Raw genomic sequence first — 576,716 nt, 5'->3', positions numbered from 1 at the left:
ATTAAACCTGAAAAGGTTGGAGGGAATTCAGCCATCGGGTTTACCTTTTTTGTCGTAAATTATGATAGCTAAGAAACCATACTTTTGACACAGCGCACCCAGGTTTACCTCTTTTGTCGTAAATTATGACAGCCGAGAAACCATACTTTTGACGCAGCCACCCATCCCAAATAGGCAAATTCCCCTTTCCTTCCTTATGTTTATCAAAGCTTTCCCCACTCTTCTCCTAAACGTAGGCTATTGATTCGATTGGGTCAAGTGCCCAATCATAATTTTAATGAATTCTAATTGAGATTTCCATGTTTTCAAATTAAAGGCGATCAAACCTGCAACGTTTTGCTGTTCAAAACTGATCTGGATAAGGAGGATAAATTAGGAGATTGGGGTGAAACAGAAGATGAAAAATTGGGTGGTGAAAGTGATTTTTTTCATACAAATTGAAAATTTCAAATTTTCATTCTCGTCCCTTTAATTTGAAAGCATGGACTGTGGAACATCTACAATACGATTCATTGCAACATCATGCATGGTCTGCATCATTAACATGGACGTCGGTGAAACTGGGAAGACGGACGTGGTCAGAAACGGGATGCGTTTCCGGAGGCTGGACGGGTTCGCATATTGAGGTCGGGAAAGAATCGCTAGAGGGTGGAAAATACAAGACCTATCTGTTGACAATTGGGAGCAATTGTCTCCAAGTTGGTTCTCCGTAATTCAAGTTCTTGATTTATCTCTGTTACTCTGATTCCTGATTTGTCTCTGTCTCTGCCACTGGCTGATCCCTAATTTGTCTCTGCCACTGGCTGTACAGATAGATAGACGAGAATCACTCCTGAAAAATTCGTTGTACAGACTCCTGTGATTGTATCAGTTTCCTTATTCTAGGCCTAAACTATAGGATCTGAAGTGTATACAGCGGCTATTTATGCCGAACAAGTATGAGTAAAAATAATGAATTGAAGCCTTTCATAAAACTTCCTTGTTTTTGACTTGGTATCAGAGCCAGAGTTCTTCACCTCTGTGCCTGAATTCTCATATACCCCTCGCATCATGACTAAGGATCAACCTGAATCATCTTTTGTACCAGTCATTCATGTTCAATAAAAAAACCCCAGTTTCACCACCAATATCATCCTTACCGAAGTTAATTATGATGTCTGGTCCCAAATCATGGAAATGCAGATCGTAGGGCGTGAGAAGCTTGAATACCTCACAGGTAAAACACCTATTCCGCAGGTTATTGATGCTGCCTATGCAAAATGGTATGCTGAAAATCAAAAGGTCAAAGGATGGTTGCTGACTTCTATGTCACCGGAGATTATGAAGCGCTATCTTAGACTGTCTACTGCACATGAAATCTGGACTGCTCTTGCTAAAGCTTTCTATGATGGATCAGATGAATCGCAACTCTTTGCACTGAATCAACGGGCATTCTCCACCAAACAGGTTGGTCGTTCTCTTTCCACCTATTATGGTGATCTAGTAGAAATCTTCCAAGAACTAGATCATCGTGATAGGATTGTCATGAAGGATCCCGAAGATGTTGTCGCCTATAAAAAATCAATTGAGAGACTGCGGGTGCATATCTTCTTGAATGGACTAGATGCAGACTTTGAACAAATTCGAGGTGAGATTCTCAGGAAAGACCCTGCACTCGATCTTGAAGCAACTTATGCATATGTTTGCCGTGATGCCGTTCGCCGAGCTGCACTTCAAGGTGAACCTAAACACTCTGAATCTGCTGCTATGGTGGCTCGTCGGGGCAAGCCTTACCAATCGTGAAAAACAGATCGCACTTCTGGTCCGCCGAATCACACAACTGACCAAAATCGGTCATCTGGATCACAAAATTGTAGCTATGAAATAGGAGCTGCAAAATCAGAACGTGTATGTACTCACTGTGGAGAAACCGAGCATACAAAGTCACGTTGCTATGAAATAATTGGATATCCATAATGGTGGGATCCTACCAAGGCACCTCACAAGCGAAATTCAAAGTCAAATCATCATGCTTCTGTTGCTGTGGCTGAGCCCTCCACCAACACCAGTACTACTGAGGAAGCCTCTTCTTTCATTGCTACTGCTGGGAATGTTGGTAAGTCTCTTCATACCTCTGTCCCTGTTAGTCATAGTGAATGGATAATTGATTCAGGTGCCACAGATCACATGACCTTTGACGGTAAACATATTCAGTCCATGAAATCCTCAGATCATCATATAGTGTCCACAGCCAATGGTACTCCCTCTCCCGTGGTTGGAGAAGTTTCAGTTCCTCTTACCCAAAATTTGAATTTGGAGTCTGTTCTAGTTGTTCCTTCTCTTAATCATAACTTATTGTCTGTTGCTCAAATAACCCTCACTTTGAACTGTATTGTGATATTTTGGCCTAACCTTTGTGTTTTTAAGGACATTCGGACTCGAAAGACAATTGGTTATGGTACTAGGAGAGGAAAGCTCTACTATCTTGATCTACTGCCGGCAAGCTCCAATCAGTTGGCTCAAGTTTTCTCAGCTAATAAGTCTGACACACATCAGCATTCAGAAGTCTGGTTATGGCACAGGCGTTTTGGCCATGTATCTTTTGGATATTTACAGAAGTTGTTTCCAAAGCTCTTTTCTCAATTAAATGTTTCGGATTTTAAGTGTGACATTTGTGAACTAGCTAAAAGTCACCGTGTACCATTTCCCATTAGTATGCATAAAAGTCCTGCACCTTTTATGGTTATTCACTCTGATGTCTGGGGACCTGCAAAAACTTCTTCTTTGAGTGGAGCATGTTGGTTTGTTTCTTTTATTGATGACCATACTCACATGACTTGGGTTTGTTTAATGAAATCAAAGAATGAAGTTAGTTCCCTGTTTCAGCAATTTCACAAAATAATAGCCACCCAATATAAATCAAATATTTAGGTTCTTCATACTGATAATGGTGGAGAGTTTGTTAATCAAGACTTGAAACAATACCTGAATTTACATGGCATTGTTCATCAGACGACTTGCCCTTACTCCCCTCAACAAAATGGGATAGCAGAACAGAAAAATCGTCACCTTCTTGAAGTTGTTTGTGCTTCCTTATTTGGGGCTCATATGCATGTTAGTTATTGGGGAGAAGCCATTGTGGCCGCAGCTTATCTCATTAACCATGTACCCTCTAGTTCACTACAATTTCAGACCCCCTTTGATGTTCTCCATAATACTGTGAGTGCCCCTACCATACCGAATCTGTCCCCTAAAGTTTTTGGGTGTGTAGCCTTTGTGCACCTTCACAAACCCTTGAGAAATAAGCTGGAACCCCGTGCCCTTCGCTGCGTCTTTGTTGGCTATGCCTTGCATCAAAAAGGGTATCAGTGTTATCACCCCCTTTCTCGTAAAATTCATGTTACTCGTGATGTGGTCTTTCATGAAGATGATATGTATTATTCTGCCTCTGTGTCTCCACTTCAGGGGGAGAACAGAGATGAAATGGAGACTTTGCATCACTCTTTGGACCTTGATCTTATAAGTGGAGATAATTTGGACACTGGGGGTGAATGTGACCATTTCAAAACAAGTAATGGTGATGTTGTAAGTCACAGAGGTGAATGTCCAGATGGGCAGCAAGTTATGGAGAATGAGGTTCCGGATCAAATGGAAATGGAAGTGCCATCTGTGTCTTCCTCCTCTCATGATGTACCACCAAACCAATTGTCTTCTGCAGCCGATTCCATGCCCAAGTCTCAGGTAAACTCTGAATCTGAACCTCAATTAAAAAAATTACCAGAACGAGTCACGAGAGGGAAACCCAAAGTTAACTATGAACCTGTTCTCAACTCCAAATCTAAGTATCCCATAAGCAATTATGTATCCTACCACAGACTGTCAAATGAGAGTAAGGCATTTGTGAATCAATTGTCTGTTGTAGCTATTCCTAACAGTGTGCAGGAAGCTTTGAAAGATCCTAGATGGATGAAGGCGATGAATGAAGAAATGAAGTCTCTTCAAAAGAATTCAACGTGGGAAGTTGTTGACTTGCCTGAAGGGAAGATACCTGTTGGATGTAGGTGGGTATTCTCCATTAAATACAAAGCTGATGGAACCATAGAACGGTTCAAGGCAAGACTTGTCGCCAAGGGATATACTCAAACATATGGAATTGATTATATGGAGACATTCGCACCAGTGGCCAAAATTAATACAGTCCATATTTTACTATCTCTTGCAGTGAATTTTGACTGACCTTTACATCAATTCGATGTAAAGAATGCATTTCTGCATGGAGATCTCCAAGAAGAAGTATATATGGAATTGTCCCCTGGCTGTAACCTACAGACTAAAGGCAATAAATAGGTCTGTAGATTGAAAAAATCTTTATATGGCTTGAAGCAGTCTCCTAGAGCGTGGTTTGGAAGGTTCACTAGCTTTATGAGGTCTATTGGTTACAAGCAAAGTAACTCAGATCACACTCTCTTCTTGAAACATAATGGAGAATGAATCACAACCCTCATTGTGTACGTTGATGATATGATAGTAACTAGAGATGGTCCCGGAGAAAGGAAAGCACTGCAAGGGCAGCTTGCCTGTGAGTTTGAAATGAAGGATCTTGGGAAATTGAAGTATTTCCTTGGAATTGAAGTGTCAAGATCAAAGAAAGGTATTTTTCTGTCACAACGGAAATATGTCTTAGACTTATTGAAGGAAACTGGCATGACAGGATGTAGTCCAGCTAGTACCACTATGGAAGAAAATCTGAAGCTAGGTGTGCACCCAATCCTACTAACAAGGAGCGATATCAAAGATTGGTTGGAAGATTAATGTATCTTGCACATACTCGGCCAGATTTAGCCTATGCACTAAGTGTTGTCAGTCAATTCATGCACTCCCCAAGTGAAGAACATATGAATGTTGTCATCTGAATCTTACGCTATTTGAAGTCATCTCCAGGAAAGGGAATTTTATCCACAAAAGGTGATAGCTTGGATGTTAAAGGTTATACAGATGCTGATTGGGCTAGGTCAATTGAGGATGGACGTTCTACATCAAGCTACTTTACTTTTGTAGGAGGAAATCTGGTTACTTGGCGAAGTAAAAAAAAGAGGTAGTTGCTAGATCCAGTGCTGAGGCCGAATACAGATGAATGGCTAAGGCAATATGTGAATTGTTGTGGATTAGAAATCTGTTGTAGGATTTACATATGAAGCAAGTCAGTCCTATGAAGTTATACTGTGATAACAAGGCAGCATGTGATATTGCTCATAATCTAGTTCAACATGATCGAATTAAGCATGTTGAGGTTGACAGGCATTTTATCAAGGAGAAACTAGAAGCAAAGTTGATTGAAGTTCCTCATGTTCGATCTCAAGACCAGCTTGCTGATATGCTGACCAAAGCAGTGTCAAACCAAGCATTTAATGGCTGTCTCAACAAACTTGGCATGAGTGACATCTACTTACCAACTTGAGGGGGAGTGTTGACAATTGGGAGCAATTGTCTCCAAGTTGGTTCTCCGTAATTCAAGTTCTTGATTTATCTCTGTTACTCTGATTCCTGATTTGTCTCTGTCTCTGCCACTGGCTGATCCCTAATTTGTCTCTACCACTGGCTGTACAGATAGACGAGAATCACTCCTGAAAAATTGGTTGTACAGACTCCTGTGATTGTATCAATTTCCTTATTCTAGGCCTAAACTATAGGATCTGAAGTGTATACAGCGGCTATTTATGCCGAACAAGTATGAGTAAAAAAATAATGAATTGAAGCTTTTAATAAAACTTCCTTTTTTTTTACTCTGTCAAATGATCGCAAAAATGAAAAATAAACCGGTGGGATCTCTAAAAGGTCGCATTACAGACTACTCCATAAAAAAATTAAAATTAAGTTGTTAAGTTGTTTTTTAATAGATAATTCACATTAAATAAGGACCTCCCTAACTCCAACATAAGCATGCACACTCACCTCAACTTAAATAGATAGATTTTCAAACCATAAATCTAAATATATTTTATATAATTTTTGTAGTGTAACCTATAAAATGTTAGTTACTTGAATTAAAATTATTATAAAATTAAGCAAATAATTAAATATTTTTTACAATAATATTTAGCTAAATATTTTTTATATATTTATTCAATATAAAAATATAAAATTAATATTTTAAATTATAATTAATTTATTTAAAATAGTGTAATACATTGTACAAATCTTATTAAATAATTTTAACTTGTAACTTAAACCATAAATAATATTAATAATAATTATATAAATCTAAAATTAGAAATACTAACAAATTTATTCAAGCTTGATTTTATATAATTTATTTAAGCTTGATTTTATATAATTTATTATAATAATTTTATTTATAAAAGTAAAGTAAATATATACATTGAATATAGTGATTTAAATTATTTACTATTCATTGTATAGTTTAAAAGTTATTGATTTAGTACTTGCAATTTAAGTGGTAATTTAAGATATCTGAAATCATTGAAACTTGAGAGATAGGTTTAAATTTCCATGTTTATGATCCAATTTACGAAGAGGAATATAGCCCAAGATTTACTAGATTTACTAGGAGCGTCAGCTACTAGGTTCTTCTAGGTCGCAAAAGTTTTTTTTATTGAATTATATATTATAAATATATGTAAAAAAAGTACTATATGAAAATACAAAAATATGAGGAAATATTGAAGTTCAAAAAGAGAATAAATATATGAATTGCTAACATAGGAAATAATATTATAAATTGTGTAAAGATGATAGGTTAGTAAAGTTTTTAAAATATGTATTTTACAAAGTAAATTGCTAAAATATATGTATTTATAATCTAGAAGAATGAGTAACTGGTTCAATCTCATCTTCTTGTAAACATGGGGATTAAATCTTGGATCTCTTGGTTTACACAATTTTACTCTACTTAAAGCTACCCATTAAACATAATTATATTAAATATTATAATATTATAATTTAAGTATTAAGTTTAAATTTAATATATATATTTTTAGTTTTTCAATCATAAATTAAAATGTCAATAAACTTTAAGAGTAATTTAATTAGAAATAAATATTTTTTGATTAAATTTATTTAAAAAAATTAAACATTACCAATATTTTAAAGAGTTTCCCATTTATTATAATTCAATTTTACATAATAGTTTAAAAAATCAATTTTAAATAATAAAAACTCATAATCTTAATCCCAATTATATCACCCAAATAAATAGTTTTATCCATAATTAAAATTTATAGATATCTTATCCTATTACCATTTATCTATTAATTAAAATATATTTAATTCTAACTCTATTGTCGTTTACCATGTGTATTAGTGCGAATGCACCTAAATCTGTAGAATTGAGAATATTAAATCCCCAATGAGGAAAATCGCTACAGTCTCATGTCTGCATTAATTCATGATACACCAAAATGAATGCATGGATAACTGCAAAAGAATTTGAAGCCCAAAAAATAATCAGAAGGAAAACCATTTCCTATTCTAAATCGGTAGTGTAATATATTTCAGTTTTATTGGTGCCAAATACATGAAAGATTTATATTAAGGTGCAAGATAATGTGTACATATACACAATACGAAACAAGGACTGCATGCAGGCGTGAGTCCCTGCCGGTAGATAATTTTGTTCTGACATTTACAAAGTAAATAATGTTAATTTTTGTCACAGTCCATTATAATCCATCTGTGGTCAACTAAATATAATATTTAACCTTGTCGATTTAACCCAGTAGCATATATCTTGCATAATTATGAATGTAAATGGGTAAAAAATATTTCCTTTCGCAAAATTAGTATCGTGAATAGTGATATATATATAGATATATAAACAAATATAATATACATAAAAAATTATATAATATTTTGATATAAAGATCAAAGATCAAAAAATATAATATATATAAAAATATATATAATACTTTGATATAAAGATCAAAGTAAAATTATAAAAAATAACTTTAAAATATTGCGAAAACAAGACCCCAAATCTTTCCAAAAATCATGCAACAAATTCCCAAAGTTCTGTCGCATTATCCGATGGAGAGAGAATCCGATCTCCTTGTTCAGCTCTATGTCGGACTCTTTGATTACCAATGACTTTTAATCTAAAAGACAGTTTGGAATTTAACCTACATGTCCTGGAAATGTTTAGTACGAAAAAAAACAATAATATTGGGAAGAAGATGAGTATCAAAATATACTTCCATATTTACATACTTCTTACATCTTGATTTTTCACAGCTTAAGCACATAAGTTGACACCATTTGCCGATATTTTTCACAGCTTAAGCACGTCAAGTTGACACCATTACCCAGAGTTATGATACTTCAGATCACATTTCTATTTGGAAAAATAAAAAATAAACAAATTTCAGATTATATTAACCCAAAAAAACACGATTGGCATGACACTGGCAAACTGTTAATACATTCGACACCAATAAAATGGCACATAGATGGCTTTCTAAATTGAGTCCATGTGACATACGATACAGATTTTGATGCGCTGGTCTACGATTTATCTCGATCTGTGGAGTTCGTTGTAGTTGAGTTTTAATATGATCAACATGTGGAGTTAGCTGTTGTTGAGTATTAACATTCTGAGAATTTTTTGGATAAAATTATGTTAAAATTTAACAGAGCAATTCATCATCCCATTATATACTATGCTACGAAATGACTCCAGCTAAAAATAGTCCACAACTAGTGTTATCTTTGAAGCATCAAAATGATCACAACTACTTTTATCTTTTGAGGGAGGAAACTCAATGCAATTAAAGTGCTATGTCTTGTATCTTCACATGGCATGGCTATATAATGGTAAATTATTTTAAAACGTATGAATATTAAATATTTGGAGCATTAAACAACACTTTTTATTGGAGAATTTTTTTTTTTAATACCAAATTAAATAAGAAATAACATTTCATAATGAAATTTATATGAAAAATATTAATGCAAATAAAATTATTTTTTGAAGTCAATGAAGAGAATTCCATTGTGCATTGTGCAAATATGTTAGAAGGCGAGAGCGGCGAGAAGATTCGGTGATGTTGGGAATTTCTGATAATTCCAAACAAAATGAAACTTGAACAGAATAGAACAATGCTATGTTTTAACAGGGAGGATCTTAACACAAGGAAGCAAAAATTGTTTGCTGGAGAATAACAGAGTTTTTCACTCACAAAAAGATTTCTATTCATTAACATTAATAAATACTGCCTGTTACAAAAGGGTTTTCCTCTTCATGAGGGATTACACTAGGAACGCTTCAATTCCACAAAAAAATACTCTCTCTGTGGATAATTTCTCTGTCTCAGATTCTACAAAATTACAGTGTTGTGTGCAAAATTTTCAATACATTTACTGCTGTAAAAAAAAATATGTCTTTCTCTTCTTGAGGGATTACACTAGGAATGCTTCAATTCCACAAAAAAAAATTACTCTCTCTCTATGGAAAATTTCTCTATCTCAGCTTGTACAAAATTACACTACTATGTGTAAAATTCTCAATACATTTACTGTTTTAAAAAAAAACTTCTCGTTTCATTCACTGCTGCATATTTCATTTCAACAACAAAAAAAACTTTCTCTACACTGTTGTACATCACTGAAAAAAATTACATTTACACTGTTGTGTAATATTTCATATGCGCACTGCTTTCTTCTCATTCATTACATATTCAATGAATAGCATAACTAAAAACAAAAAATGACATTAAATTTACTTGTTGCCATACTCTCGTAAAATAAAAAACATTAAAATTAAAACATTTACCTACATTCTACCAACTGCTGTAAATTCCATTAATTACTTCAGTGACAAATTGGCGGTCAAACAAAACTTTTACTTCATGTCGCGTAATTTCCTGCAAGCCTATACATCAACTTTGGTTTCAATCGGATGGCTAAAATCGATTTGAAGAAGGTGCGATCTGCGATAGCGATCATATCGCATCGCAGAATTTCAATTGGCATAAAACACAGGGCAGAACGTTAACATATGGGTGCGATTTGCGATTTGTGATTAGATTGCATCGCAACATCGCAATCAGAAGAACTCAAGAGAACTTGACAGAAACAGCAGGCAGGGATGCGATTTGCGATAAGATCACATCGCAAAGAAAAAAATATGCTGCAGTTGGAATTACATTTCAACACTCCCCTTTAATTTCAACTCCTGGGTTATCAGTCATACCCAAACATTTCCTCAAAAATTCAAAAGTTTTCTATCTCAATGGTTTTGTCAGAATATCTGCAACCTGTTCTTGAGTTCTGCAATGTTGTAAAACATTTTCTCCATTGTTTACCAATTCCCTGATGTAATGAAACTTTGTGTCAATGTGTTTCGTTCTCTTATGAAACACAGCATTCTTGGATAACGCAATACCTGAGCTATTGTCACAAAAAATCACAGTTCCTTTTGTTTGTTCTTGGCATAAGATCTTTAGCATCCTTCTCATCCAAATTGCTTGACACGTTGCTACTGTAGCTGCCACAAATTTTGCCTCTGTTGTAGACAATGCTACAATAGGTTGTTTTTTAGAAGCCCATGAAATGGCTCCTGAACCCATGTGAAAAACATAACCGGATGTGCTTTTCCGATCATCTACACTTCCAGCCCAATCACTATCAATTTATCCAATTAAATCTAAACATTCTGAGGTAGTATATAAAATGTCAAACCCTTTTGTATCTTTAACATACCTCAGAATCCTTTTTGTTGCCTGCCAATGTGTTTCTTTTGGCCTCTCCACGAATCTGGAAATTAAAATAACAACATACACTATATCTGGCCTAGTTGCAGTCAAATACATGAGGTTGCCAACTATGCTCTTGTACAAACTAGGATCAAAATCCTTGTTGTTGTCCTCTTTGCTGAGTTTTAATCCCATCACTGTGGGAGTGATTGCTGCCTTGCTCTCTTGCATATTAAATCTTTCCAACACTTCATTAACATATTTCTCTTGTGAGATAAAAATCCCACTTCCATTTTGTTCTACTTCTATTCCTAAGAAGTACCTCAGCAAACCCATGTCAGTCATTTCAAATTCTTCTTTCATGACTGTTTTGAATTTTCAATAAAATAATTATCATTACTTGTGAAAATAACATTATCAACATATAACACAACAATTAGTAATTTACCATCTTTTTCTTTGATGTAGAGAGTGGGTTCTCCCTCACACTTTTCAAATCGGTTTTCCAGTAGATAGGAATCTATCCTACTGTACCACGCTCTTGGTGCTTGCTTCAGCCCATAAAGAGCTTTCTTCAATCTGCACACTTTGTGCTTTTGGCCTTTCTTTTCATAGCCCAGAGGTTGTTCAATGTAAACCTCTTCCATTAACGCTCCATTTAGGAATGTTGACTTCGCGTCCATTTCCACTTGTTTTGTGCTGCTATGAACAGCACTGCTGTCATTGTTTCCATTCTAGCAACCGGTGCAAAATTTTCCTCATAGTCTCTCCCATACTGCTGCTTATAACCTTTGACAACCAATCTTACCTTGTGTCTTTCTATTTTGCCTTCAGAATTACTCTTGGTCTTGTAGACCCATTTAACTCCAATGACTTCCTTTCCTTTTGGTAGTTCAACTAAATCCCATGTCTTGTTCCTTTCTATGGCACTAATCTCCTCATCCATAGCTTCTATCCATTTCCTATCCTTAATTGCATCTTCGAAATGAACAGGGTCATCAACATGACAATATAGAGTTCATACCTTCATTTTCTGCCCCTTGTTCATAAATGTCATTTAAATTTCTGAACTTCTTACCTCTTTCATTTGGTGTACAAGTGCTTGAGGAAGCACTTGAATTTCCTCCTTGTGGTGTGCTTGGAGAAGCACTTTCATTTCTCCTCAAGGGTGTACTTGTTGCCCTTGTGTTGGTGCTGCTATTTGGGGATTTATTTCAGCCATCTCCTCATCGTCTTCATCATGAGACAAACAATTTTTAACATTCATTGTTTTCTCAATGCTTCCATCCCAAGCTTCCTCCTCAATGAACTGAACATCTCTACTCACAATAAGCTTCTTGGTGGATGGATTATGCAATCTATAAGCTTTGGATTCCTCACTGTATCTAATGAAAATACATTTCTCCCCCTTGTTGTCCAAATTCTTCCTTAGTTGATCTGTAATGTGTGCATAAGCCACATATCCAAAAGCTTTCATGTGGGTGACTCCTTGCTTTCTCCCACTCCATGCTTCTTCCGGCACTCTGTTTATGACTACTTTTGTAGGGCATCTATTCAAAATGTGCGCTGCACAGTGTACAGCTTCAGCCCAATAATCATTTGGCAAATGCTTTTCTTTCAACATGCTCCTCGCCATATCCATGATTGTCTCGTTCTTCCTTTCGACAACTCCATTTTGCTATGGGGTGTACCTAGTGGTAAATTGCTTATGAATTCCATTTTCTCTACAAAAACGTAGAAATTCTTTGGAGATATACTCACCTCCTCTATCAGTTCTTAGAACTTTGATATGTAGCCCGCTTTGGTTTTCTACAAGTGCTTTGAAATTGCAAAATCTTTCAAACACTTCACTTTTGTTCTTCAGGAAATAAACCCAAGTTTTTCTAGTAAAATCATCAATAAATGTTAGAATATAGTGGCTGCCTGCAAGTGATAAAGTTTGCATCGGTCCACATAAATCTGAGTGGACAATCTCTAAGGGTGCTTTTGCCCTTATGCTTTTCCCAAATGGAAAACTTTCTCTGTGTTGTTTCCCCAAGATACAACCTTCACAAAGGCTGTTTGGTTTCTCTATCAATGGTAATCCTCTTACCATTCCTTTTCTGTACAACAAGTTAAGACCTCCAAAGTTGAGATGTCCAAATCTCAAGTGCCACAACCAATTTTCATCTTTTGGTTCGCTTTGGAAAGCCTCTTATGTAACTGCTGCTATTTCTACTCCATCTTTCAAATCTGCCTTCATTCTGAGAGGGAACACCCTGTTCCTTGTCATCTTCACTTCAGCAATACATTGTTTGTTGGGTGCTTTATCCATGATGGTGCATACATCATCCACAAAGAAAACATTGTACCCCTTTTGAGTAAGTTGTCCAATACTTAAGAGGTTACATTTCATTCCAGGAACATAATAAACATCTGCCATGGTTTTCTTTTCACTTTTCTTTGTTAAGACTTTTACTTCTCCTTTTCCCATAACAGAAACTTTATTATCAGTCCCTAGTGTGACTTGTGACTTGACACTCCGATCTAACATAGAAAACAGGGCTATGTTTCCTGTCATATGGTTGCTGCAACTGGAGTCTAGAAACCATATATCTTCACTCTTTTCTTCAACCATATTACAAGCTAAAAACAAATTGTTTTGGCTAATATTTTCTCTAGTGAGATTTGCACTAGTTTTATTATTCATATCATGTTGCTTCTTCCTACATTCATTTGTATAATGCCCATATTTTTTACAATAGTGACATTGGACATTGGATTTATCATACCTTTGTCCTTGAGCTTGATGTTGTCCACTTTGTTGGTTGTTGCTTTGGCCTTGGTTCTGATTTGGATTGCTGCCTCTTCCTTGAGCATTTGCTGGACTATTACTTCCACCTCTGCTTTGGCTTCTGCCTATTCCTCTCTTGTTTCCTCTGCCTTGACCTCTTCCTCTTCCAAAGAACAGTTGAGTCTTAAAGGCATGTTCTAGAGACGAGCTTTCATTTCTATTCAATCTCTGCTCGTGTTATCAGTGATGCATGTAGTTCATCAACTGAGAAGTTTGTGAGATCCTTTGTCTCTTCTATGGTGGTGACAATCACATCGAACTTTGAGGGTAGGATCCTCAATAGTTTCTCCAAATCCTCCTTTTTCAAGAGTTTCTCCATGAGACCTTATCTGTGTGACCAGACCAATCACATGTGTGAAGAATGAGTCAATATTATCTGACTCCTTCATGCAGAGATTCTCAAAATCTCTCCTCAGCAACTGCAGTTCTGTTGTCTTCACTTTCTCCTTGCCTTGATAGGCTATCTTTAGAGTTTGCCATGCTTCTTTGGATGTCTTGGCTGCTGCTATCCTTGGAAACACACTCTCACACACTGCTTGATACAAAAAATAAAGGGCTTTAGAATCTTTCTTCTTATAGCTTTTCAACAGATCTTTCTCTTCTTGAGTCAAGTTATTAAACTCATCTTCATCTGCTAGTTCTTCAAAGCCATCCTCAACAAATTCCCGTAAGTCTTGGGAAGCAAGCAAAGCTTTCATGGTCATTGCCCAATAGTCATAGTTTTTCCCATTAAACTGTGGGAGCTGAGTATTAAAGATACCCATGCTAGTGCTGGCTGCAGCCATTCTTGCACTCTTAACTATGCTTCAAAATACTTGACTATGTATTTAAAATAGCTAACTGTCCTCAACAGTGACACAAAAAACTGACTTGAGAAATACCTTGGATTTTTTGACTGATTCTTCACTCTACTGGAGAAGTTGCTGCAGCAAGAAATCTTTCCTTCAGCTTCTTTGACACCTTCAAAGAGCCTGGACAAGCACTGATACCATGTTGGGAATTTTTGATAATTCCAAACAAAATGAAACTTGAACAGAACAGAACAATTCTCTGTTTTAACATAGAGGATCTTAGCACAAGGAGGCAAAAATTGTTTACTGGAGAAGAACAAAGTTTTTCACTCACATAAAAATATTTCTATTCATTAATAAATACTTCCTGTTACAAAAGGGTCTTCCTCTTCTTGAGGGATTACACTAGGAACGCTTCAATTCCACAAAAAAAAAATTACTTTCTCTTTGTGGAAAATTTCTCTGTCTCAGCTTGTACAAAATTACACTGCTATGTGTAAAATTTTCAATACATTTACTGCTGTAAAAAAAAATATTCTCGTTTTATTCACGCTGCTGCATATTTCATTTCAACAACAAAAAAAACTTTCTCTGCACTGTTGTACATTACTGAAAAAAATTACATTTACACTACTGTGTAATATTTCATATGCGCACTGCTTTTTTTTCATTCATTACATATTCAATGAACAGCATAACTAAAAACAAAAATGACATTACATTTACTTGTTGCCATACTCTCGTAAAATAAAAAACATTAAAATTAAAACATTTACCTACATTCTACCAACTGCTGTAAATTCCATTAATTACTTCACTGGCAAACTGGCGGTCAAACAAAACTTTTACTTCACGTCACGTAATTTCCTGCAAGCCTGTACATCAACTTTGGTTTCAATCGGATGGCTGAGATCGGTTTGAAGAAGGTGCAATCTGCGATAGTGATCAGATCGCATCGCGGAATTTCAATCGGCATAAAACACAAGGCGAAGCGTTAACATATGGGTGCGATTTGCGATTTGCGATTAGATTGCATCGCAACATTGCAATCGGAAGAAATCAAGAGAACCTGACAGAAACAGCAAGCAGGGATGCGATTTGCGATTTGCGATAAGATCACATCGCAAAGAGTTGGAATTACATTTCAACAGTTGATAAATTCACGAAGGCCCAAAAAATCCTCCGGCCTCCTAACCAATTAGGAATAAATAAATCTGAAAAGGCTATGATAAATTCACAAGGCTAAAAAAAACCTCCAGTCTCCTAACCAATTAAGAATAAATCTAAAGATAACTATATGTAAGCTAATTAGGAATAAACTTGAAAATTGCTATCATACATATAGAGCACCTACAGACAGAAAATGCCATATCCTATGCAAATCTCAGAAAATGTCATATCCTTCGCTTCTGGGGAATCTAATTTTTTTCCACAAAAAATGTTATATCCTCTGGGAATCTCCGAAAATGTCATATCCTCCCCTCTGGGAATCTCCGAAAATGTCATATCCTCCGCTTCTCGGGAATCTAATTTCGTTTCCAAGAGAAGAGTAAGGGTGGAAGTTCACTTTTATCTGCAGCATTATCAATAATTAAAAAAACCAATAATTAAAATTATTTTAAATTAAAAATAATTTTAATAAATTTAAATAGTTTAAGTTAGAAGGAAATAGAGGAGAAAAATCTAAAATTAAATAAAATATAAAAAAAAAATCTGCTTTGAATTCCTACATTAATAAGATTGGTAGCAAGCCAACTAGTTTATTGATAGATTGCCATGTGAACCTTAGTCTTTTTCATATTCTTGGATCATGGTGTTTCATCTTTGTTATGGTGTTCCACCTTTGTTAAGCACAGAAGCGTACAAGAAAAATCCCCTATTTTCATCCCTTTTCTGTCCTCGCACACGACTCTACGCTGGCCTTGGTTAGCCCCTCCTTCCATCCATTTTCTCTCCTTGATTAGCCCCTACTTCCATCCATTTTCTCTCCTGGCACACGACTCTACACTCATTCGGGTTAGACACTCGCATCTTTCCATAGTTCTATGAGTAGCGCTAGGGCGATTCCTAACCACCATGGACTCACTCAGCATGACTGCGTACAAGCTTTCATCTGTCAAGGACCTCCCCGAAGAAAGAGATTGAAAACAGTACAATAGACCACAAAACCCAAATACTAAGGGTTAATCTGTCAAGGACCTCCCCGAAGAAAGAGATTGAAAACAGTACAATAGACCACAAAACCCAAATACTAAGGGTTAATTTCCATGTTTCTTCTTCAAGATACATTGTTTTTTAGTTCTTCTTTCATTAATTTCTTGCATTTTCCACAATTAATTGCCGATGCTAAGGCTTGACAATAAATTTGTTCTGGTGGGAGAGAACTACATTTTTGTAAGCACAAGTCAAATTTTGAGCACTCTCAAAATTTTCATATTAGTTTGCGCAGGTAATTGTATTTCCTTGTATTACATCCATCCATTTTAAGCTAAATTGCAATTTCATAGAAAATTATAATCTATTATTCACTACATTCACTGCATATTTTGTGAGAAAAAAAAAAAATTGCATATTTTGCAAGGAAGCATCTATTATTCACTACAAATTTTGTAAGGAAAAAAACATTAATTGCATATTTTGCACATGTTGCACATAAGTAAAAGAAAGAGAAGATGTTGATGCTCAAAGTATAAAAAGCATCTATTATTCACTACAAATTTTGTAAGGAAAAAAAAATTAATCACATATTTTGTGCATGTTGCACGTATTCTGCACATGGTGCACGGAAGTAAAAGAAAGAGAAGATGTGGATGATATGGATCCCTGAAAATATAGAAAAATAATTGCTGAAGTTGTTTCTTAAGGATCCACTTACCAAGTAATCAATAACCGTATTCGTTTTGCGACAACTTCAACAACAATATTCATTTTGATGCAACTTTCTGTAGCCAACCAGAGTTCAAAGTCAATTTGATTTGTTCATAATTTTGCACATGAAGTTAGTATTATCTTATCCTCGCAGGCAAAATGAAAGAAGTCTTTCTTTGGGCAGACATAGCTCTATTGCTCGGCAACCTGATTTTCCCTGTCAAGAGCTTTTATAAATTAACAACTAAGCACTGCACGCCAAAGAGTTTGTCCCTAAATCAGCATCTCACCAACCGCAGCTCACCTTGTCCATAAATCAGCAGCTCACCACCAAGTTTGCGTATATGAATTTATTAAGTATTTGCATGTGCCATAAGCACTTCACGCCAAAGAGTTTGTCCCTAAATCAACAACTCACCAGCAGGTTTGTGTATATGAATTTATTGAGCATATGCCTGCGCCATAAGCACCGCAAGCCAAAGAGTTTATCCCTAAATCAAGGACTATAGGTAGTTGAAGGACACCTACACCATAACCCTTGGCTTGACACTAACTTTCCATGGAAGCAATAGGTGGCAAAGGAGACAATAATAAGTGGCAATGCAACAATGTTTAATTAATAATATGGATATGCCAAAATCCACAATTACCTTTATATGCAATTTCAAACTTTGAATATATGCAGTTTCAAACTCCAGAAAAGGTGTATGAATTTTTTAAACTTTAGATAACACTTATTTTTGGATTTGTAAATTCTGCAACCCGTTTATATTCAGTGTCAAACTAAATTATGGATATATGTCGTTTCAAACTTCAGAAAAAATGTATAAGGGTATAAATTCCGTTGTCCATCTTTCAAACTTTGGCTATGCCTAAAATAACATGGGATTACATGACGTTCGCAATAAGAGGTTGAATATTAAAGTTTTGTTAAAATTCCGGTGAACAAAAATTGCTATTTGAAACTTTGGTTAAATATGAAAAATTGAAGAAAAATATTAAGTCAAAGCTGAAGTAATTGTTGGTTAACGATCAATCGATGCTATAGTCCTGCTGAAGGCAGGGACTAATAAGATATTTAAAATTTACACCAAATGTCTCATCGTTTCACAATGATAGTTTAACACTTCTCTTATAGTATACTCCTCAATTATTGATGTGTGACAGCGATAGTTTAGTGCATAGTATACTCAATTGAAATGTGTGGAAGTCAATTGCTAATGGTAAGGCACGAGATGCATTTCTCTAAACATTTGGTTCGGAAAAAATTGCATCCATAGTGAGACGATGTCGACCACATCTCCAGAAATCATGACATCAGCTACAGAAATCATGACATCAGCTATAGATTTGTATGAATTATGTACTCTGCATAAAACAAATCCACACAAAGCATATTGTTAGCTTTGTTCGGCGAGCCAACGTTCATTCAAGAAGATGATTTCTTCAATAGCCATAAGATTAGTCCTATGTCTGGTGGCATGATACTAGTTACCAATATAGTATTCGAGTGCAACATTTTATAAGAAATGAACACTAACTTATGGTAACGTAAATTAAAAAGAATAGGCAGATGCAAAATGCAAAAAGCATTGAACACTGTGGAAAGGTGGGTGTGGAAAACCAATACCTGCGTATATCATAGCATTACTTGATTCCCAATCGTTTGGACTCCTTTTTTAAACTGTTGCTTCAATATCAATTGTTTGATGACCATCTTCACTGTTCATGTGTCCATTAACCGCTGATTTGGCCACAAAGGAGAGCGAAGAGACCCTTTTAATCTTCTTAATTAGCCCATTTTTGACGAATCTGTTCAAACTAGTGTACAAGTTATCCCTGCTCACCAACATGATATGCAGTTGCTCACCATGAAGTTATATAGGCTTCACCTGGCCCTCGTCTCCACAAGATTCTGTTGTCATTCTTGAATTACCAAACAGGTGACCCAGAGCAAATGCAGAGAAAGGTGATCACTGAAAGCATTTTCAAATTCATAAATGAGCAGTTTCTTGAAATTCGAAAATTTTGAAATTTGCACTGAAGGAGTAAAGAGGGTTGACATCGAGCATTAAAGATTTCTTGACCTTACTTCTCCTCCATCAATGTGTTGTACATAGCCCCTCATGTGTTAACTGTATGGAGTGGAGTATGCGACATGCTTTAGCAATCTATATAGTATATACATGGTCATGCCCTTTTACCGCCATCGGCCATGCATGATGATCCGCAAATGCCTTCAGACTCAGAGGAGGTGATGTACGTGTACTTTAGGCTGACCACTACTCTTAGGGGTATTAAATAACTTATATAGAATTGGAAATATTGCTGATCAGCTTTGTAAATTATGGGTTAAAACTTAATATGTATTTTTATTTATTTTTATTTTTAAATTTAATTACAAAAATCATAGTTACACGGTTACGCTTCTAGGTATTAGAGAGCACTTACTTGAATCTCCCCTGCTCTTGGGAGCAGCTCCAAAACTGCTGGGAGCTTCAACAGGGACTTTGGAGCTTTTCGGGAGCTTCACTGAAACCGATTTTTGAGGTTTGGGAGCTTCACTGCAATGAATAAGTGCAAACATAGGTGTATTTGACATGCAACCAATTTTGACGTTTTGGGAGCTTCAGTGGAATGAATAAGTGCAAACCTAGGTGAATTTGACATTACCAGCTCAGGTGCTGCTTAAACTAATGGAATTGGGTGAAGGGAAGGGTATGCTGCTCAGTTTAGATTTGGATATGGGTCTGTAACTAAGAGAAACAACTTGTTTAAGGAAAACCCTTCTATCCAAATGAAGATGAGGCCTCTTGCCAATCCTGATCTTTGTCATTAGAAAGCTATTCATTCTCCTGGTATACGGAGATGATGGCAGATGGATAAAAAAAAATTTAGACTGGCAAAACCATCATTATCACCCAAGCTCAATGGACAAAAGCTAGAATACTAAAAAAAATAGTTGAAATTATGAAATATAAATATTATTAAAAAAAACAGTTCTTAATTTAATTTTCATATTTATTTAAGTATAAAATATATCTTAACTTGGAAATTTATAATTTTATTATACAAACTCTTTTTAAAATAAGATTGGATTTAAAATCATTATTAATATATATTTTATTTTTTCTTATCTCTATTATAATTAGATGTAATATATATACTATTGGTGAGGTTACATCAAGGGGGAAGAATTGAACCAATGACTTAAGATATAGCATTGCATGAAATCATCTAATAATCCAATAATAACAATCTCTTTTATGCTTTGGGAGTTCTCCATGTTTCTTTGCTCTAAAAGAATTTTATTGAGAAACTTTTGATGGATTAATATTTTGATTTTTTTTGCAATGTTTCAAAGTTCAATCTTTTACATGTTTCTTTGCAAGATGGAATTTGATTGGCAAGTTTTGGATGGAAATAAATAATTTTTTTTAATATATATAAATTTTAATATATTATATTATTGCCACTTCCAATTTGATGTTCCTTGTAAATTTAGACAATACTTCTAGCGGTATCAGATACTCGTTCTGGCATACCTACCTACCGAAAACTTGTGCAACATAGCAAAAAATAAATCTTCTCAATAATATCAATATCTCCTCTCAAGTAAAAAAAAAAAACTTAAAATATATATAAAAAATAGAAAAAACATAAAACACTTCTTTTTACACATAATAAAAATCAACCCAATAAAAAATCAACACAATAAAAATCAAAAGAAAAAGAGATTAACCCAAATTGCATTTCCAACCCTACTCATGAAAACAAAAAAATGGAAAGAGTCAAAATAAAAGCCAAAGACTCTAAAATAATTGTAAAATAGTACACAAAAATCTCAGCCAATCAGTGCAATTCAATCAATATCAGTGCAATTCAATCAATAATGGAAAGAGTCAAAATAAAAGCCAAAGACTCTAAAATAATTGTAAAATGGTACACAAAAATCTCAGCCAATCAGTGCAATTCAATCAATATCAGTGCAATTCAATCAATATATAATTGTACTGAAATGTATTAAACATCTTTCAATAATAAGATTTATTTATTTTTACTCAATTATAAACCTTTAGAAAAAATCTTTAACATATCAACTAAAGTATGTGAAGGAAAATGTGTGAGATAAAGAAATCATGGATATATGGTAAACACTAGCAAATACCAATCCAACATAAACTTTGAATACAAAATATAACATTAAACAAAAGTGAATCCATTAACAAGAAAACAAATAGTATGGTACCCTTAGGCAAAAGAATAAATCACTACTCAATACAAGGTAATCATACAAACAAGGTCATAAAGTGTATATTTATGCATTTACGAGATATAGTGTCTTCGTGATGAGTGGGCTCATTAGGTGTGTATTTATGCATTTACCATATATAGTGTCTTCGTGATTAGTGGCCTCATAAGTTTTGTATTTATGCATTTTCGAGATATAGTGTCTTCGTGATTAGTGGGTTGCGGCCACATAAGTACATAATTTGGTTTTAATCACCTAAGAATAATATTTAGAAATGTTGGTTACGTCAGATATTAAATCGTGGGTTACCTCGTTGCATTCTACTCACTATTGAAGAGATTGTAATTCTTGTTCCACCATATGTTAGTTAAATATAACATTTTATACAAAACTAAAAATAATGTAGTAGTAATTCAAAAAAATTAATGTCTATCTAAATTAAGTGAGAGTGCATATGCTAAACATTGCACGCACAAATACGCAAATGTACACTTATCTTAATTTGGAATATTTTAATTGCGGAGAGATTTCACTTATTCTTTTTTATTTTATGGATTTTATTTGGTACTTAATAAATCCAAACTTAAGATAGATTTATGGTAGTGATTTAATAATGAGGACACTTAGTCATATTTCTTAGTAACCTCAAGTTAAAAATAGCATCATTGAACAAAATGTTTAAATATTTCACAACTTATTTTGTTAGGTATTTGTATTGTTTTTGGGATTTTTTATTTGCCTATTTGTTTTAACAGAAACTAGTGTTTCTATTCATAAAATATTTTAGAAGCTCTTGAATATGGCCATTAGGTTGATTCTCTCCCACCCATCAAGAGAGAATCGACCTAAATTCTCTACATTGATTATGTTCTAATGTGATTGCTAGGTTCTCTTTAAACAAAAAATGCCAAGGAAGTGGAGTTGAACACTCTCGAATACTTTAGTTTATGCCATGACATATAAGTCTAAAAACATCTTTAGTTTATGCCATGACGTATATGTTAAAAATATTTGAAAGCACTCATATATTGCACATAAAGGTGTATGTGTCAATACACACACACAATTTACATTCAGAGATTACTATAATATATAGAGTTTCTCAAATCTAACTTATTCCTAATTTAGAAAGAGAGGTTGAGAGAATTTCACAACCATCACCAATAGCTCATAAACCAACATTACAATAGGATGTAAGCATTAACTCCAAGTTCCCCTCTTAATGCTTACATTACATAAAGATATTGAAACCACCCATAAACAGAAAAATACACAACCATTCGTTAACTGGTTTACAACCTATCAGTATGGGCTCCATCAAGTTGCCTCATAACCCTCGTAAAGGTGTAGTTAGAAAGTTGGATTCTTGAGTTCAACTCCTGAACTCCCGAATCAAAGATCTCCTTAAGTCAATTACTGAACAACGTCCCAAGCCCTCGCATAACCTCATTAGAATACCACTCCCACATCTTCAACGAATGAGGGATCATTCCCTAGATCCACAATTGCCATACCATCTCGACTACCATCCATATTGAGCTTTACCTACACTTGATTTCTTCTATAAATAGCTTCAGGCCATTAAAATATTTTGTTGATCTCTTTCACATTTGCATTGTAGATTACAAACCATAGTGACATTAAACCTACTTAAAAAATATCTCCCAAACCAAACATGTCAGTATAGTTTTAATAGTGTTCTTTCTCAACCTTGCGAGTTGACTTTAATAATTTTCATGTCATATCCATAGCTTAACATTGAAATGAGAATCAACCACAACCTAATAAAAAACATGGTCTTTGTCAATTGTAAGGTTTGTATCAATTGATGCTGAAGAATTGAAACACACGAGGCATATCTGAAACTCCCCTTTTTGAGAACTTGGAGATACTGCATAGTCTTCTCTATTCAGAGATGAAAAATAGGAGCATGAATAGAAATGACATCAAAATTCCAATAATGTAAATCAGTCTCACGAAAGCTTGACCAATACCCATGACCTATAACAAATCATCTACACTCTTGCATTGTAATGACATAATGATATATAATCTTTAACACAACAAATGACAAATTGGGAGATCGACTGCAATAGGCTTGTGAAATAGTAGGAATTTCTCAATCAAATCCATGTTGTCCAGCACTCCAGCCATTACCACTGTAATAATCGATTTGATCACAAGCTCTAACCTCCATGGGAACTCCTTGAACATTCATGGACCTCAAAACTATGTCGTTCAACAGATATTTTTTTATGTCTCTCATAAGAACAAGTGTTACACTCTCTAGTATACGTCCCCTCTTACAGATAGTCATCATGTAGGTCACGAGCTTAATTAATAAAAAAAACAACATTGCATTGAGAACACATTCTTCATACTTGTCAACTATGCTTGAAGCAGACATCGTCTTGTATCTCCATCAGATTCCAAACTTCACACACCACAAACCCAACACGCTACCGTAAAATATGCAGCAACAAACTACAGTCTCTCTACAAACAGATTGCATTCTCCCTATGCCCCTAGCCCCCATGAGGGAGTTAGCCTAGATAGGCTCTGATGCCATGTTAAAAATGGTTGAAAGAACTCATATATTTCATACAATAGTGTATGCATCAATACACAGAATTTACATTTAGGGATTACTTTAATATATAGAGTTTCTCGGATCTAACTTATTCCAAATTTAGAAAGAGTGATTGAGATAATTTCTCAACCATCACCAACAACTCATAAACCAATATTAAAAGTATTGGATGTAAACACTAACTCCAAGTGTATATGTCTAAAAACATAATGAAGACATGAGACCTGACTAACTGACATTTATGAAGGAAAGATAAATGATGGATGGGGCAATATAGGTTGACTAGTGGCTTCATTATCCTAGGATATTCAACAAAGGAGTCCTATGTTTTTTTATGATTTCATGATCCACAATATTTTTTTCTTTAATTACTCATGTTCTACAATATTTTTTCTTTATTTTATTAGTTTTCCAGGCATCTATGCTATGATCCACTTGCTATTTATTCTCCAATTCACTCAATGAGGTGCAAATATCTATACTCATTTCCATTAGTTTTACTCCTAAATTTAGTCTCTTCATTGGGCAATCTCAAAACAATTATTGAATTTTGTTGAATCTGAAGGATTTTTTTATATAATTTATTTGAATTTTGGGAAGAAGTTGTAAACACTTTCTTTTTTATTGAAACTAAAAAATATAAAACAGAATATACGTTCACTTATGAAGACAAATTTATCACTATGTTTTTGGCATTGGACCTAGACTTTTTTTAATTTTATTTTAGACATGAACGGGAAGAAACCTGTTTTCATTTTATGAATTATTTAATTAGTTATTATTTAATTTAGGCCAAGGATTTTGTTGAATGAAAAAGTTGGATGTGGGCGATTCCAAGTTGTGGAATGAAAATATTTTCGTGAAAATTTGAAAAGGGGAGAGTTTAAAATGTCATTTTGCCCATGCTTTTGCATATCAGTTGAACTGTGATACTCCACCTAAAGTGAATTCTTGCATTCAATTATGCCTATTTTGAAATGATATTTTTATGAAGTTATATTATCAAAATGTTTTGCAGAATATTGATTAGTAGGTTAACCATGTTTTATATAACGTTGAATGTCAAGTTATACATATTTTTTAGAACCTTCAGTTGCAGGTTCTCTTCCAGTGCCGTCTTATTTGGTTATACATTATAATTGGTGTTAGGTCTATTAATTCTAGTATTTGTGGATAAATGTGATATGAAATATGTAAACATGGAGTAGAATGTGTAGTACAATGTCTGATTTAGAGGAGAATTTATGTTAATTCTATCTATTGTGGGACCATTTATGGTTTTTTTTGGGCCATTTTGTTGATGTCATTACAAATATTCCCCATGTAGAACACTAGTCTCTCTTAAATTGTTCTTCACCTCTTACATTTGTATGATTGTTAGCATATCCTTGTGATTATTACAAATTTAAGATGGGTTAGCACTATATGTGCAACAAGAACTATATCTTCAGTCTTCTAATCCTTATGCAGGTGAGAGGAGTTGGAGTGTAGGCTAGATGAACATAATTCCATTCAAGCTATCTAGCTAACTATGCTACAGGAAAGTGAAATTGCAAAAACAACCACTAAAATGAAATGGAACACACCTATGTTATTGTAACAAATGGAAAGCACACTTTGCTAGGAATTAAAAGAATTGGAAGGTAAACCTAAAAATAAAAAAAACACTCACAAATCATATGGTAAAATCACTTGAAGGAAACTTCATGAGATATATATTGTTCGAATATCCATCCTCAAAATTCTAGACATGTTATAATATGTTAAGGAAAGTAAATAAAATTTTTATTGTTGAACATGGTGATGAAAATGGGTTATTTGTAGATAACTACATGATTCTCTACTTTGTTATAGGAAAAACTTGCAACCCAACAAAATTGTGAAAATGCAAGTTAAAGGTGTAGGAAGGGAACGATATTATTCAAATATTAAAACCATATAATAACTAAATTTAAGCTTCATCACTATGAAACCAAGCTCTATTCATCATCTATAATGTTGCATAGTAAAACAAGAAATTGCAAAAATTGTAACAACAAATTAAGTGAAATGTAAAAATACTTGAAAATGCAATGATAAGTTACATGAGTGATCTAATAGGTTGACATTAAAAATGACCTGCAAATAAGGTTATCTAAGAAACTAACTACTTAACCAAGCACAAAACTATCAAATTGTAAATTTGAGAAATCTTTATTCAAAGGCTAAACAAACAAAATGCAAAGTATTAAAATAACTACAACAGGAATACAAGAGGGATATGAAGCTTGTGGGGTGGGTCTAGCCCAAGAATTTTCAGATTCCTTGAAGAAGGAATAAGGTAAAAAATAAAATGGGGAATTTCTTCCATTAATTAAAAATGTGTCTCACATCAGGAATTACAATGTTGCAAAACTTTCTTAAAAATATTCAAAGGCCTAATATACTACTTTTTTAATTTCCCAAGGGCCAATTTGAATCCATTATTTATAGATCAATTGGGGGAGAAACCTCCTTTTTTGGAGGGCTAAAATTCCCCACATCTAACTTGCAATAATAGGAGGAGTCATAAAATACCCTAGGCCAATAAAGTTTGAGTCTTCCTATTTCATGGAGAAAGTCCCTAGAATATCTTGAATCTTAGATTCCTTAGAATGTTCTTAATATATTTATAAATCATGCACAACAAACATATTTAGTAATATAAGGCATGAAATCACATAAAATCCCTTAGGAACTCATTAGTCTAGAAAAAATATGGGGCCAAACATCATTTCATGTGCCTAGGAGTGGAGTAATGGGCCTTAAGATTTACCTATTTTAGAGGCCTATCACCATGAGCAATGGGGACTAACGTGGCATCCTCTCAAATTATGGTGGTTAAAAATTAGGAAGGTCAAGTTCCAAGTGGTATAATGTTTTCATAATTTTCACCCACCAAAAAATGCCATTTTATGCCTCAAAGTTCTCCCATAAGGTTTCGGATCTGAGTTTCCCAAACTAGATCTCATTGGTAAAAATGGTATTATGAGTTAATTCCTTGCATTTTTCCACTTTGAAAATACTAGGATGGATTTAAATAAATACAATGATATATTATACATCAAAAAGGTTCAATGTGATCTTAAGTTCAGTGTTGTTTGGGAAACATTGGGCCACAACTATTAAAAAACTAGCACCAACAAGAATGCATGCATTTTCCTTTGCCTTACTTTGTTGGTTCTGAATTGGCCTCTAGGTTGGTTGTTTTAGGTTCCCATGGATGGAAACTCAATAGAATACACACATTCTCAAGAATGTGTGCATATTTTTGTGCTTTTGATGTCCTTATTGAGTTATATTTCAATTAATTGATCATATAGGTTTCTTTTGTCCACTCTAGGGAGTATTTCATCAATCTAAGAGTATAATGCCTGACTTGAGGAACTTGTTTGCTACCCAAGCCAATGATTTCCATTACTAAGTATAAATCACTAAATTGGGGGGCCAACAAGCCTTGTAAGTTATTTATATAATTTTAGTTTCCGATTTGGGAAAAAAAATCCATTTTGGGCCAAGGAAAATGTAACATACTTTCCATTTTCAAATGATTTACTCAAGAAAATGTAAATTTCTAGCTTGGATTACTAATAGGTCTTTAAACATAATGAATGGGACTTACTAATATCTATAAATTTTAAATTTTAACTTCAAGAGGTAAAGAAACAACTTATAAGAGTAGTATAATATCAAAATCCAACAATGGAGCTTCTTGGCTATTGAACTCACAAAATTTTCCCAACAATTCAAATCTACCAACTCACATTGTTTTCTAATGTCCCAATTAAATGACAAGTCATTTTCCTCTTTAATTAAACAATTTTTTCATGTTGTTTAGCTATTTTCTAAATGAAATTCCCATTCTTGCTCACGATATGAATCCATGAAATGTTTTAAGGTCATGCATTGCCCTCTTTTCCTTCAATTCTCTTTTCTTACAATCTCTTTATTTTCATTTGGTTTCTGCTCCAAATCACTAATGTGTTTTTATATTTTCATCATGTTAAGTGTCATCGTAGTAAGTAGGAATGTAGTTTATCAATTTCTTTAGTGATTCACAATGCCCAAAATATGCAAGACATGCATTGCCCCTCAAAAGTTCAATTTGTAGTATGTTTAGGGGTTTGGGTAAATAATTTAAGGATTTGATGGCTACTTCTACATTAATATGTGAGAATAAGTTTGAGTAATCATTTGGTTGTCTGTTATCATCTCTAAAATGACTGTGTGATGTATCTTTGTGTCCATAGTAATTCCTTGAATAAGAATATAAATTTTTCACTACAACAACAATTCGACAATAGTTGAATTGTAGATACAATAAAGCTGTAATAAACCTAATGTGTTTTGGATTAGTAAGCATGGCTAGGAGAAACAAGAAGAAATATTCATTAGCAAAGAATTAGGAAAATAAAAGTTTTATTCTTTTCTCTAAAAATGAAGAGGTGAAATGGAATAAAAGACTATCTTTATGAATTATTTGCTAGTATACTTATGTTCTAAAAAGTCCATGTCTTTAACTTTCTTGATATAATCCTGCAATATTTAATGGCTACAAATTGGGGTTTTCATTAATATGTTTGTCATTATATTTGGTTCTTTTCCCATTTATTGTGAATTGTATGCTTGATAGTCCTTAGCTCCTATTTATGGAACCATACATTTGAATGATATTTATTTAAAACGATTTATAAAACATAGAAATAGATGTTGCATATTTTTGTGCCGGATTTGGATGATTGGAGTTGGAAGCTTTCTTATTTTATTTAGGGATTTTTCATGAGAAAAAATTTAAGGGAAAAAATGGAGCAACATATGTTAAAATGTATTGCCTCACATTTTTTTCTATACAATTTAATGGTATGATGGATAGTTGAAAGTATGAAAGTATATCATGTGCATTGAAAATATGAAGTCATGGATAGTAGCGAGTATTAATATATATCATGTGCACTGAAAATATGAAGTCACATTGACAAATTCTGGATAGATCTCATATGAATTGTTGTAATATTAACATGAATTACTTGGTGAAATTTCATTGAGAAAATCAATGGCTTAGTGTAGGAATTTTTGTGAGTTTCCTTTTAAATGTTAATTGGACTCTTGGTTTGTAAGTCACATTTGACTTGCATAGTTTTCCAAGTTGTTTTAATTAAAAATAATGTGAAAATCCTTCCCATTTGAGACCCACTAAGTGAACCATTATTATTGGCATTCATTATAAGGGGTTTGATTCATAAAAACTTACTTCTATTTCAATGTCTAACAAACATCTAGTCTTTTAATCACCTACCAAGAATTGCATATATCCCTTATTTAATGTTCAATGTTGGCATTTCCAATTCCATAAGATCATTATGGTTTTATCATGGGTTACAAGGCATTTTGAATGATTCTCTAATGAAGTTTATCTTATGCTATTTTACATAATTATGGAAAGAGGAATGGAAACACCATCATAAACTATGCATGTACCGAGAAGCCTAAGATCCCTTAAATCAATGGCATTCACATGAAGAAATTATCCTTGAGTTATGAAAACCAAATGGCATATTTAAAGCATTGTGGAGGATTATGTAAAAGTACATATTGAATTGGAAATGACATAAAATCAAGGTCCATGCAATCAAAAGGCAGGCGAAAGGATGAAATAACCCCCATTAAAGAATAGAAATCAAAGGATGATGATCTCCAAGAATGTATAACTTCAAAAGTAGAGAGGAAATAAGTTGCATGTCACCATACCTTAATAGAACTAGAAAGAAGAAGGGAAGTCATTGAAATGAACACAAAAATTTATTTCCCATGTGACTAATCCATAAATGAGGGAAAATCATATCGTTTGTGGAAATTAAAATTTTCTCTTTATTTATGTATCTTGTAGAAACATCTGTGTATTTAATATGATACGCTCTAAGGTGTAACTTGCACACAAGAAACTAACCACAAATAGAAATAATGATAACTAGGACTTTCATCTCATATTTCTATATTATAATTAGACACTTAGTATGAAAGCATGCATTAAGTGGCTATGAATCTTAGCTCCAATGCTTGGTTTCATTAGTATATGCACTTCATAGCACATCAACACATTTTTACTAGAGTTCACTACAATTCCAATTATAGGTATTCTCCTTGAGAATTGCACTGTAGACATCAATATGGGAATATAGATCACAACCATTACATATCATAAAATGAGAAAATATAACATCTATTTAAACAAATTTTAAACATGACTAGTGGTTTTCTCTTGTAAACTATAATATATTTGTTAAATTCTTAACCAAATCTCGTACATAGAGATAATATAAAATCGTAACATGTAATGAAAACTTAATATGATATGTTTCAAGTAAATAATTATCTTATGTGTTAGTTTCCAATTCATAATTAAATTAGTATTGACAAATATAATTTGTTGCAATTATTTAACTAATTTCCCACATTTCCCCATAATTTTGCATTCAACAATGGGTGGTAGCTCATCTAAAGTCCCACAAGAAAGTGTTGGTCATAGATTACTAATTTGTTTGTACCCCATTTAAGAATATTTGCATCCGCCTCATCAAGTAATAATTAAATAGGCATACCATACATTTCTCCTTGGAAATTAGACAATTGAATAAGAAAGGGATCACTGAAGACTACTCTCCCAAGAAGAATATGTGCCAAAATAGTTGTGTATATATAATATCACCATTATATGACTACATACAACATATACAAAGTGTTTTTAAAGTGTGTAATATCTCAATGGATGTGCATGCTCAATGGGTAAGCCAAAAAGGCCAAGAAGGACATGAATGGGTTCAATGAGAGAACTAAATGCCTAGGTTGTTGGAAAAATCTAGCAAGCGAAACTAAAGCTTTAAATATCTTAATATAATAACCTCTTAAGAAAATGTAATGGTCTATGATGACAACCATTGACCTTTAGACATTGTAGATGGATTGTATATTTTTCTTAGCTATTGATGTTCCTTAATATATTAATTGAGAATGAGATTCTAAATAAAATGAAAAAACTACAATTGTAATGGATTCTCACATTCATAGAGATATTATTTCAATGATTAAATAGAGAATTGGACTATTATGTGCACCTTGAAATTCCAATAAACAAGAATATAAGAGATGAAATATCGAATATATAACATTCAAGATATATAGCAATCAATTGAGGATGGGATTGAGGTATGGGAAAATGAACAAGGGGAAACAAAAGATTGTTGCTACAACTCAACAAGATCTAGGATCTAATTTAGGTGATGAAACTAAAATCATAGCCATGGGAATGAAAGTTATAGATTCGAACGCAAGTACTAGTTCTTGTAGCAAGCATGTTGAATCTCAAAACTATAAAGAAAGAAGTTTTCTTTTTCATATTAGGGTCATTACAAAACATACAAATATTGATACATTATTTGATAATTGATATCGAGTCAATCTTATCTCTATAGAAATTGTCAAGAAAATTAACTTGGAAACTACACCTCATACACAACTTTTCCCTTTGGGTTAGGTATGTGATGATGAAAATTTGCAAGTGATAAGAAAATGTAAACTAAAACTCACCATCACTGCTAATTTTATAGATGAGGTAGAGCTTGACGTCGTACCACTTGATATTTGTGGGATTATTTTAGGGAGTCCATATTTATATGACCGAAAAGCCATATTCTATCGTCATGAGAAAAATTATCATCTTTTTAAAGATGGAGTTGACTATTTTGTTAGAGAACATCACAAGTCCATATTTATATGACCGAAAAGACATATTCTATTGTCATGAGAGAAGATATTTAAAGATGGAGTTGACTATTTTGTTAGAGCACATCACAAGAAGATGAACTTATCTCTTGTTAGTGCAAGTCAAATGAAAAGCCTTGTGAATGCTAGTAAAAAAAATTTGTTGTTGATGATTAAAGCTAAAGATATTGTTGACTCTGAAGCTTTTTCAGGATGTGATGCTAAAATAAAGCATGAATTGGTTTAATTTGTTAATACTTATGATAAGATGTTTTAAGAATCTGAGGGGTTACCTCCAAAAATAGGAAACCAGCGTGAGATTCTATTACAGTAGGATGCACCACTTGTGAATATTGGCATGTATAGAATGTTAGTTTTGGAGAACGCGAAGATTAAGAAGAAAATTAAAGAGCTTCTTAACAAAGGGGTCATAATACCTAGTAAATCTCCTTGTGGGTCTCCTATTATTTTGGTTCTGAAAAAATATGGTACATGGCGTATGTGTGTGGATTTCCGAGCTTTGAATAGGATCACGGTAAATAATCCCTATCCTTTTCCTCGCATTGATGATTTGCTAGATTAGTTAAAGTATTTTGTTTAGTTAACTAAGTTAGACTTGAGAAGAGGATATCATCATATAAGGATTGTTGAAGATGATATTTGGAAAACTGCTTTCAAGACAAAACAAGGTCTATTTGAATGGTTAGTTATGGCATTTGGGATTTGAAATGAACTTGTCACATTCATAAGAGTTATGAATGATGTATTGAAACCATTCCTTGATGATTTTTTCATAGTCTACAAGTTAGGTGGTATTTTTATTTTTAGTAAGACTCGTGAAGAGCATGTCAAGCATGTAAAGCAAGTTCTAGATGTCTTGAAAAAGAAAAAGTTGTATTTGAAAATGCCTAAATGTAAATTTGGGAAAACCTCTTTGGTTTACTTGGGTAATATTGTAGGAGGTGGGGAATTGGATATTGATCCCTCAAAATATAATGTTATTGTGAATTGGCCTAAGGCCAACAATGTAATAGAAGTTAGGAGTTTTTTGGGAGTAGCCCAATATTGGAGAAAATTTATCACTAACTTCTCATCCATTGTAGCACCATTACATGCTTTGAAAAATGTGACAAAAGTCTTTCAGTGGGGATGCAAGAAGTAGAAATCCTTTGACACTTTGAAAGATAATATCAACACAACACTAGTTCTATCACTTACAAATAGTGTGCAACCTTTTGAAATTCAAACCAATGCAAGAAAATATGCTATGGGAGCAATTTTGATCCAACATGGTAAGCCAATATGTTATCATTCTAAAACCTTTTCAAATGCAGTAATTAACTATCCAACTTATGTTAAAAATTTGTATGTTTTGGTACATAGCATGAAGAAATAGAAGCATTATTTGATGGGAAAGTAAATGATTATTTATACTAACCATCGACCTTTACAATATTTACAATTGCAAAACAAGCTACAACAAGCTAGAAATTTCAGATCGATGAATTCCTACTTCAAATTCATTTAGTAGTCATGTATAAGAAAGGTATATACAATAAAGTTGTAAATATGTTATCAAGGCCTATTTTTAATGCATATGTCATTCTTAAGCATAAGAATATCGCGCATGAAATTTATATTGAACAGTATGCTCAAGATGAAGATTTTAAAGATGTTTATACAACTTTGAGTCAAGGAAATCATGTTGTAGAGTCAGATTATCATGTTCATAATAAGTTGTATCATCTTGGCAAGTTTTGTATTCCACGGAGTGAATGTGGCAATGTCATAAGGGAAGCCCATACTTCTCTTATTGTTGGTCACTTTGGTGTAGGAAAAAGAATTGCTCAATTACAGAGGTATTTTTATTGGCCTTGTCTGAATGAAACTATATCAATATATGTAAAAGGATGTTCTATGTGCGCTACTAACAAACTAAGCAATAGGAAATTGGGTTTGTACACTCCACTTCCTATCCATTCTCATCCTTGGGAAAGTGTGTCTATGGATTTTTTTAGGGGACTACCAATGTTTAAGAAAGGTCATCATTATTTATATGTTGCAATGGAACATTTTAGCAAAACATGTGTGTTGATGCCCTGTAAGAAACATGTTACAAGTGAACAAACTATAAATATGTTCTTCCAAAATGAATGGGTCCATTTTTGGTTATGTACTTTGATTATTTTTTATCGATATTCTCGATTTATCCGGAAGTTTTGGTCAATTTTATGGGAACTCATGGACACAAAGTTGAAGAAGAGCTTATAATTCCATCCACAAATAGATGACAAGATAGAAGTAGTTAAAAGAAATGTAGTGCATCTCCTTTGAGGATATTGTGGTGAGAATCCTAAACTTTGGGATGATCATTTGCATTACATCCAGCATGCCAACAATCATACCAAGCATTCATCTACACAAGTACCTCCATTTGAAACTTGTTTGGGTTATTTGCCAAAGTCTCCTTTGGATTTCATTTTTGGTAAAGATATTGTACTAGATGGACATAGTGATGTGGACAAAGGAAATAATTTTATTGAAAAAAATCCAATTAGTACATCAAAAAGTACAAGAAAAGCTAGAGAAAATCAAAGACAAGTACAAATAATGACATGATAAGCATTGGGTTGATCATGATTTCCAAGTGGAGATTAATTTTGGTTATACCCCAGCAAGGAAAGGTTACAAGATGAAGGTAAAAATATCAATCCAATTAGATATGGTCCTTTCACAATCTTGGAGAATATTGGTAACAACACTTTCTGATTAGATTTCCCACCTTACATGCAAATTTATTTTGTTGTGAATGCGGAAAATTTGAGATTATATGAGCCTCCTATGATTGTTAATCAAGAAGAGAATGTTAAGATTCCATCTATAGAAGATTTTGTTCCTGAATATTTAAATGTGTTGTAGGAAGACTCTATTCTTGATAGGAGGATAAGAACTTCACGTAGAGGCAATGTGGATTATCTTTGTGCGGTGATCAAAGGTACCAATCCAAGAAAATAAAGGTGGATAAATATCACGAATGGGAGGGAGATATACTCTCACTTGTTGAGTAAAAACAAAATTTTGGTGGTCCAAAAGATTCTAGTGGGGAGGAGTGATCCAGGGGATCAAAAATATACACAAAAATAAAAGTTCTCAAACTATCCCAAAACCAACCCCAAATATTGTATCTTGTCATTTTGAATCCAATGACATTCGATTCACCTCAATCTGACATCTTATGAGGAAGTTATTGCGTTCTAGAGTTTTTGGCAAACAACAAAAAAGTCAAAGTGCAAGGTTAACTGTGCAGGTATGGATGCCACGTGGTAATTTGTACACTAGAGTTTTATTGACGTCAGTAGGATGACTGGGTTGTACAGATCAGTAGGTGGGTCAATCCCATGAGGAAATGTGGTGCACTGGTATTGGTTTGAAGGTTCGTGAGATGGGCCAATCCCAGGCCACCATGTGGGCCAACCAAAGGGCACTACATGACTAATGAGAGGTTGCCACATGGCCTCAGGAAAGGTGCCATTTTTTTTGTCAACCAATAAGCTCTATAAGGTTTGACCCCATGACCTTCCACTCATGAATCCAATTCCTAATTAAATGGGTTATCATGTCATTTAATAATATGTAGTGGTCATATTATATTTGTTGTATATGGGCACGATGATTGGGGAGAGTTCCTATGCCCGCTGACCCAACCATAGGTCATGTGGAGGTTAGGAAAGCGAAGGTGGAGTCTGGAGAGAGTGGAATGAAAGGACCTTACCCATTTTTTTTGGCATGGCACACGACCACATGCAGAGAACACAAGGGCCGGGCATGTGGTACTCTACCCATGCCCAAGGCCCAAGACATATGTCATCCACAGAATCAAGAGTAGGGCCAGGGAGAGTGCGTGGCATATGGCTTGCACCCTTGGTCCCATGTGGTCATACAACCAAACGTGACATTCAGAGGGGACTTTGGCCTTGTATTAAAAAAGAATTAATTTTTATACCAAAATCAATATAACCTTCACCACCAATTGTGGATCAAACCCCCGACCTACAAGGATTTATCTAGAGTGATCAACCAGTAAGGCCTTAATATTTTTTTTGTGAATTTTTCGCAAAGCATAGGTATTTTTTAGAGTATATTACAGATTATTTGGAAAAAGGATCACAACTTGCTCATTTTTCAACCTTTTTTTAGCTCAAGAAGAGCCTCGATAGGGGATTTTGGGCGTTCTAGATGCAAAGGAAGTGTTATTTTTGCATATTAAAGTTTATATGTTAATATATTTAGCCTTTTATCATATAATAAAAAAGGCCACCATTGGAAGCTAGACTCGGAGACGTAGCCAAGGAGAGGTGAACTCCATTATCAATTTGTTGTGTTTGAAGATGCATGTTTGTTTGTTTCTAACTGTTAAAATCCTGCAAACTTTACTTAATATTGTGCATTTTTGAAATCACGATCCATTACCTAAAAGACATGAACTAGATTGCAAATTATTCTCGGTGCCTTCACTTTTAAATTTTAGATCACTTTTGGATAAGATAACACAAGCGCTCACAAAAATAAGGTGATGACACTTATAAATCATTGACTTAGGACGATGCGACACTTAGATAAAACATAAGCATACTCAAGCAAACAATGTGACAACACTAGGAAGCTCATAACGATAGTTCACGTGGGCTACAAAATTGAGTTAGGAAAAATGTTTGGAGGTTTTTTGTTGCAATGACAACACTTTTCTCCTAGAGACAACCTTCGGGTTGAAGAGATGCCAATTCTTAGGACATCCTAATATGTGTTAAGGATTTATTCATTCTTCTCAAGGATTATATATGAATTGATAAAATGTGGTCCAATTATCCTACTCAAAGGTAGATTCAATCTATACATAAAAAAAAAAAATATGTCATTCCAAAGAGTTAACATTCATATCTGGTGGCCCACACATAAAGAGTGTAGTTACATTCACTATTGTAGTATAGGTGAAAGAGGAAATTCAAGGAAAGAAAACAAGTGCAGAGGGTTGAACCTAGAATCCTATGCACTATATTTTAGTAGAATCATGGGTTAAAGTGAGAAAGTGAGATGCAAAAACTATGGAGCACCTTTAAGGCTTCTAACTCAACATATCACATGTATAATTTGCCATCACATAATATATGTAAATCTACAACATAAAATTGAAACCATCACCTATAATGACACAATTTCTGATGAAGAAAAACACATGTGAACTGATAAACAAAAATAGAAACACATACTACACATCTCAATGCTTGGAATCACAAGAAACTTCTCCATAAACAATGTGAAATTTGAAAAAATTGTAAACTAAAAATTGTGATTCTCTATTTTATGTGTAATTAAACTTCCTTCATTAAAAATATTACATAATTTCCTTTCAAATATACTTATAAGATTATCCTTATTTCAATAAAAAATAAAACAAAAATTACACTAATTTAATATAATATAATTTATTTAAAGTTATTGTAATATTTATTTAAAAAACAATCTCTAAAACAAATACACATAGAATTTGCATTTTATGTATATGCTTATATTGATAAAACAAATATTTTCTATCCTCGGTTAGTTTTTATGTTCACCCCGTGGTAACTAATATTTTCGGTCCAGCTCCTAAAGGAGCTAGAATCTTTTTTATTTTACTATTTCATGGTGCAAATGTGTTGTAAGTGGTTTTTGCATGAACACGGGCCCATCGCAGTGTGGAGACACTCCTTAGGAGAATTATGGCATAGACGGACTGCATTCTGCAGTTGTTATCAGGCCCACAGTAAAATCCTCGTTAGCTAGTAAAGTGAGAACTGTATCCAAAAGGACCTGCCTGGGTAGAATCAAGTTTGGAATTTCATTTCAAATTTGTCTTACTACAAAATGGGAATTTGATGAAGCTCATTTGTTTCTTATATTTATTATTCCTTTTTTAATAATATCCCTAACCTGATTTTTACTACTAGTAAAAAAAAGTAGAATTACATTTGATGCTTCTTAAGGTAAGACAAGTAGCTTACCAAAAACAACCAACAATTATATATCTTAACTTCATAACATAGTGGTTGACTTTAGAACTAGAAAAAACTGGAAGTTACTACTAGTCAATAGTTAACACACTGAAAATAGGAGTCTGACGAAGAGAACTGTGATGAAACATATACATAAAATATAGTTGACTATGATGTCATATAGATGACAGACCACATATTCAAAAATAAGATGGAAAAAATTATAGATTTAGGAGGTGCATTAGCCATTTTGAGTGTAGTAGCATTAATGACCACCTCCCCATTTTGAGGTGACACTGAATCAGTATCAAAATCTGTGAAGAAGAATCATACAACCATATAACCATATGCACAATAAATTAACACACAATAATCAAACTAGCAACACACAAAAGACAAACTGGCGGAAAAGGCAGAGAGCCATCATGTGGTCTCTAAGTCTCATATAATTCTCTTTTTCTTATTATTCAAATATTTTAATAATACATTTAAATACATGAGTAAGTGATATTAAGATAGTGCATCTATCTTTGACTCACTTGGTTGAGACAATTTCTCAACTTACACACTAATTTATGAGAGCTATTTGGAGAGAATCTCTCATCCAAACTGGATTCCTTAGTTTGAGGAATTCTCATGATTTTATTTATTTAATTTAATAAGTGGATTTATTATTGATTTTTAAGAGAGTGAGGCTAAATCCCCCCCCCCCCCCCCCCCCCCCCCCCCCCCCCCCCCCCACAATGATAAATCCAAAATGAACAAGGAACCATCTTCCAAGTTCTCAAGTTGATCCTCAAAAAAACATTTTCCTGAAAAACCGCCAAAGCTGGATGTTGAAGAAAACTCAAATCTGAAGAGAACATGAATCAGTTGCATATCTAATTCATCTTTGAATGTCACTTGACAACTCCATCATGTGCCAAGCTACAAAAGGACCCAACTGTCCTTTGCTTGAAGACAGCATCCAATGTCCGCTGACACAATTTGATGAACGCCCATTGGCTTATTTCTAAGGATGACTGCCCACTCGCTGATGAATATGCCCACTGGCTACTTTGCTGATGTTGTTGATACTTCAATCTGATAACCACTTGTCAATTTCATTAACATTTTCCCCCTTTTTCAGCTGAAAGAAGAGGAAATCTTCTCCAAAATATATCTAAACTCCCCCCTGTAGTTGCAGGAGTATTTCGCTGTTGTACTCCCCCATTCAACTACACAAGAGTACCATCTTCATTTGACTATTGGCTACAATATGTGTGAGTGAATCTGATTGTAAAACTTGTACAATCTTATGGTTGTGGATGACCATTCCAAGGGATCAATCCATGAAGAATCAATATTTAATCTGGCAGGTTGGTCTTCTTTGCATAATTTCTCTGATGAATGATTCTACTTGCCAAGATGGTGATAAGGATGGAGACAAAAACATTGATCTTCCAGATGATTGGTTCTTTGAAAATGACAACATTTCGGTTTGTCTGCAACTTGAGTTTGCATGCATTTCTGTTTGTATTCACTTTCAATTTGTGTGCATTGATATCTGTCTGCAACTTGTGGAGAACTTGCTAAGGTGATTTGTTCAAGTAATATGGAACTAAAAAACTGAATGGACTTTGAATAATTAGGGATATGTAAATTGTCGTCATCTTTGACATATCCTAAGCCACGTCAATTTCGATTTCTTTGGATTTCTTCCCATGGCTTGACAATGGGTTTGGAAGAAAGTTGCACTGGAACAACTTCAACACTCGAAGCTGGTTGGATGAATGAATTTGAATGACTAGCTGTATCTGGAAAAGACTTGGAAGCAACTTGCTTCTCTTGCAACTCAATTCTTTGCAGTTGCAATTCTAGTTGGTGGAACTCAATCGTTTCATGTGCATGTTGAAGATGCATTTGAATGTCAACAAGAGTGGTTTTTATGATGTGCACCATGTCATTGGCTGATGATAACATTAAATTGTGAAGAATTTGGGATAGTTGAATGTGTGTCGCCATGTTGTCTTGCTTACTTTTAAGTCAAGCTTGCTTGGTGTAGAACTCGTGCTTGAAAATTGCGCAGTTGAGTTGATCACTAAAATGACAGGCTCGCTTGTACTATTTGTTGATTGTTGATGCTTAAAAAACTTTCTTGAATTGTTGACTTGACGCTCGCTTGATGACGATCACTTTGCTTGAAAGGAACTTTATGAATGTTGTAATTAACTTTACACAGGCTCGCTTGTTGTAGAAGTAATGCTTGAAAAAATTGCTCACTCGAGTCGATCACTGAAATGACATGCTCATTTGTACTGTTGTTGATTGTTGATGCTTTTAAACACACACTTTCTTGCTTTTATTGTTTGAATGATGATTTCTTTAAACACTAGCTTGATTTGATGCTCACTTGAGTTGATTAGTGAAATGACATGCTCGCTTGTACTGGTTGTTGATTACATGATTTTATACACACACTTGCTTGCTTTGATTGTTTGAATGATGATTTCTTTAAACACTGGCTTGATTTGATTCTCACTTGAACTTTCTTGATTGATTACTGACACTTATGATTTCTTGAATGTTCTCACTAAATGTGATGAGTTGTAAAAAAATGAAAGGATGTCGAACACTATAAAAAATGCACCCAAGATACAAATGAAAAGTTCAATCTGGATGATGACTCAGTTGAAGACTTACTTGATTTAATGTATTCAATGTAACAAATCAAATGAGGGTGTAAGTTACAACCAAAAATGTGCCCTTACAATTCAACTTAATTTGACTTTGATTAAAATCCAACTTACGAATTATGATTTGTAAATTATAGTTTTGTATTGAGCTTATTAAAAAATGGTGCAAGTGCAATTGCCAAAAAATTGTTGTTGAATTTCTCCAATTGTTGTTGATTTAGATGAAAAATTCATTAACTTGATTGGATGTTGATGTAGAATCGTCTTTGACAACTTTATTATGTAGCATCCTTAACTTGATTTCTTTGATTACATAATGTGAAATGTGCTTGCTTGGAAGATCATCTTATCAAGTTGATGATGTGACGCTTTGTGCTTATGAACTTAATTGATTATGGGAGCTTTGATTTCAGGAGCCTGATCGATGACTTGTGTAGGTAAACGTTCTTATGTGCATGTATTTGTTTTGCTTTAGCATAATAAAGAGTGTTTTAGAAATTCGACTCAAAGCATGCAAGCACATTCACGACACAGAGTGTACCTATGATCCCCTTATTCAATTTTGGGTGGATCTAGGACACGATCACCACAAAAAGATATGTTTTTATTAACCACTGGAGTACAACAATCTTCAATGTCACAACTGAAAACTTTGTCTTCAAAAATGGCCTACACTGACTCAATCGCTAAAACTAAAGCTTTCTTCAAAATACAACAAAAAATCTTCACTTATAACTCCAAAGATTTATAAGTCACACCTTATTGCTCCAAAATTCAAAATAATTTCACCTTATAACTCCAAAATAAAATTTTACAAATTAAAATCATACCTTATCCAACAATGTTTAAAAGGATTTGTAAAAAAAATGAACATAAACTAAAGCCAAGAAACTTGTCTTGTACAGAAAACTATACCCACATGCTAAATCACAATTGAATGCATCAATTCTATGGAATTCCCGTTTAATTCACCTATGCACACTCGAATGCTATGAGCCAGCTAGTATTTTTCTTATTTGTCTTTAGTTAATCATTTGAATTACTGAAAATGGATCGTGCAAATGCTAGTATCGGTTAATAACTGACCAAACTTGAAAAGTGTTGATCTTCGCAGTCATTCCTTCAATGTAGGTGACATCAAAATAACTACATATCAAGAAAATAATCAAAATTGAATGCCTTATTCTTTAATATCCCGAGTAAACCTTCACTTGGACCACAATGCAGCGCTATGGACCAACACTATATTTAATTTTCATCCTGATTTTCAGATAGCTTCAAAGTATTCTTTACTCAATTTGAGATCTAGCTTCATTGATTTGTCTCCTGGCTTCCACCCACCTGGGAAAAACTCATCATGGTTATCCTAAACATATTGAAGAGCTTGTAATGTACGCAACGTTTCATCCACACTACGACCAATGGCTAGATCGTTGATTGTGGAGTGTTGAATTACACCCTCCTTGTCAATAATAAATAGTCTGTGTAATGCTATTCCTTGATCTTTAATCAAAACATTGCAAGCTTTTGAAATACCCTTCGTAACATCAGATATCAGAGGATATTTCAAATCACCAAGACCGCCAGCTTTCCTATCAGTTTGAACCCAAGCAAGGTGAGAAAACACACTATCAATAGAAACACCAAGAATTTCAGTGTTCAACTTCTCAAACTCAGAATATCTATCACTAAAAGCAGTGATTTCTGTGGGGCAAACAAAAGTGAAGTCCAAAGGATAGAAAAATAGAATAACATATTTTTTCCCAATGTATTCAGACAGCTTGACCTTGATGAACTCTTGATCAAAAACAACCTCTGCTTCAAAATCAGGAGCCTTGTTTCCAACCAATGGAAGTTCACCAGCATTGACGACCAGCCTCCTCCATACAACACATAATATGCTGCATACTGCAAATTCAGTGTGAAGATCGTGAAGACATCAAACACGTCAAATAGAATAATTTTCTCTGCGGGAAATGGCCTGAAACTTGTTCTTCGTCAAAGTAGGCCCACGAAACCACAACTGCACAATGATGGCTTCACCAAGGGCGCTTCACAGTGCTCAGGTTGTGGTGACTCTCCAGCTTGATCTCCATAATCAAAGCCTTCACAATAGCCTTGGCCATTTTTATTCACCAACAGACCCCACGGTGGGTGCCAAGCTCGATCCTTTCTCTCCAGCTCAATCCATGGTAGACTCTAGTAGCAAACAACAATGGTTGTGCTTTTGATAAAAAAACACACTACAATATTCACCTAGTTGGTGGCTCTGATACCACATGTAGAAGAATCATACAACCATATAACCATATGCATAGTAAATTAACACACAATAATCAAACCGGCAACACACAAAAGACAAATCAACAAAAAAGGTAGAGAGCCATCGTGTGGTCTCTCATACTCATGTAATTCTCTCTTTCTCATTATTCAAATAATTTAATAATACATTTAAATACATGAGTAACTCGTCTTAAGATAGTGTGTCTCTCTTGGACTCACTTGGTTGAGACAATTTCTCAACTTACACACTAATTTACGAGCGGTATTTGGAGAGAATCTCTCATCCAAACTAGATTCCTTAGTTTGAGGAATTCTCATGATTTTATTTATTTAATTTAGTAAGTGGATTTATTATTGATTTTTAAGAGAGTGAGGCTAACAATCTGGAATCGTGTAACAATCTATTTCGTTTAGGAGAACCACTATTTCATCCATATCAAAGAAAATGTCTCCTAGGATCCTCTTTATGTCCTCCTCACCAGCAAACAACATGTACTTTTCCACCTATTTATCTCGCAACACCATGTGGAGGAGGTACGTCATCTTCCAGTGAGTTGAAATTGAGTGGAGAAAGTATAGTCATATCTTCCTCCATTTACCTGGGTTAGGAACCCAACTGGTATTGCCCCTACAGACAACTTTTGAATATCAGTCGTACAAGTGTTCCCCAAATTCCTTTTCCTCAAGAGTGTGGATTTCCTTTCAAATTTTGAAAGGAATAGAATCGAAAAAAAAAAAATGTTGATTCCCAATAAAAAATGCAGTGCTGCCTAGAGGAGGATGCCCCTACTATGTCAAATATGTTTTTTTGTTATAAGTAATTTTTTATAATAATTTGGAAGTAGGTTTGAAGGTAATTATTTTTTAAGGAAGAAAGAAAATCCATTAATCTAACTCTATAACACCAAGAATTTGGCTTTGCAATTTGTGTCAATGGTATCCAATTAGAGAATTCCATTGCTCCAACCTATCTCAAGTTTTCCCTAAGTTTTCCTTTTTTGTATCTATAAGAATCTCATTTCCAACCACCAACTAAAAAATGGTGAAAATATGGGTGGTGTTACTAAGTACATTGTATAAGTTGGCCTTGGTCTAAACCATTCTTTCTTTTACTTTTAAAAATTCAAAAAAAAAAACATCAAAAACCAAAAAACTTTATAAAAGTTAAAAAAGTCAAATTCCAAAAAAAAAAGGGATTTAATTCATTGTATTAGGTTTAAACTTAAAATGATATAAATTATAAAAGGTTTAATCATTTACTCAAATTCTCTCCAAAAGATTTATGGAAATTCTAATAGAGATAGGCATGGGGAAAGAAAATGGTTGTAAAAAAGTGATAGAAGTGATTTACAAGGGAAAGAGTACGTTTGAATTTACCACTCACCAATTGTTGTGAGCAGACATCCATCCAAAGAGTTACAGTCCAAACATTGATGTTGTGCATCTTTTTGTTTACATTTTGATTTACAATGGAAAGAGTACGTTTGAATTTACCTCTCAACAATTGTTTTGAGAAGACATGCATCCAAAGAGTTGCAGTCCAAACATTGATGTTGTGCATATTTTTGTTTACATTCAAAAGTCGTAGTGTTGTCATGCATCACATCCATCTACATGCAAATTCACAATGAATGTTGTAGTGAAACAATGCTACTCACTACAGTCATTCACCAACTACTTAACAAGTCAACAAGAATACCCTGAACGACTCGTTATGATGAGGGATGGGCAAATATACTTCCTCTAAGGAAGTGAATGATGCATGATTCTTCAAAGGCATTGTGGGTTGTTAATTATTTTTCCTTCTTTCCCTCGATTCTACCCACTTACTTCCTCTACAAAGAAATATCATAAGAATTCTCTCTATCTAATGCAAGAATGTATCGTAAAACATCCCTCCATCTCATTCAAGAAGTCTTACACTTTACCCATCCCATCATATGCCTAAGGATACCGCAACTCTCTGCTAATCTAATGGAGCCAGTATGACCTAGTAGAAGAACCAACTAACCAAGTTTATCCATCAGTAGGCTCAACACAAGTAAGGTATTTTTCTCCCTTCTAGATTCAATGCCTCTATGGTGTGGAAAACAAAATGGCCTTCTTGAAATGAAAAGACACCACATAAATAAATCAATATCTAGAGGTGTGGGATCATTTCCACCACCTAATCTTGACGCAAAGAGAAACTCTTCACATCAAGTTATTAAAAGAATTATCAACAATTGGCGGAATCTCTTAAAGGGATTTTCAACAATGTTATGAATCTCTTATGCAAATTAGCCCACAAGGGGACTCGAAAAAGGCTATAGAACCTCTTAAAATCTCTTATGCAAATTAGTCCACAAGGAGACTTGAAAGAGACTCTAGAAAATTTTTAGGCTCACAAACTAGTGGATAGTATATAATTTTTGTATATAATAATTTTTTCATATGTAACAACTATTTAAATTTAAATTAGAAAGATGTTAACTATTTAATAGCAAAGGTAATAAAAAATTCTTTATGGTAATAGAAAATAAATTTTCAATTTTGTTATTCACGATGTTTAGGATTAAATTAATAGTAATTTAAAAAATATGCCTCCATAAGATACGGATCTGGTTGAATTTGAAGATACATTACCCAATACAATGGCCTAAAAGAACATACAGTGAACAGAACAAATAAAATATTAATTATTACTTTTAACTGGAAATTTGAGGCCTTTGGATCTCGCGCACACTACTCTGGAGCAAGCTTGTTTTAAGCGTTATCTTCTTTTTTTCTTTGTTATATCGAGGAAGGAAGTCTGGCATGGGAATGGATATTTGTTCTATCTAGGAAGATGTCTGGCATGGGAATGGATATGAAAATAACTAGATCTTAATAAAAATATTAAGAACAACAACCCAAGTTAGACAACGCAGTCGGCCATCGCCTCAAGAGATATCGGATTCAAGTCTCGGTGGGTTAAAAAATAATATATATCAAAGTCTTTGGACTCACAAGTAATAATGTTGTTGGATGCCAAGAGCTTCCGCATTCTCTACAATCTGAGCAACATGGACAACAAAAATGTTCTCCACCCTCGAGTAAGATGTGGAAACCAACGAGAGGACATCCACCAATTGATCATTGATTAGGAATATTAGCATTGATATAACAGAAAAAGTCAATTTTGAATATCAAGTGAAAGTTGTATTGGGATTCATGTTCAAGTTTCGGGTTCTTGGAAAGCCTAAGTGAAAATAGAGTGGATAACTTTGTAACTAGATTTTCAATGGTTGTCTACAGAATACAATGTGTACTTTTGTGAATTTTAAAGTTTTCATTATGCAAAAGGTTTATGTAAATTTTTGTTTCAGTTTATTATAAATTATAATATATGATTTAAGTACCATTATTTATCAAATCATTAAAACCTTAACGATAAAATTATAAATATAGTTTTTTGAAGTTCTAATATGAAATTAAAAATAAATATTAGTTATATTTATAAGATTTCACAACACATATCGTTAATTATGTTTATGATGTTGAATATGCATTTATTTGTATTTAACATTTAGAATTAACATTTGTGGTGGAAAATTTGTAGATTAGATTTGTTGGTTGATTGTATTGCTTTAAGTCTTACAACTCTAGTTCATTTTGAGAAACATAATTCTATATAAAAAACTACCATCACATTACATTTATGGCAGCAAAATTCTTTCAACCAAATTAATAATTAATCATACTAATTTGACTATATGTACTTATCTAGTTTTTTTTGTTTGATTTCAATCGATGGATGATGTTGTTTCGGGGCAAATTCGAGTCATTTGTTTTTGTTATCAAACTGACCAATTCCTATTTATCTATCTAGTATCAACCTCTCCATCTCCCAGACCCAGAAGACTTCAAGATCGAAGTCTTCTACCCCCCTGTGCCCAAAACTCCAAGAAAAATGTTCAAGTTTCTGATGTTTCCAGTGAGTTTAGAACCTTGGGCTTGTCCCTCGAATTCACTCTAGCGGTAAGCTCTCTGCACCATGGCTCTCTGTATTTTTATTTCAACTCCCCCCACTCTTCACCCTCTTCAATTTTCTTATATTGGGAGTTTTCTTCCCTTCCTCACAATCTACTCACCAACTCTCATGAAATAATCATTTTTCTTCAATTGGTTACTTGTCACCTGCCATCACAATGAATGGATTTTATTATTTTTAGGTAGTTGTTTTCTTCTTAGTTTAAAATATATCTAAAACAAATGTCTTCCATAATTTTTAGGCAGTCATTGTCTTCTTGGTTTAAAATATATCTACAGTGAATGGCTTCTATGGTTTTTTTATCAGTCTTCATTTTCTTGGTTTAAAATATATCTATAAGGATTAAATTGATTGTCCTTTGGTTTTTAAAATATATCAAAAATTGATTTGGTGGTTTATTTATGTCAGTACTCAAGTCCCACTTGACTTTTATTTTTTTGAACTAAAATTAAGGGGTTTATTATTAATGAGCCTTTATCCTTTTTATTTGTAATAGTAATTTAGTATGTTTATTAAATTTTATTATTAAGTTTTAAACTTAATACATTCATTACCTTCTTAATAGTTATGCATTTAATATAGTATTTTTACTAATTAATTCATTTATCCTATATTTAGACATTCTTCATAGTCGATTAGTATATACTAGTGCAATTCATGTGATGTATGCGTATGTAGCTATCATACTTATGCCATGCTAATAATCATATTCTGCCCATAATTCAAGATGGGTCATTACATACACCCCTCCTTCAGGAATCTTAGTCCTAAAGTTATGGTTTATATATTATATCAGTAATTACTTTATCTATTAACATATTCATGTAAGGATTATTTTCCTGATTGAATTCTCGTTTATAATGTGAGGGCACTTAAATTTGTATTTTGAACATTTATAGGTTATGAATTTAGTATTCATACCCTACCCCAAGAGAAAAATAAATTTATTCTAAAATCTTCCTATCCATCATAATCTCTTATATCCACATCCTATATGTCCTCTACTAGATTATATCATGATCTTAGCTAAACTAACCTAACCATCCATAAAACCCTAATGATGGTAGTGTCGACTACATTGACCTAACTTCCCCATTAGACATCTAGTAGTCATCATCATACGTCCAGGGGATCGTGACTCTATGTTTTGGAGAAAAAACAATGGGAAATGCATCCATCTCTTTTAATAAGACCAAGGTCAACGCCCTATCATGGAATCTCATTGCGCCTCAACTGTTCTTGGAGGATTTTTATTTCTTGGTCAGTTTGGATAATGATATCATATGAAATATGAACACCTGTCTACACATTATATCATATGCATCAATTTTTTTTAAACCTAAATAACAATATCATATATAATATAAACGTTTGCCTACACATCATAACACATGAATCAATATATTCAAAACCAAAATAACGATATCATCTGCAATATAAACACTTGTCTACACATTACAACATATGCATCGATATATTCAAAACCAAAATATATTCAAATAACAGTTTCCAACATTCATATTCTTTGACATCTATGATATTGATCTTTGAGTTCACATAAAATGTTTGGCTAAGTCTAGCCAATATACCTGCATTTTAGATTTCACATTAAGTAGTCAAATGTGGTCATTGTAATTATATCCATCACATCAATAATAAAAAATATGTGGTCTTTAACATAATCACACATGTTGATAAGTATATGTAGACATCTCATTCATAACATAATTCACATTGGTATCCATGTACCAGCAACAAGTACATATGTAATTAAGCATACATGACTATATATATATATATATATATAGATATATATATATATAGATATATATATATATATATATATATATATATATATATATATATATATATATATATATATATATATATATATATAACATTCTCACTTGTGATTCTTCATAGTTATAAGTAAGTTCAAAATGGCAGTCTTATGTATCTAGCTAGATAAGGTAAGGATATATAAAATGGAGTATTTAAGTGTTACAAAAATCAAAACAAGTTGGGATATTTATGGCATGTGGTCTCTATGTCTTCCTAGGTAGCAAACCTAGGACTATACATGTTCCATTATACATTAACTTGGTATGCCTAGTTGCTCCTGTTTTTTTGAGTCCTACATTCCAGTATACATAATGGTTCAACTGAAACAGTGCCTTTGTATGATAATTGTAGTTCCTTCCATTGAAGGTCTTGATATTTGTTAGATATATAATGTATTACTACAAATACATGAAAAACATCATGAATTTTATGCAAGTGGGGTGATAGTGCAAGACAGTAAGAGATAACTCCAACTCTTTCCATAATTTTAAATGGTCCAATAAACCAAGGTGACGCCTTTATTCTCTTTCCAAACTGGGTGGTGCTTTCATTTGGTCTGATAAAAAAACAAAAATCTATCTCCTACTTCATAATTCATATCCATCCTACGAATATCAACATAGTCTTTTTGTATATCTTAAGTTTCTTTTAATCGTTTCCTAATTTATTTTACCCGTTCTTCAATATCATGAATTAATTATGGTCCCACAATAACCTAATCACATAACTTGTCCCAAATTAGCAGTTTTTTGCAAGGCCTTCCACACACTGCTTCAAATGGAGGAATTCTAATTGAACTATGGTAATTGTTCTCATATGCAAATTCAACGAAGGGAAAGTACTTTTTCTAAATTTTAACTCTATACAGAAATTACCTGCATACGAATTCTAAAACACAAAAAAATAAACAATGCGAGAGCATAACACATAAAACACATATACATAGAGATTTTCCCCTGGATCCCAAAACCGGGACTACCAGCTTGATTTTTCATTATGTTCCTTTCAATGTTGCAAAACATATTTATACATGCTGAAACATCCAATGCCATGGATCGAAAACCATCGCATCCAAAACCATGTACCAAAAACCATCGCGTCCAAAACCATATGTGAAAACCATGCACAAAACCATAGGCAAGTCTGCCCAACCTAATATAGTGTCCAAAAAAGTTTGTATTGAAGAAGCCAATGTTATTGCTAGAGTGTCACAGTTCCATCATCATAAATTTAGGGAAGCCCTTGAGATTGAAAAAAGGCCGAGAAATATCAATAGAGAAGATGGCTGGAAGATCAGTAGTTGTTGGGTCCTAGCCCTTGCTTCCTAGTCATTTTCTTCGCATCCTACCCTCCCTCTGTGTGCAGCTGGTTCCAGTTTTCTTATAAGTCAGTTTCCCCTCGTTATGTCGTAACCTTCTCTCTTTTGCCTTCGTTCGTTGATGGGTTGTTTATATTGTAGGAGATATTTTAATAGCATTTAGTTTATGCTATTAGTTATATACTAACTAATTATAACTTAATTAATAAAATAAAATTAATTACTTTAATATTGAAATTTATCTATGATAATATGCTTTTATTAATTTATAATTAAAATAATTAAACTATGTAACAATTAAAGATACTTAAAAATACTAGAGATTTATTCTTATTATATACTACTTAAATTAATTTACTTAATATTTAGATTTATATTTATAATAAAATATTAATATAATACCTTTTACGTAAATTCATATACCACCAACCCCCTCCCTCGCGCCCCCATTTTAACTTTTAATTTAATAATAGTATAACTTACTATTAATTTAATAATTATTTAAATCTTAACTATAACTCATTTTAATTTTAATTTTTTAGATATAGTTATGCCCCCCTAATTGGTCTGGTCTAATTAGTCGTTTCCTAGTCAAATATAGTCATTGGTTGGTCAATATAGTTGTTTCCTGGTCAAATATTATAGGCATTAGATGTTCTGCTTTGACTATTTAACTAGCAATCTAGATCTGATTCTTCAACTTGTCCTGACGATGAACCACACTGGTTGGTTTGAAATGTGTCGACAAATAAAATATCATGTGATTTATGCCGAAAAATATCTCATAAATCACATGTCTTCAACAATATGACCTAGAACTCAAAACATTCCATACCATAAAAGGTCATGGCCTATGCAGACTAGAAGTCAAAGCTAAGGATGCTCCCAAACAAGATCTTTCATGATGGGTGCGGGAGATAGAAATTGTACAATATTGATCATGTTCCTCTATCCACATCTACAGTGTCCTGGTATGTATATCTATGGAAATGTTTGGAGCATGACGCCTTTCCCTTGTACTTATCGAACAAACAAAAAAGGGGAATTCATATAAAGGCTCTATCATATCAATTGGTCCATGGAGTGCTTTTTCCAAAGCACCATGATGGACTTCTACTAAGGTGCATCGAGCCACAAGATATGGGTAAGCTCTTTGAGGACTTCAACGATGGACCGACAGATGTCCATTATGTGGGCAAAACCACAACACACAAAGTTTTGAGGGTTGATTATTATTGGCCCACTCTTTTCAAATATGTGCATGCCTATGTCTGCAAGTGCCAATCTTGTCAAAAATGTGTTGGTCGTGAATAAAGGTCAGTCGCTCCACTGATCCCAATAGCAATAAAAGAAGTATTCCAATAGTGGGGCCTTGAAGTCATTGGTGATATTTTCCCACACTCGTCAAAGCAGCACCGATATAGTCTTATAACTACAAATTACTTTACCTGGTGGTTAGAGGTAGTTCCCCTTAGATAAGTAAATGACCAAGAAGTCATTCATTTTTTCCAATAGAACATCATAATCAGTTTTAACATTCCTAAGTCACTTGTCTTTGATAATGCAAAGTTGTTTTCATCATTAAGACTTTATGAATTTTCATTAGAGAATGGGATTTTTTTAAAACATGCATCTAATTATTATCCCCAGGGAAATGGTCTGGTTGAATCAACAAATAAAAATCTTATTCGCATAATCAATAAGACCATTTTCTCTTAACAGAAGAACTGACATACTACTTTAACTAATGCACTTTGTTCCGAATGTGTAACTCCAAAACATTCCCTAAAAACCTCACCATACTTTCTAGTGTATGGTAAAGAAGTTATCTTTCCCCCGAACCTGTATCTCCCAGCCTTAAAGCTCTCCCAAGAGTCACAAGGAAAACATTTCATACTAGTTCAAAGCAGGATAGACGCTTTACTCAAACTCAAGGAAGAGAGGCTCAAAGCCAAAGACTGGTTTGTTGTACATCAAAACCATGTAAAGTGTTGGTTTCATAGAATATCTGCAATGGAAAAGAGATTTGATGTGGTTGACCTAGTTCTGAAATGGGATAAACCCCATGAAGAAAAGGGTAAACACATTAAGTTCTAGCCATTGTGGATTGGATCATTCACAATTGAAAAAAGGCTCAACCATAATGCCTTCAAGATGAAATTTTTGGATGGATGGATTGACCCCCTTCCCGTAAATTGTCGAGACCTTAAGCAATATTTTCAGTAGTAGTTATGAGTTGCACTTTCTGTATATATTATTTTACATTTTCTTTCATTTTATTCTTGTTTCAATTGTGTATCCGTTATGTAGTCATGTCATGTTTTGTCTTGTTTTTAGTTATTGTACATAAATGAGACTTTTGGGTAAAGTGGATGGAACAAATACTTTGTAGTGTAATCAAAGAGAAGTGTGACAACTACAACACTTGAATTTTTGTTTATTCTCCTTCTTTCTTTGGTAAAATTCCATAGGTTGAGGTAATTCTAGATATAAAATATGATTCTCCCAATAGGAGAACCTTGAGGGAGCCTATTAGATCCATGTTTATGCTACCACTTGAACTTCTCAACTTGGTATATGTCTACTTGTGTGTTAAGGCTTATCCAATCTAGTAGAGAAGGGGTAAGGGGAGAATATAAAGTGAGAAAACCTAAATCAAAGGTCTTAAAATAATTCTCTAAAGGGGTAACGTTATCTACTCTCAATAAGTTGAGATCCCTCTCTACTCATTAAGAATAATAAGTTCCAATTCATAATTATATTAAATAAATAAATAAAGAGTGAAAGAAGAGAAAGGCTTCCTACATAGGAAGTTGAAGCAAGCGACTTCATTGGGGTATTGTCTAGGCTCGTTGGTCGTGAGAAATGTTTGTGCTCCTGAAGTGACTCTGTCAGGGTACTTTCCAGGCCTATTAACATTGGAGCAACACTAGAGATCAAAACTCTATACTCTAAATATTATAAACTAGCCATGCACATTACCCTTTCCTAAATTTAACCAATTGTAATACAATGTATCCTTGTGAGAGTTCAACTAAGTAGAGAAAACAAAATATGTTATGTATGAAACCAGGTCGAAAGGGGGAACTTGGGGCACTCAATACCTCCTGGATATCTGAACCTTAACTGAAAAATATTCCTGGATAGAGACGTTGAATTTTTCCTAGTGTTTTTCCAAGTGTTATCAGTACTACAACACCCTCCAAAATTTCACTGCATCTGAATTTTGGAGCCTACTTCATCATCGTATCAAGTGTTGCCTCGATTTTCAAGTGGTGTTTGATGTTGTTTCACATGCCTTAATTTTTCTTGAATGTTATCAAGTGTTTTCACAATGATTAGAACATTTTTACATGTATTTCATGGTCATAAAACATTTTGTTGTTGTAAACAACACTTTCAGGTCACAGTTGCACACACTTCACTAGTTATACTTGGGGAATGTGCCTAAAATAGATTTTTGATGTATATTCATTGTTGATAAAGTTTGCATAAGTTTTATTGATGACTTAGTATGCGTCGCACATGGTTTTATGTCTTGAAATCATCTTTCTCACCCCTTGACCAATCATCTAGGCTTAAAAAAATTCTGGTTCCAAAGTGATACCATTAAGGACAAGAGCGCATGAGTGCACTTCAAAGCCTTGATGGGAGATCCTTCAATGTTTAGAAGTGTGTCATGCAGCCTCCTTGAGAGTTAGGTGCACTCCAAAAGCACGAATCCCCTTCCTTGTTCTAAACTATGCCCTCCAAAATGACTAAGTCTTCCTTGAGCGCACTCCTTCAACTCGAAGAAGTGTGCCCTCCTTGAGCACACTAGCGTACCCTGAACATCTGAAGCTTAATCCTTCAGCCTTCCCTAGTGCATGATGCACCCTCCTAAACTGCTTGAGTGCATTAGTACACTATGAAGGCATGAAGCCCTAGCCTTCCACCTTCAAGATTGCATCCTACAACATTCCTGAGGCCTCCTTGAGCACACTATAACACACTCAAGGCATGAAGCCTCAACCTTCAACCTCTGAGAGTGTTCCCTAAACCCTCCCTCTCTCCCTTGAGTGCATAGCACACTTGGGAAGCCCGAAGCTTTCCCCTTTGTCCTTCAGAATTGTGACATATTCCCTGCCTTGACTGCCTTTTTCCATTTGAGCACATGAGTGCATTTCGAAGCCTCGAAGCTCCTCATCCTCAGTCCTTCAGCCTTTCCAAGTGCACCCTTGTACCCTGAAGCTCCTTTAACCATTTTGAGCACACCAAGAAGGAATAAACTAGAAAGTGTACATAAAACATGGTAGAGTAGGATATTTTCATAGTGATATTTTCTCGTCATGGGTGATCATAGAAACAGGTATTCGAGGAACCTCATGGAAATAACACATGAGGAATATCATGCAAAGAAGATAAATAAAAGAAGCACGAAAAGAACCAAGAACACATCTGAACATTAATGATCAAAGCAACCTAAATACTTTAATATTGAATACCCTTTGGAGGGTGAAAGCGCTATGATCAGAAGATGAACAAAGAACAGATACAATGGCAGCTATGTCACCACATAAAGAAGTCCATGTCATTAGTCACCATGAGTCCTAATCATCCAATATAGCGACATGTCTAGTCTCATCATATGATGATGTGGAAGTCAAAATTTATTATTGTAACTATTGTAAAGCATAAACAAGTAGAAGTCCAAGAGTCATGTGTGAACTCAATAGTCATGGAATTCCAAAGGAAATGTAATACCAAAAGTTATATGTAATTCCAAAAGTCATTTGGAACTCCAAAGGTTGCAGAAGTCTAAAGGTCACTAGAACTTAGAAAGTCAAGAGTCATGAGGATATGAAAGGTCACTCCTCAAGTTATAAATAGATCCTTATTTTGAATGTAAAGGAGTTTTAACCTTGCCTTATACCATAAGGCATAAGAGATATAAGTTAGTACTTTTAGGAAGAAATTAGTGGCTCCTATGCTACACAATTAGAGCAAGTGATGTTCATTGTATTCATGCATCTTGGGAATTTTACTTAATATTCGAAGCCTAATGGCCATCACATTTTCATACGTGGATTATGAGTTTTTGTAAGATTATTCTATGAATTTTTATCATTCATATTTTCTTTCACCAGTACTAAGGTAGTTTAACTATTTCGGTTATTTTAGTGCTTATCCTATTGAGAATGTGTTGTAATTGTTGTAACGATCGTCACATCTATGTGGAATATTATGTTGGATGTTAAAAGAAACATTATTGTTTATGTGAGTCTCTATTAAGGTGGTACTATTACCTCTCTCTTACAGGCTCACTTTCTTCCCCTTCTATAGTAGAAGAACCTTGATACACCTACAACGAAACATTCATTAGGCACACTTGTTTTCTTTTTAAAGGCACATATGTGATTATCTCTCTTGTTGATAGTTAAAGGCAAGGCAGATCTTTAAGTAGACAGCAGTTGGGTCGTATTCCAGATGGGGATCCTATACCAAAGGTTGTGAGGTCTAATTGGGACCACATATCTAGGAGGCCCCTTTGAATGTTGGCAGGTCCAACGCTATCAACATTTCTAGCACTAGAAGGAGGGTAGCCAAATTTTTATGGTTGATAACTCCACCCACCCACATTATACTTCTTTTGGAAAACATAGTAACATTCCCAACACCTCTCTGATTCATATTCCTGAAGTAGAAATACCTTTTCAGCCTGAATCATAAAAAACTTACGAAGTTACCTATGTTCACTTCTGAGTAATTCGGCCTATAACCTGTCGCTTTACAAAGGCTATTGGATTAATTCCTAGATCACATAGTATTTCTTATTTTATGAAGAAGAAGTAAACAAATATTATTGGGATAGTGGTTTCTACAGTGGAAGATTTGGTTTTTCTACTCATGAAGAGTTAGCAGAATCTGAAGATAAAACAAAACAACCAGAGTAGCCTCCATCTTACAACGAAGGGGATGGGGCAAATTATGCTCTCAAACAACATTTTCCATTGGTTAGGTGTCCACAAATAAGAGTCCTTATACTCTGAGGAGGAGGAGGAGCACAGAGACAAGAACATGGTAGACCAGGATTTGGATTGGATGGCTCACAGCCCACTCGCTCTTCTAGGTATTTTACATAAGATGCCAAGACACCCAAAAACTTTGTTAATGAAATATAACCCTGACAAGGAAATCAAAGCAAAAGACCATTTGGATAACTTCTACCAACACTTGCAAATGCTCAAGGTACATTATAATGATGTTGCATGCAGACTCTTTCCTTGTACATTAGACGGTAGAGAAATTGTTTGGTATCATAGTCTTCCTTCAAACTCAATTCAGAATTGAAAGGGGTTTAAGAAGTTGTTCCTTGAAAATGTTTGTGATGAAAAAACCTAGTAATGTTATTAAAGGGTTTAGGGAATCTAAATATGGAGCATAAATAAGAGGTTAAAGATTTTAATCAGAGGTTAAATAGGATATTGAAAAAATTTCTGGCAGATACGAAGCCTCATGGCTCCATCACAATTGATTACTACACTTCTACCTTACCGATAAGCATAGTGCAATTTGTAAAGAGAGCCGCAAAAGAAACTTTGGCATAGAATTTTGAAGCCATTTTTGTTGAAAAGGACTTGCATTTAATTGGAGTTATTATTGATGATGAATCATATAAATACTCCCAGTAGACAGGAAAATGGTCTCAAGCCTCTTCAAGCAAGGCCAAGAATAAACAGGCCATTGATATTTAAAGCTTGACTCGAACTATCAAGACTATGTTCAATGAGTTTGGAAAAATAAACAAAGGAAAAGCGAGATCATTGTCGATAGCAAGCCCCCAAACTTCAACTTCCTGAGGACTAACAAGAACAACAACAACAGTAATCAACAGTTTTAGTGCCTAGATTTACCTCAGGCTAAGAAAGGTAGAATCCAGGGCCAACATCAAACCACGCTTAACCTGGTAGCTAGCCCTACTAGGTCGGGAGAGGGCTCTCTCTGGGTCAATCTCAGCAAAATATGATCGCTAAAGGCTTGAGATGACTGATATAAATACTGATCTTAGGCTAGGCATATGTGTGAAAGAGTTTGATTGAATAAAATGACGTTTTTGTTGGCTCTAATGGAAAGGTAGATTTTAGGTGCGAGGAATGAAGTTCAATCTTGCAGAGATCTCAATGGGGCAAGGTAGGAAAACTGATTTCGCACTTAAAATCGAATAAGATGGAGGGATTATATAGGTGAGGAATTGAAAAGGGAAAGAGCAACTATGGATCCTCTCCAAACAACTGAGAACATCAAGAAACTAAAGCAAACCTCAAGTAGAGCACTACAATTTAAATGGATTCTACTTACACTCTTGTTTGTTTTAGTTAAGAAGAAACAAGATAGATAATGTCATACATAACACATAAAAAAATACAGAAGAAAGTAATGTACCAAAACAAAATTCGACAAGGATCCCAAAGAGTGCTGCAAACCCTGGTCTTAATTCCTTAGCCAAAATGTTGATATGAGTGTACAATGAAGCTCAAGGATTTCTCAAATGTCCAACCACGCTAATGACTGAAATATCACAAGATATAGACAAACCATAACTCATCCTAGCCTCTACGAGTCGAGCTCAGAAGTTTAGGAGCTGTTCCAACTAATTCTAAACTGAGAACTAGAAATCAGGCAGTGGAATAGCTTGCCTCTAGAAACTAGGGAACTGATTCATTTAGTTTGAAACAACTTTTTAATAGATGAATCTACCTCCACAAGTGAAAATTTGACATATTTAAATCATGATCCATCAATGTACATTAAATTACATCACAAATTTGACATTAAGAAGGTGAAAAAGTCAAATTGGCAAAATCTAGGCGAAAAACAGAGCATTCTTGGTCAAACTGGGCCAAATTTCCTCTATGCGCCGCGCCTAATTTCTCTATGCATAGCGCCTATTTGGAGCCACTTTTGAAGGCCTTCCCGGTGTCCAAATTCGCTCCAAGTGTGCTTGTTGGAAAGGTCTACATGTCTACTTTCCAACCCAAGTAGAGATTTTTACTTTGGCCTCCATTTTCCCCTTCAAAAGTCAGTTCTCCCAACACTGCTTCCTGTGTGTCAAAATAATGGTAGTAAGGTCATTTTTGAGTGTTTTTTACCTTTTTGAGGGCTCAAAACCTGTCCAAATTTCTTGGCCATTGGTAGGAAAGAATATTTTTCCATGAAAAATAAAAAAATGCTAAGTTTGTATCATTTGGAGGCTCCCAACAAAAGCGTGCGCCAGGTGGCGCAACGCATAGAGCAGAAAATCCTGTTTTTTGTTCCAAAAATTCCAAAAATGCAAACAGTGCCCCAAATTTTTTGAAATTTGGGCTGAGTCTTCTCCATCAAGGATTTTTTTGGGCCAAGGAAGCCTCAGCCAATATCTGAAGTTTATTTTGTGCTTTTTGCCTGCTCGATCTCTTCTTCAATTTCGCCTTCAAGCTCCTGATTCTAGCTTGGCACACCATATTCCTTGACAAATAATGATATGCCATGTTTCTCCACATATTATTCTCATTGATGTCTTTCTCCAACCTCCTCTCCAAGTGGATATTAGTCCTCTCCAACCAGGACTCATGATGCTTGCTAATGTGTGAGTTTTCTTGATGAGTATGAAGAGATTTATGGTGATTTTAGTTTTCTGCCACCAAGGGTAAGAATGTATGAGGGACTGTGGAGGGAGAGGGTAAGAGGGGTTTAGAAATGTTTCTGACTAAAATTTTGGGAATAGAATGGTTTTAGGGGTAGTTTTTAGATTTTGGGATAACAATTAGGGTTTAGGAATGTGTAGCTAGGTTTTGGATAGTGGGAGTTAGGAATATGGGGTTAGTGAATTTAGGGATATGGGAATTAGGTATATGGAGATGAAACTAGAAAATGAATGTGGGAAACAAAGAGTGTAGGAGTGAGGGAATGGAATTTGGCAGCAAAAACACAAACAACAAACCCTAAGCACTTGTTTTTGAGCAAAAAATGCAAGGAAGTAGGGTTTGAGTTTTGTCTCACTAAACCACCATAAATTTTAAAAAAAAATCATTCACTAGCAAGGTAAAAAATATTGAATTACTTGCACACCATAGGATTGAGAAAATTTAGAAATTTGAGAGATTTTATGGGTAAAATTTGACTTACAGCTCTATGCGCCACACCACAAACCCAATGCGACACGCCACCAAACCCAATGCGTCGTGCTTTTTGCAGGAGACTTTTGGAGGCCTTCCCAATGTCCAAATTGGGCACGGGATAGTGCGTTGGAAATTTTATTGAGTATAATTTTCAACACAATTGGAATTTTTCAATTTTGAGTCTATTTTCCCTATCAAAAGTCAAATCTTTCAAGACTGGTCAAAATGTGCAAAATGAGGCTGCCTAAGGGCGGAGTGCTGTTGCAGTCAACTTTTGAAGGTCTTCCTCAACTCTAAATTGAGCTCATGATAGCTCATTAGAAATATATTTGTGTATAGTTATCATTTTACTCATCAAGCAAGTCATTTGGCCAACCAAGCTAGGAGAAAACTTGATTTTCCCAATGTCACTTCAGAGGTGCATCAATTCTCCTGAGGCAACTATATTTTTGACATTTCTCTAAAACCATGAAACCTATGTAAAAATTGAAGGATGTTTTCTTCCTTGGCCTATTTTGTACAAAAACCTCTCTCAATTTTCCCAAATTCATCTTTTATTGCTCATAAACATCATTGGATTAAAAGCTATCCCGATGTGTGGAACAGGGAATTTGTTGAAATGAAGTGAATAAGGGGCTTCTAAATTCTTGAGAAAATTTTGGGAAGTAGGGAGGGATGCTAGGAAGCAGGGGAAAGTGGAATTTCAAAGATTGAGTGAGGGGAGGTGGTCCAAAAAGGAAAAACATAGGCCTAGCCTAGAAAATTGTCAAGTTATAGCAAGAAACTAAGGTTTGTGCGAAAATGAGGAATTCGGGGGATCTCAGTGATGGGAAGTGTTTAATAAGGTACATTAAGGATAGGGGAAGGTGTATGAACATCAGGATACAAGTTTTACTGATGATTTGACCATCCAAGAGAAATTACCTTCAAAACCCTAGGAGAGGGAAATGAACCTTACCTAGGCACAATTGAAGCATGAACAAGGTGTAAAATGACCCATTGGGACTTGGCATGATGATGAAAACACTATGAATGATGGTAAATTCAGCTGAATGGTGACATGGACTGACATTTGGAAAACTTTGAAAGGAGTAAAAGCAAACCCTAGACCTAATACCTAGTGACCAAATTTTACTTGAAGACTCACTGAAATGACAAAATTTGACCTTGACACCTTTAAATCACTTTGTAAGAGCATGTTTGATCACTGGAGGAAGGTTGCAAAGACTGACACTAACAAGCAAGCTAATTCTGCACAGAGTTAAAATGTCATACTCAATGTCAAAAGCATGGGCATGGACCAATATTGTTCTGTTCATCAAGAATATCACTCAGGAAAGATATGCCCATAGTAGAATCACAACATGAATGCCGTGGTTGTTCAAATTATTGAATTTATACTTTTAGATGAGAATACTAAGAAGATGGAAGAGAAGGAAGAATTTAATGTGGCTAAAGGGACTACAGGTGTTAGACATGTAATAATCACTTCCAATTGTGTGTTCACTAATGAGAAGAAAAAAATTGATGAACCACCATTGAATGAGGCCCCATATCATAAGAAAAACAACTGATACAAGTTGATAAGTCAAGGGCATGTTCTTGAACAAGAGTTGACGAGGCAAAAATTGAATGAACATTTGTTAAGGAAAATTACACGCCCATCAACTCAGCTCATAAAGCTCAAGACAAGTCTGGAGATGCTGCCACAACAAAGAACACTTCCTCCAATAGTAAAAGCAAGTCTACAATTCTAGAAGTGTCAAACAAAGTCACTCCTCCAGACACTATGACAATTCATGTTGTGTTGGATTACAATATAATGGAAGATATGAAGAAAGCACACAAAGTTATTTCAATCTTTAAGCTTACAAGGATACCAAGATAGCAAGAACTCCTTGTCCAAGTCATTTCCTAGCCTTCATTAGGTGCTAATGCCTCTTCTTCCCATAAGGTGTTGGTAAGTCTTTTGATCATCTCAAATCAATTTTAAGACTGAAACATTAGAAGATGATACTCTTTTCCCTCCATTTCTATTGAATTTTATAATTTCTAATTACAATGTTCAAAATTGTTTAGTTGATTCTAGTGCATTCGTACACATAATTCCATTATCTTTTGCCAAGAAAATTAATGTCAAATGGGATAAGACTAATGCATATTTATTCAGCTAGATAAGTTTCTTGTCCAAGCTATTGGTGAACTCAAAAATGTTCTTATTCACTTATCATCCGATCACCGAGTTCACTAGTGCATAAACATAGTGATTGTGGACATCCTGAAAGCCTATGGTGTATTTCTAAGTAGAGACTAGTCTAGAAAACTAAAGGGGTATTTTTCTACCAATTGGTCACATTTATGGCTTCCGTACAAGGGCAAGAATAACCAAATTTGAGTGGAATCAAAACCTTACATGAAACACATTGTTACACCTTTCGAAGGGAAAAATGAGCTTGTTGCTTTCGCAAACTTAATTTTCAATAATTGATTTTTAGAAACTGACCTTGGGTGCTACCTTGCACAACCATCACCCATTCCACTAGATACACAACTAGAACTCCTTCCTTATTCTCCATTTGGTGCAAATGAACTATGTAATATAGATGTACATAATAGTAGTAATGTTAGTATTAGTAGGAATAATAATACAGGAAACAACTTAGTAGCTAGTAATTTTTGGACTCTTTATTTTGATGGTTCTAAGATGCAGGACGATTCTGGAGCCATTTGTGCACTTACAAATCCGCATAATAGGAAACATATAATTTTATGTCGTCTGGAGTTTGATTGCACTAAAAATACTACAAAATATGAAGGAATTGTACTTGAATTAAAGAAAGTTATAGACCTAAAGGTAGAGCTCTTAAATGCAATCAGAGACTCAGAGGTAGTCACTCATAAGGTACGAGATATTGTACACTGTGTTTCACCTAGGGAAAATTTTAAGGATGGAAAACTATCTTTAAGTTTAAAAACATTGGTGAATCTCACTAGTCCCTAATTTCCAAACTATAAAATGTTTATTGATGTGTTTTTAAAATTATTCAAATTTATAATGATTTTATATATACTCTCTATATAATGTTGGCGATTTTTAAGGTAAAATAATTTTATATTGTAAGATTTGGTGAATTGTTTTTATAAAAAATGGTAATTGGAAAATATTATTTTTAGAAAACTCATGGAAAATTAGCCCACTTGCGAATATTAGCCCCTAAAATTTTCCCTCACCTTAAAAACTACCAGCAGGAGGTATGGCGTTTGATAAATCATTTCAAATATTTCAATATTATTTATGTCCAAGAGTTTGAAATGCAGTAATAGATGCATTAGCAAATTCCGCTGCTAGGATGTCGCCATTGAAAAATAGTTTTTCTATTGAAATTTTATATAAACCATTTGTACTCAAAAATATCAATAATTTATGTGTTTTTAATAACTACCAATATATACTACACTTTATAGCGAATGTTGACGTATTCAAAGATGTTTCCATAGAGGACGATAAGCATGAGCAGACTCTACAGGAAGCATCCCAAGAACCGAAAGGAAACGGTATGCCAAAAGGTGTGGTGTCCCTAGAGAATTATATGACTTGTATAATGATTAATAAGACTTACTAAAACAAAGATTTAGAGTTCAAAGCTCACATTTTAATAAGTCAACCTTGTAACCCCCATAAAATCTGAAATATGTGAACCTCGGTACTTGTTGTTCCCTACAGGAACAATAAGTGTTTATTCTCCTATTCAAGTAGTATCAAGATATGTTACCATGTACACATGAAGATTTAAAGAATTATGACACTCGTATCTTCCAACACATAATTCCTATAATAGAATGGGGTGAAATCGTTCCCAAAAAAACTACGGAAAGTCCATCCAACATTGGAACCCCTCATTCAGAAAGAATTGAGAATGTTGATGAATGTTCGAATCATCTTCAATGTTAGACATTCGATGTGGGTTTCCAACTTGGTCCTGGTTAGAAAGAAGCTCTGTGAAATACATTTATGTGTTGATTTCTGAAATCTTAACTGGGCTTATGACAAAGATAACTATAAAGTGTCATCCATGGAGCAGATACTCCATATAGTCTTTGGGTCTAAAATGTTTTCTCTACTAGATGGATTTTCAGGCTATAATCAAGTGCTAGTAGCGGAATCGAACAAATTGAAAACCACGTTAAGGACTAAATGGGGAATGTTTTATTTTAAGAGAATTGAATTCAGACTAATCAATGTCGGAAGAACTTTTCAAAGAGCGATGGAGATCACCTTTCATGCCCATATAGTTCTAAGCATTTTTTTATTTAGATGATGTTACTCTATTTTCAAAGAAAAGTTCAGATCATATACGTCATCTAAAACATATATTTGAGTAGTGTTGGAAGTATGGAATTTACCTTAATCCCAATAAGAGTGTATTTGGTGTGTCTAAAGGGATTCTACTAGGGTACATCATAAGAAAGAGTGGAATCAAGATTTATCCTGAGAGGGTAAAGGCTATCACACAAATCCTCTTTCTAGTAAACAAGAAATCAATGCAATATTTCTTAGGGAAAATTAATTTCCTCGGAAAATTCATCTCTGATCACTACAATAAAACAAGCAAGTTGCACTAGATTTAACACCAGATTTTAGTGCATTTTTTTCTCAATTGGGATGAGCAGCCTGGCACTAAATCTGGCTCTATTGTATAATTTTTAAAGCATCCTTTTTTGCACCAAATTTTTCTTATTTTTTGTGCCAAATTTTCCATCATTTTTTGCATCATATTTTGCACCAAGATTTTTATTTGGTTTTACAGCAGGTTTTGCTTCTAATTTTGTGCCATTTTTTGCATCTATTTTTCATCATTTTTTTCTTCCTCTTTTGTGGCATTCTTTGCTTCTAGTTTTGTGTTGTAATTTGCATCACGTTTTACACCATCTTTGGCATTAATTTTGATTTAGTGTCTTTTTTACATCTAGTTTGTGCCAATTTTTGCATGTGGTCTTATGCCATTTTTTGCTTCTAATTTTGTACTTATTTTTACATCTATTTTTGTGCCAGTTTTTTTGCCTTTTTTTACACCATTTTTTCATCCAATTTTGCACCATATGTTGAATATGATTTAGTGCCAAATTTGGCATGCATTTTTGCACCATTTTTTGCATCCACTTTTGCATTTTATTTATTTCCCTTTTTTGCATCCTATTTTGCACCATATTTTGCATCTAATTTTGCATCATTTGTTGCATCCGCATCATTTGTTGCATCCAATTTTGCATGCTTTTAAATATCTAAATCTACATCCTATTTTGAACCATATGTTGCATCCACCTTTGCATCCCATTTTGTGTCTATTGTTACATTCAATTTTGAGCCATTTTTTTCGTCTACTTTTGCATTTGTTTTTGCACCAAGTTTTGAATGATTTTTTGCACCTCATTTTACATCCAATGTTGCATCTCAATTTGCATTCAAATTTGAGCCATTTTTATGCCCATTTTTGCACCATTTTTTATGTCCAAATTTGCATCCTTTTTGGTATCTAATTTTGCATCCTTTTTGGCATCCAAATTTTCATCCTTTTCTATGCCACATTTTGTGTACACATTTGCATCTCATTTTGCACCAAGATTTTAGTTTGGATTTTCATCTAATTATGCATCATTTTTGACATCCTTGGTTTCACCCTTTTTTAGTCCCATTTTGCATCTTGTTTTGTGTCTTTTATTACATCCTATTTTTACACCATTCTTTGCATCCTCATTTTGGTGCCATTTTTGCATCCTTTTTTTGTGCCCAATTTGGTATCCTTTCATATGCCCTATTTTGTTCCCTTCTTTGTGTCTAGTGTTGCACCCTTTTTTAAATTTACTTTAAAACACTTTTTGTGTCATTGTTTGCATCTTGTTTTGATGGCTAGTTTAACATCCAATTCTACTCCCAATTTTATATCCATGGTTAAATCCACTTTTGGCTTATTGTTTAGAGTTTTACTTTTATTTCCATTTATGGCCCCCTCTATGGGTTCATTTTACTAATCTCATTTACATAGTGAAATATATTAAAGTTTCTAAATATCTTTTTTTCTGTAGGATCTAATGCATAGTTAAATGAACATAAAACCCTCTTAGTTTATCCCGAAAACCTAGGACAAACCAATTAAGAGAAAGGTTGTTCTAACGCTAAGGATTCTTAGTAGATAAAGATGTAGAGTATAGATTAAGAAAAAGAGAAGGAATTCTTTTGAGTCCTCGCATGCAGGTCTTCTTGGAGTTTTTAATATAGTTAGGAAGCGCTCCTATCTAGATCCAAAGCTTGGTCCTACACATAAGAGAGAGAATAAAGCAACCTTCACAACATAATATCTTTATAATCGAAACTATCAGAAACATATAAATATTATTGAATAAATAAATATAAACCAAAATCCCATACATCCATTAGTTAAATAGAAGAAGTAAAGAATGAATAGACACATATGGAAGGAAGAACAACTGTTCTATACTAATAAAGGATTTGGAGCAAAGTTACAACAATAAAATGTAGTTGCAACAACACCTCCCCCAACTCATATCTCCAAAACTCTCCCTATAGATCTCAGTGGCATGACAATACAACAATTCCCATAATTTTTTCAATGGCCAAGCCTCGAATATATAGGAAAGTGAAGGCTATGAAGACTTCCCAAATTCCTCATTAGTTCAATTTGGGCAAAATCTTTTGGGTGAATAATGTTTCCTCATATAAAAATGGTCTTTTCCACTTTTTAGATATTTTTGTGCTTAGGAAAAAGCTTCCCCATGCTTTATGTCTCTTTCCCGCTTTTGTATGCTTTTAATTTTTAGGAAAAAGGTAAAGATGAGGATAAAGAGATCACATTCCACCATATGATTTTCTGAAAGTGAACAAGAGTTTCAAATTCAAATTCTAGTTTGCTTATGCTTTAGTTTTTTTCTTAATATATATTTAGTTTCAGTATTTTTTTTATTTTCTAAAAAATATATATTTAGTTTTTGGTATTTTTTTTTCTATAAGAAAAATCATATTTTATTTTTTATAAAAAAGGATTTTAAACATTCCATTCATGCTAAATTTGTGATTTTATGATAGGAGTTTAAATTATATAAAAAAAAGTAACTTAATACCATGTGTTGTGTCATTGAGATGGGTGTCATACATCTCTTCCTTGCTAAGTTATAAAATGTGCTTGGGTTTTCTTAATGCAATAAAACTAATTATGTTCTTCATGATATATTGAAATGTTCATCTTGAGCCAGGCTAATAAAACAATAAATTTAAAATAAGTTTGCCTTTGTCCTTTGTAGATCTTTGTCCCCATTGATCTTGGTCTTAATAGATTAATTGTCTTATGATGGCTTTGAGTGGTCACTTCCATTAGTTGCATGCTTTATAGTTTTATGTTAGTGACATTTTTTAGGCTTGATAATATGTTATTTAATTTATCAAAATGTGTTACTGCCCATATTATTGTTAAATATTAATATTAAATATGTTGGCTTTTAAGCATGGTTTAGCAAAACGTTCCCAAAATTTGTATAGATTGTATTTTATAATGCAATGATTCATTTCTTGATGAAATTTTTTTGGATATTTTTTTAATGATTCATTGATTGATGAAATTGTTATGGATATTTTTTTTAGTATATTAAATTGTATGTGATAAAGTCAAAAGTCACCTCTTTTTTAGATTTTCATTGGTCAAATTCCCTTAAGGCCATCAAGTTCACCATTCAGTCCCAGTTTAAGGAAATATAGGAGTCATGAAGTGGAATTGTCCAAGCACTTAAATATTGGGACATGTTTTTTTTTTTAGTCACATTATACTTCCTTTTTATGTAAATTCTTGATGAAAATAGTCTCATGGAACATGAGGGGCCTCAATAGTAAAGGAAAATGAAGATTCCTAAAAGAAAAATGGTACACAAAGCACCCATCAATAATGTTGATATAAGAAACAAAAATATATAGTGAGGTTCTACCTCATATAATTAGAAAACGGGGGAGCAATTTCCAAGTAGTAGTGATTGATGCTTAGAGATAATTGGGTGGAATGGTTATTATTTGAAATGATCAAGACATCAATGTTACCAATATGTTTACCTCTTTTCGCATTATGAACAATACAATTTTCGTTATTGACATCGAGGACTACTACCATGTATCCAATGTCTATGACTCCAATATCGTAAATGGAAAACCTCTATTTCTCAATTCTATTTCTATCACAAGTAATTTATACTCCCCATCTCCATGGATTATTGGAAGTGACTTCAATATTATCAAGTGTCTCGAGGAAAAGAAAGGATGAATCACAATGTTTAACAAGATATTTTGTAAGCTATACCATTAAAGCCATAAAATAGTATCCATTAAAGTTGTCAAGCAATGAGTCTCCAACCCACACATCCGGATCAATGAGACGTAATACATGTGTGTGTGGTGACTAACTTAATACATTGTTGTAATAGCTCCACAAACTTATGTATTTCACTCCATCACATAAATTGACAGTAGTGTGACATAATTAAACCAAGAGTAGACATGAAACCCTTCGGCAACAAACATTCCCTAGATCCTCAATTAGGTGTTTAATGATGAAGTGAAGGTGCAAGGGGAAAAGAGGACTTCATGATTTAACCTTCACAAACATGTGATCAAGGTGACTAGGAGTCCAAAGAGGGAGTGAATACATGAGTTACCATTCATTGGGCCTTATTTTTCTTTCTTTTTCTTTTTCTAATATATAGGACTTAGGGAATAAGGTTTTCATAAGTTTGGCACAACTCATAGATATAATATTTACATGAATTTTCACTTCAACGTTAGAGTTTAGACTTAGATAAATCAGTATAGTGTATCTTTAATGATTTTGGCTTTCACTTTTTTATTTTATTTAATCACAAATGACAAAAGGGGAAATATTTTTCCACAATTCTATGAGTGCTTAATCATAAAGGTGGCATGTGATGAAAACAACTTAATGATGTTATTCTCTATGAAAATGATGGGTATTCTTGAGAAAATCTTATGCTTGTGGATGTCTCCTATTTAGTTGAGAGGGAGTGAGAGTAGGCACCATATTATCCATGTGTCATGTACTATGGCCAGGACTAACAATCGTAAGCCTAGTAAATACACTAGTAGGGAGAATGGTGGATTGGATAAACATATGGGACCAATATTCTTTGAGAATTTTGACTTTGACTAGGACTAATAGCCATAAGTGAAGTACATTAATCCAAGATAAGAATAGTCATGAGGATTTACATTTCATGATGTCAAATATTATGATAGTGGATTAGGAAATGATCATGTTAGGACATACCTGGTGAACATCCTGGTGGGGTAAGTGCCTAGAGAGGTAGTGGTGTCCAAATTTATGCCTGCCAGCATTGTGCTCTGATCTAATGGAGAGATAAACTTGTTAGTCAAGGCCTTACTATTTTGGCAATGTTGGCTATGATGTTGTAAATCATCATTGATGCTTATCAATCCAGATCCCTTCTTATATGAATATTTCAACTTGAGAGTACTTTTTTGTCTCATTATGAGTACCTCCCTAGTTTAGAGGGAGGGCCATCATCTTCATTATCTCCATCATCACCACCATCACCGTCATCATTATTTTCATCATTTCATTATCATCATAATCACCATTCATGTCTTCATCATCATCATCATTATCATCATAATCATAATCATCATCATGATTATGGACATTGTCATCAATTGTTCATAATTATAGGTATCATAAGAAATATCATCAACCTAAAAAATGTTACGAGTGCTAAAAAAGGGTTGTTAGGACACATGATATATGCAAGAGAAATAACAACTTTATTTTTTAGAGATGATCGATGATCATCATCATCACTACCATTATCATCTCATTATAATTGTCATCATCCCCATCATCATAACTAATATAATTTTTATCATAATTGTTGTCATATTCATCATGAAAATCATAATCATCATTCATGCCATTATTGTTGTTTATTATGACCAAGATGAAAATAATGATAATGATGATTAGATGATGATGACTTGGAAGATGACACCAAAGATAATTATTATGATTATAGCCATGAAAACATTTAAAAATTGGGAAGAATGTCCAAGGTCATTAGCATCATCATCATCATCATCATTGACATTGTAACCCACATCATCTTTATCATCATTGTCATTATCATAACAATCACAATTCATGTCATGGTCATCATCTTCATTATCATCATCATTATAATTATTGACATTGTCATTTATTGTTCATAATTTTCAATGTCATATGAAATATCATCAATGCAAAAAATATGATGTGTGTTGGAAAAGGGATGAAAAAGTGAACAAAAAGAATGTGGGTAAAAATAGACGTAAATTTGGATGAAGAGTGGACACAACATAAGTAGATGCAGAACAATACAGGAAAATTGACACAAAAGTGGATGAAAAAGTATATGCAATAGTTGATGCAAACTTGAACACAAAATAGGATTCAAACATGGATGAAAAAGTGGAAGAAAGCATGGGAACAATAGTAAGCATAAAAATTAGCATGAATTGTGGTGAAACAAATGTGGATACAACAATGAATGTAAAAGAAAAAAGACACAACCTTGAATGCAAAAAGGAACAAAACTTGGATGAAAAAAGGGATGTAAACATGGGCCAATCATGGGTGCAGTAGTGAACACAAAATTAGTTGCAGAATTGGACGAATCAAAAGTGGATGTAAAAGTAGATTCGAAATGGGATGAGAAAAACATAAACAATATTTGATGCAAACTTGGACACAAAAGAGGATGCATGGTAACAGAGACTTTATGAACCATTCATCTAAAAATTGATCAACAATGAAAGTCCTAACCATATGATGATGGCATCGCGACTCATGAATATGATTAGAGATATGAGTGGGCTTACTCTGCATGATGGGAAACTGGAATTGTGTTAGGAATGTAGTAGCTAAGGCACTAAATTTATCAAACAAAGCTCGAGGTAATTCTATGTACCATTTAGTTGTCGTATCAATGAGTGTACACTACAAAAGACACGAACAAACCTAATCATCATTGAAGGAGCTCAAAGAACACCATAAATTTTATGTCATTATATGTGTGGATGGGTCTTCTGTAGGATTTCCATTGAATTTAGGAATATTAGAAGGAAAATTTGTAGGAATAACTGGCCAACAAGGAGAATGAGCAATGGGGTCATTAGTGAGCCTGGTCACATCTAACATTTCAATAGCCACCACTAATGGAAACTTCCTGTTAAGGTCCAATGGAGGATATCCTAGATAAAAAGGGATATCATGAGCGACAAGTATCCGTGCCCTGGGATAGGGAGGATTTTGATAAGAAGTATACACATAACCCTGCTGTCCAATTCTAGTATGACCTTGCAAAGGATGGAATGGATAAGTTTAGATTTTCTTACCATAAGGCATATGAGGGATACCTTGATACAATGGATTTGGTTTCCTTGTGCAAGGGATGTAAACATGGGCCAAACATGGGTGCAATAGTGAACACAAAATTAGTTGCAAACTTGGACGAATCAAAAGTGGATGTAAAAGTAGATTCGAAATGGGATGCAAAAAACATAAACAATATTTGATGCAAACGTGGACACAAATAGGATGCAAATGTGGATACAATAGTGGAATAAAATGTGGGTTGCAATGATAGGCATAAAATATGGCACAAATCATAGCACAAAAAATGTGGATGTAATAATAGACACAAAAAAGATGCAAACTTAGATGTAAGACAAGATGTTATATGGGATGTAAAAGTGAATGCAAACATGGGTGCAACATGAGAAACAAAATTGGATGCAAAATATGGATTCAATGGAAATACGTGCAAAAGAAGATACAAAATGAGACACAAAACCCAACACAAAAGTGGATTGCAAAAATAAATGAAATTTTTATGTAAAAGAGGATGCGAAGATGGATGCAAACTTGGAAGAAAACATGGGTACAACAGTAAGTACAAAACATGGCACAAATTGTATCACAACAAAAGTGGACGTAATGATAGATGAAAAAAAAGAAGGAAATGAATATGAAAAATAAGATGCAAAAAGGGATGTAAACATGGGCATAAAAATGGGTGCAACAATGGATGTAAAATAGGATGCAAAATTTGATGCAACAAAATTTTATGCAATACGAGACACAAAACCTAATGCAAATCTTGACAGAAAAGTGGATATAAAAAGGGATTAAAAATAGATGTAAAAGTCAATGAAAACCTAGATGTATATGAGGATGCAATTGTGGATGCAAATTTAGAAACAAAAAAATGGTGCAAAGGGAGGTGTCAAACTAGGTGCAAATTATGGCAGAAGAAAAATGGATGCAATAGTGAACACAATAATAGATGAAAGAGAAGATGTAAATATGGATGCAAAACAAGATGTAAAAGTCAATGCAACAAAAGTATATGCAAAATTAGATGCAAAACTAGACACTAACCTCAATGCAACACTTGGAACAAAGGGGATGCAAAAAATATGCAAAAATGGATGCAAAATATGATTTAAAAAATGATGCAAAAGAGGATGCAAGAGATGATGCAAAAGTTGATGCAAGTGTAGGTGCAAAAAGTGTATGCAATAGAGGATGAAAAAGTTTTTGAAACAAATTATGTGCCAAACTTGATGAAAAACACGGTGCAAAGGATGGCACAAAACTTGGCATAAAACCTGGGGTAAAACTTGGTGTAAAATCTAGTGCAAAACCTATTACAATACGTGGTGCTAAACTTGATGTAAGACTTGGTGCAAAACTCGGTGAAAAATTTTCATTAAGTTTCGCACCATATTTGATAAATGGACACAAATAACACCAAAAATGGGCTCTAGATGCAAAAAATGAAGCAAAAAGGGATGCTAATCACAAGGTTTTGTTGTAGTGGATTACAAACAAATAGTCAAACTGATACATGAGATGATAAAGAAACATGTAGTATGCGTACGGGACAAACAAGAGAAAGATGCTTTCGCTCAGATAAAATAGGGTATCACCAGGGCACCTGCACTATTCAATCCGGACTATGGAAAATTGCAGTTGTGTTGACTCAGAAGGACAATGAAGGAAATGAACAACCTATTTATTTTATAATTTCCAGTCTACAATGACTAGAATTAAACTACCTTGTCATTGATAAACAAACATAGGCAGTGTATAAGGTAGTTAAGTATTTTAGGCCCTATTTACTCAAGGCTCATACAACTGTATTTGTACCTCATCTAGCAATGAGAACAATGCTTGTAAAACAAGAGATGGGTGAGAAAAGGGCTAATTGGATGACCTATCTTCAAGAATATGACCTGGAATTCAAGCAAATTCATACCATAAAAGGTCATGGCCTATACAGTCTAGCAATCGAAGCTAAGGAAGCTCCTGAACAATATATTTGAGGATAAGAGTAGGAGATAGAAATATATAATATTGATAATTTTCTCAGTCCATGTCTACAATTTCCTGGTATGAAAATATAAGGAAAATTTTGGAGCATGGCACCTTGCCACTGCACTTACTGAATAAACAAAAAAGGGAAATTAGTTTTCCCGTGCAGTTCTTTTTTGGAAGCACCACAATGAGTTCTTCTAAGGCACCTTGAACCGCAAGATACAAAGAAGGTCTTTAAGGACTTACATGATGGACTGGAAAGTGGCCACTATGGGGGCAACATCACAACACAAAAATTTATGAGGGTCCGTTATTATTAGCTAACTATTTTCAAAGATGCATATGCCTATATCCGAAATTGCCAAGCTTGTCAAAAATGTGGTAGTCGTGATCAAAGGTCAACTCTCCCACTACACCCAGTACCAGTTGAAGAACCATTCCAATGGTAGGGCCTTTATGTTATAAGAGATATTTTCCCTCACTCGTCAAAGACTCACTAGTATATCCTTACAACTACATATTCCTTTACCTGGTGGTCAGAGGCAGTTCCTCTCAAACAAGTAATTGATCAAGAAGTCATTGATTTTTTGCAAAAGAACATAATAACTAGGTTTGGTGTTACTACGTCACTTATCTTTGATAATGAAACATATTTTTTATCGCTAACACTTTATGAATTTGCATTAGAGAATGGATTGTTTTAAAAATGCATCTAATTATTATCTGTAGGGAAATTATCTAGTTGGGTCAACAAATAAAAATATTGTCCGCATAATCAAGAAGTCCATTTTCTATGAACAAAAGAAATGATATACTTCTTTGACTAATGCACTTTGGGCTGACTGTGTAAGTCTAAGACCTTCCCTAAAAACCGCAGCATGCTTTCTAGTGTACAGTAAAGAAGTTATCTTGCCCTTGAACATGTACCTCCCAACCGTGTAGTTCTCCCAAGAGTTACAAGGCAAACCTTTCCTATTGGTTCATAGAAGGCTTGATAATTTACTTAAATTCGAGGAAGAGAGGCTCAAAACAAAAGATTGCTTTTTTGTACCTCAAAATGGTGTAAAGCATTCATTTAATAGAAAATTTGCAAGGGAAAAGACCTTTGATCTAGGTGACCTAGTTCTGAAATGGCATAAACCCTATGAAGACAAAGGTAATCACATTAATTTCAAGCGATTTTATATTGGACCATTCACAATTGAGGAGAGGCTCGTCTACAATGCCTTGAAGCTGGAAGCTTTAGATGGAAGGATTGGTCCCCTTCCCCTAAATGGTTGAGACCTTGAGCACTATTTTCAGTAGAAGCTGCACGTTGCACTTCCTATATATGTTGCTTTTCATTTTTTCTTTCCTTTTTTCCTTATGTCATTAGTGTTTTTGTTATGTATTCATGTCATTATATCTTGTTGTCGATCATTATACATAAATAAGACATGTGTGTAGAGTGCATGGCCCAAACACTTGGTAGTGAAAAGAAAAGTGTGACAATTGAAATGTTTGGCTTTCTGTTTATTCTCCTTCTTTATTTGGGAAAATGCCAAGGTTGAGGCAAGTCCAATGTTAGGTCCCTATAATGCTAGTGATTTCCCCCATGACTATTTTCATTGTAGCCCCTTATATTATTGTTGTGCCTCACTTGTCCCCACATTGTTATTATTGTGCCCCATATAATCCCATTATTTTTATTGTTGTGCCCTTATATTATTATTGTTATGTTGGCTTTATTATATTGTGACCCCTTAGACTCCTATATATAGAAAGGAGGTTTTGTCATTTGAATCATCTAAGAATTTTTCATTTGTGTAATGTAAAGGAGGTTTCCCCCTTGAAGAGGCTTATTCTGAAGTCATTAGTCTATCTTTTCTTCTATTTTGTGATCTGGTTGCATAATATTTTGTATCAGAGCTTTGGATTCTAGGATTTCGCTGCTCCAAACAGGTCATCGTGAAATTTTAGCCATAACTTTTTTTATATGATGTTTCAGAAGCTAAAATAAAAACCCATTTTAGCCAAACACTTGATGGACCTCAAATCCAAATTTTAGAGGTTGTATCACTATATTTTCGGATATATGATCCAAGGAATTTAGGGTTTTTACAGGATCCCGAATTACATCCCAAACAAATGACCTTGGGAAAATAGTCATAACTTTCTCTATTAGTATCATAATAAAAATTCGTAAGAAGTTACAGAAAGCGGACGGACTGTACTTTTTTTTTCATCATGTTTAGGTCCAAATGTTGACACAGTGACACGTGATACTTCATACAAGTTAGATCTACTGAAAAATTGTATAATCAAGTCATCTTGGGAGATTGGTCATAAATCTTTCTTGGAGAATCCAATTTGATAATAATGGTGGCGTTGGAAAGAGGACTCAAAGGGCTACCACATTCCGCAATTTCAGACCTTGGAGATCCAAAATTTCAGAGATACCTCAATTCAATATCGAGCTCCTACAAATAAAATGAAATTAAAAAGGTGTGTAGTCTTTTTAAAAAATTGCATAGGTTTTGTTTGAAAAAATAGTTTGAAGTGATTAAAAGGGTATAGTGAAGAAAATTATCATTAGTTGATGCCCTGAAGAAATAAAATGGAAACACCTAGTAAGCAACCTAAAACCTCTACTATGACACATGAAGAAGAGGATGAAATGTAACATGATATATCAAATTTACGAGGCGGAGTGCAAAAAATTTCTCTCACAAAAAGTAACAGAAGCTATGATAGATGGTTTGAAGAATGGAATCAATGGTATGAAAGACAATATTGAAGATTTGAATAAATACATGGAAGGTTGGAAGAAAGGTTTGACAAAGTTGCTAAGTTGCTACAAGAAAGGCTTTCTAATGGAGAAAAGGTAGTAGAGAAAACTCATAATGAGAACAAAAGAAATGTTAATCATGATTCGAAGAATGACAACATTGAATATTTGAAGAAAGGCATGGAAGGTTTGAAGGAAGGTTTGACAAAGTTGCTACAAGAAAGGATTCCTAATGGTGAAAAAGTAGTAGAGTAAACTCATGATGAGAACAAAATCAATGTTAATCATGATTTCATAGACTTTAACGTGGGAATAAAGAGCCACCACATTCCAGAGACCAATATGAGGAAGTTTTATGGAAAGGATCTTGTAACATGGATACTACTGATGGAAAAATATTTTGATCTCTATAATGTGAAAAACACACAGAAGGTATGATTTGCAACTTTATATTTGGAACCCAATCAGGTTGTATGGTATCGTTGACTTTGATTTCGTAAACAAATTATCACTTGGTCAATTTTTATGGATGAAATGATAGCACATTATGAGGATACAAAGAGAAACACCTTCTTTAGCCAATTGATAAATCTCGAGCAAAAGGGTTCAATGGTGGAGTACATTGAGGACTTCCAAAAATTGAATATAAGGGTAAATGATATTTAGAGGAGCATAGTAATGATGTGTTCATAGGGACTTTAAAGGATAAAATCCAACATAAGGCTCACCTTTGGGAACCTGATTCATTGGAGAAGGCATTCAATTTGGCTAGAAAAATTATGGCAACAAGGAAGCCTACCACTCACAACTATAAATATGGAAGTGTTACTACCTCTAGCCTTCCACAACCTACAAGGTTGAAACCACAATAATTGGAAGAAAAAAGAGAAAAGGGGTTTTGTTACAGTTGTGATATAAAATATACTAAAGGTCATAAGTGTGCTGAGAAGAAATTATTTTACATAGCTTGTGAAGAGGAGGAATAAAAGGAACAAGAAATGTTGAAAGAAGAGGATATACATTAGGAATTTACCATAGAGAAAGAAGAAATGAATTCAACCATATCTTGTAATGAATTGGCAGGAATTACTACTCCTCAAACTCTCAAGATAGAAGGACATATCAAGAACAAAAAGGTAATAGTATTAATTGATTCGAGTAGTACCCATGAAGATAGCCAAGGAGTTAAATTGCTTCCTATATCCAGCATCAGAGTGTCAAGTGATGGTTGCAAATGGAAGAACCATAAATTATTCTGGAAAGAGCCATAATATCAAGTTATCCATGGGAGAATATGTATTGAATATTCCTATGCTTTATATTCCAATGGGTGGTGTTGATGTTGTACTAGGAGTTCAATGGCTACAATATTTGGGTGCGATAACTTTTAATTTTCAAGAATTTTTCATGAAATTTTGTTGGGAAGGAAAGGAAGTTGAATTAAGGGGTATATCGTGGAAATTGGGAAAGATAATTAGCTCTAACAACATGACAAAGTTTCTAAAGAAAGAACAACGAGGGTAATTGCACAATTATGTTCACTGGAAGTTCCCACATTGAAATCATCTATTTCTCCAGATCTGAAAAATGTCTTGGATGATCATTCCAAGGTGTTTGAGACTCCCAAAGGCCTCCCACCTATTTTTGATCATGATCATGCTATTCATTGGATTCTAGAAAGTGTTCATCCAAACATTAGGCCTTACAGATATCCCTATGCCCAAAATAGTGAAATTGAACATATGGTTGCAGAAATGCTAGAGGATGGTATAATTCAATCTATTCAATGTTCTTTCTCCACTCCAATAGTATTGGTGCACAATAAGGATGGATCATGGTGCATGTCTTTGGATTATAGGGAGCTCAACAAGCTCACTATTAAAGATAAATTTCACATTCCTATCATTGATGAGTTATTGGATGAATTACATGGAGCAATTTACTTCACCAAGTTGGATCTTCATTCAAGATATCATCAAATCATAATGAAGACTGAAGACATTCTGAATACATCATTTAGAACTCGTGAGGGTAATTATGAATTTTTGGTCATGCCTTTTGGCCTTACCAATGCACCTTCTACATTTCAAGGTTTGATGAATTCTGTTTTCAAACCCTTCCTTAGAAAATGTGTGTTAGTATTTTTTGATGATATACTAATCTACAACCATTCTTGGAAGGATCATGTTCAACATGTTGACAAGGTGCTCAAACTATTAGAGGAGAATCAATTATATGGAAAAACCTTCAAATGTTTCTTTGGAGTACAGGAGGTGGAATATCTAAGTCATATTGTATTTCATGAAGGTGTTAAGGTAGACCCTAGCAAAAGTAAATCTCATATAGTTGCTATTGCATTTATGGAAACAAATCAAAAGCTACATGGAAACCCAAAGATTATTGTAAGCAACACAGATCCCATTTTCACTGGAAATTTTTGGACTAAATTATTGTCTTATCTCGATACTCAGTTAGCTCATAGTTCATCTTATCATCCTCAATATGATGGGAAAGCTGAGATAGTGAACAAATGTTTGGAAGGATATCTTCATTGCTTTGTATCTGATAAATAAACACAATGGGTTAAGTAGTTTCCTCTAGCTGAATGGTGGTATAACACTTCCATACTACAGCAAAAAGCACCCTATTTATGGCACTGTATGGATATCATCCACCATCCATCACAACATCTTCAAGAAAAAATTCTAAGGTTCAAGTAGTTGAAGATCACATCGATCATCAACAACAGGTTCTCCAACTCTTAAAGGATAACCTCACTTTGGCACCAAATAAAATGAAACAACAAGCAGATCAACATCACATCAAAATAAGTGTTGATGTAGGTGACTAGGTATTTCTGCAACTACAACCATACAAACAAATTTCCCTCAAGCAAGATAAGAAGGATAATAAATTATCACCCAAGTATTATGGTTCGTACAAGGTGTTGCAAAATATTGGTACTATGGCATACAAATTGGAGCTTCCTGCATCTTCCTGAGTGCACCCAGTTTTCCATGTTTCATGCTTAAAGAAGGTTATAGGTGACAAGCTCCCAGTTCAAACAATATTTTGAGAACTTTATGAGGAAGGAAAAATCATATTGGAACCTGAAGTAGTTACAGAAACAAGAACTTGGCAGCTATGAAATCGATCAATTTTAGAGTATCTCATCAAGTGGAAGAATTTAACCACTGAATATTCCACATGGGAGGATGAGAATTTTATATAGAAGCATCCAAAACTACTCAAGCATTCAAGACACCACTTTTTTGAAGGAGAGGGGCATGTTAGGTCCCTATAATACTAGTGATTCCCCCATTACTATTGTCATTGTATCCCCTTATTGTTATTGTTGTGCCCTATTTCTACCCACATTGTTATTATTGTGCCCCATAGAGGCCCACTATTGTTATTGTTTTACCCTTATATTATTATTTTTATGTCAGCTTGATTATATTGTGACCCCTTAGAATCCTCTATATAGAAAGGAGGTTTTTTCATTTGAATCATCCAAGAATTGTTCATTTGTGTAATGTAAAGGAGGTTTCCCCCTCGAAGAGGATTATTCTGAAGTCATTGATCTATCTTTTATTTTAATTTGTGAGCTGGTTTCATAACATCCAGATGGAAAATATGATTCATCCAATAGGAGAACATTTAGGGAACATATTAGATCTACACTTATGCTAGCACCTAAACTTCTCAAATTGCTATAATATGTCTACTTGTATGTTAACACTTGTCAAATCTAGTAAAGAAGGGATAAGGGGAAAATCTAAGCCGAGAAAGCCTAAATCATAGGTATTAAAATACTTCTCTTAAAGGGGAACCTCCTCTACTCTAAATAAGTCAGGATCCCTCTTCTGCCTATTGAAAATAATAAGTGCCAATGCACAGTTCTATTAAATAAATAAATAAAGGGTGAAAGAAGAGAAATTATTTCAACATAGGTAGGTGAAGCAAGTGACTTCACCACATTTGTCCAGCCTCATGGGTAGTGAAGCAATGTTTTTGCTCCTAGAGTGACTCGGTCAGGGTACTGTCTAGGCCTGCTGGAAAAGGAGAAACACTAGAGATGAAAACTCTATACTCTGAATATTATACATTCCCCATGCACATTACCCTTTCCTGAATTGAACCGATTATGATATAGTGTATCCTTTTAAGAGTTCAACCAAGCAGAGAAAACAGAAAATGTTATGCATGAAACTAGGTCGAAAGGGGGAACTTGGGGCAATCAATACTTCCTAAGGGTTTGATCCTTAACTGAAATATATTCACATATAGAAAATCTGAAGTCTGCCCAGTGTGTCTCCAAGTGTTTTCACTACTACAACACCCTCCAAAATTTCACTACATCTAAATTTCGGAGCCTACTTCATCATCATATCAAGTGTCGCCTCAATCATCAAGTGTCGTTTTATGTTGTTTCACATGCCTTAAGTGTTCTTGAGTGTTATAAAGTGTCATCACATTGATTAGAACATATCTGTATGAATTTCATGGTCATAACACCTCTTATTGTTGTAAATGACACTTTTGGATTATAGCCGCACATACTTCACTGGTTATACTTGGGGAATGTGCATAAAGTGTAATTGTAGGTTTTAACCCCATACAAAAATTACCTGCATATGAATTCTAAAACACAGAAAATAAACAATGAGAGAGCATAACACATAAAACACATATACACAGAGATTTTCTCCTGGATCCAAAACCGGGACTACCAGCTAGTTTTTTCATTATGTTCCATTAAATGTTACAATACATATTTATACATGTCGAAGCATCCAATACCATGGACCAAAAAATTGTTGCATCCAAAACCATGGACTGAAAACCATCGTGTCCAAAACCATGTGCAAAAACCATGCACAAAAACCATAAGTAGGTTTTCCCAACCTAATATAGGGTCCAAAAACAAAATTTTCCAGGGTGCTGCCCTGGACACCATAGAGTGGGGTTACCTGCACCCCTCAAACCCCCTGTGACCCCCCACTACATAATCGGTGCAACAAAGGGGGGGCTCTGCTCCCCCTCTAACCCCACAGTTAACTACTTGGGCTAGTCATGGAAAGAATATCACACAACCCAACATTCTCCCACTTGTTGTTTTCTTTCCACACGGGGCCACAAGAGAGCTTAGTCATTTATCTAGCCCTGCAATGCCCATTGTTTCTCTACACCAAGAGAAATTCTTAGAGCTCAAAGATTTTTTCAATGCATCTGCAGTATTCTTTAAAGTGTCCACCTTTACCAATAATACATTTTTGTCTTCTATCGTATCCCACACAAAGTGATACTGAACATCAATGTACTTTGTCTTTGAATGATATGCAGGGTTATTTGCCAAGAAAATTGTACTTTGGCTGTCACAGTCTATCCTTATAGCTCCCTATACTAACCCCATACTTGAACACAATCTCTGCAACCAAACTGCTTCCTTGCTTGCATGAGTGGCTGCCATGTATTTTTCCTCTATATTTGATAGTGGCACTACAAATTGTTTCTTACTCATCCAACTGACTGCACCTCCAAATAGGTTAACCACATACCCACTTGTAGATCTTCTCTATTCCAGATCTCCAGCCCAGTTTGCATCAACAAAGCCACGAGTATCCAACACTCTGTCCAATCATGGTCTTCCTTGGTAGCACAAACCATAATCACTAGTGCCACGCAAATACCTAAAAACCTGCTTCACTATTGTTCAATGCTCCTTAACTGGTTTTGACATAAACCTACTCAATACTCCCACTACATGTGCAATGTATGATCTAGTACAAACCATTGCATACATCAAGCTACCGACTGCACTTGCATATGGAACACGGGACATGTCCTCTTACTCTTCTTGTGTCTTGGGAAACTGTTCAATAGATAACTTCACACCTACAGGAATAGGAACCTTCACTGGTTTACTATCCTGCATATTAAACCTTTGTAGTATTTTCTCGACATACTTCCTTTGGTTTAACCAGAGCTTACTCTTTTCTGTGTCTCTTTTAATTTCCATGCCCAAAATATATTTTGCAGCACCAAGCTCTTTCATGTTGAATTTGGAGGACAATTGGGTCTTCAAATCCTAGATAATTTCTTTGTCATTTCCAACCAGCAACATATCATCCACATACAAGACCAGATAAATAACATAGTCACCAATTAATTTAAAATACACACAGTGATATGCTTTGCTTTTGGTGAAGCCAAGTCCCCGTATAAATGTATCAAATTTCTGATACCACATCCTTGGTGACTATTTTAACCCATACAGAGACTTCTTAAAATTGCATAACAATTATTTCTTACCCTTCACTACACAACCTTCAGGTTGCTTCATGTAGATATCCTCTTCAAGATCCCCATGAAGAAATGTTGTCTTCACATCCATTTGTTCTACCTTAAAATCAAAAGCAGTAGCAATACATAAAAGTAATCTAATAGAAGCTACCTTGGCAAGAGGAGAAAAAATATCACCAAAATCAATTCCTCGCACTTGGGAATAACCTTTTGCTACATCTGAGCTTTGTATTTCTCCACCTTTCCTTCTATATTTATCTTCTTCTTGAACACCCATTTGCTGCCAATGGGTTTCCTTCTAGCCGACAACTCCACCAGATCCCATCCTTTGAGTCTACTACTTCCCTCATAGTTTTCGGATCATCATCAGTAACAGATAAAGAAAAATTTGAACAGAAAGCAGATGAACTATACCTTTCTAGCTACCTTCTTTCTCGAACTGATCTTCTCACACCCAGAGTTTGTGGCTCTTCGTCTTCTGATTCCTCCTCTGCTATAGAGTCTGATTTTTCCTCCTTGAGCTGAAACTCTATCTTCTCAGGTTCCTTTGGTAGGAATTCATGTTTAATAACATCTTTCACCTCTCTGAACACCATATCTCAGTCGTACACAACCTTCCTTGTTACTGTGTTCCAAAGATTATAACCCTTTAAACCATCCTTATACCCAATAAAGATGCACTTTTCATATTTACTATCCAACTCAGTTCTTTTCTCCTTTGGAACATGTACATATGCATCACATCCAAATACCCTCAGATGTGAAAGAGATGGTTTTTTACCAGTCCATACCTCTTGTGGAGTCTTATTCTCTAACGTTGGTGAAGGTGATCTGTTGACCAAGTAACATACTATCTCCACCACCTCTACCCGGAATTCCTATCCTAACCCAGCACCACTGATCATGCTTCTTGCCCTATCCATCAACGTCTTGTTCATTCTTTTCGCAATTCCATTTTTCTTAGGTGTGTATGGAGTAGTCTTCTTCCGTGCTAACCACACTTCTCACAGAATTCTTCAAATTCCTTGTTGCAAAACTATCCACCATTATCTAACCTCAACACCTTTATCTTCTTCTCTGTCTGGTTTTCCACTAGAGCCTTAAATTTTTTAAACTTGTCAAAGACTTCATATTTCTTCTTAAGGAAATATATCGATGTATTCCTTGAGAAGTCATCTATAAATGATACATAGTACACAGACTTACCCATTGATGGAACCTTCATAGGTCCAAACACATCATTGTGCACAGGCTCTAATATAAGTTTCGCCCTCTTACCACCAGAGGGGAAACTCACCCAATTCTACTTCCCATATACACAATTTTTACAAAAATCAAACTGCTTCCCATATACACAATTTTTACAGAAATCAAAATCCAGAGAGCTATTACTCATGCCTTCTACCATACCTTTACCATGAAGTATTCGAAATCCCTTCTCTCTAATATGTCTAAGCCTTTGATGCCACATCATGGTCTTATCTCCAGAGACAACTATATTTTTTGCTCCACTTTCAGGAACCACAAAACGGTTGCACCCATCAACAATAGTGCTACCTTGTAGCTTGTATAGAGTTCCAATTCAAACTCCCCGCATCAATATGAGTCCCCCCCCCTGAACCATCTTGCAGGTATCCTTCTCGAACATTGTTTTTACACCTGCATCATCCAACTTGCTTATAGAAATCAGATTCCTGGCTAATGCAGGAATATGAAAAACACCAGGAAGTGTTCTAACCCTTCTACCTTGCAACTTCAACTTTACTTTTCCGCAACCAACGATTCTAGCCTTCCTGTCTTCCCCCAAGAAGATATCACCGCCATCATATTTCTCATACTCACAGAACCACTCTCTATGGGGAATGAATTGAAGGGATACACCTGATTCAATCAACCATGCCTCATGATCTGCATGTGTACTTAAAGAAGTCAAGTACACATCCCACCTTCATCTGAGGTGGTTTTCACCTCTACAGAAGGAGCATCATCAGATCGCTTTCCTTTATCAAGAAATTTTGATTTGCAACCCTTTTATAGTGCCCTTCCTTTCTACATTTTCAGTACACCACCTTTACAGGTTTTCCTAGAGATTTAGATCTCCCACTCGATGACTTATTTTTGTTTATGTTCTGGGACCATCCTCGTACAGACAAGGCATCACCATTCTAGCTCTCCATATGTTTCCATCTCATCTCTTCTGTCAGCAAGGATGAGATTATTTCATCAAATTGCAAGGCAGTTGTATTCCTACCTATTACAATAACCAGACTATCCCATGAATCTGGTAGAGAACACAAAAAACGGATGCACTTATCTTCATCTGAAATTTCAATATCAACAGATAATCACTAACTTACCACAGTATTAAATGTGTTCAGATGCTCTGTCACCAAGTCTCCATCTTTCATCCTCAGGTTATACAGCTTTTTCCGTAGGAACAGTTTATTCACCAGAGACTTAGATTTGTAAAAAGTCCCTAACTTGTCCCACAAATCCTTCACCGTAGCTTCCCCTGATACATTCAACAATACTAAATCTAAGACACACAATCGTATTATGCTCTTTGCCTTCCAATCCAACTTCTTCCATTCTTCATCAGACACTCCCATTGGTTTATTACCCGGATCTACCATGATCCACTGGTCTTTATCCACCAACAGATCCTCCATCTTAAGTTTCCATAACTCAAAACTATGACCAGTAAATTTCTCAATCTCTATCTTTCCACTACTCACCATCTTCTTTCACCACCAGAATTGAACCTGCAAATCTCCCACTGAATAGGGTCTACCACAAGCCCGAGCAAAACCCTTCATCAACAAAGGCATCCCCTTGAATCCAAAACAGCTCTGATACCAAATATAGGTTTTAACCCCGTATATAATTTACTTGCATACGAATTCTAAAACATAGAAAATAAACAATGCGAGAGCATAAGATACAAAACACATATACACAAAGATTTTCCCCTAGATCCCAAAACCAGGACTACCAGCTAGGTTTTTCATTATGTTCCTTTCAATTTTACAATACATATTTATACATGCTGAAGCATCCAATACCATGGACCAAAAAACCATCGCGTCTAAAACCATGGACCGAAAACCATCGCGTCCAAAACCATGTGTGAAACCATGCACAAAAACCATAAGTAGGTCTGCCCAACCTACTATAGGGTCCAAAAATAGAATTTCCTAGGGCACTACCCTGAACCCCATAGAGTGTGGTTACCTGCACCCCTCAAACCCCCTATGACCCCCCCTTGCTACGTAATCGATAGAACGAAGGGGGGGGGCTCCGCCCCCCTCTAACCCGCTGGTTAACTACGTGGGCTAGTCATGGAAAGAATATAACACAAGCCAACAGTCGTTTTCATGTATATTCATTGTTGATCAAGTTTTTCTAAGTTTTATCAATGAGTTTGTTATGAAACCAACTCACAAAGAGATAGAAAAGGAAGATCAATGCCTTAGAAATTAGCCTCTTCAAGGGGGAAACTTCCTTTACATTACACAAATCAACAATTCTTGGATGATACAAATGAAAAGGCCTCCTTTATATATATAGGAGTCTAAGGGGTCATAATATAATCAGAACCGACATAAAAATAATAATGTAAGGGCACAACAATAACAATATTGGGCTTCTATGGGGCACAATAATAAAAATATTGGGACTACATGGGCACAACAATACAAATAAGGGGGTTGCACTAATAACAATAAGGGTTTGCAGTAGTAATATAGGGACCTAACATGCCCCTCTCCTTCAAAATGTGTTGTCCTAAACACTTGAGTAGTTATGGATGTTTCTGTATAAAATTCTTGTCCTCCCATGTGGAATCTTCAGCAAGTAAGTTCTTCCACTTGATGAGATACTCTGAAATTGATCGATTTCGTATCTGTCGAGTTCTTGTTTCTGTGATTGCTTCAGGTTCCAATATGATTTTTCCTTCCTCGTCAAGTTCTAATAATATTGTTTGAACTGGGAGCTTGTCATTTATAAACTTCTTTAAGCATGAAACATCGAAAACTGGGGGCACTCAGGAAGATGCAGGAAACTCCAATTTGTATGCCATAGTACCAATGTTTTGCAGTACTTTGTAAATACCATAGTACTTTGGTGATAATTTATTATCCTTCTTAGCTTTCTTGAGGGACATTTGTTTGTATGGTTGTATTCGTAAAAATACCCAGTATCTTATATCAAAACTTCTTTCATTGTGATGTTGATCCACCTATTGTTTCATTCGATTATGTGCCAAAGTGAGGTTATCCTTCAAGATTTAGAGAACTTTTTGTTGTTGAGGATCTACCTTAACACCTTCATGAGATACAATATGACCCAAGTATTCCACCTCTTGTACTCCAAAGAAATTGTTGGAATTTTTTTCATACAATTGTTTCTTGTCCAATAGTCTGAGCACTTTATCAACATGTTGAACATGATCCTTCCAAGACTTGTTGTAGATTACTATATCATCAAAACTTCTAACACAAATTTTCTAAGTAAGGGTTTGAAAATGGAATTCATCAAACCTTGGAATGTAGAAGGTGCATTGGTAAGGCCAAAAGGCATGACCAAAAATTCATACTGACTCTCATGAGTTCTAAATGTTGTTTTCAGAATGTCTTCAATCTTCATTCTGATTTGATGATATCTTGCATGAAGTTCCAACTTGCTGGAGTAAATTTCTCCATGTAATTCATCAAATAATTCATCAATGATAGGAATGGGAAATTTATCTTTAATAGTAAGCTTTTTGAGCTCCCTATAATCTGGACACATGCACCATGATCCATCCTTCTTATGTACCAATACCACTAAAGCAGAGAAAGAACTTTGACTAGGTTGAATTATACCAACCTCTAGCATTTATGAACCATATGTTCAATTTCACATTTTTGGGCATATGGATATCTGTAAGGCCGGCTTTTGGGGTAACACTTCCTGGAATCAAATGAATAGAATGATCATTTTCACAAATAGGTGGGAGGCCTTTGGGAGTCTCAAATACCTTGGAATGATTTTCCAGAACTTTTTAGAGATCTAGAAAAATAGATGATTTCTATGTGGGTACCTCTAATGAACATAATTATGCAATTTCACTCTGTTGTTTTTTATTTAGATACTTTGAAATCCTGTTAGAGCTGATTATCTTTCCTAGTTTCCTTGTGATAAACCTTAATTCAACCTCCTTTCCTTCCCAAAAAAAAATTCAAGAAAATTCCTGAAAAGTAAAAGCTATCAACCCAAAGATTGTAGCCATTTAACTCTTATTACAACATCAGCACCACCCATTGGAATGGAAATAATTGGACTATTCAAAACATATTCTCCCATGGATAGCTTGATATTATGGCACTTTCCAGAACAATTTATGGTTCTTCCATTTGCAACCATCACTTGACACTTTGGTGCTAGATATAGGAAGCAATTCAACTCCTTCACTATCTTACAATAAATAAAATTATGGGTACTGCCTGAATCAATCAACACTATTACCTTTTTCTTCTTGATATGTCCCTTTATCTTGATATTTTGAGAAGTTGTAATTCCTACCAATGAATTACAATATATTGTCAGATTCATTTCTTGATGATCGATGTGATCTTTCACTTCTTAAACCTTTTTCTTTTTCATATGTCCTATCTTGAGAGTTTGAGGAGTGATAATTCTTTCCAATGCTTTACAAGATATGATTGGATTCATTTCTTCTTTCTCTGGGTTGGTTCCTGGTGTATATCCTCTTCTTTTGATGTTTCTTGATCCTTTTCTTCTTCCTCTTCACAATCTATGTAAAATAATTTCTTCTCAGCACACTTATGACCTTTAGTGTAATTGCTTTCACAACTATAACAAAGCCATTTTTCTCTTTTTTCTTCCAATTGTTGTCGTGTAAACCTTGTAGATTGTGGAAGGCTAGGAGCAAAAAAAATACCATATTTATAGTTCTGAGTGGTAGGATTCCTTGTTTCCATAATTTCTCTTTCAATTTTTCTTGTCAACCTAAATTCCTTCTCCAATTAATCAGGTTCCCAAATACGAACCTCATGTTGAATGTTATCCTTTAATTTCCATATGAAGACATCAATCCTTTGCTTCTCTAAAATATCATTTACTCTTATATTCAATTTTTGAAAGTCCTCAATGTGCTCTGCCACTGAACCCTTTTGTTTGAGATTTATCAATTAGCTAAAGAAGGTGTTTCTCTTTGTATCCTCATAATGTGTTATCATTTCATCCGTGAAAATTGACCACGTGACAAGTGGTTTACGAGAATAAAGCCCTTCATACCATAAAAATCGATTTGGTTCTAAATATAAAGATGTAATACGTACCTTTTGTAACAATTGAACCTCATGTAGATCAAAATATTGCTCCATATATAGTATCCAATTTAATGGATCCTTGCCATCAAACTTCCTCTTATCTCTTTTTCTTGATTTTAGGAGCTCAATCTTGTACATAGATATGTAATTTCAGATCTCCAAGTTCTGAAATTACGTCTTGAAGTAGCCCTCTGAGTCCTCTTTCTAACCTTGCACATCTGATCAAGATTGCATTTTGCAAGGAAGAGTTATGTCAAATCTCCCACAATGACTGAATTGTAGACTAGTTCAGTAGAGCGGACTTGTATGAAGTTCCACGTGTCATTGTTTCAATCTTAGCACCTAAAACCAATACAAAGAAAACTACAGTCTGTCATATTTATGTAACTTCTTACAAAATTTTAATCTGATTCTCAAAGAGAAAGTTATGACAATTTTCCCAAGGTCACATATTTGGGATGTAATTCAGGATCCTACAAAGACCCTAAATGTCTTGGACTGTATCTCCGAAAATATAACAAAAGAAGATATGAAATTCTAGCTCAAGCTTCAACAAGTTTTTAGTTCAAATGGGTTTTGATTTCAGAGTCTGAAAATTTGTAGAAAAACAATTATAGCGAAACTTCCACGATAACTTGTTTGCAATGGAATTCTGGAGCTTGCAAAAACCCTAATCTCCTTAGATCATATCTCTACAGATATAGTGATACAAGATCTGAAATTCAGACCCAAGGTTCAGCTAGACTTCGTCTCAAATGGGTTTTTGTTTTAGCATCCGAAACATCAGAGAAACAAATGTATAGTGAAAATTCCACGATGAACTATTTGGAGCAGCGAAACCCTAGAATCCAAAGCTATAATACCAAATGTTATGAAACCAGCTCACAAAAATATATAAAAGAAAGATCAATGCCTTAGAAATTATCCTCTTCGAGGGGGGAAACCTATTTTACATTACACAAATCAACAATTCTTGGATGATACAAATGACAAGGCCTCCTTTCTACATATATAGGAGTCTAAGGGGTCATAATGTAATGAGAGCCGACATAACAATAATAATGTAAGGGCACAACAATAACAATAGTGGGTTGATATGGGGCATAGTAATAACAATATGGGGACTACAAGGGCACAACAATATAATAAGGGGGTTGCACTAATAACAATAAAGGGTTACACTAGTAGTATAGGGACCTAACAGAGTTAGTATGTGTTTCATATGGATTCATGCCTAGAACTCATCTTTCTCACCCCTTGACCAATCATCCAAACATAGAAAAATTTTGGTTCCAAAATGATCCCATTAAGGCCAAGATCGCATGAGCACACTCTGAAGCCTTCATGGGAGATCCTTCATTATTCAGAAGTGTGCCCTACACCCTCCTTCAAAGTTGGGCGCACTCCAAAAGCATGAATCCCCTTCCTTTTTCTAAATCGCACCCTCCAAAATGACTAAGTCTTCCTTGAGCACACTCCTTCAACTAAAAGAAGTGTAACCTCTTTGAGCACATTAGCGCACCTGAAGATATGAAGTTGAATCATTCAACATTCCTTAATGTGTTGTGCACCCTCCTAAGCTACTTGTGCACATCAGTGCTCTGAATGCGCGAAGCCCTAGCCTACTAAGCCTAGTGTGGATCTAGAAACATCATTTTGGGTTGATGGAGAGGATAGTGTAGAGGAAGAAGCAACCAATCAAGTCCTTAGTATTGATTAGTATCTCACCATCGGAGAGAAAAGAAAGGATGAAGAAATCAATGATTTCATAGATTCCTCCTCCTCTTTAGTTAAGTTTCATACTATTGACCATATCATGAAACCTAAAGTGTAGGCTTCTTTGGCCACAACAAGTAATTCACCTATAGAGCATGAGTCCTCAATAAAGAAGACCAATGGTCAACTTTTGAAAAAATAATTTCAACTTTGGTCAATATGGTTAGTGTTCAAGGGACCTTCACGCCAATCATATGCACATTCTCTTCTCCCTCTATCTATTTGGGGTCCTTTTCTCATATGTAGTGTCCTATTTTTCTTCTTCCTTGACACCTTGCCTGAAGGGTTGTTTAACCAAACTTTTCTGCCATGGTTGTGGGTGTCGGTTCATCCTTGTTCTCCAAGCCCATATAAATCATTAAATTCTAAGCATGGCCTTCCTCTTTTCCTTGGAAATGGTCCATACAGATTCTTTAATGCTTAGATGTTTGTTTTATTTTACCCTCCCTTCAACAGTGGCTACATATGCATGATTTAATGCATGTTCTTCTAACTGCACTGCTCTATGGAGTTTTTACATCACAAGGCACCCAAGCTAATTTAATTGCAAGATTTTTTCACCAACAAAAGGGCTCCCCCCTTCACCTCCATGAGATTTGAATCTATGTCCCTCTGATCCCATTCATCTTATTTAATATAGTATAATTTAAATGGTTCATTATTCATAACAATGTTTAAAAGAGAGGTTAATAAGAGGGGTTGTCATAGAGGCTAAATCATCACTTGCTTTGTCAGTTTCTGGGAGGTTTGGAGTTATGGATTCGGATTTCTTCGATTATGGAGTTGAAAATTTGGATCATGTATAGATATTCCACATGTATTCTAACTTTACACCTTGTCCCTTTTTCTATATCCATGTAAGGATATTGGGAAAAGTGGAGACTCTAAATTTTATTGGGAAAAGAACATCAATACTCCCATTTAAAGTTGTAAGATGGTGAGAAGGGTGGTGTGTATAGAGTATTTTCTTTGAACATGCCAACCAATAAAGGTTTCCCCTTCGCTTATAGTGAATTCTCCTCCTTCAAACTTCTTGGCATAAGGAATTTCTCCTCCTAGAAACAATATGCAGGTTATCAATGTATAATTTCAAACAAGGGATCTAATTCCAACCAAGAATAAAGATAATAGGGTTGAAAGGGACAAAGTTAAAATGGTGGTTGAGAAATATTTAAGTGTCAGGAATATCTCTAAGGAACTAGAAAACATTGTAGTGGTAACTTGGTTTGATCAAAACCCTTAAAAGGATAGCTTGCAGAAAATTGGGTCAATTTTCTAGGGTATTCCCATATTTCCATATTATAACCAAAGGTTGGTTGCATTTTTTTCATTCATTTTCATAGGTAGACTTGTTTTTGGTAAAAGGTGGAGCTAGGGCCCACTGGGTTTTTTATTCAAGATCGGTTTAATGCTTTTGAACAACTAAGGCACCCAATACCAATGCATAAAGTTTGGGCTATATTGTTGGCATTACCAATGGCTTATTAGCACAATGAAGTTTTGGAGGCATTGTGGAATAAAATAGGTTGATTCAGATTGAGCTTGAGCCCAACTAGGACACCAAGGAGGAGACTGAGGTGGGCACAACTCCATGTGGATATATATTTTCATGAGGGGTTACGCAAGAAGATAAAAATCCAATTCAGTAATATATCATGGAATCAAAATATAGATTACAAGAAACAACACTTTTGGTATTTTGGATGTCATGATTGTTAGAAAATAATAAAGGCGGAAATATTTTATTATATTGATAGTTACTTGTGATTATCTTTGAATTCTTATTATCTTATTTTATCTTCTTATCAACAAGCACCTAACAAATACATATGTACATGAAGATCAACAAAATAGAGACACAAGACATAGGCTCTCAACCAAGGCTAAAACCCCTCTTCTAGAGGAAAACCCAAAAACTTCTCTTCTCTTTCTTTAGAATCAAATCAAACGAGATAACCAAGATCTTTGACCAGACCAAAATACCTCCTAAAATCAACCAAATCAGCCTCCCAAAATGATTAGACAAACCTTAATAGTCAGCATTAGTCAAACTGCTTTAATCCTGTAACATCTCATATTTTCGGCCTTCCAACTTCAGAATTTCGGCCCTATTATAGACCTGCAACCTTGGCCCTCCTGTAGAAACCCACAAGCTCACATGTGTGGCAGAAAAGAGATCATTTTGGCTTCTTTTTTCTTGACAAGTGTCTCCTTCGCTAGGATTTTCTCCTTCTTTGATAGGGTTTTATAATTCTTTTCTAAGTAATTTGCTCTTCTTTATTCCTCCTGCAACTACAAAAAAACTTGCTATCTTTGATGTCCAAATAGTTTGAGTAGCATTACTATTTATATTCCTTTTGTGTGGTTGAATTCTCCTAATGAGGTTGACTTGAATAGAGGACAAGCAGACTTGGTGGAGGCGACATAAAATACATTTTTTACATTAAAAAAAAAAACAAGTTTCTTCTTTGGTATAATGAGCCCACTAAGGGTCTAGGACAAGATAACATGGACAATGACTCAAGCCATAAACCTTAGAATCACACAATGGGTTCTTTGACCTAGAAAAATAAATGGAGCATGAAACCCATGCTTATAAATAATTTTTCTTTTACAATAATATTTCTATTCTTTTCTCTTTTAAAATAACATTATGTCATGACTTAAATACAATTATGAAGACTGATACTAGTTACTTTTCTCAACACTCTCTCTTAACGAGGGAGGTAACCATATTTGTTCAACTAGTACAAGGTTGACCTGAATTTGAAATGTTCTTTACGAAGAGAATAGCATTATACACATTGCTAGGGATACCCTTACTGCTAAGGTAGCCTCTCATCAAGGACTAAGGTGTCATCTAGGTAATTTCCACTATAAGTAACATTAGGCTACAACCCCGGTATCCATCGAACAAGACATAGATACCAACTAAGCCTTCATTCCCTGACACAAACCCTTAAGGGATCCAGGGATCAACACTAAAAACAACGCAAAATTTGAAACGAAAATTGATATTGTTACCCGTTTCGTAGAGATAGCAAAAAAGTGACCAGATTTTGAAAAGGGGCGATGCAGAACACACATATTTTTTTTAGAACATAGTTTTTGGCACTTTAAATAATCGATACGATTACCTGTTTCATAGAGGTAGCAAAAAAGTGACCCGATTTTGAAAAGTGGTGATGCAGAATACACTTCTTTTTCTTTTGAGCATATTTTTGACACTTTAAATTTTCTTAAGTATTAAATATAAAAATTTGTTTTTAAATGTTAGTGATTTTCATGCTGATTTTGAGATGTGTTGATGCAACATACCTTTTCTTTTAGAGGGCTTATTTTTCACACTTTAAAATTTATTATGTCCAATTTTTTTTTAAATCATTATTACTTAACGAATTTTTAATTTGTTTTATTTTTCTTTTTTTAAATGTTGATTACTTGAAAAATATATATAAATATATCTAAAAAAGACAAAAAAACATAAAAAAATGTAAAAATAAATATATATATATATATATATATATATTTATAAACCATAAAATAATTTGGAAAAGAAAAAAAAATTAAAAAACTATAAAGTTAAGTAAGTAAAATAGAAAAATTTAAAAAAACAATAACAAAAACTAGAAGAAGAAAAAAAAAAAAAAAAAAAAAAAAAATTATACAAACTATATTAAAAAATAGGAAATTAAAAAAAAAAAACAAAAAATAAAAAACACTACTAAATTTAAGATTAAAAACATTTTTAAAAAATTAAAAATAAACAAAATAAACTCAAATTATAAACATATATATATATATATATATATATATTAAAAAAAAAATCAAAAAACATTTAAAGTTAAAAAGAAATATCTATTTTTTATTTAAACAGTTAAAAAAATAAATTAAAAATTAAAAAAAAAAAAAAAAAATAATAAAAAAATTAAAAAATTAAAAAAAAAAAACAACAACAACATATATGATGATGATGATGATGATGGTTAACATCCCCTGAGACCAAACATTGGTCTATCGGACCTAAAAAAAAATTATTTAATTTGATTTAAGATTTTATTCCTATGCTCAAAAAGCTTGGAGAGAAGCCTTTCGAGCTCACTATAATTTTGACATTGTAAAAGGCTAGGAAGGTCAGTATTGTAACAAATATTGTGAAACTGAGATCTAATGTGGTTGTACGCGGGGCACTCTAAGAGGAAGTGGTTTTCATCCTCGATGCTCCTATTCTCACATATATGGCAGATCCTTCCCATCCATGGCGTTTTAGGAACTACCCAACGACCTGTTTCACTATGGAGCTCATGAGAATTCGTTCTAATCTTTGCTATATTAATTTTCTTCTTTGAGCTAGTTAAAATAGAGAGATACTTTTGATCTTCTAGGGTGGGGTTGATGACCTTCTTATAATAACTTAATTTTCTTTTAGCCGCTAAATCTTTCTCACACCACATTTTTTATTTGAACTTAGAAATAACAATATCTTTAATGTTATTTTTGTCTTGCAATGCATCATTCTCGTTGATATCCCAATAGTTTAACTAGGCCCTTGTGTCTTTATGCCACCCCCGATTGAGCCTTAGGTGGTTTTGGCTGGAATTTAAAGCTAGCTTAGGAAGTCTATGATCGTCTATGTTATTGAGTAACTTGTGCTTGTACAACAGAAATCTAATCATAGCTAGGCTCTCAATAGGGGAAAGACCTGCTTCGATAAGGAGAATAGGATAGGGTGTATTACTTTTAATTTTCAGGTTATAAGTTATAAAACGCTTCTGAATTTGCTCAATCTTTCTCCATGATTCTCTGGAGATGCTGCAACCCCAAACCTCACAGCCATATAAGATAACAGGAGTGACTAAAGTTTCAAAGAGGAATTTCTTTTTATCCCACATTACGAGGTTTGCTATTTTACAATTATTTTCAAGACCAAAATAATCTTTCCACCCCCCATTAATCCTTTTCTCAATGCTATGGTTCCAGTTGAGCTTGTGATGAATATCAATTCCTAGGTACTTGTAAGAATACACTTCCTCCAAGTTATTATTGTCATACATAAAATTAGCGTAAGTGTCCTTCTTGGATTTGATAATCATAACTTTTGTTTTGTCGGTGTTAACAGTCATACCCATGGTAGAGCAGAAATCCTTAAGAATCCTGAGTTGCTTATCAAGATTAGATGGGCACCTTGCCAAAAGAACAATATCGTCAGCATAGAGAAGAAGGATGAGGACTATTCCAGCTAAGATCGTGCCATCACATCCTGCTTCCTCTAAGTAGCCTTCAAGCTTATCGATGTAAATGCCAAATAGGGAGAGGGGGCAACCTTGTTTAACTCCGATGTTACACTTAATATCTTTTGACCACCCCTCATTGCTCTTTATCTTGGAAATTACATTCTCGTATAACCTTATAGCGACAACTCTTAACTCGAGAGGAACCTTTAGCTCTTCTAATCTATTCCAAAGGTTGTATCTAGGAACCGTATCAAAAGCCTTTCTAAAGTCCACAAAGCAACAAAATAAATTGGATTTATCATTACGACATTCCTCTGCAATGATCCTAAGTGTAACGAGGTGGTCTGTTGTTGAGTGATGCCTTCTAAAAATTGCTTGGCCTTTAGCCCGCTTACCTTCACTTTCAAGCCATATGCTTAACTTCTTTTCCAAAATACTACCATATAACTTGGCTAAGAGAGGGCTGATCATAATTGTCCGATAATTAGAGGGGTTATTTGTATCCCCACTTTTAAAAATAGGGATAATGAGGGTCTCAGTCCAAGGTTTAGGGAACCCTTGCTTGACTGCTTGATTGAAAAGCTTGTGAATGTGGGGGATGAGGACAGGACCTCCAATTTTTAAGATTTCCGCCTGGTAACCTTCAATGTCCTTAGCTTTCCCATTCACCTCCCAGGTATATATGTTTCATTTAAAAAAAATAAACATTTAACTTTTTTTAATAAATAAATGTTTTTTATTTAAAAGAAAAGTAACAAAAGAAATGTGTGCATATTTTTTATTTTTTTCAATAACAAACATTTAAGTTTTGTTTTACGAGAGATTTTTTGACGTAAATCACAAGATCTATCATTTGTCGACGCGTTTCCAACCAACTATTAAGCTCAGCACAAGCAGTCATTGAATGATATACAGCCCAATATGGGGATAATTTCGAAATCCCTAGATCATCTGCAGAATGCTATTTTGAAATCTCATTCACCTCCCAGGTATAGAGAAGTTGATTTGACTAGCTCAAAGTTTTATATAGCCTCAAGCTCTAATCAACCTCAACATGGTATTAGAATCTTACTTTTCAAAGGAATAGAAAATGTCAGCATCCCAGAATTTGAAAAGATCAGTAAAGGAATACTTTTAGCTAAAGAAAAAACAAATTTGATGAAAGAAAGACTGAAAAGATTTCCCTCTGTTGAAATTCTAAGATTACCAAAGAATTATGTTAGTCTTAAGACTTTGATAGAAAATGGCCAACCATCTACTCCTAAAATTCTGGCCATGTCAGGTGTTACTTCTAGGACACCAGGAGATCCGACCCAAGGCGAATCTAGTTCAAAAAGAGAAAGGATTGAATCCTTTTTCTTCCAAAATAAAGGAACCAAAAATCCTAATGATACATCTGCACATGAAGCAACAACAACTAGTCCATTTTCAAGATACAAAGAAAATTTGCAGTTGGTTAATGTCAGATTTAATAATCCTAGTACAAAATTATATGGTAATACTTTATTGGTAAATATTGATTGTTTATCACATGATGAAGTTATTACTACTCTTCATAATTTACATGCATGGTCACTGCAAAGAAAAGCAGAAACAAAGGAAGACTGGTCAAATATAGTCACACAAATTGTTTGGTCTTTCACTGGAATTTTGAAGCAATGGTGGGAAAAGTTATCAAAAATAGACAAAAATAAAAAAAATGAGGATATTGATGATCCATTAAAAGCATTATTTGATGCCTTAGCACACGAATTTGTAGGTGTTGTTCCTGAAGATTCTGCCCATCATTCTCAACTATTTTTGTCCCAGAGGTTATGCAATATAGACCATTTGCATGATTATTATTGTGTGATGCAAAAGTTTCTATACCAAGCATCTGATCCTCATAATGTTGCATATTTACGATACTATATTGCATCCATTCCAGGAAAGATTCCAGATTTGATTGATCATTATTTTCAATTAAATAAAATTCAGATTGAAAATATATCTTTTCCTACTCTACATCAGTTGATTGTTACCATATTACAAAAGGAATTTGTTGCAGAAAAGGCAAAGAAAAATTTCAAGAAACAAATGCACTTCAACACAAAATTATGTAACAATTTTGCAGAAACATATGACTTTGGATGTCACAGTAAGACGAAAAGACAAGATGCTAAGAAACATTGCTTTTGTAAGCCAGATAAATCTACTTACAAGAGAAAAGGTTATTATCCAAAGTACAATTCTAAGTGCAAAAGGATGGTATTCAGGAAAAGAGCAAAACCTTCTAAGAAAGTTAGTTGTTTTATCTATGGAAAAGAAGGACATTTTTCTAATAACTACAAAGAGAAGAAGAAAAGAAAACAGGTAAAGGTCATGGATATATTCTCCAATATCCACAATCCCCAAGATTGGGATCTCATATCCTATTCGTATGGAGAATACTTTGAAATATCTAGCAGCTCAAATTCTTCAGATGATGATTTACCTGATGTCAGGAAGATAAGTTTAAATTCTGACTCTTCTGATTCTGATGAAACATTCATTCCTGATATTAAGATGCTTCAATTCAGTTCTTCAGATACATTTCAAGCACAAATAGCAAAGGTAAAGACCCAGCTGTCACAGTTGGATCCCACTCAGCTAACAGTGAAAAGAAGATTGACAGAAAAGCTTGAAGGCTTAGAAAAACAATTGCCTTCAACCAGAAATAAAGATGTTTTTAAGAATGAAGAATTTATCCAGAAAGGGTTTGATTCAATGTTCCAGCCTCTAAAGATCAAAGAAGATATTTATGATTCAGGTATGGAAGAAATCATTACTCTCAAAAAAGAGATTGGAAAAATAGAATCATCAATACAACATACCAGAAATGAAATGATTTAGTTATCTTCCAGATTGCAATATTTACTTGCTGAATATGATGATCACAACTCTAATTTAACAAAACTATTGCTGAAAGAAGTTTCAGAAGGAGAAATGCCTATGAAATCAAAGGATGTTGATTTGGTAAACATTTTACGCATTGATGATAGAGTGGTTATTCCTATAAAAATTAAGTTGCCAAAAATAAAGGAATACGCTCTTGATGCTCAGATAGATTCAAGCGCTATGAGCAGTTGTTGCAAGTATTGATCCATTCCTGCATATTATTGGCAGCCCACAAAGATTATTTTAGAGCTGTTAATAAAGAGCTTATGCAGATAAATCATTTAGCTCCTGATTTCCGATATATTTAGGTGATGTTCCTGCATATGTCACCTTGTACAGTTATGATACAGGTTCTCATGTTTTATTGGGTCAAGATTTCCTCAAACAATTTCTCCCAGTAACATTTGCAAAAGATTCAGTTGTTTTAACTACTTGTGAAGGTCTAGTTACACTTAGAGAAGATCATCTCCAAAATAGTCTACAAGATCTTTCAAAGATCCAAAAGATAATTAAGAATGCAGACTTACATGGTCAGAAAATCCTCCAAGGAATTTTTGAAAAACTTAGAGAAGATTGTACAACTAACAGACCAGATGCATTTTGGACCAGAGAAAAATATTTCGTAGCCTTGCCTTAAAAAGAAGGATATGTTCCTTGTCCCCAAAAAGCAAGCGCTAATTATATGAGTCCTAAAGAACAAGAGTTGTGCAAACAGGAAATTACTCAAATTTTACAACAGAAGCTTATTGAACCATGCAAAAGTCCTTGGGCATGTCCAACATTTTATGTCAACAAGCACAGCGAGCAGAAAAGAGGGAAAAAGAGGCTAGTCATCAACTACAAAGCTTTAAATGAAGCACTCATGCCAATAAGGTATCCTCTTCCAAACAAAGAACTCTTACTTGCTAAAATATCAAATGCAAATGTATTTAGTAAGTTTGATCTTAAGAGTGGATTTTGGCAAGTTGGCATTCTCCAAGAAGATAAATATAAAACAGCCTTTACAGTCCTGCATGGTCAATACCAGTGAACAGTTATGCCATTCGGATTAAAAATGCCCCATCAGAAATTCAGAAGCGCATGGAAGATATTTTTGGGTAGGAAGAGTATATAATTGTATATATTGATGACCTTGTGTATAATAGAGATGTAACTACTTATAAGATTCATTTAGAAAAATTCTATAATCTGGTGTACAAGCATGGATTGGTCCTCTCAGACACAGAAGAAAAAATTTAGGTTGGAAAACTCAGAATTGACTACTTGGGTCTACACATTGAGCAAGGACATATCCAGCTTCAGCCTCATGTCCTCTTGAATCTTCTCAAATTTCTAGACATCATTCCAGATATCAAGACACTGCAGAGATTCTTAGGTTGCTTAAACTATATTAGACAATTTTATGAAAAACAATATGATGATACCAAGATATTACAACAAAGACTCAAAAAACGAAAGGTTGAATGGAGTCAGCAAATGACAGTTGCAGTGAAAAATATCAAGAATAAAATCCAAGAATTGCCAAATTTAAAGCTTCCAGACACTAATCTTCCTTTTATTTTGAAACATATGCTTCAGATCATACTTGGGTAGCAATCTTATTGCAGAAACATCGCAGGAAAGAGTTAGTGTGTGCATATGCTTCAGGATCCTTTGATGATACTGAAACCAAATATCCCTCTTCTCACAGAGAGATTCTAGCAGTAAAGAAAGGGATCAAAAGGTTTCATTTGTTTTTAAATAGCGTCAAATTTATTATAAGAATAGATCTTAAGCATATGAAGGGCATACTATCTAACAAAATATTGCTTGAGCAAGGAAACACAAGGGTGTTAAGATGGGCACTCTGTTTAGAAGGATTTGATTTTGACATTGTTTACAAGTCTAAAGCAGAAAACTATCTAGCAGATATGCTCACTAGAGAAGGAGCTACAAATGTCAAAGAAATCAAAATGTTCAGACCTCTGCATCAAGGAGAAGCATCAACAAGCAAAAGTCATAAAGAGTCCAGTCCAGTCATAGTATGTCATTAGTCTAAATACGAGTTTTGTTGGGATTGTTTTGTTTTAAGAGTAAAGTCATTACCTATAGAAGTATTACAAATTGTGTTGCAGAAATGGTTTGATTCAGAGTCATGCATGTTAGCATATAGTAGAGAATTTCCTTATAGAGATAAGCCTTTGAGAGTCTTTTATGCATTGTGTCGTGAACCTATTTCCATTTATTTTTGTTTTTTCCAAAGTACAAATTGGACCTGGCAAGATTATTTTACCATTCATCAAAGGGCTAGGATATATGGTTATGTCAGAGTCATTTTTTATGCTACACACGTAGATAGTGTTGTAAATTGGTGGAGTCCTTGGTTTAAATTGTTTCTGTTTAAATATATGCCTAGAGTCACTTGGATGTGTGAAAGTGATTTTCCAGACACAATCAGCACACTTGTTTGGGAAATCCATATTGCTGCACAAAATGATTACACTGTAGAATTTGAATTCATTCATGAAGATATAGTAGTAGTCCAGAATGATAGCAATTACCATGAACCAGAATTTAATTTGTTTATCAGTTTTCGAGGAGAAATTTCTGTGGATCTGAGGCACCAGCCTTCAAATGTTTTCTCATTTCCTTTCTGTTGTTGTTTCCGAGAAGAAGCACCTCCATGGTTAGATGATTCTTTGGCACCAGAAATATTTGCTCCTGACATTGAGCAATTATTAGAAAGGGAACAGATAGACAGATATGAACAAGATCATGATGATTCTGATGAAGAAAGGGATAACAGTGACTAATGTATATGATCACTCTTTTGATATCATACACACTTTATGTAAATATTTAAGTTTTTGTGGGTTTTCTTAAAATATCCACTTTGTAATTATGATCTGATGTCCTAGATTTCGGCCATCTCATCTTTAGATTGCATAATCTTGCTTTTTATATTGTGTCGGATTTGGTCCCCATATGGCTCTGCCTTTAAGGGATGAGATAACAAGTGGTAGTACCCACTTTCCCAAATCCTTTTAATTTTAGGTACACATACTTTTACTATTTGTCCTTTCGATAAGACTTCTTGCATGATGTTCTTACTAAAAGTAGATTCTCTCTGCTTCAAGTTACCGGTAAAAGTTTTGACCGGTTAATTGGCTAGGATATTATAAATACTAGCTTTGTAAATATGTAAGGCATTCAAGAAATTAAGATCTGTGAGTATTGTGGAAGTTCTTGTGCTGTGTCCTCTAATCGAGTGCCTCTCCTGCTCTGCATCTGTAGACTTTCAGTCTGATCTGCTTGCATCACAAGAAGAACTCTATTTTGGTATCAGAGCCATTTGGTTCTTTGTCCTTAAACTATTTTTCTTATCTGGTTCTCCCATTTTGATTGTATAAGAGTTTGTGTATCTGTGTTGGAGTTATAAGTTGGCGGTAAGGCTTCTGTTGAAGACGTTGAGGAGAAGGGCAGTCATGTTTGTCATCCGGGAGCACAAAAGCTTAAATCATTTAACGAGGTGCATACTTATATTTTCAAATGGATGGTAATATGGATGGATATGAATTTATTTATGAAAAACCCAAAGATAGAAAATTAGCTAGACAAAAGAGATGGTCTTTTTTGAATAGATATTTGAATAAGTATAGTGAAGAGAAACTATATGATGAAAAAGTTCTTGTTCAAGAATTCAAACCATAGCCAAATTGGACACTGCTAGAGATCGAAGTTAATAAGTTATATAGCCTTCCAATATTTTAGTTTAAAGTTGCACAATTATTTAGATTTACTTCCACAAACATTCTTATTTCTACTGGACAGAAATTTTATCAGATTCCTTTGATTAATAAAGAAGGTATTGAATGGGGAATTTAGCATGGATATAAATATATACATATTTGAATGGTTCAGTTTGGGATAAATCCTCTTGTTAGGCTAGGATTGAATACTTCATGCCTTACTTGTGTTTTGGATTCTAGGATTAATGATTTTCATGATGCCTTGCTAGGTGGTTTCCAAAGCCCTTTAAACAATGGCCCCATTTGGTCTTCAGTCATTCCTAGATACCAAGTTGCTTTGAATGATCCATATATCGATGAATTCCTAAATGCATACATCCAGTTCAATGGGTTTAATGTAGCCCCACAATCATTAATTTCTCAGTTACATTCTTCAGTTTTCCTAAGATTTGTGTCTACTACTATGCCACCTTTAAATACAAAACTTAACAAAAGAGCATTAAAAGAAGGTGTGATAGTTGGACCCGGAAACACTGTTCCTCTTCAAGTGGGATTCTCAAAATGTACACTTCCAGAGGAGTGGAATAGTACATACATTCCTCTACCTCAGAAGTACCCTCAGCTGAAAGGTGTAAAAGAACCTCAACAGTTATCTCTAATAAAACATTCTGATGGATCTTTAGGACTCAAGTTTACAAGTCCTAGTTTGACTAGATCTATGTCTACATTGGCTAGAAATAAAATTGTACTTCCTCCAGTTTATCCAGCACAACCAAAGATAACACGGTCTAAAAGATCTTTATCCTCTAGATTGGATGATTGCCAGTTCTGTGTATTAACTCCTCCATATTCATCCTCTGCCTCAAAGTTCCAAATAGAAAATCCCCCTGAACATGATGGACAGCACCAAGATTGTCAAGAATGTGTAAAAAAATTGTTTCCAGATATTAAGAGTTTTACACTACCAAGAGCTCAAAGTGAAATAGTTGCCAAAATAAATGGAAGGCATTTGGAACCTGGTAGCTCTAGGAGAACATTTAAGAATGGTACATTAAAGTTAGACTTCCAATGGATTCAAATGAGGAATTTGATAGATCCAGAACAGAGTGAATCAAAGAAAATGCAGAATTTCAAAAACTATTAGATAGTTTCTTTGTTACAAAATATTGATGATATAGCCAAATATGTCCTTGAAATCAAAGAACATATTAAGAAATTACATGTTGGCTATAATGAAATATTAGGAGTACAAAATGATTACACTGTAGAATTGGAATTCATTCATGAAGATACAGTAGTAGTCCAGAATGATAGCAATTACCATGAACCAGTCATATCCCTTCACTGACCTTAATATTTGGTTCGAAACGCATCGAAAAATGATAGATCTCCTGATTTACGCTGAAAAATCTCTCGTAACCCTGATATGGATCACAGAAGCCTCAATTCAACAATTTTTGTTTTTTTAAATAGGACTTTTTCATTTTAAAAGAAAAAAAATAAAGTTTAATTAATTTATAAGCATTTTTTTATTTTTTTAAATAAAATAAAAAAAATTAAACAAATTAATTTTAACAAAATTTAAACAAATTAAAATTGTAAACTTTATTTAATTTTAAAAAAATTAAACAAATATTTTTTTAATTAAAAAAAAAATCCATTCACGCCCGACCGCTCAAGGTGGCGTGGCCGTGGCTGGAGGGGTTGCATGCAGCCTCCTCCTCCCACGGTCGCACCACCACGGGCAGTCAGGAGTGAATCATTTTTTTTTTAATTAAAAAATATTTGTTTAAAAAAAAAATTAAAGTTTATTTAATAAAAAATGGTTAATCAATTTTTTATTCTGTTTTAAATAAAAATATTTGTTTTTAAAAAGTTTTGAAACTTTTTTTTTAAAGAAAAATTTTAAATGTTTTTATTTTTTAAAATAAAAAATATAGATATTTTGTTTTAAATTTTTTTTATTTTTTTTATTTTTTTTGAAAATACATATATATTTTTTGCTTTCTAATTGGTTTTCGTTTTTTAATTTGAGTATATTTTTGTTATTTTAGGTTTTTTCTAATTTTTTTAATCTTAATTTTAGTAGTTTTTAAAATTCTTTTTTGTTAATTTTCTATTTTTTTTTAATCTAGCTTGTTTTTAATTTTAATTTTTTTTGTTAATGTTTTTTTTAAATTTATCTATCTTACTTAATTTTATAGTTTCTTTAAAAAAAAAATCCATATTTTTGTTTTTTTTCCAAATTTTTTATGCCTTACAAGATAAAAAATAAAAAATAAAAATAAAAAGAAAAAGAAAAAGAAAATACATTTTTTTAAATATGTTTTTCTTTCCATTTATTTGTTTATAATTTTGAAAATTTTTAGTTTTTTAGTTCTTATATTTTATAGGTTAATTTTGTGTTTTTTTTAAGAGTTTTATGACTAATTTTTTTTCGTTTTTTCTTTTTTTTCGTTTATTTTTCTTAATGTTTAATGTTTAATGTTTGATTTTTTTTTTGTCTTTTTTTTTATATATTTGATTTTTTTTTTTTCAATATATATTTTAATTTACGTTTTGTTATTTTTTTTTACTTTTTTGTTTTATGTTTTTTCATTGTTTTAATTTTTTTTTAAATCTTTTCATTTTTATTTTGAAATTTTAATGTTTTTCAGAGTCATGATAAAATCTTTTACACCATTATTTTGAAATATTGAAAATTTTCCCTCGAAAAAAAAAAAAAAGGTGTTATTCCAACGTCAACACTTTTCGTTTTTAGGGTGTTTTTTGCCGAAAATTTACCATTGAAAAAAAAGGAGTTATTCGAACATCAACATTTTTCGTTTTGAGGGTGTTTTTTGCAATGTGTTATTCGAACATCGACACTTTTTGTTTTGAGGGTGATTTTGGGACAATTTTTTCACAAGAAAATTGGTTTTCACCGCCATTTTTTAAACATTTTGAAAATTTACCCTAGAAAAAAAAAGGTGTTATTCCAGCATCAACACTTCTCATTTTTAGCACTATTTTTGATGTTTTTATGGGGTTTTTTGGCCAGAGTTCCCTTTTTGAGTTTATAGTTCCCATTTCAAATTTTACATTGTTTAAACCGAAGCTCCACATGGTACCCTCCCTATAGGATCTAGAAATCAACTGAGATCTCAATATTAACCAGACCACGATGTCCTCCCAAGAACCAACATACAAGCAGTTTTATGGTACTTCATCAAAATAGAAATATACACCAATCTAATCATGCTCCTAAAAGAAAATAACTTTTTGTTGGAAAGAGATGTTGTCAACACATCATCTACATGTTCGTTATTTGGAACTTATTGTAGCTTCACAACCCCACATGTATCAAACTTTCTACAAAGCTACAGGGTCTTCAACTATTATGATGATGCTTAGGTCGTCACAATATCCAAACACACCATTATGGAAACTTCCTTCTTCAAACTCCTTCAATAGCACCCAACTTAGCCTCAACATTGTCAAAACATCCAATTCTTTTTCACAAATTTATTCATCATGAATAACCATCTTTAATACTTCCAATCTTACTCTTCCTTCAAGGTCTTTACTATAGTTGTCACTATATCCCCTCCCTCTTAACGAGGAAGATATATACTTTCTTTATCCAGATTTCTTCTTTAATAAGTCAACACATCCTCACAGGTTGTTTCTTTCACATCATCACATCATCGGAGATATTCAATCTCTGGAACATAATTCCTTCTATCTTAACAAGATTATCTATTAAACTTTAGAGCCATCAAGATTCTTATAGCTCCATCTTTCCATCACGCTCAACATCATCAAAAAGTATGTGGTAGGTAAGCATCTTCAACATCTTGAAGACTATGTACCTGCAAATCTTCATCAGCAAGTAAAACTAATTCCAAATATATAGGATCATGAGAAGTCAAACTAGGATTATCAAATTATCATAGAGATATCATCTAGGGTTATCAAAACTTTGAGAAAGAACTTGAACTCTAAATATAAAATTCTAAACTTAGATAGGATAGCAATCAAAAGAGAAGTAATCAACAAGGGTTACATTTTCATGCCTTAGACTTACAACATACTTTTTATAGGGTTTTGTCACAAACCCTAGATATTATAAACAAAACTAAATTTTAGATATCAACACCTTAAGGATTTTACATCTACGGTTTCTAGAATCCCTACTAGGGTTTTGCCATAAACCCTAGATACAATTGTCAAAACTTTAATACAACCTTACATTAACTATTACATGGGTTTTATCATAAACCTTAATTCATCGAACCTTAAAGAGCTATGGTTTCATCATATAACTTAGATATCAAAAACAAAACCTAAGAGGTTAGGGTTTCATCATAACATCAACAAACCTTAAATATCTAAAGGTTAGGGTTTTATAGTGAACCCTAAGGGTTAGGGTTTTATCAAGGTGAACAAAAGATAGATGATATGATAAGGGTTAATTTAATTCAAAGATTTAATTAGCCAAGTCTTAATGATTCAAAACCATAGACATGAGAGAGATAGTAATATAACTTTAAATACAAAAATTATCATAGCTTATTATATGAATAATATTTGCAACAAATCTTTGTAGTCTTAATCATACCTTGAGTTGCTTCTTTTACAAACCTTGTTTGAAGGTCTCCCTCTACAACAAAGATTCTTACTTATTTTGGAGTCTCCCTCTAAATCTAGCCATAATTCTTATTGCAAGCCCCCTCTTGACTTTAAGATATTCCTACAACGATTGCATGACTTTTCTCGGATGACTTGCTTTGGTAGAATTTTCATGGGCTCTGCAACTTGATCTAGGGTTGGCGTTAGGGTTTTGACATTGGGCACCATGGCAGGACGCGCAGGGGGGAGTGCTTCTCCCTCCAACAGTCAAGTAGTTACCAATAGAAGCAAGGACGTGGGGAAGCAGCATTCCAAGAAACCTCTGGAGAAGGAAAGAGAGGAAAGTAACACAGACATATTGGTAAGAAACAGACCTCATGAACAAGAAGGGGATCACCAGGAAGCTAGTAAGGAGAAGGAGAAAGGAGGTAGAAGTTGAAAACCTACTTCCATAAGGACAACTGGGGTCTACAAACCCAAGTCGAACATCATTCCTTGGGTCATCTTAAGCGACCCAGCGCTACATGTGCATAGGGATCATATGACAGAATATGCAGTCATATGAAAATTCATGGGGATATGGCTGACGAAGAGGGTGCTGCATGTATGGATAAGGATCCACTAGAAGCCAAAGGGGGAAATACACCTTCATCTGGGATCTAAGCGCTTCTTCACAATAGTATTCACAATCCTAAAGGATAAGGACAGAGTGTTTGAAGGAGAACCATATTTCTATGCTGCTGCAGGCCTCTACATGCGGCCATGGATGATGAACTTTGTCCCAGAATGCAAGACATTCACATCAGTACCAGTATGGATCAGACTATACTCCATTACTTTGGATTATTGGCTACCGGAATCTCTGAAAACAATAGGCAACAAACTGGGGCATTTTCTAAAGATCTCAGATGCGACTCTAAAAGGAAAATACACCTCCTTCACTTGGATATGTGTGGAAATGGGCTTATCTGGAGCACTTCTCGACGCGATAATTTTAGAAGTATATGATGAAGAATGGGCACAGGTGGTGCACTATGAGCACATCCCATTTAGGTGTGGCAAATTCCATGAGCATGGGCATCTATACAGAGACTACCTAACAAACAACATGGAGAGAAATGTGAAAACCATTGTGGATAAAAATCCCGAGGGTTTTACCAAGGTTGGGGAAAAGAGAAAGGTGAAAATTAGCCAAAAAAAAAGATCAATGAGGAAAGACAATCGATCCACAATAGCTTTAACATCTTAGAAGAAGAAGAAGAAGGAAACAAAGAAACAAACCAGGAAATGGAGAACATTATCACTGAGAAGGAAAGGGATGACAACATGGAAGATATCATAAAAAACAACTAGCAAAAGGATGATCTACTAAGCATTATGGAGATAAATAGGGACCATGAGATGACTCCAAGTGAGGTGGGAACAGAGGACCATGAACTGCAGGAGATTCTAGGTAGGGAAAATCTAGATCTAGAGAAATTTCTGGAACAAGGGACGACTAAAGGAGTGGACTCCCTGCCAAAAGAGGCATATGATAGGGTTCAACAGCTCTTCTTATGGAGATCATAGTCAAAGGGATATGGAGGCAAAATAAATCATAAAATCCAAGAGCATAGAGGGGTCAAAATGATGGAGGAGACACAGGCACAATCTCCAAAGAACCTAGGTAGGAAAAGAGGAAGAAAAAGATAGAATGAGTTGCTGAACGAATGTGGGAAACTATTGATTAACTCAGGTAAGATGAAAGATATCACCAGTTATTCCTTTACACACCTTTTTAATGAAGCTCAAAACCTGGAATATTAGAGGTATAGGAATAAAAGGAAACAAAGAAATCTCAGTAATACAATAAAAGAATAAAAACTAGATATGGTTTTTATTCAAGAGACAAAATGTTCGATGGATAAGATTACAGAAATTCATAATAAATGGATAATGAAGTATGAGTATCTAGAGGTTAAAGCAAAAAACTCAGTGGGGGGGGGTTCTCACGTTGTGGGATCCTTGGAAATTTGGTATCCTAGATGTTGAGGCATCTAGGAACTATCTTTCTTTGTTATGTCAACCTTTAGGTGATAAGGAGATATACATGATCACAAATGTCTATGGACCTCAAAAGCAAGAAGACAAACTCAAGCTTCTTACCTCCCTTGAGGAAATAAGAGCAAGACACACTAATATGCCCTAGATCATTGCAGGAGATTTCAACATGATAAGATCTCTTAGAGAGAGAAAAGGTGGCATCAGATAGCTAGGCAGAGACTCCATGGCCTTCTAGAACTTCATAATGAACATGGGGTTAGTGGACACTGAAACAATAAATGGGACCTTCACCTGGAACAACAAGAGGGGAGGGGCTTCACAAGTCACCTCTAAACTAGATAGATTTATTCTTTCAGAGGACCTCTTTCTCTCAAGCCCTGCCATGACAGCTTCTATTCTTCCCTTTGGAGGTTCGGTCCATTGGCTTGTACAATTGGAAGCCACTTTTATGGGTACACCAAGAAACAGAGCTTTCAGTTTTGAAAATGCCTAGCTCTCTCACCCTAAATTCACCAGTAATATTGACAAATGGTGGAGAGAGGATCTAAACATTCAAGGCACTAGAATGTCCCTGCTCCAACAGAAGCTTAAACATATCAAATCAAGGCTTAAAGATTGGAACAAAAAGGAATTTGGCAATATCTTCAAAGCCAAAAGAGAAGCTGTGCAGAAACTGTAGGAGATCAATCAGATCAGCATCACAGAGGGCTTTACCTAGGAGCGGAAAAAGCTAGTTGATTCTTTGCAGGAAGAATGGGAAGATCGGTGCTTGCAAGAGGAGATTTTCTAGAGATAGAATTCAAGGATATAGTGGATTAAAGAGGGAGAAAGAAACACGAAGTTCTTTCATAAATCCACCATTGATCATGGGGCACACAATAGATTCACAAAGCTCAAAGATTCTCAAGTTAGAGAAATCGTCTCTCACAAACACATGGAATTTGTCCTTGTACAACATTTCCTTAGTATTGCAGAGGAGCCTCTGGAGGATAGATCCAGGTTCATCAACCATTTCACTTAGTATATACCTCAGCTGGTTACTAGAGAGGACAACCACAATCTTAACAGGCCAGTGTCGGAAGAGGAGGCCAGTGAAGTGATCAATAAAATGCAAAATGGAAAAGCTCCAGGACCAAATGGGTTCAATGTTAACTTCTTCAAAACCTACTGGAAAATAGTCAAACAGGATACCCTTGAGGTGGTGGAAGACTCGAGAAGATCCAAAAAGGTTATGAAGGCTTTTAACACTTCCTTCATAACTTTGATCTCAAAACTGGAAAAAGCCATGACTCTGGATGGTTTCAGACCCATAGCTTTATGTAATGTGGTGTATAAAATTATTTCCAAGGTGGTCACCAATAGACTCAAGCCCCTTTTACCATCTCTCATCTCAGAGGAGCAAACAACTATGTGGAAGGAAGACAGATCCTCAATAACATCATCCAAGCTCATGAGGTGGTACACTTTCTTAAAAGAAACAAACAAGTTGGTATGATCATTCAACTGGACCTACAAAAATCTTATGACAAGCTAAGATGGTCTTATATAAGGGAAGATCTAAGAGCCTATGGCTTTGACCAAAACTAGATAAGGTGGGTTATGGCACTAGTTACCACAACCAGTTTTTCCATCCTGCTTAATGGCGCTCCTTCAAGACTCTTCACACCTTCCAAAGGTCTCAGAAAAGGGGATCCACTCTCATCCTTCCTCTTTGTTCTCATGATGGAAGGGCTAGGCAAAGCGATTAAAATGGAAAATGTTGAAGGAAGAATCCAGGGTATCAAACTCACCTGGATGGAGTGGCAAACACTCATCAACAATTTGTGGATGACATAATGATGTAGGGCATACCCATAGTCAGGGAAGCCAGAATGATCAAACAAATCTTAAATAACTTTTCTATGGTAGCTGGCACAGAGGTAAGCCTCAACAAATCAAAAAAAAAATTCTTTAACACTGACATTGCTATTCAAAGAAACATCACTAGAATTCTTGGCTTTCAAAGGAACCAACTGCCTTCCAAGTATCTTGGAATACCTCTCATAGATAAGCCTCTAAGCAAGGAAGTGTGGGAGCCAATAATAAATAATGTTCAGGACAAGATCAGAAAATGGAGATGCAGGTATTTAAATTTTGCGGGGAGCCTTGTGCTCACACAAGTTGTCCTATAGGAAATTCCCATGTTCATGTTCTCAGCTTTTCCTGCTCCTAAAGGAATTAAGCAACATATCGGGAGCATATAAATGGATTTTCTATGGGGAAGGGGAGAAGAGAAAATGAAATGGGCTTTAGTAGCCTGGTACAAGATCTGCAAACCCAAGAGCCATGGTGGCTTGGGGCTTCATGATCTTGAAACCATCAGCAGAGTTTCAGGAGCTAAACTCTGGTGGAGGTGGATCAAGGAATCGGCAACTCCCTGGGCTAAGATTTGGTAACAGAAATATGCCAAGAATTGGCAGGAGAAGGATCACATTAGAATTTCAAGGCATATTAATGGCTCCCACATTTGGAACCTTGCCCAGGAAAATAAAGGTATTGTTCAGCAACATAGTTTCTGAGAGATTTGAGCTGGGAACCTAGCACGATTTTGGGAGGATAACTGGCAACAAGAACCCAACTTGTATAAGGATGAATTAGCAACTCTCAAGAATGACACAAACAACAAAGGTCTACTTATGGTAAATGACTTCTGGGACCAGTTAAGGAACAATGGAAAATGGAGAATTTGGAAGGATCTAGGCCACAGTGAAGAGAGCCCTCTAAAGGCCCAGGCAGACTCTCTTATTCAGGATCTAGAGCATAGGAGGATTCTGGTATCCTCCTTGCCTAACCAACTAAGATGGGAAAAGAACACCGAAGGAAACTTTAACCTCAAAGAAGCTAAACAAGTAGTAACAAGATTTAACTATCTAAACCCTGATCAAGTTTGTAAGAATCTTTGGTAGATCCCCCACTGGATGAAAATAAAGTTATTTATTTGGTTAGTTCATCAAAGGAAAATTTTAACTTGGGAATATCTCCTGAAAAAAGGCTTCACTGGACCATCCAAATGTTACCCTTGTGGCTCACAAGAGGAGACGATGGATCACCTTCTCAACCTCTCCCCTTTCACCTCTACTGTGTGGGAATGAGTGGCCTTAATATTTAGGCACATTGATAGGGATAGACGCAACATATCCAACACTTTGAAGAATTGGAGGAAAATATTTTCAAGGAATGAAATCATAATAAAGCCTGGACTCTGGTTCTAAGCTTTGTCATCTGGGATGTTTGGAAAGAATGCAATAGTTGGATCTTCAAGAACAAAGCAAGCAAGCCACAACACATAATTGACCAAATTTTAAGGTAGCTCAAGACACAGTCGGAAGCTTGTTGAGGAAACTTCCTAAGGACCCTCTACTACATTTGGGTCTCCAGTTTATAGGCCCATAGGGCATAATCAAGGGTGTGATCCAAAAAAATGTAGATATAAATATTTGGAATCCTCCTCCACATGGTTTCTTAAAGGTCAATATAGACGGAGCTTCTAAGGGCAACCCAGGGTTAGCTGGTTTTGGGGGTGTTATAAGAGATGAACAGGGTCAAATAAAGGAGATCTTTCATGGCCACTTGGGGAAGGCCACTAATAACATGCCAGAACTCATGGCCTTAGAGAAATGCTTGGAAATCTTGGTGGATTCAAATTCACACAATGTCATCATTGAAGCAGATTCGGAATTGATTATTAGAGTGGCCAAGAAAATATGCAATGGTACATCATCGGATAAAGTTTCAAAACACTAGAGTCTATCGCAGGTCTTTCACCATATCTACACCCACCTGCAAGCCTTTAAAAATGTAAGCTTTTTCCATGTGAAAATAAAGGCTAACATGTTAGCTGATCATTTGGAAAATGGAGTGATTAATAAGGAAAGGGACACTCAGCGCATTTGGGAGTTGTTACCCCTAGGAAAACTATTAGAGGATTGTCTCTGTCACGCTACTAAAGATAGGGATTGATGGATTGACAGAATGGATCGAAGAGGCTCAGGAGACAGGCGGTAGGATAGGGAAGCCTAAACAGTTTGCTTGTTGTTTGGCAGCAGTCTGCAGATTGTTTTGGCATTATTATTCCATTAGATTTGAGCGTATGGTTGAGATTAGCAGAGGAAGACCAAGGATACAGTGGTGTGAGGACTAATTCTAGACCGACAGATCTTGGTTGAGATAGATCTATGGTGTTCGGGCAAGGAAGTTACCCAACAGTTAACGAGTAGAAGCAGGTTGGAGAAAACCACAAGTGGATTTCAGGTAGAGGAAAGGCCATAAACAGCATTTCCTTGTTGGCTCTGATTCCACTCACACAGTGACATGTAGTAGCAAGGGGAAAGAGGGAGACTGTTTTTTTCAGGTGGACTTGGAGTGCGAAAGTTAATTGTGCAAAATACATGTGAGCCATTACATCTGGGGCAGTGAGGTCAACGATTGACAAACAAGGAGCAAGTCTTGAAGTTGGGAAGTGTTGTGACTGTTGGATCTTGAATAGATCAACGATGGAGAAGTTTCGATGTTTCTTTAGTGCAGCGGATTTCAAAATTTGTGGAGAAATATGGTTTATGTTTTCGTCAGGTCCGGGTGGGTAGCAGCGGGTTGGAGAAACCCAAGAGCAGATTTCGGGCAGAGGAAAGGCAGTAAGCAGTAATTCCCCTTTGGCTCTGATTCCACTCTCACAGTGACACGTAGCAGCAAGGTGAGAGAGGGAAACTACTTTTCAGGTGGATTTGGGGTGTGCAAATTAACCATGCAAAAAAAGTGTGAGCCGTTAGATCTGGTGGACCGAGATCAATAGTTGATAGAAGAGGAAAATTTCTGAAGTCAGGAAGTGATCGAACCATTGGATCTCTAAAAGATCAACGATGTAGAAGTGCCAACATTTTTTCAAAAGGGCAGACTTAAAACTTTTTAACTAAGGTTTGTGTTACCGTCGAGTCCGGAGCAATGGTCTGGAGCTTAGCGTTTTCCCTTCAGTTGTCTGTGGTTGATAGGGGACCTTGGGAGTTTAACACTCCTTCCTGTTTAATAGGTCTTGAAAGTCTAGGGGATTCGGTTTGTTCCCTATTGTTGGCATTCCCACAATAGATTGTTTCTTGTTTTGGTCTCTGCACTTGCATAGACGTGTAACATATGTAATGTACTAGTTCGGTTAATAGAAGGCTTCATTCTTACTTGACCAAAAAGAAAGATATTCCTACAAACTTTCCTTTCAAGTTAAACACAAGGGAGAGGATTATAAACAATCGCAAATGAAACTTAAACAAATAGAGGGATTCAATAATGAAAATAAATAAAGAACAAGATACTAGTATCTTTTGTGAAAAAAGGTGGGAAAGATCCATCTTATCTTACATTAACCTAGTCTTGTGAGGGATTCCTTTTCATAAAAACAATTCAAGAACAAAACATATTAAATCTATAAACCCTAGAAGCAACAATTGCTTCTATAAAAAAACATAAAAAAATTCTATAAGAACTAAAAAAAGGTATCCTAAACTATAAGTGGAGGATATATAGGACTTAATAGAATAAGTATTTAACCTCAGGGTCCTCATTTTTTAACTTCTTTTCAGGATTTTCATTAGTATCAACATTCGCTTGGTACCTTTCTCTCTTCTCGTTCTTAGTATTATTGGCACATTGACTCTTGTAGTGTCCCATCGTATGAAAAGTGTAACATTCTATTTTATATAGATCAATCTTCTTCTTTGGCCCCTTAAACTTTTGGTTTCCTCCTTTATTCTTGACATGAGAACAATAGGTATTTGCAGCATTCTCTTCATTTTCTTGTTTACCTTCTACCAAGGAAATATGAGCTTCTTCTTATATACATGTAGACCATATTTCTTTGAATGATGGAGAGTTCTTCCAACTAGTATGTCCTACTGCAAGTGAATTCCAAGATTTTGATAGTCCTCGAAGGGAAGTAATCACAAGTTCCTTTTTGGGGATTATCTCATCAATTTATTGAAGTTCATCCTTTATACGAGAAATTATTACAAAATAGAAAAACATTGTGTCATCCTTTGTCATTAGAATTGTTTGAAGTTCATTCTTCAAATTAGCTACTTTCCCAATATTCATGACTGTGAACAACCTTGAGATAGCATAATACATATTTGTGAAGAATCTAGGGTAGATATGTAAGGCATCATGTTTTCCTTGAATCTATACACAATTAAATTCAGGGCAAGAATATCAATTTCCTTGTATTTTTCCTTTCCTACATCGTCTGAAGGTTCCTTGACTTTTCCTAGTACAAAATATAATATTGTATTCTTTGCGAGGATGAGGTCCATCCTTGTTTTCCATGCTCTATAGTTAGATTCTCCTTGAAGCTTGTTCTCATATTTCATTGAAGAGGCCATAGATGTGCTTAGTTGATGAAGACTAGTTATCTTGAGTTACCTTTCGAGGCATCCTTTCTTCTATCAAATGGAATTTTCTTCTCCTTATGGTCTTCCTTGAAAACTATTCTTGAATCCTTTCTTATTGACCTTCTAGCTACACTTTTCCTTATTTTTCTTTACCTTCGCTCTTATACCATGCTAAAAATTCAAAAAGGAAAAAATATTTTATTATCTTGATAGTTACATGTGATTATCTTTGAATTCTTATTATCTTCTTTTATCTTCTTATCATCAAGCAACTATTAAAGACATAAGTATGTGAAGATAAACACAATAGAGACAGAAGATATAAGCTCTCATCCAGGGCTAAAACCCCTCTTCTAGGGGAAAACCAAAAAACTTCTATTATCTTGCTTTAGAACCAAATTAAATGAGATAAATAATACCTTTGACCATACCAAAATACCTCCTTAAATCCACCAAGTCACCCTCCCAAGATGATTAGATAAACTTCAATAGTCAACTTTAGTCAAACTGCTTCAATCCTACAACAATTCAGAGTTTCAACCTTACAGTTTCAGAATTTTTTCCCTACTGCAGCTTGCAACTTCGTCCCTCTTGTAGCAACCCAAAAACTTTCACATGTGGAATAAACAAGATAATTTTGGCTTACTTTTTCTTGAAAAGTGTTTCCTTCTTCGCTACGGTTCTCTCATTCTTTTCTAGGTAATTCACTCTTCTTTCTTCCACATGAAACTGTAGATCGAACTTTCTATCTTGGATGTCCAAATAGGTTGATTAGCACTACTATTTATAGTCCTTCTATGTGGTCGAATTCTCCTAATGAGGCCGACTAGACTGGAGGGTAGGCTGACTTGGTGGAGGAGGCATAAAATACATTATTTACATAAAAGATCATTTTCTTCTTTGGTACAATGAGCCCAATAAGGGTCTATGACAATATGACATGGACAATGACTCACTACATAAACTTAGAAGCACACAATGGGTGTTTTGACATAGAAATAAAATAAATGAAGCATGAAACCCATGCTTATAAATAATTTTTCTCTTACAATGAATTTTATTTTCTTTCTTTTTGACAAATACATTACATCATGACTCAAATACAATTATGAATACCAATACTAGTTACATTTCTCAACAATGAGCTCAAGGATTTATAGGGTTTATGTAGAAAGGATTCACTAAATATCTATTTCAAGAAGAAAATTTAGGTTAAAAAGGTGACAACAACCAATTCTAGCTCAAATATTTTGAAGATCCTACAGACTAATAAAGAGACTAGTTCTGAGGGAGTGGACTTTTTGAAGCCTTTAAGTGGGGAAATGTGAGTGAAGTACCAAAGATATGGCACAAAGGCTCCTCCTTCTTCCAAGGCTCCCAAATAATCCTCTAGTAAGGATTTAGTTTCTCTTCCCAATTCTGCATTAAATCTAGTGGATCATCAATTCGTTCCTTTAAATAATGAAGACACACATTTGTCATTATCTTGGGTGTGTATGATCTAGTTTGATTTCATTTTATAGTAGATCTAAGGTCATTCATTTAATTTTTGGGTTCCTCTCTCCCCCTTTCACCTTGTTTGGAGTTAGGGGTTTTCTTATCATACTCCTAGAGATTGTAGGAAAAATGATGCATGGGGACTCTGAAGGTGAAAATATGTCATGCTTTATTAACTCATGCGTTAGGCCCCTATACTACTAGTGTAACCCCTCATTTTATTAGTACAACCCCCTTATTATATTTTTGTACCCATGTAGTCCCCATATTGTTACTATTGTGCCCCATAGAAGCCCATTATTGTTATTATTGTGCCCTTACATTATTATTGTTATGTCGGCTCTAATTATATTATGACCCCTTAGACTCCTATATATAGAAAGGAGGTCTTGTCATTTGTATCATCGAAGAATTGTTCATTTGTGGAATGTAAAGGAGGTTTCCCCCTCAAAGAGGCTAAATTCTAAGGCATTCATCTATATTTTCTATCTCTTTGTGAGCTGGTTTCATAACATTTGGTATTAGAGCTTTGGATTCTAGGGTTTCGCTGCTCCAAACAAGTCATTGTGGAATTTAAGCTATAACTTTTTTCTGCAACATTTCAGATGTGAAAAATAATACCCATTTGGGTTGAAATCATTCTGAACCTCGGGTCCCAATTTCAGAGCTTTTTGTGCTATCTTTGCGGAGATATGATATGAGAAAGTTGGCCTTTTTGCAGACTCCCGAATTACATTCCAAACAGGTGACCTGGGGAAAATAGTCATAGCTTTTGTTTTGAGCATCAGATTGAAATTTCGTAAGAAGTTACAGAAAGAAGACAGGCTATAGTTTCATGTGTATATTTTTCAGATCCTTAGGTCATAACAGTGACACATGGAACTTCATACAAGTTCGCTCTTCTGAAAAGGTATATAATTAGGTCATCTTGGAAGATTGTGCATAACTCTTTCTTGAAGAATCCAATTTTGATCAGACTGGTGGCATTAGAAGGAAGACAGAGAGTGCTACTGCAAGTCACAATTTCAGAAGTGGAAGAGCCAAAATTACAGAGTTATAGTCGTTTCAAGCTTGAATTCCTAAAATAAGAAAATGCGAGATGAGGAAGTTTGATGGCAAGGATCCGGTAAATGGATACTACTTAACTCCTTTCAAGAAAGGGCTATGAAGTTCAGTGGTAAGAAGAAAAAGACTGCTGCTGCTATTCAAAAAGACTTGGGGTCAGACTCAGGTGATGAAACAACAGCCACAGCCACAGGTATAAAAGGTAAAAATTCTGAAGCATCCACAAGTAATTCTGCACAATCTATTGATAATGACAATAATGATGGGAAAAGACATGATATTTTTCATATTAGAGTCATTTCCAAGCACCAAAACAATGATACTTTATTTGATAGTGGATCACAAGTAAATTTGATTTTTGAAACAATTGTAAAGAAGTTGGGATTACTAACAAAACCTCATCAGAAGCCATGTCCAATAGGTTGGGTATGTGATAAAACAAAGCTCCAAGTAACAAGACAATGTAAACTTAGGTTTTCTATTGGGTAAACATCTGTAGATGAGGTTTAGTTAGATATAGTTCCATTGGATATATGTGGTATTGTTTTAGGAAGTCCTTACTTGTATGATAGGAAAGCTATTTTCTATAGAGATGAAAATAAGTATCAACTCACTAAAGATGGAATATAATATATTGTGAGAGCTCATAAACTAAAAAATAACTATTCTCCAATAAACTTAGGGCAGATGAAAAGAATTATGAATTCAGGTAAGCAATTTTTACTAATGGTTGTAAAGGAAAATAACCCTGATAATCCTAATATATTTGAAGGTTGTGATGCTAAACGGAAAGCTGATTTAGTTAAAGTTGTTCCAAAAATGACATCCTATTTCAAGAACATAAAGGTCTACCACCCAAAATGGAAATAGTACATGATATTCATTTGCAGAAAGATGCTCCATTACCTAACATCGAAATGTATAGGTCATCAGCTTTGGATAATGCAGATATAAAGAAGCAGGTATAGGAGTTGCTCGATAAAGGGTTCATAAGACCAAGCACATCACCATGTGAATCTCCAATCATGCTGGTGAGAAGAAAGATGGTTCATGGATAATGTGCATTGATTATAGAGCACTGAATAAAATAACGATCAAGAATCATTATCCTCTTCCTCGTATTGATGATCTATTAGATCAATTGAAAGAAGTAGTTTACTTCTCTAAGTTAGACTTACGAAGTGGATATCATCAGGTCAGAGTTGCAGAACAAGATGCATGGAAGACTACTTTCAAGACAAAGCAAGGGCTATATGAATGGTTGGTTATGCCTTTTGGCTTAACTGATGATCCTGCTATATTCATGAGAGTGATGAATGATGTACTGAGACATTTTATTGACGATTTTGTAATTGTTTATTTAGATGACATTCTTGTTTTCGGTAAGACATTGGAAGACCTGTAAAGCATGTAAAGCAAACTTTAGATGTTTTAAAAAAAGAAAATCTTTATGTGAAGCTGTCAAAATGTGAATTTGGTAATACATATTTAAATTATTTGGGTCATATTGTAGGGGGTGGTGAATTGAAGATAGATCCCTCTAAGGTTGAAGTCACTGTGAACTGGCCTAAACCCAAATTTGCTATAGAGGTTAGGAGATTCCTAGGAGCAGCACAATACTGGAGAAAGTTTATTGCTAACTTTTCTTTGATTGCAGCTCCATTACATACTTTAACAAGATTGAAATAGGTGTTTCAATGGGGAGGCAAACAGTAGAAAGCCTTTGACACCTTAAAAGAAAAAAATAGTACAACGCCAGTACTAGCACTACTAGATCTTCAACATCCATTTGAGATTGAAACAGGTGCCAATGACTATGCCATGGGAGCAGTGTTGATGCAACACGGTAAACCCATATGCTATCATTCTGAGACATTTACTACTGTAGTAGTTAATTATCCCACATATGATAAATAATTGTATGCATTAGTACAAAGTGTGGAAAAGTGGAAACATTACCTAATGGGTTAGGAAACATTCATACATACAGATCATCAACCACTTCAATATTTTCACTCAAAAACTAAATTGCAGCAATGAAGACATTATAGGTGGATGGGTTTCCTACAACAATTTCATCTCGTCATCAGATATAAGAAGGTAATACACAATAAGGTTGTAGACATGTTATCAAGACCGATCATAAATGCATCTACAATACTTAAGCATAACTCAGTAATGCATGAAAGTTACATTGAACAATATGCTCAAGATGTAGATTTTAAAGATGTATATGCAACTTTAAGTCATGGTAAACAAGTAGAAGAATTGGATTATTATGTAAACGACCAACTCTTATATCATTTTGGAAAGATATGCATTCCACAAATTGAAAGAGATAACATAATTCAAGAAGCACATACTTCTCTAATATCAGGTCATTTTGGTGTAAGTAAAACAGTTACACAATTGCAACGGTTCTGTTATTGGGAAAGAATGTATGAGACAATTTCTAGACATATCAAAGGGTGTATTTGTGTGCTACAAGCAAGCCCAGTAATAGAAAATTAGGCTTGTACACTCCACTTCCAATTCCTTCTCGTCCTTGGGAAAGTGTTTCCATGGAATTTGTTTGGGGATTGCCAAAATCTAGAAAAGGTCATTATTATTTGTCTATTGTTGTGGATAGGTTCAGTAAAATGTGTATTTTTATACCTTGTAACAAGAAGGTTACAGCTGAACAAACAACGAAGTTGTTCTTTCAGAATGTATGGGTTCATTTTGGGTTACCCACTTCTATTGTATCTGATCGAGATTTTCGATTTGTTGGGAAGTTTTGGTCAAGTTTATGGGAGTTGATAGATACCAGATTGAAGAAGAGCACAACATTTCATCCATAAACAGATGGTCAGATAGAGGTGGTCAACAAGACAGTGATCCATTTGCTCAGAGGCTATTGCAGTAAGCATCCCAAGCTTTGGGATGAGCATTTGTGTTATGTGCAACATGCTTACAACCGTGCCAAGCACTCTTCGACTCAGAGGTGTCCTTTTGAGACTTGTTTTGGTTTTATACCAAAGTCTCCCTTGGATTTTTTCTTTGGTAAAGACATAGCATTTGATGGACATGGTGATACGGACAAAGAAACCAAGTTTATTGGAAAAATCCAAGAAATTCACCAGGCAGTGTAGGAACAGTTGGAAAGAATTCAGGCCAAGTAAAAAGCAAGGCATGACAAGCATCGAGTTGAGCATAGTTTCCAAGTTGGTGATCAAGTCTGGTTGTATATCAACAAAGACAGAATGCAAGGTGAAGGTAAGAAGTTAAAACCAATAGGATATGGGCCTTTCAAGATACTTGATAAAATTGGTGAAAATTCTTTTCGCCTTGCTTTTGTAGCTTACATGTAGATCTATTCAGTGATTAATGCAAAAAACTTGAGACTGTATGAACCTTCATTGATTGAAGGATATTCATCAATGAAGATTCATACAGTCTCAAGTTTTTTTCATTAACGACTGAATAGATCTAAATATAAGCTGGCAAATCAAGGCGGAAAGTGTTTTCACAAATTTTATCAAGTATCTTGAAAGGCCCATATCTTACTGGTTTTAACTTCTTAACTTCACCTTGCATTCTGTCTTTGCTGATATACAGCCAGACTTGATCACCAACTTGGAAACTATGCTCAACTCGATGCTTGCCATGCCTTACCTTGTACTTGGCCTGACTTCTTTCCACTTGTTCCTGCACTGCTCGGTGAATTTCTTGGATTTTTTCAATGAACTTGGTTTCTTTGTCCACATCACTGTGTCCATCAACTGCTATGTCTTTACCAAAGACAAAATCCAAGGGAGACTTTGGTATAAAACAAAAACAATTCTCAAAAGGATGTCTCTGAGTAGAAGAGTTCTTGGCACGGTTGTAAGCATGTCACACATAACACAAATGCTCATCCCAAAGCTTGGGATGCTTGCTGCAATAGCCTCTGAGCAAATGGATCACTATCTTTTTGACCACCTCTGTCTGACCATCTGTTTGTGGATGAAATTTTATGCTCTTCTTCAATCTGGTGTCCATCAACTCCCATAAACTTAACCAAAACTTCCAAACAAATCGAGAATCTCGATCAGATATAATAGAAGTGGGTAACCCAAAATGAACCCATACATTCTGAAAGAACAACTTCGTTGTTTGTTCAACTATAACTTTCTTGTTACAAGCTATAAAAATACACATTTTACTGAACCTATCCACAACAACAGACAAATAATCATGACCTTTTCTAGATTTTGGGAATCCCCCAACAAAGTCCATGGAAACACTTTCCCAAGGATGAGAAGGAATTGGAAGTGGAGTGTACAAGCCTAATTTTCTATTACTGGGCTTTCTTGTAGCACACATAATACACCCTTTGATATATCTAGAAACTGTCTCATGCATTCTTGGCCAATAACAAAACCTTTCCAATTGTGCAACTATTTTACTTACACCAAAATTACCTGATATTAGAGAAGTATGTGCTTCTCGAATTATGTTAACCCTTTCAGTGTGTGGGATGCATAGCTTTCCCAAATGATATAAGAGTTGGTCCTTTACATAATAATCCAATTCTTCTACTTGTTTACCATGACTTAAAGTTGCATATACATCTTTAAAATCTACATCTTGAGCATATTGTTCAATGTAACTTTCATGCATTACTAAGTTATGCTTAAGTATTGTAGATGCATTTATGATTGGTCTTGATAACATGTCTGCAATCTTATTGTGTATTTCCTTCTTATATCTGATGACAAGATGAAATTGTTGTAGGAAACCCATCCACCTATAATGTCTTCATTTCTGCAATTTAGTTTGTGAGTGAAAATATTGAAGTGGTTGATGATCTATATGTATGATTGTTTCCTTACCCATTAGGTAATGTTTCCACTTTTTCACATTTTGTACTAATGCATATTCTTTATTATATGTGGGATAATTAACTACTACAGTAGTAAATGTCTCAGAATGATAGCATATGGGTTTACCGTGTTGCATCAACACTACTCCCATGGCATAGTCACTGGCATCTGTTTCAATCTCAAATGGATGTTGAAGATTTGGCAGTACTAGTACTGGTGTTGTACTAATTTTTTCTTTTAAGGTGTCAAAGGCTTTCTGCTTTTTGCCACCCCATTGAAACATTTATTTCAATCCTGTTAAAGTATGTAATGGAGTTGCAATCAAAGAAAAATTAGCAATAAACTTTCTCTAGTATTGTGCTGCTCCTAGGAAACTCCTAACCTCTATAGCAGATTTCAGTTTAGGCCAATTCACAATGACTTCAACCTTAGAGGGATCTATTTTAAATTCACAACCCCCTACAATATGACCCAAATAATTTAAATATGTCTTACCAAATTCACATTTTGACAGCTTCACATAAAGATTTTCTTTTTTTGAAACATCTAAATTTTGCTTTACATGCTTTACATGGTCTTCCAATGCCTTACTGAAAACAAGAACGCCATCTAAATAAACAATTACCAAATCATCAATAAAATGTCTCAGTACATCATTCATCACTCTCATGAATGTAGTAGGAGCATTAGTTAAGCCAAAATGCATAACCAACCATTCATACAACCCTTGATTTATCTTGAAAGCAGTCTTCCATGCATCTTGTTCTGCAACTCTAACCTGATGATAGCCACTTCATAAGTCTAACTTAGAGAAGTAAACTACTTCTTTCAATTGATCTAATAGATCATCAATATGAGGAAGAGGATAACGATTCTTCATCATTATTTTATTCAATGCTCTAAAATAAATGCACATTCTCCACGAACCATCTTTCTTTCTCACCAGCACGATTGGAGATTCACATGGTGATGTGCTTGGTCTTATGAACCCTTTATCGAGAACTCTTGTACCTTCTTCTTTATCTCTACATTCTCTAAAGTTGATGACATGTACATTCTGATGCTAGGTAATGGAGCATCTTTCTGCAAATGAATATCATGTACTATTTCCCTTTTGGGTGGCAGACCTTTAGGTTCTTGAAATAGGATACCATATTTTGAAACAATTTTAACTAAATTAGCTTTCTATTTAGCATCACAGCCTTCAAATATATTGGTTTTATTAGGTTTATTTTCCTTTACAACCATTAGTAAAATTGCTTACTTGAATTCACAATTCTTTTCATCTGCCATGAGTTTATGAGAGAATAGTTATTTTTGAGTTTATGAGCTCTTACAATATATTCTATTCCATCTATAGTGAGTTGATACTTATTTTCAGCTCTATAGAAAATAGCTTTCCTATCATACAAGTAAGGGCTTCCCAAAACAATAACACATATATCCAATGGAACTATATCTAACTCAACCTCATCTACACATGTTGACCCAATTGCAAACCTGTCAATTTTTGGTATGTTTTATGCTAGAGCAATTTATTTAATTTCTTTTCCATATTAGCAATCACATCAGCATAAAGTAAACTACAAATAGAACATAAATATAAATTGCAAAATAAAATCCAAGACAAGAAGACACAAGATTTCGCGCAAGCTAGGCACAAACCCCACAATGTGTGGGGAAACCCTTGATCAATTGTTCTTTTATGTTCTTCAAAGTTCAGCAGAGAAAGAGAGAGAGAGAGAGAGTACATTTACAACAGAAGTCAACACTTTGACTTATCTAGATCTAGCATAGGTCATTTCTTATAACGATGAGATTAGTTGAAGACATTATACTTCAACTGATTCTACAAGGTGGCTCCTTCACCTATCATTATTCTGCATCTCGTCCATTTGCTACACCTGACTGTGTAGCACCATCATGTTGCATCATGCATTATCATGTTGCTCATGATCTCATACATCATGCTACCCATGAGTTACATCATGTTGCCCATACATCATGCTTCCCATGCAGTATGCTGCCCATGAGCTGTCCATGCTCCATGGATCATTATGTTTCTCGTGCACATGATTACATTTACCATGATGCTCATACATCATGCATCATGCTACTCATACTACTGCCCATTATGTAACTCATCATGCTACTCATAATACTTCCCATTATGCAGCTCATCATGCTGCTCATAATACTACCCATTATGTAGCTCACCATGATGCTCATAATACCCTTCAATTGCTTCATTATAGAGGTCATATACATATCACCCTTAGCTTCTTTGTTATGGCTTGCAACCTAGCAAATTAGCTAGGCTATATTTCCATGCAATCCCATTATGCACAACTTATTGGCATTCCTCAAATACCATGACTACATTTACTTCTTCATCACCGCGGCTTGATGACAGTGGTCCATTAATGACTACCTAACTAGTGTATATATAACCATGACTGCACAGCGTGTATACATGTCCAGAGTATATATATAACCTATGTACTGCAGCGTATATTGTCCAACGTTTCCATTACTGCCCAGCGTATATACTGTCCAATTTATATATATATATATAACTTATGTACTACAACGTATATTGTCGAGTGTTTACTTTACAGCAAGGTATATTATATGACTACGTGGCCTCATTACCCTATGCGTATTATAACTGCATGGTATTATATGACTGCGTGGCATCATTACCATATGTGTATTATAATTGCATGGTATTACTGCGTGGAATTTATTCCCATATGCGTATTATAACTCCTTATGTATTGCGTTCTCCTCATGATCAGCATATAATGGTTGCGGCTCTTCCATATGACAACGGAGCGGATTTATCACGAGACTGTATTGCATGAAAGGAACATCATATTCACTTATCTGCGTATCAATGTACAGCATCAATGTATTCCCTAAATAGTGTAATATTTCCACCGTATCACATCTTTTATGAACTGCATATATGAACTGTATCACATCCAGCATGAACTACGTATTAATTTGTAATATCTATTGCCATTGTTGTGTGCTATTGGCAGCGTTCCATTGACCATGAATCATGAACAACGTTATGTGGCGCTCTTCAAAAGTAGATTAGGGCAACATATCATTGCGGATTTCATGGCTCCCTTTTATTGCGTCTTCCATCTACCCTGGCTACGTTTATGGCATCATGTTTTACTGTGTATGTTGTGCATTAGAACTAGGGCATCATAGGCCAACATACATTTTCATGGTGTCTCTCTCCTCCTCCAAAAACCTAAGACGTGGAGACGAGGAGATCACCTCAATAATGTATCTACCAAATGATATCAAAACCTCTTTTATTTATACTAAAAATGTAGATGATGAATAGACACATCCATTGGGCTTCTGAGCCTACGTAAGATGCTGGCCGACTTAACAATTTGTCCACAACACAAATAAATTCATAACTTTATAAATACTTATCATAATCGGATGATCTTTAGACAAATCCTACACATCTCGGTGAGAGGGATCCAATAAAAATATCAGCTGCCATAAATAAGCTGACTCACATGGAGTTTGGCCCTAGTTGCCAATTTAACACTCCCTCTTAACTAGGGAGAACTCCATCCGTTGATCCATAAGTCTGACTGTACTATCTCTGACATCAGTGCCCTTCACTGCTTTGCCCATCTTTGCTCAGCTCTACTTCCTCTGCTCAGCTCTATTGGCTTTGCTCTGTTCTGCTGGCTCTGTTCTGCTCTGCTCAGCTCTGTTGTCTTTGCTGGCTCTATTCTGCTCTACTCAACTTAGCTCTGTTGAACTATGAAGAAGAAGAATTGATCGAGAATGTCTCATGCCATTCTCCACCAACCCGAAGTTAATCTCAGAGAGCGTACCACTGGTCCCAGACCAGTCTCGACTGACCCGAAGTCAACTTCATAGTAGGTACCACTCCTACCACTGGTCACAGACCAATATCACAGTCTCAGAGAGTGTACCACTGGTCCCAGACCAGTCTCAACCGACCCAAAGTTAGCGTCATACTATGTACCACTCTCACTGGTCCTAGACCAGTACTGCACTGACACGAAGTCAGTCCCAAAGTATGTACCACTGGTCCCAAACCAGTCTCAACCGACCCAAAGTCAGCATCATAGTATGGTACAACTCCTACCACTAGTTCGAAACCAATATCATTGATCCCAGATCAATGAAGGTCATCCTAGTGTAGGGATTACAGTAGATACAACAATGCATCCATCAGTACTACTATGGTCCCTAACTTCATTTCCCTAATCATTGATCAAATGAGAGGTAGTTCCCATGAGTCCTAGACTACATGGGTACGATGTCTCGACAAGAGAACTTAATCAATCCCATCCTCACAGAAGAACACATCAATCCTGCTACAATCGCCATGGAGAACACATCAATCCAGGCCTCATAGGAGAACACATCAATCCTGCTACAATCGCCATGGAGAACACATCAATCCTACTATAATCGCCATGGAGAACACATCAATCCAGGCCTCACAGGAGAACACATGAATCCTGCTACACAGGAGAGCGAATCATCCTGTGCCACAAGAGAGAAAATCATCTTGTCCCACAAGAGAGCGAATCATCTTGTTCCAGTGTGCACCACCAGGGGAGGGTGAGTCACCCTATGGTCGTATTTTTCTCTAGTAATAACCGCAAGCCCCTAGAGGTCCCAAAGCTCAATGTATGCAACATGCAAGACCCTTTTACAAAGGTCTCTCAATGACTCCAAGTCATTTGGGAAAATCACAAATTTGATCTTTCCCCCGGGCTCTGAAAAAGCATAGCGACCTGTAAATTATCTTAATGCAATAGAGCCTCCTTGCCCATCGACTTACCATATCCCAGATGATGTCTATCTGCTGATGAATATGGGATTCCTCAATAATTGAATCCAACATCTGGTTGTTATAGAGAATCACAGTGATATGTGTTCAAATAGCTCACTGAAGAGCTTCCCCAACCAAGCAGCTTCATACGAGATCATACTCATAGATATGTATCTAGTCTCGGTAGTGCTTATGGAAACCAACTTCTGCTTCCTGCTCATCGATTATATCGAAGCAGAATCCAAAGAGAAACAGCACTAAGAAGTGCTCTAGGATCCTCCACACTACCTACCTAATCAGCATTCGAATAATCATGCAGTTTCATATTTCCAACAGTGTATCTCAATCCATGAGAGATTGTGTCCTGAAGACATCTTAGAAGATTCTTGGTGCCAATCTAGTCAGGCTCAGCCAAATATGAGCTCACAATGCTAACTGCAAAACATATGTTCAGACAGAGATTTACCAAGAACATCAACACGAATGAGTTTTTGAAACTCAGAAGCATTTCCCAAATCTAGTCCGTCATCACTACCTTATAACTTCTGAAATTTAAGATCCTCGAGGTAGTCACAGGCTAGCAGTTTATCTTTCCGCATTCGAAATCCAACTCCCTTTGTCTTTTATAAATGAGAGGTTCTACACCTATCAAACATAGGTGTCGGTATGAGAGGTCTATCATCCACAACCTTCGGATGGTTTGGATCGATTTCACTCCTAGTGATTCTCACCTTCATTAGACAGCTATTGATCCTCTCATACTATGCTCAGGGTGTCTTTCTTCAAGCCATAGAGGGCTTTCTATCACCTGCATGCATGAGATTCTTGATCATGAATCAAACTCCTTGGGTTGTTCCAAACCTGTGGACCTGTAGCATGAGGGGGATGGTCCCCTTATAAGATTTTCCTTCGGTACATCTCAGACATGTACCTTCATGCTCCTTTTGAATTCAGGCTTCCCTGTCACCATCTGAATCACAGACCTCTGGTGCTATGTGTCAATGGACATGGTCCCCAGTGGACTTCCTATAACTTAATACATCCCTGAACTCAAAAACATCTTTGAAACTTCTATTTTCAAACACATACCTTTCCATCGACGAATGCCACCTTAAAACCTTCGACTTACATTCCTAGGGTTCCTTACTTCCTTTGAGAGTCGGTCATGTCCTTGATGACCTGCATTTCTTCCATTCAGACACTCCTTTGCATAAGGGCCTAAATCATAACCAAGACATCTACCTTTCCTTCCTCCCTTAGATCTGAACTTCCCAATGAAGTGATCTTTAGGTATGCCATCAAAAGTTCTACTGCGCCATTCTGATAATGTGCTCTACTTCGACTTCACCCTAAGTGAATTGTGAAGAACCCATTGATCCTTTTGTCTTGTCCCAACTATCTTTGGTGATTGCTCTTTCACTCTTGCTTGGGCATTATCTTCACCTCAGCTCTGATTCCATGTTAATTTTTGGTATGTTCTATGCTAGAGCAATTTATTTAATTTCTTTTCCATATTAGCAATCACATCAGCATAAAGTAAACTATAGATAGAACATAAATATAAATTACATAAGACAAGCCAAGACAAGAGGACACAAGATTTGGCACAAGCCACGAACGAACCCCACAATGTGTGGGGAAACCCTTGATCAATTCTTCTTTTATGTTCTTCAATGTTCAACATAGAAAGAGAGAGAGAGAGTACATTTACAACAGAAGTCAACACTTTGACTTATCTATATCTAGCAAAGATAATTTCTTATAACGATGAGATTAGTTGAAGACATTCTACTTCAACTGATTATGTAAGGTGACTCCTTCACCTATCTTCGTTCTGCATCTCGTCCATTTGCTACACCTGACTGTGTAGCACCATCATGCTGCATCATGCATTATCATGCTTCTCATGATCTTATACATCATGTTGCCCATACATCATGCTGCCCATGAGTGGCATCATACTACCCATACATCATGTTGCCCATGCATCATGCTTCCCATGAGTTGTCCATGCTCCATGCATCATTGTGCTGCCCATGCACATGATTACATTTACCATGATTCTCATACATCATGCATCATGCTGCTCATACTACTGCCCATTATGTAGCAGCTCATCATGCTGCCCATTATCCAACTCATCATGCTGCTCATAATACTGCCCATTATCCAGCTCATCATGTTGCTCATAATACTGCCCATTATCCAGCTCATCATGCTACTCATAATACCCTTCTGTTGCTTCATTATAGAGGTCATATACATATCAGCCTTAGCTACTTTGCTATGGCTTGCAAACTAGCAAAGCAGCTAGGCTATAGTTCCATGCAATCCCATTATGCACAATGTATTGGCATTCCTCCAATACCATGACTACATTTACTTCTTCATCACTACAGCTTAATGAAAGTGGTCCATTAATGACTACCTGACTAGTGTATATATAACCATGACTAACCAGCGTATTTACATGTTCAACATATATGTAACCTATGTACAGCAGCGTATATTGTCCAGCGTTTTCATTATTGCTCAGTGTATATACTGTCAAACGTATATATATAACTTATGTACTGCAGCGTATATTGTCCAGTGTTTACTTTACAGCAAGGTATATTATATGACTACATGGCTTCATTACCATATGTGTATTATAACTGTGTGGTATTATATGACTATGTGGCATCATTACCATATGTGTATTATAATTGTGTGGTATTACTGCGTGTCATTTATTCCCATATGTGTATTATAACTCCTTATGTATTGCATTCTCCTCATGATCAGCATATAATGGCTGCGGCTCTTCCATATGACAACGGAACAGATTTATCACAAGACTGTATTGCGTGAAAGGAACAGCGTATTCACTGATCTGCGTATCAATGTACAACATCAGCATATTCCCTGAATAGTGTAATATGTCCACTGTATCACATCTTTTATGAACTGCTTATATGAACCATATCACATCCAGTGTGAACTGTGTATTAATATGTAATATCTATTGCCATTGTTGTGCTATTGACAACGTTCCATTGACTGTGATCATGAACAATGTTATGTGTGGCTCTTCAAAAGTAAATTAGGGCAACATATCACTGGGGCTTTCATGGCTCCCTTTTACTGCGTCTTCCATCTACCCTGGTTGCGTATATGGCATCATGTTTTACTGTGTATGTTGTGCGTTAGAACTAGGGCATCATAGGCCAACATACATTTTCGTGGTGTCTCTCTCATGCTCCAAAAACCAAAGACGTGGAGAGGAGGAGATCACCTCAATAATGTATCTACCAAGATATTAAATCCTCTTTTATTTATACTAAAAATGCAGATGATGAATAGACATGTCCATTGGGATTCTGAGCCTACGTAAGATGCTAGCCGACTTAACAATTTGTCCACAACATAAATAAATTCATAACTTTATAAATACTTATCGTAATCAGATGATCTTTAGACCAATCCTACACCTCTCAACGAGATGGATCCAATAAAAATATCAACTGCCATAAATACGCTGACTCACATGGAGTTTGGCCCTAGTTTCCAATTTAACAATACCTAAGTTTACATAATCTTGTTACTTGTAGCTTTGTTTTATCACATACCCGACCTAATGGATATGGCTTCTCGTGAGGTTTTGTTAGCAATCCCAACTTCTTTACAATTGTTTCAGAAATCAAGTTTACTTGTGATCCACTATCAAATAAAGTATCAATCTTTTGGTGCTTGGAAATGACTCTAATACGAAAAAGCTCATGTATTTTTCCCTCATTATTGTCATTATCAATAGATTGTGCAAAATTAGTTGTGGATGCTTAAGAATTTTTACCTTTTATACCTATGGCTGTGACTGTTGTTTCATCACCTGAGTCTAACCCCAAGTCTTTCTGAATAGCAGCAGCAGCCTTTTTCTTCTTACCACTAAACTTCTTAGGTTTCAGCACTGGATGCAAAGACCAACAATGCGCCTCATCATGTCCATCCTTCTTGCAATGATTGCATGAAGGTTTGTCCTTCTGTACAGTGTTTGTTTTCCTCTCCTTCCATTTCAGTTTCTTCTTTTCCTTGTTCTTGCTTACAGAGTGTTTAGATGATCCCCCAACCTCTAGGTTCACATTCTTGCCTCTAGCTTCTAGATGTGTAGCCTGAACTGATACATCATCTAAGCTAGTGGGATTAAACATGAGAATGGTATGCTTCAAATAGCTATGCAGACCACCTATATACTTCAACAAAGTTTCAGGTGATTCTAGAGATATGCCTAGAGTTAAAGCTCTTTCTCTAAATTCCTAAGTATAACTTTGTACACTTTGACCCTTTAACTGGTGAATAGTTTGCCAACCCATCATTTCCTGCTGCATACAAGCTAAAGGATAGAATCATTTGTTGATGGCAGAAACAAATTCATTCCAGGTAGAAAGGATTTTACCATGTCTTTGTAGATCAGCTTCTGCCTTGCCTTCCCACCACATTAGTGCAGTTCCTCCAAGTCGAAGGTTAGCCAGCTAAATCTTTCTCCTTTTTGAATCAATGCTCTGCACCCTATAATATACATCAATCTGTCTTATCCAGTTATCTAGATTTTGTGCATTTAGTTCTCCATCATAAATTGGCAAATCAAACTTCACATCTAATTTAATCAAAAAAGTTTTCTTCTTTTTCTTATCAGGGATAGGAGATGAGGATGATGAAGGTAATGGTGGAGGAGATGAGGGAGGAGGCTTTTCCCCTTTCCCTTTGCCCTCTGGAGGGGAAACTAGAGAAGGTTCCTCTCCTCCTTTGTCTAGTTTGGGTGTTGAAGTGCTTTCACCTCAACCCTTCTTAAATTCTTGATACATCTCTTCCACCATGGCTCACATGGCCATAAAACTGTCCATGAACTAAGATTTTGATTCCAATGGAGCTTCTTCCATCATTCTCCTCTGAGAATAGACTCTTCCAATCTCTGGATTAGCCTCAACAAGTTCTCCTTCTCCTAGTTTGACCTTTGACCTAGTTAGCATTCAAAATCCAGCACAAGCTTGTCTAACCTTAACAAAACCTAAATCTCTGATATCACTTGATCTGATAATGAGATCTTAAAACAATATTAAGGTATTGTAGACTCATGTGCAGGAATGCCTATATTACTTAGTGCAATGGATCAAAAAGATTGCAGATAATATAGACAATGAGAAGTTAGAAAAACATAACGGACACACACATCAACACAGCAAATAATTAAGGAGTTCACCAGACTTCTTGGCTACGTCTCTTGGTCTAGCTTTCAGTGGTGACACCTCTATTATGTCTTCAAGGGCATATTATTACAAGTGTGAGCTCAAATCGATTCTCAACACGACAGTGACAAAACAACAAGGATTTACTTGAAATCCTCAAGTCTACAAGAGTACACAGACTCTCCCTCTTGCTCTCTGTCTCAATAATTGCCTGCTCTGTCTCTAACATTGAGTGGCTTTTAAGCATGTCAGTGCTTGTCTGTTCGTCTCCCCTTTCGAGCTCTCTGGCTCCAAGCCTCTGTCCATTCAAATCCCGTCTGAGCATTAAACAATCATTGTAAAACACCTTCAGGTATGGTGGCCACCTATTTTTAAACAGAAAGGACCACTAGCACAGTTGAAATCCCCAAAAAGTCGATTCTCTGTTTACACAGAGAAATACACAGAAAACACTAAAAAATCCGACAAAACGCTTTCTATCGGACTTCAAATAATATTAAATCTACCTTATAATCCTATCGGGTCCACCTTTGGTCGCTATCACAAGCCCACCATCAATCTGCATGATCTCTGATCCAATGGTTGATATCTATTTTGGGTGGCTTAGGTGTGTGGAGACTACCCGCCCGAAAATGTGATTTTTCTCTCTCCTCGCCAAGCCACGTGTCGGCCAGTGTATGGGATCGAGTGGAACTTGTCCAATACCACTTACTGCTTGAGGCCTGCCCAAAATCCCGCTCATTACAGAACTCAAATAATATAAGGCTGCATCTATATTTCCTTTCAAGTCCAGCTTTATCGCTTTGGGGCATTTTCCTTTGTATTTTGGGTTTTATACAGAAATGCGCTAATACACAAAAAATCCCGACAAATCCCTTTTTATCAAAACTCAAAACTTATAGAGTTGTGTTTATAAAACCCGTCTGGTCCGACTATCGCAAGTCGCATTTGTATCGACCCCACTCCTTTGTATCACCACAATGCGATATATCACAATCGCATATCGCATAGTCGAGCCACAGTTAGTCTTGTGTTTTTACTGATGCGATATTGCAAATAAATCTGGACCGTTGATCTGCACACTTGATCGATGGTCCTCGTTGACTCACGCTGATCGTTGTCACAATTTTCATATGGCTACCTCCAATATCTCCCACTGGCCTCCACCGATTGTGATATGTCGATTAGATCTGGACCACTGATCGGTCTGATTTGACTGCTCTTGCGTATCCTGTTTGGACCTTTGCTTTACTCTGTTTTCCACCATTTCTTAATTCTTTTCCCATGCGATAGTGTTTCTGGTAGTTATGTATATGAAGACTTATAGGTTTTTAGAATCCATTTTGGATCAACAAGCCATCAAGCCTCCAAATATGAAGCAAATCCACTACATCTCAAAATCTATCAAGTAAGTACACGTCCCCTTCTGAATATACATCAATGTCTTTTTGCAAGGAAATCAATAAAATTGGTAGGTAACAATAACTTTCATGTAGGGAAGAAAAGGACTGATCTACTTCTCAAGGAGAATGAACTCCTAGAACATGTCAAAGGGAATATCACTATCCCTGCTAAGGAACAAAATCAATACTTAGCTAAGTACAATAAGGATGAGAGAAGAGCTCAAAGGATTCTGATAGAATCAATCAAAGACTCTCTCATTTCTTATGTATCCAACTTTGAAACATCAAAAGAAATTCATGACAAGCTAGTAGAGTTATTCTCGGTATCCATAACCGAAGAAGTAATATCTCTTAGGAATGAATTATAAAAGATGAAGATAACAGCAGAAGGAATAGCTCCCTACTTCATGAAAATATATGAAATAAGATATCTACTTCAAGAGCTTTGGGAAGTCATGTATGACAGGGAGATGACAATTGTAGTATGCAATGCTCTACATGAGGATTAGGGCAACTACACATCAAGTATATATGACAAGAAGGAAGCAACCACTCTCAGTGAAATATGGTCTCTCTGCAGGACAGAGGAAACCAGACTCAAAGAAAAAGAAGGTGTGGGATCAAAGGAGCAATCATTTTGTACCATGGCCAAGAGAAAGGGGAAATTTGGAAAATTTGGTCCACAGAGAACAAACAAGAAAGACATGTCCAAAATCAAATGTTTTTGATGCCATGAATATGGACACTACAAAAGGAATTGTACTAAGCTTAGGAAGGGCAATAACAAAAAAATAAAGAGGGAAGAAGCTCACGTAACTCAAGAGATGAAAGAAGAAGGAAAAAAGCAAAATAAGGAAGATCACCTGAATCTCTACTATGACTAGGTAAACTCTTTAATTCAAGTTTTCTTTCAAATTTTTAGGTAGTAAAGGAACATCTAGGAATATTGCATAAAAACATCCTCTAGAATCTAGAAGCATGATGTACATAGAGTTATAGATACTCATGAAGATGTAGCATTTATAATGAGAAAAAAAAAATGCATGGATAGAAATATCTTCTAGAATACAGGAGCATGGCAGATATAGCTCAAGATATTCATGTAGAAAAAGCATACCTAGTATAGGACCTCATCCACGATGAAACAAAAATTAATCATGATTAAGAATCTTAGAATACCTCCATCATCAAAAGAAAGGAAACATTTACAAGGAAAGGGTATTCAAGATCCTATGATGGAATCTTCAAAAGAAGGTTCATAAACCAAAGCAGATGTCTCATTGGGAATCTCATTCATGGGATTCAAGAAAGAATGATAGCAGGCAAGCTCAGATGAAGCAAGAAGTGCCACACAAGTAGAACCAAGTTAAGCTAATAATTAGGGGAATTTTGAGGTCTAAAATGGGCCTCCTAAGGAAATTATAAAATAATAGTGGAAATAATAAAATAAGATTAGATTGCATCATCATATTTTAGAGGGAAAAAAGAAAAAGTATTTTTCAACTCGTATTTTCAACTTATCTTCTTATGGGTTTACTCAAATTTAGAGTGAAAAACTCATTGGATGCATAATTTGATTCCTCATCCAAGAAGTACCCATGTTGCATACTTTTGATGGACCCTGCTACATGAAAAATGAGAAATACATGAAAAATGTGATTTCAATCACGTTTTTTCATGTATTTCTCATTTTTCATGAATCAGGGTCCATTGAAAGTATGCAACATGGGTACTCCTTGGACGAGGAATCAAATTTTTCATCCAATGAGTACTCCTACTCAAAATTTGAGTAAAACCCTAAGGAGATAAGTTGAAAATATGAGTTGAAAAAATAGTTTTATTATTTTATTATTATTTATTCTTTTTACTTTTTTACTCCAAAAATGGTGAATCATCCTCCATGGTTGACATCATCATCTTGAATCCTATTGGTTCTTATAAAGTTTATTTTGGTTGTAAATTTTTCTTAGGAGGCCCATTTTAGACCTCAAAATTCCCCTAATGATGATCAAAGGAGAATCAAGATGAGGTATGTATGCATCAACGTTTAGTCATGTTATCATTTGTATATTATTGAGTCATGGTAATAGTTCTATAACATGATCAAGTACGAAAGAATATCTTTCACCAAGAACATGTTGAAAGGCATGTACTAAAATGCAATGAAGGTCAACAAAATAATATGCTCACATTAGGAGTATAAGATTGTTGACCATAAAGAAAGAAGAAATGTTGACTAGCCTAGGATTCAAGCAATGAAGAAATTCTCTCACAAGAAGCATAAGATGGTTGAACTATATATCTAAGAAGAAGAAAATGAAGAAAGAGATCAAGCATGTGGAAGACCACCATGATCGCCAAGAATCACTATCTAACAAGATACTTTGAAGATATCTCCCAAAAGAAGGCAGGACCACTCTGAAAAATGAAGGACTCTTGACACCTATGAAGGCCTTGGAGATATAAAATATGCAGATAACAGATTCTACTCTACAAAGATGTCATGAGGAAGAAACCATCCAGCAAAAAGCAATGTTGAAGCAATATAGGGATGAATTCATGATGGGCTACTAGGTCGAAGCATGTAAACAGGCAAGTACAATGAAGCATCCATGAGAAGAGTATTCTGAAGCATGGACAAGATGATAAAGGAGTAGCCAAGATGACAAAAAAACCTGATCAATGACAATAAATCCACATTACACGAAGGAAGCAATGACATAAAAACTAGGAAGGAAAGTGATCGATGGATGGTTCCCTACCTAGAAGAATTTCAAACAAAAATTCATGACATCAAAGAAAGGAAGGAGATTAAGCAGTTGAAGGATTCACGACGAAAAAGTTGTTGATGAATGAAAGAGTCCCTAGTTAAGAGGGAGCTCTGACAGATCCCTGATCAAGAGGATTTTTTTATCACCCCTGATTACAAAGGAATGGAAATTGTGTTTTACATTTCATGGGTCATGCACTAGACCAAGACTAACAATCGTAAGTCTAGATGAAGGCCATGAATGGAAATGTAGACACGAGATAGACACAACATTATTGTCTTCACTTGGGAAGAAAGAATGGGAGTATTAGGTAACCATCTGGCATCCGATAATCTTTGAGTATGTGTAGGGCATCCAGACAAGAGTAGGCAAGAGGATTGATATTCATTGAGGGTTGGGAACCCATGATAATAATAGTCCTAGAAGGTCATAGTCGGAGAACACCCGGGTGGGTATGTACCTTGAGAGATAATGATGAAGGTGTCTATAAATCATTAGTCTCGCCAACATTGTAGCTCATAGTCTCATAGAGAGATGGAGCTATTAGTCAAGGCCATGCACTATGACAATGCTAATGGATTTGATGCCATAACAGATGGATTGCAAATCTAGTTTTTCTTATGTGAATTCTTCAATATTGATAATGGTCAAAAACCTTATAATTTTGTATGAATACCTCCCTAGTTAAGAGCGAGTGTTGAAGGAAATGTAACTAGGTTAGATCTTCAAAAATGTACTTTTGATATTTGTATTTATTCAATAAAAGAAATATTATTTTTATGATATATGTCAATGAGTTTCTTGCTCATTGAAATAGGTCTATCACTAGTTAAAGTGTTATAGGTGAGTCAAATAGTCAAAAGAAAAAGGTTGAAGACCTTAAGGGCATGTTACACCTTGTATAAATATGTATTAAAGTCAAGATAATACCTCCAAGAAAATTCAAAGCTCCTCCTATGCTAAGGCACCATTAAGAAGCTCCTTCAAGCATGCAATACCACCAAAGAAACCATCCGAAGTATACTCTTCCAGTCGACCTGCAAATAGTTGACTAGTTGGCCTAAATGAAGGGACAATCCTCTATTTATAGAGGTTTTCCACTCCAATAAAAGACACTCAATGAGCTCTGAAATTAGTGAAGGTAAAACGAAAGAAATAATGAAGTAAGAGGGTCTCCAAGGACAACAAAGAAGAAGGCTATACCACCAAAGTCAATAGGTCTATTCTAGGGCTGCTACAGTCATGCGTGCAAGGAAAATAGAGGGTTTTCCTTGTAGCTAGGACAACAACAATCCATATGCACTAATATATCTTTGTTTGGGGCTAAAACTAAGCCTATAAGGCCTCCTACTCCAGCGTATAAGAAATACACTCAAGCAAAGGAGAGAAGGGTATATAACACCATTAATCCCCCCACATGTGCATGAAACTAGGGCAGCAGAACAACAACACAGTCATACACTCATATCTCAAGAAGGATCACGATTGGTCAAAGAAGAAGTCTAATTGAGAAGGGGATAGAAGAGGAAAACCTCATCTAAGAGGCTCATATGAGCAAGAAATATTCCTAGACAAATATTGAAGAAATACGAAGTGTTGGGAAACAAAGTGCCGAAAGAAGTTTCAGAGAATGGAGTTCCGGAAGAAGTGTCGGGGAACAAGGTGCAGAAAGAAGGAAGGAATTGACTTTTTCTTGGATGATATTCTTGTCAAGTTTCTATGGTTTGGAATTGATAAATATAAGCTTCAATAGGAGAAATTCACTAAAGGGTTTTCCTCTCAAGAGAAGATAGGTTTTGGCCCTGGTAGAGAGCCAACATCTTGCATTCTTGCTTTTATGTTTTGGTAGTAGTTTGATGAAATACACACATGTGAAATACTAATAAGAAGAAGAAGAATAATCTAATAAGTAAAAGTAAAAATACTCCACAGATTGTTATCAAGTAGTGAAGAATCACACTACACTTCTTTGCCCTAGATTCTTCAACAGATTCCCCATTCTATCATCAAAGAGATAAATATAGTTTGGAAGCTAAAACTTCTGAAGTAATAAGAAGTACTCTCTTCTCACTCAAAAGAGGAAAGAGTCTAGGTCTAGAGAGTCATTTGGTGGAATTTTATGTGGGCTTATATGCTTTTAATAGGGAATATATCCTCAAGGTTGTTAAGGAGTCTCAACAACCTAGGAAGATTGTAGGTGTCCTCAACTCAACCTTCATATCTCTTATTCCCAAAAAAACACAACACTTCTTGTTACAATGACTACCATCCTATTTACTGCTGCAAATCCACATATAAATTGGTCTCAAAGGAGATAACCTTGACGTGCAATCCTATTTTAAGTAATGTTGTTTTGGAAGGATAATTTGGCTTCCTCCATTAGTGTCAAATCCCTGATGTAATGGCTCTTGCTTAGGAAGTTATGAATTCAATTAAGCTATCGAATATCCTGGCTATGGTTCTTCAGATAAACCTATCAAAGGCTTATTACAAAGTTAATTGGACTTATTTGAGGTTGATGGATCATGGGATGTGTATAGTCAATCTCTTCCATTCAGTTAATTAATGGTTCTCCTTCCAAGTTTTTTCAAACATCCCAAGGGAGTTGACAAGGGTATTTCCTATCACCCTTCCTATTTATCTTAGTGGCTATAAAGTTTAAGTATATTCATGGTGAAATAAAGTGCAAAATGGGACCTCATCGATGTCAGGGTCTCATCATCGTAGTTCATTTCCCTTTTTCTTTTTTTGGATGGCGTGTTTCTTCTCAAAGTCGAGTCTACTAATGAATCCAAAAATATATACAAGATATTGGAGCTATACAAAAAAGTGCAAGTATGGAATTAAATGAAAGTAAGTTGTGTTTACTCTCATGTAATCTCTTAGAGTATTCTCTAGTTCAATTGCAAAATTGGTTTTCTTATCCTTGTAAGGATTTGGATGATGGTCTGAACTAATTAGACTTTTACTGCAAACCTAACTCATATAAAATTGTGTATTGGTTGTGGTTATTTAAGAAGGTTGAGGCATGAATTTATCCTTGGGTGAACATAATGTTATCAAAACTGGGGCACTTTATTTTGATAAAATCAATATTATAAAGTATTCCAATCTTTTGGATCTTTATCACAATTTTTCCTAAATATATTCTCTCCAAGCTAAGTTTAGTTTTCGATTCTTATGGTCTAGAAATAAAGTGTCTAAAGGAATTCCTTTAGTGAATTCGACTAGTATAGCGATGCCAAAAAATTGGGGTGGGTTTTGGCCTAAAAAACATTTTTATTTTCTCTCAATCTTTGGTGGTTATAAGTCTATAGCATATCATGAAAAATTATGTTATGGGGCAGGGTTATGAGATCCAAATATTTGAATGGTTTATCTTTGAAAGATTGGTACATGTTGCCTCGAAAATATTCTAAAATTGTTTCATATATGCGGAAAGTTGTGATAGCCTCCTATCCTCTAATTGGTCATCAAATAGTCTAAAAGGTTGGTAATTGATCAAAAATTAGAATTGGAAAAGATCCATGGATGGGGGTAGGCGACGTCTTTCATTTCTCAAACAATATAATTTGTTTCCTCAATAACTCAAGTATTTATTTGTTTGCACGTGAAAAAGCCCAATTTCCACAAGAACTTGCAAGAGATAGTTGAAATTTTGAGGGGTATTTGGGCCTAAAGGTGTTGGAATATATTATATTCCTTGGAAGGTAATAATGTCTTTGTATTATGTGAGAAGTTGTACACAATATTATGTAAAAGAGTAATACATTGTATCCCATATTTATTATGGCATATTATACTCTTGTATCCATTTATTATATAAAGAGGTGTTATTTTGGATAATTATATTATCCCACATTTAATATCCACATCTCTGGTTATATAATAGGGTCAAGGGAGACTCTTAAGAGATATACCATTTTGTGATACCATCGCATCTTATACTATGCTCACAGCATACTGCCATTTGTATTGGGTTTAATTTGTAGTTGCTCTCTTTGTAAGATTGTAGGAGATTTCTAGAGATAATAGAAGACAACCTTCCCATGGATGTAGTCCAACTAGGTGAACCATATATATATGTTGTATTCTTTTTCCTTCTTCTCTTTATATTCTGATTTATATGTTGATATATTGTTGGTTTCTTAGATAAATAGTTAGTTTAGTAGATCTAATATTCTAACATGGTATCAGAGCCATGACTACTATGATCTAGCAGCTTCTTTGAATTTAACCATCAACGTGTATCTTCATTTTTTTTTACCTGGGAACTCATTATTTTTTGTAGATTTTCTTTCTATCTGGTCGTCATTAGGCTTCCCTTCATATCTGGGCATATTTCTACATATTTGAGTTTTTTTCTCATAACCCTAACTTTGTTATGTAGTTTTTTGCAGATTTTTTTTTCAACAAGCTCTTGATTGTTTTTCTGTAAGATGTATATGGTTTTTGGATTCTCCCCAAGGAAATCTATCTTTCAGTTGTAATATTTGTGATTTTCATCCATTTTTTGGTCCTTTTTTTCAGGGCAGAAGATTGGCCGACCAAGGGTTGAGATTAGAATTTTGGCCACATAAGTGGACGCAGTGTGGTTACGCCATTTCCAAAAACTGGTTATAATAAGCATTTGGAACATTATTGAGTGTTTTTTGTTTTGACACCTGACGTTTTTTGTCATATTTGTTACCTTTTATGCAGAATTTCCGAGAACAAAGTAGATATTTAGGTTCCTCTCGCTGAGCTACCCAATTTCAAAAAACAAAGTTAGCTCAAATGGAGTACTGGAAGAAAAATTATTGTTGATTTAAGATTGACAATTTTTTCAAGTTTTTTCGTGACGACAAAACGAACTGCAGAAATTTGCAGTTTTCTATCCACTTTTTCTCTTGTCATTTCTTGCATTTGGGCTTATATTTCTTGTCAAAATTTCTATCATTATGACTTTAGAAGTAGCTTTTGTTCCTGAGCTTGTTGATTCTAACTATCTTGCATGGAAAATGAAAACGATTGATGTCCTCAGGAGTAAGAATCTATGGAGGTTGGTTAATGGTGAACACAAGAAACCTACAGATGCTCACGCCTTGATTAAATGGGAAGAAAAGTGTGATCAAGCAAGAGGGCTCATTGGTAAAATGGTTTTAGATAGTCTTCAGGTGAGTATTGAGGAAAAAGACAGCCTGGTTGAGGTATGGATAATTATTGCTTATTTATTTGATAAATCTAATGATGTTTCTACGTATTATCTTGAAAAGAATATTCATGAGGTAGATCCTACTAATTTTGATAGAGTAGAATTATATCTTGCTGAATTGAAAAACTTAAATGAAACGTTAAATAATTGTGGTAAATATTACAAGAAGACAGACATTGCTCTTATCATTCTTGTAGAACAAAAATTCCTATCTTGTTTTGACATGTTCATCCAAACTGGGAATAGGGCTCTTGAATTGTCTCAAAGTACCACGAAACCTACTTTTGATGATATCTGTAAAGGGTTGATAAATGAGAAATAAAGTTTGATTGTCTCAAGACAAGTCTCACCTAACCAAGCTCTTATGGCACATAATAAGAATCCCAAGAAAAGTTTTAATTATACTAAAGGTTCGTATTCACACACTTCTAATCATACTAATACTAATTTTCATGCTTCTCATGAACATCATGAAACTAGTAAGAGGAAGAAAGTGTATGATCCTTGTAAGCATTGTGGTAAAACAAACCATCCAAAAAAGAATTGCTTTAAAGCAAAACCTTTAATGGCCAAAGCTAACAAGAAAAATTCTAATGAATCTCAATTACCTTTATGAGCATCTATTGTTTCATCTAGCAATTCTTCTTCTAATGTGGAATGGATAATGTATTCTAGTGCTTCTAAACATATGACTGGTAATGCTTCTTTATTTACATCTTATGACTCTAATAAGCACTTATCGCATAAAGTTTCTTTTCGTGATGGTAAACAACTTTCTGTAATTGGTTCTGGTAGTATTAATGTAGCTAATGGTCAATTGGAAGATGTTTTTCATGTTCAAAACATGCCCATAAACTTACTTTCTATTTATCGTGCATGTCAGAAAGGTTTTAAATTTGAAGCTTAGCCTAATAAATATGTTCTTAAAGATATCAACCGAAATTACAAAGTGGTCTCTTCTAGTCATGTTGATCATACAGTTGGCTTATATAAATTTGTTGGTTTTAATTCAACTAAGAGACAACCCTTTTATTCCTATGTTGCTCATGCTGATGAACTAATTCAATTATGGCATGAAATATTGGGTCACTTGAATTATGGTAAAATGAAAATGTTAACTAAAATGGTTCATGGTTTGCCTAATATTTCTTATACTACTCCTATTTATGAAGGGTGCATTCTTGGTAAACAACATAGACAAATGTTTGATAAAGGTAAACATTGGTGTGCTAAAGAACCTTTGCAATTAATTCGTAGTGATATATGTGGTCCTCTTGAATTTCCTTCAATATCTCATGCAATTTATTTTATTACCTTTATTGATGACTTTAGTAGAAGATATTGGGTTAATTTTTTGAAAAATAAAAGTGAAACATTTATAAAATTTCAAGAATTCAAATCGATGGTTGAAAATGCATCTGGTAAGAGTATTAAAACCTTGCGATCTGATAATGGGGGGGAATTTGTTAAGCAAGAATTTGATGCATATTTATCTAAACATGGTATTCAACATCAAAAGATTGTTCCTTACACACCTCAACAAAATGGTGTTGTTGAAAAGAAAAACAGAAGTTTAGTTGAAATGGCTAGATATATGATTTATTTTAAAGGGCTAAATAAGCAATTTTGGGTTGAAGCCATATTTTGTGCTAATTTTAGTTTAAATAGAGTTCCTATTAAATTTTTTAAGCATGTTACCCCTGAGGAAAAATGTAATGGATGTAAACCGGATATTAGTAATTTTAAGGTGTTTGGTTGTGAATGTTGGGCTCTTATTCCTGATGAATAACGGTAAAAGTTAGAACCCAAATCTCACAAGTGTATCTTCATTGGTTATGATGAGAATTCCAAGGCTTACAGGTTGTTTGATCCTTCTAATCAAAGTGTCATAATAAGAAGGGATGTTCAATTTCATGAATTCTCTTCCCCAGATGAATCTGTAGAATCTCATGTTACCCTAAATTTACCAATACCACCTGTTACTCATATTCCTATTACTCCTTATTCTAGTTCTATGCCTCTTATTGATCTTGATTCTTCCTCTCCCTCAAGTATTCCACCTGAAACTCATGAAGCTCTTGAAGTGACTCTTGGTCCTTCTACTCTTCCTGTTTGGGCTCGGAAAAATCTTGAATCTATAGGTAATGAGTTCGTAAATCCTTCTAACACTCATCGAACTAGATCTAACTTATCTCTTATGATCAAAATTTTGGCCACAGATGATCCTACTACTTATGCTCAAGCTAAGGGTAAGCCTCATTAGGAACAAGCTATGTCTGTTGAATATGAATCTCTTTCAAGAAACAAGACTTGGTCTCTTGTTCCTCTTCCTTTAGGAGAGAATTTAGTTAGTTGTAAATGGGTTTATAAAACTAAGTTCACTGCAGAAGGACAAATCTAAAAGCATAAAGCTAGATTAGTTGCAAAAGGTTTTAATCAACTTGAAGGTATTGATTATCATGAAAATTTTCTCTTGTTGCTAAAATGAACATAATAAGAACCATTTTATCACTTGTTTCATCTTATAAGTGGGAAATTCATCAAATGGATGTTGAAAGTGCCTTTTTAAATGGTGATCTTACTGAATAATTTATATGAAATAGCCTCCTGGTTTTATTTCCGTTGAATCCTCAAGTTTAGTATGCAAATTACACAAATCTTTATATGGTCTCAAACAAGCATCTAGGGCTTGCTATGATCCAAATCTATATGTTAATAACTTTGGTGATAATGTCCTCATTATTGCTTTATATGTGGATGATCTAATTATCACTGGCAACCAACTTGTAATAATTCAAGATATGAAAATTGCTCTTTAGAAGCAGTTTGAGAGGACAGATCTCAGTACATTCCATTATTTCTTGGGTCTTTAGATCTGGTATATGGTTGATGGTATTTTTCTCTCTCAGCCTAAGTATGCAATAGATTTATTGGCTCGTTTCCATATGTGTGATTGTAAACATGCTCCTATGCCATTTCAATCTAGTGTAAAGTTAACTGTTGAGTGTACCACTCCACTTGTTGATGCTACCCTTTATCGTCAGCTCATTGATAGTTTGATATATTTAACTTGTAGTACATCAGATCTCTCTTTTTTGGTCGGTATGGTTTCTCAATTCATGCAGCAACCTCGAGAAATTTATTAGCAGGCAGCCAAGAGAATTCTGCGATATTTATAGGGTACATTGCATTATGGTGTATTTTATTCGAGCAATGCTATAATTTTACTCTCTGGTCATACAAATTATGATTGGGCAGGTGACAATTTTGATCGATGGTCAATTGTTGGTTACATATTTCAATTTGGTTCAGGTCTCATCTCTTGGTCCAGCAAGAAGATAAAGACTCTTTCTTTATCTTCATGTGAAGTAGAGTATAGAGAAACCAAACATGTAGCTAAAGAAGTCGTTTGGTTACGACATGTTCTTACCGAGCTTGCTCTGGTTTCGAAATCGTCCAGTGTGTTGAAATATGACAATCAGGGTGCAATTCAGCTTGCTTATAATCTGGTATATCACTCCAAGACGAGGCATCTCGACCTTGATGATCATTATATTGAAGGTCTTGTCACTAATGGTATTCTTTCTCTGGAGTATTGTCCTACCGAGCAGCAAGCAGCCGATATCTTCACTAAATCCTTGATAGAAGCGAAGTATGTGCATCTTCGTTCTTTGCTTTGGATGAGGGAAGTTTTCATCAAGGAGGAGCAGTAATGACTCCTTCCTTCTTAGTGTTAGGATGGGCCCTTGTCCCAACCATTATTAAGGGGGATTGTTGGAATATATTATATTCCTTGGAAGGTAATAATGTCTTTGTATTATGTCAGAAGTTGTCCATAATCGTATGTAAAATAGTAATACAGTATATCCCATATTTATTATGGCATTATATAGTCTTGCATCCATTTATTATATAAAGAGATCTTATGTTGGATAATTATATTATCCCACATTTAATATGTGAGAGTAATTCATCCACATATCTGGGTATATAATAGGTTCAAGGGAGCCTCTTAAGAGATATACCATTTTTTGATACCATCACATCTTATAATTTGCTCACACAATACTGCTATTTGTATCAGGTTATTAGTAGTTTCTCTCTTTGTAAGATTGTAGGAGATTTCTAGAGATAATAAAAGACAACCTTCCCATGGATGTAGCCCAATTGGGTGAACCAATTCTCTTTTTTTTTCTTATTTATATGTTGATATATTTTTGGTTTCTTAGATAGATAGTTAGTTTAGTAGATCTAATATTCTAACAAAAGGGGCCTGCCACTATGGAATGGCATAATTATGTTGGTCATTTATGTTTATGCGTAGATTATGTGATGAAGAAGAGGTCTCCTTATGTTAGTATAAAAATCCACATATGAACATCTATACAAATAAATTGGGATATAACTCTCAAATGGACATTCAATTTAGAGGAGAAGGTGGTGGTGGGATAAAATTTGGAAATTTCATAGTCCTCTCAAATCCAAAATAGTCATATGAAAAACCCTAAATAAAAAACTTTTAAAATGTAATAATGATATAAATGAGGGTTTGGGGACCCAATAGATATTATGTTTGTCAATATCATGTTGTATCAATTTCTCATCCTTTCATTTCCTATCCCTATGTAATTCAAGTTTGGGCTTTTGTGGCCTAATCCTTGCAACCAAACGTGACATGAAATAAGCCTAGGATAGAAGATTGTATTTAGGAATGCCTCCAAGATGCTACACTAAAGGAGTATGGTTCTTTTCTTGGTATAATGGTTATTGTTTTTGGTTGGCTCATAACTCTATCCTTGTTTAGGACAATAATTGGTCTAATTGAGAAGTTTGACCACAGATTATAAAATGGAATTAAATCAAAATAAGCAGAGATCTTATGTCACGCCTAAAATTGATTATGATGTTCCTTAGGACTTATTTGATAGACTAGACAAGGAGATCCTCCTAGATGTGGTGTTGGGGTGGTCTTTTTCATAAATAAAAATCATTATTTTCATATCAAATATGTTCTAGGAAAAGGTAATAACACAAAAGCAAAAATCACATTGCTTTGGACTCTCTTCTATTTTTCACTAAAAAAATGTTAGCAAAATCCAATTTTTGGGGGATTCAAAAATTTTGATTGATTGAGCTTAGAACAAAAAATAAAAAAATAAAACATAGAAATATTTGTCTCAATCCCTTCCTTCAAGATATCCTCTCTTCACTGCAATCCTTTTAGTGGTTTTCTTTTATCCATATTTACTAAATAATTAAACGAAAAAGTAGATGAATTATCAAAAAGGTTTTTTTGCTACCCTATGGTTCCTTTAGCCTCCACGAATTTAAAAATGGGCATGAAGCAGATGCTATCGATTTCCACTATTAACTTATGTTTTTTCTAGTTTGATATCTAAGTTTTGACGTAAGAGTCAGTATGGACATGAACAATTCTCTAATGGTTTTGGAGCTCATTATGAGGTTCGTACTAACAAAGTGTTTTGGCAATGCTCTAAGTATGTGTACAACATATTTTTGGGTTTCTACGTCTTAGGGATTTTTTATAACTATCTGTTTCAAATTGGTTCTGGAAAGTCAATCCTACTAGTCATGCTTAGTCCCTGCACGATAGCAATATGTATAATATTTTTTAGGTTATAAATATTTTTTTCTTAAGAAAAAGAACCGCAACATGTGCATGCTAGAAACACAAGAAAAATTTCAACTCAATAGTTTATAAAGTCTTCCTTAGAGAATTTTGAGCTAACAAAAATCTCAATTTTAGCAATGAAAAGATGACAATTTCAACAATGAGGAACTGAATGTAACCAATTATTAAGTACCACTTGAAAAATGGTAAGAACACAAATCAATCTCAACTCAACAATTCTAATAATCTTTGTTAAATGAATTCACATGAGAGTGACAAAAAAATAATTTCAACAAAGAAGAATTGAAATATAAACAATGATTAAGCACAATATCGACATGCTAAGAATATAATGCAACTTAGCAACCACAATACAATTTCAAACATACAGTTTTAATTAGTTGAGTTTGAGTAAGAAATTGCAAATGCCACAACAACATAGTTTCTACTTATATCCACATGTTCAAGGATTATTATCATTTTGAAGTTGCCCTACTAAATATCTATAGTATGCTTCTCAACAAACCCTTTATATGATAGGACAATGGAATTAACATATCTTAACCTCAAAAAATCATCTTAACCATTGCAAATTGGTCATATTTGAATTCCTCCTTGTTGAAATTATTTTGATAATGGTATTTGAAATTTTAATTAAAAACTACTCAATTATCAATAAAGAAATTTGTTAAAATCCAAGATCATATAACCATTTCTACTATCTACATGGAATACTGAATCTAAATTGTGATTAATGATTAATTGGATTTAAATTCTTAAATGGTGAACTAGTTGCAAATGAAGATTAAAATTTTAATACACTTGTAGTGGTAGTTGAAATTTTAATATGCTTACAACAATACTTAAAATTAGTATTACAACATTGATACTTTTAATGTACTTATGTTAATATTATAAATTCATAGTGAGTTCTCAGTTTTCTAATAGTCCATTTCATAGTTTTGGTTTATATATTAAATTCAATTTTCCTTGGCATTGTTTTTCCTATTATTTCATCTTTTATTATCATAATTAAATTGAAAATGAAACCATGTCATAATAATTTCCTTCCCAAACATAATCTTTTCAACAATTTATTTTGACCCATCCCTTTTTAAACAATATTATGTTTATATACTTGATAATTAAATCAAAATTGTCTTTATTTTTTAAAGTTATACGTACATAAATATTTTTTTGTTTTTTTGTTTTTTGTTAACGCATAGAAATCATAAATCTCAAATTCTTAATTTTTATTTAACGCGATATAACTAATAATTTTCATTCACATTAATGCAATACAAATAACCACCTTCATGACATTAATGCAATAAAAAGTAAACTTACAAATTAGACAAAGAATAACTATGTGAAATCCTAATCAAGTAATTTTCATTCACATTAATGCAATACAAATAACCACCACATTAATGCAATAAAAAGTAAACTTACAAATTAGACAAAGAATAACTATGTGAAATCCTAATCAAGTATATGATATGATGGCAGTAATACTCAAAAGAACACTCATAGAAATTATGGGGAAAAGTGAATTTATGATCTATATCTTCATACTTGATATTATTATCATTTATGAAATTATTATATTATGCATGCAGGATCCTTACTTTATCAAAGTAGAGCATGGTGAACATATCTAGAGTTCTTTATATCTATTGTGATGCATGCCAATGTATTTAACAACATTTAAGTTAATCCCCTTTCTAATGGGAGGGTAGTAGAAACTATAGGTACAAATTTTGGAAGTTATTATTTTGTGTTAAGTCAATAACCAACTATAAGTGCAATCATTGAAATGTCAATTCCAAACAATGAAGAATATAAAGTTGAACCGTAAGTAACTACAACCCAAACTTAACATTTAATGATAATACAAGTAACTATATTTCAACTTGACATTTTGAATAATCAACATCCTTACATAAATTTGGACAATATTAAATTAAAGGTTGAAAATTGAACCCATCCCAATCGTTTCTCGAGCTTTTGGCCCATCCCAAAAGGTTAAAAAAATTGCCCTTCAAAAAAAATTAAAATATCAAAATCACTTGTTAATGGCCAAGGTTTGATTAAATTTCTATATTTCAAAAGAAGGAAAATATTTTTAATAACCCATCAATGTTTTTATTTTAAGATATTTAACCTGACATGAAGAAATTAACTACTAATGATGGTCTGCAGTAGTTAGATGAACTAAGCTATTCCAAATGAACGAGTTGGAATAAAAAAATATGTATGATAATATGTGTGATTAATTATTAATTATATCAGATAACTTGGTATCTTATTATGTGCACTTTGTTCAATGAATTACCTTCATCTTCAACCATCTCCAAGGAAAAAGGTACTTTGACATTGAATCTGTTCAGCTCTGCATTGAATGTTGAATCATTGTACCTAGACATGAATATGATGTATATCTCAATCCTTGCCTACAAAATATCTTCTAAAATAAAATCTCGTCAACCAGGCCACCACATACGTCATTGTTTACATTAGTTCTGATTAAATATCCTCTTTGCAAGTGGGTTTTTTCTTGCCACACCCTCTTTGTAGGTGGAGTTTTAATGTTTTTCTGGCCATATTTTTTCCACAATGTTTCGCCATAATAAAAACTAATTTAATTTAAATATCAAAATTACAATCATTATTCAAATTACAAGTTATTTTATTTACCAAAATCTTACGAAGGTGGAATATTTAATTAGTACACAATAAGCAATAAGTTTACCTGTATTATAAATACCTTAGCTATTCATTAGTCAAATTGAGTAATTTCTAATACAAACATTCTCCACCAAAAATCTACAACTACAGATCAAATGGTACAACATGTATTCAATTCAATCCTCATTCAATTCCAATCGTTCAGGTCTACATTCACATCAACTGATGAACCAACAACGTAGAAAGCGAGAAGGAGACATGTTGTGAATGCAAATGTGGGTGATTTTAAATGATTGAGGATAAAATCGAATATAGGTTGGCACGCTACGTTGCCCTGCCTTGACTTAAATACCCATTCAATAACTTCGCACGCCGTTCGCTGCAGGTTGCAACTTGAAATTTGCATCCATTATCCTCGAACGCTCTTTCTCCAAGCTTCATTCCAGCAAAATCCTCTGACCTCAGCTTGAGGTTTTTTAGCTCTCGAGGCTCTGAGTAATAATGAATGGAATTCTTAAGTAAGAGATACCATACCTACTGTATTGATCATGACCATGCATGCAGGGAATGTAATGATATGTAGCAGGTGGCTACAAGGAAAGGAGGTAACCTCGTAACATATACATTTGCATGACTTGGACAGGACGAAAGCTTGGACACACTACACCAAAACATTTGGATCGACTAAGAGGTTAGTCAACTATTTAGTTTAAATGTTAGGAAATTGAAGCATTTGGGCATATTTTACACTTGTTCATGAATACAATCAAGCTGAGAATAATCTTGTTTCACAACTATGGTGAAGCTGACTATACAGTCTTTATTTTTTTTATTGTTACCTATAACTTGATTTGTCTTAGCTTGAACCGATTAGAAGAGGTTTTTGCACCATATTTGTTAGCTTGCAGTAAAAGATTTAATCTTTTATATTTTATATTTTATAATAATAGAAAATTACAAAAAAGTTTGCTTTGAGACCAATTGTATTCTTTGAAATATTTGTCTCTAGACTTTTGGAAAATATCAACCCTTTTCCCAAGATTAGATAGCCATTGTTCTAATCAAATTTGAGGTTTAAATTACTACAACAAATTATGTTGATTGGTATGTGTCTAGTTGGTTGATGGGTTGTGAACAATTTTTCAAAACCAGCAACAACAAATATGGTTAACAATTTCTCAAAACCATTAACATTCTTCATTATCAAAAACAAACATTAATATTGTGAAACCAATTAAATTTGACAAATGGTCAAATTTTGAAATTGGAACCTCCACTGAAAGTGATCTTATTAGACCATCATAACATGTCCATCAACTCATTGACCATAATTAAAAAAATTATAATTGTTTCGTATTAATATGGAAGTTGTTTTTATTTCCTTTACTAGTAAATATGTTATCCCTTTTTAATTTATATATTAACTTATTCTATTGTTTTTATTGAGTTAATAGGTGTAAATTTTGAAAATGTCTTTTTACTGGTCATGCTAAGAAGAATAAAAATAAAATGTAAATTCTCAATGTATTTGGTCTCTCACAACATTATAATCAATCATGTACTCTTCAAAATGAAATTGATGCTCATCTACATGAAAATGATGAATTATATAATGTAGAGCTCTTTGAAAGAGGAAACTCGTCAAAGAAACCCAAAATAATATTAAAATCTAAATGGAAGACAAGATTTTCATGGGCTTATGTTGTAAAAAATTGTAATATTAACTAAAGGGTAAAATGCATTTGGTGTGTTAAATTTAAAAGAGACTCCATTTGCAAATGAGGGAAGTACCACTCTTCAAGTTAGTGGTCTAAATGGCCATAAAGATTCAGAATCTCATAAATTCTCTTTACAACTTTTGGACGGAGAAAGAAAACGAAGTAATATTTCAATCACTAAACATGTTGAACTAATGGTAGGTAGATGCTGAGGAGAGAATTATATCCATGATTGAAAGCATGTATTTTGTTGCTATATATGCTTTATCTTTAGAAATGTATAAGTCAATATGTGACTTGAATATGTATAAATGCACTCCACACATGCCTCTAATAGATGAATATTCTAAATACACAAATACATAATTAGGAAACGAGCTTCTTCAAGCTGCTAAAGAGGTGTATTGGAACAAACTAAAAGAGGAAATTTTACATAGCCCATTTTACTCAATTTTAGTTGATGAAAGCATTGATCGAATTATGGAACATCATTTGATTGTTTATATCGCATATTTGACGAATGGAGGAAGAGTTCAATGTATAACAAAGTTTATATGTTTGCTTCAAATAAAGGATGGAAAAATTTAGTGTATGTATGATGTCCTCATTTATTAGATATACATTGCATAGCTCATAGGGAAGCATTAATATCCAATGATGCTTCATCTCATTTTTCTGAGTTACATTACATTGACAAATTTGCAAACAAAGTTTATTCATGGCTTGGGAAATCAACTAAAGGACATGAAAAATTCAAAGAGCTAATAGAATCATTTTAGATCACTAAGTTTCATCAATTTAGGTGGCTCTATAGAGGCAAAGTCATGGAAAGACTTGTTAAACTCGTGCCTACCTTCTTAAAGGATTGGGAGTTAGGGAAGAAAAAAAATGTATTAGTTGGCAACAATATTTCAAGTGCAATTTGGCATCTACCTACTTGCAAATGTGCTCATTGAATTATATAAGTTCAATCAAAAGTTCCAAGAGGATCATGTGAATTTTACATCTATTGGCACTACTTTAGAAGTTTCTATTAGCATGCTTTGCAAACAATTTTTGGAAAACAATTTTGGGATAGAGTGCAGTGCACATGTCCTCTTTTTTAGTTAAAGCACAAGGAGGAACCATTGAATTTGCAGATAGCACATGTAGAGTACATTTACATCCATTGAGGTTCCAAAATTTTACAAAGATGCAAAGATTAGGGAGACTAGATGAATATATTATTTTGGGAAAATGTTTTGTTGTAAAGGTGATTGAATCTTTAGATAGGAGATTCACATATTTACATATATTTAATGCTACTAAGTTTTTCAGTCCTAAAAATTATTATAAAAAAGTGAATGATACAGACTCTCAAACAAGAAGATAGTTGAAATGTTTATATGAAAAAAATAGTATTTGAGAATCACCTATTGTGGATACTATTAGATGTTTGGGTGAAATGGATGAATTTATTTGCAACATTTCTAAATCATACCACAAAAAAAAAAATTATGGAGCATGGGATCTATATAGAGATAAACCTAAATGGTTTGAAATATTTCCATATTTGATGCAATTATGTCAAGTTATTCTCGTTATCTCAGTAAGCACAGTAGTGTGTGAAGAGACTTCTCGAAATTAATAGGATGAATAGTAATGATGGATCAAGACTTTCATTGGAGACACTAGATATGTTAATGCTTTTGTCTCTTAGTACACCTCCTACTCTAAATGAGGTAGATTGGAATGTTATTTATGATGTATGGAAACAAATGAAAACTAGAAAGACTTTTCAATTAATATATTTATATTTTCAATGATGCAAGTTCAAATACTTTTGAAGATTATGTAATGAATAGAAAAAACAGATTTTTACCTTTTCTTCATGGAATTTGAGAAAAATGTTTGCATATTTACTAAGTTTATTGAGATTTTATAGTGTTTTAATGTAGTTAATTTTTTAATTTTTAAGATTTTAAAATTTTAGAATGACATTATTCCAATTTGGCTTTTTTTAATGAAGGGTTCATTTCATATACATTTATTAATAAAATACAATTTTTTTTATTTTTTTTCATCTTTGGAGAGAAATATGAATATATGCCTTTCCAAATAAAATTAAAACCAACCCTTTAAATTTGGAAATTGATTTCACCCATCATTATCACAAAATTTTTGACAATAAAAAATTCAAAATTAACCAATCATTAAATATAACTCAAAGTCAACATTAAGTAACTATATCCAAAAAAAAATAAGAAGAAAAAAAAAATCAAACTAATCAACGTGGTAATCCTTTAGACTAACCCATTATTTATTCTCTAATGATATTCTCTCATGATAGCTCATTGTCTAATAGTCTTTAGTGGTTTGAAATGTAATTGTCATCTTAACTACATCATGTGAATGGTACAATATTACATATCAAATAATTTTTAATCATTTTGGATTTTATTGACATTTTGATGGTGGTGATGGTTAATGTTCACTGAAACCAAACTTTAGTCTATTGGACCTAAAAAATCAATTATTTAATTTGATTTAAAATTTTATTTTTTAACTAAAAAAACTTGGAGAAAAATTTATTATAAACTCTATTCCAAACAAAATTACCTGAAAAATATATATTATAAAATTATTATAAAATTAACAAAGTCAAAAATATATATGTGTAAGAAAGCAGGAGAGACAACATGGGATTTTGGACTTATTTCAACTGCAATGTCCCTGTACGGAAAAAAAATAGGGGACTACGTATTGACGTTTTTTCACATATTGTAGATAAATACGGATGACACCAATAACCTGAATCATATAATGTAGACAGTGGTGCTTCTGGAAATTAAATTAAACCTGGCCACCGTATCGAAGAATAAACTGACCAAAGACGTGCATTCTTCTTGAACAAGGCCCCACATGATATGTCTTGCCTTTAGGCATCTCTCAACTAGATTTTATGAAGTTGACGACAACAGATGCCAATTCGTTCTGATGGAAACTGTAGCCATGATCGGCTCCATCTATAACTTGAAGAACATGATTTGTTATAAGCTTATCGAATTCGAAGGCATCCGTAACAGGTATAATCTCATCCGTAGAGCCGTCAATGGTCAACACCCTGTAAAAGTTTCAAGAACTCATCAAAATCCCATGTCTAGAAAATAGTTAAAATAACATAAATAAAATATTTAAAAAATGTAGAGTTGTAAAGCCGACCATTTCAAAATACACTAGTATATATTAATCAGGTATTAAATTTAGAAAGATCAAATTTCTTTAAATTTCCTCATATGTAAATTTTTTTAGAATACAAAATACAATATGTAATATTTCATTGTAAACTGTATTAAAGTGTAAAATACAATGTGTAATTTTTAGTTGTTTAAATTGTATTTTTGAATGCAAATTTTTTTTAGAGTGCAAAATACAATATAAATACAAAATATAATATGTAATATTTCATTGTAAACATTTTTAAAGTGCAAAATATAATATGTAATTTTTAGTTGTTTAAATTGTATTTTTGAATTTTTAAAGTGCAAAATACAATATGTAATTGTAAGAAGAGCTTCGGCGTAAATCACATAAAGAGACATCTTTGTCCTAGAGCCAGCAAGTGTGGCTCATCGTCAGGACAATATGTAATATTTTATTGTAAACTTTTTTTAAAGTGCAAAATACAATGTGTAATTTTTAGTTGTTTAAAATGTATTTTTGAATGCTATATAGAGTACAGAACTAAAACTTGTAAGTTTAAAAAAAAATTATTGCATTTCTAATTAAAAAATAAATAAATAAATAAATAAAAATTACTTAAACAAACACCATTCAATAGATTTATATGATATATACATAATTTTTTTAAACAATATATAATATACGTATAGTTGACATTAAAATTTACATGACATGTGTATCTAGACCAAATTAAAATGGTATTTTTATCATTAATACATTTTTAAGTATATGTCAATATTAATTGGTATATATTTTATTAATAATTTACATTGAGTACTTTATTATATGCAATATTATTATAATATGTTCTTTAACATTTGATTCTATATATAGATATATATGAAGTGGATATCAACTTAAATTACTTAATATAGATCTTTAAATAGTTTATTTAAATCTTGTGTTGACATATTTTTTTAAATTATAAGGTTTAAACATCTTACTGGTACTTTTATTTGCTTCTAATTACTTTACATGAAATTTTGCTTTGTACATGGACAACTAACTAAACATGCATAGCATATTCATTTTTTTTATCATAGCAGACATTGTTTTTTAATTTAGATAATAGTTTATTTTTATTTTAAGAGGGACACATACCAACTCCAGGTTGGCACAATTAAAATTACACATCGCCCTCATATTGGGATGTAGAATGAGCCTCTCGACTCAACAAGAAAGTTACAATATGTCATTTAGATTTAGCATTTGGGTCTCACATATGCCTAAACAACACAGAACGTAGAGGCAACATCACAAATGTACATCCATCTACCCTAACATATTCTAAGTCTTCTTTTGAAAGAAATAACTTTGTAGAATCGCCCACTTTCTTGAGATTTTGGAGGTTTGATTTTGTAGCATTGGAAGGTCTTTTGCGGCATGTAGGAAAAGAAGACCTCTTTAGGTGGTTGTTCGAGAAAAGAAATTAATATGATCTCTTTCTTAAATTTTAACTTAGGAAAAAGTACCTCGATTAATTATTTAATTAATGTTGACTTCGGACTAATGTTTTCCTATGGATAATTAATTATTTAAGTGACTTAGATTGAATCTCCATCGTTGAACAAAGAAAGCTAATATTTAATCCTAGCCCTCAATCACTTTAGAGATCAAGGATTTGGCCAATGGAGAAATTATAAAGAGAACCGATGGAAGAGGATGAAGACACATTACATTGTGATTATTAAGAGAACAGTTTTCTCAAAAAGTGAAAGATCCCAGGACTAAAGAAAAGGGAAAAGGATTGCAACAATGAAATTTTAGGAGCAAATTTTAGGGAGGGCAAGTCTATGAGAGAGAGCTCGAATTACTAAACAAAAGGGTTGAGTTTAGGAGAAAGGCCAAATTATCCAAAGGTTTATTTTTCTCTAGTGTGCAAGGGTTATACGAAGGGAGAAAGAGGGGCCAAGTCATCTAGTAGAAGAGGATGATTTTTCTAGGGTTGAAATCTTTAGGACGGTCAAATTCCTTGAGGACTATTTTCCCTAGGAGCCAATTTCCATGTTCCATCTGTGGTAATTTAATTGTGTATTCTTTGTGGGTCTAGGTCCTAATTTCCCTTGACAATATAAAGTGAAAAAAGATTGTTTTGGGAGAATTTTATTGTTGTAGTGTGACTAATTTTCCTTGTTTTATTTCTGCTACAAATTTAATAATTGAAATTTCAAATAGTAGTTATTTTATTTTCCAACATTTTCAAATTTCACTGAGTAAAAATTTATGGGTATAAAATAATTATTGAGGTATAAATAAATCATATCTGGCATTAGATGTTTTAATAAGGTCTCAGAGCAACAGAAAATTTGTGGAATAGATCATACAACACAAGGGTTTTACAACAAAAAAATTATTTGATCAACAGAATTTTTATTTTGCAACAAAGGCTTTGTGGTTGAAATCGATATGGTGAAATTGCATCATCTAGTTTGAGATTTGAAGATAGGTTGGAGTGGCTACAAACATTAGTCCATGGAAGGAGAGGATCATCATTATTTTGATGGCAAATAGCCTATGTTCCTTTGGATTGTTAGAAAATCAGAAAGGAAAAAAGATTTTCTTATGTTGATAATTTCTTATGATATTCTTATGTTCTTCTTTATCTTTGTTTCAGCGAGCAATTATCAAAATAAAATCATGAAGATTAGGGACGCCAGATGTAGGCGAACAACCACGGCTAAAACCCCTATATAGGGGAAACCCAATCAAGAACTCTTCCTTCAGTAATTCAAACTGATATGGACCAAGACCTTAGACCAACAGACTTTCCTCCACCAAGTTAGCCTTCCAAGATGATATAGTAGTATCTTCTTATGTAGCAGCTTTAGTCCAACAATAATCCAGAAATTCGACTTCCCAGTTGCAGAATTTCTACCCCCAACAATAGAATTTTGGTCTCCTAGTTATTGTAGAATTTTCCCCCCTTCTTACAACTATACAGATTCACACGTGTCAGAAATTAAGAAAATTTTGACCTTTTATGCTTGAAAGAGGCCTTCTTCTTCTTTGTTATCCTTCTTCTCTTCTTCCTTGAAATTCGCACCTTTTTCTGGCCCCAAATGTTGCGGATCCAACTTGTTGTGTGTGAGTCCCAAATGAGGTTGAGTTGATGCCTTCATATAGTGATTTTGCTTCCTAGTTTAGGCCGACTTGGTGGAGGAGGCCTAATTGACCTATTTTACAATAAAATAGATTTCTTCTTTGACAAATAAATCCCAAGAAGGGTTCTTTACATTATGACATGGACAAGGACACTTGACACAAATCCTAGAAGCCTACAATGGAGGCTTTGACCTAAAAATGATTGACCCAAGCATGAAACCATGCTTTAATAAGTCAATTTTAATGGTAATAAAATTTCATTTTCTTTCTTTTGACAAATACATTATATTGTGACTTAAATACATTTATGAATAACGAACCTAGTTGCATTCCTCAACACTCCCTCTTAACTAGGGAGGTATTCATAATTACAACCATATAGAGGTACATGGAAGATCTCCAATATGGACTATGAAGAGTTCAGGCAAACTCAGTGCCACGGACTAGATACCGGACCAGGGTTATATATCCAGGTGGGACTAAGATGGACTCAAGCATTCAGCCACTCTAGGTACCATCAAGCTTACTTTTTAACCATCAACCTAAGGATCTAGGTGTGTATCCAAGGTCATAGCTCCATGACCAACGCCACCCTCCCTCTTTGGGATCTAGACATCAACACATAGGTCGGCCAAATGTCCTCCCAAGCATCAACCATTAGATGCTTCAACTCTTCCTATCAAACTAGATATATCCATTTGTCCAAACATGCTTCCAAAGTGTTCAACATTTTTATGGAGAGATTCAACTATATAAACACAAACCCCAGTCAATAATAAACTTTGAAATATACATACAAGTAAACACAAACCTTCCAAGTCTTCATTCATTCGAATGTTTCTTATATCATCATCAAGGTATCCATTTATAATTTGTTAGAAGCATTCCTCTTCTTTCATTTCTTCAGCAACACCAAATACATCCTTAGATCTTTTCAAGTCTTTTGTTTGCAACTTCATATTCGTCAATAGTACTTTTTCTTACTTCAAGGTATTCATGGTCATAGTATGCCCTCCCTCTTAACCGGGGAGATATACCTTTATCTAGACTCCCTCTTAACTTAGGGAGATCCACTACGTTCTTCTTCTATGACATCAGAGAAGCTTCAACCTTTCATAACTTCATCAAGGTCATCTTGATCATGCTCATATAGACATCATGTGTATTTGCAAAACGTTAATAGAAAGTACAAACAAATATATATAGAAGCATGAAGTTAATTGTATCAAAGTTATGTCAATATAATGGAACCATCAAAACAATCAAGTACTTTAGACATCAAATATCTAAAACTAGTTTGGAGACATATACTTATAAACTTCAACTTCTTTGCTAGGGTTGTGTTACAAACCCTGGACTACACCACAAAGTAACTTAGATCAGTCTCATCTTATCTAGGGCCTCAATATTACCTCCAAAGATATGAGACAGTGTCTTCTATAATTATTGCAAAGCCTAGATTTTATTTTCGATACACAATTCCTTAGATATAGTAATCCAATAAAATAACAATCCTATTATGCCTCTAATGTTTCAACAAAGTTAGACTTTACTAAGGTTTGATGCAAATCGTAGACTAAATCATATAAAAAACAATATCATCATATTCTAGAATATCATTCTCTACTAGGGATTTATTATACACCCCAGAATTTACATGAGCAACAACAATTCGGTTAGCATACTCTAATATACATATCTATGATTTCATAGTCATGCATAAGCATACAACAATATCTCCTAGGTAAACCTAGGAAAATTATATCAATACATTAAAGTTAGACATACAACAATTTTGACCAACCTAGGGTTTCTATCAGACAGAAAAACATACACCTAGGGCTTCATTCCTATTATCTTACTATAGATAATATAAGGGTTTTTCTAATAAACCCTAATTTAGCAAATCCTAAAGATATAGGGATTTAATACATCATTTTTTATAGAAAGCCCTAAAGGACTAGTGTTTTTATTATAACAATTTCAAGGCTTTAAACAACAGAATAGGATTTCTAAACTTCATCATTAACCCTAAGTAGACTAGGGTTTCATAAATATAGGCATACCCTTAGGTTAGGGTTTTATAGAGAACATTTCAGGGTTCCATATGAATGATGTAATGAGGGTAGATTCAATCTAATGATTGATCACCCAAACAAGAATCTCTTACAATTCAAAACCCTAGGCATGACAATGTTAGTAATGTAGAGCAAAATTTAAAAGAAAAATGATCATACATTTATATGAAGAGATCTTTGTAACAAAGCTTATATGCTAAGACATACCTTGGGTTGTTTCTTAACAAACCTTGTAGGAAATCAATGCTTGAAGGGCTTCAATGGAACTTATTTCATGCTTCAAGTCTATCCTTTAAGGTCTTCTCCATGATACTTAAGCAATTATCAAGCTTTCCTAGCCAAGGGAAGATATCAAGAGAAGGGTTATTAGCATATAATACAAACACATCTTGATAAGAGAGGGAAACTAGACGTAAATGATAATACAAGGAGTAAGATACTTATCTTTGGTAAAATGGTGAGTTGTTCTAACAATACCCGCTAGACTTACAAATTCTAGAGATCAAAACACAAAGGAAAACAATTCAGAACTTAGAATAGATGACCAAGGGAGGATATGTGTAAGGGAGGACTTAGTAGTATAAGTCCTTCAGTTCTGATTCTTCTTCAATCTTGTTCTTCTTTTGTGGTCCTTCATTGGCAACATTTTCTTGATCCTTATTTATTTTCTTATTTCTTGGATTGTCAGGACAATGACTCTAGTAATGTCCCAACTTGTGGCAATTGTAACATTAAACCTTGGATAGGTCCATTTTCTTCTTTGGTCCTTTGAATTTCTTGAAGGTTCCCTTATTTTTGTGATGAGCAGAGTAAGAAGTCAAGGTGTTTTCTTTTTCATTTCCCTTTTTGTTGTTTACCATTGATATTTTGGCTTCTTCTTGGCAACATACATTCCACATTTGTTCAAATTTAGGCATATATTTCCAACTGTTGAGTCTTGATGCAAAGGCACTCCAAGATTTAGGTAGTCCTCGAAGAGCGTTCATTACGAGCTCCTTTTCTAGGATAGCTTCATATATTGCTTGGAGTTCATCTCTAATTCTGGATATACTTATAAACTATGAGGAAACAATATCATCATTTGTAATCTTAATAGTTCTTAGTTCCTTCTTAAGTCTTATTATTTGACCTATGTTCTTGATTGTGAATAACTTGGAGAGAGCCTCATACATTTCTTGAGTGGGTTTTATGTTGGATATGTATGGAATTAAGTTATCCTTGACTCCATCCACAATTAGATTCATAGCCACGATTTCAATTTTTGTAAACTTCACTTTATCTGCATTACTTGATTCATCGGTAAGCTTTTTGAATCTTCCTTGAACAAGATCTAAGACTTTATTCTTTTCGAGAATAAGATCTATTCTATTTTTCCAAGCCCTATAGTTGGAGGCTCCTTCTAGTTTGTTTTATGCCTTCATTGAGTTTGTCATGTTGATATCTTCTATTTCTAACCTTAAAACTCCTTATTCTCCTTTCAATAGATCTTCATACTACCATTTTCCTTCTTTCTTTCACCTTAGCTTTGATTCCATGTTAGAAAATCAAAAAGGCAAAAAGATTTTCTTATGTTGATAATTTCCTATGATATTCGTATGTTCTTATTAACTTTCTTATGTTTTTATTTATCTTTTTTTCATCAATCAATTATCAAAATAAAATCATGAAGATCAAGGACACCAGATGTAGGTAGATAGCCAGAGCTAAAACCCCTATATAGGGGAAAACCCAGTCAATAACTCTTCCTTCAGTAATTCAGATTGAGATGGACCAAGACCCTGGACCAAGACCCTGGACCAACAGAGTTTCCTCCACCAAGTCAGCCTTCCAAGATGATATAGTAGTCTCTTCTTATCCAACAGCTCCAGTCCAACAATAATCCAAAAATTCAACTTCCTAGTTGCATAATTTCAAACCCTAGCAGCAGAATTTTGACCTCCTAGTTGTTGCAGAATTTCGGCCCCCTTCCAACAACTTCACACGTGAGAAAGAGAGAAAATTTCAACCTTTTATGCTTGAGAGAGACCTTCTTCTTCGTTATCCTTCTTCTCTTCTTCCTTGAAATTCACACCTTTTTCTGGCCCCAAAATTTGCAAATCGAACTTGTTGTGAGCGAGTCCCAAATGAGGTCGAGTTTTTGCCCTGATATAGTGATGTTGTTGCCCAATTTAGGCAAAATTATCCAGTTTGAGGTTGAATTGGTGGAGGAATCCTAATTGACCTATTTTACAATAAAATAAATTTCTTCTTTGACAAATAAATCCCAAGAAGGGTTCTTTACATTATGACATGGACAAGGACACTTGACACAACCCCTAGAAGCCTACAATGGAGACTTTGACCTAAAAACAATTGACCCAAGCATGAAACCCATGCTTTAATAAGTCAATTTTAATGGTAATGAAATTTCATTTTCTTTCTTTTGACAAATACAATATCTTGTGATTTAAATACATTTATGAAAACTGAACCTAGTTACATTATTCAACATAGATCATGTGAAAGTAGTCGAACACAATCTAAAGGATGTGAAGGTTAGAGGGATCATATTGGATGCTATGGAGGATAACATAATCATTCACATATTAGGAAAGCATACATCTCACCAAATGTGGTCAGCGTTGATGAACTTGTACCAAAGTAACAACTAAAATATGGAGATGATACTAAGAGAGAAACTAAGAAACATAAGAATGAACATATCTATAATTGTAACCTCATACTTCACAAGAATCCAATAGGTTTGTGATGAATTGTAAATTGTTGGATAAATCGTGGATGAGGGTGAAATTATCAAGATAGCCCTCAGTGGTTGTACCAAGCAATGGGCTACCTTTGTAACAAGTACCCTTGCTAGAGACAAGCTTCCTGAATGGGCCAATTTGTAGGATGAGTTCACCCAAAAGGAGATACAGAGAGTTCGATATCTAGTGGATAGCATACAAGTGGAGGTGGATATGAAGAACATTCTTTTGCTAGGAAAGCAAAGAATTGAAAGGGTAAAGCCAAGAAAAACTAGATTCGAGGAGGATCTTCACAGGAAGAGAAAAGGGACATGAGAAAAGTCATGTGCTTTGCATGGAAAATTTTAAGGATGAAAATTTATCTTAAAGTTTAAAATTCTTGGTGTATCTCACTGGTCCATGATATGCAATCTGTAAAAGGTTCAGTGATATTTTGTAAAAATATTCAATTTTATAATCCTTTTATGTGGTGTGTATATAAAACTTTGGCTTTAAGGTAAATTTATTTTATTTTATAAAATTTGGATGAAACAATTTTACAAAAACATGGAAATCAATGAATCGTTCTTTTGGAAAAAGCATGGAAAATTAGCCCCTAAAATTTTCCTTACGATGTTTGGCAGGTGGTGATGTTTGCCTATAAATGATATTCCTATAACAGTGGGCATGGGAGCATTCTTGGTATGATAATGTTCTTGCAATAATCAATATATGTATAGATGACATGACAACAACTTTGATTAGACAAGGACGTTCTAAGTGATGTTTGGTAGACAGTGATGTTTGCCTGTAAATGATATTCCTATAACAATGGTAACCTAAATGCATGGGAGCATTCTTGGTATGATAATGTTCTTGCAATAATCAATATATGGATAGATGGCATGACAACAAATCTGATTAGACAAGGACAATGACTTTGATGGTAGTGCAAATCTATAGGACAGTGAGATAATGACTAGATTGTATTTCATAGATCTTGTTTTATATGATGATAGACACCTTTGTTGGCAGTATATCCTTGACATTAATAGTAGCTCAGATAGTAATCTACATATTCTTGTCACAGTGACTTTTTCTCTTATGATATCTATATATATATATATATATATATATATATATAGAGAGAGAGAGAGAGAGAGAGATATTTGATACAGTGACCTTTGTTATATGGTTGTGTTCATGACTGTATGTATGATGCGGTGTTATAAGGATCGAACCAAACTGGCTAGTTCAAAACAATTCAACCGTTATGAGGAAAAAATCGGTTTGAACCAGTGACTTGAACTGTTTTTGTTTGGTTTGATATAGTAAATCCACGTAAAACACAGCAAGTGGGGCATGTTTTTATTTTTTTCTTTTAATGTTGGTTTTAGTTGGGCACTAGCCTAGAATAGGTGCCTAATATTCAAGCATATGGCCCAATTATTACTATGCATTTCAAGGTAATATTAAATTCTTAAATTCAAATGACTCAGGATGTTTGAGAGTGGTTTTGACCTCATTGGATTTCATATGGAGAAATTAGAATTTTAGATCTCACTCAAAATCTAGCATGCTTAACAGTTTTCCATGATTTTAGGATTGGAGGGATCACAATGCTACATTGGATTTTCTCATGTACGAGTGTATGGAACTAGTATTTAATCAATAGCACAAAGCCTTCTATGTATCTTGATGTCAGTGGCATTCGTTTTTGAACTCCTCTATCATGGGGCTACTAAGAAAATAAGTCAACACTCAAACAAAATCTTGACTTAAGATGTTATGATTTTCTCTCTTATTTTAATTCTTAGAGGGTGATATTAATGATGAGGATCCCAATATAGGCAATGATTTGATGATATGTAGGTATTTGTTGTAGCATTATGTTTCTTGGATGCCAGGGGCCATGTGGAGATTTTTTGCTGATGTATTTTCGGTTTAGAGATGGATTTCACTCGGTGTTATTTTGGTTATTTGAACCCTTATATAAATGAGAACTTTTGCTTATTTGTGTATAAATGGCTTGGATTTATATGAATGCACATGATCAGTTGACTGGTTTTTTGGTCCGGTTTTCGTACGGTTCTAATTGGTTCCCGATCCAAGCGTCTACCAATTCAATGATTGGTCCAATTCTTATAATTATGGTCTAATGTGACCTAGTTGACTGTGACAACGCATTGGATGGAAAATGTGACAGTGTTGATGATGATAATGTTTCTTGCAACAGTGATATAGTAGAAGCTTTCTTGGATTATTAGATGTCAATTCACAAACATAGTTGTGAACTGACTTGGATTAGCCCTAGGAGACTTGACGTAATGATGTATCTCACTTTGAATTTAATTTGTATCTCGTCAGAGCAATTGATGAATATCTAATAGAAAAAGGATTTGGATGGGTTTTCCCCCTTATGGGGTTTTGCCCTGGTCTCTGATCAAAACTCCAGTGTCCCCTTTGTGCATGTTTTTCTTTGTTGTTCCTTTCTGTTCCACCATAATATTGATGTTATTGTTCTTTCTACATAATTGTTAATGATGTTATGATGTAATGGGGTGAATGCATATGATGATAAAGTTTGAAATGCAGTTATCTTTAGCAAAGAACAATATAGCCCTAGAAAAATTAACAAATCTCAAGTGAGGCTTAGGATTTAATCCCAGCCATTGATCACTTAGGAGATTCGAGTTAGGGATTTTGGTTTGATGAAATTATAAAAAAAGCTTAAGGGAGAGGTGACAATGCATTATGTTGAGGAAGTAATTTTCTTAAGAGTGAGAGGCTTGATTAGACTGAAGACAAGTGAGGAAAATTGCAACAGGGAATTTCAGAGAAGCTAAACCTAAGAAAGAGAGAGGTCATGTCAACTAAATAGGACAGTCGAATTACTAGATGAGGGATGAAATATCCAGAGGCAAAATTTCTCAAGTGTGCAAGGATCATACAAGGGAAAAGAGAAGGGTCGAATTTCTCATGGTGGAGGCTAAATTTTCCAAAGGTCGACTTCCTTCAATAGTGTCGATTTCCTTGAAGTCGATTTTTCCCAATGGAGTCGACTTCCAGGTTCCTAGAAATTGTATTTTTCTATGTATTCTCTATGGGTCTAGGCCCAAATTTTACTGAGAAATTTCATATAAAGGAATATTGTGTTGGGCACAAATTTGTTCTTGTAGTGTGATTTATTTCCTTATTTCTCTTCCACTACATTTTATTTTTTGAGTTAATATACTGTTAATTTTATCAACAAATTCAGAAATATTTGAGATTAATATTTTCTAGGTTTTTCAATAAATTGTTGAAGTAAAATAAATTAGATTAGGTATAAAAGAATTAACATGGTATCAAAGCAATAGAAACTCTATGGAGGGGATCATATATCACGAGGGTTTTATGGCAGAAAATTTTTTTGTAGTTGAATTTTATTTTACAGTAAGCGTTCTGTAGCTAAAGTCGATCTAGTGATATCACATCATCAAGTCTGAGGTATGAATACAGGCTGGAGGGGGCAGTAAACAAACTTCAATCCATGGAAGGTTGAATACCTTAAGGGCATGTTACACCTTGTATAAATATGTATTAAAGTCAAGATAATACCTCCAAGCAAAGTCAAGGCTCCTCCTATGCTAGGGTACCATCAAGAAGCTCCTTCAAGCATGCAATACTACCAGAGAAACCATCTGAAGTATAATCTTCCAGTCGACCTGCAAACAGTTGACTAGTCGGCCTAAATGAAGGGACAATCCTCTATTTATAGAGGTTTTCAACTCCAATAAAAGACACTCAATGAGCTCTGAAATTAGCAAAGGTAAAAGGAAAGATAGAATGAAGTAAGAGGGTCTCCAAGGACAACGAAGAAGGAGGGTATACCACCGAAGTCAAGAGGTCTATTCTAGGGCTGCTACAGTCATGCGTGCAAGGAAAATAGAGGGTTTTCCCTGCAGCTAGGACAACAACAATCCATATGCACTAATATATTTTTGTTTGGGGCTAAAACTAAGCCTACAAGGCCTCCTACTCCAGCGTATAAGAAAGATACTCAAGTGAAGGAGGGAAGGGTATATAACACCATTAATCCCCCCACATGTGCATGAAACTAGGGCAGCAGAACAACAACACAATCATACACTCATATCTCAAGAAGGATCACAATTGGTCAAAGAAGAAATCTAATTGAGAAGGGGATAGAAGAGGAAAACCTCATCTAAGAGGCTCACATGAGCAAGAAATATTCCTAGACAAATATCAAAGAAAGACGAAGTGTCGGGAAACAAAGTATTGGAAGAAGTTTTGGGGAATAGAGTGCCGGAAGAAGTGCTGGGGAACAAGGTGCAGAAAGAAGGAAGGAATTGACTTTTGCTTGGAGGATATTCTTGTCAAGTGTCTATGGTTTGGAATTGATCAATAGAAGCTTCAATAAGATAAATTCACTAAAGGGTTTTCCTCTCAAGAGAAGAGAGGTTTTGGCACTGGCAGAGAGCCAACATCTTGTGTTCTTTTTTTTATGTTTTGGTAGTAGTTTGATGAAGTACATACAAGTGAAATAATAATAAGAAGAATAATAATAATCTAATAAGGAAAAGTAAAAATACTCCACAAATTGTTATCAAGTAGCGAAGAATCACACTCACTACTTTGCCCTAGATTCTTCAAGAGATTCCCCATTCTATCATCAAAGAGATGAATACAGTTTGGAAGCTAAAACTTCTGAAGTAATAAGAAGTACTCTCTTCTCACTCAAAATAGGAAAGAGTCTAGGTATAGATAGTCATTTGGTGGAATTTTATGTGGGCTTATATGATTTTAATAGGGAATATATCCTCAAGGTTGTTAAGGAGTCTCAACAACCTAGGAAGATGGTAGGTGTCCTCAACTCAACCTTCATAGCTCTTATTCCCAAAAAAACATAACACTTCTTGTTTCAATGACTATCATCCTATTTACTATTGTAAATCCACATATAAATTGGTCTCAAAGGAAATAACCTTGAGGTGCAATCCTATCTTAAGTAATGTTATTTTGGAAGGACAATTTTGCTTCCTCCATTGGTGTCAAATCCCTGATGTAATGGCTCTTGCTTAGGAAGTTATGCATTCAATCAAGCTATCGAATATCCTTCCTATGGTGCTTCAGATAAACCTATCAAAGGCTTATTACAAAGTTAATTGGACTTGTTTGAGGTTGATGGATCATGGGATGTGTATAGTCAGTCTCTTTCATTCAGTTAATTAATGGTTCTCCTTCCAAGTTTTTTCAAACATCCCAAGGGAGTTGACAAGGGTATTGCCTATCACCCTTCCTATTTATCTTAGTGGCTCTAACGTTTAAGTATATTAATGGTGAAATAAAGCATACAATGGGACCTCATGGGTGTCAAGGTCTCATGATCGTAGTTCATGTCCCTTTTTCTTTTTTTGAATGATGTGTTTCTTCTCAAAGTCGAGTCTACTAATGAATCCAAAAATATATACAAGATATTGGAGCTATACAAAAAAGTGCAAGTATTGAATTAAATGAAAGTAAGTTGTGTCTACTCTCATGTAATCTCTTAGAGTATTCTTTATTTCAATTGAAAATTGGTTGTCTTATCCTTGTAACGATTTGGATGATGGTCTGAACTAATTAGACTTTTACTGCAAACCTAACTCATATAAAATTGTGGATTGGTTGTGGTTATTTAAGAAGGTTGAGGCATGAATTTATCCTTGGGTGAACATAATGTTATCAAAACTGGGGCACTTTATTTTGATAAAATCAATATTATAAAGTATTCCAATCTTTTGGATCTTTATGACAATTTTTCCTAAATATATTCTCTCCAAGCTAAGGAAGTTTAGTTTTCGTTTCTTATGGTACAGAAATCAAGTGTCTAAAGGAATTCCATTAGTGAAGTCGACTAGTATAGCGATGCCAAAAAATTGGGGTGGGTTTTGGCATAAAAAACATTTTTATTTTCTCTCAATCTTTGGTGGTTATAAGTCTATATCATCTCATGAAAAATTATGTTATGGGGAAGGGTTATGAGATCCAAATATTTGAATGGTTTATCTATGAAAGACTGGTACACGTTGCCTCGAAAATATTCTAAAATTGTTTCATATATGTGGAAAGTTGTGATAGCCTCCTTCCCTCTAATTGGTCATCAAATAGTCTAAAAGGTTGGTAATTGATCAAAAATTAGAATTGGTGAAGATCCATGGATGGGGGCAGGCGACGTCTTTCATTTCTCGAACAATATAATTTGGTTCCTCAATAACTCAAGTATTTATTTGTTTGCACATGAAAAAGCCCAATTTCCACAAGAACTTGCAGGAGATAGTTGAAATTTTGAGGGGTATTTAGGCCTAAAGGTGTTGGAATATATTATATTCCTTGGAAGGTGATAATGTCTTTGTATTATGTTGGAAGTTGTACACAATCTTATGTAAAAAAGTAATACACTATATCCCATATTTATTATGGCATATTATACTCTTGTATCCATTTATTATATAAAGAGGTGTTATTTTGGAGAATTATATTATCCCACATTTAATATCCACATCTCTAGCTATATAATAGGGTCATGGGAGACTCTTAAGAGATATACCATTTTGTGATACCATTGCATCTTATACTATGCTCACAACATATTGCCATTTGTATCGGGTTTAATTTGTAGTTGCTCTCTTTGTAAGATTGTAGGAGATTTCTAGAGATAACAGAAGACAAACTTCACATGGATGTAGCTCAACTAGGTGAACCATATATATATGTTGTATTCTTTTTCCTTATTCTCTTTATATTATTATTTATATGTTGATATATTGTTGGTTTCTTAAATAGATAGCTAGTTTAGTAGATCTAATATTCTAACATGGTATCAGAGCCATGACTACTATGATCTAGCAGCTTCTTTGAATTTAACCATCAACGTGTATATTCATTTTTTGTTACCTAGTAACTCATTTCTTTTGTAGATTTTCTTTCTATCTGGTCACCATTAGGCTTCTCTTCATATCTGGGATTGATTCTACATATTTGAGTTTTTTTCTCATAACCCTAACTTTTTTATGTAGTTTTTTGCAGACTTTTTTTCAACGAGCTCTTGATTGTTTTTCTGTAAGATCTATATGGTTTTTGGATTCTCCTCAAGGAAATCTATCTTTCAGTTGAAAGATCTATGATTTTCGTCCAGTTTTTTGGTCCTTTTTTGCAGGGCGAAAGATTGGTCGACCGAGGGTTGAGATCAGAATTTTGGCCGCATAAGTGGATGAAGAGTGGTTGCACCATTTTGAAACCTAGTTATAATAAGCATTTGAAACATTATTGAGTGTTTTTTGTTTTGACACCCGACATTTTTTGTCAGATTTGTTACCTTCTATGCAGAATTTCCGAGAACAGAGTAGATATTTGGGTTCCTCTCGCTGAGCTACCTAATTTCAATAAACAAAGTCAGCTCAAACGAAGTACTGGAAGAAAAATTATCGTTGATTTAAGATTGATAGTTTTTTCGTGACGGCAAAACGAACTACAGAAATTTACAGTTTTTTATCCACTTTTTCTCTTGTCATTTCTTACATTTGGGTTTATATTTCTTGTCAAAATTTCTATCATTATGACTTTAGAAGTAGCTTATGTTCCTGAGCTTGTCGATTCTAACTATCTTGCATGGAAAATGAAAACGATTGATGTTCTCAGGAGTAAGAATATATGGAGGTTGGTTAATGGTGAACACAAGAAACCTACAAATGCTCAAGCCTTGATTAAATGGGAAGAAAAGTGTGATCAAGCAAGAGGGCTCATTGGTCAAATGGTTTCAGATAGCCTTTAGGTGAGTATTGAGGCAGAAGATAGCCCGGTTGAGGTATGGATAATTATTTCTTATTTATTTGATAAATCTGATGATGTTTCTGCATATTACCTTGAAAAGAATATTCATGAGCTAGATCCTACTAATTTTGATAGAGTAGAATTATATCTTGCTGAATTGAAAAACTTAAATGAAACGTTAAATAATTGTGGTAAATATTACAAGAAGACAGACATTTCTCTTATCATTCTTGTAGAACAAAAATTTCCATCTTGTTTTGACATGTTCATCCAAACTGGGAATAGGGCTCTTGAATTGTCCCAAAGTACCACGAAACCTACTTTTGATGATAACTGTAAAGGGTTGATAAATGAGAAATAAAGGTTGATTGTTTCAAGACAAGTCTCAACTAATAAAGCTCTTATGGCACATAATAAGAATCCTAAGAAAAGTTTTAATAATGTTAAAGGTTCTTATTCACGCACTTCTAATCATACTAATACTAATGTTCATGCTTCTCATGCACATCATGAAACTAGTAAGAGGAAGAAAGTGTATGATCCTTGTAAGCATTGTGGTAAAACCAACCATCCAGAAAAGAATTGCTTTAAAGCGAAACATTTAATGGCTAAAGCTAACAAGAAAAATTATAATGAATCTCAAGTACCTTTATGCGCATCTATTGTTTCGTCTAGAAATTCTTCTTCTAATGTGGAATGGATAATGTATTCTGGTGCTTCTAAACATATGACTGGTAATGCTTCTTTATTTACATCTTATGACACTAATAATCAATTATCTCAGAAAGTTTCTTTTGGTGATGGTAAACAACTTTCTGTAATTGGTTCTGGTAATATTAATGTAGCTAATGGTCAATTGGAAGATGTTTTTCATGTTCAAAACATGCCCATCAACTTAATTTCTATTTATCGTGCATGTCAAAAGGTTTTAAATTCGAAGCCTGGCCTAATAAATATATTCTTAAAGATATCAACTGAAATTACAAAGTGGTCTCTTCTAGTCATGTTGATCATACAGTTGGTTTATATAAATTTTTTTGCTTTAATTCAACTAAGAGACAACCCTTTTATTCCTATGTTGCTCATGCTACTGAACTAATTCAATTATGGCATGAAATATTAGGTCACTTGAATTATGGTAAAATGAAATTGTTAACTAAAATGGTTCATGGTTTGCCTAATATTTCTTCTACTACTCGTGTTTATGAATGGTGCGTTCTTGGTAAACATCATAGGCAAATGTTTGATAAAGGTAAAGATTGGCATGCTAAAGAACCTTTGCAGTTAATTCATAGTGATATATGTGGTCCTCTTGAATTTCCTTCAATATCTCATGCAGTTTATTTTCTTTCCTTTATTGATGACTTTAGTAGAAAATATTGGGTTAATTTTTTAAAAAATAAAAGTGAAACATTTGTAAAATTTTAAGAATTTAAATCCATGGTTGAAAATGTATCTGGTAAGAGTATTAAAATCTTGCGATATGATAATGAGGGGGAATTTTTTAAGCAAGAATTTGATGCATATTTATCTAAACATGGTATTTAACATCAAAATATTGTTCCTTACACAACTCAACAAAATGGTGTTGTTGAAAGGAAAAACAGAACTTTAGTTGAAATGGCTAGATGTATGCTTTATTCTAAAGGACTAAATAAGCAATTTTGGGTTGAAGCCATATGTTGTGCTAATTTTAGTTTAAATAGAGTTCCTATTAAAGTTTTTAAGCATGTTACCCCTAAGGAAAAATGGAATGGACATAAACCGGATATTAGTAATTTTAAGGTGTTTTGTTGTGAATGTTGGGCTCATATTCCTGATGAATAATGGAAAAGTTAGAACCCAAATCTCACAAGTGTATCTACATTGGTTATGATGAGAATTCCAAGGCTTACAGTTTGTTTAATACTTCTAATCAAAGTGTCATAATTAGAAGGGATGTTCAATTTCATGAAGTTTCTTCCCCAGATGAGTCTGTAGAATCTCATGTTACCCTGAATTTACCAATACCACCTGTTACTCATATTCCTGTTACTCCTTCCAATTATATGCCTCTTATTGATCTTGATTCTTCCTCTCCCTCAAGTATTCCACCTGAAATTCACGAAGCTCCTGAAGTGACTCTTGTTCCTTCTACTCTTCCAGTTTGGGCTCAGAAAACTCTTGAATCTGCAGGTCGTGAGGTCGTAAATCCTTCCAACACTCATCGAACTAGATCTAACTTTGCTCTTATGATCAAAGTTTTGGCCATAGATGATCCTACTACTTATGCTCAAGCTAAGGGTAAGCCTCATTAACAACAAGCTATGTCTATTGAATATGCATCTATTTTAAGAAACACGACTTGGTCTCTTGTTCCTCTTCCTTTAGGAGAGAATTTAGTTAGTTGTAAATGGGTTTATAAAACTAAGTTCACTGCAGAAGGACAGATCGAAAAGCATAAAGCTAGATTAGTTGCAAAAGGTTTTAATCAACTTGAAGGTATTGATTATAATGAAACTTTTTCTCTTGTTGCTAAAATGAACATAATAAGAACCATTTTATCACTTGTTGCATCTTATAAGTGGGAAATTCATCAAATGGATGTTAAAAGTGCCTTTTTAAATGGTGATCTTACTGAATAAATTTATATAAAATAGCCTCCTGGTTTATTTCGGCTGAATCCTCAAGTTTAGTATGCAAATTACACAAATCTTTATATGGTCTCAAACAAGCATCTAGGGCTTGGTATGATAAAATTGATGCATATTTCTTGAATAATGGTTTTAATTGTTGTAGATCTGATCCAATCTATATGTTAAGAACTTTGGTGATAATGTCCTCATTATTGTTTTATATGTGGATGATCTAATTATCACTGGCAGCTAGCTTGTAATAATTCAAGATATGAAAATTGCTCTTTAGAAGCAGTTTGAGATGACAGATCTTAGTACATTCCATTATTTCTTGGTTCTTCAGATCTGGCATATGGTCGATGGTATTTTTCTCTCTCAGCCTAAGTATGCAATAGATTTATTGGCTCATTTCCATATGTGTGATTGTAAACATGCTCCTATGCCATTTCAATCCGGTGTAAAGTTAACTATTGAGTGTACCACTCCACTGGTTGATGTTACTCTTTATCATCAACTCATTGGCAGTTTGATATATTTAACTTGCAGTACACCAGATCTCTCTTTTGCGGTCAATATGGTTTCTCGATTCATGCAGCAACCTCGAGAAATTTATTAGCAGGCAGCCAAGAGAATTCTACGATATTTACAGGGGACATTGCATTATGGTGTATTTTATTCGAGCAGTGCTACAATGTTACTCTCTTGTTGTACATATTATGATTGGGAAGGTGACAATTTTGATCGACGGTCAACTGCTGGTTACATATTTCAACTTGGTTCAGGTCTGATCTCTTGGTCCAGCAAGAAGATAAAGACTCTTTATTTATCTTCATGTCAAGTAGAGTATAGAGAAGCCAAACAAGCAGTTAAAGAAGTCGTTTGGTTACGACATATTCTTATCGAGCTTGCTCTGGTTTTGAAATCGTCCACTGCGTTGAAATGTGACAATCAGGGTGCAATTCAACTTGCTTATAATCTGGTATATCACTCCAAGACGAAGCATCTCGACCTTGATGATCATTATATTCGAGGTCTTGTCACTGATGGTATTCTTTCTCTGGAGTATTGTCCTACCAAGCAGCAAGCAATTGATATCTTCACCAAATCCTTGACGGAAGTGAAGTGTGTTCATCTTCATTCTTTGCTTGGGATGAGAGAAGTTTTCATCAAGGAGGAGCAGTAATGACTCCCTCCTTCCTTAGTGTTAGGATGGGCCCTTGCCCCAACCACTATTAAGGTGGATTGTTGGAATATATTATATTCCTTGGAAGGTAGTAATGTCTTTGTATTATGTCGGAAGTTGTCCACAATCATATGTAAAATAGTAATACAGTATATCCCATATTTATTATGGCATTGTATAGTCTTGTATCCATTTATTATATAAAGAGGTGTTATTTGGAGAATTATATTATCCTACATTTAATATGTGAGAATAATTCCTCCACATCTCTAGGTATACAATAGGTTCAAGGGAGCCTCTTAAGAGATATACCATTTCTTGATACCATCACATCTTATAATTTTCTCACAGCATACTGCTATTTATATTGGGTTATTTGTAGTTTCTCTCTTTGTAAGATGTAGGAGATTTCTAGAGATAATAGAAGACAACCTTCCCATGGATGTAGCCCAATTGGGTGAACCACGTATATCTTGTATTTTTTTCCTTGTTCTCTTTTTGTTCTTATTTATATGATGATATATTGTTGGCTTCTTAGATAGATAGTTAATCTAGTAGATCTAATATTCTAACAAAAGTGGCCTGCCACTGTGGAAAGGCATAATTGTGTTGGTCATTTATGTTTATGCTCAGATTATGTGATGAAGAAGAGGTCTCCTTATGTTAGTATAAAAATCCACATATGAACATCTATACAACTAAATTGGGATATAACTCTCAAATGGACATTCAATTTAGAGGAGAAGTTGGTGGTGGGATAAAATTTGGAAATTTCACAGTCCCCTCAAATCCAAAATAGTCATATGAAAAGCCCTAAATAACAAACTTTTAGAATGTAATAATGATATAAATGAGGGTTTTGGGGGCCTAATAGATATTCTGTTTGTCAATGTCATGTTGTATCAATCCCTCATCCTTTCATTTCTTATCCCTATGTAATTCAAGTTTGGGCTTGTGTGGCCTAATCCTTGCAACCAAAGGTGACATGAAATAAGCCTAGGATAGAAGATTGTATTTAGGAATGCCTCCAAGATGCTACACTAAAGGAGTATGGTTCTTTTCCTGGGATAATGGTTATTGTTTTTGGTTGGCTCATAACTCTATCCTCGTTTAGGACAATAATTGGTCTAATTGAGAAGTTTGACCACAGAGTATAAAATGGAATTAAAGCAAAAGAAGCAGAGATCTTATGTCACGCCTAAAACTGATTATGATGTTCCTTGGGATTTATTTGATAGCACTAGACAAGGAGATCCTCCTAGATGTGGTGTTGGGGTGGTCTTTTTCATAAAGAAAAATCATTATTTTCATATCAAATATGTTCTAGGAAAAGGTAATAACACAAAAGCAGAAATCACATCGCTTTGGACTCTCTTCTATTTTTTAGTAAAAAAAATGTTAGCAAAATCCAATTTTTGGGGGATTCAAAAATTGTAATTTATTGAGCTCGAAAAAAAAAATAAAAAAATAAAACATAGAAATATTTGCCTCAATCCCTTCCTTCAAGATATTCTCTCTTCACTGTAATCCTTTTAGTGGTTTTCTTTTATTCATATTTACTAAATAATTAAACCAAAAATTAGATGAATTATCGAAAAGGTTTTTTTGCTACCCTATGGTTCCTTTAGCCTCCATGAATTTAAAGATGGGCATGAAGCAGATGCTATCAATTTCCACTATTAATTTATGATTTCCCTAGTTTGATATCTAAGTTTTGAAGTAAGAGAGGATGGACATGAACAATTCTCTAATGGTTTTGAAGCTCATTATGAGGTTAGTACTAACAAAGTGTTTTGGCAATGCTCTAAGTATGTACAACATATTTTTGGGTTTCTACACCCTAGGGGGTTTTATAACTATATGTTTCAAATTGGTTCCGGAAAGTCAATCCTACTAGTAATGCTTAGTCCCTGCAGGATAGCAATATGTATAATCATTTTGAGGTTATAAATATTTTTTTCTTAAGAAAAAAAAAAATGCAACATGTACATGCTAGAAACACAAGAAAAATTTCAACTCAATAGTTTAGAGAGTCTTCCTTAGAGAATTTTGAGCTAACATAAATCTCAATTTTAGCAATGAAAAGATGACAATTTCAACAATGAGGAACTAAAATGTAACCAATTATTAAGTACCACATGAAAAAATGGTAAGAACACAAATCAATCCCAACTCAACAATTCTAATAATGTTTGTTAAATGAATTCGCATGAAAGTGACAAAAAAAATAATTTCAACAAAGAAGAATTGAAATATAAACAATGATTAAGCACAATATCGACATGCTAAGAATATAATGTGACTTAGCAACCACAATACAATTTCAAACATACATTTTTTATTACTTTAGTTTGAGTAAGAAATTGCAAATGCCACAACAACATAGTTTCTACTTATATCCACATGTTCAAGGATTATTATCGTTTTGAGGTTTCCCTACTAAATATCTATAGCATGCTTCTCAACAAACCCTTTATATGAGAGGACAATGGCATTAACATATCTTAACCTCAAAACATCATCTTAACCATTGCAAATTGGTCATATTTGAATTCCTCATTGTTGAAATTATTTTGATAATGGTATTTGAAATTTTAATTAAAACTATAGGTACAAACTAGTAGAAACTATAGGTACAAATTTTGGAAGTTATTATTTTGTGTTAAGTCAATAACTACCTATAAGTGCAACCATTGAAATGTCAACTCCAAACATACTTGGTATTATTATTATTTATGAAATTATTATATTATGGATGCAGATCCTTACTTTATCAAAGTAGAGCATGGTGAACATATCTAGAGTTGTTTATATCTATTGTGATGCGTGTCAATGTATTTAACAATATTTAAGTTAATCTCCTTTCTAATGGAAGGGTAGTAGAAACTATAGGTACAAATTTTGGAAGTTATTATTTTGTGTTAAATCAATAACCACCTATAAGTGCAACCATTGAAATGTCAACTCCAAACAATGAAGAATGCATAGTTGAACCGTCATTAACTACAACTAAACTTAACATTTAATGATAATACAAGTAACTAGATCTCAACTTCACATTTTGAATAATCAACATCCTTACATAAATTTGGACAATCTTAAATTAAACGTTGAAAATTGAACCCATCCCAACCCTTTCTCGGGCTTTTGGCCCGTCCCAAAAGGGCTAAAAAAAATTACCGTTGAAAAATAATTAAAATATCAAAATCACTTGTTAATGGCGAAGGTTTGATTAAATTTCTATATTTCAAAAGAAGGACAATATTTTTAATAACCCGTCAATGTTTTTATTTTAAGATCTTTAACTTGACATGAAGAAATTAACTACTAATGGTGGTTTGCAGTAGTTAGATGGACTGAGCTATTCAAAATGAGCGAGTTGGAAAAAAAAAGATGTATGATAGTATGTGTGATTAATTATTAATTATATCACATAGCTCGGTATCTTATTATGTGCACTTTTTTCAGTAAGTTACCTTCATCTTCAACCATATCCAAGGAAGAAGGTACTTTGACATTGAATCTGTTCACCTCTACATTGAATGTTGAATCATTGTATCTAGACATGAATCTGATGTATATCTCAATCCTTGGATACAAAATATCTTCTAAAATAAAATCACGTCAACCAGGCCACCACATCGCTCATAGTTTACGTTAGTTCTAATCAAATCTCCTCTTTGCAAGTGGGTTCTTAATGTTTTTCTTGCCACACCCTCTTTGTAGGTGGAGTTTTAATGTTTTTCTAGCCATTTTTTCCCACAATGTTTGGCCATAATCTAAAATTTGTAGTTCACATTACGATTCCATATATATATAGTTTTAAGTTTTCCAAATTAATAAAAACTAATTTAATTTAAATATCAAAATTAGAATCATTATTCAAATCACAAGTTCTTTTATTTACCAAAATCTTATGAAGGTGGAATATTTAATTAGTACACAATAAGCAATAAGTTTACCCATATTATAAATACCTCTAGCTATCCATTAGTCAAATTGAGTAATTTCTAATACAAACATTCTCCACCAAAAATCCACAACTACAGGGGACAACATGTATTCAATTCAATCCTCATTCAATTCAACTCGTTCAAGTTTACATTCACATCAATTGATGAACCTACAATGTAGAAACCGAGAAGGAGACATGTTGTGAATGCAAATGTGGGTGATTTGAATGATTGAGGATAAAATTGAATATATGTTGGCACGCTATGTTGCCCTGCCTTGGCTTAAATACCCATTCAATAACTTCATGCGTCTTTCCCTACAAGTTGCAACTTGCAGGCACGCTATGTTGCCCTGCCTTGGCTTAAATACCCATTCAATAACTTCATGCGTCTTTCCCTACAAGTTGCAACTTGCAATTTACATCCGTTATCCTTGAGCGTTCTTTATCCAAGCTTCGTTTGAGCAAAATCCTCTGACCTCAACTTGAAGGTTTTTAGCTCTCGAAGCTCTGAGTAATATTGAATGGAATTCTTAAGCAAGAGATACCATACCTATTGTATTGATCATGACCATGCAGGCAAGGAATGTAATGATATGTAGCAAGTGGCTACAGGAAAGGAGGTAACCTCATAACATATACATTTGCATGACATAGACGAAATCTTGGACACACTACACCAAAACATTTGGATTGACTAAGAGGTTAGTCAACTATCTAGTTTAAATGGTAGGAAATTGAAGCATTTGGGCATCTTTTGCACTTGTTCATGAATATAATCAAGCTGAGAATAATCTTGTTTCACAACTATGGTGACGCTGACTATATGGTCTTTATTTTTTTTTATTGTTACCTATAACTTGATTTGTTTTAGCTTGAACCGACTAGAAGAGGTTTTTGCACCATATTTGTTTTAGCTTGCAGTAAAAGATTTATCTTTTATATTTTATAATAATCGAACATTACAAAAAAGTTTTCTTTGAAGGCCAATTGTATTCTTTGAAATATATGTCTCTAGACATTTTGGAAAATATCAGCGCTTTTCCCAAGATTAGGTAGCCATTGTTCTAATCAAATTTGAGGTTTAATGTACTACAACAAATTATGTTGATTGGTATGTTCCTAGTTCGTTGATGGGTTGTGAACAATTTTTCAAAACCATCAACATCAAATATTGTTAACAATTTCTCAAAACCATCAACATTCTTCCTTTAAATTATCAAAAACAAACATTAATATTGTGAAAGCAATCAAATTTGACAAACGATCAAATTTTGAAATTGGAACCTCAACTGAAAGTGATCTTGTTAGACCATCATACCATGTCCATCAACTCATTGACCATAATTAAAAAAATTATAATTGTTTTGTATTAATATGAAGTTGATTTTATTTCCTTTACTAGTAAATATGTTATTCCTTTTTAATTTATATATTAACTTATTCTATTGTTTTTATTGAGTTAATAGGTGTAAATCTTGAAAATGTCTTTTATTGGTCGCCATAAGAAGAATAAAGAGAAAACGTAAATTCTCAATGCACTTGGTCTCCCACAACATTATAATCAATCATGTACTCTTCAAAATGAAATTGATGCTCATCTACATGAAAATGATGAATTAGATAGTGTAGAGCTCTTTGAAAGAGGAAACATGTCAAAAAAATGCAAAATAATATTAAAATCTAAATGGAAGAGAAGATTTTCATGGGCTTATGTTGTAAAAAATTGTAATAGTAACGAAAGGGTAAAATGTTCTTGGTGTGTTAAATTTAAAAGAGACTCCATTTGCAAAAGAGGGAAGTACCACTCTTCAAGTTAGTGGTCTAAGTGGCCATGTAGAATCAGAAGCTCATAAATTCTCTTTACAACTTTTGGATGGAGAAAGCAAACGAAGTAATATTTCAATCACTAAACATGTTGAACTAATGGTAGGTAGATGCTGAGGAGAGAATTATATCCGTGATTGAAAGCATGTATTTTGTTGCTATATATTATTTATCTTTAGAAATGTATAAGTCAATATGTGACTTGAATATGTATAAATGCACTCCACACATGCCTCTAATAGATGAATATTCTAAATACACAAATACATCATCAGGAAAAGAGTTTCTTCAAGCTACTAAAGAGGTGTATTAGAACAAATTAAAAGAGGAGATTTTACATAGCCCATTTTACTCAATTTTAGTTGATGAAAGCATTGATCGAACTATGGAACACCATTTGATTGTTTATATTACATATTTGACAAATGGAGGAAGAGTTCAATGTGTAACAAAGTTTATATGTTTGCTTCAAATAAAGGATGGAACAATTTAGTGTATGTATGATGCAGTGGGAACTCTTTTAGTAGATATGGATCTATCTTTGATTAATTTAGTTTGTTTTAGCTAGGATGGTGCATCCACCATGAGAGGTATTCATGAAGGTTTATCTTCTAAGCTTCATCAAGAGGTTCCTCGTTTATTAGATATACATTTCTAGCTCATAGGGAAGCATTAATATCCAATGATGCCTCATCTCATTTTTCTGAGTTACATTACATTGACAAATTTGCAAACAAAGTTTATTTGTGGCTTGGGAAATCAACTAAAGGATATGAAAATTCAAAGAGCTAATCGAATCATTTCAGATCACTAAGTTTCAGCAATTTAGGTGGCTCTATAGAGGCAAAGTCATGGAAAGACTTGTTAAACTCATGCCTACCTTGTTAAAGGATTGGGAGTTAGAGAAGAAAAAAAAGTATTAGTTGGCAACAATATTTCAAGTGCAATTTTGCATCTACCTACTTGCAAATGTGCGCATTGAATTAAATAAGTTGAATCAAAAGTTCCAAGAGGATCATGTGGATATTACATCTATTGGCACTACTTTAGAAGTTTCTATTAGCATGCTTTACAAACAATTTTTGGAAAACAATTTTGAGATAGAGTGCAGTGCACATGTCCTCTTTTTTAGTTAAAGCAGAAGGAGGAACCATTGAATTTGTAGATAGCACATGTATAGTATATTTACATCCATTGAGGTTCCAAAATTTTACAAAGATGCAAAGATTAGGGAGACTAGATGAATGTATTATTTTGGGAAAATGTTTTGTTGTAAAGGTGATCGAATCTTTAGATAGGAGATTCACATATTTACATATATTTAATGCTACTGAGTTTTTCAGTCCTTGACATTATTATAAAAAGTGAATGATACAGACTCTCAAACAAGAAGATAGTTGAAATGTTTATATGAAAAAAATAGTATTTGAGAATCACCTATTGTGGATACTATTAGATGTTTGGGTGAAATGGATGAATTTATTTGCACCATTTCTAAATCATACCACAAAGAAACATATTTATGGAGCATGGGATCTATATAGAGATAAACCTGAATGGTTTGAAATCTTTCCATATTCGATGCAATTATGTCAAGTTATTCTCGTTATCTCAGTAAGCACAGTAGTGTGTGAAGAGACTTCTCGAAATTAAATAGGATCAAAAGTAATGATAGATCAAGACTTTCATTGGAGACACTAGATATGTTAATGTTTTTGTCTCTTAGTGCACCTCATACTCTAAATGAGGTAGATTGGAATGTTATTTATGATGTATGGAAACAAATGAAAACTAGAAAGGCTTTTCTATTGGGAAAATATATTTATATTTTCAATGATGCAAGTTCAAATAGTTTTGAAGATCATGTAATGAATAGAAAAAACAGATTTTTACCTTTTCTTAGTGGAATTTGAGAAAAATGTTTGCATATTTACTAAGTTTATTGAGATTTTATAGTATTTTAATGTAGTCAATTTTTTTAATTTTTAAGATTTTAAAATTTTAAAATGACACTTTCAATTTGGCATTTTTTTAATGAAAGGTTCATTTAATATACATTTATCAAGAGAAATACAATTTCTTTTATATTTTTCCATCTTTGGAGAGAGATGAATATATGCCTTTACAAATGAAATTAAAACCAACCCTTTAAATTTGAAAATTGATTTCACTTATCATTATCACAAAATTTTTGGCAGTAAAAAATTCAAAATTAACCAATCATAACTCAAAGTCAACCTTACATGTAACTATATGAAAAAAATAAGAAAAAAAAAAAATCAAACTAATCAACGTGGTAATCCATCCTTTGGACTAACCCATTATTTATTCTCTAATGATATTCTTTCAGGATAGCGAAATCTCCATTATCTCATTGTCGAATAGTCTTGAGTGGTTTGAAATGTAATTGTCATTCTAAGTACAACATTCAAAGCAGATCATGTGAATGGTACAATACTACATATCAAATAATTTTTAATCATTTCAGACTTCATTGATATTTTGATGATAATGATGGTTAATGTCCACTAAAACCAAATTTTAGGTTATTGGACCTAAAAAACGAATTATTTAATTTGATTTAAGATTTTATTTCTTTACTTAAAAAATCCATTCAAAACAAATTAAGTGAAAAATATATATTATAAAATTAAAAAAATATGGTAAGAAAGCCACAAGCAAGCAGGAGATACAACATGGGAATTTTGGACTTATTTCCAACTGCAATGTCCCTGTACCAAAAAAAAATGTGGGACTACATATTGATGTTTTTTCACATATTGTAGATAAATACGGATGACACCAATAACCTGAATCATATAATGTAGACAGTGGTGCTTCTGGAAATTAAATTAAACCTGGCCACCGTATCGAAGAAGAAACTGACCAAAGACGTGCATTCTTCTTGAACAAGGCCCTACATGATATGTCTTGCCTTTAGGCATCTCTCAACTAGATTTTATGAAGTTGACGACAACAGATGCCAATTCGTTCTGATGGAAACTGTAGCCATGATCGGCTCCATCTATAACTTGAAGAACATGATTTGTTATAAGCTTATCAAATTCGAAGGCATCCGTAACAGGTATAACCTCATCCGTAGAGCCGTGAATAGTCAACACCCTGTAAAAGTTTCAAGAACTCATCAAAATCCCATGTCTAGAAAATTGATTATGTAAATATAGGTTTAAATCATTTTTTCTTACTTGCAAATAGTTAAAATAACATGAATAAAATATTTTAAAATGTAGAGTTCTAAAGTGGACCCATTTCAAAACACACTAGTATAGATTAAGCACAGATTTAATATAAATCTAGAAAGATCAAATTTATTTAGATGCAAATCTTTTTTTAGAATACAAAATATAATATGTAATATTTTATTGTAAATTTTTTTAAAGTGCAAAATACAATGTGTAATTTTTAGTTGTTTAAATTGTATTTTTGAATGCAAATATTTTTTTAGAGTGCAAAATATAATATATAATATTTTATTGTAAATTTTTTTTAAAGTGTAAAACAGTGCGAAACACGCATGTAAAAGAATATCAAATCAATTAATCAGGAATGAGCCAACAGCTCAATGATAATACAGAGATATTTACAATAATAGAAACATCAGGTTTCTATGTAGAATATAGGAACAATCAGTTTCATCTAAGAAACTGCTAAAAGAATAAAAATAGAAACAGCTAATAGGATGAGCATTAAATACTAAATAGAAATATTCTAATACCCTCCCTTAATGCTCAATCTATTTACAACACCAATAGACCCTCGGAATTTTACAAATTTATCAGGGCCAAGAGGCTTGGTGAAAATGTCGGCGAGCTGCTCTGTTGTGGGAACATATTGCAACTGAACTGAGCCGTCTTCAACCAGCTGGCGAATGTAGTGGCAATGAGTTTCCACATGCTTTGTTCGTTCATGAAAGACTGGATTCTTGGCAAGTTTGAGCACTCCCTGATTATCACAAAACAAAGAAGTAGGCCCTGTCTGGAAAACATGCATATCTGCAAGCATACGTCGAAGCCAAACTGCCTCACAGGATGCCTTAACTGCTCCCCGATACTCGGCTTCTGTTGAGGAGAGAGCCACTGCCTGTTGCTTCTTACTAGTCCAAGTAACAGCACCAGATCCGAGACTAAACACATACCCAGCTGTAGATTTACGGTCATCAACCGAACCTGCCCAGTCAGAGTCAGTGTAGCCACTGAGAATAGGATTGGAACTGTGAGTATATAAGAGGCCATAATCAGAAGTACCACGTACATAGCATAGCACCCGCTTTGCTGCTGTCCAATGATCAGCTTTAGGAGCTGACATGAAGCGGGAAATGTAGCTTACTGCAAAACTGATGTCAGGTCTGGTAGCAGTAAGATAGATGAGACTGCCCACTAATTGCCTGAATAAAGTTTCATCCACAAGGGGAGAGGATGACTGTGCTGAAAGTTTGAGCCCTGGTTCCATAGGAGTCGTGGCCGGTTTGCAGTCCTGCATTCTGAACCTTTCCACAAGATTTTTGGCATACTTGGACTGAGAGAGAAAGATCTGATTTTCAGTCTGCCAAACTTCAACCCCCAGACAGTAATGAAGAAGTCCCAAGTCTGTCATCTCAAAGGTGCTGCATAGATCTTGTTTGATCCCATGGATCAAATGTGCAGAGCTGTCAGTAATGATAAGGTCATCTACATAGACAACCACAAACAAGATATCATTACCAGTATGCTTGATATACAAGTTTGCATCAGATGGGCTCCGCTGAAAACCCTGATCTGTCAGATACTGATCAATTTTCATGTACCAAGCCCGAGGAGCTTGTTTCAATCCATAGATTGCTTTAGCTAACCGACACACTTTCTGTTCTTGACCAGCAACTTTGAATCCTGGAGGCTGCGTCATGTAGACTTCTTCTTGAAGATCACCATTTAGGAAAGCACTCTTTACATCCATCTGATGAACTTTCCAATTGAACTGAGCTGCTAGGGCAAGGAGAAGCCTTATGGTACTCATCTTGGCTGTAGGAGCAAAAGTCTCCTCATAGTCGATGCCTTCCTTTTGTGAGAACCCTCGAGCCACAAGACGAGCTTTATACTTGTCTATGGTTCCATCAGCTTTGTATTTCACTTTATACACCCATTTGCAGCCTATGGGCTTTTTTTCTGCAGGAAGATCAGAGAGTGTCCAGGTGTGATTCTTCTGAAGACTCTGGAATTCTGCTTCCATAGCCTGTTCCCACTCAGATGTACCCTTAGCCTCTGAATAGGTTTGAGGCTCAAAAATACTGTGTAGGTTAGCCATAAGAGCAAAATTGACTGTAGATTGTTGTCTGTTCTTATGTCTAGAAGTCCTACCTTCAAGGAGCTCATCATCCCGGAGATCACCAATGGTTTTAGCCCACCATTTAGGCCGAAGAGTAGAAGAACCAATATCAGGAGTAGAGGAACCAATATCAGGAGAAGGTGGAGAAGACTCAAGAGCAATAGGGGCAGCAAGGGGAGGGTTAGTTGCTGGAGGAAGCTCAGATAGGGTATTATCAAATACTGATGCTACATCATCCCTCCCATCAGGTGGACCGACCGGAAGAAGAACACTGTGAGGTTGATCCTCAGAACGCTGCTCAGAAGAAGAAGACTGAAAGAATCCTCTGTCTTCATCAAATACTACATCTCTACTGAAGCTAAGACGACCAGTGGTTATATCTATCAGCCTATAGGCCTTGTGATGATCACTGTAACCTGTCATCATGAGTTTCTGGCTTTTGGAATCCAACTTAGAGCGCTTAGCAGGTGGAATCCAAACATATGCAACTGAGCCAAATACTTTGAGGTGACTGATCTTAGGCTTATGACCAGACCAAACTTCTTCAGGAGTCTTCCCTTTAACAGCCTGAGTAGGTGATCGGTTAAGAAGGTAAACAGCAGTAAATACCGCTTCAGCCCAAAATTTGTTTGGAACACTCCTGTGTTGTAACATGGAACGAGCCATTTCAACAACCGTGCGGTTGCGACGCTCTACAACACTGTTCTGCTGGGGAGTGTAAGAAGTGGTTAATTGACGTTTGATGCCATGGATATCACAGAAGTTGGCAAAAGCTGAGGAACAAAATTCCCCCCCATTGTCGGTCCTAAGGTTCATGATATTATAACCAGATTCTTTTTCAACTAAGGTTTTAAACTTCTGAAAGGTACTAAGAGCATCAGATTTATTTTTTAAAAAATACACCCACATCTTTCTACTGAAGTCATCTACAATAAGTAAAAAATATTTGCAAGCAGTGATAGAAGGTGTATTCATAGGACCACAAATATCAGCATGAAGTAACTGAAGTACCTGAGATGCTCGCCAAGATTCTCCATTTTTGAATGAAGACCGATGTTGCTTTCCCGCTTGATAGGCGCTGCATATCCCCAACTGCTGAGTCTGAATATCAGGTAATCCTGACACAAGTCCCTCCCGAGAGAGCTGAGAGAGATACTGCATATTTAAATGCCCATATCGCTGATGCCATAGAGTGCTGATGGGAGAGACACGTGCTGCTAGAGCCACTTCTGGAGAGTCACCGGTGTCAAGTAACCTGTATAGACCATGGTCCTCTAGGCCAACAGCAACTGTTAGACTGGTCTCCCTGTCAATGATGGAGCACTTGTGTACACTGAACACAACATCAAGCTGAGGAGAATTCCTCATAATTTGGCTGACAGATAGCAGATTAATCTCCATACCAGGAACATAGTATACATTCAGAAATATGAGTGTGCGTCCACCAGACTGAATTTGAACTGTACCCCTGCCAGCTACAGTGTACTTTTCACCTCCACCAAATACCACGGAATCACTAAAAGGTGAGAAGTCCATAAACCAGTCACGCCTGTGAGAAAAGTGACGTGATGCACCAGAATCAATGTACCATGCAGAGGAAGGAACATGTTCTGAAGACCTTTTAGCCATAAAGGCGTAAAAGGCAGAATCTGTCTGCTCGGAATGTTCTGCAACATTTGCTATCTGATGTGGCCCTCCCTGTTTCTTCTGTTCAGAAGCAATCCTCTGTCGGCAATCTTTCTTCATGTGACCGAACCTGTGACAGTAATTACACTGCACACTTTTCTTCCTAGCAGGATCAAAAAAAGGAGAAGAGCCTTTCTGCTGAAAGGACTGAGAGGACTGGTATTTTGCAGCAAATGCATTTGCCAAGGGTACTGATGAAGCACCAAACTGCTGTTTCCACCGATCCTGCTGCAGAAGTTTGGTACATAAATCTGGAAACTTCAGATCAACATTTGTGGTCGTAATGTTGAGAGTTTCTATGAAGTGTCCATAAGATTTCGGTAGACTTTTCAGAGTAATAACTACCATATCTTCTTCCTCCATGGTCCGCCCAATGGCTTCGAGCTGATCTCGAATGTCTTTAATTCTGTTGAGATGTTCCTGTAAAGACATATGTTCATCCATCATGATGGAGAACAACTGATTTTTGAGAAAAAATGCTCTGCTTTTGTCAGATGTCTCGTGCAGTTCTTTCAACTGTTGCCAGATTTCAGCGGCGGTCTTGCCAGAAGGAATCTGTGGTAACTGATCATCAGCGACAGAGAGCTTGAGAAGCATAACAGCCTCTCGATTTCGATCATCAAATTTATCTTGATCGGTACCAGCTGTACCGGGATGGGGCTCTTTGCCCAAAATGAGCTGATCAAGACGCCTGTATTAAAAAATGGTCAGCATTCTTTGTTTCCAAATGTTATAGTTGCTGCCATTAAAGCGTTGATTTCCTTCTAACATCAGATTGGTGAGCGTGGCCATTTTCCTAAAGACAATACAGAAATCTGACACAAAAAAAATGTAGCTGCCTGCTTAAAATTCCTCTTTCAGGATGACTGTACCACACCTTAACAAATTCTATTTTGAAAGAAATAGGCGTGCACAAAAAATTAACTCAGATCTGTACCAGATCAAATACACCGGACAAGAGGTCACCTGTATCTTTATAAGATTACAGCTGATGTGAAGGAAAAAAAAATACTTAGACCGATGTTGTCCACGCTGTTTTGATCCCACCGCTTTAATGAAAACAAATGCCGTCACGGACACGAATGGTTTACTGTGCCTAGCAATATTGTCAAACTATCGAAATGTGTTTGGCAATGTTCAACAACAGAACTTCCATATACTATACGATCTGGAAAACGAACTGCTTTCCTTCGAGCCAGCTGTTTGCGACAGTTTATAAAGCAGGTCATTCACAGCTCTAAAAAAATGGAACATTAATTCATCAATGAAAAACACATCCAACGTCGAAACCAAAACTGAAATGGCCGTAATCTGGCGTCCAACGTAATCTAGAAAATGTCCGTGGAAAATAATGCCGTAACTTATACTCTGCGGAGGGCGTCGAATTATAAGTGACGTGAAAGGTGTTGACAAGGATACCCGTGCCGCTGGAAAGTGTTGAAGAGTATACCCGTGCCGCTGGAAGGAGTTGACGAGAATACCCATGCCGCTGGAAGGAGTTGACGAGAATACCCGTGCCGCTGGAAAGTGCCGTAACGTGGTTCTGTCGAATACGCAGCGGAAATACTTGAGCAAACAAAAACGAATTAATCTTTGATGTCCGCTACCGCTTCCGGTTTTAATTCACCATCAAAACTCGAACCCGAAGAATAGCAATAGAAAAAAACGACCACAGAGAGTATAAATTTGAGACCCTGGAGTGTGAAAATCTTTATGCCGTTACCATGTTTCTCACTGTAACTCGCACAGATCTTAAAGAGGGTTTTTATCAGCGTTTTGTCTCACACCAGCAACGCGCAGTTGAAAACGAAGGTTGAAGATCCGCAGTTCGTTCCTGCATGGAGGCACCAGCAGTGGCTGAGGATTCACGGGCCACTTCAAAACAGATAAACTTCAACCGACAAATCGATTGCTAATTTCAAAAATGCCGGATTTTAATTTTAAGACAATTTCACGATTCCGAGCACCGCCACACAGTTAATTCCTCATAAAATGATAATGCAGGAGAAGAATCCCTTTCTGTATCGAGATTGACGACTGTAAGCTTTTATCACAGTGAGCAAAGCCGAAGCTAAGACTCAGTGAAGGCTACTTGGCTTACAGAGGGCTCGACCTTAGAAAGGAATGAAGAGGATAGCTGATCAAGAAATCTACAGACCCTGAGAGCAATTTCGAAATGAACTACTGAATTTTTCAAACTGTGAAAAATTATTTCGAAAAAAAATCCCTGTGCTCTGATACCATAAAACAGTGCGAAACACGCATGTAAAAAAATATCAAATCAATTAATCAGGAATGAGCCAACAGCTCAATGATAATACAGAGATATTTACAATAATAGAAACATCAGGTTTCTATGTAGAATATAGGAACAATCAGTTTCATCTAAGAAACTGCTAAAAGAATAAAAATAGAAACAGCTAATAGGATGAGCATTAAATACTAAATAGAAATATTCTAATAAAGTGCAAAATATAATGTGTAATTTGTAGTTGTTTAAAATGTACTTTTGAATGTTATATAGAGTAAGGAACTTAACTTGTAAGTCTAAAAAGTTTTTGTTGCATTTCTACAAACAAACAAAAAAACACACTTACGAAAACACCATTCAATAGATTTATATGATATATACATAATTTTTTTAAGCAATATATAATATATGTATAGTTGACATTAAAATTTACATAACATGTGTATCGAGACCAAATTAAAATGGTATTTTTGTTATTAATACATTTTTAAGTATATGTCAATATTAATTGGTATATATTTTATTAATAATTTACATTTAATATTTTATTATATGCAACATTACTATAATATGTTCTTTAACATTTGATTCTATATATAGATATATATGAAGTGGATATCAACTTAAATTACTTAATATAGATTTTTAAATAGTTTATTTAAATCTTGTGTTGACATATTTTTTTAAAGTATAAGGTTTAAACATCTTACTAGAACTTTTATTTTTTTCTAATTACTTTACATGAAATTTTGTTTCGTCACATGGACAACTAACTAAACATACATGGCATATTCAGTTTTTTTTATCATAGCCAACATTGTTTTTTTATTTAGATAAAAGTTTAATTTTATTTTAAGAGAGACATATACCAACTCCATGTTGGCACAATTAAAATTACACATCACCCTCATATTGGGATGTAGAATGAGCCTCTCGACTCAACAAGAAAGTTAAATATGTCATTTAGATTTAGCATTTGGGTCTCACATATGCCTAAACAACACAAAATGTAGAAGCAACATCCCAAATGTACATCAATCTACCCTAACATATTCTAAGTCTTCTTTTGAAAGAAATAACTTTGTAGAATTCCCCACTTTCTTGAGATTTTGGATGTTTGATTTTGTAGCATTGGAAGGTCTTTTACAGCATGTAGGAAAATAAGACCTCTTTAGGTGGTTGTTCGAGAAAAGAATTAATATGATCTCTTTCTTAAATTTTAACATAGGAAAAAGTACCTCGATTAATTATTTAATTAATGTTGACTTTGGACAAATGTTTTCCTATGGATAATTAATTATTTAAGTGACTTAGATTGAATCTCCACGGTTGAACAAAGAAAGCTAATATTTTATCCTAGCCCTCGATCACTTTAGAGATCAAGGACTTGGCCAATGGAGAAATTATAAAGAGAACCGATGGAAGAGGATGAAGACACATTACATTGTGATTATTGAGAGAACAATTTTCTCAAAAAGTGAAAGATCCCAGGACTGAAGAAAAGGGAAAAGGATTGCAATAGTGAAATTTTAGGAGCAAATTTTAGGGAGGGCAAGTCTATGAGAGAGAGTTCGAATTACTAAACAGAAGGGTCGAGTTTTGGAGAAAGGCCAAATTATCCAAAGGTTGATTTTTCTCTAGTGCGCAAGGGTTATAGGAAGGGAGAAAGAGGGGCCAAGTCAGCTAGTAGAAGAGGATGATTTTTCTAGGGCTGAAATCTTTAGGACGGTCAAATTCCTTGAGGACTATTTTACCTAGGAGCCAATTTCCATGTTCCATGTGTGGTAATTTAATTGTGTATTCTTTGTGGGTCTAGGTCCTAATTTCCCTTCACAATATAAAGTGAAAAATGATTGTTTTGGGAGAATTTTATTGTTGTAGTGTGACTAATTTTCCCTATTTTATTTCTGCTACAAATTTAATAATTGAACTTTCAAATAGTAGTTATTTTATTTTCCAACATTTTCAAATTTTATTGAGTAAAAATTTATGGGTATAAGATAATTATTGAGGTATAAATAAATTATATCTAGCATTAGATATTTTAAGGTGTCAGAGCAATAGAAACTTTGTGGAATAGATCATACAACACAAGGGTTTTACAACAACAAATTTATTTGATCAGCAAAATTTTTATTTTGCAACAAAGGCTTTGTGCTTGAAATCGATATGGTGAAATTGCATCATCTAGTTTGAGATTTAAAGATAGTTTGGAGGGGCTACAAACATTAGACCGTCAAAGGAGAGGATCATCATTATTTTGATGGCAAATAGCCTGTGTTCCTTTGGATTGTTAGAAAATCAGAAAGGCAAAAAGATTCTTATGTTGATAATTTCTTGTGATATTCTTATGTTCTTATTAACTTTCTTATGTTCTTTATCTTTGTTTCAGTGAGCAATTATCAAAAGAAAATCATGAAGATCAGGGACACCAGATGTAGGCGAACAGCCATGGCTAAAACCCCTATATAGGAGAAACCCAATCAAGAACTCTTCCTTCAATAATTTAGATTGAAATGGACCAAGACCTTAGACCAACAGACTTTCCTCCACGAAGTCAGCCTTCCAAGATGATATAGTAGTCTCTTCTTATCTAGCAGCTTCAGTCCAACAATAATCCAGAAATTCGACTTCCCAGTTGCAGAATTTCTACCCCCAACAATAGAATTTTGGTCTCCCAGTTATTGTAGAATTTTCCCCCCCTTCTTATAGCTACACAGCTTCACACATGTCAGAAAGAGAGAAAATTTCGACCTTTTACGCTTGAGAGAGGCCTTCTTTTTCTTTGTTATCCTTCTTCTCTTCTTCCTTGAAATTCGCACCTTTTTCTAGCCCCAAAAGTTGCAGATCGAACTTGTTGTGTGTGAGTCCCAAATGAGGTTGAGTTGATGCCTTCATATAGTGATTTTTCTTCCCAGTTTAGGCCGACTTGTCCAGTTTGAGGCCGACTTGGTGGAGGAGGCCTAATTGACCTATTTTACAATAAAATAAATTTCTTCTTTGACAAATAAATCCCAAGAAGGGTTCTTTACATTATGACATGGACAAGGACACTTGACACAAATCCTAGAATCCTACAATGGAGGCTTTGACCTAAAAACAATTGACCCAAGCATGAAACCATGTTTTAATAAGTCAATTTTAATGGTAATAAAATTTCAAATTCTTTCTTTTGACAAATACATTATATTGTGACTTAAATACATTTATGAATACCAAACCTAGTTACGTTCCTCAACACTCCCTCTTAACTAGGGAGGTATTCATAATTACAACCATATCGAGGTACACGGAAGATCTCCAATATGAATTACAAAGAGTTCAAGCACACTCAGTGCCACAGACTAGATACTGGACTAGGGTTATATATCCAGGTGGGACTAAGATGGACTCAAGCATTCAACCACTCTAGGTACCATCAGACTTGTTAACCATCAACCCAAGGATCTACGTGTGTATCCAAGGTCATAGCTCCATGACGAACGCCACCCTCCCTCTTTGGGATCTAGACATCAACACATAGGTCAACCAAATGTCCTCCCAAGCATCAACCATTAGATGCTTCAACTCTACCTATCAAACTAGATATATCCATTTGTCCAAGCATGCTTCCAGAGTGTTCAACATTTTTATGGAGAGATTCAACTGTATAAACACAAACCCCAGCCAATAATAAACTTTGAAATATACATACAAGTAAACACAAACCTTCGAGGTCCTCATTCATTCGGATGTTGCTTATATCATCATAAAGGTATTCATTTATAATTTGTTAGAAGCATTCTTCTTCTTTCATTTCTTCAGCAACACCAAATACATCCTTAGATCTTTTCAAGTCTTTTGTTTTCGACTTCATATTCATCAATAGTACATTTTCTTACTTCAAGGTATTCATGGTCATAATATGCCCTCCCTCTTAATCGGGGAGATATACCTTTATCCAGACTCCCTCTTAACTTAGGGAGATCAACTACTTTCTTCTTCTATGACATCAGAGAAGCATCAACCTTTCATAACTTCATCAAGGTCATCTTGATCATGCTCATACAAACATCATGTGTATCTGCAAAACATTAATAGAAAGTACAAACAAATATATATAGAAGCATGAGGTTAATCGTATCAAAGTTATGTCAATATAATGGAACCATCAAAATAATCAAGTACTTTAGACATCAAATATCTATATCTAGTTAGGAGACATATACTTATAAACTTCAACTTCTTTGCTAGGGTTTTGTTACAAACCCTAGACTACACCACAAAGTAACTTAGATCGGTCTCATCTTATTTAGGGCCTCAATGTCACCTCCAAAGATATGAGACAGTATCTTCAATAATTATTGCAAGGCCTAGATTTTATTTTCGATACATAAAGCCTTAGATATAAGTAATCCAATCAACTAACAATCTTATTATGCTTCTAATGTTTCAACAAAGTTATACTTTACTAAGGTTTGATACAAATCGTAGACTAAATCATATCCAAAACAATATCATCATATTCTAGAATATCATTCTCTACTAGGGCTTTGTTACACACCTTAGAATTTACATGAGTAACAACAATTAGGTTAGCATACTCTAATATACATATCTATGATTTCATAGTCATGCATAAGCATACAACAATATCTCCTAGGTAAACCTAGGACAATAATATCAATACATTAAAGTTAGACATACAACAATTTTGACCAACCTGGGGTTTTGATCAGACGGACAAACATAAACCTAGGGCTTCATTCCTATGATCTTACTATAGATAATATAAGGGTTTTTCTCATAAACCCTAATTCAGCAAACCCTAAAGATCTAGGGATTTAACACATCATTTTTTATAGAAAACCCTAAAGGACTAGGGTTTTTATTATAACAATATCAAGACTTTAAACAAGAGAATAGGATTTCTAGACTTCATCATTAACGCTAAGTAGACTAGGGTTTCATAAATATAGACATACACTTAGTTTAGGGTTTTATAGAGAACCTTTTAGGGTTCCATATGAATGATATAATGAGGGTAGATTCAATCTAGTGATTGATCACCCAAACAAGAATCTCTTACAATTCAAAACCCTAGGCATGACGATGTTAGTAATGTAGAGCAAAATTTAAAAGAAATACGATCATACATTTATATGAAGAGATCTTTGTAACAAAGCTTATATGCCAAGACATACCTTGGGTTGTTTCTTAACAAACCTTGTAGGAAATTAATGCTTGAAGGGCTTCAATGGAACTTATTTCAAGCTTCAAGTCTATCCTTTAAGGTCTTCTCCATGATACTTGAGCAATTAGCAAGCATTCCTAGCCAAGGAAAAATATCAAGAGAAAGCTTATTAACATATAATACAAACACATCTTGATAAGAGAGGGAAACCAAACATAAACGATAAGACAAGGAGTAAGATACTTATCTTTGGTAAAATGGTGAGGTGTTCTAACAATACCCGCTAGACTTACAAATTCTAGAGATCAAAACACAAAGGAAAACAATTCAGAACTTAGAATAGAAGACCAAGTGAGGATATGTGTAAGGGAGGACTTAGTAGTCTAAGTCCTTCTGTTCCGATTCTTCTTCAGTCTTGTTCTTCTTCAGTGGTCCTTCATCAACAACATTTGCTTGATCCCTATTTATTTTCTTATTTCTTGGATTGTCAGGAAAATGACTCTGGTAATGTCCCAACTTGTGGCAATTGTAACATTCAACCTTGGATAGGTCCATTTTCTTCTTTGGTCCTTTGAATTTCTTGAAGGTTCCCTTCTTTTTGTGATGAGCTGAGTAAGAATTCAAGGTGTTTTCTTTTTCATTTCCTGTTTTTTTGTTTACCATTGATATTTTGGCTTCTTCTTGGCTACATACATTCCACATTTGTTCAAATTTAGGCAAATCCTTCCAACTATTGAGTCTTGATGCAAAGGCACTCCAAGATTTAGGTAGTCCTCGAAGAGCGTTCATTACGAGCTCCTTTTCTAGGACAGCTTCATATATTGCTTGGAGTTCATCTCTATTCTAGATATACTTATAAACTATGAGGAAACAATATCATCATTTGTCATCTTAATAGTTCTTAGTTCATTCTTAAGGCTTATTATTTGACTTATGTTCTTGATTGTGAATAACTTGGAGAGAGCCTCATACATTTCTTGAGCGGATTTTATGTTGGATATGTATGGAATTAAGTTATCCTTAACTCCATCCACAATTAGATTCATAGCCACGATTTCAATTTTTGTAATCTTCACTTTATCTGCATTACTTGATTCATCGGTAGGCTTCTTGACTCTTCCTTGAACAAGATCTAAGACTTTATTCTTTTCGAGAATAAGATCTATTCTATTTTTCCAAGCCCTATAGTTGGAGGCTCCTTCTAGTTTGTTTTATGCCTTCATTGAGTTTGTCATGTTGATATCTTCTATTTCTAACCTTAAAACTCCTTATTCTCCTTTCAATAGATCTTCAGACTAGCATTTTCCTTCCTTCTTTCACCTTAGCTTTGGTTCCATGTTAGAAAATCAAAAAGGCAGAAAGATTTTCTTATGTTGATAATTTCCTATGATATCTGTATGTTCTTATTCACTTTCTTATGTTTTTATTTATCTTTTTTCATCAATCAATTATCAAAAGAAAATCATGAAGATCAAGGACACCAGATGTAGGTGGACAGCCAGAGCTAAAACCCCTATATAGGGAAAATCCCAATCAAGAACTCTTCCTTCAGTAATTCAGATTGAGATGGACCAAGACCCTAGACCAACAAAGTTTCCTCCACCAAGTCAGCTTTCCAAGATGACATAGTAGTCTCTTCTTATCCAATAGCTCCAATCCAACAATAATCCAAAAATTCAACTTCCCAGTTGCAGAATTTCAACCCCCGGCAGTAGAATTTAGACCTCCCAATTACTGCAAAATTTCGGCCCCCTTCCAATAGCGACACAACTTCACACGTGAGAAAGAGAGAAATTTCAACCTTTTATGCTTGAGAGAGACCTTCTTCGTTATCCTTCTTCTCTTCTTCCTTGAAATTCGCACCTTTTTCTAGGCCCAAAAGTTGCAGATCGAACTTGTTGCGAGCAAGTCCCAAATGAGGTCGAGCTGTTGCCTTGATATAGTGATGTTGTTGCCCAATTTAGGCCAACTTTTCCAGTTTGAGGTTGAATTGGTGGAGGAAGCCTAATTGACCTATTTTACAATAAAATAAATTTCTTCTTTGACAAATAAATCCTAAGAATCGTTCTTTACATTATGACATGGACAAGGACACTTGACACAACCCCTAGAAGCCTACAATGGAGATTTTGACCTAAAAACAACTGACCCAAGCATGAAACCCATGCTTAAATAAGTCAATTTTAATGGTAATGAAAATTCATTTTCTTTCTTTTGACAAATACATTATATTGTGATTTAAATACATTTATGAAAACCGAACCTAGTTATATTCTTCAACATGGATCATGTGCAAATAGTCAAACACAATCTAAAGGATGTGAAGGCTAGAGGGATCATATTGGATGCTATGGAGGATAACATAATCATTCACATATTAAGAAAGCATACATCTCACCGAATGTGGTCAACGTTGATGAACTTGTACCAAAGTAACAACTAAAACAGGTAAATGATACTGAGAGAGAAACTAAGAAACATAAGAATGAACATATCTATAATTGTAACCTCATACTTCACAAGAATCCAATAGGTTTGTGATGAACTGTAAGTTGTTGGAGAAATCGTGGATGAGGGTGAACTTATCAAGATAGCCCTGAGTGGTTGTACCAAGCAATGGGCTACCTTTGTAACAAGTACCCTTGCTAGAGACAAGCTTCCTGTATGGGCCAGTTTGTGGGACGAGTTCACCCAAAAGGAGATACAGAGAGTTCGATATCTAGTGGATAGCATACAGGTGGAGGTGGATATGAAGAACTTTCTTTTGCTAGGCAAGCAAAGAATGGAAAGGGTAAAGCCAAGCAAAACTAGAGTCGAGGAGGATCTTCACAAGAAGAGAAAAGGGACATGAGCAAATTCAAGTGCTTTGCATGGAAAATTTTAAGGATGAAAATTTATCTTAAAGTTTAAAATTCTTGGTGAATCTCATTGGTCCATGATATGCAATCTGTAAAAGGTTCAGTGATATTTTGTAAAAATATTCAATTTTATAATCATTTTATATGGTGTGTATATAAAATTTTGCCTTTAAGTTAAATTTATTTTATTCTATAAAATTTGGATCAAACATTTTTAGAAAAAGATGGAAATCAATGAATCGTTCTTTTGGAAAAATCATGGAAGATTAGCCCCTAAAATTTTCCCTACCTCATTCTAAGTGATGTTTGGCAGGCAGTGATGTTTACCTGTAAATGATATTCCTATAACAGTGGGCATGGGAGCATTCTTGGTATGATAATGTTCTTGCAATAATCAATATATGGATAGATGACATGACAACAACTCTCATTAGACAAGGACGTTCTAAGTGATGTTTGGTAGACAATGATGTTTGGCTCTAAATGATATTCCTATAACAATGGTAACCTAAATGCATGGGAGCATTCTTCATATGATAATGTTCTTGCAATAATCAATATATGGATAGATGACATGACAACAACTCTGATTAGACAAGGTCAATGACTCTGATGGCAGTATGATGACAGTGCATCTATAATATGGTGAGATAATGACTGGATTGTATTTCAGAGATCTTGTTTTATATGATGACAAACACCTTTGTTGGCAGTATATCCTTGACATTAACCTTAGCTCAGGTAGTAATCTACATATTCTTGTCACAGTAACTTTTGCTCTTATGATATATATATTTGATATAGTGACCTTTGTTATATGGTTGTGTTCATGACAGTATGTCTGATGCATTGTTATAAGGACCAAACTAGACCGACCGGTTCAAAACAATTCGACTGTTATGAGGCAAAAATCAGTTTGAACCGGTGACTTGAACTGTTTTTGTTCGGTTCGATATAGTAAATCCACGTAAAACATAGCAAGTGGGGCACGCTTTGCTTTTTTTCTTTTAATGTTGGTTTTAGTTGGGCACTAACCCAGAATAGGTGCCTAATATTCAAGCATATGGCCCAACTATTACTATGCATTTTCATGGTAATATTAAATTCTTAAATTCAAATGACTCAGGATGTTTGAGAGTGGTTTTGACCTCATTGGATTTCATATGGAGAAAGTAGAAATTTAGATCTCACTCAAAATCCAGCAAGCTTAACAGTTTTCCATGATTTTAGGATTGGGGGAATCGCAATGCTACATTAGATTTTCTTATGTACGAGTGTATGGAACTAGTATTTAATCAAGAGCACAAAGCCCTCTATGTATCTTGATGTCAGTGGGATTGGTTTTTGAACTCCTCTATCATGAGCCTATTAAAAAATACCCATCACTCAAACAAAATCTTGACTTAACATGTTATGATTTTTCTCTCTTATTTTAATGCTTAAAGGGTGATATTGATGACGAGGATCCCAATATAGGCAATGATTTGATGATATGTAGGTATTTTTTGTAGCATTATGTTTCTTGGATGCCAGGGGCCATGTGGAGCTTGTTTGCTGATGTATTTTTGGTTTAGAGATGGATTTCACTCGGTGTTATTTTGGTTATGTGAACCCTTATATAAATGAGAACTTTTGCTTATTTTTGTATAAATGGCTTGGATTTATATCAATGCACATGATCAATTGACCATTTTTTTGGTCCATTTTTCGTATGGTTCTAACTGGTTCCCGATCTAGGGGTCTACCAATTCAATGATTGGTCCAGTTCTTTTAACTATGGTCTAATGTCCTAGTTGACTATGACAACACATTGGATGGAAAATGTGACAATGTTGATGATGATAATGTTTCTTGCAACAGTGATATAGCAGAAGCTTTCTTGGATTATTGGATGTCAATTCACAAACGTAGTTGTGAACTGACTTGGATTAGCCCTAGGAGACCTAACGTAATGATGTATCTCACTATGAATGTACTTTGTATCTTGGCAGAACAATTGATGAATATCTAATTGAAAAAGAATTTGGATGGGTTTTGCCCTGGTTTCTAATCAAAACTCCAGTGTCCCCTTTGTGCATGTTTTTCTTTGTTGTTCCTTTCCGTTCCACTGTCATATTGATGTTATTGTTCTTTCTACATAATTGTTAATGATGTTATGATGTAATGGGGTGAATGCATATGTGAATGATGATAAAGTTTGAAATGCAATTATCTTCAGCAAAGAACAATATATTCTTAGAAAAATTAACAAATCTCAAGTGAGGCTTAGGATTTAATCCTAGCCATTGATCACTTATGAGATTCAAGTTAGGGATTTTGGCTTGATGAAATTATAAAAAAAATCTTAAGGGAGAGGTGAAGATGCATTATGTTGAGGAAGTAATTTTCTTAAGAGTGAGAGGCTTGATTAGACTGAAGACAAGTGAGGAAAAATTGCAACAGGGAATTTCAGAGAAGCTGAAGCTAGGAAAGAGAGAGGTCATGTCAACTAAAGAGGACGGTCAAATTACTAGAGGAGGGACGAAATATCCAGAGGCAAAATTTCTCAAGTGTGCAAGGATTGTACAAGGGAAAAGAGAAGGGTCGAATTGCTCATGATGGAGGCTAAATTTTTTAAAGGTCAACTTCCTTCAATAGTGTCGATTTCCTTGAAGTCGATTTTTCCAAATGGAGCCGACTTCTAGGTTCCTAGCAATTGTATTTTTCTATGTATTCTCTATGGGTCCAGGCCCAAATTTTACTAAGAAATTTCATATAAAGGAATATTGTGTTGGGCACAGATTTGTTCTTGTAGTGTGATTAATTTCCTTATTTTTCTTCCACTACATTTTATTTTTTGAGTTAATAAACTAGTGTGTTAATTTTATCAACAATTTCAGAAATATTTGAGATTAATATTTTTTGGGTTCTTCAATAAATTGTTGAAGTAAAATAAATCAAATTAGGTATAAAAGAATTAGCATGGTATCAAAGCAATAGAAACTCTATGGAGGGGATCATATACCACCAGGGTTTTATGGAAGCAAATTATTTTTTGCAGTTGAATTTTATTTTACCGCAAGCGTTCTGTAGCTAAAGTTGATCTAGTGATATCGCATCATCAAGTCTGAGGTATGAATATAGGCTGGAGGGGGCAGTAAACAAACTTCAATCCATAAAAGTAGAAGATCGCCATTGTTTTAATGGAAATGGTTCATGAGAAATTTCAAGCCAAGAGATTCAAGTTCCTTCAAATGCCACCCAAGCAACTAAACAAAAAATAAAAGATATAAAGGCCAAGTGTATCATTTTGGAGGGTGTGAAGGATCACATAATCCATCATATAACAAAGAAGGATTCAAGCTATAAAATATGGACAACTTTGACAAAGTTGTACCAAAGTGACAACCAAAACATAAATATGGTGCTAAGGGAGAAGCTAAAAAACATTAAGAGGAACAGATCTGACACTGTGGCCTCATTCTTCACAAGAGTTCAACAGGTTTGTGATGAAATTTCTACTCTTGGGGAAGAGGTGGATGACATGGAGAGCTTGTGAAAGTAGTGTTATGGGTGTATCAAGCAGTGGGCTACATTTGTGAAAGGTATCCTAGCCAAATATAAGCTTCTTGATTGGGCCAAATTGTGGGACAATTTCACCCAAAAGGAGATTTGGGAGGAATCCATAACTGGTGTACAACACAAAGACGGAGATGAGGAGAACCTTGCTCTTGTTGGGCAAGAAGATAAAGGGAAGGTTAAAGCCAAGCAGAACTAGAATGGAGGAGCACCTTCATAAGGGAAGAAAGACATGAGCAAAGTCAAATGTTTTGCATGTCATAAGTGCAGTCATTATGTCGAACAGTGTTCAAACAAGAAGAAAGGAAAAGGGAAGAAAACAATAGTTGCCTACATAAATAGATGAGTTGGAGGAAAAATTCAAGAAGAAATTTTCTCTTGGATCTTGTCTCTCCGACACCATTATCAAAGGGGTGTGGTATGTGTATAGTGGAGAATCTTCTCACATGATAGGATCTCTTGATATCTTCACCAGTATGGCCAAGGAGAGCAAAGAACTACGTGTCGAGCTTGGTGACAACACTAGGTAGTGGAGGGCATTGGTAGCATAGAGTTCCAGCTAGACTCAAGCAGTCTTCTGGAGGTGAAGGAGGTAATGTATGTACCTTGGTTGGAAAATAATTTATTCTCAATTTTGAACATGGAGGATAGAGGATTGGAGGCCAGTTTCACAAAAGGTGAGGTAGTTGTTAAGCCAAAAAGGGATGATCTTGGCGTGAGACAAGTTATAGATAGTACGAAGAATAAATTGTATTTGTTGAAACGACAACCAATGAAAGCCCTAGTACATAGCAGTGATAACCAAAGTGAGATTTGGCACAAGATTATGGGACATCTACACTACAAGGCTCTACCATTGTTACGAGAGATCGTCATTGGCCTTCCAGAGTTAAGTATAGAGCATGATGGTGTGTGTAAAGGATGTGCACTCAAAAAGCAAACCAAGGCATCATTTCCTAGCAATGAGACCAAGTCCAAGGATGTGTTGGATTTGGAACATTTCGAAATCTGAGCTCATATGCCAGTCGAATATATCTAATGATGTAGTGATTTTGTGATGTACATTCATAGATGACTATTCCAGGAGGACGTGAATTTACTTCCTGGAGGACAAGGATGAGGTCTTTGGTTAGTTTAAAGAGTTTAAAGCTCTTATGGAGAAACATACTAGGAAGAAGATCAAGGTCATGAGATCAGGATATGGGGGCAAGTATAACTCCAATGAGTCTAAGAATTTTTACAGGGAAGCAAGAATCATGAAAGAGCTAGCAATGACCTATAATCCATAGTAGAATGGAGATGACAAAGAGGAAAAATAGGAGTATAGTTGGAGCAACCAAGGCCATGATCCATGATCATGATCTTCCTATGTTCTTGTGGGTAGAGGCATGTAATACAATTGTATACTTGCAGAACAGGAGTCCTCACAAGGTTGTGGAGGACATGACTCATGAGGAATCTCTCACAAGAGTGAAATAGGAGGTAAGTGTTCTACACATATCTGGTAGTCTAGTGTATGTCCACATTCCTTCAAAGACGAGGACTAATCTAGAGCCCTCACTAAAAAGGGGCATTTTTGTTCAAAATGGTGAGACTCAAAGGCCTACATGGTCCGCATTCTAGGACAGAGGAAGATAGTGGTCAACAGGGATGTTAGATTCGAAGAGCGTAGGACCTATAGGAGGTCACATGGGATAGATCCAATAATGGCATATGATAGGGAGTGAGAGGTTTTGAAGGATATGTTAGGAAGCAGCCAAGATGAGTTGATCAGAGAGATGTTCAAGAGCCTGTGGAGGATCCTAACAACACTTTCAGGGAGAGTAGACCACCAACCAAGTTTTCCAGTTATATGGCCTTAAAGAGCCACATTAGTGAGTCTGAGCCTTCAATCTTTGAGGAGGAAGCAAATCAACAAGTTTGGAAGGATTTCATTATGGAAGAGTATAGTTCCATCATGAAGAATAATGTTAATTGTACCAAGGCCTGAAGGGAAGGCAATCGTCACATATCAATGGATTTATAAGATCAAACAGGCAACAAATGGGATTGTTAAGAAGTATAAAAAAAGGTTCATGGTGAGAGGGTTCTCTCAGAAGGAGGGAGTAGACTATGAGCAGACATTTGCTCTTATTTCCAAATATGCATCTATCAAGGCAGTCAATTCTATTGCTTTAACGATGGGGTGGAGAATACATCATATGAATGTGAGGACTACCTTCCTCAATGGGGTAATTGTGGAAGAGGTGTATATTGAGCAACCTCAATCCTTTGAAGTGCATGGGAGGGAGTCCCATTTATGGAGATTGAAAAAGGATTTTTGCAAATTTAAGCAAGCACCCCATGGATAGTACTCTAGGATTGATGGGTACCTATTTGGATTCACAAGACTGATGCAGACTCCAACTTATACTATGTACTTGTTGACGGTGAGCCACTTATCTTAGTATTGTATGTTGACGATCTCTTTCCAGTAGGATCGAAGAAGTTCATAGGGATGTGCAAGGAGGGCCTTGCTTTGGAGTTCAAGATGAAGGACATTGGTTTGATGCACTACTTCTAGGGGTTAAAGGTGTGGAAGCAGCCAGGACAGATCTTCCTTTGGCAAGGAAAGTATGTAGTTGAAATTTTCAGAATATTCAATATGAAGGATTGTAGACTGATGTCTACACCTATGATCACCAACTTGAGGAAGTTAAGTGCTTCAGAGGGTAAGCTGGTAGACCCCACCTTGTACAGACAATAGATTGGGTCATTGATGTATCTAGTTAATACTAGATCGGATATATGCTTTGCAGTGAATACACTCAGCTACTTTATGGTTCAGTCCAAGAGGGTTCCTTGGAGGGAAACAAAGCATGTGTTGAAGTATCTCCATGGTACAGTGCACTATGGATTGAGACATGTCAAAGTTGGTGGAGTGCAGTTGCAAGGCTATACAAATTCACATTGGGTGAGTAGTGCAGTGAACAAGAAGACTAAATTTGATGTTGTTTCAACTTGAGATCAGTTATGATCTCGTGGTATCATAGGAAACAACACTTAGTGGCACTTAGCTCAATAGAGGCCAAGTACATGGCGATGATTATGGAAAGTTGTTGTTAAAAATTGGCAGTTAAGGGATCAATTTCTTTGAATAAAATATTATTTTTGACAATTCTAGAGTGACTTTCTAAAAATAGAAAGTCATGTCTATCATTTCAAGCATGAAATTCCAAAAATAGTAAATCACCTTACTTCAATTAGTAATTTATAGATGATGGAAAAATCACTTAACTCATCCTTAGTCAATCTTAATTGTTCAATTTTTATTAATCATCAATATTATCATTAATATTATTATTATTATCCTTACGATACAATAATATTATTATCTAAATGGAAATAAATGTCATCTTTTCTACTTGGCACTCAATCATCCTGCTTTGCGCCTTTCTCTCTCTCTCTCCTTGATGGCACTCATAACCCTCTCTCTCACTTAATGATGTGCTTCTCTCTCTATTAATGGATTCTTTGCACTCCTCTTACACTCTCTTCCACGCATTAAAGGCTCATCATAAAAGATACATACAATGCATATGTTACACTCTCTCCTTTAAGGCATGTGTACCTTTCTCTTTATGGCATGAGTTACAAGGCATGCGTACCCCTCTCTCTTTATGGCATGAGTTACAAGGCATTTATACCTCTCTCTTTATGGCATGAGTTACAAGGCAATCATACCTCTCTCCCTAAATTGACATATGTTACTCTCCCTCAAGGCATGCAAGTTACTCCTCCATTATGACGTGAACTCCTTGCTCCTCCTACATATGTACCTTATATCTTCACTCCTTACGCATTGTGAAAGGAGAATTCAAACTTGTGAAAGAGAGAGTTGGAGAGACTACAGAAGATATGAGAGAGAGAGACTTGGAGAGTAAGAGCAGAACTTGGTGAGCCAAAGTGATTTAGTGTTTGCATCAGTCGTTGCTATCAAAGATATTCTTGCTATAGTTAGCTCAGATTTGGGTGAACTTCTTCATTCTCTTGATATCTCATCGTATTATGTTTCTCTATTGAACAATTGATTTCTAATAGAAGAAGAATCTAGTTGGGTTTGTTGAGAAATCTAGGGCATTTAGAGTTCCAAGATTTCTCTGCTTGATAATTGCTTGTGAAACATTTTTACTTCTTAGCTTATAATATTTTCTTTGTTATGTTATTATTGTGTTCTCCTCATCAAGACAATTACCAATATGCACAATAAAATACAAGTGACACAATATGTAGGCTTCTCAGCCAGGGCCAAAACCTCTCACCTCTTGAGAGGAAAACCCGATCAAAATTCTTCTTCTAGATCATCAATTAATAAGTACCAAGACCATGACACAGACCCTTGACTCTAGTATCCTCCCAAGAACCTTGTCACCAACCTTGATGTTCTACCTCTTCCCTTCCTCGTTGTTCTTCTTGACCTTGAACTGCTCTCCTCGGCTTCTTCTAGAGAAACTCGGTCTCTATCCTTCACACTACCTTTCCTTGACTTCCTTTAGAGAAACTTGGTCTCTATGATATCACTAACTTCCTCTAGAGAATCTCAGTCTCTAGATCTATATCTCAGTCTCCTAGAATAATCCTTCCTTCACTTCCCTATGAGAAACTTTTCCTTCGCTGCCCCTGAAGAAGCCTCCTCTTCGTTGCCCCAGAAGAACCTTTTCTTCGCTGCCTAGAAGAAGCCTCCTTCACTGTTCCAGAAGAACCCTTCTTCACTGCCCCAAAAGAATGTCTTTCGTTGCCCCAAAAGAAACTCTTTCGTTGTCCTTTCTTCGCACATCTTTTTCCTCTTCTTCACACTTCTGCTTCCTCTTTTCTTTGCACTTTTTCTTTACTAAATTTAAGTTGAGTTACTTACTTCAAATGGAGGCCAAGTGTGGTTATATATACACCTCATACCATGTCGTTTAGGCCGACACGACTGCTGGAGGTTAAGCTGACTTCTTCTAGAGAGTTTCTTCATCGTTGTAGGTCGACTTGAAGAGGATAGATGACAAGTTCTTGGAGGATACTTTACATAGACAAGATTGACCTTGTACAAAGTGTAACATGACTTCATTACATGACAATGACTCTAACATTTTATGACTAGATGACAAATAAATCCTAAAGACTCACAATGGGAGGCTTGACTCAAAAACAAAATCCCTTGCTCATGAAACTCATGAAAGCAAGTCAATAAATAGTTTTATTTTTCTTATTGACATGTCATTATGAAGACCGAACCTAGTTGCACTTTTCAACACTCCCTTTTAGCTAGGGAGGTATTCATAATGGTACTTCGATTTTCTCAATCTAAAGAATTTCTCATAAGAAGAATTCATATTATTAACTCATTTGTATACCATCATATCAACCAACATTGTTACATAGCAAGGCCTTGATTAACAGCTCCTTATCTCCACAAGATCTAAGCTCAATGCTAGCGAGACCAATGATTTATAGACACACACGTCATTGTCTCTCTCAGAACATACCTCGCCCGGGTTCTCTTAGGATATGTTCCATGAGGACTATTCTTATCTTGGACTCCACAGTCCTCAAAGAATATCGGTCCTCCATGACTACTCTTTCATGGGATGCCTTCCCTCATCCCCAAAGAGTATCAGATGCCAAATGATTACTGAATCCTCCATTCTATCTTCCCAGGTGGAGATCATAATGGCATGTCTATCTCTCCCTCTCACATAGGGACGACATATTCCAATAAAGGAATGTACTCATTCCTATCACAAATGAATGTACCTAAGCTCCCTGCTTAGGAATTTCTAAGGTTTTTCCAAGTAAGAAACTTCTTTTTCCAACGCCCTATTAACTAAGGACCTATCACAACTTCTCATGTAGAACAAGTAGTTGTTTGAAGAACTCCTCTTTGCTTCGATGTCATAAGTTTCTTTTGTCATGGAGTCTTCATCTTTTGGGTCACTTCATCATAGGGCACGGATCATCCATCACTTTCATCCATGAGTTAGTCATGTCCTTACCTCATTAGAAAGTGATCCATCGAGTTTCCATCTAGATTTGCTTCATGTCAGACTACTTTCTTCAAGCCATATTTTTCGGAAGAGTCTTATTTCCTTTAATATGGTCCTCTTGGAAGTCATCCACAAATCTTCCCTTTGGTAGTCCTACATAAGCCCATCTAGATGTTAGTTCAAAAATAAACAATGAACTCTTAAATCAAAATTACCTTTGTGATGGTCTTTCATCATGACATCCTTTTGTAGGTATCAACATCCCACATACAGATTGACACATTCTTCAAAGTTATTCATTGTCAAGGGTCTCTATCTTTTTCCAACTTCCATCAGAGTCCTCATATCTTTCCGAGAGATATTCTAGTCAAATCTTCTTGTTCTTCGGATGTTGAATGCCTTCTTCCTATGTTGTAGATTATCATGATCTCTTCCTTTCTTTTAACACACTTCATTCTCAGGAGCTTCTAGTCAGAGTTTCTTAATTGTAGTCAACTTCCTCATGATTCATATGAGAACATATTATGTTGATTTCATCTAGTGTGACTTTATGCTTTGCTGCAACCTTTCGGAGGAGGAGATTTTTTCTTCTCTTGATCATATTTCCCAAGATGGAAATAGTGATCCATATTATCTGCAACCATATGACATGACTTTCATAATAATCCTCATCTTCCTTTTGGTTATCCAGACTTCCTATAGCAGCTTCATTCGAAAGAACTTTATCCTTTAGACTTGCTTTCCTGTTATATCATCATACTATCATCCCTTGAATCCCATGAGTTGGAATTCCTGATGAAACATTTGCTTCCTTTTCTAGATCGGTGAATCCTTTGATGAGGATTCCATCAGAGAAACTTGAGGATCTTTCATATCCTCATCTGGAAGATGTTTCCTTATTGATTATGATGATCCTAGTTGATGATGACTTCTGCTTCTAAGTATCAATGAGGTTTCCAAGAGCTCCCATTCTTTGTAATCAGTAGAATTTGTACCAGACATATTTTTTGCTTCCCATGTCACGAGCTCTTAAATGATTTTACCATGATGCCATTATCTAATATGATGCATCCTATTTTATATACATTGCTTCTTATCTATAATTTACAAGTGAAAAGTACCTTTCAATGAAGAAGATCATCTCAGTCATAGTAGAGATCTTTTACTTCTTCATTCTTACATTTATTTGACTCAAGCTCTTTCACTTCTTCAATAATGTGGACTTCTTCCCTATTTATCTTGTCCTTACTATGTTTAGGACAATCTCTTCTATAGTTCCCAAGTTCTTGACATCCATAGCATCTTACTTTATCCATGTTCCTCTTTTTCTTTTGAGGACCGAACTTTCCAAATTTCCCTTTTCTTCTTGTCATAGCAGCATATGCTTGATTCTGCTCATTTGGTCCAACATCAATCTTTGCCTTCAATCTAGTTTCTTCGATCTTACAAAGTGACCATAGATCTTGAAATGGAGTAGTCTCTTTCTTCCCATATAAACTTGAAGTGAAGTTACCCCATTCTTCCGGTAGTGCATTTAGTACCATTGTGGTCATCTCTCTATCAGACATAACTTCTCCTCGTTCTTGTAGTTGATCTCGAATTTCTGATATCCTCATGAAGTATGAGGCTATTCCATCTTCCTTAGATATCTTCAATTTGTAGAGTTCTTGCCTTAATGATATTACTTCTCTTGCAGTACTTAAGTAAAACAACTCTACCAATTTGTCATATATAGCTTTTGCAGTCTCCAACTTTGATACATATGGGATTCAAGAGTCTTTTATAGATTCTATAAGAATCCTTTGGACTCTCACTTCTCCCTTCATGTATCTAGCATGTGCTTGAGTATCTACCTTTGGAGGCTGGATTATTGATCCCTTAATGTGATCCATGACCTCATTTTCAATTAGATTTAGGTATGTCCTTTTCATTTTCAATAAGATTTAGGCATGTCCTTTTATTCCATGCAAGGTAATTTACAGCCCCAACCAATTTACTGCTTTCCTTGCAGAAAGACATTTTGATGTTATCAGATATAGTCATAGACTTACTTGAGTGATTGTTGCTTGCTTCCTCCTTAATCTCAATGTTGATAGAGGATTTACTTCTTCAGTAATTGATGACGGAGAACTTGATTCACGATCCTTCTTGAATGTTCTAGTCTTCCTTCATTGTTGAATAGCTTCCACTCCTTTGATGATGTATAAGTGATGATCCTTGAAGTGCTTCTAGGGTTTCGGTCTTTCTTCCTGTTGCTTTCTTGAAGATAATGTCAAGACTCTTGCATGGAGTAGGGTTTTGGTAGATCTTTATTTCTTGTTTGATACTTCTTTGAAGTTCAATCCTTGTGTGTCTCCTTGCCTTGAATGCCCCTTCTTGCCTTCAACACCTAAGCTCTGATACCATGTTGAGAAATCTAGGGCATTCAAAGTTACAAGTTTTCTCTATTTGATAGTTGCTTATGATACACTTTTACTTCTTACCAAGACAATTACCAATATGCACAATAAAAGACAAGTGACACAGTATGTAGGCTTCTCAACCAGGGCCAAAAACTTTCACCTCTTAAGAGGAAAATGCAATCAAAATTCTTCTTCTAGATCTTCAATTGATAAGTACCAAGACCATGACACAGACCCTTGACTCTAGTATGCTCCCAAGAACCTTATCACTAACCTTGATGCTCTGCCTCTTCCCTTCCTCGCCTTTCTTCTTGATCTTGAATTACTCTCCTCGGCTCCTTCTAAAGAAACTCTGTCTTTATCCTTCACACTACCTTTTCTTGACTTCCTTTAGAGAAACTCGATCTCTATGATATCATTGACTTCCTCTAGAGAATCTTGGTCTCTAGATCTATATCTCAGTCTCCTAGAAGAATCCTTCCTTCGCTACCCTAGGAGAAACTTCTCCTTCACTACCCCAAAAGAAACCTCCTCTTCGCTGCCCCAGAAGAATCTCTTCTTCGTTGCCCAGAAGAAACCTCCTTCTTCGTTGGTCCAGAAGAACCCTTCTTCGCTGCCCCAGAAGAATGTCTTTCGCTGCCCCAGAAGAAACTCTTTCGCTACCCTTTCTTCGCACTTCTTTTTCCTCTTCTTCGCACTTTTGCTTCCTCTTTTCTTTGCACTTTTTCTTTACTGAATTTAAGTCGAGTTACTTACTTCAAATGGAGGCCAAGTGTGGTTATATATACACCTCATACCATGTATTTTAGGCCGACATGACTGCTGGAGGTTAGGTCGGCTTCTTGTAGAGAGCTCCTTCATTGTTGTAGGCCGTCGACTTGAAGAGGATAGATTACAAGTTCTTGGAGGATACTTTACATAGACAAGATTGACCTTTTACAAAATGTAACATGACTTTATTACATGACAATGACTAACATTTTATGACTAGATGACAAATAAATCCTAAAGACTCTCAATGGGAGTCTTGACTCAAAAACAAATCCCTTGCTCATGAAACTCATGAAGCAAGTCAATAAAATAATTTTATTTTTCTTATTTACATCTCATTACATAAAATCATATTTACGTGTCATTATGAAGACCGAACCTAGTTACATTTTTCAACAGGGTTTTCCCCTTGTGGGTTTTGCCATGGTCATTGGACCTAAATTATCTGTCTCATTGTGTTCTTGGTTGTCTTCTATTTTTCATATAATTTATATGGTGTATGTTCTATCTAAAATTGCTTAACTGATATTGCAGCCAAAATATGTTTCATTTTAAGTAATTTTTTCAACATAGAACATCAATTTTCAACATGGTATCAGAACTTTGGTGAAGACAAGTCCAAGAAGTCAAAAGATTCTTCCTTACTCATTTTCTGTTGAAATATCTCTTGTTGTCCCTTCTATTTGTTGTTCATTTTCTACTGAAATATCTCTTCTTGTCCCTTATATTTGTTGTTCATTTTCTACCGAAATATCTCTTGTTGTCACTTCTTGTTTGTTGTTAAAATATTACTCTGTTGCTGAAATATTACCTGTTGCTTCTATTCTTGTTGAAATTTGTTTGACTTGATCAAAATGCCTTCTTCTTACTTTAAGAATGAAGAGAAGTTGTTTGATGCTTCGAATTTCTTCCCTTGGAAGGTCAAATTGGATATTGACTCTTAAGGAACACGATGTACTGGAGTATGTTGAAGGGGAGGTAGTAAAACCAGCAGAAAACTCTAATGTTTCCATTAAGGTCAGATACAAGAAATGAGAAGTCAAGGCTAAAAATATTATCCTTGATTCTCTTGGAGACCATCTCATCACTTATGTCTCCAACTTGAAGAAATCCAATGAAATGTATGATAAGTTGATTGGAATGTATCAAGCAAATAACTTGAGCCAAATTCTTTCTTTGAAGAATCAGCTCATGGATATTAAGATGAATAGAGGAGAGACCATTCAAGCATACTTCATGAAGATGCGCATTTCTATATTGCACTTTAGATAATAATTAATTGGTATTTCATTGTAGATGATAGGAAAATTTAATTGGTAAGTTTTGGGCTTATCTTAGGTGATCTGATTCATTGTGTATTCTAATAATTCCTGCTTGAGAAAATATATAGAGTTTGCAAGTTCCTCAGCCCTTGGGCTCCAAGTTCACAAGCTATTAGCACAGGCTAACCATGTTTGGGTTCCGAATATTTTATATGGTTTTCTAACTTCGCTAAGGTTGTGGTTGAGCATTTATATTTTTGAAATACATCTAGCTATTGTCAAAATTTTATTTAAAAAAAAATTATTCATCAAAAAATCTTTCAAGCATTGTACACTTGTATATTTTACAAAATATACGATTTCGTAAATAATTTTATTTTCTAACCCCCAGTTGCAGCTAGGGTTTTTGGGGTTTTGGGAATTTTTTGAATTTTTATATATACTAGGGTTTTGGGCACTTGTAAATTTATTTTTGCAGGTGATTCTTGTTGGATTAGAGCTAGATCTAGGCCCTTGAAGGTAAGATCCAGTCTCCAAAATTTTTGCAGGGCTAGCGGCGTAAGAAATTTGCAGTAAATATTGAAGATCTGAAGCAAATCAAATTCTTTGGCGAGGGTTTTGAAATTTTTTAGGCCTCTTGGGCCCAACGTCCCCCATTTTCCTAGTCATCCAACCTCCAAGGCCCCAGTGTCAGCCTTTTTCGGTCTTCCCAGGTCTAGCCTCTAGGCCATCTGGCCTTTGCTTGAGCCTTTGTCGTAGGCCTTAGAGGCCCTCCCCTTGCCCTCAACCCTCCTTCCAACCTTCCTCTCAACCCTTTTGCCCCCTTTGTTCCCTCCTCTTCCTCTTCGTCCAACCTTCCATCCTCCCTTTTCTCCCCTTTTCCCTCCTATGCAGCCTCTCCTCCTTAGGCTGCAACCTCCTTAGGTTTGTGACAGCCTCTTGGAGGCTACCTCTAGGGTGTCGCAGGCCTTTAGGGCCTCAAAGCCTTACGCTGCAGCCCCTTTAGGTCCTCTCAGCCCCTCCTTAGCCCAACGGCAGCCTTCCTAGGCTTGTCATTAGACATTTTGTGGCCTCTTGACCCTAGCCACAAACCTATGAGGCCCTGCTTTGCCTCTCTGAGCCTCTTTCTAGCCCTTGTTTGGCCCTCACTCATATCTGCTTGGTCATTTAGTTTCTGAAGCTAATTCAATGGTGGGTTTTGCAGAAAAATTGGCAAAACTATTGTGTTTTCAGGTGGCACATCTATTGGGAAAATCTGGGAAAAGTTGGGTTAATTTCTTCTAGGCCTAAAGGCCAAGGGTTTGATCTCTAAACCCTATTTTATCTCACTGTTTTCTTCAGCTCTCTGAATACATTCATAACAGTGGTGAAAACACACATAAGTGGCATAAAAATCACATCTAAGATATCTAGCACAATTGTCATGTCATTTAAGAAATTTGGGCATTAATCTCTTGGCATAAATCTAATTGTTTAATGTTTGTTATCTCTGCATAAATAGGTGTAATCAGATCTGATATAACACAGAAAAATACATCATAAGAAGGTTCATTAGCTCATAATTGCATTTGGCAAAGTATTGGGTATCTCATTGCTCATATTTGGTTCATACATACTTATCATCTTGCACTTACAAGAGGATCAAAAGTGATTTTATTTACTTCTGTCCTAAATCTATTTTGACATTAGAATGCAAGCTACATAAGTTCTCTCATTGCATTACATCCTAATTGTTTTAGAGTTATTGTTGCTAAGAATTGGTCATTTAGAATCTAAAATTTGCTTGTTTCTTGTGACCTCTTAGTCCCCAAAAATCATATCTTTGCACTCAATTCACTCATATCCGTAATTGAATATCATTGTGTGCCTATTAAGCAAATTTGTGATTTTGGTTACTCTTGGTTAAAAGCATCTCATAATAAGCATTGTCTAATCATTGAAGAATATTGGCTAAGAGTACTTGCAATCTTGTGGTCAGAATTGACATAGCATTCTACTTTGGACATTCTTAAGCATTTGTGATCTTAAGTTTCTAAAATCTAATTGTTTTTTCTTTGCTTAAGGGTTTTTAATTCAATTGAGCACCTTTTGATGGTCGGCATTGAGTAACATTGGCATAAGACCACCATTGGCATTCACTTTGTTGAAATATCTTGAAAGATTTCAAATTCTCTAAAGTAATTGTCATTGTCATTCCATATTGAATCATTGAGTGGATAAGTGCTCTCAGTCGCTATCATTAACATTGGTTAAGCATCTTGTGGAAGATAAGTTTATCTTAAGCACCTAGGTTGAAGAGATCAATTGTTTAGTATTGGCACTTGATAATTTGGCACATCCTTGCTGTTAAGATTGTCTTTCCATTTATTGTTAAGTACTCTTGTCATAAAATACTAACACACTTAAACCTTGACAATCTTACCTTAAGAATCACTCAATCCATCTTGCATTGCATTCCAAGTGTAGTTGCACTAATAACTTACCTCCAAGCATGAGCTTGGTTGATAGACATTTAGGGCCCCACTTTCCCAATTTAGCTTGAGAAACTTAGACCCTCTTTAGTGGTTAACACAGTGACCTTGTAGTTGTCAAGGCCACAGTCTCTACAACACTGGAGGCATTGTGTGGTTGGAACACAAGGGAGGTATCGTTAATCAAGCCTTTGCTTGCTTCCCATTGGCTTCCATCCCACAACCTACTCTAGAGACTAGTTTCAAAATAGTTAAGAGAGAGGCTATATTTAGAATAAGCATTTAGCCTAAAATCAACCAAGATTTTGCATTTCACCTAGCTTGTAGGATTTGCACTTCATATAGGATAGTCATTCATCCAAGTAGTGATTGTTCATCCGGTTAGTTGGTCTCTAATTAATAATAAGCAAGAAGTTGACTGCATAAGGCACTATTCTCACATTTGAATTTAATCTAATACTTAAGTCTTGCTAGAATTAACCAAGTATCTAGGCCATTCAATCGTGTCTCCTGGACTGGTTGGTTGCCAACTTGTCCTTCACCTTCACTTTTCCATAGGGATTACCCCCCATAGCCTGTTATTGGGAGATATCTAAAACAGAGAGGTCAGAAATCAGAGTGACAACCCCTGACCTGAGTCATTGTCGCGGTGCCTGTACAATCTGAGCGACAACAAGGAGGATGTAGAGGCACCTAGCAGCACCTTCAAGCAAAGCAAAACACTAACAATATTTTCTAGTGATTTGGCCTTATCGAGCAGCATCAACAAGTCCAAGCCTTCCTCTTTTGAGGAGGCTACAGATGAGAAGGTCTATAGGAATACCATGGTGGAGTATAGCTCCATCATGAGGAATGATGTGTGGGACATAGTGTCGAGACCGAAGGGAAAGTCAATGGTCACTTCTTCATAGATCTAAGAGATCAGACATGTAGTTGATGGCAATGGCGAGAAGTACAAAGTGAGGTTTGTGTTGAAGTTTCTAAGTTTACTTAGTTAGAAACTGTTAATTTTAGGTATGTTCTATGCTTAGAGCAATTTATTTCAATTTTCACAGTTAGCTCCATATATTTTCCAGATTAGCAATCACATCAGCATTAAAGTAAACTGCAAATAGAACATAAACATAAATCGCAGAAGACAAGCCAAGACAAGAGGACACAAGATGTGGCGCTAGCCAGCGACAAACCCCAATGTGGGGAAACCCTTGATCAATTCTTCTTATATGCTCTTCAATAGTTTAGCAAAGAGAGAGAGACAGATAGTACGTTTACAACAGAAGTCAACACTTTGACTTATCTAGATAAGAGCATAGATCATCTCTAAGAAGATGATACATGAGATCAGTTGAAGACATGCTGCTTCAACTAATTCTCCAACGTGACTCTTTCACCTATTTTTGTGCTGCTTTTCGTCATCATGCTGCACCTCACCGCGCTGCACCATGCTGCACCCATCATCACTATGTTGCATCTCATCATGCTTCATTAATCATGAATGTACCCATCACTGTACTGCATTATGTGCCATTGCTGCACCATGTTGCCATCCTGACCTACGTGTTGGCTACACCTTGCTTGCTTGTTGTCCCTAGCATGCTTGTTGTCCTTAGCATGCTTGTTGTTGCATGCTAGTTGTCCCTTGCATGCTAGCTGTAATGTTGCATGCTTGGTGTATTTGCTGCTAAGTACCATACAACTATCCCAATGTTAGTTAGTTGTCCCTTGCATGTTGCTCTCTTTCGGAGACAGATGCTCCGGCTTTTTCGGCGGTCCTCGGCAGTTCCCGCTGTTCTCGACAATTCTGGTTGTTCTCGGCAATTCCGACAATCCCGGCAGTTCCGGCTTTTCTAGTAGTTCTGACTTTTCTGGCAGTTCCGACATTTCCGACTTTTTCGACTTTTCTGACTTTTCCGACAATTCTGGCTTTTCCGGTTGTTCCGGCTTTTTCGACAATTACGGCTTTTCCAGCTTTTCTAGCAGTTCCGGCTTTTCCAACATTTCTAGCTTTTCTGGTAGTTCTGGTTTTTCCGACAGTTTTGGTTTTTCTGGCAGCTTCGGTTTTTCTGGCAGTTCCGGCTTTTCTGGCAGTTCCGGCTTTTCTGGCAGTTCTGGCTTTTCCAGCAATTCCGGCTTTTCTAACAGTTCTGGCTTTTCAGGCTTTTTCTGGCAGTCCGACTTTTCTAGCTTTTCTGGCAGTTCTAGCTTTTCCAGCTTCTCTGGAAATTCTGGCTTTTCCGACAATTTCGTCTTTTCCTACAATTCCGGCTTTTCCAGCTTTCTACCCTCTGGATCAGGGCAATGTTATTCCTTAGGATCTCTCCTCCTACTAAAACCCAAAGACAAGTAGAGAGAGGAAGAGATCCCAAGTGTGTTGAAATAACTTGAAGGCCACCTCTATTTATACTAAAATGTTGAGCACATGTGGGGTTTATTTGGTTGCTGACTGACCTTGACAAATTTTCTTATAACGCAAATAAATTCATAACTCCATGAATACTTATCGGAATCGGATGATCTTTAGATCAATCGTACACCTCTCGATGAGAGGTATCCAAGAAAAATATCAACTACCATAAATAAGATGACTCACATGGAGTTTGGCCCTAGTTGTCAATTTTAACACTCCCTCTCAACTAGGGAGAACTCTATCCGTTGATCCATATGTCCGACTGTACTATCTCTGCCATCAGTGCCCTACACTGCTCTGCTGAGCTCTGCTCTGCTGAGTTCTACTCTGCTTTGATCTACTGAGCTCTGCTCTGCTCTGCTTTGCTCTGCTCTGCTGAACCATGAAGAAGAAGAATTGATTGAGAATGTCTTGTACCATTCTCTACTGACCCGAAGTCAGTTTCATCTGAAGAGAGTGTGTCACATCACTCTTACTGACTCGAAGTCAGTTTTATTGATCCCAGATCAATATCACAAGAGAGTGTCTCAAACCACTCATACTGATCCCAGACCAATGGAGGTCATCCTTGCATAGGGAGTACGGTAGATACATCGATGCGTCCATTGATAGTACTAATATGGTCCCTATCCTCATTTCCTTGCTCATTGATCAAATGAGAGGTACTTCCCACGAGTCCCAGACTGCATGGGTAGGATGCCTCGACAGGAGAACTAATCATCCTATCCACAGGAGAACGAATCATCCTGTCAGTGGATGCTACGGAGAACTAATCATCCTGGCCCATGGGAGAACTAATCATCTTGTTCCACAGTCGCCATGGAGAAAAAATCATCCTGGCCCACAAGAGAACTAATCATCATGTTCCATAGTCGCTACAGAGAACAAATCATCCTGGCCCACAGGAGAACTAATCATCATGTTCCACAATTTCCACGAGAGAACTAATCATCCCGACCCACAGAAGAACTAATCATCCTATTCATAGCGCACCACCAGGGGAGGGTGAGTCGCCCTGTGGTCGTATGTTACTCCAGTAAGTACCCCAAGCCCCCCAGAGCTCCCAGAGCTCAATGCATGCAACATGCAGGACCCTTATAAGCAGGTCTTTCAATGACTCCAAGTCGTTAAGGAAAGTCAAATTTGACCTTTCCCCGAGGCTTTGACAAAATGTCTGCAACCTGTACATCAGTCTCAATGTGATGGAGCCTCCTCGCTCATCGACTTACCATATCGCAGATAAGGCAGTATCTGATGTCTATCTGCTAGAGCAATCATCGAATACAGGATTCCTCAATAATCGAATCCCCCCTCTGGTTGTCACAAAGAATCACAGTGGTATTCATCATGTGTACAAACAACTCACTTAAGAGCTTCTGCAACCATGCAGCTTCACACGAGATCATACTCGTAGCTATGTATTCAGTCTCGACAGTGCTTATAGCAACCGACTTCTGCTTCCTACTCATCCATGGTATCGAAACAGACTCTAAAGAGAACTAGCACTGAGAAGTGCTCTAGTGATCCTCCACTTTCCCTGCCCAGTCAGCATTTGAATAATCATGCAGTTTCATATTTCCGGCAGTGTATCTCAAAGATTCTTGGCACCAATCCAATGAGGAACCAAATATGAGCTCACCATGCTAACTACAAAACATATGTCCCGACGGAAATTCACCAAGAACGTCAACACGAATGAGTTTATGAAACTCAGAGGCATTTCCCAAATCTGGTCCGACATCACTACCATATAACTTCTAAAACTTAAGATCCTCGAGGTAGTCACAGGCTTGTAGTTTATCATTCCATATCCGGAATCCAACTCCCTCTTACTCTTGCAAATGAGAGGATCTGCACCTGTCAGAAATAGGTCGTCCTCATAAGGTGTCGGCATGAGAGATCTGTCATCCACAACCTTCGAGTAATGGTTTGGATCAGTTTCACTCCTAGTGAATCTCAACTTCATCAGACAGCTATCAATCCTCTCATACTACGCCCGAGGTGTTTTGCTTCAAGCCATAGAGGGATTTCTTCCACCTGTATGCATGAGATTCCCGATCATGAATCTCAAATTCCTCGGGTTGTTCCAAACCTGTGGACCTGCTGCATGAGAGGAATGGTCCCCTTATAAGATTTTCCTTCGGTACATCTCAAACATGTACCTTCATGCTCTACTTGAATTCAAACATCCCTATCACCATTTGACTCACATCAGGTAGGGCCCCATAGGTAGACCTCCGGTGTTATAGATGTGATATGTCAATTAACATGATCCCCAATGGACCATCCTACAACTTGATACAAATTGCCAACCCTGAACCCATGAGAAAAAGCGTATTTGAAAATTATATTTTTTAACACGTACCTTTCCATCGATGAATGCCACCCTGAAACCTTTGACTTCCATTTCCGAGATGGACACCAGGTTCTTCCTGCGATCAGGTACATAAAAGAGATTTTGTTAATGAATCGAGTTACCCTTATTCAATTGAGCGTTAACATTCCCTACTCCCTTTCTGGGATAGGTGGCATTGGCTCCAAGTATAATCCCACGATTGTTTCCATCTCTACCAAATTGGAGAGTGCACCTATCTATCCAATGAAGTGCCTTGAAGCACTACAATCTATAAGCCAGATTCCCAAAGAATATGAAGGAGACGGCCAATACAAGACAATGCTTCTTTATCTTATATGAAACAACATTTGATTCTTCATACCTGGGGTTCCTTGTTTTCTATGAAGAGTCGACCATTTCCTTGATGACCTACATTACCTGTCATTCCTTTGATCATAGAATATGTCCCTGGAATGATTGTTATCATCATCAAGTGATGTGTCCCTGCCATTCGGACACTCCTTCGCATAATGGCCGAACTAGTTATCTACCTTTCCTTCCACCCTGAAATTCGGTCTTCCAATGAAGTGATCTTTAGGTAGGCCATATTCCACTGTGTCATTATGATAATATTTTCTGCTTCGACTTCACCCTGGTGAATTTGAAGAGAGATGAGGAATCCACTGATCCTTTTGTCCTTTCCCAACCATCTTCGGTGATTACTCTTTCTCTCTTACTTGGGCATTATCTTCACCTCAGCTCTGATACCATGTTAATTTTGGGTATGTTCAATGCTTAGAGCAATTTATTTCAATTTTCACAGTTAGCTCCATATCTTTTCTAGATTAGCAATCACATCAGCATTAAAGTAAACTGCAGATAAAACATAAACATAAATCGCAGAACACAAGCTAAGACAAGAGGACACAAGATGTGGCGCTAGTCAGGGACAAACCCCAATGTGGGGAAACCCTTGATCAATTCTTCTTACATGTTCTTCAATAGTTCAGCAGAGAGAGAGAGAGAAAAATAGTACGTTTACAACAAAAGTCAACACTTTGACTTATCTAGATAAGAGCATAGATCATCTCTAAGAAGATGATACATGAGATCAGTTGAAGACACGCTGCTTCAACTAATTCCCCAAGGTGACTCCTTCACCTATCATTGTGTTGCATTTTTTCATCACGCTGCACCTCACCACGTTGTACCAGGGTGCACCCATCATCACTATGCAGCATCTCATCACGCTTCGTTAATCATGAATGTACCCATCACTGTACTGCATTATGTGCCATTGATGCACCATGTTGCCATCCTAACCTATGTGTTGGTTGCACCTTGCTTGCTTGTTGTCCCTAGCTTGCTTGTTGTCCTTAGTATGCTTCTTGTTGCATGCTAGTTGTCCCTTGCATGCTAGCTGTAACATTGCATGCTTGGTGTATTTTCTGCTAAGTACCATACAACTGTCCCAATGTTAGTTAGTTGTCCCATGCATGCTGCTCTCCTTCGAAGACAGATGCTCCGGCTGTTTCGACAATTCCCGATAGTTCTAGCAGTTCCAGCTGTTCCCGGCAGGTCTGGCAGTTCCGGTTGTTCTCGGCAATTTCGGCAATCCCGTCTTTTCCAGCAATCCCGCCTTTTCCAGCTTTTCCAGCAGTTCCAGCAGTTCCGGCTTTTCCAGCAGTTCTGGATTTTCCAACAATTCTCGCGTTTCTAGCTTTTCCGTCATTTCCGGCTTTTCCAACATTTCCGGCTTTTCCGACTGTTCTGGTTTTTCCGGCAGTTCTAGCTTTTCGAGCTTTTCCGGCAGTTCCGATAATTCCGAAAGTTCCGACAATTCCGGCTTTTCCGGTAATTCCGGCAATTCTGGCTTTTCTAGTAGTTCTGACACTTCTGGCTTTTCCGGTTTTTCCGGCAATTCCAGCTTTTCTAGTTTTTCTGGCAGTTCCGGCTGTTCCCGACAGTTCCAGCAGTTCCGATTGTTCCCGACAATTCAGGTAGTCCCAATAATCCTGGCTTTTCTGGCAGTTTCGGCTTTTCCAGCAGTTCCGGCATTTCCGGCTTTTCCGTCATTTTTGGCTTTTCTGGCTGTTCCGGTTTTTCCGGTTGTTCCAGTTTTTCCGGCAATTTCAACTTTTCCGGCAGTTCCGGCTTTTCCGGCTTTTCCAGCAGTTCCAGCTTTTCTGGCATTTCCAGCAATTCCAGCTTTTCCGGATTTTCTGGCGATTCCGGCATTTCCGACATTTTTGGCTTTTCCCGCAGTTCCGACAATTTCGGATTTTCCGGCAGTTCCGACAATTTCGGATTTTCCGGCAGTTCTGGCATTTCTAGTAGTTCCGTCACTTCCGGCTTTTCCGGTTTTTCCAGCAATTCTAGCTTTTCTGGCTTTTCTAGCAGTTCCAGCTTTTCTGGCATTTCTGTCTTTTCCAGTAGTTCGTATTTTCCAGCTTTCTACTCTCTAGATCAGGGCAACATTATTCTTTAGGATCTCTCCTCCTACTAAAACCCAAAGACAAGTAGAAAGAGGAAGAGATCCCAAGTGTGTTGAAATGACTTGAAGGCCACCTCTATTTATACTAAAACATTGAGCACATGTGGGGTTTATTTGGTTGTTGGCCAACCTTGATGAATTGTCTTATAATGCAAATAAATTCATAACTCCATGAATACTTATCGGAATCGGATGATATTTAGATCAATCCTACACCTCTCGATAAGAGGGATCCAAGAAAAATATCAGCTGCCATAAATAAGATGACCCACATGGAGTTTGGCCCTAGTTGCCAATTTTAACAAAAAACCTTCATGCACTTTTTCTAATTTATTCCTACCTACTTGTTATTTTTCCTTAACAAGTTATTTACAAAGTAAACATTGAAAATAAACACCAGTGCATGCTCAACATATTACAGATCAGCAACTAAAAGAAACAAGAACAAACACACCACATGACACCATTATTTTTGGACTAATGTCCCCAGAAAAACCCAATGTGGGAAAACTTGTGTAGCTATCTAAGGGTTTTCTTATTAAGCAATATCAGAGTACAATCTAGGTGCCAAAACTAGCCTACCCAACAGAGAATTTCCTTAGCAGTAATACCTCTAGGTTTCTGACAAATCTACTGGCTGAAACCCCAGATAATCCTTCCAGCAACTACTCAGCAACAATCTGCCCCAGAAACCCCAGTGTCTTCCTAATCTGCACTGTGTCAGCCTCTCCTAGCCCATCGCTGGCACTGCGTCAGTGCCAGGAGGCCCTGCATCAGCTCTCTGTGCCTCTGTGTCAGCTACGTTGGCCCCTCTAGTGCTCTACGCAGCACTTAACTGCCTCTGCGTGGCCTTGCGTGACCACTGCTTGCTCCTGCGTCTCTCTCTCTCTCTCTGGCTGCTCTGCTGCTATCCCGGCACTATCTCTGCCTCTCTATCTCTATGTACTCAATGCCCCTTAACTGCTCTCTCGATCACTGATTCTATCTCTCTTAGCAAAGCCTGCTCTAGAGAATAGAATGACTGATCACTCTCGTGTATTCTCCAAGTGACACTCAAGCCTCCTCTTATACTTTTCTCGTTGACATATCAATGGCCGAGATTAAGTCCCTAATCAATGGCTAAGATTAGATCTGGCTTGATCCATGTCTTTTGGACCACTCTAACACAAATTCATATTAATACTCATTAATATTTTATTTTCCCTAAGTTTAGACTTAGGGACTCTATTAAAAATATTAATTATTTTAATATCTCCTGATCTGCTTAGAATCTGCCCAAACCCTTTCTGGGTATTGGAGATCTCATGTGCCCCAACCTCTCCACCAAATTTCATGGATAGAGCACATCTGATGCTACCCCAAATCAACAATTCATCGCGAGAGGGTTATCCAAGTAGGAGGGAGTGGATTATAAGGAAACATTCGCACCTGTCGCAAAATATGCATCCAATAGAGCGGCTATGCCTATTTCTTTAGAGATGGGGTGGAGGAAGGATGTGAAGACTGCATTCCTCAATGGGGTGATTGAGGAGGTGTATATTGAGCAACCGTAGGGCTTTGAAGTGCATGGGAGAGAGTCTCATGTATGCAGGTTGAATAAGGCCCTTTATGGGCTAAAGCAGGCTCCACACGCATGGTACACTAGGATTAATGGATATCTTCTTGGTTTGGGCTTCACCAAGAATGAGGTGGACACTAGCTTGTACAATGTACTTGTTTATGGTGAGCAGCTCATTTTGATACTTTATGTGGATGATCTCCTCTTGATAGGATCAAAGAAGCTCATAGGGATGTACAAGGAGGCTCTTGCTTCAGAGTTCAAGATGAAGGGCATCAAATTGATGCACTACCTTTTGGGATTGGAGGTGTGGAAGTAGCCAGGAGAGATTTTCCTTGGGAAGGGCATGTATGAAATTGAGATCTTGAGAAGGTTCGGGATGGAGAATTGCTGGTCTATGTCTACACCAATGATCACTAACCTAAAGAAACTAAGTGCTTCTAAAGACAAGTCGATGGATCCCACACTATATAGGCAGGTAATAGTTTCCTTGATGTATCTAGTCAACACTAGGTCGAATATTTGTTTTTCTTTGAACACACCCAACCATTTCATTGTGGAGTCACAACAGGTTCATTGGGTGGCAGTGAAGCATGTGCTAAGGTACCTGCAAGGTACGGTGGACTTTGGACTGCGATATGTCAAATTTGATGGAGTGGAGCTGCAAGGGTACAAAGATTTTGATTCAACTGGGAGTGTTGTGGATAGAAAATCGACATATGGATGTTGTTTTAGTTTGGGATCAAGCATGATCTCATGGTACAATAGGAAGCAACGATCAATGGCACGCACATAGTAGCAAGTATGGCAAGTTCTGAGGCATTATGGCTTCGCAAGATGCTTGTAAGATTATTTGGTCTGCAGATGAAGCCAACAATGAATCACTATGATAATTAAAGTTGCATTAATCTCTTTGAAAATCATGTGTTTTATGATTGATCTAAGCACATTGAGATCAGATGTCACTTCATTAGATAGAGTCCAAAGAGATGTTGTGAGATTGACATACATTAAGGTGGCACATATTCTCACTAAGCCTCTACTAAAAGGAAGTTTCTGAAGTACCAAGATAAGCTGGAGTTGGTGGAGAATCCCTTCATTGCTAGAAGGGAGTGTTGAAGCTTATAGTAGCTTCGAAAGGTCTTTTGCATAGGCTTAGTGTCTTAGCATGTGGAAGATGATTTATTGCCTCTTTAGGTGTATGCTTGATGGAATAAGTGATTTGTCTTCTTTCCTATGTCTAACTTAAGAAAAATACAATAATTAAAGTCAATTAATTATAGTAGACTATTAAGTCATTTTCTAGGGATGAATAATTTAATTATTTAAGTGACATAGAAATGATCTCAACCTTTGGTCTCCAAGATCTTCTAGAAGGGAGATTAGGGTTAGGGATCTGGGCTTAATGAAGATTTTAAAAGGAAGCATAAAGAAGAGGTGAAGACACAAGAGCTGAGACACAACAAGAGAAAATGATTTTCCCTAGTTCGAGCGACTCAGTAGACTGAAGTGCAGAGGAGGAAAACTACAGGAAGATTTGAGGGCATACCCAAGAGACTTAGTTGTTGGAGATTGCAAGGCCAAGTTGTTGAAGAAAGAAGGAGGTCAATTTGATTGAAGAAGCTGATTTTCCACGGCGAAATTTCCTGAGGCATAATGGCAACTATAGGGGAAGGTGTGAGGTCGATTTACAAGAAAATTATTGGGCTGAGATTCTCCAAGTTGAGTTCCTTCAGAGGCCAATTTCCAAGGGATTGAATTCATCCAGTAGGGGTCAAGTTACAGATTCCAATAAATGTAGTTTTCCTTGTAATTCTTTGTGGATCCAAAACCATGATTTTCCATATTAATCAATGATAGATGTCGTGGGTTTTCATTTATTGCAATGTGTGATTGATCTCTCCTAATTTTTATTTTCCGCTACATATATTTTTACAGGTTAAAATACCAGTCAATTTATTTTTCAGTAATTCAAAACTTATTTGGTTAATTAAATAAATTGTTGGGAATAAATAATTGTCGTGAGAAAACAAATTTGGGCGGGTATTAGGAGATTTAATAGTATCATGACAATTTTCTTTAGTATCATCTCTTGTGTCAATCCTTAAATCTTTAAAATCATTCTTCTATTTATTTTAGGGTAAATTAGGGCTTAATAACGACAAAATCATATATTGTCAACATTTATTGTCTTTGATGTTGTTGTCCTAGGCTTGTTTGGAATATGTTGGAAATGGGAAAGTGTCATTTTATGTGCATTTCTCAGCCCTATTAGGCCTTACGTCTAGGGTTTAAGTGTTTTTGTATGCCTTTTTAACCATAGAAAGTTGTAACTTATTCGCCTATTTACTCTTATTCTTAACCTTCATTTTTCATTTTATTATCATTGTTTCCAAGGTTAAGTCTATTGCTGCTATAAATTGTTCTATTGATGCAATTTCTAAATTTTTATGCTAGTTTATTACATCCAAGTCCAATTACTTGATTGTGTGTGTTGAAGCGTGTGGTAGCTTCAGAACTTCTTCTACATTGGCTTGGTGTCTAACATGTAGAAGATGATTTATTGCCTCTTTAGGTGCTTGTTAGATGGAGTAAGTGATTTATGTCTTCTTTCCTACATCTAACTTAGGAAAAGTACAATAATTGAAGTCAATTAATTATCGTGGACTATTAAGTCAATTTCTAAAGATAGATAGGATATTAGGGTTAAGGATTTGGGCTTAATGAAGATTATAAAATAAGTCTAAGGAGAGATGAAGACACACAAGTGGAGAGTGACTTTTCTCTAGAGAAAGAGGCTCCGCTAGACTATAGGGTAGAGGAGGAAGAGTGCAGATTGATTTGAGAGCATTCCCTAGAGGTCGAATTGTTGAAGCGAGAAGGAGGTCGAATTGTTGGAAAGATGGACTTTCCAGGGCCAAATTTCCTAAGGTGTAGAGGTTGTTCGAGGGGAAGGTGTGAGGGCGAGTTGTTGGTGAGAGTTAGGTCAAATTTCTTCAGAGGCTAATTTCCTAGCTGAAATTCCTAGAGCTGAATTCTTCCAATGGGAGTCGAGTTACAGGTTCAAGTCAAGCATATTTCCTTGTAATTTCTCTCTAGTTCGAAACCATGATTTTCTTGAGATTAATTAATGGAGGAGAATTATTGTGGGTATTTATATGTTGTAATGTGTGATTGATCTCTCTCTAATCTAGTTTTTGCGGCATATTAATTTATGGAAGTTAAAATACCAATGATTTTATTCTTCAACAATTCATAATTTATTTTGGATAATAAAATATTTTTTTGGGAATAAATAATTGTTGCGAGAAAATAAATATGGGCTAGTATTAGGATATTTTAACAGTGTGTGTTTAGGGACCTATTTTGAGCCTCTATTGGTTGACCTAAGCCTCTAGAAGAGCCATAGGATCCTTTTAACTCAAATATGCAAATTACTCATAAATCCACCTTAAACCCTAATTGCCTAGCCTTACTCGTTGGTGGCAAATCACTATAGAACTCTTAGGGGGGCACTAAGCTTGAGTTACTTGGATTATTTGATCTCTACTAGGGAAGCCTCCTTTTACTGGATTATGTCCATCACTAAAATGAGGGGAGTGGTTAGTAAGGTGAGAATGGTGACACTCCCAATGTTGCACCATTGTCTAGGTCACTTAGTGAGGTTTTGCACTAAGATTCTAGGTTTTGTTGGAAATTCACAACAAAGAAGGGGTTGTTGCAGTGTAAAATCACACATTTTTCCGACAACTTCATTTCTCTTCACTCTATGCTCCAACATCAATTTGAGAAGCAAATGTTTATTTATGATGAGTGGGAAGATTGTGCATTTAGAACAAGACAAGCTAGGATAACCAATGCTAAACTAGTGAAGATTGATTCCTTATGGGAAAGAGTGCAACAAGTGTGCACATTATGTAAACCTTTAGTGAAGGCTCTTCGCTTGGTTGATGTGGATAAGCCTACAATGGGCTACTTGTACGAAGGCATGGATAGGGCCAGTGAAGCTATCCAATCATATAATGTGTGGAAGGATACCTCCGAATATGAAAAATACATGATGATCCAAGATCTAATGAATAGTTTATGGACTAGGATACTCCATCAACACATTCATGCAGCAACACTTTTCCTCAATGTTTCACGTGCTTACTAATTTAACTTTTGATTTCAATGGTGAGTGTTGAAAATACTAAGAGGGGTATGAATCGGTAATTCCTTTATTTTCACAATTGGTTAGGTTCCTTTAAACATTCAGAGCATCAAAACAAAACATGATGCAGTATCATAGCAAAAAGACAGTGCACAGAAGATTTTCTCTCAACAAAGCTTCATTATGTATGGTTACATACAAGTTTACCAGTTAAACTAGAAGGAAGTACAAAACTCCCCAAGGGTTTTACCAACAAGGGTGGGAAGGCTAATGCTCCCTAAGGCCTGAAGTGTTTATAGATCCAAACTAAAGGGATCTGCAATCCCCTTGTCCAATTCAACTTGTTTGCTCCACACTTCAACTTCTACTACTTTACATGCCCCACAACAATTTGTTGCACCATACAATGATCAAAACTAGGTTTGAGCTCTCACACTAGGGGCAATGACACACTTACAAATGATAGTCAATGTTCCATCGATTTTCCAAGATGGGGAAACATGGGAGCAGGGATACGCACAAGGGGGAGGCATATAAGCAACCCCAAAAATTAGAGAAAATTTCAAGAAAACAGCGATACGTCAGAGTCATAAAAATTATAAAATTATTAAAAATTTAATATATAAAAATAACAAATAAAATCTCAACAATATGTCAATATCTAAATTAGTAAATAGTAAATATTAATAATTATGAAACATACTTCTAAATATGATCATTTCGTATTAGACTAATATGAATCAGAATTATAATTTGACATTTATGTAATCATCGATGTAAATCTAAAAGAAAATTACTAAATTGAATCCATCATTTGACATTACGCAATGTTCCATCTAAATTTATCATTTCGCAATGGGCATTAATATTATGCAATGTACATCTAAATTAAATTCATCATTTGACAATTGAAATTACGTAACGCACATCGAAAAGTAAATTCATCATATGACAATGACATTATCTTTAAGTCTGAAATAACCATAGAATACTAAACTAAAAGTAAACATAGAAAACAATGAATTACTAGTAAACTTCTTTAAAAGTACTAAATAATAAATACTAAAAGAGTCGAGGACTCAGTCATCAGTATCTAGATTCAAAAATTCAAAACTAGAACAATGAAAACCATTTAAAAGAAATGAACATCATGATCAAATAGATAATAAGCATCAAGGAGTTTGTTGATGCTCCAATGACTAGTCCTCTGCATCCATCTGTTGCATAAAGGCATATTTAAATTTGTAATTTTTTATTTTATTGTTTATGTTTTTAATTGTTAGTAGCAAAAAAAATTGGGGGGAAATATAGGCGTCCCTCTTGCGTCCCCAAGAGAGATGTGTTTCGTCACCTGAAAAATGCCCCCCGGAGTTTCCCTGAGTTTCCCCAAAAAAGGGGCCATGGGAAAATGTTTCCCCAAGAATTTCCCCATCCCAGGAGCGTGGGGGAGCAAGGAAGCGCGTCCCCCTCCCTGGGGGGTACATCCCCATGGAACACTGATGATAGCCCAACAATAAACCACAATAATGCCCCACTTCAAAACAACCAACCAAGTAAAGTTCTAACTGCTAAAGGATGTACAAGCTCTTACCTCAACTTCTACGGATGACTTGCCCATAAAAAGTAAAAGCACTATCTGATGATGATAATGCTTTTTCTTGATGTTCCTCCCTTTAATATTGTTGTAGATAAAACCCCTTTGTTTAATTTTCCCTCAACATATTGATGCCTGTGTTGAAATATGTAGCTAGGTTTGATCTTCATAATGACATATGTGATCATGATTTTATGTATTTAATGTAATGAGAAAAATAAATTTATTATTATTATTATTGAGGAATGGGTTTCATGCTCAAGGGAAATTTATTTTTAGGTCAAGCACCCATTGAGTGCTTCTAGCTTTGTCATAAAGTTAATTGAGTCATTGTCATGTATGAATGACCCATTTGGGCATGTTACATATTGTAAAGAAAATTTATTTGAGTCAAAAGACCCTCCAAGATCTCGTCATGGTGCAAAGATCAAGTCGGCCTACATGAAGGGTCAAGTTAGCCTAAAGATAGCAATTTGTACCCCTCACAAGCCTATAAATAAGAAGGAACTCGACCTCATTTGAACACTCACTCAAGCAAGTTCAATCTTCTCAAGATTGAACCTGGAAAAGGACGAAAAACAAGGAGAAGTACTACATCGAAGTTTTCGGGCCTCTCTACCTCTCGTGTTAGGGTTTCTACATTTGTTGGGCAAGTCGAAGTTGCAGAAGAATTTGTTGGGAAGGTCGAAGTTGTAGAAGAATTTGTTGGGTAGGTCAAAGTTGCAAGAGAGTTTATTGGGCAAGTCGAAGTTGCAGAAGAATTTGATGGGCAGGTCGAAGTTCCAGAAGAATCCGCTAGGAAAGTTGAAATTGCAAGAAGTTGTTGGCAGCGAGGTTTGACTTGGTCTTGGACGGCCTTGGTCAAAGGTCATCGGTCTTGGAATTTCCCAATTAAAGTTCTATAAGAAGAGAATAATTCTTGTGGGTTTTCCTCTTAGTTAGAGAGGTTTTGACCCTGGCTGATCGCCTACATCTTGTGTCCTATTATCTCATTGATTTTATTGTTTGGTAGTTGTTTGATGATAAAGAACACTAATAATGATCAAATGTGAGAAGAAGCTAATCAAGTTAAGTAAAAATACATCACAAGTAGTTATCAAAGTAAGAGAAATCACCAAATCTAGCTGCCCCTAGATTTCTCAACATGGTATTAGAGCTAAGGTGACAAGACAAGGAAAAGCATCTTAAAGAAGGACACTCAAGGGCTGAAGCACTAGAAAAGCATCAAGAAGTTCGATCAAGAGAGAAAAAGAAGCCTAATACGTAACAAGGAAAGAAGAAGGAGAAGAGAAGCATCTTAGATCTGCCTTTCAGCTAAATCTTCTCCACACATGCAAAGGTTAGGGCATCATGTTGCAGCAGTAGAAGCCGAAAATTGCAGTCACTCAAAGGAGCCAAAGTTTGGGTTAAAGGACTATTTAGCAAGTTGAATTGTCAAGAGAAGGAATCAAGGTCAAGTGAAGTCAAAAGGAGGCAAATTTGACCATATTCCAGCATCACGTATGACCGAGGGTTTTTGTATGAAAAGCCGAAATTGTAGTCCTACAATAGCAAACCAAAAATATGAAGAAGGGCCGAAATTTGAAGTTGTAAGAATACCTAAAAACCCTAGCTCATCTAAAGAAGAACTACACATTGAATCATCTAAAAGTCTCTACATTCCAGAGAAGCAAAAAGAAGTGTAATCATCATCATCAAGGAATCAAGGTGATCTCCCTCTCATTGAAGGATCACTTTTGAAGGAAGACATCTTCTATCATCATCAAAATCAAGAAGACATCAAGTTAAATATTTTAACATCAAGGGGCATTTTCACTTGACAACTAAGTGTATTTATATCTATATTTGAATCTATCAAAATGACTTCATTTTGCAAGGAGAGCAACAAATTGGTTGGGTCATCAAACTTTCTTGCATGGAAGAAGAGGATAGATTTGATCCTCATAGAAAATGAAGTCGTTGAGCATGTTAAGGGTTATGTCACTAAACCTCCAAAGGAAGAAGCTCAAGCTCTAGCTGAATGCATGAAAAGGGAAATAAGGGCTCAAAAAATCCTTATGTAGAAAAATTTGAAAAGTCAAAAGACATCTATGACAAAACCTGTAGAATTGTTCTCCGTAAGCAATACAAGAGAAATGATCTCATGAACACAAGAACTCTATAACATGAAGATATCAAAAGAAGAAGGAATAGTGTCATGCTTTATGAGGGTGTCGGAAATAAGGGACCAACTACAAGAGTTGGGAGAAATAATGACAAGGAAATGACTACTATAGTGCTCAATGCACTCTCAGAGGAATGAGGTAATTTTACATCAAGCATCTATGGGAAGAAGGAAGCTACTCCGTTCAATGAACTATGGTCACTATGAAAAATTAAAAAAACCAGGTTGAAGCCAAAAAGTGATGTCAGATCAAACGAGTAAACTCAAGAATATGCTGCCATGCCGAAGAGAAAAGAAAAGTTTGGGAAAAATTTGGTCCTCAGAAAAGGAAGAAGAATATGGAAAAGATCAAATGTTATTGTTGTCAGGAATATGCGCATCACAAGAGAGATTGTCCAGAATTCAAGAAGGACAACAAGAGGAAAGAAAGAAATAAAGCTCATATCACCAAAGAAGTGGAAGAACCTGATGAGAAGAAATCCAAAGGGATAGATCTTCACTATTAGGGTTCCTCCAATGCATAGCAAGGAGAAGTAGGAGGTGAAAAGACCTCTACCATGGCAGTCAAGATGAGAAGCATTATGACTAAATGCATCTTAGTAGAAGATGGCATCATATTAGAAGCATATCGTTAAAACAAGAGCTCATTAGAAAAGCTTGAAAGGATAGTTGATGTAGAAGTCTACATGATTGTAGTAGTCATCATAAAAAGGAAGTAGCTCTTGGTAACCTCATTGAAAGCATAAGTAGTACTTATGGGAAAAGAAAAGTCATCTAGCATAGAAAGAACTCATCATGTATCATCATCATTAGGAAGGAGCATTTGTAGGATGAGGATAATCAAGATCCTTCGTTGGAATCTTCATTGGAAGGTTCACCTCTCTTGGAAGAAGCAAGTGTCTTGTTGAGAATTCCATCTTGTATGAGATTCATGGGATGATGGTATGATGACAAAGGAATGCAGCATGTCAAGATGGTTGAAATACTCCCAATCAAGGAAAGGAAGTTGTTGAAGGACATCTAGATGACCAAAACAAGAAAAGAGGTGTGTATGCATATGTTTGATAAGTTAGGTCATGTCATCATATAGTTGCAGATGATGTGGATCGATACTCTACCTCATAAGTATGATCAAAAGAAAGGGTTCTCTTCTGTTGGAAAGATGCATTGAAGGCATGGTTCACAAATTGACTAGATGAAATCGGCATAATATGTCCTCATATGAAATATGAGGTGGTTGACAAAGATGAAGGAACTATGATTGGAAGTTCCTGGCAAGCAATATGTGAATAAAGAAAAGAAGAGATTGTGAAAGATGCAACTATGGTCACCTAGAAAAGGAAATCAACATTTGATGACTAGAAGAAATTGGCCAGATATCTCCATGAGAAAGATATGAAGACTTTGGGAAAGTCCAAAAAGAAAGAAGACCCTTGACAATTAAATATCTTGGAGATGTGTCAATACATAAGCAAGATATTGATGTTGCCCCAGGCAAATGTCATGATGAAGGGCCATCACAAAAGGTAATTTTTGATGTGATGTTCATTTCTGATTTTGAACAATAATTGGATGGGCAAAGATAGGGCTACCAAAAGGGAGTTGTGGATGTCACCTACAACTAAGCACTCATGTGGTTGGATGGAAGATCCCAAAGGAAACATGACGTAGAAGAGGTAGATATATGAAGAAAAGCCAGATATGGATCAGAATATCACTTTCTAATGAAGGGAAGGATGACCTAACTGACATAATGTAGGAATTTACAAGGTAAGTTCCTCAGACAGAACACCAAAGGACACCGCTCACAAACAGATCACAGATCAATACACCAGTATTTTGACGTGGTTAAAACCCTCAAAGAGGGAAACAGTCCATGGCCTGAGCCAACGCGGCCACTTCAGGCAATTTATTAATAAAAGAATGAAAATTTACATATGCTTCTCTCATAGACGGATTACCCTACAAATGACCCTCCTGCTCTTTAAATAGAGATCATGGACTAATCGGGTGTTAAGCCACGGATCAAGTGTCGGTAATACCGAGGAGAGAATGAACCGTCGGATCATTACATATCATAACCGTCGGATTGTAAGTTACAAAATGTACATAGTAAAGAAACACACTTTACCTAACTCTATACTAGACCAAGTTGTACTTAACTATTTCCTATGTGTCAGAATATCCTAACATCCCCCCTTAAGAACAACTTGGGATAGGATTGAAGGATTTACAAATATGACACAATAGGAGAAGGAAGGAGGCACTAGAGCCTATCCCCCCTTAGTGACAACTTCCTGAACTCCAACCATAAATCGAAGTTTAGTGAACTTCGCCTCAGTGAGAGCCTTTGTAAAGATGTCTGCAACTTGATCATCTATTGAACAATATTGCACTTCAAGAACATGGTCGTGAATGAGCTTTTTGATGAAGTGCATGTACAATTCAATGTGTTTTCTGCGCTGATGTTGGACTGGATCTTTGCATAGCTGAATGGCACTTTGATTGTCACACCAAAGTGTAGTCAGATGCTGCTGCTGAAAGCCAAACTCTGACAGGATCTGACGAAGCCACAAGGCTTCCTTACTAGCTTCTACGGCACCACGATACTCTGCTTCTGCTGAAGAAAGAGAAATGGCACCTTGTTTCTTGCAAGCTCATGTAATAGGTCCTGAACCAAGAGTGAACACATAACCTGCAGTAGACTTCCGATCATCAGGGTCACCAGCCCAATCAGAATCAGTGAAAACAACCAATAAAGGAGATGCTTCTGCACTATAATGAATCCCAAACTGAACTGTAGCTCGAACATAACGAAGTATTCTGTTAGCTGCTTTCCAATGAATATCACGTGGTTTTGCATAAACCGAGCAACAAGGCCTACGACAAAGGAAAGGTCAGGACGAGTATGGGTTAGATACAAAAGTTTTCCTACAAGTTGACGGTATAAGGTAGCATCAACTTCAGGAGAAGTACAAGTGCCTGAAAGTTTGACTCCAGACTGAAAGGGAGAAGGGGCTGGCTTACAGTCTTCCATGTGAAAATGGCGTAGAATATCACAGGCATACTTGGACTGAGAAAGGGAAATACCTTCCTTGGATTGCAAGACTTGAAGACAGAGAAAATAATGTAAGTGTCCTAAGTCTGTCATTTCAAACTTCCTTTTAAGGCTAGACTTCACATGGTTTATAAGGTTGGGATCACTACCAGTCAAGATAAGATCATCAACATAAAGAACAAGAATGATAAGAGACTTGCCCACTTTCTTGGTGTAGACAGTATTGTCAGAATGACACCTAGAGAAGCCAGATTCTAAAAGAAAGTTATCCATTTTGGCATACCAAGCTCGAGGAGCTTGCTTGAGACCATAAAAGGATTTCTTAAGCCGACATACAAGGCTGGAGTCTGTTTGTATAAAGCCAATAGGTTGTTCCATATAGATTTCTTCATGCAAGTCCCCATGCAAGAAGGCGGATTTAACATCCATCTGATGGACTTCCCATTTGAAAGAGGCAGCAAGGGAAAGAACAAGTCGGATAGAGTTCATTTTGGCAACAGGGGAGAAGGTTTCAGTATAGTCAATGCCTTCAACTTGTGAAAAACCCTTAGCAACAAGACGAGCTTTATGTTTATCAACTTTCCCATCTGGTCCATACTTGGTTCTGTAAACCCATTTGCATCTAACAAGTTTTCGTCCCTTTGGTAGAGGAACAAGATCCCATGTATCATTTGCCAATAATGAATGATATTCTTCATTCATAGCTGCTTCCCAATCTGGATGGCTTGAAGCTTCTGCAAAGGTGTTAGGATCATAATTCACTGAAGCTTGAGCCAGTAAAGAAGAGGCTCTCTCGAACTGAGAACGTGTACATCGCCGAACTATAGGATCACCGGCAAGATCACCTGCTGCATCCCGAGTAGCACGGACCCATTTTGGAAGCTGAGGAGCTGAAGGAGGATCCTGAGAAGGTGGGGGAGGATTTTCATCCTCGCTTTCATCATCTGAAGAAGAAACATTTTCAAAAGTAGAAGAGATAGGGAGAGGTGGCACATCCGCCGAACTAGGCTCGCAGGCCGATATATTTTCATCAAACTTTACATCTCTTCTAATGATAACATTTTTGGACTTAAGTGGAATAAGTCTATATCCTTTGACATCTTCAGAATATCCAACAAAAATACATTTTTCACTCTTTGGTTCTAAAGCTTTATGTTTCTCATCTGGAATATGGGCCCATGCTTCACTTCCAAAAACACGAAAGTGACTTACATCTGGTTTGTTTGAGCTCCATGCTTCTTCTGGAGTGATATTCTTTAAAACCTTAGTAGGAGTGTGATTTATTATGTAATTTGCACAGTTAATTGCTTCTGCCCAATAATTAAGACTAAGTCCTTTAGATTGAAGCATACAATTAGCCATTTCCTTTAAGGTGCGATTCTTCCTTTCAGCTACACCATTTTGTTGTGGAGTATATGGAACAGTATGTTGCATTTGAATTCCATTCTCAGTGCAAAAGTTGATGAATGTGTTTTTAACATATTCTTCGCCATTATCAGATCTTAGCTTAAGAATTTGATGTCCAGATTGTTTTTCAACAAAGGCCTTAAAGGCCAAGAACATGTTAAATACTTCACTCTTGAGTTTTAAGAAGTATACCCAAGTGCGTCTGGAGAAATCATCAATAAAAGTTAAGAAATACTTGTAGCCAGAGAATGAAGCAACTGGAAGTGGACCACATAAATCACTATGCACGAGCTGTAAAGGGGCTGAGGCATGCCAAGAGGCACGTTTTTCAAAACTGTCCCGATGATGTTTTCCGAGTACACATCCGGAACAAACACCATCTCTGCAAGATACCATTGGAAGACCTGTCACCATATTTTCTTTACATAGATTCTGGAGAGAGAGATAGTTTAAGTGACCAAATCGCTCATGCCAAAGTTTGCTCACTTCATCATTATGAGCAACAAATACTGAGTGAAGATTTGATGACCCAAAGTTGTGAAACTTATACAACCTTGTAGAATCATCAGCAATGCCAGTAGCTAAAATCTATCTAGGATCTCTTAGGTCCTTAATTACAACATCGTGCGGTGAAAATTCAACGATTTTCCCTTCACCTGAATGGGTTATCTGATATACAGATAGAAGGTTGCAGAATAAGGTTGGAACACATAATACATCATTAAACTGACCATTGTCTAGATGAACAGTTCCAGTCCCTACAACACTAAGAGATCTATCATCACCAACATATATATTTTTGGTGTTACAATCATTTAAAGAAGAAAACATGGCTTTGTTTTTGGCCATGTGATAAGAAGCTCCAGAATCAATGAGCCACTCATGAGAATGAGAAGAAGAAGATACATTTAGTGCATAGCCAGACCGAGATGCTTGACAGCCACATGCAGAAAGTGCCATTCCTAAAGATGAAGTTGAAGTTGAAGATTGCTCCAAATGGATGTTATGCTTCTTCATTGCTGCTTCCAAGGCTTCCATCTTCTTAAAGCATTTGGATTCTAAGTGGCCATCTCGATTACAAAAGTTGCAATTTCTGTCAGTCTTCTTCCCTTTGTTTTTATTCGTCTTATCATTTTGTTGAAATGATTTTTCATTTTGAGGCTGAAATTGCTTAGGACCCTTGTTTGGTTTAGTACCATTCTTTTTAGGATACAACTTCTTAGGATTCTTTGGATTTGGTTGCTGCTGGGCGGCTAACGCTTTCTTAGAAGAGTTTCCAAGATGAAGAAGACCAAGGTGTAAGAGTTTTTCTTGTTCTCTTATTAAAGAATCACAAAATGAATCAAAGGAAGGGGACTTGTAGGTTTGTCCTTGAGAAATGAAGGCTTCTCTGTAGAATGGAAGGTGGAAACAAACACAAAATAGGCTGGTCCCAACTTAGTAAGAATGGAGTAGATAAGGCTACTATCCTCTTTCTTAACCTTAACACCTTCCAAGAGAAGTCTAAGGGTCTTGAACTTGGACAAAAAATCTTCAATGCAAGAAAAATTGGGGCCCGCTGTAAGCAATTCATTTTCAAGTTGATGGGCTTTAAATTCATTTTTAATTCCAAAGACTTTAGTAATTTGTTGCAGTGCTTCATCAGGAGTATCAAGTTCTGCAATATGGAATCTAAGATCTGGAGAAATAGACATCCCTATCAACCCACATGCTTGGTCTTGCCTATTTTCCCATTTAGCTGCCTTATATTCATCTTTCAGTTTGGTCTCTTGGCCTGTGGCTATTCTGTAAAGACATTTACTTCTAAGTAAATCCACAATGTAGGACCACCATTGGAAGTAGTTAGTGCTATCAAGAATGACTTGGCATGGACTTTCCATTTTTAACAGAAACTGAAGCTGTAGATGCTGAAACTAAGTGTACCAATGGAAAGATCTCGAAAAATTAGGCCGTTTCAAAAAAAACGGTTTTGAAAATGGCTTCTGGATGAAGAAGTTATGGCTTTTTGAAAAAAATTGACGAAGTCGCCGACGAAGTGCGGGAATGTGCGGAAATGAAAAAATCCACCCCCACAAAATGGAGACTTGAACCCAAGACCTCTACTCTCATAAATTAGCTTTGCACTAAGTGAGCTATACAAAAAGTTTGAGAGAGAGAGAGGGGGGGTTGATGCTTTGGGTTGCATGCTTGCTTTGAGAAAGCTCTTTTTCCCTACAAAACAAAAAACACAAAACCCAACACGGACATACAAAAAAAATGAACCTTGTGGCTCGAAGTTAGCTTTAGCCGGAAACTAAATATTTTCCTCAATGTTTCTGATTTTCCGAGATCACACTAAGGCGCAGCGGAAAAGAGCATACGCATGAGAAAAATCCTTCCTTTCTGTTTCTGATTTGCCCAAATCGCACAGAGTCGCAGGGCAAAGAGCATACGCAGAAATGAAAGGAATAGATCCGGCAATAAAAAAAAAAAATAAACCGAAACCGAAATAAACAGAGAGAAAATAACTGTAAACTGCAAATAAACACTGTATACCTCCAGATCTTAAAAATGACGTAGCTAGGGCTACCGGAAACCCTTTCGCGTGAAACGAAAGGGGTTCCTCACTGGAACAGATGCTCCCAACACAATAGAGCAGTCCTCTCGGCCCGAAAGCAGTCAGATGCAGTTCTACCGGCTTCAGATTTGGATCACCAACGAACGTGGCCCTCAAATAGCTCTGATACCATGTAGGAATTTACAGGGTAAGTTCCTCAGACAGAACACCAAAGGACACCGCTCACAAACAGATCACAGATCAATACACCAGTATTTTGACATGGTTAGAACCCTTAAAGGGGGAAACAGTCCACGGCCTGAGCCAACGCGGCCACTTCAGGCAATTTATTAATAAAAGAATGAAAATTTACATATGCTTCTCTCATAGACGGATTACCCTACAAATGACCCTCCATGCTCTTTAAATAGAGATCATGGACCAAATGGGTGTTAAGCCACGGATCAAGTGTCGGTAATACCGAGGAGAGAATGAACCGTCGAATCACTACATATCGTGATCGTCGGATTGTAAGTTACAAAATGTACATAGTAAAGAAACACACTTTACCTAACTCTATACTAGACCAAGTTGTACTTAACTATTTCCTATGTGTCGGAATATCCTAACACATAACTCGTGAAGGAAAGTGATGGATGGCCGATGCTCTACGAAGAAATCCCAAAAGATGAAGGCCCCATAAAGATGAAGATGAAATTCATGACATCAAATGGAGGAGCTATACAAGTAGTTGAAGGTCCCGTGATCTCCACCTAGGAAGAGATAGTTGTTGCTCGAAACAGGTCCCTGAGGAAGAGGGAGCCTAGAAGCAAGTTTCTGATCAAGAACAAACTTGGAAGCAAGTTCCTAGCTAAGAGGGAGCTTGGAGAAGTCCCTGGTTGAGAGGAAGCTTGGAGAAGTCCCTGGTTGAGAGGGAGCTTGGGTACATTCCTTTTATGGGAATGAATACATTCCTTCATAGGAATGGGTATATCCTCCCTAATTAAGAGGGAGACATAGACACATCATTCTTGTGTTCACTTTGGAAGAAATAATGGAGAATTGGGTAAGCATCTGGCATCTGATACTCTTTGAGGATGTGGTAGGGAATCCAAGATAAGAGTAGTCCTAAGAGGACCGATATTCTTTGACGACTGGGAATCCAAGATAAGAATACTCCTAGAAGGACATAGCCTATGAACACCTGGGTGGGGTATGTTCCTTTAAAGACAATGATGATGGTGTCTATAAATCATTGGTCTCGCCAGCATTGTGATCTGATCTTGTGGAGAGATAGAGTTGTTAGCCAAGGCCTTACTATGTGACAATGTTGGATGATATGATGCTAAACAGATGGGTTACAAATCTGACTCTTCTTATGAGAATTCTTCAGATTGAGAATGTCCAAGTACCTTATATGTATTATGAATACCTCCCTAGTTTAGAGGGAGTGTTGAAATATGAAACCAGGTTAAGTCTTCATAATGACATATGTAATCATGATTTTAAGTATTTAATGTAATGAGAAAAACAAATTTATTATTGTTATTCTTGATGCATGGGTTTCATGCTCAAGGGAAATTTATTTTTAGGTCAAGCACCCATTGAGTGCTTCTAGGTTTTTCATAAAGTCAATTGAGTCATTATCATGTATGAATGACCCATTTGGGCATGTTACATATTGCAAAGAAAATTTATTTGAGTAAAAAGACCCTCCAAGAGCTCATCATGGTGCAAAGATCAAGTTGCCCTACATGAACAGTCAAGTCAGCCTAAAGATAGCAATTCATACCCCTCACAAGCCTATAAATACGAAGGAACTCAACCTCATTTGAACACTCACTCAAGCAAGTTCAATCTTCTCAAGATAGAAGCTGGAAAAGGACAAAAAAGAAGGAGAAAAGCTAGATTGAAGTTTTTGGGCCTCTCTCTCTCTCTCTCTCTCTCTCTCTCTCGTGCTAGGGTTTCTACATTTGTTGGGCAAGAGAATTTGCTGGACAGAAGAATTTTTCTGGGTAGATTGATGTTGTAGAATAATTTGCTGGACAAGTTGAAGTTGCAGAAGAGTTTGTTGGGTAGGCCGAAGTTGCAGAAGAATTTGATGGGCAGGTCGAAGTTCCAGAAGAATCTATTAGGCTAGTCCAAATTGCAAGAAGTCATTGGAAGCAAGGTTTGACTTGGTCTCAAAGGATCTTGGTCAAGGGTCATAGGTCTTGGAATTCGTCAATTAAAGTTCTATAAGAAGAGAAGAATTCTTGTGGATTTTCCTCTCAGTTAGAGAGGTTCTAGCCCTGGATGATCACCTACATCTTGTGTCCTATTTTCCCATTGATTTTATTGTTTGGTAGTTGTTTGATAATAAAGAACACTAATAATAATCAAGTGTAAAAAGTGTCAGAAAATCTGAAAGGCAGAAAGGTCTTCTCTTGTTGATAATTACTTGTGATTTCTTTGAATTATTATTAGCTTTCTTATGTCCTTTTATCTTTGTTCATCAAGCAATTACCAAAACCAAAACACAAAGATCAAGGCCACTACATGTAAGCCCACGGCTAGGGCAAAAAACCCTATATATGGTAAAACCCAGTCAAGAAATCTTCCTTCAGTAATTCAAATGAGATACACCAAGACACTAGACCAACAAACCTTCCTCCTCCACCAAGTCAGCTTTCCAATATGTTTTGGCACATTTCAATAGTCTCTTCTTGTCCAGTAGCTTCAACCCAGCATCAACCTAGAAATTTTGGCCCCAACCTTAACTAGAAGCTTCAGAATTTCAACCTCCCAGCAACTGTTGAATTTTGGCCCCTCCAGCAGCTTCATAGGGGTGGGAAAAAGAAAGAGAATATTCAACTTCTTATGCTTGTGAGAGACCTTCTCCTTTGCTATCCTTTTCCTTCTTCTTCCTTGGAATTCACACTTTTTCTAGCCCTAGAAGTTGCAAATCGAATTTGTTGTGAATGAGTGACAAATGAGGTCGAGTTGTTCCCTTCATATAGTGATTTTTCCCACCAGTTTAGGTCGGCTTGTCCAATTTGAGGCCAACTTGGTGGAGGAGGCCTAATTGACTTATTTTATAATAAAATAAATTTCTTCTTGGACAAATAAATCCCAAGAAGGGTCTTTTACAGCATGACATGGACAAAGACACTTGACATAAACCCTAGAAGTCTTCAATGGAGGCTTTTACCTAAAAGATACTTGACCCAAGCATGAAACCCATGCTTTAATAAGTCAAATTATTTAAAAAATTAAAATCTTTTTCTTTCTTTTGATAAATATAATACATCATGACTCAAATACAATTATGAAGACTGACACTAGTTACATTCTTCAGCACTCCCTCTTAACTAGGGAGGTATTCATAATCACCTATATTTATAGAGGTACATGGAAGATCTCCAAGATGAACTACGAAGAGTTATAGCACGCTCAGTGCTGCGGACTAGATACCTAACCAGGGTAATCTATCCGAGTGGGACAAAGATGGACTCAAGCTTTCAACGAGTCTAGGTACCATTAGGCTTACTCACTAACCATCAACCCAGGGATCTAGGTGTGTATCCAAAGTCAGAGCTCCAAGACTAACGCCACCCTCCCTCTTCGGGATCTAGACATTAACACATAGGGCGACCAAATGTCCTCCCAAGCATCCGCCATTAGATGCTTCATCTCTCTCTAATAAACTAGATATATCCATTTGTCCAAACATGCTTCTAGAGTGTCCAACCTTCTTATGGAGAGATTTTAACTATACAAACACAAACCCCAATCAATAATAAACTTTTAAACATACACATAGGTAAACACAAACCTTCAGGGTCCTCATTCATTCTGATACTACACAATTTGTCGAAAGCTTTCTTATTCTTTTGTTTCTTCAGCAGAACCAAATGTATCTTTATATCTTCTCAAGTCTTTTTGCACCTTCATGAAAAATGAACATTTATCTGTCGTTATTTATTCTTCAAGGTATTTATTATGACTGTCATAATATGCCCTCCCTCTCAACTGGGGAGATATACCCTTTCTTCTATCCTGACTCCCTCTCAACTTAGGGAGATCAACCACTTCCTTCTTTTATAACATTAGAGAATCTTTTATGGCTTCATCAAGGTCATCTTGATCATCATCATCATGCTTATACGAAAATCTTCATCATCTTGAAGATTATGTACCTGCAAAACTTAAATGGAAAGTACAACCAAATACAAACATACAAAAGCATGAAGTTAACTATACCATAATCATGTTACTATAAGGAAGAATTTAGACTTTAGATAAACACCTAAACCTAGTTAGGTTCATAATCACCTAGATTCCATCATCACAACTTAAAGCAATTCAATCATAGCACCAAGGTTTCACCAATTTTCAGAATTTACATGGCAAACTCTACCATGATTTAATGCAAACCCTAGATTCCATCTTCAAGACACAAAGCCATAGATATCAGCGGTTACTAACAATCCTACCAAGTATCTAAGGTTTCAACAATGTTAATTCTAATATGGTTTTTTGCAACCCCTATATTTTATCATAAAATTAAATCATATCAATACCATCATATCCTAGAATATCACTCTACTATGGCTTAATTAAAACCCTAGAATTCATAGACTAAAACATGAACAACAACAATTAGGTTAGCATACTCATATATACATATCTAGGATTTCATAATCATGCCTTTGCATTTCATGATATTATCTACTAGGTAAACCCAAGATACAAAAATTAATATATCAAAGTTAGATACACAATGATTTTCAAAGGGCTAGGGTTTCAATCAAACATACAAACATATACCTAGGGCTTCATTCCTAGAATCTTACTTTCAAGGATTTTGTTCACAAACCTTAATTCACCAAACCCTAAAGATCTAGGGTTTCAATACATAACTTAGATATTAATAGCAAACCCTAAAGGACTAGGGTTTCTATCATAACAATACCAAAACCCTAAACATGAAATGAATAGGTTTTCTAGATTTTATAAACAACCCTAAATAGACTAAGGTTTCATAATCAATATTGACACACCCTTAGGTTAGGGTTTTACAGTGAACCTTTTTAGGGTTCCACAAGAATGATAATATAATGTGGGTAGATTCGATCAATGATTAATCACCCTAACAAGAATCTTTGTGATTCAAAACCTAGACATGATGATGTTAGTAATGTAGAGCAAATTTTAAAAGAAGAATGATCGTACCTTTTACATGAAGAGAACTTTATAACAATGTTTAAGACATACCTTGAGTTGTTCCTTACAAACCTTATAGGACATCAATTCTTGAAGGGCTTCCTTTGCAACTGAAAGTTTATCCTTTGAAGTCTCCTCCATAACCTTAGAGTATTTAGCAAGGTTTCCTAACCAAGGAAAATACAAAGGTTATTAGCACATAATACAAACAAAATTTTGATGTGAGAAGGAAACCAAACATGAAAAGATGAAACAAAGAACATAATACTTATCTTTTGGGAAAATGGTGGAGGCTCCCTCTTAGTCCAATATTGAGGGAAACCTACAACTTATTAAAATAATTCAAAAATGTTCTAACGAGACATGTTATACCTACAAACTCTAGAAATCAAAACATAAAGGAGAATAATTCAGAACTTTAAAAATAGAAGACTAAGAAGGATAAGAGAGAGGGGATTTAGTAGTATAAGTCCTTGACTTCCAATTCTTCAGTCTTGCTCTTCTTAGGTGGAGCTTCATCAGCAATATTCGCATGTTCTCTTTCTCTCTTCCCATTCCTTGGATTCTCTAGACATTGATTTTTATAATGACCCATCTTATCACAATTGTAGCATTCAATCTTTGATAGGTCAAATTTCTTCTTTTTGTCTCTTGTACTTCTTGAAGGTTCCCTTCTTCTTGTGATGAGCGGAATAGGCATTTGAGATGTTCTATTCTTCATCCTCCTCGTTGTTGCTTACTAATGATATTTTGGCTTCTTCTTAAATGCATGCATTCCACATTTGTTTGAATGTTGGAGTATCCTTCCAACTATTGATTCCCGATGCAAAAGCACTCCAAGATTTTGGTAGACCTAAAAGAGCAATGATTACGAGCTCCTTTTTTGGAACAATTGCATCTATTGCTTGGATTTCATCTCTGATTCTAGATATCCTTATAAAGAAGAATGCCACAGTATCGTCTTTTGTCATCTTAATAGTTCTTAATTCATTCTTGAGGTTTGCAATTGGACCAATGTTCTTGATTGTGAGTAATTTGGATAGAGCCTCATACATTTCTTGAGCAAAATCTATGTTGGATATATATGGAATGAGGTTGTCCTTTACTCCATCCACTATTAAGTTCATGGTCAATAGTTCAGTTTCTCTGAACTTTACTTTCTCTGCTTTATCTGTAGGCTTCTTGAATTTTCATAGAACTAGATCCAAAACCTTGTTCTTCTCAAGGATGAGATCTATCCTCTTTTTCAAGGCTCTGTAGTTGGAGGCTCCTTCTAATTTGTTTTCTCCCTTCATTGAGTTTGACATAGTTCTTGTAGATAGTAGACTTCTTTTTTTATATAATCATTTTCCTTAATGACCTTCTTAAAATCTCTTTTTCTTCAATAGATCTTCAGGGTGCCTTTTTCCTTCTTCTTTACCTTAGCTCCAATACCATGTTAGAAAATTAGAAACGCAGAAAGATTTTCTCTTGTTGATAATTACTTTTTATTTCTTTGAATTATTATTATACTTCTTATGTTTTTTTTTATCCTAGTTCATCAAGCAATTACCAAAGTTAAAACACAAAGATCAAGGACACAAGAAGTAGGTGCACAGCCAAGGCAAAACCCCTATATAGGGTAAAACCTAGTCAAGAACTCTTCCTTCATTAATTCAAATGAGATAGACCAACAGACCTTCCTCCTCCACCAAGTCAGCTTGCTAGTATGTTTTAGCACACTTTAGTAGTCTCTTCTTGTCCAGCAGCGTCAACCCAGAAATTTCAGCCCCCAACGTCACCAACAGCTTTAGAATTTCGGCCTCCAAGTAACTGCAGAATTTTGGACTCTCCAACAGCTTCACACATGTGGGAAAAAGAGATAATTTTCAACTTCTTACGCTTGTGAGAGACATCTCCTTCGCTATTCTTTTCTTTCTTCTTACTTGGAATTTGCACTTTTTATGGCCTCAGAAGTTGCAAATCAAACTTGTTGTGAGTGAGTGACAAATGAGGTCGAGTTGCTGCCTTTATATAGTGATTTTTTACCCTAGTTTAGGCCAGCTTGTCCAGTTTGAGGCCGACTTGGTGGAGGAGGCCTAATTGACTTATTTTACAATAAAATAAATTCTTCTTCGAAAAATAAATCCCAAGAAGGGTCTTTTACAATGTGACATGGACAAGGACACTTGACATGAACCCTAACGTCTTCAATGGAGACTTTGACTTAAAAATCAATTGACCCAAGCATCAATTTATTTAAATAATAAAAATTATTTTTCTTTCTTTTCATAAATATAATACATCATGACTCAAATACAATTATGAACACTGACACTAGTTACATTCTTCAACAAGAAGAAGCTAATCAAGTTAAGTAAAAGTACATCACGAGCAGTTATCAAAGTAAGAGAAATCACCTAATCTAGCTGCCCCTAGATTTCTCAACACCCTGTCTAGATTGCTGAAGATGACCCCTCTGCAACAATTTGACTAGGATAGTGGTCTGCCATTGAAATCAGTGAACAGTAACCCCGCTTGCTCGACACATCTTAGCAGCGCCCATAATACATGAATATCCAATCAAACCCTTTAAACCAAACTGCTACAAAATGGTATGATAAAAAGGACTGATTTCTTCAATACTGAAGCTGAAGATGACAGTGAGTCTACTTGTCAATAACACCCTTACTGCTGCAAGATGATGAAACAATTGATGATAAAACCCTTACTACTGAGCTTCTTTAAATGCTACAAAATGTTGTGACACTATGACTGCTACAGAATGTTATGACAATGAAACTCTTACCGCTAAGCTTCTTCAAATGCTACAGAATGTTATGACACTAAGTCCCTTACGAATGAACATCTTCAACTGGAAATGATTTGATTTCTTTGTCTTATTTGATGAAGACTTTTCTGTAGGATACATAAACAGTCTTCAGGTATGATGAATACTCGAACAATCTTGGCATCAGTGCTTGCATCAAAATTATCATTAAGATGTGACCCCTTTGATGCGTTTTAACTGATATGATGAAGTATCTGAAATTCAACAACCTAGTCAGACTCTGACTCCCTTTATCAAATCAGTACTGACTCCTTAAGGAAGCCACTGGAACTTAGCAGACTCAACCTACTCCAGAACAGCTTATTATGATGCAAAATGTCACAGTAAACTTAAACCCTTCAATTCATCAGATATTAATTAGCGCTGAAGTATGCTAATGCCAGGATTATGCCAAGATATTTGTAGGTCAGACTACAGCCAACGATACCATGAGAATTAGATTAAAACCAATTGTACATTGATCCAAGCAACAAACAGATCTTCAATTGTGCCGAGTTCCCATTTTAAATCACCAGTTAGGGCTTGAGGATTTACACCAGATTAGCCTTGAATCAGTCAAGAAAATCGAGCAAAACTTCAGATATTTGTTTGATGCTTCTACAAAGGTATATCTGAGATGTTTGTCATATAAAAATGTAGTGAATTCTTAATCACAGGAGAATCTCATGTGAACTGATGTCAAGCACCTTTCTTCTAACAAATGAATAGAACGGTGTTTATCAAACGTCCTTAGAACTGCATCAAAATGCCTGCACCAGTCCTTACAAAAGGATTAGTGAATAAGTGTTTCTAGTTAGGTCTTCAAATTAACTTCCAACAAGCTCAAAATATGACTCAGATCAGCTTCAAAATGATGTGCAATAGAGGCTGAACTGTCCTTTACAATCCACTTGAAGGTTCACCTGGTTGTAACCATGAGAAAGGCTAGTTCTGCACACAAAAATAGGATAGACGTGCTTTCAGGAGAATGCAAGGGAGCCAGGAACAGTTCCAGATCTTGCTCCAAAGGGAAGGTCGAATGGCCTTTGATGCCCACATCAGGCCTATACAATCAATCCAAACAAACCAACCTTCTCTGAACCTTGAGATGACAATGAAACGACAGAGATTTAAGACAAAGATAGATGAGAGAAAATAGCAAAACCCTTATCCCAAGATGATAAGAAACCATAACCCTTCTTCGACCTTCTTCAGGATGAATCAGGACTACACTGGCCGTAGAAGATTTCAGAATTTTTGAGACATGTTTTTGGCAATAATCACATTAAAATTCATTTGTCGACGCATGTTTAGCTGGGAAAAAGATGGAGGCACTTGCGTGTTTAGCGGAGACATCTACATGGCTAGTAGAGGAGGAGCAACAACAGCAACAACAAAGGAAAAGGGAGGAGCAGCAAGCATGGTGAGCATAGGAGCCCTTTTACATCATGAAGGGTGATGAGGCAGCATTAGCACCAACTTCTACACGTATGATATACCTACACCTACCAGTCAGCATTAGAGATGATGCAAGATCTTTTGGTGGAAAAAAAGCCATGATCTTTTCTCATAAAATGAGGAGAGGTTATTCATTCGTTTTTTCATTGTAGATGACTCATACTAATGTGGAACGAACAAAGTTCGTTCTTCAAGTTAAACACTCCAAAAGACATGGAATATGTAAATCTCCATTGAGATACAAGAATATATATTAAAATGTATGAATAGGAATGATGATACAAATGAGAGTAAGGGGCTTGCTTATATACTAGGGGGTGCCTCTTCATGGAAAGTCATGTCCCATTTAGACATTAATTAACCAATTAACTTAATCGTTATTACAATTATCCTCATTATTTATATTTATATTATTTTATATAATTTTTCGTAACATTGCCTTCCTCCTCAAAAAAACTTTGTCCTCAAAGCTTTGTTGATGCAAAAGGCGTGATCTCTTTTTCGGTTTCAAATATCTTCTCATCTCGGCACTATCATCTTCGTTAATACAAGTTGATATGATATTCTAAGTGACAAACTAAAATATCGTACTGAGAAGGGATCAGACCATCCTAGATTAATCTTTTGTAGAATATTTTGATTGCTAGAATTTTGTAACGAATTGTCATCATAAGACTAGATTGAAGTTACATCAATATTGTTTGCAATATTAGTTAGTTGTTTCTGTTCTGAATAGTCCTGATACATAGCTTGTTTGAGTTGCCTACTCTCATGATTGGGATGTCGATAGGGAACTTTTTGGGTTTGACTTTCCCTTATTAGGTGTGTGGAAATTTTTTGATTTTCTCTTTGTGAGGATGTTGTTGAGTTGGTTACAGAACCTTCATTTGGGATGTTCATCGTCTGAACAACAACATCTAAGTGTGTATTTTCTTCAACTTGCTTGTCTTCTTCCTGAGTTGTGACATTCACTGGGTCGGTATCGGTTGTTTTTTCATCAACTTGAATTCCTACATTTGATGCTTCCTTCTCGATAAGTTGTGCTTATTTTCTAATGATGTCTTATCCTTCTTAAGCATCTTAATTTGCATCAGTAATATTTCACTATGGTCTTTAAGTCGTGAAACTTCATTTTTTTCAGCATTGATCTGTTGATTTTTAATTTACCTTGGACAAGTGGTTTCCCATGGGTTAATCTATACCTAGGGAAAAGTGTCCAAAATAATTCTTTTTCTAAGTGTGACTTTATAAAGTAAAAGTGACTTTATAAGTGGTAAAGTCAATGTTAAATTATAAAGTGAAAAGTGACTTTAGACAAAGTACTATGTGGGTACTTTATTTAATAGGTGAGTTAAAAATAGAAAGTAAGGATTAAATGCACATTTATTCTCATCCCTTGATCTAAATGAATCTAAGCCATTAGATCTTAGAGTTGCCCAAAAGTCATTTAGGGAAACAAAAGAGGGTAAAGAAAAGAGAGATTGCATTCATTCTTTATGAGCAGATTGGAGAAAAGAGGCTGAGAGCTAGAAAAAAGTTCTGAAGGAGAAATTTGTTGCAGCAAGCTGAAGGAGTGATTTCTGGGCAAAGTTGGGCATGGAAATCAAGGCATAGAAGACAACATAAGGTACAGTACGAACAACGTTTAATGTTGTGAATTGCACGTTGTTCGAGAGAGGTTTTTGAAAAAAAATAAAAATCTATACAGCGGTACAGAAATCCGTATAGTCTGTATGGAATCCATATAGTATAGTTCGTATCCGTACAGTACATATTTTCAACTTCAAGTGGGCATGGAAATCGAGGCAAAGTGGGCATGGAAATCGAGGAAAAGTGGACACAGTTTTCAAGGAGTTTTAGGCTGAAGAGATAATTTGTATTTTGTTGTTTTGATTTGTTTGCAAATGTATTTTTCCTAACCTGAAAGATAGATAAATTTGAAGAGCTCTCTAACAAGTTTTCCCCGAGTAAGATTGAAGGGGTTTTACCTAGGTCTAAGTTGACCAAAAATCTGTGTATTTTTATGTGTGTTGTTGGTCTGTTTATGTCCATATTTATTTTCAACATGTGTTAACAATCCCATGTGTTTTAATCTGAAAATTTCATTTCCATAATTCTATATGTTGAATGTATGTTTATGCGAAAGGGCATTTAACTGAATGGGAGTGATAAGGTGAAATTAAAACCGGGTTAGGATTGCAGGAAACTTTTTACTCATCAAATTTCAACATGGTATCAGAGCAACACGCTGAAAATCGTAGTTTGAACAGCAAATAGTAGTTTGTGACAACAAATAGGGGTTTGGATAGCAAACAGTGGTTTGGACAACAAATTGAATTTTTGGACAACAAACTGATATTTTGGGAAAGCAAGGTGAAATTTCACACAAACTGAACTTTTGGACAACAAGGTGTGCTGGAAAGTTCATTTCTCCATTTTCTTGGTTTTGTAAATTTTGGACAGCAGTCATAGCCATGTTCTTAAGGATAGAGGACAGACTGGATGAGATATCCAATTATGCCATTTGGAAGGACAGAATTCAAACAGTGTTTGAAGACGCATCAGTTTGGGACATAGTGTGGCAAGTGGTTATACCTCCTACTGTTGCTGATGAACTTGCTGAATTCACAAAAAATAATGCAAAGGCAAAAGGGATTTTGATGAGCAGTTTGCAGGATCATGTGGTTCCTCAGGTGAGAGGAAACACATATGCATATCAGATGTGGACAGCTTTAACCACTCCCTATCAGAGTACCAATGAGAGCAGGAAGATGGTACTCAAAAAACAATTGAAGAACATCAGGATGATAAAGGTTGAAAGTGTACATTATCTTGGCAGGGTCAAACAGGTCCGTGATGATTTCACTGTTATTGGTGAGGCAGTTTCACCCATAGAGTTAGTCAGGATAGTTGTAGCGAGACTTCCTAAGTCTTGGGAGGTCTTTGGAGCTACAGTTACCTCTAGGGAGAATCTTCCCAATTGGGACAAATTCTGGGATGATTGTGTGTAGCATGAGATACGGAAGACTAGCAGTGGTGGGGTGAAAATGGCAGATGAGGAGGATGTAGCCTTGACAATAGGGGGAAGAACAAAAGGAAGGCCAAGAAAGGGGCCTCATGATGATGGGGCTAAAGGAAAGGAGAAGAAGAAGAAGAAAGATACAGATATGTCCAAAGTCAAATGTTGGGCATGTCAGAAGATGGGACACTATGCTGCTACGTGTCCTGAGAGGAAGAGCAAGGAGAAGAAGGGTACTGCAACTTCAGCAAAAGTGCAGTAGTTTGCTTCACAATTTGACAAGGACTTTGCATTTATTACTTTCACATCTAGTAGGAGTACATCATCCAATGTGTAGTACATAGACAGCGGGGCTTCCCGCCATATGACAAGTGCACAAGAGTTCTTTTCAGAGCTTGCAGAGAGGGCACTTGATATTGAGATTGTACTAAGAGATGGCTGCACTGTAAGAGTTGTTGGTGTGGGGACTATGACCTTTGAGAGGGAGTATTTGCCTCCTTTGAAGGTCATGTATGTTTTGTATGTTTTGGGGATGAAGGAGGAGTTGATTTCGGTGTCTACTATGGAGGAGAAGGGGTTTGACATCACTTTCTCAGGAGGGTAGGTATTGATGCATCCCAAGGGAGCTTCCATCACTTTGGCCAAAGTGATTGGAGTCCGCTTTGGGAAACTATACAGGTTTAGTTTTCAGTTGGCAAGAGCATTGGTGAGTAGCACATTTGGTATCACTCACACTAGTACCACCAGCAATAGGGACTTGTGCAAGTTATGGCACCAGAGGATGGCGCATATGCATCATGGAGCTTTGAGAGTACTGAGGGATATCACTACTGGAGTTCCTGATTTTAGTGTTGCGCATTATGAGGTCTGTAGAGGATGTGCTTTGGGAAAGTACACTAAGTTACCATTCTCAGCGAGCGACAGCAGATTTACAGGTATACTAGACTTGATTCATACTGATGTTAGTGGTCGTATGTCTCATGTGTCTTTGGGTGGTTATGAGTATTATGTTATATTCATTGATGGCTACTCAAGGAGGACTTGGATATATTTCCTGAGGACCAAGGGTGAGGTCTTTTGTTGCTTAAAGAGTTCAAAGCTCTTGGGGAAAAGCAAATAAGTAGGAAGATTCGGGTCTTGAGGTCAGACAATGGTGGTGAGTACACCGATGGTGAGTTTTCTGACTTTTGTGCACAGGAGGGCATTAGGAGAGAGTTCACGGTTCTTTACAACCCCCAACACAATGGGGTGTCTGAAAGGAAGAACAAAGCTATTGTTGGGGCTACTAAAGCAATGATTCATGATCAGGGGTTGCCTTTGTTTTTGTGGGTTGAGGCCAACAATACTGTTGTTTATCTTTGGAACAGGAGTCCTCACAGAGTATTGGGGAATATGACTTTGAAGGAGGCTTTCACTGGAGAGAAGCCTCATGTGTGACATCTTCGTATCTTTGGATGTCTCACATATTCTTATATCCCCAAGGAGCAGAGGACAAAGCTGGAACCCATGGCAGAGAAGGGTATCTTTATGGGTTATAGCGAGACTTCGAACGCCTATTGGATCTTCATTCCTTCTAAACAGAGAGTGGTGATTAGGAGGGCCTATCAAAGATCACGGGAGTATGATGATAGAGTCACAGACTTCTCCTCAGCAGGGAGGTCAAGTACAGGGAGCAAGACCTCAGGGTTCTGGATCGACTGGTACAAGAGGTACTTCAGTGTTAGTGACATTTGAGGCACCAGTGGCAAGTTCACCGAGCACTTCTTTAGGGAGTCCACTGGTACAGAGTTCACATGATACTTCAACTGACACAGGCACAGGTGTCAATATGATCCAAGTGGATATTGGTGGCCACCCATCTGTTCCACGTGGACCCCCACCATTTTTTCTATCAGTTTTTTAGTTTACTATTTTTGGCAATTTTTCGGGTCTTGAACTTCCAAAACCGTTTTGAGGCCCTAAACGACGTTTTTTTGGCAATCTCGATTCGAGCGATCGCATTAACATCATGTTTTCAGTTGTATTCCTCGGAGAGATCTTTCTAACGAGGTATCATGCGCATCAAACGGAGATAATATGACCACGCTATGACTCCGGAAAGTTGGCTGCCCAATTAACCCCAACGTGGCCCATAAATGCTTGGTGTTACATCTCCTCAGGTTAGGGTTTTGGTTGTTTAGGTTTTCCTCTTATTTTTCAATAATAAAAAGGCCCTTGACCCTCATTGTAGTTCAGTGCAAAGGCATGTAGCCAACACATCTCTTCTCAGAGATAAGCTACCATCACCGAGCTAGTCTCATTTCCATTATGTTTATAAGCATATTTCACTATTTGATATTAATGAGAGATAGTGTTATTTCTACTGCATCTATGTATTTATGGTTATATATGTAATTTGTTGTGTTCCTGTTTAAATTCAAATCATTGGTATCAAAGCAATCTTCTCTTTCTCTATTTTTCTTTGCATGTCCCCAACGAGGTTAGCATATAAGGAGTTAGGGCTCGAATTGGTCGAACCTTTGCAAGACCAACATCGTAAATCCCAACAGCCTCCCATGGGGGAAGAAAAGAAACATGAGGAAGCAGGAGATCCTATCAAAATATTGCTCGAGGAGGCCCTCGAGAAACAAAGGAACGCGATGATGGATAACTTTACTCAAATCCTTCAACGGTTGCCCACCGATGGCACATCCACATCCAATAGACACTCTAGAGGCTCCACACCTTTTAAGGTACAAGTAAACTTTGACATTCCCATATTTGAGGGCCAAATAGATGCAAACACAATAGATAAATGGTTGAATCTACTAGAAGGATATTTTTTTGTTTATGATTTTTCCAGCTGAGAAAATACACCCCCCATATCAAGGACTGGTGGGATACTTATTGTGAGTAGAAGGATAAAAGTAAGACCTCATTGTGTTCAGTCACTCCCACTTGGAATTCATTCGGAGACGCCATCAAGGAGCAGTACTACCCTGTCGGGAGCTACGAGGACAAATGCATAAAGTGGACCACGTTGCAGCAAGGAAGGGACCAAGATGTGTCGGAGTTTGCCAATGTTTTTCATACCCTTTGCACCAAGTTAGGTATCAAGGATTCTAAGAAACATTTGGTATTCAAGTACTGCGGCTTCCTACACAGATACATCCAGAATGAGATAGAGTTCCTGGACATCTCCTCACTCGGGACGGCGCACCGATATGCCGTCAAGATCGAGCAGAAGTTTAAACGGAAGAAGCGAGACTTTGGATCTGCGAATCTGAAGCAAGGGAAAGTGCCCCCAAACTGCAGAACAAAGGACAAAGCCAAGGTGGGACGGACCAGGACAACCCGCCAAGGCCACAAGCAAAGGACAACACTGCAAAGTTGAAGAAGGATACGGAAAGTGGTGTACTTCCATAAGAGCTCCAGCCACAACACAAGTGTTGGGCCAAGCAGTCACTGGTGGCCGAACTGAAGGCTTCAGAATCAGATGCATGTTCCGACTTTGAGTCAGAACCTAACAAGGGGAATGACAAACGGAAGCAGATTATTGATGTGGAGCCTAACGCCACTGTCGCCACCACAAAGATCCAGATGGAGGAACTCGAAGTTCCAAAGGAGGAGGAGCGTCTCTTCCACTCCCAAATGTGGGTAAAGGGTTCCCCGCTACAGTTCATTGTCGACAGTGGGAGCCAAAAGAACCTCATTGCAGCAGAGGTCGTGAAGCGGCTGGGCTTACCAACCACAACACACCCCAATAGCCCCCAACTTCCCTTCGCGCAGTTCCTTATCCAATTGATCCAGTTGAACACAGTTGTACACCATCAAGTGGCTTCACCACGGATGGGATCTACGCGTGAGCCAACAATGTCGCCCTCCATACAACATCAAGCCCTTCATGGATGAGGTATTATGTGATGTTGCTCTCCTTGATGTTTGTGATGTATTATTAGGCCAACCACACTTGTGGAAGCGACATGCTGTGTATGAGTCAAGGCCTCGCGTTGTTATTGTTACAATGGGAAATAAGTTGTACAGGATACCGGAGGTAGCACCACCTGCCGCCATCTCTCTGGTTACTGCAAAACAATGCAGAAAGCTCATTTCAAAAACCAGGAAATTTGCTTTCCTGATGATATGCCCTCAAGGAAAGAAGAAGACGGTGGCCATGACCTCCAGATAGGGCCCCTCTGCATGACAACAACAGATCGACAAGGTCGTGGAGTAGTACGAGGACATCTTCACCTCCCCTGCAGGGGTGCCTCTGCAATGTCAGGTCAAGCACTCCATCGATCTAACTCCAGGTGCATCGTTACCCAATGGACTAATATATCGGTGCTCTATTCTAGAGAACGATGAAATCAAGAGGCAAATTTAGGAGTCGCTGTAGAAAGGTCACATTCAGCCGAGTTCATCACCTTATGGGAGCCCGATCGTGTTGGTATAGAAGAAGGATGGGACTTGGAGACTTTGTATTGACTATCGAGCCCTAAACAAGATCACTGTCTGAAATAGGTACCTGATACCGCGGAATGATGACCTTCTAGACCAACTCAAAGGGGCAAAATATTTCAGCAAGATCGGCTTGAAGTCCGGATATCACCAGGTACCAATCGAACCCTCCGATGTTTGGAAGACTGCCTTCAAAGCCAAGGAGGGCCTTTCTGAATGGTTGGTTATGCCCTTCGGGTTAACGAATGCTCCTGCCACCTTCATGAGGCTTATGGATGACATCTTACGACAATTCACCAACTCATTCGTAGTGGTATACTTGGATGACATCCTGATCTTTAGCCAGAGTTGGGAAGAGCAACTCCACCACATCCGACAAGTACTCCAAACACTACGGCAACACAAGCTATGTGCCAATTTGGAGAAATGCACTTTTGGCATGACGAAGTGATCCGAATTGGATCCATAAAGAATGATTAAACAAAGCCATGGTTGTAGCAGGTCTGGACAAACTTCTAAAAATTCCAAAAAAGCAATCAAAAACACCCTGAACCAGTGGCAATGGCAGCCAGCGTTGAACGACGAGGACCCCGGTCAAAGCGCGCTGACCGAGGCCCATGGAGACCGCACGGGAGGCTGAATTAGCCCCTGGGATCCCCGGATCGGGAAACAGAGGTGGATTTTGATGTGCGATTAGTGCTTAATAACGCATCGCTTGGCGAAAAGGGCCAAAATGGAGAAGCCCCAAGCACTCGGATGCGTGGGGAGTCGGAGAACCGTGGGCGAAAAGCGAAAAAGTGCTAAAGGACAAGGCGAGACCTGCGCTCCGAAAAACCGGTGGTATTGATCAGGGCGCCCTCAAACAGTAAGTGGTTTCAGAGAAACTGGAGCGATCCCACTCAACAATCGATGCGTGGCAAGCTAAGGAGAGAGGAAACCGCCGCTGATCGCGCGCTAACGGTCGAGCAAGTCAACCGCAAGAGATGAGCGAACAGCATCGGATCTGGGGACTCCAAATTTAACGGCTGAGATCACGCCCGATGGAGGAAGCAGAATCGACGAAGGAATGAGCCGCGATTTAGAAGGATTTGAAGTCCGTTTTGACTGCCACGATGGAGGAAGACTTCATCCACAATGTAACCAAAGAACTGAACCAACGAAGCAGGCTAGCGTGTTACAGGAGGACATGTGGCCACTCCTTGTGAGCTGATGATGACACTTAGCTAGGGAACTCCAAGCGCAGCTGCAAAAGGCGATTCGACGGAGACGGAAGAGGAACTGAACAGACATGGAAACGAAAGGCTTAAAGCCATGAACAGAGTCAAAGAGAGAGAGAGTTAGAGAGAGAGACAGAGAAACCAAAATCCCGAGAGGAGGACGGAACATAGGGGAAAAGACAGTGAAGCAAAAGCAGAAGAGGATAGAGGGCCAAGCTGACCAAAGGCAACGTCGAGCACCAGAGAGCTTGAGGGATTCAAGCCATCCCAAAGAGGATATGTCCGGACTGAGCACCACATTAGGCTCTTTCCATTGTAGACCAGAAGGTCACAAAGCTGGTAGGCAAACGAGTCTGTGCACTCTAGTGGCTTGGGGAACCCAAGAACCACTCTGCCAAACAAATCTGTTTCAGGTGACTCATATTGAGCTCCTGCCTTGTAATTCTCTGCTTGAAACACAATAAAATAAGGCCACCACTGAAGCTGGACCGGAGATGTAGCCCTGGAGAATAGGGTGAACTCCTTATTAATTTCTTGTGTTCTTGTATTTGCTTACTGTATTTATCTGTTGTCCTTCCATTCAATTGTCTGTGCATTGGCAATCTGATCGATCCATTGCTTAAATGGCATAGACACACACACCAGCACATGAGTCTGTAATACCTTCATTTAATAAATCTTTAACTGAGGTCACTCAGGGTGATTATCAGATCAAGTGGTATCACAGCTCTAGGCTGTAAGGTTAGACAAGCTTGTGTTGGTTTAGCTGTTGAATGCTCACTAGATCAAAGCTCAAATTAAGAGAAGGAGAGTTGGTCGAAACTAATCCTGAAATTGGGAGAGTCTATCATTGGAAGACAATGTCAGAGGAAGGTTCTATGGGACCAGACCCTCAATTCATAGAGAGTTTCCTAGCTATAAAGTCTACAGTAGAAGAAATGTATAGGGACTTTAGAAAGCATACGGATGAAGATTCATTGGGTTCTAAACAAGATAAAGAAGAAGATGAGTCTCATTCCCATGACCACTCAAAAGGAAAAGGGAAAGAGGAAAGCTTTCTCACACCTCCTAATAGCCCTGTGCATAATAAGAAAGCATCTTTGATTAAGCTAGATGTTAAATTTGATTTTCCTATATATGATGGAGAGCTAAATGCTGAAAAATTGGACAATTGGATTAGACAAATTGATGTGTATTGCAGAGTGCAAAACATCGACTCAGACAAGAGCAAAATTCAGCTGGCAAGCCTACACCTAGGAGGCACTGCCTTGGTTTGGTGGGAAGGTAGAACCCAAGCTGACATGAAAAGACATGGGAAGACTATCTCTGTTTAGAGTGACTTTGTTTCTGCAATCAAGAAGCAGTTCTATCCATTGGCCTACATGCAACAAGCCATGATGAGTTGGCAAACTCTGCGACAGTTGAAAGGGCAAAGTGTGCAAGGGTACACTCAAGAATTTAGAAAGAGAGCATTGACTCTAGGGATCTCATTAGACTCACCAAAGACTCTTTTGAAGTACATTGGTGGTCTACACAGCGACATGACGCATACCATCCTCATGTTTAATCCCACTAGTATAGATGAGGTATCTGTACAAGCTACTCATCTAGAAGCTAGAGGAAAGAATGAAAATCTAGAAGTTGGGGGACCATCCCAACCCATTGTAAGCAAGAGCAAGGAGAAAAGAAAGCAGAAGTGGAAAGCAAGGAAGGCTAACACTGCACAGAAAGGAAAAGCTTCATGCACTCACTGTAAAAAGGAGGGGCATGATGATGAGCACTGTTGGATTTTGCATCCAGAGCTGAGACCTAAGAAGTCCGAGGGCAAGAAGAAGAAGACTGTTGCAGCTATTCAGAAAGATTTGGGGTCAGACTCGGGAGATGAAACAATCATTGTAGCCACAGGTATAAAAGGTAAGAATTCTGAAGCATCTACTAGTAATTCTGCTCAAACTATTATTGATGAAGAACATAAGAGAAAAAAACATGAGCTTTTCCATATTCGATTTATTTCCAAACATCAAAAGATTGATACTTTGTTTGATAGTGGCTCACAAGTAAATTTGATTTCTGAAACATTTGTAAAGAAATTTGGATTAGAACTACACCTCACAAGAAACCATACCCATTAGGATGGTTGAATGATAAAGCACAACTACAAGTGACTAGACAGTGCAAACTCAAGTTTTCTTTTGGGTCAGCATTTGTAGATGAGGTTGAGTTAGACATAATTCCTTTGGATATATGTGGAATTGTTTTAGGAAGTCCTTACTTGTATGATAGAAAAGCTATTTTCTATAGAGCTGAGAACAAGTATCTACTTGTTAAAGATGGAATCGAATACTTTGTAAGAGCTCACAAGCTCAAGAATAATTATACTTTCATAAATTCTAGGCAAATGAAAAGAATGATAAATTCATGCAAACAATTCTTACTAATGGTTGTAAAGGAAAAGAAACCTGATAAAACCAATGTATTTGAGGGCTGTAATCTATGTTGCAGGAAACGTGGGAGGGGGGCCCGTTTCCGGCTGGAAACTGGGACGAAACGCGGAAACGCGTTTGGTACGACCAGAAAACGCGTTTCCGGCCGTACTACCACGTTTCTAGAAATGGAAACGTGGCAGTACGGCCGGAAACGTGTTTCCCGGCCGTACAGCCCGCGTTTCCCAATTGAATTGTGTTTTTTTTTAATTTTTTTTTTTTTTCAAGTTTGTTTTTTAATTTTCTAGATGTGTGTCTAAAGTTGTAAAAGTGAATTTTTGCCCTAGTGTTGATATGCAGTTCATGGTAATGTTAAATTCTTAAAGTAAAAGTGATATTCTCCTTTATTTTTCATTTTCATCCTTTTACTTAAATTTTTAACATTACCATGAAATGACTCAAGATGTTTGAGAGTGGTTTCGCCCTCATTGGATTTCATATGGAGAAAGTAGAATTTTAGATCTCACTCAAAATCCAGCAGACTTATTTGTTTTTCAGGATTTCAGGTTTGGGGGGATTGCAATGTTTCCATTGGATTTTATCATGTACTAGGGTATGGAACTTGTATTTAATCAAGAGAACCAAGCCCTCTATGTAGGGGAAACTCCCAATAATCAAGATCATGTAGGGTACTAGGGTATGAAACGTGTATTTAATCAAGAGCACTAAGGTCGTTCGACTATGTAGGAGGAGACTCCCAATACAACAGTGGTCCTTCTAAAGAATGGGATGTGGATGCAAAAAATCCTGATTTGGATCTCTCTCTTGCAGCCTTATAGTCTTTATTGTACTTGCAACCTCATATGTTAATATAAATAAAGGCTGATTTTGAGATTTGGATATCTAATAAAGGTTGCTTTTGGATATTTCGATATTTTTATTTTCATTATGTGATCATTCATGAGTAAATGTGATGTAAATTAAATCTTAATGTTTAAGTGTAATAAATTGTAATGTATCATTTATGCTTTATGATTGCATACACACACACACACACACACACACACAGATATATATATATATATATATATATATATATATATATATTCGCGTTTCCCCGTTTCCAAAATTTGGGGAGGTCGCGTTTCGTATCGCTTCCCGTTTCGGAAACTCGTACCCGTTTCCCCATTTCGTGCAACTTAGGTTGTAATGCTCAGCAGCAAGCTGATATAGAAAAGATTGTTTTAGAGTGTAATGACCCAACTTAAGTTACTAATTATTAGCATGCTTACGAGACGTGTGTATGATAGCTACATACACATGCATTGCAGGCATTGCACTAGTATACATACTAATTTAATTATATAGATGTCTATGTAAGAAAATGAATAAATTTTTAAAAGTGTTAATTAATACCTTATTTATTAAGTAGTACAATAAAATATATTAATTTATTTTTATTAATAAAATTTTATTTAAATAATAAATGATTATTATTACAATGGACCAGATTTATTTTACCTCAAAAATCTTTGGACAATTCATGATAATGTACTTAAAAGAAAATACTATTCTCGAAGTCGGTTGAGATGATAAGGTTAAAATCTCATTTAATGAATAATGACCAACTCAAGTAAAATATCTTAATGGATAAGGTTAAATCTTAAGATTAATTGGAGGAAAGGAAGGTGGGGTTTCTTGGGAGGGAAGAAACCTTCCCTATATAAACATAATCGAAAGGAGAAGTAAGGGGGGAAGGAAAAATCAGTTTTTGAAAACAGAGGATTGCTTTCACTTTTGGAATATAGTGCAGAGAGGAGAAAATACAGAGAAGGATGCTAGAAAATCAGTCTGTTTGAGGGATGAGCCGGGGGCTCGATTTTGAACTGTAAATTGGGAAATTTTGAGCTCTTCTTGGAGTTCTGGGCATGGGGGCCAATGGAGTTCCATTTCAAAGTCCTCTGGATCTGGGAACCGCAGAGGTTGATCCCAGATAGGCAAGGAGGAATCGGTTGGTTTGGTAAACTCGGAGCAACGTGGACTGACATCAGATGGAAGAATCAAGTATGCAATTGCATTTAATTTGAAAGAATTATTCAATAGAGCAGACAACTGGACAAGAACTGCAGCAGAGTAGACAGTTTTTCAGCAAAGCAGAAAGGTTAGTATCCATTAAATTAAATTTCTTTAAAATTCTGTATTCATTATTTTAGATTCCACTATTTAGAAATTAGCTTATAGTTCAGGTTCTCACAAAGAGTATGATGTCTTGTTTCATGAACCTAAAGGTCTGCCACCCAAAAAGGAAGTTGTTTATTTCACCAAGCTGGATTTGCACAATAGATACCATCAGGTCAGAGTTGCAGAGCAAGATGCATGGAAGACTGCTTTCAAAACAAAGCAGGGATTGTATGAGTGGCTGGTTATGCCTTTTGGTTTGACCAATGCTCCTGCTACTTTCATGAAATTAATGAATGATGTACTCAGGTCTTTTCTTGATGATTTTGTTATTGTGTACCTGGATGACATTCTGATTTTTAGTAAAACGTGGGAAGAACACCTAAAACATGTTAAGCAGACATTAGATGTTTTGAGAAGAGAAAAACTTTATGTTAAACTCTCCAAATGTGAGTTTGGCAAAACATCTCTAAATTATTTGGGTCATATAGTAGGGGGTGGTGAATTGAAAATAGATCCCTCTAAAGTGGCAGTCATTGTAAACTGGCCTAAACCCAAGTCTGCTACAAAAGTGAGAAGCTTCTTAGGAGCAGCACAATATTGGAGGAAGTTCATTTCTAACTTTTCCTCAATTGCAGCTCCCTTACATGCTTTGACAGGATTGAACAAGGTGTTTCAGTGGGGAGGCAAACATCAGAAAGCCTTCGACACCTTGAAAAAAAAGATTAGCACAGCACATGTACTAGCACTACCTGATCTACAAAGACCGTTTGAAATCCAAACAGATACCAGTGACTATGCCATGGGAGCAGTGTTGACACAGCACGGTAAACCCATATGTTATCATTCTGAGACTTTTAATTCTGCAATAGTTAACTATCCTACATATGATAAAAAATTGTATGCATTAGTTCAGAGTGTGAAAAAGTGGAAACATTACTTAATGGGCAAAGAGACAGTAATACATACTGATCATCAACCACTTCAATATTACACTCCCAAACTAAGTTGCAGCAATCAAGACACTACAAATAGATGGGTTTTCTACAACAGTTTCATTTAGTCATCAGATATAAAAAGGGCATACATAACAAAGTTGCAGACATGTTATCTAGACCCGTTATAAATACATCTACTATACTTGAGCATAATTCTATACTACATGAAAGCTACATTGAACAATATTCTCAAGATATAGACTTTAAAGATGTATATGCAACTTTGAGTCAAGGCAAAAAGGTAGAAGAATTGGATTATCATGTGAAGGACCGACTCTTATATCATTGTGGGAAACTCTGCATTCCACAAACTAAGAGAGTAAAGATAATTAGAGAGGCACACACTTCTCTAATATCAGGTCACTTTGGGGTAAGTAAAACAGTTGCACAGCTACAAAGATTTTGTTATTGGCCGAAAATGAATGAGACAGTTTCTAGATATGTAAGAGGGTGTACTATGTGTGCTAAGAGCAAGCCCAGCAATAGAAAACTAGGCTTGTACACTACATTTCCAGTTCCTTCTCACCCTTGGGAAAGTGTTTCCATGGATTTTGTTGGAGGACTGCCTAAGTCTAGAAAAGGTCATGATTATCTATATGTGGTTGTGGACAGGTTCAACAAAATGTGTATTTTGATACCTTGCAATAAACAAATTACAGCTGAACAAACTGCAAAACTATTCTTTGAACATGTATGGGTTCATTTTGGATTACCCACTTCTATTGTATCTAATTGAGACACCCGATTTGTGGGGAAGTTTTGGTCAAGTCTGTGGGATCTCATGGACACCCAACTGAAGAAAAGCACAGCTTTTCATCCACAAACCGATGGCCAGACAAAAGTAGTTAACAGGACAGTGTACTCAGGGGATATTGCAACAAACATCCTAAGCTTTGGGATGAACATTTGTGTTATGTGCAGCATGCTTACAATAGAGCAAAACACTCTTCTACACAAAGATCTCCTTTTGAGACCTGTTTTGGTTTCATACTAAGGTCTTCTTTGGATTTTGTCTTTGGTAAAGATACCACAGTTGATGGACACTAATGCGGACAAGGCAACTAGGTTCATTGAACAGATCCAAGAGATCGACCAGGCAATACAGGAACAGTTGGAAAAGAGCCAAGCCAAATACAAGGCTAGGCATGACAAGCATCAGATGGAGCATAGTTTTCAAGTTGGAGACCAGGTCTGGCTGCATATCAGCAAGGACAGGATGCAAGGTGAAGGTAAAAAGCTAAAGCCTATCAGGTATGGATCTTTTAGGATACTTGAAAAGATTGGTGAAAATGCTTTTTGCCTTGATCTACCAGCTTACATGCACATCTACTCAGTCATAAATGCATATTGCTTGAGATTGTTTGAACCTTCAATGATTGAGGATCCTGAAGAGCAAAGTCAATTGCCTTCTATTGATGACTTGCAACCTGAATATCTAAATGAGTTGTAGAAAATCACAATCTTGAACAGGAAGGTGAGGACGACACGGAGAGGAGATGTTGAGTACCTCAGAATTGGACTCAAAGGTTCGAAGCCAAGCAGTGCAAAGTGGATTGAGATTGGGCAAGTGAGACAGCAGTACCCTCACTTAGTTGATGCTTGAAAGAAAACCAACTTTTGGTGGTCCAAAAGCTTTTCAATGGGAAGGTCGTGATCCGAATTGGATCCATAAAGAATGATTAAACAAAGCCATGGTTGTACCAGGTCGGGACAAACTTCTAAAAATTCCAAAACAGCGATCAAAAACACCCTGAACCAATGGCAATGGCAGTCAGCGTGGAACAACGAGGACCCCAGTCAAAGCGTGGTGACCGAGGCCCATGGCGCAGGAGGCCGAATTAGCCCCTGGGAGCCCCGGATCGGGAAACAGAAGTGGATTTTGATGCGCGTCGCTAGGCGAAAAGGGCCAAAATGGAGAAGCCCCAAGCACTCGAACGTGTGGGGAGTCGAAGAACTGTGGGCGAAAAGAGAAAAAGTGCTAAAGGACAAGGCGGGACCCGCGCTCCAAAAAACCGATAGTATTGATCAGGGTGCCCTCAAACGGTAAGCGATTTTGGAGAAATTGGAGCGATCCCACTCAACGATCGACGCATGGCAAGCAGAGGAGAGAGAAAATCGTTGTTGATCGCGCACTAACAGTCGAGCAAGTCAACCACGAGGGACGAGCGAACGGCGTCGAATCCGGGGACTCCAGATCTAACGGCTAAGATCACGCCCGATGGAGGAAGCGGAATCGACGAAGGAATGAGCCGCGATTTACAAGGATTTGAGTTCGTTTTGACCGCCACGATGGAGGAAGACTTCATCCACAATGTAACCAAAGAACTGAACCAACGAAGCAGGCTGGCGCGTTACAGGAGGACATGTGGCCACTCCCTATGAGCCGATGATGACGCCGAGCCAAGGAACTCTAGGATATTCCAACACATAGGAAGTAGTTAAGTATAACTTGGTCTAGTATAGAGTTAGGTAAAGTGTGTTTCTTTACTACGTACTTTTTGTAACTTACAATCCGACGGTCACGATATGTAGTGATCCGATGGTTCATTCTCTCCTCAGTATTACCGATACTTGATCCGTGGTTTAACACCCGATTGGTCCATGATCTCTATTTAAAGAGCATGGAGGGTCATTTGTAGGGTAACCGTCCATGAGAGAAGCTTATGTAAATTTTCATTCTTTTATTAATAAATTGCCTGAAGTGGCTGCGTTGGCTCAGGCTGTGGACTGTTTCCCTCTTTGAGGGTTTTAACCACGTCAAAAATACTGGTGTATTGATCTGTGATCTATTTGTGAGCGGTGTCCTTTGGTGTTCTGTCTGAGGAACTTACCCTGTAAATTCCTACATGGTATCAGAGCTATTTGAGGGCCGCGTCTGTTGGTGATCCCAATTTGAAGCCGGTAGAACTGCATCCGACTACCGTTTCCTAGATCTATTGTTTCTGACTGCTTTTGGGCTGAGAGGACTGCTCTGTTGTGTTAAGAGCATCTGTTCCAGTGAGGAACCCCTTTCGTTTCACGCGAAAAGGTTTCTGGTAGCCCTAGTTACGTCATTTTTAAGATCTAGAGGTATACAGTATTTTTTTTCGCAGTTTCTAGTTATTTTCTCTCTGTTTATTATTTCGGTTTATTTAGCTCCTTTTTTATTACCGGATCTATACCTTTCATTTCTGTGTATGCTCTTTGCCCCGCGACTCTGTGCGATCTGGGCAAATCAGAAACAGAGAGGAAGGATTTTTCTCATGCGTATGCTCTTTTCTGCCGCGCCTTAGTGTGATCTCGGAAAATCAGAAACATTGAGGAAAATATTTAGTTTCCGGGTAAAGCTAACTTCAAGCCGTGAGGTTTGTTTTTTTTTTTGTATGTCCGTGTTGGGTTTTCTGTTTTCTGTTTTGTAGGGAAAAAGAGTTTTCTCAAGTAAGCACGCAGCCCAAAGCTTCAGCGACTAAAAAAAAAAAAAACCCTTCCTCTTTTCCAAAAATTACTAAACTTTTAGTTTAGCTCACTTGGTCCAAAGCTACTTTATGAGAGTAGAGGTCTTGAGTTTAAGTCTTCTTTTTGTTGAGCTAATTAGATTAAGTTTAGAAAGGGGGCGAATTTTTTTTTAAATATAATATTATCATTCATTTCCGCACATTTCCGCACTTCGTCGGCATCTTCATCAACTTTTCTTCAAAAAGCCATAACTTCTTCATCTGGAAGCCGTTTTCAGAGCCGTTTTTTTTGAACCAGCCTAATTTTTCGAGATCTTTCCATTGGGACACTTAGTTTCAGCATCTATAGCTTCAGTTTCTATTAAAATGGAAAGTTCATGCCAAGTTATTCTTGACAGCACCAACTACTTCCAATGGTGGTCCTACATTGTGGATTTACTTAAAAGTAAAGGTCTCTACAGAATAGCCTCAGGCCAAGAAACCAAACCGAAAGATGAAGATAAGGAAGCTAAATGGGAAAATAGGCAAGATCAAGCACGTGGGTTGATAGGGATGTCTATTTCTCTAGATCTTAGATTCCATATTGCAGAACTTGATACTCCTGAGGAAGCAATGAAACAGATCACTAAAGTTTTTGGAATTAAAAATGAACTTAAAGCCCATCAACTCAAAAATGAGTTGCTTACATTGGACCCCAATAATTTTTCTTGCATTGAAGATTTTTTGTCCAAGTTCAAGACCCTTAGACTTCCCTTGGAAGGTGTTAAGGTTAAGAAAGAAGATAGTAACCTTATCTATTCCATTCTTACTAAGTTGGGACCAGCCTATTCTGTGTTCGTTTCCACCTTCCATTCTACAAGAGAAGCCTTCATTTCTCAAAGACAGGCCTACAAGTCCCCTTCCTTTGATTCCTTTTGTGATTCTTTAATAAGAGAACAAGAAAAACTCTTACACCTTGTCTTCTTAATCTTGGAAACTCTTCGAAGAAAGCATTAGCCGCCCAGCAGCAACCAAATTCAAAGAATCCTAAGAAGTTGTATCCTAAAAGGAATGGTCCTAAACCAAACAAGGGTCCTAAGCAATTTTAGCCTCAAAATGAAAAATCATTTCAACAAAATGATAAGACAAATAAAAAAAAAGGGAAGAAGACTGATAGACATTGCAACTTTTGTAATCAAGATGGCCACTTAGAATCCAAATGCTTTAAGAAGATGGAAGCCTTGGAAGCAGCAATGAAGAAGCATAACATCCATTTGGAGCACTCTTCAACTTCAACTTCATCTTCAGGAATAACACTTTTTGCATGTGGTTGTCAAGCATCTCAGTCTGGCTATGCACTAAATGTATCTTCTTCTTCTCATTCTCATGAGTGGCTCATTGATTCTGGAGCTTCTTATCACATGGCCAAAAACAAAGCCATGTTTTCTTCTTTAAATGATTGTAACACCAAAAATATATATGTTGGTGATGATAGATCTCTTAGTGTTGTAGGGACTGGAATTGTTCATATAGACAATGGTCAATTTAATGATGTATTATGTGTTCCAACCTTATCCTGCAACCTTCTATATGTATATCAGATAACTCATTCAGGTGAAGGTAAAATCGTTGAATTTTCACCTCACGATGTTGTAATTAAGGACTTAAGAGATCCTAGACAGATTTTAGCTACTGGCATTGCTGATGATTCTACAAGGTTGTATAAGTTTCACAACTTTGGGTTATCAAATCTTCCCTCGGTATTTGTTGCTCATAACGATGAAGTGAGCAAACTTTGGCATGAGCGATTTGGTCACTTAAACTATCGCTCCCTTCAAAATCTATGTAAAGAAAATATGGTGACAGGTCTTCCAATGGTATCTTGCAGAGATGGTGTTTGTTCCGGATGTGTACTCGGAAAACATCATCGGGATAGTTTTGAAAAACGTGCCTCTTGGCACGCCACAGCCCCTTTACAACTTGTGCATAGTGATTTATGTGGTCCACTTCTAGTTGTTTCATTCTCTAGCTACAAGTATTTCTTAACTTTCATTGATGATTTCTCCAGACGCACTTGGTTATACTTCTTAGAACTCAAGAGTGAAGTATTTAACATGTTCTTGGCCTTTAAGGCCTTTGTTGAAAAACAATCTAGACATCAAATTCTTAAGCTAAGATCTGATAAACATAAAGCTCGTCTTGTTGCTAAGGGTTTTTCACAAGTTGAAGGCATTGACTACACTGAAACCTTCTCCCCTGTTGCCAAAATGAACTCTATCCGCCTTGTTCTTTCCCTTGCTGCCTCTTTCAAATAGGAAGCCCATCAGATGGATGTTAAATCTACCTTCTTGCATGGGGACTTGCATGAAGAAATCTATATGGAACAACCTATTGGCTTTATACAAACAGACTCCAGCCTTGTATGTCGGCTTAAGAAATCCCTTTATGGTCTCAAGCAAGCTCCTCGAGCTTGGTATGCCAAAATGGATAACTTTCTTTTAGAAACTGGCTTTTCTAGGTGTCATTCTGACAATATTGTCTACACAAAGAAAGTGGGCAAGTCCCTTATCATTCTTGTTCTTTATGTTGATGATCTTATCCTGACTGGTAGTGATCCCAACCTTATAAACCATGTGAAGTCTAGCCTTAAAAGGAAGTTTGAAATGATAAACTTAGGACACTTACATTATTTTCTTGGTCTTCAAGTCTTGCAATCCAAGGAAGGTAATTCCCTTTCCCAGTCCAAGTATGCCTGTGATATTCTACGCCATTTTCACATGGAAGACTGTAAGCCAGCCCCTTCTCCCTTTCAGTCTGGAGTCAAACTTTTGGTCACTTGTACTTCTCCTGAAGTTGATGCTACCTTATACCGTCAACTTGTAGGAAAACTTTTGTATCTAACCCATACTCGTCCTGACCTTTCCTTTGTTGTTGGCCTTGTTGCTTGGTTATGCAAAACCCACATGAAAGTCATCGGAAAGCAGCTAAAAGAATACTTTGTTATGTTCGAGGTACAATTCAATTTGGGATTCATTATAGTGCCAAAGCAGCTCCTCTATTGGTTGGTTTCACTGATTCTGATTGGGCTGGTGACCCTGATGATCGGAAGTCTACTGCAGGTTATGTGTTCACTCTTGGTTCAGGACCTATTACATGGGCTTGCAAGAAACAAGGTGCCATTTCTCTTTCTTCAGCAGAAGCAGAGTATCATGTTGCCGTAGAAGCTAGTAAGGAAGCCTTGTGGCTTCGTCAAATCCTGTCAGAGTTTGGCTTTCAACAGCAACATCCGACTACACTTTGGTGTGATAATCAAAGTGCCATTCAACTATGCAAAGATTCAGTCCAACATCAGCGCAGCAAACACATTGAACTGCACATGCACTTCATCAGAAAGCTCATTCATGACCATGTTCTTGAAGTGCAATATTGTTCAACAAATGATCAAGTTGCAGACATCTTTACAAAGGCTCTCACAGAGGCGAAGTTTACAAAACTTCGATTTATGGTTGGAGTTCAGGAAGTTGTCACTAAGGGGGGATAGGCTCTAGTGCCTCCTTCCTTCTACTATTGTGTCATATTTGTACATCCTTCAATCCTATCCCAAGTTGTTCTTAAGGGGGGATGTTAGGATATTCCGACACGTAGGAAGTAGTTAAGTATAACTTGGTCTAGTATAGAGTTAGGTAAAGTGTGTTTCTTTATTATGTACTTTTTGTAACTTACAATCCGACGGTCACGATATGTAGTGATCCGATGGTTCATTCTTTCCTCGGTATTACCGACACTAGATCCGTGGCTTAACACCCGATTGGTCCATGATCTCTATTTAAAGAGCATGGAGGGTCATTTGTAGGGTAATCGTCCATGAGAGAAGCTTATGTAAATTTTCATTCTTTTATTAATAAATTGCCTGAAGTGGCCGCGTTGGCTCAGGCCTTGGACTGTTTCCCTCTTTGAGGGTTTTAACCACGTAAAAAATATTGGTGTATTGATCTGTGATCTGTTTGTGAGTGGTGTCCTTTGGTGTTCTGTCTAAGGAACTTACCCTGTAAATTCCTACACGCTCCGAAAAAACGGTGGTATTGATCGAGGTGCCCTCAAACGGTAAGCAGTTTCAGAGAAATTGGAGCGATCCCACTCAACGATCGACGCGTGGCAAGCAGAGGAGAGAGAAAACCGCCGTTGATCGCGCGCTAACGGTCGAGCAAGTCAACCGCACGAGACGAGCGAACGGCGTCAAATCCAGGGACTCCAGATCTAACGGCTGAGATCACGCCCGATGGAGGAAGCGGAACCAATGAAGGAATGAGTCGCGATTTACAAAGATTTGAGTCCGTTTTGACCGCCACGATGGAGGAAGACTTCATCCACAATGTAACCGAAGAACTGAACCAACGAAGCAGGCTGGCGCGTTACAGGAGGACATGTGGCCACTCCCTATGAGCCGATGATGACGCCGAGCCAGGGAACTCCAAGCGCAGCTGCAGAAGGTGATTCGACAGAGGCGGAAGAGGAACTAAACAGACATGGAAACGAATGGCTTAAAGCCATGAACAGAGTCAGAGAGAGAGAGAGTCAGAGAGAGAGACAAAGGAACCAGAATCCCGAGAGGAGGACGGAACACAAGGGAAAAGACAGTGAAGCAAAAGCAGAAGAGGACAGAGGGCCGAGCTGACCAAAGGCAACGTCAAGCACCAGAGAGCTTGAGGGATTCAAGCCATCCCAGAGAGGATCTGTCCAGACTAAGCACCACATTGGGCTCTTTCCATTGTAGACCAGAAGGTCATAGAGCTAGTAGGCAAATGAGTCTGTGCACTCCAGTGGCTTGGGGAATCCAAGAACCACCCTGCCAGTCAAATCTATTTCAGGTGACTCATATTGAGCTCCTAACTTGTAATTCTCTGCTTGAAACACAATAAAATAATGCCACCACTGAAGCTGGATCGGAGATGTAGCCCTGGAGAATAGGGTGAACTCCTTATTAATTTCTTGTGTTCTTGTATTTGCTTACTGTATTTCTCTGTTGTCTTTCAATTCAATTGTCTGTGTATTGGAAATCTGATCGATCCGTTGCTATGGCATAAACACACACACCAGCACGAGTCTGTAATACCTTCATTTAATAAATCTTTAACTGAGGTCACTCACAGGGTGATTATCAGATCACCAAGGTTCAATATCTGGGATACATTATTGATGAATGGGAGGTGCATGTGGATCCAGCCAAGATCCAAGTCATTTGGGATTGGCCAACCCCAACTACTCCAACGAAGCTTCGTCGCTTTCTGGGTCTTGCCAATTTCTACTGCAAGGTCATGTTGGGGTTCTCTCATACCACTTAGCCCTTGAGTCAAGTCACCAAAGGAGGAGCAAAAGCAAAATTCTTTTGGTTTGAATCTCAATAGAAGGCATTCGCAGAGTTGAAACATCGCCTTTGCTCTGCACCAATGCTCAAATTATCGGACTTACAACAATCATTTGAGATCGAGACAGATGCCTCTGACTATGCTATCGGAGCAGTCCTTACTCAACAAGGGCATCCAATGGCATATCACAGTGAGACGCTTTCAGACACAGTCTGAAAGTATCCACTTATGACAAAGAGATGTATTCCATTGTGCAGGCTTGTCGACAATGGAAGCATTACATTTTGGGAAAGGAAATGGTCATCCACATAGACCACCGACCCCTGCAGTTCATACAGACGCAAGGGAAGTTGCAGAATGATCGCCATCAGAAGTGGTCCACATACCTGCAACAATTCCATTTGAATATCAAGTACAAGAAGGGCAACACAAATAATGTTGCAGACTACCTCAGCTGACCCCCGATCATGGCATTAACCACTGTGCTCAACTCTTGTGGGCACGAGACTTCTAATTGGCCACTTCTCTACAAAAACGACCCAGAATTCAGCCACACATACCATACGCTCTTGGAGGGTCAACAAGTTCTAGATTTTCACCTCCAGGATGCTCTGTTATGCCACCTGGGACACCTTTGTGTTCCTTCAAGCAAGCGTGCGAATATGATTTGGGAAGCACACTACAGTCAGGTCACTGGGCATTTCGGGGTCAAGAAAATGGTGGCAGTACTGCCGAAGTATTTCTATTTTGCCGAATCTTCGACAAGATGTCGGGAAGTACATTAGATCCTGCACTGCCTGCGCCATTGCCAAACCAACCATCAAGAAGCAAGGTTTCTATACTCTGTTGCCTACACCTTGGGAATCCATCTCCATGGATTACATGTCAAGCCTTCCTTCTACTACGCATGGCAACGACTATGTTTTTGTGATCGTCGACAGATTCTCGAAGATGGCCATTATGGCAGCCTGCAAGAAGAAAATCACAACAGAAGCCACTGCTAAACTCTTCTTTAAATGAGTGTGGGTACACTTTTGGATCCCATAGTCTATCATCTCAAATCGGGATAGCAGGTTCCTCAGTACATTTTGGTCCAATCTCTGGTCGATGCGGACACCAAGCTCACTAAGTCCACAGCTTTCCATCCTCAAACTGATGGCCAGACAGAGGTCGCCAACAAGATGATCGTACACATTCTGCGCATGTACAACTCAAAGAATCCATGCACGTGGGATGAGAACCTCCTCTATGTCCAGCACAGCTACAACTGGGTTCTCCACAGCTTGACTGGCCACAGCCCTTTTTAGGTTGGCTTGGGATTCCAGCCACTATGTCCCATTGATGTGGCCATACCATTTGTAGCGACTCAGGCAGATTTGGCTCATGTCCAATCCAAAGCCGACAAGGAAAATAGATTCATTGAGCACATTCAACACATCCACCAACAAGTCCATGACATATTGGACAAAGCCAATGCTAAGTACATGTAGCGACATGATCAGCATTGGGTGCTACACAAGTTCCAAGTGGGCAAAAAAGTTTGGCTACATCTGCAAAAGGAGCGCCTCACTAGGACCCACCGCAAGATTCACCCGCTTCAATATGGGCCATACACCATCACCAAGGTTGTGGGAGATAATGCTTTTGAGCTCAACATCCCTCCATTCCTTGGCCTACACCCAGTGTTCAATGTGGATCACCTTCGGCCATACTTTCCACCATTACTGGACACATTTGACATTACAGAACAACTCACACCAACAGAGTTAAATCCAAACTGCATGGAACAAGCAGCAACTGATCGAATCATGGACACAGATCAAGAACACTCGCCAGCAGAAAATCCAACTGTATCGAGTTGTTAAAGCTGGCTAGGTCCTGCACCAAGGAAAGTGGCTCACTAGGGACCAAGTTCAGCAAAAGTTTCCCCATCTCATGGAGGAACTCAACAAAATGGAGACCATTGCTTCCTAAGGGGGGAGGAATGATCCAAGTGGATATTGGTGGCCACCCGCTTATTCCATGTGGACCCCCACCATTGTTTCTGTTAGTTTTTTAGTTTCCTTAATTGTAACATAGTTTACTACTTTTGGCAGTTTTTTGGGTCCTGAACTTCCAGAGCCGTTTTGAGGCCCTAAACGATGTTTTTTTGGCAATCTCGGTCCAAGTGATCTCATTGAGATCGCATTTTCAGTTGTATTCCTTGGAGAGATGTTTCTAATGAGGTATCATGCACGTCAAACGAAGATAATATGACCAAGCTACGACCCCAGAAAGTGGCTGCGCAACTAACCCCAACGGGGCCCATAAACTCTTGGTGTTACATCTTCTCAGGTTAGAGTTTTGGTTGTTTAGGGTTTTCTCTTATTGTTCAATAATAAAAAGGCCTTTGAGCCTCATTGTAGTTCAGTTCAGAGGCATGTAGCCGCCACATCTCTTCTTAGAGATAAGCCACCATTGCCGAGTGAGTCTCATTTCCATTTTGTTTATAAGCATATTTCATTATTTGATATTAATGAGAGATAGTGTTATTTCTGTTGCATCTCTGTTTTTATGGTTATATCTATAATTTGTTGCATTCTTGTTTAAATTCAGATCACGTTATAGGTTCTTCGAGGACAAGTGCTAGTACAGGCACACCAGGGTCAGTTGGTAGACCTTCAGGTTCACCACACTGGGGGGCAAAGGATGAGGTTCCCTATGGGGAAGCTTCTTCAGGGAAGAGAAGGCCCATGTGGCTTCAAAACACCTTGAAGGAAGCAGAGTTCGTTGGTCCTCTAAAGAGAGTGTGCCACATGAGCATTTTTGTGATTATGCATCCAAGGCTACCATCATTGTTGACTCTGAGCCTACTAACTATGAGGAGGTTGCTAGCCAGGAGGTATGGAGAGAGGCTATGGTGGAGGAGTATGCCTCTATCATTAAGAACAATGTTTGGGAAGTGGTGCCTATGCTTGACGGCAAGTCAGTCGTGACTTCCAGGTGTCTATACAAGATCAAGCATGTTGCGGATGGCAGCATTGAAATGTTCAAGGCGAGGTTTGTGGCTAAAGGGTTCTCACAGATAGAAGGAGTTGACTATGATGAGAACTTTGCTCCCGTAGCTCGGTACACTTCTATCCAATCCCTTATTTCTATTGTTGAAGAAATGGGTTGGCAGATCCATCAAATGGATGTGAAGACTGCATTTCTGAACAGAGTTATAGAGAAGGAGGTGTATGTTGAGCAGCCACAGGGCTTTGAGGTATTTGGGCGGGAGACCCATGTATGTCAGTTGAGGCAAGCACTCTACGAACTTAAGCAAGCTCCGAGAGCTTGGTATTCGAGGATTGATACTTACTTGCAGCAAATGGGTTTCACAAAGAGTGATGCAGATCTGAACCTATACTACATTGTTGTAGGGATGATCCGCTCATTCTTGTGTTGTATGTTGATGACTTGTACATTACTGGGGCAAAGATGAAGGACATGTGGAGTTCGAGATGAAGGACATTGGGTTGATGCATTACTTTTTAGGGCTTGAGGTGTGGCAAGAGGAGGGGCATATCTTTCTGGGGCAGGGGCAGTATGTTGTGGATGTGTTGAGCAGATTTCACATGACAGATTGTAGACCCATGTCTACACCTATGATCACCAACTGGAAAAAGCTTCATGCTTCAAATTCTAGTTTGGTGGATCCCACATTGTATAGGCGGCTCTTATTGGGTCCCTGATGTATTTGGTCAACACTAGGCCAAATATATGCTTTGCAGTGAACTCACTTAGCCAGTTCATGGTTGAGCCCAGGCAAGTGCACTAGGTAGTTGTAAAGCACATTCTTCGCTACGAGGAAGGGACTGTTGATTATGGTCTGGACTATAAGCGGGGAGATGGAGTGAAGTTGGCAAGTTACACAGATTTAGATTGGGCAGGGTGTGCTTTTGACAGGAAAAGCACTTCAGGGTGTTGCTTCGAATTGGGTTCGGAAATTGTGTCGTGGTTCAGTCGAAAGCAAAAGTTAGTTGCTTTGAGCTCTTTTGAGGTTGATTATAAGGCTGCTAGCCAGGGTAGTTGTGAGGCCATTTGGATTCACAAATTGTTGTATGGCCTATTTGATCGGGAGTTGAGACCGATGGTTACTCACTGTCATAATCAGAGTTGCATTAAACTAACGGAGAATCCAGTGTTTCATGACAAGTCAAAACACATTGACATCTGATATCATTTCATCAGGGACTATGCTCAGAAGGGGGCAGTGACGTTGGAGTATATATCAACAGATGAGCAGGTGGTCGATGTTCTCACGAATTCCTTGCCAAGAGGCAAGCATGTCCATTTCAAGGACAAGATGGGTGTGGTGAGAAACACTTTCCTCGGTAAAAGGGAGTGTTCATTTTTAATGTACCTTGGACAAGTGGTTTCCCTTGGGTTAGTCTCTACCTAGAGAAAAGTGTTCAAAATAATTATTTTCCTAAGTGTGACTTTATAAAGTGAAAATGACTTTATAAGTGGTAAAGTGTTAATTTTGAATTAACATGTTCTTTGCTTAGATCAGATACTTCATTTATCCATTAGCCCATTAAAATTCTCTTAATCCATAAGTAATCACATTAACCATGATAGTAACTGATGAAAGAACATCAAATCTAAATGCAGAAGACAAGCCAAGACAAGAGAACACCATATTTGGCGGATGCCAAGGAAAAGCCCCAAGATGGGGAAAACCCTTTGATCAAATCTTCTTATTATTATATCAAATGTTCAACAAAGAGAGAGTACAATAACATAAGTCAAAATAGGCTTGTCAAATCACTGTTTTGCAAGGGCAGCAAATCTGGTTGATGTAGCTTACAGCCTGGTTAGGGTTCCAAGAGGTTACTGAGCAACCTTCTCCCAATGAGCTGCTCCTATAGGTGACCTCTTCCAAGGATTCAACAATGAACAAGGGCTTGAGGCTTCTTGACAAGGTACCCTTCAACAGATCTGAAATAACAATGACATGAATCTAACATCCTTTGATTATGTTGTGGCCTGCTTTCCTTGACTACGGCTAAAGTAGAGGACTCAAGTTAGGTCATTCGACCTCTCTATAAGAGCTTTCAATCAGTTGTTGTAATAGAATTTCCTGCGGCCCAAACCAGAGTATAAGAATATGAAATATTAGACCTCAAACTCACCTTTATTCTAGTTGCTTGATCCGATAGAGAAGTTGCACTAGATCACAGGAGAAGCGGCCACAAACAGTCCAACTATCCTTCGCTCAAGCTGCCCTAGGACTGCAACTCTTTCTCACAGCAAATTTGCACCCAAAAATTGTTCCTCAAGAACCTCGACTTCCTTGCCCCATGCTACCTCTAACTCGCTGTCCAAATCGCAGAGCAATTCTTAATGATGAATGTGTGAAATGAGGTTGTAGACACCTCAATATATACTAGTAGATGGGGAGTTGAAGAGACGTGACTATTGGGTTTGTTGAGTGACATATTGATGAGGTCAACCTTGATAATATTTGTGTGAGAGAATAAATTCAAAAACTCCTTTTTACTTATCCAAATTTAACGATTTTTAGATCGATTTTGGTCCTCTCGAAAAGAGGAATTTAATGATGCAGTTATCTTCCCCAAAGGAGTTGTCCAAAGTGGAATTTGGCCCTAGTTGCCAATTTTAACATAAAGTCAATGTTAAATTATCAAGTGAAAAGTGACTTTAGACATAAGGTACAATGTGGGTACTTTATTTAATAGTTGAGTTAAAAAATAGAAAGTGAGAATTAAATGCACATTTATTCTCATCCCTTGATCTAAATGAATCTGAGCCATTAGATTTTAGGGTTGCTCAAAAGTCATTTAGGGAAAAAAAAAGGGGAAAAGAAAAGATACACTGCATTCATTCTTCATGAGAAGATTGGAGAAAGGAGGCTGAGAGCTGGAGAAAAGTTCTGAAGGAGAAATTTGTTGCAGTTAGCTGAAGAAGTGATTTCTGGGCAAAGTTGAGCACGGAAATCAAGGCATAGAAGATAGTAGAAGGTACAATACGAACAAAATTTAATGTTGTGAGTTGCACATCGTTTGAGAGAAGCTTTTTAAATATATATATATATATATATATATTTGAAAAATCGTACAGTTTGTATAGCGGTACGGAAATCCATACAGTCTATAAGGAATCCGTACAGTACAGTTCATACAGTCTGTATCCATACATTAAATATTTTCAGCTTCAAGTGGGCATTGAAATCAAGGCAAAGTGGGAACGGTTTTCAAGGAGTTTTCGGCTAAAGAGATAAGTTGTATTTTGTTGTTTTGTTTTGTCTACAAATGTATTTTTCATGAACTTGAAAGATAAATAAATTTGAAGAGCTCTCTAACAGGTTTTCCCCGTAGAAGATTGAAGGGGTTTTGCCTAGATCTAAGTTTACCAAAAATCTGTGTATTTTTATGTGTGTTGCTGGTCCGTTTATGTCCATATTTATTTTTAGCATGTGTTGACAGTCCCATGTGTTTTAATCTGGAAATTTCATTTCCAGAATTCTATATGTTGAATGTATGTTTATGGGAAAGGGCATTTAATTGAATGGGAGTGATAAGATGAAATTAAAACCGGGTTGGCATTGCAGGAAACTTTTTAGTCATCAAATTTCAACATGATCTTGTCAACTTCTCTTTGCATATTTTGGAGTGTTTTTTTACCTTCTTAAAAAATTACTTTTGAGATATCTTGCATATCTTCTAGTGTTACAAAATCCGGCTTCATTGTAACATCTTGTAATGCTATCTGTTTCTTTTTGTATGAAAATGTCAAAAATTTCTTTTTCGTATTTAGGATGAAGGACCCTAGTGATTCCATCCAAGGCGAACCCAAAATTATATCATTATTGTCACAAAATAAGGTTTTAATGGTGAATTGCGAGACAAAAGTATAGTCTCCAATACTTAGTTGTAAATAGCTTATGTCATATTGTTTGTCACTTGTGTCAACAAAATTCGTTTCGATTATATTTGATTTAGGAATCACTAATTCGTTAGCGCAATTAGTACTAACATAATTATTTATTTTAGTAGGATCAATAGAGATGATAACATCATTTCCCGCAAGTGATCCTTTGATTTTAAATAGCGCACCAACACATATACTAAAGGTTTTAGGAAATATTTCATTACTAGTCTCCATTTCACTATTTTCAAGATGAGCTTACTGTCTAAAAGTAACTCCTTTTTTTCTTCTTTTTTTAAATCTCCCCTCGAAACTTAATGTGCTTACTTCTTTTTAAGATATAATAAAATTCCTTTTATTTGGACCTTGAACCCCTTATAAATAAATATTATTTTTCTTGTATAAAGATACCTTCCACACCTTTTTAATTATGAACCTTTACTTTTATAATTAAACAATGACTTCTTAATAATCTCTTTTCTTTTCTTTTTTAAATTTAATAATATTTCTCTTTTTCCTTTTAATTGTTTTGTATATATAAACCTCTTTTTTTTATTTCCTCATTAATTTTAGATCCTTTGCATTTTTTATTCTTAATAAGATCACTTTTTTCAAAATATAAGGAAATGCCTTTTTTTTTAAATAATATGATACTCTTCTCCTTCTTCCCTTTGTTTTCTTTTTTTTAATATAACTTGAATCTTTGAATCTTTTTAATATATATATATAATTTAATTTATTTAATTATATTCCATTATATCTCCTTATGGTCTTTGTTTAACTCACAACCCTTTTAATTATATAAATTATGTATTGATAGATAGTCACGTTTGTAGTATAAGAGTCACGCCTTTTCAAGCCAAGATATTTTCTCTCAGCATTCACTTTGAACAAACCTGTTCTTAGCCAATAATACTATTATAGGCCAAAATACAGTGTGGAAATGGGTTTTTGTAGCCGCAGTGAGTGAATTTTGCATGGATTAATTTTTTCCTTTTTTGTTTTCTTAGCAGCAGCAGAATTTATTTAATTTTTGCAGCGGCAATTGGTGATGGAGGTGGCGTACAATGAGAGACGATGTAGAAGGTTATATGGTGGAACGACTGTGATTGCAACAAGTATGTGCTCAAGCGATGGCGGAAGAAGGTTGAGCAGCAGCGGAAAGATGGATTGTGGCACAGTACTATAGAGCGAAAGGGAGGATGAGGGTAGACGGAATGGACAGCGGTACAAATTGGTGAACTGCAATGGATGATAGCGGAAGACAAGGGAAGTGCAGAAATACGACAGCAGGACTAGGAATGGTCGAGCGTGTAGACAGGGTGATAGACTGGAACTGCTACAATTGACTGACATTGGAACAGCGGCTCCAGAGGATGAGAATGTTGTCACTGTGGTACTGCGACTATGTGGCCTCGGCTCGGGAATGTTGTGATTGTGGTAAACGACGGTTGCGGATGTGTGGCCGTCCAATGGGTTTTTTTTTGTCATTTTGTTTTTAATATATAATTTTTTTTCAATCTATAATTTTTTATTTTTTATTATTACTATTTTTAAATATATGCTTTTGTTTTTTTTTTTTTTTAATGATCTTTTTTTTATTTTTTTGAATGGCCAAACACCAATTGGCAAATTGGAAACCCTCCAAAAGCTTATAGTGAAATGCTTCAACGACAATGAAGTTGATGAATTTTGATGGCCAAAGACCTAGATCAAAAAACGAGCTCTATGCAAGTTAAACACTCCAGAAGACTTGGAATATGTAAATCTCCATTCAGATACAAGAATATATATTAAAATGTATGAATAAGAATGATGATACAAATGAGAGTAAGGGACTTGCTTATATACTAGGGAGTGCCTCTTCATGGAAGGTCATGTCCCATTTAGAGTCTAGACATGTCTCTTCAGTATTAATTACTAATTAACTTAATCGTTATTACAATTATCCTCATTATTTCTATTTATATTATTTTATATATTTATTCGTAACATAATGAGATATATTTATATATTTGATGTCATTTTGTATTGGTTGTCCACTATTAAGTCCTTGATTCGACAACGTTCAAGGTTCAAGATTCAATATTGGCTTTGATGTATCATTTTTTAATTGGCATCCACTAAATCATGTGTGTGTGCGTGTGTCAACACATTTATTTGATGTTGTTGGTTGTTTATATGTTTAAAAAATTGAAAATAAACAAATTTATTTTGTACCTTTAATGCTTACCAATTTTTTTGCCGATGTTACTCATAAGTTATATTCTAAGAATCTAACCCTCAACAATTTTTTGTTGTGCTGATTTTTTCAACAATGGTGAAAAACTATTGGAATATCCCAAAATATACCAACCCAAACCACAAAGAACATGAAAATGCATGAGACAAATCCCTCTAGGGCAGGGATGAGTTTTTATGCAACATTGATTTGGTTTCTTTTACTTAGTCATAATTGCACTTTGATCCCTCAACTTGCAAGATTATGTATCCAAGTATTCTTCGCCTTCAAGTAATACAAGTTGGCTTTCCTGCAAATACTATTTTTTGAGTGCTCCCATACTTAACGATACTGGTTTTCCTCAAAAGACAGCTATGATAAAAAAATTTGAGCTTTAGTGGAAATTTTGTAAGATTGTTTTCTATTACTAATGTGGACTGTTACCCACCACATATGGATAGTGTATATAGGAGAAAAATATTCTCCTAGATGATCCTCAGTTGGCAGCTAGCAGCCCCTCGCAGCCTACAGATAGCTCGATGTGCCATTTTCTCTGCCACCTGAGCTAGCCATGTGGTCCCTCGCCCATCTATTATGAATGTATGTTTGAAAGTGGGCCTCCTGACCCCAAAGTATGACTTTTCATTGGTATAGTTGAGTAATTTTCCTGACTTGTCATGGACACTTTTGGGCACGAATTGGTGGGGGGGTCCAGCGGAAAGTGTGGGTTAGGTTGGTATTCGTGTCTCCACTGCCCAATTTTGTGGTTACCCTTGTATCCTAGTCCTATGGGATCATCTTTACTAACCATTTGGCTTTTGGGTTGGCACTACATGGGAAATCTTGATTTTGCTTACATGGTCCCACTTCCCAATACCACCTACATCACCCTCGTTCCACTCATTTTAGCCCCATTCATCTATTTTCCCCTCCAGATCCACATGTGTCCATTGAGTCAACAGCAGGTTAGCCTCCCCCTCCCCTTGTCCACAACTTGGGTCAGCCCTGGAATGATGTCCCGAAGGTTGACGCAGCTGGGAAAAAAAAAAAAAAAGAGCATAATTTGGCCACTCTCAACAGGAAATGTACCACAAAATGCAAAAGATGACCGGGACATACAAATTTAGCACGTGGGCAAAAGCCAAACATGAGCTCTACCCCTTATCCATGGCCATCACCCTGGTTCCTATGGGCCCTAGATGAGCTCCCTTTATCATTAAGGAACCCATGATTGTCCCAACCCCTAGTGGGCAATGAACTGCCCCACCTTAAGGGGGTATCCATTGCTACATATTTCACATCATGCCCTCATCCTCTGGACCCCCGATCAGTTACGAAGAAAAATCAATAAAAGGCAAAAAGCATATGAAGAACGGTGGAAAAACAAAGGTTGAGGTAACTCATGTACCACAATTTTCTCCCTCCTACACTCACATACCCAGGTGGGGGTTACCTTTAGTATAGCTACCCATGAACCTTGACATGTGGTCTGGATGATTCCCGTGACCCCCACTCCATTCCATCATTATATCATTTGCCATCTACCACTTAAAGGATGTACCATGGACAGGTCACCCCCTTAAGAGATTAAAACCACCTAATAGTGTCCTTGGTTAACCCCCTATTGAGCTTGGAGACACTTGTACATGCCAAAGCCCACTATGGAAGGGCATGCCACCATGAAGTGCAACATTGATCCCATGACTTGTAAGCTTTATTACTTGAGTATTCTAGTGACTTGTTGTATTAGAGAGCAAGGAGACTTATTGGATCTTATGCAAGATTGCAGATGGGTCTTCATTTGGGGCTTGGTCTCCCTATACAAGGTCCTAGCCCCCCAAAGGGCCACATTGGCACTTGTAGGGTGAGCGTTGAGAGCCATTGGCTTCCACCATAGCAGATATTACTTCATGGATCCCTGGCACCAATCATTGATTGCTCATGTTCCATATTTTTGGATGAAGATGATGCACCCAGTTCAACATGCCCACCCGGCTCCACAACTGCTCCATACACTTGGCAGATGTTCCAAGGTTTAGAGGATGTCTTCTGTTGTATAGGGAGGGCTTACATCACCATCCTAGCCTTTACAACTGGTCTACAGCGTTTTTGATCCACTTGGAGACCCATGAAGATGTCCTTGTGCCCCCACACCCACTTGGGAGTACCACAAGTTCTTGCTTGGAAAACAAAGGGCCAACCCCTTGTCCATTATGTTTGGAGCCCATTTCTATATCCTAACTTCATTAGGCCTCCTCAAAGGCCCAACAACTCACTTTATTGATCATTAGACCCTCTTGAGAGGCTTATCCTTATGTTATTGAGCTATTTGGTGGCCTTGTCACCAAAAGTATTGTTATTATGCACATTATTTTATTTTAGGGGCTCAATTAGGACAATTCATTAGGGAGTGTATAAATAGAAGTGAGGTGATTCATTTTGATCATGATCGCTGGGATTGGGTTATTCTCTCTTGTGAGATTTTCACTATACCTTTTGCAAGACGAGTTTGGATCATATGGACGAATTTTGATGTTTGGTTATCTCTCTTTGTCTTGGAGCTTCTCTATTAGCATATATTGATGATTGGATATACTCTTTAATACATGTAAGTGGTTTTTAATGCCATTCTTGTTATTTACTATCACATGCATGTTGTTGGGATTTTCGCTATACTAGGTCAAAAATTACTACTTTTTCTTATGCGAAATTGTGGAAATTGTGATCTTTTATAGTGATGCATCATGTCGTGGGCCATGTATGATTGAGTGAATGTTCCTAGAGATGATCCGGGTTAATACATCTTGATAAGTCATCAATCATTGCAAATCAAAGTAAAAAGACCTTGAAGCAGTTGTTCGCATGCCCTAATGCCATGAAAAGTTGTTTTAAGGGCCTCCTTGATTGAGTGAATCCATTCCAAATATTAAAATTCTCCTTGACTCCATCTCTCCCAAAGGACAAGGCACTAATCCTCCATTGGTGATTATTTTCAACGCTTATTCTTTTCCCCTCCCTTTTTTCTAGGCCTACCTTCCATAGATCACCTAGGGCATCAATTATCTCACAATCTAGCCATCCAAACACTTCGATTTTTGGTCCACAACTACATTCAGGTTCTCTCTAGAGGCCCGTCAAATTTGAAGCAAATCCAACAGTGGGATCTCGAGATATAGCAAGCCCTAGTTGAAGAACCGTTTCTTGCCCTAGGCTTCCCTTGTCTAGTGACCTCATTTGGATCATTGCATTCTATTCCAAGAATATTTTCCCGTTGATCATCTTCTCTTCCACATTTAGGTCAAGCCCCTCCTTGAGTGATCAATTCCACTTGACCTAATTTTGGGTCCACTTGGTCTTGTGTGGTCCCGCAACTTTATAACTCGAATTACGCAAAGATCACATAAAGACCAAGTCTCCATAAAGATTTCTAGGCTTAGAGAATATCTCTTCAAGACACAATTCCAAAACCCTGGCCCCAGGAATCCTGTTATCCCTTCCTAGAGAGCCTACCACCTTGCTTCCCAAGCAAGAAAGCCATACAATTGAGTCCCTCTTGTGAATAGGCCTTTGGAATCACCTTTCATCCTTCCATTGATGTATTCATCATTGTGATTTGAAAGTTCTGGGAACGGAAAAAAAAAAAAAAAAAACCGGAAATGCACAGAGCTAGGGTTTGGAGCAGAGTATCAGCGTTGGGAACCATGGAGGGGCATGAAGGGGGGAGCTCCACTCACTCCTACAGTCAAGCAGTCTCAAATCGCTTCAAGAAGCCTATGGAAGCTGAGACCAGGAGTTTAGAAAGAGGAAAACAGGAAAATAGAAATTCACAGGGGTGTTGACCACTACGTGTCAACTTCCCATAGTAGTACACCCCCTTTTCTTCGCAAAAGGAATAGTGCTTGATTGACGTGTCCATGTCGTTCGACAATCATCGTCGACTTGATCAATTTATGTTGTAAACCTAGTCTGCATGTGTGAATTGTAAATAATCTTAGCAGATATGAGTCATGTATGTAAATTGCCTAGGTGGACCTAATTTTCTAGTGATAATCTATGGTCTGGAAGGTTTTTTGTCTCACCAATCCATGATCGGCAGAGTTTTCCTTCAGCCTAACCCCAAAGCTGGAATGAAATTTGTCATTAGAATCTTAGAGGAATCCTAGTGTGTTAATCTGCTAGATTATATTTGTGTCGCAGAACTGGGTGGTTTATGAGGGTCTATGTCAAATGGGTTTTCCCCCTTGGGATGTAAAGTTGTAAAAGTCATGATGTAAAGTGTCTTGAGGGTTAGGAAATGTTTTAATCCCCTCATAAGCCCTAAGTCCTAGGTCCTAGGTGATTTTTCCAAAGGCTAAGTTCGAGGATCCATTTAAAAAAAAAATTAACAAAATAACAAAATAAAAAATAAATAAATAAATAATTAATAATTAATAAAATAATAAAAAGCTTAGAAATAATAAAATAATAATATTTTGCCTAAATAAATGCAGAATTTCAATTTTTTAATGCATTAAAAATTCGACGGATGAGATTAAGAGATATCTTGATCCTCATCGACAGTCGAGATCATTTTGATGTGGATCACTCGAACTAGCTGTTGGGAATTTTTCCTTTAAATAGGGTGCTAGGGGTCATTTGAGATCATTCGATCTGTGAGTCTTGTGCTGAAGAAGCTCTCTTGTAAACTTTTTCTGGTGCTAATAAAGAAAGACTTTGGGGTTGAAATCTTGTTGGTGTTACTCTCTTGAAGTGTTGTGAGCTATTTTATTTTCTGCATATTTTAATTTTCAGCCATTAGTAACAGCTTATTGTAGAGTATTGTTGAACACAAGTATCTTGTTCACTTACTAGGGTTTGAATGGTATTAGAATTTCTGAAATAATGGCAGGTATCTCCATTGCATCTGAGATCTAGTACTGTTTTTCTCTCTTTATTGATGGTTGAAGTGAGCTATGCAGGAAACCCTTATTGAAGAAGATCAGTGGGCGTTTGGGGAAGTTCTCAGCTAAACCAGCCAACTCCCGCAAGCATTCTCTTGCAAAGCCCAGCGAGTTTCGATCCTGGGTTTATCATTTAAGTTTGTTTTTCTGAATTGCATGAGAGATTTCTGAATTTTTTCATCGTGAATCTGGAATTTTGATAATATCACTGTTGATTATTGATAAATCTCGCTGTTTAAGAGTCGAGAAATTGTAAATACTGTAAATTTTTTGTTGGGTTTAGGGTTTTCAGTTTCGTTTCTTGCACGTATTATTTTGGGTTTTCGGTTCTTTGTCATTGCAGGTTACAGGTGCAGGTTTTGAGAAATTTTCAGGGTTTTATCAGGCAAATTTGGAGCAGGGAATTTCAAATATTGATTTTGTGGAGAGCTTCAGTGGTTTTTCTGGGCAATCTAGGCAATCCATTCCATCTCCACGTTGTTGGCTACTCAGAATCGAACTCGCAGCTGCAAACTCCTCCATACAACCTTCACGCATCGATCCATTTTCTCACGCAGCGGTCGCAACCTTCAATCTCCTCCAGTTCTTATCCACGTTGTTCCCTCGCCCTCAGCCTGTGAAACCCATCGTTGTTCTCTTTCCCTTGGTGTTTGAAGAGCTCCATTCTCACAGGGTTTATCGCACGTCTTCTTCTCCTATCCCCACCGTCTTCCCTTGTCATCCCGCAGCTCTTATCCTACCTCTTTTCCACCTGCAAAATCAACTCAGTGACCAATCTTCGTATCTTTCTCCCCTCGCTGCTCACTGCCTGTCCATGCTGGCCACTCCCATCGCTCATCCCTTCCACGCATACACGTTATCTGCTGCAGCCTCCACGTCGATTCCTCTCTATTCCTCGTGCAGTCACTCCACGACTAGCCAACATCGCTATTCTCTCTCTGCTATTCCGCGATCGATCTATTATTGCCGACATCCAGTTGCTTGAAGCCGCAAACCTGCAAACACAGTAAACTCGTGTTTCGATTGTTTTTTATTGATTTATGTTTCATGTTTTAGGCTTAAGAGTTAGCATTCATTTTTTTTTAAGTTACGTGGTTTTAGTTTTAGTTAGCTTAGTTCTTTTCATTTTAAATTTAGTTTTAGACATTAAATTAATTTAATCTTAGTTTTATTTTGACCTTAATAAAGATATGTATATATAAAATATCAAAAGCATAAAAAAAAAATTAAAAGGTAGCGTTTAGTTTTAGTTTTTCTTTATACTTTAGTTAGGGTTTAGGTTTTATATTTTGTTTAATTCTTTAGATTTAAAGTTTAGGTTTTAGATTTTAAATCTAGATTTGATTTCTTATAGTTTTAGTGCTAGATTAGATTAGATAGGATTTTATTTTTCATGTTTTTAGTTTTTAGTTTAAAGTTTTAAAAAACATTAAAATTTTAAAATTTTAAAATCATAAAAATTTATAAAAAATTATAAAATTATAAAAAAAAAAGGAGTTTCTTTTCTTTTAAGTGTAGATTTTAATATCATTTAGATTTTTTTTAGGTTTCATTTAGATTTAATTTTTGTTTTATCTGAAAAACATAAAAATATTTTGGAAATATTTTGGCAGGGATTTATCACGTTTTATCTTTTCTACTGAGGCTAAAATTTTGATGTGGAATTAATGTTTATCATTTTTATGAGATTTAGCATGCTTGAATGATCATTTTTGAAGATTAGCTACATAAATGAGATATCTGGTTAGCGTTTAAAATTACATGGTTGTGTATCGAGCTTTATCTTTCGAAGTTTTGAATCACTGGAGTATCATTTAAGCATTTTCTCGCATTTGATAAAATTTATTCTTTGTTTGAGTTATTTGATGATAAATGATTGCTCTACATGGTTTACATTTCTGCAACATTTAGTAAGTAATCATTTAAACATTAACTTCATAAGGCACTGGTCTATTAATTTAATAAAATCATTTTAGTGTTGGTTGTCCTTCGTGTCTCCCAACCCAACTGATTCACAGTTGGTCATCCATTTTCCTATAGGGTCTACCCCCCTTAGCTGCGGGAGACAGGCTTAAACGGAGAGATCGGGGATCAAGGTGACAGCCCCCGATCTGAGGGTTGTCATGACAATCTGTGCGACAACATTTTTTTGGCACCGTTGCCGGGGATAGAATTTTTCTGTCGCTGGCGTTTCAACGACATTCATCTTCTCATTTCTCATCATTCTTTCATCTTTCTCATCTCTCATTTGAGCTGGCAGAGTCAACATGTTTTGGCATCATTTGGATCTTTTCATCGCCTTATCTTTCGTCACATCAGTACCTACTCTTCAGTTCATTTCTTGTCTGGGTAGCGACTCCATTTCTTTTCATTTATTTTTCCCAGACAAATAAGCCTCTCTCATATCAGCTTGTTTGTTGCTTTTTGGATCCTAAAATTAAATTCATTGTTCAAGTGGCAACTCCACTTCTTTCATCTCTTAATTTTCTTGAGCAGAGATCTCTTTCTATCATCCATTTCATCCCTTATTATTCATCATGGATTACTCGTTTAAACCATGTCATTTTACTAATGTTCGCCATGATATTCCGGAGGTGGCCATTTCTAAATTACCTGTGTTCTCGGGTGGTGATTCAGTCGCTGTTAAAAAGCATCTAGGCTGGTTTACTCGTATAATGATCATGTATTGTAGATCTCAGTATAATCATGAAGATGTCAAAATGCGTCTATTTGTCCTTTCTTTAGAAGATGATGCTTTGAATTGGTTTAATAGTTGTCCTGAAGATTCCTTCACTTCTTTGCAAGACATTATCGATGCTTTTAAAGATAGGTATGGTGATCCAGATAGCTCGCCTTGTGCCCCTAAAATTGTGCAACAGATTGAAAGTAATCTTATAAAAGGTTCAGCTGTCGATGAAAGATTTCAAGACAATGCTTCATATCAGAATTTGCCATCCACTTGTACCATTGCAGACCATAGTGGAAAAGTAGGAACAAATTGTAAAAACAGTGTTAAACATGAAAAGGAAGATCATAAGCAAATTATACAAGAACTAATGCTGCTGGTAAAAAATATGGAGATCAATCAAACTAATTACGCCAATGATGTGAGAATTTTACGCACCCACCTGGAAAAGCGTAATAGGGAGATAGAGATCATGCAAAATCAGCATACTAAGGAAATTGAGGACATGAAGATTAATCATGACACAGAAATTAGTTTTATGCAAAGCAAGATGTCGGGCTTAGAGGAAAATATGACGACCATGCAAGCAAATCATAAGAAAGAGATAAACTCTATGCAACATTGCTTGATGACCATAAAGGAAAAAGACGATAAAGTAATAAAAGATATGGGAGCTAATCAGATATGTCTTCAGAAAAAGTTATTGACCATGGAAGAAGATCATGCCAGGGAAATCAGTGCTATGAAAGTTGAACACTCTAGCCAGATAAATGCCATTACAATACAGGTACATAAATTTCAACAACGGATTAAGGATGAAAGAAACCAGGAAACAACAATAGGTCAGGAGCCTTCTCATTTGCTGCAACAAGCTCCATCTTATTATGAGGAGGTCATTGGTTCGATTGAAAGGTGGTTAATTGAAGTTGATCCAGATAAAATTAAAAACGATAAAGATCAGATGCAGGATGAAGAAAGGCATGTCATGCATATCTTACATACTTCATCTGATAGCTTTGAAGCAAAAAGTTCCATGTCATCAATAATACAGCCTACCAGGAAGAAAAAGCGCAAGACGAAGAAAATGAGAAGAAGATTTGATGCATCAGATGGCCGCGAGCAGCTTGATTTTCGGATAGGAAAAAGTCCTACCATATGTAGAATTGGGCATGGCACATCCGACAAGCAGCCGACAGATTTGCCTGAAAGCAGGAAAATGCTCAATATACACTATATTAAACACATTTGATGCCATGGGGCATCCCCTGTATTTCTAACCTTACTCCTTGTTTTTTCAGCGTTTTCATTTCTGTTTTAGGATTTACTAGATAGTTAATAAATGAAGAGCTTATATCTTTCCTGTGCTTAACGTTATATGATGATTTTTGGATGGACGCTACTTATGTTTTGTTGTGTGTTGCGTGGATGCAGATTCTGGATTCTCATGTACCTACAGTGCAGCAACGTGTCCCCAAGTGGAGCCAGATGTTGACCACTACGTGTCAACTTCCCATAGCAGTACACCCCCTTTTCTTCGCAAAAGGGATAGCGCTTGATTGACGTGTCCGTGCCATTCGACAATCATCAACGACTTGATCAATTTATGTTGTAAACCCAGTCTGCATGTGTGGATTGTAAATAATCTTAGCAGATATGAGTCATGTATGTAAATTGCCTAGCTGGACCTAATTTTCTAGTGATAATCTACGTTCCGGAAGGTTTTTCGTCTCACCAATCCATGATCGGCAGAGTTTTCCTTCAGCCTAACCCCAAAGCTGGAATGAAATTTGTCATTAGAATCTTAGAGGAATCCTAGTGTGTTAATCTGCTAGATTATAGTTGTGTCGCAGAACTGGGTGGTTTATGAGGGTCTATGTCAAATGGGTTTTCCCCCTTGGGATGTAAAGTTGTAGAAGTCATGATGTAAAGTGTCTTGAGGGTTAGGAAATGTTTTAATCCCCTCATAAGTCCTAAGTCCTAGGTCCTAGGTGATTTTTCCAAAGGCTAAGTTCGAGGATCCATTTAAAAAATAAATTAAAAATAAAAAAATGAAAATAAAAATAAAAAATGAAAATAAAAATAATAAAAAATTAAAAATAAATTAAAAAAAATAATTAATAAAATAACAAAAAACTTAGAAATAATAAAATAATAATATTTTGAGTAAATAAATGCAAAATTTCAATTTTTAAATGCATTAAAAATTCGACGGATGAGATTAAGAGATATCTTGATCCTCATCGACAGTCGAGATCATTTTGACGTGGATCACTCGAACTCGTTGTTGGGAATTTTTTCTTTAAATAGGGTGCTAGGGGCCATTTGAGATCATTCGATCTGTGAGTCTTGTGCTGAAGAAGCTCTCTTGTAAACTTTTTCCGGTGCTAATAAAGAAAGAGTTTGGGGTTGAAATCTTGTTGGTGTTACTCTCTTGAAGTGTTGTGAGCTATTTTATTTTCTGCATATTTTAATTTTCAGCCATTAGTAACAGCCTATTGTAGAGTATTGTTGAACACATGTATCTTGTTCACTTACTAGGGTTTGAATGGTATTAGAATTTCTACAAATAATGGCAGGTATCTCCATTGCATCTGAGATCTAGTATTGTTTTTCACTCTTTATTGATGGTTGAAGTGAGTTGTGTAGGAAACCCTTATTGAAGAAGATCAGTGGGTGTTTGGGGAAGTTCTCGGCTGAACCAGCCAACTCCCGCAAGCATTCTCTTGCAGAGCCCAGCCAATTTCGATCCTGGGTTTATCATTTAAGTTTGTTTTTCTGAATTGCATGAGAGATTTCTAAAGTTTTTCATCGTGAATCTGGAATTTTGATAATATCACTGTTGATTATTGATAAATCTGGTTGTTTAAGAGTCGAAAAATTGTAAATACTGTAAATTTTTTGTTGGGTTTAGGGTTTTCAGTTTTGTTTCTTGCACATATTATTTTGGGTTTTCAATTCTTTGTCATTGCAGGTTACAGGTGCAAGTTTTGAGAAATTTTCAGGGTTTTATCAGGCAAATTTGGAGCAAGGAATTTCACATATTGATTTTGTGGAGAGCTTCAGTCGTTTTTCTGGGAAATCTGGGCAATTCGTTCCATCTCCACGTTGTTGGCTACTCAGAATCGAACTCGTAGCTGCAAACTCCTCCATACAACCTTCACGCATCGATCCATTTTCTCACGCAGCAGCCACAGCCTTCAATCTCCTCCGGTTCTTATCAACGTTGTTCCCTCACCCTCAGTCTGCGAAACCCATCGTTGTTCTCTTTCCCTTGGTGTTTGAAGAGCTCCATTCCCGCAGGGTTTCTCCCACGTCTTCTTCTCCTATCCCCTCCGTCTTCCCTTGTCATCCCGCAGCTCTTATCCTACCTCTTTTCCACCTGCAAAATCAACTCAGCTACCAATCTTCGTATCTTTCTCCCCTCGCTGCTCACTGCCTGTCCACGCTGGCCAATCCCATCACTCATCCCTTCCACGCATACACATTATCTGTTGCAGCCTCCACGTCGATTCCTCTCTATTCCTCGTGCAATCACTCCACGACCAGCCAGCATCGCTGTTCTCTCTCTGCTATTCCGCGATCGATCTATTATTGCCGCCGTCCAATTGCTTGAAGCCGCAAACCTGCAAACACAGTAAACTCATGTTTCGATTTTTTTTTATTGATTTACATTTCATGTTTTAGGCTTAAGAGTTAGCATTCATTTTTTTTAAGTTACGTGGTTTTAGTTTTAGTTAGCTTAGTTCTTTTCATTTTAAATTTAGTTTTAGACATTAAATTAATTTAATCTTAGTTTTATTTTGACCTTAATAAAGATATGTATATATAAAATATCAAAAGCATAAAAATAAATAAATAAATAATTTAAAAGGTAGCGTTTAGTTTTAGTTTTTCTTTATACTTTAGTTAGGGTTTAGGTTTTATATTTTGTTTAATTCTTTAGATTTAAAGTTTAGGCTTTAGATTTTAAATCTAGATTTGATTTCTTATAGTTTTAGTGCTAGATTAGATTAGATAGGATTTTATTTTTCATGTTTTTAGTTTTAAGTTTAAAGTTTTAAAAAACATAAAAATTTTAAAATCATAAAAATTTATAAAAAATAATAAAATTATAAAAAAAAAGGAGTTTCTTTTCTTTTAAGTGTAGATTTTAATATCATTTAGATTTTTTTTTAGGTTTCATTTAGATTTAATTTTTGTTTTATCTGAAAAACATAAAAATATTTTGGAAATATTTTTCCATGGATTTATCACATTTTATCTTTTCTACTGAGGCTAAAATTTTGATGTGGAATTAATGTTTATCATTTTTATGAGATTTAGCATGCTTGAATGATCATTTTTGAAGATTAGCTACACAAATGAGATATCTGGTTAGCGTTTAAAATTACATGGTTGTGTATCGAGCTTTATCTTTCGAAGTTTTGAATTGTTGGAGTATCATTTAAGCATTTTCTCGCATTTGATAAAATTTAATCTTTGTTTGAGTTATTTGATGATAAATGATTGCTCTACATGGTTTACATTTCTGCAACATTTAGTATGTAATCATTTAAACATTAACTTCATAAGGCACTGGTCTATTAATTTAATAAAATCATCTTAGTGTTGGTTGTCCTTCGTGTCTCCCAACCCAACTGATTCACAATTGGTCATCCATTTTCCTATAGGGTCTACCCCCCTTAGCTGCGGGAGACAGGCTTAAACGGAGAGATCGGGGATCAGGGTGACAGCCCCCGGTCTGAGGGTTGTCGTGACAATCTGTGCGACAACAAGGGGCAAATAGAAACTCTGGAGGAATTTAGAAGAGAGAAGCGAATAGGAGAAGGCAGTTAGAAAGCCGACCCCAAAAATCGGACAGGACCTTGTAAACCTAGGGCAATCATCACACCAAGAGTGGTGTTAAGTGATCCAACGCTACAGGCACATAGGGAGCACATGGCTACTTATGCAGTGATTTGCAAATTCATGGGGTTATGGCCAACTGAGAAGGCTTTATATGCATCGATAAAGAACCATTGGAAACCAAAGGGAGAAATAGATCTGCACCTTGGATCCAAGGGTTTTTTCACAGTAGTGTTTACAAACCTAGAGGATAAATACAGGGTGTTTGAAGGAGGACCATACTTCTATGCTGCTGCAATTTTCTATATGCGGCCATGGGTGATGAATTTTGTCCCAGAACGAGAGACATTCACATCAGTGCCGGTATGGATAAGACTCTACTCCTTACCTCTAGATTATTGGCTACCAGAATCATTAAAAGCCATAGGCAATAAACTAGGGCATTTTTTAAAAATATCCAAGGCCACACTGCATGGAAAGTATACCTCCTTTTCCTGGATATGCGTAGAAATGGACATTTATGGAGCTCTGCCAAATGAATAATTCAAGAAGTATATGATGAAGAATGGGTGCAGGCAGTGGACTACGAGCATGTCCCTTTCAGATGCCGCAAATGCCATGAACACGGGCACCTCTTTAGAGACTGCCCTTTAAACAAAATGGAGAGCAGTATTAAAGTCAACTCAGGGAAAGAAACTGAAAGCTTCACCAAAGTAGGAGGCAGAGGAAAAGTAGGGAAAAAGAACCAGAAGAAAAGCAACGAGGAAAAGCAGCCCAGTCATAATAGTTTCAAGATATTAGAAGAAGAAGATGGGAATGATAAAGCGAACAAGGTGATGGAGGACAGTCCAGCCGAGAAAGAAAAGGATGATAGTATGGAGGATAGACCTGAAAACAACCACCAAAGGGAGGAGCTGCCAAGCACGATGGAACTTGACAGGGACCAAGAGATGACCCCAAGCGAAGTGGGAACGGAGGATCAAGACCTACAGGAAATTCTTGAAAGGGAGCATCTCAATCTAGAAAAGTTCTTGGAGCAGGGAACTACCAAAGGAGTGGATTTGCTACCCCAAGAGGAGTTTAACAGAGTACAACAGCTCTTCCTATGGAGTACTCAGGCAAAGGGTTCAGGGGTCAAAAGAAACCATGACATTCAGGACAACAAAGGGATAAAAATGATGGAGGCTACATTGGGACAAGTTCCCAAAAACCTAGGAAGGAAAAGAGGAAGAAAAAGACAGAAGGAGTTGCTGATTGAGTGCGGAAAACTCATGATCAACTCAAGTAAGATGAAAGACCTAACCAATTACACATTTACAAATATTTCTTAATGAAGCTTACAACATGGAATATTAGGGGTCTAGGAAGTAAAAGGAAACCAACAAATCTTAGCAACAGAATGAGAGAAGAGAGACCAGATATGGTGTTTATCCAGGAAACAAAATGTTCAATAGACAAAATAAGAGAGATACATAGCAAATGGCTTACTAAGTATGAATATCTATAAGTTAAAGCAAACAATGCAGCAGGAAGAATTCTCACACTTTGGAACCCTCAGAAACTTGGAATCCTAGATGTTGAAGCATCCAGGAACTACCTATCAGTGGTCATCCAACCTTTGGGGGACAAGGAAGTTTATTTGATCACAAACGTCTATGGTCCACAAAAGCTTGAAGACAAACTCAGGTTTCTGACCTCACTAGAGGAATCAAGAGAAAGGCATAAGGGCATCCCTTGGATTTTGGGAGGGGACTTTAATATGATCAGATCTCTCTCGGAAAAAAAGGTGGGACCAGATCACTAGGGAGAGATTCATTAGCATTTCAGGACTTCATAAACAACATGAGGCTAGTAGATACAGAGACAAGTAATGGTATCTTCACCTGGAATAATAAAAGGGGAGGGGCTTCTCAAGTGGCCTCTAAACTGGATAGATTCATCATCTCTGAGGACCTCATCCTCACAGGCCTTGACTTGTCAGCTATGATCCTCCCTTTTGGAGGCTCGGATCACTGGCCCATTCAACTTGAAGCGTCCTTTATAGGAACGCCGAGAAACAGACCTTTCAGGTTTGAAAACATCTGGCTTACCCATCCTGACTTTATCAACAATATTGAAAAATGGTGGATAGAGGATATGCATGTTCAGGGTACTAAAATGTTCCTTCTGCATCAAAGATTGAAACACATCAAACTCAAGCTTAAAGATTGGAATAAGAATGAGTTTGGCAACATCTTTGAAGCCAAAAAAGTTGTTGAACAGAAGCTACAGGAAGTTAATCAGGTACTCATCACTGATGGCTTCACTAAGGAGAGTAAGGAAAAAGCTGACTCTCTTCAACAGGAATGGGAAGGCGTATGCAAGCAAGAAGAGGTCTTCTGGAGACAGAAATCAAGGGTACAATGGTTAAAGGAAGGTGAAAGGAATACAAGGTTTTTTCACAAGTCTACCATGGAACATAGGTCTCATAACAGGATTACATATCTCAAAGACACTCAAGGAAAACAGCTCAATACCCACAAAGAAATAGAATCTACTATGGTTCAATATTTCCAAGGCATAGCAGAGGAGCCCCTCATAGACAGATCACAATTTATCAATGACTTCACAAAGCACATTCCTAAGCTTGTAACAAGAGAAGATAATTATAATCTTAACAGAACAATGACTGAAGAAGAGGTCAGTGAAGTCATCAAAGAGATGCAAAATGGGAAAGCTCCAGGTCCGGATGGCTTCAACGTTGACTTCTTCAAAGCATGTTGGGCTATAGTCAAGCAAGATATCCTCGATGTGGTGGAGGACTCAAGGAAAAACAAAATTGTTTTGAAGGCGCTCAACACCTCTTTCATATCCTTGATTCCAAAGCAGGAAAATGCTATGACTCCAGATAGATTTAGACCCATAGCATTATGTAATGTGGTGTACAAAATTATTTCCAAAATAATAGCAAATAGGCTTAAACCCCTTCTTCCAACTCTCGTATCTGAGGAGCAAACTAGATATGTGGAAGGTAGAAAAATTCTAAATAATATCATTCAAGCTCATGAGGTGGTTCATTCACTTAAAAGCAAGAAGCAGGTAGGAATGATCATACAACTTGACCTAGAGAAGGCTTATGATAAGCTAAGTTGGACATACATCCGAGAAGTACTAAAAGCATATGGCTTTGATCATAACTGGATAAGATGGGTAATGGCCCTTGTTACCACCTCTAGTTTTTCAATACTGCTAAATGGCTCACCATCCAAAACCTTTAAGCCATCAAGAGGACTCAGGCAAGGAGATCCACTCTCACCCTTCCTCTTTATTCTCATGATGGAAGGGCTAGGCAATGCAATCAAATCTGCCAAGATGGAAGGCAAGATCCAAGGTCTTAAACTCACCCCGAATGGGGATGCTTTGACCCATCAACAATATGTGGACGACACCATGCTGCAGGGTACACCCACGGTCAAGGAAGCTCTAGCTTTCAAACAAATCCTGAACGAATTTTCCATGGCTGCGGGTACAGAGGTAAGCCTTGCAAAATCAAAGATTTTCTTTTTTCATACTAACATTGCTATTCAAAGAAATCTCACAAGAATTCTAGGTTTCCAAAGAGACCTGCTACCATCCAAATATTTGGGAGTACCTCTTACAGACAAACCTCTGAGCAAGGCAGTTTGGGAGCCTGTTACTAATAGACTCCAGGACAAAATCTGGAAATGGACAAACAGGTCTTTGAATTTAGCAGGCCGGCTAGTGCTTACAAAATTTGTCCTACAAACTGTCCCCATCTTCATGTTTTTAGCCCTTCCAGCTCCTAAAGGAGTTATGCAACACATCAGAAATATCCAAAGAGATTTTCTTTGGGGCAAAGGGGAAGAGAAAAAGAAATGGGCTCTGGTAGCTTGGGAAAAGATCTGCAAACCTAAGACACATGGAGGTCTGGGACTTGATGACCCTGAGACCCTAAACAAAGTTTTGGGAGCAAAACTATGGTGGAGATGGCTAAAGGAATCGGGGTCCCCTTGGGCTAAAGTATGGAAACAGAAATATGCAAACAGCTGGCAAGAAAGAGAATACATCAGAATGTCTGGGCTCATCAAAGGCTCCCACATTTGGAACAAAGCTTGGGAGAATAGAGACATTGTCCAGAAACACAGTTTCTGGGAAATCAGAGATGGAAACCTTGCTTGGTTTTGGGAAGATAATTGGCAACAAGAACCTAAACTGTCAAGAGTAGATTTTGCCAATCTAAAGATTGATACAGACAACAAAGGGTTATTAAGGGTAAATGACTTCTAGGATCAGGATAGAAATGATGGAAAATGGAGAATATGGAAGAACATGGTATACAATGATGGCTCCCCGTTGAAGGCCCCAACAGAAGCTCTTAAAATCATCTTGGAGCAGAGAAAGATCCTGATATCAACATCTTCAGACCAACTGAGATGGGGTAAAAACAATGAAGGCAACTTTAACCTCAAAGAGGCCAAGCGCATAGCCCTTGGACTGGACTTTCCAGACCTTGATAAGGTATGGAAGGACCTATGGCAGAACCCAAACTAGATGAAAATCAAATTGTTCATGTGGCTAGTGCAACATAAAAAAATTCTGACTTGGGAAAACCTTTGGAAAAGAGGTGTAGCCGGTCCATCTAAATGCCAACTATGTGAATTATAGGAAGAAACTATGGAACATCTGCTCAACCTCTGCCCCTTCACCTCTACATTGTGGAGTTGGGTGGCTGCAATCTTGTTAATTTTAGGTATGGTCTATGCTAGAGAAATTTATTTAAATTTTCACAGTTAGCAATCACATCAGCATTAAAGTAAACTGCAGATAGAACATAATTATGAATCGCAAAGCCAAGACAAGAGGACACAAGATGTGGCGCCAGCCAGGGACAAACCCCAATGTGGGGAAACGCTTGATCAATTCTTCTTTTACATACTTCAAAGTTCAGCAGAGAGAGAGACAGTGCATTTACAACAGAGTCAACATTTTGACTTATCTACATCTGAGCATAGATCATCTCCTATAACGATGATACCTGAGATCAGTTGAAGACATTCTGCTTCAACTGATTCTCCAAGGTGATGGCTTCACCTATCCATTTCGTCCATTTACCACACCTTACCGTGTAGCACCATCTCATCTGCTTTCATCATCATGTTGCCCATTATTCTGCATCTTCCATCGTTATGCAGCCCTATTCATCATCATGCTGCTCATGCCCATTATGTTGCATCATACATCATCAGCTATCTCATCCATCAGCATGCAGTCTCATTGATGCTACCTCATACATCAGCATGCAGTCTCATTGTCTAATCATGTTGCCCTTTAGATCATCGTGATCATGCTGCCTTTTAGAGCATCATGATCATGCTTCCCTTTACATCATTATGCAGTCCTATTACTGATCATGCTTATATACATATATATCATGCTTGTCACTATTCTTTGAAACATGTTGAGATTGTCGTATGCTACAAATCTCCTAATGAACCCTTATCTCATTATCGAGTCATAGCTGGGCTGTAATTTATCCAGAGGTACCACGATTGCCTATGCTGAGAATGGATAATCTTTAGTTCTGTGGTTCCTTAACCTATCCAAGGACGCAGCCAAACCCTAGATCCAACCTTGATTGCGGTTGACTGCAGCTTCATTCCTTACTACGGCTCCATTATTATGATTGCGGCATCGTTGTCCTGTGCGTATAAGTGTCATATGAACAGCATATATGAACAGCATATTAAATCTCACCATGACTACATATGAATCTTTCTGCCCTGCGTAAAGAACAGCGTATATAGGTAACCATGATTGCGTATGATTACAGCGTTTAGGGCCACATGGCTGTAGCGTAATGGTGACACCTTCACACTGCATTTGGCAACTACAGGTCTCCTTTTAACTGTGGCTTCTTCTCTTCCATATGACAATGGAGCATATTAGGGGATCACGCTGACTATGAATGAATGTCTTCATGAACTACATGTAAGGTTACTAGGACAGCGGATTTACTGTGGCTCCTTCATGCATGCCTACAATTATCTCACCTGACTGTGGCCTTCTTTTTATTATTGCGGCCACCATCTATGCCTACGGGATTATGACTACGGCTCTTTCTACTACAGCTACTCTTGAGTCTTGACTGCATTTAGAACATCTGCAGCTAGGGCATCCAATGTATTCTTTTGTATCTTCTCCTTCTCCAAAAACCCAAGACGTGGAGAGGAGGAGATCACATGAAGAATGTGTGTGTGTATGACTTCAACTCCACACTTATTTATACTAAAAACGTAGATGATGAATAGACATGTCTATTGGGCTTCTGAGCCTACGTACAATGTTGGCCGACTTAACAATTTGTCCATAACATAAATAAATTCATAACTTCATAAATACTTATCGGAATCGGAAGATCTTTAGATCAATCCTACGCCTCTCAATGAGAGGGATCCAATAAAAATATCAACTGCCATAAATAAGATGACCCACATGGAGTTTGGCCCTAGTTGCCAATTTTAACACTCCCTCTCAACTAGGGAGAACTCCATCCGATGATCCATATGTTCGACTGTACTATCTCTGAAATCAGTGCCCTGCATTGCTCTGCTCAGCTTTGCATGGCTATGCTCAGCTCTGCTGGCTCTGCTCAGCTCTGCTGGCTCTGCTCAGCTCTGCTAGCTCTGCTCAGCTCTGTTGGCTTTGCTCGGCTCTACTCAGCTTCGCTGCCTCTGCTCTGCTGAGCTCTATTGGCTCTGCTCAGCTCTACTGGCTCTGCTCAGCTCTACTGAGCTCTATTGGCTCTGCTCAGCTCTGCTGGCTCTGCTCAGCTCTGTTGGCTCTGCTCAACTCTGCCGGCTCTACTCTGCTCTGCTAAACCATGAAGAAGAAAAATTGATCGAGAATGTCTCATACCATTCTCCACTGACCCGAAGTTAGTCTCAAAGTGCATACCACTGGTCCCAGACCAGTCTCAACCGACCCAAAGTCAGCGTCATAGGGGGTACCACTCCTACCACTGGTCCCAAACCAGTATCATCAGTCTCAGAGTGTGTACCACTGGTCCCAAACCAGTCTCAACCGACCCGAAGTCAGCATCATAGTATGTACCACTCTCACTAGTCCCAGACCAGTCCTACACTGACCTGAAGTCAATCTCAGAGTATGTACCACTGGTCCCAGACCAGTCTCAACCGACCCGAAGTCAGCATCATAGTAGGTACAACTCCTACAACTGGTCCCAGACCAGTATCATTGATCCCAGATCAATGAAGGTCATCCTAGCATAGGGATTACGGTAGATACAGCGATGCGTCCATCGGTACTACTATGGTCCCTATCCTCATTTCCCTGCTCATTGATCAAATCAAAGGTACTTCCCATGAGTCCCAGACTGCATGGGTAGGATGCCTCGACAGGAGAACTAATCAATCCTGTCCTCACAGGAGAACTTATCATCCTGCTGCACAATCGCCATGGAGAACACATCATTCAGGCCTCACAAGACAGCTAATCATCCTGCTACATAATCGTCATGGAGAACACATCATCCAGACCTCACAAGAGAACTAATCATCCTGCTACATAGTCGTCATGGAGAACACATCATCCAGACCTCATAGGAGAACTAATCATCCTGCTACATAGTCGTCATGGAGAACACATCATCCAGACCTCACAGGAGAACTAATCATCCTGCTACATAGTCGTCATGGAGAACACATCATCCAGACCTCACAGGAGAACTAATCATCCTGCTACATAGTGGTATCCAAAAAGCTCATTGAAGAGCTTTCTTAACTAGACTGCCTCTCAGGTAGCCATGCTAGCAGCAATATACTCTGCTTCGGCGGTGCTCAAAGCCATCGACTTCTGCTTCCTACTCATCCAGGATATCGCAGCAGATCCCAAGGAGAACCAGCATTGAGAAGTGCTCTAATGATCCTTCACATTGCCTGCCCACTCAGCATTTGAAATATTCCAGGCAGTGTATCTCAATCCATGAGAGATTGTGCCCTGAAGATATCTCAGAAGATTCTAAGAACCAATCCGGTGAAGCTCAACCAAATATGAGCTCACCATGCTAACTGCAACACATATGTCTAGACGGAGATTCTCCAAGAACATCAACACGAATGAGTTTATGAAACTCAGAGGCATTTCCCAAATTTTGTCCGACATCACTACCATATAACTTCTTGGAAGTTAAGATCCTCGAGGTAGTCACAGGCTTGCAGTTTATCTTTCCACATTCGGAATCCAACTCCCTCTGTCTCCTACAAATGACAGGGTCTGCACCTATCAGACATAGGTGCCAGTATAAAAGGTCTATCATCCACAACCTTCGAGTAATGGTTTGGATTGATTTCACTCCTAGTGAATCTCAGCTTTATCAGACAGTTGTTGATCCTCTCATACTATGCCTGGGGTGATTTGCTTCAAGCCATAGAGGGCTTTCTACCACCTGCATACATGAGATTCCCAGTCATGAATCTCAAACTCCTCGGGTTGTTCCAAACCTATGGACCTGTGGCATGAGGGGAATGGTCCCCTTATAATATTTTCCTTCGATACATCTTAGACATGTACCTTCATGCTCTTTTTGAATTCAGGCATCCTTGTCACCATCTTTCCATAGATGTAACCTTTGACTTCCATTGCTGACATGGACACCAGGTTATTCTTGTGATCAGGTACATAAAAGAGATTCTATAAATGAATCGAGTTACCCTCAGTCAATTGAGGGGTAACATTCCCTACACCCTTTTCAGGATAGGTGGTATTGGCTCCAAGTATAATCCCACGATTATCTATCCGATGAAGTGCCTGGGGTTCCTTGCTTTCTTTGAAGAGTCGACCATTTCTCCTTGATGAACTGTATTACCTGTCATTCCCTTGACCCTGGAATGATTTGTTTATCTTCATCAAGAGAAGTGTCTCAGCCATTCAAACACTCCTTTGCATAATGGCTGAACTTATTGTGACCAAGGCATCTGTCTTTTCTTCCACCCTTAGATCCGAACTTCCCAATGAAGTGATCTTTAGGTAGGCCATCAAAACCTTCTGCTGCGCCATTCTGATAATATTCTCTGCTTCGACTTCACCCAAGGTGAATTTGAAGAGGGATGAGGAACCCATTGATCCTTTTATCTTGTCCCAACTGTCTTTGGTGATTGCTCTTTCACTCTTGCTTGGGAATTGTCTTCACCTCAGCTCTGATACCATGTTAATTTTAGGTATGTTCTATGCTAGAGCAATTTATTTAAATTTTCACAGTTAGCAATCACATCAGCATTAAATTAAACTGCAGATAGAACATAAATATAAATCAGAGAAGACAAGCCAAGACAAGAGGACACAAGATGTGGCACCAGCCAGGGACAAACCCCAATGTGGAGAAACCCTTGATCAATTATTCTTTTATGTTCTTCAAAGTTCAGCAAAGAGAGAGACAGTACATTTACAACAGAAGTCAACATTTTGACTTATCTACATTTGAGCATAGATCATCTCCTATAACGATGATACCTGAGATCAGTTGAAGACATTCTGATTTGTAATATTCCTAATTAGCTAAGGCTAATTGGAATATTCGATTTTTGCACAATTTTGCCTTCTATAGTTAGTTATGAATAAAAAAGTGAGCAAAGGGTGACATAACTCACTTTTAGAATAAAAGTCACTTCCTAGTAGCACAACGTTGTGACTTAAGGGGGAGCCAAGGGGGCCAAAGGGGGGACACAGAAATGGAGCCCACGCAGACACTTGGAGGGACTGCGCAATAGGGAAGAAACACGTGGCAAGAGAGGGACTGCGCTGGAGAAGGTGGGCCTTGGGATTGAGAGAGGCAAAGGCTATAAAGGAGAGAGGAGCTTCCTCATTTTGGCATTCAGTTATGAGCATTTGAGATAGTCGCTTCGGCTTAGAGCACGCTGGCTGTTTAGCTAGTCTGCAGCACTGTTTAGTGCATTGAGTGTCTCCGTTCGGAGATCTCACCCTTAGCCCCGGGGGACTTCGAGTGCCTGCTCGGGCAAGGTATTTCCATCAGCGTTTCAGCAGTAGTTTCATCAGCATTTCAGCAGTAGTTCATCAGCATTTTGGAGGACTGCGCAGCACTGAGAGGGATGACGCAGTTCTTTCTGGCAGGAGTTCTGGCTTGAGGGTTTGCAGTAGGATTTGTGCTGGGAGATTGAGCAGGGGATCAGCCCTTGCATATTGGAGGGTTTTGGCAGAGGTTTTAGGCAGATTTCTGGAGGGTTTCATTCAGTGGCAGCACAGAGCCTTGAGAGACTGCACAGAACCCCAAGGGGGTGATTTTCGGGGAAGAAAGCTTTCTGGATTTTTCTGGGTTTATTGAGTAGAGTCCGATTCCAGAGTTTCAGCCTTTTCTGAGGGGAGCAACCCCAAATCCTCATTCGATTTCCAGCAGCAGCAGCAGCACGACGGTTTTCTAGCAGCTGGGACGCAGATCAGTGTGAGGCCATTCCTTTGTTATTCTGAGTGTATTTCTTCACTTGCCCTGTGCAAGTCGAGGTGCCATCTACCTGATCACCTCCTGTACTCATTTATTTGCCCAGTATAATAAAATGGCTTAGCATTTCTTGCTGCATTTCTTGAGTATTTGTTTACGTTTCATGTCTACATTGTTGTTGGTTGCACTATCGTTATTTCATCTCTGTGAGTTTTTTGGCTATTATACCACTTGTACGTTTTTCTGGTTGGGGTTTGCTGGTATTTGAGAAATATTCCAGGGAAGGGATATTACATGCTTCAACTGATTATCCAAGGTGACGGCTTCACCTATCCATTTTGTCCATTTACCACACCTTACCGTGTAGCACCTTCTCATCTGCTTTCATCATCATGCTACCCATTATTCTGCATCTTCCATTGTTATGCAGCCCTATTCATCATCATGCTGCTCATGCCCATTATGTTGCATCATACATCATCAGTTGTCTCATCCATCAGCATGCAATCTCACTAATGTTGCCTCATACATCAGCATGCAGTCTCATTGTCTAATCATGTTGCCCTTTAGATCATCGTGATCATGCTGCCCTTTAGATCATCGTGATCATGCTGCCCTTTACATCATTATGCAGTCCCATTATTGATCATGCTTATATACATATATATGATGCTTGTCATTGTTCTTTGAAACATGTTGAGACTGCCATATTCTACGAATCTCCTCATTGAACCCTTATCTCATTATCGAGTCATAGTTAGGCTGTAATTTATCTATAGGTACCACGATTTCTTATGCTGAGAATGGACAATCTTTAGTTCTGTGGTTCCTTAACCTATCTGAGGACATAGCCAAATCCCAGATCCAACCTTGACTGTGGTTGACTGTGGTTGACTGCAGCTTCATTCCTTACTGTGGCTCCATTATTATGACTGCGGCTTCGTTGTCCTATGCATATAAGTCTCATATGAACAGCATATTAAATTTGACCATGACTGCGTATGAATCTTTCTACCTTGCGTAAAGAACAGCGTATATAGGTAACCATGATTGCGTATGATTACAGCGTTTAGGGCCACATGGCTGTAGCATAATGGTGACACCTTCACACTGCGTTGGGCAGCTACAGATCTCCTTTTAACTGCAGCTTCTTCTCTTCCATGTGACAACAGAGCAGATTAGGTGATCACGCTCACTGTGAATGAATGTCTTCATGAACTACGTGTAAGGTTGCTAGGACAGCGGATAAGTTAATGTTGTTTGGACAGCGAATTGACTATGGCTCCTTCATGCATGCCTGCAGTTATCTCACCTGACTGCGGCCTTCTTTTCATTACTGCGGCCACCATCTATGCCTGCGGGATTATGACTGCGGCTCTTTCTACTACAGCTACTCTTGAGTGCGTTTAGAACATCTACAACTAGGGCATCCAACATATTTTTTTGTGTCTTCTCCTTCTCCAAAAACCCAAGATTTGGAGAGGAGGAGATATCATGAAGAATGTGTGTGTAAATGACTTCAAATCCACAATTATTTATACTAAAAACGTAGATGATGAATAGACACGTCTATTGGGCTTCTGAGCCTACGTAAGATGTTGGCCAACTTAACAACTTGTCCATAACATAAATAAATTCATAACTTCATAAATATTTATCGGAATCGGATGATCTTTAGATCAATCCTACACCTCTAGATGAGAGGGATCCAATAAAAATATCAGCTGCCATAAATAAGATGACCCACATGGAGTTTGGCCCTAGTTGCCAATTTTAACAAATCTTCAGACAAACAGACAGAGGCATTAGCAGCATCACCAGCACTTTGAGGAATTGGAGTAATTTCTCTGAAAATGAAATAATCAACAAAGTTTGGGCTTTGGTTCCAGGCTTTCTAATCTGGGATGTCTGGAAAGAACGCAATAACAGACTCTTCAAGAACAAGATTGGTTCATCCCAGAGCATCATGGCTCAAATCATAAGACATCTCAAAGAGACTGTAGGAACCCTTATAAAAAACCCCCCTGAGAACTAGCCTCAAGACCAGGATATGCAGATACTGCTCCATTTGGGCCTACAGGGGCTTTCCCACAGGGCATGAACAAGATGGTAAGTCAAATAACAGCTGATAAGGACTTCTGGCAACCTCCCCCTTATGGTTTTATGAAATGAAATATAGATGGAGCCTCAAAAGGAAACCCAGGTATAGCAGGTTATGGAGGAGTTATTAGAGATGAAGAGGGTTACATAAAAACAATCTTTCACAGTCATTTGGGGAAGGCCACTAATAATATGGCAGAGCTCATGGCCCTTGAACAATGCCTAGAAATCTTGAGGGACTCAAATCTACATAATACCATAATTGAAGTTGATTCTGAATTGATAATTAGGTCCAATGTTACTTGGGAGCGGGAGCGGGAGTGGGGAGCGGGAGCGAAAACGGGAGCGGGAGCGACCATTTTCAGAAGCTCCCGGTTTGGGAGCGAATCCCGGAGCGATTTTTTAAAAATATATATATTTTTATATTTTTTAATTTTTGATACATATATGTCAACAAAAACATGTAGAATGATGAATTAGATATAAAAAACATAAAAAAGCATAGATTGAACCATATAACAACAATTATCTAGAAGTTATAATCTTCATCAACCACGTCCGCAAGTTACTAACATAGTAACATACAACATATTGAGTCTCATGATTCATCAATCTTAAAGTTTCAAGCTTTCAAAATTCAATATATAACATTTATCATCATTGATCACCAAAGTTGTACTTGTAAGCTAAGTGTAACCATTACAACAAATAATATAACATGAAATGAAATGAAACAACTTTCAACTTTCATGAAGCATCATATTCATAATTCATTACTAATGAGTTATAATTGCCAACTTCAAACTTAAATTGTCATATATTGTTTAAAAAAATATCATAATAAATATGAAAGAGTCAATAGTTATAAAAGCTACTAGAAACTAGAAAAGAGAAGTAAATCTATTATCTATTTCTTATGCTTGGGCCTCTTGCCACCACGAGAAATGTCTAATTTTTTAGTCTTGTTGCAAAATCAGGATCTTTGTCATTAATATCACCCTCCAAGCATTAATATCCAGAGGTATCTTTGTCATTACCTTTGTATCTGTATAGGGATCTTTGTCATTAATATCACCCTCTAAGCATTAACATAAGATAGAAAAAGCATAGCATGTCAAGTCAAGATTTTGTTTGAGTGATGCGTACATTTTTAGAAGGGTCATGATAGAGGAGTTCGACAACCAATGTCACTAACATCAAGGTACATAGAGGGATTGGTACTCTTGATTAAATATGAGTTCCATACCCTAATACATGACAAAATTCAATGGAAACATTGCAATCCCCCAATCCTGAAATCCTGAAAAACTGATAAGTCTGCTGGATTTTGAATGAAATCTAAAATTCTACTTTCTCCATATGAAATCCAATGAGGACGAAACCACTCTCAAACATCCTGAGTCATTTCATGGTAATGTTAAAAATTTAAGTAAAAGGATGAAAATGAAAATTAAAGAAAATGTCACTTTTACTTTAAGAATTTAACATTACCATGAATAACATATCAATACTAGGGCCTAGACTTGATCATTAAGTTGCCCCACTCAAAAACTATTTGTTTCTTTCAAAAAAAATTGCATTTCGAACATTACTACAAAAAAAAAAATGCAAAAAAGGCAAAACGCTCCCGAAAAGGCAGGGAGCGAAATTTTTTTTAGGGAGCGTGCTCCCGAAATCGCTCCCTTTTCGGGAGCGATTTCGGGAGCGCGCTCCCGACCCGCTCTCGAGTCGCTCCCGAAATCGCTCCCGGAGCTCCTGCGCTCCCGAGTCGCTGATCGCTCGCTCCCGAGCTCGCTCCCGAAATCGCTCCCTTTTCGGGAGCGATTTCGGGAGCGCGCTCCCGACCCGCTCCCGAGTCGCTCCCGCCCGGAGCACGGATCGGGAGCGGGAGCGAGGGGGGGGGGGGGGCGCTCCCCCGCAACACTGATTAGGTCGGTCAAGAAAATATGCAATGGCTCAGCACCAGACAAAGTGTCGAAACACTGGCGGTTACTACAAGTCTATCAACGTATTCAATCACACCTGCGAACCATGAGAACCTTTAGTTTTGTTCATGTTCGCCGAACAGCCAATAGGTTGGCGGATATTTTGGCAAATGAAGGGGTTCTCTGTTCCAGAAGTAATAAAAAATATGACTGGATGGAAACCCCCCAAGGACGATTAAGGGAAGAATGTCACAGACAAGCAACCCTAGACAGGGAATACTATCAGAGCAGGAGAAATAATCAGAATGAAGACTGATGGAAACAGAAGAGTTGGGGTCTGTACGGGTAAGTAACACAGAGAAAAAGGCGAACAGGTTCACAAGCAAACAACTACAGTTTGCCTTGGGTTTACGGGCAGGAAAATGCACTCGGAACTCTATATTCATAGAGTTAGCGGGCGAAAGACCATATACAAAGTAAGTCTTTGTATGAACCCGAAAAACAATGCATCTAACCTTTAGATTTGTGGGGTCATCTGATTAGTTAAAAAGTGGGCAGGTTGGAGTTATCGCAGGCATCCTAAGGATTTCGGGCGCTAAACTACAAGAGCGTTAATTTACCAAATGGACCCGAAATCCCTTTTAGCGGTGCTTTATTTTTGTTTTGGGTCCGTATGAATAGTGATCGTCCAAACAGGGTGATAAGGCTTTTTGGGATCTCATGACTCCAAAGGATTTTGGGCGATTAAAAAGCTCGAGGGTTATCTCTGATTTCGGACCCGAAAAAGTTTAGAGAGCTGGCAAATCTTCATTTTGGGTCCGTTTAAAAAGTTAAAGGGTTAGCATCATGGCTACCCGAGATTACCTTTTATCCATTGGATTCGCTAATGGTTGATTGATTGGTTGATCGATCTTTTGGTTTTGTTTGGAACTGTTTGTGGGCCATAGGCATGGTTACCAAGTTTTCTTTTAGGGGCTCGGCAATTGTGTGGGCCACAGCTCCGTCGGAGCTTGTGCTGTCGTTTGTATATTATGTACCTTTATATAGATGAATAGAAGGACCTACTCTCACTTGAACAAAAAAAAGATATATTCATCATTGTGGTTCCTCATATACCGAGTCTCCTCCCATCAATGAAAGCCTGTAAAGAGCAACGAGCATTAGCCAAGGTGACAATCGGTTATCGCTCCTTCGTTTCCCTCGACCTAGTAGTTTCTCTATAGGATCCCCTCCTAGACCCTGCTAGTTTGAGCAGTAACATGGACCAAGGTATTGTTTTCAAACCATAAAATCTCCTAAAGAAGTCATATAAGGATTCAAATCACTCTAGTTTATAGATACGAAGTTAGAGTATTGTGTAACATACTTGCATAAAATGTTAACAGAAATAATTTTTCATATTTTTGAACATATTAATTGTTATAAATAAAAGAAAGCATGACTCTCGGAAATTAATTTTTAGGAAAAATAGTTACTTGCAATTTTTAGGAATGGACAGTGCTGCCGATTTCATATCTGTTTGAAGTCGATCCATCAAACTCTCTTTTGTGACACAGTACTCCACATTCCCTGCAAATGAAGGAAAGATAAGATAATAAATGAGTCATTCACAAAGTGTATGGTTGGTTTGCATTTTATCGCTCCAGTATTGTCTAAGTAACAGAGAACAATAGTATGGTATGATATATAGATATCACTACTTAATCTCCTCTAATAACATTGTTAACGAAATGGAATTTGTTCACGCCTTTAACCTAGTAATTAGACAACGAGCATAAAGAACATAGAAATGGACTTTATTCATCCATATAGTCATATAAATAAAATCAGAAGATGAAAAGAAAGGAAAAATTGAACAGTATAGGGAATTTGTAACACTGCCTATTTCTTCCAAAACATTCATTGTACAATTAGATCTCTTACACACACACACACACACATATATATCTGTCTTGGTAATTTTTTAATGCAAGATTGCTAGAATGCAGACCTCAGTAAGAGCATGAGGGGCATCATTTTCCAAAAACCTCAGAAGCTGAGTTTTTGTTTATCTGTGTGTGTGTGAGAATTTGTTCACACCTTTGCTTTAGTAGTTAGATAACTAGTATAAAGAACATAAACATGCACTTTATTCATCCATATAGTCATACAAACAAAATAAGACTACGAAAAGAAAGGAAAAATGGAAGAGAGTATAGGGAAAGTGTAACTACTTATTTCTTCAAAAACATTCATTGTACAATTACATCATATATATATAGACACCATATAACCGTTTTGGTCATTTTTTAATGCAAGATTGCCAAAGTGTAGACCTGTGTGAGAGCATCAAGGGCATCATTTTCCAAAAACCCTCAAGAGAGGAGCGTATGTTTGTGTGTAAAAAAAAACACATGCAAAATGACAAATAAGCTTCTGAATATATGAAAACATGCATCCATAGTACATTAATTATTAATCATTCAAACATCAACCATATAGAATCTAGATTCTAGCAATTAAGAATATATGAATTTTTAAGCCATATAATAAAAAAATAGGCCTTCAACTTATAGAAACTTATAGAATGAATTAGGTTATTCAACAACTATCAACAATAACATGACCAAATAGTTTTGTTTACCAAATAGACCATCAGCACACAGAAATATGAAGACCAAAAGGTCCAAAACAATAAATTGAGCTAGTTGCTAAATATATGAATATATTGTTGGAAACTTGAATAAACAGAAGGGGGAGAGAGGGGGGGGGCGAGGCTTAATTGTTGAAAATAAGGGACCAAGGAGGTGTTTCCTAGGCATTTATCCTTTTGGCCTAGGGAGACACATTAATGACCTTTTGTCTAAGTCACACTATGAATTTTATTAATGCCAAGGAGCTATAGTACTTTCTATGAGTCATGTACTATGTATTTTATTTTATTTCAATAGCATGTGTTTTAAAAGTGACTTTATGAGAAAAGTACTAAATACACTTTATGTTATTAAAGTGACTTTTATGTCTTAAAAGTGACTTTATGAGAGAGAAAAATCCACATGGTACAAAAACATTAAAAATACTAAGAAACTCATTAATTGAAGGGGACCACATGAGGGAAGGGGTCAAGAGAGGAAATGATCTCCACCCTTGATCTAATGAGCTATGATTGAATATCAGCCATTAGATCTAAGCGTTAAGGTTCACCTCACTTTGGAGAGACAAAAGAGGAAAAAGGAGAGAAACTCTCATTCATTCTCATGTGATCCATTGAGAAGAGAGCAAGGCGAGCAAGGAAAGAAGGGAGGCAGAAACTGTTGAGCATAAGGAAGGGTTCGAACTTCTAGAGAGACTACCAACACGAATTTCTAGCAAAGACCATAGGCACGAATTTCCAGATTTCGCTCTAGGAGTTTAGGCCGAGTTTGCTAAAGTTTCAGGCTGAGTTGAGGCTGAAATTTCTATTGGTTAACAGGCTACTTCCAGACCAATATTTATGGTTGTTTTCAAGCCGAGTTCAAGCGCAAACTTCATGAGGAATCTAGGTCGAGATTTATGAGCAAGTAGGGCCAGAATATATCAGTCTGTCAGAAAGTTTTCTGAGGTCCAATCAATGCAGAAATCGAGGTCTTTTGGTCAGGGTTTGAGACACAGGTTTCCAGAAGAATTTCCACCAAATATGGCTTAGAATTCAAAGCATTGTCAGTGTTGACCTCTTCTGGTCAACTACCCATGCAGTGCACCCCGTTTTTCTTGACAGAAAGAAGCAGCACCTGATCAGCATGTCCGTGCCATCCTGCCATCATCAGCAGCTTGATCATTTTGATTGTAAACCCAGTCTGCATGTATTAATTGTAAATAATCTTAGCAGACATGAGTCATGTATGTATTTTGCCTAGATGGACCTAACTTTCTGATGATAATCTACGTCCCGGAAGGTTTTTCGTCTCACCGATCCACGGATCGGCAGAGTTTTCCTTCAAACCTGACCCCAAAGCCGGGATTGATCCTGTCATTAGAACTTTAGGAGAATCCTAGTGTGTTGATCTGCTAGATTATCGTGGTGTCGCAGAGCTGGGTGTTTTATGAGGGTCTGTATTAAGTGGGCTTGTCCCCTTGAGATGTAAATTGTAAAAGTCATGATGTAATGTGTCCTGAGGGTCGAGAAATGTTTTAAATCCCCTCATGAGTCCTAAGTCCTAGGTCCTAGGTGATGTTTCCGAAAGCTTAGTTCAGTGATCCATGTTAAATGAATTAAAAAATTAAAAAATGAATAAAAATAATAAAATAATAAAAAATTAAAAAAATGAAGCAAAAACCCTAACTAATAAAATAATAATATTTTAAGTTAATAAATCGACGGATGAGATCAAGAGATGTCTTGATCCTCATCAACGGTCGAGATCATTTCTACATGGATCACTCGAACTAGCCGTTAGGATCATTTCCTTTATATAGGGTCTTAGGGGGTCATTTCAAGGCATCTGATCTGTGAGTCTGTACTGAAAAGCTCTCTTGTAATCTGATTTTCTGGTTAATAAAAAGACTTTGGGGTCCAAATCGTGTTGGTGTTACTCTCTGGAATTGCTGTGAGATCTTTAATTTTCTGCATATTTCAGTTTTCAGCCATTAATCATAGCTTGTTTTTAGAGTAGTTTGAGCACAGGTATCTTGTTCACCTGCTAGGGTTTGAGGGCTGCTAGGGTTTCTGAAATAATGGCAGGTATCTCCATTATTTTCTGAGATCTAGCAGCACTCTTTCTCTCTGTGCTGATGGTTGCTTGAGATGTGCAGGGAAACTTTTTAGTGAAGGATATTTGTGGGCGTTTGGGGAAGTTCTGGGCTGAACCAGCCGACTCCCACTGGCTTTTCTGTGCAGAGCCCAGCTGATTGTTCCCTGGGTTAATCATTCAAAGTTTCTTTTCTGTTTTACATTGAGAGATTTTCTTTCTGTTCACAGTGAAGTTCAAAATTTCTGATATATAGAAAACGTTACTGCAATTATTGTCAAATCCGGCATTTCAGGGGCCGAAAATCTGTAAATTAATTAGCTGATCTAGGGTTTTCAAATTTTTGTTTTATTCAGTCTTCATTAGGGTTTTGTTTTCTTGTGTTTGAGGCTACAGGATTTTCATCAAGAAGCATTTATAAAAGAAATTTCCAGCCACCGATAAAGTTCTGAAGCACGGGCCAAGCAAACGCACTGTCACCGGGTTCTCATTTCCGATACCGATTGCTGCTGTCAAGGCCATCACTCGGGTATATACGCGTCGGCAGCCAGGTAACGTGAGAGGTAATTTTCATCGCGGTTTCAGTTTATCCGCGTATTGGTGTTTATGATTAACCATTTCTCAGTCTTTAATAAAAATAAAAATCGTATTCATTTTCTGTTGGTTTCATAAATCCATATATCGACTTATTGTATGCCTGCAAGAGAAGCTCGAATAATTGTATGATTGCAATCTGTGGTCCTGGGCATCGAAGCCGTAAGAAAGTGACAGAGTGCAGCTCGAAATTGTTTTCATTATCGAACGCACGCCCTGAGGTCTTGCAAAACCTTGCCGTCACCTGTTCCTATCCAAAAAATTTCCTCAGCGCGTCAAAATTACAGTGGTTCTGAGGCTGGGTCACGTTTCGTTTTTCTCTGCAGCTGAGGTAACTTCGGTTTCAACATACGCAGGTATACCCTCGGCCCAGGTAATAAAATCGACTGTCGTCTCTCATCGTGTCTTGTGGAAATTACTGCTCCATTTCACCATTCGAAATTGCGTTCCGGGTATATGCGTTTCTCATTTTTGCTGTAGCGTGGAAATCGTTGTGTCCATTGCAAATCCCTGTGTTTCTTTTCCTGCTCAGATTCTCATTTTCGGTCTCACCGCATTGGCATATCTCTGTTTCGATTTTGTCGTAGTCTCCGCCCGTGACATATTTTGATTGCAGGTCGTATTCCATTGTAAATGCGTGGTTTAGGGTAGCATAGATTTTAAATAGATTTCTAGTTAGGTTTTACATAGTTTTGTTTTATAGTTTTTTTTATGTTAGTTTTTATTTAGTTTTGTTTTAATTAAAATGTTAGCGTTAGTTTTATGCTATAGTTAGATTTTTGATTTTGATTTATGTTTTAAATTTTGTTATAAAAAATATAAAAAATAAAAATGTTTTTGTTAGATTTTTTAATTTTAATTTAATTTTTTGTTTAGTTTAGTTTTAAAATTTTCCTTAGTTTAGATTTTTAGTTTTAATGTTTTAATTAAAAATCATGAAAAAAAAAAAAAAAAAAAAATTGAAAAAAGATTTAAAAAAAAAATTTGTGGGAAATTATTTTTGCAAGTCTCAGGAGCTTTCGCGTTATATGTTTTATGCTGAGATGCTAAATTTTCAAGTTTGAGATACGAAATATGATATCTAGTTAATAATTTACGATTCTCGTGGTGGTTTTAAGCATTTATCTTTTCGAAGTTTTCAATTGCTGGATATCGTTTTGGTCATAGATGGTTGTTGTTCATGGTCCATGTTTCTATATCGTTTAAAAAGTAATCATTTAAACATTAACTCCACAAGGCACTGGTCTATTAAGTCTCTAAATCCATCTAGTGCTTATCATATCGTGTCTCGTGTCTCCCAACCAACTGGTCGCCAGTTGGTCTCATCATCTCACAGGGACTACCCCCCTTAGCCGCGGGAGACAGGCTTAAACGGAGGGATCGGGGATCAGAGTGACAGCCCCCGGTCTGAGCGTTGTCGTGTCAATCTGCGCGACAACATTTTTTGGCGCCGTTGCCGGGGAAGAGTTTTTCTGTTCCTGGATTTTCATCGACATGCATCTTCTCATCTTCTCATCTCTCATTTGAGCTGGCAGATTCAATATTTTGCATCTTTTCATCACATATCAGCAGTACCTCTTGGGTTTGTTTCCTGTTTGGGTGGCGACTCCATTTTTCTTATTTTTCCCAGACAAGAAGCCTACCGCATATCTGTTTGTTGATTGCTTCTCGGATCTTAGAATCAGATTTGTTGTTCAAGTGGCGACTCCACTTCTTTCATCTTTTGATTTTCTTGAGCAAAGATCTAGTTCTATCATCCCTTATTGTTCATCATGGATTATTCATTTAAACCATGTCGTTTTACTCACCGTCTCCATGATTTTCCGGAGGAGGCCCTTCCTGAATTGCCTATTTTTTCAGATGGTGATCCAATCGCTGCTAAAAGGCATATTGACTTGTTTATTCGCTTCATGATCATATATTGCAGACCCCCTCAGTTTCATCATGATGATATCAAAATGCGTCTATTTGTCCTTTCTTTAGAAGATGATGCTTTGAATTGGTTTAACAATTTGCCTAAGGATTCTTTCTCTTCTTTGGTTGATATTATCAATGCTTTTGAAGATAGATATGGTTATCCAAACAGCTTGCCTTCTTCCTCCAAAATTGTGCAACAGAATGTAAGTAATTTGATAGGAGGTCCAGTTGAAAGATCCCAGGATGATTCTTCATGTCAAGATGTGTCATCCACCGAAAATATTGCAGATCAAGTTCATGATAGTGAAAAATCAGGGACAAATGACAATGAAAAAGAAGAGCAAAAGCAAATTATACGAGATCTAATGATGCTGGTAAGAAATATGGAAATCAATCAAACTAATTATGTCAATGATGTGAAAACTTTATGCACTCACCTGGAGAAACGTAATAGAGAGATGGAGGTCACGCAAAATCAGCATGCTAAGGAAATTGAGGCCATAAAAACTAATTATGAAACAGAAATTAGAATCATGCAAAGCAGGTTGTCAGTCTTAGAGGAAAATATGGTGACCATGAAAGCTGATCATGATAGGGAAATTGACTCTATGCAAAACAAGTTATTCACTATGGATGAGGAAATGACTATCATGACATTCAATCATAACAATCAGTTGGCTGACATGCAAGCAAATCACAGAGAAGAAATAAATTCCATACAGCATTGCTTGATGAACATAAAGGAAGGAAATGTTAAAGTAATAAAAGACATGCACGAATACCATGCCAGACAAATCAGTGATATAAAGGTTGAACACTCTAGACAGATGGATGCCATTAGAATGCAGGTTCAAAGGTTTCAGCAATTGGAAAGTGAGAGAAACCAGGGAACATCAACAGATCAGGAGCCTTCTCATTTGTTGCAACAAGATTCATCTTATTATTGGGAGGTTGTTGATTCGATTGAAAGATGGTTGATTGAGGGTGATCCAGACAGACTTAAGAATGATAAAGATCAGATGCAAGACAGACATGTCACGCATATCTTACATACTTCATCTGATAGTTTTGAAACAGAAAGTACCAGATCATCAGTAATTCATCCTGCCAGAAAGAGAAAGCGCAAGAGGAAGAAAATGAGAAGGAGATTTGACGCATCAGACGGCCGCGAGCAGCTTGATTTTCGGATAGGAAAGAGTCCTACCATATGCAAAATTGGACACGGCACATCCGACAAGCAGCCGACAGATTTGCCTGAAAGCAGGCAAATGCTCAGTATGCACTATATTGAACACATCTGATGCCGTAGGGCATCCTTTGTATCGTATTTCTAATTCTACTCCTTATTTTTTCCGCATTTTCGTTTCTGCTTTAGATAGTTAATAAATGAAGAGCTTTTATCTTTATTGTGCTTAACGTATATGCTGATTTTTTGATGGACGCTACTTATTTTTGGTGTTGTATGGATGCAGATTCTGGATTCTCACATTCCTGCAAGCAGCAACGTGTCCCCAAGTAGAGCCAGATGTTGACCTCTTCTAGTCAACTACCCATGCAGTGCACCCCGTTTTTCTTGACAGAAAGAAGCAGCACCTGATCAGCATGTCCGTGCCATCCTGCCATCATCAGCAGCTTGATCTTTTTGATTGTAAACCCAGTCTGCATGTATTAATTGTAAATAATCTTAGCAGACATGAGTCATGTATGTATTTTGCCTAAGTGGACCTAACTTTCTGATGATAATCTACGTCCCGGAAGGTTTTTCGTCTCACCGATCCACGGATCGGCAGAGTTTTCCTTCAAACCTGACCCCAAAGCCGGGATTGATCCTGTCGTTAGAACTTTAGGAGAATCCTAGTGTGTTGATCTACTAGATTATCGTGGTGTCGCAGAGCTGGGTGTTTTATGAGGGGTCTGTATTAAGTGGGCTTGTCCCCTTGAGATGTAAATTGTAAAAGTCATGATGTAATGTGTCCTGAGGGTCGAGAAATGTTTTAAATCCCCTCATGAGTCCTAAGTCCTAGGTCCTAGGTGATGTTTCCGAAAGCTTAGTTCAGTGATCCATGTTAAATGAATTAAAAAATTAAAAAATGAATAAAAATAATAAAATAATAAAAAATTAAAAAAATGAAGCAAAAGCCCTAACTAATAAAATAATAATATTTTAAGTTAATAAATCGACGGATGAGATCAAGAGATGTCTTGATCCTCATCAACGGTCGAGATCATTTCTACATGGATCACTCGAACTAGCCGTTAGGATCATTTCCTTTATATAGGGTCTTAGGGGGTCATTTCAAGGCATCTGATCTGTGAGTCTGTACTGAAAAGCTCTCTTGTAATCTGATTTTCTGGTTAATAAAAAGACTTTGGGGTCCAAATCGTGTTGGTGTTACTCTCTGGAATTGCTGTGAGATCTTTAATTTTCTGCATATTTCAGTTTTCAGCCATTAATCATAGCTTGTTTTTTTTAGAGTAGTTTGAGCACAGGTATCTTGTTCACCTGCTAGGGTTTGACGGCTGCTAGGGTTTCTGAAATAATGGCAGGTATCTCCATTATTTTCTGAGATCTAGCAGCACTCTTTCTCTCTGTGCTGATGGTTGCTTGAGATGTGCAGGGAAACTTTTTAGTGAAGGATATTTGTGGGCGTTTCGGGAAGTTCTGGGCTGAACCAGCCGACTCCCACTGGCTTTTCTGTGCAGAGCCCAGCTGATTGTTCCCTGGGTTAATCATTCAAAGTTTCTTTTCTGTTTTACATTGAGAGATTTTCTTTCTGTTCACAGTGAAGTTCAAAATTTCTGATATATAGAAAACGTTACTGCAATTATTGTCAAATCCGGCATTTCAGGGGCCGAAAATCTGTAAATTAATTAGCTGATCTAGGGTTTTCAAATTTTTGTTTTATTCAGTCTTCACTAGGGTTTTGTTTTCTTGTGTTTGAGGCTACAGGATTTTCATCAAGAAGCATTTATAAAAGAAATTTCCAGCCACCGATAAAGTTCTGAAGCACGGGCCAAGCAAACGCACTGTCACCGGGTTCTCATTTCCGATACCGATTGCTGCTGTCAAGGCCATCACTCGGGTATATACGCGTCGGCAGCCAGGTAACGTGAGAGGTAATTTTCATCGCGGTTTCAGTTTATCCGCGTATTGGTGTTTATGATTAACCATTTCTCAGTCTTTAATAAAAATAAAAATCGTATTCATTTTCTGTTGGTTTCATAAATCCATATATCGACTTATTGTATGCCTGCAAGAGAAGCTCGAATAATTGTATGATTGCAATCTGTGGTCCTGGGCATCGAAGCCGTAAGAAAGTGACAGAGTGCAGCTCGAAATTGTTTTCATTATCGAACGCACGCCCTGAGGTCTTGCAAAACCTTGCCGTCACCTGTTCCTATCCAAAAAATTTCCTCAGCGCGTCAAAATTACAGTGGTTCTGAGGCTGGGTCACGTTTCGTTTTTCTCTGCGGCTGAGGTAACTTCGGTTTCAACATATGCAGGTATACCCTCGGCCCAGGTAATAAAATCGACTGCCGTCTCTCATCGTGTCTTGTGGAAATTACTGCTCCATTTCACCATTCGAAATTGCGTTCCGGGTATATGCGTTTCTCATTTTTGCTGTAGCGTGGAAATCGTTGTGTCCATTGCAAATCCCTGCGTTTCTTTTCCTGCTCAGATTCTCATTTTTGGTCTCACCGCATTGGCATATCTCTGTTTCGATTTTGTCGTAGTCTCCGCCCGTGACATATTTTGATTGCAGGTCGTATTCCATTGTAAATGCGTGGTTTAGGGTAGCATAGATTTTAAATAGATTTCTAGTTAGGTTTTACATAGTTTTGTTTTATAGTTTTTTTTATGTTAGTTTTTATTTAGTTTTGTTTTAATTAAAATGTTAGCGTTAGTTTTATGCTATAGTTAGATTTTTTATTTTGATTTATGTTTTAAATTTTGTTATAAAAAATATAAAAAATAAAAATGTTTTTGTTAGATTTTTTAATTTTAATTTAATTTTTTGTTTAGTTTAGTTTTAAAATTTTCCTTAGTTTAGATTTTTAGTTTTAATGTTTTAATTAAAAATCATAAAAAAAAAAAAAAAAAAAAAATTGAAAAAAGATTTAAAAAAAAATTTTGTGGGAAATTATTTTTGCAAGTCTCAGGAGCTTTCGCGTTATATGTTTTATGCTGAGATGCTAAATTTTCAAGTTTGAGATACGAAATATGATATCTGGTTAATAATTTACGATTCTCGTGGTGGTTTTAAGCATTTATCTTTTCGAAGTTTTCAATTGCTGGATATCGTTTTGGTCATAGATGGTTGCTGTTCATGGTCCATGTTTCTATATCGTTTAAAAAGTAATCATTTAAACATTAACTCCACAAGGCACTGGTCTATTAAGTCTCTAAATCCATCTAGTGCTTATCATATCGTGTCTCGTGTCTCCCAACCAACTGGTCGCCAATTGGTCTCATCATCTCACAGGGACTACCCCCCTTAGCCGCGGGAGACAGGCTTAAACGGAGGGATCGGGGATCAGAGTGACAGCCCCCGGTCTGAGCGTTGTCGTGTCAATCTGCGCGACAACAGTCAGAGAGTACAAACACAAAATTTGAGGCTAAAAATCAGCTTCAGTTTATGACTGCGAGGAGGCTATAATTTCTCTATATTCTAACAGTGACATTGTTGAAGAATCTAGGGCAATACATGGCTTAGTGATTCTTCACAGACTTATTGATAACAGTTTGTGTAGTCTTCTTCAAATTCACTTTGTTATGTTAGTGTGTTCTTCAATTATCAAATAGTTATCAGAAATAGAAGATCAACAATAGTACAAGACTACAAGTACACAAGAAGTTGGCTCCAAGTCTGGGCAAACCTCTCATGTTGATTGTAAACCCTTAAATCTCTTCTTATAGATGTTTGGATGAAGACTGCCAAGACCCTTGACAAAATAGATAGCAGGTTACTTCCAAGATGTTTGTCACTATACTATGCTTTGTTTAGTCCACAATTCCTTTTACCCCTTCTCCTTATGTCCTTGTTGTCCAGTCACTATCTTCGACGACTCCTTTTCTCGGCTGCAACAGTCCTTCGTTTATGTTGATGTCGTGAGACAGACTTGCATACCCTTCATTGGTCGTGATACTGATTAGATGTGCCACCACTGGGAGTTGTGGTCACCACCGAGAGCTGTAGTCACAGTACAAGCCACCACCGAGAGTTGTTGCTATACATATATACATGGGCCACCACCAAGAGCAGTCACTGTGTATATATATGCAGTCCTTTGATACCCTCTGAGAGCTGTCAGAGCGTATAGATTTCAGAGAGACCTCCGAGATGTATCACAGATTTCCGAGGGTCTCAAGACACTGTATGTATATTGTAGAATTTTGAGATATTACTCCGCTCACTGTGTATGCGTTCTTTTTATTCATTGACTGTAATCTGAACTTCGTTGACTGTGATCTGAACTAATCCAAAGACTTAACTTGTTTGACTCCATGTTACTCCTTGTATATATATATGAGTCAACAATGGATCTTTGAGCCGACAGGAGTGCCTTGTATCTAGGCCGACATATCATCAAGGAGATTACTTCATTTTTGTAGAGTGGATTTGCATGAGGATAGTGACACTTCTCTTCGAGTGTTAGCCTTTGACCTTATGACTTTCATAATAGTTATGATGTAACATAAAATCTTAAAGACATCAAAAATAAGCCTTTGACCTATGGTAAACACATATTGCTCATGCAACCCATGATGCAAGGAATAACAATTTTTCTTGATAATATTATAATTACAAGTCATAATGAAAACCGAACTTAGTTACATTTTCTTCAACACTCCCTCTTAACTAGGGAGGTATTCATTAAATGGTACAAGGTTATTCAACACTAAAGAGATCTCATAAAAAGAGTCGAACTAGTAATCCATTTGTGTAGCATCATTATAACCAACATTGTCACATAGCAAGGCCTTGACTAACAGCTCTATCTCTCAATAGATCAAAGCACAATGTTGGCAACACCAATGATGATAGACACCTACATCATTGTCTCTCAAGGTACATACCCACCTAGGTGTTCACTAAGTATGACCTTCTAGGACTATCCTTATCTTGGGTCCCCATCCCTCAAAGAATATCGGTCCTCTTGCCTACTCTTATCTTGGATGCCCTACACATCCTCAAAGAGTATCGGATGCCAAATGATTACTCAATCCTCCATCCTTTCTTCAAAATGAAGACAAGGATAATGTGTCTATCTCTTCCTCTTAATTGAGGAAGATATGCCCAAGTTTCCTCTGACCAGAAACTTGACCAAGCTCCTTTGTAATTAGGAACTTGTTAGAACTCCCTCTTAGCTAGGGACTTGTCCATTCATCAGCAACTTCTTCTTCATGGGTCCTTCAGCTGCTTGATCAACTTCTTTCCTTGATGTCATGAAATTTAGTCAAGCTTCTTCCTTGTAGGGCAACGACCATCGATCACTTTCCTTCTTATTCCGTCATGTCATTCCTTTCTTCATGGAAAGTGGCCTTCCTGGTATATATTTGGAACCTTCTTTATATGGCTACTTCTTTCTCTTCATGCTTCTTTTAGGAGTTTCCATCCATCGCATGAATGTTGGATGTACTTGTACTTACAAATCTTGTTCTAGTAGCCCTGTATGAACTTCATCCAGATATTATTCAAGAAATCAAAACATAGCATTAAATCAAATCGTACCTTTCGAGATGGCTCTTTATCATGACATCTTTTCAGTAGGTATCAACATCCTGCATACTTGTTGACACATTTCCCAAAGATATACATTGTCAAGGGTCTCCATCTTTTTCAGACTTTCATCAGAATCTTCATATCTTTTCGGGAGATTTCCTAGTCAACTCTTCTTAGTCTTTTGGATGTTGATTGCCTTCATCATGGTTGCATAGCTCACGATCTCTTCCTTCCTCACTCATTCCATTCTCAGGGGTTTCTAATCAGAGTTCTTGTAATCGTAGTCAACCACCTCATACTTTATATGAGAACATATTATGTTGATTTCATCTAGTGTGACTTATGCTTTTTTGCATCTTTTCAGAGGAGGAGATCCTTTTTCTCTTGATCATGCTTCTTAAGATAGAAGTAGTGATCCATGTTACCTGCAACCATACGACATGACATTATAAAATTAAATACAAGCATACATACCTCATTTTACCTTTAGGTCATATAGGCTTCTTCCAACAACTTCCTTGATCTCATGCTGATCATGTCAACTTCTTTTACTAGCTTCTTTACCAATATGATGTACCTGCACCACTTAGACAACAAGTACAAACCAATTCTGTAGAAGCACGAATTGGTCATAACAAAAACTTTATAGTAGCGGAAGCATTTATAATTTTCATAATCAGCAAGAGATTACACTCTTAATTACTTCAATCATCTAGACCAGGTTTGATACAAACCCTAAGTCATATCAACAATTCAATCATGATTAGATAACTTGAGAAACCATATGATAGACTATCTACTAGAGTTTTCGGTAAACCCTAGATTTTATCAATATGAATTGCTTCTACTAGGGTTTGATGTAAACCCTAGATTTTCAATCAATTATCAACATATATAAAGAGTTTCTTACTAGGGTTTGAGGTAAACCCTATATTTTCCATCTATAAATTCTCAGCACACAATTTATAGATTCAAATGAATACACATACTAGAGAATTTAATCATTACTAGGATTTAGTTGCAAACCCTAGATTTCAATCATCATCCTAGAACTTTCAAACTTTGACTAGGGCTTAACTATCAAACCCTAGATCCCATAATCTTTAGAAAATTTGATCAACACATATTTCTAGGAGATAGCCATCATGTATAGACACATTATATAGTTAGACAATACATTGACCAAGACTAAGCTAGGAAAAGAAACATGTACCTAGGGTTTCATTCCTAGGACTTTTCATGGCACGGATCTTGCTTGTAGACCTAACCAAAACTTAGGGTTTTGATTCATTGTCAAAGCAAATCCTTATTCTATCAGAACTTCAAGGGTTCAAGATTTCAACCTTAATAGGTTAGAGCTTCCATGATCATATCAAAAACTCGAATATGACATTACCAATAAATCAATCAGTATAGGAATTTCTTCATTGATAGCCCTAATTAGGTTTAGGGTTTCACACATCATCAATTTATGTCAATTAGTGTAGCAATTTTTATCATTAATATCCTTAAGAAGGTTTAGAGATTGACATCCTTTCAATATGTCCTTAGGTTAGGCTTTCCAAAGACTTTTCAAGGTTCTTTTCATTCAAACAATTTAGAGATGAATAGGGTGGTAGATTCATCAGATGATGAATTACCTCAAACAAGAATCTTTTACGATTCAAGAGAGCTAAACAAGATGAGCGTTAGTAGTGTAGATAGGATTTGACAAAGAGAATAACAAAACTTTATAATAGAGACATACCTATGACTTTGACAAACCTTTGTGATGCCTTCCTTCATACTCCTTGATCTTTTAGCAAGTCCTTCCTTAGAATAGTTAATAGTGGCTATGGTAGCTCCAGGTTAGGCAGAGACTGTAGCATCACCATAGGCTGAGACTGAAGTATTATCAAAACTGTGGTATATTAGAGAAGGAGAGTTCTAAGATTATTGTCGTGTTATGACTTAAGTCAAGGTGATGTCTTTGAAGTGGCATCTTTCTCATTTCTGAATTTGCAGTGGCATTCTTTTTATTGACACCACATCCTCATTACCTCCTCGAGACTAGACTAGCATTGTGTTTTCATCATACCCGGGATAGTGACACACTGTGATTCTTTCAAAACTATGATATGTCTGAGACCGAGGTTGTGATATAGACATCTCTGTATTGTAAATATTTCCTCTATGACTGTGATATAGACACTTTTTCCCAGGCTTTTCCGTGATATAGTTGATCTCCTTCATGCCCTTCATGAACCATAGCTCTGATACCATGTTGAAGAATCTAGGGCAATACATGGCTTAGTGATTCTTCACAGACTTATTGATAACAGTTTGTGTAGTCTTCTTCAAATTCACTTTGTTATGTTAGTGTGTTCTTCAATTATCAAACAGTTATCAAAAATAGAAGATCAACAATAGTACAAGTACACAAGATGTTGGCTCCAAGCCAGGGCAAACCTCTCCTCTTGAGAGTAAACCCTTGAATCTCTTCTTATAGATGTTTAGATGAAGAATACCAAGACCCTTGACAAAATAGACAGCAAGTTACCTCCAAGACGTTTGTCACTATCCTCTACTCTGTTTAGTCCACAATTCCCTGTAGTCCTCCTTTGTCCTTGTTGTCCAGTCACTATCTTCGACTCCTCCTTTTCTCAGCTACCACAGTCCTTCGTTTATGTTGATGTCTTGAGACAAACTTGCATACCCTTCATTGGTCATGATACTGATTAGATGTGCCACCACCGAGAGTTGTAGTCACAATACAGGCCACCACCGAGAGTTGTTGCTATACATATATACACAGGCCACCACCGAGAGCAGTCACTGTATATATATATATATATATATATATATATATATATATATATATATATATATATATATATATATATATATATACAGTCCTTTGATACCTTCTGAGAGCTGTCACAGCATATAGATTTCAGAGAGACCTCCGAGATATATCACAAACTTCTAAGGCTTTCGAGACAATATATGTATATTGCAGACTTCTGAGATATTACTCCGCTCACTATGTATGCGTTCCTTTTCTTTGTTGACTGTGATCTTAACTAATCCAAAAACTTAACTTGTTTGACTCCACGTTACTCCTTGTATATATATATGAGTCAACGATGGATCGTAGAGCGGATTTGCATGAGGATAATGACACTTGTCTTGGAGTGTTAGCCTTTGACCTTATGACTTTCATAATACTTATGACGTAACATAAAATCCTGAAGACAAGAAGAAGTCGTTGACCTATGTTAAACACATCTTGCTCATGAAACCCATGATGCAAGGGATAACAATTTTTCTTCATAATAATATAATTACAAGTCATAATGAAAACCGAACCTAGTTACATTTCCTTCAACAGACATCAGCACACACAAAAAGGGAGATAGGTTGAATTTTCTCTAATGTATAAATTTCCTTGAAAAGTAAATAAAACCCCCCTTAGAACTAGTTTCCCCTTACGGGTTTTTCCAAGGTCCTTAGACCAAAAACACTGTGTTACTTTTTTGTGTATGTACTTGCATTTTAATCTTATATCTATTAGAAAATGTAACTAGGTTCGGTCTTTATAATGGTCTTTGTACCTATATCATTGAATATTCTATGTAGAAAGAGAAAGAAGAAAAAGATTTTTTATTATTATTGTTTTATTAGATAAGAATGTTCTTCATGCTTCTACGATTTGTTGAGTCAAAGAGTCAAAGTCCTATTTGGACCTATTGTAAAGAAAAAGGAAAAAGGATTTTTAAATATGTAATTTGGGTCAAAAACCCCTCTAGATGCCAAGTCGGCCTACCTGTCAAGTCGGCCCTGCCCCAATGGACATGCTTACTTGCACCCCTCTAGACGGCATAAATAGAGGATCGTTTGAGCTCATTTGGACACGCAATTCGCTCAATCTGATATGAAAAATCATAGAAGAAGAGGAATTTTGAAATCTAAAGTTGATGAAGAGTCTCTCTTGATATCTGATTTGTGGAGGTTCTTCCCTATTACATCTCTTCTTGGAATTCTGTTGTTGGTCTCTTGCTAATGGATTTGCTATGAAGAAGGAGGATCTAACTTGGCATCTAGAGGGTTGAAGTCTTTATTCATAGGTCTTGGATATCTCACTTTGATCTGATTCTATAAGAAGAGAATTTTTCTGGGTTTTCCCCTTGCAGGGGGGGTTTTGCCTTGGCTTAGAGCCTATATCTTATGTTCTTTTTTCTTTTGTGATCTACATGTTTTTATTATGGTAATTGCTTGATAAAAGAAGAAAAATATAAAAATAAAAATATCAACAAACTCACAAGTAATTATCATGTAAAAAGAAATCTAATCTAAATCATAAGCCTCCTGATTTCTCAATAGTATCACCCGTGAAAAGAGAAAAGAAGTAGAGTAGCCTTTGTTTCAAGTTAAATGCAAAATTATTTTTATATGAGTCATATTTTTATGATGGGTTTTGGGCATTAAACCATGCAAAAACTTGATGTTGGGTGGGCTACAGTATAACCAAAAATTTTCTACATGGTATCAAAGCCTAAGTGTAGTCAGATTCTAGCTTTAGCATTAGTTGATACAAAGACCAGCAAGTTATCTTCTACATTATTAGTGAACAACAATCACTAAATCTCAGTCAAAAACCCAAAGAAGTGTTGGTTGAGTGGGAGGAGATTGCCTAGTAACAAATTTTGCTCCTATTTGTTGGTTGTACGGGTCATGGCGAATGCTTTGAGGGTGGAGGACAGATTGAGTGGGGATGATCATTTTGGCCCCTGGAAGGAGAGGATGGCACTTTTACTAAAGGAAGTTGAATTGTGGGATATAGTGGAGGCTCCATTGCAGCCTCCTAGTGATCCAGCTCAGTTGGTGGACTTCAATAAGAGGAATGTGAAGGCAAGGAGAATCATCCTTGATGTCATTAAGGACCACTTATTCCCTCATGTGACTGGGAAGAGGTTTTCTTACGAGATGTGGGAGTCTCTAGTCACAATACACCAGAGTTTCAGTAAGAACCGGAAGATGGTTTTGAGGCAAAAGCTAAGCAACACCAAGATGACCAAGACCGACAATGTGACCTCATACCTCACTAGGATCTCACAGATGAAGAGGCTATCCCAGAGGACCAGTTGGTCAGGATTGCAATATATGGTTTTACCCAAAAATAGAATGGATTCATACATGGCATTGTGGCTAGAGAGGACTTTCCAGACTGGAAGAGGATGTGGGACAATTTCACCTAGGAGGAGACCAGGAGGAGTGCCAAGGCGAGTAGTCAGAGTGGTGGGGGAGGTCAGGAGGAGCATGTTTCCCTTGCTGCTAAGGGCAAGAAGAAGGCTAAGAATGGGTTTTACAGTGGAGCAAAGCAAGAGAAGGGTAAGCAAAAGGCGAAGGAGGACATGAGCAAAGTGAAATGCTTTACTTGTGGGAAGATGGGCCACTATGTTATTCATTGTCCCAACAAGAAGGGTAAGAGGTGGAGTTGTGGCTTCAACATAGGTGGATGAGTTCACTTCCTGATTTGACACAGAGTTTGCCTTATTAGCAAAGGTGGATGAGTTTTCCTTGGTGGTGAGTTTAGCCAGTCATGTTACATCTTCCTGTGTGTGGTTTGTTGACAGTGAAGCATCCTAGCATGTGACTGGAGTGAGAGAGTGCATATCGAGTCTCTCAAAGGATGATATTGACTTGGAGGTTGTGCTTGGAGATAACTCCAAGGTCAGAGCAACAGGAGTGGGGGCAGTGTCATTTCAGAGGGAGTCATTAAATCCTCTAAAAGTGACAAATGTTCTTTATGTGCCAAGGTTGAAGAAGAACTTGATATCAGTCTCCAGCTTGGAGGACACAGGGTATAAGGTGGTGTTCTGAGGAGGACAGGTATTGATATATCCCAGAGGATCTAGTGTCAAGCATGTTAGACATATTGGATTCCACAGTGGGAGGCTATACAGGTTTATGTTTAAGCCTATTAGAACCTTGGTGAAGCAAATCAGCAACAATGAGTTGTTCGAGATTTGGCACAGGAGGATGGCCCCTTCGCACCATGTAGCATTCAGGATGTTGAAAGAGATGGTCACTTGTTTACTGAAGTTCAACAATGAGCATCATGATGTGTACAAGGGGTGCGCTTTGGGAAAGTACACCAAGACACTTCTCCTGAACAGTGACGACAAGGTTGTAAGTATCCTTGACTTGGTACACTCTAATGTTTTTGGTCCTATGTCTCATGTACCACTGAGTGGATGTGTGTACTTTGTGACCTTCATTGATGACCACTCCAAGAAGACCTAGATTTTCTTTCTGAAGACCAAGGATGATGTTTTCAAGAGGTTCCAAGAGTTTAAGGCTCTTGTGGAGAACCAAACAGGGAGGAAGATCAAGGTGTTGAGATCAGATAATGGGGGTGAGTATACCTCCATAGATATCAAGGAGTTTTGTGGGAGTGAGAACATCAACAGGAAGAAAATAGTACCTTATAACCCCCAATAGAATAGGGTGGCAGAAAGGAAGAACAGGGCCACAGGGGGTGCATCTAGAGCAATGTTGCATGATCATAGACTCCTTTCTTCTTGTGGGTGGAGGCATGTAACACTACAGTATATTTGCAGAATACAAGCCCACACAGAAGCTTGGGGAGCAAGACTCCTGAGGAGTTGTTTACCGATAAGAAGCTAGAGGTTGGGCACATCAGGATCTTTGGGTGCCTTACATATTCACATGTCCTTGAGGAGAAGAGGATGAAGTCAGAACCCACTATGGAGAAGGGTATCCTTGTGGCTTACAATGAGACCAGCAGGGCCTATCGCATATATATTGTTGCACAAAATAAAGTTTTTCGGAAGCGGGATGTGACCACTGACAATTGAGGATGAGAGGACCTTAAGGAGGTCTCGAGAGGTTGATCAGGTAGAGTAGTAGGCTCCTCAGCAAGGGGCCACACCACAGGTATCAGTGTATTTAGAAGGTACACCAGGGTCAGGAGGATCACCTATTTTAGGGATGACAAGCTCACAGAGTGCAAGATGACCTGGTTCAAGATCATCAAGTGCAGGATCTCAAAGTCCAAGATCACCATTGATCATAGAAGAGCCTTCCTCGTTAGGAGGAGAGGCTCTACTGGAGGATTTTCCCATACTAGCAGAGGAGGCTACTACAAGGAAGAGGAAGCCAAGATGGCTTCATGACACCCTAAATGAAGCCTAGGAGGCAATGGGGAAACCCAAATGATCAGTGAGGGCGAGCAGACCATCAAACAGGTTGGGTGGCTTTGTGGCATATGTTGGGGAGACAAAGCTAGCTAGTTATGAGGAAGTCGCAATTCAACAAATCTAGAGGGATGACATTGTGGAAGACTATGCCTCCATCATGAAAAATGATGTTTAGGAGGTAGATCTGAGCCCTAAGGGGAAGCAAGTGGTGACTTCCAATTGGCTCTACAAGATCAAACATGTTGTGGATGGAAGTGTGGAGAAGTTCAAAGCTCGTTTTGTGGCGCAAAGATTCTCACAGGTAGAGGGAGTTGGCTATGAGGATACCTTTGCACCAGTTGCTTGTTACACTTCCATTAGAGCAGTCATATCTATAACATCTGAGATGGGTTGGAGGATTCACCATATGGATGTGAGAACCACCTTTCTCAATGGAGTTATTCACGAGGAGGTGTACATTGAGCAACCACAGGGCATTGAGGTGCAGGGGAGGGAGTCCCATGTATGTCGGCTTAAGAAAGTCTTGTATGGACTAAAGCAAGCGCCAAGGGCATGGTACGAGAGGATAGATGCCTACTTACAGCAGATGGGTTTCTAGAAGAGTGATGCAAATCCAAACCTCTATTTCATTATGGTTGGTGATGATCCACTCATTCTGGTTCTATATGGTATGTATCTGGTCAACACTAAACTATATATCTATTTCACAATTAACACTTTGAGCCAATTTATGATGGAGCCTAGGAGAGTGCACTAGGTGGCTGCGAAACATGTGTTGAGGTACCTACAGAGCAAAATGGACTATGGTCTGGACTATGTCAGGGGTGATGGAGGTAGATTGATTGGTTGCACGAACTCAGATTAGGTTGGCAATGCCAGTGACAAGAAGAGTACTTTCGGGTGTTATTTCTCGTTGGGCTCAAAAGTTGTGTCATGCTTCAGCAAGAAACATAGGTTAGTGGCATTGAGCAATGCAAAGGCAGAGTATATGGCAACTAATCAGGCAGGTTGCAAGGCACTTTGGCTTCACAATATGCTACATGGGTTATTTGGTCAAAGGTTGAGACCAACTAAGATATACTATGATAATCAGAGTTGTATTAAACTCTCTGAGAATCCAGTACTTCATGTCTAGTCAAAGCATATTGAAATCAGATACCACTTCATCAGAGACTGGGTTCAGAGGGGAGTTGTGAAGCTTGAGAATATATCCATTGATGAACAAGTAGCACACATTCTCACCAAGTGATTACCAAGGGCCAAGCATGTATTATTTAGAGACAAGATGTGAGTGGTGAGAAACACCTTCCTCAATGAGAGGGAGTGTTGAAAAATAAGGGTACTGTTGGGCAATTTATTGGGCTTAAATTGCTGCATTAAATTATCAACCAGGGAAACTCGTAAGCTTGTGATGATGCCAGCACAATATATGCAGGAGTAGGCAACTAACTCTATGTCTAGCTAAATTATTTACGATTCAATATAATATGCAAGGGAAGAGGCTCCTAACTTAGGAGGTCCTGGTTGTCCTTCCCTACAGTATCATAGAGAAATCATTGATTACATGAAACTAAAAACTTGAAATGAAGACAAGAGAATGAACTTAATTATTGTTCAGATTCAAGTAGAGAGAGAGACTAACTTAGTCTCTTGATTGTCCTCTCATGTACTAATCCAAACTAAACTAAGATTCATTCATAAGCATAAGAAATGAAACAACTTGAAACATAAACAGAAAAGAATGAATTTCAATTACCATATAAATCAGTGGAGAGAGAGCCTAACTTAGACTTTTGGTATCTCCTCATATGATACTTGAAACATAAAAGCAAAAGAATGAATTTCAATTATCATACAAATCAAATAGAGAGAGAGAGCCTAACTTAGACCCTTAATTGTCTTCTCATATGCTGATTAGATTCTAATTTAAAGCTCATTCATCAATCACAAACAAATCAAATCCTCAAACATCTAAATAAGTAAATGAAATAAGATCTAATATGAAATAAAATGTTTCTCTCATCCTTTTAGAGTGAGCTCAATTCTCTTAAGAACAAGACAAATTATTCCATATACTACACTAAGGAAACTTATATCTAAAAACTACATAATGGAAATGTATGAAAAATGAAGCTTTATTCTATGCCATCATAAGTTTGGATATATGCTCTAAGAGTCCTCCCTTTGGAATGGAGGAGGTACTCCTATTTATACAATGAGAGGAGATAACAAACTCATAATGATGATCCATTAATCTCTCCTTTAGTTCCATACATTTCTCAACCATCTAGACACATAACCCTATCCTCCATGATTTCCTCCATGAGGTCCATGATCTTCTCCATGATCTTTTCCATGAGGTTTATCTTATCAAATTCGAATTTGATCATTCAAGGCCACATAAAGATGCCCTGGAAGCTTCCTTTGTGCCTACACATGTCAACAAACTCACTCTAATTGTTAGGTATAAGTATAAGCATCTTATTTTCTAAAGTTTAGCCATAAATTCACTTAAAAATGTTAAGAATTAATAAACTTTGGAAAAGCATAGTTATAACCCAATAATGAAGTAAATGGAATGATGTGGAGGTGGAATGGAGGTGACATGAAGGTAAAATGTGAAGATATTGGTGAATAATGGAGTGAAAATAGGGACCATTGTGAGGCCCAACAGGTACCAAGGAGGTGTTTCCTAAGCATTTATCCTCTTGCCCCAGGGAGACACATTAATGACCTTTTGTCTAAGTGACTATGAGTTTTATTAATGTCAAGGAGCTAAAGTACTTTTTATGAGTCATGTACTATGTACTTCAATTTATTAAAGTCGCGTGTTTTAAAAAGTGACTTCATCCTTGTGGGTTACAGTGAGACCAGCAAGGCCTATCGCATATATATTCCTGCACAGAAGCAAGTTTTCCAAACGCGGGATGTGAGAATTGAGGACGAGAGGGTCTTGAGGAGGTCTCGAGAGGTTGATCAGGTAGAGTAGTAGGCTCCTCAGCAGGGGGCCACACCATAGGTATCAGGATCTTCAGGTGGTACACCAGGGTCAGGAGAATCACCTATTTCAGGGGTGACAGGCTCACAGAGTGCAAGATCACCTGGCTCAAGATCATCAAGTGCAGGATCTCAAAGTCCAAGATCAACATTGATCATAGGAGAGCCTTCATCGTTAGGAGGAGAGGCTCTAGTGGAGGATTTTCCCATAGAAGTATAGGAGGCTACTACAAGGAAGAGGAAGCTAAGATGGCTTTGTGACACCCTAAATGAAGCCTAGGAGGCAATGGGGAAACCCAAATGATTAGTGAGGGAGAGAAGACCACCAAACAAGTTGGTTGGCTTTGTGGCAGATGTTGGGGAGACAAAGCCAGCGAGTTACGAGGAGGTCGCCATTCAACAGATCTAGAGGGATGCCATGGTGGAGGACTATGCCTCTAACATGAAAAATGATGTCTAAGAGGTAGCTTTGAGCCCCGAGGGGAAGTATGTGGTGACTTCCAAGTGGCTATACAAGATCAAACATGTTGCTGATGGCAGTGTGGAGAATTTCAAAGCTCGTTTTGTGGCGCAGAGGTTCTCACAGGTAGAGGGAGTTGACTATGAGGAGACCTTTGCACCAGTGGCTTGTTACACTTCCATTAGAGTAGTCATATCTATAACATCTGAGATGGGTTGGAGGATTCACCAGATGGATGCGAAGACCACCTTTCTCAATGGAGTTATTCAAGAGGAGGTGTACATTGAGCAACCACAGGGCATTGAGGTGCAAAGGAGGGAGTCCCATGTATGTAGGCTTAAGAAAGCCTTGTAAGGAATGAAGTAAGCGCCAAGAGCATGGTACGAGAGGATAGATGCCTACTTGCAGTAGATGGGTTTCCAGAAGAGTGATAAAAATCCGAACCTCTATTTCATTATGGTTGGTGATGATCCAGTCATTTTGGTTATGTATGCTATGTATTTGGTCAACACTAAACTGTATATCTATTTCACAATTAACACTTTGAGCCAATTTATGATGGAGCCCAGGAGAGTGCATTCGGTGGCTGCGAAACATGTGTTGAGGTATCTACAAAGCACAATGGACTATGGTCTAGACTATGGCAGGGGTGATGGAGTTAGATTGATTGCTTGCACGGACTCAGATTGGGTTGGCAGTGTTGGTGACAGGAAGAGTACTTTCGAGTGTTACTTCTCGTTGGGCTCAGAAGTTGTGCCATACTTCAGCAAGAAACAAAGGTTAGTGGTATTGGGCAACACAGAGGCAAAGTATATGGCAGCTAGTCAGGCAAGTTGGCAGGGGTGATGGAGTTAGATTGATTGCTTGCACGGACTCAGATTGGGTTGGCAGTGCTGGTGACAGGAAGAGTACTTTCGAGTGTTACTTCTCGTTGGGCTCAGAAGTTGTGCCATACTTCAGCAAGAAACAAAGGTTAGTGGTATTGGGCAACACAGAGGCAAAGTATATGGCAGCTAGTCAGGCAGGTTGCAAGGCACTTTGGCTTCACAATATGCTACATGCATTATTTGGTTAGAGGCTGAGACCAACTACGATATACTGTGATAATCAAAGTTGTATTAAACTCTTTGAGAATCCAGTACTTCATGACTGGTTAAAGCATATTGAGGTCAGATACCACTTCATCAGAGAGTGGGTTCAGAGGGGAGCTGTGAAGCTTGAGTATATATCCATTAATGAACAAGTAGCACACATTCTCACCAAGTGATTACCAAGGACCAAGCACGTATTCTTTAGAGACAAGATGGGAGTGGTAAGAAACACCTTCCTCAGTAAGAGGGAGTGTTGAAAAATAAGGATACCAAGGATGTGTTTCCTAAGCATTTATCCTCTTGCCCTAGGGAGACACATTAATGACCTTTTGTCTAAGTGACTATGAATTTTATTAATGTCAAGGAGCTAAAGTATTTTTTATGAGCCATTTACTATGTACTTTAATTTATTAAAGTCGTGTGTTTTAAAAATGACTTCATGAGAAAAGTACTAAGTACACTTTATGTTATTGAAGTGAATTTTATGTTTTAAAAGTGACTTTATGAGAGAAAAAGTGCACATAATACAAACACATTAAAAGTACTAGGAGACTCATTAATTGAGGGGGACCATATGAGGGAGGTGTCAAGAGAGGGAATGATCTCCACCCATGATCTAATGAGTTGTGATTTAATCCCAGCCATTAGATCTAAGGGTTAGGGTTCTCTTCACTTTGGAGAGACAAAAGAGGGAAAATGAGAGAAACTCTCATTCATTCTCATGTGAGCCATTGAGAAGAGAGCAAGGAGAGAAGGGAGGCAGAGATTGTTGAGCATAACAAGAAGGGTTTGAACTTCTAAAGAGACTACCAACACGAATTTCTAGTAGAGAACACAGGCACAAATTTCCAGGTTTTCGCTCCAGGAGTTCAAGACGATTTTTCTGAAGTTTCCAGGTCGAGTTGAAGCCGAAATTTATACTACTTCCAGGCCGAGATTTGTGGTTGTTTTCAGGCTGAATTCAGGCCCAAACTTCAGGAGGAATCTAGGCCGATATTTTTGGGCAAGAAAGCCCAGAATATAATAGCTTGTCAGCAATTTTTCTGAGGTCCCATCAGTGCACAAATTGAGGTCTTCTAGTCAGAGTTTGAGACACTGGTTTCTAGAAGAATTTTTCCCATATCTGGCTAAGAATTCAAGGCATTGTCAGAGAGTGAAAACATAGAATTCGAGGCTAAAAATCATTTGAGTTTATGACTGTGAGGAGGCTATATTTTTCTATATTCTGACAGTGACGTCAGCAAACACAAAAAGGGAGATAAGTTGACTTTTCTCTAATGTATAAATTTCCTTAAGAAGCAAATAAAATCCTCCCTTAGAACTGGTTTTCCCCTTGTGGGTTTTTTCAGGGTCCTTAGACCAAAAACACTGTTACTTTTTGTGTGGGTGCTTGCATTTTGATCTTGTATCAGCTGTGAAAAAACAAAAGAAGTAGAAGAGACTTTGTTTCAAGTTAAATGCAAAATTATTTTTATATTAGTCATACGTTTATGATGGGTTTTGGGCATTAAACCATGGGAAACCTTGAAAATGGGTGGGCTACAACATAACCAAAAAAATTCTACATGAATCAGTTTAGTGTATTCATGGACATCAAATTTTACCTTTCTTTTCTTTTTAACATTTATTTGAACTATTAAATGAGCAGCATAACATCATATATATAGCAGATTTAATCAGACATTCCATGACAACATAAAAGCAATCACATGTGGACACTAGATATAAGTGGAAATTCATAAAGGTAGACAACCATGATTTTTTTGTTATTGTGATGCAAAGGCAAGCCGCAAGCTCCTTCTTCCTCTATTACATCAGCACTTGGAGGTTGCAACCTCTCTTCTATTTTGCAAGATACAACTTGTTGGGAATCTCCTACTCCCTCTTACATTAATTTTCTACAAACTACAACCTACAGGAAGCTCCTACCTCAATTTTTTTTGCAAACTACGACTTGCTTGGAAGCTCCTACTTCAAATTCAACAGGCTCCAACTTGTTCTTTTCCATTCTACAGCCTTAAACGAGACTAAAATCCAAAGAAACATACAAGAAACAATGTGCTGGTTTACATGGCCTTTAGTTCAACATACTTTCATTTCTATCTCTGCCTCTTCTCCTCCTCAAATCTGTTTCACATCTGCTCCTTTGCCTCTATCTCTTTGTATCGGGTAACTCATGAACAAGCTCTCACAACAACTCAACTCTCCCACATATTCTATGTTGTCGCTTGAATCCACACCTGGGATTATCGTGGAGAAAAATTTTAACTCCATTTGGTGTGACCTTGGGGGCAAGTCTCAAGTTGAGTTGTTGTCACTCAAATCTCAACTTCTCTGTCTAGGGTAACTCCTAGCAAAGCCAAGGGGGGTGGACTCTATGAAAATAACGAAGGTTCAACTAATCTAAGCCTAGATAAGTCAAGTTCTAGGAGTTAAAATTAAATTATCAAAGATATATCCAAATTAAATCAAGATATAATTTGCAGCAAATGAATTCAAAGCATCATAATATCAATAACCATCCACAAGCTAAAATATTGTAATAATAGACAAGGTGGATCAAAGTAGACTAGTGCCAAATATCAAGGTATTTGCAAAGTAAATATTCCAAGTAAAGAGGTCTTGAAAGTAATGCTTGGAAGGAAATACTCAATAAATAAATGCCTCAAAGCAAATGCTTGGGAAATAAATGTGCCAATAAAGATAGGCAAGTACAATAATGTGAAATGTAAAATACTTAGAAAAGTGAATGCTTAGAACAAGATGCTTTGTAATAATAACAATTGCTTCAAAGAGATAGATAAACTTAATGAACTTAGGAAGCAAAATGAAATGAAACCCCAAGTACTAATGCCGCAAGTTGAATGTATTGGAATGTAATCTTGATTTATTTTCAATAAAGTTAGATTGCAAATTGGTTAGCTGCAAATCAAACAAGTTTCAATTGAAATTCCTCCCCGGACCTTATCCTTGTCGAGGCCCCGATCTCAAAATAAGAAGCCAGTAGGGGATGAAGGGTACCTAAATTACTACTTCAACCAGGAAAGTTGAAGGTAAATTTGATTATTGCAAAAACAAACTTAAAAGATTTAAATTGAATGTACAAAATTGCTTGAAGTGTAAAGTAAATGACTAAACTAGGTAGCAGAGTAGATTGTATGAGGGAAAAATTTAACCCAACTACTCTCATGATGATTATGCTACACTATTTAGTTTAGCCAACAATGCAAACTATTCAAGCACCACAAAAAGAACATCCCCAAATGGGGAAGGGCAGGATGCCGAGGGGAAAAAATCCCAACTCCTAGGCAAAATGAATTCTTTATTAGATCCCCTTATAGGAATGAGGGATAGAGAGATACTTTACAATAAATCCCTTCAAGGAAAGAGTTTGTACAGATGCTTTGGAGAGAGTTTACAATAAGACCCCTCAAGGGGATCAAACACTCTTTTCCAAAGATTTATAGCAAGTTAGAAGCAATCTAAATTACAATAGGCCTTAACAATGAGAGAAAAAATATCTCTACAAAGTTACAATGGATTTACAAGAGGCTCTTTTGGCAGTCTCAAAAGAGAGCCTTTTTCTACAGATTTCAAATGGTTTCGTTGAAGTGATCTTTGCGTGGAAGAAGCCCTTTAAAGGGGTTTTACAAAGTGCAAAAGGAATCTTTTAATCAACTATCCAAAGGTGGCCATTTTTAGTGTTTATTTCTTCCACAAGCACTCCCTTCTGAACAGTCATAGTCTATAAAAAAAATCAGCAAGCAAATTAGTTAGTAAAACACTCAAGAAAGATGATCTAAATCTATTAAAAATGTTATCATATAAAGAAAAAAAAATTAAGTCCCAAAGATCATATTTTTAAGGTGTTTTTCTAATGGATGACCAAGTAAAACTTGGTCCTTCTTAGCATAATAGATTTTTGTTAGAACAATAATCTAATTTAGTCTTATGTGCCTGACTTTTAATGAAAATTCAAGGAAAAGATCAAAAAGTTTAAATTTTGCAGGTGAAAGATATCAGAGTGAGTCTTGATGGTTCTAATTTTCAAGGGTTGGTTCAATCCACCAAAGCTACTCCTCTTGGAACTTATGATCTGCAAAATAAACCAGCAAACAATGCAAAGTGATAGATACCAAACCAAACTTTGGATAACAGCAATATCAGTACTAAACCTTAATCAAAATTTATTAGTAAGCCTTAGCTGAATTATAAAAAATAAAAAAATATCTAAGACAGCAAAGAAGACCTAAGTTGAATCAGTTTCTTTTGGCTGATTTGTGACTGTTAGGACAGCCACAAATTAAAGTCCTTAGTCTGCTAGATATTCAATAGAGCACTTGAAAGTGGAACCAAGACTTGTGATAGAATTTTATGAGAAGGAAATTACAGATGTTGGGTTCTTTGAAAACACTTTTGAAGCCTTTTGAGAATCTTTGGTCTAAGTGGGACAAATGCCTTTTAAGATCCTTGGAGGTAGATGGTTCAAATAAGAACTTCCCCAACATCAAACTCGAGATACCTATAAAAACCACTTAAGATCTTGCCCACAAGATTAGCAAAATAGGTGAAATTTTACACAATGAGAGCCCCACACCTTGCAAGTAAACCCTATCATTTGAGTCTCTCCTATGAATGGGCTCTAGAAATCACTATCTACCTTATCATTGACTCACCATTCATAGTGATTTCCATCATACTGAGACTCCTCCCATCGGTGAAAGTTCGTAAAGAGCAGGGGACATTGACTAAGGTGACAGTGGGTCCTCGTCCCATTGTTGCCACTTGATCTAGTAGCAATGTTAGGAACTGGATTAGAACTGGATGATCTGACCATTTTTGGCCCAAAACCGGTCCGAAACAGGCCTCCAAACCAGCCTATTTCACCGAGTCATCCCGTTCAGGACTGGTTCCATGCAGTTTGTACCTATTCAGGCCAGCATAAAAAAATTTGCCTTTTTCTTTATTTTTTAATTTTTTTCAGTCACTTCTAATTCTCCCTAGGCTGGCCTAATATTCAAGCCTATGGCGCTCAGCCTAATAATCAAGCCTGTGGCCCTAGTATTGCTATACAATTCATGGTAATGTTAAATTCTTAAAGTAAAGGATGAAAATAAAAGATAAATTTCATTTTCATCATTTTACTTAAATTTTTAACATTACCATGAAATGACTCAATATTTTAGATTTCACTCAAAATCCAACAGACTTAATAGTTTTTCAGGATTTCAAGCTTGGGGGGATTGCAATGTTTCCATTGGATTTTGTCATGTAAGAGGTATGGAGCTAGTATTTAATAAAGAGCACCACGCCCTCTATGTACTTTGATGTTGTGGCATTAGTTGTCAAACTCCTCTATCATGGCTCTACTAAAAATGTACCCATCACTCATACAAAATCTTGACATGACATTCTACGTTTTTTCTATCTTATTTTAATGCCTAAATGGTTATATTGATGACGAAGGCCCCAATATAGGCAATGATTTTTATGATATGTAGGCATTTGTTGTAGCATATTTTTTTTGGATGCTAGAGGCCATCTAGAGCCTATTTGTTGATGTATTTTTGGTTCAAAGATAAATTGCACTCGATGCTATTTTGGTTATGTGCATCCTTACATGCTATGTAAATGAGAACTTTTGCATATTTGTGTATAAATGGTTTGGATTCATATGGATGCACATGAATATTTATGTTTTTCTTTAAAATGTGAATATTTTGTGTTTTTGGTAAACCGTTTTTTACTCGGTTTTTTACTACTCTCGGTTTGGTTCCAACTAGTTCCCGATCCACAAGGTTTTTAAATTCGATCACCAGTTTGGTTCTGATAACATTATCTAATAGTAGTCCCTTAGGAACCCTTCCTAGGACCCCTATTGAATTGAATGGTAACAGGTCCATAAAGAGTTAGCCTCCCCCTCCACTTGTCCACGGTTTGGGATGGGCCTGGAACGATGCCTCAAAGGTTGATGTAGCTACAAAGAAAGTAGAAAGCATAATTTGGCCAGTGTTAACAGGAAATGTACCACAAAATGCAAAAGATGGTCGGGACATACAAATTTGGCACGTGGGCAAAAGCCAACATGATCTCTACTCCTTATCATTATGGCCATCACCCTAGTTCCTAGGGCCACTATATAAGCCCCCTATATCATTAAAGAACCCATGATTGTCCCAACCCCTAGTGGGCAATGAATTGCCCAACCTTAAAGGGGTAATCACTACTATATCTTACGCATCATGTTCTCATCCCCTGAAGACCTGAGCAACTATAAAAAGAAAAATCAATAAAAGGCAAAAGGCATATGAAGAAGGCTGGAAAAACAAAGGTCAGGGTGACTCATGTACCATGATTACTCCCTCCTTCATCTATACACTCATGTGTGGGCCTCCCTCATCACTGCTACCCTTGTACCATGGCATGTGGCTTGGATCCTTCCCTGATGCCCCAAATCCGTTCCATCATTATATCACATGACACCTACCATTTGAGGGATGTACCATGGACCTGTCATTCTGTATGTTCCCAATTTTTTTGAGTGCAAAATTCACTGAGTTTTGCCAATTTTTAGTCATATTAAATAAAAAAGGAGAAAATATTATTTTGTGGGAGAAAAGTGGAAATTATTACTTCAATGAAGAATGGTGACAAAGTAATATTTTATTAGTGGAAGTTGGGGACCACCAAGGGAGAGCGCTAGCAATTATGAATAGAGCTTGGAGGCATCCATTTGGTATCTTTTGATTATTTGACAATTTAACACTAGTTCTCTTGAGTTGCTTAACCAAGACGACCCGTGTTGTTCATCACAAGGAATTTCAGAGACGGAATTCCACCCTTATTTTGGAGAACTTAGAGTGTCTCCCTAGTGAGGCAATTTGGGGAACTCAATTCAAAGCTTCCATTGAACATCATTGCAAGAGTTTACTCAACAGTGCGCATTTCTTGAGCGCAGAGGTAATTTTGTGGAGCACATTGTGGGAGCACGGGTGGGTTAGAGGCTTCGGGCTTTTGCAAGGAATTTTCTTATTGTTAGACCAAAGTTTGGACAACAATTCCTCAGGTTGGATTGGAGGCTATTACCTAAATCGATTTTTTTATCTTTTGGCAGGGGGCACTGAAGCTATTTGACCAGGTGTTGCGCAGCGGTTTAAAGAAGTGAAGTCGAGAGAGATAAGGGTTGGAAATAGGAAGTATTTCTTAGTGGAGAATTTAGTCAAAGCTGGGAGAAATTTTCCGTCGTATATTTGGGCATAATTCAATAGTATCAAAACTATGGGGCATTTTCTAGCCAGATTAGGCAATTCACACTTCTTGGGCGTCATCGAGTGTCGACGAATTCATCCCAAACCCTTTCTGGGTTTTTGTGGGTTTATTGAGAGGAGCCTCCGGCTAATTTAACAGAATTTTTCGAGCAATATTTGGGCCCAAAATCCTCATTCTTATAGCAAGGCATATTGTTGATTAGCTAGTAAATTTGCATCACCTTGTGGGTTCAGTTTTGGCTTGGAGATGGGCCAAACCCTTTTTGGGTGTTTTTGGGTATGAGGAGTGGAGCCCATGGCTACAAATTCAGGGTGATTCAAGCATTTTTCATAGCAGAACCTTCAGTCCCATTCTAGCAGCAACAACAGCAATTTCCTAAGTAGTGCGCAGTACCAGTTTGGGCTAGTCTTTCCTCAAGATCAGAGTTCTCTCACCTGGGTTTTGCATAGCTTGCAGTAGCAATCCCATGTTCCATTTTCCTTACTTATTGTACTCATCATTCTCGAGATTAATAAATGGCTCAGTTGTTCTGCTTTATTTTCCTGGGTTTTGATATGCATGTGCGGTATTTGTTTATGGTTGTTGTTTCTTGTACATGTTTCTGTTATTTGCTGTAAATTTTCAATTTGGAATATTACAGTGGTATCAGAGCCATTATCTTGGCCAACTGTGGGGTAGCCAACTAGATCATGGAAGAGTTGGGCATGTATGCACAGTGAAAGGTTAAACCATAGACAACCCATGGCTCAAGGAAGATTTTGTATACAAGAATTTTGGGGTGGGATCCATAGGAACAATGAGACGTTGGCCCAGTTGAGGAAGGTGACAGACCATATCCATCCTCATCCTTACAACAGAGACACTAGAGGTGCGCAGGTCATTTGGGTGCAGCCATCTACACCATGTGGGGAAAGTTGACAGAATCAGGGTACCAGATCTCCTCAAAAGGAGCAAGCAGGACAGGGACAGTTAGACGGTGACACCATGAGGCATTTTTGTTGGTGGAGACCTAGCTTTAGGTATCAAGAGCCTGAGGAGGAGGTTGAGCATGAGGTTGAGAACACACAGGGTTGTGAGGATCACGTAGATATACCTAGCATGATGCAAGAGTCACCCTTGTTGGAGATTCCTTTGATAGCTCAGCCTGACACCTTCGGGGAGAGAGTAGAGCATACACCCATAGGGCCATCCATTGTCAAGGTGCCAGAAGACATGGAGGTGTCCACTATTGAGGAGGTGCCATCCGTTGTCGAGGTATCCACTAATGAGGTATCTGAGGCCATGACCGAGTTTTCAAGTGATAACAGCGAACAACACATTGATGAGGTGTCGGGAGACATCTCCAATGTTGATGAGGTGTTGATAGGTACAGAGGCATCCAAATCTATGTTAGAGTTGCCAGAGGACAGTGACCTATCGCTGACCAGCGAGGATGTTTTATATGATGGGTTGTCGATGGAGGAGCAGTTGGAGGCTCAAGTTGAGGTTGTGATGGAGGGGGATTCACAATTGTCCTTTGGGCTAAACATTGACGAGGGGCAGCACAACGAGCACATGTTGGGATTTCAGCACAGTTCACTTCAGAGGCACACTGAAGGGGCCTACAATGTTATTATCTCACCCTTATACATTGGACTGAGAGAGGCGGAGTTGTCTAGACAGATCATAGGGGATAACTAGGTCGGTAGAGACCAACAACTTGAGTTGAGCATGGAACAGCAACAGCATGGAGGGCTTGTTCCATACACAAGAGATTGTACATTTGATCCCTCCTTTGGGATTGGATGACGAGAGGTACTGAGCTAGTACCCGATGGAGCAGGTTAGTGTTGATTTGGGCTATCATCGAATGTGCTCTAGCCACGAAATTTGGTGGAGAGGTTAGGGCACATGAGATCTCCAATACCTAGAAAGGGTTTGAGAAAATTCTAAACAGATTAGAAAAAATTAAAATAATTAATATTTTTAATGGAGTCCCTAAGTTTAAACTTAGCGAAAATAAAATATTAATGTGTATTAATATGAATCTGTGTTAGAGTGGTCCAAAAGACATGGATCAAGCCAGATCTAATCTTAGCCTTTGATTAGGGACTTAATCTCGACCGTTGAATCGTCAACTGAAAAAGTATAAGAGGAGGCTTGAGGGTCACTTGGAGATCACACCAGATGATCAGTCATTCTATTCTCTAGAGCGGGGTTTGCTAAGAGAGATAGAATCAGTCATCGGGAGAGCAACTAAGGGGCATTGAGTACAGAGGAACAGAGAAGGCAGAGATTGTGCCAGAAGAGCAGTGTAGTAGCCAAGGAGGGTGACGCAGAGCCAGCAAAGGCTCACGCAGAGGCAGCCAAGTGCTGCGCAGAGCACCAGAGGGGCCAGCGTAGCTGACGCATAGGCTCCTAGAGCTAACACAAGGCCTCCTGGGTCTGAAGCAAGCCAAGAAAGGCTGACGCAGGGCCAGCGTGAGACAGAGAGGGGCTAACGCAGTCTATATTGGGCAGACGCTGGGGTTGCATGAGCAGTTTTGTGCTGAGGAGCTGCCGGAAGGGTTTTCCGGGGTTTCAACCAGGAGATTTCTCTCAAACTGTGAGGTATAGCTGCTAAGGAAATTCTCTGTTGCGTAGGCCAGTTATGTCACCCAAATTGTACTCTGGTATTGCTTAATAAGAAAACCCTCAAATAGCTGCACAGGTTTTCCCACATTGGGTTTTTCTGGGGACATTGGTCCAAAAATAATAGTGTCACGTGGTGTGTTTGTTCTTGTTTCTTTTAGTTGTTGATCTGCAATATGTTGAACATGCACTGGTGTTTATTTTCAATGTTTAGTTTGTAAATAACTTGTTAAAGAAAAATTAACAAGTAGGTAGGAATAAATAAAAAAAAGTGCATGAAGGGTTTCTAAATTAAGTAAACTTAGAAACTTCAACATGGTATCAAAACATGATGGCAGATCACAAGAGGACTAAAAGACATCAGTTGAATGGAGCAATAGCAGCAGAAAACAGTTGTCCCGAGGTGACAAAAGTTGTTTCTAGAAGCGCAGAAGCCAAGAAGGTGTGACACAGAGCTAGCCAGAGCCACGCAGAAGAAGCCAGGAACTGTGTAGAGCCTCAGAGAGGCCAGTGTTGCTGACGCAGAGGGCCAGAGGGCTGACGCAGGGCATCCCAGGGCTGACGCAGACCCATCCAGGGTGACGCAGAGGCAACGTGAGGCAGAGAGGGGCTGACGCAGTTCACAGAGAGGCAGTTGCTGGGGTTTAGAAGGCTGCAGGAATATTGCAGAGTGGAGTTGGTGAGGTACTGTAGTCAGAACAGTACTTGACAGAGCAAGGCCAGAGGAGTTGTTACCGAGGGTTTCTAGCCGAGGAACCCGGATCAGTAGTGCAATTGCACAAGACAATCAGAGTAGGGGACATCTCGACAAGAGGCATAAGGATTTCCAAGAGGGAAATCAGGACTCAGAGGGAGTCCAGAAGAGAAATTCCAGACGGGAAGTAGAGACTCATAGGAGTCGAACGGAGAACTTCTGGGAGGGAAGTAGAGGAGCATCATGGCACTACACGGGGTAAGAGACCAGGATAGATTGGACGGAGCATCGAACTTCGTAGTCTGGAAGGCTAGAATCTTATCAATGCTTGACAGGAATCGTGTCAAGAACTTTGCCTTGAAGGTTATAGCTATCCCAGTCAACCCCAATGATAACGACAAGTACGAGGAGGCAATGGGGAGGGCCAGGTGCATTATCCTTGACAGGGTCAAGGATCATGTGGTACCACATATAGCCGAGAAGGAAATAGCAGTTGAGATGTGGGAGGCTCTCAAGAACCTGTACCAGGCTACCAGCATACTTCTGTGCAGAGAAGAATGCTGCTTGAGAACTAGATGAGATCGTAACAGATGAAGAAGGGTCAATCGATTGACTCCTTCCTCGGAGGACTGAATGAGATCCGAGATCAGTTGACTGCTATAGGAGCGACACCAGATCAGGAGCTTATGGTGAGGACAACCCTAAATGTTGTCTTAGAAGAGTGGGAAGTGTTTGTCCAAAGCATCTTGGGCAGAGGGACTCTTCTACCTTGGGACGAGATGTGGGTAACTCTTCGCGAGGAAGAGATCAGACGACAGCCAAAGACAAGTAGCAGCAACAAAGGGATCAAGGTCAAGCAGGAGGAAGAGGATGTGGCCCTAGCATCTGAGGGAAAGCAGGAGAAGTGGAAGAAGAAAGATCTCTCCAAGATCAAGTGCTTCCACTATGGGGAGATGGGTCATTATGCGACCCAGTGCCCAAGGAAAAAGAGTAAGGGAGAGTCTTCTGAGACTAAGGCAGTGCCAGCATGGGCAGAGAAGGAAGTTTTGACAGACGATGATTGTGCCATGAGTGCGCACACACCACTTGAGCGGAAGTGGGGAGATATCGAGATGTAGTCAGGCGGACTACAAGCGATGAGGGGCAGGATCCTCAAGGTACCCAGCCTCCTGGATTAGACCTTGCTATGGGAGCCCCAACGAGGAGTAGCAGGACTAGCTGAGTGGGTAGAGACAGATGTGGATGCAGCGGCAGAGAGAGCTACAGTGCAAAAGTCCCAAGACAACACAGAGCTAGCATGCTGCAGCAATGCGAGAGGCACAAGAGTGTTGCACCAGTGCAGGAAGGCATAAAGAGGTGTGCAACAGTGCGAAATGTAGGGAGTTGTTGCAGCAGCGTAGAAGTCAGAGAGAGGGAGCACTTGTCAGCGGCAAAGGGAACTTCAACATCAGTGGGTGTTTCTAGCCCAACAGGGAGGTCAATTGGGAGATCAATTACTTATTTCTCAGTAACTAAGGTAGTGCAGTAGTGGGCAGCACGATGCAGCGTGATGAGAGTAGGTGCAGTGCAGATACAGTGTTGGAAGAAAGGACCAGCAGCAGCACGAATGCAAAGGGAGTTGTCGTACAGATACAGCAGTAGCAATGGCAGAACCATGGGCAGCAGTACAGGAGGCAACAATGCAGAGGATGTTGGGCAGGAAGGCCTAGCATCAGCACAGGTACCGAAGCCAGATGATCAGAGTAATACTCAGTGAGAAGTATTGCTAGAGCACAATCCTCGCTAAGAGGGAGTGTTTATTTGGGGTAGCATCGGATGTGCTCTAGCCACGAAATTTGGTGGAGAGGTTGGGGCACATGAGATCTCCAATACCCAGAAAGGGTTTGGGCAGATTCTAAACAGATCAAGAGATATTAAAATAATTAATATTTTTAATGGAGTCCCTAAGTTTAAACTTAGGGAAAATAAAATATTAATGTGTATTAATATGAATCTGTGTTAGAGTAGTCCAAAAGACATGGATCAAGCCAAACCTAATCTTAGTCGTTGATTAGGGACTTAATCTCGGCCGTTGAATCGTCAACAGGAAAAGTATAAGAGGGGGCTTGAGGGACACTTGGAGATCACGCCAGATGATCAGTCATTCTATTCTCTAGAGCAGGGTTTGCTAAGAGAGATACAATCAGTGATCGAGAGAGCAGCTAAGGGGCATTGAGTACAAAGGAACAGAGAAGGCAAAGATTGTGCAGGAAGAGCAGTGCAGTAGCCAAGGAGGGTGACGCAGAGCCAGCAAAGACTCACGCAAGGCCATGTAGAGCCAGCCAAGTGTTGCGCAGAGCACCAGAGGGGCCAGCGTAGCTGACGCTGGAGGCTCCCAAAGCTGACGCATGGCCTCCTGGGGCTGACGCAAGCCAAGAAAGGCTGATGCAGGGCCAACGTGAGACAGAGAAGGGCCAACGCAATCTAGATTGGGCAAACACTGGGGTTGCAGGAGCAGTTTTGTGCTGAGGAGCTACCAGAAGGGTTTTCCGGGGTTTCAGCAAGGAGATTTCTCTCAAACTGTGAGGTATAGCTGCTAAGGAAATTCTCCATTGAGTAGGCTAGTTACGGCACCTAGATTGTACTTTGATATTGCTTAGTAAGAAAACCCTCAAATAGCTGCATTGGTTTTCCCACATTAGGTTTTTCCCAGAGACATTGGTCCAAAAATAATGGTGTCATGTGGTGTGTTTGTTCTTGTTTATTTTAGTTGTTGATCTGCAATATGTTGAGCATGCACTGGTGTTTATTTCAGTATTTACTTTGTAAATAACTTGTTAAAGAAAAACCAACAAGTATTAGGAATAAATTAGAAAAAGTGCATGAAGAGTTTCTAAATTAAGTAAACGTAGAAACTTCAACAGTTAGACGATTGGGTACATCCATGGCCACATTTCAGCGAAGGTCGTGGATTATCAAAGGGACTCGATGCCCAAACTATTGTTACGATCCACGTGGGATTTCGCATCTATTGTAAGATGGATCGGATGATTGGGCACACATATTTTCAGATCTACATCAACACTAGAGGCGGGATGGTTTGATAGGACAACAGCCAAATTTCACGAGTTATACTGGCATATTGATCAAGCGTTGGATCAAAGGGTGATTAGCCTACTCTGGCAAGAATTGGTAGGAGGAGGTGGCATTGGCAAGCCACCGAACAGGGGAATCATATGGAGACAATGCTCTCTCATTGATGTATTGGGCACCAAAGCTACTGAGATTCGACACTATAGCGTTATTCTCGATTGCATGTGAGGAGTTGGGCCACTTAGTTATACCCAGGCAGATGAGGAGACGTAGATCACATCGCGATGGGTGTTATAGTAGAGTGGTGGATGCATGGGCACATATGAGATGCCCTATTGTACAAGGTGGCATGGCATTGAGCATTAGTATCCAGTGGTGCATGGAGTTGTGCCATGGAGTTCAATTTTATACAGAGGAGTGTAAGGGTACCTATTTGTGTGCAACAAAGCATGATGATCCACATCATGTTGGAGTGTTGCCGCCAGAGAGATCTCCTGATGAGGGCATCAGGCACACTATTGGGTTTGGCACACTTAGATTTGGATAGCGAGTTGATCACAGGGCCAACCTTGAGCTTCCATTTATCACTCTCCAACATTGCACACTGACGTAGGGGACTTGAATATTGTCACTTGATGCTCTCATCACAAGCAACATGACCCAAGAGGTTCTTCTAAGACAATTGGACGGGACATAGTGCATCAGGAGAGGCTTTCCAGCTGTGGCATATGGTTAGGGCGCGAAATGGTGGATGCAAGCTTGGGGGTACTCTGATCTTCTACAAAGGTAACACTTGCACTACCCTTGAGCCCACAATCAGGGAGGATGCATGAGCCCCTTTTGGCAAAGACATTCCGAGGTGTCTCCCTAGCATCTACAGTGGTTGGTGGACCTTACTTGCAGGCCAAACCCAAGATGGAGACCACCCGCAATCCTGCATAAGATCCAATGCATCCCCTCGCCTTCTAGTACAACAAGTCGCCAAGGAAATCGAGTAAAAGAGCTTACAAACAATGGAAAACAAGTGGGGACAGCATAATAGCATGCCCTTCCATAATGGGCTTTGGCATGTGCTAATGTCTCCAAGCTCCAAATCGGGTTAACCAAGTATCCCATTAGGTCATTTCTACTTCTAAAGGGGATAATATGTCCAAGGTACATCCTTTTAAAGGTGGTGGCAACTGATAAATGGAGTAGGGAATGAATACGAGCAGCCTAGGCCACATGCTGGGGTACAAGGGTGGCTAGAAAAAGGGAAGCCCACACTTAGGTATATAACGTATAGGAGGGAGAAATTGTGGTACATGAGGTGCCCCGGCATTGATTTTTCCACCATTATTTATAGGTCTTTTTCCTTTTTATGATTTTTCTTTAATTAACTGCTTGGGGCTATGGGGGAAGAGCACAATTTGTGAGATATGGCAATGGATACCCCCTTTAAGGTAGTGTGGTTCACTGCCCACCAGGGGTTGGGATGTTAAGTTATGGTATGTTCTATGCTTATAACAGTTTACTTCTTTTTCTTATTATATTCCACAGATTAGCAATCACATGTACATAAAGTAAAGTGTAGATAGAACATTAAACGATTGACAGAAAACAAGCCAAGACAAGAAACACAAGATGTGGCAACTAGCCAAGGACAAACCCCACAAAGTGTGGGGAAACCCTTTGATCAAATCTTCTTTTATCTTCAATAATTCAACAAAGAGAAATAGTACAATAAATCTTATTTATATCAGCAATAGCAAACCCTACATCAGCAGCATCAACATTCGCGGCTTCATCATCAAACTAGGGCAGACGATATCTCACAAACCGACCGTCGAATCAGCTTGATTCCACCACCAAAAGTTGCAGCTTCGAGAGGAGGTTCAGATGAACCTACAACACAGTTAAGATGAGGAGATCTTCTAGTCCACGCAGGTCAAACTTTACTTCTGCAGTTGCAGCTTCAATTTCAGCAGCTTCCTTCAAACTAGGGCAGTCAATATCTTGCAAACCGTCTGTCGGATTGACTTGATTCCACCACCAAAAGTTGCGCCTTTCAGAGGAGGTTCAGATGAACCTACAGTGCACTTCAACTGAGGAGATCTTCTAGTCCACTCAGGTCAAACTTTACTTCTGCAGTTGCAACTTCAGTTTCAGTAGCTTCCTTCAAACTAGGGTAGTTGATATCTTGCAAACCGTCCGTTGGACTGACTTGATTCCACACCAAAAGTTGCGGCTTTCAGAGGAGGTTTAGATGAACCTACAACGCAGTTCAAATGAGGAGATCTTCTAGTCCACGTAAGTCAAACTTTACTTCTGCAATTGCAGCTTCAATTTCAGCAGCTTTCGGCTTCACATGTGTGAGGGAGAGACCCTTTTCTGCGCAGTAGAGAAGAGACTCTTTTCTACGCAATAGAGAGAGAGAGAGAGATGTGATGAGATGAGTGAATCCAAATGAGGAAAAGTCCTCCTATATTTATACACAACGTTGGTGTTTGAATAGATGCGATTGTTGGGCTTCTGAATCTACATGAGTTGTAGGTCGGCTTGATAATAATTCCATAACCAAAATAAATTCATATCTCCATGAATACTTGTCGAAATCGGATGATCTTTATATCAATCCTACACCTCTCGACGAGAGGAATCAAATAAAAATATTATCAGCCATGAATAAGATGACCCACATGAAGTTTGGCCCTAGTTGCCAATTTAACATGGGACAATCATGGGTTCCTAAATGATAAAGAAGGCTCATAGAGCCTGTAGGAACCAGGGTGATGGCCATGGTGATAAGGTAGAGCTTATGTATTGGCTTTTGCCCACATGCTAAATGTGTTTGCCCCGACTATCTTTTGCATTTTGTGGTCCATTTCCTATTGAATGTGGCCAATTATGCTTTTACTTTTCTTTTTAGTTGCATCGACCTCTGGGGCATCATTCCAAGCTTGACCCAAGGTGTGGGAAAAGGGAAGGGAAGAGCTAGTTCTATGTTGACCCAGTGAAGGAATGTGGACCTAGGTGGGAGAAATGATGAATGGGATTATAATGAGTGGAAAGGGGGCAATATATGTGGATGAGGGAGCAGGACCACGCAACCAAAATCATGATTTCCTGTGAAATACCATCCCTAAAGCCAAATGGTTAGTAAAAGGGATCCCACAAGACTAGAATCCAAGGTTGACATCCAAAAGGGGTCTAAGGGACAAGACCATAGACCTAGCCCATTCTTTCCGTCGAATCCCCCCATTAATCCATGCCCATAAGTGTCCAAGATAAGCAAAGTATAATACTCAATTACGAAATGACAAGGCATACCTTTAGGTTCGGAAGGCCCACCTTCAAACATACAATCATGGTAGATGAGGAGGGACCACATGGTCAGCTCAAGTGGTGGAGAAATGGCACAATGAGCTAGTTGGTGACTACAAGGGGCTGCTAGCTACTGGTTGAGGACCATATTGGAGAAAAAATTTCTCCTAAGGATATCACCCACAAAATGGTGGATAATAGGACCGATATTCTTTGAGGATTGGGAATCCAAGATAAGAATAGTCCTGGTGGAACATACTCTAAGAGAACTTGGGTGGGGTATATTCCAAGAGAGACAATGATGAGGGTGTCTATACATCATTGGTCTCACCAGCATTGAGCTCTGATCTTGTGGAGAGATAGAGTTGTTAGTCAAGGCCTTGCTATGTGACAATGTTGGCTATACAGATGGGTTACCAATCCGATTCTTCTTATGAGAATTCTTCATATTGAGAATGTCCAAGTACCTTGTATGGATAATGAATACCTCCCTAGTGAATAAGGAGTGTTGAAAAGTGTAACTAGGTTCAGTATTCATAATGACGTGTAATTATGATTTTATGTAATTGATGTAAAGAAGAAAATAAAATTATTTTTGTAATGCTTGATCCATGGGTTTCATAATCAAGGAATTTTATTTTATAGTAAAGACTTCCATTATGAGTCTTTAGGGTTGGCATCAAGTCATAAAGTCTATGAAGTCAATGTCATATGTTGAAGACATGTTACATATTGTAAAAAGTAATTTTGATAACCCTCCAAAGACCTTGTCACAAGATATTCTTCATGTCAGCCTAAAGATATTTCTAGAAAGGCATGTCAGCCTTGTCACTAGGAGAAGTTGGCTTATTTGATGGGCAAACCACTATATATAGGTAGCTCGGCCTTCATTTGGAGATAAGAATTCAGTCAAGCAAATCTAAAGCAAGAAGAGGTGCAAAAAATCAAGGAAGATAGCCTCATAACCAGTGAGGAGGGGAAGAGCGAAGTTTTTGGGCACTATTTTTAGGGCTAAATCTCCTTGCACGTGTGGCAGAAACTAGGGTTTCTATAGCAGTCACATCAGTCCTAAAGAAATTCATCTAAAGGGTCTCCATTCCAGCTCCTTTGCTAGCCGAGATCACCTAAAGAAATCTTCAAGATAAGCAAATATAGAAAGGGTCTCCACTATATCTCAATCAAGCTCACACGTGGAAATTGCAGTAGCACAGTCGGGCCAAGAATTGCAAGACTATGGTAGAAGGCCGAAAAGTTAGAGTGGCATGTTGACCCTGCCACCTACACCTACCTACAGTTAGTGAGAAAAGACTTTAACCCCACAAGGTGTGGTTGGTGGCAAGGAACTAAGAGAAGGGGTTGTCACCTATTCCCAACTCTCTCTATTTAAGCTATCTCCTAGGCTAGCTATGGGGGGTGGTCCCTAAAAGAAAACTAAGTTAAAGATATGAGGTTTCTAGGAGAATGTTAGAGTGAAATGGATTACTTTTTAAGATTACAAGCAAATATGATGTGAGCAATATGAAATGAAATAACCATCAACACATGAGATCAGCGTCAGCGTATGAAAAACCAGTGCCTTTTAAGGTATGGCTCAAAAAATGAAAGATAAATGAAATGCTTTAAAATAAAAGCACAAGTAACCCTGAAAGTGAAACAAGAAAATGTTAGCACAATGATACAAGATATAAGGATGCTTTCAAATATATATGATCAATTGTTAAATCAAAGCATACAAGGATATCTTGTAAAAGGAAAACAATTAGTATTCTACTTGCAAAATATAGATGAAATAATGCTTGCCAAAACAAGGTATTCAATTCAATAATGACAAGTAAAATGACCAATTGCAAGTAAAACCATGAGACATATTAGAATGAAATGCACCTATATTAGATTTGAATGCAATTATCATGGTTATTTTTAATCTAAAATGCATAATCTAGGTGAAAAATCCTCTTGAGCTCTTACCAAAGGACGAAAATTGGGGTGACTATAAGGAAGAGGGGGCGAGGGCACAAAGGTGTCATTAACGATATTCGTCCCCTGAGTCTTATGAGTTAGTGTGTGTCTTCATTCCTACAAGGGGACAAGCCACCTTCATAACTACAGGGTCACAATGTTTTTCCCTTACTTTGTACCAAATGGAAGAACTTTCCAAGAAAGTCTTTTTCTCTATGATTTCTATCAACCAAGTTTATGTTTATTTGGGGTAGCATCGTATGTTCTCTAGCCACAAAATTTGGTGGAGAGATTGGGGCACATGAGATCTCCAATACCCAGAAAGGGTTTGGGCAGATTCTAAACAGATTAGGAGATATTAAATAATTAATATTTTTAATGGAGTCCCTAAATCTAAACTTAGGGAAAATAAAATATTGATGTGTATTAATATGAATCTGTGTTAAAAGGGTCCAAAAGACATAGATCAAGCCAGATCTAATCTTAGCCGTTGATTAGGGAGTTAATCTCAGCCATTGATATGTCAACAGAAAAGTATAAGAGGAGGCTTGAGGGTCATTTGGAGAACACACCAGATGATCAGTCATTCTATTTTCTAGAGCGGGGTTTGCTAAGAGAGGTAGAATCAGTGATCGGGAAAGCCGCTAAGCGGCATTGAGTACAGAGGAACAGAGACGGCAGAGATTGTGCTGGGAGAGCAACGCAGCAACCAAGGAGGATGACGCAGAGCCAGCAAGGGCTCATGCAAGGCCACACAAAGGCAGCGAAATGCTGCGCAGAGCACCAAAAGGGCCAGCGTAGCTGACACAGAGGCTCCCAAAGCTGACACAGGGCCTCCTGGGGCTAAAGCAAGCCAAGAAAGGCTAACGCAAAGCCAGCGTGAGACAGAGAGGGGCTGACATAGTCTATATTGGGTAGACGCTAGGGTTGCAGGAGCAGTTTTGTGCTAAGAAGCTGCCGAAAGGGTTTTCCGGGGTTTCAGCCAGGAGATTTCTCTCAAACTGTGAGGTATAGCTGCTAAGGAAATTCTTTGTTGGGTAGGCCAGTTATGGCACCCAGATTGTACTCTGATATTGCTTAATAAGAAAACCCTCAGATAGCTGCACCGGTTTTCCTGCATTAGGTTTTTCCGCAGACATTGGTCCAAAAATAATAGTGTCATGTGGTGTGTTTGTTCTCGTTTCTTTTAGTTGTTGATCCGTAATATGTTGAGCATGCACTGGTGTTTATGTTTAGTATTTACTTTGTAAATAACTTGTTAAAGAAAAATAACAAGTAGGTAGGAATAAATCAGAAAAAGTGCATTAAGGGTTTCTAAACTAAGTAAACTTAGAAACTTCAACATGGTATCAGAGGATGATTGCAGATCATAGGAGGACTAAAAGACATTAGCCGATCGGAGCAATAGCAGCAGAAAACAGTTGTCCCGAGGTGACAAAAGCTGTTTCTAGAAGCGCAGAAGCCAAGAAAGTGTGACACAGAGCCAGCCAGAGCCACGCAGAAGAAGCCAAGAACTATGCAGAGCCTTAGAGAGGCCAGCGTTGCTGATGTAGAGGACCAGAGGGCTGACGCAGACCCATCCAGGTGACGCAGAGGCAACGTGAAGCAAAGAGGGGCTGACGCAGTTCACAGAGAGGCAGTTGTTGGGGTTTAGAGGCTGTAGGAATATTGCAGAGTGGAGTTGGTGAGGTACTGTAGTCAAAACAGTACTTGACAGATCAAGGCCAGAGGAGTTGTTACCGAGGGTTTCTAGCCGAGGAACCCGGATCAGTAGTGCAATTGCACAAGACAATCAAAGTAGGGGACATCTCGACAAGCGACATAAGGATTCGAAGCATATTGATATCCGGTGTCACTTTGTCAGAGACTGTGTCCAACGAGGAGTTGTACAGTTGAGCTACACTCCTACAAGAGAACAGGTGGCACATATCCTCACCAAGGCCCTTAGAAAGTCAAAATTTGACTAGTTCAGGGAAAAGATGGAAATGGTAAAGAACCCCTTTCAGAAGTAGAAATGAGTGTGTTAGCAACACAAATGAAGAGGGAGTTGCAGTGCAGATGCAGTGTTGGGAGAAAGGACCAGCAGCAACACAGATGCAAAGGGAGTTGCATTTCAGATGCAATGTTGGGAGAAAGGACCAGCAGCAGCACAGATGCAGAGGGAATTGTTGTACAGATGCAACAGTGGCAGTAGCAGAGTCATGGGCAGCAGTACAGGATGTAGCGGTGCAGAGGATGTTAGGAAGGGAGGCTTAGCATCAGCACAAGGACTAATGTCGGATGATCAGAGCGATACTTAGTGAGGAGTATTGCTAGAGCACAGTCCTCACTAAGAGGGAGTGTTGATTTGGGGTAGCATCAGATGTGCTCTAGCCACGAAAATTGGTGGAGAGGCTAAGGCACATGATACTCCAATACTCAGAAAGGGTTTGGGCAGATTTTAAACAGTTTGGGAGATATTAAAATAATTAATATTTTTAATGGAGTCCTTAAGTCTAAACATAGGGAAAATAAAATATTAATATGTATTGATGTAAAATTGTGTTAGAATGGTCCAAAAGTCATGGTTCAAGCCAGATCTAATCTGAGCGTTGATTAGGGACTTAATCTCAGCCGTTGATTTGTCAAGAAGAAAGGTATAAGAGGAGGCTTGAGGGTCACTTGGAGAATATACCGAGGGAGACCAGTCAGTTCAATTTCTGGAGCAGGGTTAGCTAAGAAATTGAACCAGTGGTCTGGAGAGCAATCAAGAGGCAGCAAGTACGGAATAGAGAGATGGGAGATCTGCACAGAGGTAGAAAAGGCACATGCAGTGCCAGAGGGAGCCACGCAGAGACTGCGCAGAGCTAGCAGGGCCTACGTCATCCACGCAGAGGCTGCAGGAGTGACGCAGAAGGCCAGAGAGGCTGTGCAAGGTCTCAACAGGAAGTAGGGTTGATGCTAGGTTCAGAAGAAGTGCGAGGAAATTTGTCTATCTGTGGGTAAGCCAATTTGGCACCCTATTGTACTAAAAAATTGCTGAACAATAAAATCCTCCCTTGCTGCACCGATTTTCCCACATTGGGTTTTTCTGGGGACATTAGTCCAAAATAATTGTGTCAATGTGTTGATTATTGTGCATGTGTTTGTTGCTGTATTACAGTGTGATATTTGTAGCAGTATTTATTTTAATGTTTATGGAAGTAATTTCATGAATAACTTATGGTGAAATAAGTAAGAAGACTAAATCAGTTGTTGCAGTGATAGAATTTTCACACTAACCAGCTATCAAATGAATCTGCAAAATAAGCATTAGAAAGAGAAGAAACAAGAAAATATTTTGATTGAGTTTCTACTGCATTATTTCTATATCTTGGATTTCTTGTTTTATTAGGATGCACTTTTCTTTGATGTTCAGTGTCTTTTCTATAATTAGATTTTTTTTTTTAATATAGGTGTTCTTCTTCTTTCTTTATAGTCAAGAACAAAGTGACCATGTTTTTGACAATTAAAGCATCTAACTTTTGACATGTCTAGATTTTCTTTATTTGATTTGAAACCAGATTTCTTTTTATTACCTTTCTTTCTCTTGTCATAGGTTGTAAAAGTAGTAGGTTCTCCTTCTTCATGATGTGAAATTCTCCCTCTAGAGATCATTTTGGCCTCCTCTTGGATACACTTTCATAGGAGCTCATCAAATGTGGGAATAGTGTTGACGTTGTTGATGGTAGTGATAAGTCTCCCAAAATAGGAGAAAGGCCTCCAAACACAATGAACACCATTTTTTTGTCGAGTACAACTTCACCAACTGTTGACAGTTGATTCCTGATTTTAGTCATTCTCAGAAAGTATGATTGAGTTGTCTCTCCTCTATTCATCTTGATGTCCTTCAATTGATTCTTCAAGGCAATAATCTGGTTCAAGTTACTAATTGCAAACATGCCAATTAGTTTGTCATATATTTCTTTAGCTTTCTTCAAACTAGAAACATAAGTAATGAGATGATCACTAAGAAAATCAAGGATAATTTTCCTAACTTTGATTTCACCCTTTTATGTTTGGATTTGACAGCAACACTTGAATTCTCTGGTGGATCAGCGATTGTGCCTTCAACATACTCCAAAACTTCATGTTTCTCAAAAGTGATATATAGCATTGCTTTCCATGGACCAAAGATTAAAGCATCATCCAGCTTTTCCTCTACCTTCAAGTAGGACAAATTCATCTTGATCAAAAAATTAGGCAACAAGTGGGGTTTCTTTAGATGATCTGTGGTTTCCTTGGACTTGTCTTCACCAAAGCTCTGATTTCATGTTAAAATCTGAAAGTTTTATGCATAAATTTAAAAATTCTTTACAGAAACTTGAAAGTTCTATGCAAAAAACTGAATGTATTTGCAGAAATTTGAATGTACTTTTCAAAAATTTGAATGAAATTGAATGTACTTTGCAGAAAGTTGAATGTACTTTGCAGAAAGTTGAAGGTACTTCGCAGAAAACTGAATCTACTTTGTAGAATACTAAATTTGCTTTGCAGAAAACTGAATTTTCTATGTTGTTGCAATTACTTAGAATCTAAGTAACCGGATTCGTTGATATATCCAGGCGAATCCGAATCCGACGTGTTCGATACGATTCGCTGGAAAATCGTATCCCAAAACGGGATTCAACGAGTCCGACTAGGATTCGTAATCTCATACAAATACCGTACATGACCAGTGAATCCCGATTTTAGGATTCGTATCATTTGTATCTACATTATTTGAGCTGTTTGGAGCAAGGCGCTAAGGGAGTAGAGCGTTTGGTAAGGAGATTCAAGCACCAGGTAAATGCATTTCAGCTCCATTTTTTTTGCATTTCTTATTCTATTACAGCAGTTTGTATATGATTTTTTGTTTACAAATTTGTGCATGTTTTGTTCATTTTTTTACAGTATTCATGGCTCAATCAAAGGCAGCAGTTAGGGGGCAAAAGAAGGGCAAGAATGTCTCCATTGGAGATGCCCCTCCTCCCCCAATATCATCAAAGTCTGCTGCAAGTAATGTTGAGGGAAGAGGAGGACCTAAAGACAACACTGAGAAATATCCCTTGTGGAAATATGTCACAAGAGAAGATGGGACAAGCACCAAGGGGGAGGGAGGAGGCAATGTGCAATGGAGATGCAACTTTTGTCACATTGCTTTCAAAAGCACATATTTCCGTGTGAAAGCCCATTTGTTGGCTTTACCGGGTTGTGGGATTGGAGCTTGAAAAGTTGTTCCTTTACAAAAGAGAAAAGAATTGGAAAAGGAGTCCATTGTTGGTATGGAAAATGTGGCTTCAAAATCAAGAAAACCCAAGAATGAAGACCCCCTTCCATTTTTTAGGAAAGCCACCACCAAATTTCTATTTGAGAGTTCTATTGGGGGACAAGCAGCAAAAAGAAGAGCAGTTGCACTTGGTCCAATGGACAAGATTTTCCAAAAAGAGAGACAGGAAGAGCTTGATCTCACCATTGCCTTCTTCTTCTATCAAAACTTCATATCATTTAATGTTGCACGCTCACCTCTATTTATTGAGATGTGTTGAGCTCTAATTCAAGGGGCTCCATCAAGGTATGTAGTATGTACCTCCTGGGTCAGAGAAGCTGAGAACCACATTGTTGACGAAGGCAAAAAAAAGGGGTGCAAAAAATGTTTGAGTCTATTGTAGCATCATGGCCAACATCTGGGGTTAGCATTGTTTCGGATGGATAGATAGATCCAGCACGACACCCAATCATCAACTTCATGGTGTCTTCCTTGAATGGTCCAGTTTTCATGAAAGCAGTGGATACACGTGGAGAATACAAGGATGCACAATTTATTGGTGAGTTATATATTAAAATTATTGAAGATGTAGGTGTTGATTCTTGTGTGCAAATCATTACAGATAATGCACCTGTTTGCAAGGCTGCTGGCATGATTGTGGAAGCTAAATATCCACAAGTGTTTTGGACACCTTGCATTGTCCATTCGTTGAACTTAGCACTGAAATCCATTGCTTCTGATGTGCTTTGGATTGGTAACATTATTGAGGATGCACGACATATCCGTAACTTTGTGCATAATCATACAAATGCCCTCACTATCTACAAGGAGTACACTAATCTATCATTGTTGAAGATTGTTGATACATGGTTTGCCTCTTCATTCATGATGTTGAAGAGGTTGAGGGAGGTCAAGACTGCTCTTGGGTCCATGGTTATTTCTAAGTTTTGGTCTTTTTGGAGAAAGACAGATCAGGTAGCCTCTAAAAGAGTGAAGGACACAGTGCTAGATGATGCTTGGTGGGAGAGGGTAGATCTAATTATTCGGATCATGGACCCTATCATTTCTTTGCTTCGATTTGCAGATACAGACAAACCCATCCTAGGAGAGGTTTATGAGGGATGGAATTCCATGATTGAGTCTGTGAGGAGCATTATTCTACAGAGTGAGTGCCCTGAGTATGAGACATCACCAGAGGCCTTCTCTGATACTATACATGATATTCTTGTGAGCAGATGGGACAAGAATTGTACACCTTTACATTGTTTGGCTCCTAATTGAACCCTAAATACTACAACCATGAGTGGCTGAATGGTGGACCTTCCCGCAAATTCCCTCCTCACACGAATGGTGAAATCTCACGGGGGAGGAAAGAGGCATTCAGGCAGATTTTTCAAGATAGTGCATTGCTTGATGAGGTGGAACCATGGACGATGCCTTTGTAGAGTTTTCCACTAGCAGTGATTGATTTGGAGGTTATGATGTGATTAGAGACAGGGGGGCTAAGAAGCCCTATTCTTGGTGGGCAAATCATGGGGCAAAAAGCCCTCCTCTTCAGCAGTTAGCCATGAGGCTCCTCTCTCAGGTGACTTCATCCTCTTGTTGCGAGAGGAATCGGAGCACATATGGGAATTTGTATAGTGTGACGAAGAGCAGGCTTGAGCAGTCCAGGGCAGAGACAATAGCGTATGTGCACACCAACCTTCGTCTTATTTACTGGCAGAGGGAAGAGTGGTTGAGGGGAAAAACAAAGATGTGGGATGTCTTTCCTGATGATATGTGTCTGGAACAATGTTGCACAAAGCGCCCCCCCCCCCGTTCCAAGCCCAGAAGCGCGTCCCGTACGGAAGCGCCTAGGAAGCTTCGCTAGAAGTGCACTTCCGAAATTTTTTGCAGCCTCCTGGAATTTCGGAAGCGCCACTTCCAGGCCTCTGAAGCGCGCTTAGTACGGCGCTTCGGGCGTCGGAAGCGTGGCGCTTCCGTACGATCCTGGAAAAGCTTCACGCTGTTTAGAAAATCATTTTTTTTTTTCAATCTTTTTTTTTAATTTTAGGTGAGTTTGCTTGTTGGGGGTGGGTCCACCTTGGGTTAGGGTGAGGAATGAAGGCAAAAAAAATATAAATATAGCTGATGCTCCCTCATGGTAATGTTAAATTCTTAAAGTAAAAGTGACATTCTCCTTTATTTTTCATTTTCATCCTTTTACTTAAATTTTTAACATTACCATGAAATGACTCAAGATGTTTGAGAGTGGTTCCAGCCTCATTGGACTTCATATAGAGAAAATAGAATTTCATATCCTATTCAAAATTCAGCAAACTTAACAATTTTCAGGAATTCAGGATCAATGGGATTGTGGCATTTCATTAGATTATATCAAGTATGAAGGTATGCGATTAGCATTTAATCAAGAGCACCAAGCCCTATATGTACCCTAGCGTTGGTGGTGTTAATTATTGAACTCCTTCGTCATGCGGCACGCCCTTAGCAAAAAATTACCTTTCAATCAAGTCAAAATCATCGATCAAGCATGTTAAGCTTTTTCTACCATATTTTAAGTCTTGAATTAGGTAGTTTGATCAAAATTGGGCAATGTTAACTAATATCCCTAGACAATCAAGGTAGAGGCAAAGGCTAGACAAGAGGAGAAGAATCTAGATTCTAGATGGTTGATGCATCTAAATGGTTGATGCTCGAATAATTAATCATTAATGTACAATGGATGTTATATCTATCTTGATTTATGCAAAAATATGCATGTTTTCATGTCTTCTACAACTAATTTGGTATTTGGGATGTTTGTTTTGAGTATAAATGCAAAAAAATATAAAAATATATATATATATAGCAGACGCTTCCGCAAACACTTCGCTTCCTAAATTTTTGGAAAATGACGCTTCCGCGTCCCTGCTTCCAAAAAAGTCCCCGTTTCGTGCAACATTGGTCTGGACACCAGTGTTGAGTTGGCATTAGCCAACATGGATCCCAATGATCCAGTGCTAGAGCCTGTTAGATTTGATGACTTAGAGGGGTCATCCTCCACACCAGCAGATGCAGAGGCGACTATGGATACAAGGGAGGAGGAGGATGCAGAGGAGCGCAGTGGGGACCATGATGATGAGGACATTGATGCTGATTCTGATGTTGATGATGAGGATTGATGCCTTGAGGCTTGTATACCTGTAGTTGTTTTATAGTTTCTATTTCTATTTGCCATTGGCATTGCACCAGCACTACCTATGTAACACATTTTGATTTGACGACTTAATGAGAAAACTACAGTTGTCAGTGTGTTTATCTTACTATCTTGTAGTTGTAAGTTCTCTTTCATTTATGAATTATGAATCATGATTTATGTGACCACTGACATGTATTTGAATTTTGTATGTACTATGCATGCTGTAGATGAAGATCTATGTTTGAAATCAATAAATTTGTATCATTAATTAAAATTTGTGTAAGAAATATCTAATTTTTTATATATATATATATATATATATATATATATATATAAATAATATATAACGAATCCCGTGTCCTGTTCCGGGGGGTCAACGTGACCGAATCCGACACTACGAATCCCGAATCCCCGTGTCAGGCGACTTAGCTTAGAATGTAGATTTCTTCTTCAAAACTTTTTAGATCAGCAATTGTAGATAGAACATAAACTTAAGGATCAAAATAAGACAGCGAAGCACAAATACAAGACTCGGAGCAGAGTTGCGGGGGAGCGCCCCCCCTCGAACCCGCTCCCAATCCGCGCTCCGGGCGGGAGCGCACTCCCGAAAAAAAATTACGCTCCTTGCCAAAATCGAGAGCAATTGTGGGAGCGTCGCTCCAGTCGCTCCCGAAGTGAAAATCACAGCTCGAGAGCGATCAGGGAGTGATCGCTCCTGAGCGTTTAATTATCGCTCTAGGAGCAACGCGCACGACGCCGGGAGCGAATTCAGGCGCGAACAAAAATCACAGACGCGGAAAAAAAAATCATTTAAAAAAAAAAAATTGTTTTAAAACAACTTGGGGGCAAAAAACAAATTCATTGTCACTTGAATGAGTTGAGGAGAAGCTGGAGAGCAAAGGAGATTGAGCAAAGGAGCGAGGAGCAAGCGTCGAGGAGCAAGCCTGCAAAGAGGTTAGTTACGTTAGTTAGGTATTTTAAACCTTAGTTAGGTAGTAATTTAGTATAGTTTAGTTAGTTTAGTTAATTTAATTTAGTTTAGTTTAATTTATTTAGTAAAAAAATCATGAATCTAAATAAAATTAATAAATTAAATTAATTAATCTAAATAAATTAAATTAATTTTCTCATTCATATTCCCATTCCCATTCCCATTAAATTTTGCAGATTCAAAAGCCTACAAATATCAAACATCATGGACCTGGCAATTTTTCTTGGCATTTTCCTCTTCTTGGAGGAGGCCACTCTTGATGGTCAATTTTGGTCAAGTGTTAGGTAAGTATTTGATTTCACCAAGCCAATTTATCACATGATTTGGTTTGCAGATACAGATAAACCAGTGATTGGCGAGGTGTATGAGCAGATGGATACCATGTTAGGGCAAATAAAAGATATTGTTCATAACAGAGATCCCGACTTGTACAAAATGATTCACGATTTTGTGTGTGTATGGTGGAATAAACTTAATCTTCCACTACATTGCTTGGCGTATATCCTTACGTCAAAATACCACTCTACATCTTGGTTGGGCCAACCTTCACCAGGAGATGGGATTAGGACCAAACCCCATTTAGATGCAGAGGTAACTAGTGGATATTTGCAAGCATTGGAAAAGTTGATACCTAACAGGGAGGAATGTGTAGTTGTGTGCCTTGAAATAGGCAAATACTTCAATGGCACTGGTTTGTTTGGTACCTTCCATGCAATGGAAGACAGAGACAAATTTTGATGCTCTCACATGGTGGGAAACATATGGCGCCATGGACTTTTGCCAAAACTGGCAAAAAAAGTTCTATCACAGGTTGTAAATACTGCTTCTGCAGAGAGGTGTTGGAGCACCTACAGCTTCATACATAATGTGAAAAGAAACAGACTCGATGAAAACCGGGCAGAAAGCTTGGTTTATGTGCACTACAACTTGATGTTGTTGAGTCATTACTGTGATCGGGCTTATGAGGATCCCACATATAAAATTTGGGACAACCACCCAGAGGAAGACAATTTGGAGGATGGTACTATACATCTTGAAAAATTGGAAGAAGAACTTATAAGGGATGAAGACGAAGCAGCTGCAACAGCCATGCCACCTCCACCATCCAGTGGCAGTGCTTGAGTTTCGAGTCTTGTTCCTTTGCTGTCGCCACCTCCATCTACACCCTCACATGGAGGGCATGTGCCTTCTAGTTCTGGTCGTTGGTCTGTGCGGGAGACTCCTAGAAGACCACCACGACCTGCTTATACTCCTAGAGACTCTCGTGCCAAGGACCACATGTAGATTTACAGTTTACTTGTCTTTCTAGTTTCTATTAGTTTTCATAACTATTGAGTCTTGAGTCCTTGACTCTTGACTCTTGACTCTTTCATATCATAATGATATTTTTTGTAAACAATATATGACTGTGACAATGAAAATTTGAAGTTTGAAGTTGGCAATTATAACTCATTGGTAATGATTGTGAATTATGAATATGATGCTTCGTGAAAGACTAAAGTTGTTTCATTTCATTTCATTATTCATGTTTCATTTTATAACATTTCATTTCATGTTAATAGTTAGAACTTAGAACTTAGAAATATCTAAGATATTATTTCTTGTAATGGTTAAACTTAGCTTACAAGTACAACTGTACAACTTTGGTGATCAATGATGATAAATGTTATATATTGAATTTTCAATTTTGAAAGCTTGAAGTTGAAACTTTAAGATTGAATTTGATGAATCATGTTTCACGAGACTCAATACGTTGCAGTTGTAATATGTATGTTACTAACTTGTGGACATGGTTGATGAAGATTATAACTTCTAGATGATTGATGTGATATGGTTCAATGATCAATCTATGTTTTTTTATGTTTTTTATATATAATTCATCATTCTACATGTTTTTGTTGACATATATGTATCAAAAATTAAAAAATATAAATATATATATAGATATATAGATATATTTATCTATCTATCTATCTATCTATCTATCTATATATATATATATATATATATATATATATATATATATATATATATATTTTAAATCGCTCCGCGATTCGCTCCTAAACCGGGAGCTTCAAAAAATGTCGCTCCCACTCCTACTTTCGCTCCCGCTCCCAAGTAACATTGACTCGGAGAGTTAGGTCCTGTTGTCGCGCAGATTGACACGACAACCCTCAGACCGGGGGCTATCACCCTGATCCCTGATCCCTCCGTTTAAGCCTGTCTCCCACGGCTAAGGGGGGTAGACCCTATGATATGACGAAGACCAACTGTCGACCAGTTGGTTGGGAGACACGAGACACGAAATGATAAGCACCTAAATGGATTTATAAGTTAAAAGACCAGTGCCTTGTGGAGCAAATGTTTAATCGTTTAATTATCAGATGCTGCAGAAATATGATCTCATTAGGAGCAATCATTTATCATTAACTTTTATCAAATGAGAAAAATGCTTAACAACTTAGTGATACTCCAGCAAATTAAGATTTCGAAAAATAAAGTGCTTTAAACAAAAATCAACAAGAGGCCACATTCATGCAATTAACCATCAGATGAAAATTTGAATCAGATTAAACACCAATTCCCACATTAAAATCCTCAGCATAAAAGATGAAGCATAGGTAATTCCCGAGCCAAGACTGAAACTGGCAAAAATATTTCCCACAAAAAATTTTATGCTTTCTTTTTTAGCAAAAATTTTAACTAAATAAAAACCTAAAAAAAAAAATTCTATCTTATTCTAACATTAAACTAAGGAAAGATTTAAAATATATATATATATATATATATATATATATATATATATATATATATATTTTATTTTTTATTTTTTTATTTTTTATGTAAAATTTTAAAACCAAAAAATCTAAACTAAAAAATTAAAATTTGAAATTTAAATTTAAAACAAATCTAATTAAAACAAATCAAAATCTAAACAAAACAAAATCGAACTCTAACTAAGCCTAAAAAAAAGACAAATTTTATAAATAAATCTTTTTTTTATTATTTTTTTTTTTATTATAAAAATGAAAATCTAAAAATTATGAAACTTTAAACCTAGAATCTAATTAAAACAAAATTTAAATCGAAATTTAACCAAAACTACGCTTAATCTTTTACATATATATTTTTTTTATTTAAAAAAAATCAAAGTCTAAAACGAAATACGATTTGAAATCTACCAGAAAAAAATTAAAAAAACGAAACTATAACGAAACCCTAATCTAAAGCTACGTAACCACTCAGAAATTCCGATATGTATTATATGACCACAAAACGCCAACTCGATTTACTTGCTACGCAAACGGAGAAGAGATCATAGCTCACCTGTAAAATGCGTTTACCTGCGTGATGGCATGCGGTGATGGGTTCAAAGCATAAAAGCCTCATGCGTAACCTTACCAGAGTCTGACGGCGAGCAAATGAAAATCGAGAATGGCATATGCAATCCAAAAAACGTGACTGCACCAACATAAAGGTTTAAGCCGTCAAAAAAGGAAATACGCCACACGCCCTTTCAGCTTGCCCATACATGAAGAGATTGCCCAGGAGACTTCGACGCATGCTTTATGGCCTCAAACAAGACGTAACCCTGGCGTTTTCGATTAAGCTTTACAACTCCGAACGCACCATCAAACTCGGAACTCACACTGAGGGCAGCTCTGTCATGGGGATACCCTTGATGGCAACGGGTTTAGACCATTTTTTTTTTATCGAATCTTACGCAGCAAGGACGTAAATAAGCGAACTTAATCCAGCACGCAGATGGTCATGCTAAATCAGGGTTTTGAAAGCTGCTGTGTATTTATGTCCATATGTCAGCGGATTTGAGTTGATTTTCCGAAGGCTGTCATGCAATGGTGGGGAGAAAACAGTGAAAGATGGCCACGATTTTAAGCTATGATCCGGGCAGCCCTGATCTCCTTCTGAAAATCCTAAAAAAATTTACTCTTGATGAAAAACCTGTACAATAAAAACAGAACCCTAATGAGAACTGTGTAAAGCAAAATTTGAAACCCTAGATCAGCTTAATAAATTTACAGATTTTGGCCCCTTAACAGCCAGATTCAGCAATAAGCACAGAAATATTTAAAGAACAGAAATTTCAGATTTTCACTGTGAAGAAATTCAGAAAATCTCTCATGCAAATTAGAAAAATAAACTGAATGATAGACCCATGATCAAATCCAACTGGGCTCAGCAAAAAATACTTGCGGGAGTTGGCTGGTTCAGCCGAGAACTTCCCCTAACGCCCGGCAATCTTCTTCAGTAAGAGTTTTCCTGCACAGCTCACTTCAACCATCAGTAAAGAGGGCAAAAATGCTGCTAGATCTCAAAAAGTAATGGAGATACCTGCCATTACTTCAGAAACCCTAACAACACTCAAACCCTAGCAAGTGAACAAGATACCTGTGCTCACAATACTCTACAATAAGCTATTATTAATGGCTGAAACATAAAATATGCAGAAACTAAATTAGCTCACAGCACTTCCAGAGAGTAACACCAGCAAGATTTGGACCCCAAAGTCTTCTTTTATTAACCAAAAAACAGATTACAAGAGAGCTTCTTCAGTACCAGACTCACAGATCCTATGATCTGAAATGACCCCTAGCACCCTATTTAAAGGAAATGATCCCAACGGCTAGTTCGAGTGATCCATGTCAAAATGATCTCGACCATCGATGAGGATCAAGACATCTCTTAATCTCATCCGTCGAAATTGTTAACTTATTATTAAAAAATAATATTTTGCATGCATTCACTCAAAATATTATTATTTTATTATTTTATTTATTTTCTTAAATGGATCATCGAACTAAGCCTTTGGAAACATCTCCTAGGACCTAGGACTTAGGACTCATGAGGGGATTTAAAACATTTTCCAACCCTCAAGACACATTACATCATGACTTTTACAACTTAAGGGGGAAAACCCCTTTATCATAGACCCTCATAAATCACCCAGTTTCTGCGACACAACTATAATCTAGCAGGTTAACACACTAGGATTCTCCTAAAGTTCTAATAACAAAATGCATCCCAGCTTTGGGGTCAGGTTGAAGGAAAACTCTGCCGATCATAGATCGGTGAGACGAAAAACCTTCCGGGACGTAGATTATCATTAGAAAGTTAGGTCCACCTAGGCAATTTTACATAAACGACTCATATCTGCTAAGATTATTTACAATTTCATACATGCAGACTGGGTTTACAATTCAAATGATCAAGCTGCTGATGACTGCAGGCTAGCATGGACACGTCGTTCAGGTACTGCCCCTTTTTGCAAAGAAAAGGGGGGGGGACTGCATGGGTAGTTGACCGGTAGTGGTCAACATCTGCCTCTACTTGGGGACACGTTGCTGTTCTGTAGGAATGTGAGAATCCAGAATCTGCATCCATGCAACACACAGCAAAATATAAGTAGCGTCCGTCCAAAAATCATCATATAACATTGAGCACAGGAAAGATATAAGCTCTTCATTTATTAACTAATCTAGAAAAGTAAATCTAATCCTAAAACAGAAATGAAAATGCGGAAAAACAAGGAGTAGGGTTAGAAATACAATACAGAGGATGCCCCATGGCATCAGATGTGTTCAATATAGTGTATACTGAGCATTTGCCTGCTTTCAGGCAAATCTGTCGGCTGCTTGTCGGATGTGCCATGTCCAATTCTGCATATGGTAGGACTTTTTCCTATCCGAAAATCAAGCTGCTCACGGCCGTCTGATGCATCAAATCTTCTTCTCATTCTCTTTCTCTTGCGCTTTTTCTTTGTGGCAGGTTGTATCACTGATGACATGCAACTTTCTGTTTCAAAGCTATCAGATGAGGTATGTAAGATATGCGTGTCATGTCTTTCTTTATCATGCTTCTGATCTTTATCATTTTTAAGTCTATCTGGATCACCTTCAATTAACCATCTTTCAATCGAACCAATGACCTCCTCATAATAAGATGGAACTTGTTGCAACAAATGAGAAGGCTCCTGATCTGTTGATGTCCCCTAGTTTCTCTTATCCTCTGACCATTGTTGAAACTTTTGAACCTGTATTTTAATGGCATCCATCTGACTAGAATGTTCAACCTTTATAGCACTGATTTCCCTGGTATGGTGTTCTTCCATATCTTTTATTACTTTATCGTTCTTTTCCTTTATGTCCATCAAGAAATACTGCATGGAGTTTATTTCTTCTTTATGATTTGCTTGCATGGTAGCCAACTGATTATTATGATCAAACGTCATGATAGTCATTTCTTCATCCATAGTTAATAACTTGTTTTGCATAGAATTAATTTCCCTATCATGATCAGCTTTCATGGTCGTCATATTTTCCTCTAAGCCTGACATCTTGCTTTGCATGAATCTAATTTCTGTGTCATGATTAATCTTCATGGCTTCAATTTCCTTACTATGTTGATTTTGCATGATCTCCATCTCCCTATTACGCTTTTCCAGGTGAGTGCATAAAGTTCTCACATCATTGGCGTAATTAGTTTGATTTATCTCCATATTTCTTACCAGTAGCAATAGATCTTGTATAATTTGCTTATGATCTTCCTTTTCATTGTCAACACTACTATGATCTGCAATGGTACAAGTGGATGGCACATTCTGATATGAAGAATTGTCTTGGACAGCTGGACCTTTTACAAGATTACTTTCATTTTGTTGCACAATTTTAGGGGCACAAGGCGAGCTATCTGGATCACCATATCTATCTTTAAAAGCATTGACAATGTCTTGCAAAGAAATGAAGGAATCTTCAGGAAAACTATTAAACCAGTTCAAAGCATCACCCTTTAAAGAATGGACAAATAGACGCATCTTGAAATCTTCATGATTATATTGAGGAAGTCTACAATATATGATCATTACACAAGTAAACCTGTTTAAATGCTGTCTAACAGTGACCGAATCACCACCTGAGAACTTAAATAATTTAGAAATGGCCTCTTTCGGAAAATCATGGAGATTATCAGTAAAATGACATGGCTTAAATGAATAATCCATGATGAATAATAAGGGATCAAATGGATGATAGAAAGAGATTTCTGCTCAAGAAAATTAAGAGATGAAAGAAGTGGAGTCGCCACTTGAACAATGAATCTAATTCTAAGATCCAAAAAGCAACCAACAAGTAGATATGAGGGAGGCTTCTTGTCTGGGAAAAATAAGAAAATGGAGTGGAGTCGCCACCCAAACAAGAAATGAATCGAAGAGAAGTTGCTGATATGACGAAAGATAAGGTGATGAAAGAGATCCAAATGATGCCAAAAAATGTTGAATCTGCCAGCTCAAACGCGAGATGAGAAAGAATGATGAGAAATGAGAATATGAATGTCGTTGCAACGCCAGGGATAGAAAAACTCTTTCCCCGGCAACGGCGCCAAAAAATGTTGGCATTGTCGGGCCAGATGAAAAGATAAGAAATGAGAAAGATGATTGTCGTTGAAACGCCGAGAATAAAATGTCCCCGGCAACGGCGCCAAAAAATGTTGTCGCGCAGATTGACACGACAACCCTCAGACCGGGGGCTGTCACCCTGATCCCCGATCCCTCCGTTTAAGCCTGTCTCCCACGGCTAAGGGGGGTAGACCCTATGATATGACGAAGACCAACTGTCGACCAGTTGGTTGGGAGACACGAGACACGAAATGATAAGCACCTAAATGGATTTATAAGTTAAAAGACCAGTGCCTTGTGGAGCAAATGTTTAATCGTTTAATTATCAGATGCTGCAGAAATATGATCTCATTAGGAGCAATCATTTATCATTAACTTTTATCAAATGAGAAAAATGCTTAACGACTTAGTGATACTCCAGCAAATTAAGATTTCGAAAAATAAAGTGCTTTAAACAAAAATCAACAAGAGGCCACATTCATGCAATTAACCATCAGATGAAAATTTGAATCAGATTAAACACCAATTCCCACATTAAAATCCTCAGCATAAAAGATGAAGCATAGGTAATTCCCGAGCCAAGACTGAAACTGGCAAAAATATTTCCCACAAAAAATTTTATGCTTTCTTTTTTAGCAAAAATTTAAAACAAAAATTTTAACTAAATGAAAACCTAAAAAAAAAAATTCTATCTTATTCTAACATTAAACTAAGGAAAGATTTAAAATATATATATATATATATATATATATATAGATATATAGATATATATATATATATATATATATATTTTATTTTTTATGAAAAGATTTTAAAACCTAAAAATCTAAACTAAAACAAAAATTAAAATTTAAAATCTAAATTTAAAATAAATCTAATTAAAACAAATCAAAATCTAAACAAAACAAAATCGAACTCTAACTAAGCCTAAAAAAAAACAAATTTTATAAAAAAATCTTTTTTTTTTTTTTTTTTTTATTATTATTATAAAAATGAAAATCTAAAAATTATGAAACTTTAAACCTAGAATCTAATTAAAACAAAATTTAAATCGAAATTTAACCAAAACTACACTTAATCTTTTACATATATATTTTTTTTTATTTAAAAAAAATCAAAGTCTAAAACGAAATACGATTTGAAATCTAACAGAAAAAAATAAAAAAAAACGAAACTATAATGAAACCCTAATCTAAAGCTACGTAACCACTCAGAAATTCCGATATGTATTATATGACCACAAAACGCCAACTCGATTTACCTGCTACGCAAACGGAGAAGAGATCATAGCTCACCTGTACAATACGTTTACCTGCGTGATGGCCTGCGGTGATGGGTTCAAAGCATAAAAGCCTCCTGCGTAACCTTACCAGACTCTGACGGCGAGCAAATGAAAATCAAGAGTGGCATATGCAATCCAAAAAACGTGACTGCGCCAACATAAAGGTTTAAGCCGTCAAAAAAGGAAATACGCCACACGCCCTTTCAGCTTGCCATACATGAAGAGATTGCCCAAGAGACTTCGACGCATGCTTTATGGCCTCAAACAAGACGTAACCCTGGCGTTTTCGATTAAGCTTTACAACTCCGAACGCACCATCAAACCCGGAACTCACACTGAGGGCAGCTCTGTCATGGGGATACCCTTGATGGCAGCGGGTTTAGACCATTTTTTTTTTTTATCGAATCTTACGCAGCAAGGACATAAATAAGCGAACTTAATCTAGCACACAGATGGTCATGCTAAATCAGGGTTTGGAAAGCTGCTGTGTATTTATGTCCATATGTCAGCGGATTTGAGTTGATTTTCTGAAGGTTGTCATGCAATGGTGGGGAGAAAACAGTGAAAGATGGCCACAATTTTAAGCTATGATCCGGGCAGCCCTGATCTCCTTCTGAAAATCCTAAAAAAATTTACTCCTAATGAAAAACCTGTACAATAAAAACAGAACCCTAATGAGAACTGTGTAAAGCAAAATTTGAAACCCTAGATCAGCTTAATAAATTTACAGATTTTGGCCCCTTAACAGCCAGATTCAGCAATAAGCACAGAAATATTTAAAGAACAGAAATTTCAGATTTTCACTGTGAAGAACTTCAGAAAATCTCTCATGCAAATTAGAAAAATAAACTGAATGATAGACCCAGGATCAAATCCAACTGGGCTCAGCAAAAAATGCTTGCGGGAGTTGGCTGGTTCAGCCGAGAACTTCCCCTAACGCCCGGCAATCTTCTTCAGTAAGAGTTTTCCTGCACAGCTCACTTCAACCATCAGTAAAGAGGGCAAAAATGCTGCTAGATCTCAAAAAGTAATGGAGATACCTGCCATTACTTCAGAAACCCTAACAACACTCAAACCCTAGCAAGTGAACAAGATACCTGTGCTCACAATACTCTACAATAAGCTATTATTAATGGCTGAAACATAAAATATGCAGAAACTAAATTAGCTCACAGCACTTCCAGAGAGTAACACCAGCAAGATTTGGACCCCAAAGTCTTCTTTTATTAACCAAAAAACAGATTACAAGAGAGCTTCTTCAGTACCAGACTCACAGATCCTATGATCTGAAATGACCCCTAGCACCCTATTTAAAGGAAATGATCCCAACGGCTAGTTCGAGTGATCCATGTCAAAATGATCTCGACCATCGATGAGGATCAAGACATCTCTTAATCTCATCCGTCGAAATTGTTAACTTATTATTAAAAAATAATATTTTGCATGCATTCACTCAAAATATTATTATTTTATTATTTTATTTATTTTCTTAAATGGATCATCGAACTAAGCCTTTGGAAACATCTCCTAGGACCTAGGACTTAGGACTCATGAGGGGATTTAAAACATTTTCCAACCCTCAAGACACATTACATCATGACTTTTACAACTTAAGGGGGAAAACCCCTTTATCATAGACCCTCATAAATCACCCAGTTTCTGCGACACAACTATAATCTAGCAGGTTAACACACTAGGATTCTCCTAAAGTTCTAATAACAAAATGCATCCCGGCTTTGGGGTCAGGCTGAAGGAAAACTCTGTCGATCATAGATCGGTGAGACGAAAAACCTTCCGGGACGTAGATTATGATTAGAAAGTTAGGTCCACCTAGGCAATTTTACATAAACGACTCATATCTGCTAAGATTATTTACAATTTCATACATGCAGACTGGGTTTACAATTCAAATGATCAAGCTGCTGATGACTGCAGGCTAGCACAGACACGTCGTTCAGGTACTGCCCCTTTTTGCAAAGAAAAGGGGGGGGGACTGCATGGGTAGTTGACCGGTAGTGGTCAACAGGTCCAATGACCAAGGAAAAACTCACAAGGGGAAAACCCAAATGATTCTTCTTCTATTAGATTTCTTCAATTGTTCAGCAGAGTAGAAAGAGAGAGAGAGAATGAGAATGAATAAAGCCACCAATGCCTAATTGTTAAAATTGGCAACTAGGGCCAAATTCCATGTGGATCATATTATATATGGCCGTTGATATTTTTATTGGATCCCTCTCATTGAGAGGTGTAGGATTGATCTAAAGATCATCCAATTCTAATAAGTATTTATGAAGTTATGAATTTATTTTGATTATGGACAAATTGTCAAGTCGGTCAGCAACTTATGTAGGCTGAGGAGCCCAATAGTCATGTCTATTCAACCTCTACGTTTTAGTATAAATAGAAGAGGACTTGAAGTCATTTGTCACACACACTCACTCTTGTGACCTCACTTCATCCTGTTTTACGTTTGATGAAGATAAGAGCTAGAGTGCCCTAGGGTATACGATGCCCTAGATAACATGCCCTAGATCTAAATGCAGTCATGGGAAAATAAGCTCTACATTGCTCAAAATGCCGGAAAAGCCAGAAAAGCCAGAACTGTCGGAAAAGTCGGAAATGTCGGAACTGTCAGAAAAGTCGGAAAAGCCAGAACTGTCGAAAAATTCGAAACTGCCTGCAAAGCCGGAAAAGACGGAACTGCCGAAAAAGCCGGAACTACCAGAAAAGCCGGAATTGCCAGAAAGCTAGAACTGTCGGAAAAGCCGAAAAAGCTGGAACTGCCTACAAATCCGGAAAAGGCAGAACTGCCGGAAAAGCCAAAACTATCGGAACTGCCAAGAACTGTGGAATAGCCGAAGCATGCAAGGGACATCTAACTAAAGCTAGGGACAACAAGCAAGCAAGGTGCAGCCAACACATAGGTCAGGATAGCAGTATGATGCCACATGATGGGCATGCATAATGATGATAGAGACAACATGATGATGATGAATAATGCAACATGGTGATGGAAGCAGCATTGTGATGGAGGCAGCTCAGTGACCAGGTGTAGCACAATGACGGATGCAACATGAGTACAAGTTACAACACCATGATAGGTGAAGCAGTCACCTTGGAGAATCAGTTGAAGCAATATGACTTCAACTGATCACATGCAGATATCATAAAGTCAAAATGTTGACTTCTATTGTAAATATACTATCTCTCTCTCTCTCCTTCTCTGTTGAGCTTTGAAGAACATAAAGGAAGAATTGATCAAGGGTTTCCCCACATTGGGGTTTGTCCCTGGCTAGCGCCACATCTTGTGTCCTCTTGTCTTGGCTTGTCTTTTGTGATTTATATTTATGTTCTATCTGCAGTTTACTTTAATGCTGATGTGATTGCTAATCTGGAAAAGATACTGTGAAAATTAAATAAATTTCTCTAGCATAGAACATACCTAAATTTAACATGGAATCAGAGCTGAGGTGAAGACAATGCCCAAGCAAGAGTGAAAGAGCAATCACCAAAGACAGTTGGGACAGGACAAAAGGATCAATGGGATCATCATCCCTCTTCTCATTCACTAAGGGTGAAGTTGAAGCAGAGAATATTATCAGAATGGCGAAGCGGAAGTTTCTGATGGCCTACCTAAAGATCACTTCATTGGGAAGTTCGGATCCAAAAGTGGAAGGAAAGGCAGATGCCTTGGTTGCAATAAGTTCGGCCATTATGCGAAGGAGTGTCCAAAAAGCAGAGACACATCTCTTGATGAAGATAACAATCAGTCCATGGACATCTTCAAAGGAATGACTGGTAATGCAAGTCATCAAGGAAATGGTCGACTCTTCAAAGAAAGCAAGGAACCCCGGCACTTCATCGGATAGAAGGGTGCACTCTCTAATTTGATAGAGATGGAAACAATCGTGGGATTATACTTGGAGCCGATGCCACCTATCCCGGAAAGGGTGTAGGGAATGTTACCCCTCAATTGAATGAGGGTAACTCGATTCATTTACAGAATCTCTTTTATGTACCTGATCGCAAGAAGAACCTAGTGTCCATCTCGAAAATGGAAGTCAAAGGTTTCAGGGTGGCACTCATCGATGGAAAGGTACGTGTTTGAAAATAGACTTTTCAAAGATGTTTTTGAGTTCAGGGTTGTATCAAGTTGCAGGAAGTCCACTGGGGACCATGTCCATTGACACAACACCGAAGGTCTGTGAGTCAGATGGTGACAGAGATGCCTGAATTCAAAAAGAGCATGAAAGTACATATCTGAGATGTACCGAAGGAAAATTTGACAGGAGGGACCATTCCCCTCATGTAGCAGGTTCACTGATATGAAACAACCTGAGGGGTTTGAGATTGATGATCAGGAATCTCGCGTATGCAGGTGGAAGAAAGCCCTCTATGGCTTGAAGAAAAACTCCCCGGGCGTAGTATGAGAGGACTGATAGCTGTCAGATGAAGCTGAAGTGAAACCGATCCAAACCATTACTCGAAGGTTGTGGATGATAGACCTCTCATACCAAGCACCCTCTGAGGACAACCTATTTCAAATAGGTGCAGACCCTCTCACTTGCAGAAGTAAGAGGGAGTTGGATTCCGGATGTGGAATGATAAACTGCAAGCCTGTGACTACCTCGAGGATCTCAACTTTCAGAAGTTATATGGTAGTGATGTCGGTCCAGATTTGGGAAATGCCTCTAAGTCTCATAAACTCATTCGTGTTGATGTTCTTGGTGAACTTCTGTCTGGACATATGTTTTGTAGTTAGCATGGTGAGCTCATATTTGGTTGAGCCTCATTGGATTGGTGCCAAGAATCTTCTGAGATATCTTCGGGGCGCAATCTCTCATGAATTGAGATACACTGTCAGAAATATGAAACTGCATGATTATTCGAATGCTGACTGGGCAGGCAGTATGGAGGAACACTAAAGCAATTCTCAGTGCTGGTTCTCTTTGGATTCTACTTTGATATCATGGATGAACAGGAAGCAGAAGTTGGTTGTTATAAGCACCGCCAAGAACAGATACATAACTACGAGTATGATCTCGTATGAAGCTGCCTCGTTGTGGAAGCTCTTCAGTGAGTTGTTTGTACACATGATGAATACCACTGTGATTCTCTGTGACAACCAAAGGTGGGATTCGATTATTGAGGAATCCCGTATTCGATGATTGCTCCAGCAGATAGATACTACCTTATCTTGGATATGGTAAGTCGATGAGTAAGGAGGCTCTATCACACTGAGATGATGTACAGTTCACTACACTTTGTCAAAGCCCCAGGGAAAGATCAAATTTGTGATTTTCCCGAACGACTTGGAGTCATCAAGAGACCCTTGTAAAAGGGTCCTGTATGTTGTATACATTGAGCTCTGGGAGCTCTAGGGGCTTGCGATTCTTACTCGAGCAACATACAACCACAGGGTGACTCACCCTCCCCTTGTGGTGCGCACTGGACAGGATGATTCGCTCTCCTGTGAACAAGATGATTCGCTCTCTTATGTAGCAGGATGATTAGTTCTCCTGTGAGGTCTGGATGATGTGTTCTCCATGATGACTATGTAGCAGGATGATTAGTTCTCTTGTGAGGTCTGGATGATGTGTTCTCCATGACGACTATGTAGCAGGATGATTAGTTCTCCTATGAGATCTGGATGATGTGTTCTCCATGACGACTGTGTAGCAGGATGATTAGTTCTCCTGTGAGGCCTGGATGATGTGTTCTCCATGGTGATTGTGGAACAAGATGATTCGCTCTCTTGTGGGACAAGATGATTCGCTGTCTTGTGGACATGATGATTCGCTCTCCTGTGGACAAGATGATTCGCTCTCTTGTGGGATAGGATTGATTAGTTCTTTTGTCGAGGCATCCTACCCATGCAGTTTGGGACTCATGTGAAGTACGTCTCATCTGATCAATGAGCAGGGAAATGAGGATAGGGACCATAGTATCACTGATGGATGCATCGTTGTATCTACCACACTCTCTATGCTAGGATGACCTTCATTGATCTGGGACCAATGATATTGGTCTGGGACAAGTGGTAGGAGTTGTACCTACAATGACACTGAATTCGGTTCGGTTGAGGACTGGTCTGGAACCAATGGTACATACTCTGAGACTGACTTCGAGTTAGTAGAGTACTGGTCTAGGACCAGTGGTAGGAGTTGTACCTACGATGACACTGACTTCGAGTCAGTTGAGGACTAGTCTGGGACCAGTGGTACATACTCTGAGACCGACTTCGAGTCAATAGAGGACTGGTCTGGGACCAATGGTAGGAGTTGTACCGACTATGACACTGACTTCGAGTCGGTTGAGGACTGGTCTGGGACCAGTGGTACATACTCTGAGACTGACTTCGAGTCAGTGGAGAATGGTATGACACATTCTCATTCAATTCTTCTTCTTCATGGTTCAGCAGAGCAGAGCAGAACCAGTCGAGCCTGTTGACCTCTACTGGTCAACTACCCATGCAATGCACCCCGTTTTTCTTGACAGAAAGAAGCAGCACCTGATCAGCATGTCCGTGCCATCCTGCAGTCATCAACAGTTTCATCATTTTGATTGTAAACCCAGTCTGCATGTATGAATTGTAAATAATCTTAGCAGACGTGAGTCATGTATGTAATTTGCCTAGGTGGACCTAACTTTCTGATGATAATCTACGTCCCGGAAGGTTTTTTGTCTCACCGATCCACGGATCGGCAGAGTTTTCCTTCAAACCTGACCCCAAAGCCGGGATTGATTTTGTCATTTGAACTTTAGGAGAATCCTAGTGTGTTGATCTGCTAGATTATCGTTGTGTCGCAGAGCTGGGTGTTTTGTGAGGGTCTGTATTAAATGGGTTTGTCCCTTAAGGTGTAATTTTGTAAAAGTCATGATGTAATGTGTCTTGAGGGTCGAGAAATGTTTTAAATCCCCTCATGAGTCCTAGGTCCTAGGTCCTAGGTGATGTTTCCGAAGGTTTAGTTCAGTGATCCATTTTAAAATGAATTAAAAAATTAAAAAATGAATAAAAATAATAAAATAATGAAAAATAATAAAAAATTAAAAAAAATCAAGCAAAAACCCTAACTAATAAAATAATAATATTTTAAGTGAATAAATCGACGGATGAGATCAAGAGATGTCTTGATCCTCATCAACGGTCGAGATCATTTCTACATGGATCACTCGAACTAGCCGTTAGGATCATTTCCTTTATATAGGGTCTTAGGGGGTCATTTCAAATCATCGGATCTGTGAGTCTAAGGCTAAAGAAGCTCTCTTGTAAATCTGTTTCTGGTTAATAAAGGAAGACTTTGGGGTCCATATCTTGCTGGTGTTACTCTCTTGGAATGCTGTGAGATCATTTCATTTTCTGCATATGTTATTTTCAGCTGTTAATAATAGCTTTTCTAGAGTATTGTGGGTACAGGTATCTTGCTCACTTGCTAGGGTTTGGGTGCTGCTAGGGTTTCAGGAGTAATGGCAGGTATCTCCATTACTGTTTGAGATCTAGCAGCATTTTGCCCTCTTTATTGACGATTGTTTTGAGCTGTGCAGAATAACATTTTCTGAAGGAATTTGTGGGCGTTCGGGGAAGTTCTCGGCTGAACCAGCCAACTCCCGCAAGCATTTTCTGCTGAGCCCAGTGGATTTGATCCTGGGTTTATCATTCGGTTTTATCTTTCTGATCTGCATGAGAAAATTTCGGAAGCTTTTTTCACAGTGACAATCTGAAATTTCTTATCTTTAAAAATTTTCCTGTTCTTATTGTTAAATCTGGCTGTTAAAGGGGCCAAACCTGTAAATTATTAAGCTGTCTTAGGGTTTCATTTTTTTTAGGGTTTTCAAGCTTCTGCTTTTCACAATTTTTTTTCATTAGGGTTTCAAGAGTTTGCTTAGATTAGGTTTACTTAGGGTTTTGAATCTGTTTTTATGTACATACTATTTTTGGGGTGATTTCAGGTGGCAGAAGCAAACACCAAATATCGATCTGAGGGCACATGACACAGTTTCGCTGCTCCCTCCTATTCCATCACTAGCTGCATCGTTTTGCAATCAGTTGGCGAGACACAGTTGTTGTGCAATACCCTTGAGAAAATTTGATAAGCGTAACAAAGCCAGGCCATCACGTGTATGCATCAGGCAAAGTCTCATATGAAACGGTCCAATTACTCAGCAAATGCCAGCAGACATCCTGTGTAATGAGTAACTTTGGAAGCTATAAATCTGTATGCCTGTCCGTCGAAATGCATCCGTGAGCAAGGAAAATGAGTTTTCATCACGCCAGCCTCCAAAACTCCGGTGATCAGTTGATCCTCCTGCGTTTTCTGGCATCAACATTGTGCTTCAATACGGATTCAGCAAGGGTATGATGAGCACGTTTTGGAGCTGAACCTATCTCAAAACGGCATCCGCAGCAAGTCATATCCGCATCATTCAAACGCAGAACTGGCTCAGGGTGATAAGCAGCATCGTTTTCATTTGAAATTTCGCATTTTATCTGCTGTCTCCACCACCGGTATGCCTGTTTCTAATAAATCGTAAGGGTAGGGGCATTAACGTTGCATATCTTCGCTCGTCCTATGATCATATGCTTTTCCAAACGTGGCTGCGATTTCTCCTTGCGGTTTGCTGCGTATTGGGTATGGTAAGGATTCGGTGGTGTTCATAAAGTTTTTCTGTCCTTGGTGTTTCAACGACTTTTCATCATTCATCGTTCATCTTTTTATCATTCATTTGACAGAGTTTTTCTGTCCTTGGTGTTTCAACGACTTTCAATCATTCATCTTCTCATCTTTCTCATCTCTCGGTTGAGCTGGCAGATTCAATATTTTGGCATCTTTTCATCATATATCAGCAGCATCTCTTCGGTTTTGTTTCTTGTTTGGGTGGCGACTCCATTTTTCTCATTTTTCCCAGACAAGAAGCCTACCGCATATCTGTTTGTTGATTGCTTCTCGGATCTTAGAATCAGATTTGTTGTTCAAGTGGCGACTCCACTTCTTTCATCTTTTGATTTTCTTGAGCAAAGATCTAGTTCTATCATCCCTTATTGTTCATCATGGAGTATTCATTTAAACCATGTCGTTTTACTCATCGTCTCCATGATTTTCCGGAGGAGGCCCTTCCTGAATTGCCTATTTTTTCAGATGGTGATCCAATCGCTGCTAAAAGGCATATTGACTTGTTTATCCGCTTCATGATCATATATTGCAGACCCCCTCAGTTTCATCATGGTGATATCAAAATGCGTCTATTTGTCCTTTCTTTAGAAGATGATGCTTTGAATTGGTTTAACAATTTTCCTAAGGATTCTTTCTCTTCTTTGGCTGATATTATCAATGCTTTTGAAGATAGATATGGTTATCCAAACAGCTTGCCTTCTTCCTCTAAAATTGTGCAACAGAATGTAAGTAATTTGATAGGAGGTCCAGCTGAAAGATCCCAGGACGATTCTTCATGTCAAAATGTGTCATCCACCGAAAATATTGCAGATCAAGTTCATGATAGTGAAAAATCAGGGACAAATGACAATGAAAAAGAAGAGCAAAAGCAAATTATACGAGATCTAATGATGCTGGTAAGAAATATGGAAATCAATCAAACTAATTATGTCAATGATGTGAAAACTTTATGCACTCACCTGGAGAAACGTAATAGAGAGATTGAAGTCACGCAAAACCAGCATGCTAAGGAAATTGAGGCCATAAAAACTAATTATGAAACAGAAATTAGAATTATGCAAAGCAGGTTGTCGATCTTAGAGGAAAATATGGTGACCATGAAAGCTGATCATGATAGGGAAATTGACTCTATGCAAAACAAGTTATTCACTATGGATGAGGAAATGACTATCATGACATTCAATCATAACAATCAAGTGGCTGACATGCAAGCGAACCATAAAGAAGAAATAAATTTTATACAGCATTGCTTGATGGACATAAAGGAAAAGAATGTTAAAGTAATAAAAGACATGCGAGAACACCATGCCAGACAAATCAGTGATATAAAGGTTCAACATTCTAGTCAGATGGATGCCATTAGAATACAAGTTCAAAGGTTTCAGCAATTGGAAGATGAGAGAAACCAGCAAACATCAACAGATCAGGAGCCTTCTCATTTGTTGCAACAAGATTCATCTTATTATTGGGAGGTTGTTGATTCGATTGAAAGACGGTTGATTGAGGGTGATCCAGACAGACTTAAGAATGATAGAGATCAGATGCAAGATGAAGAAAGACATAGCATGCATATCTTACATACTTCATCTGATAGCTTTGAAACAGAAAGTACCAGGTCATCAGTAATTCAACCTGCCAGAAAGAAAAAGCGTAAGAGAAGGAAGATGAGACGAAGATTTGATACATCAGACGGCCGTGAGCAGCTTGATTTTCGGATAGGAAAAAGTCCTACCATATGCAAAATTGGACATGGCACATCCGACAAGCAGCCCACAGATTTGCCTGAAAGCAGGCAAATGCTCAGTATGCACTACATTGAACACATCTGATGCCGTAGGGCATCCTTTTGTATCGTATTTCTAACCCTACTCCTTGTTTTTTCCGCATTTTCATTTCTGCTTTAGGTAGTTAATAAATGAAGAGCTTTTCTATTGTGCTTAACGTATATGCTGATTTTTGGGATGGACGCTACTTATTTTTGCGTTGTATGGATGCAGATTCTGGATTCTCACATTCCTGCAAGCAGCAACGTGTCCCCAAGTAGAGCCAGATGTTGACCTCTACTGGTCAACTACCCATGCAATGCACCCCGTTTTTCTTGACAGAAAGAAGCAGCACCTGATCAGCATGTCCGTGCCATCCTGCAGTCATCAGCAGTTTCATCATTTTGATTGTAAACCCAGTCTGCATGTATGAATTGTAAATAATCTTAGCAGACGTGAGTCATGTATGTAATTTGCCTAGGTGGACCTAACTTTCTGATGATAATCTACGTCCCGGAAGGTTTTTTGTCTCACCGATCCACGGATCGGCAGAGTTTTCCTTCAAACCTGACCCCAAAGCCGGGATTGATTTTGTCATTTGAACTTTAGGAGAATCCTAGTGTGTTGATCTGCTAGATTATCGTTGTGTCGCAGAGCTGGGTGTTTTGTGAGGGTCTGTATTAAATGGGTTTGTCCCTTAAGGTGTAATTTTGTAAAAGTCATGATGTAATGTGTCTTGAGGGTCGAGAAATGTTTTAAATCCCCTCATGAGTCCTAGGTCCTAGGTCCTAGGTGATGTTTCCGAAGGTTTAGTTCAGTGATCCATTTTAAAATGAATTAAAAAATTAAAAAATGAATAAAAATAATAAAATAATGAAAAATAATAAAAAATTAAAAAAAATCAAGCAAAAACCCTAACTAATAAAATAATAATATTTTAAGTGAATAAATCGACGGATGAGATCAAGAGATGTCTTGATCCTCATCAACGGTCGAGATCATTTCTACATGGATCACTCGAACTAGCCGTTAGGATCATTTCCTTTATATAGGGTCTTAGGGGGTCATTTCAAATCATCGGATCTGTGAGTCTAAGGCTAAAGAAGCTCTCTTGTAAATCTGTTTCTGGTTAATAAAGGAAGACTTTGGGGTCCATATCTTGCTGGTGTTACTCTCTTGGAATGCTGTGAGATCATTTCATTTTCTGCATATGTTATTTTCAGCTGTTAATAATAGCTTTTCTAGAGTATTGTGGGTACAGGTATCTTGCTCACTTGCTAGGGTTTGGGTGCTGCTAGGGTTTCAGGAGTAATGGCAGGTATCTCCATTACTGTTTGAGATCTAGCAGCATTTTGCCCTCTTTATTGACGATTGTTTTGAGCTGTGCAGAATAACATTTTCTGAAGGAATTTGTGGGCGTTCGGGGAAGTTCTCGGCTGAACCAGCCAACTCCCGCAAGCATTTTCTGCTGAGCCCAGTGGATTTGATCCTGGGTTTATCATTCGGTTTTATCTTTCTGATCTGCATGAGAAAATTTCTGAAGTTTTTCACAGTGACAATCTGAAATTTCTTATCTTTAAAAATTTTCCTGTTCTTATTGTTAAATCTGGCTGTTAAAGGGGCCAAATCTGTAAATTATTAAGCTGTCTTAGGGTTTCATTTTTTTTAGGGTTTTCAAGCTTCTGCTTTTCACAATTTTTTTTCATTAGGGTTTCAAGAGTTTGCTTAGATCAGGTTTACTTAGGGTTTTGAATCTGTTTTTATGTACATACTATTTTTGGGGTGATTTCAGGTGGCAGAAGCAAACACCAAATATCGATCTGAGGGCACATGACACAGTTTCGCTGCTCCCTCCTATTCCATCACTAGCTGCATCGTTTTGCAATCAGTTGGCGAGACACAGTTGTTGTGCAATACCCTTGAGAAAATTTGATAAGCGTAACAAAGCCAGGCCATCACGTGTATGCATCAGGCAAAGTCTCACATGAAACGGTCCAATTACTCAGCAAATGCCAGCAGACATCCTGTGTAATGAGTAACTTTGGAAGCTATAAATCTGTATGCCTGTCCGTCGAAGTGCATCCGTGAGCAAGGAAAATGAGTTTTCATCACGCCAGCCTCCAAAACTCCGGTGATCAGTTGATCCTCCTGCGTTTTCTGGCATCAACATTGTGCTTCAATATGGATTCAGCAAGGGTATGATGAGCACGTTTTGGAGCTGAACCTATCTCAAAACGGCATCCGCAGCAAGTCATATCCGCATCATTCAAACGCAGAACTGGCTCAGGGTGATACGCAGCATCGTTTTCATTTGAAATTTCGCATTTTATCTGCTGTCTCCACCACCGGTATGCCTGTTTCTAATAAATCGTAAGGGTAGGGGCATTAACGTTGCATATCTTCGCTCGTCCTATGATCATATGCTTTTCCAAACGTGGCTGCGATTCTCCTTGCGATTTGCTGCGTATTGGGTATGGTAAGGATTCGGTGGTGTTCATAAACGCTCATTTCATTCAGCGCAGCAGTCACGCGGGTATTTTCCATCCAGCATCAAGTCCGGATCACGCTCCTTCCACTGTCGACTGAGACTAGCAAATCACGAAGGAAAATCTCGATCAATCGTTAGGGTTACGCCGGACCGCAGATGAATGTATCGTCAGGTAACACTGACCCTTCTCCTTTGCTCAGCAGGTAAGTCGATCCGCGTATCATTCGCATTGGTCTAGGGTTACGTCTCAGTCTGTTTGCGTTTTCAGAGTGGGCGTGTTTCGTTTATTTTAAAGTCTTCCACCCTTTGTCATTTAGCTTAGTGCCATGTTGTTTTAGTTCTCACTTTTGTATAGTCACGTAGATTAGATTTTTAATTAGATTTTTTTTGTTTGTTATTTACATAGTTTCGTTTTAATATTTTTTTTATGTCAGTTTTTTTTTTTTTTAGTTTTGTTAAAATGTTAGTGTTAATTTCATGCTTAGGATTATGATTTATGTTTTGCTTTAAAATATAAAAAATAAAAAAAATAAAAACATGTATATGTTCTAGGTTTTGTTTTAATTAGACTTTATTTTGTTTTTGATTTATGTGTTAGTTTTATATTTTAAATTTAGATTTTAAATTAGATTTTTGATTTGTTATAAAAAATAAAAAATAAAAAGATTCATTTTATTTCTTTAGATTTTAGTTTAACTTTTCTTTAGATTTGTTTGATAAATTTTTTAGATTTTATTTAAAAAAAAAAAAATAATAATAATAAAAAAAAAAAAAAAAAAAATTTGGAAAATTATTTTTGCGAGATTCAGTTATTATCATGCTATTCTAGGTCGAGATGCGAAATTGATATCTGGTTAACGGTTTATAATTCTCGTGGTATTTTAAGGCATTTATCTTTTAAAATTTTCTGTTGCTGGATATCGTTTTGGTCATTCTAAAGAGCATTGTGTTTTCGCTGATGATAGATGGTTGCTGTTCATGGTCCATGTTTCTATATCATTTAAAAAGTAATCATTTAAACATTAACTCCACAAGGCACTGGTCTGCAATTTATCAAATCCATCGAGCCCTTTTATCATCGTATCTCGTGTCTCCCAACCAACTGGTCGACAGTTGGTCTCATCATCTCGCAGGGTCCACCCCCCTTAGCCGCGGGAGACGGGCTTAAACGGAGGGATCGGGGATCAGAGTGACAGCCCCCGGTCCGAGCGTTGTCGTGCCAATCTGCGCGACAACAGAGCCAACAGAGCTGAACAGAGTTGAGCAAAGCAGAGTTGAGCAGAGTTGAGCAGAGTTGAGCAAGATCTGAGCAGAGCTAAGCAGAGCAGAGCAGAGCCAACAGAGTTGAGAAGAGCCAGCAGAGCTGAGCAGAGCCAGCAAAGTTGAGCAAAGCCAGCAGAGCTGCACAGAGCCAGTAGAGTTGAGCAGAGCCAATAGAGCTGAGCAGAGCTAGCAAATCTAAGCAGAGAAGTGCAGGGCACTAATGGAAAAGATAGTATAGTTGGACATATGGATCAGTGGATGGAGTTCTCCCTAGTTGAGAGGGAGTGTTAAAATTGGCAACTAGGGCCAAACTCCATGTGGGTCATATTATTTATGGCAGGTGATATTTTTATTGGATCCCTCTCATTGAGAGGTGTAGGATTGATCTAAAGATCATCCAATTCGGATAAGTATTTATGAAGTTATGAATTTTTTATTATGGACAAATTGTCAAGTCGACCAGCAACTTATGTAGGCTCAGAAGCCCAACAGTCATGTCTATTCAACCTCTACGTCTTAGTATAAATAGAAGAGGACTTGAAGTCATTTGTCACACACACTCACTCTTGTGATCTCACTTCATCCTGTTTTGGGTTTGATGAATATGAGAGCTAGAGGGAGTGCCCTAGGGTATACGTTGCACTAGATAACATGTCCTAGATCTAAATGCAGTCATGGGAGAATAAGCTCTACGTTGCTCAAAATGTCGTAAAAGCCGGAAAAGCCGGAATTGTCGGAAAAGCCGAAAAATGCGAAATTGTTGGAAAAGCCAGAAAAGCCGAAACTGTCGGAAAAGCCAAAAAATGCGAAACTGTTGGAAAAGCCAGAAAAGCCGGAACTGTCGGAAAAGCCGAAAAAATCCGAAACTGTTGGAAAAGCCGGAAAATCCGGAACTGCCTGCAAAGCCGGAAAAGCCGAAACTGTCGGAAAAGCCAAAACTGCCAAAAAAGTTGGAACTGCCAGATAGTCGGAACTATTGAAACTGCTGAAAAGTTGGAGTTGCCGAAAAAGCCGAAACTGCCGAAAAAGCCGGAAAAGATGGAATTGCTAGAATGCCAGAACTGTCGGAAACGCCGGAGCTGTTGAAAAAGCCGGAACTGCCTGCAAATCCGGAAAAGCCGAAACTGCCAGAAAAGCCAAAACTACCGGAACTGCCGAAACAGCCAGAGCATCTATCTCCAAAGGAGGGCAGCGTGCAAGGGACAACTAACTAAAGCTAGGGACAACAAGCAAGCAAGGTGCAACCAACACATAGGTCAGGATAGCAGTATGATGCAGCGTGATGGGCATGCATAACGATGATTGGGACAACATGATGATGATGAATAATGCAGCATGGTGATGGGAGCAGCATTGTGATGGGGGCAGCTCAGTGACCGGGTGTAGCACAATGACGGATGCAACATGAGTATGAGTTACAACACCATGATAGGTGAAGCAGTCACCTTGGAGAATCAGTTGAAGCAATATGTCTTCAACTGATCACATGCAGATATCATAAAGTCAAAATGTTGACTTCTATTGTAAATATACTCTCTCTCTCTCCTTCTCTGCTAAACTTTGAAGAACATAAAGGAAGAATTGATCAAGGGTTTCCCCACATTGGGGTTTGTTCCTGGCTGGCGCCACATCTTGTGTCCTCTTGTCTTGGCTTATCTTCTGTGATTTATATTTATGTTCTATCTACAATATACTTTAATGCTGATGTGATTGCTAATCTAGAAAAGATACTATGAAAATTAAATAAATTTCTCTAGCATAGAACATACCTAAATTTAACACTAATCAACTCGCAGCTGAAGTGCGCTTGCTCTTTACTTGAACATCTCCTTCTCTTGATTAAATCTTGTCCTTCACACTTGCTCTAACTCTTCCCTTCTTCTTACTCTTCACTTGCTCTCACACTTCTCTTGCACACGCTCAACACTAGTTCTTCTTTTTCACAATTAACATGCTACAACAACTCGAATTTGCTCTTGTTTAAATAAATGAGAAAGAAGAGGAGTTACAAAATGAATTCATGCCTTCAGCCAATCATAAGAGAATCGAATTCCATGAGGGAGGAGTTACTTGAGGAGAAGTGTAACTCATCCCAATAATAGAGAGAGAAGTACACATAGATGAGAATTTACAATTCGAATTAAGGAGAGAGAGAGTTACACTTAGACATGAGAGAATATTTGGTGAAAGTTACAAATCAAGTTGAATGAGGGAGTTACAAGTGAATTTAATGAGGAGTTACACTTTTCTCATACATTGAATTAGAGAGGGAGAGTTACATTCTCTTCAGTGTGGAGTTATTATTTTATTCCAAGAGAGAGATTTGATTTTCCAAGTAAGAGATTCTCAATTTTAATTTATTCAATGAGAGAATTTGTTTTTGTTAATCCATTAAAGGTGAATGACTTTAGACTATTTCATAAATAATAGCATCATAATAAAAATAATACTAGTAACTAGCCCCAAGGGATAGCTCAATTGGTCGAGCCCTCATTGCTAAGTATGTTGCCTATTGGGAGGTCACGAGGTAAAATCTCCTCAATGCCCTTGGGGTTAGGCCCGATATATGACGCTGCCTTTGATAGATCTGTGTGGATTACTGTCTGTGGACATAGTGGCCACTCATTGACCGCGAACCATGGTTGCCATAAAAAAAACAATAATACTAATAAGGATAAAAATATTAATTCTTGACTTGTATTGTAATGATTGATTTGATTTTAAAGAGGATTCCATATGTCGAAATCAACCTTGATCATTTAGACATGACTTTCTATTTTTGAAAAGTCACTTCCAAATTGAGATGTGACTTACTATTTTTGGAAATTCATATTAAAATTGTTAAAAATGAAATTTTATTATAGGCGGTTCAAATAGAATTCAAAGATATGATTTCTTCTAGGAGAAATTCATCCCTGAGCTGTCAAATTTTAACAAATTCAATGGATTTATAGGAGAAAATCGACATAAAAAAAAGAAGACTTGTTTTACTTCATCTCCTTCAATTTCTCAAAAAGCATTCAGAACTATGGCAAAAGACATGTTATGGACTACAACTGAGGAGATCCAAGTAATATACTAAGATCAATTTTTTGAGCAAAGGAGCAGCTTCCCATGATGGAAAACAAAACATCATAGGCAGAGAAGAGTTTTCCTTTAGCTCATTAGTGTCTTAGAATGTTCCCTTTAGTGATTTATATTTTATCCATGCAAAACTTCATTTCAGCAATAAGGTAGGAAAGAAACTTTAAGTGCCACCAAAGCTCAAGGGGTTAGCACAACCAGTTGTCACCAATGTTGCTGGGCATTTGTTTGGTTCCATGCCAGCAGGTGCACAGTCCAAATCCCCCAAGGTGACATGCAGTAGTCTACCCCAATGGGTTTACAAGGGATGCCATGTGTGAATGTGGGGAAGCATCCCTTGGGTTTCCCTGTGAGGTTTTCCTTGGGTTAAAAAAAATTCAGGTGCCACCATGGCGATTATTCTATATACCTCATCGTTCTACTCTATACATTGCAAGAAATTTAATTTTCATTTAATTTTTTATGTTTTCTAAGCTGTTCAATAATCAGACATTTGGAAAAAAGATGCAACAAACTCCAAGTTTGTTTTAACTGTAGTAATAAATTGGTTAGCATTGCTTACCAGATCTATTCTTAACATCAATAAATCCATCTTCATTGATCCTACGTTCAAAATCTTTACCCAAGCGCTCCTCTATGCCTTTGTCCAAGGCATATCGTCCACTAACATTAATAACAGTGCTAATATCATGATATTTAGAAGCATAGAGTAACACGACATTGCCTCCTGCAATAAACGTATTCAAAAACAATAGCTTAGTAGTTTTAATCGTTCAACAAGAAACCTCCAAAGACATTCGAAATTTAGCATGCCCAAAGAAATGTCATTTCTATTCTAAATGATCAACAAACGTCAAAGCAATAAAACCACAAGGCTTCAGACAAATAAAGAACGACAACTAGAAATAACACATTAAATGCAAATACCATCTTCATTTTACAACAATATAATTCTTGTTTGCATGCTTTATCTAAGGTTCAAGATCACTGAGGATTGCAAGAGAATCAATGTGAACACAACAACCATACACAAATCAAGAGTATTCGGTATGTATCATGCATGACTGTTCACACTAACATAGCATTATCAAAACGTACGTGCATATATAGATGCGAAAGTCCATATATAGATGCCCAAGAGTGGCATATCAGCAACCCCTTGGTTACGTCTATTCAAAATTAAAGTAATAAAAGTATTTATCGCATAACTGAAGTATCAACTCATAACCATGCTCTACCCCTCTCCACCCTACAGCTAACCCCAAACAAAATTACTTTCAAGCTTTAGAACAATATAATGCTTGTACGCAAGCTATATCTAAGGTTTAAGATCAGTGAGGATTACAAGAGAACGAATGTTAACACAACAACCATACACAAATCAAGAGTACCCAGTATGTATAAATTTATAATGAATGACTGTTTTCACTGTGATGGCATTATCAAAATGAAAGTCCATATATAGATGCCCAAGAGTTGCATAGCAGAAACCCGTTATGGTCACATCTATTAAAAATCAAAGTCATACTAAGTATTAATCAAAACATAATTCCTGTCTTAACTCAATCATACTACCCATTTTTACCCTACAGCTACCCCCAAACAAGCATCATTCCTAAAGCTTAAAAGTTCTCAGAATAAGTCGTACAGTGATGTGTGGTTTGATGGTAAGTCACATGGGCTATGCCTAGGTTGACCGACGTTCAAATCTCATTGAGTACATTGACCTGCTGTGGTGGCGGCTAGAGGGGCGGATTCCCCTTTCCTGTGAGTCTGCTCTTGCTAAAATCATAGAGACTTAGTATACCCGACTTGCAGGTGGTTGGTTATGCTCTTGGTGTTATAGTGGCAGCGTTGAGGTTTGATCCTGGGTCTCCCTTAGATTAGGCCAGGCAGTTACCGATTCACCATGTTGTAAAAAAAAAAAAAAGTTCTCAGAATAAGTTAGTTGCCTCCTGCAAAGATCGATATTGTTCTGCAACTGGTTTTAGAGTAACTTCAGAATGTTGGTGTATAGGGGGAATGTCTGGCAGAGTCTGGAAGGCTTCATATTTATTGACAAGTGGTCGGTCTTTATTTGAACTAGTGACTTCAACAGGTGTTGTAGAGACAGAAGTGCTGTCCTGTCCTTATCCCACTGCAACATTTATTCCATCTGAATTCCTCGTGATTTGGACTATTCCAGTTCAAATTTTTCCTTCTTCAAACTTTTATACTTATCTTTGAAACATTCCGTGGATTCTTGAGACTTAGTGAAAACTTCTATTTAGTGCTGTGTTATGAACATAAATATATAAATATAAATATGATTAAATAATAATAATTAAGAAAGAGACTAATGAAAAGACATGTCTCTCAATAAAAGGGTCCTAACCCTTGATGAAAGGGCACCCTATCTAGCATAGAAATCGGGCCCTCATTTGTAACATCTCATTATCTTATTCATATTCAATACATTCTTATATATTTTTATTCTACATGGATATATTAATATTCCAGATATTTTAATAACTGTTCCTGAGTAACAACTTTGTTATTGCATGCTGTAATTATTTTTACTATTGACATACAGTACTTTTTGCCTCCTGAATTTTCCATTTCATCACTGGGTGTTCTTGTTGCAAAGTCTCATTATTGTTCAGTCATGTTTTCTCATATTGAAATACCTTTGGACTTCAGCATTTATGTTTGCCATTTTACTTGAACATCCTTGCAAATATTCATAATCAATAAGGTCTGGACTCTGATTTTATCAATCCATTATGACCCTCTGGCAAAGTTTGTTCAAAGTTCCAAACAGTAAGCACACAGGACATGCACCCACTATCAACCCAATGCACTCTCTTCTCACTTTGGCCAACCCCTAGAATGCTACAGGGGTATCCCAAACTATGTTGAAAATAGCAACAAGAAATGCTATAAATAGAAGTGTTAAACATAGCACTGCTATAAATAGCATTTTGAGATACCTTCCTATTTTAGTCAGTCCCTAAACTAAAATAGAGAAGTAAAATTCGAATTTGATCTTAGCAGCTGTTTGTAAAATAATTAATTAATTCACCATGAGTTAATTAGTTGTGGAAAATAAAAAATGAAGTCTATGTGATGACATGCAACAGTTTCTCTATTGATTGAGGAATTTATCCATCAGTTAAAGAGATAAGGATGAGTTGTAATATTGAGTTGTAATTAGTTGGCTCAGTTAACTGAGTCAAATCCAGTTAGATTAGTTCAAATAGCTTGTTGAATTAATTGTGAGTTCAGTTAGTTAATGCATGCATGCATCCATATAACTGCTGCACTTCAGATAACTGAATATTTTCTCATAACTAACTCATGGATGTCAGTTCAGTCAGAGACCCAGTTGAAATCAGGTGATGGGACAGTGTACTATCAGTTGCAAGAATATTCCTTGGAGGATAAATCTTGCATGCAGAAGGAATTCATTCCTTGAGGATTGCGCAGTTACTTCTTCAGTTTAGTGAGTGTGAATGAGGCCAATTCACACAAGTGCAATCACTGGACCCCAAGAAAAACTGCACAAGGAAATAGGAGGCTTGGAGGGCTGGAGGAAGACATATGTTGTGTCTATTTAGTGTGTGAGTTGTATTGTTCTATTGCAGAGAGAGTAGGATAGCTTGAGAGCTAATTCTTTTTGTAATCTAAACATATTTCCACTTGTATGATATTACAGAGATTGGGGTTTTAGGCTGAGGCTTTCCCCAGGATTATTATTTTGTGTTCATGTGTGATTGCTTTCTCTTTCTCAGTTATATGTGTTCTATTGATCTTGCTCATATTCGATTAAACTTCCACAAAGTTTGTTGCAGAAGTAGATCTTGTATTTTTCTTTAGTATATTGCATAATCTGTTGATCTACAGTGGGAAATTCTACATGGTATCAAAGCAAAGGTGATCAAAGGAGAGAATAGTATACAAGAAGGGAGAAGTTCGAAGTTTGTGGTTCCTGAATATAGAAATCGAGTTCTTATCACATCTCAATTTCACCAATGGCATTCAATGGTTTAAGACTCGAATATGCTCTTGATGGTAGTTCGGATTATATAGCCTGGAAGGATCGCATGGAAGCAGTATTAAAGGATAATGGTCTAAAAGACTTCATTGATCAAGAAACCGACTGATGCTACTGAATTGGCAGAATGGAAGAAATGTGTGGCTAGAGCAAGGAGAATCTTTCTGGAGGGAGTTCGAGACCACATAGTCTCGAGTCTCCATGGGAAGGAGATACCGTTTTTGAAGTGGAAAACATTGAAAGATCTATATCAGAATAGTAGCGACCAGAGTAAGCTGGCACTGAAAGACAAGCTTCAGAAAATCAAGTGTGAAAAGGGCAACACGATCTCTACGTATCTGAACAAGCTCACCACCTGCAGGGATGAGCTTGGAAGCGTAGGGATCACGATAGTCGATGATGACATGGTGAGTGTTGCACTCCTCGGTCTTCCTAAGAGCTGGCATAGCTACCAAGACTCGGTTAATGGAAGAGAAAAACTGTCAGATTGGGAACGACTTTGGTCAGATTTGATGCAGGAGGAAATAAGAAGAAGCACCAGAGATGGATCCTCATCGAAGCAAGATGATGAGGAAAATCTAGCCTTAGTGAGTAAGGTGAGGAAGGGGAAAGGGAAGGCGTCCCAATCCAAATCCAGTTCTTCCCATGGTGGGAAGAATTTTGACAAATCGAAAGTGTGATGCTTTCATTGAAATGAAGTGGGCCATTATGCTACGAATTGTCCACACAAGAAATCTAAGAAGGGTTCCTCGAAGGGATCTGATGGTAAGGCACTGGCCTCATAGTTTGGCTGGATTTCTCTCTTATCGCATGCATGGTTTCATCCATGGTGGGATGTGTTTGGTACCTAGACAGTGGAGCTTCCTTCCACATGTCAGGGGACAAGAATCATTTCAGTACCTTGGAGCAGAAGGATATCCAGATGCGGATCGAGATGAGCGATGATGGAAAGTACCGTGTTTCAGGTAAGGTACAGTTGTGTTTCAGAGGTAGCATGGAGCTCCTCTCACCCTCGCCGATGTTAAGTATGTACCAGGTCTAAAGAAGAATCTTGTGTCCATTGTTATGCTAGAAGATAAAGGCTATGATGTAGTCTTTAGCAAAGGAAAGGTATTCCTGAGGCATATCAGCACTAGACAGACAAAGCGAATAGGGATTCGAGTTAAGAATCTCTACAGGCTGAAGGTAGATGACTATGCTGCTTTGACTTCCAAAGCTACGATGGTGCAAAGCCAAGATGTTGGCGAGCTATGGCATAGAAGATTGGGCCACTTGCACCATGGAGCCCTGAAGATCATGTAGCAGATTTCTACCGGTTTACCCAAGGGAAAACTGGAGCAGACAAATACATGCAAAGGTTGTACCTTGGGTAAGTATGCGAAATCTTCCTTTTCGGATCAAGACAGTAGAGCTGGAGCAATCCTGGAGCGAGTTCACTCAGATGTTTGTGGACCATTCTCTACAGCCTCCACCACTAAACAAAGGTACTATGTTATTTTTATTGATGATTTTTCTCGTAGATGTTGGATCTACTTTATGCAAAAGAAGGATCAGACCTTCTTGAGGTTTTGTGAGTTTAAAGCCTTGGCAGAGAAAGAATCTGGAAAGAAAATAAAAGCCTTGCGTAGCAACAATGGTGGAGAGTATGTCTCCCAGTAGTTTAAAGACTTCTGCGCTGTAGAAGGAATTAAACGGGAGTTGACAGCACCCCATAACCCACAACAGAATGGGGTGGCTGAAAGGAAGAACAAATCGATTGTGGGAGCAGCTCGAGCGATGTTGCATGACCAAAGCCTACCACTGCATTTGTGGGCTGAGGCATGCAATACAACAGTATACTTGCAGAACAGAAGCCCGCACCATATACTGGGAATGAAGACACCTATGGAGGCCTTTTCCGAGAAGCGATCAGATGTGAGTCACTTCCGAATCTTTGGATCATCAGTTTACTGTCATGTGACCAAAGATGCCCAAAAGAAGCTAGATACCACAGCTGAGTTGGGAATACTTGTGGGGTACAGCGATACACCCCACAACTATCGGGTGTACCTACCTACCAGTCAAAGGACTGTGGTACGTAGGGATCTGAAATTCGACAAGCAGAAAGCCATGCGAGTATCACTTGAGAGGGAGCTCAAGTTGCATGCAGATGAGGAACTTTCAGTCCCTAAGGAGGAGGAGCCTCAGATTGATGCGAAGCAGCTGCATGCAGAGAATCCGGCAATGGAGACAACCACTCATGCTAATACTTCCAGAGATGGGTGGAAACGCTCAAGGGAAGCTAACAAGTTGATGCTGGATGCGCGGGAGAATGTGGGACAGCCATCTTCTCAGCGCAGACAGAGGAGGTCACCCAAGCAGTACACTAGTTACATGGTCTGGTTGAGGAGTGTGTAGATTCTGAGCCTTCTTCATTCGAGGAGGCAGTGCAGCAACCAATCTGGGTTGATGTAATGATGGAGGAGTACGACTCCATCGTGCGGAACTGTATTTGGGATGTTGTCCCAAGACCTCAGGACAAGTCAATGGTGAGTTCCAGATGGCTTTACAAAGTAAAGCAGGCAGTTGATGGTAGTGTTGAGAAACACAAGGCAAGGTTTGTTGCTCGTGGTTCGCAAGTCGAGGGGATCGACTACGATGAGACCTTTGCTCCTGTAGCAAGGTACTCATCTATCATATCGATGTTGGCACTATCAGCTCCGATGGGGTGGAAGATCCACCAAATGGACGTGAAGACAGCATTCCTCAATGGAAAGATTGAGGAGGAGGTGTACATTGAGCAGCCAGAAGGTTTCGAGGCCTTCGACCGTGAATCGCATGTGTGCAAACTTAAAAGCGCTCTGTATGAGCCAGTGTTGCGGGGGAGCGCCCCCCCCCCCCCTCGCTCCCGCTCCCGATCCGCGCTCCGGGCGGGAGCGACTCGGGAGCGGGTCGGGAGCGCGCTCCCTAAAAAAAATTTCGCTCCCTGCCTTTTCGGGAGCGTTTTGCCTTTTTTGCATTTTTTTTTTTGTAGTAATGTTCGAAATGCAATTTTTTTTGAAAGAAACAAATAGTTTTTGAGTGGGGCAACTTAATGATCAAGTCTAGGCCCTAGTATTGATATGTTATTCATGGTAATGTTAAATTCTTAAAGTAAAAGTGACATTTTCTTTAATTTTCATTTTCATCCTTTTACTTAAATTTTTAACATTACCATGAAATGACTCAGGATGTTTGAGAGTGGTTTCGTCCTCATTGGATTTCATATGGAGAAAGTAGAATTTTAGATTTCATTCAAAATCCAGCAGACTTATCAGTTTTTCAGGATTTCAGGATTGGGGGATTGCAATGTTTCCATTGAATTTTGTCATGTATTAGGGTATGGAACTCATATTTAATCAAGAGTACCAATCCCTCTATGTACCTTGATGTTAGTGACATTGGTTGTCGAACTCCTCTATCATGACCCTTCTAAAAATGTACGCATCACTCAAACAAAATCTTGACTTGACATGCTATGCTTTTTCTATCTTATGTTAATGCTTAGAGGGTGATATTAATGACAAAGATCCCTATACAGATACAAAGGTAATGACAAAGATACCTCTGGATATTAATGCTTGGAGGGTGATATTAATGACAAAGATCCTGATTTTGCAACAAGACTAAAAAATTAGACATTTCTCGTGGTGGCAAGAGGCCCAAGCATAAGAAATAGATAATAGATTTACTTCTCTTTTCTAGTTTCTAGTAGCTTTTATAACTATTGACTCTTTCATATTTATTATGATATTTTTTTAAACAATATATGACAATTTAAGTTTGAAGTTGGCAATTATAACTCATTAGTAATGAATTATGAATATGATGCTTCATGAAAGTTGAAAGTTGTTTCATTTCATTTCATGTTAGATATTATTTGTTGTAATGGTTACACTTAGCTTACAAGTACAACTTTGGTGATCAATGATGATAAATGTTATATATTGAATTTTGAAAGTTTGAAACTTTAAGATTGATGAATCATGAGACTCAATATGTTGTATGTTACTATGTTACTAACTTGCGGACGTGGTTGATGAAGATTATAACTTCTAGATGATTGTTGTTATATGGTTCAATCTATGCTTTTTTATGTTTTTTATATCTAATTCATCATTCTACATGTTTTTGTTGACATATATGTATCAAAAATTAAAAAATATAAAAATATATATATTTTAAAAAAATCGCTCCGGGATTCGCTCCCAAACCGGGAGCTTCTGAAAATGGTCGCTCCCGCTCCCGTTTTCGCTCCCGCTCCCCGCTCCTGCTCCCGCTCCCAAGTAACATTGGTATGAGCTGAAGCAAGCACCCCGTGCTTGGTACACCAAGATCGACAGCTATTTCACCGGGTTGGGATTCACCAAGAGTGAAGCAGATGCGAACCTTTACCACATCATGATACAAGGTAAGCCATTGATCATTGTTCTTTATGTCGATGATCTGATTTTGATAGGTTATGATCAGTTGATACAGTCTTGCAAGGAGGACCTTGCAAGAGAGTTCGAAATGAAAGACATGGGTCTTATGCACTACTTTCTAGGCATGGAAGTATGGTAGGGAGATGGAGAAGTTTTTGTGTCTCAAGGCAAGTATGCCAATGAGATCTTCAAGCGGTTCCATATGGAGAAGTGCAAACCCATGCAGACTCCTCTAGTTGGGAACTGGATGAAGGAGGATGTTACTTTAGGTGAGGTAGTAGCTACTACTGTTTATCGGCAGTTGGTGGGTTCACTTATGTATCTGATGAACACACGACCTGACTTGTGTTTTGCGATGAACTAGTTGAGTCAAGCTATGGTTCAACCTACCAAGTTGTTTTGGAAGAAAGTGAAGCATGCGCTGAGATACCTCTGAGGCACATCTCAGTTTGGATTGTGGTATAGACGGACAGAGGGAGTGAAGCTTCAGGACTTCACAAAGGCGAATTGGGCAGGGAGTCCATCAGACCAAAAGAGCACTTCTGGAGGAATCTTCAACCTTGGTTCAGCGGCAGTTTCCTGGTATAGCAGGAAACAAAGATCAGTTGCACTTAGCTCAGCAGAGGCTGAATACATGGCTGCTAGTCAGGCTGCATGTGAAGCCATTTGGATGCGAAAGATTCTAGTGGGATTGTTTGGTCAAAGGATGGATCCTACAGTGATATACTGCGATAATCAGAGTTGTATCAAACTCTGAGAATCCAGTTTTTCATGATAGGTCCAAGCACATAGATATCCGATATCACCATCTTCAAGACTGTGTGGTCAAGAGGATCATGTTGTTGCTGTATGTTTCGATCGAGGAACAGGACGCAGATATTTTGATGAAGGCATTGTCAAAATGCAAGTTCGAGTTCCATAGAGACAGGATTGGGGTTACTGATAATCCCTTTCTTGTTGAGAGGGAGTGTTGAAAATAGCAACAAGAAATGCTATAAATAGAAGTGCTAAACATAGCACTGCTATAAATAGCATTTCGGGATACCTTCCTACTTTAGTCAGTCCCTAAACTAAAATAGAGAAGTAAAATTTGAATTTAATCTTAACAGTTGTTTGCAAAAAAATTAATTAATTCACCATGAATTAATTAGTTGTGGAATATCAAACATGAAGTCTATGTGAGGACATGCAATAGTTTCTCCATTGATTGAGGAATTTATCCATCAGTTAAAGAGATAAGGATGAGTTGTAATATTGAATTGTAATTAGTTGGCTCAGTTAACTGAGTCAAGTACAGTTAGATTAGTTCAAATAGTTTGTTGAACTAATTGTGAGTTCAGTGAGTTAATGCATGCATGTATGTAACTATTGCACTTCAGATAACTGAATATTATCTCATAAATAACTCATGCATGTCAGTTCAGTCAGAGACCCAATTGAGATCAGGTGATGGGACAGTGTACTATCAGTTACAAGAATATTCCTTGGAGGACATCTCTTGCATGCAGAAGGAATTCATTCCTTGAGGATTGCGCAGTTACTTCTTCAATTTAGTGAGTGTGAATGAGGCCAATTCACACAGGTGGCATCACTGGACCCCAAGAAAAATTGCGCAAGGAAATAGGAGGCTTGGAGGGCTGGAGGAAGACATATGTTGTGTCTATTCAATCTGTGAGTTGTATTGTTCTATTGCAGAGAGAGCAGGATAGCTTGAGAGCTGATTCTTTTTGTAATCTGAACATATTTCCACTTGTATGATATTACAGAGATTTGGGTTTTAGGCTGAGGCTTTCCCCAGGATTATTATTTTGTGTTCATGTGTGATTGCTTTCTCTTTCTCAGTTATATGTGTTCTATTGATCTTGCTCATATTCAATTAAGCTTCCGCAAAGTTTGTTGTAGAAGTAGATCTTGTATTTTGCTTTAGTATATTGCATAATTTGTTGATCTACAGTTGGAAATTCTACAAACTATACACACTTCACCAATGACCTTAGAATGACCAGTGCCTATAAACATTGAAATGATGGAAGTTAGGAGCTAAAGAAAACTAAAATATTAGATCTGATATAAGTTATTCTACCGTGGATAATTCAGATCAGCAAAAAAATACTCAATAAGTGAAAGAGTAAGCCCTATAAAAGCAGAAGAATAAGCCCTTACCAATCTTCGGATGAAATATCTTGATATTACCTTGGTATGTGGCTTAAAATAAAGAAAAGGCTTGTTGTTCTAAACCTTCATACTTGCAAATCTGCAATAAAACGCAGAAACCTGCAAGCTGCAGCCCACTTTGAGGCAACCCGTAAGCCTTAAAATGACCAAGAAATATGTGGCTATGGGTTGGACGTGTTAGGATATTGAAATATGAGTCAAATGAACCTTCAATCACTTAGAGATACTGAGTAATAGGAGAAATATCCAAATCTGGAACTTTAGGTATAGCCCAACAAAGTGACTCAAAACGGATCTCACACCAACATAAAGGAAGTGAGAACACAAACCCTAGACATCCCTCTCCAAGTGATGAAGTTACCCTTCAAATGGATTGATCTTGATAGTTTTTGTAGTAGTCTTGAGTTATTCACAATTTACCTTAGAAAAATATTTGAAATCAACTAAGAGAAACTCCAAGATGAACAGTGAACATCAAAGCTTTCATGAAAGGAATCAGAGAAACAGTAACAAGGGTTCCAGAACTTGGCATGGAACACAATGATGTGGGCAGAGGATGCATACTTGGGAAGTATGCTAAGGAAGCATTTCCAAGAAGTGACAGCAGAGTTGATGGCGTGTTAGGACTCATGCATTCAAATATTTGTGGCCCGATGTCCACTAAAGCTCTCAGCGGTGCCGAATATTTCGTCATCGTTATTGATGACCATTCCAGGAAAACCTGGATCTACTTCTTGAAGACCAAAGATGAGGTCTTTGATCATTTCAGAAAGTTTAAAGCTCTCGTGGCGAATGCGACAGGGAAGAAGATTAAGATGCTTTGCTCAGATAATGGTGCAGAATATATTGATAGACTTCATAGATTTTTGTGCGAAGGAAGGCATCAAGAGAAAATGGACAACTCCATATAATCCACAACATAATAGTGCAGCGGAGCAGAAAAACAGAACCATTGTTGGAGTTGCAAAGGCTATGTTATATGACCAGGATTTACCCATATTTCTATGGGAAGACACGTAACATGACAATATATATTCAAAACAAGACTCCTCATAAAGCATTGGGGAAGAAAACGCCAGAAGGAGTCTTCACAGGGAAGAAGCCAAAAGTTAGTCACTTCAAAAATTTTGGCAGCATTGCTTATTGCCATGTGCTAGATGATAAACAAACCAAACTGGATCAAACTGCAGAGAAGGGGTTATTTGTTGGGTATAGTGAAACCTCAAAGGCATACAGGATCTACACTCTTAGCAATAGGAAGATTGTAGTGAGGCAAGACGTGAAGTTCATGGAGGACCGAGCTTTCAAGAGATCTCGTGAGATGCCTACAGGTGATCAGAATCAGTGAGCAGAAGCTCCTTTGGTCTAGCCACAGGGGAAACCAGTGGGACAGGCAGGAGGAAAGTCACAAGGATCGAGTACTGTGACCAGTATCAATACTCCCTTAGGTGCAAGAAATATGGGGAGTTCTCAGTAGATGGAGCAGCAGAGACAGGATGAGGAGGAGCTAGATGAACCTCCCACGACTAGTGGTCGAGTTAGTGGACAGGTTCGTCAAACATTGAGAGATGCGGATGATTTTATTGGAACTCCTAGGACGAGCAAAAGGCAGCGCAGACAACCTAACAGGTACAAAGCATTGGTGGCTTAGGTTGCAGAACCTTCCAGCTTTCAGTAAGCCGTATAGCTTCAAGTATGGGTATATGCCATGGTAGAAGAGTATAGTTCTATCATGAGTCATGACGAATGATGTTTGGGAGGTAATGCTAAGGCCGGAAGACAAATCAATTGTAGGTTCTCGATAGATCTACAAGATCAAATATGTTGTAGATGGCAGTGTGGAAAGATACAAGGCTAGGTTTGTAGCAAAGGGGTATGCACAAAAAGAAGGGATAGATTATGAGAAGACCTTCACCCCAGTTGCCAAATACACTTCTATCCAATCAGTTCTATCCCTAGTAGCTCAGATGGGATGGCAGATTCACCAGATGGACGTCAAGAGAGCCTTCTTGAACAAGGTGATAGCGAAATAAGTGTACATAGAACAGCCAGAGGACTTCGAGGCTCATGAGAAGCGCACTCATGTGTGCATACTAAAGAAAGCTCTATACGGACTCCAGCAAGCTCCCAGGGCATGGTATGGTAGGATTGACAGCTACTTGCAGCAGCTGGGATTCGTCAAGAGTGACATAGATCCCAACCTTTACTATTTGATGGTAGAGGATGAGCCACTCATCCTAGTATTGTATGTGGATAAGCCACTCATCCTAGATTTGTGTGTATGAAGTAAAATTCTAAGGTTGCCAAAAGACACAACCATACATATGAATCGTGGTATAATAAATTTTAGGTTAAACATATAAGACTTATGTTAATTATGAAATTACAATAATTTATTAACGAAAAAAAAATAATAATAATAATAAGGCTTAAAATATAATAGAAATAAATAAAAGTAAACCTAAAAATAATGAATATATATCATATTTTATATTTGAGTAAAAAGGAAAAGGGGGAAGAGGTGGGTCCACAAGGAAGAAGACTAACCCCTACATGCCAAATTCAAACCCATGAAATATATAAGACACGTGCACAACTAGAGAGAATCTTGTTGATCATGCTTTGGGGCCAAAGCATTCATTGAGAGGGCAGCAATGTAACAAACATAATAATAATAATAAACAATATATGAAAAGATGTAAAAGTGTTTCACATCCACAAGACACAACTCTTCATATGTAAGGGACCCCTGCACAGTATTTATAAAGAAGTTCTCATTTGTAACATCAATCATTCAATAATTCTTCTATCAATATATATTTTATGATTTATCAATACATTTTATCTACAATATATCTTCATATACAAACAAGGATTGCCTATTTGTTAGATTCTCTTCCATGTAACTATGTAGTTACACAGTGGGGAAGGACGTTAGTCTTAAGGTAATTTCACTCATGAACAACAAGAATTAAAATTTTAATTATAGTGCTCAATAAATATAGCAAGAGAAATAAATAGAGCAAAAAACCACACCAACAATGCATATAAAATTAAACAAGGGTTCACAAAGAAATGAACAACAACAATTACAATAGAGGAAAGCCTAGCCTTTTATTAAAAAAAAACCCTAATGGCTAGTAATACTCTCCTCAATAAAATATTGCTAGCCTTCCACAAGTCAAGACAATAATTTTTCATGTTCTTGAAATTATTACAAAATAATTTAGTAATTTCCCCAAGGGAGTCAGATTAGCTTAATTTCCACAAGGAGGCCTACGAAATCCCTTTGAAAATGGTTTATAGTAGTCACAAGTAAAAAAAGTAACCCTTTCTCCCTAACGTCTAGGTTGCTTGGTCCATCTTCAAATCAATTTGTCCACAACAGGGCGGCTTGAATTGCTAAGGAGGCTCGATTTGGTTCCCTAAAGAATAAATTGGTTACAATGTCTAGTTTTTTGGTCAATCTCTCAACTTCTTGGTCCATGGTTGGTAAAGCAGCTAGGTGACATCATCTTTAACAGTTATCTTTAATCCAAAAGATTTGTTTGACTTGATTCCTAGTTGACTTATCCTTTGATAATTATACTTGTGCCCTCAACACTAGATCTCTAACATCGTTGTCTCTTTGGCAAATTTGAAACTTGGGTTTTGTTGTGCTAGCCCTGATCTACATTAGGTTGGTCTCTACTTTTCCAAATCATCACCCTGTGCACCAAGTTATATTGTCAATGTGTTTGTTCTATAACACCCTTGAGGATCACTAGATTCTAACACCTCGGTATTCTTCGTCTCTTCATGCTAGCTACTCTTGAAGTAATGTATGCAAGATTCTGCCTAAAAATCCCCTGGAAACTTTCCCTATACTATTAACCAATTTTGACCAAGCCATAACTTTTCACCAGAGGCTCTGATCGAAAAACTTCCACGTGCCATGTAATTCTCTAGTCATGCTCTACAATTTGACTCTAGGTTGATTTTTTGATAACCTAGAACATTTTGCATTGGAACTGTGAACTACCTTGGGAAACATGAAAGTGTTCATATGAGATTGTTATGTTGTTAGCGATGTCATGAGTGATATTGCACCAAGGCCAAGGTCATGTATAAACTCCATAAGACTCTAACCATGTGGAATGACATAGGTGCGCCTTTACGTGGGTGGACTAGCCCATACACCGGTGTTCACCCCTAAAAAAAGAAGGCTCCCATAAAACCATGAGTCCTCAAGAGAATTAGACCAAAAGCCATCCAATTCGATTAGCGGCGAGAGTGCTATTAGAAAATCATAAAGGCAAAAGAGATTGTATTATCTTGATAATTAAATGCGATATTTAGTTATCATCTTTCAGGTCCATCTTTAACATCTTTATATCTTCTTATCATCAAGCAACAATCAAAACATAAATATGAAGATCAAGGACACAGGGTGTACGCTCTCAGCCAAGGCAAAACCCCACTTCTAGGGGAAAACCCAAAATTCTCTTCTCTTCTTAAATAACCAAATCAAATGAGACAACCAAGACTCTTTGACCAAGAAAAAGACCTCCTTCAATCCACCAAGTCAACCTCCCATGAAGACAAGTCAACCTTCCAAAACCAAGTCAAGGAAAACATCTTAAATCAAGTCAACTAAGGTCTTGGCCACGACAATTTTCGGTCTATTATCTCAATCTTGCACCTTCAGCTTTGCAATACTCCAGTCCTCAATTCACTCGCACGTGTGTTAGAAAGACAAACATTTTTGCCTCCTTTTGATTAGAAAAGTGTCTCCTCTTCTTCGCTAAGATTTTCCTTCTTTCAGGCTCTTCGCACTTTCTTCTTTACGTAGAAGTTACAGATCGAATCTTGCTTGGTTGGCTTTTATACTAGGTCAAATGCATTACTATGTATAGTGGTTTGAAGCTCCTCTATGAAGCCAACATGAAGAGAGCGCAAGCTGACTTGGTGGAGGCATAATAGACAATTTTGACATAGAAATAAATTTCTTCTTTGATACAACCTGCTCAAAAAGGCACTAATACAAGATGACTATGACAATGACTCATGACACAAATCCTAGAAGCACACAATGGGTGCTTTGACCTAGAAATAAAATAAAGAAATCATGAAACCCATGCTTATAAAATAATTTTCTTTTATAATAATTTCTCTTTAATTTATTTTGACAAATACATTACATCATGACTCAAATACAATTATGAAGACCGATACTAGTTACATTTCTCAACAAGTGCTTAGGTGAAGCTTCTAAGGGGCAGAGCAGGGTCCAACCAAACAACTAAAATACAGACTCAAATAGACAAGACACGGGTCTAAGACCTAATACAAAGCCTCACATGGTTTTGTACATGGCTTTTGACTTGTGACCTTGGGCTTACAATGGTGGTGAATGTTGCACTAGGAGAATCTATGTACCCATGGAAATAAGAGAGGTAACAAGACATTGCCTTCATGAGCGCAAACACATTATGAACTATGAGACAACCACGAAGAATGATGGCCATGGCCAAAGAGGTGTGCTTACATAAGAATATGGTCCATGTGGGGAACAAATATGTGCATTGGGATAAAGGTAAAATGGCAAAAGTACAAGAAGAGATCACCTTTACAGGGACTATATAAGAATTGTTCCCATAAATCATGTGTCCGAATAGGTCTTGTTACATATCTAATGAGTAAAGCCACTAGAGTTCTAACAAGCTTGTTGGGTCCCTATACTACTAGAGTAGCCCCTTATTGTTATTAGCGCAACCCCCTTATTGTATTGTTGTGTCCATGTAGTCTCCATATTGTTATTATTGTGCCCCATAGAAGCCCACTATTGTTATTGTTGTGCTCTTACAAAATTATTGTTATGTCGGCTCTGATTATATTGTGACCCCTTAGACTCCTATATATAGAACGGAGGTCTTGACATTTGTATCATCCAAGAATTGTTCATTTGTGTAATGTAAAGGAGGTTGCCCCCTCGAAGAGCCTTATTTTGAAGTCGTTGATCTATCTCTTCTTCTATTTTGTGAGTTGGTTGCATAACATTTGGTATCAGAGCTTAGATTTTAGGGTTTCGCTGCTTCAAATAAGTCAGCGTGGCATTTTCGCTATAACTTTTTTTCTATGAAGCTTCAGAAGCTAAAATTAAAACCCATTTGAGCTTAAATCTCGAAGAACCTCGTGTCCGAATTTCAGATCTTGTCTCACTATATTTTCGAAGATATGAACTGAGGAAGTTAGGGTTTTTGCAGGATCCTGAATTCCACTCAAACAAGTGACCTTGGGAAAATCTTCATAACTTTTTCTCTGAGCATTGGATTCAAATTTTGTAAGAAGTGACAAAAAGAGGATGGACTATAGTTTGTTGGGCATTGTTTTCAGGGCCAAAAGTCGAAACAGTGACATGTGGCACTTCATACAAATTTGCTCTACAGCTACTGAACTAGTCTATAATCATGTCATTGTGGGAAATTGGGCATAACTCTTTCTTGGAGAATCCAATGTCGATCAGACTTATGGGGTTGGAAAGAGGACTCAGAGGGCTAACACCTAAGTTGCAGGAAATGTGGGTCTACAGGGCGTTTCGCCTGGGGAAACGAAACGAAACGTGTTTCCCCGTACCGTACGGCCTGGAAACGCGTTTCCGGCCGTACGGCCACGTTTCCCGAAATGGAAACGTGGTCGTACGGCCGAAAACGCGTTTCCAGGCCGTACGGGCCCCGTTTCCCCAAAAAAAACACTTGTTTTTTAAATTTTTTTTTTCTAATTTGTTTTTAAATTTTTTTAGGGTTTCCAGCCTTTTCTAGAAACCATTTCTAAAGTTATAAAAGAGCAGTGTCTCTCATTCTCTCATCACACTATTCAGCAAGTCGTTTCTCTTGGAGATTGGCAGTTGTTTCAGCTAGGGTGTTTCGAGCAGTGAGCAAAGTAGATTTCAGCAGCGGGAGAAAGAGATTTCAACAGCAAGAGAAGGAGATTTCAGCAGGAGATTTCTGTAGCAGCAGATTTGGCTCAGCTACAGCCATATTTCTCTTCTCTTTTCTGGCATTTCGAGGTAGTTTCAACCACAGAAAATTAATTTGGGTAAGCCACATTCATTTTGTTAGTTTTTTCTTACTACTTCTTCAATTTTTCTAGGGTTTATGCAGCCAAAAATATGAAAAACGTTTTTTATTTATAGATTTGTTTTTTAAATTTATTTTTGCAACAGATTTGGCTCAGCTACAGCCATATTTCTCCTCTTTTCTGGCATTTTAGGGTAGATTCAGCCACAGAAAATTAATTTGGGTAAGCCACATTCATTTCTTAGTTTTTTTCTTACTATTTCTTTAATTTTTCTAGGGTTTATACAGCCAAAAATATGAAAAACGTTTTTATTATTTACAGATTTGTTTTTTTAATTTATTTTTGCAGCAATGGCTTCCAGCCAAAGTGCAGCTGCAACTTCAAACCCTAGGGCCAACCCAAGGGCTGAATATTATCCTCTTTGGAGGCATGTGACGAAGCTTCAAAGATGTGGAGGTGGTGGCTCATGGGAATGGCGATGCACTCTTTGCAATAATACGTACAAGGGCTCCTACCCAAGAGTGAAGGCGCATCTATTGCATGGAGGAGGACAGGGGATTGTGGGTTGCACAAAAACATCAGATCCGTTGGTAAGGAGGGCATATCAAAGAGAGCAAGATGAGGCGGATGGTATTAAGAGAAGGCATGATGACCTTACTCAAGCTCCATCTAACATTGAGCCAAGGATTGTAGCTTAAGCAAGAAAGAGGAGAGCTGGTCACACTCAAGAACATGAACAACCAGCACCCAAAAATACCAGAGGCTCAGGGGCATCCCATTCAGTTCAGGATAGCAGAATTGCTAGATTGGTGAATGTGCAAGCAAGAGAAGAAGCTGATTCCAGAGTGGCCAGGTGCATTTATGCATGTGGTATCTCATTCAATGTTGTTCGCTCTCCTTGCTGGCAAGATATGATAAGGGCAGTTAACAAAGCTCCTCAAGGGTACAAGGGGCCCAACTATGAGAAAGTCAGAACCCAGCTTCTCAAAAATGAGAAGGAACTTGTGGAGGACATTTTAGCTCCAATTCGTTCTTCCTGGAGTAGCTCTGGGGTTACCATAGTCTCAGATGGTTGGACAGATATGAGGCGCAGACCATTGATAAATATCATTGCCACTTCCCCCAAAGGAGCAATGTTTATCAAGGCAGAAGACTGCTCAGGAGAGGTGAAAGATGCACAGTTCATTGCTGATGTTATTATAAAAGCTATTGAACAAATAGGGCCTGACAGGGTGGTGCAAGTTATCACGGATAATGCACCAGTTTGCAAAGCTGCAGGTTTAATTATTGAGGGGAGGTATGACCACATCTTTTGGACACCATGCATTGTCCATAATCTGAATCTGATCTTAGAGGAGATCGACAACAAAGTTTCCTGGATAAAGGAAGTCACAGGGGAAGCAAGGGAGATTATCAAATTCATCACCAACCACCACCAGTCTCAGGCCATATTTCGAGAGTACTCCAAATTGGAGTTGTTAAAAGTTGCTGAGACAAGATATGCCTCAAACTTCGTGATGTTGCGCCGCCTTGTTGAGGTTAAGCATGCATTAGTTTCTATGGTGGTGAGTCAACTTTGGATTGAGTGGAGACAAGCAGATTCAGAGCGGGGATCTATGGTGCGTAGATTGTGCCTTGATGAGGATTGGTGGAGCAAGGTAGATTTCTTGCTAAAGTTCACAACCCCTGCATTTGAGCTTCTCCGGAGTGCTGACACTGACCAACCTTTCTTGGGAGAGGTATATGATGGCATGGATTCCATGGTTGAGAAAACTATGGAAATCATTTCGCAGGAGTCTCCACAACTTCTGTTTGTTGATGATCATTTGCTGGTTTGATCAAGAAAATCATTGTTGACAGGTGGAACAATTTCAATACACCATTGCACACTTTAGCACATGCTTTGAACCCCAAATTTTATGATGAGGACCTTATTGCTAAAAGCAATGGGAAGAGGAAGGCACCCCATAAGGATAGAGAGGTGGCTACTGGGGTGAAAAAAGCACTTATGAGAATGTTTCCTTCTCATCTACATAGGGAGGTAAAGGAGGAATTTGCCAGTTTTGCTGCAGGAATAGATGATTATGCAAATATATCAGCTTTGGAGGAGAGAAGCACCATGAATCCAGTTAGGTGGTGGATTTGTCATGGAGCAAATGGTGTACATTTGCAAAGCCTTGCCATTCGTATTCTTTCACAAGTGGCAAGCTCTTCATCAGCAGAAAGGAATTGGAGCACTTATGGTTTTATTCATTCTGTGAAGCGCAATAGGTTGGGCTCACAGAAAGCAGAGGATCTTGTTTATGTGCACTCCAACCTTCGCCTTGCATCTCGTAGGGGTCTAGAATACAACAGTGGTCCTTCTAAAGAATGGGATGTGGATGCAGAAAATCCTGATTTGGATCTCTCTCTTGCTGCCCTGAATATTGAGGACGATTCTGGAAGTGGAATTGGTGCATCATCTTCTTCAGCACCACCATCCACTGTTGAGCATTCTGCTGCTTCTATTTTTGATGAGGATTGTTATGATGAGGATTAGTCTTTTGTGACTTGTCTCTATAGTTCTTGCAGCCTTATAGTCTTTATTGTACTTGCAGCCTCATATACTAATATAAATAAAGGCTGATTTTGGATTTTCCAGTTCCTATATTTTTATTTTCATTATGTGATGACTCATGAGTAAATGTGATGTAAATTTAATCTTAATGTTTAAATGTTTAAGTAAATGTATCATTAATGCTTTATGATTGCACATATATATATATTAATAATTTTTAAATATTTTTAAATATATATATATATATATATATATATATATATATATTATTATATTATTATATTATTATATATATTCGCGTTTCCCCGTTTCCAAAATTTGGGGAGGTCGCGTTTCGTTTCGCTTCCCGTTTCGGAAACTCGTTTCCATTTCCCCGTTTCGTGCAACTTAGGCTAACACATAACGAAATTTTAGAACTTGGAGATCTGACATTACAAAGTTACAATCATTTCAAGATCGAGCTCCTAAAATTAGGAAAAAGAATGACTCGAATCAAGAAAATAGAAACACCTAGTAAGCAAAATTGGAGGGATGATTTGAAGAATGCCATCGAAGCTAAGATAAATGGTTTTTATCTATGGAATGGAAGCTAATATTGAAGGTACAGAAGCAGAATTGAAAGGCGACATGGAAGATTTGAAGAAAGACATGAAAGGTTTGAAGGAAGGTTGGACAAAGTTGTTACAAGAGAAGCTTCTTAATGGCGAAAAGGTAGTAGAGAAAACTCATGATGAGAACAAAAGAAATGTTAATCATGATTTCATAGAATCTAATGTTGGATTGAAGATGCACCATATTTCAAATATCGATATGAGGAAGTTTGATGGCAAGCATCCCGTAACATGGATACTACAGATAGAGCAATATTTTGATCTACATGATGTGCAACCATTACAAAAGGTACATATTGCATCTTTATATTTAGAACCGAATCAGTTTGTATGGTGTAGAGGGCTTTGCTCTCGTAAAACACTTGTTACCTAGTCAATTTTCACGGAGGAAATGATAACACATTATGAGGATATGAAGAGCAACACCATATTTAGCCAATTCATAAATCTCAAATAAAAGGGTTCAATGGCAGAGCACATTGAGGACTTCCAAAAATTGAATATAAGGGTAAATGATATTCCAAAGAAGCATAGGATTGAAGTCTTCATAGGGACTTTAAAGGATAACATCCAGCATGAGGTTCGCCTTTGGGAACTTGATTCATTGGAGAAAGCATCCAAGGTGTCTAGAAAAGTAGAAAGCAAAATTATGGCAACAAGGAAGTCTACCACTCACAAATCTAAAGACGGAACTGTCGCTGCTCCTAGCCTTCCACAACCTACAAGGTTGACACCACAACAGTTGGAGGAAAAAAGAGCAAAAGGCTTTGTTACAGTTGTAATAGCAAATACACTAAAGGTCATAAGTGTGCTGTGAAGAAATTATTTTATATAGATTGTGAAGAGGAGGAAGAAAAGGAACAAGAAACGTCAAAAGAAGAGGATATACACCAAGAACCGACCCCAAAAAAAGAAGAAATGAAGCTGACCATATCTTCTAATGCATTGACAGGAATTACCAATCCTCAAACTCTCAAGATAGAAGGGCATATCAAGAAGAAAAAGGTAATAGTGTTGATTGATTCGAGTAGTACCAATAATTTTATTCATTGTAAGATAGCCAAGGAATTGAATTGCTTCATATATCTAGCACTAGAGTGTCAAGTGATGGTTGCAAATGGAGGAATCATAAATTGCTCTAGAAAGTGCCATAATATCAAGCTATCCATGGGAGAATATGTATTGAATAGTCCAATTCTTTCCATTCCAATGGGTGGTGTTGATGTTGCACTAGTGCTTAGGCACTCTCATATTTTATGTCTAGCAGTGGGGAAGCCTTGACGAATTAACTTGAATATTATGAGGCCTCCCCTCAGCCTATGACAGCTGAAAAAAGGCAATTTCCAGCAAGCTGGAAATTGTTTTTTCAGAAATTGGGTTAAAACCCTTTTTGGAAAATTACCCAAGAATTCCATGTCTAAATTAGATCTTTGAAGTACAAATGAAATAAATTCACTCTAAATGATAAAATAGGAAAAATTAAGCATAGTAGAGTTACTAGAGAGATTTCTTAAGTAAGTTTGATTTGTAGAGTGTTGAAAATCTCTGACTTTATTGCACATTTCTGCAGGTATAGCAAGCAAAATATACTCAAATCTACAAAATATCAGCTAAATACGAGTGTAAAATATAAAGTATAAAACATGTATCTACTCTTGCATTTAGATCTATCAACAAAATTAAATTTCTCACAGACTTTTTAAACTTGTTAATAAGATAAAGCAACTAAAATCAGCCAGTAAGACAATCCTAAACTAATGCAGAAAAACAAAAAATAAAAAAAGATTTTGGATTTTTAGTGGAAAAAGAGGTGTTAAGTTAATACATGTGCCTAACTTACCTCACCCTTGTGGGAGTGTGAAATTGACACCATCATAAGTCGATCTTGCTAATAAATCAAGGGAGTGGGTTTGGTCTACAAGAAGTCGCCCCCACTATTTACTTAATACCCTCAAAAATGTTCAAAACAAGCTAGAAGCAGCCCCTTCAATGTGACATCTCTGGTCTTTAGTCGAGTGTGAGATCAATGCAAAACCCTGCACAACTTAAAGCTCCCTCTTGAAATAGTTAGATTGATCCACTTGCAAAACAAAATGGCTAATTCGAGTTGTCCCCTAATTCGCCCCTTCCATGTGACTATGTAGACCCCAATGGCACTATCTTTTAACCTCTGTGTAGTTCTACTTATTATCAAGTTTATTAGATTAAACCTCAATAGCAATTGAATCAAAGAAAAAAATCTAAATCAAAACCACTTCACATAATATATATGTATATATATAAAATTATAGACAAAGATTTGCAAAAGTGAGCTCTTTTATTAAGCATGGCACTAATCTCATATGAAAATTGTTGAGCATATTGTCATTGATGTCAAAGCAGGTGCAGGTGCAGAATGTTGAGCAGTTGTAGGATGTCGAGTAGATGTGCAGCATGATGTCAAAGTGGACGCAGGTGCAGAATGTTGAGCAGCTGTAGGATGTCGAGAAGATGTGCAGCATGTCATTGATGCCATTGCAGGAACATGTATGCAAGGGATGATGCAGTGAGAGGATGCAGTGAAGAAACCCTAACCCTAGGGTTTGCATTCTTCAACAATGGACATACCCCACTTTTGTTGGCACTTTTCAAGTCGCAGATTAGTGTGTTTGTCCTTGTGTCCCTCGCCATCAGATTCTCCTTGTCATGTTGATTCCCACAGTATGTGGAGCATCTCGTGGGCCTTCACGGTTTGTGGAATATGCACCATTAAAATTGAAGACCCAGCTAACGGGCTAAAACCCCAAGGGTTAATCAATATGGCAACCATGCATGATAATGTGGCAATAAGCCAAAGCATGATGACATGGCAACCCTAATGGTGTTTTTGAAGTGGCAGCTTTTATAATTAATGGAGCAAATATAGAAAATTTATTAATGGTCCAAAAAGTTGAAAAAAAATAAAAATTAATAAAATAAATATAAAGAAAATTAATAAAATATTTATGAAGGTCAAGTTATTTGGACTATTATCATACACAAAGATTAAAAGTAAAGGAATATAATTTCCGAAGTATTGGTCTTCTATAGATTTCTCCAAAATTCAAATATTAAATTTTGCTCCCTTCAAAAGAAAATGTCGAAATTACATGCTCATAAAACTATTAAACTATCAAATATCTCTCCAAATTGCAAGCGAAGGAATGAAATAATTTCTCTGCAGCCAAGCATAGTTCCTATTGATTTTCGGCACTGTGGAGAAACATTTTATCTATGGCTATTTGAAATCGGGTCAAGAATGCGTTGCTCCTTCTTCCATCAAAGGAATAGAAAAAGCTATGAGAACCTGTGCCCATAGCGTTTTGACTTATGTTTTCTTTTGTGAGGGGATTTGTTTTATTTTTGGCGCCAGGGTTTTTCTTTTTATCTTTTGCAGGTAGCATTGAAGGAGCCAACGCCTGATCTGTTAAATACAACTCTACGACCTTGTACCCAGAAACATTACACAACCCCTTTTGGACCGATATGTTCGCTTAATCTCTGAGCATCGCACAGTATAGGGCAAATCTCTGTCTCAGCCCTCTATACCGGCAAAAGTTTACAGGGCACAAGCATCGCATCTGACCTCTTCATTACTGAAGTCAATGGTTTATATCTGCGGTCCATCAAATTGTTAATCCAGCATTCATTCTCAGATTTCTTAGGGCAGAAAAACGAGAGGGTTGTTTTAGCAATTTGTTCCACTTGAATTTTTTCTGAAACAATGGTCAACGAAGCATGAGATCTGAATTCTGAATGTGTGAAGGCACTCGCACACTTTGTTGTGTTATGATTCTCGGTTCTATGGCAAAAGTAATCTCGTACTAGCCTTTTCAGTAGACTTGTCCAGCCTTAACCAGGACCTCACAGCCAGAGTACTAGTTGCATCGCCTGTATATGAATATGATATTAAATGTCTAGCTGGGGCAGGAATCCAAGTCATCTTCTTCACCAAAATGATATTTGTTGATGAATCATAACCATGTTTGTGGCTCTATGAAAAGACCAGTCCTGTACAGCAAACGTGTAACCTATACAAGCAAAGAATTGAGCCTGTGATTTTTCCTTTTTCTCAAAGCCTGAAGCAGCAATTTCTTTGAAGACAGATTTAGATAACTTTCTCTTGAGCAGCTTGATGGAAATTCTTGTGAATTAGTCCTGTGATCCTTTTCAGCCTGTAATGTGTTTTTGAAACAAGGATGAAGCATCATTGACTTGAAAAACTATCGAATGCTTGACCAAAATTTTAGCTTGTCACAAACTATGTACTGCAGGCCAAAGTATGGAAAGTCTCTTTTTACAAGAATTATTCCAAAGCTCTATGTCTCTTAATTCGGAGGCCAGCAAAGTCAGACAATGAGTCAAATAAAATATGAAGATAAGTGAACTGTGAAAGCCTGATTTTATTGCAGATCAGACTCTCAAAACACTTGCATCGAATAAAATCTAAAGACTCTATTCAGTCCTTACATATCTCATTGACTCCTAATCAAGTCCATGGAATAAATTCTGATTTATGTTCTGCTGATCTAAAGATAAGTGTCAACATAGTAATGGTTTTGTAGCAGCAATTTGATCCTCTCCCATGTTTGCTTCGGCAACACGTTCGCATCAGATCCCAGATCCAAAATGACCTGATCCATTTCATAATCTCCTATCTACGCGGTGAGTCTCATCTCACGCTCTGTTCGCGCCTTATGTTTACCAATTTTTCTAACTACGTGTTGTCCGCCAAGGACATTCTCTTTGCTAGCACATTTGTTTATTAACTGCTGCAGACCTTTCACATCTTTGCTATCGAGCAGCAGTTTCATGCAAGTCTCCAAAAACGTGGTAAGGACATAGGGATCAACCTCTGTAAGCACGATGGTTTCTTGCACTTTGTTCTCACTTCCGGAGGTGGAGGCCTCAGCGAAGCTCTTCTTGGCTTCCATAAAAGTTTCCTTAATGCGCTCCAGATTAAAACCAACTTCCTTTTCTAGGGCCTTGCGGACCCATCCATCTCCTTCAAGCTATTTACCCTTATCATCACTAGTCGTTATTCCAATTTTTAGTACTATATTCACACTTTGATCCTCCTAGCGAGGCTCAGCTCTCATCATCTATAAGTCCTGCGTAGGTTGCTGAGGTTGTGCCTTCTTTTCCTCCATCTTAGCTATGAGCACCGGGCATTCTTCTATAGTGTGATCAACTTGGCTACAGTATTGACATGACAGGCATGTCTGATTCTGACACTCCAGCGCGTAGTGCCTAAGTGCTCCGCAGTTGTAACAGATGACCTGTCCCCAGCCACTACCAGGTCCTCCTTGGCCTCGTCCTCGTCCTCGTCCCTGATATCCTTTGTGCACTCCTCAAGCGCCCTGCTTTGGAGGTTGAGTTTCTGCTTGCATCCGGTATGTAGGTGTTCTTTCCATAATCAACTCATAGCTGCGACAGTGGAGCTCATCATGGCCGACAGATTTACAGAAGTCGCAGAACAACTGTTGGAGTGTTTGAACAAACTTTTGAATCAAATGACAATTATCAGTTGCATGTTTCCCAGCAACCTGACAAATAGCGCACCATAGCACGACCCTCATGCTCGGCCTTGCTAGGGCTTCTAGCTTCAGGGGCACTGGTCCCCCTCTTGTGATAAAATTCGTGAATACGGGACAGTGATATTTATCGTGCCCCTGGCTCTTACCCTTCAGAGACTAGAGTTCCATGCACACCTCTAGTTTAGCCTCCTTATCTTTCTTTAAGCTTTGCAATTCTAAGCAGAGGCTCTGTAGCTGAGAGTGAGTCTCTTGTACCCCCAAGATCAGATCTTGAATGGGTGTTGCATGCAATCTCATTGCGATTTCCAAGGCTTCGGCCTAAGTTCCTATCTTCTGTTGCGACAGAGCAATCCTTAGGTGGGGCAGAAGCGAAGCTATAAATCATTCGCGATGCTAACCATCTGTGAGTTGCATGTTTGCTTCTCGAATTACACATTTCAACCTTTGATCTAATTCTCAAGGTGTCTCATCAACCCTCATCGTGATTTCCTTAAATCCAACTACTAACTGCGAGTCAGACTTAGGCTTACTAAACTCTTTTTTTAAAGCAGCATTAGTAATTGCTAGCAATGCCAGAGGATTATCATAACAGTACTTAATATACCAAATCAGTGCACAATCCTGCAAAGCGGTAACCAATTGTGCCTTCTTTATATTGTCATCAGTAATCCATTGCGTTGTTCACACAACATTCGCAACAAACCAGAACTACTCTGTATCTTTGCTCCCAATGCCTTTGAAGATCGATAGCTTCATCATATTCGCCATGGCAGATGGCGGTGGTGAAGGTGGAGGTGTGGGCGAAAGTGTATGTGGTGGAGGTGGAGTTGGAGGCGGAGTGGATGGATGACTTATTCGAGGGAACCCTTGAGTGATTAGCTGAACAACGCTTCGCGACGGAGTCCGTTCCGCCCCTTCTTTGTCACTTATAGGAGGTCCAATCAGAGGACTATACTCCGGTCCTGCTCTTTCTCAATCTCTAAAGAATCGTCCACTTCGCATAGATTCAAACATCAAGGTAATGGCATCACCCGTTTTTCACGCAACAACATTTTAATCCAGGTATTCAAAGATCTTGATACTTACTCGTAGTCTCTTGAAAAACCTTCGCTCCACTTCGTTGTAGCTGACTAAGGTATCAACAGCGAACTCTATAACAAATCCTCCTATAATTCGATCGAGCCATTGATTAATAGCCCGCGCGATCTTGTCTTCAGAGGCTTCTAATCGTCATACCAATTCCGAAGTCCACACTATTGGACCGTCAAGCTTCCACCTCCCTTGATCATCTGCCAACTTAGCTAGCCACTCGTGTAATTCGATCGAGAAGGTGCACAATAAAATTTCGTGTATCTCCATATACAAATCTCTGTCTAACCACTGCTCCTTTGAAAGGCGCGGATTCATATTTTCCTGCGCCGCAATTTTTCTATCCAACCACTTTTCAATTTCTTTCTTGGTCAAATTCCAGTGATGCAACATCACACATCTTCAAGCAGATCTCGATCCCGGTAACGGAACCATTTTTTGGCTTAGGGGGTCCTGACCCACGTTCAGAGTTAGTTGCGCCACCCAACGAATCCCTACACTACTCGCCCTTTCGACAACACCCTGCGTAGTGCAGGCTGCAGTGTCACTCGAAGCAGTATGGGGGGATGCAAGAACCAAGTTTCTGCATCCAGAGACCAATGTGATGTCTTTAGCGCCTCAAATTTGCCTTCGCGCAGATCGATAAGCTCTTAGAGCTTGGTACTGCAACTCTACTGAAACAGCCTCCAGACCTTCATGAAGGTCTACGATCGGCTTTTGCAAACCCTTATCAGTTGATTTATCCACTTACGCGCATCAAAGAGCAATCCTAGATTAGTGTTCGCACAGATCTACTTAAGTTATTTAGAAAACATAACAGAACATAACAGTCTTCGCAAAAGTAGTTAACATGCATTACGTACATCTATTAAGACTTATTCAGGTGAATCGTGCATCATTAGATCAATATTCCATAAACACATTATTCATCCACAACATATATCGTAAACAGAAGTAGACAGAAATAATCATGTATACACAATATTTCTTTGGTAATCTTCTTTATTGATCTTCAATATGGTATTACAGACTCAAAAATACCCTGCAGGGGTCCGCGCACTCAGCTGCAGAGCCTTTTTCTCCTATCTGACCCACTTCTCTGCGCTCTCACTTCTAAGATTTCATTCGTTATCCATCATTACGTCACACATGCCTTAGACTCTCTAAGACACACCTATTTATAGCCTTTTACATACAATCCCATGGTCTGCGAACCATGGGTGGGTCTCAAAGCCGACTCAAACTTTACATAAACAAGGGCTAAACCCCTGACTCCTAACCATCTAATCGCTCTGCATCCACAAATCATGGAGACTTTACATTAGTTACAAAATATACATCAAAACTTGGGTTATCTTAACCGCAAAACTAACCCAAGGGACCCCATCTCAACAGAGCTTCTTATTGCATGACTTTCTTACAAATGCGAGAGACTTTCCCAATAGAAAAGGTTGCTCCTTTTGATGAGGATGATTTGTTGTTTCCTTGGATGATCTTCTTCTAGGGCAAGGAGATGATCCTTTGAAGATGTTCCATGCCTTATTGCCTTCAATTTGCCTTCTTTTGTAGTTTAGATCAAGACTGCTTCTAGGACTTCAACCTTCTTCGAGATGATGTAGTCTTCAATTTTGAGGTACTTTGAGCTTCATTGCTTTATAGACAACGTGATGAGTCTTGGTGGCCTTTTCATGATGACTGTGGAGACAAAAGATCTTGTTGTTGTAGATTGTCTCCTTGATTGCATAGACAAAAACCCTTGCTGATGTAGACTGTTGTTGTACACTGATCCTCCAATTTTGACAACGCCCTTCAACTTTCTTTGATGCCCTTCCGAAGTTGATCCTTGAATGTCTCTTTCTGTTGCCCTTCCTTTGACTTCAGCACCTTAGCTCTGATCCCATGTTGAAGAATCTAGGACAATTAGAGTTAATGAGATTCTTCTTTCATGATAACTATTTGTGAGGTATGTTAACTTTTCTTCTTAGCACAATCTTCATTTGTTATTATTAGTGTGTGTCTTCTTGTTTCATCAAATAGCTACCAAAAACAAAGGGAGGAGAACACACAATGCTGGCTTTCTACCAGGGCCAAAACCTCTCCCTCTTGGAGAGGAAAACCAGCACAAAATTCTTCTTATCGAGATTCCAATTGATGAATACAAAGACCATGACCCTTGACCTATTATGCCATTCCAAGACCAAGACATCAATCCTATTCTTTGTCACTACTGAGATCATCCTTATGCTGCACCATTGAGGCCATTACTACTGCTTCATTGAGATATTCATTCTTGTTGCACCATGATTGCTCCTTCATCAAGATCTTCAACATCACAACGAGATCTTCAGATACATGAATGAGCGCTGCACTGAGATCATTGTTGCATCACTGCTACACTACTGATATCTTCATTGGAACACCACCGAGATCAAGACTGCATCTATGATGGGATCATGACTGTGTATGCCCAGACAAGATCATTCTTCTAACATGTATGCCAAGACTATGATTGTGTCTTCTTTTGCATTGTGATCTTTACCGAGACTGTAACCATGTTCTTCTTGCATCGAGGTCTACTGCAACTATGTCGAGATTGTATGATTGTGACCTTATAACTAGGCCGAGACTTTAGAGATGTATGTGAAGATATCATTGTAGTTTTCACCGAGATTTCAGAGGTATGCCGAAATTCTGTCCTCATCCGCAGTTACAGAGACTTGTCTGAAGTTCTGTGTTTTCCTGTGGTGACCCTAGCCGCATATATATAGTGGTTAGTCTCCAATATTTAGCCGATGTGTTAGTGAACCGTTGTGTCTCCTTTTAGAGCCGACATGACTGTGTTTTATCTTGCTTGAAGGCCGACTTCATTAAGGGTGATTATGCTTGTCTTTGGAGGGCTTCTAGACTTTTTTACAGACTTCTATACATTACACATAGGCTCAAAAAGAGCATGACATTGACTTTTTAAAATAAATCCTAAGGCTTTCAATGGGAGACACTAAATAAATAAACCTCTTGCTCATGAAACACATGTAGCAAGGCATAATAATAAATTCATTTTCTTGTTTACAAAAATCACAATTACAATGTCATGAAAACCGAACCTAGTTACACTTTCTTCAACAACATGGATTTCTCAACCTTACAAGAATATCTATGCTTTTTACTCTTATAAGATCCCATCTGTCGGTTTAATCAAGGATTTACAAGTCTACCTTGCAATGCATCCTAATGTATTCCTAAGTATAGACATTGTGGTGTTGGATGTGCCTTTGGCTTGGAGAATGTTGTCACAAAAATGGATCGCAGATGTAGGTGGCGCTATTCAAATCGATCTATCTTACATCACGCTACCTACTCCTAAGCATGAGTTTGTTAGGTTATACAAGGAATCGTATAGAATGAATCATGTAGAATATCCTAGAAACCCTAACAATCAAGTTAAAATCATAGAGGAAAGATGGGGTCTTACATGGATGATTTGTTAGTTTTTGTAGCATCAAATGTGTTCTGTCAGGCCAGGTAGTAACTCCACAAAATTCAATTCATGTTATTCTTTTAGGTTGGTCTTTATTATATAGATGAGGGAGACTGTTCACTTCATCTCCCGATGACTGTTCATATCTCTTATTATTTATTTACATTGATTATATTTATTCACCCAATCCTGATGATTAGGTGTCAACATTCCCCCCTTTAATCTGAAGGGATGTTGGTGAGTCCAAGCATCATTCTGAATCGTTCAAGCCTTTCTCTTCCAAGTGCTTTGGTGAAGATGTCGGCAATTTGCTCATTAGTGGAACAATGACGGAGAAGGATTGTTTTGGCCTCAACATGATGTCGAATTAGATGATATTTGGTATTGATGTGCTTCGTTCGATCATGGAACTTTAGGTTCTTGGCCAACTTTATTGCAGAGGTACTGTCAATCATGAGTGGAGTTGATTGTACTTGTTTTACCTGCAAATCTTCAAGAATTTTCCTGAGCCACACAATTTCTTTTGTTGCTTCAGCGGCTGCCACGTATTCTGCTTCTATTGTGGAATCTACTGGAACTGATTGTTTGTGTGATCTCCAGGAGACAGCTCCTGATCCAAGACACATAGCATATCCTGAAGTAGATACCCAGTTTCTTTGTCTCCATCGGAGTCTGAATCAGAGTATCCAATCAAACTAAAGTCGTCCACCTGTGTATACTTGATTCCAAAGTCTTGAGTTCCATTCAAGTACCTTAGAACTCTTTTTGCAGCAGACCAATGTCCCTCACAAGGCTTTTGCATAAACCTAGAGAGGATTCCAATAGCAAAAGAAATGTCTGGTCTGGTAGTAGTTAGGTAGTTGGAACTTCCTACAAGTTGTCTATACTTTGTTGCATTCTCAAATTCTTTTCCTTAAATAGATGTGAGCTTTAAGTTTTGTTCCATTGGAGTAGTAAGAGGATTGCATTCTGTCATGCCAAACCTGTTCAACAAATCTCCAATGTATTTATTTTGAGAAAGAAATATGGATTTCGGATGTTGGGTTACTTCAATACCAAAATAGTAATGAACATAGCCCAAATCAGTCATTTCAAAACTTTTCCCCAATTCCTTCTTTATGGATGCAATGTAGCTTTCATTGTTCCCTGTCATCAAAAGATCATCTACATATACTACAAGATATACAATTGTTTTGCCAACTTTCTTGACAAATAAAGTTGCATCATCAAGATCATAATGTTTGAAATTGAGTTTCAGAAGATGCTCAGTTAGTTTTTCATACCAGGCTCGCAGTGCTTGTTTGAGGCCATACAAGGACTTCACAAGTTTGCATACTTTATGTTCATGTCCTTTCACAGCAAATACTTCAGGTTGGGACATAAAAACATTTTCTTTTAGATCTCCATTCAAGAAAGCAGTTTTTACATCCATTTGATGGACTTTCCAACCGTTCTGAGCTGCTAGGGCAAAGAGTGTCCGAATGGTAGCCCATTTTGTTGTGGGGGCAAAAGTCTCCTCATAATCGACCCCTTTCTTCTGTGCAAAACCTTTTTCCACAAGCCTAGCTTTGTGCTTGTCAAGTGAGCCATCAGCTTTATACTTGTTCTTGTAGACCCACTTGCAGCCAATTGGTTTGGTTCGTAATGGAGGATCAACCAGCTTCCAATTGCCATTCTTTATGAGGGCATCATACTCTTTTTGCATCGCTTCTTTCCATTCATCATGAGAAGCAGCTTCTTTGAAGGAAGTTGGTTCAAAATCTATAGACAAGTTCAATTCACAATCATAAGAAACATCCATATCAACAGGTGAATTAGAGTCATCTACATCACCTCCATTTTGCCAGTTTGAATTTCTAGTTCCTGTCTTTCCAACCTCATCAGGATGAACACTTTCAAGTGTCTTTGTCAGCCACTTTGGGGGACCTTTCTCAGATGGTCCAGGCTGCTCCGTTGATTGAGTTGGGACTGAATCAAGATTGAGTCTCCCAATTCTATCAATCACATCACTTAAAGCATCATCCATTGTTGGAGTTTCATGCGGGGGAGAGAGATCTTCAGAAGAAAATTCCACATGTTGATTTAGTATAGAAATCCCCCCTTCAAGATGTGGAATCTGATTATCAAATTCTTGAAATTATTTTGCATTTGCGAATCAATCCAAGTGATCAAGTTGTCGCTCAACAACATTGTCTGTTTTGGATGATTCAAGAAAAATTACATCTCTAGGTACAACAAACTTTTTATTGACTTCATCATAGAGACGGTATGCTTTGGAGGTGTTTTAATACCCCAAGAAGATACACTTACGACTTCTTGCACCAAGTTTGTTTCTATGTACCATTGGTATCAAGGCATAACAGGTGGAACCAAAGACTCTAAGATGCTTTACCGAAGGAACATGCCCATACCACATTTCATATGGAATCTTGTTTCTAATAGCATTAGATGGACATCTATTCTTTATATATGCAGCACATAGAACAACATCAGCCCAAAACATTATCGTTACAATTTTGAAGAAGAGCATGGATTGTTCCATATTTAAGATTGTCCTATTCATTCTTTCAGCTACACCATTCTGTTGGGGATTATAAGGTACAGTTGTTTGATGTTTGATCCCATGTTGGCGAAGATAGTTTACAAATTCATTTGATGTGTATTCTTTTCCATTATCAGTGCGAATAGACCCAATATGAGATTGTGCATCATTTCCATTTATGAAAGTTCTTGAATGTTTGAAAAGAATCAAATTTGTTCTTCAATAAATAAACCCAACACATTCTAGTGTAGTCATCAATAAATGTCATCATATATTTATTTCCATTTGCAGAAGGAATAGGCATTGGACCACATAAATCTGAATGAATGAGTTCAAGTTTTCTATGTGCTCTTGAATGTGAATCATGAAAACACTATTTGCTATGCTTTCCTAGAATGCAAGCATCACATTGCTTAAGTTTCCTAGGAATTGTAGGCAAACCAACAACACCATTTTTCTTCAACAAGCGGAGGCTGTCATAGTTCAAATGTCCAAATCTCACATGCCAAAATAAACTTGATGGAAGTGTACTTTCTTCATAATGAGAATTGTATGAGAAATGTTGTGCACGAGTAGAGGTACCTTGCAGCTTGAGAAGCCTTTCTTCTTCTATTCCCCTCATGACAAGTGAGTGGTCAGATGCTTTTCTCACCTCAAGCTTGCCATCAAACATATGAATGGAGTGACCTTGTTGGCGGATGTGGACCAAGGACAGCAAGTTTCTCTTGAGCTGTGGGAGATATAAAACATGATGTAGAAGAAAGGCTGGAAGACCAGGAAGTTTAAACCTGATTGTGCCAAGCCCTGATGGCTTGATTTTTGATTGGTCTGCAAAGTACACTGCTCCATCAACATTGTCACTAAATTCTTCAAAAAAATCTTTTCTATGAGTCATGTGGCAGGTTGAACCTAAATCAAGCAACCAATCATTTTTCCAAGAAGCAAGTGAAGCATTAAATAAATCTTCATTTACTCCAATATTACATTGTGCCACACCATAGTGAGTGGATTCAGGTGCTTTACCTTTGTCTGTATCATCAGCTTTACCTTTCTGTTGGTTTCTTTGCTGCTCAATTTTGTCCCATGGTAACTTGCATGTAGAGGCATCATGTGATCCATTTCGTTTGCAGCGTATGCAGTGCAAATCTGCCTTTTCTCCTTAAGAGTGTCTGCCCCCCCTGCCTCTAAAATATCTTCCTCTTCGTCTTCAACCACCTCTTCCTCTGGAAGAATGTTGAGCAGGATGCTTTTCTTTATGATGCTTTTCTTTATGAGCAAGGCACACAGCCTTTTCAGAAGATTCAGTGGTTGTCTTCTTTCCAAAAGCTTTCTCTCTTTCAGCAAATTTTTTCACAAGAGAGTCAAAGGTAATGTCTTTAAGATTTCCATTTGCTTGCAATGACTCAAGATAATTGGAGTAAGTAGGATAAAGTGACTTGAGAAAAGTGATAAGAGGAATATCCAAATCAATTTTAGTGGCTTGGATATCATGCATTATAGACTTTACTTTAGATGCAAGAGCAAGAGGATCATTATTTTGCAATTCAAGAGTAAAGAGTTTAATCATGAGTTGAACAACTTCAAGTGCAGAATGTGAGTCATAGAGTTCTTTCAGCTTTTGTAAGGCTTCGAAAGCAGTTGAAAATGGCGTAATATGGTGGCTCACCTCTTCACTTACAGATGCTGCAATTAATGCATAGGCTTTGTTGTTCTTGTTTTCCCAAATGGCAAGCTCTTTGTCTGAGGTAGGTTGTTCTAGTTGTTTGTCTCTGTCTCCAATGCACACTCCTTTCCACAACTCATTGAAAATGAGGGTGTGTTTTATCATCCAGGACCACTCAGGATAGTTCTCCTTGCTAGTGAGAACTATTCCCACAATGGATATGATTGAATGCATATTGTAACAAAAACTTCTGCTGCAAAATTTTACTCCTAATGGGAAAAAATATAATTCTGATATGACTGGACAGTAAATTCAAATGTCAATACGCAAGACTGTAAATACACAAAACTGTACAGCGCATTCAACTGGACAACGCTCTGAATTGGACAGTGTAAATACACAAAACTTTATAGCGCATTCAACTGGACAGCGCTCTAATTTGGATAGCGTAAATACAAAACTTTATAGCGCATTCAATAGAGGTATATACAGCACTCCAACGGAGGTACGTTTTTTTTTTCTTTTCAGGATACACAAATGTAAATGATAGTTTTGCATCTCTTCTCCTTGCTGCTAGTGCGACCTCTTTTACCAGATCCGTCAGCTCTCGAAGTGTAGCATCCCTCCATGTGTAGATCTGCACTTCATCTTTTGGCTCTTTGCCTCTAACTGCAAAGTCCTCTGCAATATGATGATTTCCACATTGTGGCCGTGGAGACCTGGGCTCGAATCAGCGCAGCGCTTTACCAATACACCACCGTGGGAGGACTCGTATCCCAACAACCACACCATTAACCACTTTGCATGTTCAAAGGTTCATTTGATGGAGGAAATCGTACTTATGGTGTAATGGGATTGCAACTACCCACGGATACAAAAGGAAATTGTATGTAACTAAGCAAATAAAATTCATACCATGAGATGGAGACAATGTTAAATTACAAGTCAACTAACAGAGAGCATCATTCGAACAAGGTACCACAACGAAAATATATACAGCACCGTCCTTTTTCCTTTATTGAGATCCAAATGTGAAATATATCAAAAGCAGCCAAAACAAAAACTCTCCAGGTCTTTTAGCAGTGAACTCACTAAATCAGAAATATGGAAGACGCAAATATGAATATGAATATAGATATTGGAAGACCAAAGTCTGAAAAGCCAGTGATAACTAGTACGGAAGCTTGGTTTCAAGAAGTGAAGGACGGAGTGGACCGAGCAGTAAAGAGGCACTCTGATATCAAGATAGTAAAAAATACCACTAAATTTCCAGCAATTCCAGCGAGGCCACCGAGAAGAACCATTGGAGGGCGTACTAGTCTCTGAATTTAGGCAGCAAGAAAACTCACATTCAATTCTAGAAGCCACGATGATTATGTGCAAAAGATGGCATACATGATTATGGCAGAAGCCATGTAGATAATGCAATGTTTAGACAGTGGCAGCAACTGTGGAGGGGACAAAGAGCGCAGTAGACAGACTCCACAAGGGGCAATGGACAGACTGCAAGCAACTAGCAGAAGGGAGTTACAAGACTATGCCAAAAATGGAGCTGGCTCTGATACTATGTCAAGTCAGGTAGTAACTCCACAAAATTCAATTCATGTTATTCCTTTAGGTTGGTCTTTATTATATACATGAGGGAGACTGTTCACTTCATCTCTCGATGACTATGCATATCTCTTATTATTTATTTACATTGATTATATTTATTCACCCAATCCTGATGATTAAGTGTCAACATGTTCTAACCACGAAATTTGGTGGAGAGGCTAGAATACATGAAATCTCCAAAACTCAGATATCGTTTCTAGAAATTCCACCTAGAAATCACTGAATTAGATTATTAACCGATTTTTTAAATATTTCCTAAGTCTAGACTTAGGGAATATGGTTAATTAATCAGAATTAATTAAGTAAAGGTGCGAATCATCTAGAAACTCACACAGATCGACTTCGATATGATCCTAGCCATTGATTAAGTTTTAATCTTGCTAGTTGACGTTCCAACAAAGGATTATCAGAAGAAGTCGATGGGCACCTGGAGAAGACACACCAACAGTTTGATTTCATTGGCAAATCAATTTCCAAAGAGAAACAACAGTTTTCGAAGAGCTAGAGATCAAAGCAGAGACAGTGAGAGGTAGAGACTGTTGTCTGGAGGAAGTTTTCCAAATTCGGAGAGGTAATAGCAAGGGGTCGAGTTATTTCCAGTTAGGCAACACAAAGGACTACGCAGTTGCTTCAAAGAAGAAATTCAATTTAGCTAGAGAGATTCGTTTTCAATTCCAAAGGTCGATCAAAGGGTCCAAAGTGTCGGAAAAGTGATTTCCTCAACAGAGACAAGCATAATGACGTCATGATAGGCAGTTCAGAGGCTATATGTCATAGGGTCTACGAAGAGCAGCACGGAGGCCAACACAGAGGGTCCAGGAGGACGAATTTTTGAAAGAGATGTTGAGTCAAGATTGCTTGTGGAAGAAGGGTAATTCCCTTAGATAATTTTGCCCAGATTTTCTTGATGTTTGGATTACCAGTTGGGCATCCATAGATTGTACTCAGAATTTCACTGCTGCTTAATAATAAAAACCCTCATTGTTGCATCAATTTTCCAACATTGGGTTTTTCCAAGGACAATTGTCCAAAAATAACAGTGTCAATTTTATTGTGTGCACTAGTATTTTCTCAGTTTCCAGCGCTATTATTTCCACAGTTTTTATTTGTGAAAGTTGCAGTGTGATTTATTTGATATTTTTCGTAGCAGATAAATTGTTAAAATAATTAACAATTGGAAAAATAAATTCCATTTGCTGCAATAGGATTTCAGTTTTGAAATTTTCACATGGTATCAGAGTGTGAGTGATTAGTGGGTAATCTCATAAGCGAAGAAGAGAATTTCGCTGCTCCGTGGGAGCAGTAGGCCGAAATTCTTGAGGCAACGCAGTTCCTTGACACGCAGGCCAAGTTGCTGGAGCAGGAATTCGATTTTCAATTCCAGGGTTGCAGAAATGAAAAATTTCCCAGGATTGTGATTCTAGTAGTAAGAGGGAGCAATTGCAGCTTAGATTTTCGTTGAACGGATTTTTGGTTGGACGTAGAGGGTTTTGTTGCAGGTTGCATAAGAAAAATCTGCATCAGGTGCAAGAGAAAAGCACACACAACAGAGGGAATATTTTTGTCAAGGAATTTTGAGTCTCAGAAGTTTGATTTTTCCAGGCAGATTAGCAATAGCAGCTAGCAGATCTGCACATTCCAGAAGGGAGTGCATATTAGAATATCTCTATTTAGTATTTAATGCTCAGTCTTTTAGCTGTTGCTATTTTTATTCTTTTAGCAGTTTCTTAGATGAAACTGCTTGTTTCTATATTCTACATAGAAACCTGATGTTTCTATTATTGTAAATATCCTTGTATTATCATTGAGCTGTTGGCTCTTGGTTAATCAATTCATTCAATATTCTTTTACATGAATGCTTCGCACTATTTTATGGTATCAGAGCACAGGGATTTTTTTTTTCAAAATAATTTTTCATAGATTGAAAAATTCAGTAGTTCATTTCGAAACTGCTCTCAGGGTCTGCAGATTTCTTGATCTTCATTCCTTTCTAAGGTCGAGCCCTCTGTAAGCCAGGTAGCCTTCGCTGAGTCTTAGCCTCGGCTTTGCTCATTGTGATAAAAGCTTACAGTCGTCAATCTCGATACAGAAAGGGATTCATCTTTTGCATTACCATCTTATGAGGATTTAACTTTGTGGCCATCCGATCAACGAATTTGGAAGCCGTGCAGGACCGCCGACGTTTTTGAAGAATCAAGATTCGAAATAGAGCTGTGGGATCTGTTCTGAGGAAGGTTCCGGATCCATTCGAATCGAGGCACGCCAGAAACATATCAAAATTCCGGCACTTTCCAGCGGCACCAAAATTCGACTTGCTTTGCCACACGGGAACGTGGCAACACGCTCTTCACTCACACAGTTCGACGCTCAGTCTTCGCTCACGGGAATATATCAGTAATCGCACGCCTGAATCAAATCAAAGTTACGGCAAGGCTTGCGAGGTATTTCAGGACTCTGCGTAACGCCGTGGTTCCTCGGGAAGAGATCGCTTCAGCTTGAATCACACGGAAGTTGTGATAATTTGGGTTCTCTATTCGTCCAGGGTTTCGAACGCGGATTCATCGCTTTTTCCCAGGGATTCCCGTGCCGGCGGATTGACGCATGTTCTAACGTGTGTGATCACCGACGTTTTTTTTTGTATAACGGACGGGATTTCGACAGGATTCCTCATATTCTGTACAGCCAGGGACTCGAAATTTAGCCATTTTTGGCCCGGAACTGACAGCGTGTTGTTCAGAGCATTGATCCAGCGGGTCCCGAGTTCGCACTTGTTTTTTACTTCGCAAAGTGAGGTAGTTCGTTCGCAGCTCCCGTGGTATTGCATTAACGTTTTGTGTATTATATTGACTGCGTCCGAAGCGTTGGCTCACGGTGTTCTCCAGATTGAGTCCGTCCAAGACCCGATGGTGCCCACAATTCGTATATATATTTTAGAGGACGTGCAGGACGAGATCCGAGCCACCTTTATTTGCTGAGAAATCGAGTTTTTTTAAAAACAGAGCGAGATCCTTCAGATCACGTGACGGCAGTTTCACGTAAAGGTATTTTTCAGCTTCACGTTTTTTGCTTAGAAAGTGGATTAAAGGTTATTGTGATCTGATTTGAAGCGGTGGGACCACAGTTTAATACTTAATGCTAGCATTCATCTATGTGATCTATCAACAGTTTAAAGCCAGCATCACAGTTATTTTTTAAAAGCGTGATCAAACCAGAATCACAGTCATTTTTAAGTAAGCATCACAGTTATTTTTTGAAGCGTGATCAAACCAGCATCACAGTCATTTTTAAAGTGGCGTGATCAGATCTGAGTATTTTTTTGTGTGTGTGCAAGTCTATTTCTTTCACAACAGACTTTATTAACAATTTGGTACAGTCATCTTGAAAGAAGATTTTTAAGCAGGCAGCTACACTTTGTTGTGTCTCAAAACTTCTGTATTATCTTTGGGAAAATGGCCACGCTCAGCAATCTGATGTTAGAAGGAAATCAACGCTTTAATGGCAGCAACTATAACATTTGGAAACAAAGAATGCTGACCATTTTTGAATACAGGCGTCTTGATCAGCTCATTTTGGGCAAAGAGCTTCGTCCCGGTACAGCTGGTACCGATCAAGATAAATTTGATGATCGAAATCGGGAGGCTGTTATGCTTCTCAAGCTCTCTGTCGCTGATGATCAGTTACCACAGATTCCCTCTGGCAAGACCGCTGCCGAAATCTGGCAACAGTTGAAAGAACTGCACGAGACATCTGACAAAAGCAGAGCATTTTTTCTCAAAAATCAGTTGTTCTCCATCATGATGGATGAACATATGTCTTTACAGGAACATCTCAACAAAATTAAAGACATTCGAGATCAGCTCGAAGCCATTGGTCGGACCATGGAGGAAGAAGATATGGTAGTCATTACTCTGAAGAGTCTACCAAAATCTTATGAACACTTCATAGAAACACTCAACATTACAACCACAAATGTTGATCTGAAGTTTTCAGATTTATGTACCAAACTTCTGCAGCAGGATCGGTGGAAACAGCAGTTTGGTAGTGGTACTTCATCAGTGCCCTCGGAAAATGCATTTGCTGCAAAATACCAGTCCTCTCAGTCTTTTCAGCAGAAAGGTTCTCCTCAGTCTTTTGATCCTGCTAGGAAGAAAAGTGTGCAGTGTAATTACTGTCGCAGGTTCGGTCACATGAAGAAAGATTGCCGACAGAGGATTGCTTCTGAACAGAAGAAACAGGGAGGGCCAAATCAGACAGCGAATGTTGCAGAACATTCCGAGCAGACAGATTCTGCCTTTTACGCCTTTATGGCTAAAAGGTCTTCAGAACATGTTCCATCCTCTGCATGGTACATTGATTCTGGTGCATCACGCCACTTCTCTCACAGGCGTGACTGGTTTATTGACTTCTCACCTTTCAGTGATTCACTGGTATTTGGTGGAGGTGAAAAGTACAATGCAGCTGGCAGGGGTACAGTTCAAATTCAGTCTGGTGGACGCACGCTCATATTTCTAAATGTATACTACATTCCTGGTATGGAGATTAATCTGCTATCTGTCAGCCAGATTATGAGGAATTCTCCTCAGCTTGATGTTATGTTCAGTGCACACAAGTGCTCCATCATTGACAGGGAGACCAGTCTAACAGTTGCTGTTGGCCTAGAGGACCATGGTCTATACAGGCTACTTGACACCGGTGATTTTCGAGAAGTGGCTCTAGCAGCACGTGTCTCTCCCATCAGCACTCTATGGCATCAGCGATATGGGCATCTCAATATGCAGTATCTCTCTCAGCTCTCTCGGGAGGGACTTGTGTCAGGATTACCTGATATTCAGACTCAGCAGTTGGGGGTATGCAGCGCCTGTCAAGCGGGAAAACAACATCGGTCTTCATTCAAAAATGGAGAATCTTGGCGCGCATCTAAGGTACTTCAGTTACTTCATGCTGATCTTTGTGGTCCTATGAATACAGCTTCTATCACTGCTTGCAAATATTTTTTACTTATTGTAGATGACTTCAGTAGAAAGATGTGGGTGTATTTTTTAAAAAATAAATCTGATGCTCTTAGTACCTTTCAGAAGTTTAAAACCTTAGTTGAAAAAGAATCTGGTTGTAATATCATGACCCTTAGGACCGACAATGGGGGGGAATTTTGTTCCTCAGCTTTTGCCAACTTCTGTGATATTCATGGCATCAAACGTCAATTAACCACACCTTACACTCCCCAGCAGAACAGTGTTGTCGAGCGTCGCAACCGCACGGTTGTTGAAATGGCTCGTTCCATGTTACAACACAGGAGTGTTCCAAACAAATTCTGGGCTGAATCAGTATTTACTGTTGTTTACCTTCTTAACCGATCACCTACTCAGGCTGTTAAAGGGAAGACTCCTGAAGAAGTTTGGTCTAGTCGTAAGCCTAAGATCAGTCATCTCAAAGTATTTGGCTCAGTTGCATATGTTTGGATTCCATCTGCTAAGCGCTCTAAGTTGGATCCCAAAAGTCAGAAACTCATGATGACAGGTTACAGTGATCATCACAAGGCCTATAAACTGATAAATATAGCCACTGGTCGTCTTAGCTTCAGTCGAGATGTAGTATTTGATGAAGATAGAGGATTCTTTCAGTCTTCTTCTTCTGAGCAGCGTTCTAAGGATCAGCCTCACAGTGTTCTTCTTCCAGTCAGTCCACCTGATGGGAGGGATGATGTAGCATCAGTATTTGATGATACTCGATCTGAGCTTCCTCCAGCAGCTAATCCTCCTCTTGCTGTTCCTATTGCTCTTGAGCCTTCTCCACCTCCTCCTGCTATTGGTTCCTCTACTCCTGATATAGGTTCTTCTTCTCTTCGGCCAAAATGGTGGGCTAAAACCATCGGTGATCTCCGGGATGATGAGCTCCTTGAAGGAAGAACTTCTAGACATAAGAACAGACAACAGTCTACAGTCAATTTTGCTCTTATGGCTAACCTACACAGTATTTTTGAGCCTCAAACCTATTCAGAGGCTAAGGGTACATCTGAGTGGGAAAAGGCTATGGAAACTGAATTTCAGAGTCTTCAGAAGAATCACACCTGGACACTTTCTGATCTTCCTGCCGAAAAAAAGCCCATAGGCTGCAAATGGGTGTATAAAGTGAAATACAAAGCTGATGGAACCATAGACAAGTATAAAGCTCGTCTTGTGGCTCGAGGGTTCTCACAAAAGGAAGGCATCGATTATGAGGAGACTTTTGCTCCTACAGCCAAGATGAGTACAATAAGGCTTGTTCTTGCTCTAGCAGCTCAGTTCAATTGGAAAGTTCATCAGATGGATGTAAAGAGTGCTTTCCTAAATGGTGATCTTCAAGAAGAAGTCTACATGACGCAGCCTCCAGGATTCAAGGTTGCTGGTCAAGAACAGAAAGTGTGTCGGTTAGCTAAAGCAATCTATGGATTGAAACAAGCTCCTCGAGCTTGGTACATGAAAATTGATCAGTACCTGACAGATCAGGGTTTTCAGCGGAGCCCATCTGATGCAAACCTGTATATCAAACATACTGGTGATGATATCTTGTTTGTGGCTGTCTATGTGGATGATCTTATCATTACTGGCAGCTCTGCACATTTGATCCATGGGATCAAACAAGATCTCTGCAGAACTTTTGAGATGACCGACTTGGGACTTCTTCATTATTGTCTGGGGGTTGAAGTGTGGCAGACTGAAAATCAGATCTTTCTCTCTCAGTCCAAGTATGCAAAAAATCTTGTGGAAAGGTTCAGAATGCAGGATTGCAAACCGACCACGACCCCTATGGAACCAGGGCTCAAACTTTCAGCACAGTCATCCTCTCCCCTTGTGGATGAAACTTTATTTAAGCAATTAGTGGGCAGTCTCATCTATCTTACTGCTACCAGACCTGACATCAGTTTTGCAGTAAGCTACATTTCTCGCTTTATGTCAGCTCCTAAAGTTGATCATTGGATAGCAGCAAAGCGGGTGCTACGATATGTGCATGGTACTTCTGATTATGGCCTCTTATATACTTGCAGCTCTAATCCTATTCTCCGTGGCTACACTGACTCTGACTGGGCCGGTTCGGTTGATGACCGTAAATCTACAGCTGGGTATGTATTTAGTCTAGGATCTGGTGCTGTTACTTGGACTAGTAAGAAGCAACAGGCAGTGGCTCTTTCCTCAACAGAAGCAGAGTATCGGGGAGCTGTTAAGGCATCCTGTGAGGCAGTTTGGCTTCGTCGTATGCTTGCAGATATGCATGTTGTCCAGACAGGGCCTACTTCTTTGTTTTGTGATAATCATGGAGTGCTCAAACTTGCTAAGAATCCTGTCTTTCATGAACGAACAAAGCATGTGGAAACTCATTGCCACTACATTCGACAGCTGGTTGAAGACGGCTCAGTTCAGTTGAACTATGTTCCCACAACAGAGCAGCCCACCGACATTTTCACCAAGCCTCTTGGTCCTGATAAATTTGTAAAATTCCGCGGGTCTATTGGTGTTGTAAATAGATTGAGCATTAAGGGAGGGTATTAGAATATCTCTATTTAGTATTTAATGCTCAGTCTTTTAGCTGTTGCTATTTTTATTCTTTTAGCAGTTTCTTAGATGAAACTGTTTGTTTCTATATTCTACATAGAAACCTGATGTTTCTATTATTGTAAATATCCTTGTATTATCATTGAGCTGTTGGCTCTTGGTTAATCAATTCATTCAATATTCTTTTACATGAATGCTTCGCACTGTTTTAGTGCAAGTAGCAGAGCAGCAACTGAGCAGAAGGAAAGAGGGGGTTTTCAATAGTTCTTGAGATGGCCACAACAGGGCTTAGAGATCAGAATAGGTTGGAGGGTTCCTCCAACTATGTCATCTGGATGGACAGGATGTCCTTCGTGTTGGATGAATATGGCCCGAAGCTCCACATAAACAGTGTTGTGGCAGTTCCCCAAGATGCGGATCAGCGAAAAGAATACAGGAAGGAAATGGTGAATGTTAGGGTCCAACCCTAACCCCCTTATTTATTTAATAGGCTCGAGTCATAGTTATAGTTAGTTAAAGAGTCAATAAAGCCCATATTAACAATTGTAAGTGGTTGACCCGCATTTAAAAAAGGGACCACAAATAGTTGCAAATGGGCCATGGTATTAGATAGATGGTATTAATAAGAACCATGGTACTGACCCATGGTATTGCATGTATGAATCCTATATAAAGGATAGAGACTCACCTTGAGGAGGTGTCGTGTCTTATTTTGTAATTGAGCCCAGCTCTATTGGAGGTTGCCCCCTCAAAGAGGCAAGTGAACATTACTTTCCTTTCGAAATAATAAAATACATGTTATTTCATATTGTTCTGTGTTCTAGGTATATTTCTTCACATATTTGGTATTCTAGTTATCTTCTCGCAGGTCAAGAGCATAATAACAAAGGTAAAGTAGTTGATCCTGGATGGATTCTGAGACCATATATTCTCACACATAGCTGGCAAGAATACTTCCAAAGAGATGTGGGATGCTCTCTCTAGAGATGTGGGATGTACCTTGATGTTAGTGGCATTTGTTGGACTCCTCTATCATGATCCTACTAAAAATGTACCCATCACTAACAAAATATTGACTTGACATACTAAGCTTTTACTACCTATTTTAATGCTTATATGGTGATATTGATGATGAAGATCCCAATATAGGCAAATATTTTGATGATATGTAGGTATTTTTTGTAGCATGATTTTTTTTTGGATGGTAGAGACCATCTACGACCTATATGTTGATGTATTTTTGGTTCAAAGACGGATTGCACTCAATGTTATTATGGTTATGTGCACCGTTACATATAAATGAGAACTTTTCCTTATTTGTATATAAATGGTTTGGATTTATATGGATGCACATGAATATATATGTTTTTCCATCAAATTTGAATATTTTTTGTTAAAATTGGCAACGAGGGCCAAACTCCATGTGGGTCATCTTATTTATGGCAGTTGATATTTTTCTTGGATTCCTCTCTCCGAGAGGTGTAGGATTGATCGAAAAATCATCCAATTCCGACATGTATTTATGGAGATATGAATTTATTTGTGTTATTGACAATTTGACAAGGTCGGCCAGTGAGCAAATTACCCCTAGCTCAACCTCAACATTGCATTTAAATACAGGACACCTCAAGTCATTTGTTACACACATCTCACATGATCTCTCTCTCCACATGTTTTGGGTTTGTCTTCTCTCAAGGATGACGTTGTGGAAAGAGTCATCAAAGAGAGTCCTAGCCGCAGTCAAAGAAGGCAGCCCTAGCCGCAATCAAAGGGAAGGCTCCTATACATTGTCTAGAGGAAGGCTCTAATCCGCAGTTGAGGAAGGCTCTAATCTGCTGTCAAGAGGAGCTCTAACCCGCAGGTTAGTGCAACTTTCAACGTGGAAGAGAGGAGAGTTACCATTGTTTGGTCACAGGAAAAGAAGCAAACGAGCAAGGAAGAAAAGGATTGTTTGAGGAGCCTTTTTGTGACTGCGTGGAGGTTGTCTCATCTTGTAGGAGGGTCGAGTTAGAAAAGGGAAGCCGCAAGTCTGTTGTGACCGAATTAAGGCAAGGTTCAACACTGTTTTGGACAACGGATTGCATAAGAAGGATTGCAAGGAGACCGAGGCCTAAACAGTGGATTGTTGGATGAGTATAGGGTTTGGTGTCAGCCCTATACTCCTGCGTAGGACAGCTACAAAGAGGAGAGACCAAGCCGTAGTGTTAGGAGGTTGTTTGGGTGTATGTTTCAAGGCTGGTGCAAGCTGTAGCATACCATGATGCCCTAACCAATGACCAGTTTTGCCACCAATCCTTGGAGCATGTAAAGGGTGTCAAACTTGCAGCTTTTGATGTAGCAAAGGAAGGAGGATCTTGTGGAAGGAAAGTCGTGGTACTCTAGCTGATTGGTGAAGCAGTTTTAGGGCGAACATCTATTGTATATAAATCCGCAGTCCTTAGTGTCAGAATTGCAACCTCATTGTGTCATCTTCATGGTGAAGATCTCTGATGTCTGATCTCCTATTTGGCAAGTCAGTATTGACTTTAAATCATTGTACTCCATCTCTATCTCTCTGCTGAACTATTGAAGACTAAAGAAGATTTGATCCAGGGTTTCCCCGCATTGGGGTTTCTCCCTAGCTGGTACCACATCTTGTGTCCTCTTGTCTTGGCTTGTCTTCTATTATTTATGTTTATGTTCTATCTACATTTTAGTATCATGTTGATGTGATTGCTAATCTGGATATTGATATTGGGCTAATAAGAAAATTGAAGTAAATTTCTCTTAAGCATAGAACATACCAAAAATTAGCATGGTATCAAAGCTGAGGTGAAGACAAAGCTCAAGCAAGAGTGAAAGAGAAATCACCAAAAATAGTTGGAAAGGACAAAAGGCTCAATTGGTTCCTCATCCCACCTCCTGGCTGAAGACAAGCTTCGTGAAAAGTCTGACTATCACGGATGGAAGATGTCCCTTGATCTGACATTGGAAGAACAAGAAGTGTTGGATCATGTTAAGGGTAAAATCCATGAGCCTCCATCAAATGCATCGGCTGCTACAAAGAACAAGTACACCAAGGGTGAAGTCAAAGCGAAGAAGATTATCAGAGATTCCATTTACAAGCGTCTGGTGGTCTACATCTCTGATTTGTACACCTCCAATGAGATCTACAACAGATTGGTAAGGATGTTCAAGGTTAGTGATGCAAATCAAATTTTATTTCTCAAAAATAAGTTGAAGGATATTAAGAAGGGCAAGGACGAGGATATTCAATCCTACTTCTTAAGGATCATTGAGATCAAGAATGATCTTCTATCGATTGGAGAAGTCATTCCTGACAGGGAACTTACTATCACTACCCTTGGAGGGCTGTCACCTGAGTGGTAATATATTTAGAACCACTATTCTCAATAATGATCGAATTCCGAGATTTGAAGAATTGATGTCAAGATGCATTCAAGAAGAAACAAGAATGGTGGAGAAAGAAATGCCTTCTAATAGAGGCAACCCCACTGCTTTCTCTGCTCATGCCAAAAGGAGAAATAATAAAAGGGTCTAAAGGTCATTTCCATGGAAAGCCCAGATCTAAGGGTGGAAGGAAGGGCAGATGCTTTGCTTGCAATTAGTTTGGCCACTATGTGAGGGAGTATCCAAATAAAAGGGACACATCGCATGATGATATCACAATCATTACAAGGGCAACTTCAATAACAATGATCGAAGGAATGACAGGTACAATGGCAAAGGAAAACGAAATGCAAAACATCAAGGAAATGGTCGACCCTCTAAGAAAGCAAGGAACTCTAGGTATGAAGAATAAAATGTTGTTTCTGATAAGCAAAAGGAGTATTATCTTATATCGGCCCTCTCCACTACCTCTCCTCTGGACACTTTGGGGAATTGGCTTATTGATAGTGGTGCTTCAAGGCACTTCACTGGATACAAGGAAACTCTCTCTAATTTGATAAAGAAGAAAATAAACTTGGAGATTATTCTTGGAGATGATGCCACCCATCCGGTAAAGGGTGTAGGGAATATTACCCTTCAATTGAATTAAGGTAACACAATTCATTTACAAGAAGTTCTATATGTACCTTATCTCAAGAAGAACCTGGTGTCCATTTCGGCAATGGAAAACAAAGGTTACAAGGTGGCATTCATCAATGGAAAGGTACGTGTTTGGAAAAGGAATTTTAAAGATGCTTTTACTCTTGGCTTCAGGGTTGGCACTTTGTATCAAGTTGCAGGAAATCCATTGGGGACCATGTCTTGTCACACAACTCTTCAATCTGAACTATGGCACCGGAGGTTTGCCCATCTTCATTGTCAGACCCTACCCGATGTGAGACAGATGGTGACAGGGATGTTTGAGTTCAAAGAAGAGCATGAAGGTATATGTCTGAGATGTACGGAGGGAAAGCTTACAAGGTGATCATTCCCCTCAAGTAATAGCAAGACCACAGATATGGAACAACCCGAGGGGTTTGAGGTTCATGACCAAGAATCTCATATATGCAGGTTGAAGAAAGCTCTCTATGGTTTGAAGCTAGCACCCCGAGCTTGGTATGAGAGGATCGATAGCTACATGATGAAGTTGGGATTCACTAGGAGTGAAGCCAATCCGAGCCTTTACTTTAAGGTTGAAGATGATAGACCTCTCATACTAGTGTTTTATATGGATGACCTCTTTCTGGCAGGTGCATACCCTCTCATTCACAAACGTAAGAGGGATTTGGATTCTAAATATAATGTGAAGATATTGGAAAGATTTTAGATGGTGGACTGCAAGCCTGTGACTACCCCGATGGAGCTTAACTTTAAGAAGTTATGTGGTTTTGCAATGAACACGTTGAGCCCCATCTCCCACATTGGATTAGTGCCAAGAATCTTTTGAGATATCTTTGGGGCACAAATCACCCATGGACTGAGATACACTGTCGAAGATGTGAGGTTGAATCGTTATTCTGATGCTGATTGGGCAGGCAGTGTGGTGGATCACAAGAGCACTTCGGGGTGTTGCTTCTCTTTCGGTTATGCTTTGATATCCTGGATGAGCAAGAAGCAGAAGTCGGTTTCCTTGAGCATTGCTGAGGCCAAATACATAGCTGTGAATATGGCCTCCTGTGAAGCTGTCTGGTTGAGGAAGCTCTTTAGTGAGTTGTTTGAATATGTGCAGGATATCACCATGATCCTCTACAACAACCAGAATGGGATCTGATTATCAAAGAATCTTGTATTTCATGATCTTTCCAAGCACATAGACATCAAGTGCCACTTTATCTGGGATATGGTACAGCAAGGAGCAAAAAGACTCCATCACATTGGGACTGATGAGTAGGTTGTCGATATTCTGACGAAGCCCCTAGGAAAGCTCAAATTCTTGACTTTCCTGTGAAAATTTCTAAACTAAAATTCTATTATTGCAGCAACTAATTTATTTCACCTACTTATTATTCTCAATAATTTATTTACGAAATCCTTCAGCAAATATTAAAACAAATTCTATTGCAGTGATCACACAATGACCCAGAGAAAAAAATACATGTGCAAGAAACAATCACATTGACAGTTATTGTTGGACAATTGTCCTCGGAAAAACCTAATGCGGGAAAAACCTATCCAACAAATGAGGGCTTTATTAATCTTCAGCAGCAATTGCTTTTACAAGGAATGGTTTTACAGAGAAACTGAAAGAAAACACCTGAGACTTTCCCTCTGAGACCACCTGACACTTTGGAGACCCTGCTCCCACTTCTGCGTCACCGCTACGTTACTCTGATTGACCTAGCGTGGCTCTAAGTAGCTCTGCTTCCCTCTATGTCAACCTGCGTAGGCCTTGTGTCTCTCTTTTTGCGTTGTCTTCTACTGACCCTTCATTACCTCCTCCTCGATCACTGCCTACAGCTAAAGCCCTCCTCTTCCTCCACCCTGCAACTCCCTCTGAAATCAATCTCCTCTTCCATGAGAATCGAATTTCCTTGAGATACTGAGTATCTGCAGGTGTGTCTCCAAATGACCCTCAAGTCTTTTCTTATACTTTTCCCGTTGATGAATCAACGACCGAGATTAAGTCTCTAATCATTAGCTAAGATTAAAACAGACTTGATCCTCGTCTCTTAGAAGCTTCTCATCCTTATCTTTATTAATACCCATTAATATTTTTAGTTTCCTAAGTTTAGACTTAGGAACCCATTAAAAATATTAATTATTTTAATAACTCCTTATCCGAATGGAATTTCTCAAAACGGTTTTTGGGGCTTGGAGATCTCGTGTGCCTTAGACTCTGCTCCAAATTTCAAGGCTAGAGCACATCCGATGCTACCAAAAATAAACACTCCCTCTTAGTGAGTAATGTACTCTAGCAATGTTTCACTATAAAAACATCACACTGATCTTCCACATCGGTACCTGTGTTGATGCTTGGCTTGCTGCCTCACATCCCCTGCACTGCTGCTTCCTGTACTGTTGCCCATGACACTGCCACTACCACTGTTGCTCCTGTACTGCAGCTCCCTCTCAACCTGTTGCATCATGTTGCCCATAGCACTGCCACTGCTAACTGCTGCACTGCAACTTCTGATACTTATCCATTATTGAAATGGATTCTTTACCATCCCCATCTTCTCCCTAAAATGAACAAACTTTGTTCTTCCTAGAGCCTTGGTGAGGATGTCTGCCACCTATTCTCATGTAGGAGTGTACCTCAACTGTACCGCTCCTCGTTGGACACAGTGTCTGACAAAGTGACACCTGATATCAATATGCTTCGACCGATCATGAAATACTGGATTCTCAGAGAGCTTGATGCAACTTTGACTATCACACATGATCCTAGTCACTTCCATCCTTCTCCTGAATAGATTCACAAGCAATTTCGTAAGTCATACGACTTCTCACGAAGCTACGCTAGCTGCCATTTATTTTGCTTCATCTGAGCTCAGAGCCACAAATTTTTGTTTCCTACTGCACCAGGAGGTCATTCCTGATTCAATGTTGAAGCAGTACCCAGTTGTACTTTTCCAATCTACTGAACTTCCAGCCCAATCTGCATCAGTGAACCCACTCAGCCTGATGTCATTGCCTCTGGTGTACAATAGTCTATGCTCAACTGTTCCTTGTATATACCTGAGAACATGTTTGGTTGTTGCCCAATGTGCCCTCTTAAGTTCTACCATGAACTGACTGAGGGTGTTGACAGCATAACAAATGTTTGGCTTGGTATTGACCAGATACATCAGGGACCCTATGAGTTGTCTATACAAGGTGGGATCAACATCTTTATCTTTTGATGCATCAATCTTCTTCCAGTTGGTGATCATTAGGGTAGCCATAGGTCTATAGTCCTACATCCCGAATCTCTTCAAGATTTCTGTAGCATATCTCCCTTGTCCCAGGAAGATCTCACCCTTCCACTGCCAAACTTCCAACCCTAGAAAATAATGCATCTGTCCCAAATCCTTCATGTCGAATTTTGTGGCTAGGTTCTTCTTGCAGTCTTTGATGAGCCTAGATGATCCTATCAGGAAGAGATCATCCACATATAACACTAGGATTAGATGTTGATTCTCTACAACCAGATAGTAGAGATTAGGATCTGCGTCACTCTTGATGAACCCCATCTTCTGCAAGTAGCCATCAATTCGATCGTACCATGCCCTAGGTGCCTGTTTCAGCCCATACAAGGCTTTCTTTAATCTGCATAAATGAGATTTCTTCTCATGTGTCTCAAAACCTTTTGGTTGTTCGACGTATACTTCCTCTTCTATTACCCCGTTCAATAATGTCGTCTTGGCATCCATCTGATGAATCTCCCACCCTATTTGTGGTGCAAGAGATATCACGGTCTTTATAGAAGTATACTTGGCTACTGGGGTGAAGGTTTCTTCATAGTCTATCCCTTCCTTTTGAGCATACCCCTTAGCCACGAACCTAGCTTTGTATTTTTCCACCCTGCCGTCTGCAGCATATTTGACCTTGTAGATCCATCTCAAACCTACCACTGATCTGTCCTGAGGCCTAGGAAACACTTCCCAAACATCCTTGGCCATTATAGAGTTGTATTCCTCCACCATAGCATCTACCCATACTTGATGCTAAACGGCCTCTTCAAAACTAAAAGGCTCCCCAACTTGAGCTACTAAGGCCTGGTATTTGTCTGGCTATCTTCACTCCCTTTTACTATTCCTGGGTGCACCAATGAAGTCTTCTGCATCCCGTAGAATCTGTCGGAGTTCCCGGCTCGATCTTCCACTGGTAATAGGTAGTAGGTACATTTATCAACTCCTCTTCTTCCTGAGATTCTTCTTGTTCTGAAGCCTTATCTTCAGGAGGATTTCTGGTATCAGTTTCCGCTGGTTGAAATGGTCTGACCAACGGCTCGTCTTTCGACTACTCCTCAAAAAGCATTTCTCGGGATTTTTTGAAAACTCTATCCTCCATGAACTTTACATCTTGCGGAACTACTACCTTCCTACTCCCTACAAGATAGACTCTATATGCCTTAGCATTCTCGCTATATCACACAAGATATCCTTTCTCAGCAGTTTGATCTAATTTCTTTCTCTTCTCTTCAGGTATACGACAATATGATAAACTCTCAAATATTCTGAAATGTCTCACTTCAGGTGTCTTCCCAGTGAAGACCTTCTCTGGAATGATTTTGCCCGATGCCCTGTCAGGAGTCTTGTCCTGGACATAAACTGTCGTGTTGCATGCTTCTACCCATAGGAATTTAGGCATATCCTGATCATACAACATTGCCCTAGTTGCTTCCACAATAATCCCGATTTTCCTTTCTGCTACTCCATTCTACTCCGAATTATAGGGAGTTGTCCACTCCCTTCTGATGCCTTCCTTAATGCAAAAATTAGTGAAGTCCTTGTCAACATATTCCCCACCATTGTCCGAGCGCAACACTTTTATCTTCTTTCCTGTCATATTCTCCACTAGAGCCTTGAACTCTTTGAATCAACCAAAAACCTCATCCTTGGTTTTTAGAAAGTGGATCCAAGTCTTCCTAGAGTGGTCATCGTTGAAGATGAAATATTCAGCACCACTAAGAGCTTTTGTGGACATCGGTCTGCAGATGTCTAAGTGTATCAATCCTAGCACACTCTTTGCCATATTGTTACTTTTGGAAAGCTACTCTGGTATTGAAATTTGATGGAGATTTGGAAAGTGGACCTTTCCTATCCAAAATTAATCGATCTTATTTAGTTGATCGAACTCCCTATTTGGTTGTTGATTGAGCAACTTCGGCATACTTGCATACTTGGGAGCGAATCAAGAGCGACCCGGGAGCATGCTCTAGAAATTCACTCTTGTCGTGCTCCCGCAAAAAAGAAATCACTTCCTAGTATTTTTCACAATTTTTTTGTCACAAAGATGTTCCAAACGCAAAAAAAAAATTCAAAGTAACAAGAATTTTTTAGTATGACAGCCTAATATTCAAGCTTATGGCCCTAGTATTGATATGGAATTCATGGTAACTCTTAAAGTAAAAGTGTCATTCTCCTTTATCTTTCATTTTCATCCTTTTACTTAAATTTCTAACATTACCATGAGATGACTCGGGATGTTTGAGAGTGGTTCCAACCTCATTGGATTTCATATGGAGAAAGTAGAATTTTAGATTTCACTCAAAATCCAACAGACTTATCAGTTTTTCAAGATTGGGGGGATTCCAATGTTTCCATTGGATTTTGTCATGTACTAGGGTATGGAACTCGTATTTAATCAAGAGCACCAAGCCCTCTATGTACCTTCATGTTAGTGACATTGGTTGTCGAACTCCTCTATCATGACCCTACTAAAAATGTACCCATCACTCAAACAAAATCTTGACTTCAAATGCTACATTTTTTCTATCTTATATTAATTGCTGAGAGGGTGATATTAATCACAAAGATCCCAAGATAGGCAATGATTTTGATGATATGTAGCTATTTGTTGTAGCATGATATTTTTGGATGCTAAAGGCCAACTAGAGCCCATTTGTTGATGTATTTTCAGTTCAAAGATGGATTACACTCAATGCTATTTTGAATATGTGCACCCTTACATGCTATATAAATGAGAACTTGCAACTTGTGGACATGGTCAATGAAGATTATAACTTCTAGATGGCTGATGTTATATGGTGTAATCCATGTTTTATGCTTTTATCTAATTCATCATTATACATGCTTTTGTTGACATATATGCATCAAAATATATAAAAATATATATTATATAAAAATTCGCTCCCAAACCGGAAGCTTTTGAAAATGTCGCTCCCCACTTCCAAGTAACCTTGCTCTAAAATACCATGTGTCTATTGGTAAAGAATTTCCTTTATGGTCTAAAAGATTTTAGACTAATTAGTAGAAACAGAAAAATCCATCACAAGTTAGTATCTGTTGCAGTTACTTGTACCAACATCAAAAATGGCAACACTCAAGTTTTCATAGAACGATTATTAGAATTTAGAACTAAAAAGAATCTGTAGCAATAACTCCAAATTTACAGCTAAAAGACACTACCTTTACTGTGCCCGAGGATAGTGTTCACTTTACGCTCCTTTCCAGAGAAATACAGAATTGCAGTATGCAGATCTTCGACCTCCTTCCAGTAATTTCCATATTGAAACTGGCCTTCACTTTCCCTGAAATGTAGCCTTTCTCAGTTATCCATTTCCTTTTGGAGATAAGCACAAAATAATGTAAAATAACATGAGGGATACAAGAGAAAGGCAGATATTACATGAAGTGCAAGACCATCAAATACCTCTGAAATTGAGCTAATCTTTCATGTACTTACATTTCAAAACAAACAGCTAAAGTTTTTAAGCAATTATTCACAAAATATTTATTTAGAAAACAGCGTCAATAGGTTCAATATTTGAACAAATCAGAAATAAATTTATATCAATACGATGTACGAAGAAATATTCCATCTGCTGCAATGGAGTGTCATCATAAAACTACATTGCACATCCTACAGGGAATCTATTACAGAATTTGTCAAAAGTTTTGAACCATAGATTGGGTTGAATGCCTACAATACCATATACACACCATGACACATATTGTTGCTTACAAATTAGGCAAGATGTATAAATAACAGGTCAAAAAACAAGTTCTACTAAGTGTTGTTGATGTTGTAGTATTAATTGGTGTGAAGGCTCGCTTTCACAATCTGGTAATGTAAATGAAATGAAAATGATCTTTTCAAATGTCCATGAAGAACAACTAACAGTTAGCGAAACTGAAGTGAGAAATACATAACCAAAGTCAATTGAGTAATTTGACCATACCCACTATAAAATGAAAGTTTTTAAGTGCTCTCTAAAATCAGTATACAGGATGGAAACCCAGAAAGAGCAAGTGGTCACAACAATTGGGTTAAGCTATCACCATTAACTCCTAAAATCCAAGGTTGAAAAGAAGCTGGTCGAGAGAGTTTTGAGATGTTTTGCCTCTTTCTCCATGTAGTCCAACAATGAATTGATTGAATATGTTACTTGTTGCCTCGAAATCTAAGTTACACGAAACAGGGAAACGGGTACGAGTTTCTGAAACGGGCACTGATACGAAATGACCCCCCCAAATTTTGGAAACGGGGAAATGCAATATATATATATATATATATATATATATGTTAGGACATTTAAGAAATATGTGCAATCATAAAGCATATATGATACATTCTAATTTATTACATTATGATTAAATTGTCAATTGTCAATGCATAAACTATAAGTCTCTAAATTTACATCACATTTACTCATAAACGATCACATAATGAAAATAGAAATATCCAAAAGCAGCCACGAGAAATTTCTAATTTCTTGTCTCATGCTTGATTGGGAGTCTCCTCCTACATAGTCGAACAACCTTAGTGCTCTTGATAAATACAAGTTTCATACCCTAGTACCCTACATGCTCTTGATTATTGGGAGTCTCCCATGCATAGAGGGCTTGGTTCTCTTGATTAAATATGAGTTCCATACCCTAGTACATGACAAAATCCAATGGAAACATTGCAATCCCCCCAATCCTAAAATCCTGAAAAACAAATAAGTCTGTTGGATTTTGAGTGAGATCTAAAATTCTACTTTCTCCATATGAAATCCAATGAGGGCGAAACCACTCTCAAACATCCTGAGTCATTTCATGGGAATGTTAAAAATTTAAGTAAAAGGATGAAAATGAAAAATAAAGGAGAATATCACCATGAACTGCATATCAACACTAGGGCCATAGGGTTGAACATTCGGCTGCCCCACTCAAAAAAATCCTTTTTTTTTATAACTTGAGAGACATCTAGAAGCATCTAGAGGATATTGAGTCGCCCAACAAAAAATTAGAAGCAAAAAAATTAAAAAAAATACAAGAAAAAGTCAAAGTTACAAGATGAAACTCCGACGTATGGCCTGAAAACTCGTTTCTGGCCGTACTGGCCACGTTTCCTCCTCGAGAAACGTGCCAGTACGACCAGAAACGAGTTTTCGGGCCGTACCGTACGGGTTTCTCCGTTTCCGTATAGAAACAGACCTTGGACCCACGTTCCTTGCAACTTAGCTCAAAATATAGCAAGTCTTGTAAGGGGACTCACAAGGCAAGGGCCAAACCTTGCTTCAACAATGAGGTAGATTGCCACTATCAGCTCAGCAATATTCCTCTTGCTCTTTAGTGGAATTTCACCACAATGGAGGCTTCTCAGTGATCACCTAGGAATATATTCTCAATTATAAGGTTCAAGGTGAAGGAAACATAGGCTAGGTGGTGACACTCAATGATGGAAAAAGGCTCAATACTTCTTAATAAGGAATAGTGTATCATGGACCAAGAATAGCGAAGATTTATATGGCCTAGGATTTCTTGATATGTAACAACAAAAGAATACCTAGGCACATATGAGTCAAAGAAAGGGCTTATTAAAATATGAAATCAACAAAATAATCAAGAAAACCCTTTAACTAAGCCTCAAGTTGAAGTCCTAATAGGGTTAGGATTTCTAGGGCACAAAAATATCTAGAGAAGGATGACATCAGCCCTCCAAGAGAAAGTTTTACCATGCAAAAAGGTTGGATTTTGAGTCAACAGGATCACCAAGATAAAACTTGTGTTTTACTACCACAAACACTCATTCACAAATGCCCTAAATCAATTCATCCCTATCAGAATACCCTGCCTGCGGCTTGCCTTAAAACGCTTTAGAAAAATAGAAAACGAAAATGTTGAGTTTTTCAAAGTTTTTTTACCAACACAAAGCTTGTCAATGCCTAAACCTACTTGGGTGATGGAGTCTTTAGGGCAATTTCAAGAGATAAAGAACAAATGCTTGATGTAATGGGCGAAAAACTCTTGTTTCCACCTAAATAAACCCTAACAATCTTTTTTGTGATGGGAGAAATTAAATAGAAGAAGCATACGAAGAGGTCTCCTATGGATTTCAAGGAAGAGATAATCAACATGCAAAAATTAACCAGGATTCTCTATAAGTAATTTGCATTTAGACATGGATCACATAGAAACCCTAGCAAAAATTCAATTACATGTAAAAGAATGACAAATCTATGACAAGCCTACAATTCTTCCATGAAAAGGCCTTCTTTCAATCCCAAAAATTCATCTCCAAGACGTAAGCCAATTTCCAATAGCAAGAGCACCATAAAAAATCACATCAGTGAGTTACACAAGGCTAAGTCAAGCTCTCATGAAGAGGTAGAAATAGCAGTGTGATGATCAAAAATAAGAAGTGAGGGATCCTCTATATATAGGAGGTCAATCCCTCACTTTTACAACATAAAATTAACCTACAAGCCCTATAGTAATTTTAATTTTGAGTGTCCATCAAGATAAGGGGTTACAAGCCAACCCCAAAGCGCACAATAATAAAATTATGCAATAAAATCCAACACGTGTGGGCTGATAACCTCCATAAGCATGAAATCATGCCTTTTCGAGGCATTAAATGTTGTAAAAGTGCATGGATGCCTTTGCCTTATCCAATTGATTTGTCATGGATATGACTTCTTCATGATGCTTTCTTTTGTTTTGATGAAATTCCTCCTTAAGCTTGGTGAGCTCCTTGTCTCTTTCTTGAAGCTTGAAAAGGTCAACTTCCTTCCATGTCTTGTCCTAGTCACCATCTTGCGCTTTCTTCTTAAGTTCCTCGTTTTCCTTTTTCAAACCATTAATCTCTTCCATGGTAGCGATAAGTTTAGTCAAGAGATCTTCAAAGTCTTCTTTGCTTTCTTCTCTTCTAGGTCTTCTTTGGCCTTGATGTCATCATTCTTATTTTCGGCTACCTTGATGGGTTCAGGATTTCCTTCTTGCTTTCCATCATCTTCTTGACAAGTGGTCATGGTGAATGCTCCTTTTGGGTGAAGGTCAAAAAGTTTGTCCCATACCCTTTGCTGACGAACATTTTTCCAAATTGGCCTTTATAGAATTTGGTAGCCCATTCAAGATTGCCTTCATCGCTTTTGCATTGTACTCCTTGGATTCTCCGTTCATAATGTTATCAGTAATCATTGATTCCCATTCTCCAAAGCCTTGAGCCATTAAGAAATTTCTCATTCTTACCTTCCATAAATCAAAGTTTCCATTGAACATTGGAACATTCTCAACTTGATTGTCTTCAGTGTTCATGGTTGAGGAAGAGACATATTTAGGAGGATTGGAGGTTTTCTTTCTTGGCTTTGCCATCTGTGTTCTAAGGATCAACCTTCAAGCTGTTAGGCTTTGAGTGAAGGTATTGACTTTGATACCAAATGTTGGAAACACTGAGAGTGGGGTGAATCAGTATTTCTTTTCAATTGTTATTTTTACCAGTTAGATCACTTATATTTAGAACACAAAATGAACAATAAGAATAAATGCTTTTATTAATTTCTTCAATAAATCAAGTACAATATATGTAGGGCTCCAACCCTAGGTGAAGACACCAATCTTCAATATCCTAGGCTCCAACCTATATTTGCCAAGCACTGACTTGGACTTCCAAGGCTCCAACCTCGTCAATTTTGAGGCACCAACCCTATATATGGTTCAAGCTCCGACCTGGTTTCTTGAGGACTCCAATCCTCTAGGGCTCTAACCCTATCTTCCAAGGCACCAACCTTGTCTTTTCGAGGCTCCAACCCTCACTTTACTTTGTCAAGATGTATTTGGTTATACTTCATGGCTCCCAATGTCTTTTCCAGTGTTGCACACATCGCGATAAAATCGCGATAAAATCGTAAAATCGCGATTTTTTAATTTTGCCGATTCAAAGCGCGATTTTTATCGAAAAAATCGCCCCTTTTTTTATAACGATTTTTATCGAAAAAATCGCGATTTTTTGAAAAAATCGGGAAAAAATCGGAAAAATCGGGAAAAAATCGGAAAAATCGGGAAAAAATCGGAAAAAAGCGGGAAAAAATCGTTTGGCACAAAAATATTCATTTTTTTTCAATTTTTTTCCAATTTGTGCCAAACGATTTTTTCCCGCTTTTTTCCGATTTTTTCCCGATTTTAACGATTTTTTCCGCTTTTTTCCCGGCGCCGATTAAATCCCGATCGCGATGTGTGCAACACTGGTCTTTTCAACAAGCCCTGTCAATCTTTGCTTAGTCTTCACTTTGGTCTCCACGTTACATCATCAATGACAACCTTGATCTCTTAGAAGGTGTCACCACTGCTCTTCATCTTACCCAAACGCTTTCTCCAAGGTCACCTCATGATGACTAATGCATCATGGTATTCAATAAGGCTTCTCAACAAGATGTCTTCAAAAGGTTGTCCCAAGAATTCTCCAACCAAGGGTATCTTACAAGTCCTTCAATCAATTGCACAAGTTCTGCACAAGGTCTTCAAAACAGCTTCAAGTACAAGGACTACTGCAAACTCTTCTTCAAGGCTTCAAATCTGTTCAACAAGTATGCTCTAGCAAGGTTTAAGTCTCCACAAAAGATTTTCCAAGAGTTGTCCCAATAATGGCTTCCAAGACACTTCAACCAAGATGCCTCAAGGTGTCCTCACAACAATTCCTCCAAATGCTTCAAGATCTGGTATAATATCTCTTTGAATAGTCTTTAAGATGTTCCTTAAATTCTCTTCTACGGTTGCTCAATGCCCTTCTTTAGTAGCCTCTTCAAATTCTACAACCAAGTGTTTCCAAGTCTTCTCCACACTTCAGCTCCAAGGATGTCTTCAAGATGTCTTCCAAATGAGCCCAAAAATACCTTCTATAGGTTCCAGGATTGCCTTCAATCTAGCTTCAGCAAGTTCTTAACAAGCTTTCCTCCACTGGTAGCTTTCCACTGTTCTCTTTTTTCAGGCTTCAATAGATGACTGTCCTCCACAGTTCTGGCCTCAGGTCAGCAATATGTCTGGGTGCGAGTTTTGTGACAGCAGAAGTATAGGTCTCAAAAATCACCACAGAAAACACTTGTCCGAGACTTCTGCAACTATTTTGAGCCCTCCACACAAGACTATTATCCACAGGCAGAGTTACCAACACACTTGTAACAAAAACCAAGCCTCACAAACACAGTCACTAGTCTGTTGTAATGTAGTCTGCTGTAATGTATTCCTCCTCATCTTCCTTAAAAAATTGCCCAAACAATAAACTTCAATATCCTCCTTGGCCTCTTATTTGCCACTGAGTTCTCCACCGAATTCTCTATTTTCTTGACCGAAATTTCAGTGTTAAAAATGAGGGTCTACTGTCTCTATTTATACACATTTTGTTGCTTGATTGAAGGGACACGTCTCTGGAGGTAGGCCGACTTGTGTCTTTGAGCATAGGTCGGCTCAACATTAATTATATTTTTCATAGCTTAAAAATTCAATACCTCACAAACTACTGGGAGTTTCAGGACAAATAAAGGCTCGTTAGAAAGAAGAAAAAATCCTCTTTAAGATGGTCTAGGATCCATTTTGAAAGGATGCCTTCAAGGTGTCCAAAAAAAAAAATGGTGACTCTGCTTAAAAAAAATTATGTGCAAAAGGTGATTAGGACAGCAAGGTCATTAGGGCTTCTTTATTGTTATGACTCCAAGCTCTTCATCATAGTGTGTCATCATGTATGTCATCTTGATAGTGTAGCATCATGTATCCAATAATAGTGCAGTGATATGTCATCCATCTGTCATAGTGCAGCATCCATCAATTTTGCCATCAAGTGATTTCCAAGTCCTTCATGTCATGTCTCCAATCATTGTCCATGTCATCAAATGTAATGTGTTGTCATTGTTCTTCAATAGAGCAAGTTAGGGCAAGGGCTTGTATATAAGGATTAGGGCTCCATACATTGTCATTAGGATTAGGCATCCTTATCAATCAAGAAGAGCTTGTCATCATGAGCAAGGATATCATAATATGCATGAGGTTATGGCATCTTCATGGTTAGTTCAAGGACATCTAGGGTACTATGATCAAAGGAGCTCTAGGGCAATATCATAGCTCACAAGAATTTGCCATCACGAACAATGCCATATTGACATCAATGACAACCTTCATTAACATCTTGAGGACACACTAGCGCAGTTGTGGATCAAAAATCGAAGTATTTGGATGGCTAGATCATGAGATAATTGATGCCCTAGGTGACCTATGTGACTAGACCTAGAGAAGAGGAGAGGGGAGAAGGAAAATAGGTCTAAGGTGATCACCTTATGGTGGACAAATGCCAAATCCTTTGGAGATATTTGGAGTCAAGAGTAATTATGACTATGGAAATTGAATTTTCTATGTCAAGGAGGCCTCAAAGACAACTTAACATAGCATTAGGGCAACAACAAAAGCAGCTTCAAGAAATTTATAGTTTGTTTTTGAAAGATTGATGGCTTATCAAGATGAATTTCAATGAAAAAGCATCTCTAGGAACATTCATTCATAATATATGGCCCATACCTGAAGCATCACTATCTAGAAACCAAATTTCCACAACTCCGCATAAATGGATACAGTAAATTAGCACTAGTATAGCGAATTTCCTTGCTTGGGGATTAGGAGCAGTCAAGCAATACCTCAGATGTATGAAGAACTCCGCATTAATCTAAGATCTAGGTAATCTCGGCATACCTGAAGGCAAATCTCTAATTGATGACAAAGTGATCTCACACGAGCAGATCTCGGATGGACGAAGAGGACTGTGTATATATTACAGTCTAATTGATGACAAAGTGATCTCACACGAGCAAATCTCGGATGGACGAAGAGGACTGTGTATATATTACAGTCTCGGCTTCATGGAGATCATGTTTGATCTCGGCATGTGTATATATATGTATCACATTTTCGGCATAACAAGGAGCTACATCATCACTCACAATCTCGGCTTATATAGAAAGGTAAAGACCTCAGGGCAAGAATGTAACTACAACCTCGGTGAACTTGTTCCATGAAAGAGGATGTATGTATGTGATGGAAAGAACCTTGGGATCCTAATTGTCCTAACATAGCCTCAGTCTCATTGTCTCAGAACTTCTGTTATAACATATTGGATGGGTCATCAAGGGTAGCTAATAAAAGGGAAGCCCACATTTGAGTATATAATGTATAGGAGGGAGCAATCATGGTACATGAGGCTCCCCGACCTTGATTTTTCCACCCTTCTTTATATGCCTTTTGCCTTTTATGATTTTTCTTTAATTGACTGCTAGGGGTTCAGGGGATAGAGCATGATGTGTAAGACATAGCAGTGGATACCCCCTTTAAGGTAGGGCAGTTCATTTCCCACCAGGGGTTGGGACAATCATGGGTTCTTGATTGATAAACGAGGCTCGTCTAGGGCCTGTAGGAACCAGGGTGATGGCCATGATGATAAGGTAGAACTCATGTATTGCCTTTTGCCCACGTGCTAAATGTGTTTATCCCAACCATCTTTTGCATTTTGTGGTACATTTTCCTGTTGAATGTGGCCAATTATGCGTTTACCTTTCTTTTCAACTGCATCAACTTCTGGGGCATCATTCCAGGCCCAACCCAAGGTGTGGGCAAGGGGAAGGGGAAGGCTAACCCTGTGTGGACCCATTGGAGGAATGTGGACCCAGGTGGGATAAATGATGAATGGGGTTATAATGAGTGGAAGGGGAGTAATATATGTGGATGAGGGAGCGAGGCCATGCAACCAAAATCAGGGTTTCCCATGTAGTACCATCCCTAAAGCCCAGAGGTCAATAAAAGAGATCCCATGGTACTATGGTCCAAAGTTAACATCCAAAAGAGGTCTAGGGGACAAGATCACAAACCCAACCCACTCTTTCCGTCGAATTCCCCCATTAATCCATGCCCAGAAGTGTCCATGATAAGCAAACTACAGTAATCAATTACCAAATGACAAGGTATACCTTTAGGTTCAAGAGGCTCACCTTCAAACATACGATCATAACAAATGGGTGAGGGACCACATGGTTGGCTCAGGTGGCAAAGAATGGGCACAATGAACTAGTTGGTGGCTGCAAGGGGCTGTCGACTGAGGACCATTTTGGAGAAAATTTTTCTCCTAGGGATATCACCCATAAAATGGTGGGTAACAAAGCATATTAGTGGTTAAAGAATAAATTTGAATATGTTGAAAAAGGAAGTTGTTTATTTAAGGATTGATAGATCCCATTGTTATATATTTTTGATAGCCAAAGAAGCATAAGCTTGACAAAGGACCCCATGTCTCATGCTGAGACTAAGCATACTAAGGATTAAGGTGGGAATGTGAAGCTACAGGATATTCCAACAGATGGACAGGTAGTTGATATTTAGACTAAAATTTGTATATTTAAAAAGTATGCATAGATTAGTTGATATCTCTGATTTTAAAGAGATATGATGAGTCGTTGTACCTTAGGATGGTCAGCCTGTATGATGACACTTAGGGTTGGCATCTTGGTAGGTAGCCTAAATGACACCTAGTGTCTTGGCAAGTAGCATAGATGACACCTAGATCCTTGCTAAGATGGTGTCTTGGCAAGTGGCCAGGATGACACCTGGATCCTTGTTGAGTTGGTATCTTAGCAAGTAGCTTAGATGATACCTAGAACCCTGTTAGGGTTGGTGTCTTGGTAGGTAGCCTAGATGACACTTGCTGTCTCAGCAAGTAGCCTAGATGACACCTAGATCCTTGTTGATTAAATGTCTTGACAGTTAGCCTAGATGAAATTTGGATCCTTGATGAGTTGGTACCTTGGCAAGCAGCCTAGATGGTACCTAGATACCTTGGCAGGCAGCCTAGATGGTACCTAGATACCTTGGCAGTCAGCCTAGACAGTATCAAGATTTCTAGCATTACATATGTTATTTACTATTTTGAGAATATTTCCACTTGAGATAGACCTATTGAGTCATTATGAATACCTCCCCAGTTAAGAGGGAATGTTGGAAAAGCAACTAAGATCAGTCTTCATATTTGTCTTTGTAATCATGTCATTTTTATGTATTTGTCAAAAGAAGAAAAGAAAAATATTTATTAAGCATGGGTTCCATGATATTTGTCAATAGGTCAAAGCACCCACTGAATGCTTCTAGGCTTTTGTCATAAGTCAAGGTCTATGTCATTATGTGTAAGACCCATTTGAGTATATTGTACCATACAAAAGAATTTAATTTCGTGTCCTTGTGTCATCCAATCACCAAGTCAGCTCTGCCATAAGTCGGCTTTGTTGGGACATGTCTCACTCTTCTGGGTGACTATATATAGGACAGAATTCGTGCTCATTTGTGAGAAAAGTCAAGCAAGTTAGATCTGGGATATTATAAGAAAATAGAAACAGAGCAAAGGACTAGAAGGGAAGCGGAACTTGAAGAAAAGAAAGAGACCTGAATTGATTTGCCCACATGTAATGAAAAGACCTATGATTGCAGGACCAAAATCTTGGCTTGTAGCAGATTGATCTTAAACTTGATTGAAGATAATTTTGGAAGAGGCTGACTTGGTGATTGGAGAAGGTCTAGGTCTTTGGGTCTTGGAAGTCTCATTTTGGATCTGATTCTATAAGAAATGGATTGTTTGGGTTTTCCCCAAGTTGTGGGGTTTTTCCCTAGCATTGACCCTATATCTTGTGTCTATTGTATTTTGTGATCGTCATATTCACATTTTGATAATTGCTTGATGAAAGAGAACTCAAAATAATTAATAAGAAACCAACAATGTTCACAAGTAATTATCAAGCTAAGGAAAATTCCAATACTCTACAGCTCCTTTAATTTTCCAACATACACCACCCGCTTTACACTGGTACCATCCTCAAAATGGGGGCAAAGTACCAAAGAGTTTCTTGGGGATTTATTTCCAAGGGGGCAAAAGAGTCTTCAAATTTGAGAATTTTGATTAATTCTACAAAAGCCATTTGTATTGAGATTTGAGAATCAGCTAGAACATTTGTATCATCTTATGTTTTATAATCTTCTCTCCTCTACAATTGTATAATAGCAAATTACCTTTACTTTAGATTTTATATTTAAATGGTATTTTTGTGAAATAAGAAAAATATCCAAACTAAAATATGAGAAAATAGAAGGAAAATCACTTATTTTAACACTAGCATAGATCCACTTCAACCCAAATCTATTAAGCACCAAGAGGGATCAAAAATAACCAAGGATTAAACATCTCTTGCTTAAAAGATCAGGAGTGAAGATGGATCTATGCTAGCTTATTTGATCATTATATATTAAGCACCAAGAGGGATCAAAAATAACCAAGGATTAAACATCTTTTGCTTAAAAGATCAGGAATGAAGATGGATCTATGCTAGCTTATTTGATCATTAAATTGCCTTTTTATTATTATAGTTCTTTTCTTTCCTTTTTTATGTTACAAACCTCAATGTTTCTTTCATTTTAGTTTTATATTGATACACTACATAACACATCAGCATACCAAAATATTTTAATAATTGATGATTACTTAGAATATGTGGATAATTTCATTATCGAGGAGAGAATGGCATGTATTGCCAAGACAAGCAATAAATGAAACTTTTAAGACAACCAAATCTGTATCTTGGACATGTATAACGAAAACCAACAAACTTACCCATTTCCAGAAAAGTCAAAGCGAAAGACACTAATTCCTTCACTTACTAATGCAGCTGCCAGATTAACCAGAGTGTCACTTTCCTGACAATAACAGTTTCGACAATATATTAGAGACTTGAAAAGAAAAATTAAGTTTGCAAATCCACACTGCATGCTATTGCAATTATGAAGTACATAGCAATCTAATATGAAATGTAAGTTCTAGAATTTAGAAACAAAACGGGACTAGATTTAAGCAACAAATCCAATTAAAAATTATGGATATTATAAGGAAAATCTTACAACTCACAAGAAAACTAGACATATGTCATGTATTTCTTTTGGGAAAAATGTTGCTCATCTTAATAGGAGAAAAAATACATGAGACAATAAAAATAAACAACCCGCATCAACTCTACGAAAAGGACAATCAAAAATAATTTGAGTCAAATTGCACTCTATGCTTACATCATCTTGCATCTCTCCTAATGGGATTACCTTTAGCTTTGACTATAGAGATCACTCATCAAGAAGGCACTCTTTGTTAGTTTTTGTAGCATTGAAGGTGTTTTAGTCTTGAAACTTTGTGAAGAGCCTAAAACACAGGAGTTCTCCGCAGCCCAGAAATCGTTTCTAGAAATTCCACCTAGAAGTGTCTCAATTAGATTATTAGCCTATTTTAAATATTTCCTAAGTCCAAACTTAGGAAAAGTGGTTAATTAATCAGTATTAATTGAGAAAAGTGTGTATCATTTAGAAACTCACACAGATCGACTGGGAAATAATCTTATCCATCAATTAAGATTTAATTTTGGTCGTTGGAGACCCAATAGAAGATTATAAGAAGAAGTCGATGGGTATATGGAGAACACACGCAGAGATCGACTTTCTTGGGCAATTTGATTCTCCAAAGAGCAGCAGCAGTTGCCGGAAGAGTTTGAATAAGAGAAGGAAGCAAAGGGGAAGAGACCAATGTTGCTAATATCGTCGAAATATAGGCAATATTTGAAAATGTCGCGATTTTTTCGGCAAAACAATATATCACCGAGTTAATATTGCGATATTTTCTGTTCTAAAAATATCACTCGCAACCCAAAATATCGTCCGGCAAGCTGGGTTGCAACTACAAAAGCAAATTTTTTACTTTTATTTGTTGATTTTGCTTTCTTAGTCTTTGAGAAGGAAGGGAAAGAGCTTTGTGGTGGTTTTCAAAGAGGGATTGAGGAACAAACAACCATTATCATCACCAACCAAAAAAAATTTGTGGATCAAAGATTCAAAAACAGTGAGACAAATTTCATTTCTTCCATTAATAGGTATGTTCTTAAAAAACCCCTATGTTAATGACTTTTTTCATAGATTGAGGGTTATGCTTGCTTGCCTCTTTGCCTACCAATATTTTGCTTCTTGTTTTTTTCTATTTTCTATGATTTTCATACACATGGGCCAATGCACCGGGTTTTCTCCATATTTGGATAGCAAGCTTCATTTTTCTTTTTTAACTTTCTTATGCATCCTCTTATTTCCATTTTTTTGTGTATGAGGGTATAATGCCATTTTTTTGTTTTTTGGTGCCCTAGATTTGAATTAATCCACTACAAATATGCCAAAGCCCTTGGACCCATTTTGGGAGTATGGGGAACCTAATGGTGGGACAAATCAGGCATATCTAACATCCAAATTCTGTGGGGACAAGATGATGGGAAGGGTTACATGATTGAAATACCATTTGGCTATACTCTCTGGACATGAAGTTGGGCTTTGTATGAAATCTAGTGCGGAGATTATACAAAAAGTTCTTCGAGAAATTGAGGAAAAATATAGAAAGAAAGAAGAGGTAGAACGAAACAAGGTTGAACATGCAAGTAGATATTTTGGGATATCTTCTTCCGATTTTGAGGCTAAGGGTAGTGGGAGGGGCTCCACAACGTCACCTACTAGTGTTAATGTTACTGGGAGTAGGAGGTCATCCTTTTTTGTTCCACGAACCAGACATGGAGCACAACCTTCCATAAAATCAATTGTTAGAAAAAAGGAGAAGCAAGAAGATAGAGTTATGGGGAGGTGTCTTTTCTAGAGCGACTTACCTCTCAGCATCACCAAAACCAATCCATTTTGGCAGCCAATGTGTGATGTTATTGCTATTGTGGGCCCAGGGTACAAAAGTGTTCCATATGAGGAGTTGCGGGGGACAATCCTTCAAGCTAGAAAAGCAGGACATCAACTCTGGATTGGCAAAGTTGAAACAGACATGGGAGGTGTCTAAATGCACAATGATGTCTAATGGTTGGACAAATAAGAAGGGTAGGACCCTTCTAAATTTCTTAGTACATTTTCCTAAAGGTACCATGTTTATTAAATTAGTGGATGCATCAGCACATATAAAAGATGCAACATTGATATGTGAGTTGTTAGATGGGTTCATCTGGGAGATTGGTGTGCAAAATGTGGTGCAAGTCATAACAGATAATGCAGCTAATTATGTGTTTGTTGGCAGGATGCTTATGGAGAGGCACCGCACATTGTTCTGGACTCCATGTGCAACACATTGTATCGATTTGTTGCTTGAGGATATGGGGAAACTCTCCTTCATCAAGGAGGCGATTTATATGGCTAGGAGCGTCCCCAAGTTTATATATAACCATACTTTTGTTCTTATCCTCATGAGGAGATACACTAGAAACAAGGAGTTGCAGTGTCTTGCAACACACATTTTGCCACCAACTTTATTACTCTTCATTCTTTGCTTCGATGCTAGTTTGAGTTGACGCAAATGTTTGTTTTTGATGAGTGCCATGATTGTAGATATAGCAGGAGACAGGATGGTTCTGAGATTGGTAGATGGGGACAAAGCCTGCAATGGGGACAAAGCCCCCATGTCAATTCTATTGTTGCAAGCAACACTTTCATCTCCTATGAGATGAGTTAACAACTAAGCAAGTTGTTGTTAACCCTAGTCCAACGTTTTCATTAGTTGTTTTCCTTGTTGTTGCCCTTGTAATATCAAATTTGATATTTTTTTCTCTCCATGTATTAGTAAATGTAATAGATCCCTGATGTCTAAATCTCCTTGTTCCTCCTTACCTTCCATGGTTGCCCTACAATTACCCTTATTCATCCTGACTGTAACGTTACTCATATCTCCCGAAAACATGCACCAAACTCACAGGTTGGCAGGATTCCGGCACTCTGATACCACTGTAATATATTAGGACAATTTTGACTAGGGTTCTTAGATAACTAGAATTAGGGCTTCCAAAAAATTTCTTTTTTTATAAGTTAATCAACATAAATATCATTTCCAATATCACATTTATCAATAAAATGCCTTAACCAGTCAAAGGTGTATAGTGGTCAACCGATCCAATTCCATTGTTAATGAGTTCAATACGCATCCAATTATTCTAAAATTCAACAACTTTAACACTTACACAAGACCGGCCATTTTATGTTGACTTGACCAGCGCCTAATACAGATCCTACTTTTCAACAAATTCGATAATTAAAACAACCCCGACTACATTATGTGAGTGTTGAAGAACCTTGTTATTATTGCGACAATTCCTTGGCTTGAGAATTTACACCTCGATCTCACTTTGTGATTCGTGACTTTGACGGCCTCGCTCTTTGTTGGCTCTTGTCTGCCATTAGGGAACTCCGACTCCTTGGAGACCACAGGATGTTCGGCCTTGTCACAGAGCTCAGCATTGAATCTTAACTTAATTACCAAATCTCCTTTGCCCTTCCCTGCTCTTATGGAGAAGTTTCCCCGTTGCCAACACAAGAAAATGGAATAGAGAAACTTTGCTATAATTAATCATGGATCACTTTGCCCTTCACTGCTTCTATGGAGTGGATTTCCTGTGGCCAAGACAATGACGTAACAAAGAACCTTCGTTGCCTTCTCAATAGTAATTTTGTACCAAGACAAGGATAAGGGACAAACAACTCTTCATTGCTTCTCCAAACGGTACTGTTGTGCCAGAATAAGAACCATGACCAAACAAAACTTCACTATGTCTCCAGAACTAAATAAAAGGCAAATAGGGGGGAGTCAACTAGGGTGGAACCTTTCACCACCAAAATTGATAAGTACAAAGGGATCTTAAAACCCTCAGAGCTAATGCTTAAGAAATGAATTGATCCACACTCCATGCTCAAAATGAATTCGTCCCTCTCATATTTATAGATTTCTTATAGAAGCCTCTCCTTTCAAAATGATGGAGTGAACTTTACTCTAAGCCCCAATTTTTGGGTTTCTTCACCCAACTGCACCAAAACTTGCTCAATAGTGGGGATTTTTGGGGTTTTTCCCCTTCATGGCGAACTATAGCCTATGGGGATTGATAGGCTACTTCGTCATATTCACCCTCAATCTGTAGAGGACATTACATCCATTTAATTTATTTTCATGTTCTCATATCTACAAGGAAAAAAATAGGGAAGCAGGTCGCCTCTCAAAAAAGGGGCTAACTATGGAAGCAAGTCCACGAGAGATAATGGAACAACAAGATGGTACCTCTTCCTTTGCCTTCTGTCATAGGCCATACAAGGATCTTTCTAAAGGGGCAGCAAGAACATAAAATTTCCACGAAATGGCTTTTTGTTTGAACAATCTTCTTATATGCTACACTGTGTCGTAAACAGCATCCTCCAACAAAAGGGATATCTAAATTCCTTTCCATTTATGTTATGAAGTTTCCTGATATATGTAGTGTCGTAAATTTTGATCTCAAGATGGAACTAGTCAAAAAGAAGCTCACGAGGCTCCACAACAATTTTGTTTACTCAAACTCTCAATGAATGCACTCATGGTGTGCATAGATAGAATGTAATTTAACATTTCTTCAAATGAATAACGTTACGGTTTTTTCTTTGGAAAAAAGACAATTAGCACCTTGCCCCATTATTAAAAAAAATTCTCTTTAAAGTGATATAGGTAACAAGTCTCCAAGCACCAAGGATTGTTGGGATTCTCATCCACTCTTCATTCAAGCACATGAATCATGTGATCTACGATGAGCAAATGTTCCCAAATCGAAGCCAAATGTTACCCACAGATGTGGGGTTGTGAGCAAATGTCCCCAGATTGGAGCCAAATGTTACCCATTGAAGCGGGTAACCCCTAGGAGGAAAATTTTCTCCTATTTTTTCATCTCGCCAACCAACAGCCCTATGATGATCCACAAATAGCTAGCCTCAAAGGCCTTCCACCAATGCTCTCATCAATCCTTTATTTCATCTAGCTAGTTCATCAGATGAAGGTGGCTCGTCTATTATAAGGTAAATTAGCCATTTTTATAATAAAGTGCTTCCAATTAATTTTTAAGGACATTTTAGTATAAATCACAGGTTCAATTGGATGATAGAACACTTTTGATTCTATTTTTGTTCCCATGCTTCGCCTTGGTGGCTATCCCTTGCCCTTAGTCTAGTATGACCTTCCTTAAGGCCCTTCTTTCCACTGTCTAGGAGGGGCACAAATAGGAGGCATTAATTGATGTTACATGCCCATGGTAATCCATACTTAACATTTTCCATCTCTCTCTTGTATCCACATCCCATCTTCAAGTTGATTGTCATTTGTCACTAATATTAGTTACCCATTTTCCTCATTCTTGAGTAAGGCACCAAACCGAAAACTTTTCCCTAAGAGGTTGATGCAGTAGAAAGAAAAGAAAGGGCATGATACATGATGATAAGATGCAAAAAAATGGTTGGAATCTAATAAAATGTGTGGACAAAAGCTTAGTTTTTGCTCTAGCCCCCCCACATTAACATGTTACCGATCCAATTAGTAAGATTGAAAAGGTCAGTTCAACCTGTTAGAATGAGCAGTGAGGGATCACTATCACCTCAGCCCAAAACCCCGCTCTTTAGACCCAACTTCCTCCTGAAAGGCCAAGGGATCACTATCACCTCAGCCCAAAACCCTGCTCTTTAGACCCAACTTCCTCCTGAAAGGCCAAGGGAGGATTCTCACTCAATCCCTCATCCAACTCCTAATAAAACCAATGCTCTAAATGGAGTCAGGAATAGGTGAAAGAGTTAATTACGATGGATATCCTGCTGATTTCTGTATATGAATATGCAATAGAAAACTAAAAAGAGCAAAACACTACACCAATTGATGTTTAAATATGGCATGTAAGTACTTAAAAATGATGTAGAAAAAATATACTAACCAGTAACCTTGGCTTAAAGTTATTTAATTTTAAATAGTCCATTGTAAGTGAGCTTGTTGTTATGAGATAAAACTAGAAAAAAAGCAAGCAAAATATACTAGAAAAACAAAACAAAAAAATTGCAGTTTTTTAAATAAAGTGATTGTTGCAATTTTTACCTTGTGCCAAAAATTCTTTACCTCAAAGTTTGGTTGTGAAACACACTCCTCAAGTTGATCCTACACCTTATCAAAGAAGTGGGAATGGTCTTTAACAGAAATCAGCCCCATTTGTGACTAAATATTCCTTCCACTATTCGGACCTGTTAACCATAGAAGATCACGTGAAGACTCCATGCCCGAGGATACGTTAGAAAGTTCACATACCTTCAAAGTTCAGAGATCATCAAAAGCTTTTAAGTTCTTTCTTCTTCTCATCTTTTTCTCTATTGTACTCAAATTCCGCAAGTCCTACGAGGATGTTGTAAAGTGATGCTAGCATGATGAAATAGAGTCATGTAACAAGCCTAGGTAGCTTGAGACATTGTCATCAAGTGAGTTCACTCTGGAGATTTTTTTACTTGGTTAATTATTGGTACTTTTTAGCACTTAATAATTAATTGAGTTTTTTCTCCCAGTTATAACCCCAAAGTCGGAGTGCGGCTTGATGGTGAGGCTTTGGTAGGTCTTAGTGTCTAGAGTCAATGTATATTACCATGCTAGATCACTCATAAAATTTCACAGAATTTGATTAGGTCTAGGGGTCATTTTTTTAATTTTTTTAATTTCTCACAAGATAGAAATTTTAATAAATTTTGTATGTAAATTGTAATAAGTGATGTCTAGAGAAATTGTGTGGGGTATGTGTGCTCAAAATTACACCTCTCCTCCTCAACTTTCTACTAAGACACACTTTGAGGGGTAAAAAATAAATTATAGACTCAAAAAACTGTAATGACCTGTCTTTAGTAATACATAATCCATCTCGATATTGAGGGCACAAGAATATCAGCGTGCATATGAGGCATTCATATGATAGCTACATATGCATGTATTGCATGCATTGCACTAGTATACATAATTGGCTAATATTAAAAAAATGTCTAAATCTAGGGTAACGAATTGATTATTGAAATAAATACCTAAGTCACCAAAATATAGTGAATATCTTGAATGGGAATACTTAATGTGTACCACCATCATATATATATATAAATCAGTTATATAAAATAAAAGATAAATGCAATGTATTTTACAAATTCAAATATAAAGGAACTATAATATATATGAATACATATACATTATTCATTTTACAAACTAAAAAGGAAGTTATGATAATATATATATATATATATATATATATATATTATTCTAACTAAAGAAACTATCATATATGAACTATACAAAATGAAAAGGGAAATAACATATATTATAAAAAATAAAAAAACAAATAATAAACGAATTAAATATTGATTATGTTTCAAACTAAAATCGCAATACTGTAAAGTCAGGTAACACAAAGAAAAGGAAATACATGTGATGTAATACAAATAATTACATATCACTCAAAAGGTATTCATGAAGTCCGGGTGTCAAGAGAAGGTGGTGACCTCCTCTGCTAATTCCTGAAAATACCTACTAGAAGGCGGCGGAGAGACGGGGCGATGAAAGAACTGTGGTGATATAAGGAGAAGGGGTGCGACTTAGAAGGGGGTCTTTTAAGAGAAGCAAGGAGGAATTTTTCCAACGGAAAGTTACAGACAGAGTGAGGATCACTGAGCCTTGATTGTTCTTGAAGATTTCGGGCACGAGGACCAGAGTGTTGCAGTTTTGAAGTATTCTGAAGCTGGTTACCGAGGTTGTTCCTAGTTTGGCAGGGAGATTTTGGTCATTTTGGGAAGGGGAGCAAATTGGGTGTTAGTGTTACAACAACGCGGAATCGACATCAAACTCGAAATCCAGGTATGTCTCTGTGAATTAAAGTGATAAATTCGATATAAATTTGTAGTTGTTAGAACCTGGGAAATTTATTTGGTAAGGTTATTACAAAAACCCACTTTTCCTAAAGTCTATGGGAAAATGAGGCAATAAATTGAGCCAAAAAATAAATAAATATCCACACGTGACAAAATGATGTGGAAATGAGATGAAACATTTCAAGAAGTCAAAGTTGAGTTACCAAGTGATGTGGACTCCATCTAAGCCACAAATCAAGCAAATCGAATTTCTTGTGGAGAAGACAAGTAGTTCCAATGACAAATACCACAATTTGAGGAAGTTAACTTGAGCTTCAAAGAGATATCAAGAGTCAACTTGAGATTTGATTCGATTTCATGGAAATAGAGTGGAGAATTGGTCTCCTACCACTCCATTCCCCTCCACATGTGTCATCCTTCACCCACCACGAATTCCTCATCAAGGAATGCGTGGGCCTTCTTGGGGAAATTCGAGCTGCCACTTGGGGAATTCGATTTGCATGGATCTACATTGGGATCTCCACCTTCCAGCCTCGGGATCATCTCCCATCTCTCTATTTAAACGAGCCTTGGGCTCTCATTTTGTAATCTTGATATGAGCTATTGTGCTTGCGGAAGATTTGCTCCTTTGTGTACTTTCATTATCAATAAAGCCTTCGGGTTTCATTCATGAGATGTTCTTCCTCTTTGAGTATGGTATGAATTTTTAATCAATGCTATTATTTCTTTCTACTTGTGTTTCGATCTTATTTGCTTTCATATACTTTCAAAGATGTGTTGATGTAGAGTTATCTTGCATTGACATGTGATTTAGAAGTTTGCTCTAAATATAGATTTGGTATGAAGGTAAAGTACATGACCCTGTAGTTATGAAGGTGGCTTTGTCCCCTTGTAGGAACGACGGCACGTATGAATTGTAAGGATTAGGGGAAGGGTATCGTTAACAACGGACTTAGTGCCTCCCCAACTGCTCTTCCTTGCAAGTCACCCCAATCTTTACCCTTTGGTAAGAATTTAAAAAGGGAGTTTCTTGTTGAAATTCCATGACCCTGGTGTCTTGGATAGAATCTTAAATCTCTGACGCTACCAAACCAAGAATCTCAACAAGGATACTTTGCACAACGAAACAATATAACGCAATAAATCAATCACGTGCGCAATAAAAACAATAACAACAATATATGTAACCCAACTTCGTTATATTATCAACATATAATACAATAGTCTAGGGCTCCCGTACAAGGGATAATGACCCTCAAATATCCACAAGTACAAGAATACAAGATACAATGACAATCTTGCTGCTCTATTGCACAATCACAGCCTCTATGTCATATCTCGTCCTATCAGTCCTTTGCTTTTGATCTGCTCTCTAACTACCCCTTAGTCCATCAAGGAACAACACATAGAGACTCTAGGAGGGTTGCTACATATCACTGTTGCAAGTCACTTCTGCTACAATGAACGCGGGCTCATTAATTTGCTCCTATAGGCTGGCCAATACCTGAACATCAATCTACCTTCTTAGTGGCCACTTTTGTCCATCAAAGTGTTGCACATTAGGCTCCAACAACTTCACCCACCGTTAGTTATCAACCTCTCTTTATGATTGATGTTCAAGGGCTACGTTGGGCACTATTACTAATGAGGCTCAACAATGGGTAAAATATATGGACCTTAATGCACCTCCAACTTACTAAAATCAACTCTTCTCATAATTCTTTACATGTTTTAATTATATTTTGCTTAATGAGATGAGTAGAAGTAAGATGTCATGTCTGGTTATCTAATGTGCATTGATTGCGGGTTTTTGGAGCAAATTGTGGCTAATTAGGGTGCAGGAACTCGAATGAGACAAAAAGAGATTATAGGAGATAGGATCTCCCTCATTAACTCCTCACTCACTCGAAGATCCCTCAATCAAATCACACCAGCTCGGAGTTGCAGGCAGCCGAGTCATGAGGATCATTGGCAGCGAAGCCAGTGATAGTTAAGAACCAGCTAATCACAAGATTGGGAGACAAGCCTCCCTAGATTTAAGGAAGTTGTTGGCAAATTCAGTGGGATAAATAAAGAGGCCTAGAGCCTCATTAGGATTCAAATTTTTTATGCAAGATAGCTAAGCAATTTTCGAGTTGAAGGATTGTGACCAAACATTGTTATGTATTTTTGATATGTTAATGAAAATGAGCAACATTCTCTTGATCCAACATTGACTTGACTCAGAGGGTTGAAGCTCTTGGGTTATGGCCCAACCCTAGCAGCAGAGGTTCCTCTTACTATACTTGTATGCTTAGGTTATCTCATAGATTAGTTGTTAAATTGATTTTGGTGTTGTTAAATTGCAAGTATTGGTAAATTTGTTTAGTTTGCTTCCATTTGTGAATAGCTTTAGCAGTAGCATTGTAGAGATAAGAAAATATTCAAAAAAGGCTGATAACAGGTGGATCTTACCTCATTCCTCCCTTCAGGGACCATGGCTTGAGGAACAACTCCCATTCAACCCAAAAAGACAGAATTCTGATTTCTTATGAAATTTAGGATTTTTCTACTAATTAGGTCATCATCTTTCAGTTTTAGAAGATAGGTTGCAGTTGTCATTTCTGATATCTTAAGTTCTGAATTAGATTTCATGTTGCTTTCATAATAGGTTTCAAGCATTCCCATGCATAAACTTGGCAAATAAATGATGCAAATTTTGTTTTCTTATATTTTTGTAAACCCTTCTTGTTTTGAGATGATTTATGGATAAATGCCAACACTAATGTATATGTTGTAGGAGTTTCTACATTGCAGGAAGACCTTATGTCATCAGCGACAGCCAAAACATATCCACCCATTATCGCCAAAGGCCACTAAGTTCTCACTTTGAGTTATCGTTTTACAGGGACAACTTGCCATGCTTATTGAGCAAATCCAACCATCATAAAGTTTTGGGTTGAGTTCTGAGTGAGTGCCTACCACTCCCTTGCCCTATTTCTTCCTTTACTCACCTTCCCTAAGCTCCATACCACCTTCCAACCCACTCCCTATGCTTTCGGCCTGTTCCTGTAGGAAAACAGGGGATCCTGTAGGTGAACTAGGACATCCTATAGGAAAACCTGTAGTGCCCTGTTTTGAGCCCAAATTGTAAAAAAAAGCATCATGAAAGCCAGGAGTAGACCCCTGCTTGCCTCCCAAGCCATCTAAACCATTACATCTCCCTCTACACCTATCTCCCCTGCCATGCAACCAAGAAAGATTAGCATTCACATTTTTACAAAAAGATAAAAAGAGAAAAAATCTTTATATTCATTCATGCACACAACAGTTAAGTGCTTGTTTAGATCAAATTTCATGCTTAGGTTAGTTAAGATTTCACATGTGTTAAATTAGAATTCTTTGAAAGCAAAGTATATTAACAAATAGCTAGATGAGTTATGTGTTTTGTAGGCATCTATTTCAGTCTTTCATTACTGCAGTAAGTAGCATTTCAATTCTCTCAATTAGGGTAAAATTCTCCTCTCTCAATTAGTAATCAAACTTCTTCTAAATCAATAAAAGGCTGGTTTGAGAAGCCCTAGTGGTCTATCGCCCCAGCTCAGCAGTGACAAAGGGTGGACCCATTACATCTATTTGTGTATATAGCATTGTCACCTCCAAGTTTGTATGAACCCCGGGTTCATGAAGTAAAGTTGGTAGCCCCAGGAGTTGTAGCATCCTTGCTGCAATACTGGTGCTCATCACTTTTTACCGGCGTTGCCGAGGAGGTGTCTGAATAGATGTGATTTATGCTTTCTTTCTTCCATTTGTTATCTCTTTCATTCTGCTATTAGTTACATTCTGCAAAGTAGTGTAAGTTGGTTTGCTTTCCTTTCCATTCCATTCTGCAATTGATTTCATTCAGCAGTTAGTTTCAATTCAATGTGTCTTTTCAATTTTGCAATTAGTCTTAAAGCTTGAAAAACAAAACAAAAACACTCATTTCATGCCTCATAGGAATAGGAATAACTTTGGAAAATTTCTACAAAATACCCCCACCACTTCGAACATCCAACCTTCCCTCTTCTTCGGTGGTTGTGGATTAAAGGACCCCTTAGGCGAGCAACCAGAGATTTTTGAAGAGCCTATAAGGGAAGAAGAAGAAGAAACCATTCCAACTGACATAATGTCTGAATATAGAAATGAAAGGGAAGATAGAGAAAGAATTGAGGGTGCTTTTCCCATCAGAGAAACCAATGGGGATTCCAAGATGAAAAACATAACCCGCTCTGCTCTTCCTCACTTCCATGGCCTAGCCTAAGAAGATCCAAATACTTTTCTATTTTAATTTGTTGTCATATGCAGAACTTATGATTACACCTCTGATGATCAGAAGTTGAAATTATTCCCATCCACTCTCAAGGATGTAGCCCTACATTGGTTCATGGGTTTACCTGGGGATAGTATCACCACCTGGGCTCAGATGCAACAAGCTTTCAACAACAAGTATAGGGACTACTGTAGGTCCAAAGATACCAAAGAGGAAATTTTTAGAATGACCTTGGGACATGATGAGTCCTTAGAGGATTATGAGGAAAGATTCCAGCTCAACTATAAAAGGGCCAAGTGCACACTTGATCCTGAGTCACTTAAGTTAGTCCTTCTCAGGGGGATCAAGGAAGATCTCCTAGAAACCCTAAACCTGCTATCAGGAGGGGACATCTACCAGCTACCCTATGATGATATCAAGACTGTTTTCAAGAATCATTCTAGGGCAGCTAGAAAAAGGGGTAGGGTCAGTCAAACAGTGGCCAGCTCATCCTCTTCCAACACATCTATAAAAAGTGAAATTGGGAACATGTTGGAAGATTTTAAGAGTGAAATGTTGCAAACCCTTGCCCTGCAGATGGACACTATGCAAATCAAGAGGAAGCAGGAGGAAGCAGAGAGAGCATTAGCCATCTTCTACCCTAGATGCACAAGGAGGCACCCTAGGAATGAATGTCCATTAAACCTTATAGAAATCTACTCGGTCTGTGAAGAAAACCACTCCATAGACAAGTGCCCTTCTCTACCTGGACTAAAAGTTGTGTATCAGGGAACTGAAGGGGTGACTGAACAACTCTGCTACATAAATCAAAGGAGGCCTCATGGGCCTCGACCATACCAGCAGGGCATGCAAGGGTCATCCTATGCATATTACAACCCTAATCAAAACACATCCATTCCCTCTTGGTGCCCCCTGCTCATCCCTCCTGGTATACACTTTCTTCCTAGTCCTTTGCACCTCAATACCATTCCCAACTGGCCAATCAGCCATTTCAGCCATATATTCCTCCACAACCTCATTAAAATGCACCACCCCAGGGGTGGAGGACCCCATACAACAATGCTCCAGCTTTATTGCCTTCACCGCCATCTCAACCACAGTTTTTACACCCTGCTCCACCTAAACAACCTCAGATCCCTGCCCAACCAAACCCGAACCCGAACAACAAATAGGCACAGCAGGTCTACAGTGGAGAGACATCCTACCCTACTTATGTTGTGGAAATTCATGAAATCAACCTTAGGTCTAGGAGAGTGCTCCCAGATAACCAACCTCCATCTCCACCTAGGGAGAGTGAGGAGGAAAGAGAGGAAAGTATGCCTAGAGTGAATCCACCACCCTTTCCTGAAAGATTAACCCATCCAGTCCAGCATACCCCAAAAGAGAATGAACTTCTGGGTGAATTGAAAAATCTGTGTGTCAAAATCCCACTTCTCCAAGCTATTAAAGATGTACCTATTTACAACAAGTTGATTAAAGAGAAGTGTTTCAAACATCCAGGGAGGCGAAAAGGAGACACCCCTACCATTAATGTCATTGGACAGTTATCCGACTTAATGTTGGGGCAGATAATTTGCCCGAAGTATTTAGACCTTGGAAGCCTTGTAGTAGATGTACACATCAATGGCACCATTGGCCCCCATACCTAGATTGATCTTGGGGCCGCCATTAATGTAATGACTAAGGACACTATGCTCAAGTTGAATCTCGAGAGATCATTAAGAAAGACCACGGTAGTATTGCAACATGCAAACCGATCCACAATAGCCCCTGAGGGGATTGTTGAGGATGTGATGGTCTCCATTGATTCCTGGGAATACCCTGCAGACTTCTTAGTTCTCCAACCTAAGACCAAATTTAATGGTTATCCTCTCATACTTCGTTAGCCGCTATCAATGCCTACATAAGCTATAAGTCTAGAAATATGACTATCAATGATCCGAATTGGATCCTAAAGCACTCTCTAAGTTTTCATGAACTCTGTAAAATTCATGCCAAAGTTTCAAAGTCTTACAAAGATCGAGCTTATCAGAAATATTCTCGAAACAATTGTAATTTGTGAGCAGCGCGGAGCAACGAGGACCCTCAGTCAAGCACACAGACCATTGGCCCATGGTAACGCACACTGTCACGAATTAGGAAAATGGGAGGTCTTTTCGAGAAACAGGGGAAGTCGCTAATCACATATCGTTGGGCAAACCCCTCAAAGAAGGAAAAGCCCTGAGCACCCGGACCCGAAAAGTCATAAAAAAGTAACAGATATCGCGCTGATTCCATCGGAGCGGGATTCCACAAAACCAGCAAGATATCGGAAGGGCTTCAAAGCGGTAGCGGTTTTAACCAAGTCCCACCTGATGCCACACAACGAGTGACAGGCGTCTAGCGGAAGAGAGAGAAAACCACGCACATCGAACGGGTAACCATCGAGCTACTTAACCGCCTGATATGCACAATAATCATAGGATTTGGGGGCCCTAGATCAACGACCGAGACGCGTCCCGATGAATGACTGGATTTGTCAAGGTTATAGAGCAAGATCACATGGGATTTGAAGTCCAGCATGGACGATGAATTGGCAAAGATTTGTGTTTCGCGGGCAATCTAGGAGCAAACGGAAATAACGGCCGTCCAAACATTTCCAAGAGAACTGACACTCAGTTCGTTACGAAATAGGTGGCCACCTCCCTGTGAGGCGTTACACAGTGAGGATGACGCAGAACAGAGGGATTCAAACGGACAGAGGTATGGAAACCAGAAAGTCGGGAAGCGGAAACGAACAGTCAGAAAGCAGATTGGCTTTAAAGCCATGAACTGACAGAGACAAAGCAATCAGTGAGAAAAGCGAGTTAAGAAAGCTGAGAGCAGAGAACAGAGAGAGGAAGTTAAGCTAACCTGCAGAAGCAAAGGCAGCATCCAGACAAAGCCAGAGAGAGTCAAATAGTCTTTGTACTCTAGAGAAGGCTTGAGAGGTTCAAGCGAACTCCTCTGTATATGCCTATCATGTATGAGTCTCAGATTGAGCTCATACTACTATGACCAATAGAGGTCGAGATTCAGTAAGGAGAGTCTGAGTACTCCAGGGACTTGGGGAATCCAAGTACAGTCTTGTTGATTTATATCTGTTGAGTGAGACTCAAATTGAGCTCACTATTGTAAAAACTCTGCTTTGAAAACATAATAGAGAGGCCACCACTGAACGCTGGACCTGGAGACGTAGCCTAGAAGTATTGGGTGAACTCGTTATTAAACTTGTTGTGTTTACATGTTTGTCTATTATGTTTTCTCTAACTGCTTCAATGTCTGTGTATTTCGCAATCTTATCAATCCATTGCATAAAGTAACATAGGCACATCCATGCACATGAGTCTATAGCACCTTAATTGTTTTGTCTTGGATCAATTCCAAATCAAGTGGTATCAGAGCTCTAGGTTACTAAGGTTAGACAAGCTTGTGCTGGATTTTGTCGTTGAATGCTAACTAGATCAAAGCTTAAATTAGGAGAAAGAGAGTTGGTTGAAGCTAACCCAGAAATTGGAAGAGTCTATCCTAAAAGGAAAATGTCAGAAGAAAGTCCCTTGGAATCAGACTCCCAATTCATGGATAGTTTTATGACCATGTAAGCCATGGTAGAAGAAATGTATAGAGAATTTAAGAAAGGTAGAGATGAAGATTAAAAAACTCCAAACAAGATAAAGGAGTAGAAGAATCTCTCCTCCATGTCCACTCTAAAGGAAAGGGAAAGAAGAAAAACTTCCCACACCTCCTAATAGCCCTGAAAATAAAAAGAAGACATCTTTGATTAAATTAGATGTTAAATTTGATTCAATGTTTTAAAACTCCGACTCCGACTCGGCCGAGGGTCGACTTCGACTCCAACTCCGATTCGGTATCGACTCCGCTGACTCGATTTCAGTGACTCGGTCGTTGTAAAAAATACATTAAATATTCATTTTTTATAAAAACACATAATTTTAAATATTTTCATTCATGTTTCCAAACACACAGCATTAGAATATAGATAGAAGACAACATATGATCAAAGTAGGCTCATGAATATATCCATTATATCAAAATGGCACCCAGTGCACTGTCCAATACATACACGATGATGATATAAAGATCAAAACAAAAACACATAACCAAGGAGGCTAGAAATGGCCTCTACAACAAAAGTCTATGACCAGTACTACTGGCTACTGCTAGAGTTGCCAACATCATCTGGCTCAATGTTACTTGGGAGCGGGAGCGAAAGCGGGGAGCGGGAGCGACATTTTCAAAAGCTCCCGGATTGGAAGCGAATCCCGGAGGAGTTCGACAACCAATGTCACTAACATCAAGGTACATAGAGGGATTGGTGCTCTTGATTAAATACGAGTTCCATACCCTAATACATGACAAAATTCAATGGAAACATTGCAATCCCCCAATCCTGAAATCCTGAAAAACTGATAAGTCTGTTGGATTTTGAATGAAATCTAAAATTCTACTTTCTCCATATGAAATCCAATGAGGCGGGAACCACTCTCAAACATCCCAAGTCATTTCATGGTAATGTTAAAAATTTAAGTAAAATGATGAAAATGAAAATTAAGGAGAATGTCACTTTTACTTTAAGAATTTAACATTACCATGAATAGCATATCAACACTAGGGATCAAAGTCAAACAGGGAAGCCCAGGCAGTCCCCAAAAATAAAAATTAAAAATTAAAAAAGCCATTTTTTTGGGTTCACTGGTCACTGTATGTAACCCGGTCGGGTTGATATGGACTCGGCCGAGCTGGCCGGGTTAATAACGAGCCAGCCGGGTTAATAACGAGCCGGCCCAAGTTGTGTATTAATGCGGACGGCTCAGTATTAACTCGGCCGGCCAAACCGGTTCAATGGCCGGGTTGAAATTTTTTTGACCGACTCGGACCAACTTAGCCGAGTCGGTTCCGAGCCGGCAGAGTTTAAAAAAATTGATTTGATTTATCGATATATGATGGAGAGTTGAATGTAGAGAAGCTAGATAATTGAATTAGACATATTGATGTATACTGCAGGGTGCAACGCATCGATTCAAACAAGAGTAAGATTCAGCTGGCCAGCCTACGCCTTGGAGGCATTGCCTTGGTATGGTGGGAAGGCAGGACACAAGCTGACATGAAGAAGCATGGTAAAATTCTTTCAGTCTGGAGTGAATTTGTTTCTGCAATTAAAAAACAATTCTATCCACTAGCCTATATGCAGCAAGCCATGATGAGCTAGGAAACTCTTTGCCAATTAAAAGGGCAAAGTGTACAAGGCTACACTCAAGAATTTAGGAAAAGAGCTTTGATTCTAGGAATTTCTTTAGACTCGCCTGAAACTTTGTTGAAGTATATAGGTGGTCTACATAGCTATTTAAAGCACACTATTCTCATGTTTAATCCCACTAGTATAGAGGAAGTATATGTTCAGGCTACACATCTAGAGGCTAGAGGCAAGAATGTAAACCCAGAAGTTGGAGGATCTGTCAGGCCAGGAGTAACTCCACTTTGGCAAAAAACTGAATCGATTTATTTCATTAGGTAGCTATTGTTATATACAAAGGATGTGACTGCTCAGTTCATCTTCTGATGACTGTTCACATTCCTAATTTAACTATTTTCACAAATTCACCCAATTGCAGAGGATTAGGTGTCAACATTCCCCCCTTAATCTGAAGGGATGTTGGTGAGTCCAAGCATCGTTCTGAATCTTTCAAGCTTTTCTCTTCCAAGCGCTTTGGTGAAGATGTCTGCAATTTGCTCATTTGTGGAACAATGACGGAGATGGATTGTTTTGGCCTCAACATGATGTCGGATCAGATGATATTTAGTATTGATGTGCTTTGTACGATCATGGAACTTTGGGTTCTTGGCCAACTTTATTGCAGAGGTGTTGTCAATCATGAGTGGAGTTGATTGTACTTGTTTTACCTGCAAATCTTCAAGAATTTTCCTGAGCCACACAGTTTCTTTCGTCGCTTCAGCTGCTAGCACGTATTCTGCTTCTGTTGTGGAATCTGCTGGAACTGATTGTTTGCGTGATCTCCAGGAGACAGCTCCTGATCCAAGACTCATAGCATATCCTGAAGTAGATACCCCAGTTTCTTTGTCTCCATCAAAGTCTGAATCAGAGTATCCAATCAAGCTGAAGTCGTCCACTTGTGTATACTTGATTCCAAGGTCTTGAGTTCCCTTCAAGTACCTCAGAACTCTTTTTGCAGCAGACCAATGTCCCTCACAAGGCTTTTGCATAAACCTGGAGAAGATTCCAACAGCAAATGAAATGTCTGGTCTGGTAGTAGTGAGGTAGATGAGACTTCCTACAAGTTGTCTATACTTTGTTGCATCCTCAAATTCCTTTCCTTCAATAGATGTGAGCTTTAAGTTTTGTTCCATTGGAGTAGAAAGAGGATTGCACTCTGTCATGCCAAATCTGTTTAACAAATCTCCAATGTATTTCTTTTGAGAAAGAAATATGGATTTTGGATGTTGGGTTACTTCAATGCCAAGATAGTAATGAACATAGCCCAAATCAGTGATTTCAAAACTTTTCCCCAATTCCTTCTTTATGGATGCAATGTAGCTTTCATTGTTCCCTGTCATTAAAAGATCATCTACATATACCACAAGATATACAACTGTTTTGCCAACTTTCTTGACAAATAAAGTTGCATCATCAAGATCAAAATGATTGAAATTGAGTTTCAGAAGATGCTCAGTTAGTTTTTCATACCAGGCTCGCGGTGCTTGTTTGAGGCCATACAAGGACTTCACAAGTTTGCATACTTTATGTTCATGTCCTTTCACAGCAAATCCTTCAAGCTGGGACATAAAAACATTCTCTTTTAGATCTCCATTCAAGAAGGCAGTTTTTACATCCATTTGATGGACTTTCCAACCGTTTTAAGCTGCTAGTGCAAAGAGTATCCGGATGGTGGCCCATTTTGCTGTGGGGGCAAAAGTTTCCTCATAATCAACCCCTTCCTTCTGTGCAAAACCTTTTGCCACAAGCCTAGCTTTGTGCTTGTCAAGTGAGCCGTCAGCTTTGTACTTGTTCTTGTAGACCCACTTGCAGCCAATTGGTTTGGTTCCAAATGGAGGATCAACCAGCTTCCAAGTGTCGTTCTTTATGAGGGCATCATACTCCTTTTGCATCGCTTCTTTCCATTCATCATGAAAAGCAGCTTCTTTGAAGGAAGTTGGTTCAAAATCTATAGACAAGTTCAATTCACAATCATAAGAAACATCCATATCAACAGGTGAATTAGAGTCATCTATATCACCTCCATTTTGTCGGTTTGAATTTCTGGTTCCTGTTTTTCCAATTTCATCAAGATGAACACTTTCAAGTGTCTTCATCAGCCACTTTGGGGGACCTTTCTGAGATGGTCCAGGCTGCTCTATTGATTGAGTTGGGACTGAATCAAGATTGAGTCTCCCAATTCTATCAATTACATCCCTTAAAGCATCATCCGTTGTTGGAGTTTCATTCGGGAGAGAGTGTTCTTCAGAAGAAGATTCCACATGTTGATCTAGAATAGGAATCCCCCCTTCAAGATGTGGAATCTGATTATCAAATTCTTGAAATGATTTCGTTTTTGCGAATCTATTCAGGCGATCAAGTTGCCGCTCAACAACATTGTCAGATTTGGATGATTCAAGAAAAATTACATCTCTAGATACAACAAACTTTTTATTTACTTCATCATAAAGGCAGTATGCTTTGGAGGTGTTTGAATACCCCAGGAAATACACTTACGACTTCTAGCACCAAGTTTGTTTCTATGAACCTTTGGTATCAAAGCATAACAGGTGGAACCAAAGATCCTGAGATGTTTTACCGAAGGACATGTCCATACCACAATTCATAAGGAGTCTTGTTTGTTATAGCATTAGATGGACATCTATTCTTTATATATGCAGCACATAGAACAACATCAGCCCAAAACATTATCTTTACATTTTTGAAGAAAAGCATGGATCGTACCATATTCAAGATTGTTCTATTCATTCTTTCAGCTACACCATTCTGTTGGGGATTACAAGGCACAGTTGTTTGATGTTTGATCCCATGTTGGCGAAGATAGTTTTCAAATTCATTTGATGTATATTCTTTTCGATTATCAGTACGAATAGACCCAATATGAGATTGTGCATCATTTTCAATCCATTTATGAAAATTCTTGAATGTTTGAAAGGCATCAGATTTGTTCTTCAATAAATAAACCCAACACATTCTGGTGTAATCATCAATAAATGTCATGATATATTTATTTCCATTTGCAGAAGGAACAGGCATTGGACCACATAAATCTGAATGAATGAGTTCAAGCTTCCTATGTGCTCTTGAATGTGAATCATGAAAAGACTGTTTGCTATGCTTTCCTAGAATGCAAGCATCACATTGCTTATGTTTCCTAGGAATTGTAGGCAAACCAGCAACACCATTTTTCTTCAATAAGCGGAGACTGTCATAGTTTAAATGTCCAAATCTAGCATGCCATAATAAACTTGATGGAAGTGTACCTTCTTCATGATGAGAAATATATGAGAAATGTTGTGCATGAGCAGAGGTTCCTTGCAATTTGAGAAGCCTTTCTTCTTATATTCCCCTCATGACAAGTGAGTGGTCAGATGCTTTTCTTACCTCAAGCTTGCCATCAAACATATGAATGGAGTGACCTTGCTGGTGGATGCGGACCAAGGACAGCAAGTTTCTTTTGAGCTGTGGGAGATATAGAACATGATCCAGAAGAAAGTCTGGAAGACCAAGCAGTTAAAGCCTGATTGTGCCAAGCCCTGATGGCTTGATTTTTGACTGATCTGCAAAGTATACTGCTCCATCAACATTGTCAGTGAAATCTTCAAAAAAACCTTTTCTATGAGTCATGTGACAAGTTGCTCCTGAATCAAGCAACCAATCATTTTTCCAGGAAGTAAGTGAAGCATTAAACAAATCTTCATTTACTCCAATGTTACATTGTGCCTCAATATAGTGAGCGGATTCAAGTGCTTTACCTTTGTCTGTATCATCAGTTTTACCGTTCTGTTGGTTTCTTTTCTGCTCAATTTTGTCCCATGGTAGCTTGCATGCAGAAGCATCATGTGATCCATTTCTTTTGCAGCGAATGCAATGCAGATCTGCCTTTTCTCCTTGAAAATGTCTGCCCCCCTGCCTCTGAAATATCTTCCTCTTCCTCTTCGTCCACCTCTTCCTCTTGTAGAGTCTTGAGCAGGATGCTTTTCTTTATGAGCAAGGCACACAGTCTCTTCAGAAGATTCAAGAGTTGTCTTCTTTCCGAAAGCTTTCTCTCTTTCAGCAAACTTTTTCATAAGAGAGTCAAAGGTTATATCTTTAAGATTTCCACTTGCTTGCAATGACTCAAGATAGTTGGAGTAAGTAGGATAAAGTGCCTTGAGAAAAGCAATAAGAGGAATATCCAATTCAACCTGAGTGGATTTGATATCATGCATTATAGACTTTACTTCAGATGCAAGAGCAAGAGGATCATTATTTTGCAGTTCAAGAGTGAAGAGTTTAATCATGAGTTGGACTACTTCAAGTGCAGAATGTGAGTCATAGAGTTCTTTCAGCTTCTGTAGGGCTTCAAAGGCAGTTGAATATGACGAAATATGGCGACTCACCTCTTCATTTACAGATGTTGCGATTAATGCATAAGCTTTGTTGTTCTTGTTTTCCCAAATGACGAGTTTTTTCTCTGAGGTAAGTTGTACTGGGTCATTGTCTCCTTCTCCGACACACACTCCTTTCCACAACTCATTGAAGATGAGGGTGTGTTTTATCATCCAGGACCATTCAGGATAGTTCTCCTTGCCAGTGAGAACTATTCCTACCATGGATATGATTGAATGCATTCTGTAAAAAAAAAATCTGATAGAAAAGAATACTTTTGCTGCAAAACTTTTATTCTCAAGGGAAAAAAATACTTTTGATGTGACTAGCCAGCAAACTCAAATATTAATTCATATTCATCTGCACAGCATTAAGTCCAAAAAATATCCCCAATAGCATAAAGCACAGCATTGAACAGTCATATTTGTACTCTCAATTCCATTCACAATACTGTTTTGTTTCATATAAAAACAATGATGCCAATTTGCAAAACGTCAATTATCAGATATTGTGCCCAACTCAATTATTCAAAATGTATCAGCGCATTCCAACCAAACGAGCTGCAGAAATAAGCAATTGAAAACATTGTTTTCTTGCTTGGATCCCCACGCTTCAGCTGCTTGAAAAACAGAGGCTCCCTTTCTAATTGACTCCAGAGAATGCAAACTCCTGCACGTACTTTTCTCAGTTGCTTACAACAACACAATTTACAGCACTCTTACAAGACAAAAGCAAACCCATTTACTAAATTTCAATATGAAACAGCGGCCCATTTTCTGGAGCTACATAACAGATCAAAGAAAATGGAACATTACAGAACCACAGCTCTGAAATTAGCTGAAAAGCAGAGGAAAAGCAAGAGTCGTTGTGAAGACTCGTCCTTCTCTTCGTCTGACAGTGAGGCCGAGGTCGTCGATATGACTTGGCTCCAGTCAACACAGCAATCTGATCGGATTTTAGAGGCTTCTGATCAAAACCCGTCGGTGTCGATAGAGAACCCTCCAATTGTAGCGGAGGTTAAAGGATCTGTGGAGGCGGGGGCTTTGGGGACTTCCACCACGCAATGAGGCAAGTAATGGTTGCGGCTGTGGGTTAGAGCACCCGTTTGAAGCCTTACAAAAACAATTTTAACGAAATCGAGAGCAGTTTCGTGCGTACAGGCTCGGTTTAATTCCCCATGGCGCCGTCTGTGGGAAACACAAAATCAAAAATGCAACACAAATGGGATCGATCCGCAGACAAAAATGACTGAGCTAGTTCAATGCGGCTTGCTGTTGATCTATGGGGTAGGATTGAGGTGACTGAGCCAGAGGAATTCTCCGTGAAGGAGGAGAATAATCTCTATCAAACCCTCCAGAAACAGTTACCCACTACAGCGACCATTCCGCCAGCAATTTGGAATATGGACAGATACTATGTCAGATCAGCCAGGTCAGGGAGCATTATGTAAGGACAGAGGCAGCGCTGGTGCGCCAGAGAGTGTTATGGACAGATGAGTTATGGCAGAGGTAGATGCATGGACAGAGGAGTTACAGGAGCATAAGAGCTAAAACAAGGAGCTGGCTCTGATACCATGTCAGGCCAGGAGTAACTCCACTTTGGCAGAAAACTGATTCGATTTATTTCATTAGGTAGCTATTGTTATATACAAAGGATGTGACTGCTCAGTTCATCTTCTGATGACTGTTCACATTCCTAATTTAACTATTTTCACAAATTCACCCAATTGCAAAGGATTAGGTGTCAACAGGATCATCAAAACCCACTGCAAGCAAGAATAACAAAAAAAAGAAAACATAAATGGAAAGAGAGGAAGACAAATACTGTACAAAAGACAAAATCTTCATGCACTCACTCAAGAAGGATGGGCATGATGATGAACACTGTTAGATTCTGCATCTGGAGCTGAAGCCCAAGAAGTATGATGGCAAAAAGAAGAAGACTATTGCAGCTATTCAAAAATATTTGGGGTCAGACTCAGGGGATGAAACAACGATTGCAGCCACAGGTATAAAAGGTCAAAATTCTGAAGCATCTACTAGTAATTCTGCACAATCTACTGATAATGAAGAAAATGAGCGAAAAAGACATGAGCTTTTTCATATTCGAGTTATTTCCAAGCATCAAAATATTGATACTTTGTTTGATAGTGGCTCACAAGTAAATTTAATTTTTGAAGCAATTGTAAAGACGCTGGGATTACTAACCACACCTCACAAGAAGCCATATCCATTAGGTTGGTTATGTGATAAAGCAAAGCTACAAGTGACTAGACAGTGTAAACTTAAGTTTTGGGTCAGCATTTGTAGATGAGGTTGAGTTAGATATAGTTCCTTTGGATATATGTGGAATTGTTTTAGGAAGTCCTTACTTGTATGATAGGAAATCCATTTTCTATAGAGCTGAGAACAAGTATCAACTCGTTAAAGATGGAATCGAATATATTGTAAGAGCTCATAAACTCAAGAATAATTATACTCTCATAAACTTAGGGCAGATGAAAAGAATTGTAAAATCATACAAACAATTTTTACTGATGGTTGTAAAGTAAAAGAAACCTGATAAAACCAGTATATTTGAGGGTTGTAATGCTAAACAGCAAGCTGATTTAGAAAAAGTTGTTTCAGAATATGATATACTATTTCAAGAACCTAAAGGTCTGCCACCCAAAAAGGAAATAGTACATGATATTGATTTGCAGCAAGATGTTCCATTGCCTAACATCGGAATGTACAAGTTGTCCGCTTTAGAGAATGCAAAAATCAAGAAGTAGGTACAAGAGTTGCTCGAGAAAGGGTTCATAAGACCTAGCACATCGCCATGTGGGTCTCCAATTGTCTTGGTGAGAAAGAAAGATGGCTCATGGAGAATGTGCATTGATTATCGAGCACTGAATAAGATAACGATCAAAAATCGTTACCCCCTTCCTCTCATAGATGATCTATTAGATCAATTGAAAGAAGCTATTTATTTTTCCAAGTTGGACATGCATAATGGCTACCATCAGCTCAGAGTTGGAGAGCAAGATGCATGGAAGACTGCTTTCAAAACAAAGAAGGCATTGTATGAGTGGTTAGTTATGCCTTTTGGCTTAACTAATGCTCTTGCTACTTTCATGAGACTAATGACTGATGTACTCAAACCTTTTATTGATGATTTTGTCATTGTATATTTAGATGACATTCTTATATTTAGTAAAACATGGGGAGAACATTTGAAGCATGTAAAGCAAACTCTAGATGTTTTGAAAAGAGAAAATCTTTATGTTAAGCTCTCAAAATGTGAATTGGCAAAACATCTTTGAATTATTTGGGTCATATTGTAGGGGGTGGTGAATTGAAAATAGATCCCTCTAAGATTGCAGTCATTGTAAACTGGCCTAAACCCAAATCTGATACAAAAGTTAGAAGCTTCCTAGGATTAGCACAAGGTTGGAGAAAGTTTATTTCTAACTTTTCCTTAATTGCAGCTCCCTTACATGCTTTAACAGGATTGAACAAGGTGTTTCAGTGGGGAGGCAAACAGCAGAAAGCCTTCGACACCTTGAAAGAAAAGATTAGTACAACACCAGTACTAGCGCTGCCCGATCTTCAAAGACCATTTGAGATTGAAACAAATGCCAGTGACTATGCCATGGGAGCAGTGTTGATGCAGCACGATAAACCCATATGTTATCATTCTAAGACATTTAATTCTTCAATAATTAATTATCCCACATATGATAAAATATTGTATGCATTAGTACAGAGTGTGAAAAAGTGGAAACATTATCTAATGGGCAAAGAGACAGTTATACATATTGATCATCAACCACTTCAATATTTGCACTCACAAAATAAATTGCAGCAATCAAGACACTATAGGTGGGATGGGTTTTCTACAGCAGTTTCATCTTGTCATCAGATATAAAAAGGGCATACACAATAAAGTTGCAGATATGTTGTCCAAACCAATCATAAATGCATCTACTATACTTAAGCGTAATTCAGTATTGCATGAAAGCTACATTGAACAGTATGCTCAAGATATAGATTTTAAAGATGTATATGCAACTTTAAGTCATGGCAAACAAGTAGAAGAATTGGATTATCATGTTAAGGACCAACTCTTGCATCATTTTGGAAAGTTATGCATTCCACAAACTGAAAGAGTAAAGATAATTCGAGAAGCACACACTTCTCTAATATCAGGTCACTTTGGTGTAAGTAAAACAGTTGCACAACTGCAAAGATTTTATTATCGGCCAGAAATGAATGAAACCTTTTCTAGATATGTAAGAGGGTGTACTATGTGTGCTAAAAACAAGCCCAACAATAGAAAACTAGGCTTGTACACTCCCCTACCAGTTCCTTCTCATCCTTGGGAAAGTGTTTCCATGGACTTTGTTGGAAGACTGCCTAGATCTAGAAAAGGTCATGACTATTTATATGTTGTTGTAGATAGGTTCAGCGAAATGTGTATTTTAATACACTGTAACAAACAGATTATAGCTGAACAAACTGCAAAGTTGTTCTTTCAGCATGTATGGGTTCATTTTGGATTACCCATTTCCATTGTATCTGATCGAGATTCCCGATCTGTTCGGAAATTTTGGTCGAGTATGTGGGAATTGATGGACACGAGACTGAAGAAGAGCACAGCTTTTCATCTGCAAACAGATGGCCATACAGAAGTGGTCAACAGGACAGTGATCCAGATGCTCAGAGGCTATTGCAGCAAGCATCCCAAGCTTTGGGATGAACATTTATGTTATGTGCAACACGCTTACAACCGAGCTAAACATTCTTCTACATAGAGATCTCCTTTTGAGACCTGTTTTGGTTTCACACCCAGGTCTCCCTTGGATTTTGTCTTTGGTAACGACATAGCAGTTGATGGACACAGTGATGTGAACAAGGCAACCAAGTTCATTGAACAAATCCAAGAGATTCACCAGGCAGTACAGGAATAGCTGGAAAAGAGCCAAGCCAACTACAAGGCAAGGCATGATAAGCATCAGATTGAGCATAGTTTCCAAGTTGGTGATCAAGTCTGGCTGTATATCAACAAAGACAGAATGCAAGGTGAAGGTAAGAAGCTGAAGCCAATAAGGTATGGACCTTTCAATATACTTGAGAAGATTGGTGAGAATGCTTTTCGCCTTGATTTACCAGCTTACATGCACATCTACTCAGTTGTTAATGCAGATAGCTTGAGACTATTTGAACCTTCATTAATTGAAGATCCCGAAGAGCAGAGTCAATTGCCTTCTATTGATGATCTGTTGCCTGAATATCTCAATGAGTTGCAGGAAGATATAGTTCTAGACAGGAAGGTGAGAACTAAGCGCAGAGGGGATGTTGAGTACCTTTAGATTGGACTCAAAAGTTCAAAACCAAGCAGTGCAAAATGGATAAAATTGGGCAAGCGAGGAATCTATACCCTCGATTGATGCTTAGAAACCAACTTTTGGTGGTCCATAAAGCACTCTCTAAGTTTTCATGAACTCTGTAAAATTCATGCCAAAGTTTCAAAGTCATACAAAGATCGAGCTTATCAGAAATATCCATGAAACAGTTGTAATTTGTGAGCAGCGCGGAGCAACGAGGACCCTCAGTCAAGCGCGCAGACCGTTGGCCCATGGTAACGCACGCTGTCACGAATTAGCAAAACGGGAGGTCTTTTCAAGAAACATGGGTGGTTTCTGATATGCGATTAGCAACAAACCCCTCAAGTCACTAATTGCATATCGTCAGGCAAACCCCTCAAAGAAGGAAAAGCCCCAAGCGCCTGGACCCAAAAAGTCATAAAAATGTAATGGATATCGCATTGATTCCGTCTAAGCGGGATTCCAGAAAACCGGCAGGATATTGGAAGGGCTTCGAGGCAGTAAGCGGTTTTAACCAAGTCCCACCCGATGCCACACAGCGAGTGACACACATTCGGCGAAAGAGAGAGAAAACCGTGCACATCAAATGGGTAACCATCGAGCTACTTAACCGCCCGATATGCACGAGAACCATAGGATTTGGGGGCCCCAGATCAACGGTGGAGATGCGTCCCGATGAATGACCGAATTTGTCAAGGTTATAGGTAAGATCACATGGAATTTGAAGTCCGGCATGGACGATGAGTTGGCAAAGATTCGTGTTTCGCGAGCAATCTAAGAGCAAACGGAAATAATGGTCGTTCAAACATTTCCAAGAGAACTGACACTCAGTTCGTTACGAAATAGGTGGCCACCTCCCTGTGAGGCATTACACAGTGATGATGACGCAAAACAAAGGGATTCAAACGAACAGAGACAGGGAAACCAGAAAGCCGGGAAGCGGAAACGAACAGTCAGAAAGCAGATTGGCTTTAAAGCCACGAACTGACAGAGACAAAGGAAGCAGTGAGAAAAGCGAGTTAAGAAAGCTAAGAGCAGAGAACAGAGAGAGGAAGTCGAGCTGACCTACAAAAGCAAAGGTAGCATCGAGACAAAGAATCAGAGAGTCTGTGTACTCCAGATATGGCTTGAGAGGTTCAAGCGAACTCCTCTGTATATGCTTGTCATGTATGAGTCTCAGATTGGGCTTATACTACTGTGACCAGTAGAGGTCAAGATTTAGTAAGGAGAGTCTATGTACTCCAAGGACTTGGGGAATCCAAGTATAGCCTTGCTGATTTATATCTATTGAGTGAGACTCAAATTGAGCTCACTGTTGTAAAAACTCTGCTCTGAAAACATAATAGAGAGGCCACCACTGAAGGCTGGACCAGGAGACATAGCCCAGGAGTATTGGGTGAACTCCTTATTAAACTTGTTGTATTTACATGTTTGCCTGTTATGTTTTCTTTAACTGCTTCAATGTCTATGTATTTCGCAATCTTATCGATCCATTGCATAAAGTAACATAGGCACATCCATGCACATGAGTCTATAATACCTTAATTGTTTTGTCTTGGATCAATTCCAAATCAATCAAAAATGGGCATCTATCCAAGCAATTGGTCCTATACCCTCCTACTCATCCATCTCTAGAACATGACTTACCTTTATGGCTAGAAGAGGGGAAGAAGATGAAGTTTACTCCTCCCAACTCTATACCCTAGAAACTGCCATAGGAGGAGGCCAGCCTGATGAAGATGATTTGATTGAACACATCCCCCAAAATCCAACTCCCAACGCCATGTCTTTAGAGGAAGTAGTGAAGGAAACCAAGAACAACCATCAAGTTGATCTATGCTTAGCTGACTCAAACCCTACTCGTGTCAAGACAATAGAATTCGGCCCTGAAAGAGCCTTGAAAATCAACCCCTCTCCATACACTAAGAAGAAGAGTTATGTAATATGCTAAGAGAGCATTTGGACGCCTTTGCATGGAATTACAAAGAAATGAAGGAAGTGCACCCCTCAGTGTGTAGTCACCACATTTACATCAAAGAAAGTTGCAAACTAGTCTGACAACCCCAAAGGAGAATGAATCCACTTCTCAAGGATATAGTCAAGGAAGAGTTACAGAAGTTGTTGGATGCAAGATTCATTTACCCTATCTCAGACAATGAGTGGGTGTCTCCTCTAGTGTTGGTTCCAAAGAAAAATGGAAAGTGGAGGATTTGTGGTGATTACAGAAAGCTAAACAAAACAACAAAGAAGGACCATTTTCCTTTACCTTTCATTGACCAAGTGTTAAATGGTCTGGCAGGGAAGAAGTTCTTCTCTTTTTTAGATGGGTTCAGTGGGTACAATCAAATCCAAATCAACCCAAAGGACCAGGATAAAACCACCTTCACCTGTCCTTAGGGTACTTTCGCTTATAGGGTCCTTCATTTTGGTCTATGCAATGCACCCACCACTTTCTAGAGAGCAGTCCTAAGTATCTTTTCAGAGCTAGTCCATGATGCAGTAAAAATTTATATAGATGACTTCACACCCTATCAGTGTGATTTCTAGGAGGCTCTCTCTAACCTAGGCAAGGTGTTAAACGAATGCATTGAAATGAACTTATCCCTTAGTCCCAAAAAATGTGAGTTCTTGATGACTGCAGGGATTGTTTTAGGTCACTCAACATCCCAGGAAGGACTATAGGTAGAGCCAAATAAGATAGCCATCATCAAAAGGGTCCCGACTCCGCAGATGCCAGAAACAAAGAGATGTTAGAAGCCTTTTAGGTTTAGCCGGATACTATAGGAGATTTATAAAAGATTTCAGCAAATTAGCTTCTCCCTTATTTGGGTTATTGGTCAAAGACTCTGAATTTGTATGCTCACAAAGTTGCCAAGAAGCCCTGGACACCCTAAAGGACAAGTTGACTACTGCACCTATTCTCCAAGGCCCAAATTGGGCTCTTCCTTTTCATATTCATGCCAATGCCTCTCACAAAGCTATAGGAGCAGCTCTAGGCTAGATAGATGACAAGCTGCCTTATGCCATCTACTTCATCAGTAAGAATCTATTGAAAGCCGAGCTGAACTACACAGTGACTGAAAAAGAGCTCCTTGTTGTTGTGCATTCATTGAATAAATTTAGGCATTACATTACTAGTTACCAAACATTTGTACATACCGACAATGTTGCAATTAAATACTTGATGAATAAACTTGTAAATGCTCGGATTATTAGATGGTTACTTTAATTGCAACAATTTGATTTAACTATTATTGATAAGACTGGCAAGGAGAATGTTGTTGCAGATTTTTTATCCAGATTGATTTTTCCTGCAGGGGAGGAAGGAATGGTTAATGATCAGTAAAAATATGAACATTTATTCGCCATTTCAGTTCTCTCTCCATGATTTGTTGACATAGCAAACTACTTGTTGTCTGCACAGTTTCCACCAAATTTGTCCTCCAAGGAAAAGAGCAAAATCATAAGAAAGAGCGCCCCATTCACTTGGATTGGGGGAAATCTCTTCAAGCTAGGTCCGGATCAAATTCTGAGAAGATGTGTCAAGGAGAAGGAAGTCTTTGACATCCTCCTTGCCTGTCATGATGGGTCTTGTGGAGGTCCCTTTGCAGCCAAAAGAACAGCATTCAAGGTACTACAAGTTGATTATTACTAGCCCACTATTCACCAAGATGTGAGGAGGTATACCAGCTAGTGTGATCGATACCAAAGGATGAGGAAACCTACCCCAAGGGATAAGATGCCTCTGCAACCTCAAGTGACTTTCGAGCCATTTGACAAGTGGGGCATGGATTTCATCGGGCCCATTGACCCTCCATCCAAACAGAAGCAGTACATCATTGTGTGCACTAACTACTTAACAAAATGGGCTGAAGCCAAAGCCATCAAAGTAGAAACAGAAGAAAAAGTGGTTGAATTCTTAAGGGAGAATGTGTTTTATAAGTTTGGGTACCCTAGAGAATTGGTCATTGATCAAGGCAGTCAATTTACATCTCACATGATTGAAAATCTGTTAAGCCAACACAAGATCAAGCACAGAAAATCCACCCCTTACCACCCACAGGCTAATGGGCAAGTGGAAGTAACCAACAAAGCATTGGAAGGCATTTTGACCAAGGTGATTAGCAGCAGCAGAAAGGATTGGGCAAACAGATTAGTTGAGGCCACCTGGGCCTACAATACCACCTAGAAGACCACCACTGGCTTCACTCCTTATGAGTTGGCCTATGGGAAGAAAGCCCTAATGTCCATTCAATTTGAATACAACACCTTAAGGACAGCAGCACAACTAGATCTAGATATCACAAGGGCACAACAAGAAAGATTGCTCCAGCTGAATGGATTAGATGAATTTAGGATGCAGGCTCTCCTGCACACAGAAGTGACTCAAGTTCAAAGGAAAATTTGGCATGACAAGAATATAAAAGACAAACAGTTTCAAGAAGGTGATTGGGCTTTGTTGTATGATTCCCGGTACAAAGATTTCAAAGGCAAGTTAAGGACTAGATGGTTAGGGCCTTAAGTAATAGAAAAGGGTCATGATAATGGTGTTGTGCAGATAAGAACCATTGATGCAGAGGTTGTCCCCGTGCTTGTCAATGGGCACATATTAAAAATCTAAAAAAAACCCTTATCAAAGCAGGAATTCATCAATAGCATCAGCAAAACAGTGATGTTGGGAGAGCAAGTCTCAACTTTCACCCCACCAAGTCCCTAAAGAAAAGAAAAACAAAAAAATAAAGAGACTCAAGTGAAAACCTCCATGAGGCACCTGAGTCCCACAGTTGTGTTGAAAACCTCTTGAGATGGCCCAAGAGTGTTCAAAAAATAAGAATAAAAGGATCTTTGGGTGAAAACCTCTTTTGAGGCACCCAGGGCAGGCAATTAGAACGAAAACCTCCTTAGGGGAAAACTAGTAGTTTTTCAAAAAAAAAGAAAGAGAAAGAGATACAAAAGATGACAATTCTGTTTTGCAGGTCTGCAAGAGGAAGAGAAGCACAGCATGTAGAAGACAACAGGACCTACAAAAGCCATGTTTTACTTCACCCATCTCATATCCTTCATTATCCCCCTACTCCATTATCATCTATACACCACTCCATATCATTTCAAACAAGTTTTGTGTTTTCTACGGGATTCCTTGTAATCCTACAGGAGTTTCCTGTAGAAATTACAGGAGATCTTGAAAACTACAAGAAGAGCAGTCTAATGGCAAGGTGGTGACACAAGCCTATGTCTAAATGAAAAAAACCATTTACCTCACCACACCATAGCCAATACCTTTCATAACCATGTCACCCTGTATCCATCAAAGAAATCAATTCAAAAAATTACAAAAAAAAGAAGAGAAGAAAAAAAACAAAAAAAAAGGAAAGAGGAGGCATATCAAGAGTAGCATCACTCACCTATCATTCCATAACCCCCTTCTACTTCAGAGCTGAGAAAAATGTGAGAATTTAAGGGAAAGGCAGCTACAACACATCCTGTACGAAATCCTGTAGCAGCGTATCCCATTAAAGAACCCACAGAGACTGCAGCCATCTTCAGCACAGGACTACAAGGATGAGGAAGCTCCTCCAGAGCTCAACAGCAACAAGAAAATCACTAGCAACAAGGTCCAGCACCTGTACATCAAAATGAACAAAGCATCAAAAGAGGAAATATACAGTGAAAATATGCAGATTGAAAAGCACAACAAAGTGGCACCACTCTCCAGCATGCATCATCAACGAAGCAAAGGACCCACAGGTATGTCATCTTACCAATGCTCTCTCATAAGTACGATATGATCAAAACTGTAGGAATAATGCGAGAGTTGATTTTATAAGTGAAGGTGGCTAGTTAACTTGGCCACCCTCAGTCAGATAACAAGAAGAAAAGGGTTAGACCACTACACACATGGCAAGGGTCAAATCAAAGGAAAAAGGGAATGAATCCAAAAATGGTTAAGTTACGAAGGATAAGAGTGGGAGATGATTACGAGGTAAGGTGAAATGATGGACTGATAGTGGGACCAACGGTCCAAAAGAAGGTGCTCATACTCGGCCAGCCAGCACACCACCCAACACGATCATCCATAAATAGAAATAAAACATTGACTCCCATACGAGAAAAGCAAAGGCAACTTCGAGGATTCATCAAACGAAGAGGTTACTCTCGGCATTCCTGAAATAGCACCTACAAGAAACAGTCAGCATCTACAGCAAGCAGGAAACCTATAGGATACAGAGAGATTAGCCTACAGAGCTATCAGTGGACACTAAAGGCAATCAAATCAAGGGTTATCATCACCATGACATAGCAAAGGGAGGTAGGTGCCATACCTTCTATATTTTCCATTTAAAAAGAAGAAATCCTCAATTCGGTTAGGAATTTGCAGTGCATATAAGGATAGAAAGATTGTATTGCATGTCACTAAAAGTTAAATTCCAAAACTTCCTCACCTACCAGAAGTCTTGAACTGTATCCACACAAACCTCAAGAATTACCAGGAAAAGATGACAGGAGGTTTCAATAAAAGAGAACCCACCAACATAGCAAGAATCCACCAGCATCCTCTTGTGGTGGAAATTTTTACAAGGCATCAATGGATGGGGTTCTTTGAAAGTATGAGAGGATACGATGATGATGTGGCCAGAGAATTTGCCCTCTCACTCATACCCCTCACTAGAGCCAGTGCCACCGCTATAGTAAAGAGTTTATCAGTGGCAATTACCCCTGAGGTTATAAGCAAAATAACTACACTCCCCCTAGGGTTACAATGGAGAAAAGAAGACAAGACTAACAACACCCTTGCAAAGAAAAGTTTCTTTTTGGAAGGAGAAGAGCCAATTGAAGACAAAAATGGGGTTAGAAGGGAGAGCATTCCATACCCTTGGAATGAAATCAGTTACCACACCATCAAATATATTTCATGTGAAGGGAGATACAGTGTAGTATATGGATACCACTTCAGACTCCTCTAAGAACTGAGATTTGGAGAGAACACACATCCTCATAACAAACCAAGTATACCCTATTTTCTACTACAATCCATGATAGACATAAGCATTAAGGTGCAAGAGGGAAAACATCAACTATTAGCCCATCATGGGTTGATCAAACTCATTCTTGAAGATGCTCTACAAAAATTAAGATTCCCTATTGCATGGACAACATTTGTAGACATGCAAGCAGAAGGAGCAATTCAAGCCATTGAGTATGACAAAAGCCCTACTGCTAGTGAGGGAGAAGAAGAAATAGAGGGTGAAAATGAAGAAGAGACGGAGGAGGAAAATGAAGGAGAAACAGAGGAGGAAAATAAAGAAGGAACAAATGAGCAAAGTGAAGAAACAGAGGAAGGAGGAGACAAAGAAGAGGGTGAAAAAGAAAATGGAAAAGAGGATGAAGGACGGAAGGATGAACAAAAGTCTACAACTCAAGGCAGAGAAGAAGAAGAATCACCAAGGGTGTCTTCAGAGCCTACAGAGAAAGAGGCAGCAGTTGCTCTAATTGCCCTAAGTACACCTTTCAAATAAAAGGAAAAAGACAAAGACAAACCCCACTTTACTTCAGGACAAGAAAGAGCACCGGGATTAGACAAGGGAGACCTCAAACCCTACCAAAACTCTAATTGGCATAGAGGACTCACCAAAACAACAAGAAAAAGCAGTCCCTCTAAATAAAATTGAAAGAGAAGGAACATCAAAACAAGCTTCTCCCAAGTCTCCAATCACCAATGCTAAGAGGCCTGTCACAAGGTCAGCCTCATCAAAAGGAACAGGTCTCCTACAGCAGACACAGTCAGACCTACAGGAAGCAAAGACAATCCTACAGGAAACTCTATCAAACCTACAAGAAACACATAAAAGGGACCAGGAAGGAATTACTCAACAAGAAACAAAAGAAGAGGGCCAAGAACTGAAGGAACCTAGCCCACAACCAAACCTCGGCTCCTACTACAGGTTCATTGAAGGAGGTAGGGTGATACCACAGAAGTTTGCCATTCCTCTATTCTTCGAACTTGAAAAAGAGAGGGCAAGGACACACAAGTGGATGCAAATTGCTAAATCAAAAGGGGTAGAGGATGTAGGCCACATGGAGGAGAAATTGCAGGAGATGGGCAGAGAACTGAGCAGCATAAGAGACAGAGAAGCAATAATGAAATCTTAGTTAGAGGTTGAGAACACATGGCTAAGGAAGCAACTACAAGAAAGGGAAAGCCAATTGGCAACTATGGCCAGTTTATCCATGGAGGCAATCCAGTGCAGGATGCCAGCAAAGTCATATGCCTTATACCTCAAGGAACAATGGCTACAATTCCAGATAAAGACCCTAGCACAAAGAGGAACTATGCCTTTCCAAGACTATAGACAATTCATTGACCTCTGTGATCAAAGCACCTTGGAGGATAGAGCAAAGATATCTGAGTTCTACCTACACAATTTAGCTTTGACAGATTTAAATGTGTGGGACCCAAATCCAAAGCTAGGGGATTTGCAATTAATGGCCTTGGCATCTTGGATGAATCATGAGGAGGCAAGAGCTACAGAGATGAAAAAGGTATTGGCAAAAGAAGAGGTAGAACCCCTTATGATCAGAGCAGAACAGTCTAACCCAATGGTTGTCATCAGCACTCACAACCTCATTGCAAATGATCCCAAGCTTGCACCAAGGTACCTTGTTGTACAAGAACAAGCAGTCACACACTTTGAAGACATGCTAAGATTGCTAGGAGATGACAACCAACAAGCCTGCCAAAGGAGATGGAACACCTTACCTTACAGCCTAAAAATCAAAGAATATCATTCTCCTGACAAAATGAGGGAGGCACTAAATAGAACCCCAATGTATAAGCAAGCATTACAAAGACTCAAAGTCAATTGGATTGGCTTGAGGCTCAGTCCACCATTGCTTTTAGGAATGTTGGAAGGAAGAAAAGAAGAAGAAAGAAAGCAATGGGAGGAGATAGAGAAGAATGCAGGGTTTTATTCACAAGAGGAAGAGACTACAACAGAAGCATGGGATGTCAGGGAAGCCACCAAAGCAATGAAGGACATGGACATAGATTGAGTTGCTCAGAGGATGAGCAACACTTTCAGTAGGGGGTGATGATGAGGCTCATCAATGGGTAAAATATATGGACCTTAATGCACCTCCAACTTACTAAAATCAACTCTTCTCATAATTCTTTACATGTTTTAATTATATTTTGCTTAATGAGATGAGTAAAAGTAAGATGTCATGTCTAGTGGTCTAATGTGCATTAATTGTAGGTTTTTGGAGAAAATTGTGGCTAATTAGGGTGCAAGAACTCGAATGAGACAAGAAGGAGATATTATAGGAGATAGGATCTCCCTCATTAACTCCCCACTCACTCGAAGATCCCTCAATCAAATCACACCAACTCAGAGTTGTGGGCAGTCGAGTCATGAGGATCATTGGCAGCAAAGCCAATGATATTTAAGAACCAGTTAATCTCAAGATTGGGAGCCAAGCCTCCCTAGATTTAAGGAAGTTGTTGGCAACTTCAATGGGATAAATAAAGAGGCCTAGAGCCTCATTAGGATTCGGATTTTTTATGCAAGATAGCTAAGCAGTTTTCGAGTGGAAGGATTGTGACCAAACATTGTTATGTTCTTTTGATATGTTAATGAAAATGAGCAGCATTCCCTTGATCCAGCACTGACTTGACTCATAGGGTTGAAGCTCTAAGGTTAGGGCACAACCCTAGCAGCAGAGGTTCCTCTTACTGTACTTATATGCTTAGGATCTCATAGATTAGTTGTTAAATTGATTTTGGTGTTGTTAAATTGCAAGTATTGGTAGATTTGATTAGTTTGCTTCCATTTGTTAATAGCTTTAGCAGTAGCATTGTAGAGATAAGAAAATATTCAAAAAAGGCTGATAACAAGTGGATACTACCTCATTCCTCCCTTCAGGGACCATGGCTTGAGGAACAACTCCCATTCAGCCAAGAAAGACAGAATTCTGATTTCTTATGAAATTTAGGGTTTTTTTGCTAATTAGGTCATCATCTTTCAGTTTTAGAAGATAGGTTGCAGTTGTCCTTTCTGATATCTTAAGTTTTGAATTCGATTCATGTTGCTTTCGTGATAGGTTTCAAGCATTCCCATGCATAAACTTAGCAAATAAATGATGCAAATTATGTTTTCTTATATTTTTGTAAACCCTTCTTGTTTTGAGATGATTTATGGATAAATGCCAACACTGATGTATATGTTGCGGAGTTTCTACATTGCAGGAAGACCTTATGTCATCAGCCACAGCCAAACCATATCCACCCATGATCGCCAAAGGCCACTAAGTTCTCAATTCGAGTTATCATTTTACAAGGACAACTTGCCATGCTTATTGAGCAAATCCAACCATCATAAAGCTTTGGGTTGAGTTCTGAGTGAGTGCCTACCACTCCCTTGCCTTATTTCTTCCATTACTCACCTTCCCTAAGCTCCATACCACCTTCCAACCCACTCCCTATGCTTTCGGCCTGTTCTTGTAGGAAAACAGAGGATCATGTAGGTGAACTAAGACATCCTGTAGACATCTTGTAGGAAAACCTGTAGTGGCCTGTCTTGAGCCTGGATTGTGAAAAAAGCATCACGAAAGCCAGGAGTAGACCCCTGCTTGCCTCCCAAGCCATCTGAACCATTACACCTATCTCCCTCCACACCTATCTCACCTGCCATGCAACCAAGAAAGATTAGCATTCACATTTTTACAAAAAAGATAAAAAGAGAAAAAATCTTTATATTCGTTCATGCACACAGCAGTTAAGTGCTTTTTTAGACCAGATTTCATGCTTAGGTTAGTTAAGATTTCACATGTGTTAAATTATAATTCTTTTGAAAGCAAGGTATAATAACAAATAGCTAGATGAGTTGTGTTTTATATGCATATAGTTCAGTCTTTCATTACTGCAGTAAGTAACATTTCAATTCTCTCAACTAGGGTAAAATTCTCCTCTCTCAATTTGTAATCAAACTTCTTCTAAATCAATAGAAGGTTGGTTTGAGAAGCCCTAGTAGTCTACCACTCTAACTCAGCTATGACAAAGAGTGGACCCATTATATCTATTTGTGTATACAACACTGTCACCTCCAAGTTTGTACGAACTCTGGGTTAATGAAGTAAAGTTGGTAGCCCCAGAAGTTGCAGCGTCCTTGCTGCAATATTGGTGCTCATCAATCACGTTGCCCTCCAACAACTCTTCAAATGCCCAATCCAACAACCAAACTCCACTATGAAATCTACTCCTAGGAAAAGGCTTCTAACCACCCTAGTCGACCCTCTTCCAATTGGCTTCCACAAGCTACAAACTATCCACACTTGGACACCATCCAACTAGCAATCTATCTCATCATAAAACCATCAACAACACTTTTACAGCCTCCCTCCTTCAGGTCCAGGCCTCTTTCTTAGTTGTGGCCTCTCTTTACCCAGGTCTACCCATACTCCCTACCAATTTGGGCTAGAAACCAGCCTCAAACAAGCCGTTTTGTTTACCTGTACGAGCCTACGGCCTACCTGGGCTCTTCAATACCCTTTCAGCCCTCTGTCCCAAGCAAAACGAGGCATGCGGCCTAGCTGGAAGTGTCACCCAAAACTGCAGCCTTCCTATACGAGAAAAACCCACACAAAGCGTAACCAAAATACTGCCCAAGTCATCTTCAAGTATGTGGTTGCCTTCCTGCTCTTTAATAGACTTGCTAAGTCAACAAAGGATCCATAAAATTGTCTCCAACCAAGCTCAACTTCCTCTTCTAGAGCTGCAGTTTCCTCAGGGATGATTTTCTATGACAAGATTCACATTTGGATGAGTAAAATAACTCTCCATCACCTCCTATTTATACACTAAAGGAGGGCTCCACAAATTCTCTAAGCGACATGTCTTTTGGCACATTCACTCTCAAGCCTACATGACTTATGTGCCAAAAACCCATCTTAAACTTCAAAAATTAATATCTTCACTTAAACATCTTGGAATTCGATGATTCTCAATGCATTGGTTTCTCCTCGCTATCCTCTATCATCTCCATCCATCACATGCCTAGTGGACCTCATGGTTTTGGCCCAACTCCTTTGGGTACAAAACCCCAACCTTGGGTTCCAAGCCCAAAAATGACTTTTGTGGTGCTCCAACCTCCAAACCTGAACCCTAGGGCTTGGAGTACCTCCCAAGCTATCAAAAATCAACATTTCTCACTTTAGAATAGGCATATAGATTAAAATTAACCAAGATAATTGCATTTCACATAGTTAGTTTTGCATATCATCTTAATCAAGTCATCTTGTGAGTATTTTAAATTTTACTTGCAATATTGTTAGCTAGCATACTTATCATTTTGACGATTAATTGGCTCATGGTTATTTGATGTCATTAGCTATTTCTACTTGAGCGTTTCCTTTACAAGTGCAATTTCCATTTATGTTTTCAGGTGATATTTTATTTGTTCATATTGTATATCTTGATCTAACATTGGTTTTGCAAGACTACTTATCATTGTACTTTGAATTTCCATTTGAGAAAGTACTTATAATCTCTATTTGAGCAATCATTTACAAGGCACTAGTTTATATTCTTATTTCTTGAATGTTGCATTGAATATCATTGAATATATATATTTATATTGCTCATACATTTTCATACTTGCTCAACATTAAATCAAGTTATATTTAGGAAGTAGTTCCATTAACCTTGGTCTCCTAGAACCTCACATTTCACTTTATTAACCTTTTTTAGGGACCTCCCCCTTAGCTTAACTAGGAGATAGATTTAACAGAGAGAGTTGGGATTAGGTAACAACCGCTTCTCTTAGTTTGCCACCAAGATCACACATTGTGGGGCTGAGGATTTTTCCCACATTTAACCTAGAAGTGCAAGCGAGGCAACAACAACACCCAACTAGGAGCAACCTCTAGCATGGCGTTCTTCGGACTTCGACTCGAGTGTGTGGTGAAGTACAAATTCCCTTCCCAGTTGAAGCTCCTTCTTGGAATCGTTCAACTCTCGTTAGAGTGATCCACCTGCAATAAAATGACAAAGCAAGATTTCTCCCTAGATGGTCCCCTCCATGTGGCTATGTAGCCCCTTAATGGCTTAATCCTCTAGCTTTTATGTGATCTTACAAGTTGGAAAAAATATCAGATTAAAACGAATACCACAATATATCAAAAGAAAAGATAGTAAGAACCAACCCACAACAACAAAAAGTTATTACGTCAGTTTTTAAATGAAGTTTTCCATTAATGGCACTAATCTCACAAGACAACAACTGTAGAGGAGAGACTAGCCTTTTATAAAACTTTTCCAACAACTAGTTAATGGCTAATTGGGCTCCTCTAGAAAATATTTTTTCACTAGCCATCCACACGTCAAAGGTAATTTTTATTAAAATATTACAATAAATTCATGAGTTTGCCCACTGAGGGGTCAAATTCACTCAAGATTCCTTTGGAGGTCCAATGTTCTCTTTGCTTATGGTCTACAAGTTGGTGAACAGTCCAACGATGCCCCTATGTTCCATTGATTGTCCATAATTGCTAGTTTGAAGCTCTAACGGCTACTTTTTGACTTAAACAACTAGTAGTAAATTGACTTCACCACCCTTGCTTGAGATCTCTAACACCTTGATAAACTTTCTAGTTTTTCCACCTGTGTTTCCTGTAACTTGACCTGATTTCATCTGGGTCTTGCTTCATTTGACCAAATTATGCCCTATGTCGCCACATCATCATTGCCTCTACCATGTCATCAAACCCACCTAATGGATCTATAATTCCGTTGGGAATTTGGAGAAACTGAGATGTGGCCTTTGTTCCTCTTCTTTTGTAGACCAATTTTGACGTTTTGCATGCCAAATTCTATTAAGATCCATAGTTTTAAAACTCTAACTTGGATTCGGAACCGGCCGAGGGTCGACTACAACTCGATATTGACTTGGCCTAGTTGATTTCAGTGACTCGATCGTTGTAAAAAATACATTAAATATTTATTTTTATGAAAAAACATATTTTTAAAGTTTTTCATTCATGTTTCCAAACTCAAAGCATTAGAATATAAAGAGAAGACAACATATGATCAAAGTATGCTCATGAATATATCTATTATATCAAATTGGCACCCAGTGCACTGTCCAATACCTGTAGAATATAGAGATCAGAACAAAAACACATAACCAAGGAGGCTCTAAATGGCCTCTACAACAAAACATCACTTAGTCACTACTAACAAGGCAAGATCATTTGGCTCAGATTTTGAATCAAAGTCAGACGGGGAAACCCGTGGCTCCTCCTCATTGCTGCTCCAAAAACCAACTCCAACTCTTCACAAACTCCTCACAAATGCAATGAGATAGATGTGAGTAAATGTGAGGGGGTTGGGTCACTTTTATAGGCTTAGGAGAGGGGTAGAGGCATTAAGAAAGAAAAAACCAAAAAAAAATTGAGCTTGAAGTCCGAGTTGTCGCCTTTTTTCCCCGCGAACTAGCTCGACCAAACCTACCAGTCCTTTGCCGAACAGGTCGAATCAGTGTTCGACTTGGCTAGTTTGGTAACGGACCGGCAGTCGGACCGGTTTTCCTACCTAGACAACCCGGGCAGGGATCTAGCTCGGTTAACTAGGCTGAATTTGATTCAGATCAGCCTAGTTTTAAAACACTATTAAGATCTACCCCTGTTATGCCACCTGGAAACCTATTGCACTAGTTGACCAACTTTGACCGATTACACCTTGCCACCACCTTCACTAATTGGAAAAATTCTACATGGTATGTCATCCTCTCATCAAGCTAAACAAAATGAGAACTTGACTTTTTGACTTCTGAGACCACTTGCATTGGGAAACATCAACTATCTAAAGAAACGTAAAAATTATCTATGTGAGACTACCATGATGAGAACTATCTGAGGGATATTGTACCAACACCAATGCCACATACAAACTCAATACACACAACCATGCAGTAAGACATAGGTGCACCTTGACACAGGCAAAACTAACCCATACACTGGATATAACCCCTAAAAAAGCAAACACCCCTAGAACTATGAGTCTTCAAGTAAGCCCATCCAAGGCCCTCTAACCCTATCTAAGAGAAAAGGAGCCAAAGATGAACCCAAAGGGATCAACCATGGTTGGACTAAACACAAGGTTTAGGACACCTAATACAGAGCCTTGCATGGTTGTTATAAGGCTTTTGACTTATGACTTTAGGCTTACAATGGTAGTGAAAGATGCTGCAAAAATCTATATGTACCCTTGTTGACATGAGGGGTTACATTTCCCTGGCCCCTCACCCAGTTCCTAGCTAATGCATGAGCAATCAAAATAAAAAGAACTATCAATATCCCAACCCTGATGAGCAATAAGGTGCTTCATCTTTAAGGGGTCAATGATGCATAAATGAAAGCTGGTAACCCAAGATAATGCAAGAAAAAGAAAATCAATGAAGAAAAAGGCGCACAAGAGGGGTGGTAGAAATAGGTTGAGTCAAGGGGTAACTCAAGTCCCATGATTACTCCCTCTTTATATTATAACCCTCAAGGATGATGGAATTTCATAACTAGTACAGATATTGTGGCATCTGTTGAAGAATCTAGGGCATCTAGGTTATAATGAGATTTAGTGTGTGTTCTCTTACTATTATCAATGTGTGTTCTCTTACTTCATCAAACATTTACCAAAACAAAAGAGACAAGAACACAAGATGTTGGCTCTTTGTTAAATTATGGTATGTTCTATGCTTAAGAGCAGTTTACTTCAAATTTTCTTATTTAGCCCAATATCAATTTCCAGAATAGCAATCACATCAGCTTGATAGTAAAATGCAGATAGAACATAAATGTAAACAGTAGAAGACAAGAGACACAAGATGTGGCACCAACCAAGGACAAACCCCAATGCAGGGAAAACCTTGATCAATTCTTCTTATATTCTTCAATAATTCAGCAGAGAGAGAGTACAATTACACGAATCTGTAATTTTATGACAACTGCAACACAACCCTAACCAGCAAAGTCAAAGCTGGTCAAACAGGTCAAATTGACCTCAAGTCAACCTCAGACAATTTGGCCTCCAACAGTAATGATAGACAACCCAAAACAGTCTGAAAATGGTGGTCAAACAGCAGTCAATGAAAGTGCAAGTCTGTAGTCAACCCTTGACAGTGAACGTTGGTCAAAGGGTGGTCAAATAGAGGTCAACGCTTGCTATCTAGAACTGTGGCTTGCTTGGAAGAGGCTCCCCACACTAATCCACAGTCAAAGATACCCTCACGCTAGTCAAGAATGTTGAAACAGTCCTCCTGTATCTCAGTCAACCCAAGTCAACACTGCCAAAACAAAACTACATCTTCCTCCTTCCCACGTGTGAGAGACCTGCTCCTCCTATGCATACCCAATCAGACTAGGAGAGAGAAGAATGAGATGATGAGATGAGTGGAATAATGCCACAAGGTCTCCTCCTTTTATATGCCACGTTGAGAATAAGCTAGGGGTGAAAAAAATTGTTTTGCTTGCTGGCCAACCATGACAAATTGTCAAGAATACAAATAAATTCATATCTCCATGAATACATGTCGGGATCGGATGATCGTTAGATCAATCCTACACCTCTCGATGAGAGGAATCCAAGAAAAACATCAGCTGCCATAAATAAGATGACCCGCGTGGAGTTTGGCCCTAGTTGCCAATTTTAACACTCCCTCTCAACTAGGGAGAACTCCATCTGTTAATCCATCTGTTTGTCGGTACTATCTCTACCATCAATGCACTACCCTACACTGCTCTGCTAAACTATGAAGAAGAAGAAGTGATCGAGAATGTATCATACCATCCTCTACTGACCCGAAGTCAGTCCCAGATAAAAGAGTGTCTAATAGCACTCTTACTGACCCAAAGTCAGTTCCAAAATAGAGTGAGTTATATCACTCCTACTGACCCGAAGTCAGTTCCAATTGATCCCAGATCAATATCATCCTATCATAGGGAGTATGGTAGTTACACAATGCATCCATCGGTACTACTAAGATCCCTATCCTCATTTCCCTACTCATTGGCGAGCTGAGACGTACTTCCCATAAGTCCCAGATTGCATGGGTAGGATGTCTCAGCAGGAGAAGGATGAACCACTCTGCCTGCCTACATGTCGCCACAGGGTATCACAGGGGAAGGCTAAACCACTCACCATGTACATAGAAAACCACTAGGGGAAGGCTAAACCACTCACCCTATGGTTGCTCATCGCTCCAAGAAGTACCCCAAGCCCCCCGGAGCTCCCAGAGCTCAATGTATATATCATACAGAACCGAGAACCCTCATAAGAGGGTCTCTCCACGACTCCTAGTCGTTCTCGGAAAGTCAAGAATTTGACCTTTCCCAGGGGCTTCGTCAAAATGTTGGTGACCTGCTCATCAGTCCCAATATGATGGAGCCCTATTGCTCCTCGTTGTACCATATCCCAAATAAAGTTGTACCTGATATCGATGTGCTTGGAGTAATCATGAAATACGGGATTCTCTAATAAATGAATCCCACTCTAGTTGTCACAGAGGATCACGGTAGTATCCAGAATATGACCAAACAGTGCACTAAAGAGCTTCCGCAACCAAATAGCTTCACATGAGGCCATACTCGCAGCAATGTATTCGGCCTCAGCAGTGCTCAAAGCCACTGACTTCTACTTCTTGCTCATCCAGGATATCGAAGCAGAACCCAAAGAGAAACAGCACCCGAAAGTGCTCTTTTGGTCCACCACACTGCCTGCCCAATCAACATCGGAATAACCATGCAGCCTCACATCTCCGGCAATGTATCTCAATCCATGAGTGATTGTGCCCCGAAGATATCTCAGAAGATTCTTGGCACCAATCCAATGTGAGTGATGAGGCTCAACCATATATTGGCTCAACGTGTTGACTGCAAAACATATATCCGGATAGGAGTTCACCAAGAACATCAATGCTCCTATGAGTTGACGATACTCAAAAGCATTTCCCAATACAAGTCTGGCAGCACTACCGCATAACTTCTTGAAGTTAAGCTCCATCGGGGTAGTCACGGGCTTGCAATCCACCATACCAAATCTCTCCAATATCTTCACTACATATTTTCCTTGAGATAGGAAAATTTCTCCTGGCTTTTGCCAGACCTCCAACCCTAGGAAGTAGTGCATCAGTATTAGGTCCTTCATCTCGAATTCGAAAGCCAACTCCCTCTTACATTTGTGAATGAGAGGGTCTACACCAGTCAAAAAGAGGTCATCAACATACAGCACCAGTATGCAAGGCTTATCATCTTCAACCTTAAAGTAAAGGTTCGGACCGGCTTCACTCCTTGTGAATCCCAGCTTCATAAAGTAGCTATCGATCCTCTCGTACCAAGCTCGGGGTACTTGCTTCAGCCCATAGAGAGCTTTGTTCAACCTACATACATGAGATTCCCGATTATGAATCTCAAACCCCTCGAGTTGTTCCACATAGAATTCCTCTTTAATCGAACCATGCAAGAACGCGGTCTTGACATCCATCTGATGTAGGTTCCATCCTTGTGAAGCAGCAAGGGCTATTATCAGTGGATGGTGGTGTATCGAGAAATAGTTGCAAATATCTCATCATAATCCACACCTTTCTTTTGAGAGAAGCCTCGAGCAACAAAGCGAGCCTTGTACTTTTCAGCGCTCCCATCAGCTTCATGCTTGATTTTGTAAAGCCATTTCGAGGTGACAAATGTTTTGCCCTGGGGTCTGGGAACCACATCCCAGACATCATTCTTCATGATGGACTCGTATTCTTCATTCAAAGCATCCTTCCATACTTGATTCTTTACGACTCTTCGAACGATGTAGGGTCGTTTTGAATGATGGTGCTCATAATGGTCAAGTATCCCTGATACTTGGTCGGCTTCTTTCTTTCATAGAAAGTCCCTTTGGGTGCAATATGTCTCTCGGCATCTTCAAGAGTCCCCCTAAGCCATGAGGGCCTCTTCCTAGAAGAGGAAGGCTCTTGCAGAGGAGGCTGAATAGGATCCATAGGTTCTTCGACATCAGGCATCATTTCATCTTCCTTCTCATCCGGCTTCCTGGTGTCAGCTTCTTTATCTTTCCTTAGAATAGGAAGATTGTCAACCTTGCTAAGAGCCATATCTTCGTCAAAGGTGACATCATGACTTATCTCGACTTCCCTTTGACCAACCACAGATTTTATAGCCCTTAGAATTTTCACTATAGCCCACAAAGATTCCTTTCTTTCCAGATGCACCCAATTTGATTCTTTTCTCTTTCAGCACATGAAAATATACGGGACTTCCAAAAATTCTAAAATGAGAGACATCAAGGTTCTTACTAGTGAACATTTCTTCGGGAGTCTTCGAGTCCAATGCTTGATGAGAGCATCGGTTTTGAACATATACGGTGGTGTTCACAGCTTCAGCCCATAGAAACTTCGGAAGCCTTTGATCATGGAGCATGGCACAAACAACTTCCACAATTGTACGATTCTTCCTTTCAGCCACACCATTCTGCTCAGGAGTGTATGGTGTTGTGGTCTCCCTCTTAATGCCAGCTTCTTTGCAAAAGTCATGGAACTCATTGGATTCATACTCGGTCCCATTATCAGTCCTTAAAATCTTGATTCTCTTCTCGGTTTGATTCTCGATCAAGGCTTTGAAGTGACAGAACCAGGTGAACACTTCATCCTTCCTTTTCAAGAAGTATATCCAAGTCTTGCGAGAATAATCATCTGTAAAAGTGAGATAATATAGATATCCTCCCAAAGAGTTCACGGGCATCATACCAGATATGTCGGAGTGAACCAACTGCAAAATGTCAGAGGTCTTGCTATGGCTTGAGGGGAATGGTCCCCTTTTGAGCTTTCCTTCGGCACATCCTGGACATACACCTTCATGCTCTACTTTGAACTCGGGCATCCCTGTCACCATCTATCTCACATCGAGTAGAGCCTTATAATGAAGGTGGGCAAACCTCCGGTGCCATAGTTCAGAATGAAGAGATGTGTCGCAAGACATGACTCCCAATGGACATCCTCCAACTTGATATAAAGAGTTAACCCAGAACCCAAGAGTGAAAGCATCTTTAAAATTATTTTTCCAAACACGTACCTTGCCATCGATGAACGCTACCTTGTAGCCTTTGTCTTCCATTACCGAAATGGACACCAGGTTCTTCTTGAGATTAGGTACATATAAGACTTCTTGCAAATGGATCGTGTTACCCTGATTTAATTGAAGAGTAACATTCCCTACACCCTTAATGGGATGGGTGGAATTGTTTCCAAGAATAATCTCCAAGTTTATCTCTTTCTCTATCAGATTAAAGAGAGCTTCCTTATAACCAGTGAAGTGCCTTGAGGCACCACTATCAATAAGCCAATTGCCCAGCAAGTCCAGAGGAGAGGTGGTGGAGAGGGTCAATATCAGATAATACTCATCTTGCTTATTATTAACAACAATTGATTCATACCTGGAGTTCCTTGCTTTCTTGGAGGGTTGAACATTTCCTTGATTTCCCACATTCCTCTTTCCTTTGCCATTGAACCTGCCATTTAATTGCTGTTGGAGTTGCCCCTAGAGTGATTTTGATCATCATCATGTGATGTGTCCTTTCTATTTGGACACTCCCTCGCATAGTGGCCAAATTTATTGCAAACGAAGCATCTTCCCTTCCTTCCACCCTTCGATCCAGGCTTTCCTTTGAAATGACCTTTAGACCCAGAATTATTTCTCCTTTTGGCATGAGAGGAGAAAGCAGTGGGGTTGCCTTTGCTTGAAGGCATTTCTTGCTCCACCATCCTTGTCTCTTATTCAATGCATCTTGACATCAATTCTTCAAATCCCAGAATTTGAACATTGTTGAGAAGAGTAGTTCTAAATATATACCATTCGGATGGAAGCCCTCCAAGGGTAGTGATAGTTAGTTCCCTATCAGGAATGACTTCTCCAATCGATAGGAGATCATTCTTGATCTTAGTGATCCTTAAGAAGTAGGATTGAATATCCTCGTCCTTGCCCTTCTTAATATCCTTCAACTTATTTTTGAGGAACAAAACTTGATTTGCATCACTAACTTTAAACAAGCTTACCAATCTGTCGTAGATCTCCTTGGAGGTGTTCAACTCAGAAATGTAGGCCACCAGATGCTTGTCAATTGAGTCTCAGATAATCTTCTTCGCTTTGACTTCACCCTTAGTGTACTTGTTCTTTGTAGTAGTCGGTGCATTTCATGGAGGCTCCAGAATTTCACCCCTCACATAGTCCAACACTTTTTGCTCTTCCAATGTCAGATCAAGAGACATCTTCCATCCGTGATAGTCAAATTTCTCACGGAGCTTGTCTTCGGCCAGGAAGTGGGATGAGGAACCAATGAAGCCTTTTGACCTTTCCAACTCTGTTCGATGATTGCTCTTTCACTCTTGCTTAGGCTTTATTTTCACCTCAACTGCGATACCATGTTAAATTATGGTATGTTCTATGCTTAAAAGTAGTTTACTTCAAATTTTCTTATTAGCCCAATATCAATTTCCAGAATAGCAATCACATCAGCATGATAGTAGAATGCAGATAGAACATAAATGTAAATAGTAGAAGACAAACCAAGACAAAAGACTCAAGATGTGGCACCAACCAAGGGACAAACCCCAATGTGGGGAAACCCTTGATCAATTCTTCTTATATTCTTCAATAATTCAACAAAGAGAGAGAGTACAATTACACAAATCTGTAATTTTATGACAGTTGCAACAAAACGCTAACTAGCAAAGTCAAAGCTGGTCAAACAAGTCAGAATTCGCCTCAAGTCAACCTCAACCAACTCGCCCTGCAACAGCAATGATAGACAGCCCAAAACAGTCTGAAAATGGTGGTCAAATAGCAGTCAACGAAAGTGCAAATTTGTAGTCAACCCTTGACAGTCAACGTTGGTCAAAGGGTGGCCAAATAGAGGTCAACGCTTGTTGTCCAGAACTGCGGCTTGCTTGGAAGAGGCTCCCCACACTAATCCGCAGTCAAATATACCCTCACGCTGGTCAACGCTGCTGAAACAGTCCTCCTGTACCTCGGTCAACCCAAGTCAATGTTGCCAAAACAGAACCACGTCCTCCTTCCCACATGTGAGAGACTTACTCCTCCTTACTCCTCCTACGCATACCCAATCAGACTAGGAGAGAAGAATGAGATGATGAGATGAGTGGAATAATGCCACAAGGTCTCCTCCTTTTATATGCCATGTTGAGGATAAGCTGGGGGTGAAAAACATTGTTTTGCTTACTGGCCGACCTTGACAAATTGTCAAGAATACAAATAGATTCATATCTCCGTGAATACATGTCGGAAACGGATGATCGTTACATCAATCCTACACCTCTTGATGAGAGAAATCCTTGAAAAATATCAGCTGCCACAAATAAGGTGACCCGCATGGAGTTTGGCCCTAGTTGCCAATTTTAGCACTCTTAGCCATGGCAAAACCTCTCTCCTAGAGAGGAAAACCCTTCTGCAAGTTTCTCTTATTGAAGCTTCAATTGACAAATGCCAAACCCTAGACCCTTGACAAGAAGATCCTCCAAGCACAAGTCAAGTCTTTCCTGAGATCACTTCTTCTTGCAGCACTTCGTCCTCCTTCTTCCAGCAACTGACAACTTCACTGCAACAACCCTAGTTTCTATGCCCTAGAAGAGATATACTTCTTCTCTTCCTTTGCTTGAGATAGAGACTTCCTTAATCAAGGAGAAGACCTTGTTACTAACCCAACCGAGCTCTCTTTTCTTCACTATGGTTGCAAATCTGGAACATCGGTAGTATGTCTTCCCTTTCTTCGTGTGGAGAATACCTTCAAGAATTGCAGCGTTGCCTGCTCTCTTACCTTCACTTGAGAGTCTCTTCCTTCACTTGAGTAAGAGGCCTAATTGGCACCCTTTTTCTAGCCCAACCAAACCTCTTCGTATGATTGTACTAGGAGGTTAGTTATGATAGCAGATTGAGCCTCCTTCTCTTTGCACGTGTGACTGTAATTAGGCATGAAATATGCTTTGTGAACTCGGTCTTCTATCCCTCCTTCGTTGTAAGAGAGACACCTTTCTTCATCCTTTTTCATACCCTTTTCTCTTCCTTCCTCACTGATTTCAAAGGACTCGCTGCTCTTTGGTGAGGATGAGTGACCCTATATATAGTGGTTTGTCCTCCTCTTTTGGGCCGACTTGATCACTTTAAGCCAACTTGTCTTTCGAGATTCGAATTAGTCCTTTTTATGAGGCTGACATATGGAGGAGGCTTGTGAATTTGCTTGGAGGTCTTCCCTGGACTCTAATACATAAATTTACATGGTGTTACATGCCCTTAAGGGTCTTCAACATTTACTTTGACTCTTTGACTTTCCTATAGCGATGTTAGTGGTGTTGTTGGTTGTTGCTTTGACTCGATGCCACAAGCACCTTTTCACTCTAACATGTTCTAGACCCAAGGTTGCGAGGGAGCCCCCCCCCCCAACGTCCCCGCTCCAAATTCGCGCTCTGGTCAGGATTGCTTCGAGAGCCAGTCAGGAGTGTGCTCCCAAAGAGAGGGAGCGATTTCGGAAGCGCACTCCCGAAAAACAAAAACAAAATGCTCCCTGGTTTTTCAGGAGCGTTTAGTCTTTTCTGTAAAAAAAAATTGCAGTAACATTCCAAATGCAAATTTTTTTCAAAGAAAAAAATAAATTTTGAGTGGGGCAGCCTAATGATCAAACCTATGGCCCTAGTATTGAAATTCTCCTTAATCTTCATTTTCATCCTTTCACTTAAATTTTTAACATTACCATGAAATGACTCAGGGAGCTCGAGAGTGGTTCCACCCTGATTGGATTTCATATGGAGAAAGTAGAATTTTAGATCTCATTCAAAATCCAGCAGACTTATCAGTTTTTCAGGATTTCAAGATTGGGGGGATTGCAATGTTTCCATTGGATTTTGTCATGTATTAGGGTATAGAACTCATATTTAATCAAGAACACCAATCCCTCTATGTACCTTGATGTTAGTGACATTGGTTGTCGAACTCCTCTATCATGATCCTCCTAAAAATGTACGCATCACTTAAACAAAATCTTGACTTGACATGCTATGTTTTTTCTATCTTATGTTAATGCTTTGATGGTGATATTAATGACAAAGATCCCTATACAGATGCAAAGGTAATGACAAAGATACCTCTGGATATTAATGCTTAGAGGGTGATATTAATGACAAAGATCTTGATTTTCCAACAAGACTAAAAAATTAGACATTTCTCGTGGCAACAAGAGGCCCAAGCATTAGCAATAGATAATAGATTTACTTGTCTTTTTTGGTTTCTAGTAGTTTTTATAACTATTGAATCTTTCGTATTTTTGTAAACAATATATGACAATTTAAGTTTGAAGTTGGCAATTATAACTCATTAGTAATGAATTATGAATATGATGCTTCGTGAAAGTTGAAAGTTGTTTCATTTCATTTCATTTTATAACATTTCATTTCATGTTAGATATTATTTGTTGTAATTGTTACACTTAGCTTACAAGTACAACTTTGGTGATCAATGATGATAAATGTTATATATTGAATTATGAAAGTTTGAAACTTTAAGATTGATGAATCATGAGACTCAATATGTTGTATGTTACTATGTTACTAACTTGTGGACGTGGTTGATGAAGATTATAACTTCTAGATGATTGTTGTTATATGGTTCAATCTATGTTTTTTATGTTTTTTATATCTAATTCATCATTCTACATGCTTTTGTTGACATAAATGCATCAAAATATAAAAAATATAAAAATATATATATTATATAAAAAACACTCCCGGAATCGCTCCCAAACTGGGAGCTTCTGAAAATGTTGCTCCCTCTCCCAATTAACTTTGGCTAAGCAAGAAACTCATTTTTATAATTTGCAAAAAATAATATTTCTTTTCTTTTACAAGTACAAAGATCAAAATTACATTTATGAAGACCGAACATAGTTACACTTTCTTCAATCAAAATAGCTAATGCATGAGCAATCAAAATAAAAAGAACTATCAATATCCCAACCCTGATGAGCAATAAGGGTGCTTCATCTTTAGGGGGTCAATGATGCATAAATGAAATCTAGTAACCCAAGCTAATGCAAGAAAAAGAAAATCAATGAAGAAAAAGGTGCACAAGAGGGGTGGTAGAAAGGTTGAGGCAAGGGGTAACTCAAGTCCCATGAGTGCTCCCTCTTTGTATTATAACCCTCAAGGATGATGGAATTTCATAACTAGTACAAATATTGTGGCACCCTCCATGAAGTAAACCACCACCACATCATTGACCACATGCGCCTATTGATTGATGAGTTGGCCTAGAAATTGTTCTCCCCTTAGGATTGGAAGCACCTAATAGAGCCTTTGGATAACCTTCCATACCTAAGCATAGTACATGGTATTGATTAGAAACCCCAATTTATAACAGTCATTGATAATTTAATGGCAGCATGTGTTTGAGATCTATTTGATCCTCTCCAAGACTATTCAAACCCTCTAGATTTAGCCATAGCTCCTTTGAACTTGTTATCTTCAATTATCTCTCACCTCACTTGAAACCATACTTTATTGAATACAATCTTTGGGAGCTTTATTTAGTAGAACCCTTGGAGGGTATTTAGCTTGGGAGTCCTTGGGTTATCTAATCTCCAAGATCTGTTGATGAAGCCTCCCTTGTGGGGATAATACCATTCACAGAAAAGCAGAGGAACAGTTACTAAGGTAACAGTGGTGATTGATCCCATTGTTGTCCTTAATATAGAGTGCTTAGTGAGTCTTTGCACTAAGGTGCTAGATTTTGCGATAACAATGCTAGCACAATATTTGGCTTTGTCGATATTATCAAAGGGAAAAGCTATTTTGATGGCGCATAAACCATGGGAATTTAAAATTTTAAAATTTAATTGTGTGGTTTATTTGAAAGATTAATTATGCTTTCTTTCTTTCCTATTTTCCACTGTAATAAAACGTATTTCCAGGGAAACCCACAGAGCACTTCCCCTCGTTTCAAAGATGGTAACCAGAGTAAACCAGATTCTATAGAAACTCGAAACTTCTGTCAACAATATATTCATTAAGAACTCAACATATCACTAGTGGGAATTGAACCTCAGCAAGGAGGAAACACTCCTCTCAACCATCTGGGCTAGACCCAAATGACATCAACGAGAAGTTTGTTATCTGAATGTTAGATTAGAAATATTCTCAAGTGATTGGATAAATAACTTGCATGCAGGACCAAGCTTGGGATTAAGTTTCTGCCTTGCATCACCGAAGATGGAGTCAAGTTATTGGCGCCAAAGGAGAGGAATAAATAGGAATAATACATATATCTGTTGCGTTATATCATAGAGAACATTATATTTGGCACTATTCTTACTACTTAGTATTGACTAGTAGGTACAGATAGCAATGGGAAATGTTCAAGGAGGGCAGGGCAGGCTCTGTGTAGAGACAGTTTGTCAGAAAAGGAAGATTCTTTTGAAACAGCGCATTGTAAATCCTGAATAAAGATAACATTTGTATATATTTCAATTTTCCTGGGCATTGTGGAATGCTTTCTGAAATATTGTATAATTCTATGTCATGTTATGTTCTGTTCGCTAGCATGTTGTTGTTTCTAACTTTCTGTTCATTATTCGATTATATAATTTGTATAACTGAGTATTCAGAAATCAGATATAAAGTAGAATAATATTTCCACAATAAGTAAAACATTTATCGTATAAATTGAAACAAACTTCATTCTTATCTCTTAAAACATGGAAAATACTGAAATTATTACATTGTATAAATTTGATTTGGGATGTTACAATGTGCAAGTTCTGCAAAGAAAAGTTACAGTTATATGATTATTTAAAAATCTCTAAGTGCCACCTTTGATGATCGAAATCCATGGCAAAGAACAACAAGTTGTCTTGAGCCAGTATCATCTAATACTCCCACCAATTTCTCTCCATGCTTGTTTGGTAATGTGATTCGCTCCTGCACTACACTTCGAATCAATGCTTCCCAGTCAAAGTTATGTAAAAACAAAACGAATATAGAAATAGTAACACTAAAGATCAAAGCACCGGACTCAAGTAAAAATAAAATTAAGATCTTGAAAAAATAACCTTGCATCAAATACCAATATTAAATAAGAGCACTGTTATGAAATAATGTAGATTCTGCTTCAGAAAGATGGTATTAGAGCCATAGAAGTTGTCTCATAACCGAATATAAACGATAATAGCTACAGAACGAATATAGAAATAACAACACTAAAGATCAAAGCACCGGACTCGAGTAAAAATAAAATTAAACTAAAAAAAAAAAAAAACTTACATCAAATACCAATATTAAGATAAGAGCAATATTGTGAAATAAGAAAGGAAGATTCTGCTTCCAAAAGATGGTATTTGAACCACAGAAGTTGTCTCATAACCGAACATCAAAGAAAATAACTACATAATGAGGAAATTTCCCACAAGTGACGAGGGTGGTCCACATGTACATGTTAGCCCATAGGCAGATGTAGGTAACGGCTTAACCATGGAAATAACTAACTATTGCTGAATTGAAATCCTGACCATTTCGAGCGCAAAAGAAATAAATCTAAGATTAGGATGAGGCTAGGAAGGTGTCCCACCTTTACACAGAACAAATACAGTGGCTCCCATTCAAGTAGTACAAAAGCTTCAAATCAGTTAGGCCCACAGCAGGGCAGCCTAACCAAACAGGTAAGTCAGCCCGGAGAGTGTACAAAATTGCACTTGTATAAAAAGCCCCACTTCTCCTCATTCTATAATCAACGTACCAACCATGCACAACACAAGATATGCTACTCATTGTTGATTTCTGGTAGCATCATATGTGTTCTAAATCTCAAGTTTTGCAGGGAGGCTTGGGTACATGTATTCCAAAGAACCCAGAAAGTGTTTTGGGAAATTCCACCCAAAAACAGTTTTATTAAAATAATTAATTATTTTTTATGGGACCCTAAGTCTAAACTTAGGAAAATAAAATAACTAATGGGAATTAATCTAACTGTGGGTGTAACTTCTAGAAGAAGACGAGGATCAAGCATAAATGATCTTAGCCATTGATTAGCTTCTAATCTGGGTCGTTGAATGTCAACGAGAGGATTATTTAAGGACGCTTGAGGGCCATTTGGAAGACACGCAGAGTGAGTTCAGAAGTTCAATTTTCTGAAGCAGAGCAGTTGCCAGGAGAATTTCGATAGTGAGTTTTTGCAGTGAGGGGCAAGGATAGTTTGGTTGGAGAATCTTCTCCTGAGCAAACGATACGCAGTAGAGAGGCAGAGAGTCACTAGAAGGAGGTAGTGCAGTACCCAGGAAGGGTTGATGCTGAGCCAAAAGGGCTCACGTAGAGGCAGCGAAGTCCTCCAAGCAGAAGTCTAAAACTTTGTTGGGTTTAACGTTCTGAGCCGGGAGGGTTGACGTCAGAGCTATGGGAGAGCAAATAAATCCAGCGCTGAGGTGACGAAGGGCCCACGAAGGGGCAGCGCTAAGGTGACGCAGTGACTTTGAGGCTGATGCAGGGCCCACGAAGGGGCAGCACAGAAGTAGCCAGGGAACTCGCAGTTCAGCTGTCGGATCAGCTGAGACTTGCTGTGTAGAGTGAGGTAATCTCACAATTTTATTCTACCAGTCATATTTCTCTGTAACTAGATTGTTGGGAGGGCATCCAGAAGTTATATTCAGAAAACTACTGTATAATAATAAAAACCCTCAGATCTGCTGCACCAGTTTTCCCGCATTGGATTTTTCCGGGGACATTTGTCTTAAAAAACTATCACTTGTGTGTATTTTCCTCTATTGTTCAGTTTCTTGTTTCAGCATATAATTTAATGTGTAGGCTACAGTGTATGTATTTCGATGTTTGTCGTAGGAAACTGCAAATAACTCGTTTATGTAAATCCAACATGTAAGAGAAATATCATTAGTGATGCAGTAGAAATTGCCGAGTTTAAGGAATTTTCACATGGTATTAGAGCAAGTGCAGGTAAAGCAAGAAGAACAGTGCCAGAGAACCCAACGTTGAGCAAGAAAAGAGGTCAAAAAAGCTACAGGAGGCAGCAGTTTGAATCCCCAGAGTGGTTTGCACAATCCAAGCCGGCAGTGTCTCTCTAAGTGAGTCAACAGAGAGAAGGGCTTCCAGATTTAAATCTTGTCGTGGCAGAGGGAGCAGCACTAAAGCCTCAGCATGAGGAAGAGTTGGTGGGATGCAGTTTTTTTGCAGGTCGTTTTGTTGGGCAAAAAGACGTCAGAAGAGAAGAGAAGCACAGTGAGGGAATTTTTCCTCAGTAGACTTCCCGCCAAGAAGTTTGTTCTCTTATTGGCTAAGCAGCAGCAGTAAGAGCAGAGAGGAGCAGTTCGATAGTTTTTTGTGGCAGAGATGGCAACCAGTGGTTTGAGGGATCAGGATAGATTGGACGGAGCATCCAACTATGTCATTTGGAAGGCAAGAATGTCATTCCTTCTAGATGAGCACGCTCTCAAGACATATGTCGACGGCGTGGTGGTTGTGCCTGCAGATCAGAATCTGCTGAAGAAGTACAAAGAAGAAATGGCGAAGGCAAAGAGAATGATCCTTGACAGCGTGAAGGATCATGTATTCTAATTTATGTCACATCACTAGCAGAGGGACTACTAAGGAGATGTTGGATGCGTTATCTACGTTGTATCGAGGATCTTCCGAGCAGCGGAAGATGTACTTAGAGCAGAAACTAAGATCTGCACAGATGCAGAAGGGGGAACAGGTGATGAGCCCCAAATTTGGTAACATTTTGGGCTCATTTGGCCTACTTACCCTTGCTCAACCCTTCATTTTTCATCAGTTATGCATCATTTCTAGTATATTTATGTTATTTGTGCGAAGTAGGGCAGTCATTATTCCTAGGTGGCTAACACATGTTTATTTCAGGTTTTTTTGACATTTAATGGAACAAAACCACGCAGATGAGGGCTAGGAGACAGCCAAGATGGGATTGAGGTTTTGTAGGAAGGTTGTCCATAGCATTGAATGGCCTTCCTCGTGATCTCCACCCCAATTCCGAGCTCCAACAGCAACCACCACCAAGCTAGAAGGCAGCCAAACGGATTGTGAGGAAACAGCAGATTACTCTTAGTTTGGACAGCCAAACCCCACTAATTTAGGAGGCCAGCTTGGCCCTTGTAATGTATAAATGATGAGGCTGTAGCCTTCGATGGGGACTTTTGAAACTTTGTTGTTTATTCTGGACTACGAGCTGATAGCTCTGTTTTGCTCTTTGTAAGCCATTTTTTGCATGTTATGAGACTTATGACTATTATCTTTTAATGAAAAGCAGGCAGATTTGAGTTCAGTTATGAGTTCTTAGAGGAGCCATAGCTCTCGGGGTTGGGCCCAACCTGAGAGCAATAGGCCTCCTTTCTTTGTATTGTTACTTTTCTTTCAGCATTGTATTTCTTTTCCTTTACATGCATTTGGAAACACAGTTTGCTGAGTTGAATTTTTTGATGTGATTAAGTAGGTTAGTTTTATGAACAAAATTGCTTTCAGTAGTTTAGATTAGAGTAAGGAGATTAGAGTTAATCAGAGCTCCAAAAAGGGTTGATTGCACACTCTCTTCCACCTCTGTTTAGAGATTGGAATTGCAGCCCGTGCCACCCACCAAAAACACTGCTTTACATGTTCATGCAAGCTTTGATGCAATGTTCTCGGTTGTAGCAGCACCCATGCATTCAGATCTTGTGGAATGAACCTTTGTTTCAGTACCATGCAAGAGTTTCCTTACAAAATCACGTTGTTGTTCTATGGTTTTATAAAAACAGTTAGAATAGGTTGATGAAATCTCGGTTTTGTGCAAGACACGGATGATTTGTTTCATTTACACTGTGCAGTATTTCTCCCTCATTCCCGTATCCTTCTAAGCCGTGCCTAGGCCATCCACTCATCCCTCAGTTAGACCACTTACCTCCTAAACTCTTCTATCACCCACGTGATTCTACCTTTTCGGCCTTCCATTTCCTCTTACCTCCTCTAGACCCACCAACTTTAATCACCCCCTCTTCATCTCATCTCTCTGTCCATAAGCCATCACAAGCTCCCCTCCTCCCTCCTTGACCATCCATATAGCCTCTTCCACTCATCCATCACCCAAAAATCCTATTGCAGAACATCCTGTAGGAATTAGCAGACTTCCTGTAGAAATCCTGAACATCCTGTAGAATCCCTGCAGACTTCCTGTAGAAGCTTGTAAACACGGTTGCCAAGCACCTGAACGTTATGAACTTCTATGAAAGGATGCTAGGGATCCCTTAGACCCTCTCTGAGCCTTCCTGACCTTTTCCAAGCATTTCCCTCCTTGATCTATCCCTGCACAGTCAAGACCCAGTTAGAAGCACACACATAATAATTCCAACAACTTGAAAAAAAATACAAAAACATGTTTTCTTTAGATCAAAGTAGTCTAGACACATGCACCTCACCTTCCTAGAAGTAATGGCACCTCTTCCAGTATTTTTGCATTCCCACCTTTGCATCAGTAGAACTAGCTGGTAGAATTAGGGTTTGCTAGGGTTTCCATTTCTTGTTGGCTTTCAGTTCCTTCCTGCAGTAGGTTAATTTCCTTTGAGATAGCTTTCGTTCATCGGTTAAAAAGCTTCTTCTGAGAACTCATAGAAGTTGGCTTGAGCCCTAGCGGACTTGTGCCAGCTGACCAAGTGACAGCTGCGACAAGAGCTAGTACTTGTGCATACAGCACCGTCGCTTCCAAGTTTGTTACGAACTACCGGGTTGATAAAATTAGAGAAGGAAGCCCCAGGAGTTGTAGCATTATTGCTACAATACTGGGGCTCACCATCTTTTTGGCGCCGTTGCCGGGGAAGCGTCAGAGTATTAGTAATTGTTGCTTTTCTTCTATTTTCCTACTCTCGCCTTCTGCCAAGTAGTTTACTTCATTTCCATTCTGCAAAAGTAGCATAGACATTTCCTGCTTTCATAGATTAACATTTCAATTCTGCAATTTCATTTTTGCAAGCGTAGATTAGCATTTCAATTCTGCAAGCGTAGACTAGCATTTCCATTCCTGCAATTTCATTTGAGCAAAGTAGATTAGTTCTTTCCTGCTTTCATTTCAATTCTGCATTTTCATTTCCGCAAGATAGTTAGTTGTAGATCAATCTGTTTCAGTTTTTCCAGGTACCAGAGAAAAAAAAAAAAAAACAAAACAAAACAAAAGCAATCAAAAGTCTTTCCATTTCATGCCTCGTAGGAATCGAGATAAAACAGGCAAATTCTTACCCAACACCCCCACTACATCACTGAGTCACCCTTCTCTCTTCTTCGATGACAGTGATCCAGAAGAACCTATAGGTGAACCTCCTGAGATATACGAAGATCCTATAGCAGAAGAAGAGTTAGAGACCATTCCATCTGAAGCTATGGCTGACAATAGGGGAGAAGATGAGAGAATAGAAGGTGCCTTCCCCATCCGAGAGACCAATGGAGACATGAAAATGAAGAACATTAGCCCCTCCGCTTTACCTCACTTCCATGGACTGACTACTGAAGATCCTGATACCTTCCTGTTTGAGTTTGTTGTCCTTTGTCGAACCTATGACTATACTGAAGATGAACAGAAGTTGAAACTCTTCCCCTCAACCCTTAAGGATGCAACATTACGCTGGTTCATGGGCTTACCTGGGAACAGTATCACCACTTGGGCTCAGATGCAGCAAGCTTTCAATACCAAGTACCGGGACTACTGTAGGTCCAAGGAAACCAAGGGAGAAATCTTTCGGATGACCATGGGAAATGATGAGTCCTTAGAGGATTACGAGGAAAGGTTCCAACTTAGCTATAAACGGGCCAGGTGCACACTTGACCCTGAATCCCTCAAGTTGGTCCTGCTCCGAGGAGTCCCCGAAGACCTCTTAGATACCCTTCACATGTTAGCTGGAGGAGATATTTACCAACTGCCTTATGAGGACATAAAGACTGTGTTTAGAAACCACTCTAGGGCAGCCCGGAAACGAGGTAGAGGAAACCTCCTCTCAGCTAGTATTCCTTTCTCCAAACATGAGTTTGCAAATCAATTAGAGGATCTCAAAAGTGAGGTGAGACAGACCATTGCCATGCAACTTGATACATTCAGGATCCAGCAGAAGAAGGAAAAAACTGAGAGGGCCTTGGCTATCTTCTGCCCTAGGTGTACAACGAGACACCCTAAGAACGAATGCCCATTACATTCGGTTGAAGTATGTTTCGTTTGTGAGGAGGACCACCCCACAAACCAATGTCCAACCTTACCTGGGCTTAAAGCCATGTATCAAGGGACAGAAGCCCCCACCGAACCTCTCTATTTCTTCAACCAAAGGATGCCACAAGGACCTAGACCTTACCAGCAGGGGATGCAAGGGGCACCCCAAGCTTATTACAGCCCCAACCAATCTACTCCTATGCCTTCCTGGGGTCCCCCTGCTCATCCTTCCTAGTCTGTGCCTCCTCCATGGTCTTACCCACCTCAGTACCATACTCAACCCACTACTCAGTGGTATCACTCACATGCCCAACCACAGCCTCAGTGGAATGCACCTCAATCGGGGTGGAGGCCCCAGTACAACACTCCTCCCACCATTTTGCCTCCACCACCAGTTCAACCACAACCATTACCTCCTGCTCCTCCAAGGCAACCTCAAATGCCTGCTCAACCGAACCCGAACCCCAACAACAGACAAGCCCAGCAGGTATATACTGGGGAAACATCATGCCCTACCTATGCTGTGGAGATCCAGGAGATCAATCTGCGATCTGGAAAGACTCTTCCGGATCGCCAACCTCCTCCCCCAGAGGACGAGGAAGACAAACAGGAAAGTGAACCAAAGGCTATTCCATCCTTTCCTGAGAGACTAACAGCCACCACACAACCCAACCCAGAGGAGGATGAGCTTCTGGGAAAGCTCAAGCAGTTGTGTGTGAAAATACCACTTCTCCAAGCCATCAAGGATGTGCCAATATACAACAAATTGGTTAAGGAAAAGTGTTTCAGACACCCAGGCAGGCGAAAGAGGGATGCTTCAACCATCAATGTCATAGGACAACTGTCTGACCTTATGTTGGGACAAGTCATCTGCCCAAAGTACCTAGATACTGGGAGTCCTGTAGTAGATGTCCACATCAATGGCACCATCATACCTCACACCTTGATTGATTTGGGGGCTGCCATTAATGTGATGACCAGGGATACCATGCTCAAACTCAACCTTCAGGGTTCCTTGAGGAAGACCTCGACAGTCCTACAACTAGCAGATCGCTCCACCGTGACTCCCGAAGGAATTGTGGAGGATGTCTTGGTCTCTGTTGACTCTTGGGAATACCCTGCAGATTTCTTGGTGCTGCAACCAAAGGCAAAGCTCACTGGATATCCTCTTATTTTGGGAAGGCCTTGGTTAGCCACTGCAGATGCTTACATAAGCTGCCGTGCAGGAAACATGACCATCAAAAATGGTCCTATGTCCAAGCAGCTAGTCCTATACCCTCCTGCCCAACCCTCATTAGAGCATGACTTACCACTTTGGTTGGAGGAAGGAGAAGAGGATGAGGTGTACTCAGCACCTTTGTGCACCCTAGACACCACTAGGGGAGACCCCCCAACCGAGGATGATTTGATTGAGACCTTGATCCAGAATCCACCTCCCAGTGCACTGACCTTAGAAGAATTGGTGGAGGATGCCCAAGCCAACACCTTAGTGGACCTCTGTGCGACCAACCCTGTCACTCCCAGAGTCAAGAATGTGGAGTTCGGCCCTGAGAGAACGTTAAAGATCAGCTCCTCCCTATCTCCTTCCCAGGAAAAGGAGCTGTGTAGTCTATTGGCCAGTCATCTAGATGCTTTTGCTCGGAGCTATAAGGAGATGAAAGGAGTCCATCCTTCGGTTTGTACCCATCACATCTACATCAAAGAGGATTGTAAACCGGTTAGGCAACCCCAGAGGAGGATGAATCCAGCCCTTAAGGACATTGTCAAGGAAGAATTGCAAAAATTGTTGGATGCCGGATTCATTTACCCCATCTCTGATAGCGAATGGGTGTCCCCTCTGGTGTTGGTTCCCAAGAAAAATGGGAAGTGGAGAATCTGTGTGGACTACCGAGCACTGAACAAAGCTACCAAGAAAGACCATTTTCCTCTACCTTTCATAGATCAAGTGTTGGATGGACTGGCAGGAAATAAGTTTTTCTCTTTCCTAGATGGGTTTAGCGGGTACAACCAAATCCAAATCAGCCCGGAAGACCAAGATAAGACCACCTTCACTTGTCCTTGGGGTACCTTTGCCTACCGAGTTCTTCCCTTTGGGCTATGCAATGCTCCTGCTACCTTCCAGAGAGCCGTCCTGAGCATCTTTTCTGAGCTGGTCCATGATGCGGTGGAAATCTATATGGATGACTTCACTCCTTATGGGTCCAACTTCCAGGAAGCATTGTCCAATCTGGGAAAAGTCCTAACCAAATGCATTGAGATGAACCTGTCCCTTAGCCCTGAAAAATGTGAATTCTTGATGACTGAAGGGACCGTACTAGGCCATACCATTTCTTGCCAGGGGTTACAGGTGGATCCTAACAAAATTGCTCTCATCAAGAAGGTTCCACCTCCCCAAAAGGTAAGGGATGTTCGGAGTTTCTTAGGATTAGCAGGGTATTACAGGAGATTCATTAAAGACTTCAGCAAGCTAGCCTCACCATTGTTTGCCTGTTGGCAAAAGATGTGGAGTTTAATTGGACTGACAATTGTCAGAGGGCTTTGAATGAATTAAAGGACAAGTTGGTGTCTGCCCCAATCTTGAGAGGTCCAAACTGGGCCCTACCTTTCCACATCCACACTGATGCCTCGAACAAAGCCATAGGGGAAGCCTTAGGACAAGTTGAACAAAAACTTCCGTATGCCATTTGCTTTGTTAGCAAAAACTTATCCAAAGCAGAACTGAATTACACTGTAACCGAGAAAGAATTCTTGGCTGTGGTCCATGCACTGAACAAGTTCCGACATTATATCACTAGCTATCAAACATTTGTACATACTGACCATGCTGCAATTAGATATTTAATGAATAAACCAGATGTGAATGCTCGTATTATTAGATGGTTACTTTTATTGCAGCAGTTTGATTTGACTATCGTTGACAAACCAGGTAAGGAAAATGTTGTTGCTGACTTTTTATCTAGATTGGATTTATCTACAGATGAGGATGGAACAGTGGATGACCAGATGCCCAATGAACATCTGTTTGCTATTTCAGTACTCTCTCCATGGTTTGCTGATATAGCAAACTACCTCATTTCAGCACAGTTCCCTCCGCACCTATCCTCTAGAGAAAAGAGCAGAATCATCAGAAAAAGTGCCTCATTCACTTGGATCGGGGGCAACCTGTTCAAGCTTGGCCCTGATCAGATCTTAAGGCGTTGTGTAAGGGAGGAGGAAGTCTTTGATATCCTCCTCACCTGTCATGATGGGCCTTGTGGAGGACATTTCGCAGCAAAGAGGACTGCCTTCAAAATCCTGCAGGCAGGTTACTATTGGCCCACACTTCATCAAGATGTCAGAAGGTATATCAGCCAATGTGACCGATGCCAGAGAATGGGGAAACCGACTCAAAGGGATGAGATGCCTCTCCAACCTCAAGTGACTCTTGAGCCATTTGAGAAGTGGGGTATGGATTTTGTGGGTCCAATCAACCCTCCTTCGAGGCAAAGGTCTTACATCATTGTGTGCACCGACTACCTGACAAAGTGGGCAGAAACTAAAGCAATCAAACCAGCGACAGAAGAAAAGGTGGCTGAGTTCTTAAGGGAAAACATCTTCTACAAGTTTGGCTACCCAAGAGAGCTAGTCACCGATCAAGGAAGCCAGTTCACATCCAACTTGATTGAAGACCTACTAGCTCATCACAAAATCAAGCATAGGACTTCCACCCCCTATCATCCTCAGGCCAATGGGCAAGTGGAAGTCACCAATAGAGCATTGGAAGGGATTTTGACTAAGGTGGTGAGCAGCAGTAGGAAAGATTGGGCAGATCGCCTGGTTGAGGCCACATGGGCTTACAACACCACTTGGAAGACCACAACCGGCTTCACACCTTATGAGCTGGTCTATGGGAAGAAAGCTTTGCTGTCAATTGAATTTGAATACAACACTTTGAGGATGGCAGCTCAGCTGGACCTAGATCTCAGCCATGCCCAACAAGAAAGGTTATTGCAGCTGAATGGACTGGACGAGCACCGAATGCAGGCCCTCCTTCACTCAGAAGTGGTTCAACTTCAGAGAAAGGTGTGGCATGACCAACACCTCAATGACAAGCAATTCCAGCCAGGAGATTGGGCATTGTTGTATGATTCCAGGCATAAAGATTTCAAGGGGAAGCTGAGAACCAGATGGCTGGGACCATATGCAGTGGAAAAATGTCATGACAATGGATCTGTTCTTATTCGGACCATTGATGAGGAGGCCATCCCCATGCTTGTCAATGGGCATCGACTGAAGATCTACAGGAAACCTCTCTCAAGACAAGAGTTCATCAAAACTGTGGAGAAATCAGTGTTGGTCATAGAGAAGGGTTTTGCCTCTGTTTTGGGCATACCCTGAAAGTTCAAAAAAAAAAAAAAAGGGGAATAAAAAGAAGAAAAAAATAAAGATCCTTGGGTGAAAACCTTTCTGAGGCTCCCAAGGCAGGTGGTAGGGGTGAAAACCTCATTGAGGCGCCCCTATTGTCTTTCAAAAAAAAAAAAAAAGGATTTGAAAAAGATCCTTGAGTGAAAACCTCTCTGAGGCACTTAAGGCAGATGGCAAGGGTGAAAACCTCATTGAGGCGCCCCTGCTATCTTTCAAAAAAAAAGAAGAAAAAAAAAAGAAAAAACAATAAGCAAAAAAGACAGGGACAGCAAGTTTATAATGTGGCAATGCATGCAGGTTGCAGGTATTCTATGAAGGAGAGGAGGTCTCTCAACTCAAAGTCAAGGATCCTTATCATGCTGCCAGGAGGCCTCACCAGCACCTCCTCCAAAAACACTCATCTTCTCCAAGGTATGGGCACGACTTCATCACAGCCTAGTCTTCTACAGGAAGCTGCAGACTTTCTACAGGAAGTTCTGTATTTCTACAGGAAACTTCCTGTAGAAGTTCAGAACGACCCAGAATTCATTGTGTGGGGAGATCTAACGACCAAGGTTCGACATGGAGGCATGCAAGCTACTATTTCCTCCATCACACACTGTTGTCACCTCCTGCTACCACCCCAGTTGACATGCAATAAAAGTACCTGCACAACCAAAACAAATCGTTGAGTTATCAAGAGGAAACGATTTTTAAATGAAAAAAAGATGCTGAGATGCCATGCAATACCCATCACAGCTATCCAAGGGCCCTGTGAGCGTGATCGTGATGCCATTGTCTTCATCGTTCAGCATGCACCCGAGGAGGAAAAACTGCTACAGGACATGCTGCAGGAGTCCCGTAGCAGTTAAGCCAACTAGAGTGTACACCATTCAATCCCCTGCAAAATGCAACGATAACGCGGGCACATGCAGCCGAATCATAAGCTTCATCGTTAGCGGCCTGTGAAGAGGAACCTCCAGGCCTGTGCAATTAAGCAGCAGCAAGCAAATCTAGTCATCGTCGTCCAAGAGCCTGAAAAATCATGTCGCGGCCGCACAGGTAAGTGCCTCGCCCTTTCTTTCGTCGAATTACATGAATATTACTTTGAAATGTTTGCAAGTGTGAAGTGAATGGGTTGAGCGGTCGTATGGCCATTCGACTAGCCACGTCGACCAGTCAGATGGTCTAGTCGGATGTGTGAAAGGTGGTCGTGGAAAAAGGAACGGGTAGTGGACACGTGAGAGCCATCCAGTCGGGGAGAAGCACGTTTTAACAGAAATGACGGCGGCGGATCTGCGGGGAATGATGCGGCAGTCAGGGAACTTGCAGTAGAATGATTAAGTGACGTCGTCCAACGGTCCGGCAGGGACAGCTCACCCCCGCGCCACGGATTCCGCCGGATTCAAATCTATCGGCTAGATTGCCACCCCACGCATTTATCATCAGTCGTTTGAAAGTCGAGTGAGCATCCGGATTCCTCTGAAGCTCGACACTCCAAGTCTTCGGCCGTTCGAACGTCTGTTAAGCAGCACAGAGAGCGCAGAACCACTGCAGTGTTCTCCAGAACCCGTGCGTTGTTTCTACAGGAAAGCTGCTTCTACAGGAAGCTCACTGCCACGGGAAAATTGGGCTCTTCACGTCAAAGGTGGCGAATTAAAAAGGTAAGCCTGAACCTTGCCTCCCATGCAATTGGTTTCAAGGGTGGCGGAGTCGACGTTCTACAGTCTACTCATAAAGGAATGCAAGGATTGTCTGCCGTTTGCATGAATTGTCGTCGGGGTGTATGTAAAGTCTCCTACAGGATATAATTTGTAATTAAGCTCTGTTAAAGCTCATCTAGAGATAGTCTTCGTGAATTGTATGCGTGGCAGAGGTGTAATTCTACGCTCTGTCCCAAAAGGCTAGTCTTTTTGCATCTGCCACCTCCAGCCAACGTAGCAGTTTTTCACCATGCCGGGTGGGTTCATCAGAAAGGAACCAACCGACTCCAAGAAACTAAGAGAGAACCCTGAGGTGGTGGAGCTGTTCACCCGCGCGCAATGGATGTCGTTCTGCGACAAATTGCAGGGGTATGATGATGAGGTGGCAGAGGAGTTCTTGCGGGCTCTGAAGCCGAAATCAAAGACATTGGCCACCGTCAATTTCAAGGGTTTGAGTCTCAAACTCACCCCACAGTTCATCAGCCGAGTTACCGAGCTCCCAATGGGGGTACCATGGGACAAAGAAGAGAGGAAATTAGGCCAACAGGCTAAGAAGGAATTCTTTCCACCAGAGGAGCAGTTCTCGGAAGATAAGAACAGGGTTCGCAGGACTAGCTTACTGCCACTTTGGAGCGAAGTCAGCCTCCAAATTATGAAATACATCACCTGCGAAGGTCGGTTTAGCATTGTGTATGGGTACCATTTTCGGCTACTCACAGAATTAAGGCATCAGATGGACCTACCTGTAGAAAACAAATTAAGCATTCCCTACTTTCTACTGCAGTCTATGACTGAATGTGCCACCAAGTTGAGGGAAGGCACACCAGACCAGGTAGCTCATCACGGGCTCATTAAGCTCCTCGTGGAGGATGCACTCCACACATACAAAGTCCCTCTCTCATGGGAAGCCTTCCGAAATCTGACCAAGGATGGCAATATAAAAATGTTGACTGAAGAGCTTGGTTCCTCCAGCAGCGAGGAGAAGGAGTCAGTACCCGCAGGGAAGAAAGAAAAAGGCCAAAGACCCACGGCCAAAACACCAAAGACAGAGCAAAAGGAGAAACAAGAGAAAAAGGGTGCCAAAGAGAAAGAGGACACACCCATATTGACACCCCGAGAGAAGAGATTACAAAGCAGGGTGGACAAGACTGAGCAGGTCCACATCAGCAAAGGCACCTCGACAGCAGCCTCGACCAAGTCAAAAAGTAAAACACCCTCAGCAAAGCAAACTAAAGCGCTGCCACCTGTTCCTAGAGGAAAACCGAAACCGGCTTCTACAGGAAGCCCGAAATCAGCTGAAAAAGGGCCTTCTACAGGAATCCCTGAGAAAAGAAAACCAAAGGAAAAGAAAGCCGACGTTCTTGCAAGGGAGGCAGCAGCTGTGCTGGCCGCCCTCAGTACACCTCCTAAGCCCAAGGAAAAGAGAAAGAGGGAGGCCCCTCTATATTTTAAAGCCAGGAGAAGTGTGAGAATAAAAACGGGCAAGCCACAGCCTCCATTCAGCAGCCCAATCACTATAGATGATGCCCCTACTTCGCCCAAGGAGAGGTCCCCCTCAAAGATATCAGTCACCTATGAGAGGGGGAGCCCGAAAACAACTACTTGGAAAGAAAGATTAGACCAATTGGCTTCAAAAGCCCGGCTACAGGGTGCTGAGGCTGCTCTACAGGAAACCTTAGCCCGGCTTAAGGAAACAGAGAGAATGGAAGGAGAAGCACCCTCATCACCACCGAGGGAGGGCGAAGTAGAGCCACCAAGAGAAGAAGAAAAAGAGCACATTCCGGAGCCTAGCCCTCAGCCAAGTCTGAGCTCATACTATAACTTCTTGGAAGCTGGTAAAATTATACCACAGAAATTCACTGTGCCACTATTCTTTGCATTGGAGGAAGAGAGAGTACGATCACACACGTGGATGAAAATAGCCAAATCAAAAGGTGTGGCGGACATAGGCCCCTTGGAAGAGCAACTCAAGGAGGCCAGAAGGGAATTAGCTATGGCTAAACACGTGGCAAATTGCCAACGGGTGTTCCTACAGGAAGAAAACGAAAAACTTAAGCTGCAGCTACAGGAGCTGAGGAGAGGAACAGGCACATCCTCCGGGGACGTCACAGCAGAACAGCAAGGCAAAAAGGAACTGCACATCGGTCTTGGGGAGCCAACCACGCATCTACAAGAAGCAGAGCTGCAAGCACAAATTGAGGTGCAAGCTCTCAAACAACAACTGCAGCAGAAAGAGGCACAATTGGCCTGCATGGCCAGTTGGGCCATGGATGCTATACAATGCAGATAGCCGGCCAAATCCTATGGCTTGTACCTGAGAGACCAATGGCTACAATTTCAAATCAACACCTTGGCGCAAAGGGGTATCTCTCAGCTCCAAGACCCGCAGCAGTTCACTGAATTATGCAATACCAGTTCATCTGAGGATAAGGCCAAACTATCGGATTTCTACCTCCATAATTTGGCCCTTCCTAATGTGGTTTCATGGGATCCCAACACGGTCTTAGGGGACATGCAGTTAATGGCACTTGCCTCATGGTTGAACCATGAAGACAAAAGAGCAGCAGAAGCCAAAGCGGTCATGAACCGAGCGCTGAATGAGCCATTACTAATTAGAGCAGAACCAGGGGATCCAACGGCATTAATATCAACACACCAACACTTATCCACCGACCCTCAAGCTTCATTAAAATATATGGATCAGCAAGCCCAGGCCATAGCGCATTTTGAGGATATGGAGAGACTGCTAGGGGACAACTGTGTTCACGCTTGCACCCGCCGATGGAATACATTGGCCCACAGTCTAAAATCAGAGAGTATCATACTCCAACTCACATGAGGGAAGCTCTAGTACGGGTGCCCCTTTATAAGAAATCTATGCAGAACCTCCAGGCCAGCTGGATTGGCCTCAAACTAAGCCCACCTCTGCTGTTAGGATTGATGGAAGGCAGCACAGAGAAAGATGAGCATGAACAGTGGGAAGAGGTGGAAAGAAAGACTGGGTTCCATGTCAGAAAGGAGGACACTACTGCAGAAGCTTGGGATGTGAGGGTGGCAGTAAAGGCAATGAAGGATGAGGAGCTGGATTAGTTGCTCAAGGATGAGCAATCATTTTAGCTGGGGGGTGATGATGAGCCCCAAATTTGGTAACATTTTGGGCTCATTTGGCCTACTTACCCTTGCTCAACCCTTCATTTTTCATCACTTATGCATCATTTCTAGTATATTTATGTTATTTGTGCGAAGGAGGGCAGTCATTATTCCTAGGTGGCTAACACATGTTTATTTCAGGTTTTTTTGACATTTAATGGAGCAAAACCACGCAGATGAGGGCTAGGAGACAGCCAAGATGGGATTGAGGTTTTGTAGGAAGGTTGTCCATAGCATTGAATGGCCTTCCTCGTGATCTCCACCCCAACTCCGAGCTCTAACAGCAACCACCACCAAGCTAGAAGGCATCCAAACGGATTGTGAGGAAACAGCAGATTACTCTTAGTTTGGACAGCCAAACCCCACTAATTTAGGAGGCCAGCTTGGCCCTTGTAATGTATAAATGATGAGGCTGTAGCCTTCGATGGGGACTTTTGAAACTTTGTTGTTTATTCTAGACTACGAGCTGATAGCTCTGTTTTGCTCTTTGTAAGCCATTTTTGGCATGTTATGAGACTTATGACTATTATCTTTTAATGAAAAGCAGGCAGATTTGAGTTCAGTTATGAGTTCTTAGAGGAGCCATAGCTCTCGGGGTTGGGCCCAACCTGAGAGCAATAGGCCTCCTTTCTTTGTATTGTTACTTTTATTTCAGCATTGTATTTCTTTTCCTTTACATGCATTTGGAAACACAGTTTGCTGAGTTGAATTTTTTGATGTGATTAAGTAGGTTAGTTTTATGAACAAAGTTGCTTTCAGTAGTTTAGATTAGAGTAAGGAGATTAGAGTTAATCAGAGCTCCAAAAAGGGTTGATTGCACACTCTCTTCCACCTCTGTTTAGAGATTGGAATTGCAGCCTGTGCCACCCACCAAAAACACCGCTTTACATGTTCATGCAAGCTTTGATGCAATGTTCTCGGTTGTAGCAGCACCCATGCGTTCAGATCTTGTGGAATGAACCTTTGTTTCAGTACCATGCAAGAGTTTCTTTACAAAATCACGTTGTTGTTCTATGGTTTTATAAAAACAGTTAGAATAGGTTGAGGAAATCTCGGTTTTGTGCAAGACACGGATGATTTGTTTCATTTACACTGTGCAGTATTTCTCCCTCATTCCCGTATCCTTCTAAGCCGTGCCTAGGCCATCCACTCATCCCTCAGTTAGACCACTTACCTCCTAACTCTTCTATCACCCACATGATTCTACCTTTTCGGCCTTCCATTTCCTCTTACCTCCTCTAGACCCACCAACTTTACTCACCCCCTCTTCATCTCATCTCTCTGTCCATAAGCCATCACAAGCTCCCCTCCTACCTCCTTGACCATCCATATAGCCTCTTCCACTCATCCATCACCCAAAAATCCTATTGCAGAACATCCTGTAGGAATTAGCAGACTTCCTGTAGAAATCCTGAACATCCTGTAGAACCCCTGCAGACTTCCTATAGAAGCTTGTAAACACGGTTGCCAAGCACCTGAACGTTATGAACTTCTCTAAAAGGATGCTAGGGATCCCTTAGACCCTCTCTGAGCCTTCCTGACCTTTTCCAAGCATTTCCCTCCTTGATCTATCCCTGCACAGTCAAGACCCAGTTAGAAGCACACACATAATAATTCCAACAACTTGAACAAAACTACAAAAACATGTTTTCTTTAGATCAAAGTAGTCTAGACACATGCACCTCACCTTCCTAGAAGTAATGGCACCTCTTCCAGTATTTTTGCATTCCCACCTTTGCATTAGTAGAACTAGCTGGTAGAATTAGGGTTTGCTAAGGTTTCCATTTCTTGTTGGCTTTCAGTTCCTTCCTGCAGTAGGTTAATTTCCTTTGAGATAGCTTTCGTTCATCGGTTAAAAAGCTTCTTCTGAGAACTCATAGAAGTTGGCTTGAGCCCTAGCGGACTTGTGCCAGCTGACCAAGTGACAGCTGCGACAAGAGCTAGTACTTGTGCATACAGCACCGTCGCTTCCAAGTTTGTTACGAACTACCGGGTTGATAAAATTAGAGAAGGAAGCCCCAGGAGTTGTAGCATTATTGCTACAATACTGGGGCTCACCAGCAGGTAGATTCGTTCCTCACAAAGCTTCAGGAGACCCGAGATGAGTTATCAGTTGTGGGGTCTACACCTCAAGATTTTGAGTTGGTTAGACTGACCCTCAATTTTGTCTCAGATGAGTGGCAAGTCTTTGTACAGAGTATCATGGGCAGGGCGACTTTGCCGAATTGGGATGAGATGTGGGCAGATCTCAAGCAAAAGGAGTTGAGGAGAGACCTAGTCAAGTGCATTGTTTTAAGAAACGGCCGTTTCGAAACTGAAACGGCCTGGTTGATCCGAGTTATTGGCCCAAGTTATGACCCAGCCATGGAAACGGTTCAGTTGGCCGAGTCACCCATGACTCGGTCGAGTCATGGGTGACTCGGCCAACTCGGCCGTTTCCGTTATGACTCGACCGAGTCACAAAAAAACGCCCAGCATCACATCAAACTGCGAATTAATTACTTTCCTTGGGAAAAAAATGTATGTATTCAGTCTTGAGTCTATGAACTAATAAAATTCACTTATCTGTCTTTCCCGAACTTAATAGCGAATTTTATTATGCTTTTTTGCACTAGTGAACTCTTCAATTTTCATCACCCCCGGAGGTGACATAGTATTAAACTATGAAACAGGCTACAGAATTGTATGCATCCAGTTTTGCACATTGACCCAAATGGTTACCACAGCTGTAAATATCCATTTCCGTGAGTTCATAATTTTGTGTCAGAAGCTGTAGGGATTGAATAACCTGGTATCAATTTTGATCATATAATTTAGGGTATCAAATCTTTTGTTTATCTAGTTTATAATGTGTGAGTGATCTTAGTTTGGTATTACAGCCGCTTAAATCCGGTATTGTTATGAAGATAGATCAATTTTTAAAATTTTTGGTATCAAAGCATTGTGCATATCCAGAGCATTAATGCCTAGAGAACAAGAGGCATGAGAGCTTTGAAAAATCGGATAGTGATAACAATATAGTTCATTTATTACTAGTCTGCTTATTCAGACTATTGATACCTAGGTCCTGAAGATTAAAGTTTCAACATAATGTTTGGTATCTTTAAAATTATGTTTAAAATCTTTAAATTATGTTTTTTTATAAAAAAAATATTTAATGTATTTTTTACAACGACCGAGTCACTGAAATCGAGCCGGCCGAGTCATTACCGTTTCGGAGTCGGAGTCGGAGTCGATCCTCGACCGAGTCGGAGTCGGAGTCAGAGTCTTAAAACATTGGTCAAGTGTAAGCTTGACGGAAGCAGCAGCAGTGGGTCGAAGCCCAAGGAGGAGAATGAGAATACAACCCTTGCATCAAAGAGGTAGCAGGAGCAGCAGAGGCAGAAGAAGGACATCTCGGAGATAAAGTGCTTCAGGTGTGATGAGATGGGTCACTACGCAACACAATGACCTCTCAAGAAGAAGGACAAAGATGACAAGCATGATCCAAAAGTTGCACCCGCGAAGATCGAGGAGGAGGAGTTCACCATGACAGTCGAGATACCTCCAGAAGGGAGGTGGGTTGATTTACAGTTGTAGTTCGAAAGAGCTATAGATGGCCAAGATCCTTGAGGAACCCATATCTCAGATCAATTCCTTCCTACGGGAGCCCAAATTAGAAGTAGCAAGGTGGATTAGTGTCGGATGGTGTCGAGGAGTGTCGGAGAGACAGTTGCAGTGGCTAGGAGCGTTAGAGACTGAACAGCATAGAGCAAAGTTGGTAGCAATGCAAATGGCACAGAGCAGAGGACAGCAGCAGGGCAAAAGATTCAGAGGGGCAACGTAGAGACTAGTAGCAGTCAAGCTCCAGCATCCACATGGTATCATACTGAACATAGTTAGTTAAGTAATTTGGGATGTTTTTTCGTTGTCGATGCAGTAGCAGCAACAGTTTGCAGTGCAGGGGCAGTTAGCACTGCAATGTTTTAAAAAATGATTGAGTCGGCTCCAACTCGGTCGAGCCAGACCAAGCCAAGGCCTGGTCGGGTTGGCTCGGTGGAGGAAACGGCCCGGCTGGCTAGTTTGTTACCGACTTGGCCAGCTCAGTAACAAACTCGTCGGCTTGACCGAGCCCGAGCTGACTCGGCCTGATCGGCCAGTCACGCACATGCACGGCCAGCAAGTAATTTTGGGGGGGGGGGAATTGGACCCCACAGTCAATTCTAATTTGCTTTAGGGTGTTTTTGAGGTCCATTTACCTCTCCCAACCCTATAAAAGCTACCCAACCCCCTCTCATTTCCTCACAACTATCTCATCAAATTGGGTAGTGGATAGTCATCCAGCAAAGTTTGATTCTGATGAGGATATTGGTCTTTATTTGGATTTACAGATGGAGGCATTAGTTGAACAAAATGTTCAGTTGAATGCAGATCCACTTGTACCAGCCTCAGGCCCAGCCCCAAGTCTCCAGTTGCAGGCGTTTCCTCTACTCAGCCACGACAGAAGAGCATATCTCATCTATCTCAGCGTGCAACTGTTGCGCAGCCTGCTAGTGCGACCACTTCTACAGTTGCAGTTGTAGATGAGGATGAGGAGGAGCCATGGGTTTCCTCGTCTAACTCTGATTCAGATTCTGAGCCAAATGACGTTGGCTCCTCTAGCAGTAGCCAGTAGTACTTGTGGTTAGTGATGTTTCACAGTGTACTTTTGTTGTAGAGGCCATTTCTAGCCTGCTTGGTTATGTGTTTTTGTTTAGATCTCTATATCATCATTCATGTATGTATTGGACAGTGCACTGGGTGCCATTTTGATATAATGGATATATTCATGAGCCTACTTTGATCATATGTTGTCTTCTCTCTATATTCTAAAGCTTTGTGTTTGGAAACATGAATGAAAATCTTTAAATTTATGTTTTTTTATAAAAAAAATATATTTAATGTATTTTTGACAACGACCAAGTCATTGAAATCAAACCGGCCGAGTCGATATCGAGTCCGAGTCAAAGTTGGAGGCGACCCTCGACCATTTCCGAACCAGAGTCGGAGTTTTAAAACATTGGTTGACAGTGGCAGTGCCAGCAACAGCATGAATGCAAAAATTCAGGGGGAGTCACAGTACGGATGCAGTGTTGACAATGGGTCAACAACAGTATAGATGCAATGTTTACACAGTGGTTGGTGGACAGCGTGTCAGACATCAGCAGTGCAGAGGACAATGATATGAAGTCAGAGTGATGCTTCAGCAGGTTGCATTGCTAGAGCACATTCCTCGCTAAGAGGGAGTGTTGATTTCTAGTAGCATCGAATGTGCTCTAAGTCTCAAATTCTACAGGGAGGCTTGGGCACATGTATTCCAAAGAACCCATAAAGCGTTTTGGGAAATTCCACCCAGAAACAGTTTTACTAAAATAATTAATTATTTTTTTATGGGACCGTCTAAACTTAGGAAAATAAAATAATTAATGGGTATTAATCTAATTGTGGGTGTAACTTCTAGAAGAAAACGAGGATCAAGCAGAAATGATCTTAGCCATTGATTAGGTTCTAATATGGGCCGTTGAATGTCAACGAGAAGATTATTTAAGAAAGCTTGAGGGTCATTTGGAAGACACACAAAGTGAGTTCAGAAGTTCGATTTTCTAAAGCAGAGCAGCTGCCGGGAGAATTTCGATAGTGAGCTTTTGCAATGAAGGGCAAGGATAGCTTGGTTGGAGAATCTTCTCGTGAGTCAAGGATATGCAGCAAAGAGGCAGAGAGACACCAAAAGGAGGCAGTGTAGTACCCAGGAGGGGTTGACACTGAGCCAAAAAGGCTCACGCAGACGCAGCGCAGTCCTCCAAGCGGAAATCCTAAAATTTGTTAGGGTTTGACGTTTTGAGCCGAGAGTGTTAACGTCAAAGCTCTGAGAGAGCAAATCAATCCAGCACTGAGGTGACATAGTGCCTTTGAAGCTGACACAGGGGCAGCGCAGAAGTAGCCGAAGAACTTGCAATTCAGTTGTTGGATCAGTCGGGACTTGCCGTGTAGAGTGAGGTAATCTCACAAATTTCTTCTGCCACTCATATTTCTTCGTAACTGGATTGTCGGGACGGCATCCAGAAGTTGTATTCAGAAAACTGTTGCATAATAATAAAAACCTTCAGATTTGTTGTACCAGTTTTCCCGCATTAGGTTTTTTCGGGGACATTTGTCCAAAAATAACTGTCACTTGTGTATTTTTCTCTATTGTTCAATCTCTTGTTTCGGCAAATAATTTAATTGGTGTAGGTTGCAGTGTATGTATTTCGATGTTTGCCATAGGAAACTGCAAATAAGTTGTTTATGTAAATGCTACAAGTAGGAGAAATATCAACAGTGCTGCAATAGGAATTCCCAAGTTTAAGGAATTTTCACACTCATAATGCTGAAGGAATAGTTATAGTTAAAGAACAAGAATTTGTTCTAGAAGAAAGAATTGTGACAACTTTGAGAGGCTCCAAAAGGAGGATGGAATCTAAACTTTGGCAGGGCTTTGAAGGGAATCTAGGTAATGTTGGGGAAGGAGTTATTAGCCGCAACAATGACAAGAATTAGCATATTGTGAAGCCTCCAGTGTAGCCTTTAGTATCGGGTTAAAGAATATGGACTGATCATGTAGCTCTAGCTTACCAAGTCATTAAAGAGTTAAAAGATAATATGAAAGAAGCAAACTCTAGGATTATTATTTATATGGTAAATAAAATATCTTTTCCTATGGGTTAAAAGTTATAATCCAAGTTTCAAAAAGTTAAAGGTTAAGAAGAGATGTAATGCCACCACCTGTACTCATGTCAAATGATGAGGAAATCAATTGGTTAATAAGTTAGTGAACAAAGCAATTATGAAGGATGCATCCCCTATTTCAGGGGAGATGTCCCCATTTTTGGCCCTATTGGCATTGGGGATACATCTTTGTGCAACTCCAACTCTTACTAGTTCAAACATCAAACAAGTAATTGTCTTGAAAACACATATCACCGCCAACGAAGTGGTCAGCCAAAGCACTGAGTTTTAGGGTTTTAGGATCCTTAAGAAATAGATAAATTTAACTGGTTTATATTATGTATGAAAATTATAGTATATAGGAGAAAAGATTGAACAAGAAAGGATTTCTAATTTTGTGGAACTAGATGTTGATTTATGGTAGAATCGAATGTGCTCTAAGTCTCAAATTTTGTAGGGAGGCTTGGGCACATGTATTCCAAAGAACCCATAAAGCATTTTGGGAAATTCCACCCAGAGACAGTTTTATTAAAATAATTAATTATTTTTAATGAGACCCTAAGTCTAAACTTAGGAAAATAAAATAATTAAAGGGTATTAATCTAACTATGGGTGTAACTTCTAAAAGAAGACAAGGATTAAGCAGAAATGATCTTAGCCAATGATTAGCTTCTAATCTAGGTCGTTGAATGTCAACGAGGAGATTTTTTAAGGAGGCTTGAGGGTCACTTGGAAACAGACACATAGTGAGTTCAGAAGTTCGATTTTCTGAAGCAAAGCAGCTGCTAGGAGAATTAGTGAGCTTGCACAGAGAGGGGTAGAGGAAGTTTGGCTGGAGGATCTTCTCCAGAGCCAAGAATACTCAGCAGAGAGGCAAAGAAACACACAGAGGAGGCAGCACAGAGGGCAGAGAGGGTGACACAGAGCCAAGAAAGGCTCACACAGGCCCCACGCAAAGCAGAGCAGCAGCTTCCAGCGCAGAGGTCCGAATTCGCTGAGGGAGCTAACATTTATGCGCTGGGAGGGCTGGAAAAGGCTTCTGAAGGCATATCGATTCTCAGTTGAGCTGACGCAGTGACTTAGAGGCTAACGCGGAGCCCACGCAGGGTCAGCGCAGAAGTAGTTGGGGAACTCGCAGTTCAGTCGCCGAATCAGCCGGGACTTACAGTGTAGAGTGAGGCAATCTCACCAGTTTCTTTTGCTAAGTGATTTTCTCTGTAACTAGATTGTCAGGAGGGTATCCAGAGATTGTATTCAGAATACTTTAGCTTAATAATAAAAACCCTCAGATCTGCTGCACCGATTTTCCCGCATTGGGTTTTTCCGGGGACATTTGTCCAAAAAATACCGTGTCATTTGTGTTGTATCTTTCTCTATTGTTTTGTTCTTGTTTTGGGCATATTATTTAATTGGTGTAGGCTGCAGTGTATTAGCTTTGATATTTGTTGTCGGAAGCAGTAAATAATTTGTTTCAATAATTAACAAATAGGAGAAGTTTAATCAGTTGTTGCAGTAGGGATTCCATTTACGGAATGTTCACACTAGGATAGAGCCTAGTTTTCATTTTGTTTTGCATGTTGATAGGTTGAAAGCATGTGCCTTATATGTATAGATATGCGAAGTGATTTTGAGTTCACTTCTAGAATATCACCTTATACTTCCCAATTGTCTTGCCCAAACATAGAACAAACAACAAGTAGAGATCCAAGAAACATCAACTTCCAAATCGGAGTGAGCTCACATTAACTTTCCACCACCAACCCTACGGGTCCACTAACCTCCTTAATACCCATGAGGTGTTTCCACTCTAGGACACAAATGCACACCACCAACTTGGCAAACAAACGAGCTCTAGGTGGATCTAGAGTCAAGCACCACTCCTCCCCCTTAGCACCCCATCTCTCGACGTCACTTGAGGAGCAAGCCTTCTATCAAGAATTTCTTTCCCATAACCTTAGATGTCAAACGTGTTGGTATACCACGTTCTTGTGCTCCACCAAGGATTAGACAACTAGCATCTCTCCATCATAACCACTACATGACAGACATCACAATTATCATTCATCAACAATTTCGATAAGGACCACATATCAAACCCACTCACTCATCCTCAACAACAAGCTCCAACGCTAGCAAGCCATGGCATCCTCTCATTTGTTTTAGCTTTAAGGGATGGTTGTACTTGTACCTTTGCTAGAGATTGTACTCTTTGCTAGACATATTTCTTTATCTTTTTGCTTTCAATATTGATTTAGGACTTGCTTTCACACTCTCATATTGTATTTACTCTAGATATAATTTCTAGTCTTATTATCAATTGGTTTAGAACTTGCTTTCACACTCACATATTGTATTTACTATAGATAAAATTCCTAGTCTTATTGTCAACTGATTTAGCAGTCTCAACAAGGTCCTCACAAAGCACTAGGTAGCAGTGTTGATAATATCGCTGAAATATCGGCGATATTCGCAAATATCGCGATATTTTCGGCGAGCCGAAATATCGCCCCCGAAAAATCGCGATATTTGCCTGTTTTCAATTTCTCGCGAGATTGGCGATATTTCGGCGATATTTTCTAAAATATCGCGAGACGATAGAAAATATCGCTGGCGGCCTGTTTAAATTGGTTTTTCAGTTCATTGTTTCACGTCATTTCGTTTATTTCGTTTTTGTGAGAGCTGGAGACGCTGCGAAGGAGGGTTTGGCTGCCACGAACAGGTTTGAATCCGACACCAACCCGCACGTCCATTATCTGTCTGCCCGTCCATTATTTGGCTGCCCGCACGTCCATTATCTGTCTGCGTTGCCAGTGACAAGTGTTACATTTCGTTTTTTGAAGCTGAACTGTAGACAGAAACCATATAAGTATTAAGTAATATAGTTTCAACTTTATTCCCTCGTAGTTGTTTAGTATCTCCACCGCTGCTTGACCATTGAAAGTTCTCGTTTATGGGATAAAGTTATAAACACGTTTTTCATCATAAAAAATTCCGAGATTCAAGACATACCGAGAGAGATCCCATAAGCGAACAAACACCGATGTATACCATAATATGAGTGGGACCATAATATGGAACAAAATGGAAAATGATAACTATAGTCGCTGATACAACCAACGCCGCATATAACAAGAAAGCTGTTTGCATAAAATGACAGTTTAAACTTTAAATTTTTAAAACATATGTCAGGAGTCGAGACAAAGATATAGTTCGCAAGATATCATCGGTAAATAGTAAATACTAAAATGCATTGCTACATAGGTTAACAGTAAAGCAACGGAGTCATGAATATTAATTGTTATTGGATATAACTTAGTGCCTGTAGATATGGGTAGACATTGATCCTTATGAGGAAAGCGACATTAAATGAAAAGGGAAAAACAAGGATACTTAAATCATTTCCATTGATATACCTCCAATAAATGAAAGGATATGCCGAGTATCTACTGGTAATATATGCAAAAGAAGGCACAGCTTATGTCCAGATCTGAGTTACCAAGTTAGTAAACAGATTATGAATTCATGTATCTTCATGTATAACAAGTTGTACATCCATTACATGATAAAAGTGCTGTTATTGTTATGCCAGTTTAATATTGAGGAACTTGGTCAAAGACTCATCATAAAGACCCCAAAGAAAACCTGATCACAATAGCAGACTCTCTTGAAGTTAATGGCAGTCCAATAAAAGGGGTCAACACAAGACATACTGGATGTAAGAAGCACCGTAAAAAGTTTTCAGTGTTATCACATACTTATCATTTCTATTTGACATGATATATATCAGTGTTTTCTTCATATTTATGTGCCAATGTGTTTATTTCATGTTGTTATTGCTTTATATGTTTAAAAATCTGAAAAAAATGAATATATTATGCATTTTTTATGCTTGCCGATATTTGCCGATATTTTGCCGATACTTTCGCCGATATTGCCGATAAGATATTTTCTGGACCCTCGCCGATATTTTCCCGATACCGATATTATCAACACTGCTAGGTAGTACCACACGGGACAAGTGCCCACTATCACCTCGGCACAAGTCCCCACTTTTTAAGTGTAACTCCTACAAATGGCTATGTGAGGCTTCCCTACTATATACTTAAAACACTTCACACAAGATGAGTAGACCGGTGCCTAACTATGATGTCTAGGTGAAAGTAAGAGCTAATTATATCAATTTTACTGATCTATAAGTGAAATTAAACACAGAAATAACACATACCAGCAAGTAGAAGATCACTCTAACCTCAAGAAATAACTCTCGAAATAATACAGAGTTGAGTGATAGATGTTCTTACCAATTTGGAAATGGTTTTCCTCGAGTTACTTCTCGGTAAGTGGCTATCAATGGATGATTGGGTCATTGTCCTACAGTTTCAGACCTGCAAGAGTAGAAAACACACAAAAAATTGCAAGCAAAATGCCCCTTTGGGGCCACCCACAAGTGTGGAACTGGAAACACACTAAATTAATGGATTTATGGGTGGAAATGTTTGGGCAACAAGTTAATATCTATGAAAATCACCCAATACTTAGATCTACAATTATCTTCAAGTTTTCAGCAATTTAGAAACCGCTTGCAAAAAACAGGGGTCAAATTAACCTAGAGTTAAAACCAAAAAAAATATCTGGGAAGAAACTTTACACTAAGACAACTGGAAAATATATATTTCTAATCTAGAAACACTTCTGATATGATATCTAAAGATTTATTTTAAATATGGATCTAACATGAGCTAAGAGGGATCCAATTTCTTTACGTGCAAATTTTGTTATGAGCCGACATAATTTAACTATTTTGTATAGTTATTTAATATTTTTACTTTTAGATTTTTTAAATTTTTATTTTGGCTGACATGAGCAAAATTTCAACTTTGATGAGGAACAGACATCTTTACACTGAGCTGTAAAATAAGTCTCTAAACCAAATTAAATCTGAAACAAATTAAAAAAAATTAATTCAAATAATTTCAAGTTAATTAAAGTACTTACTCGAATAAGCCCCTCATGTAAACTTTTGCTAGATAAACTAAATGTATGGCCGTCGCAAACTGCAAATCTGCAAAATGCTTCTAATACCTTGAAATATAAAATATTATTACAGAAAATAAGAGGGTATACTATCTTGGCCTATAAGTTAAATCTACTACATAAAAACCCCAATATCTACTAGCTAAAAGATAGAAATTGAAAGACAAGCTAGGAACTTATTATTATATTTTTTTCGGTTTTTTTTATAAATAAATAAAAAAAAAGAGATCTTTTGGATGAAGTTTGCGATTGGTTGTTGTCGCGAGGCTTACCTTGGCGTTGCTTAGATTCCACATGCCGGATTGTGATCACGACTCCCTCAAAGTTATGCACCTTGGACTACAGAATGAGATTGGAGTCTAGAATGAGATTGGAGTCTAGCGACTACAACAGCCAATTCTAGTATAGAATAGTATACCAGCTCGCAAATCCTACTAGAAAGGTCTTCTCCTTCGAGATGTCCCCAACCACTAGGCTAACTATAGCACTAAGCTAGAACTCCATTGCTGAAGGGACCCCTAATAAGGGTCTGTCCAATACTTGGGCTTCATAAAAAATTCAAGAAGTTTACATGACTGGTATGGTTCGTGAAAGTAGTATCTCATATAACCCACACTAAGGCTGAATTCCTACCAAGTGATATGCTTATACTTACACTCGTTTGTGGATGCATGCCAACGCACACAACCGTATTTAGGGCTAAGTGCAAATCCTAAATGACTTTGGCAAAATAAACACCCTCAACTCATAGCTTATGTCAAAGGAAATTGAAATAAACGGTGTTAATGGTTCTTCATAAGAGAAGGAATTACTTAATTTTATGCATGCCTAAGATGAGCTCTTACCAAACATCATAGCATAAAAAATTGGGATGGGGAGAACGGCATTTGCGAAAAAAAAAGACCACAAGTTTTTTGCAAGCAAACATGTGTAACAAAGCTTCTAAAGATATTTTGCTCGGTAACAAAGTTTCTAAAGATATTTTGCTTCCTATTGGTTCAATCTAGTTCTAGACAAGCAACTCTTAAGATTGGTTGACTTTTACTTTGTATGATGACACTAAGTGATTAGCGTCAATTCCTTATTTTGACACTAAGTGATTAGCGTCAATTCCTTATTTTTACATGGGGATGTGTTCCAAATGATACGGAATGTGTTATTCATTTTATCAAGACATGGGTACTCTAAGGAGGACATCTTCTCACATCCTTTTTGGGATATAGGGAAACACATTTGGTAACATTCTCTTAAAAAATGAGATGCTTTCATGTTTTCTTTTTACCAAAATCCACTGTTTTTAACTTTTGATAATCACTAGTAATATTAAAGTAAAAGGACAAAAAAAGAAAAATAAAGAAGTATGGTAAATGATAGAAAAAGAAAATACAAATGTTAACTTCTATTTGATTGTTTCAGGATGTTTGAGAGTTGTTCCAACTTCATCAGACATGGAGAAAGTAAGAATTTCATATCCAATTCAAAATTTAACAAAATTAATAGTTTTTAAGATTTCAAGATTGACCAGATTACAGAATTTCCACTGGATTCTATTATGTATGAGGGTACAGAATTAATGTTTAATCAAAATCACCAAACCTTTTATGTACCTCAAAATTAATAGTGTTGATTGTTGAGCTTCTCTCATAATTTTTAATACATTATACATAGAAAAACATAAATTTACCTCTAAACTTGAAAAAACAATTCTTTCTTTTAGTTTTTTAATTTTCTAAACATAATAAAAAAAATACAATAATAATAATCTATAACTAATTTATAATTTATTAATTATTATATTACATTATTTTATATAAAATTATAAAATTTTAATAATTTTTTATTTAAATTTTTTATATTCAAAATAAATTCCGATGTAATGAAGTTCCTGGCATCCTCCTTGTAATTTTGAAGCTCCTCTGCATATTACATAAATGTGTTTCCCTACTCCCATGTCCCCACATCCCAAAAGAAACTTGATGGAACATTACATTTTCATCTTTTACTAAACTCGAAGCAGAAAGCTTCTTCAATGTTATGCAAAACTTTTTTCAACCATTTAATAATTTTTTACTCACAGGAAGTCGCGAGACCGATCCTCCATCTGTGATAGAATGGTGAGCCCATATTCCACACTTGTTCCAGTAAACAGGATATATATACCCTCTCTATTTAAGGCATCCAGTGATGAATTTACGCAGGTATCTGACTACGGTGTGCATTGCACCTCTTATTTAGACATGTGCAAATCATGGTCGCATGGGTACTTCTATTCCCCCAAGAGCGTACCCGTACCCGTCATACCCATGCTGATGTACGTACAAAGGAGAATACCAGTACCTTTCCTCGAAGGGGTTTTCATCCTTATCATACCCGCACCCAAACATACCCATGAAACATGTGAACATAGGGTATTTAAGGCATTTGATAAGGCTATACTAATATGATGAATACGCCTTATTTTGGTTATTTTATGAATGATCCATCGTTAATTCATATGTGATGCTTCTCTTCAGGGTTATGGGATTCCTCTGAATCTTGTCAGTTCACTTTACATGTCTTTTAACACTAATTATGGCTGCCTACATTTTCGTTTTTAAGAAAAACCAGTGATTGCTTTCAAAATTGAGTCATCGGGAGCTACTTAGTTCCACTGAAGAAACAATAATAAAAAATTATTCTGAAGAGCTTCTAGAACTAATACAACAGCGTACAAGCAGACGCTAACTTATCCATTTTGCAAACACATTATTCAAACTGATTTCATAAATAATAATCACTGCTCGTATTGCCGCACCAGGTACCCATTTGATAAAATATTCTCAAAATCCCTAAAAATGCATTCAAATTCTGTTTTAATGTCCTAGGACACCGGAGCACCACTAGTTTAAAATGCCCTGATTATAGTCATTGCTACTGTTGTCGCACCAGGTCCCCGGTTGATAAAAATATCCTCAAAATCCCTAAAATACATTCAAATTCTGTTTTAACGTCCCAGAACACCTGAGTATCACTAATGCCCTGATTAAAGTGAGCAAAATACACACCTGAAGATGGATTTTGTGTTTGTGCTGAATTGCTGTCCGCCATCGTGATCCGATGCTTGAGCTGCCCTGTCCTCCTGGGATTGCCGAAACTGACGATGGTGGACTGGCTATATTTACGCGTATGAATTCTGAGAGACAGGCTATAATTAAGCGTATGAATTCTGTGATGGGTATCGACTGGGAATGCAGAGCACTTCAGAGTCAACGCCGAAGTGAGCATGTTTAATGTTTATTGCGGGCTATGGGCCTCCCATGATGATAAAATAATTTGGCTACGTATGGCTATTGGCCTGTCAGATAGGTGGGATGGATTCGCATAGGATACTCTGCCCCGGAACTCTAATTCCGAGAGGTACGGTGTCTGTGTTGGGTTTTATATATTAGAACGGAGTAGTCTACCTAGGCGGAGGAATGGCCCGGTTTCCATCACTGTCCGGAAAATTGTCCAGCTCCGGCCGCCGTCAATCCCTCCGCCACCCTCCCCTGGCAATCTTGACATTCCCTAACAGAAAATCCGATCGGCGCTGGCAATCCTGACATCCAACTGACAGATCGGATCGGAGCTGGAATTGCAGCCGCGGAGAGTTATTGCCATTTCCAATTCGAAACGAGGAATTGCGATCCTGCGGGCTGCTCACTCACCTTCCTCCTCGACTCGGCACCTCCCTTCTCCAAACCTCGCCGACCTCCTTGCGCATAGCTTGAATGGTAAGTATGCAACAGAATTGACCATGTCAGACTACTCCAACACACTGAACTCTGCACTTTCCGCGTTCTTCAAATTTGGGGTTTTCAGTTTCTGTATCAGTAATGCTGTAGAATACTGTTGTTGTGAAAGAAGGGGCTTTGAATCTTTCATCAGTGGTGGTTGAGGGTTAGAAATAAATTGTGTGTTGCGGGGCTTGCAGCTTTGATTTATTTGGTGGGAGAAATTGGTTTTTGGGGTTCTTCGATCCCAATACCAGATTGCGTACAACATGTCTAATTGTTCAGCTTATGAAATCCCTACCTCTCATACGAGAGCTTCGTTGCAAACAAACCTGGAGTGATTTTTGGAACGCACTACACCAATCATGCCAATTCAGTGTTTGTCCAAGGTAAGGCTCATCATGCTTTTGAGCATACTCTCTTATCTGATGCAGATAAATTATTAAAGTAAGGGTTTATCTATGCAACCAAGAGCCTTTTATCTGCAATCTAATTTTGTGAAAATTAATCGGCATTATTTGCCATGTAATTTTTGTCTTAACCTTTAGTTTGCAGAGCCTTTTATCTGCAATCTAATTTTGAGAAAATCAATCGCTTTTATTTACCATTTTAAGAGTCATTTATCAAAATTTAGCCCATATAATCAATGGGATCGTGATGTTTAGTGATGAAAGCAGTAGAATGCGAAGCGAGAACCCACCAAGGTTCGATTCCACTTTTTGGGGTTGGGGTTAGGGGATTTTGAGGGAAAAGTGCGTAATAATCAGTAATGTCACATGTTTCGGTCGTACCATGTTGTGAAATAGCATCTTAGTCCCTCGCAGGTAATACTAGATTCTTTTTTTCTACCTTTAATTTCTTTTAGTGGTTTGATTGTTTGATTTTCTAACGACACTTTGATAAAAAAGCATCTCTTCTAGATTCTGCATTGAACAAGTGGTGGTAGCCCTCCGAAGCAGAGACTGCAGAGTATTTCAGCCTCGGAGATCTCTGGAGGATTCGAGCAGTGATAGTGAAAGTGGACATGGTACTGAAAGATATTTAAGCTTCAAAAGTGAATCCTGCAATTCCAGTGAAAGAGTAGGAGCATGGGATGTTGTCTCCGAAGATTCTGGGGCCTATCCTGATCATTTATGGAATCTACAAGATCGACTTGGGCACCTGTGTTTCCAGTATTTTGAGCGAGCGTTGCCTTATGGAAGAGTCCCTCTAATGGAAAAGGTAGATGCTCTGTTACCTGAGGAGAAAATCCTTCACTGATTTCTATGATTCCTTTGTTTATCTATTGTAAAGCCTTCTGAAAACATTTCAGTGAATTTTCGAGGCAAGACAAGTGTGAAGAAAGATATTGAATTTATTGTTTAAGATCTTAGAAGTTAATGTTCGAGTAGATCTCTTAGTTGGATTCTTCTTCGGTTCCTTTCGGCATAAAATTCTTTTTATTCTCATTTAGTTGTACTTTGCTCCTGCAGGTCAATCAATTAACACGTGGATTTCCATAATTGGTTTCTTTAAGAAGCGTTGATCTTTCTCCAACAAGTTGGATGTCAGTGGCATGGTAAATTTTCTGCATCTTATTGTGAAATCATTTAACGGTTACTTGTATCGCAGATTGCATCACATATGCTGAAAGCTTTGAATTTTCAACATTAGTGCTATGGTGAAATATAGCCCTCTAAGAAATTGGGATTTATGTTCTGGATTCTAGGTATCCTATTTATCGTCTTCAAACTTTAGTTGAGGTTCACATCTCGAGTCTTTTTTTAGCAAAATTATTATTATAAAGTTGTACCTGCAAATTGTTTTGTTCCTTTTGTGAATTTTGCGTTTTGGGTAAAGTGATTGTCATTTAACCAAATTAGTAACCAAATCATCCATAAACCATTTCATATCTACAAGCAAACGGCAACAAGTAATCATGGCACCAGCTCAAACTTGATGATCAGGAAAAAATCCCAGGATCATGTTCAGCAAGGAAACCTTCTTGATGGTCCCACCAATGGCAAGGTCATGGAGCCATCTTTAGACACAGCACCAGCTCAGACTTGAAGATCAGAGAGAAAAAAAAAAAAAAAAAAAGGCTTCAGCAAGGAAACCTTTCTGATGGTCCCACCAATGCCAAGTTCCTGGAGTCTGTGGACCATCTTTAGAGAGGGGGTCTGCCAACATGTTCCTTTCTTTATATACATGGAAAAGGAGACTCCTGGAGCCATGGGTAGACCATCTTTAGAGAGGGGATCTGCCAACATTTTCCTTTCTCTATATACATGAAAAAAGAGTCTTCATTAATAGTAGCTTTGAAATTCAATAGTATTTCATAAAAAGGCCTGAAGAGAAAATTTTCCATAGTACAAATCCAAGGACTGGTTTTTAGGAGGTTGACATTGTTGGGTTATTATCAGATTCCTGAGAGGTGTCTGTGAGAAAAAAACAACCTTTGCAATGACTGACAACATGGATATCGATGATGATTCTTTGAGGGGGATTATGTATGTGTTGCCCTGATGCAGTAGCGCAACATATGCTCTCATTTGTCAAGAATGCTAGAGATGTGGCCATGTGTTGTTGTGTTGGGAAAAAATGGAGAAAGGCAATGAGAAACATTCGCAGCCTTTATTTTTCAAGAAGTGTTTGTGATGAGAGATTGATTGTGTCAGATGTTGTTGTAAGCCGCATTGTATTTTCAACATCTGCTTTGGAAGGGCTATTTGTTTATTGCCATTTTTCTGGGAATAGCATACGAGCTTGGTTGTCACACATGCAATTCATTGAATCACTTGGAACTTCCACTAGATAATCTTGTAGTAAAAGGTCTTGTACCTAATTTTCCCTAATTTTCCCACTAAGGTTGATTACATTTATTCCTTGCCTCATCTTGAAAGCCTCAGGTTACGGGGTGTTCATCTATCACAAGCACCAAATTGGAGCCCTTTCACGAGCCTTCATACAATGGAAGTTGTTGGTATTTGTACACGTGATTTTTTTTAATCTAGTATCATTCATGCATGTTCAGTGCTAAAGTGTTTGGCTTTGCTAGGCTGTGATGGTGTCAAAGTTGTGATCATTGATTTACAGCTTCTAGTGCAGTGCATATTGGATTTTTATGGTATAGGTGATTGCTTTGTCAACATAACTGCTCCCAAACTTCAATCCTTTGAAGTACAAAGAGCTACTTGGATTTGTATAAAGGGAATTCACTCCTTAATGTGACTTTCAATAGCAAACAATTCAGGTTTATAGATTATGTTTTTATACACTCTTACATATTTTCTTTTGGTTCTTTTGTTTCATTTCGTTTTCTTTTAAATGCGTGTTTTTATTTTGATTTCTCACTTATTTTGCTTTTGTAATATTTCAAATTGTTTTATTTTCCGGGCAAAGTAAATGAGATGGACTTTTTTTATTTTTTCAATAGCCATTCAAGATTAACCAATTTTGAAGTACATGGTACCACATTTGTTGGGCTGTCACAAAGAAACAACTTGGCACAAGTAAGCTTGTTCATCTCTAAATTATAACATATTGTTTGGAATGTTGGTTGCTATCTTTGCATTTTATATTTTGGTTAGTGTTTTTGTTGGAAAAATAGAAAGCTTAATGAAATATTTATATTAATTTTTTCTTCTAAAATAATTGTATTTTTTATCTTGCAGTTGGACTCCTTGTTCAAGATACCTTGTCTGGAAAAGAATTTGATTACAGTGAGGTCTCCTTTGAATGTTGAACATAGAATGATGACATTAATGTCCTTGGTCAAATACAACCCAAAACTAAAAGAATTGATTATACGAATTTCCGAAATGAAGAACTACCAAGAAACTACAGACATTCTTTGAGCAGGTTATGAGGTTCAAGCTTAGCAATCAGGTTGTCACAATTGAATAAGTCAATTTAAGGTTTCGATGCTTGATGCTTTTGGCTTACCTCTTATGGGAGGTTCTGGAAGCAACACAATCCTATGGTTTAAAGAGTTATGATTTTTGTACATGGGGCATCAAAGATTAAGGTGCCTACCCTATTTTTGGGAATCAATTCAGGGTTTCAATGCTTGAAGTTTTTGGCTTACCTCTTATGGGAGGTTCTAGAAGCAACACAATCCTATGGTTTAAAGAGTTATGATTTTTGTACATGGGGCATCAAAGATTAAGGTGCCTACCCTATTTTTGGGAATCAATTCAGGGTTTCAATGCTTGATGTTTTTGGCTTACCTCTTATGGGAGGTTCTAGAAGCAACACAATCCTATGGTTTAAAGAGTTATGATTTTTGTACTTGGGGCATCAGAGATTAAGGTGCCTATCCTATTTTTGGGAAATACAGATGATGTGCTCTATTACGTGAATATCAAATTGGAAATTATTTAAGAATCAGACTTTAGTTGCATCTTATTTACTTTTATTGTTGAAGTAGATTTAATGTGCTCTTATAATTATCAGTTTGATTGTCACATTTGAGTTTGAGATGGATATGGTAATATACAAAAGTTATACATTTTGGCACTTCTAAGGTGTCATTTTGCCTTCTCTTTGATATAGAGCTTCGAGATGTTAGGAAATGATGTTTAGGTTTCATTTTTAGTTTCTACCTTCAATAGAGTTTTAAAGAGAGCACCTCTGTAAACAAGTTGACCACCATTGGATGGATTTTTGTTAGAGGCAGAACCACTACTATTTGGAAAATATTGGATACCATCATATTTGGAGGAGACACTATTTTTGCCTGTAATCACAACCTGTGTATCACAAATGCTATCCTTATTGCATATGAGCTCTCCACTGCTTTTATTGATTCCTAATCATAAACCTAGTAATGGCAGGTTTGGGAATTATTAATTGTTTTATTGGAAAAAAATTGTTGTTGGAAAGTGTGCTTGAACCTTTGTAACTCTCATCTTATTATCCAAAGCTTTGTCATTACCTTCTCCCATAACCATTAGACTCCAATCACCCTTGAGCCCTCTTTTATTGAAGAATTTTCTAGATGATTTATTTACAAGATCCTTTGAGAGCCATTTAGCTTAAAGCCGTAGTCATCTAACCTCTAAGCTTTGCCAAGGAAACCTCCCCTGTGAGGATAACATGCAATCACAAAATAGAAAGAGAGACATCATTGAGACAACAGTGGTGGTTAATCTATTTATTGTTACAAGAGATAAGTTGTCTAATAAGTCTTTGCACTAGGCTCATTACTTTTCTAAGCACCCCCATATTATCCTCCCTAAGTTCATTATAAATGAATTATTATTATCTTCAATACCAATATTTACTTGTATGTTCACTATATCCTTTTTCACCTTTTGAATCTCAAATGTTTCATCCAAGGTAGTTTCATGAATATGACAATGAAAAATGATAAAATTGTGATGTTGAATTGTACTTATGCAATTTATATTGATTCAAACCCTACCTGTTTTCCATTTTCATTTTAGATGACTCTAATACTTAGATTGTTAAGATAATTCATTTATAACCAAATTTAATTTTAAATGTTGTTTCAAAATTATTCTAACTAGTAATAAACCGAACTAAAAACTTAAAATACCTAGTAGGCTTACTTTCAAAAATATATAAAAATAAGTTGCAAACCACATCATATTGTGCATTCATGAACTTAACAAATATAAAATTCTTGGTAGTTAAATTTGGACAACAAAATATCTACATGTTTGGTGAAGTCATGAAGTTGACTTAATAAATCCTAAGAGCCTCATGTTAGCCTATGAGGTTGGTTATAATTTACAATGATAAAAAAAATAGCCAAACATTGTTCATGCTCTATTGTATGTTTGAATTTAAAATTAAAATTTAAAGACATAAAAATGAAATAAGGAGGAGATATATGAGAGGGTTTCAAGGATTTCTTCAAGAATATATGCAACAAAATCAATTAAGGTCTTTAGTGTAGACTTCTTCAATGAAATTTGCATCCATATAGGCCTTGCTATATCAAATAAACTCATTTGCAATCAATAATTCCCAAATTTGAAATGTATAAGCTCAAGTAGAGTAGAGAAAAGCTTAGCCATCTCAAGTTGTGATAATGGACTATATCTTCAAATCTATAATTAAATTACTTTTAAGTTCAAATGGTGGAAATTCTTGATTTCTAAACTCAACTTTAGTACATTAAAGGTTGGTTCTAAAAAGTGCTCAATTGAAATTCCCTAAGTGTAAGAGCTCTATCATATTTTATCATTTAACATGATTGATGATTATTAGGTGAACAGTGGACAAATGTGTAAAAGAAGATATTGTAAATCATCTATTTCTATAACTAAATGCTACACCTATATACTTTGAGGGACAAATATTGCAAGTGATAATTGTTAAGAGAATGGTCTACAGACATATAAAAGATGACCATTTGAGAGTGCATTGTAAATAATATTTTTGGCTAAAGAACAACTAAAACCTACATCAAAACTCTGAAAGAACAAATATATAAAAGATAATCATTTAATGATATGGAATGTTCATTTGTACTGTAAGAGTTTGCAATGTTTTTTAGGTTTATCACCATCAGAATTCGATATGGTTCGGTTTTAGGTTTAACACCTTCAGAATTCAATATGGTTCAAACTAAAAATCCAGTAAAACACACAAGGAAAGTGGAAGAAAGCAAGAATATATATCTAGATTAAATACCAATTAGAGATATGTAATTAGTAGCAAAATTTGTAATTATTATGGATATCAAATAGAGAAGATCCATAATGCATAACACCCAAAATTATTTAAAACAAATGATCAAACATATTTTACAATAGGCCAAAACCATCCCAAATAAGTTATAAAGCCATAAATTTTGTAAAAATGTCTAGCATAAATCAAGGACAGAATTCATGAGGTTATACAACAATTTTTTTTCAATAAAACAACTAATCATTTCAAAACCTGCCATTGCTGGGTTTATGATCAGGAATAACAAAAGCAGTGGAGATATCATATGAAATAAGGATAGCATTTGTGATACACATGCTGTGATTATATTCAAAATCTGGATGCCTAACTCTTAGTTGCTTCAGCCAGGAATCGGCAGAGCTTAACAGAGCGAAAATCCGTTGTTGATTAGCACTCCCAGTAGAAGTCCAAAGACTTCCTTGCATTTTGTATGTGGCAAGTCCAAATGGAGGAAGGCTTATGCATTGGGAATCCTCAGATTTCTTTTCAGAAAACTCAGTCCCAGATCTAGACTCAGTATCACCTTGTCCAATCTCATTCTCTGCAACAAATTTGAGATCCAAGAGTCCACATCAAGCTTCCTATTTTCAAAAATTGATTTTCACTTGCTTCTGATATCATATTAAGCCGAATGGAATTACTTGAACAATTTAAATCAGCAAAGGACTATTTCAAAATACAGTATCTATCACAGACCTTGGAAGGAAAGAGACGATGTATGATAAGTTAAGAAGCAGGCCGAGAGATCCCTAACAATACGCCCCGTTGGAATGTGATAAATAGGATACCTACAATCCAGAACATAAATCCCAATTTCTTAGAGGGCTATATTTCACCATAATACTAATGTTGAAAATTGAAAGCTTTCAGCATATGTGATGCAATCTACGATATAAGTAACCGTCAAATGATTTCACAATAAGATGCAGAAAATTTACCATGCAACTGACATCCAACTTGCTGGAGAAAGATCAAAGCTTCTTAAAAAAACCAATTCTGGAAATCCACGTGCTAACTGATTGACCTGCAGGAGCAAAGTACAACTAAATGAGAATAAAAAGAATTTTATGCCGAAAGGAACAGAAGAAGAAGCCAACTAAGAGATCTACTCGAACATTAACTTTTAAGATCTTAAGCAAAAAATTGAATATCTTTCTTCACACTTGTCTTGCCTCGAAAATTCACTGAAATGTTTTCAGAAGGCTTTACAATAGATAAACAAAGGAATCGTAGAAATAAGTTAAGGATTTGCTCTTCAGGTAACAAAGCATCTACCTTTTCCATTAGAAGGACTCTTCCATAAGGCAACGCTCGATCAAAATACTGGAAACACAGGTGCCCAAGTCGATCTTGTAGATGCCATAAATGATCAGGATCGGCCCCAAAATCTTCGAAGACAACATCCCATGCTCCTACTCTTTCACTGGAATTGCAGGATTCACTTCTGAAGCTTAAAGATCTTTCAGCACCATGTCCACTTTCACTATCACTGCTCGAATCCTCCAGAGATCTCTGAGGCTGAAATACTCTGCAGACTCTGCATCGGAGGGCTTCCACCACTTGTTCAATGCAGAATCTCGAAGAGATGTTTGTTTTTTTTTTATCAAAGTGTCGTTATAAAATCAAACAATCAAACCTCTAAAAGAAATTAAAGGTAGAAAAAAGAATCTAGTATTAACTGCGAGGGACTAAGATGCTATGCATGCCAAGCGTTTCACAACATCATACGACCGAAACATGTGACATTACTGATTATTACGCACTTTTCCCTCAAAATCCCCTAACCCCAACCCCAACCCCAAAAAGCGGAATTGAACCTTGATGGGTAAACATCACGATCCCATTGATTATATGGGCTAAATTTTGATAAATGACTCTTAAAATGGTAAATAAAAGCGATTGATTTTCTCAAAATTAGATTGCAGATAAAAGGCTCTGCAAACTAAAGGTTAAGACAAAAATTACATGGCAAATAATGCCGATTAATTTTCACAAAATTAGATTGCAGATAAAAGGCTCTTGGTTGCATAGATAAACCCTTACTTTAATCATTTATCTGCATCAGATAAGAGAGTATGCTCAAAAGCATGATGAGCCTTACCTTGGACAAATACTGAACTGGCATGATTGGTGTAGTGCGTTCCAAAAATCACTCCAGGTTTGTCTGCAACGAAGCTCTCGTATGAGAGGCAGGCATTTCATAAGCTGAACAATTAGACATGTTGTACGCAATCTGGTATTGGGATCGAAGAACCCCAAAAGCCAATTTCTCCCACCAAATAAATCAAAGCCGCAAGCCCCGCAACACGCAATTTATTTCTAACCCTCAACCACCACTGATGAAAGATTCAAAGCCCCTTCTTTCACAGCAACCGTATTCTACAGCATTACTGATACAGAAACTGAGAACCCCAAATTTGAAGAACGCGGAAAGTGCAGAGCTCGGTCTGTTGGAGTAGTCTGACGTGGTCAATTCTGTTGCATACTTACCATTCAAGCTGTGCGCAAGGAGGTCGGCGAGGTTTGGAGAAGGGAGGCGCCGAGTCGAGGAGGAAGGTGAGTGAGCAGCCCACGGGATCGCAATTCCTCATTTCGAATTGGAAATGGCAATAACTCTCCGCGGCTGCAATTCCAGCTCCGATCTGATCTGTCAGCTGGATGTCAGGATTGCCAGCTCCGATCAGATTTTCTGTCAGGGAATGTCAGGATTGCCAAGGGAGGGTGGCGGAGAAGGAGGGTGGCGGAGCTAGGGGAGGGTGGTGGAGGGCGGAGGGATTGGCGGCGGCCGGAGCCGGACGATTTTCTGGGCGGTGACGGAAATCGGGCCATTCCTCCGCTTAGGTAGACTACTCCTATTAGAACGTTGTGAAGAAATTTAGCTTGTACACAATGTTTCAAAACTTTGACACGTGGAAGAGGTCTAATCCAATACAATACTTTTGGAGAGGAGTTTTGAAGAGAGTTGCTTAGTGTGTGCTTTTAACTTAATTATTTATAATGGTCTACCTAGATGGAAAATGTTTTAGAATTTCATTTGTATATTTTGTACATAAACCCAAACCAAACTCAATTTATATAAAGCTATTTTGGTTAGAAGAAACGCGATATAGGAGGAAATTTCAAGGTTCTCGACAATCACTATCAAGGGGTAAATTTCTTCTAACATAAGAAAATTGTATTATCTTCAAGACAATATTAGAGAGATTGATTTAGAAGGAGAAAATTGGTTCCCAAAGCTTCAATGGTGATGAGTTAAAAATTATAATTCAAAGTGCATTTGAGAAGTGCAAAAGAGTAAAAAATAAGAAATCATAATCAAATTGTTTTCCTGTAAATGCTTGGTTTGATGAGGAATGCAAAATGGGAAGGAGAACTTTGAAAAAGGCAAGCAAGGAGAAGATGAATGTAAAGTTATATAAGCAGATTTTAAAAAGGAAAAAAGATGAGCTCATGTAAACAAGGCAAGAAGAGTTAATATATCTAAGCAAGAATAACCCCAAAGAAGAAGCAAATTGAAAATAATATTACAGTTAATTAATGGTTTGATTATGCAAGACAACTCTATGAGAAAGATTCAGAGGTTGAGCCTCCCCCGAGGATCAATGCAACTACAAAGCTTTTTACATTACAAGGGGTGGAGATTGGAATTAAGAAGTTGAAAACAAGAAAGGCAAAAGACTTGGTTGAACTTCAAGCAGAATATCTCAAATGCAGAATGAGAATTCTTGCACTACACATCATGGAAATGTTCAATAACATCATTCGATAAGGATTCCTAAGAGGCTAGACAACTAGCCTAACAATACCCCTTTTTAAAAGTGGATACAATAATAATCCTTCCAACTATAGACCATTATGATCAAGCATTTGTTTGCAAATCTTTTTGGTAGCAAGGTAGAAAATACAATCAATAAGTAGGCAAAAGTATAAGGAAAAAAGGGCAAAAGGGCAAGCGGGTTTTAGGCCGAAGAATTATACACTAGATCATGGCATCATGTTGAGACACATTATTGAAAAGGTTTGGGGGGACAAAGAAGAAGTATTATATTGCTTTGTTGACTTCAAAAAGGCATTTGACATAGTGCCTAAAGATAAGTTGTGGCGTAGAATGGAAGAACTTGAAATTTCTTTGCATTATAGAGTCGATGTCCATATGCTCTAGGAAGCATTTCAAAAAGCTTTAGAAGTGACATTGGAGTCAACCAAGGTTGCCCTTTATCCCCTAGACTTTGTGGTTTATATATTGATAAATTGGAAGAGTGGATAAATTTGCAAAGTGGGGATGGTGTTCGGCTAGGGGAGTTTGTGATAAAGATTTTTTTATATGTTGATGACCTCGTATTGATTGCTAAATCAGCCCATGGATTACAGATGCAACTATATGCCCTTGAGAATTTTGGTAGATCAGTGGGGATACAAATCAATACCAGCAAAATCAAAATAATGATTTTCTCTGATAAAAGAAAATAGAGGTAGCATATGTTTCTTTGAAGGAAACATTCTTAAAGAAGTAAATGAGTACATGTACCTCAAAATTGATTTCAACAACAAGCTTAATTGGGAGGACTGTAGAAAGAAGAGAACTTTAGGAGGGTGGAAAGCATTATATGCTGTTCAAAATAGATGTAGAGAGGCAAAGTTATGGGATTGGAAAACGATTAGTGTTTTTTGGACTCCCAGTTTGTCCAGTTATGCTATATGGGTGTGAATTGTGGCTTAGCAGCACCCCATCTCAAAATGGAAACAAATTGAGAAAATAAAAAAATGTTTGATCATGAGCAAGTTCAAAATAAAAAGTTCAATTCCTTATGAAATAATGCTGAGTGAAACATGAGCAGTGCCCATCGAAGCAATTGTTATGGTGCGTCTCATAAAATATCTAAAAAGAATTGAGCAAATGAGAGTATGTAGATGGCCTAAAGTTATCTTCAATGAAGGCATCAGTGAAAGAAAGAAAACATAAATGAGACAAAATCACAAATGGATGCAAAAATGGAATATCTACCTCAATGTTTGTCCCACAAATAGCAAGGAGCTAAAGAGTTTTGTTATGGAGAAGTTTCGTAAACGTATACGAGGAAAAGATTTGGGTAGAAAGAAGAAGTACTATGTTGAGGATTTCAAACCCCCCTGTGATCTCCAACAAAAGAGTACATTGGAGCTAGCATTTCGTGGATGGCAAAGATTTTTATTACTCAGTTAAGAACTAACACGCATTAACTTCTACGTGAAATGAGACGGTGGAAAAGACCTAAAGAAGCTTGGGAAGAACAGGTGTGTACATTTTTCACGTCTGTGGAAGTGGAATCAGAAAAACATTTCATTTCGAAATGTGATGCTTTCAGAGACATCAAGGACAATTATGGCAATATGTTAACATCAGTCTCTTGGCATTGTCTTTTCAGCTAGGAGATTGTCAGAAGGTTGGGCCAACTCATCATCAATTTGAATAGAAAAATGTTGAATTGCAAAAGGCGAAAAACAGGGAGGTTGGTGGTCCCATAGACTATTTTTAGTCTAGTGGGCGTTAAAATATCACATCATATCATATAATTAAAATAACTCTTTGTAATGCAGCATAGTCTCTACAAGAGTTGGAAAAAACAAATAACATGAAAGTTAAATTTAATATGGTTAAATACATTTTATTAAAAGTTCATATATTAATAATTAAAGTAAAAAGATTTAAATTGTATGAATGATAAGCCACTATGAATTGTAACTAGCATTTGCACCAAGAGATGCAAAGACATGTCGATAATGTTTTGGTTTTTTTGTACCCATATATATATATATATATATATATATATATATATATATATATATATATATATACAATAACATTGGAAATAGAATGGTTTCTAATATGGCATCGGAGGCATTGGAAATAGAAGGGTTTTTAATATGTTATTGAAGGTCGGGGGTCGACTAGTCGAATGGGCTCAAAGGTTGGCTAGTCGCAACACAAATTCCCAACAATTCCATATACCTCAAAGTTCCAAAAACTTTCTAACAAGATACCTGCTAAATAACCCAAATATTGAAGCAAGCACTTCAATTGCTACAAAATAGTGATCTAAACACCCCTTAGAAGAATCCAAAGACCCATACACCCCAATTGTTCTCGGAGTTTTGTGGCAAGTTGCTTACCAACTTTGATATAATATAATTGTTATATTTTTGTTCTCAAATAGCATTCCAGTAAGGCTTTGCATTTCTTTGAGGGAACATGAATTTGACATATCTAAGAGCCCATATTACTTTGTATTCCATATGACTTTACATTTAAGTTATGTTACAACAATCTAATTTCATTTCTAGAGAATATCAATGAAATTAACTTGAATAACTATATTTCCTGAAAACAAAGAGTAATTCTCTAAGGAGTCCTCACCTCTACTTATTGGGAAGCAACAAAGGTTCTTTGAGTCCTCACTTCAAGTGTTCTTGGGGATTTGTGACTAACAACTTACCAACTATAAGAAGAATATCTAAAAACATTTATTTTGTTAATTTAAGTTAGTTTTTTTTAGACCAACACTCAATTAAATAAGAATATTTGAGTAATTTACATATCTTCTTGAATTTCTCAAATAAAAAATATATTTATGTTAAAAATATTTTTAAATAAATAATTATTATAAATTAAAACATTTAAAAATAATAATAAAATAAAGAATAATTATTTTTAAATTAAATATATATATATATATATATATATATATATATAAAATTAATTAAGAAAATAAAAGAGATAAAAATGTAAATGTAATTTTTTTATTATTCTCACTCTAAATCATACAATATCTCCCATAAACTTAAAAAAAATAAAAATATAACTTAGAGCGGCAAGGAGAAAAAAAATTATAGCTTCAAGGAACATTGACAATAAAATTTGGATTCTCTTTATAAGAAAATAGTACCATTATGTAATCACGTTGTCATCTTTTTCTTTTTTCTTTTTTTTCTTTCTTCTTTTTTTTTTTTTTCAAAAGGTGGAAAAACCTATCAAACTCAGTTTGTCAAACCAACAGTGAGGACAGCCATCTCTGGCTGCTATCCGCGACTGTCTGTTGACACATCACTGTTATCAAGGAAAACCACGCCACTTGAAATAACTCGCTGGTGGTCCGTAAGGGAGCAGGCTTTCACTCCTGCCAGATGCCTCTGGGTCTTGGGCCGTTAACCTGTTTCCTTACGTCCCAGGAAGACGAGCTCTTAGCCAAGCAGAAGCAGTTTTAGGGCATACTCCAGGCCCAATCACGTTGTCATCTCTTATCATTGAACTATTTTATTTTAATAAAAAAATAACTATTTTATTTTAATAAAAAAATAATAATTTTATGAGATGATTAAGTTTATGAATGTTTAATTTAAATTACAATTAAAGTATTTTTATAATTTTTTTTTTTTTTTTTCATTTTAGGAATTAGTATTTTTTTGGTAAATTTAATAATTTAAAAAAGTTGATTGAGAATTTTGCAATTCAAAGTAATTCCAAAATTATTAGATATAAATTATATTGATTTATTTTTTCCGACAAGCTAGCCACTTTGCTCGATGAGTCACATTTATGAGATGAAGCTAAAATAATTAACGCACTTTCTTCAACCTTCATGAATCACTTTAATCACTTTTATAAGATAAAGCCAAAACACAATACCCACTTTCAAAAACCCCCCATAAAAAAAATTGATTAAAACAACTTAGAATACCTACCTGAACTTAAACAAGGATATAGATCTCCTCGTTGTGCATTTATGCTAAAAGCGTCTGCTATGTTTGGTGGGGCTCCCGCGGGTGTTGCCTCATTCCCCATATTGATAGAATTAATGTTCTACCATTCCCCTGTTAATTAAAAAAAAACATTTTTTTAAAAAAAATGCAACATTGGAAGATAAAAACAATGTTGAAATTATAAATTGCAGATTCTGGGAATATCATGGAAGTTACGTAACAATAATTAACGTCAATTGACATAGCTTTGTTGTTGTCTATAGGATTTCTTTTCCAAGATAAGGATGTCCTAACTTAATTGGATTGTAGATTTGGGAATAGTATAAAAATTTGATGGATGGAAATGAAGTCAAAAATTAACTTTACTTTTTTATTCAAACAATGAAAATAAAAAATGATCATATTCTAAAATTTACAATCGAACCAAAAAAACCATTTAGAAATATCCTAAAAATTAATAAATGAGAGTTAAGTCAAACAATTAACTTTATTCTTATCCATCAAATTTCTATAATATTCCAAAATCTATCATAGCCAAAGAAAAATGTACAACTCAATATATCTTACATTGTAACCTTAACTACAATATGGAGGAAGTTCCTATTTCTTAAAGAGTGTGAGTGTTTGTTGACATAAAATAAAAAAAAAAATAGATGAGGAATGATCTTGCAGATTTTAAATTTGTAGAATGGTTTAGAAGAGATTGTCTGTTGTAGTTCTTATATCTGAAAGAGAGTGAGTGTTTGTTGGCATAAAATTAAAAAAAATAGATCAAGAATGATCTTGCAAATTATATTTTTTAGAAGGGTTTAGGAGAGACTTCCAACCACAATTTCTATGGTATAACACTTTGGGTAATCATAAATAACTAGTAACAAAATTCAACCTATCTCTAGTCACATCTGACTTGAAACAAACCATGTGTTTTGGATGGCTATACTTGATTTGTGGTTTTGAACACATTATCTAACCAACCCATGAAATACCTCTTTCCTAACAGCCTTCTATGCAAACATGAAAAGAAAAACTTATGGTCCCAATCAATCCTGTTGGACATCCAATAAAAAACAATAAGGCAGGGTATCGTCTACTCTTTAGAAACTTTGAAAGATAAGATTTATAATCTAAGTGCAGTACGTGGAAATTTGAATATTAATGATGAATCCCCTGATTCAGTTATGTGACTAACGAGACTGATGTGTTCAGGCTCGTGGCAGCGCTGAGGAAATGGATATGTTGTCCTGGGCTTTGGATTAATAACCAAAGCTCCATAAGTTGTAGCTCTCAAGCAAGAGTTATGTGCATGCCACCGTAGAGTTCCTTATTAGTCTTCAAGGGTGAATCTGTACGTGTAACTTCCTCTAGGGCGAATGGGGCATTGAGTTATGAACTCGGGTCCATCAGCCCATGTTGCACGCATCTGGCGCACTCCATGCCTGCATGCGATGAATTTCTAGAATAATTAGCGTTGTCTTTAAAATGAGCAATCTTAATCATCGAAATTCTCTGAAACTTATTTGTATAATATTAGAATTGATCAATTTATGCTTCTTCTTTTTTGGGACATGTTAAACTTCAAATCCATTAACTTAGGCACTTCAAACATGTGAAGAAACAAGTCAAACTCTAGATGTAAAATATTGTTTCTTATACAATCTTTACAACGATAGATTCACAAGATACACTAACAACATGTCAACTATTAATGGCTAGAGTGAGAGCTTGAATTTTTTATGGTGTTCGACATGTTAACTATTAATTGGTAAAGTGAGAGTTTGGATTTTCTTGAATGTTTATTGTTGAGTTTTTATATTTCGGATCAAGAAGAGGAGGATTTATTAGGAAGACAAAAAAAAATTGTGATCATAATGGATCCTCTTTCAAATCCAAAAGGCAGTGAGATTTTGGATTTTAACATTGTTGAGAGTCTATATTTCAAATCAAAAAAGAGAGAAAAAAGATCATAAAAACAAAAAAAAATTGTCATCAGGTTGGGTCCTCTTTCAAATTAAAAAAATGAACACTCCGGAAAATCCAAGCTTTCACTCTAACAGTGATGTGTCAAATTATACCATATTTAGCAATCTTTATAATCCAAAATCCTTAGACATATGCACGTATTGTTAAAATTGATCCCTTCACCTATAGAAAATTGGCACAAACCATTCAAATTTGAAACTCAAAGAGAAGCAATGAAGAGGAGAAAGATGAACCAATGAATGGTTATGTTGTGTCGCGCATAGTTACGAACTTCCACTATGAGAGTGTCACTCCTTGTAACATTAAGAGTCGGGCTAGGAAATTGTCTATTCACCTAATTATATTTTGCATCTGACATAGCCTCGTCACAGAATGGGCTCTAATTTGAAGACCATGTATCAAAATATATGATAACTAAATTCGATTCTTTGAATTAAGTTTCCCAATAAATATTGAAGGATTCTTCTCCCCAACTATGCATCCAACTTCACCTAGTCCCATATGCATTTTTTCATAGCCATGTGCATAATTTCATTACTAAATGGTAGCATTCCACCATCATAGGTTTCGTTGATTTTATTTTATCCTTATAATATTGGTGCCCATGTTGTTTTTCCTCATAAATGAGAGTTTGCATAGTTTGCATCCTCAAGAATAAGTCTCATGCTTCCTTTTGATCATGATGTTAACCCATCCCCATGGACTCCCAATCATTTAGATATTATGGTTGGAATTATTTAAGGCACTCCCACCTTTTCATTGGCCTCTACTCTTCCCCGTCATTAGTAGACTATTTACATACGAACTCATTATTCACCTACCTCCACTAAGTTCCAACCAAGTTTATCCCTCCCCCCATTCACTATCACTACTTTGAACTCATCAAGCCACATCATTTGATCATTGGGGCACTCAACTACATGTTTGTACATCCAACCCAATTATTTTTCCATTCATTGGTAATTGTACAAAGCACATTTTGCATGAGAACCAATTATATTCATACCATCATACCTAATGGTATTATTTTCACCTAGCAATTGTCCAAGTTACCCTTGGTCAATACATTTATATTGATTCACATTAGTAGATATCATACTAGTTGTCAAAAAAACCCCACGTATCCTTGTATATTTCATTGTGGTCCCTAGAGTTTCCAACCTCATCTACCTATTTGTTTCCATTCACTACTACTTAGCTCCAATTTGATAGATACTCCCTTTACCTAATTATCACCTACTATCAAGTCACATTATGTCAAGTTGGTTTCGACTACCACCATTGTTAATGGCCAATCATGATCTATCCAAGGGAAATTGTTAGCCTTATACTCATTGACCAATTTGACCTCATTCATAATGATCAAAATTGACCCCAAGTGTAGTTTGTTATCTAGTTCGTATTTAATTGATATAAAAGGAAATTATATCATTTTTAGTCACATATGTGTTCTTGTCAATACCAACTCACCCTTTTCCAAGAATGTTGTGGTATCTTAGTTCTCATTTCCCATCCCAATGATGAACTCCAAATGAAATAGAGAGTCATCATTACACTCTACTTCCATTGACCCCCTAGTTTTCGACATTGACATACAAACAAATAAAATAGTCTTACCTTGCATAGTTGCAATTTCTAATTTTAGCTCCAAACCCTTGGCTTGATAAGTCATCAATGGCATCAAGTATAAACTACATTCTAGGTGTCTATATTAGTTTCTAAAGGATGTTGTCCTTAGAACCATACTTTAATATTACTAATGCCCTTGAGGGTGATGCAAATTTCTGCTTCATTGATTCTTTATTACGACATCATTAATTCTCACATGCTTTTAGTGTTGAGACAACTAACTTCAACGTATTATTTTCTATTATAAATACCTTTTAATACTTTCATATATGTATGGGACATGCCTGCGTCATTTACATAAAGCAATAAAAGTTCAAAAGATGAATGTTTTTGAAGGGGTTCTCCTTCTTCTTCTCGCACGTTGTTATCTTCATGAGTGCTCTCTTAGAATGCATTTAAAATTTTGTGAAATTAAGAAGGAAAAAACTACAACAAAACATTTATCAATTAAACTGTACTTGGATTTGCCACCCAACAACAATGCCACGTCATATAAAAAAACTACACCAGCTCATCTACATATCATTACACCACCTCAATAATCCAAACAATTTTAACATGGAATGAAATCGCGGACATGTTCTTAAAATACAATAATAGGATGGTAATTGTGTAATGAAATTCTCTCATTTTCTTATCTTTGCAGAGTCATGATACCAGAACCATGATGCATTCAAGATTCCTATTGCATATGCTATGAGTTGTAAATTGCTGAATAGTGGCCAAATAAATACAAGATATTGTCGACAAGCCATGCGTGCTTATTTTGAAGGGTTGTTGTAACGACCTTGTTTCCCCGGAATGAAGAGTGGTAATTTATGCCGCGCTGAACTTCCATATTGATTTTACGCGGTGAGTGAACTCCCGGTTGGCATAGTAATAGGAGGACAAATTTTAATAATTGGAAATTGTATATAATACAAATAGAATGCAAATTTAAAGTAGTTTGTAAATTTTGGACTTATTGTATACCGCTGCATGTCAAACATACAAAGGTCCAGAAAGTGACGTGTACTCTTTGACAACCGTGAAAATGATGTCTTTTTTGACATTCGTCGAATTGGTATATTCGTTCTAGGATGGTGATTTTGCTACAGTGTTATGAGGAAGAACCTCATAATAAAAAAGCATATCGGCTTAATCAATTGTAAATGATATTAGTGTAATAATCGTATGTATACATTCCTTAATTGAGGTGTTGGACAATGAGCCAGTAGTGCGGGGAGGCCCACTAACCCATCGCTTCTCCTAGCATTTAAGAAGTGGGTGGTGTAGCCATCCCGTCCATGCAACTACACATATCAACTGACTCTTCAATATACATCATTGCAATGATAGACTCTATTCGCATTGGGTGTTCATTCTTCCTTTGTTGTTGATCTACGTCTTTCTACACTACAAGCAAATTCTCCCCACTGCAGGTGGGAAAATAATATTATAATGTTGCCTTTTTAAGTGTATCGGTTGTCAAAGATCCTAGTCCTTCAGGAATGAACATTGTCTATAACTACAACACTACCAGAAACAACTCTCAATGCAAGGACAAGGTAGACGAAGGATTGTGATGGGGCATTCAAGCGATTCAGGAAAAAGCAGGAAGTTGGCTTAAGAATTGTAGAATTTCCTGCAAATTCTCTAAAATCTACCTCTGAGACCATGTAGAAAATCTAATTGTAGATTAACTCGATAATGCAATATACAAAAGCAAAATGCTATAATCTACTTCTACTATCAAACTTGCGTTGTGGAAGCTTAAAGATTGAGCAAGATCGATTTGAACACATATAACCATAAGAAGAAGAATCAATACACATGAAACACAGAAAATACTCGGGGAAAGTCTCAACTAAAAACCCCACTATCTGTATCATCATACAAGGTGGAAATACATCAGAATTATACAAAGCCTTGGCTCTCACAGCTAGCCAGGTCTCAATAAAATCCTCATGGATGCTCACAAGCAATCAAAGTTTCTCACAAGCCTTCCTCTCTGCCCTCCAAGCTCTTATTTCCTTACGTAGTTTCTCCTGGGTGATCCTCCTATTACCAAGTGGAAAAATCTCAACCAAGGGGAACACTGATCTCACACCCTGTCAGAACTGCACAATTCTCAAGGAACCTTCCCTGGACTGCATGCATGACTTTCCTTTATAGGAAAACACATGCAACTGATAGTACATTGTCCTTGATATTTAGCTCAACTGGGTCTTTCTCAAAATAGACATGCATGAGTTTCTGATGATGGAATCTTCAGTTATCTAGAGTACACTGGTTAAGTGCATGCATGCATCAACTGACTGATAACTCACAATTAGTTCCTCAAACAGTTTGGAACTAAGTTAAATGGACTTAACTCAATAAACTGAGCTAACTAATTACAACTCAAATATAACTCAATATTATCTCCTTAATTTAAGGGATAATTGTTGCATGACTGCAGAAAGACTTATAACTTGAATTTCTCCAACTAATTAATCCATAATGATTTAATTAATTATTTCCAAGCAGCTGGTGAGACTAAATTCGATTTTAATTCATAATTTTAATTCAAGGACAAATTAAAATTGGAATATCTCGATTCTATTTTTATCATTTCTTGTTGCTATTTTCAACACTCCCTTTCAACAAGAAATGAATTCAACTCGATCCTGATCGTGAACCTTTGGAATGTTATGCATGCAACACTTCTCTTTAGTGTTGTTGCTCCAGCAACTCCAGAAACAAAAAAAAAAACATCCAACCTGAATCAATATGATGCATCTATCATCAAAGTCTTTGACTATTATTGCCTCTGTCAACTGAAAACTTTGCGCTTCTGCTGACTCTGCCTTTCTACACTGTTGTCAATCCTTCTCTGTGCTCTTTAGTATTTGACTACTCTAGCCTCTGTCACTTTGATCTCTGACTACATCAATCCCACTGATTCCTCCCGCTACTATGTACTTTGGGCTCTCGTAGCAAGGTACGATCCATGAGATAAAACCTCTCAATGGACCCTGCCCAATTTCAGCCTTCTTGGGACTATCACTTCACATCACCCCACCTCACACCTGGAGGTATGGCTGCATGTGATCCCTTTGCCCACTTCTCCAATTGTGGCTCCTCCACAATTGTCTGAGACTTCTTCTGGGGCTGCATGTTGAGAGGTAATTTACTCTCCCTCTCAACCACCAAGTCCCTAATATTTTCCTTGCTCCTCAAGGCTTTGCATGCATCTTGAACCTCAAGAGCATACAGGGTCTGAACTCGTGAACCGATCTGTTTTACCTGTCTCATGGTGATGTGTCTAAGGAACGCCTTTCCTTTACTGAAGACAACATCGTAGCCTTTTTCCTCTAACATCGCGACCAATACCAAGTTCTTCTTTAGTGCAGGCACATACTTCACATCTGTCAAGGTGATATGAGGTCCATGCTCCCTCTAAAAAGCAACCGTGCACACTCCTGAAACACTATACATTTCGTCGTCACCCATCTCTATGCGCATCTTGAAGTCTTTCTCCTCCAAGGCATTGAATAAACTTTTATTGTCGGTCATGTGGAATGAGGCTCCACTATGAAGATACCAAACACAACCCATCATCGATGACACCATGCATGCGATGAGGGTAAAGTCCATTTCGAACTGAGAGGTTAATCCCTCACCTTTCGATCCTTCCGAGGATCCCTTCTTGGACTTATTCGATGGGAAATTAATCGCATAATGTCCCATCTCAATTGAAGTATGATATGAATTTGATTTGCACCTGCAACCCCGAACTTCAAACTTCGAATTCTCTTCTCCATATACTGTTCACTACTCTGATAAACTAGGCTCTGATACCATGTATGCTTTCTTGCAAATTCTCTACAAATCTACCTCTAGGACCATGTAGAAAATTTGACTGTAGATTAACTCAATAATGCAATATACCAAAGCAAAATACTATAATCTACTTCTACTATCAAACTTGCATTGCGGAAGCTTGAAGATTGAGCAAGATCGAGCTAAACACATATAACCATAAGAAGAAGAATCAATACACATGAAACACATAAAACACTCAGTGGAAAGCCTCAGCTAAAAACCCCACTAGCTGTATTATCATACAAGGTGGAAATACATCAGAATTATACAAAGCCTTAGCTCTCATAGCTAGCCACGTCTCAGTACAATCCTCTAGGATGCTCATAAGCAATCAAAGCTTCTCACAAGCCTTCCTCTCTACCCTCCAAGCTCCTATTTCCTTGCGCAGTTTCTCTTGGGTGATCCTCCTATTACCAAGTGGAAAAATCTCAACCAAGTGGAACACTGATCTCCCACACTGATCTCACACCCTGTCAGAACTGCACAATCCTCAAGGAACCTTCCTTTGATTGCATGCATGACTTTCCTTTATAGGAAAACACATGCAACTGATAGTGCACTGTCCTTGACATTTAGCTCAACTGGGTCTTTCTCAGAATAGACATGCATGAGTTTCTGATGAGGGAATCTTCAGTTATCTGGGGTACACTGGTTGAGTGCATGCATGCATCAATTGACTGATAACTCACAATTAGTTCCTCAAATAGTTTGGAACTAATTTAATTGGACTTAACTCAGTAAACTGAGCTAACTAATTAAAACTCAAATGTAACTCAATCTTATCTCCTTAATTTAAGGGATAACTATTGCATGACTGCAGAAAGACTTCTAACTTGAATTTCTCCAACTAATTAATCCATAATGAATTAATTAATTATTTCCAAGCAGCTGGTGAGACTAAATTCGATTTTAATTCAAGGACAAATTAAAATTGGAATATCTAGATTCTATTTTTATCATTTCTTGTTGCTATTTTCAACACTCCCTCTCAACAAGAAACGAATTCAACTCGATCTCGATTGTGAACCTTTGGAATGTTATGCATGCAACACTTCTCTCTAGTGTTGTTGCTCTAGAAACTCAAGAAACAAAAAAACTTCCACCCTGAATCAGTATGATGTATCTGTCATCAAAGTCTCTGACTGTTATTGCCTCTTTCAATTGAAAACTTCACGCTTCTGCTGACTCTGCCTTTCTGCACTGTTTTCAATCCTTCTCTATGCTCTTCAGTATCTAACTGCTCTAGCCTATGTCACTTTGATCTCTGACTGCATCAATCCCACTGATTCCTCCCGCTACTATGTACCTTGGGCTCCCATAGCAAGGTACGATTTATGAGATAAAACCTCTCAATGGACCCTGCCCAATTTCAGCCTTCTTAGGACTATCACTTCACATCGCCCCACCTCACACCTGGAGGTATGGCTGCATGTGATCCCTCTGCCCACTTCTCCAATTGTGGATACTCCACAATTGTCTGAGACTTCTTTTGGGGCTGCATGTTGAGAGGTAATTTACTCTCCCTCTCAACCACCAAGTCCCTAACATTTGCCTTGCTCCTCAAGGCATTGCATGCATCTTGAACCTCAAGAGCATACAGGTTCTGAACTCGTGAACCGATCTGTTTCACCTGTCTCATGATGATGTGTCTAAGGAACATCTTTTCTTTACTAAAGACAACATCGTAGCTTTTGTCCTCAACATCGCGACCGATACCAAGTTCTTCTTCAGTCCAGACACATACTTCACGTCTAAAAAGCAACCGTGCCCACTCTTGAAACACTATACCTTCCGTCGTAACCCATCTTTATGCGCATCTTGAGGTCTTTCTCCTCCAAGGCACTGAATAAAATTTTATCACCGGTCATGTGGAATGAGGCTCCATTGTCAAGATACCAAACACAACCCATCATCGATGACACCATGCATGCAATGAAGGTAAATTCCATTTCAAATTGAGAGGCTAATGGCCTCACCTTCCGATCCTTCCGAGGATCCCTTCTTGGACTTCTTCAATGGGCAATTAGTCGCATAATGTCCCATCTCAATTGAAGTATGATATGAATTCGATTTGCACTTGCAACCCTGAACTTCAAACTTTGAATTCTTTTCTCCATATACTGTTCATTGCTCTGATAAAGTAGGCTCTGATACCATGTATGATTTCCTACAAATTCTGTACAAATCTACCTCTATGACCATGTAGAAAATTTGATTGTATATTGACTCGATAATGCAATATACCAAAGCAAAATACTATAATATACTTCTACTATCAAACTTGCATTGCAGAAGATTAAAGATTGAGCAAAATCGAGCTGAACACATATAACCATAAGAAGAAGAATCAATACACATGAAACACAGAAAATACTTAGGGGAAAGCCTCAACTAAAAACCCCACTATCTGTATTATCATATAAGGTGGAAATACATCAGAATTATACAAAGCCTTAGCTCTTGCAGCTAGCCAGGTCTTGTTACAATCCTCCTGGATGCTCACAGACAATTAAAGCTTCTCAAAAGCCTTCCTCTCTGCCCTCCAAGCTCCTATTTCCTTGCGCAGTTTTTCCTGGGTGATCCTCTTGTTACCAAGTGGAAAACTCTCAACCAAGTGGAACACTGATCTCTCACATTGATCTCACACCCTGTCAGAACTGTGCAATCCTCAAGGAACCTTCCCTTGACTGCATGCATGAATTTCCTTTATAGGAAAACACATGCAACTGATAGTACACTGTCATTGACATTTAGCTCAACTGGGTCTTTCTTAGAATATACATGCATGAGTTTCTGATGAGGGAATCTTCAGTTATCTGGAGTACACTGGTTGAATGCATGCATGCATCAACTAACTGATAACTCACAATTAGTTCCTCAAACAATTTGGAACTAATTTAACTGGACTTAACTCAGTAAACCGAGCTAACTAATTACAACTCAAATATAACTCAATCTTATCTCCTTAATTTAAGGGATAACTGTTGCATGACTGTAGAAAGACTTCTAACTTGAATTTATCCAACTAATTAATCCATAATGAATTAATTAATTATTTCCAAGCAGCCGATGAGAATAATTCGATTTCAATTCACAATTTTAATTCAAGGGTAAATTAAAATTAGAATATCTGGATTCTATTTTTATCATTTCTTGTTACTATTTTCAACAATAATAGCCAATTCAGGTGCCCTACCAAATATCGGGTAACAATTCATATATCCACTCTTTTACAAAATCTGAGTTTGTCTCTCTTTGCATGGTGGTATCTATCGTTTGGATTATAGGGCATCCTGGTGGTAACATACTCTCTGACATTGGTGTGGTTCTCTAGGTCCTTCATCCAACCCCAAGGCCTTCCCCGAGCTCTCTCATCTTAATTCCCATTGCCTCACCTTCCCACACCATTTATTCATGTCCAGTCTCTAGTCGAATTCAGGAATCTCCCTTAGTTGTATCTTGTTGATATTATTGGCTTTCGCCTCCTCCTGGGGGTTATTGTCTTCTGCAATTCGCCTTTTCTCCAACACCATGTCGCGCTAGAGCATGAGACACTAGTGGGGGTCTAGACGTCAAGGATCTTTAGGTAGGCCTTGAACCCAGACATAAGCCCAAGCAGTTGTTGCTATCTCCCACACCTCAACCTCCACTAAAATCGAAGCTAAGATTTGATAATTAAAAGCACTAACCACCAATGATCGCTAGGCCTATCTTGACTCAGGAAATCCAAATTGAAGTGGCTAGTTCAGTACTTGATCCTCCCCATACCAAGGGAAGGTAAAATTAATATTTCAATTCTATTACCCTCTATTGGCAAATGAAGGCACTCTTGGGGCGTGTGTTAAAAGAGAAATATGAGGATCGCAATGAGATCATTACAAGCCTCAATGAAATTCAAAGAGTCCAATGCCACCAACATTCTTGGTTGGCCAACATTGTGCTCACCTAGTGCATATTGAAGGACATCCCCTATGTGTTCTTAAGCCTCTAGCAGGTTCTAGTGCACATGATCTGATCCCAATGATGTCTTCCAATAAATTATGATAGTTCAAAATTCTTGGTTGAAATTTTGGTTACAAAATCTTATTTTCATAGCTAGACTTATAACCACAATAGATGGTAGCTACTATGTTGTTATTATCTCTTTAGTTTCACACAACGTTTTACCAAGCAACTAGTTAACTTAGTATTTTGATTTAGAAAGTTTTTAATGTTTGGTCTTATGACAGTATCACTCACCGTCGTTGGTTAGGTTTCCCTTATGAAAAACCATGATGGTGAGATGGTAAGATGTTGATTTTCATAATGAAATGCTTATGATTTAATAGAAATTCTTAACCAACAAAAAAAAGGAAAAATCAATATATTCATATTATTCCATATTTATTAGTAGTTAATATTATGCAACCACAAATCACCTCACGAGACAAACAAATGGTTAACACAATGGAATGTTATCCCCTCCACCTAATTTCAAATCCCATGGGGGGCATCTTTGGCCTGCTGTGATAAGGCTCAAGGAGTAGGTTCCCCCACCCTCATGAAGTTTGGACTCTTGCTAAGTCATAAATTCTCAGTATATCTGACTCTCTTACTAAGCCATAAATTCTTGGTATATCTAGTATATCTTAGGCCTTGTCCAAATTCCTCCAAAGAGTCATTGATTCATCATTGTGTGTGTGTGTATATAATGCAACCACAAAAATATACATGCACATTAACAAATATAATGTTTTCAAAAAATCATTATATTAATAAAAAACAATAGCTACAAAACAAACAATTAAAAAAGCTTTCATTCATTATCACATTTTTCTTATTTTTATAGCTTTTAATTTTGATTGCGTCGATAAGCCCAATGTACGAGGAATTTGTTGTCATATATATATATATATATAGAGCAACAAACCAAACAATTGAAAAAACTTTCATTTCATTATGACTTTTTTCTTATTTTTATAACGTTACATTAACAAATTTAAAATATATATGTAGTCTAATTAATGAAAAATAAAGAATAATATTGAATATGTTACTTAACTAATTTTTTTAACAAAAAACGCATATACACAATGATATCATCTATAACAAAAGGAAATTAAGCGTGAATAATAATCAAATAAACAAAAAAAAAAAGCATATAAGGTTGGTTTAGCAAAAGAGTATGTTCTTAAAATTTTATTAAAGTGTGTATAGCAAGGAAATAAGATTAATTGTTTGTAAATTCTAACAAACTCCCTTGGCTATGAAACTTACTAACAGGTGGTGATTCGTGATTCTTCTTTGCTATAAAATTTATGTGTAAAATTTGCATGAAATTGAAATATTTACAAAACTAAAATGTCAACTTTTATTAAGTGTAAAATGTTGCATGAAATTGGAATAATTTCAAAAGTAAAATGTTGCCTCAAAAAATCAAGTTTGTGTGGATGTGAGGTAAATCATATCAAAGTAAAAAATAATTAGTATTTTAGATATATAAATTAAGTAAATTGATATCATAGTTAAAAATATTTGTGTGTGAATCAAATTTTCTCAAAGTAAAAAATAATAAGCATTTCTATTATATAAACCAACATAGGTCCATCTTAACTAAGTCAATCAAGTTTCAGTCAATAAATGAGTCAAAGTCTTGTATTGTTTGTCAAATAATGACTCCATCGCCCAATGGATGAAGGCATTGTCTAGCTCTTACAGAGATCTGCGCTTCTTGGCACCTCCAAGGAGCTACCATCCCCATTGGAGCCAATGTTAGTGTCAGTCTTTCCAGCCTTCCTCCAGTGATCAAATATGCTCTTACAAAGTGATTTTAAAGTGTCAAGGTCAAATTTTGTCATTTCAGTAAGTCTTCAAGCAAAATTTGGTCACTAGGCATTAGGTCTAGGGTTTGCTTTTACTCCTTCTAAAATTGCCCAAATGCCAACCTATGTCACTATTCAGCTGAGTCTATCATCATTCATATGGTTGTTATTATCATGTCAGTGTCGAATGAGTCATTTTACACCTTGTCCATGCTTCAGTTGCGCCTAGGTAAGGTCATTTCCCTCTCCTAGGGTTTTGAAGGAAATTTCTCTTGGACGGTCAAATCATCGGCAAAACTTGTATCCAGATGTTCATACACCTTCCCCTATCCTTAAATTACCTTATCAAATGCTTCCCATCACTGAGATTCCCCAAATTCCTCATTTTTCCACAAACCCTAGTTTCTTGCTACAACCTGGCAATTTTCTAGGTTGGGCCTGTGTTTTGCCCTTTTGGAACCCTTGCCCTCACTCGATCTCTGTGATTCCACTTTCCCCTGCTTCCTAACATCCCTCCCTACTTCCAAAAATTTCCCCAAGAATTTAGAAGCCTCTTATCCCCTTCATTTCGCTTCATTTCGACAAAATTCGTTGTTTCACACATCAGGATAAGTTTCACTCAAAAGATGTTTCAGAGCAATCAAAGATGAATTTTGGAAAACTGAGAGAGGTTTTTGTCCAAAACATGCCAAAGAAGAAAAACCTCATTCACTTTTTGCACAGGTGTCATGGTTTTAGAGAAATGTCAAAAATACAATCGCCAGATCCAAGGAGGTTGAGCAAGGCACTAAAACGACGGAAAAGGCCCGATCCACTCCAAATTTTGGCCGAAGCCTCTTTGACTGAGCATGGTACTTGATTGGGGACTCCCAGCCCAAATTTCAAGAAATTTGGAGAAAATTTTGTCAATTGTGAAATTTTTGTATTGAAAACAGGTTTTTGCCCTCAACGCGTAGCGCGCCGCGCGCTACCCTGAAGATGGGCAAGTCCATTTCTCAAAAACTCAGCATTTTTGGATTTTTCATGACAAATTACACTTTCTCAGCAATTTCCAAGACATTTCATCAGGTTTTGAGCCCTCAGAAGGTCAAAAAACATGCAAAAAATGACTTTCTGCCACTTTTTGGACACACAGGAAGCAGTCTTGGGAGATTGCAATTTTGGAGGGGAAAATGGACACCAAAATGAGAAATTCCACTTAGGTTGGAAAGTAGACATCCAGACCTTTCCAACAAGCCTACTTTTGCCTCATTTGGATGCCGTGAAGTGCCTCAAAAGTTGGCTCAAAAGCACGCTACGCGTAGAGAATTGGGGTGCTACGCATCAGGGAAATTTGCCAGATTTTCACCTAAAGCTCAGCAAAACGCAGATTTGACTAGTTTTGACTTTTTGAAGTGATTTTTCATCCTCCTTGATGTAATTGATGTAATTTTATGATGTCATGGAACTTATTTATCTCTTCTAGAAGATTCGTTCATAAAAAGTCAAAAATTTAATGAATGAATTGGTTTCCTAGCTTATAGAGGCAAGTTGTTTTGACTGCCTAGATTTTAGTGCTCAGTTTAGAATTGGTTGAAACAACTCCTAGGATGATGAGCTCGACCCCTAGAGGCTAGGGAATGGGTTGGCATGGTCTATATTATGTATTTTCTCAATCATTTTCAGGGGTTGGAGAGGTTGGACTCTGGAGCGATAAGCTTCTATTGTATTACACTTTGTATCTCTGCAATTTTGGCAAAGGAAAGACCAGGGTTTTGCAGCACTATTTGGGATTCCTGTGGTTATTTGTGTTGATGGTGTGCTTCTCTCATGTACTTGTAAGTGTGTTATGTGTATCATTTTCCTACTTCTCTTTTCTGCACATTAAGTAAATGAAGTGTTAAGGTAGAATTCATAATTTATATGCTCTGCCTTTAAGTTTGCTTAATATCTATGTTTTCCTCTGTCTAAAGAGAAATCTCGATGGTTTCTTGCTCTCTTTAGCTCCTCACCGGTCATTCCTATCCATTCACTTAAATCAAAGGCATCAAGACAATCTCCTACCTTGCCCCAAAAAGACCTTTGCAAAAGTTGTGTCCCATCCCCGCACCCAAAATTGTTCTCCCCCTGTTTTCCACCAAAACCCTAAAAATCTGAAATCAAATCTTCTCAATCAGTTTACTAGCCTAAAATCAGTGTTCTTTATTGGTCATCTCTGCCCTTTGAAGACCTTTTGCCAAGATAGACCAGGAGAGAGCCCTCTCCTGCCCCGTAGGGCTAGCTACGAGGCTAAGTGGTTTGATGTTGCCTTGGATTTTGTCTTTTTCAGCCTGAGGCCAAATTCAAGTGCTAACATGACTTATGTAAATAAATTTTACATTAATATATAAATGTTTTCTTTTGGAAAATGATATGGGTAATAATACTTGAATAACACGAGTTTCCCGGATCCTGGTGTCTGACGGCACTAAAGGCGCGTGGCCATTGGTATGGATGGGTGTGTGGATCCTCTGTACAGCCACATATCCTCTCGAGGTTCTGTTCATCACTTCTCACCTGCTCCATCTTAATGCGTCTTTAATGACGCCAGGACAGCCATTCACTCCGGCTAATTTCTTGATCATGGCGCTTCTAACCCGCCATAATCGTGTTTACCCTCTCCGCTTTGGCTCCTCCTCCACTGCAATTGCAGAGGCCTGTCTTCGTCCTCTCTCAGGAGAAAACCAGGTTTGGGATGGTTGGAGGAGCTTCTGGTTCTGCCTTCAAACCATCCTCTGTTCCCATTGCTCTCACGCTCACCACCCGCTTGCTGGCCTGAGCTCTGCAACCAAGTTAGTTTTCTCCTTTCACTGCTTCATTCGTCCTCCAAGAAGCCAGGTTCTTCCCGCCCCTCCAGCCATGCTGAAATTGCGAAAGTGGATGAGCTGCAGAAGAGGCAGCTCTCGCGGGCAAACTGGGCGCCAGGCCACCTCCTCCATGACAGACTCTTCAACTTCCGGCCCGGACCTGCGCTCGGATAGATATCCTGCCACTCGGAGTGGACGGGGTAGGGGCAGAGGTTTACAGATACCAGTACCAAGTTCATTCCACTCAATGGCCAATGCCGCTCGGCTTCGTTTCCCCTGTAGCCATGGCTCTTCCACCTTCATGGCCACGGTCACCATTGAGCTTAGCGAGCTCAATTCGAGTCATGGAGCTGGCCCCCTCAGGGCGACTTTGGACAGGACGGTGGCAGACATTCCAGGTCCCAGCCAGGCAAACCCCGAACCGAGTAAAGCTGCAGGCTCTGGTAAAGGCAAGGCTTCGCAGAGCATGGAGAATCCAGCGAGCTCCTCTGATGACGACGATGAGAACAAATATGGATGTCGCATCACCGAGGAGCCACCTGACCCCTCTCCAGATGCCTAAGCAGGTTGGTTCTTTTTGGGTTCTGTTGGATTTCTTTCAGCTTGAGAAGGTTAACACGCATTTGCTCATTCTGCCAGTTTCTTATATTTAAAGGGTACTCTGTCAACCTTCAGATTCCATTTTGGTCGCAGTCATAGTCACCTCTGTTTTCAGCTATGGGTTGTCGTGTTGCTAGTCACAGCAACCAAGTCTAGTCTTATTGTCTGGGTTGTCGTATAGATCCGGTTTAATTCCCAATTCCAAGTTTTGGTTGTCGTATAGCTCAGGTTGTTTAATTCTCAATTCCAAGTACAACTATGGGGCTTTCGGTCTTTTTGCTTTACTCAGGAACAGGGTCTCTTCAGTTCTGGATGGCAATACTCTACTAGATTTTGGCACGCAGAAACGCTTTGCTTGTAATCATGCCGCAATTTTGGGCTAGCTCCACGAGGTCATGGACTCGGTGTATTATATTTTTGTATTAATATAGAAGTAGCCTTATTCAAATAAATAAATAAATAAAAATAAAATTAATTAATTAATTAATTAAATTAAAAAATAAAAAATAAAAATAAAAATAAAAATAAAAAATAAAAAATAAAAAATAAAAAATAAAATAAAATAAATAAAAAATAAAAATAAAAATAAATAAATAATAAATAATAAAATAATAAAAAAAAAAAATAGCACTAAGAGGAAATAGTTTGGAAGAATTTGGTTATGTAGAAATCGAGAAGAAGGAGCCTAGGCTTTAGGGGAGTTATTGTTTTGCAACTCATTGGTTGGGAGGAACGTGCTTTTCCCATAATATTTACCAGATTCAGTATTTTTCAAATAATTCAATGGTGGTATCATAGTTGTGTTGTTATTATTCATTGTTAGTATGAAAAAGCTAATTCATAATTGTGAATGAAGAATAATATGTTTAACGGATAGTGAAAAGATGTATCTACATACAATATCAAATGTTTAATGCATGGATGATTACATTTGTTAAGTAATGAATCCTACTACATATTCCACGCATAGATAGATAAACTCACTATAATCAATTGTTATTGGAAATATAACCACAAAATAGCATGTAGTATAATTTATTATGTTTTATCAATATACATACAAGTTAGGAAGAGGAGAACGTATCTACTTGGTACTCATAGCTAGTTATGGTCTATGTTCCATAAGGTAAAGGTCATTTGATCACTATTGATTCAAGCATATCTTTCACAACAAGCATGACTTGATAAGACCATTCATATCACACTTTTCTAACTTTAGCTCGTAATCTGAGTCTAACCACATACATATTCCTTCAGTAAAAAAGAAGCACCATCCTTCCTAGCCTCTCTAGAATTCCTGTGAGCATGACACAAGCTCCAAAGTGTATATGCCTTTCTCTCCATTTTATTGCTTGATTTGGGTTTCTTGCCTTTCTAGAGGCAGATTCTGTTGTCCCAGCTGAGCTCAAGGTAGGATATGATTGATTAATTAGAAACCACTAGCTAGGAAGGAAGATCCCTACCTTTCATGTTAGTCCCTGCTACCCTTAACAAATTGCAACACCAAGCATTTAAATTATCAACTCATGGAGTTGATGATAACAAGTTAAGTATGATTACATATGTTCTGACATAGGTTATTGAATATAGAATTGTTAGGAAATAGAACAATAATGATGATGAAAATAAGTGCTATAGAGGATATATTTCTTTTACAGAATATAACAAACCTAATGGTTGGTATGGAGAGCACATACTAGTACCTAGGTGCATGCAGAGACCAATTGATATACAATGATAGAACTTGCCTCGATAGGTAGTCGCATAAATAGACTAAATATATATGCAACTGAAAATACCCTTGTGCACTAATATAATGGTAGTATAAAAGAGAATGGAATAATGAAATTTAATATTTTATAAGAAGTAGAGAATATATGTTATTAAAGAAAGCACAAAACATTATTGAAATAATATTTGAGTACATGCTTATGGAAAAGAAAAATATGAAAATATAACCCTTTATTCTATATATACATATGTTCATATAAAAACAACATGGAACTAGGAACCCAAAAATAAATCCTTAGTGTATCCAATAAAAAAATTCATACATGTGAATTAACGGAGTTAGCTGGTTCTAACAAGTGAAATACCAATACATAAATTGGGTAATCAAGAACTCTAGTTCCGAACAATTTTTCAATCTCCAATTAGAGTAGTTAAAAGTGTACCATAAGGCAGAAGAAAGATGTCATTCAAGGGACATAATAATGTTAACACACAAAAACACAAATCATAATGGCATAATAGTGGCCTAGTATGCAGCAAATCTAAATAAATATATGTAAACAAGTCATTATGAGAAAACAACAACATCCTTTGTTGTCACACAAGTACCTGTATCTATAATTAGTGACATGATAAGCTCCTACCTGGAAAAGAAAGCCTTATTAATGTAAAAATACGCAGGGGTTTGATATGTAAACCTAGGGTTTGAAGCGCAAACCTTCCATAAACAAATGAAAGAAAATATAATTATGTTACAACCTTATTTGAAACACTAATTATAAAACATATTTCAAATCAAAAATCCAGTAAGTGAATATACCTTGAGGGTATTTTGGTGTTGGATTCACAGAAAACCTGTAGCAGACATAAAATTGGTCAAAAACCTTGGTGGTGCTAATAGAACATAAAGGGATCAAGGTTAAAAGAAAATTCTTGTGATAAATAGAAAAGGAAAGACTTTATCTAATTTGAATAGAGTAATCCTGAGTGCATATAAAATAAAATGTTACAATGGGAGAGGGAATAAATATGAGAATTACTATTTATGTCCAATGCCTAATATAAAAACCCTAATAGAGAGTGATATCCTTAGATGGTATTCCCAAGGATTTTGAGCATGGAAAATAATATAGTCCTAGGACAAAAAAAAAATACCAACTAAATCCTACATGAAGGGTAATCTCAGAAACAAAAATTAGAGCATTATTCATACCTAGAGAGGGTTAAGTTCGAGTCTTGGAGATAGGTGCACTTACAGACAATAAAATCCATAAGACGAAGGACATCAAACAAGATGGGTAGGATGAGGCTTGGAGTTAAAACTCTTGGGAATATGAGCTTTCGAAAGAAAATGTTGCAAAGGAAAACCCTAGAAACACATCAAACAGAATTTTAGTCAAGTGATTATCTGTTGAACCCCATATACTAGGAATAAGCTAAGAGAATCCATACAAGATAAGGAAATTCTCATTTATAAAACCCTCTTCTAGATCTATGGTGCCACTTGTCGATATGATTTGGAAGAAAATCTCAATTGCTCTGTGCAAACCCATAAATTATTATGATTGGTGTCGTGGGTTTGGGGAACATTTGGAGGAACCCTCTTCAAGACCTAGGAGCGTAAATACCCACTTGTGTTATCCAAAGGAGAATGTGATTAATATTTAAAACAAATCTTGGCAAAACCCAAGTTAAGAATGAACCTATGAAAAAATGGGCAAATCCCTCAACAGAGCCTTTTGAACTACGATTCAACAAAGAAATGGTTAGTATGGGAATGAAATTGTAGAATCCAAGAACTATTAAAACAAAGTAATATATCCTCATCACAATTATCTGCAGTTGGTCGAGGGTAAAGACCAAACATTGTTTCACCAATCATAATTCTCAAAGGCACTGAGCTCGCATAAATAAAATCCCAGACGACAAACACATATTGTCATATTAAAATGTTGGATCTAGGAGGATTAAAGCTCACTATTGTCACGCCCTTAATTTACATAATAAAAACCCTGATGTTTTCACCAAGCTTGAAACCATGGTCTCACAACAAATATTGCGAAAGGTGAAGATGATATTACTAAATGATTGGCCTAGAGGTAGTATTTTCAACCTAGATGTCTAATAGTACATTCTAACCCTTCGATTTCAACAAATGATCTATATCATCCACCTATACCCCCATCATGTGGTGTGGATAGACCTTTGAATGCGGAATGACACATATGCAGGCCAACGCATCAAGAAGTACCAAAGGTACCAATGGGTGTGTAAAGGAAGAAAGGGGGGGCAGGGGATAGCTCGAACATAAAAGTATGTTAAGTCAAGTAAAAGGTGGCGAGATAGGACTTAGAATCTCATAAACCATGGTTATCAGATTAATAAGTATTATGATAAATAGATAAATTTTGAGATAAATAAGGGTTGCTAAATATAATATGGGATTGTTTAATATTTGATACCCTCCTTTGTTTTGTAATCCTAATATCAATGATAAAAATGAGAGACTCTTATTGGGTATATTAAAGGTATGATATTGGTAACCATGTTATAGCTAACATAGGCCTATAGGAACGATTATAAATGCATGGGCTTGAATCATGAACCATGGTTCTAAAGTGATAAATTACCTCTATAGTAATGTGAGATAAACAAAGAAATCATGTAACATTATACTATGGGATAGTAAATCAAGGGGAATATCAAATATTCCAAGTCTCAAGCACACCCTAGAGATCCTATTGAAAAGAGGGCAGAATGTAGATCAACAATTAGTAACGAAAAGTAGATGATGCCTTAGTCAGGGAAAGAGGAGGAGAAATTGTGTTAATCAATACTCCCATTATAGTATTTGACTAGGTAAGAGTACAAAGGGGAAAAATGAAGAAAAATGTGTGATCATGAGGTACAATACAATCGTTGGCATGAAAATGTGATGGAGATACAAGAAGCATTGTACTCACATATGGAATCATATTGCCATTATATCATCATTTCTTTTATATCATGTATATTATAATATATCATAATATATCATTTTTTATATCATTGTATAATTTTGGTTGCGTTGTGAAATAAAGTTTAAGAGGTTACATCTAAAAGAAAAGGTTTGAGAATTATATGTTTTGTACAACGAATAAAACCATAATCCAAAAATTTACAACACATATTAACATATTATATGACAAGTGCCACAATACAAAACACATACATTATGGTTTATGTTGTGATTGAATTTTAGTTTCAATTATTAACTGGGCATTGATTTATGATTTGAAATAAAAGACACCAACAATATGTGATATTGTTGCCAATTGTGTGTATTTACCACCCTATAGTTGATATGGCATAGTAGATTGAAATATGGTTTTGATAAATGATTCATATTTGATTATAGCATTAACATGGCCACTACATTTTCTAGCATTAATGAAGGCGTTGTCTTATGCAATTGGATGGCCTTGGGAAGTTACCCTTTTTCTTAACTAGGAATTTGGTCTTCTGGGCAACTTTGTGTGGTGATTTTTGTGGGCGTTGTAGTGCATGCAAATGAACAAACTCGACTACAAGACCTAACCACTATCCATAAGAGATTCAAAGGTTGAAGTTTCACCTTCAAATGAGTTTAGTACCCATTTTAGTGCATTATAGTTGCATGTTCTATGAGTGAAATTAAATTTGGCTCAATGATTGTAAATTGTTTTAATTTTTCTTCGTCCCTCTATATGGATTGGTTGATTGAAATGAAAGAAATTAATTTAGTGGATCAGTTTCATTTCTTCCCCCCTCATACTTTCACTTTTCACAATATATTTTTCCTACAATTGTTAGGTTTGCAATGACATGAAGATAAGAATTGACGAATATAAGTTTTGTGTTAGCTTGCTTAATTTTGAGTTGTCGAACTCTAAAAACTATATGGGGTTGTAAAGGTTTATATGATGCATAAACTATGGAGATGGAAATGTGTGTGTCTCTTGTTGTTTTTATGAATGAGTTTTATTGGGGAAACTGTGTAATGAAAACCACTCGAATAGATAAGAAGTAGCCCTAGTTCGCAAATGAACTCAAACCGACTCATTTTAAGTTCTGAACAATGTTGTGTTTTTATGTCATTTTTTATGACTTCAGATGGTTGGAATTTGATTGAAATATGAGTATAGATCATTATGCTTTATTCAAAGTATAAGTGATTGTAACTGGCAACGAAATTTCACATATATAAATACAAAACTTTGCCCTACACTAAAGTTGTAACAAGCTTAAAACAATTAAAAAGAATTTATGATGGAATACTCAGGATCAAACTTTGAAATTTTGAAGTATTGTAGTAGCTTTTCATGATGACTATGGGTTGGTTTATACTCAATTTTTGAAGTCTTTTGTTTGGAATTAAGGAAGGTTGAATTATATGGTTGGTTTCAGGAATTGATAATTTGTTATGTTGTTTAGTTTGGATGTCGCATAAGTTTAAAGTTTTTATTGAAAGAGATCTATCTCCCAAAAAGAAACCCTACCCTATTTGAAATGAAACATTTTGCTATCAAAATAACTACCCATTGCACTCAACACTAAGATGTTGTAATAAAAATTTGTGATTTACTCACCCATTGCACTCAACACTAAGATGTTGTAATAAAAATATGTGATTTACTCTCGTAAAATGAGAATGGCTTAAAAAAAATTATTAAGGGTTTTCATTACAAAATATATGTGGAATATTTGAAGAAGAAATGAAGTTAAAAGAAATATATGAAATGGATTAAAAGAGGAAACCCTAAGTACAATAATTCATTATGGAAATATATGTAGTACTATTTGTCAGTATATAAAATATTTTCAAAAGATTGTGGGTTACTTGTTATAAATATTAAGAGCATCATAAAATATTTTTCTATTTGAAAAGTATGAATTATGTATGGCTATTAATACATGTACTTTACTCTCATTACCATCATCTCATTTTCCATGTTTATTCCTATTTCACTACTCCTTCCTTTCATGAATTCACTTTACATAATCAAGATGGGAAATAAAATTAAATGCAAGAATACTATAAAGTTTTATTGAAAAGCACATGTGGCAGTCAGAAAAGGAATTATGTGACATTGTTTAGTGAACAAATAGTAATCTAATGGATGAATGATTTCATGTGATGATTTTTTCTTCATGTTTTCATATATCATATCCATATTTATGCTTGACTTATATGCATTCATCTAAGTCATATTTAATGCATTGAACATAGTTTGCAATTAGTTTACTATTTTGGGTATGATATTTCTTATGATTGATGTTGTGGTTTGGATGCTTTTAGATTAACTTTTCTAGTAGGAAAAATAAGGGTAATAGAGGAGGAAGAGGCAAAATGCCTAATGTGATTTTGCAAGAAGAAAAAAACAATAATCGAGTTCTATATACATTTTGATGCAAACTCAAAAGGATATAATTAAATTCTTTAAGATAGTTAGATTAATCTTGGAAACCTAGTTGCGTTGCTTGCCCCACCAACACAACCTAGTAATGAATTGCAGTTCTATCCAAGCATTGTTGATATCCTTGCCTCTTCTAGGCCACCTACAAATGATGGTTGGAACTCAGAGCTCGCTCAACCTTTTTATAGTATTATACTTTGACCTGCCATACATGTTCATGTCCCATCTTCCCCTGTTCCAGATTAAACAATCCCATCATCTACTTCATTTTCCTAGTCTCTCTCAAAACAACCCAAACCTACAATCCGAGAAGACAAAAGCAAAAAATCCAGGGCCAAGCTTGAATCAGGCACCACTAACTCCACTTGTACCTCTAAACCTTGCACAAATAAAGAAAAGGTAGAAGGAAAAAGAGAGATGTTGTTATGGGATTTGCATCTAAAGACATGATGACTTTTATTTGTTGTTATTTTCAAACATTTGATGCACATTGTTTTGGACAGGATGATAATTATTAACATGATTTTG

The 576,716-nt window shown here is 37.7% G+C and overlaps 3 protein-coding genes and 1 pseudogene across 7 annotated transcripts; 1 reads left to right on the top strand and 3 right to left on the bottom strand.

The window, feature by feature from the left end:
- Positions 1-1,170: 1,170 nt before the first annotated feature.
- LOC149187845 (uncharacterized) lies at positions 1,171-1,782 on the top strand. The gene has a single exon (XM_089409788.1). The coding sequence runs from the start codon at positions 1,171-1,173 to the stop codon at positions 1,780-1,782; it is 612 nt and encodes a 203-aa protein (XP_089265914.1).
- Positions 1,783-41,641: 39,859 nt separating this feature from the next.
- On the bottom strand, positions 41,642-42,628 carry LOC149187844 (2-Cys peroxiredoxin BAS1, chloroplastic pseudogene; annotated as a pseudogene).
- A 111,710-nt stretch (positions 42,629-154,338) lies between these two features.
- On the bottom strand, positions 154,339-537,569 carry LOC149187843 (putative uncharacterized protein YDL057W). Of its 5 annotated transcripts, none has more exons than XR_016255791.1 (9): positions 537,219-537,569; positions 506,812-506,924; positions 452,478-452,560; positions 440,996-441,117; positions 386,709-386,873; positions 307,626-307,719; positions 245,521-245,756; positions 245,132-245,405; positions 182,952-183,179 (listed from the first exon to the last, which is right to left on the bottom strand). XR_016255791.1 is itself a non-coding variant. In XM_089411483.1 (7 exons), the coding sequence occupies exons 1-7, from the start codon at positions 537,436-537,438 to the stop codon at positions 154,468-154,470; spliced, it is 972 nt and encodes a 323-aa protein (XP_089267609.1). In that variant the 5' UTR covers positions 537,439-537,569; the 3' UTR covers positions 154,339-154,467. The 5 variants fall into 5 exon arrangements, 3 of the variants coding, with proteins under 3 accessions (XP_089267609.1, XP_089267608.1, XP_089267610.1); XR_016255792.1 differs by having other exon boundaries at positions 245,132-245,362; XM_089411483.1 differs by lacking the exons at positions 182,952-183,179; positions 245,132-245,405; positions 245,521-245,756 and adding an exon at positions 154,339-154,642.
- A 7,241-nt stretch (positions 537,570-544,810) lies between these two features.
- On the bottom strand, positions 544,811-568,200 carry LOC149187842 (uncharacterized). Its single transcript, XM_089409787.1, has 5 exons — positions 568,133-568,200; positions 545,880-546,141; positions 545,543-545,628; positions 545,301-545,392; positions 544,811-545,127 (listed from the first exon to the last, which is right to left on the bottom strand). The coding sequence occupies exons 1-5, from the start codon at positions 568,198-568,200 to the stop codon at positions 544,811-544,813; spliced, it is 825 nt and encodes a 274-aa protein (XP_089265913.1).
- Between the last annotated feature and the right edge of the window lie 8,516 nt (positions 568,201-576,716).

The sequence above is a fragment of the Pinus tabuliformis genome, chromosome 3_1 (assembly GCF_031772625.1).
Source record: "Pinus tabuliformis cultivar Carrire ecotype Pingquan chromosome 3_1, CPIR1, whole genome shotgun sequence".
NCBI classification, from domain to species: Eukaryota; Viridiplantae; Streptophyta; class Pinopsida; order Pinales; family Pinaceae; genus Pinus; species Pinus tabuliformis.
Note: the sequence above shows the minus strand (reverse complement) of the source record. Positions and strands in the feature narration are given on the sequence as shown.

Excerpts from the sequence above, each read along its gene's own strand:
- LOC149187842 (XM_089409787.1), bottom strand. The coding sequence starts at position 568,200 with ATGATCAAGAAATTAGCCGGAGTGAATGGCTGTCCTGGCGTCATTAAA. Across the intron at positions 546,142-568,132 it reads GACGCATTAAGATGGAGCAG|AGTCTGCAGAGTATTTCAGC; the intron begins GTGAGAAGTGAT and ends CCTCCGATGCAG. Across the intron at positions 545,393-545,542 it reads AGTTGGATGTCAGTTGCATG|GTATCCTATTTATCACATTC; the intron begins GTAAATTTTCTG and ends TCTGGATTGTAG.
- LOC149187843 (XM_089411483.1), bottom strand. The coding sequence starts at position 537,438 with ATGCTCACTTCGGCGTTGACTCTGAAGTGCTCTGCATTCCCAGTCGAT. Across the intron at positions 307,720-386,708 it reads TGATGTTAAGAATAGATCTG|GGAATGTGGAGTACTGTGTC; the intron begins GTAAGCAATGCT and ends CTTCATTTGCAG. Across the intron at positions 154,643-307,625 it reads TCCATTCCTAAAAATTGCAA|GGTGTTGACCATTGACGGCT; the intron begins GTAACTATTTTT and ends AAACTTTTACAG.
- LOC149187845 (XM_089409788.1), top strand. The coding sequence starts at position 1,171 with ATGGAAATGCAGATCGTAGGGCGTGAGAAGCTTGAATACCTCACAGGT.